Here is a 576,716-nt window from a genome sequence, read left to right as displayed (position 1 = left end):
AAATGAGAAGGAATAGGGAAAATTGCACTGCATTTTTCTTTTTCAGGGGTAGTAAATTGAAGAAAACGCTGAACTGCAGTTGCATTGAAGGGACAATGATCTAGGGGGTCCCTGGGAGCAGTATTCCTATTCCACTGAAGGAGGTGAGCCAAGATACTTATAAGCTCTAGAGAACCTTTAACACAGGAAGCTATTTATCATAACAAGCTTGGTTGATACTGTTCCCATACTGAACCAATTAGGTTCGCCTGTTTCGTCATACTTCATAACTTGGGATGATAGGTTTCCAAGTATGGTACAGTGTAGTAATTGAATTTTGATCAAACACACATGGCCCATAACCCAGTATGTGAAATTTTCAGAACAGTTCACAGCTTTTAAATATCCAGTCAACATGTTGCCAAAAGTACAGGATGTACTTGATGCAAGGGGGAGAGAAAGGGGAGGGCCGAATCTTGGTAGAGTTGTAAAACAAATATTTTTGTTCTTGTTCTCTTCTTATTTTTCAAATAGCAGTGGGGAAAGGCCATGGGATATCATATCAAAACTCAAGTCTTCCCCTTGCTTGTTCCATGTGCATAAACATCCTTAAGTCTCATTTCAGATCAGCATTTTCTTTTGCATGAAACTCTTTTCACGTCACAGGCCTCTTACACACGACCTGCTAGCATTCTCCTTCCAGCACTATCCAAAAAGTATTTCTTGACAACCTACTATATGTTAGGCATTGGGTCTCTTGGTAAACTCTTTTGAACAAGGAGACATGATCCCTGCCTTCATTTGATCTACTGTGGATGGAGAGAAGGACATAAAATACATAAAAACAGCAATGATTTTTTATAATTGCAACCGCTAATAAGTAACGTGAAGGAAAAATAGGGCATCAGGAGTAACAACAATGGGGATGTGATTTATCCAGAAGGGATGAAGTGGAGAGGAGTAGCGTGGACTGCATTTCCAAGGAAGTGCCATGTATGTTGAATTCTGAAAGATGGGAAGTGATCCAAGGGAGTGAACACTGAGAGAAAGTATTCCCAAAAGAAGTAGGCAAGTAAGCATATGGATAGGCCTTGAAGTAGGCAAGAGTTTGGCAAGTTCAAGGACCTGAAGTCTAGTATATTCAGTGAGAGAGCCGCTAAAAAGATAGTGGGGGCCAGACCACACAAGGCCATGCAAAGGATTATGCAAAGTGCAATCGCTGAAAGCTGGTAAGCCAGGGAATGACATGATGGGAGGCAGGCAAGACTAGAAGCAGAAAGACTAACTAGAAGGCTTTGGCAATCGTCCAGATGGGAAGTGATAATGGCTTGGAACACAGCAATAGCAAGGATGGAGAACAGTGGGCAGATCTGGGAGAGATTTTGGAGAAGAACTGACATGATTTGGTGATAACTGGATGTGGGAAGTGAGGGAGAGGGAGGTTCCAAGGACATTTTCAGGTTTCTAGTTTGAAAGACTTAATGAATAAAGTCTAATGAATAACAACTGGTTAGTATAACCCGCAAGACTACACCAAAGCAGTAGGAGAGCCACACAACTTTCACAAGCTCCCGTGTCTGCAGGGCTGCTCTGCTCTCTTTGGATTCTGTAGGAACAGAGGCATTAATCAGGTGCTGGGAATACAGAAATTTTCCACCAACATGCTCATCCAACTTTCCTTTACCATAAGCCAGAAGAATGTCTCTGAGCTACGAACATCAGACTTTAATATAAACTTTAAAATCTTACTCTTAGCTCTGTGGACATGGTTATAGGTGTCTGGCAATTGAACTAGGAGAGCTTGAAAGTAAACAAATTGTCCCTTGGAAATTGATGTAAAAACCAAGCATGTTTCTTTATACATTCAACAGATTTTACTGAACGTCTTTAGCCTGAGAAGTATGAGGTAAATTAGATGTGTTCCCTGCCTGGGCAAAGAGTATATTCTATTAGAGGAGAAAGAAGCATACCAAGATGTGCGTAACACAGTTATGCAGTATGTAGTATGCCATGTAGATCTAGCAAGAGAGCGACATTGAACAGATGATGGGGAGGGGGTGGAAATCGGTGCATGGGCATGGCTATGAAAGATTTCAAAGAGGCTGTATTTGAGACAAGCCTTGAAAGACCAACAAGAGTTTACTAAGCAGAGAAGAGGATGGGGGAGAAATTCCCTAAGGAAGAAACAGCACAAGTAAGGGCACGAGGGTCCTGAAGAGCACTGGGTATTTGGGGCTAAAGGGTAAAAGAGCAGGGTGTCTGATTCCAGATTAAAATGTCATCCCTTTATTCTGAAATCTGAAAAATACTGGCAGCTTGATTTATCCACAGTCACTTGTGGCAGGTAGAGAATCCTAATTCGTGTAGGCCCAAACCAACACGAACCTCTTGATGTGACTGCTGCCTGAATATTGCAGTGTCCGTGGGAGCTTTGAGTTTACCTATCCAGATGGGAGAAACTCTTTCCCGAAATTCATAAGCAGTCCCACAACTCCGCCAAGGCTACGGGACCCAGCTTTCTGAGGCGCCTAGAAAGACATGGCAGTGGCCCAAGGTGATGCTGATGTGGGCTGCCGAATGCACACAATAGAATGTCTGTGACATTTAATCTCATTCTGGCAAACTGGTGCAGCTGCCCTTGTACAACAAACGGGAAGGCATAGTGAGTGACCACCACCAAAAACAAACAAACAAAACAAGTGTGTGCGTGCGTGTGATCTTTAAAATGTAATCGCTATTCAGACAGTCCTTAGAGAAGGAATTGGCAGCTTCGGCCTCCAAGACTGCTCCCCCACCTGTCTCCAGGCACTGCAAACACAGCTGTGTAAGAAGGAGACAGTCAACGCTTCCAAGGAAAGAAATAGTGCAGTCTTGGGGGTGGGGTGATGATGACAGAACCTTTCTCACAAACCCACGTGGGACAGGGCCTTGTCTAGCAACCGCAAAAATAATCGAGCAGGACGTGGTCAAGCTCTTTATAAAACTTCATGTTAAGTAAAATCATTCAAGATCCAACTCAATGGCCACCTTAAACCCATGTTTTGAAAGCGTGAGACAGAGCACACGATTCACGCTCAAGGGAGAACGAGGTAGCATGCATTCTGGCAAGACGCGCATTCAGGTTTGCTCCCTGTATCAAGATGAGACGTAAAGACGATTTATGCACTGTCATAGAACTTGTAGTTCCTCACACAAAACACAACTTCCTGGGAAGGTGCCTAGAAACTTCTTTATCTGTATTTCCCAGGCTGCAAAGTGCACACATTTTTAAAGTTCAACTCTTAAAAAAAAAAAAAAAAAAAAAAAAAAAAAAAAAAAGTCAGCAGAGGCAAGATTTCAACAGACGCCGGTCCAAATGTTAGCAATTCTAGAGTGGTCAGGGGTTTGCCGCTCCCAAAAGTAAGGGGGAAATTAGAAGAAGGAAAGAAGTCGTTTTCGAAGATGAAAACCAAAGCAAGGAGGTATTTTTGGTATCATTTTAATCACAAAATAGCACGAATGCGGTCTGTGCTTGTGCGCTACCCAAACGTCGATTTGAATACCACTGAACGCTAGTTTGAAAATTTCCATTTTTGTAATTTGCTTTCTTTTGTTAAGCCAAGACTTGAGAAAAACCTGGCAGCCGTCTCCAAGTCTGGCACGATTTCACCTCAGACGCACTCGGTTGGTTTGGATGTTGAGGGAGACCGCACAAGAGAGAAGGAAAAGGAGGAAGAGAGCTGGAGAGCAAAGCTACCGCTCGGCGGCCGCCGCAGAGAGCAGGCCCGGGGCCTCTCAGCCAGGGGATCTGGCTCCACCTACAGGAATCAGAAGGCAAACCTAGTAGACGCCTCGGCGTCTGCAGGAACCCGGTGGGGGCTGGGGGGAACTTGGATAATTGCCTAGAGCATATACTAGCCTATAGGAATGGGGGTCGGTGGAAGTGGTAAGGATTGGGAAGCAGGGATTTCCATGATCAGATCACCCACAGTCATATCAGATTCAGCGATTCTTATTTGGAGGAGAAAAGATATCATGTCACCTCCTACGACCTAGGAATTTTAACTGGTTCCACGTAAACCACATTTGAATGCAAAGGCAGCACCTGGTCCCAGGACAGGCCCAGCACATAGCATGCTCAGGCACTCACATTTGAATGAATGAATGAACGGAATAATCCAATCTATCAAACAACAGAAACCTAATATGATAAAAAGAAACAACCCCCCCTACACACCCCAACACTGAAAGGTATATGTATGAGTTGCCACGCATTTTTGATGGCTAATAATTGCTACAAAAATCCTGCACCACGTAGACTAGTCGTGTTCCACCTCCGATGTGCCAGAGCAGTGACTGAGAACCACCGATTCCATCCCATGCCCTCATTTGCCAACGAACAAACAGAAGCTTGAAGAGGTTAAATGCCTTTTCCTAGGTCAACCAGTTTGTTGGTGACAGAACTGGTTTGGGGCTACATTTTCCTGACCTGTCTGGTGTTTGTTTTCTAAAGGCAGGAGACTCACTTTGCATTGGCCTGCTGGATGCCCTCAGCCAACTGGCTCTCACAGGAGGAAGTTAGCTTCCCCGACCCACCTGTTGGCCTGTCCCTGGGCTTCTGCGCCAGCTTCTGCTCTGGGCCACAGCCTCTGCTCATGCTGCTGTACTCCAAAAATCAAATGCTGCCTGGAGCTAATGCCAATGGTTGCTAAACTTATGAATTCATTTCCTAAAGCCTAAGGGACAGAATATTTGAGCATGTGGGTTAGTAAGCTACAAACAGACAGGTGCTTTGTTTTGGCAACACAAGTGTCTTATATACAATATCTCCTCCATCTATTTACCCAAAGCACTTAACAAGCAGTTACTGAGTTTCCCAATGATAGTTATAGAAGAAGATGTTATTTACCAATTGAAAAGGAATTTTTGCCATAGGCAGTTAGCACTCAGTTTCCAGATGAAAAGGTGAAGATCCTTCTGGGAAGTGAGATGCTGTGTGCGTTATGTGAGATGAATATGATCCAGGGAAAGATGGGGATTAGCAGATCCAGATTCTTTTTTTTTTTTTTTTTGAGACGGAATTTCACTCTTGTTGCCCAGGCTGGAGTGCAGTGGCATGTTCTCAGCTCACCACAACCACCGCCTCCCGGATTCAAGCGATTCTCCTGCCTCAGCCTCCACAGTAGCTGGGATTACAGGCACCTGCCACCATGCCCGGCTAATTTTGTATTTTTAGTAGAGACGGGGTTTCTCCATGTTGATCAGGCTGGTCTCAAACTCCCAACCTCAGGTGGTCCACTCACCTCGGCCTCCCAAAGTGCTGGGATTAGAGGTGTGAGCCACTGCACCTGGCCTAGCAGATCCAGATTCTAACCACAGCCTTTCTATAAAATGGAACTAATATTGTCTTGACCTCTGAATGGATTAAAAATTAAGCATTATTATTAATCACAATATTAATAATGACACTGAACTATTACTAAGTGCTTACTACATTCCAGGCTCTCAAATGACCACTTTACATGCATTGTCTAACTTATTCTCAGAGCAACCCCATACAGGTGACAATTATTACCCCCATTTTACAGAACAAGAGAACGGAAGCTCAGAAGGGTTAAAATACTCACCTACGGTGACAGTTTACAATGGTAAGGCCAGTGGTGGGAGCCCAACTCCTATCTGACTCGGGACTTCAAAACATTATGTCACACAATAAATGCCTATTAGCTGATTCTATGCCAGTGGCATCCAAATATCAATCTCTAGTTCTGAGCTTTCAAAGGAACTCCGTGCTTCTATTCCCAAATGCTCAAAGAATATCATTAATTATATATTCCACTATTGTCTCAAACTTAAAAGGGCCTAAGCCAAACTCTTTCCTTCCTTTCATAAGCATTTACTGAGAACCATTCATGTTCAAACCTCCATGGTTTGTAATCTAGGGCAGTGGTTCTCAACTGGGGTGATTTTGCACTCCAGAGGACATTTGATAATGTCTGGAGACATTTTTGGTTATCACCACTGGGGCTGTGGAGTGCTACCAGCATCTAGTGAGTAGAGGCCAGGAATGCTGCTGAATGTTCTGCAATGCACACAGTAACTCACCCCTCAAAAGATTTGGCCCAAAATGTCAATAGCTCTGAGGTTGAGAAATTCTGGTTTAGGAATATAAGGATGAATTAGATAGCTATAATCAATCATCTGATGTAAGAGATATACGTATAAATTTTAAGCACGAATTTGACCTAGATCTCTGTGTGATGACAAGAGGTCCATCAAGAGCTATGAGGTTTATTATAGGCTGGAGAAGTCTTAGTGGAGGAAGTGGCACTTAAGCCAGGCATTAAAGGAGAGATAAGATCTGGATTCTGGATAAAAAAGAACAAACAGTGTGCAGGGTGTGGGTGTACATGAAGAATGTTGGTTTATTTTAATTGGAGTGGAGGAGGTGTGAAGAGGAGTAGTGGAGAAACGGGCGTAATGTTTTGTTGGGGCCAGACCAATGGGCCTGAATGCACAGAGAACTTCGGACTTTAGGTGTAAGTAATAAGAAGCGATCTAATATTTTCACATGGGGTGTAATATGATCACAATGTTCTAGGGAGATGAATCTAGCAGCTGAATAAAAAATGGATTGCAGAGAGTAAGGAGCTGGAGACAAGAAGACATGTTATAACACTATTGCTACAGATTTTGCTATTTTAAAATAAACCACTTAGCTATTTTTGTTATCATTGGTACCAAACAATAATTGAGTGATTATTGTGATTTAGGACCTAAGCTAAACACAATATATATATAATCTTACTTAATGTTCCTCACTTTCATAAGGATTTCCCCATTATATAGATAAGGGAACAGGGTCTTAGACTGGATAAGAAAGTGGCAGAGTCAGTTTGGAGTCCAGCTCTGACTACCAAAGCCTTTGCTCCTTACTGCTTTGTGTGCTGGGCATATGGTCTGGATTCTTAACCTCTTGATCAGACCAGACTGTTCTCATTTATAAGGTGGGCAATAAAACCAAACAGCTCAGACCCCTACTGGGAATGGGACAGTCTAGGACACAAAGCCTCAGGAAATCTGCTCCTCCTCGGAGGCTGCAGCTAACTGTAGGGATAAAAGGAGTGTTTCTCTGGGCTTTGGGGGGTGTGGGGAGCATAGGCATATGTCCTATTACAAATACACCTACATAATAGCTTCCTTAAGTCTATTTTAAGTCTGTTCCTCCCAAGGAGATGGAAAGTAACAATGAAAATGGGCACAATCTGGGACATCTGAATAAAAAAATCAGATTTCTCATGTCAGGCCTCTCCTGCCTTGATGAGGTTGCAAGCAGGGGATATGAAGTGGGGAATAGAAGGGCTGTGACTCCGAAATTCCTTGTTGACTTGGCTCCTGATCAGATTGCTAACTAGGTTCAGGTGTGAGCTCCAGTTTTGTTTCAGAGACTGTTGGCCACAGGTGAGGAAGGAGAGGAAAGGCGTCAAATGTATCTGTAGTCAGAGTGGGCGGCAGCACTGGAATTGGAGGGTGTGCCGACAAAGGCATGGCCATACATGCCTGCCGGCACCAAGTGGCAGTGACAGGCCTCTAGTGGGCCTGCGACTAGGGTGTGTTTGGTGACCCAGGACTCCAGCTTTTGTTGTGGAAGAAGATTCATTACAAGGAACAAGAGAAGGAAAGGACCAAAACAGTGGCCACCACTGAGCACCCAACAACCAGTGGATGAATTACATGTGAGAACCTCCTTGAATTCTTCCAGAACAGTCAGCTAGAAAAAGATGGTGGACATACTCACAGAGCAGACAGGGCAGAGCCAGAGAGACACTGTTTGATGGCCATCTCCGCTGTTCTACCTGACTTCTTCCAATGCAGGATAATCTTGAAACTATTTTGGAAAGTTTGTGATCTATAATTTAAAGATCAAGCACTGCAGAATTTCAAGATTCCAATTATTCTTTCTAAAATCCCACAAATTTAAGAAACATAAGTTCTTGCCACACCTCTTAGATTTTGACATTCTAATAAATGTACTTTAAAAAATAAATCAGGATACAGACTCCCTCTCTAGCCTTGATTTCCTCAAGGTCAACGATTAAATCTGCAGCACTGGGCTCAGGAGGCTCTCAAGAAGTTTCTGCCAGGTTTAACAGGGTGCAACGTTTGCCCAAACCATCAAGAATATTCACTACATGAATTAATATAATTTTGATCCAACTTTTACTTTCACCTAGTAATAAAAAATAACCTTATGCATCAATATGCCTATTTTCACACAGCCTTTGTCCACAGTCTGTAAGTTGTCCTAATACTAAGACCAAATGCCAATAAGCAAATGTTTTTCCCTTGAGAAAATCTGGAAGAGGGAATCACACTAAAACACACTACTCAGAAGGATCTGTTCCACTGGTTTTGCTGGTATAAGTGGCATAATTAGGCCTCTTCAAACCAAACAGTGTCCTGAGAAAGAGTGAAAACCAGAAATCCAGGTTCTCATTGATATGGCCTTTTCTCCATTCTGTTACCCTTCATGAGCTATTCTTTATGGAAATGAAGCTTAAGACTAAAAGCACTGCTATCAAGACATGAGGGTCTTCAGACAACTGGAAACATTCCTGGTCAATTCACACACCCCACACCTCAAACCCTCTTGCTTGAATCCAACCTGGTAGATAATATATTACCCAACATTGAAGTAACAGGTTGGCTTTGAATCCCTATTGAATGTCTACGATGCAGTCAGTGAGGAGTTTCAACTTATAGAGATTAAGAAGAAAGGCCCTAACATTTGGCTTATAAGCTAGTTGAAGAAAACACAGTGCACGCAGAACAGTGGAAGACAATATTCCTTCCTCAAACACTACTGAGTGCCTACTTTGAGCTAGGCCCTGTGCTAGACAATAGGGGTGCCAAAAGTAAATTGATTCCATTTTGTTCAATTCAACTCATTATTCATTCGGCATTTATTGATTGAATGCTTTTGTACTAGACCACTGCTTTTCAAACCTTAACGCATATGTGAATCACCTGCGGGTTCTGATTCAGTAGGTCTGGGATAGAGCGTGGGAGCCTGCATTGCTAGCAAACTCATAGGGTGTGCAGATGCTGCTGGCCTGTGAACCATACTTTGGGTAGTAAAGGACTATACAATATCCTAGTCCCCGGCTATACAGAGGCAAATAAAATAGCCATGACCCCTGCCCTACTGAAGCTGATATGCTAACAAGGAATGTAAATATCAAACAAGGAAGTAGAGTCAGCGCTGTATTTCCGCAGTTTCCACATTCATGTATTTAACCACTCACAAATTGAAAACAGCCAGAAAAAACAACAACAACAACAAAACAACACTGCAACAATAAAGAATAATATAAATTAAAAATATAATATAACAACTTATTTACATATTACTTCCATTACATTAGGTATTATGAGTAATGTAGAAATGATTTAAAGTGTACAGGTGCCCTCTGTTAATGATATTCTGGCAAAAAAAAAAAATATTTTTTAAAGGTAAAAATGTAAAATTAGATACGAGAGTAAAAAATTTTTTAATAAAATAAAAATAAAGTATGCAGGAGGATGTGATAGGTGATAGGCAAATACTATGCCATTTTATGTAAGGGACTTGAGTATCAGAAGGTTTTTTTATCCGAGGGGGTCCTGGAACCAATCCCCTGAGGATACCGAGGGAGGATGTTTCAATAAAATACAACGTTAGAGGAAGTCCAAGGTTATGTTGGGAGCATCGTGTGAGGGCACCTAACTTCATCTATAGATCAAAAAAATTTTCCTGAGGACGTGATGTTTAGATTGACAAGAATTTACAAATAGTAAAGGAAGGAAGAGTATTTCAGACAGAGGGAAGAGCATGTTTGACGGCATGGAGGTGAGAGAAAATTTAGATATTCAACAAATATTTACTGAGTTTTCCCATTGCCGGGCTCTGTACTGGGTGGAAGACCCTGGCACAGGGGAGACTACACCAGGGGACAGAGATATGGGAACAGATGACTTCAAAATAATGTGGCAGGAGCTCTAACAGTGGTCAGCACGGGGCACCAGAGGAGCTCTGAAGAGATTGCCTAACCCATCCCAGAATGGATGGTATTGGAGCTGAGCGTTGACAGACGAGTGAGAATAAAGAAGGAGAAGAAGACGTGGCAAGGTGGGTGACCTGGTCCTTGCCTCCATGGACATAGTCTAGCAGGGAAGTTGGCAAGCTGACTGTATAATACTAATTATAGTGCAGCACAATAAGTGTCTGAGAACAGTGCCTAGCACATCGTAGGTACTTAATAAATATCTGTTGAATAAATGAAGGTATAAATGCTGTATAATACTTATAGTGCAGTACGATAAGTGTCTGGGAACAGTGCCTGGCACATAGTAGGCACTCATTAAATATGTGTTGAATAAATGAAAATATAAACGCTGTATGATACTGATTATCATAGAGTACAATACGTGTCTGAGAACAGTGTCTGGCACATAGTAGGCATTCATTCAACATGTGTTGAATGAATGAATTTATAAATGTTGTGCTAGTGGTAGACACAATCTTGTAGGCCTTGAAACAATTAGGTACTAAATTAAGAGTTACCAACTCCAAGCACCCACGGAGCTCAGAGCACAAAGAGCTCCAAAAGGGTGAAACATGAACCAGATTTGAAGGAAGGATCAACTCTGTGGGATGAAGGTCAGTAGACACTCATCCTGAAAAGGAAAAACTACCAGTAACACCACTAGAAGTAAAGGGTGAAGAAAACAGGAAACGAACACAAAGCAGGATTTCTTAACCCAGGGTCCATGGTACTTCTGGGGCATCTATGAAACCCCAGAGATTATAAGCAAAATCCTAGGTATGTATGAGCAAGGCTATTTTACTGGGGGAAAAGACTAGAACTTTCATGAAATAGTCAAAGGAATCCAATAAGCTGAGTAGGTCAAGACTGTCTCGGGGAGAACAGGTAACCTACTTCAGATAGCCTGTGAATCACTTCACTGATGACAAATAATTATGCCAATGGACTTCCAACACAGAAAGCCTTGGGTCTGAGTGAGCAGCAGTGGTTTCAGCCCTGCCTTTAAGTGGCATTTTTAGTATTTCCTTGCTGCTGCCTATCAATCCAGACCTATCCACGTTGTCAGGGTATCCTTAGCAGCCGATGGAGATGCCTCTTTCCAAAAGCAATTTACATGCACCAAAGTCCTTCCTCCTAATGATTTTCCAGTAGGGACAATGCCCTCTTGTTAGAATGTCCATTGTTTACATTTATCTGATCTTTTCTCACAATTTCCATTGAGCAGCAGTTGCTACAACCACCTGAGCATCGAATGGGCAATTAATTGGAACAGATTTACTAAATGCACTGGAGAAGGAAGCTGTATATTTATGGACTACAGTCCTTTCATGGTCATGCATAATGGACCACGCACTTTTCCACCCAGCTGCTTATGCTACCACAGTGAATACAAAATGTACATACCTGGAAAAAAACAGTTTCTGAAACATTACTAATAAATGTAGTGAATTTGTCTGTTAGGATAAGCTATGGTATCTCCATGGCTTAACTTTGCACCATTCTATTCTTGGTTAAAAGTATCTACAGTGTCTCCCCTTATTGTCTTCTTTCTAAAATATAATTTTATATTTTAATAGAAATGGCCCTTTTTCAACCAAGAATCAGGGCATTGTGAAAGAGCAATGTGCATTCCCCCTGTTTGAAAGCACAGGGACTGCTTAAAGTTTTTAAAATACAAAATAACTTTAGAGTGGAAACCTTAGCAACCAGATTGTACTGGTAGGAATGTAATGTTCAAAAGGAGAACAATGGTCCCAATCCCCTCAGGGTTAGGTACACCACATAAGAAATATTTGTATCCAGTACTTGATGCCACATCCTACGAGGGATAACGATAGGCCCATGAGGCTGGTAGGTGCTCTCAAAGTGAAGGCAAATGGCAATAGCAAACATTCCATAGAGTTCTTGCTAAGTGCCAAGCACTATACATTTAATCTTCACAACCACTCAATAAGAAACTATTAGGGGCTAAGCACGGTGGCTCACGCCTGTAATCCCAGCACTTTGGGAGGCTGAGGTGGGCGGATCATGAGGTCAGGAGTTTGAGACCAGCCTCAGCAACATGGTGAAATGCCATCTCTAGTAAAGATACAAAAAATTAGCTGGGTGTGGTGGTGTGTGCCTGTAATCCCAGCTACTTGGGAGGCTGGGAGAGGAGAATCGCTTGAACCTGGGAGGTGGAAGTTGCAGTGAGCCAAGATCACACCACTGCACTCCAGCCTGGGTGAGAGAGCAAGACTCCGTCTCAAAAAAAAAAAAAAAAAAAAAAAAAAGGAAGAAACTATTAGGTTGGTGCAAAAGTAATCGCAGTTTTGCCATTGAAATTAATGGCAAAAACCGTGATTACTTTTGCACCAAGCTAATACTATTATTATCCCCATTTTACAAATAAAGAAACTCAGGGTCATACACATAGTAAGTGAAGGAACTCGCAGTGCCACTCAGTTCTGTCTGATTTCCATGGACCCTCAGTGTAAGCGGTTGTTATATTTTTAATTAATCTTGCTAGAGATGATTGGTAAGTATGACACTGAAATCATTGCAACTGTGTTGTGTGTGCATTAGTCTTGTCTCACCAATCAGAATAAACACACTGTGAAGGCAGTGACCACATTAATTACACGCATGTTTACTTCCCAGGCCCAGCACAGAGCTGGACATAAGCAGGTCTTTCTTACATCTTTTGCTGAATAAAATAACTCATTTTGAAACGCTTCAAAAACCAATTTACCCATGAGATTATTGAGGGTGTTGGCGGAAAGGACATTCTGGGGATATGAATTGTTAGGGACATTTTAGAGGACACTGGTCATAATTATCAAAATGTAAAATGTGTAAACCCCTTGACCCACAGTTATGTTTCTAGGAGTCTACTCAATCTATTCTATAGAAATGCTGATACATATATGTAAAAATAGAAAGAACAATATATAAAGATACATACATATATATGCAAAGGTATATATAAAGATATATATACACCTAAATACATATATATTCATATATTTCTGTTTTATTGCAGTTCTGTTTATTTTAGCAAAATAAAGAAGAAACAACTTATATGCCCATCAGCAGGGGAATTGTTAAAAATTAGACTACAACCATACCTTACAATACAATATAGCCATTAAAATATTGGAGTAGATGTATTAGGTTAATCATATGAAACTGCCAATGTTTTACTGCTATTGACATAAATAACAATTTCATATGCTTTAACGTAATATATGTACAGATGTGAAAAGACTTCTAAGAATATTGGTAGTTGTGGCTCACGCCTGTAATCCCAACACTTTGGGAGGCTGAGGCAGGCAGATCACGAGGTCAGGAGATGGAGACTGTCCTGGCTAACATGGTGAAATCCCATCTCTACTAAAAATACAAAAAAAAAAAAAAAAAAAAAATTTGCCGGGCATGGTGGCAGGCACCTGTAGTACTTGGGAGGCTGAGGCAGGAAAAGGACGTGAACCTGGGATACGGCGCTTACAGTGAGCCGAAATCGCGCCACTGCACTCCAGCCTGGGCGACAGAGCAAGACTCCATCTCAAAAAAAAAAAAAAAAAAAAAAGAATATTGGCATTTGAAAAAAGCAAGTTGCAGAACAGTACCTGTAGTACGGCATATTTATGTTTAAGACATAAGACAAACATATAGAGAATAAATAAGAAAGGTACTCATCAAAAACTTAAGATGGTTATTTCTGAGCATGGCAGTTTTCATACTTTATAAAGTTCTGCATTGTTTCAATCTTTTGCTGACGAAAATTTCTTATAATTCCTTGGTTGGGCGCGGTGGCTCACGCCTGTAATTCCAGCACTTTGGGATGCCAAGGCGGACGGATCACAAGGTCAGGAGATCGAGACCATCCTGGCTCACATGGTGAAACCCTGTCTCTACCAAAAATACAAAAATTAGCTGGGCGTGGTGGCACGTGCCTGTAGTGCCAGCTACTCGGGAGACTGAGGTAGGAGAATCACTTGAACCAGGGAGTTGGAGGTTGCAGTGAGCTGAGATGGCGCCAGTGCACTCCAGCCCGGTGACAGAGCGAGATTCAAAAAGAAAGAAAAAAATTATAATTTCTTTTAAAAATTTGTTTAATACAACTGATTCCAAAGTATTTACATATTTTGTAAACATTATTTTTCTGATGTACAAGCTCCAAACTCTCAGAAACTCACCATGTTTCTTCACTGGGCCAGACAAGGAGAGTGATAAAAAAATTAACCTTAATTATTCAAAGAAATCCAGATGGTGAGAAAAGAGTAAAAAGCAGAACTTCAACTTGGTCAAGACGATTGCCTGAAAATTTCCTGCTTACTTTTCCTGTTTAAAGCTGGATTTTCAGATGAATGTGAGGTGACCTGCTTCTCTGTGATTCAGAACTTCATAGAACTTGGCAGGCAAAGAATTACAAAGAAAGGAAGACAACGAAAGGGGGAAGTGAGGTAGTGAAAGAAGATAGGCAGAACTTGAGCAAGCTTTATAAAGTAACAGAACACACCCCACACCCTTTGGAACAAAGGAACAAAGCTGATGGGACACAGCAGATGTTCTCCTTCCCAAACCATGAAAGCAGAACATTCTACAACTCCTCCTCACTCCAAGGAGTGGCCAATGCTCCTTACTGGAATATCTGTACAGCAAAGGTTTTTCTTGTCATTACTGTTTCCTTAGAGGATGGATAAAAAAGAAAAAACACCATTACCGGAAACTGTCAAGTATGGTTTAACTGTATTGTCATTTTATCTTGATTCTTCTTTCTTCTAACAAAGTTCATTGAGGTATAGTTTACATACAATAACACGAACTCATTTTAAGTGTACACATCCATGGGTTTTTGACAAAGCAATACACCCATGTAACCACCACCATAATCAAGATATAAAACATTTCCATTATCCAAAAAGATTCCTTTGTGTCAACATGCTTTGCTCAGAGTGAAATTGAAAAAAAATTTTAAATTAAACAAAAACGGCCAGGTATGGTGGCTACGCCTGTAATATCAGCACTTTGGGAGGCCCAAGCAGGTGGATCACTTGACGTCAGGAGTTCGAGATCAGCCTGGCCAACGTGGAGAACCCTCGTCTCTACTAAGAATACAAAAATCAGCTGGGTGTGGTGGTACACATCTGTAATCCCAGCTACTTGGGAGGCTGAGGCACAAGAATAGCTTGAATCCAGGAGGCAGGGGTTGCAGTGAGCCAAGATTGCACCACTGCACTCCAGCCTGGGTGACAGAGCGAGACACCATCACAAAACAAAGCAAAAACAAAACCATTCCTTTGTGCTTGTCTATCCCCACTCACAACCCTAGCCCCTGGCAACCACTGGTCGGTTGTCTGTCACTCTAGATTAAATTTTTCTTAACATTTCATATAAGTAGAATCATATGGTATGAACTCTTCCGTGTGTGACTTCTTTCACTCAGTATAATGTCGTCGAGATTCACACGTGTTGCTGTGTGCTTTGATAGTTCATTCCTTTTTCTTGTTGAGTAGTCTATTGTGTGGCTAGGCCACGAGCACAGTTTATCCATTCACCAAAGTAAAACTTTGGTTGCTTCTAATCTTTGACTATTATGAGTAAAGCTGCTATCAGCATTCGTTTGACTCTTACTTTTGAAGTGAAATTCAAACCTAGCCCTTTTGGTGGGGCATGGAGATGGGAGATAAAACTAGCATTTTTAAGGCACCTACTAAGAGCTAAGATAAAAGACAAGGAAAGAGGGGGGCATTCTTTCCATCTCTAAAGAAAGCACAATAAGGATTGCCCTGGCCGGGCACAGTGGCTCACGTCTGTAATCCTAGCACCTTCGGAGGCCGAGGTGGGCGGATCACCTGAGGTCAGAAGTTCGAGACCAGCCTGATCAACATGGTGAAACCCCGTTTCTAGTAAAAATACAAAAATTAGCCAGGTGTGGTGGCACGCGCCTGTAATCCCAGCTATTCAGGAGGCTGAGGCAGGAGAATTGCTTGAACCCAGGAGGCGAAGGTTGCAGTGAGCCGAGATCCGCGCCATTGCACTCCAGGCTGGGCTACAAGATGGAGACTCTGTCTCAAAAAAAAAAAAAAAAGAAAAGAAAAGAAAAACAAAAGGATTCTAAAAATTGAGCAAGGAGCTGGAGTCTCCGAAAATGACTAAAGCCCGAAATATCAAATATTTCTGCTCACAGTTGAAGACAAAACCTTATCCAGCCTTGGCGGCTCCTTCCCCCTTTATCAGGGACTTAGTTCATGATCAGGAGGCTCACAGAGTACTAGAAGGGAGGGTCCGAGTCCAGCCGGGAGGACTGCGGCATGGAGGGCGGCCTAGGACGTGCTGTGTTTGTGCTGACCCTGGCCTCCTGGCCTCGCTGCTGTCGCCGAGCTCCGTACTGGTCCTAAACACCCGCAACGACGATGCGCTGTGGCAGCTGGAGGCCGAGCTGGGCGCCAGGCGGTCTGGCTTGCACGTGGTGCGGGTGTGCGCAGACCTGGGCGCCGAGGCTGGCTTGCAGTCCGCTGCTTGGTGCCCTGCGTCAGCTCCCCAGGGCCGCGGGGCTGCAGCGACTGCTGTTCATCAACAACGCGGGCTCTCCTGGGGATGTGTCCAAAGGCTTCGTGGACCTGGGTGACTCCACTCAAGTGAACAAAGACTGGGCGCTGAACTTGACCTCCATGCTCTCTCTGCCGGACTTGCAGCGTCCTGAAGGCCTTCCCAACCAGTCTTGGCCTCAACAGAACTGTGGTTAACATGTCAACCCTCTGTGCCCTGCAGCCCTTCAAAGACTGGGCGCTGTACTGTGCGGGAAAGGCTGCTGCTAACATACTGTTCCAGGTCCTGGCGTCGGATGAACCTAAAGTGAGGGTGCCGAACTAGGCCCCAGGTGCTCCCGACACAGACGTGCCCCAGCGGTTAGCCCGGTAGACCTCCATGGACCCAGACATGCGAAAAGGCTGCAGGAGCTGAAGGCAAAGGGAGAGCTGGTGGATTGCAGGGTGTCAGCCCAAAAACGGCTGAGCTTGCTGCAAAAGGAGGTGTTCAAGTCTGGAGACCACGTGGATTTCTACGATAAATAAACCCATGTGTTTGGCTTCCTGAACCTTTCTGCTCCCACTTTCAGACACACCCCAGAGCCCTGTGGCTCCCCACACCCTCCCATGGTGGCAGTCCTGCCTTACACAGATAAATACTCATGTCTACTGTCCTACCCTCACACATCGCCTGCTGTGATGAGCTTCCAGGTCGCTGGCCTTACCAGTTGTCGGGAGTCTGGACTTGGCACCCTGGATTATGAGGAGGCTTAGGAGAGAGGTTATGGGTGTCCCTGTCTCTATCCCCAGGAATAGAATTTAAGGGATGGGAAGAGCAGGAAAAGAAGCTGAAACACACAAGAGAGGAGGTTGTGTCTCCTGCTCATAGCTAGTCCGTGGGGAGAGGGAAGAGCGACCTGAGTCAAATAGGAGGACACATGCAGATTCGCAGATGGCCTGGCGGGGAGGAAGAGCAGAAGGTACAAGTCCCCGCCCACACAGATGTCCCTCGCTGAAGGGAGCAGCACCTTCTGTTGAACTTTGTGTCCTCACTCTGATGTCTCCTTCCTCCAGAATCCATCACCCCTCCCCCAGGCTGGGAGAAGGGGCCCTTGGGTGTCTGTGTACATGGCCAAGGCAGATACAAATAAAATTTAAAAAAAAAAGAAGAAGAAGAAGGGAGAGTGTTACCTAACCTTTTCAGTTAAGGCAACATTGCTACCTTTCATGGAGTGAGTGACTGAAGTCAAGAAGGAAGCCCTGCTTGGGATTAGAGAAACTGAAAAGAAATACGATGACTTATTAAAACAGTTTGAAAACTATAGAAAGGTCAATTACTTAACGCAAATAATAATTAAATGCCTAGAAAAAGAAAAGGGAAGCAAAAATGAATGAAGAACATCTACTGCCCATCATATGTGTCAACCACTGAGCTACAAGCTTTACCTGTATGAATTGAATTGATTTTCATAACCCTATAAGGCAAGTACTATTTTTATCCCCTTTTTACATATGAAGAAATCATGACACGGAGAAGTTTAATAACCTGCCCAAGGCACACACAGTAGAGCAGTCAGATTCCAGTTCACTAACTACTGCTCTATCCTCTTCCTTGGCACTACATACCAGTGACTGCTGGGGCAACAAAAATGTAGAAAACATGGTCCCAGTCTTTGGAGGACTCACGGGGAAACACCAGACAATATTGTGACTTTGGGAAAGTGGCCTAATATTTCCAAATAAAATGGAAATTAATAATCCCTTTAATGTCCTCCTTACAAGGCTCATTTATTTATCCCATAAGTTCTTACTGAATATCTCTTATGTGTCAGGCACAGTACTGAAAGTTCCTCATGGAGCATATATTCTAGAAAGAAGACAAGGCAATATTCATGTAAAAAAGAGCCACCGGGCATGGTGGCTCACGCCTGTAATCCCAGCACTTTGGGAGGCTGAGGTGGGTGGATCACCTGAGGTCAGGAGTTCCAGACCAGCCTGATCAACATGGTGAAACCCCATCTCTACTAAAAATACAAAATACAAAAATACAAAATACAAAAATACAAAAAATTAGCTGGGTGTGGTGGTGCATGCCTGTAATCCCAGCTACTTGGGAGGCTGAGGCAGGAGAATCACTTGAACCCGGGAGGTGGAGATTGCAGTGAGCTGAGATCATACCGTTGCACTCCAACCTGGACAAGAGCAAAATGCTGTCTCAAAAAAAAAAAAAAAAAAGCAGGGCACGGTGGCTCATGCCTGTAATTCCAGCACTTTGGGAGGCCAAGGCAGGCAGATAGCCTGAGTTCAGGAGTTCGAGACCAGCCTGGCCAACATGGAGAAACCCTGTCTCTACTAAAAATAAAAAAATTAAAAAATAAATTAGCCAGGCGTGGTGGCAGGAGCCTGTAATCCTAGCTACTCAGGAGGCTGAGGCAGGAGAATCACTTGAACCCGGGAGATGGAGGTTGCAGTGAGCTGGGATCATGCCATTGCACTCCAGCCTGGGCGACAAGAGGGAGACTTCATCTCAAAAAAAAAAAAAAAAAAGAGAGAGAGAAAGAAAGAAAGAAAAAGAAAATAGATATATAAGTAAATGGGGAGAGAAAGAGTGGGGGCAGAAAGAGAAGGAGGAAAGGGGAAAGGGAAGGAAGGAAGAAGTTATTTTTGGACAGTAACAAGTGCTACGAGAAAAAGGAAATTGAATGATGGGATGAAAGGCGATTTTAAGTTGAGAGCTGGTTGTTACTTTGCATAAAAGCAGCCAGAAATGTTCTCTGTAAAGTGATGACATCAAACTGATAACTGAACAGTGAAAAGTAACCAGCCATGTGCAGGTCTAGGGACAGTGAATTCCAGTTGGACAGAAGAGTAAGTGCAAAGATTGTGAGTCAGACAGGTCATCTTATATTTGTGGAACAGAAGGCACCCAGCATGACCAAAACATGATGACCAAGGGAGAGACTGGAAGAAGATAAAATCACAGAAGTAAGCAGGGACCAGATCACGAAGGAACTGAAATTTGATTTTTTTGTAATCCCAATAAGTTGTGAGGAAGGTTTTGAATTTGAAAGTGATAATTTTTTTTTTTTTTTTTTGAGACAGAGTTTTGCTCTGTTGCACAGGCTGGAGCACAGAGGCATGATCTTGGCTCACTGCAACCTCTGCCTCCTAAGTTCAAGCTATTCTCCTGTCTCAGCCTCTTGAGTAGCTGGGATTACAGGCACCTGCCATCATGCCCAGCTAATTTTTTGTATTTTTTTTTTTTTTTTTTTTTTTTAGTAGAGATGGGGTTTCACTATGTTGGCCAGGCTGGTCTCGAACTCCTGACATCAGGTGAGCCACCTGCCTCGGCTTCCCAAAGTGCTGGAATTACAGGCACGGGCCACCACACGCAGCCAAAGTGATTATCTTATTTTCATATTTTATACACTTCCCTGGCTGCTGTATGGAGAATGGATTTGCCGGGACTAGAGGGAAAGTGGGGAGAGCAGTAAGGAGGTGGTTGCAGGCTGGGCGCAGCAACTTACACCTGTAATCTAAGCACTTGGGGAGGCTGAGGTTGTTGAATTACTTGAGCCCAGGAGGTCAAGGCCAGTCTGGGCAACGTAGTGAGACCCTATCTCTTCGGAAACTTAAAAAAGTAGTCGGGCGTGGTGGTATGCATCTGTGGTCCCAGCTACAAAGGGAGGCAAAGGTGGGAAGATTGCTTGAGCCTGGGAAGTTGGGGCTGCAGTGAGCTGTGATTGTGCCACTGCACTCCAACCTGGGTGACAGAGGAAGACACTGTCTCTAAAGAAAAAACAAGAACAAACAACAACAGCAAAGCAAGGAAGTAGTTGCATTAGGCTAGATAAGATGGTGGTGGCTTGGTCAATGGTAGTGACTATGAAGTGGAAACTAGTTATTGGAGTCAGGATTTATTCTGGAGGTGTAGCCCATACGACTTGCTAATGAAGTGAGGAATTGAGAGGAATCAAGGGTCACTTTCAGAATTTCAGTTTGGGCAACTATTTGAATGGTGGACTCCTTAAATGAGAGTAGGAGGAGCATATTTGTGCTTCACTTTAGAATGAAAAAGCATTTGCAAATTATAAAATGCTCTCCAAAAGTATACTGACACTGAAGAAGTAGGCCGCCATGAGTCTTATGGCTGCAAGGAACTGAATTTTGTCAATCATCTGAAAAATCTTAAAAGTCATCTTTCCCAGTGAAGCTTCCAGATGAGAATACAGCCCTGGCTATCTGACTGCAGTTTTGTGAAATCCTGAGCAGGGATATCAAGTGCTTTTGATGCAAATCTAAAAGACAGGGACCAATTCAGTCCCAGCTGGCCCCAGTCATATCTGGCTCCCCATTCCTGGTGGGCCATGAGCAGATTTCCCTTTAGGGAAAGGGAATTTGATGACTATGTGGCCCTCTCGGGAAAGGCTATTTGATGACAATAATCTTTGTCATTCTCTCTTGTTGACCCACCAAACCAGTCACAAATGCTGGGTTACTCTGTTCTTTTCTCAATCACCATATTTGATTTTGCTAAACTTGTAAAAATCTATTCAACTCGGGAAAATCTGCATCTACAAGGCTGGCATCTCTTCTCCTAGATAAGAAAGAGTTCCCCCAAAACTGAGAGCACAACTCCCACCTGCTTCTTGAAATCTTTCCAGACCACAGGGCCCCAAGGCTGAGTGGGACCATGATGCTCACACAGTTAATTCTCCTGGCAGATGTCTGAATCCTCCACAGCCTATCTGCCATGGCCTCTTGCTTAAAACCTCCAAAAAGGAATTGCAGAGACAGACAAACCTAATTCTAAATTCTGACTCCATTTCCTACTACCTGTGGATCATGTACAGGTTCCTTAACATCCTTGGGCCTTAGTTTTTTCATCTGTAAATGGGGGATAGTAATACCCTTACAGAGTTGTTTTGATCTATCTAATATAAGTGAAGCACTAACTCTTGCTTCTCCCTGTCTCCCTCTAGTGATGAAAAACTCTAGCCCAGTTCATTATCCCCTTCTCTGATTTCTTTTACCTCTTAGTCTCATTAACAACCATTTTGACACCTAATCATATGCTATGTTTCATTGTTCTTCAATTACTTTGTATGCATGGGTCATGACCTCCCAAGAAGGCTGAAGATAAGCAGCCATATTTTATATTTCTTGGGGTCCCCCAAAGAATTTAGGTCAATCCAGGGCATGCAGCAAGCATACAGTGAAACAGTAAATCCTGCCAAATTAAATTAACAATCCATCATTATGAGAGTAACTTAAAACTGGCCCTCCTAAATGAATGTCATTTAATTGAAGTTTCTCATAAAAGGACTGCCTTTCTATAATATCCATTTTCAAGTTAAAAAATACTGAGTGCAAAGTCCTTTGCTTTTAAAAAGAAATATTTTCATGCACCTCACGTTTGCATTTGAAACAACCTCCTAACCTAAAACAAAAAAAAAGAAAAGAAAAGAAAAGAAAAGAAAGAAAGAAACTAAAAATGAAGCATCCTAAATTGTACAATTCTGGTGGTGTTTCCTATCCCTGAGATCAAGACATGTTGAACCCCAGATTTGCCCCTTTCTTTTCTCATTTGCCTACCCATTTGTGTATCCAAGAATTAAGATTTTAAAAGATTGATTTTTTAAAAAAAGAAATGAATCCCAAATCTACATACGAACTGTAAGGTTCTCATTTCAAGTAGATACAGATTACGATATGTTTGACCATAAAAGCAGAAAGGCTGGGGTAAAGTGCCATGAGGAATCTATTGGAAGAAATGGGATCAGATAGATGTGGTGCACTTCTCTTAAGTGCATATCACTTAACTGCATAATCAGCTTGTGCTCCTAAGAATTATGCAGTCTCTGTCTGGCCCCCATTAGATTGAATGTGTTGCTACTCCAGTTAATTGCATATCAGCAAATTGCATAATTCAACTATATGCACCCTGAACTGAGTTCCAAATGCCATCCAGGACAATGCAATCAAACTAGGGAAGTGAAGAGCCAGAATACTTATGAGATTCTGCCCATTTGTCACTTTTAGTCTGGATGGTCTGTGCTGTGAAGAAGGCAAACCATTGGGCATAGACCTTGTGCCCTGGATTTCTGTATACCCTCTCCCCCACACCACCACCACTGCATGTAGTTCCCATCCCAGAACTAATTAAATGACTCCAAAAGAAAACAGGATGTCATAATACGAAAGTGTGATTAAAAAGTAAAAACTCTGACTCCTAACCATGGTGCTCTCCTTCCCAGGACTGACATTACTGATAAGGCAGACCAGAAAAAGCAGCTGCTAGTTGGTTCTACCATGAACTAGCTGAGCAAGTGTATTAGTCTGTTCTCACGCTGCTAATAAAGACATACCCGAGACTGGATTAATTGATAAAAGAAAGAGGTTTAATTGACTCACAGTTCTACATGGCTGGGAGGCCTCCCAATCATGGTGGAAGGCAAAGGGAGAAGAAAGTCATGACTTACATGGCAGCTGTCAAGAGAGCGTGTGCAGGGGGAACTGCCCTTTATAAAACCATCAGATCTCATGAGACTTATTCACTATCACAAGAACAGCATGGGAAATCCCACCTCCCACAGGGTCCCTCCCACAACACATGGGGGTTATGGAAGCCACAATTCAAGATGAGATTTGGGTGGGGACAGAGCCAGATCATATCAGCAAGTTTTTTCATCTCTCTAGGCCTTGGTTTTGTCTACCACATTAAGCTATTATGAGGGTTAAAGGCAACACTGCTTGGTAACCTACAAATTAAAGTAGAAATCTACTATTAGATGCAGCAGAAAGGATAATGTGCATTGTATCAAGGAATATAAAGAGTCCACCAAGCTGATAGAAACTCTTCAGAAAAGATCTGGGCCGCAGAAAGTGGTAAAATAGAAAAGAAATGAAAGAAATGGTACTGACCCTGTGGCAAACTCTTCAAAGGTTAGACATTGTCCTTGGTTTTGTTTTGGTTCTCACTCTGTAAAGATTCACTGCTCTTTCTCTTACACACATGCACACGTGTCCTGCAGTGGGATCCTCATTATGGTGCTTGTTTAGCAGAAAAGGCAGCATATCCACATTATCCAGCAATAAGCTTAGGAGCTAGTTTTGAAGAAAAAAAGTACCCACCATACAATGCTCAAAACTATCCCGATATCCCAAGGAGGAGTTTGACATGCAGCTGCCTGTATCTTGGAACATGGAGGAAATGCTCAAATGCCAATTTGCGCCATTGGAGTGCAGCCAAAAGACTTCAGTTTCCCACTGCTCTTTGCAGATTTCCTCTACAGGTGCTTTATTCTCAACTTGTATCTATTAACACTAAGAGTGATTTTTTTTAGACACCTTTCCTGCATATATAATATTCTTCCTGAATCACCTGGAGGAGTATCTAAGTCACTAGTTACCAAACTATAGAGTAGTTGAGTGCTCATTTATTGGCTGTGGAATGGTGAAGAAGAGATGATTCCTAGTTCAGCCTCTAACTAATTATATAATCCGGGAAAGTTACTTGATGTCATTAAGTCTGGCTTTCCTTTTCCCACAAAATGGGGTCAATAATACTATCTACCTTCTAGGACTTTTGCGAGGTTTCAGTGAGATCTCATATGCAGAACATGAGGCACAATGCTAAGCTGTGTTACAATTTGCTAGCGCAGAACTCATGTATTATCCAAGATGGACTAATATGAATTATGCATCAACATTTTTACAGAATACTAAGATAATGTTTGTTTCAAGAAAAATTTGTTTTTTGGGGGGGTTTTGGGTTTTGTTTTTGTTTTTTTGTTTGTTTGTTTGTTTGTTTGTTTTTTGAGGCGGAACTTCGCTCTCGTTGCCCAGGCTGGAGTGCAATGGCATGATCTCGGCTCACTGCAACCTCTGCCTCCCGGTTTGAAACAATTCTTCTGCTTCAGTCTCCCAAGTAGCTGAGATTACAGGCATGGGCCACCATGCCCCACTACTTTTGTATTTTTAGTAGTGACGGGGTTTCTCCATGTTGGTCAGGCTGGTCTCAAACTCCCGACCTCAGGTGATCTGCCCACTTTGGCCTCCCAAAGTGCTCGGATTACAGGCATTAGCCACTGCGCCCAGTCTTTTTTTTTTTTTTTTTGAGATAAAGTCTTGCTCTGTTACCTAGGCTGGAGTGCAATGGCACAATCATGGCTTACTGCAGCCTCAATCTCCAGGGCTCAAGCAATCCTCTCACCTCAGCCTCCCAAGTAGCTAGGATGACAGGCATGCATCAATATGCCTGGCTGATTTTTTTTTTTTTTTTAATTTTTAGTAGTGATGAGGTCTGGCTATGTTGCCCTGGCTGGTCTCGAACCCCTGAGCTCAAGCGATCCACCCACCTTGGCCTCCTAAAGTGCCAGGATTACAGGCATGAGTCACCTCGTCCAGCCAAAATTTGTGATTTTAAGCCATTTAATCTGCATGTTGTTTTGGCTCACTTAAGTGCCTAATAAAGGGCTTTTATTTGGAAGGAGGGCATCATGGTATAAAACAACATGTGGGCACAAATCATTCTAGAGAATTGGCAGGAAAAGAAATGACTCAGTATTTCTGCTCTACTCAATATTATCAGGTGCAGCCGTATTTCACTATTGAAAGGAAAATGATCGTGTGCTTGCAAAGAGCTTGCACAGAGAAGGCGCTTAAATGTTGGTTGAGTTTAATTAAGCGCTGGTTGACTTGAACTAAGGACAGAAATTGAACTGACCAGTTGTTCCAAATGGAAGAGTCTATCATTTCTCAACAGGTGAATCAAAAACTGAACAAGAACTTTAGTCTAACATTCAAAATCTTCCACATCTGGCTCTTTTATGCATCATGATGCCCCTAGAACCCACTACAGTGCCCTCTAGATGTGTTCAGTGAATAATTGTTGAATAAGAGAATTAAGTAATGACTCCAACCTTTGCTTCCAATCTTATCTTCCACTATGTCCCAGCATGAGACCTCTACTCATGGTTTCCTAAATACTAACTTATTCATTCCTACCTGCAAGCCCTTGCTCACAAGACTTTCCCACATGCTGTGTTCACTCCTTCTTCCTTTATGCAAATTATAGCAATTAGATATGATATAATTGTGGGAGCTTCTGGGGAAACAAGGTCCAGAAAGGAAAGCTGGAAGATCAGATATAAAATTGCAAATTTGTCCTTTTCTTTTTTTCCTTTTTTCTTTTTTTTTTTTTTTTTTTCGAGACAGGGTTTCTCTCCCACCGCCCAGGCTGGAGTACAGTGGTATACTCTCAGCTCACCACAACCTCCGCCTCCTGGTCTCAAGCAATCCTCCTGACTCAGCTTCCTGAGTAGCTGGGACTACAGGCACAAGCCATCACACCTGGCTAATTTTTGTATTTTTAGTAGAGACGGGGTTTCACCATGTTGGCCAGGCTGGTCTCGAACTCCTGAGCTCAAGTGATCTGCCTGCCTCAGCCTCCCAAAGTGCTGGGATTACAGGCATGAGCCACCGCGCCCGGCCTGTCCCACTTTTCAAGGTGTGATGGTTTTGAACTATGTTAACTTGGTTAAGCTGCAACCACATTTTCCAGGATCTCTTTTCCTGTATGATTCCAAGTTTAAGTTGACCAAAAGAGAAATTTGCAAGAGTTCTGGAAAGAACATCCTGATTAGATGTAGTGAGAGACATAAACAAAGGGGCTCTCAAGTTCAAACTGGTCCTCACATCTCAGCTTCTGAGAGCAGCTCTCCTTCCCTGCTGGCCCTGATGACCACCACCAACTCCCCCACCCATCACCAGATGCAGAGTCAACAACCTTCTATGGGCTTCTCCATCAGTTCTCTATGGTAGTCCCCCCAGAGCTAGACACCTGTAGCTTCCCAGATTTCCCTTGCAAGCTCCCACTCATTCACCCATGGCAGTGTTTCAGGGGGGTTAAGTAGCAATTTTATATCTGATCTTCCAGCTTTCCTTTCCAGACCTTGTTTCCCCAGATGCTCCCACAATTATATCATATCTAATTGCTATAATCAATTCCTCATTCATAACACTCATAGTGGTTCTGTTTACCTGATATACAAGACTCACTTCATGTACTGCTATTGCTTGATGCCTTCTCTGACTATTCTAGAGCAATTTCTCTATGCTTCTTTAGTACAATGTGTTTGTGGCCCCCCACTGGCATTAGTCATATATTAGCTTGTACTGCATTTACATCGACATAGGCCTTCATGGTTCTAAGTGTATGGTTGGTATTTAGGAACAGTATAATGAATAAATGAAAATTTACACAGCCTACGTGTCACCATTCTCCCCTCTCACACTTATAGCAAACATTATGTATTGATCCCACCTCTTATTCCCATGATGCTTGAGCTAAGCCTTATAATCCTTTTCAACACAGTGCTATAGATAGGCAGTTGGAACTGGCATGGATGAGGAAACCAGTTTTCCATATGGTTTCCATAAGTCTGAGTATGAATTATACTTTTTAGGCAAATAGCATCAAAGGTCATGGTGCATGTACAGATTAAAGCTCAGATGCTACTTCCCTTCCCTACTTCCCACCCTACTGCCCCTATTTTTCGCATAGTAGATCCCCAGTAAGTATTTGTTGAATGAAAGAATGTTAGTATAACCTTCACAAATGAGCTGTGTGATCTCTACAAACCAAAGTGACTCAACGAAGCTCCCACCTTTCTTTTTTTTCTTTTTTTTTTTTTTTTTTTTGTCTTGCTCTGTCGCCCAAGCTAGAGTGCGGTGGCCTGATCTTGGCTCACTGCAACCTCTGCCTCCCAAGTTCAAGCGAGTCTACTGTCTCAGCCTCCCAAGTAGCTAGGACTGCAGGCGCTAGCCACCATGCCCGGCTAATTTTTGTATTTTTAGTAGAGACAGGGTTTCACCATGTTGGCCAGACTAGCCTCAAACTCTTGACCTCAGGTCACCCGCCCGCCTCAGCATCCCAAAGTGCTGGGATTACAGGCATGAGCCACTGCACCCAGCTCCAGTCCCACCTTTTAAAATAATAAATAAGCAAAAGGCCAGTTAGAGTGAGCCTCTTGCATTTTAAGAAGCCCATTTCAGCCATAACAGTCCTTTCTGAGCTAAAGGCAAAGTACAAACACATCCAGGCCCCAATTAACAATAACAACCAAAATGTGACATGTTGTCAGGTACTTGGAAAGAGGGAAAACCTTTCTAGCTTTTGTTCTTCTGGTGTTATTAGCCCACTTCTTTTCAGTGATATAGAAGGAAGACTGTGGAGAAGAAAAAAAGTTTGGAGGGAAAGTTTGGGTTCAAAGGAATCAGGTAGAATTAAGTAGAAAATACAGGGTCTAGAGAAGGATATTTTTTGTTCATTTCTGAAAAGGGAACCCAAATAAACACATGATTGATTTGACACTTGGAAATACTATTTTTGGTTTTCTCTCTTTTCCTCAATTTTGCCCCATCAACCAAGGCCCATATCTCTAAGAATTCTGTCAGGTACTTCCCATTCCTGTGTTCATTCTCTTACTTCCTATTCGTGTGAACAAAATCAGATTATGCCTCTGATAATCCTGGAAATTGACCATTGAAAGCATGGATGGCAGAAAAGTAAAGAAAAAACATCTGTGTGTTTATTCCAATGGGTAGAAAGTAAATTTAAAAGGTTACTCTGTTGGGTAGATGATGTCCAAAGTAAACCATTCTCCCTTGCATTCCTTAAAATTACTCACATACAACCTCCATGCTAAAAAGAAATATAAAAGCAATACTGTTCTTTCCTGTTCTCATTCTCACTTGAAAATTGTGTGTCTGGTTTCTATTGGTTTCTCATTGGGAGAGAAATTTTAAGAATACCTCAATTCAATTGCTGTGTATTTACACGCCGAAGTCTGGGGTATGCACAAGCTAACAAGAGCTATGCTAGGGTGAGGTGTGGTGGTTCACACCTGTAATCCCAGCACTTTGAGAGGCTGAGGTGGAGCATTGCTTGAGCCCAGGAGTTTGAGACTAGCCTGGGGAGCACAGTAAGACCCTGTCCCTACAAAAAATTTAAAAATTAGCCAGATGTGGTGGCACATGCCTACTGGTTCCAAGTACTCGCTTGAGCTCGGGAGATCAAGGCTGCAGTGAGCCGTGATCATGCCACTGCACTCTATCCTGAAAGACAGTGAGAGACTCTGTCTCAAAAAGAAAGAACTATGCTACATTCATTTTCTGCTTTTCCATCAGTGAAAAGAGCACTAAGCCCTGGTTAACTGTTAAACATGAGATATTTTTATTTCCCTTCCACATTTTTGGAAACACTATCATAAGACAGATCCACTGCCGACAGTTTCTCCATTCGAATGAAAGCAGCGTTAGGGCCAGATATTATTCTTGTGTTTGCAACCCCAGGGACTAAAGCAAGGCCTGACACAGAGTAGGTGATGAGAATGTTTGTTGAACAAATGAATGAGTTTTACTCTTTTAGTATGGCAGGCAGAATAAAGGCCCTCTCCAGGGGTGTCCACATCCTAGTGCCCAGAGCATCTGAATATCTTTTTTTTTTTTTTAAGTATCTTATCTTACATGTCAAAAGAGACTTTGCAGATGTGATTAAGAATTTTGAGATGAGGAAATTACCCTGGATTATCTGGGTGGGCCCAAGGTAATCACAAGGATTCTTATAAATGAAAGAGAAAGGCAGGAGTGTCAGAATCAGTGAAAGAGATGTGACAATGGAAGCAGAGGTCAGAGTGGTATGTGGCCATGAACCAAGGAATGTGAGTGGCCCATAGAAGCTGGAAAAGACCAGGAAACCAATTCTCCCCTAGTGCTTCCAGTAGGGCACAGCCCTGCAGGCACTTTCATGTTCAGTGACACCCAATCTAGACTTCTGACCTCCAGACCTGTAAGATAATAAATTTGTATTGTTTGAAACCAGGGAAGTTTGTAGACAGCAATAGGAAATGAGTACAATTAGCACTAACATTAAGAGGCCATATAATAAGTCATTTGTAATGGACAATAACCAAAATGAGAGCCAGCATTTATTGAGCACTTAGGGAGAAGTGCAGTACAAGATGCTTTACAGACATGCCTTATTCTAATTCTCTAAGCGAGACCAGAAGACAGGTATTGGCCAGGTGTGGTGGCTCACACCTGTAATCCCAGCACTTTGGGAGGCTAAGGCAGGCGGATTGTTTGAGCTCAGGAGCTTGAAACCAGCCTAAGCAGTAAGGCAAAACTCCAGCTCTACTAAAAATACAAAAATTAGCTGGGTGTGGTGGCCCATGCCTGTAGTCCCAGCTACTTGGGAGGCTGAGGTGGGACGATGACTTGAGACCAGGAGATGGTGGTTACAGTGAGCTGACATCATACCACTGCACTCCAGCCTGGGTGACAGAGCCAGACTCTGTCTCAGAAAAAAAAGAAGAAAAAATGTTTTATTATTACTCTTAATTTACAGCTAAGGAAACCATGGTTTAGTAAAGCTAAGTTACTCAATCAAGATCACAGTTAGCAAGTGGCAAAACAAGGATCTGAACTCAGGCAATCTAACTCCATGTCATACTATCTCCCATGTTAGTGCTGAGAGGTGTGAAAAATGGTCTTGAACTATAAGTCAGTCCTGGCCCTCAAGGAACAAATAGAATGGAAAAGACCACCCTAACATAAACGTCAGATTATAGAGAGTATAACACAGATCCTAAATGATCTATGACCTACATTTAATCAGGAAAATGGGAGAAGAAACTGGAATCCTCAGGACTGGATGGAGCTGGACTTGAAACGGTGCTTGGGTATGGACAGGTACAGTGGAGGTCCCTTATAGACTGGGGAAAGGAATGAGTGAAGGAATATTTGGCGCAAATAAACATGAAAATGGAGAAAGAAAATAATCCACAAGGCCTACCGGGGGAAAAGTCTGATAAAGAAAAACAAGAAGGCCGGGTGCAGTGGCTCACACCTATAATCCCAGCACTTTAAGGTGGCTGACACCTGTAATCCCTGCATTTTGGGAAGCTGAGGTGGGTGGATCACTTGAGTTCAGGAGTTAGAGACCAGCCTGGCCAACATGGCAAGACCTCGTCTCTACTAAAAATACAAAAAATAAGCCAGGCATGGTGGCGTGCACTTGTAATCCTAGCTACTTAGGAGGCTGAGGTTGGAGAATCACTTGAACCTGGGAGGCGGAGGTTGCAGTGAGCCGAGACTGCGCCACTGCACTCCAGCCTCGGGGACAGAGGGAGACTCCATCTCGAAAAAGAAAGAAAGAAAAAGAAAAAGAGAAAGAAAGAAAGAAGGAAGGGAGGGAGAGAGGGAGGGAGGGGGGCAGAGAGAGAGAGAGAAAGAAAGAGAAAGAAAGAAAGAAAGAAAGAAAGAAAGAAAGAAAGAAAGAAAGAAAGAAAGAAAGAAGGAAGGAAGGAAGGAAGGAAGGAAGGAAGGAAGGAAGGAAGGAAGGAAGGAAGGAAGGAAGGAAGGAAGGAAGGAAGGAAGGAAGGAGGGAAGGAGGGAAGGAGGGAAGGAGGGAAGGAGGGAAGGAGGGAAGGAGGGAAGGAGGGAAGGAGGGAAGGAGGGAAGGAGGGAAGGAGGGAAGGAAGGAAGAAAGGAAGGAAAGAAGGAAGGAAGGAAGGAAGGAAGGAGAAAACAAGAAGATAAAATATTTAATTATTTTTATGGGAATGGTAACATTTATGGAGCACCTATTCCACCTAAAGGGCATATTCACATTTGTTATTTAATTTAATGCTCACAAACCCCAACTAAATGAGTATTATTAAGCTTCATTTTTACAAAAGAGGAAATTAAACATCCAGAGAGATTAACTAATTGCTGCCAGGCACATAACCAGTCAGTTTGATTCTAAAATTCATGTTCTGTCCTTTGTTTCTTTTTGCCCTCATAATAATTTCAGCCCTTCTCTGAGAAGGAGCATGTTTCCATTAAAGTAAGAATGACAGGCAGAGCTGTCTGAAAGAAAAAAAAATTAGAAAGAGTTGCTTCCGAAGGTGGCAAGTTAAAAGCAGTCAAGCCGAGGCTTTCAACCAGTTAGCTGTTCAACGAGCATTTACTGACAATCCCTGTGCTAAGCACCTGGAATAGAGAAATCAAAGCAAAAGGATACCTCAAGGCACCAACTGTTTAGTGAGGGAGACAAATGAGTAAAAAGACCTCCACACCAGCTTCAGAATAGGGTTTACTGCTAGGGAGGGAAGGTGGAGAAAGGATTGGGAGGAGTGAAGCTTTACTTATGTCTATAAGCTTGTATTTCTTCAGAGAAATAAGAGAAATCTGAAACAAATATGGCAAATTACTAACATATATTTAATCTCAGTGCTGAGTAGACGGGTGTCTGTTACAATATGCCTCTTCATTGCAGCTTTGCTTTTGGGGTCGGGTGCGGTGGCTCACGCCTGTAATCCCAGCACTTTGGGAGGCTGAGGCAGGTGGATCACCTGAGGGCAGGAGTTTGAGTCCAGCCTGGCCAACATGGTGAAACCCCATCTCTACTAAAAATACAAAAATTAGCTAACCGGGCGTGGTGGTGTGCACCTTTAGTCCTAGCTACCCAGGAGGTTGAGGCGGGAAAATCGCTTGAACCAGGGAGGCAGAGGCTGCAGTGAGCTGAGATTGCACCACTGAACTCCAGCCTGGGCGACAGAGCAAGACACCATCTCAAAATAAATAAATAAATAAATAAGTGTTGTTATTGCTTTTAAAAGAGATTATCATAATATCTAACCAGTGCCATGCTAGAGGGAAGCACAGGATACTAACAAAGGACTGGAGGGGCAGCTAACCCAACTTAAAGAGGAATTGGACACAGCCATAAAAAGGAATGAAATTATGTCCTTTGTGCAACATGGAAGCAGCTGGAGGCCATTATCCTAAGTGCATTAACACAGGAACAGAAAATCAAATACCACATGTTCTCACTTACGAGTGGGAGCTAAACTTTAGGTACTCGTGGACATAAAGACGGCAAGAATGGACACTGGGAACTGCTAGAGTGGAGAGGGAGAGGAGGGCAAAGGTGGAAAAACTACCTATTGAGTACTATGCTCCCTTCCTGGATGACGGATCAATTGCACCCAAACCTCAGTATCACACAATATACTCATGTAACAAACCTGCACATGTACCCCTGAATCAAAAATAAAAGTTGAAATTATAAAGATTTTTTAAAAAAGGAATTAGAAAAAGCAAGCAAACAGCTTCTCCCCTACAGCCTCCAGAAGGACAGAGCCCTGCTGTTACTTTTGTTTTAGCCCACTGAGACCAGATTTGGACTTCTAACCTCTGACCACATCTTCAAGAACCTGAAGGAAATCCTTATAAGGAGGTGAGCAGAGCAGTGTCAGAACAAGCAGCAGCAGTAAGCAAAATTCTTAGGCTAAAAGAGACCAAGGCACATTCCAGTCATCTCGAGGGTCAGCAGACCAAGTACTCACTGTGAGGAGACAGGGCAGGGTGGCTGGGACTCAATCAGGATAAACCTTTTAAGCCAGAAAAAAGGAATCTGGATTTTATCTTAAATGACATAGGTAGCTTCTTGAAGGTTTTAAGCAGGAGATAGAGATGATCGCTTTCTTTTCAGAACCATCAGTCTGGTATGGTAGGAGTAGGAAGGGTGACAGAGAGGAAGGTGGAGCTCTGGCCAGGTAACCAAGGCAGGAGTTTATCAGAGGATCCTAGATGAGAGATATTCAGGAGCCTGAAATACAGGGTTGCAATGAGGATGAAGTAATGATTTCAGAGTATTTATGAGGTGGAATTAAGTTTGGTGATCCATCCAAGGTAGGAAGAAAATGGCACCAAAGATAACTTCTGGGCTTCTTTCTTGGTGGACGTGCTGCCATTTCCCCTGTCATAATTATTAAGGGGGAAATAAGTTTACAAATGAGGATGAGTTTTCAACAAATGTTGCTGGGACAACTGGATATCCACACAGAAAAAATCCCCTGTCATAATTATTAAGGGGAAAATAAGTTTACAAATAAGGATGAGTTTTCAACAGATGTTGCTGGGACAACTGGATATCCACATAGAAAGAGTGAATTTACATGTAGACCTTTCACAAAAATTAACTCAAAATGAATCACAGACCTAAATGTGAGACACAAAGCTATAAAACTCCTAGAAGAAAACATAGAAGAAAATCTAGATGTTCTTGGGTTTGGTGATGACTTTTTAGATACAACACCAAAGGCACCATTCATGAAAGAGATAATTCATAAGCTGGACATCATTAAAATTCAAAATTTCTGCTCCGCAAAGGTTACTTCCAAGAGAATGAAAAGACAAACCACAGACTGGGGGGAAATACTTGCAAAAGACATATTTGGTAAAGAACTATTATACAAAACATACAAAAAAACCTTTAAAACTCAACAATAAGAAAATAGGGGCTAGGCGCTGTGGCTCACACCTGTAATCCCAGCACTTTGGGAGGCCGAGGTGGGTGGATTACGAGGTCAGGAGTTCAAGACCAGCCTGGCCAAGATGGTGAAACCCCATCTCTACTAAAAATACAAAAATTAGCTGGGCATGGTGGCAGGTACCTGCAATCACAGCTATTCAGGAGGCTGAGGCCGAGAATTGCTTGAACTTGGGAGGCAGAGGTTGCAGTGAGCTGAGATTGTACCACTGCACTCCAGCCTGGGTGACAGAACGAGACTCCGTCTCAAAAAAAAAAAAAAAAAAAAAAGAAGAAAAAAAAAAAAGAGAGAGAAAAAGTTAGCTAGGCACAGTGGCTCATGCCTGTAGTCCTAGCTATTTGGGAGTCTGAAGTGGGAGGACTGCTTGGATTGCTTGAGCCCAGGTGTTGGAGTTTACAGTGAACTCTGATCATGCCACTACACTCCAGCCTGGACAATAGAGTGAAACCCTACCTTTAAAAAATATAAAAATCAGAAAACATGAATAAAAAATGGGCCAAAGTCTATTAAAAATAATAGACACCTTACCAAAGAAGTATACAGATGACATACAGGCATACGAAAAGATGCTCTACATCATATGTCATCAGCGAAATGCAAATTAAAACGACCATGAGATACCATTACACGCCTATTAGAATAGCCAAAATCCAGCACATTGACAACACCAAATTCTGGAGAGGATGTGTAGCAACAGGAACTCTCATTCATTGCTCATGGGAATGCAAAATGTTAACAGATATTCTGAAAGACAGATTGGCAGTCTCTTATAAAACTAAACTTGTTCTCATCATGTGATTCAGCAATCATGCTCCTTGGTATTTACTCAAAGGAACTGAAAATTTATGTCCACACAAAAACCTGCACATAGACGTCTATAGCAGCTTTATTCATAATTGGCAAAACTTGGAAGCAACCAAGATGTCCTTCAGTAGGTGAATGGAAAATAAACTGTGGTACATGCAATCAATGGAATATGATTCAGTGATAAAAAGAACTGAGTTGTCAAGCCATGAAAAGACACAAAAGAAACTTAAATGCATATTACTAAGTGAAAGGAGCCAGTCTGAAAAGCCTACATACTATATGATTCCTACATACGACATTCTTGAAAAGGCAAAACTATGGAGATAGTAAAAAAATCAGTGGTTGCCAGGAGTGGGGGTGGGGAGGGATGAATAAGCAGAGCACAGATGATGTTAAGGGCAGTGAAACTATTTCTATATGACTCTATAATAGTTGCTCCATGTCATTATACATTTGTCCAAAACCACAGAATATACACCAAGAGTGAACCCTAATGTAAACTGTGGACTCTGGGTGACAATGATGTGTCGACGTACGCTTATCAATTGTAATAAATATAGCACTGTAGTAGGGATCTTGATAGTGGTGGGAGGGGGTATGCATGCGTGGAGATAGTGGAAAATCTATGTACTTTCTACTAAATTTTGCTGTGAACCTAAAACTGCTCTAAATAATAAAGTCTATTATTTAAGGGAAAAAAAAAACAGATGAGAACAATTTTGAAAATGTTACATATAGGTCCTGAGGAAATAGAAACAGACGTGTTAATGGGTAGTTTGGTATTATTACGTCATTCCCGATTGACAGATAACAGCCTCAGAGAGATGAAGTATCTTGTCCAAGGTCACACAGCACACTAACAGGCAGAGGGTAGAATCTGATCTAAGAAAGTTTGACTCCGTTGTCCACATAAGTGACCATATGTAAAAGGAGGTTTTGAGGCCTATATTTGTTTCCCATTTTTGCTGCTCCAGACTACCAGATATTTGGTGCCTTAAAACAACACAAATTTATTATCTTATAGTTCTGGAGGTACAGAATTTCAAAATGAGTCTCACTGAGCTCAGGAGAAAGTTTTATAAGCCTTCTTGAGGCTCTATGGGAGAATCTGTTTCCTTGCCTTTCTGAGCTTCCTTTTAGAGGCCAGCTGCATTCCTTGGCTCATGGCCTCCTCCCACCTTCAAAGCAGTAATCACATCACTGTGACCTCTGTGTCTACTGTTACATTTCTTCTTCTGACCAAGGTACATCATAATTAAACTTCTGAAAACCAAAGAAAAAAAAAGTTTTAAAGCCAGAGAGAAATGACGCACTGCCTATAGAGGAACACCAATTAGTAAGAGGATGGATTTTTCATCTGAAACCATAAAGGCCAGGAAGAAATGACACAACAGTTTTCAAGTGCTGAAAGAAAAGAACTTTCAGTTATGCATCTTATATCTGGTGACATTATCCTTCAGAAATGAAAGGGGAATAAAGTTATTCACACATGAAGGAAAACTAAGAAAATTAGTTGCCATTAAACTCACCCTTCAAGAATAGCTAAAGTAAACTCTCCAAACAGAAAGAAAATAACAGAATAAGGCTGGGAACTTTGGAAATTAAAAGAACAAGAACAGAATGGATAAATATTGGGTAAATATAGCAGACTAACTTCCCTTCATAAGTTTCTTACATCATATTTGGTAGGTGAAGCAAAATTTTTTTATTTGAGGTTGAGTCTTACTCACTCTGTCTCCCAGGCTGGAATACAATGTAGTGTGATCTCGGCTCACTGCAACCTCTGCCTCCTGGATTCAAGTGATTCTCTTAGCTCCTGGAGTAGCTGGGATTACAGGTGTGAGCCACAGAAACCCAGAGAAAAAAAATTTTTAAATAGCCTACAGGTGCTACTAAGTGAGGCAAAATTTGTAACACTATCTGATATGGTGGTGCTCAATATATGTAGAGGAAATACTTGAGACAACTGTATTTTAGAAATGGGAAGCACAAAGGGACCTAAATGGAAGTAAGCTTTCGATACTTAAAGGGGTAAAGTGTTGACACCAGTAGAGGGTGATAAATTACATATCTATATTGCAATGGTTAGAGAGATCACTAAAAAAAATTATGTAGGGCAATATGCTCAAAAGCATTATAAATAGAGGAAAATTAATTTTTTTAAATTCAAGTAATGCCCAGAAGGCAAAAAGGAAAAACAGAAGAATGAAAAACAGAGGGAGGAAACAGTAAAGAAGTAATAAAATGGCAAACTTAAGCCTCAATATATCAATAATTAATTTAAGTGCAAGTGGCCTAAATACACTAATTAAAAGACAGAGATTAGCAGAATAGGGGAAAAATGATCCAACAATATAACTGCCTATAAGAAACTCACTTTGAACATAACAACTGTATTAGTTTCCTATTGCTGTTATAACAAATTACCATAAACTTAGTGGCTTAAAATAACATATTTATTATCTCACAGCTCTGGCAACAGTAGACTCGATAAATATTTTTGGTACATTCATACAATGGAATACTCTACCATAATAATGAGTGAAAGAAGCCAAACATACGAAGTTCTAAAACAGGCAAAACAAATCTATGGTGATAGACTCATAAAAGAGTGATATCCATGAGGGGTGGTTGCTGACTAGGAAGGAATACAAGAGAATTTTCTGGAGTGCTAGAAATGTTATCTTGAACTGGATGGGGGTTAAATGGGTGTGTACACAGGCAGAAATTTATCAAGTTTTATACTTAAGATTTGGGCATTGTATACATACCTCAATAGAATATTTTATTTATTTATTTATTTAGAGATGGAGTTTGGCTCTTGTTGCCCAGTCTGGAGTGCACTGACGCAAGCTTGACTCACTGCAACCTCCGCCTCCTGGGTTCAAGCGATTCTCCTGCTTCAGTCTCCCAAGTATCTGAGATTACAGGCATGTGCCACCACGTCTCGCTAATTCTTTATTTATAGCAGAGACAGGGGTTTCGCCATGTTGGTCAGGTTGGTCTAGAACTCCTGACGTCAGGTGATCCACCCGCCTCAGCCTCCCAAAGTGCTGGGATTATAGGCATGAACCACTGCACCCAGAATATTCTTTTTAAAATGAAGCCATTAGGCTTTTCTAAGATTGTCTTTCCTTTTTGATGACAAACTCCAGTGGGGAAATTATTAAAACATGAGACAGATATATGGCCAGTTGTCCACCCAGAGAGGGCATAAAAGGGAGGTGATATAGTATAGTGATTAGGAGGATGGGCTTAGGAGTCACAAACCTGGTTTTAAGTGTCATTTGCTGGCTGTGTAATCTTACTCAAGATATTTGATCTCTCTAACCTTCAGTTTAATTATGTATATAATATGGATATATAAATGGCTGTACTGACCTTGTAGGAGCATTGGAAGTACATAAGATAAAAAATACAAAAATCTTAAAAACAATCAGTTATTACATACTGTGTGCCACACGCTGTGGAATATATTACTTAACCCTATGACAACTGCATGGGAAGGATACTAACATCTCCATTTTAAGAATTAAGAAACTAAGATCCAAAGAGTTTGGTCTTAAGAAGTGGCAGGTGTGTCTGATCCTAAAGTCCATGAATTTAAGCATTACCCTTTATGGTATACTTGGATGAATAGGTGGGTGGATATTAAAAAACTGAATCAGAAACTAGCCTGAGTTCCGCAGAGGGGCACAATATTTAACTAAAGCTTCCGTTAACATGTTAAGGGCTAGCCAATGATATCTACAGCATAAAAGACCTTTATCACTGGAAGGGAAACTAATTGTCCTGTCTCATGAGGTGATTTATAGGGATTAAGTGAGATAATCAGGTCAGGAGAGTACATAGCAAATAATAGGCAATTTAGTAGCTTCCTTTAATTATTTCTAATAATCTACTCCCTGATCTTTTATCAGGAACCACCTCTAGAAACCACCCATTCAAAGAGAGAATTTTAATGTTTATAAAATATTTGAGCAGAGCCCTGACTAAGGAAGCACGTCATATAACATAGGAAAGAGTCCTCCAGGCAAATGAAAGAGCAAGTAAAAAATCTCGAGCTAGACCTTGTGGGGTGGCTCACGCCTGTGATCCTAGCACTTTGGGAGGCCGAGGCGGGTGGATCACTTGACGTCAGGAGTTCAAGACCAGCCTGGCCAATATGGTGAAACCCCATCGCTACTAAAAATACAAAAATTAGTCGAGCGTGGTGGCATGTCCCTGTAATCCCAGCTACTCAGGAGGCTAAGGCTGGAGAATTGCTTGAAACCAGGAGGTGGAGGTTGCAGTGAGCCAAGGTCACGTGCCACTGCACTCTAGCCTGGGCAACAGAGCAAGGCTCTAAAAAAAAAAAAAAAAAAAAAAAAAAAAAAAAAAAAAATTGATGTAGAAATTGGGTTGGGTGCTCAGGCTGGTGGCCTGTAATCCCAGCACTTTGGGTGGCTGAGGCAGGAGGCATGGTTGAGGCCGAGAGTGCAAGACCAACCTGACCAACATAGTGAAGCCCTGTCTCTATGGGAAAAAAAAAAAAAAAAAGGAATCGATATGGCACATTTGAAGCATGACAGAAGCCACTGGAGAATAAGCAGAACAGTGGCATGTTCTCATTTATTTTTTATCATTTTGGCTGCTGTGTGGAGAATATAATGTAGGAGGACAAGAGCAGAAGAGGTGCATAGTAGGTCAATAAATAGCTGAGAATGAATAAACAATAAATTTGCTTTTTTTTTTTTTTTTTTTTTTTTTTTTTTTTGAGACGGAGTCTCGCTCTGCCGCCCAGGCTGGAGTGCAGTGGCCAGATCTCGGCTCACTGCAAGCTCTGCCTCCCGGGTTCACGCCATTCTCCTGCCTCAGCCTCCTGAGTAGCTGGGACTACAGGCGCCCGCCACCTCGCCCGGCTAGTTTTTTGTATTTTTTTAGTAGAGACGGGGTTTCACCGTGTTAGCCAGGATGGTCTCGATTTCCTGACCTCGTGATCCGCCCGTCTCAGCCTCCCAAAGTGCTGGGATTACAGGCTTGAGCCACCGCGCCCGGCCTGCTTTTTTTTTTTTTTTTTTGAGACGGAGTCTTGCTCTGTCACCCAGGCTGGAGTGCAGTGGCCGGATCTCAGCTCACTGCAAGCTCCTCCTCCCGGGTTCACTCCATTCTCCTGCCTCAGCCTCCTGAGTAGCTGGGACTACAGGCGCCCGCCACCTCGCCTGGCTAGTTTGTTTTTTGTTTTGTTTTGTTTTTTTTTTTTTTGTATTTTTTAGTAGAGACGGGGTTTCACCGTGTTAGCCAGGATGGTCTCCATCTCCTGACCTCGTGATCCGCCCGTCTCGGCCTCCCAAAGTGCTGGGATTACAGGCTTGAGCCACCGCGCCCAGCCAAATTTACTTCTTTTGAATACCTTTTAAAAGGTTCAAAACACTTTTGTGTGTGTGTGTGTGTGTGTGTGTGTGTGTGTGTGTGTGTGTGTGTGTGTGACGGAGTCTCGCTCTGTTGCCCAGGCTGCAGTGCAGTGGCACGTTCTCGGCTCACTGCAACCTCCGCCTCCCGGGTTCACACCATTCTCCTGCCTCAGCCTCCCGAGTAGCTGGGACTACAGGCGCCCGCCACCATGCCCAGCTAATTTTTGGTATTTTTAGTAGAGACGGAGTTTCACTGTGTTAGTCAAGATGGTCTCGATCTCCTGACTTCGTGATCCGCCCGCCTCGGCCTCCCAAAGTGCTGGGATTAGAGCCAAGAGCCACCACGCCCAGCCTTCAAAACACTTATTAAAAACAATTTTTGTTATGTCTTGAACCATTTCACTCCAATAGTTTGCCTCAGTGACAAATCACACAGAGAAGTCACGCCATTCTCCTTAATGTTTCTCATAGCACAATAATAGGTGAATTACAGTATCTATTCAGAATCAGTCGAATTTTGAGGTTTTTCTAAAAATCAAAGATAGGATCTTGAGCCTTCATAATCATAGCATCTTAAATACAAAATTACTTCACGTGATAAAAAGTTCCAAACACCACACTTTAGTCTAGAGTATTCTGGTAAAACGTTTTTCTTTGGCATATGCAGCCCAAATAGCTCTAACCTTGATCATTTTTCAAGTTGTAATCTCCACATGCTTGGCATATTCTGATAATATTGACAGGTTAAAAGCAACACTCTGTTGTATGCATAGTGACTGCTTGCAATTAACCATAATTTAGGCTGAAAAGTAGGCTGATCAGCTGCCTCACAGCAACATTTTAAAACTTATTAAATATCTCCAGTGAACTTTAGATGAAAAAGCAACAAAAACAAAATCTGTAACATTTCCACTTTTTCTTACATAGAATCTTAAAGGAGTGAAGCTGCCAATAAGACTAATTCTTGATTTAAAAAAAGACATTTTTGGCCCATATTACATCCAGTAACTGCAGATATGGATAAAGATAATGGAGATATGAAAAACATATCTTGACGTCAGGAGTTCAAGACCAGCCTGGCCAAACGAAGTGTCTTATCCTCCTTTTGTCAAAGAGATTTTTGAGCCCACTGGCATTTTATTTTAGAAACCACCATACTATATAGCCCAGCGTGCAGTCCTCTTGCAAGTTCCAGACAGACCTCACCAGTACTTGAGGCCATTATCCCGTTCTTTTAAAATGTGTTCAATACACACAAAATAAGTGACAAGAAACAGAATGCAAACTCAGGACTCAGAATATATCTATGCTTTTCTTATCATCCCATGCTGCTTGGATGCCAGACCTCTAATATGGCATCCTACCTTTTCCTTTTAAATATATCTATCAGGTGGGGTGTGGTGGCTCATGCCTGTAATCCCAACACTTTGGGAGGCCAAGGCGGGAGGATTGCTTCAGGCCAGGAGTTCAAGACCAGCCTGGCCAACATGGTGAAATCCCATCTAAGATACAAAAATTAGTGGGGTGTGGTGGCACGTGTCTATAATCCCAGCTACTTGGGAGGCTGAGGCAGGAGAATCGTTTGAACCCGGGAGAATGGAGGTTGCAGTGAGCCAAGATTGTGCCATTGCACTCCAGCCTGGGCAACAAGAGTGAAACTCCATTGGCAAAAACAAAAACAAAAAAAACAAACCCCAAACCACTATTTCTTTTATACTCTTAGCAGTTCCATGAACAAATCCTGGCCACAGACAAAACAGAATCTTTGAAGTAAGGAATATTTCTGGGTACATAGGTACTTCTGGAAATTATACTAATCCTTTAGGCAAAAGCAGTATCATTTGTACATCACTGCTACAAGGTACTAAACGTTTCTATAGGATTGAAAGAATCCTTCCCATTCTGCCTTAAAAGGCTTAGCAGTAATAAAGAATGACTGAGCTAATCCATCTCACAATTTCGGTCACTGATCTAAAACCAGGGTTAACATATAAAACATCGGACACCGAGGGTTTAACATATAATTCATATTCATACATACTACTAACAAATTGTCATAATAGTGCTCAGTGAAAGAAAAAAAAGTTGACAAAGAATTTAAATGCATTCACATGAGTTTATTAAAAAATCTGTTAAAGAATTACGTATTAGGCAACAGAATTAGGCAAACTAGAAGTGTTCTTGTTGTAAATTTAGGAAACTAAAGTGAAAATAAAGTCTAAAGGCTTAATAATGTATTGTGAAGGGACTTTGTTTCTGTACTTCCTCAACAACCCTTTAAAAGTATAGCTTATTTGAATAAATACTTTTTAGCATCACCTGCTTTGAAACAGACTTACTGCCTGGCCAAGCTCATGACTGTAGCTATTATGCAAGGATCAAGATTACTTTTCAAAATTTGACTGCAGGTATTTCTTTTTTTCTTTTCTTTTCTTTTTTTTTTTTGAGACAGAGTCTCGCTCTGTCACCCAGGCTCGAGTGCATTGGCACAATCTCAGCTCACTGCAACCTCCGCCTCCAGGGTTTAAGTGATTCTTCTGCTTCAGCCTCCCGAGTAGGTATTTCTTATATAGTTGAACTAATCCGACTGTGGAAACATGACTTAGTCTGGGCTTAGATGATACTAAAGTATCATTTGGGCTTAGATGATACTACAAAGCACTGTCCGCAACCTAAAGGAACTCAGGGACACTAGAAAATGGTATCTACCAACCAGTTTAACTATGACCAAAAATATCACGGTGAAACAGTAAGTCACAAGAGAATATAAACTTCTAAAGGGCGGGGATTTTGTTCACTCCTGCATTCCCCCATATAGATCAGGCCTCTCACTTGGTGGACAGGCAAACTTGTTCAAACATCTCTTTGAACAAATCAAAGAGATATTCCTGGTGTACATTAGGGGGGCAACCAAATTCATTTCATATATTAATATTTAAAAATCTCCCACCAACTTGAGAAGTTACTACTGAATGATTTACATATGATGAAGCTAATTATACTATACTGTCCACTTTTGAGGAAAATGTGACAAAAAATTATGGTTTTTACTCTTGAGGAGCACCGACACTAGTAATTTTGAAACTGGTATGCCTGTTCCTAAAGAAAAAGTGGGATAGTATTCTGGGACGTAACATTTCATGTATTTCCATCTTCTTAAAACCCCTCTAAGCATGGTAAGAAAAACCAGTGCTAACATACAGGTGCTGCTTTTTTCAGACACTGGTACATCACTTAAGGCACCTGTGCTGGCATCTGCCCGCTGCTGCTCACAGATGGAAGACATTAATCATCTGTTGTTTGGTGCTCCCACCTTGTCCATCCAGCTTCAACTATAACTGCAGTGAGCTCGATGAGTCAGCATCTGGTCTTCCAAAAGCTAGTGTAGCACTCCCAAAGCAAAAAAGGAAAGAGTTCACACTTCAGAGGCCTGAATCAATGCCAGAAGTGTATATGTTGCCTCAAGGTTTCACAGACTCCCTAATGATCTTTAGCTCCCTGGACACCAAGGCAAAGACAGATCTGAAAGCTGCAGAAAAACAGGTGGGTGTCATACACAGGACTGAAGCCCCAGGCAATATAAATGGTATTTGTTCACACCACAGATTAACTGCTTTGAAGGATCAAAATGGGTAAGACAGCTACATTCAACATTTAAGAAGATTTTCTCAATAACAAAGCACTAAAAATGTGAATAAGTTATACTTTTATTTTTCAGAAACAAAATGACAAGTGGCAACTTGCCTTTGTAAAAGATTAAAGAGTAACAGAGTAATAAGCTATCTCTCACAGAGACAGAAGCCTGAGAAACACTATTATACAGCTCTCAAAGGAAGTCCTATTAAATAAATCTCACAATAATATACTTTTAACTAAATCAACAAAACAAAAACCACAAAAAATTATACAGAACTCATAAAATGGTATATGAATGAAAAAGAGAAATCTTTAAATCCAGACACTAGAAGTTCTCTATTAAAATCAAGGACGCTCAAATCCTAAAACAGAAAAAAGAAATAGTTAAAACACAATATTTTTTAATAGTCGAATGAGGTTATTGCAGATGTACATTTTAACATTTCATTTGCTCAATATATTTTTTTCTCACTCTTGGAGCACTTCTGTATAATGCAGAGATTACATGAGTGATAATGCAGATATTGGCCTTCCTAATGGGCCCTTCAAGTTTTAAGTTTCAAATCTGACTCTGGAATCCCACCTAAATGTTTACATAATAGGCTACAAATAATGAGATTCCTCTTAAAATTACATTTGCTTAATTTTTACACACTATGGTTTAGAAACAATCTACTTTTGAAAGAGACACAATTTACAGTATGAATAATAAAAGTTACATGAAACTACACAATCCTTCTCATAAGACAGGAGAAACAATTTCCAAAACAAAAATGCCTAATACAAAATGATACAGTTGACTGGAGCTGGGGTAGGATGGGAGAAAGAGAACAACCATGTAACAGAATGTATGGAAGACCTAGATTCTAGTTTCACTTTTGACTAATCAGTTGTGTGTCTTAGTCTCAATTTCCTTAGCTCTCGATTTTTTTTCCTGGTTAAGAAGATGTAGATGGATCTCTAAGCTTTATTTTAATTTTAAGGTTCAAAGACTTATAGTTTATAAGATTTCGAAAACCTTTTGGACAATCAGTTGAATAAATTCCTTACATCTTGAGGGTGTGTCACTGTTCAATCCCATGACAATAACTACAAGGCATATCCATAATTTTACTGTTAGAAAAGAAAAAAATCCACCTAAAGGGCAAAAGTATACTTCATATCCTGTTTCTGTTCTACAAGACAGAAAACAAATGTCTATTCTCTTGCTGGCCTCTAGAAGCAGTCTTTGAGACAGAGTTGACTGAAAACCCTAGAACTAGGATAATGGTTAAGATATCTACCCTGTATTTCTCTCTGCCTGTCTGTGTCTATGAAAGCTGCTAGACAGCTGCTAGACAGTTCAAAGTGAACTATTACATAAAAGCTACCCTTCACCTTACATGATATATAGGATTTCTCTATTACAGAGAATAATTATACCAGGAAATGGTTTTCCTGATATTCTACCAAAATCCTGAGTAAAATTTGCACTATTGGAAGATTGTTAGAATAGACTAATGTATGGTAATTGAGATTTTAAAAACCTTGTAGTAGCAGAGTTCTAGAAAACCAGAGTTGAACCAGGAAAAAGGATGGTATCTCTGACTTCAGCAGATTTATCACTTATTTAAAGCTGAGGCCAGCCAGGCACAGTGGCTCAAGCCTATAATCCCAGCACTTTGGGAGGCCGAGGCAGGTGGATTACCTGAAGAGTTCGAGACTAGCCTGACTAAAATGGCGAAACCCTGTATCTACTAAAAATACAAGTTACCCGGGCATGGTGGTGTGTGCCTATAGTCCCAGCTACTGGGGAGGCTGAGGCATGAGAATTGCTTGAACCTGGGAGGCAGACGTTGCAATGAGCCGAGATTGAGCCACTGCACTCCAGCCTGGGCGGCAGAGCAAGACTCAGTCTCCAAAAAAAAAAAGATAAAGCTGAGGCCAATTAATAATTCTTATGGGCAGAGCCAAACTTCAGGTTAGAAGAAGGACTTACAGGGAATTCAGGCTTTGGACTCTATCAGTATCTATTTTCAGTTTCAGGGAAGGAGAACCAAAGAAGGAAGTTAAAGATTATACTGACCCTTAGAGGGATGGGCAGCAGAAATATCTGCTATACTGAACTATTTACAGCACATACTTTCATCATAACCATCATATAATAAATGCCTTTTTGCTTTGATGTTACTTTTTTGTGAACTTTGTCCTTTAACCATATGCACTGCAAAGAGTCTGAAGTGGGAACCGTAGGAGCCATAAGCGTGGACTAAAATGCTTTTCAAAGGATTGAAGATGCTTCAGGCATAGGGGGACCTGAGAGGTTTATATGGTCTCTTAAAATTTTCTATGGTCCTAAAATTCTCATAATTTTATATGAATAATATACTACTATATTATATATATATATATATCACTTACTGTTTCTTTTAAAAAATATTTATGGATATAATTGCGTTTTTCTATATGTTTCATTAGTAATACTTAGTCTTGTCAGCCTGGTTCCATAGTAATCTATGATGTAACTACTTCCATCTGAAGGTCCAACAATCTAAAAGAGACAAAATTTCAAAATTATTCATTTTACAGAAGATATTTCACAACACTTTGAGTTTACTTTTCTCAGTTGTTAATAAAAGTATTTCAGAAGCAACAGAAATCCAGCTCTAACCTAAGCAAAAACAGGTAATTTAGTGGCTCATGTACCTGAAAAGAATGCTGGGATAGCTCAAAGGATCAAAAGAAAAGCTGCGGGCACCAAGGACTGAATTCTGTGCTCCCTGAGGCCCTTGGCTTCCCTGCCTCCTTGCTTAGCTCTGCTTGTCTTCATTCTGCAGAGTGGCACTCTAACTAATTGCCAACAGCTCGAGAGTCACATATTCCCAGCTCAGCAGCTCCTAATAAAGAAAGTAAAATTTTCTTCCCCAATGTTTATATACCAATTCCAGGGAAAGACTTTTATTGATCTGCTTGGTTTTTATGCCTACTGGGGACAAACCTACTATATCCATGGGAATAGATTTAATGATTGGCCAGGCCAGGCCAGGCTGCCTGTGGGAGATGAGGTAGTATCATTGACAGTCCTGCCAGAACCACCTGGAATGGAAAAGGAAGAGGTAGGAAAAACAATACACGTTCACTACCATCATCTTGTCCACTTAATCACATATGTGACAATCTAGTTAACGTAATCTCTATAAATTATCCTCTAAGGTAGCAATCTTCAAACTGTAGCCTTAAAGGTGGACAAAGATTTACCAAGGTGTATGTGGGCCCAGAGGGGAAATCAATCTTGAGATCTTAATTCCCTAAATACTCTTTGTAAAACAAATCTGCCTGATACCATGCTACAGTGGAAGCATCCTGTCAGTTTCCCTTCCCACTTCTCCTCACTGTGGTCATTTCTCCCACTTGTTAACAGTAAAGCATACCTACCATCCAGGATACCCCGAGTCTTATGATGGACTATTTCCCTGAGGTGTGAAAGCCTCTGAAGTGCCAAACAAAGGGATAACTCAAAATATTGGATTTAGGGAACGATCCTTTACTCAAAGGTCCAAAAATACATTCTGCTGTATCTGTTCCAAAGATGCATTTCCAATAACATTTTACATCTTTTTGCTTAAAAATAATTTGCAACATGTTTATGCTGTTTTGATCAACTGTGTATCATTATTATAATGACAATCCAAAAAAAAAAATCACAGAAAATTTTTAAATATTTTAATTTTAATGAATAAGATGATTAGTAGGAAGATTTCTTTTTTTTTTTTTTTTTTTTTTGGATACAGGATCTCAGTCACCCAGGCTGGAGTGCAGTGGCATGATCTTGACTCACTGCAACCTCCCCCTCCTGGGCTCTAGCGATCCTCTCACCTCAGCCTCCCAAGTAGCTGGGACCTCAGGTGTGCGCCATCACGCCCAGCTAATTTTGTTTTTGTATTTTTTTGTAGAGACAGGGTTTCACTATGTTGAACAGGCTGGTCTCAAACTCCCAGTACTAGGATAATGGTTAAGAACATCAACTGATCTGCCTGCTTTGGCCTCCCAAAGTGCTGGGATTAGGGCATGAGCCAACGTGCCCAGCCTAGTAGGAAGCTTTTAAACATAAAACTGTATTATATTAGGATAAAATTCTGTAGAAGAGAAATAAAAATAAAGGAAGAAAAGAAGCAACGTAAAAATTATAATAGTGAAGAGTTCACGCACATCTTTTTAAAGTAGGTGATATTTAAAATCCTATGTTTATATTATGTTGGAGACATTTCAAAATTGATGTAACACTTTTATTTCAATATGTAAATATTTGCAGACTAGAAGTTATATCCTTTGCAACTATTTAAACTTATGATAGAAAACTTAAATGTCAATTTAAAAATATATGGAGAGTATGGACTTTGTTTTTAAAATCGAAGGACACTGCCATAAAGCATTCCTCATTTTAAAAATAAATTTGATCTTAAAACTATTCAACAAATATTTAATCCTATGATATTCCAGGTTCTATGCTAGACATTATACACAGTGAATAAAATACCATCTCTGCTAACAGGGAACTTATTCTAGTGAACTACACGTTAATATTCAAGTAGTACTTACAAAGCACGTATGTGCCACACACCATGTCAGGTGCTATTATGCACATTGACTTACTTGTTAAAGATTAAATTGATTTGGCTTGACACTTTTTTATGAATTTACATAAAAATTAACTATAATCCCCACACTCTGGGAGGCCAAGGCAGGAAGACTGCTTGAAGCCAGAAGTTTGAGACCAGTGTGGGCAAAAAAGCAAGAACTTTGCCTCTACAAAAAAAAAATGAAAACAAAATATTAGCCAGGTGCCATGGCGTGCACTTGTAGTCTCAGCTACTCGAGAGGCTAAGGTAGGAGGATTGCTTGAGCCCAAGAGTTCAAGGTTGCAGTGAGCTATGATCACACCACTGCACTCCAGCCTGGATGACAGAACGCAACCCTATTTAAATAACCAAATTAAGTCAGTGTGGTAAAGCACTAAACTGAAAGGAAAACTTGGAAGAGAGAGCTGTCTCTTTCTATAACTAGCTGCAGGATCCAATAATTTATTCCTTCCTGGATCTCAATTTTTCTTATTGATTATAATGAAGAATAGAATAAGCTGATCGGTACAGTATTTTTAAAGTTTTAATGTCTTCTATGACTACAAGATTTAGATACAAAGACCTCAGCTTAAGCCACTACAAAGTATCATCAACACACTTTTCTATGAACTATCTGGTCACACAAGAAACTGTTTTATTTACTTTAAAAAAAAAAAAAAAAAAAAGATCAGCTATAAAGATTTCTCAACTATTTAGATCCATATTCCTTTGCCAAATTTAAAAAATAAAATAAAATAAAACCTAAGACAGGGTGTAGTGGCTCACGCCTGTAATCCCAGCACTTTGGGAGGCCAAGGCGGGAGGACTGCTTGAGGCCAGGAGTTCAAGACCAGTCTGGCCAACATGGCAAAACCCAGTATCTACAAAAAAAAAAAAAAAAAATACAAGAATTAGTTGGGCATTGTGGTGCACACCTGTAATCCCAGCTACTACTAGGGAGGCTGAGGCATGAGAATTACTTGAACCCAGGAGGCAGAGGTTTCAGTGAGCTGATATCATACCACTCCACTCCAACTTGGGCAACAGAATGAGGCTCTATCTCAAAGAAAAAATTAATAAATAATAAAACCTGTTTTATTAATAAATAAAAACCCCATTTTTTAATAAAACCTGTAAGCACCCACATACACATATATAATGTGCCAATTCTAACATATTTCATTGAGTATATTATTGTATTATTAATTATAAAATTACATATCTTTTATAAGCACCCACATACACATATATAATGTGCCAATTCTAACATATTTCATTATGAGTATATTATTGTATTATTAATTATAAAATTACATATCTTTTAAAATATCCCATACTGGATGGGAGGTTGAGGCAGGAAGATTGTTTGAACCCAGGAATTCGAGGATGCAATGAGCTATGATCATGCCACTGCACTCCAGCCTGGGCAACAGAGCAAGACCCTGTCTCTAAAAAAATAAAGTAAAATATCCCAATACTGGTAATTTTTTTACTCAGTGAATATGTCCACGTCCATTTGTTCATAGACAACAGAATATGAAACCTAAAATTATGAGTTTATTTCTCTGCTAAGAAATATCCTGAAGCTGGCTGGGCACAGTGTCTCATGTCTGTAATCCCAGCACTTAGGGAGGCCGAGGCAGGAGGATAGATTGAGCCCAGGAGTTTGAGACCAGCCTAGGGAACAAAGTGAGATCCTGTCTCTATTTGTAAAAACAAAAATTTAGAACAGACAAATTCAAAAAGACAAAAAGTATAACAGAGGTTACCAGAAGGTGGGAAGAGAAGGGGAAGGAAGCTATTACTTAAGGGGTACAGTATTTTTGGAGTGATGAAAAAGTTTTAGAAATAGTGGTGACAGTTGTAAAATATTCTGAACATAATTAATGCCACTGAACTGTACACTTAAAGATTAAAGTGGCAATGTTTATGTTATATATATTTTACTGTACAAAAAAAGCTATTATCTTATTTGCACTTATTAATGTTATAGTATTAATGTTTGCAATTTATAAACTTTTGATTTTGTTAGTGTAAAATGTAATTTGTTTATATATACTTAGGTGGCATTCTACTACAAATAAAGGGAAAAAAATGTGGTTACCAGTAAGTACTTTATCACCTCAACTTTAGCAATTGATATGACCCCTCATTTAACAGCACTGTCAGTGAAGTCATGCTTCTTAGGTAACTCAAATATTTTATAAATTTCAAATGTAATGAATGAATTAAGAAGTGAAAGAAAAAAAAAGAGCATTTATATCAATCTACGCTTTCTCTATCTAAAAGACTTCTGAGTTCCTCCATACAAAGAATGCCAACAATAACATCAGCAAGATCAGATCATCTCCTGCAAACCTACCAATCTGGTGATGAAAGTCAAATGATTCAGCTGTCTGCAAGTAAAGGATAATGCAACCTGTATCCATCCCAACTCCCCCAAATAACTAATACTTTCTTAAAAGTCAGACTACATTTTTGTATCCATATTTCACATCTGTGTGTGATTAATTTTAAGATGATGCTATTAAAACCATCTGATTAGTCACATTTTAATTATCAAAATTCCTACACAGTGCCAGAATTTATGCATTCAGAACACCTGACTTCATTTGATTTAAATAATTCTTAATATTAATCATAAATGACCAATATAAACACTATTCTTTAAGACATGAATAAGAGTCAACATTTACATCCTGAGGAAAACACAGCTTTGGGATTTGTCTCAGAACCAGTTTAAGATATTCTTTGTGGCCAGGCGCGGTGGCTCAAGCCTGTAATCCCAGCACTTTGGGAGGCCGAGACGGGTGGATCACGAGGTCAGGAGATCGAGACCATCCTGGCTAACACGGTGAAACCCCGTCTCTACTAAGAAATACAAAAAACTAGCCGGGCAAGGTGGCGGGCGCCTGTAGTCCCAGCTACCTGGGAGGCTGAGGCCGGAGAATGGCGTGAACCCGGGAGGCGGAGCTTGCAGTGAGCTGAGATCCGGCCACTGCACTCCAGCCTGGGCTACAGAGTGAGACTCCGTCTCAAAAAAATAAAAAGATATTCTTTGTTTTGAAAATCCTCTTAAAGGCACTAAAAAAAAATCTACCCACAGGGTAAGTGAACTAAGTGAAATCTACCTAATTAAGGTCACATGACAGAGTAAAACTTACGAAAATTATCAGTCACTTCAGTTTTTCAATTTATTTTCCCAATAAATCACACCAGGGTTAAATAATGACACAGGGAGCTATTTGAAGGATTTGGTATCTATAAAATGTCCTCTGTGGCCAGGCACAGTGGCTCACGCCTGTAATCTGAGCACTTTGGGAGGCCGAGGCAGGCGGGTAACGAGGTCAAGAGATCGAGACCATCCTGGCCAACTTGGTGAAATCCCGTCTTTACTAAAAATACAAAAATTAACTGGGCACAGTGGCGCATGCCTGTAGTCCCAGCTACTCGGGAGGCTGAGGCAGGAGAATCACTTGAACCCAGGAGGCGGAGGTTGCAGTGAGCCAAGATCGTGCCACTGCACTCCAGCCTGGGCAACAGAGCGAGACTCTGTCTCCCTACCCCTCCGCCCAAAAAAAAAAAACAAACACACACTCCTCTGTGGCTGGGTGCGGTGGCTCACACCTGTAATCCCATCACCGTGGGAGGCCAAGCCAGGCGGATCACCTGAGGTCAGGAGTTTGAGACCAGCCTGGCTAACATGGTGAAACCCCGTCTCTACTAAAAATTAGCCGGGCACGGTCGTGCATGCCTGTAATCCCAGCTACTCGGGAGGCTGAGGCAATAGAATTGCTTGAACCCGAGAGGCAGAGGTTGCAGTGAGCTGAGATCGTGCCACCGCACTCCAGCCTGGGCAACAGAGTGAGACTCCATCTCAAAAAAAAAAAAAAAGTCCTCTGTTTTTATGTATTATTGTCCTACATCTAGCAAACTATCAAGTATACCACCTTTTCCAGCATTGGTAGTAGACTATGGCAATTATGCTATTAGTCCTTCTTTTGATCAAAAAGGGATAGGCTATGTCTTTGACCAAACAAACTGGCTCACACAGAGGTGATTCCATAGCTTTGGCCATATTTTGGTCTAAACTGAAAAGCTTAGGCTTTTAAAAATGTTTGTAAAATGCAAAGATTTTTAAAAAGATAAAAATTAAGGAAAGTGTTTATTAGGCCTACAGTCCCCAAGGAAATATTTTATTATTATTATTATTATTATTATTTTTTGCTTAGGCAAAAGCACTCTGTTGCTTAGGCTAGAGTGTAGAACTACAATCACAGTTCACTCTGCAACCTTGATCGATCTCTCAGGCTCCAGTGATCCTCCAACCTCAGCCTCCTGAGTAGCTGGAACTACAGGCATGCACCACCGCACCTGGCAAATTTTTTAAAAAATTTTTGTAGATAAGGAGTCTCACTGTGTTGCCCAGGCTGGTCTGAAACTCCTGGGCTCCACTGATCCTCCCACATAGGCCTCCCAAAGTCCTGAGATTATAGGCATTTATCTGGAAATATTTTGTTTCCAAAAATAAATGGAATCTATTATCAGACTATTCCTGGAAAAGATCATAGGTTCCTCTAGGGCAAGGACCCCATGTTATTATACCTAAGTTGGTGCTCACTAAAACGATTTCCAATGACGGCATAATTTATAGTTTATCACATCAACTCTCATTTTTATTCATTACCTCTCAAGTGACACTGTGAAATTTAGGAATTTAGCCCTATTATGTTTTGAATATTTGTGTCCCTATAAAATTCCTATGTTGAAGTCTAACCCCCTATGTGTTCATACTAAGAGGCAGGGCCTTTGGAAAGTTATTAAGTCATTAGGGCTCCACCATCCATTAATGGGATTCATGACCTTATCCTTTACACCATGTGGGCACATATAGAAGGCACCATCCATGAAGCAGACAGCCCTTACCAGACACCTGATGGTGCCCTGATACTGGACTTCCCAGCCTCCAGAACTATAAGAAATAATTTTCCATTATTTAGAAATAATCTAGTCTAGGCCACACACAGTGGCTAATGCTTGTAATCCCAGCAGTTTGGGAGGCCAAGGTGGGTGGATCATTTGAGGTCAGGAGTTCAAGACCAGTCTGGCCAACATGATGAAACCCCGTCTCTACTAAAAATACAAAAATTAGCCAGGTGTGGTGGTAAGCACCTGTAATCCCAGCTACTCAGGAGGCTGAGGCATGAGAATCGCTTGAGCCTGGGAGGCAGAGATTGCAGTGAGCCAAGATTGTGCCACGATTGTACCACTGTACTCCAGCCTGGGCAATAGGGCAAGACTCAGTCTCAAAAAAAAAAAAAAAAGAAAGAAATAATACAGTCTAAAGTGTTTTGTTATAGCCCCAAATGAACTAAAACAGGTCCCACAGGAAAACAATGACTTTTTTAAAAACTACCATTTTCAGCATCTCATCTTGCTTGTACTCGGCACAAAGCCACAATTTGTATAAGGCATACTGCATACAGTTCCAAATCAGCAAAAATTTTTGAGGGCATACTCTGTTTAACATGCTACTGGTACTATAGGAGATTAATAAAAGTCATTTTTCCTCAAAAAATTATGAGTGAAAAGTCAAATCCATTGTTTAAAAGTTAAAAACTAATACAAAGCAGTACATATAGTATTAGAGTGGCATATAATAAATATCAAATTCATGAAACATACTTTACCAGTCTGTTAAATGTATTTATAAAATTCATAAATGTTTCAGACATTATGCTACTTTTTTGAATTTCTGCTGCTTACATGGTTACTAGTCCTTTAAGGAAATCCACTCTGTTATATTAATAGGAATGAAAAGTAATTTCTTCCATGATGAACAGAATCTTTAAAAAACTGTGACAAAGAAAGAACCCAGCATACTTCTAATAACTTTCTACATTATAACACTTATTTCCATTTTCCCTCCACACATCCTCATCTTTCTGATTTGTGGCTGTTTGTCTCCACTTAACATAGGAGACTTTCTTTTCCTTTTGTTTTGCAGAATATACATCAGTGGTTTTGGTATAATTAAAAATGCCCAGGTCAGGCATGATGGCTCACACTTGTAATCCCAGCACCTTGGGAGGCCAAGGCAGGCGGATCACATGAGGTCAGGAGTTCGAGACCAGCCTGACCAACATGGTGAAACCCTATCTCTACTAAAAATACAAAATTAGCTGGGCATAGTGGTATGTGCCTGTAATCCCAGCTACTTGGGAGACCGAGGCAGGAGAATCGCTTGAACCTGGGAGGCAGAGGTTGCAGTGGGCCGAGATCGCACCACTGTACTCCATCCTGGACGACAAGAGCAAAACTCCACCTCAAAAAAAAAAAAAAAAAAAAAAAAAAAAAAAGCCCAGATTGCATGAATGAGGAAAGAGGTTTAAATACAATCAAAAAACATTCTCATTTTTCTGATAAAAACCTTGTATTGTCTAATCTATCTTTCATGACATGTATAAAAATATAAGGAGGCTGGGGGCAGTGGCTCACACCTGTAATCCCAGCACTTTGGGAGGCCAAGGTGGGTGGATCACCTGAGGTCAGGAGTTCGAGACCAGCATGACCAACGGAGAAACCCCATCTCTACTAAAAATATAAAATTACCCGGGCGTAGTGGTGTGTGCCTGTAATCCCAGCTACTTGGGAGGCTGAGGCAGGAGAATTGCTTGAACCTGGGAGGCAGAGATTGCAGTGAGCCGAGATCGAGCCACTACACTCCAGCCTGGGCGATGAAGACACCATCTCAAAAAAAAATATATATATATATATATGTATATATATATATGGCGTAAAAGAATGAGTGTCTTTAAATCTTCAAAACTACCTTATGAATAACTATATATGTAGTAGTTATAAACAATAGTTACCCACAGCTTAAGGATGGTATGCTATACATGTATCATTGATTTAGATTTTCTTGACTGTATTCTATGTATTATTTCATGCCATGCATCATCATTCATATTATCTGTATATTTTTAGGAACAAAAAGTAGAACTTCCAAAGTTTAATAACAAATAGACAAACTCATAAAAGTATTTTCAGTAAATACAGCGACATGTAAAGCTTACTTTAACAATATGGGCATTACACTTTGTATTGTTTCTGTTCAAAGACAAACTATAACTAGACTCTTCGATTTTTGTTATAAACACTGTGAAACAAAGTATGGTATTTTTTATAGGTCTTGAATCCATGCCCGATACATTTATGGGATCACAGTCCAACAGAAACACATTGCTACTCATTGGGAAATAATATTTAATGGCAAAAAAGAAAGAAAGATAGACAAGAAAGGCAAGAAAGAAAGAGAGAGAGAGAGAGGAAAGAAAGAAAGAAAAAGAAAGAAAGAGAGAAAGAGAGAAAGAGAGAGTGAGTGAGTCATGGAGAGAATGGGGAAGGAAAGAAAAATAAACAAAAAAATGAGCCAGGGCCATGCGCAATGGCTCATGCCTGTAATCCCAACACTTTGGGAGGCTGAGATGACAGGATCACTCGAGCCCAGGAATGCTCCTCTAAAACTGATGATGTCAACATCAAATGTGAAATATGTTAAATGACATGAAGAATAAGGCTACCCATCTTATTTGGCTATGCTTGAAATGGATTTATTATAATCTCCCTCAATTTGAAAGCAGTCTAAACTGACCATACCTGTGAAAATGTCTTATTTAGGGAAATTTACTGCAGATGTTTACACACTCTATTTCTTAATGTGATAAACTCCTAATCCCAGATGATCTTTAAGTTAAATAACTAGAGGCCAGGTGCAGTTGCTCATGCCTGTAATAATAGCCCTTTGGAAGGCTGAGGTGGGCAGATTGCTTGAGCTCAGGAGACCAGCCTGGGCAGCATGGCAAAACCTCATCTCTTCAGAATATACAAAAATTAGCCGGGTATGGTGGTGCACACCTGTAGTCTCAGCTACTTGGGAGGCTGAGGTGGGAGGATCGCTTAAGCCCAGGAGGCAAAGACAGAGGTTGCCAGTGATCTCAGATCACACCACTGCACTCCAGCCTATGCGACAGATTGAGACCCTGTCTCAAAGAAAAAAAAAAAAAAAAGTTTTTATTGTAAAAAGTTCAGGTATAAATGAATCAGAAAGCAGTGGCTGAATCAAATTAGTTCTATAGTTCTATAATTTGATATAACTAAAGCTACAATGCAATAATATCACCAAAGAAAGAACCCAGCATGAAAATATTAACTAAATGGTTCAGTTTCAAAGACACTTTGAATTGTGGGTATCTTAACTCAAAGAATCCCAATAATACATTAAATTCCTTGGATCCTCACTGAAAGTGAGAAACTCATTTCTAAGCATATGTGCACAAGTACCTTAGCCTCTTCATGCCTGCATGCCTGTCCCACAGTCAGAGAAGGCAGGATATTTGGTTAGGCATATGTTTACGAGTACAGACAGGAAAATTCCAACTTTAAAACCAAATATTTTCCTTGTTTAATTCTGGTATCTTATTGGTCCATATGCTGCCTCCTCCTCACAGTATGGTATCCCAATCTCCTAGATTGTGACTTTCTTTTAAAGCATAATGATAACATCAAGCAGACAGAATTGAAGAGTGGAAATACTATATGAGAAAGCAGAGCAAAACAGATGATGCTCTAAATGCACACTGACACACTTGCTGAAGATGTTAGGTGCTCCATAAATGCTTGTTGAAATGCTGTTTGTCAACATTTGTTGTGAAAAATTCATCTCTTTCTCTAAGAATCCTCATGAGTTAACCACAATCAGTTCTACATAATTTAACAGAAAACATCTGGTGGCACTTTCAAATGTTACGGACAGCATTTCACAAACTATGCCTGCCCCCAGCCTCACTGCAGCAGGAGAAAATGATGCTAAGGAGAAAAGCAAGATAAGTTATCAGGAGAGCCCCAAACATGTGTATCATTTGTTTATACATATCTGGTCTACATTCTCAGATTTTCTAAAGAACGCCCCCCGCCTTTTTTTTTCCTTTTTAGCTTAAGCTAGCTGGATTTCAGTTTCTGTAATTTGCAAACAACACAATACTAGTATAGAAGGCCTGTCCAGTGCAAAAGAAAATCTTGTCTCTGCCTCCACAATGTCCATATGTATAACAGAATCCTATCAATGCTTTTATGGTAATTGACAAGGTGACAGTAACTATGAGGAAAAGAAATGGTCTGAAAAACAACCACAATCCCTCTTGGAGACAACATATATTAAAAAGCTTTTGAGAAGTTATTCAGTAAAGAAACTTCTTTAACTCAGTTGAACTCACATTTACAAATCATATTTGAGCATGGAATTTTTAAATGAACTTCTTATGTCTTTGAGAACTACTAACTGGTAGAGCACTAGTACATGAAGACAAATGAAAACAACCATTCATATCTGTTTCCTTGTATACTAATCATTTTAAGTATAACAGGAGATCACAGAACTCAATTTTGAATGTAAAAGTAGTTTATATTCTAGATTGAGAAACTTACCTGCATTGAAATAAGAATGAAATCAATTAGGCTCCCAATTCCACAAAATCCTACAGTGCAAAACTTTAACAAACCTAGAAAAGAAGGTAAAGTCATTTATAATCTGGAAAGTCTTCTAAATATTAACGAACTGTTCAATTTTCCAATACACCATTATTTTACATATATATATATAATGCTCTTTATATCAAGAACATAAAAGTAACACTTTAAAAAATCAAATCTTCATCTGAAAATGAGAAGAGTTTAAAGGAACCCTCTACATAGAAATGCCAAAAAATAATGTGTTAGTTCCCTTAACAAATAAACATTAGTAACTGAAAAAAAAACCTCAATATAATCTAACAAAATTTCTAAGAGAAAAGGCCTAAGGAAATAATCTTTAAATCTCAATACACCAGTTACAAAACATCTTTTAGTCCTAAAGTCCTTAATTACTTATTTAGACTTCATACATTATGTGACCCAAAATTCACTATACATTTGGAGAGTTAAAATATATAAATTGTCATGCCAAAAAAAAAAAAAAAAAATCAGGAAAAAACACTGCTCTTGTTGTAAAATTGCAAAATTTTATTAGCAATCCAATTACCTTTAATTTATCTTACATATTTCTTTTCCTAAGGATCTCCTGTTTATTAGCTCTATAGTCAAAATCAACAACTCTGTGCTGATCACTATATATGGCTTTGTCCTTGGTCCCAACCCAAGAGCTCAGATGCTAAAACAGATGATAACAGAGTATCTAATATGAGACATCTACAACAATATAACCCAAAAACAATTGTAAGAGGCGGATTGGGGTGGCCTGGGGGTGGGATGATTAATCTCTTATGAATTTAAACTTGAGTTTCTTACAAGACATCTCATATGAGATATAAAAATGGTGTAAGACAAGACTCTTTGTGAAAATGTAGTTCCATATATCAACTACAAATAGATGCCAGCTAAAAATCCTGTGAGGATGAGATCACCTCCCACAACCTGAGAATACACAAATAAGATTGAACTATGTTGGGACATTAGATGACTTTTTCCCCCACATATAGCAGAATAATGTTGTAAGTACAGAAATAACATGGTGGCAATAAGTTAATAACTATTAAAATACAGAAATAACTAAAAATTTTGCTTTTCATTTTCCTCAAAACACTTACTTACCTAACATTTTATCTTTGATTACTATCTGTCGCATAGAAGCCCCATTAGGGCAGGGCCTTTTATCTGTTTTCTTTACTCCTGTGTCCTTAGTGCCAACGACATTGCCTGGCACATAGTAAATGCTCAATATTTGTTGCATAAATTGACAAATATTCTCATATTTCTGCTTCCCAAACACTCCCATCATTCCATCCATTACCTTAATAATAACTCCCTTCGTTTTTTCATTAGTTGCATGGTACTATAGTAACCCAAAGAAAATTGTCTGCTGAGATTTTATCCACTCAGTGTATTTTATATTTCCGAAATGTATTCCTCTTCACATAGCATGTTAGTAGAAATTTGAGAATGTCATAGTTTTTCTTTCTTCAATTTGTTTATAAAAAAGAACACTGGCCAGGCGCAGTGGCTCATGCCTATAATCCCAGCACTTCGGGAGGCTGAGGCAGGTGGATCCCCTGAGGTCAGGAGTTCGAGACCAGCCTGGCCAACATGGTGAAACCCTGTCTCTACTAAAAATACAAAAATTATCCAGGCATGGTGGCATATGTCTGTGATCCCAGCCACCCAGGCGGCTGAGGCAGGAGAATCACTTGAACCTGGGAGACAGAGGATGCAGTGAGCCGAGACTGCACCACTGGACTCCAGCCTGGGCAACAAAGGGAGACCTCGTCTCAAAAAAAAAAAAAAAAAAAAAGAGAGAATATTAAGTATGGTCCCTCTAAAGTTATATCTTTAACTGCTAATCCATGAAGAATAGGTAATCACATCAGGGCTTTGGCTTTTATTGTGCCATTTTCAAGATTGTTCTTCCTTTTAGGCCACTTCTTTAGAGAAGTCTTCCCTAACCTGCCTGTCGGAAGCCGCATGCCACCCTATCCCTGCCCCGTAACCCACTATGCTCGGCTACTTTTTAAAATTTTTTGTAGGGACAGGGTCTCACTATGTTGCCCAGGCTAGTCTTGAACTCCTGGGATAAAGTGATCCTCCTGCCTTGGCCTCCCAAAATGCTTGGATTACAAGTCATCACATCTGGCCTAAATTTCTTTTTTTTATTTTTATTTTTTTTCTCATACCTCTCAGGGATGAATGAAGGTTTTGATTATAATAACTGTAGTAGCAGAAATAGTGACAACAAAAGTTGTTGCTGGGCTAACATTTATCAAATGTATCTTACCTCGCTTAATTCTTATTGCCCTTCCTATCTGTGTTCATAAAGTATTTTTATATTTGAAAACGTAAAACGAGGTTAAGGTGGCATTATTGGGAACTTCATTACTAAAATCATCCTTTGCCTTAAATTTGTAGAAATAGATAAGCCATAGTTAACATCACACGTTTGGAGTAAGATATGCTGTAAGTCACGGTAATGATTAAACCTTCAAGTTTTTTTTAAACACTGAACTGGTAAGTTTAAATGTGTTACTCCAGGAGTTTCTTTCTTTTCTTTCTTTCTTTCCTTCTTTTTCTTTCTCCTTTTTTCCTCCTTCCCTTCCTTCTTTCCTTTGCAGTTTCTATTTCCAAGGGTCTCACTGTGTTGCCCAAGTTGGTCTTGAACTCCTGGCCTCAAGTGATCCTCCTGCCTTGGCCTCCCAAAATGTTGAAATTACAGGTGTGAGTCACCACACCCAGCCTCTTGATTTTTTTTTTTTTTTGAGACTGAGTCTGGCTCTGTCGCCCAGGCTGGAGTGCAGTGGCCGGATCTCAGCTCACTGCAAGATCCGCCTCCCGGGTTTACGCCATTCTCCTGCCTCAGCCTCCGGAGTAGCTGGGACCACAGGCGCCCGCCACCTCGCCCGGCTAGTTTTTTGTATTTTTTAGTAGAGACGGGGTTTCACCGTGTTAGCCAGGATGGTCTCGATCTCCTGACCTTGTGATCCGCCCGTCTGAGCCTCCCAAAGTGCTGGGATTACAGGCTTGAGCCACCGCGCCCGGCTGCCTCTTGATTTTTTAAAACAGCTTTATTGAGCTATAAATGACATACATTAAAATGACATACAATGACATCAATGACATACAATGACATACAATGTACATATTTAAATGTACTATTTGATAAATTTGACACTTGTAAACACCTGTGAAACAATCACTATAATAAAAAAAAGAACATATCTGTCACCCCTAATAGTTTCCTCACTCCCCTTTGTAATTTCTATTTCTTGTCTCTCCTTGCCCCAATCTTTCCCCAGCAAGCACTTATCTGCTTTCTGTCACTATAAATTTGTTAGTTCCTTAAACTTTTAAATATCGTCTCTGATCTGTTCTCTAATTTCCTTAAATGTATTACTCCAGGTGTAGGTAATATTTACCAGTTCCAAACAAAGATATTCTTCCCTTATCTAATATTTTATCTTAGCAGAAACCTCTCATGTTCATTTTTGTGAAGCATCCTTAAGAAGGGGTTCTGTAGCAAAATATCTAGATTTTCTTAAATTCCTTACTCTGTTATGGGTGTTATTACATTACTTTGCCAATAAACATATTTCTATGTCATTGTTTTAAATGGCACATAGTATTCTGCTCTGTTATACACTGTACCTTAATTTTTTGAGACAGTTCCTCCCTAGTGAACATTTAGCCTGTTTCTAGCTTTTTTGATATTCATATGACAAATATTTATCAGAGTCTTACCGTCTGTCAAGTTCTGTTTAGGACACCAACTTGCATAAGACAGATGAGGCTTCTGCCTTTAAGAATGTATATTCGAGGCCAGGCACTGGCTTACGCCTGTAATCCCAACACTTTGGGAGGCCAAGGCAGGCAGATCACCTGAGGTTGGGAGTTTGAGACCAGCCTGACCAACATGGAGAAACCCTGTCTCTACTAAAAATACAAAATTAGCTGGGCGCATGCCTGTAATCCCAGCTACTCGGGAGGCTGAGGCAGGAGAATCATTTGAACCCAGGAAGTAGAGGTTGCGGTGAGCTGAGATCGCACCATTGCACTCTAGCCTGGGCAACAAGAGCAAAACTCCGCTAAAAAAAAAAAAAAAAAAAAAAAAAAAACAGAATGTACATTCCAGAGGAAGACTGAAGTGAATGAATAAACAAATCCCTGAGGCTAACAGATTTATAATTAGCACTATGAAGGAAAAAAAAAAAAAAGCTATATTTAAGTAGGACTACTGCTTTTCATAACCATGAAGAAAGATTAAGTAAGTTTAGTTTTAAAATGGGATTTTTTATTTATTTTTTTCTTTTTTGTAGAAATGGGATCTCACTATGTCACCATGTTGTCTCTGCTGGCCTCAAACTCCTGGCCTCAAGCAATCCCCCCACCTCAGCCTGTTGAGTAGCTGAGTCTATGGGCACACACCACTGTACCCGGCAAAAAACTGAATTTTAGATTTTGTCTATAACTACTTTCATTGCAGTCAACATTGTATTACGTAGTTAAGAATTTTTTTTAAGGCAGTGATCATTTAAAATAAAAATGCCTAAATTTCTTAACCTTGGATTCTTAATAGAAATTAAAATTTATTTAAAATATTTATAAATTTTAAATTGGCCAGGCACTGTGGCTCTTCCCTGTAATCCCAGCACTTTGGGAGGCTGAGGTAGGAGGACAGCTTGAGCCCACGAGTTCAAGAGCAGCCTGTGCAACATGGCGAAATCCCATCTCTACAAAAAAATACAAAATTAAGTCAGGCGTGGTGGTACATGCCTGTAGTCCCAGCTGCTCGGGCAGAGCTGAGGACGGAGCATACCTTGAGCCCAGGAGGCTAAGGTTGCAGTGAGCCGAGATCGCACCACTGCACTCCAGCCTGGGCAACAGAGTGAGACCCTGTCACAAAAAAAAAGAAAAAGAAAAAATATTTTATTGCTTCTGATACCTAAAAGGATAACTTCTGATATCTAAAGGACCCAACTCCACAGCAAGGTACTCAAAGCATTTTATAATCGGACCATAGACTACCTCTGTAGGCAGTGTCACCTCCTGCAATGTTCTTCCTACACGATCAGCTAAATTATCCCCTCATCTCTCAGTGTACACCTATACACTTTACACATGCTGTTCCCTGCCATGCCTTCAACCTCTGTAATCTTTTCATCCTTCAAAACCTAGCTCAAATGTCACCACATCTAAGAACTTCCTTCAGTCAACTGCGTCAGTCCCTTTTCCTTACTCTCACAGCACTTTGTTATGGTTCTGTTATGGTGCTGTACCATAAATTGGCCTACTAACATGTTTATTTTATTTTTAACCAATATACACTGTGACCTTCATCATTATTTCCATATCATTTAGTTATTTAAATGTTGAATGTTTAATTAAATAAACAAGTATATATAGTACTTTATGACTTTTACTTAGGAAATTACAACACTGAGTTTTAGTACAGCTATCAGAAATATACCTACCATCAACCCCACAGTGAAGACTTCTCTTTGAACTTTTGTGGGTAGCAACATGGAAGAAATAAGGTTAGCTTTGCTAGCTAGAAGGCAGAGCATTCAAAAACTTTAAATTTGCTCAGTGAAGGGCTAATATAGAAGCAGACTACTACAGTAAATAAAGCATGATCTCTGGAGCCAGAAAATTTGGGTTCAAATTGAGGTCACTAGCTGAGTGTCCTTGGGTAAATCTCTTAATCTCGTGACAATTTTCCTATCCATAAAACAAAGATGATAACAACAAATATGTCACAGAATAAAGGAAAGCCTCTAGACTCAGTAAATCCCTTAACCTCTCTGGTGACAGTTTCCCTACCTGTTAAAGAGGATTTAAAGAGGATGATAAACTCAGAGGGTTGTAAGGCTTCAATAAGGGCAGGCATGTGAAAGTACTGTTTAAACAAAAGCTATCGTAAAATGTAAATAGTTTTCATAAGCATTAGTAACTACGGTAAATGTGATTACAGCAAGAAGGAAGATATAGAGAGCGGGGCTAAGGGTGATAGAAGTCAGGGCTCCCACTCCAGCTCAAGCTGGTCACCAAAGTTCCAACCCCAACTTGTTCTGAAAGAAGTGCATAGTTGTTTTTTTTTTTTTTTTTTTTTTGAGACAGAGTCTTGCTCTGTCACCCAGGCTGGAGTGCAGTGGTGTGATCTCGGCTCACTGCAACCTCCGCCTCCCAGGTTCAAGCAATTCTCCTGCCTCAGCCTCCCGAGTAGCTGGGACTACAGGCGCCTGCCAACACGCCCAGCTAATTTTTTGTATTTTTAGTGGAGACAGGGTTTCACCGTGTTAGCCAGGATGGTCTCGATCTCCTGACCTCGTGATCCACCCGTCTCGGCCTCCCAAAGTGCTGGAATTATAGGCGTGAGCCACCGCGCCCGGCCCAAGTGCATAGTTTCTAATCCCAGGGCAGTGATGAAAGAGATTTGGGCAGAAGGAAATATTTTTTGGAGTGGTAGAGGATGTACATTTGTTCATAAAACATTTACTAAACATCCAGTGTGTGCCCAGCACTAGCAGTGACAGTTCCAGTCTACTATCTTAAGTAAATGCCTACACTATCTTCTGTGTGTTTTCATAAAGGTGAAAACAGGAAAAGAGTATTTCTTACCTAAGCTGAACTGTTGGGCTAATTGATAGCTCTATACTCACAGAAGAATGTTAACTACTCAACTCCAATTATACAGAACTTATAATAAATACACAGAGATTTAATCTATAAGAACACATACAATTCACTAAAATGTAAGTTTCATAAGGATTTTTTGTTTAATGAAACATACGCACCCAAGGCAGGGTATCCCAGGTAAAATCGATCTGCTCCCAACCATCCAAGAAAAAGAGACAATGCGACTGCCACTTTGTATGAATAGCCATTTCTGCAAAAAATTAAAATCTGAGTGTCATATTCATATATTTCCAATGTGGACATTTTAGAAAACAAAATTATTAACTACTACTTATTTGTTAATTGGTTCACTCACTCAATTAATGTTTTTTGGATGCCTACTGTATGTCAGGCACTATTCTAGGCTACTGAAATGTATTAACGAATAAAAACAACAAAAATCCCTATTCCCGTGGAGCTCACAGGCTAGTGATAATAAGCAATAAACACAAATATATTTAAAAAGTAAATCATATGTTAGAAAGTCAAAAATGTTACGGAAAAAAAGAAGTAGAGCAGGCTGTGTAGAATGCCAGGAGCCATTTAAATGGCGTGGTAAGAGTAGACCTCATTGAGAAGGTGATATTTGAGCAGAGACCTGAGGGAAGTGAGTGAGATGGCCATGCCATGCTTCTGAGGAAAGAGTGTCACAGGCAAAAGAGACAGGCAGAACTATCAATTTGAAGTCAAATTTCATCATGTAAGATCCCTGCTCATAATCCTCTTTCGTGTGTGTGTGTGCCTGTGTGTTTATTGGACTGCATATTTGTATGAGTTAGAAAAAGTAGTAAGTGGCCCAGAGATCCCGTTTATGTGTCTAACGTTATAAGGATGTCAAACTTTATGCTGAAGGCAGTAGCACCCCATCTACAATGGAATAGGGCGCCAAACTAGAAGCAGAAAAATAATTTAGAAGGCAATGCAAAAACTAACGCTGAAATCTAATGGGCAGTAACAGTGGGAGAAAGAAGTGAACAAAATTGGGAAATACTAACAAGGCAGAAGCAAACAGGCTACATGTGGGGAATAAGGGAAAAGGAGAAGTCAAGAATGACTCCAAGACGGGCACAGTGGCACACGCCTGTAATCCCAGCCCTTTGGGAGGCCGAGGTGGGTGGATCACCTGAGGTCAAGAGTTCGAGAACAGTTTGGCCAACAGAGTGAAACACAGTCTCTACTAAAAATACAAAAATTAGCTGGGCATGATGGCAGGCATCTGTAATCCCAGCTACTTGGGAGGCTGAGTCAGGAGAATCGCTTGAACCCAGGAGGCGGAGGTTGCAGTAAGCCAAGATCGCGCCATTGTACTCTGGCCTGGGCAACAGAGTGAGACTCTGTCTCAAAAAAATAATAAAAAATAAGTAATGAATCCAAAAGTTTCTGCTTAAGAAACTGGGTAGAACTGGTGCCATTCAATGAGACGAAGGAGGAAAGAATTTGAAGAAAAAGAAAACAACTGCAATTTTAGACCTTATATATATAAAATATATATAAAGATGGTAATATATTGATATTCAATTCAATTTTATTTCTTTTTTTTTTTTGAGATGGAATCTCATTCTGTTGCCCAGGCTGGAGTGCAGTGGTGTGATCTCGGCTCACTGCAGCCTCTGCCTCCCAGGTTCAAGCGATTCTTCCACCTCAGCCCCCCGAGTACCTGGGAGTACAGGTGCGCACCACCACACCTGACTAATTTTTGTATTTTTAGTAGAAATGGGGTTTCACCATGTTGGCCAGGCTGATCTCAAACGCCTGGCCTCAAGTGAACCACCCGCCTCGGCCTCCCAAAGTGCTGGGATTACAAGCATGAGCTACCACGCCTGGTCCAATTCAATTTTAGACCCCTATATATATAGTATATAAAAGATAGTTAACATATTGATATTCAATTCAATTCAATTCAATTTTAGGACTTATATATATATGCAATATATATAAAGATTGCAATATATTTTATATGTTAGAGAGCTTAAGCAACAATGGGGCCAGATGTGGTAGCTCACTCCTATAATCCCAGCACTTTGGGAGGTTGAGGCGGTTGGATCATATGAGGCCAGGAGTTTGAGACTGGCAGCCTGGCCAACATGGTAAAACCCCATCTCTACTAAAAATACAAAAGTTAGCCAGGCGTGGTGGTACATGCCTGTAGTTTCAGCTACTTGGGAGGCTGAGGCATGAGAATCGCTTGAATCTGGAAAGCAGAGGTTGCAGTGAGCCAAGATCACGCCACTGCACTCCTGCCTGGGTGACAGAGCAAGACTGTCTCAAAAAAAACAAAAAAGAAAAAAAGAAAAAAAACAAAGGGAGAGTTGGGCACAGTGACATGTGCCTGTAGTCACATGCCAGTGTGTCCAGCTCTCCCACTGTTGTGCCTAATGAATATTACCATATTTATATATATGTTATATATGATATAAAATATATAATTATATTATATATGAAGATGGTAATATATTTTACATTAAATATTATATTGCATATTTAAGATGGTAATGTTATATATATATTACTATATACCATATACTAGTATATATTATATATAAGCATATATATGTTTTACATAATTTTGGTTTTTTTTTTTTTTTGAGATAGAGTTTCGCTCTTGTCACCCAGGCTGGAGCGCAATGGCACAATGTCGGCTTACTGCAACCTCCACCTCCCGGGTTCAAGCAATTCTCCTGCCTCAGCCTCCCGAGTAGCTGGGATTACAGGTACCCGCCACCACACCCAGCTAATTTTTGTATTTTTAGTAAGACAGGGTTTCACAGTGTTACCCAGGCTGGTCTGGAACTCCTGACCTCAGGTGATCTGCCCGCCTTGGCGTCCCCAAGTGCTGGGATTACAGGCATGAGCCACTGTGCCCAGCTATTTATATATATTAAATCTGAGGTCTAAAATTGAATATAAAACATATCACCAACTTTTTATATGGCACATATATATACAAAGATGGTGAGAGAAGCCAAAGGGGTGGATGAATGAAAAAGGAAAAAGGACCAAGGACATCAAGACTTAAGGAAGAAGCAAAGAAATAAGAATGAAGGGACACAGAAGAGTGTTTTATACTATAAGCCAAAAAAAGAAAGTGTTTTAGGGTTTTTTTTTTTTTTTTTTTTTTTGAGATTTAGTTTCACACTTGTTGCCCAGGCTGGAGTGCAATGGCACAATGTTAGCTCACTGCAACCTCCACCTCCTGGGGTTCAAGTGATTCTCCTGCCTCAGCCTCCCAAGGAGCTAGGATTACAGGCGCCCACCACCACTCTGGGCTAATTTTTGTATTTTTAGTAGAGATGGGGTTTCACCTTGTTGGCCAGGCTGGTCTCAAACTCCTGGCCTCAGGTGATCCACCCGCCTCAGTCTCCCAAACTGTTGGGATTACAGGCCTGAGCCACTGGGCCTACCCAAGAAAGTATTTTAAGAAAGCCAAGAAAGTATTTTAAGAAAGGAAACAGCCAGGCTGGGCATAGTGGCTCACACCTGTAATCCCAGCACTTTAGGAGGATGAGGTGGGAGGATCATTTGAGGCCATGAATTTGAGACAGAAAAGACTGGTCAACATAGTGACACCCTGCCTCTATACTAAAAAGAGAGGAGAGAGAAAGAAGGGAATAGCCAAATGCTGTAGAAAGATTAAGACATGGACTGTAAACATTCATTCGATATATCAACAAAGATTGCTGGTGAATCTCAGCATGGCCAAAAGCCATACTACATTAGACAGAAAATCCTGTAACAGATAAGTATTATCAAAACAACTTTTAAAAAGTTTGGCTGGGAAGGGAAATGAAATTAGAAAAGCAATTATCTATATAAGTAAATCACCCTAAAGAATAATCTGAAAACTGGTGGTATAGCAGAGATTAGTTATTCACCGAGCCATTTCTCTTTCTCTGTTGCCCAGGCTGGAGTGCAGTGGCACAATCTTGATCTCGGCTCACTGCAAACTCCACCTTCCAGGTTCAAGTGATTCTCATGCCTCAGCCTCCTGAGTAGCTGGGATTACAGGCACGCACCACCATACCCAACTAATTTTTGTGTTTTTAGTAGAAATGGGGTTTCATCATATTGGCCAGGCTGGTCTTGAACTCCTGACTACAAGCGATCTGCCTGCCTCAGCCTCCCAAAGTGCTGGGATTACAGGCATGAGCCACCACGCCCAGGCTCATTTCTCTTTTTTTCTTATGAATATACAGCTAACCTACATTTCCTAGCTCACCTTGCACTTAAGTGCAGCCATAACTGAGTTTTGGCCAGTGGAAGGAGGATGGAAGTGTACGCCATTTCCAAGTCTGGCCCATAAAATACTCCTATAAAAGTTTCCCTCTCCTCTTTCCCACCTGCTGGCTTAGTGGAAAGGACTCAAAGGACTACAGAAAGCAAAGCCACAAGATGAAAGGAGCAAGGCCCATTCGTGACTGCATGGAACAACTATGGCGTCACCAACACCACCCAGACCTCCAAGTTAACCCAAATGAAACTATGACATAATACTAATATAGATGGCCAGTGTAAATAGGTGGGTGGCTTGGTCATCAATCAGGATGGTTATCAGACTTTAGTTTCTGAAGAACACATTACAGAATATTTGCAATACTAAGATGAAGTTTTAACCAAGTATTAACCTATTATATATAGTTTTAAAAACAATATGCTAACAGGAGTACAAAGAAAATATGAAACTGGAAAAGGGACACCTAACGAATAAGAATGTATCACTGAGTCTTTTTCAGTAGCTGCACAGCACTGGCCTTTTGGTAGGCACGTACCTAATATCCCAATAAAGCAAAATTATTTATCAGGTTATCTTAGCTTTGCCATTCTTACCATCAAAATTACCCATCAGTCTAACTCCCACTGTTCTGATGAGCAATGCTCATTCTTTTTCTTTTATTTGGTTGAGACTGGATCTGGTTCTGTCAACAAGGCTGTAGAGCAGTAGCCATGATTTCGACTCTCGAGTAACTGGGACTACAGACATGCACCACCAGTTAACTTTTGTATTTTTTGGTAGGGATGGGGTTTTGCCATGTTGCTCAGCTGGTCTCAAACTCCTGAGCTCAAGCAATCCACCTGCCTTGGCCTCCCAAAGTGCTGGGATTACAGGCATGAGCCACCATGCCGAGCTGCAAATTCTGTCTTGAAATTGTAAACTTAGGCCGGGCGCGGTGGCTCACGCCTGTAATCCCAGCACTTTAGGAGGCCGAGGTGGGTGGATCACCTGAGGTCAGGAGTTCGAGACCAGCCTGACCAACATGGAGAAACCCCATCTCTACTAAAAATACAGAATTAGCCGGGCGTGGTGGCCCATGCCTGTAATCCCAGCTACTTGGGAAGCTGAGGCAGGAGAATCACTTGAACCCGGGAGGCAGAAGTTGTAGTGAGCCAAGATCACACCATTGCACTCCAGCCTGGGCAACAAGAGCAAACCTCCATCTTAAAAGACAAAAAAAAGAAATTGTAAACTTTATTATAAGAAGGGAATAAGCTGGCCAGTAGCCTTGGAATATCTAGTTTACCTGATGGTTATATTTCTTACCATAATTGATACCAATATCTTATAAGGGTCAGGCATGGTGGCTCATGCCTGTAATCCCAGCATGTTGGGAGCCTGAGGCGGGCTGATCGCTTGAGCCCAGAAGTTCGAGACCAGCCTGGGCAATGTGGTGAAATCCCATCTCTACTAAAAATACAAAAATTAGCCGAGCTTTGGGGCATGCACCTGTATTCCCAGCTACTTGGGAGGCTGAGATGAGAGGATGCCTTGAGCCTGGAAGGTTGAGGCTGCAATGAGATATGATTGTGACACTGCACTCCAGCCTGGGCTACAGAGGAAGACTCTGTCTCAAAAAAAATAAATAAGCCGGGCGCGGTGGCTCAAGCCTGTAATCCCAGCACTTTGGGAGGCCGAGACGGGTGGATCACGAGGTCAGGAGATCGAGACCATCCTGGCTAACACGGTGAAACCCCGTCTCTACTAAAAAATACAAAAAAAACTAGCCGGGCGAGGTGGCGGGCGCCTGTAGTCCCAGCTATTCCGGAGGCTGAGGCAGGAGAATGGCGTGAACCCGGGAGGCGGAGCTTGCAGTGAGCTGAGATCCAGCCACTGTACTCCAGCCTGGGCGACAGAGCGAGACTCCGTCTCAAAAAAAAAAAATAAATAAATAAATAAATAAATAAATAAATAAATAAATAAAAAATACTTATGAGTATGACTAGTGCAGCTCAGTTGTATGCAGCCTAATCCATTTTGAGACACTGAAAGAAAAATCAGCAACAACTTGGAAATTAAGTAACAGGCCATTCTGGTATTAGCATTACAAATGATATAAACCTGTAAGTTCCAGCCTGAGTGGTTAGCTGTTCTCAACAGATGATTTTCTTACTATAACCTATATCTTGGACCAGCATTTAACACATCAGTTGTTTAGAATGTTTAAGGTAGAAATATCTATAAATTTAAATATTAACTAAACCTTATTTTTTAAACTTACCTCTGTAACAAAAAAAATGAAACTATATCTAAGTACACTGGAAACTATTCCTTTTTAACAATTTTTACTCGACTAATGCGAAATCTTGGAACCCAAGAAGATCAGTGGTAGGCTTAGGATTATATAGCAAGATGGAATCCCCTTGCTGTATAAAAAGCCCCTCATTAAATCAATGAGGTAGGATCAAAAGGAAAGACAGAACGCTAAAAGTTCTTGCGAAGAATTCTAACGACTTGTAGCAATAGTCTAATGGTAGTTTATTTCTTTTTTTTCTTTTTCCTTTTTAAGGTCCAATTCATCTGTACAGTGGTTTATTTCTTGAAACAACGAAAACTAAGTGCCATCGAATAGAACTGTAACAACATACAGTTTTAGGCTGAAAATATAATGCCAATAATTAAAAATAGGTAACACTAAATCATGTTTTTGGTACAAAGCAGGAACATAAGAATGAATAATAAGCTTTAGCAGAAAGAGAAATCAAACTTAAAAGTCCTTTTTGAAAAATTTTTAATTTTAATTTTTTTAGAGACAAGGTCTCACTCTGTTACTGCGATCGTAGCTCACTACAACCTCAAACTCCTGGGCCCAAGTAATTCTCCCACCCCAGCCTCCCAGTGGCTAGGACCACAGGCAAGCACCACCTCACTGGGCTAATTTTTGTATTTTTTGTAGAGACAGGGTCTCCCTACTTTGCCCAGGTTGGTCCCCAACTCCTGGCCTCAAGTGATTCTCCTGCCTTGGCCTCCCAAAGTGCTGGGATTACAAGAGTAAGCCACCACACTAGGTCTAAAAGTCCTTTAAACAGAGAAATTCCTAACAAAAGAAAGCCGTTTGTCTTAGTATCCCAAACTGATCATTTTTGTTGTTGTTTTTATAAAAGACAGTATCTCATTATATTGCCCAGGCTGAGCTTGAACTTCCGAGCTCCTCTGGCCTCAGCCTCCTGAGTAGCTAGGACTATAGGCATGTACCACTGTGCCCAGCTAGCCAAACTGATAACTTTTGAATTCTGTTTAACATTACCATTCATCATCCATATTTATTACAAAGAATAAAACGAAGTTTAAAATGCCCTTTATGTGCAAAAAATTAGTGTTTTTCTGATACAATAGGTACACAATTGCTATTTGTACTCTAGAAATCTCCCACATTTTGAAGACAATTTTTTCATAACTCAGTGGTATAAACTGATTGACCTCAATTAACATGGCATGAAGCCATTTATAGTCTTTATTTGTCCCACATACTGGACTACTCAGCTCTACTTGATTTGATAGACTTGTAGCAATAGTCTAATGGTGGTTTATTTCTTTTTTTTCCTTTTTCCTTTTTAAGGTTCAATTTATCTGTACAGTGTTTTATTTCTTGAAACAATCAAAACTAGGTGCCATCAAATAGAATTGTAACAATATACAGTTTTAGGCTGAAAATATAATGCCAATAATTTAAAAAAATACACACTTATAATGCATTTATAAAAAATGCATTTATAATGCATTTATTAAAAAAAAATACACACTTGGCTGGGTGTAGTGGCTCATGCCTGTAAATCTCAGCACTTTGAGAGGCCGAGACGGGAGAATCATGTGAGGCCGGGAGTTCGAGACCAGCCCTGGGAAACATACGGAGACCTCATCTCTACAAAAAAATTAAAAGTTAGCCAGGCATGGTGGCACAAACCTGTAGTCCAGCTACTTGTGGGGCCGAGGTGGGAGAATTGCTTAAGCCTAGGAGGTCGACGCTGAAGTGAGAAGTAATCATGTCACTGCACTCTAGCCTGGGTGACTGAGCAAGACCTTGTCTCAAAAACCAAAAAACAAACACTTAAAGGTTTTCTGACACAGGCAAAAAGATAAAAGATATATTTTCAGGATAGTCCCCATAAATTATCTCATCTCTTGATGCAATTAAGATATAATATAGGCAAGTAATCTGAAAATTTAAGTGTCAGTAATGTACTTACACATTTCGGCAAGATATGGGCTTGAAAAAACCAACTTCATTCCCAGTAAAATGTGTTTCATTGCCACTGGAATCCTTACAAGTTATGTTAGGTGCTGGAAAACAGGAAACTGAAGGCAGAAAAAGTCAAGAAACTGTTTTATTTTTTTCTGTAGAGACAGTGTGTAATTGTTATTTCTAAGACTAGCAAATATGTTATAACAAACTACCTGCCAATATAATATGACACAAGCCTTTAATTTTAGACAGGAAAAGTGACATTATGTATGTACTTACATGCAAGATAAATATAAAATGGTATAGTAGTCTCTTAACACAAAAATACAAGAGTTGCCACACTGGATTAGATGCATGGCTAATCTAATTCAATCTCCTGCCTCTGATAAAGGTACCAAGGGAAGAAATGTACAATATTACTGCCCTTTACTTCATCTCCAGAATTAAGAACACCGCTCAAATTTTTGTTGGTAATTCGTTGGGCAATTTATCTATTAAATTATTTTAACACAATCTGAGTTTGTATTTTTAGCATATATCAACTATCATAGATAGTTGCTGCCATAAATTATTTTCATTGATTCTAAATGTATTTGTTTCTTGATTCCCTCTGGGGTTTGATATAGTAGATTATTTCAGAATTTAAGCAATCTTGATCCTTCCTCATAACCCAGATGACATAATAAGAGGAAGCAACACTTACAGACTCAGGCAAGCACTGCCTTAACAGCTTTATAGCCTCATAATGCAAAGAACAAGACCTTTGGAATAAGAACAACTTATTTGGACATTGCTCCTTTCAGAACCTTGGATTCTTTATAGGTAAAAATAGTACCAAAGGGCTGAGTGCAGCGGTTCATGCCTGTAATCCCAGTACTTTGGGAGGCTAAGGTGGGCAGATTAGGAGTTTGAGACCAGCCTGGGCAACATGGCGATACTCCATCTCTACAAAAAAAATACAAAACTTTGCCAAGCATGGTGGCTTGTGCCTGTGGTCCCAGATACTTGGGAGGCTGAAGTAAGAGATCACTTGAGCCTGAGAGGCAGACATAGCAGTGAGCCAAGATTGTGCCACTGCCCTCCAGCCTGTGTGACAGAGCAAGACTGTCGAAAGAAAAGAGAAGAGAAGAGGAGACAAGAAAGAGGAAGGAAGGAAGGAAGGAAGGAAGGAAGGAAGGAAGGAAGGAAGGAAGGGAGGGAGGGAGGGAGGGAGGGAGGGAGGGAGGGAGGGAGGGAGGGAGGGAGGGAGGGAGGGAGGGAAGGCAGGCAGGCATATGTTGTGTAAAGCATAGCGCTTGGTTAGAAAAGGTATTCAAAAAGTGTTTAGGGGCCAGGTGCAGTGACTCATCCCTGTAATCCCGGCAATTTGGGAGGCCAAGGAGGGAGGATCGCTTGAGCCCAGGAGTTTAAGACAAGCCTGGGCAAGATAGTGAGACTCTCTCTCTAAAGAAAAAAAAATTAGCCAGGCATGGTGGCATGTGCCTGTGGTCCCAGCTACTCAGGTGGTTGAGGCAGGAAGATCTCTTGACCCTAGGAGATCCAGGCTGCAGTGAACTATGATCCTGCCACTGCACTACAGCCCGGGTGACAGAACAAGGCCTCTCTCTACCCCACCCCCCACCTCCCACACCCCTACCCCCCAAAAAAATATATATATACACACACAAAAAAAAGAGAGCTAGGTTCCCCACTCTAGGAAATCAAGAAATTTAACACTTAGAAGACTAAAAAAGAAATGAATATAACATTTTAAGTGGCTATAAAATTAACATAAGATTTTATTATATGAAATTAATCAATTCAAAAGAAGCCTACAACCCTAGAGTTTATTTGTTTAGACATACTTTATAACGATTTCATTTCATCCTTGTAAGAAAGAAGAACTTATTAAGTAAGCAAATTCATAATATTTTTCCTTTCACAAACAGGAAAACTGAGATTCCAAGAAATTAAATGAGTTGACTAAAGAGCAAATAATACTCTCTAAATCCTAGACTAAAACTCATTACTCTTAATCAATACTCTTTCCATTATATCATAATTATCCCACGCTCACACTGATTTCAGCAATAAGCAAAAACAAACAAATCAATATGACAAGACCAAAGAAGCCAGTTATCAATATGTTAACTAGCAAAATTAAGCAACATGCTACAAGCCTGCATATGATTCAATTTGCAGTTTTCTTGCAAAAAGGTGTGGTTCTAACCAACGTCTAGGATTTACATAATATCAATTGAAGCCAATAACTACACAGTATTCATTATAAAAAGCAGCAATGTGGCTTTTTTTGTTTGATTGGTTTCTTTTTAGAAACAGGGTCTCACACTCTCTTGCCCAGGATGGAGTGAAGTGGCATGATCACAGCTCACTGTAGTCTCAAACTCCTGGGCTCAAGACATCCTCCAGGCTCAGACTACCAAATAGCCAGGATTACAGGCACACACCACCACCACACCTGGCATAGAAAGGAGCGACGTTTTTCAAATACAGAAATGCTAAACCAGAAATAATGTAATCAGACAATGAAGTTTCATAACAATTAAAAAAAGGACTAAATTTAGCCTGGGCAACTCTGCAAAAAAATACTTAGCTGGGACTGGTGGCGCATGTCTATAATCCCAGCTACTTCGGTGGCTAAGGCAGGAGGATAGCTTGAGTCCTGAAGATGGAAGCTGCAGTGAGCCGTGATCCCACCACTGCACTTCAGCCTGGGCTACAGAGCAGCAAGACTGTGTCTCCAAAAACAACAACAACAACAAAAAAAAGCCAGGTGTGGTGGCTCACACCTGTAATCCCAATATTTTGGGAGGCCGAGGCAAGTGGATTGCTTGAGCTCAGGAGTTAGAAACCAGCCTGGGCAACATGGTGAAATCCCATCTCTACAAAAGAAATGCAAAAATTAGCCGGGTGTGGTGAGGCTAAGGTAGAAGGATCACTTGAGCCTGGGAGGTGGAGGTTACAGTAAGCAGAGATCCTGCAACCGAACTCCAGCCTGAGTTACAGAGTGAGACCCTATCTCCAAAAAAAAAAAAAAGAGAAAAAAAAAAAATAAAGTTGGCAAGAGCCAACCCCATCTCCATATTTTTAGCATTAAAAGAGTTCTCCTCGCCGGGCGCGGTGGCTCACGCCTGTAATCCCAGCACTTTGGGAGGCCGAGGCGGGCGGATCACAAGGTCAGGAGATCGAGACCACAGTGAAACCCCGTCTCTACTAAAAATACAAAAAAATTAGCCTGGCGCGGTGGCAGGTGCCTGTAGTCCCAGCTATTCAGGAGGCTGAGGCAGGAGAATGGCGTGAACCCAGGAGGCGGAGCTTGCAGTGAGCCGAGATCGCGCCACTGCACTCCAACCTGGGCGACAGCGTGAGACTCCGTCTCAAAAAAAATAAATAAATAAAAAATAAAAAAAAAATAAAAAAAAAAAAAAGAGTTCTCCTCTGAGAGTGCTAGATTTGGAAAATAATCATTTTGCAACTATCAGAGTAAAGAATAGTTCCAAGGAACACTTTTTCTATTTTATGGAATGAAGTGTTGACCATTCTATAAAAAAAGAATAGTTCAGGCCAGAATCATTAATGGGATATAAATCTGGGGGTGGTAGGGAGATATCTGCATGGCCTTAATGAGTATCCCTTTAGATTATTTATAATTGCGAAGAAAAAAATACTAACTATACAGTAGAAAAAGCTGAGTGATAAACAATTAGCATCACCAAGGAGAAAGAGATACTTATCATGTGCCCCCAGATGCAAGATGTTGGGAAGGACACTCCATCAATTACGTTATTTTACAGCGTGGAATGTATACGCTAAGTCTAATCAAAAGGAAATATCAAACAATCCCAATGAGGAACACTCTATTAAATAAAGGGAGGCTGTAGACATCAAACATGCAAGTCAATGCCATAAAAGACAAAGAAAGTTGTGGAAATGTACCAATTTAAAGAAAACTAAATGTAAAATCTGATTTTAGGATCCTGTACTGGGAGAAAATGCTAAAAAGGCATTATTTGGGTCATCTGATAAAATAAGAATATGGATTAGATTAAAGCATATGTATTAATATTAAATTTACCAAAGTTTATAACTGAACTGTATTTATGTTAAGAAAATATTTCTATTTTCATTTTTTTATTTTTTACTGATTTATTTTTTGGAGGCAGGGTCTTGCTCTGTCATCCAAGCTGGAGTGCAGTGACACAATCAGGGCTCACTGCAGCCTCACCTCCCTGGCTCAGGTAGTCCTCTCACATCAGCCTCCCAAGTAGCTGGTACTACACTTGCGCACCACCATGCCTGGCTAGCTTTTTGTATTTTTTGTAGAGACGGGGTTTCACCACATAGCCCAGGCTGGTCTAGAACTCCTGGGTTCAAGTGATCTGCCCACCTAAGCCTCCCAAAGTGCTAAGATTACAGGTGTGAGCCACCACATCTGATCTGGAACATCTCTAAAGAAAAACACAGATTTATAGGGGCAGAAAAAAGTACATACACAAACAAATTGAGAGAGAGAAAGTATGTTAACAATTGGTCAATCTGGGTAAAGAGTATATAGATAGAGGTTTTTTTGTTTGTTTGTTTGTTTATTGAGATGGAGTTTCACTCTTGTTGCCCAGGCTGGAGTGCAGTAGTGCAATCTTGGCTCACTGCAACCTTAGCCTCCCAGGTTCAAGCGATTCTCCTGCCTCAGCCTCCTGAGTAGCTAGGATTACAGGTGATTTTGTATTTTTTTTTTTTAGTAGAGACGGGGTTTCTCCATGTTGGTTGGGCTGGTCTTGAACTCCCAACCTCAGGTGACCCACCAGCCTTGGCCCCAAAGTGCTGAGATTACAGGCGGGAGCCACTGCGCCCAGCCTACGGTGGAGTTCTTTGTACTACTCTTATTCTTCTAACTTTTCTGTAGGTTTGAAACTATCTCCAAATAAAAAGATAAAAAATAATATACTCTTTGAAACACTAATTTACAGTCAGAAGCTAGAATAAATAGTGGTTACCCACTGAGGCAGAGTAGTGACTATAAAAGACTATGAAGAGGGCTTCTGGCATGTTAATAATGTTGTTTCTTGATCTGGAAGCATTTACAGGTGTGTCATTTGTGAAAATCATTTGAATTATACCTACATGCACTTTTCTGTAAAAATACTATAATACAAACTTAAGAAAATAAAGAAGACTTCTATCAAAGGACCATAGCAAAATTTTCTGGAGGTAAAATCTAAATATTTTTTGTATTTCAGTGACAGAAAAATTGAAAATACTTGCTGATATGTGTGTATATAACCTAGACAGAACACTTCTTTGTTTTTTTCTTTTTTTAGACAGAGTCTGGCTCTGTCGCCCAGGCTGGAGTACAGTGGCATGATCTTGGCTCACTGCAACCTCCACCTCCCAGGTTCAAGCGAGTCTCCTGCCTCAGCCTCCCAAGTAGCTGGGACTACAGGCGTGTGCCACTACACCTGGCTAATTTTTCTATTTTTAGTAGAGACAGGGTTTCACCATGTTGGCCAGGCTGGTCTCCAACTCCCGACCTCACATGATCCACACACCTCAGCCTCCCAAAGTGCTGGGATTACAGGCGTGAGCCACCTCGCCTGGACTGACAGAACACTTCTTAAGGTCAGGGATTATGTCTTCTTTTGTAGATCACCTATACTGCTTAGCAGATGCCTGCCATGTAATAATTTCTTAATAAATATAAATAAATGAACAAATTCTCAATCAATAACAATATTTTATAATATAAATTGTCTTAACTCAATAATTAAACTAAATTTAGTTTTAAATTATTCATTACCAATAAATACTTTCTCAATAAACAAATGTGCTTGTTGGATGATACTGAGCTAACCAGGAACCGTTTTAAGATCACATCAATTTATTGTCGCAGATGAATTTCCTTGCCTTTTGTCCCAATTCCTACTCACTAGCTCCAAACTCCCCTCTGTAAAACACTGCTCACGTTCATCCCTACCCAAACATTAGTTTATGAAAATTAAACAGCCAGATGTCGTGGCTCATGCCTGTAATCCCAGCACTTTGGAAAGCCAAGCAGGTGGATCGCTTGAGCCCAGGAGTTCCAGACCAGCCTGGGCAACATGGAGACATCCCACCTCTACCCACCCCCCACAAAAAATACAAAAAATTAGCTAGGTGTAGTGGCATGTGCCTGTAGTCCCAGCTACTCAGGAGGCTGAGGTGGGAGGATCTCCTGAGCCTGGGACGTGGAGGTTGCAGTGCGCGAGGACGGTGCCACTGCAGTCTAGCCTGGGTGACAGAGTGAGATCCTGTCTCAAAAAAAAAGAAAAAGAAACAAGAAAATTAGGCTGGGCTCAGTGGCTCACGCCTATAATCCCAGCACTTTGGGAGGGCAAGGCAGGTGGATCACCTGAGGTCAGGACTTCAAGACCAACCTGGCCAATATGGCAAAACTCTGTCTCCAGTAAAAACACAAAACTTAGCTGGGCTTGGTGGTGCACGCCTATAATCCCAGCTACTTGGGAAGCTGGGGCAGGAGAATCACTTGAACCCGGAAGGCAGAGGTTACAGTGAGCTGAGACTGCGCCACTGCACTTCAGCCTGGGTGACAGAGAGAGACTCTGTCTCAAAAAAAAAGAAAAAAAGAAAAGAAAGAAAGAAAAGTAAACATAGTTTGAGAATTTCACAATAGTTCTTCATATACTCAGTGAAAAAAACAAAGGAAAAATAATTTTGGCTAGAAGAATGACAGAGATCACTTAACTCACACTTTTCACAACTCTTAATATTTTTCTCCTATGTTAGAACCAAAAAGCATGTTTCGTGAGCTATTTTGATATCCATCTCCAATCAGGACTTAGAATTGATTCACCATAGCTAGCCCACGAGCTTTTGTGTGTTTTAAAAAAAGGCAATGGCCGGGCGCGGTGGCTCAAGCCTGTAATCCCAGCACTTTGGGAGGCCGAGACGGGCGGATCACGAGGTCAGGAGATCGAGACCATCCTGGCTAACACGGTGAAACCCCGTCTCTACTAAAAAATACAAAAATCTAGCCGGGCGAGGTGGCGGGCGCCTGTAGTCCCAGCTGCTCGGGAGGCTGAGGCAGGAGAATGGCGTAAACCCGGGAGGCGGAGCTTGCAGTGAGCTGAGATCCGGCCACTGCAGTCCGGCCTGGGCAACAGAGCAAGACTCCGTCTCAAAAAAAAAAAAAAAAAAAAGGCAACTAGCTGGGCACAGTGGCTCATGCTTGTCATCCCACCACTGTGGGAGACCAAAGCAAGAGAACTGCTTGAGCCTACAAGTTCAAGACCAGGCTGGGCAATATAGAGAGACCCTCATCTCTACAATTAAAAAAAAAAAAAAAAGCCAGGAAGCCGGTCCTGGTGGCTCATGCCTGTAAACCCAGCACTTTGGGAGGCCTAGGCAGGCAGATTGCTTGAGCTCAGGAGTTTGAGACCAGCCTGGGCAACATGGCGAAACCTTGTCTCTACCAAAAATACAAAAAATAAAATAAATAAAATAAAATAAATTAGCTGGGAGTGGTGGTGCACATCTGTAGTCTCAGCTACTCCAGGGGCCAAGGTGGGAGGATCACTTGATCCTACGACGCAGAAGTTGTAGTGAACAGAGATGGCACCACTGCACTCCAGCCTGGATGACATAATGAGACCCCCAGAAAGAAAATAATATATGCCTTATATAGGAGACATTGCTTAGTATGTATACATTTATTTTATTTAGATATATTACATTTAAAGAAAATGTTTTTCCCCCGTGAGACACAGTTTTGCTCTGTCATCCAGGCCAGAGTGCAATGGCACGATCTCGGCTCACTGCAACCTCCACCTCCCGGGGTTTAAACAATTATCCTGCCTCAGCCTCCCGAGTAGCTGGGATTACAGGTGCCCATCACTGCACCCGGCTAATTTTTCTATTTTTAGTAGAGACAGGGTTTCACCATGTTGGCTAGGCTGGTCTCGAACCCCCAACCTTGTGATCCGCCTGCCTCAGCCTCCCAAGGTGCTCGGATTACAGGCATGAGCCACCATGCCTGGCCATTTAAAGGAACTTTGTAAGTAATCCTTTCCTTTGTAGTTAACTTATAAATATCCTTTGATTTGCCTGTTTTACACTTCAAAGTCTTTTATATCGTAGCTTTCAGAACACAGAGAATAGAGTTACACATAAAGAAGAGTTAGTTCTCAAATAGTTGTTTCAATCATTCATATGAAAGATGCTAGAAATCTGTGAATACTATTGTAACTCAAGCATCTCGCTTCCTACTGGGAAGCTGGCAGCCAGCTGTCTCAAAAAAAGAAAAAAAAAAGCATTTTTCTAGCCTACAGGGTGTTTTTTTGTAGATATGGGGATTTCAAAGGAAATTATACAACTGAAAAGAATTTCTGCCCCAAAAGAAGTCTGCCCTCCTGCCCTCCAGTTAGGTGTCTTCTGGAATAAAATGTTGAATCCACTTAAGAATTATTGATAAATTTATAAACATGTAAAAAATCATTTTGGTGCCAACTGAATGTTAAATACACACACATAGGCTGGGCGTGGTGGCTCACGCCTGTAATCCCAGCACTTTGGGAGGCCGAGGCAGGCGGATCACAAGGTCAGGAGATCGAGACCATCCTGGCGAACACGGTGAAATCCCGTCTCTACTGAAAATACAAAAAAATTAGCCGGGCGAGGTGGCGGGCGCCTGTAGTCCCAGCTTCTAGGGAGGCTGAGGCAGGAGAATGGCGTGAACCCAGGAGGCGGAGCTTGCAGTGAGCCGAGATCGCGCCACTGCACTCCAGCCTGGGCGACAGAGCGAGACTCCGTCTCAAAAAAAAAAAAATACACATAAACACACACCCCAAATCAAACAAATATAATCAAATATAAACCAAAGTAATATAATCAAAGTAATAAAAATGACATTTATCAAAGCGACAGAAACGATAGTGATGAAGTTGCTGGGAAGCATCAAGGACTTGTAGGTATTATGGTACTAGCCAAGAACTATCAGGTAAGTATTCACAGATGATGTAAGTGGAGAGCTAAAGGAAAATAAAAGGAAGACTTTCCATGTGAGGGAATGATATGCTTATTCATTTGCAGAAAATAAAGTATATAAGTACACTTGCCTAACTGAATCTGGGAACATCCACGTCCGGCCCTATTTTTGTTTATATGGTGAAACTTCACCATTTCAGAACAAGTAGAATTCTTTTTTAAATTAAATACTGACAGCCCCTAGCTAGTTCTCCAATTTTAAGTTACTCTGGTAACTGAGTAATAATGTTATAATTTAGAAAAAATGCATTTATTAATTGCCCTTAGTGATCATACATTGACCTACGAAATAATGTTTTCAAAATTATTTTTAAAGACATGTTTCTGGAAGTCTTACCATGAGCTGTGTAGTTTGTACAGTTAACTGGTTCTTGCGTAGCATCATTTATTTTTGGATCTTTACAAATATATGTAAAAAATAGTTAAGGAAATATGGACTACATTCCAACACAACACATTATCATGCCTTTACTATTCATATTATATACTCATGTTGATATTCACATGTAAATAAAGGCTGCTAGTTTGTCCAAGTCAATAAGCATATGTACAAATATACTTTTAGTATTGCTAAATAATACTTGAGGCAGGAGGATCACTGGAGCCCAGGAATTCGGGAAGAACAGCCTGGGCAACATAATGAGAAGTCTGTCTCTACAAATAATATAATAATACATAAACATTACAATAAACCTTTAAGTTTGTGCCATAATTATCCACGCTTTTACTCATGAGAAAACAGAGTTCAAATAAGTCATCCAAGGTTACAAAATGCAACAGAAATTTGTCCACTGGGGTGGCTCATGCCGATGGGGATGCGGATCGCTTGAGACCAGGAGTTCAAGACCAGCCTGGCCAACATGGCGTAAACCCCGTCTCTACTAAAAATACAAAAATTGCCCGGGTGTGGTGGCGCATGCCTGTAGTCCCAGCTACTCAGGAGGCTGAGGCAGGAGAATTGATTGAACCCGGGAGGCGGAGGTTGCAGTGAGCTGAGATAGCGCCACTGTACTCCAGCCTGGGCACAGAGCGAGACCCTGTCTCAAAACAAAAGAAACAGAAAACAGAAAGAAATTTGTCCACTGGCAGTCTAGCATCTCATGAAGTGTGAGGATAACAGGAGGTAATATACATAATATACATAAAGTTAACGATAAATGGGCAACACACATCGGCTAGATCGTTACTACTTGTCTTCCCCCTAGGAAGAGGTGGCAAACATTTACAGGGTAAGAGACTACCCATCTTTGTATTACTAGTGTCTAGAACGGGGCCTGGCATACTTCAGGATCTACATGTTTTATTGAACAAGTAAGCACACTGATAAAAAAAAAAAAAAAAAAAAAGTGGATCAGAAGAGGAAGCGCCAATGACTAGTAAAATCATAAGGAAATCACAAAAGGTGGCCTCTGGCCCTGCAATCTCCACAACTCTGTTTACCTTCAGGGATCCTTCAGTCATTAGAAGCCACAGATCAGGTTATCGTTTTCACTCAGTACAGCCCTAGCCAGTCCTGAGGGCAGCGACCCACCTGCGACCCCAACTCTACCTCGCCTCCATGGGGAGTGCTCCCCACAGAGGATATTGTCCCACTTTGAGGTCCTCGCACTTAGGCGACTCCTCGCCCCCGGCAGAGGTGGCAACAGCCCCCCAGGGTCCTGTAGTGACTGAGACGAACCACAGGACACCGAGGAGTCTAGCAGTCGCGGCCTCCGGAGCAGACGAACCTGACGGCCACGCGGCCGCCATCTTGGAGACCGACACTTCCCTCGCCTCTTCCGCTTCCGCCTCCGCCCAGGAGCCGGAGGGAGAAGGGCAACAGGGCGACGTTCTTAAAGGGACCTCGCAAAGGATAGAGGCCAGTTCCCTCGCTTCGGAGACCCTTTTAAAATATGCATGTACCCTGTCCCTCGGGACGAATTTTGCCCCTCGAACCCTTGGAAGGAGCTAAGGTTGACCTTTGAGTGCTGGAGGAAGGAAACGACTAGTTGAGGCAATCAGGTGCTTCACCCGCTTCTCATTCCCGTGCTCTTAGCTGAGGCTTCTGGATCCTCTGAAAGTGCCAGCGGCGCCTGAGGTTGGAATCAATGCTTTCCTGACATCATCGCAATTAGCCCTGATAGGATTTGGGTTTACAGATAAGGAACAAGGCTCAAAGACGCTGAAACACACTGACCTTAATCACTAAGTGACTCAGTCGGAATGAAATTGATGTTTGCCAGATTTCAGATATATGCTCTTACTAATTGACATAATGTCCTCCTGTAACTTTTTAGAGAAGGATTTTGGAAGGCTGCCACGAACAGAACTTAAAAACTTTGAAAGACATTACACCTTAAAAAAAAAAAAAGTGACAATTTAGGTGGGAGATGATTTGGGGGGTGGAAACTGTAACAAGAGGAAACCAAATTTTATGACTCAGTGAAAAGTTGAAGATTTTTTCCCTCCATCTGTTGTTTTTAAATTTCTATATGTTCTAAAAGTTCTGGGGTGGGGAACTTTAATAGTGAGAAAAAAATGTTTTCTTAAAGTTAAGTTTAATCTTTTTTTTTTTGTCTAACAATATAAAAATTGAATTTGAGTGGTGCTTCTTCATCCATACTTTAGCACATTTCAACCACTTTGGTGGTTCTCAAACTTTGAGCAGCATCTGAATCACCTATAGTAGTTATTAAAAAAGAATGACAGACCCCGCTCTCAGAGTTTCTGATACAAAAGATGTAGGTAGAGACTGGATAATTTCCATTTCTAGGAGTTCCCCAGTGATGTGGATGTTGCTAGTCCGGGGACCGCACTTTGAGAACAGTGGTATAATGAGAAGTAAATTTTTTTTTTTTTTTAAAGACAGAATCTTGCTCTGTCACCCAGACTGGAGTACAGTGGCACGATCTCGGCTCACTGCAGCCTCCGCCTTCTGGTTCAAGTGATTCTCCTGCCTCAACCTCCTGAGTAGCTGGGACTATAGGTGTGTGCCACCACGCTCAGCTAATTTTTGTATTTTTAGTAGAGACAGGGTTTCACCATGTTGGCCAGACTGGTCTTGAACTCCTGGCCTAAGTGATCCGCCTGCCTCTGCCTCCTAAAGTGCTGGGATTACAGGTGTGAGGCCACTGTGCCTGGGCTCATTTTGGAATATATATTCTGGAAGACATACAACTATTTGAAGTAATATTTAAACACAAACTACGTTTTTAAATTTACTTTCTTCTTTTTTTGAGGTGTGATTTCACTATTGTTGCCCAGGCTGGAGTGCAATGGCATGATCTCGGCTCACTGCAACCTCTGCCTCCCAGGTTCAAGCTATTCTCCTGCCTCAGCCTCCCAAATAGCTGGGATTACAGGTGCCCGCTACCAGCCCAGCTGATTTTTGTATTTTTACTAGAGACGAGGTTTCACCGTGTTGAGCAGGCTGGTCTCGAACTCTTGACTTCAGGTGATCCACCTCCCAAAGTACTGGGATTACAGGCGTGAGCCACCACGCCCGGTCCTAAAATTTTCATAATAAAACAACTTTGCAGCATTACTATGCTTCATTCATTCATTCATTCATTCATTCATTCAGAGACGGAGATGGAGTTGAGATGGAGTTTCGCTCTTGTTGCCCAGCCTGGAGTGCAATGGCACGATCTGGCTCACTGCGAACTCCGCCTCCCAGGTTCAAGTTATTCTCCTACCTCAGCCTCCTGAGTAGCTGGGATTACAGCCACACGCCACCACGCCTGGCTAATTTTGTATTTTTAGTAGAGACAGGTTTCTCCATGTTGATCAGGCCAGTCTCCAACTTCCAACCTCAGGTGATCCGCCCGTCTGGGCCTTCCAAGGTGCTGGGATTACAGGTGATAGCCACCACGCCCTATCATACTACGCTTTTTTTTTTTTTTTTTTTTTGAGATGGAGTCTCACTATGTCATCCAGGTTGGAGTGCAATGGCGCAATCTTGGCTCACTGCAACCTCCGCCTACCGGGTTCAAGCGATTCTCCTGCCTCAGTCTCCTGAGTAGCTGGGATTACAGGCACACACCACCACGCCAGGCTAATTTTTGTATTTTTAGTGGAGACAGGATTTCACCATGTTGGTCAGGCTGGTCTTGAACTCCTGACCTTGTGATCTGCCCACCTTGGCCTCCCAAAGTGCTGGGATTACAGGCCTGACCCACTACGCCCCGCCGCCATTTTTTGAGATGGAGTCTTGCTCTGTCACCCAGGCTGGAGTGCAGTGGCACAATCTCGGCTCACTGCAACCTCTGCCTCCTGGGTTCAAGCGATTCTCCTGCCTCAGCCTTCTGAGTAGCTGGGATTACAGGTGCACGTCACCACGCGCAACAAATTTTTGTATTTTTAGTAGAGATGGGATTTCACCAGGTTGGTCAGGCTGGTCTCGAACTCCTGACCTCGTGATCCGCCCGCCTTGGCCTCCCAAAGTGCTGGGATACAGGCGTGAGCCACCGTGCCCTGCTGCTATTTTTAAGACATTTTACATAATTTAAATCAGGTTTAAATGATTTAAGTGAGACATTTAGTAGTTTGATTATAAACTTCCTATTCTAAATGGACTTCCTTCTCTTTTTTCTTCCTTTGTTTTCCCTTTCTTTCCTTTTTTTCGGTCCTCTCTCTCTCCCTCCAAAAAGAAAAAAAAAATGTTTTTAATTGAGCATTTACTATGTACTCAGCATGAAGCTAGACCCTAGACTCAAAAATTGAGACAAAAACCCTGCAGGTAAGCACTTACTGTTTGGTAAGGGAAAATACAAACAGTTAAATACTATTTGATAATTGTTTGATAATTGTTACATTACAAGCACATACTAGCTACTGTAGTAGGACAATGGTTTTGCTTAAGATATTCCTCCTGGGCCTAGCGTTTGGGCTCAAGCCTGTATCCTGGCACTTTGGGAGGCCAAAGAGGGCAGATGGCTTGAATAAAAAAAAAAAGAAAAGAAAAAAATTTTTTAAGTTCTCCCAAAACAGTAGTTGAAACACTGTATTTTTGTAGGATACGTGACTGCTTAAAAATGTATAGCCTAGGGGCCGGGCGCGGTGGCTCACGCCTGCAATCCCAGCACTTTGGGACGCCGAGGTGGGCGGATCACGAGGTCAGGAGATCGTGACCATCCTAGTTAACACGGTGAAACCCCGTCTCTACTAAAAATACAAAGAAAAAAAAAATTTGCCGGGCGTGGTGGCGGGCACCTGTAGTCCCAGCTACTCGGGAGGCTGAGGCAGGAGAATGGCGTGAACCCGGGAGGCAGAGGTTGCAGTGAGACGAGATCACATCACTACACTCCAGCCTGAGCAACAGAGCAAGACTCTGTCTCAAAAAAAAAAAAAAAAAGAAGTATAGCCTAGGGCCGGGCGCGATGGCTCACACCTGTATTCCCAGCACTTTGGGAGACCAAGGCGGGCGAATCATGAGGTCAGGAGATCAAGACCATCCTGGCTAACACGGTGAACCCCCGACTCTGCTAAAAATACAAAAAATTAGCCCTGCGTGGTGGGACGCGCCTATAGTCCCAGCTACTCCAGAGGCTGAGGTAGGAGAATCACTTGAACCCAGGAGGTGGAGGTTGCAGTGTGTAGCCTAGAAAACGAACCTTTAAACTTTAATTTAGGCCGGGCGTGGTGGCTCAGCCTGTAATCCCAGCACTTCGGGAGGCCGAGGCAGGCAGATCACCTGAGGTCAGGAAATAAGACCATCCTGGCTAATATGGTGAAACCCTGTCTCTACTAAAACAAAAATTAGCCCTGCATGGTGGAGGGCGCCTGTAGTCCTAGCTACTCGGGAGGCTGAGGCAGGAGAATAGCTTGAACTCGGGAGGCAGAGGTTGCGGTGAACCCAGGTCCGCCACTGCACTCCAGCCTGGATAACAAGCTAAACTCCGTCTCAAAAAAGCAAACAAAAAGCAAAATAAAAAAAAACCCTTGAATTTAAAAAACAAAAACCGGCCGGGCGCAGTGACTCACACCTGTAATCCCAGCACTTTGGGAGGCTGAGGCGGGTGGATCACCTGAAGTCAGGAGTTCGAGACCAGCCTGGCCAATATGGCAAAACTCTGTCTGTACTTAAAAAAAAAAAAAAAAAAAATTAGCCCGGCATGGTGGCAGGCGCCTGTAGTCACAGCTACTCGGGAGGCTGAGGCAGGAGAACACTTGAACCCAGAAGGCAGAGGTTGCAGTAAGCTGAGATTGTGCCCACTGCACTCCAGCCTGGGTGACAGAGCGAGACTCTGATTCAAAAACAAACAACAACGACGACAAAAAAACACACACAAAAACCAAACAGAAAAGCCAATAAAGTGTACAATATACAGCTTAACACCATCCCTCAACCCTATTCTGAGATGAAATTTATGACACGGTTAGGTGGCAAGGATTAGGTAAAATCTGGCCAGGCACGGTGACTCACGCCTGTAATTCCAGCACTTTGGGAGGCTGAGGCAGGCGGACCACCTGAGGTCAGGAGATAGAGACCAGCCTGATCAACATGGAGAAACCCCGTCTCTACTAAAAATTTAAAAATGAGCTGGGCATGGTGGCATGCGCCTGTAGTCCCAGCTACTCAGGAGGCTGAGGCAGGAGAATTACTTGAACCTGGTAGGTGGAGGTTGCAGTGAGCCAAGATGGTGCCATTGCACTCCAGCCTGGGCAACAAGAGTGAATCTCTGTCTCAAAAAAAAAAAAAAAAAAAAAAAAAAAAAAAAAAAAAAACCTGTCAAAGGCAAAATTACAACAAATTCAGTTATATATCTAATTAACTTTTAGTCACAATTCAAGAAGTGGGGCAGCCTTCATTCTATACGCTAGAAAGAAAACTCCCACTGGGCAATAGTAAAACAGTAGGTTTTGTAAGGTGGGAACAGAGAAACAGCAACAGAAAAATTCATGGTTGGAGGCTGGGCGTGGTGGCTCCCCAACACTTTGGGAGGACAATGTGGAAGGATCACTTGAGTCCAGGAGTTTGAGTTTGAAGACCAGCCTGGACAACATAGACTCCATCTCTACAAAAAGCAAAAAATTGCCTAGGCATGCCTCTAGTCCTAGCTACTCAGGAGGCTGAGCCTGGAAAAATCACGTGAGCCCAGGAGTTCAAGGCTGCAGTGAGCCATGATTGTGCCACTGTACTCCAGGCTGGGCAATAGCACAAGACCCTGTCTCCAAAAAAAGAGGGGGAGGAGGAGGGAGAGGAGGAGGAAAAAAAAGAAAAAGAAGGGGTTTGTAGGGTTTTTTTTAAGGGTTAAAGCAGAGGGGACTTCCTTATTATGGAGACTCATGTAGACTGGAATCTCCTGCTTTCAGGAAAAATTGGTCTGTTTGGGGATCTATCTGCTTCCTTAAACCTTCAGTTGAGCATGTGGCATTTAGCATGAGTGAGTCCATTTTGGTTTGATCTGGTATTTGGGAGCCTAGTGCAGAAGCTCAGTTTCAAACAATGGCCTCCCATGATTTTTGTTTAAGAATCCAAGACTAAGGATCAGAATGTCTGTTACACATATTAGCTGGTAATAAAAGACAGTAACTTTTGCATTTTGACTACCATTTTGATGCTTTTAGAATGTTCTGGTTTGGAATCTATGAAGAACTTAAACAAATTTACAAGGAAAAAACCAAACAACCCCATCAAAAAGTGGGCCAAGAATATGAACAGACACTTCTTAAAAGAAGACATTTATTTGGGAGGCCGAGGCGGGCGGATCACGAGGTCAGGAGATCGAGACCATCCTGGCTAACACAGTGAAACCCCGTCTCTACTAAAAATGCAAAAAATTAGCCGGGCGAGGCGGCGGGCGCCTGTAGTCCCAGCTACTCGGGAGGCTGAGGCAGGAGAATGGCGTGAACCCGGGAGGCGGAGCTTGCAGTGAGCCGAGATCGCACCATTGCACTCCAGCCTGGGCGACTAAGCGAGACTCTGTCTCAAAAAAAAAAAAAAAAAAGAAGACATTTATGTGGCCAACAAACACATGAAAAAAAAACTCATCATCACTGGTCATTAGAGAAATGCAAATCAAAACCACAGTGAAATACCATCTCATGCCAGTTAGAATGGCAATCATTAAAAAGTCAGGAAAGAGATACTGGAGAGGATGTGGAGAAATAGGAACACTTTTACGCTGTTGGTGGGAGTGTAAATTAGTTCAACCATTGTGGAAGACAGTGTGGCGATTCCTCAAGGATCCAGAACCAGAAATACTATTTGACCCAGCAATCTCATTACTGGGTATACACCCAAGGATTATAAATCATTCTACTGTAAATACACATGCACACATATGTTTATTGTGGCACTGTTCACAATAGCAAAGACTTGGAACCAACCCAAATGCCCATCAATGATACACTGGATGAAGAAAATGTGACACACATATACACCATGGAATACTATGCAGCCATAAAAAAGGATGAGTTCATGTCCTTTGCAGGGACATGGATGAAGCTGGAAACCATCGTTCTCAGCAAACACAGGAACAGAAAACCAAACACTGCATGTTCTCACTCATAAATGGGAGTTGAACACTGAGAACACATGGACAGAGGGAGGGGAACATCACACACCGGGGCCGTCAGGGGGTTGGGGGCTAGGGGAGGGATAGCATTAGGAGAAATACTTAATGTAGATGATGGGTTGATGGGTACAGCAAAACACCGTGGCATGTGTGTACCTATGTAACAAACCTGCATGTTCTGCACATATATCCCAGAACTTAAAGTATAATAATTTTTAAAAATGTGATTGACACTTGAACCCGGGAGGCGGAGGTTGCAGTGAGCCAAGTTTGTGCCACTGCACTCTGGCCTGGGTGACAGAGCAAGACTCTGTCTCAAAAACAAACAAACAAACAAACAAAAATGTGATTGATAATATAGTGAGTACTCTTTAAATATTTCTTGACTACATAAAATTTGCTATATGATATTTACAAAAGGCATATTCAGTAAAAAAAAGACACAGTGTAAAAATGAAGAGATGAATTCATTTACCAGTTAGTAAATGACAATAAAAATAAAAGCATGCAATGAAATTGTAAGATGAAAAAAAAAAGAATGTTCTGGTTTGTAGAGCCTAGAATGGTGGGGAAAAAAAATAAATTATTTAAAATTTTTTAAAATCAAAATATTCTGGTTTGATTTTTTTTTTTTTTTTTAATTTGAGACAAGGTCTCACTCTATTACCCAGGCTGAAGTGTGGTGACACCATCATAGTTCACTGCAGCCTTGATCTCCCAGGCTCAAGCCATCCTCCGCCTAAGCCTCCTGAGTAGCTGGGACCACAGACCTGTGTCACCACGCTTGGCTAATTTTCCACTTTTTGTAGAGACGAGGTCTCTCTATGTTGCCCAGGTTGGTCTCAACCTCCTGGGTTCAAGCAATCCTCCTGCCTCCGTGTCTCAAAATACTAGGATTACAGGCATGAGCCACTTTGCCCAGCGCTGATTTTTAAAATACAATATAAAGAAAGTTGGGAGGTTAAAGGATGCAACTTTCTAGTTTGAGTTTATTGAGATTATGACAAAATTAGATGTTTTTCTGCTGACTGCAAGAATGTTGCTGATATTTGTGTTTGTCATTTTCCATGTAGATTTTGAATTAACTCTTTGAAAATGCTTACTCTGCTGGTTTGTTGTTGTTTTGACAGAGTTTCACTCTTGTCATCCAGGCTGGAGTGCAATGGTGTGATCTCGGCTCACTCCAACCTTCGCCTCCCGGGTTCAAGTGATTCTCCTGCCTTAGCCTCCCGAGTAACTGGGATTACAGGCACCCACCGCCACTCCCAGCTAATTTTTGTATTTTGGTTTCTCCATATTGGTAAGGCTGGTCTCGAACTCCTGACCTCAGGTGATCCACCCGCCTCAGTCTCCCTAAGTGCTGGGATTACAAGCTTGAGCCACTGTGCCCAGGCCTCTTTACTGATTAATCCCATTATATATGATTATATTTATACTTTTCTACAGTATGTAAACTAAAAACGTTTCCCCGTGAAAGTAAAGAAACAACACAAAATTTTTGACTCCTGAACTAATGATGTCTTTAAAAAAAACAAAAAAAACCTGTCCCTTCTTACTGCCCCTTAATCTATTTTCTCATGGCTCAGCAAAATATATTACTTTATTTCTTTGCAAACACAGTCTCTGATCACATGATCAATGCATTGTCTAAATTTAGTAAGAACTTAAATCTCAATCTTTACAATGCCTAATTTCTTTGTCACATAAAAATTCTATAGAATTGTATAGAAAGCAAAGGACATAAATAGTACAAACCAAGGTGGAAACTGTTGTGCAGAAACATAAGGAAAAAGGATTACAAGTGAAGCCTGAAATGTAGCTTCCTGTGGGATTCAAGGGCTCTCATCTTGAATCTCTATACATTGGATCTTTTCATTCCTAAGGTTTTCACATGCAACTGATTACATTAACAGATAGTTCTGCACTGTAGCAAAACTTTCTGAGGGAACCAACTTAACTTCTGTTTCCACAGTTAGGACAGAAACATTAAGTAGAAGATTCTTCCTCTCAAATAGTTTTTTGTTTTTTTGTTTTTTTGTTTTTTTTTTGAGACAGAGTCTTACACTGTCACCTAGGCTGGAGTGCAGTGGTGCAATATCGGCTCACTGCAACCTCCACCTGCCGGGTTCAAGCAATTCTCCCTGCCTCAGCCTCCTGAGTAGCTAGGATTACAGGCACCCACCACCAGGCCTGGCTAATTTTTTTTTTTTTTTTTTTTTGAGACAGTCTCACTCTGTCACCCAGGCTGGAGTGCAGTGGCATGATCTCAGCTCACTGCAACCTCCACCCTCCGAGTTCAAGTGATTCTCCTGCCTCAGCTTCCTGAGTAGCTGGGATTACAGGCTCCTGCCACCACGCCTGACGAATTTTTTTTTTTTTTGTATTTTTAGTAGAGACGTGGTTTCACCATCTTGGCCAGGCTGGTCTTGAACTCCTGATCTCGTGATCCACCCACCTCGGCCTCCCAAAGTGCTGGGATTACAGGTGTGAGCCACCACGCCTGGCCAAACCTTTCTTTTTTATTTGACTGTGATGTGCTTGATGTGCTGTGGCTGTGATCTTTTTCTCTGGTGATAAATTCGTAAGTTTAGGGCTCTGCTAGATCTTTATTATACCATTCTTCACAACATTTGAAATTTGACTCTATCCATGCTGTTGACTCTCCAGTATTTGTGATTGTGTCCTCCCTTCGGTGCACTAATCTAACTGCCTACCATCAAAAATTAAATTAACTGTGATTCACCAATGAATAAGGCCTACTTTTATATGCCAAGTACATTTTATCTTGAATGTCAAATAGAGGACCTAAAACTGACTTATCAAAGTCCTGCTTCTCAAAAAAAAAAACAAAAAAAAAACGGACAAAACAAAATAAATTGGCTTTTCTCAATTTCACAACCAATATCCCTTTTGTCAGGTTCAAAACTTGGAATCATTTTTACCCTTCAGTTTCCCCCTTGCTCTCCTTTAATACCTTTAATCATAAGCAACTGATATCTGTAAGTGTTCCTTCTTTTATTTAATCACACACTTTTCACTCTCTTTCAGGCGTTCATCATTTCCTCTGTACCTTGCTATAGTGACCTCTTAGTTCCTCTATTTTATTACAGGCCCTTTCCCCAACTTTGTCAATCCATTTTGCACACTTCTTCCAGATTAATATTTTATTTTTGTAAATAACCTGTACCTTTTTAATATTTTTAAATTTTTTATTGAAACAGTGTGTTGCTTTCTCACCCAGGCTGAAGTACAGTGACGCCAATGCAGCTCACTGTGGCCTTGACCTCCTGGGCTCAAGTAATCCTCCTGCCTCAGCCTTCTGAGTAGCTGAAACTCCTATACCATCTTCAAAATTGTATTCAAAATCCTATTCAAAAAATGTTGTGGTTCTTTAATTTCTTAGAGATGAAAGATAAACTCTTATAACCTAAAGTTCTTCATGATGTTTTCAAGTCCTCCATCTGCTGTGGCCTCACTTTACTTACTACTAGTCTTAGCTTTCTCCTTGTGGTCACCAGTGTCTGTCATACTTGTTCCCATGTATGTGCTACTTCATTTATTGAGTATTTTCTTTTTTTTTTTTTTTTGAGATGGAGTTTCGTTCTTGTCACCCTGGCTGGAGTGCAATGGTGCAGTCACCTCTGCCTCCCAGGTTGAAGCGATCCTCCTGCCCCAGCCTCCTAAATAGCTGGGATTACAGGCGCCCTCTACCATGCCCAGCTAATTTTTGTATTTTTAGTAGAGACAGGGTTTCACCATGTTGGCCAGGCTGGTCTCAAACTCCTGAACTCAGGCGATCCACTCGTCTCGGCCTCCCAAAGTTCTGGAATTTCAGGCATAAGCCACTGCATCCGGCCTTATTAAGCACTTTCTATGTGCCAGATATGTGCAATACATGTATTCCTTCATTTAACCTTCAAAACTAACATACGAAATGAGCACTGCAGTTTCACTAATGAGAATGAGAAAGGTTAAGTAACTTGGCAAGGTTTTATTTTAGGAAATGAAGGAGTCAAGAGTCAAGCTCATATCTTCTGGTTTCAGAGAATAAAAAATATAAAGATGAAGTTAGCAGCTGAGTGTGGTGGCACATGCCTGGAGAATCACTTGAGCCCAGGAAGCAGAGGTTGCAGTGAGCCAAGATCACGCCATTGCACTCCAGCCTGGGCTATGGGAGTAAAACCCCGTCTAAAAAAAAAAAAAAAATTATTACAAAAGATTCTCTCTGAGACCCTTTTATATGCCTATAACAAGAACTTCTGCCAAGGGCTACATGAAGCATAAGGACAGTTAGCCAGAAATATAACACTTGCCCCATACACTGTTTCTCCTAAAGAAGTGGCTTAGGCCTGTAATCCTAGCACTTTGGGAGGCTGAGGTGGGTGGATCACCTGAGGTCAGGAGTTTGAGACCAGCCTGGCCGACATGGCAAAACCCCGTCTCTACTAAAAATACAAAAATTAGCTGGGCATGGTGGTGGGCGCCTGTAACCCAGCTACTTGGGAGGCTGAGGCAGGAGAATTGCTGGAACCCGGGGGGCAGACGTTGCAGTGAGCCGAGATCGCTCCACTGCACCCCAGCCTGGGCGACAGAGCGAGACTCCATCTCAAACAAACAAACAAAAGAAGTAACTTGAAATAAGCCTCGGTAAACAATGTTGCCTTAGTTTCAAAACAACTTACTTGTACTTCTGTACTTCTTTTGCCTTTAAAAGCTTCCCCTTATCTCAACCTCCCCAAATGTGCACATGGTTGCCATGGCACACACATTTCCCATTGCAATGTTTCTGCTTATTCCTAAATAACTTTGTGAGACCAAGTAGCAAATGTAAGAAGTCATGGTTGCTTATTTCTGCCTGCCAGCATAATTTCATAAAGCCCTGATTCTGTGATGACTACAGCTCTTTGGAAAAATGCTTTGAAGACAAAACAGGATAGAGCACACGGTCCGCCACATCTCTTGTCTGAGTGACTATATTCCTTAAAAGATAAATGACCCGCAGGGCATGGTGGCTCGTGCCATAATCCCACCAATTTGGGATGCTGAGGTGGGTGGATCATTTAAGGTCAGGAGTTCAAGACCAGCCTGGCCAACATGGTGAAACCCCGCCTTTACTAAAAATAGAAAAAAAAATAGCTGGGCATTTTGGCGTGTGCCTGTAATCCCAGCTACTCAGGAGGCTGAGGTACGAGAATTGCTTGAACCAGGGAGGCAGAGGTTGCAGTGAGCCAAGATTGCGCCACTGCACTCCAGCCTGGGCGACAGAGCAAGAGTCCATCTCAAAAAAAAAAAAAAAAAAAAAAAAAGGATAAATGACCCTTGTCTTGTCTTTTCTTACACATAAGACCACATCCGATGGGGTTAGTGGTTATGCCTCTGTTATCTGTAACTAGATGTACTTTTATACTCAAACCTTGGTGTGATTCTGCTTTAATGTAACTTCTGAGTAACTTTTATGTGGTTTTGCATGTACTGAACCTCCTCCACCTGTATGTAAGCAGTGGGTTACAATACTGTGTCAGACCAGTCTGACAGCACCTCTCAGAGGGACTGTTCCTGCTATTCTGTAGGCCTCCGTCTACAGTCCTCAATATAACTGTTTTTGTTTTGTTTTGTTTTGCTTTTTTGAGACAGAGTCTGTATCACCCAGGCTAGAGTATAGTGGCCTGATCTCAGCTCACTGCAACAACCTCCTCCTCCCAGGTTCAAGCAATTCTCTTGCCTCAGCCTCCTGAGTAGCTGGGATTATAGGCGCCCGCCAACACGTCTGACTAATTTTTGTATATATATTTTTTTCAGTAGAGACGGAGTTTCGCCATGTTGGCCAGGCTGGTCTTGAACACCTGACTTCTGTTGATCCACCTGCCTCGGCCTCCCAAAGCACTGGGATTACAGGTGTGAGCCACCGTACCCGGCCATAACTTTGTAACTTTATTTTTTTAAAGACAAGTGGACATAGGGTCTTACTCTGTCCCCCATGCTGTGGTGTGTAGTGGCAACCATAGCTTGCTGCAGCCTCCAACTCCTGGGCTCAAGGGGTCCTCCTGAGTAGCTGGAACTATAAGCATGCACCACGAAACTGGGCTTTTCTTTTTTTTTTTTTTTTAATCCATTTTTTGTAGAGACAGGGTCTCAATATGTTGCCCATGCAGGTCTCAATATGTTGCCCAGGCTGATCTCAAACTCCTGGCCTCAAGCAATTCTCCCGCTTTGACCTCCCAAAGGCCTCGGATTTCAGGCATGAGCCACTGTGTCCCACTCCCCAAGACTTCTGAATAAAACGAACTTTAATTCTTTAAAAGCTTGATTTTTTTCTTTAGTTGACAAATTCATTGTCTTTGGATTATCTCTCTCTGTTGTAGTTTTCGGTTGACAAGAGTTTGCACTTTTAAAAATTCATCTTTCTTCATCATTCTATAACTAAGACAATCTTGGGCTGGGCATGGTGTCTCATGCCTGTAATCTCAGCACTTTGAGAGGCTGAGGTTGGAGGATCACTTGAGCCCAGCAGTTCAAGTCTGGGCAACATAGTGAGACTTCATCTCTAATTTTTTTTTTTTTTTTTTTTTGAGACGGAGTCTTGCTCTGTCACCCAGGCTGGAGTGCAGTGGCCGGATCTCAGCTCACTGCAAGCTCCGCCTCCCGGGTTCACGCCATTCTCCGGCCTCAGCCTCCCGAGTAGCTGGGACTACAGGCGCCCGCCACCTCGCCCGGCTAGTTTTTTTTTTGTATTTCTTAATAGAGACGGGGTTTCACCGTGTTAGCCAGGATAGTCTCGATCTCCTGACCTCGTGATCCGCCCGTCTCGGCCTCCCAAAGTGCTGGGATTACAGGCTTGAGCCACCGCGCCCGGCCCTATTTTTTTTTTTTTTTTTTAAGACACTCTTTGTGTTTTTTGTTGTTGTTGTTGGTGGTGGTGGTTTTTTTTTTTTTGAGATGGAGTCTCACTGTGTCACCCAGGCTGGAGTGCAGTGGTGTGATCTTGGCTTGCTGCAACCTCTGCCTCCTGGGTTCAAGCAATTCTCCTGCCTCAGCCTCCTGAGTAGCTGGGATTACCCATGTGTGCCACTACACCCTGCTAATTTTTGTATTTTTGGTAGAGACAGGGTTTTGCCATGTTGGTCAGGCTGGTCTCGAACTCCTGACCTTGTGATCTGCCCGCCTTAGCCTCCCAAAGTGTTGGGATTACAGGCATGAGCCACCGTGCTTGGCCAAAAAAAGACACTCTTGAGGATTCTCAGAGATAAACATTTTCTGCTACAGCTAAACCTTGCTGAAAAATTTATTGGATAAATTTTTAAAAATTTAAATTCCAAGTGAGAGCCAAAAAAAAAAAGTTCACATTAAATTAACAGAGACCGAGTATAGTGGCTCACGCCTATAGTCCCAGCACTTTGGGAGGCTGAGGCACTTTGGGAGCCCTTGAGCCCAGGAGTTTGAGACCAGCCTGGACAACATAGAGAAGGCTTGTCTCGAAATATAAAAAAATTTTTAAAAATTAGCTGGGCATGGTGGTGCATGTTTTTGGTCCCAGCTTCTCAGGACCTGACTAACATGGGGGGATGGCTTGGGCCCAGGAGTTCAAGGCTGCAGTGAGCTATGATCTCACCACTGCTCTCCAGCATGGACAACAGAGTGGGACCCTGTCTCCATTTTTTTATTATTATTATTTTTTTTTTATTTGAGTTGGAGTCTTGCTCTGTCATTGAGGCAGGAGTGCAATGGTGAGATCTCAGCTCACTGCAACCTCTGCCTCTCGGGTTCAAGTGATTCTCCTGCCTCAGCCTCCTGAGTAGCTGGGACTACAGGTGTGTGCCACCACGCCCAGGTAATTATTGTATTTTTAGTGGGGTTTCCCCATGTTGATCAGGCTGGTCTCGAACTCCTGACCTCAGGTGATCCACCTGCCTCAGCCTCCCAAAGTGCTGGGATTACAGTCGTAAGTCACCACGCCTGGCCTGAAAAAATTAATTAGTTAATGAACAACACAAAGGAAGACAGGTGGTTGGTGAGGTAAAATTAATTAACAGCACAGACATGTAGAGAAAATCAGGTTAAAACTGATAGAGATGATGTTTCCTGGGATGGTCAGGGAGGCAGCTTCTCAGAAAGGGTGAGACTTGAGTCTAGCTCTAGAGGGAGGGTAGGGCTTACAGAACATTCCAGACAGGGGAAAGAGGGTAAGAAACCAGCAGAAAAGCCATTGGTGATCCATGGATATGGAATAGATAAATTTGCTCGGAGTAAGATCCTCCAGAGGTGAAGTGCAGATTAGGTTGAAGAGTCAGCAAGAAGGGGCCGGGCGCAGTAGTTCACGCCTGTAATCCCAGCACTTTGGGGAGGCCAAGGCAGGCAGATTACCTGAGGTCAGGAGTTCTTAGACCAGCCTGGCCCACATGGTGAAACCCCGTCTCTACTAAAAATACAAAAATTAACCAGGTGGGGTGGCGGGCGCCTGTCATCCCAGCTACTCAGGAGGCTGAGGCAGGAGAATCACTTGAACCCGGGAGGCGGAGGTTGCAGTGAGCTGAGATTGTGCCATCACACTCCAGCCTGGAGGACAAGAGCAAGACTTCGTCTCAAAAAACAAAACAAAAAAAAAGAGTCAGCAAGAAGGGGAGAGTTTAAAGGGACTTGAATAGCAAGAAAAGGAGTTTGGACTTGGTTTCACGGTCAATTTAAAATTACATAACTTTTTGTAAAAAGGGGAATATGTTCACAACATCATTTAATATTAAAGGAAGAAGAGGCAGGCTGGGTGTGGTGGCTCATGCCTGTTATCCCAGCACTTTGGGTGGCCGAGCTGGGTGGATCACCTGAGGTCAGGAGTTTGAGACTAGCCTGGCCAACATGGTGTAACCCATTTCTACTAAAAATACAAAAATTAGCCGGGTGTGGTGGCGGGTGCCTGTAATCTCAGCTACTCAGGAGGCTGAGGCAGGAGAATTGCTGGAACCTGGGAGGCGGAGGTTGCAGTTGCACTCCAGCCAGGGCGGACAACAGCAAGACCCCGTCTCAATAAATAAATAAATAAATAAATAAATAAATAAATAAATAAGCCAGGCGTGATGATGCATGCCTGTAGTCCCAGCTACTCAGGAGGCTGCAGTGGGAGGATTGCTTGAGCCTAGGAATTTGAGGCTGCCATGATTGCACCACTGTGCACCAGCCTGGGTGACAGAGTGAGACTGTCTCAAAAAAAAAAAAGAGTTAATTAATTACATAAATACATAAAAAATAAAGAAAGAAGAGGCCAGGCATGGTGGCTCATGCCTGTAATCCCAGCACTTTGGGAGGCTGAGGCAGGAGGATGGTTTGAGGCCAGGAGTTTGAGAGTAGCTTGGGCAACATAGTGAGACCCTCTCTCTACAGTAAATAAATAAATAAATAAAGAAGAGGTTCAATAGCCAGATATGGTGGTGTGTGCCTGTAATCTCAGCTTTTCAAGAAGGATATTAAGGTGGGAGGATTGCTTGAGTTCAGGAGTTTGAGGCCAGCCTAGGTAACATAGTGAGATTCAATTTCAATTTTAAAAATAAATAAATAAATAAAAATAAAAAGAAGAGACCAATGTTTGCAAGGTGATTCTTTGAGATAATTGGTCTCCACCTTTCTTTTTTTTCCTATTTAATTTTTATTATAGGTTCAGGGCTACATGCACAGGTTTGTAGGCCAGGCACAGTGGCTCACGCCTGTAATTCCAGCACTTTGGGAGGCTGAGGCGGCTGGATCACGAGGTCAGGAGTTTGAGCCCAGCCTGGCCAACATGATGAAACCCCATGTCTATTAAAAATACAAAAAATTAACCGGGTGTGGTGGCTGGCACCTGTAATCTCAGCTACTCGGGAGGCTGAGGCAGGAGAATGGCTTGAACAGGGAGGCAGAGGTTGTAGTGAGCTGAGACCACACCACTGCACTCCAGCCTGGGCAACAGAGTGAGACTCTGTCTCAAAACAACAACAACAAAACCAGGTTTGTTACATAGGCAAGTTGTGTGCCATGGGGGTTTGATATACAGATTTCATCACCCAGGTAATAAGCATAGTACCTGACAGGTAGTTTTTCGATCCTCTCCCTTTTCCCACCTGATTTCCAACTTTCTTTATTTTGCCCCCCTGACTTGGAAAGCCTCTCCTTCTCCATTTTACCTAAATTAATCTGGCTCTGGTTAAGACCTGTTTAAGTTCTAACCCAGGTTTTCAAAAAACCTAACAGATCTCTTCATTTTCTGAGGTCTGGTTTCCATTTGGTAATTTGCCTAACGTTATTTCCCTCAGTAGTTTGTTAATTCCTAAAAAACAGGAACCATGCTGATATTGTGTGTCTTCTTACCATGCCTAAGAAGTGTTACATTTCTTTTAAAACAAGGAAGCAAACTGTAAAGCACCAAGTGCATGATCTTAATTTTATTTATTTATTTGAGACGGAGTCTTGCTCTGTCGCCCAGGCTGGTCTTGAACCCCCAGGCTCAAGTGATCCTCCGACTTCAGCCCCACAGAGTAGCTGGGACTACAAGCTCACGGCACCACTCCAGGCTAATTTTTGTTGTTGTTGTTGTTGTTGCAGTGGAGTCTCTCTCTGTCACCCAGGCTGGAGTACAGTGGCAGGATCTCGGCTCACTGCAACCTCTGCCTCCTGGGTTCAAGTGATTCTCCTGCCTTAGCCTTCTGTGTAGAGGGACTACAGGCATCCACCACGCCCGGCTAATTTTTGTATTTTTAGTAAAGATGGGGTTTCATCATATTGGTCAGGCTGGTCTGGAACTCCTGACCTCAGGTGATCCACCCGCCTGGGCCTTCCAAAGTACTGGGATTACAAGCGTGAGCCACCGTGCCCGGTCTAAAAGTCTTTATGTTGTAGTTGTTTTGTATCTATTCCTCATCGTCCTGGGGACAGGGATACCATTTTACACATCTTCCCAGAGTCAATCACAGTATTTAACAATTACTGTATGTACTCTATGGATAAGATACCTGAAGATTGATTCTCTTTATCGTTAATGTGTGGATTGTATCAGGCAAGTAAAACCCCTATCATCAAAAGTCTAAAGTTATTAAAGGGAGTGGAAGAATACCATCGGGGCATATTTTTCTCGAAGGTGTGATACACAAATAAAATAAAATTAATATATAGTGAAATCATCACTGTATTTAGAGTCAAAATGCCTTGCCTGTGTTCCAAACAATGGGCCAGTCAACCTACCTGGTGCACGGTTTCCTCATTAGTTTCTTCAGAGAGTAATTGAGATATTGCATAAGCTAGCACTCAGCATACGGCAGGCAAATACTGCTGGATTTCTTCCTTCCACTAAATGAGAAGAAAATAATGACTCCCACATTTACACGTTTTAGAATATTTTATTTTGCGTCAGCGGATATAGAAAACGAGGGATGAGAGACTAAGAAAGGAAAAGGGCAAAAAGGCAAGGTGTTAAGCGGATTGACCCAACGCTTTCATTGATATCCTCCCCAATTTCCTGGATCTTGGGTCTAGCTCTTCACGCAGGCCTCCAACCACACCGGTCTGTCCGGATCTCCCTCCCCGTCAGTGCCGGCTGTCCCCACCAAGCGCGGTCTCATCCGCTCCCCCGCTCCCACAGCCCACTTTTCCCAGGCCTTTGGCCATCCCGCGCCCTGTAGGAATTCACCTGCACAGAAACAGCCAGGGAAACCGTCCTCCCTCCTTGGAGCCCGCCTCCCACAGCCCCGGGCTCCCTCCCCCGCCCCCGCGCCACCCCGGCGCCCCGCCCCGGGCAGAGAGAGTCGGGGCGAGGGGAGGGCCTGCCAGGTGAGGCGCGGCCACCCTAGGCCTCTCACTTCCGCCCAGGTGAGGCAGGGCCGACACCGAGCCCGCCCGACCCGGGCTCCCGCCTGCTCCTCCAGCGCACCAGGTAAAGCGTGGGGTCCCGGCTGTGCGGTGCGCACTTGCCCCTGGGGGTCCCCGCTCCTGGAGGCCGGCCAGGCGCAGCTCCCTCGCGGGCTTCCCGGGCCTGCCTGCCCTGTCCCCGCGCTCTCCCCGCCCGCCCGCCTGGAGTGGGTGGGAGCCGGAGGAGGAGGGCGCCGCCGGGCGCTCAGAGGGGCCGCGGCTGGGATGGGGCGCCCGCTGCGTGCGCCCGCGCTGGCCCGGGAGGCGGGGCGGGGGCGCCGTCCTCCTGCGTCGGGCCCGGGTGACCCCACGGTGGTCCCCGCCCCGCCGCGCAGTGCTCGCCGAGGCCGCGGGCAGGGAGGGGCGCCGCCCCGCCTCCCCAGGCCTTTCGGGCCTCAAATCTCGGCCCACTGGTATTCGGGGGTGGCACGGATCCGATTTTGCGCCCAGATCGGTGCCCATGTTTCGCTCCCAGAGGTGGGCGGAGTCTTTCCCTCCATCGGTGGCCGTGGAAGGAGGGAACGGGGTGAGGGGACAAAGAGGAGGGGGTGCTCAGAGCTGGGCTGAGTGGGCGACTTGGGCTCGGCCGCGTCCCGTAGCGGAGGTTCCCAAACCAGCGGTCAAGCCCTGGGCTCTGCCAGCCTTGCTGCGTAGAAAGGGAGGTTCGGTCGGAAAGTGCTTCCAGCCTTGGGGGAAATTCTTGGATTCCTGCTTTTAAATCAAGCTCAGAAAAGCGTTTTCAGATCACTCCCACCCTCCAAAGCGCCCCAGTCGTCCCGCACGCAGGCCGAATTAAGTGAACACCCGTTCACCTGGCACTTTGTCATATTTCCGAGTGACTCTTGCACTTTGGATTCGAGTTTGTTGTTTACTGACTTGCCTCTGCCATTTAGAGGGTGCCCCTTTCAGGGCCTTATTTCTCGACTGCATTTAGGGTCTGGCTATTGGTAGGTGCGCGACAAGTGTTTCTTAATGATTGAAGAAGCCTTTGGAAACCCTGAAGGACAATGTCGATTCCACTGAGGATGATACTACCACATTCTGGGCTAAATTCCTACTGGCGGCCAATTAATTTGCACACATCTATTTGAAAGAAGTGGAGGCAGGGGCAGCAGTTAAGAACTTAAATCTGTTTGCAGCATTAGAAAATGTTAGGTGAGATTGAGCCTTTTAGCTAAAGTGAGCTTTGATGTTTTTAGGGCCCATGATGCCTTTAAGATGTTGTTAACAACAACAACAGAACACTCCAAATATGTTGAATTTATTTGGGAATGAGAAATGAGGATTGTAGCCCGAGGGGCACAGCCCTGGCAAGTCATATATGCATGTAAGAGGGGAGGGTAAAGGGAAACTTTTATTGGCAAAGTAAGTGCAGATAAGCTGCTTGAAAACAGAGTTTATTGGTTTTGCAGACTCCAAGTCAGAGTTGGCCATTGTCGAAGATGCCATTACTGGGCAGGTGTTATGGAGAGCATCTTATCAGGCCTGGCACCCTGCCTCATGCCTGTTATCTCAGCTACTTTAGGAGGCTTAGGCAGGAGGATCGCTTAGGCAGGAGGATCGCTTGAGGCCAAGAGTTGGAGACCAGCCTGAGCAACATGGCTGTCTTTACAGAAAAAGCTTTTTAAATAGTCAGGTGTGTCAGGAGGTTGAGGCAGGAGAATTGCTTGAGCCCAGGAGATGGAGGCTGCGGTGAGTGGCGTTTGTACCACTACACTCCAGCCTGGGTGACAGAGCAAGAACCCTGCCTCAAAAAAGAAAAAAAAAAAAAAAGGGAAAAAAGATGATCTTATCTTATCTTATCTTATCTGAATTACTGCATTCCTAAAGAAAGAATTTCTTAGGGGGTTATTTTAGTTTCTTGAGATCTTTATCTCAGACATGCAAGGATGAGCTTTCTCCCTCATGCTCTTCATCTCTAGTTTGTTTGGGTCTGAGAAAAAGTGATTTTGACCTGGTATCTGCAACTTTCACAAAAATAATAAGAAAGCTAATAAATATGGAAATACTTATGGATAGAACTTAGAACTTATAAAAGGAGTTCTGAAGAGATTTGCCCTTACTAGTCCAGATCCTATTAGGGGTAAGAGGAAAAACACAAACTTTTTCCTCTGCTCTCACACCACTGCAATCAACACTGAAGATTTCTGTGACCAAATAAATGTGTGGGGTAATCAGTTCTGCATCAAACAATAGCTGAGCATCTTCCAGTTCGATTCTGATACTGTCTACCTGGGGATAGTGTCAGATCCCATAGGACTGCCCCCACTTCTGATGCCAATCACAAGTCCTAGATTGTTTTACCCTGGCTTCTGACTAACCACCTATAAATTGGGAATCCCATAACCCCCTCCTCTGGTTTGGTTAATTTGCTAGAGCAGCTCACGAAACTCAAGAAAACACTTATTTAGGTTTATTACTAGTTTATTATTAAGAATATTACAGAGGATACAAGAGGAAGAGATGCATAACGTGAGGTTTGAGAAGGGGCATACCACATTCCAGGAACCTCCATGTGTTCAGATATTGAGAAGCTCTCCCTACCCCATTTTCTTGGGCTTTTTATGGAGACTTCACTGGGTAAACATAATTGAAGCATGGAGTAGGGGAAACCCAGCAATGCCTATCTGTTCAGATTTTTCTTGGCCTCTCTCTGTAGCATTCCTTCCTCCAGGGTATGGGCAGGACCCCTTCTTATGGGGGTCTTACGACCTACAGTCAGACAACGGAGGTCAGATAATTTTAAAAAATATTTATTTATTTATTTATTTTGAGACAGAGTCTTGCTCTGCTGCCCAGGCTGGAGTGCAGTGTCGTGATCTCAGCTCACTGCAACCTCCGCCTGCCGGGTTCAAGTGATTCTCCTGCCTCAGACTCCGGGGTAGCTGGGATTACAGGCCTGTGCCACCATGCCTGGCTAATTTTTGTATTTTTAGTAGAAACAGGGTTTTACCATATTGGCCAGGCTGGTCTCGAACTCCTGACCTCAAGTGATCCACCTGTCTTGGCCTCCCAAAGTGCTGGGATTACGGGCATCAGTCACTGCACCTAGCCAAAATTATTTTAATTTTAATTAATTAATTAATTAATTTAGAGACAGAGTCTTGCTCTGTTGCCCAGGCTGGAGTGCAATGGTGCTATCTTGGCTCACTGCAACTTCCACCTCCCAGGATCAAGTGCTTCTCCTGCCTCAGCTTCCCGAGTAGCTTGGATTACAGGTGCCTGCCACCACGCCTGGCTAATTTTTGTATTTTTAGTAGAGATGGGATTTCACCATGCTGGCCAGGCTGGTCTCGAACTCTTGACCTCAGGCGATCCACCTGCCTTGGACTCCCAAAGTGCTGGGATTACAGGCGTGAGCCACCAGACCTGGCAATTATTTTTATTTTTAAAACTTTTTATTCATTTTATTTATTTATTTTTGAGACAGAGCCTTACTCTGTTGCTCAGGCTGAAGTGCAGTGCTGCCATCTCCACTCATTGCAACCTTCACCTCCTCTGGTTCAAGCGATTCTCCTGGCTCAGCCTCACAACTACGTGGGGGCGTGCGCCCCCGTGACCAGATAATTTTATTTTATTTTATTTTTTTGTATTTTTAGTAGAGTCAGGGTTTTGCCATGTTGGCCAGGCTGGTCTCGGACTCCTGACCTCAAGAGATCTGCCCGACTAGGCCTCCCAAAATGCTGGGATTACAGATGTGAGCCATCTTGCCTGGCCTCTTTTAAAAAATTTTTAGTAGGCCGGGCGCGGTGGCTCAAGCCTGTAATCCCAGCACTTTGGGAGGCCGAGACGGCTGGATCACAAGGTCAGGAGATCGAGACCATCCTGGCTAACATGGTGAAACCCCATCTCTACTAAAAAATACAAAAAACTAGCCGGGCGAGGTGACGGGCGCCTGTAGTCCCAGCTACTCGGGAGGCTGAGGCAGGAGAATGGCGTAAACCCGGGAGGCGGAGCTTGCAGTGAGCTGAGATCCGGCCACTGCACTCCAGCCTGGGCGACAGAGCAAGACTCCGTCTCAAAAAAAAAAAAAAAAAAAAAAAAAAAAAAAAAATTTTTAGTAGAGACTGGGTCTTGCTATATCGCTCAGGCTGGTCTCGAGCTCCTGGTCCCAAGCTGTCCTCCCGACTTGGCCTGTGAAAATGTTAGACTTACAGGCGTGAACCACCCTTCCAGCCCAGAGAATTTCTTTACAGCCAGCTTCAAGATGGAAAAGCAGGGGAAGATTAGAGTCCTGCCTTGGGGAGAAAAAGGAGCAGATGAAAGGAGGGGCAGGAGAGTGTCAGACAGATTTCTGTTTTCTGAGGACTGCTTCTGAGACCTAAAGCGCCCCACCAGTGTAACAAAAGACTGTAACAAGAGTCATGGGAGTTATGAACCAGGAACCATAGATGAAAACCAATATACAATATCACAAGGAGGTCACATAAAATGGGTTTCCCATCAGAAAAATAGTTGTGTTTAAAGCTGAATAGAAATTGTATTAAGCTCTCTTCTGCATTTAATGAAACCGTAATAAGTTTAAGCCATGCATTAATATTTCTGTAACTGTAAAGCTAACATATTCATTGTAGAAAAATTGGAGAAAATTTTCAAAAAAGGAACTAAAAGTACACAAACTATCTACTATTGAGAGGTAACCACTAATAACATTAGGATGTATTTTCTTTCCGATTGCATTTTTAAAGTTAAAGAGAAAAATCTGTATATATGTTCTCATAGTGAATTCGCATTTAGAACCTTGTGATTCTGAGACAGTGGTTCAGCATTTTCTAGTTCTTACAACTGCATTTTTACTTAACAGCATTTAATCATTATCCTTACACTGAACAGCCAGCAGTCTGAATTTACTTGCTTTGTTAAAGTTTAACAAGAATACATTAGGTTGGGGAAGCCAAAGTGGGATTTAATTTGTTCACTTAAGACTTTGCTCCCCTTGGCGAGCCAACTTGGTAAGTTTTTTGAGAAACGGGACCGATCTGCCTTGGTATTTGCATGACCATTGCTATGTTTTTTTCCTTAGGGTTTTGTGTAGATTTGGATGCCTTTTTTTTTTTTTTTTTTTTTTTTGAGACGGAGTCTCGCTCTGTCGCCCAGGTTGGAGTGCAGTGGCGCGATCTCGGCTCACTGCAAGCTCCGCCTCCCGGGTTCACGCCATTCTCCTGCCTCAGCCTCCCGAGTAGCTGGGACTACAGGCGCCCACAACCGCGCCCGGCTAATTTTTTGTATTTTTAGTAGAGACGGGGTTTCACCGTGTTAGCCAGAATGGTCTCAATCTCCTGACCTTGTGATCCGCCCGCCTCGGCCTCCCAAAGTGCTGGGATTACAGGCGTGAGCCACCGCGCCCGGCCGATTTGGATGCCTTTTTAAAAGCCCTTATTTTAGGTTCTGGTGCAAATGGGGAGAAGTTTAGTGCCTGTCAATACCCTTCCTTTTAAGTCAGTGGGATAGATCGATGCTGAAGATGTGGAGCTCACTTATTTTTTGTGTTTGTACAGCTGTCCAGCCAGTAAAGTTTGGAGACAGGGAATTGGGTCCACTTACCATGTAACGCTTGACAAGTCATTTAATTCTGGTCCTCCAGAATCTGGTCCCATTTGCAAATGGTCTGCCTTATAGAGATTTGGCAAGGTTGAAAGAAAATAATGTTCAAGAATGTGTCTTGTAATCTGTAAGCTATTATTCTCCTGCTTTTTGTTCCTCCCTTATGTTTAATTCCAGTAAAATTATGGAATTGTGATCTTTTTATTGGGAAGAACTCAAGTTTGTGAGTGCTCTTACTCAGATAGTTACTTTAAGAAAAGGCATAGAGACCATATGAGCTGAATTGATAAAGAATTCTTTTCTAAAAACACGGTGGAGGAAGAAAAAACAAAAACAAAACAGGAATCTTTCTGAAAAGGTATAGATTAAAACTTTACTACAGTAAGCCACTCTTACACATGGGCATGGGCCACTTTATATTGGGTTACTTAGGATTGAAATGTGCTGTAAATGCACAATACACACAATATTTTGAACAGATGTCTTGTAAAGGAAACTGAAATATCTTATTTTTATTTTTTGAGACACAGTTTCACTCTATTGCAAAGGATGGAGCCGCCTCCTGGGTTCAAGTGATTCTTGTGCCTCAGTCTCCCAAGTAGCTGGGATTACAGGCGTGTGCCACCACGCCCTCCTAATTTGTGCATTTTTAGTAGAAATGGGGTTTCACCATGTTGCTCAGGCTGGTCTCGAACTTCTGACCTCATGATACACCCACCTCAGCCTCCCAAAGTGCTGGAATTACAAGCATGAGCCACTGATCTGAATATGTTTATTCTTAAGAGGGTTTAGTTTACCAAAGCAGTTATACTCTTATGTGTATAATGCCTTTTTTTATTATTATTATTATTTTTTGAGACAAGTCTTGCTCTGTTGCCCATGCTGGAGTGCAGTGGCTTGATCTCCGCTCACTCCAACCTCTGCCTCCCAGGTTTAAGCCATTCTCCTGCCTCAGCCTCCTGAGTAGCTGGAACTGCAGGCATGCACCACCATGTCTGGCTAATTTTTTTGTATTTTTAGTACAGATGGGGTTTCACCATGTTGGCCAGGCTGGTCTTGAACTTCTGACCTCAAGCGATCCACCCACCTCAGCCCTGCAAAGTGCTGTGATTACAGGCGTGAGCCACCGCACCTGGCCATGTAAATGGATTAATACTCCAAATTATAGGTCCTCTCTATAACCTCCGCCCTTGTACTCACTACAATGGTGAAACATTTTATTTTTTAGTCTTCTCAAACCTAACTTACTGATTACACACTAAAATCTCTGCTACAATAATTTAATTATTAGCTTTTGCAGTGCCATGATCATGGTTCACTAGCCCTGACCTCCTGGTCGCGAGGGTTCCTCCCACCTCAGCCTGGACTACCGGCATGCACTACCATGCTCAGCTAGTTTTAGTTTTTGTAGAGATGGAGTTTTGCCATGTTTTAAATCATTTTGATTGAAAAGAGGTACTAATAGTAGCTATCATTTGTTCAATGTGTACTGTGTGCTAGGCCAAATGCTCTAAATTATGCTCTTTAGTCTTTTCAACATACATATGAAGCAATTTTTTTTTTCTTTATTTCCCCTGAGATGGAGTCTCACCCTGTCACCCAGGCTGGAGTGCTGTGGCGCCATCTTGGCTCACTGCAACCTGCATCTCCTGGGTTCAAGCAATTCTCCTGCCTCAGCCTCCCAAGTAGCTGGGATTCAGGTGCCCAACACCACGCCCAGCTTTCTTTCTTTCTTTTTTTTTTTTTTTTTAATTTAAACAGAATTTCGCTCTTGTTGCATTTTTAGTAGAGATGGGTTTCACCATGTTAGCCAGGCTGGTCTCGAACTCTTGACCTCATGATCTGCCCGCCTCAGCCTCCAAAAGTGCTGGAATTACAGGCATGAGCCACCGCACCCATCCATGAAGTAATTTTTATTAACTCGTTTTTACAAACAAGGGGACTGAGGTGTAGGGAGATTTAAACAATTGGCCCGCAGAGATTTCAAAGCTCATAGGCTATAGAATTTCCCATATTTCAATAATTGGCTATTGAATCAGCTGGCAAAAAGTTGATTATTGAAGTAGACATTTAGTTCTAATCCTGTTTTTGTGTTAGTGACCAACAGGAAATGATCTAAATTCTCACCAACAGGAGATTGGGTGAAGAAAGTATGTATTCCTACTGTCGAATGTTACTTAGTTGTTACAGTGGCTGAGGAGGAACTGCTTATATCATCATGAGTAACACCCCCAACCCCAGCCTGGTTTTTTTTTTGGAGACAGGGTCTCACTCTGTCGCCCAGGCTGTGGAGTGCAGTGGTGTGATCATGGCTCACTGCAGCCTAGACATCCTGGGTTCAATTGATCCTCCTACCTCAGCCTCCCAAGTAGCTGGGAGTACAGGTGTGTGCCACCACATCTGGCTAATTTTTAAATTTTTTGTCAAGATGGGGTCTTGCCATGTTGCCCAGGCTGGTCTCAAATTGTGGCTAAAGTGATCTGTTTGCCTTGGCCTCCCAAAGTGCTGGGATAACAGATGAATAAATCTTAAAAATGTAAAGTTGACCTTAAAATAGCAAATTGCTGAAGAATAAGTATACAGTATGATGTAATTTATATAAAGTTTAAAAATCTGCTGAACAATAATATTGTCAACCGGGACAATGTGTGTTTTAAGAATTTCACATTTGAATTTTGTCTATATTGATTGCTTGCATTTGGGAAGCTGCCTCATAGTTCAAAGAAGTTAATGGAACCACTGTGAGATTAACATTCTCTAATGTAGGTTGCACTCTTAGAACCAAAGCAGACCAAGGTCCTGCCCTTGCTTTGACCCTCTGCACGCCTTACTTGGTTTGGTGGATAGCTTTTAGGCCTGGGTCTGTGGGCTTTCAGGGACAGGTTAGTTCATTTCACTTTAGCTTCCATTATTAATAATTAGTAAGTGTGGCTTTGACAATAGCGGTTGGTGGGCAGGGCTTCTGCCTGGTCTGCCTTGGGGTTATTTTCTGGAGCTTTTTTTTGAGATGGAGTTTCACTACTTTTGCCCAGGCTGGAGTGCAATGGTGTGATCTCGGCTTACCACTCCACCTCCCAAGTTCAGGCGATTCTCCTGTTACTGCTGCTACTGAGTAGCTGGGATTGCAGGCGCCCACGACCATGCCTGGCTAATATTTTTGTATTTTTAGTAGAGACAGGGGTTTCTCGATGTTGGTCAGGCTGGTCTTGAACTCCCAACCTCAGGTGTTCTGCCCTCATCGGCCTCCCAAAGTGCTGGGATACAGGCATGAGCCGCCGTGCCGGGCCCGTTTTTTGGAGCTTCTAATGAAGTTCCAGGACATAATGTGGTAGAAGAGGGAGATGAGTTAAGTGAATGTTGAAGGTCAGGTTGTAAATGTTCCCTCCATTTAAAATGTGAAGTATTCTCTCATTTTTAAAGTAGTTATCTACTAAACAGTCACTAACAGTGGAACCCCTTCCCCATGAAATTAACTCTCTCCAATGGCATCTATGTTTCCTTGCTTTGTTTTTACCTTTTTTCATAGCATCCCTTTCCCTTTTTTATTTTATTTTACCTTTTTTTTTTTTTTTTTTTTGAGATGGAGCCTCACTCTGTTGCCCAGGCTGGAGTGCAGTGGTGCAATCTCCACTCACTGCTTCCTCTGCCTCATGGATTCAAGTGATTCTCCTGCCTCAGCCTCCCGAATAGCTGGGATTACAGGTGTGCACCACGACGTCTGGCTAATTTTTGTATTTTTAGTGGAAATGGGGTTTCACCATGTTAGCCAGGCTGGTCTCAAACTCCTGGCCTCAAGTGATCCACCTGCCATGGCCTTCCAGAGTGCTGGGAGTACAGGCGTGAGCCACCATGCCCGACTCCTGATATGACCATGATTTCTGGGGAGAAGTTGGGAGTGCACAGTCTGCAGTATGGGTAAAATCGAACAGCATTTTTGAGGTGGAAACGAATCATTAGTGAATAGTATGAATGCCCAGGTCTTGTTAATGGGCACTGGCTACATGATCAGAGACCTCTAAGTGTGAAAATTGCCCAGATTTTTTTGTCACCGTTGCTCGTTGGAGAAAGCTGCTACCAACCAGAATACAGAAGCCTACCACAGACAGGGTGTGGTGTCTCTAGCCTGTAATTCCAGCACTTTGGGAGGCTGAGGCAGGTGGAACGTCTGAGGACAGGAGTTCAAGAAAAGCCTGATCAACATGGGGAAAGCCCGCCTTTACTAAAAATACAAAAACTAGCCAGGTGTGGTGGTGCATACCTGTAGTCTCAGCTATTAGGGAGGCTGAGGCAGGAGGATTGCTTGAACCCGGGAGGTGGAGGTTGCAGTGAGCCAAGATTGCACCACTGCACTCCAGCCTGGGCAACAGAGTGAGACCCTATCTCAAAAAAAAAAAAAAAAAAAAAAAAAAGGGCTGGGTGTGGTGGCTCACGCCTGTAATCCCAGCACTTTGGGAGGCCGAGGCGGTGGATGACCTGAAGTTGGGAGTTTGAGACCAGCCTGACCAACATGGGAAAATCCCATGTCTACTAAAAATACAAAATTAGCCAGGCATGGTGGCTCATACCTGTAATCCCAGCTACTCAGGAAGTTGAGGCAGGAGAATTGCCTGAACCCGGGAGGCAGACAGAGGTTGCAGTGAGCCAAGATCGCACCATTGCACTCCAGCCTGGGCAACAAGAGCAAAACTCCATCTCACAAAATAAAAATAATAAAAGAAGGCTACCATATAACAGTTTAACTTTGTTCCTACAAAAGTGGCCAAGTTATAGGCAGAGTATTGATATGCTTTGGTTAACTTTGAATAATTTAATGAGAAAATTAGCGTGAGTTAACTGAATTATTCTGAAAAACTGACTCTTTTCATTTCTTTCTTTTTTTTTTTTTTTTTTGAGACAGGGTCCTGCTCTGTCACCCAGGCTGGAGTGTAGTGGCGCCATCTCGGCTCACTGCATCCTCTGCCTCCCAGGTTCAAGCGATTCTTCTGCCTCAGCCTCCCGAGTAGCTGGGATTACAGGCACCTGCCACCACGCCCAGCTAAGTTTTGTATTTTTAGCAGAGGCAGAGTTTCGCCATTTTGGCCAGGCTGGTCCTAAACTCCTGACCTTGTGATCCGCCCGCCTCGGCCTCCCAAAGTGTTGGAATTACAGGCATGAGCCATGGCGCCCAGCCTTCATTTCATTAAAAAAAAAAAATTATGTTCATTGAAGCACTATTCACAAGTTTTTATTTCAGATTCTGAATTTAAAGTGGTGTCTTTCAACTTCAACATTTCCTGAATGTTCACTGTCAGGAGGATTTAAACATTGCTTAAACATTGCTTAGGCTTAAGCAATGTTAAGCAAACTGTCAGGATTGTTCTGGAATTTATATGTGTTTCCAAAATTCCAGGGATATAGTGGTCCAAAATATAGTATTTTTATATTTAAAGTGTTGGGAAAAGGTCTTTCATTTGGTAGGAACACAAGGCTAGGACACCTGACTTGAGTCTGCATTTGTATAGCAGCAGATGTATTTATTTGAAGTACTGGTGAAGAGCAACCATTATTCTTTGGCTAGGAAATTTTGTTTATCATTTAATCAGTACTTCCTAAATGCTGAACTTTGAGGACAAAAGAATGATAATTAGACACATCCTGAGCTTTGTACTGCAAAGGAAACAATAGAAACTTAAAGCTTCAATTTTTGAATAACTTCAGAAATCATGACTATATTTATGCTTGACATTGATATTTGCACTTGATATTGATAAGCATAAATATGATTATATTTACACTTGCTCATTGATTCTTCCAACTCCTTGGTTCAATGAGCTCTGGAAAATTCCCACTGGGGAGTTATGTGTGGTCTAATGGTGACCTGCCCCATTCACAGGTGTGGTTAGAGGCCGAACACCTGTTCTTTCCCACAGAGATTGCAAGTGATCTTTTTCTCCCCAAATTTCAGCTTAGGCATATCATATATCTTAGTAAATCAGTGGGGAGTTACATTCTTGTGAGGTGCTGGGAGCTCAAAAAGCGTGTTTTGCAGAATCCTTACTTTGCCTAAATTCTTGATCTGTTATATATATTTTATTTTTATTCTTTTTGAGACAGAGTCTTGCTCTGTCACCAGGCTGGAGTGCAGTGGCATGATCTTGGCTCACTGCAGTCTCAGCTCACTGCAATCTCCACCTTCCCGGTTCAAGCAATTCTCCTGCCTCAGCCTCCCAAGTAGCTGGGATTACAGGCACGCATCACCACGCCCAGTTGATTTTTGTATTTTTAATAGAGATGGGGTTTCACCATGTTGACCAGGCTGGTCTCGAACTCCTGACCTCAGGTGATCCACCTGCCTCGGCCTCCCAAAGTGCTGGGATTACAGACGTGAGCCACCATGCCTGGCCTATGTATTTTATTTATTAAGTTTTTTATCTTAATCAGATCAAGAGTTTAATAAAATATATATAATAAATAAAATAAATAGAGAATATAATTTAAAATTAAATTTCTTTCTCTCTTCAAATACTTCATTAATTGCCATCGGCCTAGGCCTTGTTAAAAAGCCACAATATTATAATAATTTCCTTCAATCACATTCTACAGTGAACCAGATATGAAAAATTCATGGCACAAACTCTCTTGATCAATGATGGAGTGGAAGCTCCCAAGCATAATAAAGTTCTCCTTCTCTGGAGGCTGTCCAAGTATAAGGACAGTAGTACAATGTGGCATCTTAATTTCTAGCTGTGATCAATTGTAGGTAGCCTATCTATGACAAGTTAGACTCAGTTTTACCATGTCAACAAAGTTGAAATCCCCCTCCATAAGCCCTGTTGGTTTCTTAACTAAACAGGTCAAGTTTGAACGACCAAAGATTTCATGTGACCATACTCTGAGTGAGACATAGGTTCCATTTAGCCTGAGTGCTGTTTGATGGATAGTGAGTTGCAGAGTTACTTGTGTTTCTTCCTTCTCTTGTCATATACTCATTTTCTATCACAGCTAACTGCACCCTCAATTTCCTGGGGTCAGGTGATTCTCCCACCTCAGCCTCCCAAATAACTGAAACTACGCCTTTGCCACCATGCCTGGCTAATTTTTTTTTTTTTTTTTTGTAGATACAGGATTTTGCTATGTTGCCCAGGCTGGTCTCAAACTCCTGGGCTCAAGCAATCCACCCACTTGGGCCTTTCAAAGTCCTGGGATTACAGGCATGAGCCACCATGCCTGGCCTTATGTACTTGTAGAGCTTTAATCTTCTTCCCTAGACATTTCTTTACACCACGGAATTGTAATTTTCCAGGCCTGCTCTGTGGGCATAGTTTAAGCTTACTAATTATGAGTCAGAGACTTGGGTTTCATGGTGTGCACCTGTAGTCCCACCGACTCAGGAGGCTGAGGCGGAAGGATCTCTTTAGCCCAGGAGTTCAAATGCAGCCTGGCAACGTAATGAGACTGTTTCTAAGAAAATAGAATAAAATAAGAGAGGTAGATGGCCAACCAATTTCTACCCTTAATCCTTACCAAGGGATACTCCACTGTGGTCTCCAAAATGTGCAAGATGATCCATTAAGAGGTTAGGAAGATGGCAGGGCGCGATGGCTCACGCCTGTAATCCCTGCACTTTGGGAGTTCGAGGCGGGTTGGTCACGAGGTCAGGAGTTCAAGACCAGCCTGCCAAGATAGTGAAACCCCGTCTCTACTAAAAATACAAAAATTAGCTGGATGTAGTGGTGGTCACTTGTAATCCCCACTCCTTGGAAGGCTGAGGCACAGAATTGCTTGAACCCGGGAGGTGGAGGTTGCAGTGAGCCGAGATTGCGCCACTGCACTCCAGCCTGGGCGACAGTGAGACTCCGTCTCAAAAAAAAAAAAGAGCTTAGGAAGATGACAATAAAACTTTAGCATTTTTACCTTACCCTCAAGTTTCTATGTTATGTTTTAAAACATATGTTAGTATAGTAGTATTTGTTTATTTTAAAATAAATTGAGATACATGGCCAACACATTTTTACTGATGGGAATGTGTGTTTTAAAAAGTTTGAAGACCACTAATCTATACTATTATCAGAATTACCTTTTAAAAATAGAAATCTGGACTCAGTACTTCCCTACTTAAAAGTCTTTAATTATTTCCTGTTGCTAAAAGGATAAAGACCAGTCTGCTTAGCATTATTTACAAGGACCCTTTCAAATTGCTCTATCTAAATCAGTGCTTCTCAGACTATCAGTGGTGAAAGATCAGGCTCCTCACTCTATAATCTTTCAAGAACTGATATTTTTGTAAAATAAGTTATTAGAAAAAATGAAATTTTAAAAAGACATACAAAATAAGGCCAAGTTTTTTTTTTTTTTGGGACAGACTTTCTGTTGCCCAGGCGGGGGTGCAATGGTGTGATCCAGGCTCACCACAATCTCTGCCTCCCGGGTTCAGGCAGTTCTCCTGCCTCAGCCTCCCGAGTAGCTGGATTACAGGCACCCGCTACCACGCCTGGCTAATTTTTGTATTTTTAGTAGAGACGGGGTTTCTCCTTGTTAGTCTTGAACTCCTGACCTCAGGTGATCCACCCGCCTCGGCCTTCCAAACTGCTGGCGTTGCAGGTGTGAGCCACCGCACCCAGCTGCCAAGTCTTTTATTACTAAATGTAAGACATTTTACTCTGCCATATTGCAGGAAAGTTTCTGAGTGTTCATTCCCAATTTCGATACCTGTGCCTTTATAGGCCAAGCATCAGTTTGCAGTTTATACTTGGAGTAATAGTTGTCTTTTTTCCCTTTTCTGCTACTTCTAGATACCTTATATTAGGTCCTTTAAAGCTAGTTATTGTTTTCACAGAAAGTCATGCACTTTTGCACCTGTATGCAGTGGTTCTTCAGTTGTGATCTCTGGTCTAGGAGCATCACAGGGTCACCAGAGAACTTGCTAGAAATGCAGATTTTCAGGGCCTACCTCAGACCTACTGAATCAGCAACTCTGAGGGTGGGACTCTGCAATTTCTGGTATAACAAGCCCTACAGGTGATTCTGATGCATGCTAAAGTTTGAGAACCACTAACCTAGGGTAGCCTTATATATTACTCAAACCAGGACACTTTTATTTTTTTATTTTTTTGGAGACAGAGTCTCTTTCTGTCACCTAGGCTGGAGTGCGGTGGCATGATTTCGGTTCACTGAAACCTCCGTCTCCCGGATTCAAGCAATTCTTCTGCCTCAGCCTCCCAAGTGGCCGGGACTGCAGGCATGTGCCACCACGCCTGGCAGAATTTTGTATTTTTAGTAGAGACACGGTTTCATCATATTGGCCAGACTGGTCTCCAACTCCTGACCTCAAGTGATCCGTCCGCTTCGGCTTTCCGAAGTGTTGGGATTACAGGCATGAGCCGCTGCGCCAGGCCTAAACCGAGACACTTTGGAGAGCAAAGAGACTGAAATACAGCACTATTAATAATGATGCTGGGTAAAGTGCGACTTGAGGCTGTCAAGAGCAAACGAGGACTGATGGTCACTCTACTTTTGCTATTTTACTTTATTTTATTTATTTATTTTTTTGAGATGGAGTCTCGCTCTGTCACCCAGGCTGGAGTGCGGTGGTGTGATCTCGGCTCACTGCAACCTCCATCTTCTGAGTTCAAGCAATTCTCCTGTTTCACCCTCCTGAGTAGCTGGGATTACAGGTGCCCGGCACCACACCCGGCTAATGTTTATATTTTTAGTAGAGACAGAGTTTCTTTTTTCTTTTTTATTCCTGAGACAAGATTTCGCTCTGTTGCCCAGGCTGGAGTGCAATGGCGTGATCTTGGCTCACCACAACCTCCGCCTCCCGAGTTCAAGCAATTCTTCTGCCTCAGGCTCCCGAGTAGCTGGGATTACAGGCATGCACCACTACCCCCAGCTGATTTTGTATTTTTGGCAGAGACGGGGTTTCACCATGTTGGTCAGGCTGGTCTCGAACTCCTGATCTCAGGTGATCCACCCGCCTCAGCCTCCCAAAGTGCTGGGATTACAGGCATGAGCCACCACCCCCGGCCAGTAGAGATGGTTTCACCATGTTGGCCAGGCTGGTCTTGACCTCCTGACCTCAGGTGATCCCCATGCTTTGGCCTCCCAAAGTGCTGAGATTACAGGTGTGAGCCACTGCTCCTGGCCTGTTTTTTTTGTTTGTTTTTGAGACAGAGTGGTGCTTTGTCACCCAGGCTGGAGTGCAGTGGCATGATCTCAGCTCACTGCAACCTCTTCCTCCTGGATTCAAGTGATTCTCTCGCCTCTGCCTCCCAAGTAACTGAGACAACAGGCGTGCGCCACCATGCCTGGCTAGTTTTTTATATTTTTAGTAGAGATGGGGTTTCATCATATTGGCTGGACTGGTCTTGAACTCCTGACCTCGTGATCCGCCCGCCTCAGCCTCCCAAAGTGCTGGGAACAGGCATGAGCTGCCATGCCCGGACTGTTTTTTTAATTTACAATGAGAGAGTTTTCTGTTGTGTTCTCATTCCAGTACTCCTAAACTTTTTAGGTGGGGTTTAGTCACTCTTTCTTTATGATTTTTCTTAGCACATGGTACACACCTCTGCTCTGCTATTGTGTGTATATGCCTTATAGTACAATTATCCCACTGTGTGGCTTGCAGACTGTCATAGCCATCATTTTTTTGGTCACTTTTCCTTTTTTTTTTTTTTTTTGGTTTTGCTCTGTTGTCAGACTGGAGTGCAGTAGTGCAATCATGGTTCACTGCAACCTCGATCTTCTGGGCTCAAGCAATTTTCCCACCTTAGCCTCCCGAGTAGCTGGGACACAGGTATGTGTTAGCAGGCCTGGCTAATTAAAAAAATTTTTTTGTAGGTACTGGGTCTCACTATGTTGTCCAGACTGGTCTTGAATTCCTGGACTCAAGCAATTCTTGCACCTTGGCTTCCTAAAGTGCTGGGATTACAAGTGTGAGCCACTGCATTGGGCCCTATTTTTCATTATTTTTAGTTTTGTTTTTTGAGACAGAGTCTCATGCTGTCGCCCAGGCTGGAGTGCAGTGGCACTATCTCAGCTCACTGCAGCCTCAACCTCCCAGAACCCAGGTGATCTTCCCACTTCAGCCCCCTGAGTAGCTAGGACTACAGGTGTGCACCATCACACCCAGCTAATTTTTGTATTTTATGTAGATACAGGGTTTTGCCATGTTATCCAGACTGGTTTCAAACTCCTGGGCTCAAGTGATCCACCTGCCTCTGTCTCCTAAAGTGCTGGGTTTAGAGGCATGAGCCACCACGCCTGGCTCCCTAGTTTTTAAATTATAAAATTAATACCTGCAGCATGTAAGGTTGTAAAATGGAAAGTTTAATTTTTAAATCTCTCCATCCTCACATCTACTTTCTAGAAGTAATCACTATTACTACATTGACTATCTTTCTAAATCTCTCTTTTTTTTTTTTTGATATGTGTATCTAGCTATGTTGACCATGCTGATGTTGAACTCCTGGGCTCAAGTGATCCTCCCACCTCAGCCTCCTGAGTAGCTGGGATTATAGGCACATGCCAGCATGCTTGGTTTAACTCTTCTTCTAGAAACCTACACACACACATTTTTTTTTTCTTACAAACGTGAAAATAATGCACTCATTCTGAAACTCTGTTTTTCTCATTCAGTTGTGCATATTGGATAACTTCTCTGTGTTAATGCAAAGGGCTGAATTGTCAAAGCATCTTCATATGAATGTGAAATCTTACCCAACTCCAAACCTTACTCATGATTCAGAGGTTAGAGGCAGAAGCCAGACACAGATGAGCATTCCTTCCTGGAGGAGCCCCCAGCCAGCAGGCACAACTTCCAAAAAATTTCACTTTCTTCTACATTCGGACATATTATCAACATACTGAAAACAGTTATATATGACTGATATGAAGTCACTTCTTCATGTATTTATGATAGACTTACTGTAGTTTTTTTTTTTTTTTTTTGAGATGAAGTTTTGCTCTTGTCACCCAGGCTGGAGTGCAGTGGCACAATCTTGGCTTGCTGCAACCTCTGCCTTCTGGGTTCAAGCAATTCTCCTGCCTCAGCCTCCCGAATAGCTGAGATTTCAGGCACCCACCACCACACCCAGCTGATTTTTGTACTTTTAGTAGAAACAGGGTTTCACCAAGTTGGCCAGGCTGGTCTCAAACTCGTAATCTCGAGTGATCCGCCCACCTCGGCCTCCCAAAGTGCTGGGATTACAGTAGGGCCACCACGCCCAGCCCTACTGTAGTTCTTAATTTGTTTACAGAAGTAAAATTCAACCTCGGGACACAATTTTTTGCTTTGGATTAACAAATGTTTTTCCTAAAGAAGCCTTTTCTGTTTTGGGAATCTCTAGTTTTTGTTGTTGTTTTTTAAAGAGTCAGTGTCTCCCTCTGTCACCCAGGCTGGAGTACAGTGGCATAATCATAGCTCACTATAGCCTCGAACTTCTGGGTTCAAGCAATTCTCTGGCCTCAGCCTCCAAAGCCACTGAACCTGCTAAGGGGAATCTCTAGTTCTCTATTCTCTTAGTTACACAAATAGAAAATGCCTGTGATTATCTCCTGTTTTCCGGCTAGCCATGCCCCAAACATCCATAAATTCTCAGATTATTTACAGAAGGCAGTTAAGGGAGACCAGATCTATCCTGATATTTTAAAATAAGAGACCCTTTCTTATCTATTATAAACCTTTATCATGTTTACTAGGAAGTCAGCTGTCGTGCAGAGAATCCCCCAAGCTTGTCCAACCCAGGACGGCTTTGAATGCAGCCTGACACAAATTCATAAACTTTCTTAAAACATTATGAGTTTTTTTTTTTTTTTTTTTAAAGCTCATCAGCTATCGTTAGTGTATTTTATGTGTAGCCCAAGACAGTCCTCCTCTTCCAGTGTGGCCCAGGGAAGCCAAAAGATTGGACACCCCTGCAGCTAAACGAGTGAGTCACAGGCTTGCTGTTAACCCTTTCCCCCTCATTCCCTTTTCAATACATTCAGACCTATTTCATCATTTTAATTGCTGTTTTTTTGTTTGTTTGTTTTTTGGTTTTTTTTTCTGAGACAAAGTCTCGCTCTGTCGCCCAGGCTGGAGTGCAGTGACACGATCCCAGCTCACTGAAACCTCCACCTCCTGGGTTCAAGTGATTCTCTTGCCTCAGCCTCCCAAGTAGCTGGGATCATAGGTGCCTGCCACCACGCCCAGCAAATTTTTGTGTTTTTAGTAGATGGGGTTTCACCATGTTGGTCAGGCTATTCTCCAGCTCCTGACCTCAAGTGATCTGCCTACCTTGGCCTCCCAAAGTGATGGGATTACTGGCGTGAGCCACAGTGCCCGGGCTGATTGCTTTTGATAATTTACTTTTTCCAGGAGTTTTGCTATTAAAAATGCAGTAAATACCCTTGCACACACATCTTTGTGCCCCTTTGCCAGTATTTCTTTCAGAGTGACACTCAGAAGTAAAAATTACACACTCTTTTACCACAACTTAGCAGTGTCAGTATACATTGTGCAAATTTTTATTTCCACCTATTTTTTCATGACATTTGGAGTATAAACTATTATTTTCTCTAATAAATCAATAAATGTCAAAATCAATAAATGTCAGTTGAGATTTGGCAGTAAATAAAATGTCATCTTATTGTTTTAGTTTGCATTCTTTGATTTGGAGAGGTTGATGTGTTGATGACCAGTAGACCGCTCCTGTCAGTCCTGTTGGGCTGTATGCTGCTATATGAGAGTACAGTGCTGTCATGACTGCCCTTCTGTTATTCACAGTTACCTCTCGCTGGGTAGTTGTATGAGTTGTACAGTGGAGATGCTGAGCGCATCAGAAGTATTTCTTTGATGTTCTATTCAGCACTTCTTTTGGTATTCCCATTGAATCCAGTGAACATTTGGATGGAATACTTAGACCTTTTATCAATGCCAATGGCATCCTTTATTGGTTTTCAATATGCTTTTTTGCTCAATGATCTCGAATTAGAAGATAAAGATCTCATTCAGCCACCATATCCAGGTTGATGTGAGAAAATTTTGATTGTATAATACTCATATTTCTTTGATGGTTCATTACAAGTGTGTATCACTAGTAAAAATCACTGAAAATGTCTCATTTTGGTCATACATAGTAAAGGGTTTTGCTAGCCTTTTGAGTTTTTAATTATGTTACATTTTAGGTTAATTTCATCAAATCACTGGAATTAAGGAAACATTATCCATAGAGGATGCCACTTTGAGTGGTTTCTTTTTTCTTTTTCTTTTTTTTTTTGGAAAAAGAGTCTGGTTCTATTTCCTAGGCTGGAGTGTAATGGCATGATCTCGGCTCATCGCAACCTCCACCGCCCAGATTCAAGCAGTTCCCCTGCCTCAGCCTCCCGAGTAGCTGGAATTACAGGCGAGCGCCACCACGCCTGACTAATTTTTGTATTTTTAGTAGAGACAGGGTTTCTCTGTGTTGGCCAGGCTGGTCTTGAATTCCTGACCTCAGGTGATCCACCCACCTCGATCTCTCCAAGTGTGGGATTACAGGTGTGAGCCGCAGCATACCTGTAATTTCTTTTGAGCTATAGATGGCTAGTAAAAGTCTGAGATCATTTGTACAGCTCGGGAATTTTTCTTTTATTTTTTGTTGAGATGGGGTCTCCCTTTGTCACCCGGGCCAGAGTGCAGTGGCATGATCATGGCTCACTGCAACCTTGACCTCCTGGGCTCAAGCGATCCTCTCACCTCAGTCTCCAGTGTAGCTGGGATTATAGGTACAAGCCACCACATCGGCTAATTTTTTTTGTTTTTGTAGAGATGAGGTTTCACTTTGTTGCCCAGGCTGATCTCAAACTCCTGGCTTCAAGTGATCCTTCCACCTTGACCTCCTAAAGTGCTGGGATCACAGTGAGCCACTGTGCCTGGCCTGGTTCAATAAATTTTGATAAATATATACATCTGTGTAAACAGTACCCACTTCAAGACACAGAATGTTTCCGTCACGCCAAAAAAGCTTCCTTGAACCCCTTCCCAGTGTAGGGGAGGGAAAATAGCTTCTACCCTTCCAAGTTTTCGGTTGGGGCCCCTGTAATAAAAGGTAGATTAACAAGAGAAAAACATGTAAACTTGTTTAATGTAAGTTTTACATGACATGGGAGCCTTCATAAGGAAATGACCCGAAGAAACAGTAAAACCTGAGTGTTTTTAAGTTAGGTTTGATGAAGAAGGAAGAGTTGTGGAATGTGATAGGACAGAAAGGGATATGAGCTAAGAGGAGTAAACTGGGAAAAACTTAACAAGGCCTGTTTGTTCAGATTCCTCTGGGTGTTCCTCTATTTCTATTTTTAAATTTTGAGACAGGGTCTCACTCTTTTCCCCAGGCTGGAGTGCAGTGGCTCATAGCTCACTGCGGCCTCATCCTCTTGGGCTCAAGTGATCCTCCTGCCACAGCCTCCTAAGCAGTGGGGACTACGGGTATGTGCCACTATGCATGGCTGAGTTTTTAAATTTTTTGTAGAGATGGGCTCTTACTGTGTTGCCCAAGCTGGCCTCAAACTCTGGGGCGCAAGTAATCCTCCTTCCTCGGCCTCCCAAAGTGCTGGGATTATAGGCATGAGTCACTGCACCTAGCCACTCTGTCTTTTGAGATTAAGATGCTGCTATCTTCTGGGTATAGAGAGGACACCTCTCACACGAGGATCCTATGATCTGCTTCAGGGGAAGTCCTTTCTGCACCTGCTGTTTCTCAGATTCCTTCAGCTTAAAATATGCAACATGCCAAGGTGTCATATTTTGAGAGTAGTATGTTCTGAAGCCTGTCATGGTCAACTCCCTATCACCCTGCCCCAGGTAAATTTATCTATAATTGTAGATTAGTTTTGTCAGTACTTGAACTTCATATGAATGGAATCATACAGTGCAGTTTGTGACTTTTTTGGGTCAGGTTTCTTTTTTCAACATACCATTTTTGAGATTTATCCTTGTTGTGTGTATCAGTAATTTTTCCTTTTCATTTCTGAATATTATATACCATTTGTTTATTCATCTGTTTCTAGACACTTGGGTTTTTATAGTTTTGGGGTTTTTATAAATAAAAATGCTATAAACTTCTATGTACAGGCGTTTTTGTGAGCATATATTTTCATGAATACTGCGTAAGTATTTGTGAGTGGAAGTGCTGGGTCATATAGTAAGTGTATTTTTAACTTTATGAGAAACTACCAATTTTCCAAAGTGGTTGTGACATTTTACATTTCTCTTAGCAATGTACAATAGTTCCAGGCACTTACAGCCTCGACGCTTAGTATTGTCTGTTTTTAAATTTTAATTATCTTAATGGGTGTGTAGTGGCACCTCATTGTGGTTATAATTTGAATTTCACTGAGTGGAGTCTTGATAAAGAATGTTCTTGAGGTTTTCCTAAATTTTTCTACAGGATTATAGCCATATACAATTGAAATTCATCTTTTATATTTTTAAATTTTTCTTTAGGTATCTTTAAGAGTGATTGAAGGGAATAATTCAAAATGCCTGAAAATCCTGCTACAGGTATACTGGATATATTGTTCTATAATTTAATTAATTAATGATTTTAAAATGGAATCTCAGATGGGACTTAACTATTACTCTACTTATTCATCTTAACCCAAGATAAACTGCAGGTCCTGCAGGTACTTGATCGCCTGAAAATGAAATTGCAGGAGAAGGGTGACACGTCACAGAATGAGAAGTTATCTGTGTTTTATGAGACACTAAAGAGTCCTCTCTTCAACCAGATACTCACACTTCAGCAGTCCATCAAGCAACTGAAAGGACAAGTAAGTTACCCATCAGTTTCACGTTAATATATGTATTAATATATTCAAACCATCAAAGAAAGATAGAGGAGATAGACAAAGACAAATTATCTTTAAGGACTCAGTTCAGCAAAGAGGCTGTATTGGGACCTGTAACCTATAACCTGTGGGTAGCACTGGCATAGACAATTTAGAAATGTCGATAATCAATTTTTTCTTTCGCAGCTGGGCGTGGTGGTGTGTACCGGTAGTCCCAGCAACTCAGGAGTCTGAGGTGGGAGGATTGTGTGAGCCCAGGGGTTCCAGGTTGCAGTGAGCCATGGTCATGCCACTTCACTCCAGCCTGGATGACAGAGTTGAGACCCTGTCTCTCAAAAAAAAAAAAAAAAAAAAAAAATTGTGCTTGGTTTTAGAATATGGTTTTTGTACTTATTTAAATATGTAAAGGTCAGATGCTTTGAGAATTCTCAACATCTTCAAAATTATAAAATAGTGCTTAAGTTAAATATATTTTCTTTTTATTTTGAGACAAGGTTTCTCTCTGTCACTGAGGCTGGAATGCAGTGCTGTGATCCTAGCTCATTGCAGCCTTGACCTCCCACGCTCAAGCAATGCTCCCACCTCAGCTTCCAGAGTAGCTGGGATAGGTGTGTGCCACCACAGTTGGGCTAATTTTAAAAAATTTTTATAGAGACAGGGTCTCCCTATGTTGCCCAGGCTGGTCTCATACTATTGGCCTCAAGCAGTCTTCCTACCTCAGCCTTCCAAAGTGCTGGGAATATGGGCATGAGCCACCTCACCCAGGCGTATTTTCTTTGTGAAGTCTTTTTTTTTTTTTTTTTTTTTAAGCAGAGACAGGATTTCACCGTGTTAGCCAGGTTGGTCTCTATCTCCTGACCTCGTGATCCGCCCACCTCAGCCTCCCAAAGTGCTGGGATTACCGGCGTGAGCCACCTCGCTTGGCCTGGCCTGAGCCAACTCGCCCTGCCGAAGTCTTTTATCTAACAAGAAGTGATCATGCCCTTATAGCACAATAGTCACGCTTCTCTTAATTATCAAATAGTTATTGTCTTTCATGCATATTCTGATTAAAAGTTCCTTGGAAGCAGGATGCCTGGTATTTAAATATATAATTGTGTTTCCTCTACTCATTTACCACACTATCTGGACTCTGCAGGCTCTAATACATCATTATTGAGTAAGGGACACATATCACCTCTTCTTAGAGGGGTGCAAATTAGTAGTTGTGGGATTTTTTTGTTTGTTTTTTTGGCGCTGAGATCGAACCAGAAATTGTTTTAACTCTCTTCTTGGATTCTTTGTTTTGGGGTCAGAATTGGCAAATTACTTTTAAATCACCTGTTCTGGAAGCTGAACTTGAATAGTAGCTATACTATAGATGAAATTTGGGCAGAATTTAAAACATAATTGGATCTAATTTATCACAGTTAAGTGAAAATTTACAAAATTTGGGAAAAAATGGTTTTTGCTGATAAACTAAAATGCTTGCCCATTAAGTCTTTTGTGAGTGATTTGTTTATAGCCAATTAAGGATTAAACTCTACACGTGTGTCTTTCTGTGAATTGCTTTCTTTAGACCAGAATTTATACCCTAATTTTAGCACTGCCTCTATTGATGTTTAGCTTTCTGTATTTCTCTTGGTCATAGAATATCACAATAGTGAACGCTGCTGGTAGCAACTGAAATTGGCAAAGATCAGCAGAAATCTGTCACATTTGTTGGACTAAGAGTGGATGTAACTAACTACCCTATCCTAATAGCAATTCTTTATATTTGTATAGTTTGCAGTTCTTATATGCACAGTCATATTTTATGCATTGGACTGTGTAATCCCTGTAGCCAGGGTTTTTAAAAATTTTTTCTCTGAGGTTTTATTAACATTCCTTTTTTTTTTTTTGAGACAAGAGTCTTTGCCTGGGCTAGAGTACAATGGTGTGATCATGGATCATTGTAGCCTCGACATCCTGGGCTCAAGCAATCCTCCCACTTCATCCTCCCAAGTAGCTGGGACTACAGGCATGTGACACCATGCCCAGCTAATTTTTGTATTTTTTGTTGAGATGAGGGTCTCACTATGTTGCCCAGGTCTTGAACTCCTGGCCTGAAGTGGTCCTCCCACCTTGATCTCCTCAAGGGCTGGGATTACAGGTGTGAGCCATCACACCTGGCCTAACATTTATTCTTTTTTTTTTTTTGGAGCCAGAGTCTTGCTGTATCATCCAGGCTGAGTGCAGTGGTGCAATCTCGGCTCACAGTAGCCTCCACCCGTGGGGTTCAAGCGATTCTCCTGCCTCAGCCTCCCAAGTAACTTGGAATTACAAGTGTGCACCACCATGCCCATTTAATTTTTGTATTTTTGATAGAGATGGGGTTTCACTACTGACATTTATTCTTAATGTTACCTTTATTCTACTGTTTTGGCAGTTGTATACCAATGATATTTTAAATTATGTCCACATAATTTAATTACATGATTCTCCTCTTTCTGCCAATGTTTAAGTGGCTCCACGAGTCACTTACTGCTAATCTTGAGTAAGTTACTTAGCCCTTGTGTGCCTTAGTTTTTATGCTCACAAAATGGGATAATGATATCTCATCAGACTGTTGTAAGAATTAAGTGATAATACCTGTAATCATCCCGGTACACTACTTACTCATAGCAAGCGCTCAATAAGTACAGTTATTATTATCGTTATGTACTACCTGTGGATCTTTTGTGGTTCCCCACATGGAAATGTATAGATAAATGGAAAAAGGTTTAGTACCTTACACTGTTACATGACTGGATGCATCTGTATATGTGAAGTGTAATAAGATGTCAGTGTACAAAGTAGTGGTAGAAAGCAGGAAATAAGAACAAATTTTAAACTATTAAACATTTTGTGTAATACTAAATTAAAAAAATTTCTAGCCTTATGAATACACAGATTGATCTATCTTTACCTTATTTGTTTCCCATGTATATATTTAATGTGCAAATTATACATGTAATGGTCAAAATATATTTAATAACTAGAAACAGTTTTTCTATAGATTTCTGTTGATGATTCTTTTTTCTCTCCAACAGCTCAACCATATACCCTCAGATTGTTCAGCCCACTTTGATTTTTCTAGGAAAGGTTTGTTAGTGTTCACAGATGGTTCCATTGCTAATGGAAATGTCCACAGGCCCTCTAATAACTCCACTGTATCTGGGTTATTTCCTTGGACCCCGAAGTTGGGAAATGAAGACTTTAACTCAGTCATTCAACAGATGGCTCAGGTAAAGTTGTATCTTCTCATGGAAATATTTAGCTTCATTTCTCCTGTTTTAGTTTTACAAAGGAACTTATACTCATTATTTTTGCTGTAAGATGTGTTAGTATGTATTTTGCTTGCTTGTATTTTTATATTGTTAGGAGGAATTGACACCATTTTCTAACCTGTGTGTTGAAAATTTATTGGCTTAAAATTACATAAGGAAGGTATCCATGTGTGGTAAGGAGAGTTTTTAAAAAAAAAAAATTAACATTTATTTTTTTGAGATAAGATCTTGCTAAGGAGAGTTTTTCGACAATGACTAATTGAATGCATCTCTATTCTTGTTAAAATAAGATTTTTGGCCAGGCGCACCGGCTCCCACCTGTAATCGCATCATTTTGGGAGGCTGAGGCGGGCGGATCACTGGAGGTCAGGAGTTTGAGACCAGCCTGGTCAACATGGCAAAACTCTGTCTCTACTAAAAATAGAAAAATTAGCTGGGCATGGTGGTGGGCAACTGTAATCCCAGATACTCAGGAGGCTGAGGCAGGAGAATTGCTTGAACCCGGGAGATGGAGGTTGCAGTGAGCTGAGATTGCGCCACCGTACTCCAGCCTGGGTGACAGAGCAAGACTCGGTCTCAAAAAACAACAACAAAAAAAGAAAAACCCATGATTAATGAAAATTAGAACTAATATAATTTGGAAAATCTAGAAAACATTTGGAAGGATAATCCAGTTGTAGCCCCTAATACCTATTAAAAATTAAATAAACAATTAAAATTTTGGACATGTTAGTTTTATGTATGTTCGCCTCGACCTTCAAGTGCCATTAAAAATGAAACGAGGTTTGAGCGTGGTGGCTTTTTTCTGTAATCTTTGGGAGGCAGAGGCAGGAGGATTGCTTGAAGCCAGGAGTTCAAGACCAGGCTGGGTAACATAGAGAGACCCCCATCTCTACAAAAATAAAAATAAGAATATAGTCAGACATGGTGGCACTCACCTGTAGCTCCAGGTACCTGGAAGGCTGACGTGGGTGGATCACTTGAGCCCAGAAATTCAAAGCTATAGTGAGGTATGATCGCACGACCGAACTCCAGCCTGGGCGACAGAGCCAAGACCTATCTCTTAAAAAATAAATAAATAAATAAACTCGAGTTTCAATGTTAAATAGAATCTGTTCAAGATGTGATAATTAAATAATATTCTGGTCCTAGTTTTTGACTTTATAGTTCTATCCCTTTCTTTTTTTCTGCGCTGTTGCCCAGGCTGGAGTGCAGTGGCGCAATCTTGGCTCATTGCAACCTTTGCCTCCCAGGTTCAAGCAATTCTCCTGCCTCAGCCTCCTGAGTAGCTGGGACTACAGGTGCATGTCACCACGCCTGGCTAATTTTTGTATTTTTAGTAGAGACAGGGTTTCACCATGTTGGCCAGGATAGTCTCGATCTCCTGACCTCGTGATCCTCCCACCTCGGCCTCCCGAACTGCTGGGATTACAGGCATGAGCCATCATGCCTGGCCACTTCTATCCGTTTCATCTGACTAACAATTATTTTTATGTGGTGCTGTTTTTAGTTGATTACATTTATGAAGTTCTCATGTTATAAGTGCAGTTATTAACTAAAGCAATAAAATACCTGGCTGTCACAAGAACAGTTCTATCTGTTCTTACAGGTAGAACCCATGTAAATGGTGGCCTTTTCAGAGTCTTTTGAATTTACCTAATAAATAGAATATCAATTAATCAACGATAGAATTAAAAACAGAGCCCTGTAAAATGCAGCTGGTTCTGACTTCGGCTAAATACTGGCATTTTTGATATATCTAATTTATTTTCCTCATTTAAAAATATATTTTGCAACTGGGCACTGTGGCTCACATCTGTAATCCCAGCAATTTGGGAGGCTGAGGCGGGTGGATTGCTTGAGCTCAGGAGTTTGAGACCAGACTGGGCAACATGGCGAAACCCCGTCTCTACAAAAAATACAAAAATTTGCCAGGCATGGTGGTGCATGCCTATAGTCCCAGCTACCCAGGAGGCTGAGGCAGGAGGATTGCTTGAGCCCAGAAGACAGAGGTTGAAGTGAGCTGAGATCATGCCACTTCACTCCAGCCTGGGCGACAGAGCGAGACCCTGTCTCAAAGAAAAAAATAAAATAAAAATGTACTTTGCATCAAGAGAATTTAGGGAAGTTCAGTGTAAAAAAGTAATTCAGAATTTACTATGGGAAAAGGCATTTTTCTCAGGAGTTTCCAGCCAGCTTGGGATTCATCTCATAATGTGAATGAAGTGTGAAAATACCTCCGATTCCCTGAGGTTGCAGAACACTGCACACACTCTCTCTTATGCTCTACTGAAATAATCAAGTGAGAGGATTTCCAGAAATAATTTATTACTGAAATGCTGAGTTTATGTGGTTCTTAGGGGAAGCTGCTTTTATGCTAAGCAATTTCAGTTCTGCAGACAGAGTATGTTGGTTAAATGTACACCACTGACTTTTTTTTTTTTAATGCTCCTTCATTAGGGCCGGCAAATTGAATATATAGATATAGAACGGCCTTCATCTGGAGGCCTTGGATTCAGTGTGGTGGCCCTCAGAAGTCAAAATATGGGAAATGTTGATATCTTCGTGAAGGATGTCCAGCCAGGGAGTGTAGCAGACAGGTGGGGAAGCTGTTTATTTTCACTTTGCTAATTGTTTCCTGATAATTCTGACGACTATTATAAAGAGAGTGAAAAACTAGTCATAAAAACAGTAACAATAGCAGCTAACACTTGCTTTAGTTTTTGCTGTGCATTTGTCAGGCCTTTCGTGAATATCCTCCTGTACCCCATGGCAGCAGTTCCACTATATAGGTATCATCATTCCGTTCTATTGATGAGAAAGCTGAGATTCAGAGATTCAGTGGTCAACCTATAGTCACAGAGCTGTTAATGCTGAAGCCATGATGTGATTCCAAGACCGTCTGACTGCAAAGCTAGTACACTGTTTCCCTCTCTTACAGTTCAACATGCTATTTTAGCTACGGACTGATCAGTAGGATAGGAATATTGAAGTTCTCATTCTGCATATTACATTGTTTATTATTCTTAAGATTATAACAACATTTTGGTGGTCATGTCACTCTACCTGATTTATTATGCTTATTGTCAATTAAGAGGCCTCTCAAGTCTATGTTATCTTCCATGTTGTATTTGCTTTTATGTTTTAAGGGGTATTTGCAAGCCTTTTATTTTGTCTCTGTTTGATTTCCAGTCTTTGGTTTATTATTCATTTAATAATATGCTATTCCAATGCACATGTTAGAATAATAGCAACAATGGCAGTATATTATTATAAAATTCTTAGTTGATAATACATTTTTGAATTCACATTCTCCATTCATGGGGGATTAATTCTAGTCTCCCCAACTCAGATTTCAAACTTAATAAGTTTCCATGACTTTGCATCTTTATTCTGGCATCTAATGCAGCGTTTCTTCAAGAATTGTGGTGAGAATGGGTAAACAGGAAGAGGAAGAGTATCAGTGGTGTTTGGGAGATAATAAAATCAAATACAGTAAACCAGGACAGAGTAAGTCCTAGGCTATCTTTAGGATGCACTTTGGCATAAGAAGTTCAAGACTGTGCTTCAGAATCTGACTCTTGATAGGATGCTAGGCTTGTCTAGACTTCAATTCCTTAATATGTAAAATTTACTAAGTACTTTGAAAGGAAATTGTGAGGATTATGTGAGATAATGCATGTAAAGCACTCAACATAGTACCTGACTCATGATAAGTGCTCAGTAAATATTATTTTTCTTTAGAGATTTTGCTAATTTCTTTTAAAAAGAATCTTCTTACCCTGGTTAGCAGTTGGGAGATTGGTGCTTGGGAGAGATTACAAGGGCTCAGATTGGCCAAGCTCAGTGGCTCATGGCTGTAATCCCAGCACTTTGGGAGTTCAAGAGAAGCCTGGGCAACATGGCAAAACCCCATCTCTACAAAAAATACAAAAATTAGCTGGGCGTGGTAGTATACACCTGTAGTCTCAGCTACTTGTGAGACTGAGGTGGGAGAATCACCCAAGCCTGGGAGGCTGAGGCTGCAGTGAGCTGCGATTGTGCCATTGCACTCCAGCTGGGCAAATAAGAGTGAGACCATGCTCAGATATAAATTTGGAAGTAATCTCTATGAATTTTCAAGGAGGGTTTGGCCTCTGTTGATAAATGTTGGACAAGTAGACAGTGAAGATGGGGTGAGAGGAGGTTATTGGTGTAGTTGAAAATATCGTTACCCCAGTGTGGTATGGGTAGAGATCAGATTGGAAGGGGTTCAGGAGGTTTGGGTTTATGCAGTAATGGAGGCAGTGTCCATACTTGCAAAACCTTGGCGATGGGGTCCTATAGATTGTTTTTGTTTATTTTTCTAGGCAGATGGCTTTTAAAATGTGTCCATGTGTTTAAGGATGCACTACCAAATTAGGTAATTAGTTAATAACTTCTGTGAAAAACAGTCTGAGGAGCTCTGTTATATAATTAACTAATTATTTGATAAATGTACTAAGTGAAGTAGTACCATAGGCAACAAACTGCTTAACTTGAATAATAGATTTTTTAAAATCAGGTTATTAGGTCACTTAAAACAAAAATTTCTTTTCTTACTTGATTAAGGGATCAAAGATTAAAGGAAAATGATCAAATATTGGCCGTTAATCACACACCATTGGATCAGAACGTTTCCCATCAGCAAGCAATTGCATTATTACAACAAACCACTGGATCTTTGCAACTGATTGTGGCCAGGGAACCAATCCACACAAAAAGCAGTACTTCTAGCAGCCTAACTGATACAACTCTGCCTGAAACAGTGAGTTGCAAATTTGAAAAAATACCTAATTTTGAATAATGCCATTGATTGTAAGAAGTGTAAAGACATTTAGAAGGTGTCGTTTTACTTTTCTTTTTTCTTTTTTTTTTTTGAGATGGAGTTTCGCTCTAGTTGCCCAGGCTATATAGTGCAGTGGCCAGATGTTGGCTCACTGCAACCTCCGCCTCCTGGATTCAAGTGATTCTCCTGCCTCAGCACCTCCCATACTACAGGTGCTCAGCATCACTCTCTGTTATTTTTTTTTTTTTTGTATTTTTAGTAGAGATGGGGTTTCATCATGTTGGCCAGGCTGGTCTTGAACTCCTGCCCTCAGGTGATCCACCTGCCTCGGACTCTCAAAGTGCTAGGATTACAGGCGTGAGCCACTGTGCCTGGCCCATTTTACTTTTCATAGTTAAAAAAGATGATCATATCTCTGAATGCAGCATTAACATGTTTAAACAAGAAGTTTCATGAAGGTTTTTTTTTTTCTCTTTTCAATGTCCTGTGGGTCTCTTTGTTTAAGATTATTATTTAATATGGAGGCCAAATTGAAGTATTAGGTGTAATTTATTTAGTGATGGAGAGTCTTGTGTTCCTTGGTGATGTAGCCAATTAATTGAGAGTTTTTATTAGAGATTTACTGTTGAGTGTTTAAAGTAAGATTTGATTATTTATTTGAAAAATATTATTTTTGAAAATTATGAGGGGATTTATGACCAGATTATTGATATTGCAAAATTATAGCAGGCTTTTTTTCATGTAAAGACACATATGGAACAATTTTAAAGAATAAAAGTATATATCTCTTTTGGGAACCCTTGAATGTGCTTTTTAACATTTTACAGATTTTGGCTTGCATTGTCAGAATGCAAACTAATAAATCTTATTTTCTTATAACACTAAGTGCTAGCTGACTTATTTAATTTTTATTCATTGGGACAAAAGAAAAAATAAGACTGTCTCGGTACAATACAAGGTCACAACAAAAATTAATGTATAGGCATTTTCCCTATTGTAATCAGCAATATTTGTACAGCAGAATTTACATAATAAATACAGTGAATAAAGTGGGGAATTGTTTAACGTATAAAGAACAAGGGCTTTGGAGTTAGGCTTGGATGCATTCAAGTCCATTTCTCCCAAATCCTAGTGGTGTCACACCAGGCAGATTCCTTTACCTCATACCTTCCTTTGAAGGTATGAGGTCTAGTTCTCAGAGATGTTGTGAGGCTGAATGAGAAGGCATGTGAGGCACTAAGCACCATGCCTGGTGCTGAGTACCTGTTCTGTGAATATTGGCTGCTATCAGCTAACATTAAGTCAGGCATATTATTTTAGCAAACTTTCTTGTTTCCCAGATAGTAGATGTTCTAGACATCAATTTATTAATCTCAATATTGCCTTTTTTTTTTTTTGAGATGGATTCTTGCTTTGTCACCCAAGCTGGAGTGCAGTGGCGTGATCTTGGCTCACTGCAACCTCTGCCTCCCCGGTTCAAGTGATTCTCCTGCCTCAGCTTCCTAAGTAGCTGGGGATTACAGGCACATGCCAACATACCCAGCTAACTTTTTCATACTTTTAGTAGAGATGGGGTCTCACCATGTTGGCCAGGCTTGTCTCAAACTCCTGACCTCGTGATCCACCCACCTTGGCTTTCCAAAGTGCTAGGATTACAGGCTTTAGTCACTGCACCCAGCCCTCCAATAATGCTTTTTATTTAAGACTGCATAGTAACTTTGCAATTTAGTATAATAGAAAAACTGGATGGGTATGATGGTTCACACCTGTAATCCCAGAACTCTGGGAGGCCTAGGCAGGAGGGTCGCTTGAGACCAGGAGTTTGAGACCAGCCTGAGGAACATAGTCAAACCCCACCACTATGGCCAGGCACAGTGACTCATGCCTGTAATCCCAGCACTTTGGGAGGCCAAGGTGGGTGGATCACCTGAGGTCAGGAGTTCGAGACCAGCCTGGTCCACATGGTGAAACCCTGTCTCTACTAAAAATATAAAAATTAGCCGAGTGTGGTGGCACATGCTTGTAATCCCAGCTAGTCGGGAGGCTGAGGCAGGAGAATTGCTTGAACCTGGCAGGTGGAGGTTGCAGTGAGCTGAGATTATGCCACTGCACTCCTGCCTGGGTGACAGAGTAAGGCTCTGTCTCAAAAAAACAAAAAAACAAAGACATCCCACCTCGACCAAAGATTAAAAAATTAGCTGGGCGTGGTGGTACATGCCTGTAGTCCCAGCTATTTGGGAGGCTGAGGTTAGAGGATGGATGATCCCAGGAGTTCGAGGCTGACATGAGCTCTCATCATGCATTGCACTCTAACCTGGGTAACAGAGTGAGACCTTGTCTCTAACAGAAAGAAAGAAAGAGAGAAAGAGAGAGAGAAAGAGAGAAAGAAAGAAGAAAGAAAGAAAGGAGAGGAGAGGAGAGGAGAGGAGAGGAAAGACAAGACTAAGTAATGAGTATGCCCTAATGATCTTGAGAGGGAGGATATTGTTCTGCAGTTGGATTATGTGAAGTAATGCCCATTTCTCATAGAAACCTGCTAGTTAGAGGGGAAATGCTTATGTCTTTTAGTCTAATTTGTATAGTCCTATTGCTAATATCTTCAGTGGGGCCTACCTTTCCTCTCCCTCAAAGAGTCTCCTAAATTAGTCTCTCCACTTTGTGTCCTACCACCATTTTAGATTCTTCTCATTGCTGCCAGATGAATTTTCTTAAACCACTTCTTTGGTTCTGTCATTTCTCTTCTAAAACCTTTAACTACTTCCACTTGATTACCCAGTTAAATCCAACCTTTTGACCATATCTTTCATCCATTGTGTTATCTGGCCTAGCTTTGCCCTTATATTTTCTTTTTGCTTGAATGTCTTCCTTTGTAGTGCAACTTAAATGCCCCTTTTCCTTGAAGTTTTCTGTAATTCTTCATTGGTTTTGACTTCATGTTCTTCCTTCCCTGTAAAAAGTCTTTATAATATTTTGTGATTCTCTTTCAAGCAGACACGTATTTACTGGTACCTACTATGTGCTGGGCACTGTGCTGGATATCCAGTGTAGAGTGAGGAGTGAGAAATGTTTCCTGTGCTCTTAGGGCTAGTGCCTTATGATCCAATATTCTGCCTTGTATTTTAATTATTTGTGTTTTACTTTCTCTCTACTGGATTATAAGATCCCTACGGTCAGGGACCATATGATTATCTCTGTCTGTATGTCTTAGCCTGTAGAACATTGCCTTGATTAATTGTATGAATGTTCAATTTGTTGCAATGTTACTTTGGTAATGATTGTATTGGAAAACTAAGAATCTGTGAGTATTACTGATCCTGTGACTCTTATGTGCCATTAATTTGTAGGTTTGCTGGGGCCATGTTGAAGAGGTTGAGCTCATTAATGATGGCTCCGGACTAGGTTTTGGTATAGTTGGAGGAAAAACAAGTGGCGTGGTTGTGAGGACTATAGTTCCTGGAGGATTAGCAGATCGAGTAAGTCAACCTTCCTTGTTATCATTTTGGTTTTATAAAATTTAAGTTGTATGAATTGAAATGTAATTTTATAACATGAGTTACCAGGATATATGACTTAATAACTAGAATTTAAGTATAGCTTAAAAATGGTTTATTCTGTAAGTATTATTAGTATACATGCTGTCTTATTTTAAACAGTTCCTAAATCAACATTTTTGGGGTTTGTTTTGCTTATAATTGACACGCTTCATGATTCCATCAGGGGACAATTTTTTTTTTAATTGAAAAGCGTTGTTAATGAATATTGCATTTTGAACATCTGTATTATTCTCCTCTAGTGTGTCTTTCAATGGCCTAAGTGTTAAAATCAGAAGATACAGCGATTATAAACATTTGTCCCAATATCATACATGGTAAATTTCACTTGAATTAAAATTTATGGCCTTATAAGTTAAATGACTACCTTTCATTGTTTAGCAGTGTTTACACTGAAAGTAGGCTATTAAAAAAATTAGCAACTGTTTCTGCTTAATTTTATATTGAAGAAATGTTAATTACTACTTTAGTTTTTAGAAATTAGTTTAGAAATTTGACTCTGAAGCCACTTAATAATAAGCCCATATTATATAGAATAGCCATGATAAATCAGAAATAACTTTAGTTATTCCCATAATCAGAATGATATGTAAAATTTCACTGATTATTGCCCAGTTACATATAAATTTATCCCTTCTAATAGACATACATAAGTAAAAATGAGCTTGCCATGCAAATGCATCTTCAAGGCAAGTTCCTTGGCTCTTCATTTCTGATCACGATTGCTTCACCTTATGCAGCTTGTGGAGCCATTGATGTTCCTCTCATCATTTCAGCACCTAAGAGTATTTATTTAGAAAAGCAGTTGTCAAAGTTTGGTTGTGGGCCTCTGGAGGGCTCTGAGAGCCTTGCAGGTGGTCTATGAGATCCAAACAACTTTTACAATAATACCACGACGTTATTATCCCTTTCACCCTGTTAACATTTGTACTGATGATACAAAAGCAGCTGCAGGCTAAAACTGCTGGTGCCTTGGTGCAAAACAAGGCAGTGGCCACAAACTATTATAGTAATCATTGCATTCTTTTCTGCCATGTGCTTGCAACAAAAAAGAAAAAAATGCCGTTTCAATTGAAGTTTTTTTATGATGCAGTAAAATGATTAATTTTAGTAAATTTTGACCATTTAGTGCATGTCTTTTGAATATTGTCAAAATGGGAAGTATCATGTAGCATTCTTGCTATGTACTGAAGTATGATGGTTGTCTTAAGGCAAGTCATTTGCAGGGTGAATCTACTACTTTTTTATGTGGAACAGCATTTTTATTTTTATAAAAATATAAAAATAACTGCAGAAAAATTATGTTTATCCAGACTTGGGTATTTGGAAGATGTTTTCTTGAGAATGGATGATGTGAACTTGTTATTTCAAGGAAAACAACTGACACTGTTTGTTAGCAACAATAGAATTTGAGCTTAAGCAAAAATTAGAATGTTGGAAAATTTGTATTTTACCATGAGCTTGACATTTCCCTAATATTTAAAAGCTTTCTAAGGCTGGGCGTGGTGGCTCATGCCTGTAATCCCAGCACTTTGGGAGGCCAAGGTGGGAGGATCTCTTGAGCCCAGGAGTTCAATACCAGCCTTGGCAATGTGGCAAAACCCTGTCTGTACAAAAGACACAAAAGTTAGCTGGGCATGGTGCTACTTGGGAGGCTGAGGAGGTGGAGGCTGCTTTGAGCCGAGATTGTGGCACTGAACTCCATCTGGCCTGGGCGACAGAGTATGACCCTGTCTGAAGAAAAAAAATAAAAAAAGAAAGGAAAAGTAAAGAAAGGCATTTCTGATTAGATTGTTGATTGATATCAAGATGATTGTCTTGATATTTATTATATGATGAAATATGTCAGTACTTGGAAGGTCTGCATAACTGTGAATCGATACTTTCTTTTCTTCTTTTTTTTTTTTGAGTAGAGTCTTGCTCTGTTGCCTAGGCTAGAGTGCAGTGGCATAATCCTCTCACTACAGCCTCGACCTCCCAGGCTCAAGCAGTCCTTCTACCTCAGTCTCCCGAGTAGCTGGTGTTACAGGCGTGTACCACCAAGCTAGGCTAATTTATTTTTATTTTTATTTTTTTGAGACAGGATCTCACTCTGTCACCCAGGCTGGACTGCAGTGGTGCGATCTCGGCTGACTGCAGCCTCCCTCTGGGGCTCAAGTGATCCCCCACCTCAGCTTCTGGAGTAGCTGGGACTATAGACACAGGCCACCATGCCTGGCTAATTTTTGTGTTTTTTTGTAGAGATGGGGTTTCACTATGTTGCCCAGGCTGATTTCAAATTCCTGACCTCAAGCAATCTTCCTGCCTTGTCCTCCCAAAGTGCTGGAATTACAGGTGTGAGCCATTGCACCTGCCTGGCCTTATTTTTATTTTTTGTAGAGACAGTCTCGCTTTGTTTCCCGGGCTGGTCTTGAACTCCTGGCCTGAAGTGATCCTCCCGCTTAGGCCTTCCAAAGTGCTGGGATTGTAGGTGTGAGCCACCATATTCAGCCTCAATATTTTGTGAAGACCAGTATGTGATATGACAAAATAATATGTAGCTAAATGATCCTCTCGAAAATCAAGATAGATCAGTCGATTTCAATAGTGTCTGAAAGTTTGTTGATATGGTTCCAGATTCTACATTGTAACTGTATAAGAAACCACCACTTGCCAAGTTTTGGTGTGTTATCAAAGAATAGGCTGAAAGGACTATTATAATACCCCTCCCCTTTCCAACTATATATCTGATTGAGGCCAGATATTCTTCATATACTTCATCCAAAACAGTATATTATAACACATTGAATGCAGAAGCAAATGAGTCTAGCTGTTTTCTTTTAAGCCAGATATTAAAGAGATTTGTAAAAATATTAAACAGTCCCACTCATATATATATATACACATATATATATATATATATGTATGTATGTATGTAAGATTTGATGACTTGCTAGGAGGATTCACAGAACTCAGCATACAGTTATACCCATAGCTATATTTATTACAGTGAAGAATACAAAGCAAAATCAACATGGAAAAAGTTACATAAGGTGGAGACTGGAGGAAATCAAGCACAAGCTTCCATGAGTCCTCTCCCTGTGGAGTCATATAGGACACACTTACATATATATATATAGGTAAGAGTGGGACTGTTTAATATTTTTAATTTAATATATAATATATACTATATAATTTAATATATAATAAATATATATATATTTAATATATATATATATTTTTGAGATGGAGTCTTGCTCTGTTGCCCAGGCTAGAGTGCAGTGGTGCAATCTTGGCTCACCAGAACCTCTGCCTCCCAGGTTCAAGTGATTCTCCTACCTCAGGCTCCCAAGTAGCTGAAACTACAGGCATGTGCCACCATGCCTGGCTAATTTTTGCATTTTTAGTAGAGATGGGGTTTCACTATGTTGGCCGGGCTGGTCTCGAGCTCCTGACCTCGTGATCCACCCGCCTCAGCCTCCCAAAGTGCTAAGATTACTGGTGTGAGCCACCACGCCTGGCCAATATTTTTTGTTTTGGAAAATATAGCTCTTTTAAAAATATATATACAATATAATAAATATTGATAAAAATTAACATTAAATATTATATATTAAAAAATTCCTCAGTACCAATTTTTGCATGTGTATATGTTTGTGAATTCATCTTTACCAGATTTCTCCAGAGAAACAGAACCAATAGGATATGTGTGTGATTATTTTAAAAAAGAGATTATTTTTAAAAATTGGCTCATGCCATGGTGGGAGCTGGCAAGTCCAAAATTTGTAGGGAAGGCAAGGAGGCTGGAAACCCAGACAAGAGTTGATGTTGTAGTCTTGTGTTTGAGATCTATAGGGCAGGCCAGCAGAATGTCTCAGGAAGCTCTGTTACATTCTTGAGGCAGAATTTCTTCTCTAGGAAATCTCAGTTTTTGTTTGTGAATTCTTCAACTGATTGGATGAGGCTCACCTACATCATTGAGGGTAATCTTCCTTTACTTAAAGTCAATTGTTTGTATATGCTAATCACATTTACAAAGTACCTTTGCAGCAACGTCTAGATTAGTGATTGACCAAAACAGTCAGCACCACAGCCCAGCCAAGATGACACATATAATTTAACTGTTATCCATTACCACAATCAAGGTAATGAGCGTATTCATTACTCCCAGCCAATTCCTGTACTGCTTTGTAATTCCTATCGCTCCATCCTTAATAATTTTTAAGAGTGTAAAGGAGTTCTGTCTTTATCCATTTAGTGTTGCTATAAGGAAATATCTGAGGATAGGTAATTTAAAATAAAAGAGGTTTATTTAGCTTATAGTTCTGCTGGCTGGAAAATTGGGCATCTGGGGAAAGCCTCAGGCTGCTTCCATGGTGGAAGATGGAGAGCCGGTGTGTGCAGAGATCACACGGGCAGCGAGGAAGCTGGGGCGGAGAGGCGGAGGAGGCGGGGCAACTCTCTTTTTAACAATCAGAGTGAGAATTCACTGCACTAAGTAAACTCACTGCAGAGAACTCAGAGCAAGAACTCACTGCACCAAGCCATCCATGAGGCATTCACTCCCACGACCCAAACACCTCCCATTGGGCCTCACCTCTAACAATGGGGATGCGATTTCAACATGAGGTTTGAGGGGACAAACATCCAAACTGTAGCAAGTTTGGATGAGACCAGAATGTTTGAGAATGTTCATTTTATAGACGTTTAAAACACATCTGTGGCTGGGTGCGGTAGCTCATGCCTGTAATCCCAACACTTTGGGAGACTGAGCCGGGTGGATCACTTGAGGTCAGGAGTTTGGGACCAGCCTGGCCAACGTGTTGAAACACTGTCTCTACTAAAAATACAAAAAATTAGCCCAGTGTGGAGGTGCATGCCTGTAATCCCAGCTACTCAGGAGGCTGAGGCACGAGAATTGCTTGAACCTTGGAGGCAGAGGTTGCAGTGAGCCAAGATCACGCCACTGCACTCCAGCCTGGGTGACAGAGGAAGACTGTCTCAAAACAAACAAACAAGACACACATCTGTGGCACAACACAATATTCTTTAAGGATTCTTTAAAAAATTTTTTATAACCTGGAAAGAATAAAATATTGCAGAAAAATTTGGGATGCCTTTCTTTGTATTCCCTCCCTCCTCCTGCCTCTGCCTTAGAAATTTTAATAGGTTTTTTTGTTGGAGTGGCTTTTTTTCCCCCCGAAATGCAAAGTGGAGTGGTTATTGTGCAAAACAAAGGGTCAAGTAAATTTAAACAAAATCCGATAGGTTTCTTTACTGTAAGAATTTTCTAAGCTTTTAAAATACTAACGTGCTTTATGAATTTTCACAAGAGTAAGATGTGCAGAGTTTCCCAGATTAATCCCATTGAGGCATTGTTGGAAAAAGCCCAAGTCTGATTTTTGCCCTTTACTGGAAGGGATCGTCACTATTTCAGATCATCAAAGAGGAGGTAGAGGGTATGCTTGTCATAGGGTCATAAGAGCTCAAAGAGAAGCAAGTACTTATGCCAGACATTATTATCTGCTTAATATACATTATTCTCATGTAACCTTCAAAACACTCTTAGAAGTTTTATTCCCAAATTGTAGATATGGAAACCATTAAGAAATTGCCCAAGGTTACAGCAGCGAGGTGAGCCACAGAGTCAGGTTGGAGCCCATATCTGTTTGATTCTGAAGTCTGAGCTTTGTCGTTAGAATTTATCCAAAGTTAATCCTAGTGTTTTCCTTTTCCTGATATACACCTGTGCACAATTGTTCACATCTATCAACAGGGAGTAGCCAGCTCTAGGAACAACAGAGCTATTGTCTCTTCTAGGGCATATGGTAAGGCCTAGGCATAGGGGACAGAGCAGTATTCACTTCTCCTTTCCTCTCATGTCAGCTGATGGCAGATAAAATCTCTTCAGCTTTCTTGCTATAACCAATTTATCTCCTTCCTCAGCCTGGCCTCATTTGTTGCTTATTACCAGTCAATGTTTTGCTTGCTGTAACTCATGAAATGACTTAAGCTGCAGCACCCTCAGGCCTGAGGCTATGGCACAAGACATGGTGTACACCCTCCCTATTATCTACCTTTGGAGAAATTGTTCTCAACACACCTACATCCAAATTAGCCTCTGAAAGGAAAGAGCATAGGATTATAGTGTGTGAGCTTTAGAATCAGACACATGAAGGCTTGAATTCTGGATCCACCTCTCACCCTGGGCAAATGACTTCTTGGCTTAATTCCATGTTTCTAAAATGGTCCCCAAGACACCAGATTTGATGACTTGCTGGGAGGATTCACAGATCTCAGCATACAGTTGTACCCACAGCTATATTTATTACAGTGAAGAATACAAAGCAAAATCAACATGGAAAAGCTTGCATAAGGTGGAGCCTGGAGGAAACCAGGCACAAGCTTCCACGAGTCCTCTCCCTGTGGAGTCATATAGGACACACTTAAAGCTTCCAGTGGTGAATTATGACCATACATCTGAAATATCTGCCATGGAAGCCCATCAGAGACTCTGCCAAAACATAGGGTTATTACTGGATGCTGGTCACAGAGGCACACACTGTGTAGTGTATACTGAAGACCTAGACTTGCAGAAGAATGCAGGTGTTCACACTTTAGGCACCTTGAGCCATTTTTACCAGGGAATGGTGAGACCCCTCACAGAATCTAAGCTGCCAGGTGTTAGCCAAGGGCTAACCTTGTAAGAAGGCCTTTCCAAGGAAAGTTAATGCTTTTTATTTTTTGGCAGGAGATAATTTTGCTTGCCTTAAATAAAAGTCTGTGTGAAAATTCAATGTTAATCAATGTAACATGCTTAGCACAATGCCTCTTAGTTCCCAAAATGCTTATAACCCAATGAGAGAGAAATGTATTCTCATTTTGCTTAAGAAGGATCTGAGACTTAGGTAAGATAAACAACTGACCTTTGGCCGTACAACTTGACCAAAGTAGAGCTAGGATTTGAACTTGGGTGCATCTGACTCCAAAGCCCTTACTTGTCTTTCTGTTGTGTCCTGCCACTAATGATGTAAAAGAAATGAAGTAGAAAATAGCATTTATTTATGTAAAAAAATTGATTGATTTATAGGAATCTTTTAAGAAACATTATTGAGATCTAGTTACAATGTCCAATCAGTTAATATAATCGGGCCAACTCCATGGATAGGGAAATTATATGATATTAAAAGGGTAGCTAAAAGGCCTATCTCTCTGTAAGCTTCAGAGCCTCTCCAAAATTCACAGTGCTTGAAACACTCACCTTAAGAACATTCTGTCAGTTGTGGCAAGAGTTAAACATCTTTTTGGGAGGTACTTTTTGTTTTGTTTCGTGTGACATTGATAATGGGCAGTGTAAAACCCTCGAAGTGCAGAAACCTATTTCATGTGATCTGAGGAAGTTCTAGGGCAGTCAGGTGTACTGGGATACCTCCTTGTCTTCAGAACACAGCCTATTTAAAGGTTGTCATACATTATTGACATTTTGGTATGAAGCAGTTAAAATATGAATCTATTGACTACCCAGTAACCTAATACTACGAAGGAATGGAACCAAGCAAGGGTTTGAGGGTGGATGTGGACTTTGAGAGACTTTTCAGTGTAGAGTAAGGAAGGCCCAGCTTGAGGTCACTAAATGATTGGTTAGTCCCAAGCAATTTTGCTTTGAGTGATTCTATAGACAGATATTTTCTTTATCTTTAAAAATCAGTTAATGAGTGCTCTGGGAATTTGAGTAGGATAGGATAGTTTCTTTAATTCCTTTAGGGAAAAAGTGTTTATTTTGTTTTATAAAGTTACCCTTTTCTATCAATGACATGTTGCCTTTTGATTGAAGACCAATAATAAAACTGGCCTGGAATCGAACATAGTTATTATTTCATTTTCTGAGTTGTGGAAGTATTTGGTGCCTTTTTTTTTTTTTTTTTTTTTTTTCCTAAATAGAGACAGAGTCTTGCTCTGTCACTTAGGCTAGAGTGCAGTGGTACGATCCTAGCTCACTGCAGCTTCCAACTCCTGACTTTAAGCAGTCCTCCCAAAGTGTTGGGATTACAGGTGTGAGCCATGGGTACCTGGACCCATTTTTTAGTTTTTGAAGAAACAAATTTGATTTCTTCTTTTGTAGCTCAGGTCTGAATTACTATAGGTTTTAAAATTTTTTAAAAATGATCATACACAACAGCATATCAGAGAAGTTAAAATGCAAAGTAATGTGGTTTGTTTTTTTTTTTAGCCTAAAGTTGCTCCTTTTTTTTTTTGAGACAGTGTCTTTCTCTGTTGCTCAGACTGGAGTGCAGTGGTATGATTTTGGCTCACTGCATCCTCCACTTCCCAGGTTCAAGTCTTGTGCCTCAGCCTCCCATGTAGCTGGGATCACAGGTGCTCACCACCACCCCCAGCTAATTTTTGTGTTTTTAGTAGATATGGGGTTTCACTATGTTGGCCAGGCTGGTCTGGCGACAGAGTGAGACTCCACCTCAAACAAAAACAAAAACAAAACAAAAACAAAAACTCCTGACCTCAGGTGATGTGCCCCCCTCGGCCTCCCAAAGTGCTGGGATTACTGGTGTACATTCACTGTAAGTGTGTGATACCCCTGTTGCATCAGCTATTTTAATTTTTCTGCCTTTCGCACTATCTTTGCCAGTATGCATAATTTTTTTCTCTTTTGAAGGAATCTATGGATTAATAAAACTTTTATATGTGAATATTTGATTAGCATGCTGTGTACTTGAATCTTGGCTTAGCTATTTATTGGTTTTCATTGATTGACGATTTCTGTTAAAGAACAAAAGGGACTTTATGCCTTTCAGTTTCCTCACACAGAAGACAGGTTATGGAAGGAGAATGTTGATCAGAAAATATCAATAAAATGCAGACTGGGGCTGCTGGACTTAGACAAGATAGCTGTCATTTTGGTGTCTTTCTATCAATCTGACTAATGACTATTTTTGTACTTATGAATTCTTTAGAACACCTGCTTTTCTGCAGGAAGAAAATGTTTGACTTTCAGTGACAGATGCAAATTATCGACATCATTTTAAATTAAGAGTTGAGGTAAAATAGAAGAAAACTAATGCCTAGGAAGTGACTAAAAATATACTTTATGGCCGGGCGCGGTGGCTCAAGCCTGTAATCCCAGCACTTTGGGAGGCCGAGATGGGCGGATCACTAGGTCAGGAGATCGAGACCATCCTGGCTAACACGGTGAAACCCCGTCTCTACTAAAAAATACAAAAAACTAGCCGGGCGAGGTGGCGGGCGCCTGTGGTCCCAGCTACTCAGGAGGCTGAGACAGGAGAATGGCCCGAACCTGGGAGGCGGAGCTTGCAGTGAGCTGAGATCCGGCCACTGCACTCTAGCCTGGGCGACAGAGCGAGACTCCGTCTCAAAAAAAAAAAGAAAAAAAAAAAAAAAAAAAAAAAAAAAAAAAAAAAAAAAAATATACTTTATGATAAAATGTCCTTCTTTGGCCAAGCCAAGTATGAAAACACTTATTAGACATATTTTTATAAAATTTTTTGATCAAGGCATAATTCTATTGAAGAATAGTTTGATTTACAGAGGCAACTTTACCCTTATTTTTCATCAGGACCACTGACTTTCTCTTAAGTAGTTGCTTATTTTGTTTCAAGTCTATTGCATGGATGAAAACAGAATATCAAATTATCACCATTAAAGTAGAAATCCAGCAATTCTTCATTCCTTTTTTCATATCAATGTCCTCCTTGCATCTGTTTCCATTTTCTAAGTCTTTCCAGATGTTTCTGAATTAAATTGCATTTCTGCTGCACCACTTCTCTCCACTTCCAGTCCCTTCCAGTGGCTTCTGAAAGCACAGAACTTTGTACGCATTATTTCAATCTAAAGCATTCCTTCATTTAGGTTCCTGTAAAATTGGCGAAAAGGAAGGATGGAGAATAGACTTTTCAGTCTAAAGGATTTTTTAAAAAACTTCTTCCTTCAGAATCTCATCTTTAGCTTGCAGGTGGTGCCACCTGGAACTAGGATTTTGAAGCTTAGAACCGGATTAACCCAATAGTCATTGCTCTGTTCTCAAGCTTTCTCTCCACATTGCAGAATATCTATTTTTGATCTTCATTTCATTCAAACTTTTTGAGAGTTATAGGCAGTTTCTTGGAGAATAGGAAAGCAGTACATTTACTATCTACTAGCAGCCTTTGCGTGTAGGAGATTGACTTGCTACAGTAATGTTACTCTGGAGATATTGAAGTATAAGGCAAATAACTGGATGAGAGTAGTCTTAGTGAGCAACTTGGATTCAACTTTGGTTCAACCCTTTTATCAGCTTTGTGACCTTGGTCAAGTCAGTCAAACTTTTTGTATCTCAGTTTTTCTCATTTGATAGTTGTCCTTCTCTAAGTGAGATGGTACATGAAAGTGATTTTGAACCTGTAAGGTGCTCTGCATGTATAAGTTTAAATAAAACCAGCTGTGTTAACATTGTGGTATCTTTAATGCGCTGTAATAAAGATAAGTAGGGTGAATTCAAAATTTCTGACTAAACAAATTTAGGAAAAATTTTGTAAAAATTAGCTGTTTCAAAAATTTATCAAAGAAGGGAAATGATGAACATTTTGAACAGATACTCATTTTGATAAATTATTTACCTTCTGTGTATGAAATATACATGTAAAAGAATGTATATAATATCTGTGCACATTTTAAATGATAATTAAACAATAATTATTTGCAAGACCAACTTGGGCAACAGAGTGGGACTCCATCTCAACAAAACAAAACAATAGTTACCAGTGTATAATACATACCACCTAGCTTAAGAAATATAACATTATGTATCTTTTCTTTCAGCTCATCTGGAATCTTGACTTTATTTATTTATTTATTTATTTATTTTATTTTTATTTTTTATGAGATAAGAGTCTAGCTCTGGGTCGCCTAAGCTGGAGTGCAGTGACGTGATCTTGGCTCACTGCAACCTCCGCCTCCCAGGTTCAAGCGCTTCGCATGCCTCAGCCTCCCGAGTAGTTGAGATTACAGGTGTGTGCCATCACACCTGGCTAATTTTTGTATTTTTAGTAATTTTTGTATTTTTAGTAGAGACGTGGTTTCTCCATGTTGGCCAGGCTGGTCTCGAACTCTTGGCCTCAAGTGATCCACCTACCTTGGCCTCCCAAAGTGCTGGGATTACAGGTGTGAGCCACTCTGCTGGCAGAATCATGACTTTAAATACCTTCTATGTGCTGATGACCCGCAAGGTTTTCTCCCCAACTCCCAAATTTAAATGTGTAGTCTGGATTTCTCTACTGAACTTCAGATTTGTGTATCTGGCTGTATACCTGTTACCTCCACTTGAATGTCTAATAGGTATCTAAGACAACAGCTCTGAAACTGAACTCCTGATTTCCACCTCACCCATCTGTACCTCTGTAGTCTTCATCTCAGTTCATGGCAACTCTATCTTTCCAGTTGCTCAGGCTAAAAACTTGGGAGTTTTGACCCCTTTTCCTGCCTCATAGCCCATATAGAAGCTATCTGCAGATCCTGTTGACAGTTTATTAAAAATATATCTTGGCCGGGCATACATCCTGGCTAACATGGTGAAACCCCGTCTCTGCTAAAAAAATACAAAAAAACTAACCGGGCGAGGTGGCGGGCGCCTGTAGTCCCAGCTACTTGGGAGGCTGAGGCAGGAGAATGGCGTGAACCCGGGAGGCGGAGCTTGCAGTGAGTTGAGATCCGGCCACTGCACTCCAGCCTGGGTGACAGAGCGAGACTCCGTCTCAAAAGAAAAAAAAAAATCTATCTATCTATCTATCTATCTATCTATCTATCTATCTATCTATCTATCTTGGCCGGGCATGGTGGCTCACGCCTGTAATCCAAGCACTTTGAGAGGCTGAGGTGGGTGGATCATGAGGTCAGGAGTTTGAGACCAGCATGACATGGTGAAACCCTGTCTCTACTAAAAATACAAAAATTAGCCAAGTGTGGTGGTGCGCACCTGTAATCCCAGCTATTCAGGAGGCTGAGGCAGGAGAATTCCTTGAACCCCGGAGGCAGAGGTTGCAGTGAGCCGAGATAGCGCCATTGCCCTCTAGCCTGGGTGACAGAGCATGAGATTCTGATTCAAAACCAAAACAAAACAAAAATCTATCTATCTATCTATCTATCTATCTATCTATCTATCTATCTATCTAGAATCTCACTTCTGAACACCCCAGCTGTGAACCACACCCAAGCTATTGTGGATTATTGCTAAGGCCTCCCAACTCGTATTTTTGCTTCTCTTGTTTCCTCTTCTGTAGTTTATTTTAAGCACAGAAGCTTGAATTCTGTTGTTAAAGTCAGTCAGGTAATGTCACTCTTCTGTTTCAAAATCCTACTCAATGCCTTCTCTTCCCAATCATGCAAAGAAGATGCCCTATACTGTCTGACTCCGTTAACTCTCCCATCTCTTAGATTGCTCTTTTTTTCCCTCATTTTCTTGTCGCCGCACTGGCATCTTTCTATTCCTCAAACATGTCACTGAGGATGTTGGTTTTCAAGTTCCCAGCTTTATGCTGGAGGCTTCTGTTCTGACCTTTCCTTCTTGAGGCCCTGGCTTTTCTGTCCTTTTCCTTGCACACATGGCCATTAACACCCAACTCTAGGCCATTAGGCATGAGCTTATACCCTCAAGCAAAGGCCTTTTTTAGAATACTGGTTACTTTTCTCATTTTGAGCCTTTCCTTTGTGTTCTACGTGAAATTCCTTTACTCTCACCATTTCAGCCAGTTATTAACAGTACTCCATTTTATTCAGCATTTTAGGTGGCTTCTTTGTCAGCCATTTTGCCAGAGCCAAAAATCTGATGAACTGTTATTAACTAGTGAAGTTAGAGCATTGATTTCTCGAAATAATTTTGTCTTTTTCTTGGATTGAAGGATGGAAGACTCCAGACAGGGGACCACATCTTGAAGATTGGTGGCACAAATGTGCAGGGAATGACCAGCGAGCAAGTTGCACAAGTTCTAAGGAACTGTGGGAATTCAGTCAGGATGCTTGTTGCTAGAGATCCAGCTGGTGACATTTCAGTCACCCCTCCTGCCCCTGCAGCCTTACCTGTTGCCCTGCCTACTGTAGCCAGCAAAGGCCCTGGTTCTGTGAGTTATACATATCATTCTTTCATCTTAAACCAAAGCCTGGGTGTGACACACTGTAAGATAAGAAATTCTTTCAACTTGAGACACCACATTGGTGTGAGTTGCGCGCTCACCAGTGAAACAGGAAAATAAAAAAACTCATTTGGAGACATTAGACATGTTGGTTTTTCTATTTCGCTGTTTCTCAGGGTTAAGTCATTCAGCCTCCCTGAGCATCAGTGACTTATTTATAAATTGAAGAATAATAATACTTGCCTTGTCTATTTCACTGAGCTGGTGAGGAGACATCCAGGTGGTGGAGGGAAAACTGTTAACACTGGCTGATGTGTGAGAATTATCACTGGTAGCCACAGGCTGACTAAAGGGAATGGATATCAATAATAATATTTATTATACTAATTATTTTAGTTATATAATAATAATAGTTATTTTTAATTATCGAACACCTGGAATTGTTCAGGTCATCTGAAATCTTCACAGTAATTCTGCCAGATAGGCCTTATTGTACATTTAATAGATGAGGAAAATAAAGTCAAACATCATGTTAAAGACCTTATAGGGAGTAAGTTGCAAAACTGGAATTTGAATTCACATGTTTCTGGTCCATTCCAAGCTCCTTCCCACTATCTCAACATGGGCTTTTAGTGAAGACATAATAAAGTAAAAGCAAAGAAATGGGTTTTTGTTTGTTTGCTTGTTTTGTTTTGTTTTTGAGACGGAGTTTCGCTCTTGTTGCCCAGGTTGGAGTGCAGTAGCGCGATCTTGGCTCACCGCAACCTCCACCTCCCAGGTTCAAGCGATTCTCCTGCCTCAGCCTCCTGAGTAGCTGGGATTACAGGCATGCACCACCACGCCTGGCTAATTTTGTATCTTTAGTAGAGATGGAGTTTCCCCATGTTGGTCAGGCTGGTCTCAAACTTCCGACCTCAGGTGATCTGCCCACCTTGGCCTCCCAAAGTGCTGAGATTACAGGCATGAGCCACCATGACTGGCCAGAAATAGGTGTTAAAGGGAGGGTCCAGGAGGAAGAGGAAAGAAAAGAGAAATGGGCCGGACGCGGTGGCTCGTGCCTCTAGTCCAGCACTTTGGGAGGCCAAGGTGAGTGGATCACCTGGGGTCAGGGGTTCAAGACCAGCCTGGCCAACATGGCAAAACCCAATCTCTACTAAAAATACAAAAATTAGCCAGATGTGGTGCACAGCTGTAGTCCCGGATTCTCCGGCTGAGTCACTTCAACTGAGGAGGCAGAGGTTGTGGTGAGCTGAGATTGTGTCACTGCACTCCAGCCTGGGCAACAGGGCAAGACTCTGTTAAAAAAAAAAAAAAAGAAAGAAAGAAACAAAAACAAAAGGAAAGATAAATGATTATGGTGGAAAAGGGTGGAAGTCCACTGATTATCATCACCTGAGATGTCATTCTGTGTATTCTGGGAAGTTGTTGCCTTTCTCTACTTGGAACTGTATGAGTGGAAGTTTTCTATTTGAAATATCAGAGGCTTTAAAAAGTTTCTCCAGCTGGGCTCAGTGGCTCATGCCTGTAATCCCAGCACTTTGGGAGGCTAAGGCGGGTGGATCACATGAGACCAGGAGTTCGAGACCAGCCTGGCCAACATGGTGAAACCCGACTCTACTAAAAATACAAAGATTAGCCAGGAGTGGTGGCACACGCTTGTTTGTAATCCCAGCTACTTAGGAGGCTGAGGCAGGAGAATCACTTGAACCCAGGAGCTGGAGGTTGCAGTGAGCCGAGATCCTGCCACTGCACTCTAGCCTGGGTGACAGAGGAAGACTGTCTCAAAAAAAAAAAAAAAGTTTCTCCAAATTGTGGTTACATTTTCTTTTTCCTCCATTACTCTAGTTCCCCGGAGTCTTCTACTTTGTAGTGAGAGACAAATGTGGATATGTGATAAGTGGAAACTTGATCGAATCAATTATTTACTTTCTCATGTTAATGTTTTGAATTAAAAGCAAAGTATTATGTATTTAGACACCTTACTCATTTACAGAATAGTTTAAAAGACGAGTATTGAAAATAAGTTTTAGGGCCAGATGCAGTAGCTCACACCTGTAGTCCCAGCTACCTGGAAGGCTGAAGGGGGAGGATTGCTTGAGGCCAGGAGTTTGAGGTTGCAATAAGCTGTGATTGCTGCATTGCACTCCTGCTTGGGTGACAGAGCAAGATTTTGTCTTTGGAAAACAAAAAACAAAAAAACCAACAACAAAGAAGAAAATAAAATAAGTTTTAGGTCGATATTTTTATATTACTGAACAATAATTAGTTTTACGTTTTGTTTCTAAATTTTTCTTTATGTTTGTAGTTCTTTCAGATACAAATATAGCCTAACTTTTTTCTAAGTGGTTATATTAGCTTTCTATTGTTGTATAACAAATTTACTGGTTTAAAACAATGTCCTTTGTTAGTTCACAGTTCTGTAGGTCAGAATTCAGGGTGGGCTTGGCTTGGCTCTCTGCTTAGCTGCTGTTGCTTCTTTTTTTCTTTTTCTTTTTTTTTTTTTTTTGAGACAGGGTCTTGCTCTGTTGCCCAGCCTGGAGTGCAGTGGCGCGATCTCGGCTCACTGCAGCCTCTGCCTCTTGGGTTCAAGCAATTCTCCTGTATCAGCCTCCGGAGCAGTGGGGGTTACAGGCATGTGCCACCACGCCTGGCTAATTTTTGTATTTTTAGTAGAGACGGGGTTTTACCATGCTGGCCAGGCTGGTCTCAAACTCCTGACCTCAGGTGATCTGCCTGCCTTGGCCTGCCAAAATGCTGGGATTATAGGTGTGAGCCACTGTACCTGGCCTCCGCTTAGCTTCTTACGAAGGCCAAAATCAAGGTGTGGGCCTGGCTGGGCTCTTTTCTGGATGCCCTGGGGATAGTCCACGTCCAGTCTCATTCGGATTGTTGGCAGAATCTTGTTCCTTGCAACTGTAGGACTGAGGTCCCTTTTTATTTGTTGGCTGCCAGCCAGAGACCTCTTTGGCTCCTTAAGGTCCCCTACATTACTTGTCACGTAACTCCCTCCATCTTCAAACCACAAGTTGAGTCCTTAATGATTCAGATCTTTTTCATTTCCCTTTCTACTACCAGCAGGAGAAAACTCTGCCTTTAAAGGACTCCAGTGATGAGATTAGGCCCACCTGGATAATCTCCATTTTGCCATGTAATATGGCATCAATATGGGAGTAGCACAAGGGATTGAAGGTCATGGGACTGTCTTAAAATTCTGCCTACCATAGGCGCTAAGAAAATACTTGACAAACCTTGCACAGATTGACTATGTACACACAGGTATGCCACTAAGCATATATAATTAAATTTGGTTTTTCCTTTAGGACAGTTCTCTTTTTGAAACTTATAATGTTGAGCTCGTGAAAAAAGATGGGCAGAGTCTTGGAATTAGAATTGTTGGCTATGTTGGAACATCTCATACAGGTAAATGAATCATTTCTATTTTATATTTGGAAATAATCATAAAGGATGTTAAGGTTTCTAGATAGTAAAATTAAATACTTGCAGATTTTAATTTAAATCTTGAACAATAAAACCATGAATCTATGCTAGCAACCAGTCACTTCTCAGTGATTACAGAGTCACATTTTTATCTCAGTAGTTTTATAGCTGGCGTGATATCCATTAACAAAAGAGTATAATTGGCCAGCTCAGTGTGTAATATTTGAATGTACCTTCTTTTGTTTGTGAAATAGCTATATTATGAATATTGTTAATATATTATGCTAGATTAGATTTGTGATAAGTAAATTGATTACTGTATATATTTCATATTGTAAATGTTCCCAAAGTATGACTGTTATGTTTTATCACTAAAAAAAAAGTTAAAACAAGCATTTTCATTAGAACTATTTTCCTTTCATGTAAAAGGAATAAACTATGAGAATAAATACACAGTTCAAGTATCTCTGAATAAAACTCTCTCAACTCCTATCTGCAAAGCTTTGGTAACTTTCACTATAAGATTTATTCCTTTATTTTAAGATAATTATTAGGATAAGAAAAAATAAACTTTTCCATAAATACTTGCTAACATGAAAATTCAGAGTTATAAAATGTTCTGGTTTTTTTAAATAGCAAGATTGCAGAGTTCATTTCCTTAAAAAAATTGTTATTTTGCATATTTACAGCAGGTGGAAGGATTAAGAGTGCTAATGTATTCAAAGTCCCGAATGAAATTCATGTCAGACCACCTTGTGCTATTTTAGCCTAATGAAATATCTTTTTTCAAACCTTTAGATTCTAGGTGCCACCTTTATTTAGGTTCAGAATTTAATGACATTCAAAAGAGCTCAGTGTGGATTGTATAATAATGTTGCAAAAAACCACTTCGAGTAGTTTTTAGTATGTTAAGTGTGGTTAGAGGAATCATTAGTTCCTAAACTTATGATTTTGTTCCTAAGTGAAAGTGAATGACTGGTAGAACATTGAGAAAATTTCATGTTTACATTACTGAAAAAAGGAAATATCTTTTTACTGTTTTACTTCTTTTTTTTTTTGAGACGGAGTCTCGCTCTGTCGCCCAGGCTGGAGTGCAGTGGCACAGTCTTGGCTCACTGCAACCTCCACTTCCCAGTTTCAAGAGATTCTCCTACCCCAGGCTTCGGGTAGCTGGGACTACAGGCATGCACCACCACGCCCAGATAATTTTTGTATTTTTAGCAGAGACAGGGTTTCACTGTGTTGGCCAGGGTGGTCTCAAACTCATGACCTCAGATGATCCACCTGCCTTGGCCTCCCAAAGTGCTGGAATTACAAGCATGAGCCACCATGCCTGGCCCATTTTATTTCTTTACCCTCAAAAGTTTTTTGGACTGGGTAGTTAGGGGTGGTAGGGAGCAGGTAAATCCAAACACTACTCAACATGCTTTTTAACAAGTAGTCTTTGAAAATCATTTTTGCTGTATTCTATTCGTTGGACTTTTGAGCAGTTCTGGAGAGGGTAGAAAAATGAATAAGAAAAGTCTGTTCAGGGAGACAAATGTGTAAGAAACACTTAGTTCTTTTTTAAAAATTATTATTATCTTTTTTTTTTTTTTCCTTTTCTGAGATGGAGTCTTGCTCTGTCACCCAGAGCTGTAGTACAGTGGTATGATCTCGGCTCACTGCAACCTCTGCCTCCCAGGTTCAAGTGACTCTTGTGCCTCAGACTCCCCAGTAGCTGGGACTACAGGTGTGCACCACCACACCCAGTTCACATTCTGCAGATGTGAAATCCGCAGATATGTGGGGCCCACTGTACAAGCAAACTATCATGGTATGGCAGATGACATATTCAATTTGTCAGAGGGAAATGGAGAATTCACAAAGAAGGCAGCATTTGAGCTATGAATGGAAAAGAAGAAGGGTTTTGATAGGTCAAAGTTTACTAGAAGAAAGAAGCTAGAGAAAAGGTAAAATCATGAAAATGCCAGCTGTTTTGGGGAAATGTCAAGTGTGTGCTGTGGACCAGGCTTGGTGGTTCATGCCTGTAATCCCAGCACTTTGGGAGGCTGAGGCTGGCGGCTCATTTGAGCCCAGAAGTTCAAGACCAGCTTGGGCAACATGGTGAAACCCTGTCTCTACAAAAAATAAAAAAAAATTGTAGCCCCAGCTACTCAGGAGGCTGAGGTGGGAGGATTGCTTGAGCTGGGGAGGCAGAAGCTGCAGTGAGCCATGATTGTGTCACTACACACCAACCTGCAACCTGGGCAACAGAGCCAGGCCCTGTTTCAAAAAAAATAGTAATAAGAGCCTGGTGTGTCCAGACTTATTTTCTTGGAAAGTTGTAGTGGAAATTGAAGGCAAAAAATAAATTTGGGCAGATTATGGAAGGCCTTGAATGTGATTCTATGAAATTTGTATATTATTTTGTTGGCAATGGGAAGCAATTGATGTTTATTTTTTCTTCTATAGTTTTTTGTTTTGTTTTGTTTTGTTTTGAGACAGAATCTCGCTCTGTTGCCCAGGCTGGAGTACAGTGGCACGATCTCAGCTCACTGCATCCTCCACCTTCCAGGTTCAAGCAATTCTCCTGCCTCAGCCTCCCAAGTAGCTGGGATTAGACGTGCACCATCACGCCCAGCTAATTTTTGTACTTTAGTAGAAACGGGGTTTCGCCATGTTGGCCAGGCTGGTCTTGAACTCCTGACCTCAAGTGATCTGTCTGCCTCAGCCTCCCAATGTGCTGGGATTACAGGTGTGAGCCACCGTGCCCGGAATTTTTGTTTTTTTTTTTTTTAAGAGACAAGCCTTAAGCTCCTGGGCTCAGGTGATTCTCATGCGTCAGCCTCCAGAGTAGCTGGAATCACAGGCATATAATATCACACTTAGCTAATTTTAAAATTTTTTGTAGGGATGACATCCTACTATGTCACCCAGGCTTGCCTCAAAGTCCAGGGCTCAGGTGATCCTCCCTCCTCAGCCTCCCAAAGTGCTGGGATTACAACTGAACAACTACACCTGGCCTACAAACAATGTTTTGAGTTTAGTTGGAAATAAAAATGTAAAATCATGCAGATCTATTGTGTTTTATTTTCCAGTTTCCCTTCCTGTCGCTGCCCATGGGAAGGCATGCTTTACAATTAAAGTTTTAAATTTTAAATTAAAAAAATTTTTATAGCCATTTGTCTGTTTCAATGTTTTATTTTATAATATGTAAAGATTATTTCATGTTGCTGAGCTCATACTAATTTTTTTTTTTTTTTTTTTTTTTTTTTTTTTTGAGGCAGAGTTTGGCTGTCTTGCCCAGGCTAGAGTGCAGCGGCGGGATCTCAGCTCACTGCAGGCTCCGCCTCCTGGGTTCACGCCATTCTCCTGCCTCAGCCTCCCGAGTAGCTGGGACTACAGGTGCTCGCCACCTCGCCCGGCTAGATTTTTGTGTTTTTTAGTAGAGACGGGGTTTCACTGTGTTAGCCAGGATGGTCTCGATCTCCTGACCTCATGATCCGCCTGTCTCGGCCTCCCAAAGTGCTGGGATTACAGGCTTGAGCCACCGCGCCCGGCCACTAATTTTCTTTTGTAGTTGTTAAGACCATATGTGCTTTTCTGGGCCAGGTGTGGTAGCTCATACCTGTAATCCCAGCACTTTGGGAGGCCTAGGTGGACGATCACTTGAGGTCAGGAATTCGAGACCAGCCTGACTAACATGGTGAAACCCCATCTCTACTAAAAATATGAAAATTATCTGGGTGTGGTGGTGGGCGCCTGTAATTCCAGCTGCTTAGGAGGCAGGAGAATCACTTGAACTCTGGAGGTGGAGGTTGCAGTGAGCTGAGATCGTGCCATTGCACTCCAGCCTGGGCGACAAGAGCAAAACTCCGTCTCAAAAAAAAAAAACAAACAAAGATAATATATAGTTTTCTTATTTCTGTGTCTGTGAAGCTAACATGAGCAGTGATCTAAATATAGGCAGGAAGACCTAGGAGACTCTTGTCATACTGATGGTAAAAAAAAAAATGATGAAGTGTTATGCCGCATCAGTAATAAGAGTAGAGGCAGACTAAGAGAGAGTCAGACTTACTCTGGGCTCTCCTGAATTCCAGCTTAAATTAGAGTACATTTCATCAGGGTTCCATTACTGATTATTTTTCCAGAAGAGTAGTCATCAGTCAAATCATTTCAAATTCGGGTCACTTGAGATGGTGACAGTTTGAAATAATCCATCAATTTCTCTGCTTGTGTTCAAAATAGTATTTATCAAACCTCCAGTCAACCCCGTTAGCTAATTAACCTCTTGATACAAATTTTGCAGTCAAGGCCTAATTAGAATTTTCTTCCTTTTTCTGTATGTTTGTGCACCTTAAGGGGAAGCTTCAGGGATTTATGTGAAAAGTATAATACCTGGCAGTGCTGCGTACCACAATGGCCACATTCAAGTGAATGACAAAATAGTTGCTGTAAGTAATTAGCCTCTGTTTTAGGTTTGATTCTAGTTGAAAAAAAGGTTGATCGTTATTATGTGAGAGGGGGAATAGCTTAATATAGTTTTATAAGGTTTTTTAAAAAATTAAGTTTGTTATACAGTAAAATCTCATTATTTTGGACTCTTCTTCCTACATTAACTTTTTTTTCACTGTCAGTAAATAAAGGATTCACTAAACATATTGGTAAAAAAATATATTTTTTCTATACATGTATGTTTGAAAGATGTTCTAGCATTCTTCTAGAAAACCCTGTGAGCACCACACTGTGTTCTTTAAACTTGCCTGTTTTATCTATAATTAATAGGCCATTAACCAGCTCTTTTTATCTTTTTGTGAAAGTAGTTTTTCTATTAATAATTATGAGTACAACTAAAATTGAGGTATTTTACATATTTAAGAATGTAATAATTACCTTTTATCAATTAAAACTGGTCTTTCCCCCATTTAGTAGGAATTAGTTCAATTTATATATACACTTATATTAATGTCTATACACATGTATACATACACATTGCTTAACATAGAACAAATGCTGCGTGGTATGATGTGAGTCCTTGTCCTTCAAATCTATCTAAGAAAGCACATTTCATGACTGTTGGCTTTAAAAGCCTTATGGGGAAAGTTGAAATACTTATAGCTAGCTCAAAGAAGATTGAGAGAGGAAGCCTATTGGTCCAGATAGACTTCAGGAATTGGGCTTGACATAGATTAAGAATACTGTTCTTGCTCACACTTTTTCAGAAAGCTAGAAGACCTATTGGAGGGAGATCAGTGTGTTTCTTGAAAATATCATGTGGTGATATGAATAGAGGAATGAAGTATTAGATGACTTCTTCAGTTTTGATAATAATGGCTTCTATTAATACATCTTGAGAGCTATGTATAATAACTGGTCATCTTTTTTTTTTTTTTTTTTTGAGACGGAGTCTCGCTCTGTCACCCAGGCTGGAGTGCAGTGGCCGGATCTCAGCTCACTGCAAGCTCCGCCTCCCGGGTTTACGCCATTCTCCGGCCTCAGCCTCCCGAGTAGCTGGGACTACAGGCGCCCGCCACCTCGCCCGGCTAGTTTTTTGTATTTCTTAATAGAGACGGGGTTTCACCGTGTTAGCCAGGATGGTCTCGATCTCCTGATCTCGTGATCCGCCCGTCTCGGCCTCCCAAAGTGCTGGGATTACAGGCTTGAGCCACCGCGCCCGGCCATAACTGGTCATCTTTTATGGCATTTTGAATTTTGAATTGCATCAGAGATTAAAGTCCTTTATATCTCTCAGTCTATTAGTTAAGTGACAAATTTGAATTTGCTTTCTAGTGTGTGAGGAAGTTTCTCAGCATGTTTTACTAGTTTTACATCCTTATTCAAAAATATATCCTAAGGTCTAAAGTAATTCTTTTCTTTTCTTTACTTTTCTTTTTTCTTTCTTTTCTTCCTCTTTCTTTCCCTTTCTTTCCCTCCCTTCCTCTTTCTTTCCCTTCCTTCCCCCTTCCCTCCTTTCTCCCTTCCCTCCTTTCCTCTTTCCCTCCTTCCCCCCTTCCCCCCTTTCCCCTTCCCCCTTTTTCCCCTTACCACTTCCCCACTTCCCCCCTTCTCCTTCCTTCCTTCCTTCCTACCTTCCTTCCTTCCTTGCTTCCTTCCTTCCTTCCCTCCCTCCTTCCCTCCTTCCCTCCTTCCCTCCTTCCTTTGTCTTGCTCTGTCACCCAGGCTGGAGTGCAATGGCACAATCTTGGCTCACTCCAACCACTACCTCCCAGGTTCAAGCGATTCTCCTGCGTCAGCCTCCCGAGTAGCTGGGTCTACAGGTGTCTGCCACCACACCTGGCTAATTTTTGTGTGTTTAGTAGAGATGGGGTTTCGCCATGTTGGCCAGTCTGGTCTCAAACTCCTGACCTCAGGTGATCCACCCACCTTGGCCTACCAAAGTACTGGGATTACAGGTGCGAGCCACCATACCTGGCCTAAATAATTTATTTTTGGAATGAAAGGAATTACCTCATTTTTGCCAGAGCTAAAAATAGTAGCTAACTTGAAACCTCTGTTTACTGTTTCTCTTGATGTTTTAGGTCAATGGCGTGAACATTCAGGGTTTTGCCAACCAAGATGTTGTTGAAGTATTACGAAATGCAGGGCAGGTGGTACACCTAACCCTAGTTCGAAGGAAGACATCCTCATCTACTTCTCCACTTGAACCACTTTCAGCCAGAGGTGATTAATTTGCCACCCCTCTATCCCTCAAGTAGTTTACGTTTGGAAGAGCAGTTCAATTTTGGAAGTTGCTCCATGAGTCTCAGCAGGAAATGTTGTCCCGCCTCATGTAATGCACTGATGGAGAAATGAGTCAGCTCATTTGTTCATTGAAGAAGTGTTTTCTTTGCTTACTATGTCAGTCAGAATGGTAGGATGTGCACCTTGACATGCACTAAGCTCTGAGAGCATCTCTAAATGGAGATGAAAATCATTTTTTCTAAAAGCTTTCAAATTTCATTGATTACATATATTTGAATAATAAAGCTTTGACACCTTTGTTGGGGGAATCTCATTTGTCTAATGCTTTGACATTTTGCAGACTTCAGGTTTCCTATTACTGCCTCAAAAAAAGGCTGGAGTGCAGTGTACTGGGATTACAGGTGTGAACCACAGTTCCCGGCTGCATGTCAGTTTTTAATTATCAACTTATAAATGTATAGATGAACAAAAGTTGATAATCGTGGAAACACATATTCAATTTAGAATGAGTGACTTACTGGGTGCAGTAATTCTAACCATGCTTGGTGGCTCACACCTGTAATTCCAGCACTTCTGGAGGCCGAGGCAGGAGAATCGCTTGAGGCCAGGAATTTAAGACCAGCCTGGCCGACATAGGGAGACCCCTTCTGTACAAAAAATTAAACATTAGCTGGGCCTGGTGGCACCCACCTGTATTCCCAGCTACTCAGGAGACTCAGGCAGGAGGATGACTTGAACCTAGGAGTTTGAGGCTTCAGTGAGCAAAAAAGTTGCCACTGCATGCTGGCCTGGGTGACAGAATCAGACCTGTCTCTTAAAAGGAAAAAAAAAAAAAAATGACTAGTTATATAACTAAGAAGTAAGAAATACTTCAATTAGAATTTGACAGAAGATCATTTTTTTCCTCTGGAAATATTCCTCCGAAGATAACAATACACCCGGAAGCCTTTGCTTTCAGCCAATAGTGATTTGTATTTCAGTTAGAACTTCTTCTCTTTTATGTGATAGTAGAACTTTTGTTGCTGAAAGACAGATGCCAACTGCATCCAATGTATGAAATTAAAAATTGCCTAAATAGTGCAAATTGTACAAATGCCATTTAATTTTTTTAATTAACGAATTATTTATTTTTATTTATTTTTTGAGAGGGAGTCTTGCCCTACCGCCTAGGCTGGAGTGCAGTGGCGCGATCTCGGCTCACTGCAAGCTCTGCCTCCTGGGTTCACGCCATTCTCCTGCCTCAGCCTCCCGAGTAGCTGGGACTACAGGCGTCCGCCACCATGCCTGGTTAATGCTTTGTATTTTTTAGCAGAGACGGGGTTTCACTGTGTTAGCCAGGATGGTCTCGATCTCCTGACCTCGTGATTTGCCTGCCTCGGCCTCCTAAAGTGCTAGGATTACAGGCCTGAGCCACCGCGCCCGGCCTATTTATTTATTTTCAGGATGGATGGAGTTTTACTCTTGTCACCCAGACTGGAGTGCAATGGTGCCATCTCAGCTCACTGCAACCTCCACTTCCCGTGTTTAAGTGATTCTCCTGCCTCAGCCTCCCGAGTAGTTGGAATTATAGGCGCTGCCCGCCACCATGCCTGGCTGATTTTTTTATTTTTAGTAGAGACAGGGTTTCATTATGTTGGCCAGGCTGGTCTCGAACTCCTGACCTCGTGATCTGCCTGCCTTGGCCTCCCAAAGTGCTTGGATTACAGGCGTGAGCCACCCCGCCTGGCACAAATGCCATATTGACCTTAAATAGCTTACATAAATATTTATATAAATATATATTTTTTAATTTAACAATTTTTTTATTTTTATAGATTCAGGGGATAAATGTGTAGGTTTATTACATGGATATATATGCATAGTGTTGGGATTTGGGCTTCTAGTATACCCATCACCCAAATAGTGAACATCATACCGAATATGTAATTTTTTAACCCTCACCCCCTCTCCACCAGCCTCCTTCATTCTGGGATCCACAGTGTTTATTATCTTCTTCTGCATGTCTGTGTGTACCCATTGTTTAGCTTCTACTTATAAGTGAGAACATGGAGTGTTTAATTTCCTGTTTCCGAGTTATTTCACTTAGAATAATGGCCTCCAGCACCATTCATGTTGCTGAAAACAAAACAAAACAGAACATAATTTCATTCTTTTTATGGCTGTATAGTAGTCCATGGTATATACTACATTTTCTGTATCCTATCATCTGTTGATGGACACTTCGATTGCTTTCATGACTTTGGTATTACAAATAGTGCTGAAATAAATGTACTAGTACCTGAATATTTTTGATAGAACTATTTTTTTTCCTTTGAGTAGATACCAAGTAGTGGAGTTACTGGGTCAAATGGTTGTGCTATTTTTAGTTCTTTAAGAGATCTCCATACTGTTTTCCACATCGACAGAAGTTGTACTAATTTACATCCCCACCAACAGTGTATAAGTGTTCCCTTTTCTCCACATCCTTGCCAATATCAGTTATTTTTTGACTTTTTAATAATGGCCATTCTGACTGATACGAGATGGTGTCTCGTTGTGGTTTGAATGTGGTTTTAATTGCAGGATTGTTAGTTTGTTGGCCACTTATATGTCTACTTTTGAGAAATGTCTGTTCATATATTTTGCCCACTTTTTAATGGGGAGTTGTTTTATTCTTATTGAGTTGTGTGAGTTCCTTCTAGAACCTGAATATTAGTCATTCATTGGAGACATACTTTGCAAATATTTTCTCCCATTCTGTAGGTTGTCTGTTTACTGTGTTGACTACGTTGACTACTTATTTTGCTATGCAGAAGCTTTTTTTTAAATTTAATTTTTATTTTTTTTTAATTATACTTTAAGTTCTAAAGTACATGTGCATGACGTGCAGGTTTGTTACATATGTATACATGTGACATGTTGGTGTGCTGCAACCATTAACTCATCATTTATATTAGGTATTTCTCCTGATGCTATCCCTCCCCACTCCTCCCACCCTACAACAGGCCCCGGTGTGTGATGTTCCCCACCCTATGTCCAAGTGTTCTCATTGTTCAGTTCCCACCTATGAGTGAGAACATGCGGTGTTTGGTTTTCTGTCTTTGCAATAGTTTGCTCGGAATGATGGTTTCCAGCTTCATCCATGTCCCAGCAAAGGACATGAACCCATCCTTTTTTATGGCTGCATAGTATTCCATGGTGTATATGTGCCACATTTTCTTAATTCAGTCTATCATTGATGGACATTTAGGTTGGTTCCAAGTCTTTGCTATTGTAAATAGTGCCACAATAAACATACGTGTGCATGTGTCTTTATAGCAGCATGATTTATAATCCTTTGGATATATACCCAGTAATGGGATGGCTGGATCAAATGGTATTTCTAGTTCTAGATCCTTGAGGAATCGCCACACTGTCTTCAACAATGGTTGAACAAGTTTACACTCCCACCAACAGTGTAAAAGTGTTCCTATTTCTCCACATCCTCCCCAGCACCTGTTGTTTCCTGACTTTTTAATGATCACCATTCTAACTGGTGTGAGATGGTATCTCATTGTGGTTTTGATTTGCATTTCTTTGATGACCAGTGATGATGAGCATTTTTTCATGTGTCTGTTGGCTGCATAAACGTCTTCTTTTGAGAAGTGTCTGTTCATATGCTTTGCCCACTTTTTGATGGGGTTGTTTGATTTTTTCTTGTAAATTTGTTTAAGTTCTTTGTAGATTCTGGATATTAGCCCTTTGTCAGATGGGTAGATTGCAAAAATTTTCTCCCATTCTGTATGTTGCCTGTTCACTCTGATGGTAGTTTCTTTTGCTGTGCAGAAGCTCTTTAGTTTAATTAGATCCCATTTGTCTATTTTGGCTTTTGTTGCCATTGCTTTTGGTGTTTTAGTCATGAAGTCCTTGCCCACGCCTATATCCTGAATGGTATTGCCTAGATTTTCTTCTAGGGTTTTTATGGTTTTAGGTCTAACATTTAAGTCTTTAATCCATCTTGAATTAATCTTTGTATAAGGAGTAAGGAAGGGATCCAGTTTCAGCTTTCTACATGTGGCTAGCCAGTTTTCCCAGCACCATTTATTAAATAGGGAATCCTTTCCCTGTTTCTTGTTTTTGTCAGGTTTGTCAAAGATGAGATGGTTGTAGATGTGTGGTATTATTTTTGAGGGCTCTGTTCTGTTCCATTGGTCTATATCTCTGTTTTGGTACCAGTACCATGCTGTTTTAGTTACTGTAGCCTTGTAGTATAGTTTGAAATCAGGTAGCATGATGCCTCCAGCTTTGTTCTTTTTACCTAGGATTGTCTTGGCAATGCGGGCCTTTTTTTGGTTACATATGAACTTTAAAGTAGTTTTTTCCAATTCTGTGAAGGAAGTCATTGGTGGCTTGATGGGGATGACACTGAATCTATAAATTACATTGGGCAGTATGGACATTTTCACGATATTGATTCTTCCTATCCATGAACATGGAATGTTTTCCCATTTGTTTGTATCCTCTTTTATTTCGTTGAGCAGTGGTTTGCAGTTCTCCCTGAAGAGGTCCTTCACATCCCTTGTAAGTTGGATTCCTAGGTATTTTATTCTCTTTGAAGCAGTTGTGAATGGGAGTTCACTCATGATTTGGCTCTCTGTTTGTCTGTTATTGCTGTGTAGGAATGCTTATGATTTTTGCACATTGCTTTTGTATCCTGAGACTGCTGAAGTTGCTTATCAGCTTAAGGAGATTTTGGGCTGAGACAGTGGGGTTTTCTAAATATACAATCATGTCATCTGCAAACAGGGACAGTTTGACTTCTTCTCTTCCTAATTGCATATGCTTTATGTCTTTCTCCTGCCTGATTGCCCTGGCCAGAACTTTCAACACTATGTTGAATAGGAGTGGTAAAAGAGGGCATCCCTGTCTTGTGCCAGTTTTCAGAGGGAATGCTTCCAGTTTTTGCTCATTCACTATGATATTGGCTTGTGGGTTTGTCATAAATAGCTCTTATTATTTTGAGATACCTTCCATCAATAACGAATTTATTGAGAGTTTTTAGCATGAAGGGCTGTTGAATTTTGTCAAAGGCCTTTTCTGTATCTATCGAGATAATCACGTGGTTTTTGTCTTTGGTTCTGTTTATATGATGGATTACATTTATTGATTTGCACATCTTCAACTAGCCTTGCATCCCAGGGATGAAACCAACTTGATTGTGGTGGATAAACTTTTTGATGTGCTGCTGGATTTGGTTTGCCAGTATTTTATTGAGGATTTTTGCATCGATGTTCATCAGGGATATTGGTCTAAAATTCTCTTTTTCTGTTTGTTGTGTCTCTGCCAGGCTTTGGTGTCAGGATGATGCTGGCCTCATAAAATGAGCTGGGGAGGGTTCCCTCTTTTTCTATTGATTGGAATAGTTTCAGAAGGAATGGTACCAGTTCCTCTTTGTACCTCTGGTAGAATTTGGCTGTGAATCTGTCTGGTTCTGGACTTTTTTTGGTTGGTAGGCTATTAATTATTGCCTCAATTTCAGAACCTGTTATTGGTCTATTCAGGGATTCAGTGTTTTCCTGATTTAGTCTTAGGAGGGTGTATGTGTCCAGGAATTTATCAGTTTCTTCTAGATTTTCTAGTTGATTTGCATGGAGGTGTTTATAGTATTATCTGATGTTAGTTTGTATTTCTGGTAGATCTTCCTCCATCACTTTATTTTGAGCCTATGTATGTCTCTGCACATGAGATGGGTCTCCTGAATACAGTACACTGATGGGTCTTGACTCTTTATCCAATTTGCCAGTCTGTGTCTTTTAATTGGGGCATTTAGCCCATTTACATTTAAGGTTAATATTGTTATGTGTGAATTTGATCCTGTCATTATGATATTTGCTGGTTATTTTGCCCGTTAGTTGATGCAGTTTCTTCCTAGCATTGATGGTCTTTACAATTTGGCATGTTTTTGCAGTGGCTGGTACTGATTGTTCCTTTCCATGTTTAGTGCTTCCTTCAGGAGCTCGCCTGGTGGTGACAAAATCTCTCAGCATTTTCTTGTCTGTAAAGGATTTTATTTCTCCTTCACTTAGGAAGCTTAGTTTGGCTGGATATGAAATTCTGGGTTGAAAATTCTTTTCTTTAAGAATGTCCAATATTGGCCCCCATTCTATTCTGGCTTGTAGAGTTTCTGCGGAGAGATCTTCTGGTTAGTCTGATGGGCTTCCCTTTGTGGGTAACCCGACCTTTCTCTCTGGCTGTCCTTAACATTTTTTCCTTCATTTCAACTTTGGTGAATCTGACAATTATGTGTCTTGTGGTTGCTCTTCTCAAAGAGTATCTTTGTGGCGTTCTCTGTTATTTCCTGAATTTGAATGTTGGCTTGCCTTGCTAGGTTGGGGAAGTTCTCCTGGATAATATCCTGAAGAGTGTTTTCCAACTTGGTTCCATTCTCCCCATCACTTTCAGGTATACCAATCAAACATAGATTTGGTCTTTTCACATAGTCCCATATTTCTTGGAGGCTTTGTTTGTTTCTTTTTACTCTTTTTTCTCTAAATTTCTCTTCTTGCTTCATTTCATTTATTTGATCTTCGATCACTGATACCCTTTCTTCCATTTGATCAAATTGGCTACTGAAGCTTGTGCATTCGTCACGTAGTTCTCATGCCAAGGTTTTCAGCTCCATCGGGTCATTTAAAGTCTTCTCTACACTGTTCATTCTAGTTAGCCATTCTTCTAATCTTTTTTCAAGGTTTTTAGCTTCCTTGCGATGGGTTCGAACGTCCTCCTCTAACTTGGAGAAGTTTGTTATTACCGATCTTCTGAAGCCTCCTTCTGTCAGCTTGTCAAAGTCATTCTCCATCCAGCTTTGTTCCATTGCTGGCAAGGAGCTGCAATCCTTTGGAGAAAGAAGAAGAGGCACTCTGTGTTTTAGAGTTTTCAGCTTTTTGGCTCTGTTTTTTCCCCATCTGTATGGTTTTAGCTCCCTTTGGTCTTTGATGATGGTGACCTACAGATGGTGTTTTGGTGTGGATATCCTTTTTGTTTATGTTGGTGCTATTCCTTTTGATTGTTAGTTTTCCTTCTAACAGTCAGGACCCTCAGCTGCGTGTCTCCTGGAGTTTTCTGGAAGTCCACTCCAGACCCTGTTTGCCTGGGTATCACCAGTGGAGGCTGCAGAGCAGCAAATATTGCAGAACAGTAAATATTGCTGCCTAATCCTTCCTCTGGAAGCTTCATCTCCAAGGGGCACCCAGCGGTATGAGGTTTCAGTCGGCCCCTACTGGGAGATGTCTCCCAGTTAGGCTACTCGGGAGTCAGGGACCCACTTGAGGAGGCAGTCTCTCTGTTCTCAGATCTCAAACTCCGTGCTGGGAGAACCAGGGCTCTCTTCAAAGCTGTCATACAGGGACTTTTAAGTCTGCAGACGTTTCCGCTGCCTTTTGTTCAGCTATGCCCTGCCCCCAGAGGTGGAGTCTATAGAGGCAGGCAGGCCTCCTTGAGCTGCAGTGGGCTCCACCCAGTTGCAGCTTCCCAGGCGCTTTGTTTACCTTGTCAAAACTCAGCAATGGCGGACGTCACTCCCCCAGACTCGCTGCCACCCTGCAGTTCAATCTCAGACTGCTGTGCTAGCAGTGAGCAAGGCTCCATGGGCGTGGGACCCGCCAAGCCAGGCATGGGATTTAATCTCCTGGTGTGCCATTTGCTAAGACCGTTGGAAAAGTGCAGTATTAGGGCAAGGGTGTCCCGATTTTCCAGGTAGCGTCTGTGACGGCTTCCCTTGGCTAGGAAAGGGAATTCCCTGACCCCTGTGCCTCCCGGGTGAGGCGATGCCCCGCGTTCCTTCAGCTTACACTCCGTGGGCTGCACCCACTGTCCAACCAGTCCCAGTGAGATGAACCCAGTACCTCAGTTGGAAATGCAGAAGTCACCTGTCTTCTGTTGCACTCACGCTGAGAGCTATAGACTGGAGCTGTTCCTATTTGGCCATCTTGGAATCCTTCCCTATAATGGTGTTTAATAGCTCTGAAAGAGCTCTTGGCTTCAGTTTATCACACCAACTGAATGTAGGGATACCCAGTATCTGTGAATGAGCAATTCTTGATTCTCGTGTCTCAGCCTCCCCAGTGGCTGGGATTACAGGCATGCGCCATCGTGCCTGTCTAATTTTTGTAGTTTTAGTAGAGATAGGGTTTCACCATGTTGGCCAGGCTGGTCTTGAACACGTGACCTTAAGTGATCCATCTGCCTTGACTTCCCAAAGTGCTGGAATTATAGGCGTGAGCCACTGTGCCTGGCCTTAATTATTTTTTATAAGAATACTTTATAAGTGATGTGTAATTATTTAAAACACAACGTAGAATCACTCTTATGCAACTTATGGTTGACGGTGAAAACTTGAGTAACTCCTATGTTTTTTTTAAAAAAACAGGGTCTTGCTCTGTCACCCAGGCTGTAGTCCAGTGGCACGATCATAGCTCACTGCAGCCTCAAACTCCTGGGCTCAGAAAATCCTCCCACCTCAGACTCCCAAGTAGCTAGGACTACAGGTGCACGTCACCATGTCTGGCTAATTTTTAAAGAAGATTTTTTGTTTGGAGTAGAGATTGGGTCTCACTAAGTTGCCCCGGCTGGTCTCAAACTTCTGGCCTGATATGATCCTCCCACCTTAACCTCCCAAAGCACTCATAGCCATGAGCCACTGCTCCTTTCCAGTTCCTCTATTATTTTACTTAGCTCAATTTAGCAAGATGAGGAATCTCTACACCAAGGGGAATTCTTTCTAACTCCCTTCTAAGTAATAAGGTTACCTGTGTAGGTTTGTTTGTCAGCGTCATGATGATGTCATGCCAGAACATAGGAGAGCCCATAGCAATTGGTCCAGCTGTTCTGCAGGTCTTGCTTCCTGCCCACCAGAACAGTAAGAGCTTAGGACTTTAGCATTTTTTTTTTCCCAAGGATATATTGAAAAGCATCTAACCCCTTCTTTGTCATTGAGTTTACCTTGCTTTTCTCTTCTCATTGTTTAGTTCCTTATCCTTTTCAATGCTATTAACAAGTTCATTTTTTAAGGAATTGATTGATTATCTATTACACATGGCATTTTGGGTTTAAGGAATCGTATATGTAAGTTATCTCAGATTTAATAAGGTCATGAAATGGGAGACCAGGAGTAAAATATGCTCACTTAAATATAGTCCTCAACAACTAATAATTCAAGTTAGCATTACAAAAATTTTTTTTAAATATGTATTTTTTGGTTTTAGGAACTGTTGTTGAACCACCCAAACCACCAGCTCTCTTTCTAACTGGAGCAGTGGAAACTGAAACTAATGTGGATGGTGAACAGGAGGAAATTAAAGATAGAATGGATAATTTAAAAAATGACAACATACAAGCCTTAGAAAAATTGGGTAGGTACAAAGCATTCACTTTGCAATAACAGACTTCTTCATTTGTTAACCATTTTCTCTCTTTATATTTAATATAATGTGAGAAATCTTATAGGCATTTTGGAGATATAAAATAGCATATTGTTAATATCAACATCTTTTTTTTTAGATGGAGTTTTTTTTTTCTTCTTTTATTTTTTATTATACTTTAAGTTCTAGGGTACATGTGCACAACGTGCAGGTTTGTTATATATGTGTACATGTGCCATGTTGGTGTGCTGCACCCGTTAACTCGTCATTTACATTAGGTATTTCTCCTAATGCTCTCCCTCCCCGCTCCCCACACCCCACGACAGACCCTGAGATGGAGTTTCATTCTTGTTGCCCAGGCTGGAGTGCAGTGGCATGATCTCAGCTTACTGTAACCTCCACCTCCTAGGTTCAAGTGATTCTCCTGCCTCAGCCTCCCAAGTATAGCTGGAATTACAGGTGCATGCCACCACACTGGGCTAATTTTTGTATTTTTAATAGAGATGGGGTTTCACCATATTGGCCAGGCTGGTCTTGAACTCCTGGCCTCAAATGATCTGCCCACCTGGGCCTCCCAAAGTGTTGGGATTACAGGTGTGAGCCACTGTGCCCAGCCAATATCAACATTTTAACACTGTGACAGTTGGAGACCAAGCTCTTGTTTAATTTTTCTTTACTTATGTTAAGTTTTTAATTTCATTTTAATTTTTGTAGAGATGGGGTCTCACTGTGTTGTCCAGGCTGGTTTTAAACTCCTGACCTCAAGCCATCCTCCCACCTTGGCCCCCCAGAGTGCTGAGATTATAGGCGGGAACCACCTTAGCTTATATATTATCATTGATATGTCTATATCTATAGATTATTGCTGTTTATACACATATAGCGTATGTTTCTTTTTCATTATACATGTTTTTTATTATAAAAATTAATAATGTATATATTTCTATAAGTTGCATCGAATTGCCAGGCTGTTATACATTTATTCTTTAATTTTTTTTAAATTGATTTGCAGCTTTGTCCTTTTACTTTGTATTTTGATACCTTAGCTATTATAGTGGACTCTACTCTCCAAGTTCATTGAGTAACAGTTGCACACAGTTCCCTGCATAAAAGTGCCTGGGAAAGCCTCGCCTGCTAAATGAAACTCCTTGAGTACTTAACACCATCCATGTTCCTGAGAAGTTTTGGCTTTTGGCTTTGTCTTGTCTCAGGTCAGGAAAGAATAGCCTATGATTTGGAAATTTACCTTGTTCTTTTTGAGTCAAGTAGATTGCAGTTTATCTTTGCAAATCTGAGTTGAGCTCAGATTTTCAGTAAAAAGTCAGATGAAAATCAAGTACATTCTGAAATTAGATACAGTTTTAGAAATATTCTTTCCATAATAAATGTTCCTTTTTTTTATTATAATGACAAGACAAAGCTTTTCGTATCATCGTTATACTCACGCTAGGGATAACAGTACTCCTCTATTTTAAATGCTACCTGACGTTTAAAAAACATTATTTACTAAGCTTGGCTTAACTGGGCATGCTTAATAAAATAAATGACAAAACATTCAATTCTTTTTTTTACTAATCAAAGTACCTAATTTTATACAATTTGCACTCAACTTCTACTGTTAGTAATAGAAACAATGAAATTATTTTACTTCTTGATACTTAAGACTTTAACTCCAAGACATGCAATACAAGATTTTCATCATCAATGTGACGGTCTTGGCATCTTATATACTATGTTCCCATTTTTTTTTTTTTTTTTTTTTTTTTTGAGACGGAGTCTCACGCTGTTGCCCAGGCTGGAGTGCAGTGGCGCGATCTCGGCTCACTGCAAGCTCCGCCTCCTGGGTTCACGCCATTCTCCTGCCTCAGCCTCCTGAGTAGCTGGGACTACAGGCGCCCGCCACCGCGCCCGGCTAATTTTTTGTATTTTTAGTAGAGACGGGGTTTCACTGTGGTCTCGATCTCCTGACCTTGTGATCCGCCCACCTCGGCCTCCCAAAGTGCTGGGATTACAGGCTTGAGCCACCGCGCCCGGCCTATGTTCCCATTTTAAATTAAGTCCTACTTGCTAAAATGAAAGCAGGTAAAGACAGTGAACAGATGGTTCACGAAAGAGGAATACAAAAAGCTAATAACAACACTGACATATCAACTTCATTTGTAATGAAAGAAATACGAATTTTAAAAATGACATACCATTTTTTAGTTATATTTGCAAAAATTAAAGAGTATACCTACAATTGACCAGGAAGTATCAGTTTTAGAAATATTTCATGTGTGCTATTTGGATCAACTTCACTACATTTTTTTCTTCTTGCATATGTATAATTTTAGCTTTAGAGTAAAACCAAAATCTACTAACTGCTATGAGGTTAGCTCTCTTTTTGCCTTTGGAATAATTGTTTCAGATCATCATGTTATTCATTTTTTGATCATTTTGTGTAACCTAGGATTTATTGAGCTGCTGAAAGTATATCTCTTTTCTCTAGCACTTAGGCTTTTGTACTGTGGTTTAAAACACATGACTGTATTTTTGTTGTACAACTGAAAGGTAAAAATATAGTCAAAAGAATTGCTGGTGAAATGTCAACGTTATATTATACATATATATTAACTGTCATATGAGAGCCATGTTTTTACGCTTAGAATTCAACAAATAAATTGCAAATTTTGTTCAAATTTGTTTACCAGATAAGAAATTACTGGAAATTTATAAGAAGAAATTTATAAGGCAAGATGTTAGAACTCTTAATGTAATTTCTTAAGGAAATACTAACAGGAATAGGCACAAAGGTGCAGAGCCCAAATGAATTTGATTTTTTGTTTTTAATAGGATCTTTGGTTAGTCATCCCCTAAATGAAATCTAGCATAGCAATTAATATAGTTATTTCACGGGCGTTCTTTTATAAATGTAGTAATTTAAGTTCTTTAGTGTTCATTAGTGTTAGTCACTGATTTTTGAGGTTAGCCTGTTTCGCTTAATGATTTGTATTATGTCATTGAACATTATATGCTTATCCAAGATGAGCTGTCCATGCTGAAGACTAAAAGAACTGATACTGCAAGTTACATTTGATTTTAGGCAGATGGTTATATCAGTTGTGATAACTGTTCTGTGACTTGTTTAATCTTAAGACAATATTGAGACAGTTTTTCTTTAAGTTAAAAAACGTAGAAGTTTGTTCATTTTCTGCTACTGCTATGGGTATAAGTTATAACTTCAGTTTTAGTACTTTGACTTTTGCCTATTAGACATTATTCATACTATGCACCATGCACTGAGCTTCTGCCTATAGTCATGTGGAGGACAGGCAAGACACTTAAAATCTGTTTTGGCTGTATAAAATTATGCAACACAGACAGTATTACACTCAAGAAAGTCATAAAGATACAAATATCTTAATAACCAAGCAACAAAAGACTAGTGTGAAACCAGAGTTTCTATTGTATTAAAGCTCATGGAACTTTGACTGAATTAAACCAGACAAGCCTTTATAGCTACCCATGTGAAAAGTCTGATTGTATTGTGTTGATATGCGCTGCTGATAGTAAAGATATCTTGATAAGTTTTTAGTTTTCTAGTGGGCAGCTGGAATGGAACTACTTTGAAGTGATTAACATTTAAATTAAATCCTTCTATGTCCTACTGTATTATAAAGCAAAGCCAGATGCATTTTACTTGTAAACTATAGGATGTTTACATATAAACTGTATATAATTTAAATTTCATGTATAACTCATCATGTTCTCTTTCCTTTAAAATATCCCTTAACAAAAAAAGCTCTTTCGTAATTTGGTCACAGCTGGTCTTTACATTTTATGTTAGTTTTATAAGTCACCTCTGATTTACTTTACCTAGTAGACCTAAGTTAATGCATTTTCCTTTTTATTCATTTCCCCTTTACTTACTGAAACTGGACTGTTATTGAAAAATTTAGCAGTTAAGTGTGTTTGGCTCACAGTAGTTTCAACATTCTCTCTCTCTCTCTTTTTTTTAATATCCAGAAAAAGCCCCAGACTCTCCAGAAAATGAGCTGAAATCCAGATGGGAAAACCTATTGGGTCCTGATTATGAAGTAATGGTATGTTAAAATGCTCTAATAAAAAACACTCATGTCTCATTTCACATCAAGTTTCTAACACTACAGTCCAAAGAAATGGGAGAGTCAAAGAATAGCCAGCCTGCCTTTATTTTTCCTTCCTGCCTTTCTTCCCTATTGGATCAGTCAGTTGATTTTTTCCCCCATCTTTAGCATTTTAAGCTGTAAGAATAATTAAGGACTGCACACAAACTTCCCTTAAAATTAGCAGACACTCAGTTCATGTTGAAACCATTTAAGTCGACAATAGACAGAAAACTGTTAGGAGAGAGAGAGCTTGCCTTTAAATTTATAACCTATATCAGCTGCTTAAAATTGCTGGCATTTTTATGACTGCTTTTATGATCTGTTTGTTTTACTGTACACTGAAAGGCCTGTGGATATTAGTCCTATGTTTCACAAAGAATCTTACAGTTTTATGTGAAAAATGAAAGAATGATTATCAAATGTATTTGGAAGAACAGGAAGTAATTTAGGTTAGGTATAAGTTTATAGTACCAGTGGTCCATTAGACTTCCTTTCACCTGCTATTAGATTCATTGAGTAAGGGATTGATTACATTTCCCCATATGAATCCACATGAAGGCAGAAAGTTGTGCTTAGACAAGCCTCTACAGTTTTCACTAAATGCATTAGTAAAAAAATACTCTTTTAAATTTCTACTCTCATTCACATTTTCTTACATATGTTTATTATTAGTACTTGTTGGCTGGTTGGAGATTTTAAAAATCATTTTGGTTTAGATTACCTAGCCACTGTCTGTTGTCACAAAATTTTCAGTGTCATTAGGATGAGTCAATACAATTGACACTTTCTCTTGGTAACTTTATACCTGTGTGTCAGTTTTCCTGAGCTGCTGTTTCTTTGCTTCATAGATTTCAAATATGGTTATTAGGCTATTACCTAGCAAATGGCCTTTCCTACTTATCTTAGTGGTTTGATATTCAAAGGAATTTGCTGTACCAGTATTTACAAATGGCCAGTTTTATGATGGGCTCTTTTTTTGTTAAAAAACATTTTTTTGGCCACATGGGGTAGCTCACACCTGTAATCCCAGCACTTTGGGAGGTCGAGATGGGTGGATCACTTGAGGTTGGGAGTTTGAGACCAGCCTGGCCAATAGGGTGAAACCTTGTATCTACTAAAAATACAAAAATTAGCTGGGTGTGATAGTGGGCACCTGTAATCCCAGCTACTTGGGAGGCTGAGGCAGGAGAATTGCTTAACCCAGGAGGTGGAGGTTGTGGTGAGCTGAGATTGTGCCACTGCACTGTGGCTGGGCGAAAGAGGGAGACTCCACCTCAAAACCAAAAACAAAAAACAAAAAGCAAAAAACGATTTTTTGAGAGACAGGGTCTTGCTTTGTTGCCCAGACTGGAATGCAGTGGTACAATCATAGTTCACTGCAGCTTCAACTTCCTGGGCTCAAGCGATCCTCCCACCTCAGCCTTCTGACTGACTGGGACTACAAGCATGAGCCACCACGCTCACTTAATTTTTCAATTTTTTTTTTAGAGATGGTGTCTCACTGTGTTGCCCAGTCTGATCTTGAGCTCCTAGGCTCAAGTGATCCACCCTCCTTGGCCTCCCAAAGTTCTGGGATTACAGACATGAGCCACTGCCAGCCTTCTGTTAAAATTGTATTCCCCTTATAACTAAACTTTAAAATTTCATTTATTTATTACACGGTGAGGTCATAACAGACAAATTATAAAGAGGAGACAGAATTTGAAGTTGGAAATTTAAAGTGACAGCTATCCATTAAAAGTTGTAGCATCTTGTACCAAGGAATAGTTGGCAGAAAGAAGCCAGGCATGATGGAGAGTGAATGAATGCATGTACTCCAATATTTCTTATTTCATTTTCTTCCAGAATCTGCTTATCTGAAATGCGGTACTTTCAGAAGCTGTAGTTGGGTCATTGTTTAACTTATCCCTTCCTGCCAGATGCATCATATTTTATTAACAAGTTACAGATGCAAATCATCAGTAACATACTTTTGCTTGCAAGGAATTCATTTCTGTGGATGTCCACGATTGAAGCTTAGAATAGTTTTAGGCCAGGATTAAAAGCTTTAAGTATTCCATGAGCTTTCCACCAGGGACCAGGTCTTTCTGTTTGTGTCTTTGCCAGCTATTTCTCCCGGGGAAATGGTTTGAGCTTGTTGTGGAAAGTCAGATGCTTTAGTTTTTCCAAACACATCTGACTTTACTGACCTTGCAAATTTTGTTTTGAGGCTTGAATTTGAAAGTAAAAATGGCCATATTCTTGATTTTGTCAAAAGAGTAAAATTTTTATGCATTTAGCATAATGGAGGATTATATTAAAATTTTAGGGATCATGGATTTTTAAAAATAGTATGGGGGGAGGGGGGAGGGATGGCATTGGGAGTTATACCTGATGTAAATGACGAGTTGATGGGTGCTGACGAGTTGATGGGTGCAGCACACCAACATGGCACAAGTATACATATGTAACAAACCTGCACGTTGTGCACATGTACCCTAGAACTTAAAATATAATAATAATAATAATTTAAAGAAAAACCCAGGCAGGACATAACCATATGAGATGATATACAAGTAATCTATAAACCTCTTTATAACCAAATGAAAACATATTTGGCATATCATTTAGGTATTTAAAAAAAATAGTATATATATTTGCCCATCACCTTCTGTTCAATTTATGCAATTTAGGAAAAAAGATTGTTGTGGAGAACAACAACAAAAAAGTCAAATATACTCTGAAATTTCACATTATGTGTTGTAGATTTCAAAAATATAAGAAAGGTATTAGAATGTAAGTCAAATAGAGTTATCAATATATAGGTTTTACAGATATTTTCAGAAAATGTAGGAAGAAATACAGTTATGTTTTTACAAATACTGGAAATTTTTTTTTGTAAATTTAGGTTGCTACTTTGGACACACAGATTGCAGATGATGCTGAGTTACAGAAATATTCAAAGGTAAGCATTTTTTATAACAAAGTAAACAGTTTTTTTTTTTTAAGAGATAGGGTCTCACTATGTTGTCCAGGTTGGTCTCAAACTCATAGGCTCAAGTGATCCTCCCGTATTTGCCTCCCAAAGTGTTGGGATTACAGGTGGAGCCACTGAACTCTGTCCATTTTTCATAGTTTGAAGAACTTTCTTTAAATTCCTGCTGAAGAAACTAAATTAGTGCTGTGACCTAAAGCTTCCAGAACTTAGTCTTGCATGTTTCCTGGAAATGTGATGGGTCTCATTGTTATGAAAGATGATGCCTGGGAAGAACATGGGATCCTTGTGTCAATGTCCAGAAGCCAAAACCTAGGTTTGACTCTTTTGCCCACATTAGATGTAGTATGCAGAGTAACATTGTGCAGTGTGTGTTAGCTTTTTAGATATTATAAGAAGCCCTTTAACATATGTTTCTTAAAAATCAAGACCCAGGAATACAGGCTTTAAAAAAGGCTTCAGGTTCAGCTGTTCAAGGAAAGAAAAGTGGTTTATCTTCTGAGTGTAGGCAGTGGTTGTTCTTGAATTTAAAACTTTTTGGTAAGCTTTATTTCTATTGGCAAGGTGCCAGAAGACAACTTCTACAGTTTTTTTTCCCAGCATTTTTTGTGTCCTGTCACTAAAAATTCCCATTCTGGATAAGCAGAGGCCAGGGCAATTGAAACTTAGAGAAGTCTTGTAGGCGGCTTCCTCAACAATCGATAAGAAAGGAAAGATGTTCTTGTCTGAGTAGTTTCAGAAGTCATACTGTAATTCTGCACAGGATATAAGTGCTGAACCCACCTTAAACTCTTCTGTCACATGCAGTTTTAAGAATGTATTTTCTTTTTTTTTTTTTGAGACAAAGTTTCACCCTTGTTGCCCAGGCTGGAATACAATGGCGCGATCTTGGCTCACCGCAACCTGTGCCTCCCGGGTTCAAGCGATTCTCCTGCCTCAGCTTCCCTAGTAGCTAGGATTACAGGCGTGCACCACCACGCCCGGCTAATTTTGTATTTTTAGTAGAGATGGGGTTTCTCCCTGTTGGTCAGGCTGGTCTCCAACTCCTGACCTCAGGTGATCCGCCCGCCTTGGCCTCCCAAAGTGCTGGGACTACAGGTGTGAGCCACAGCGCCCAGCTAAAAATGTATTTTCTGCATCCCATGCAGGTTTCATAAGAAGTTGAAAAGTCTTTAGGTAGTGCTGCCATTTTCTTCTTGGTTGAGTATTTGTAATCAATATTTATCTTCCATGATTTTATGCTATGTGTGCCATAATTTTATAGGTTTGAATTTTCTTTTCTTTCTTTTTTTTCACAACGGAGTCTTGCTCTGTCACCCAGGCTGGAGTGCAGTGGCGTGATCTCAGCTCATTGCAACCTCCGCCTCCCAGGTTCAAGCGATTCTCCTGCCTCTGCCTCTCGAGTAGCTGGGACTACATACATGTGCCACCATCCCCGGCTAATTTTTTTCTTTTTTAAGTAGAGATGGGGTTTCACCATGTTAGTCAGGCTGGTCTCGAACTCTTGACCTCAGGTAATCCACCTGCCTCGGCCTCCCAGAGTGCCTGGATTACAGGCATGAGCCACTGCGCCTGGCCAGGTTTGAATTTTCAAGGCTGGCACTGGAGAGTCTTTCTTCTCTTCCCAGTTTACCTGCATCTTGAGTCACTTCATCGTTGTGACTGTGTTGGCCAACTGACCAAGCTTTCCTCAGATGTACAAAATCTGAGGAAAATACAAAAAGCATATGGCTCATCTTATAGTTTAATTTTAAACTATTTACAAAGTCAGATTAGATTAGAGTAGTGACTAAATATTAATTCCCTCTCAATATATTGAGAGGGATTTAATTCAAAATGAGAGTAAGAAATACAAATACAAAGACAGGTGCAGTGGCTCACGCCTATAATCCCAGCACTTTAGGAGGCTGATCACGAGGTCCGGAGTTTGAGACCAGCCTGGCCAACATAGTGAAACCCTGTCTCTACTAAAAATACAAAAATTAGCCAGACATGGTGGCATACACCTGTAGTCCTAGCTACTTGGTAGGCTGAGGCAGGAGAATCACTGAACCCAAGAGGTGGAGGTTGTGGTGAGTCAAAATGGTACCACTGCACTTCAGCCTGGGCAACAGAGCGAGACTCTGTCTCAAACAAAAACAAAAACACAAACAACATAGTGAAACCCTGTCTCAATAAAAATGCAAAAAAATTAGCTGGGCGTGGTAATGGGTGCCTGTAATCCTAGCTAGTCGGGAGGCTGAGGCAGGAGTATCGCTTGAACCCGGGAGGCAGATGTTGCAGTGAGCCAAGATTGCACCATTGCACTCCAGCCTGGGCAACAAGAGGGAAACTCCGTCTCAAAGGCAAACACCTCAAGCTTCATTTGTTATTAATTTCTGCATTATAATGTACTGATTACATGGATTCTAGAACCAAACTGCCTCAGTTTAAATTCTGACTTATGCAGAATTTCATAGCTGTGTGATCTTAGAAAATGATCTAAAGTCCATGTCTCAGTTTTTTTATATGTAAAAAGGAAATATTAATACCTGCCTCATAGATTTATACAGAAATTAGCTATGTTATGCTTAATATTGTACCTGCCTTATAAATTTATATAGGTATTAACTATAATATGCCTAGAATAGTTGCAAGCACATAGTAGGCTCTTGTTTTTTGAGACGGAGTTTCGTTCTTGTTGCCTAGGCTGGAGTGCAATGGTGCGATCTTTCTTCCCTTCCCAGTTTACCTGCATTTTGAGTCATTTCATCGTTGTGACTGTAAATCTGAGGAAAATACAAAAAGCAATATGGCTCATCTTGTAGTTTATCATCTTGGCTCACTGCAACCTCTGCCTCCCAGGTTCAAGCGATTATCCTGCCTCGGCCTCCCAAGTAGCTGGGATTAGAGGCACCCACCACCATGCCTGGCTAATTTTTTCTATTTTTAGTAGAGATGGAGTTTCATGATGTTGGCCAAGCTGGTCTCGAACTTGTGCCCTCAGGTGAAGCCTTGGCCTCCTAAAGTGCTGGGATTACAGGTGTGAACCACTGTGCCCAGCCGGGCTCTTATTATTATTTTTCTTATTATCATATAAATCAGTGTTGCATGAAATTGCTCGTTAATTTACACTAAACTCTTATTTTCTGTTTAACTGTCTTCCAGTTAACTAAATTTCCTGTGCCTAATTGGCTGCTGAAGCCCATCTATTAAGTGCTTAATTTTATTTATTTATCTAGTATGGAATTTTCATTTTATTTCTTTTTAGATTATAATCCTCCGGCTAAATTCCCGACATAAAAAAAAAATCTAGGGTGGGCACAGTGGCTGACACCTGTAATCCCAGCACTTTGGGAGGCCGAGGCGGGTGGATCATGAGGTCGGGAGATCAAGACCATCCTGGCTAACACAGTGAAACCCTGTCTCTACTAAAAATACAAAAAATTAGCCGGGCGTGGTGGCGGGCACCTGTAGTCCCAGCTACTCGGGAGGCTGAGGCAGGAGAATGGTGTGAACCTGGGAGGTGGAGCTTGCAGTGAGCCGAGATTGCACCGCTGCACTCCAGACTGGGCGACAGAGCGAGACTCTGTCTCAAAAAAAAAAAAAAAAAAAAAATCTATGTTTTTTATCTGTTCCTGTATTTGCCATCTTTTCCTCTAATTCTTCAGCATGTTAACCATAGTTTATAAAGACTTTAAGTAATTCCAATATCTGGATTAACTTTGGATCTGTTTCTGTCGTTTGATGTTTTGTCTTTTTGTTTGGGTATATCTCTTGTCATGCCAAAATTTGATTAAATGTCTGACAACTATAAAAGGCTTCAGATGATATCATTAGCCTGCTAATGTGTTGACAGAGGGAGGGGAGGGAAGAGAGAGACAGAGAGAGAGAGAGAGAGTGAGAGAGAGTGTGTGTGGTGATACTGGTGGGTGCTCATCTTAGAGATGGGGAAGAGGTACAGTTCTGGTAAGATTCAGACTACCTCTGATTTGCTTCACTTTTAAGACTCAGCCTTGGCCAGGCACAGTGGCTCACACCTGTAATCCTGGCATTTTGGGAGGCCGAGGCAGGAAGATCACCTGAGGTCAGGAGTACAAGACCAGCCTGGGCAACATGGTAAAACCTCGTCTCTCCTACAAATACAAAAATTAGCCAGGCATGGTGGTGGGTGCCTGTAATCCCAGCTACTTGGGAGGCTGAGGCAGGAGAATCACTTGAACCTGGGAGGTGGAGGCCGCAGCGAGCCGAGATTGTGCCACTGCACTCCATCCTGGGCAATGAAGCGAGATTCTGTCTTTTAAAAAAAAAAGACACAGCCTCCCGCGTAATCCACGAAAGACCCTGGGGTGTTTACCAGTCCTGTTATCCTGGTGGAAACTGAACTCTAATCTTCTCTCCTTAGTAGTGTGGGCTGCTGAAATACTTGCTTTACTTTTCCAAGTTTTCCTGATTAGCTTTTCAGCCTCCTGTGCCATATTGTTTTAGAACTCAGGATATGTCCTTGTAGGGAAGTCCTGCCCTGATCAGGCTCCGTTTATCACGTGGTTCAGCTTTACTTGTCCGTTCTCCCACATTAAAGCCTAAGACCCTGAATCATCATGTTTTATAATGTTTTATAATAAGTAAAAGACAACAAGGAAAAAAGGCACAAAGCACACTTTGTGTACATTTTTAAACAGTGTGATTCTCTTTCTCTAGGCAGAAGATGTTCTTTCTCACTCTCACCCCTTAGTTCTCTGCCTCCACTCTTACTGTGTCATCTTTCCTGATCAACCTCTATGGAATGTACATACACACACACACACACACACACACACACACACACACACACACACAAATATATATCTATTTGTACTCGGTAACTCTGATATAAATGGGCAGAAGGGCTTTGAGTTGAACATACTTTCAGAACCACCTTATAAAAACTCACTAGTACATTTGGCTGTTCATTCATTCATCAAATATATATTATATGTACTCTGTGCTAGGTCTGCTTCTGGGTGCTAGGGTTCCAGAAGAGAACAAAGCAGGAAGAAAAATTCCTGTCCTATAGGACTGATATTTTAATGGGAGGAGGCCAAAAATAAGTAAGTTGTACCATATAAGTGATATGTACCACGGAGAGTATTAAGGCAGGGAACATAGGAAATTCAGGAGTGGGGGGTTTGTCTGCAAATTTAGATAGGTTGGTCAGGGAAGGCTTAAGAAAGTAACATTTGATGAAATGCTTTTGGAGGTAAATAACTGGCCTCATTTTTTCTCTAAATAATATGAACAATAATAATTGTGTTGTAGAAGACTAAATAGAAATAATATTTCATATATGCCTTAATATAACTTAGTGCCAAGATATAAGAAATATCCAATAAACGGTAGTTTTGTTTCCCAGTTATATGCCTCTAGCACTTTTAGACTGAACATTCAAAGGCTTTTTTCTTTTAATATGCTTTTAAAAACATTTAATTAATTGAAATTTTGTTGTGACAAAAAGTTGCTTTTCTTGTTTCCCTATTTTCTTCACTGGAAGAAAAAAAGTCACCCAAAATTACATTATTCTGTTCCTTTTTTTTTTGAGATGCAATCTTGCTCTGTTGCCAGGTTGGAGTGCAATGGCACCATCTCGGCTTACTGCAACCTCTGCCTCCCGGGTTCAAGCAGTGTTTCAGCCTCAGCCTCCCAAGTAGCTGGGATTACAGGAACCTGCTATCACACTCAGCTAATTTTTGTATTTTTGTAGAGATGGGATTTCACCGTGTTGGCCAGGCTGGTCTTGAACTCCTGACCTCAAGTGATCCACCCACCTTGGCCTCCCAAAATGCTGGGATTACAGGCATGAGCCGCTGTGCCCAGCCGCATTGTTCTCTTTACATATTTAGTTGTTAGCTACATATTTATATATTTGCAGTCAGTATTACCTGCCTTTTGTTTAGTGTGTGTGTGTGTGCGCGCGCACGCGCGCATACACATGTGCACGTGTGTATGTGAGATAGAAGGGGTGTGTAGTTTTTCCATGTAACATCATATATTTTTACATTTTTCTACATTAATTTTAGTTATTAAATGTCCACAGAATTTTTCTTCATTTTGATGAGCTATGATTTTTAAGAATCTTCTTATAATTGGAGATTTGCATCTTAATTCAGTAGCTACTAATTTCCCTCTACAATATGTAAGGGAGATTTTAACTAACCAGTCAAAACCGATTTTACAGACGAGAGGATAGTAAAGGTTGCCTAGGTTGAATGACTTGACCGAAATTATACCACTAGATCGTAGTGGAGGCAGGTTGTAGCTTGGTGTGCATTCATCCATTCCTGAACTATTTACTGAGCTCCTACTCTATGCCAGACACTCTGCTACCATCTGTGGGAAGCAAAATGGAAAAGGTCCTTGCTCTCATAGAGCTTAGATTTTGCAATTGTATAGGGGCATGGTAATAGACAAGTAAAAAATAACTTAATAAGATAGTTGTAGATTGTAAGAAGAGCTGCAAATGAATAAACAGTAAATTGAGCGTAACTGGGGTAGGGGACACTTTAGAGCGAGCCAGGAAAAGCTTTTCTGAGCTCAGGCTTGAAGGATAAGAATGTGGAAAAGAGGAGCAGCAGGTCCAGTGGCTCTGCTGTGGGAAAGGGTTCGCGTGTTGGGGGAATAGAAGTTGTTTCTTTCAGTGTCTGGGTCAAACTCAGTGAAGAGCAGAATATTGTTAAATGATGCTGGAGAGGAAGACTAGGTGTTAAAGGGCCCCTTGGGAGCCACGGTGATATGTATGGACTTTGTCTTCGGTGACAGGTAACACCAGTGGGAAGTTTTGAGCAGGGTTTTTTCTATGATCTGAGGTCCAGGCTGGAGGTTTTCCCCTGTCTCATCAGCTTTCTGATTAGAACAATTATGTTTCTATGGGTCTAGCTGCTTTTAGATGGTTGCCATGCCATGGCCACCAATCTTGAAGGGATGATTCCAGAAGCATCTATATGACTGAGTGGGGTAGTTTATGCATATCCCAGCACTTTGGGAGGCTGAGGCAGGAGGATCTCGAGGCCAGGAGTTTGAGACCAACCTGGTCAACAGAGGCAGAGGAGACCCTGTCTCTATTTTTTTAAAAAAGAAGCATCTTCATGTATTATGGGCTAATGTTAACAGATAAAATTTTCTTCTGAGGTGGGTGGAGTTGTGGAGAAAGAGGGAGGTGAAAGCTATTTACAGTGACTTAAGCATTAGCTGCACTGCTTCTAGGAAGCTGTTAATCATGACACAAGAACAGTTTTCCCGCATCTAGGGAGACTTGCACTTTTAGGGACGGCTTTCTTGGCAAGTGCTTACTATTAAGATAATCACAGCTCTATGAGGGAGAAGCATTAAGCTCATTCTAGTGACCTTTCTGCTGGCCATCAATTGTAATATGAAGTGAGCATCAGTAATATTGCTTGTGTGGGAAACAAAAACACTAGGTCCTGCTGTCTGGTTTTGACAAAACAGATGGACAAATTTCACTTTATTTCTCTCTTGAGTTATATGTCCTGACCCAGAGAACATTAAAGTATGGTTTCTCCCTAACCACTTTATAATGAACAAATAGAGTTTTTAAGGCAAGTGGGATGTACTGGGCTTTCCAAGAGTTATAGTGTATGTTACTGTTCAGTTACCAGGGCCGGTTCTTTGCTTTAAATATATTTTCTCCTGTATTTCTAATAGTAACCTTATTGGTCAGCAAGCATTTTCCCCTTCCCATTTTTAATATGGGAAACTTGACTGTCAGGCAGGTAAAGTCACTTGCCCAAGATCATATGCAGCTAGTAAGGGGGGTGGAATTAGGAAACAAATCGAGTGCTCGCTTAGGCAGCACAAATACTAAAATTGGAACGATACAGAGAAGATTAGCATGGCTCCTGCGCAACGATGACGCACAAATTCATGAAGCATTCCAGAACTATTAAAAAATAAATTTATTTTAAAAGTTTCAAAAAAGGAAACAAATCAAGGGTTATCTGGCTTCTAAGCTTGCATCATTCTTTTTTCCTCTTTTAAATTTTAAATAGATAATATATGGGCAAGACATACAATTTAAAAGGTACAGAAATATGTACTGCAAAAGGTAATTTTTTCTCCCACCCCAGTCCTCTCATCCACAGAAGCAATGCTGTTATCAGTTCTCCAGGATGTAATTTTATACTTTGCTGCTCTCTTTTTAAGTGGAGAACGTAAGACACAGAATCAAATAACTATAGTAGCAGCGGTTACCTAGTGGTGCAGGTGGCATATCAGAAACATCAGAGGAGCTTTTTCAAAATACGTATGCCCTATTTTAAGTTCCTCCTTGCTGATACTCTGATTCTGTAGGTTTGGGGTGAGGTTCTTAAAGGGAATTTTGATTCCTTTCTTGCCTCACTTTATAGAGAATTATTATTCAGATATTGCTAAAATGCCTCATGTGTGTTCTAGAAGGATATTACTTCCTCAAGACAGATGGAGGCTTATCGGTAGGATGGCATTTGAGCTATACTCTGAAGAATAGATTTGGAGTACAAATGAGTACAATGGGTATTTCAGGTGAAGGTACTACCGTGAACATAGGTAGGGGGAGAAAGCCAAGTGCAAAGTGTTAGTTCAAGTATCAAAAATTCAGATGTATCACATGGGCCAGGCAGTAAACAAATTATATCTAAAATGCTAAATAGCAACTGATGTTTGACCTTGGTATTAGGTGACTGAAGAGAACTTTCAATTTACTACTGTACAACAGGGTACCTGTTACACATTTTTTGAACATTCTGAATTAAAATTTTGGAGGGGACCAGGAGCGGTGGCTCACGCCTGTAATCCCAGCACTTTGGGAGGCTGAGGTGGGTGGATCACCTGATGTCAGGGGTTCGAGACCAGCCTGACCAGCATGATGAAACCACATCTCTACTGAAAATACAAAAATTAGCCGGGCATGGTGGTGTGTACCTGTAATCCCAGCTGCTGGGGAGGTTAAGGCAGAATCACTTGAACTCAAGAGGCAGAGGTTGCAGTGAGCCGAGATCACACCATTGCACTCCAGCCTAGGCAACAAGAGCGAGACTCTATCTCAATAAAATAAAATAAAATAAAATAAAATAAAATAAAATTTTGGAGGGGTGAGAAAAACAAACATAAATGAAGCTCTAATGGATCGATTGTCTTGTATTGTCTTGTATGTCTGGCCCTCTGAGGGAGGCCATCATGCTTGTGATTTTCCATTACTTTAAAACTTATAGCCTCATTCTTGAAAAGTTTGTTTTTTATTTATGGTAAATTTAGTAATGACCTAATCTTTAAACATAAATGGCTATTTAATGCTTTGTGTATGGGAGTTACAAGAACCAATCATGGATTCTTTCTGTTTTATTTTCTGTCGAGTTTAACATTTTTGGAAAATCCTTCCCCATGCCACTGACACCTTTTTGAAGCATTCCTTTCCAGAAGTTTCTTTTCCCCCTGAAGCAATATCATTTATATTCCCACTTAAGTATTTTGATATCCTGTTTTAATATCCTAAAAGTGAAGCTTCAAGCAAAATGAATGGCTGTAGTTTGTCTCATGATAGGTCTCGCTACTTGTGGGTAGAAGGCCTCAAGCCTTCTTAATCTCATTTGATCTTCATTTTTGCACTGACAGTAAAGCACACAATGGCCACACTTCCCTTGAATGCATTTCCTTGTATCCTTTACTTATATCAGGATCATGAAAATCCTGTTGCTCCTTAACTTTGTCAGTTTAAATAGAACGCCTCACAAAGCACATTGAGTAAGCATCAAAAAGCATGACATGCAGTGTGTGTGTGAAGGCACCAATCATCTGTTTCACCCACTCTGTCATTTCAGCACTTTCTGCTAAGAACTCCGCATACTGAAAGAGGTGGACAACTAAAAGAGACAGATGAAATGCTTGATTTGTTTAGTTGCTAAATGCAGCTGGGACAGGTAATTAAACAGTCCTGCTCCCGCAGAGAAGCCTGCAGCAATGTAACATGAAATCTTAGAAACCCAGCTGTACTCAGATTTAGATTCAGAACTAATATTAGATAGGCATCCTTCCGATTGACAGATTTCGTAAACATCATTTCTGGTTTATTTGTTCAGCCTAATTGAAGATAGAGCATGTTTCGTTCACCATTTAAGTTTTCTAGGGAGCATGTGGTGTTTACAGATACCTGGGGGAATAGCCTAGAAGGCACAGCCCGTGTCTGGAGGGCACGGGATGACATGGGTGAGCCTCTGCGAATCCTGACTCCAACCGTTCCATGGAGGTGGGAATGGGGGTCATCATATGAATAGATGCGGACTGGGAGAGGATTGGAACCAGTTCTTGCCTTAACCCTTTTATCTTGTATGGGGGCATATTATTATGTAAGTAGCAAAGATCTCTGTGTGTACAGTGGGATCTTTGTTTTAATTTGGGCACTTATTTCTATGCAGAAGTTGTTACCACCATTTACTCATTTGCTCAAACCAGAAATTTAGCAATTATCCTTTTTGCTCACCTCCCACAGCCATCCCCCAGTAGGCTTTTTTGTAGGGCTGACTCACCGTTATCCCTCAAGTCTCACCTTAAGTGTCCCCTTCAATGTGGAGCCTGCTTTGACCAACTTTCCAAAATGGCCTCCACTAGTGGGGCTCTGATGTCATAACCCCGATTCCTTCCTTGTAGCACTTAACACAATTAGTAACTGCTTGTTTTCCACACAGTGGTCACACATTCCTTGGATGCATTTCCTTATATTCTTTGCTTGTCTTACCAGAACTGTGATAATCCTGCTGCTTGTTGATTGGTTGTTTATTTATGTATTTGCTTTGTCTACTTACCTTTTTACCTATTTATTATCTGTCTGCCATGCTAGATGTTAGTTCTAGGAGGGTAAAGACTTCATCCTATATTTCCAGCTCATAACCCAATGCCTTGCACATAGTTTATACCCTGTACATATATGCTGGATATCATGTCCAAACTATATCATAGATCAGTGGTATGCTGGTAAGTTTCTAGGTGGGGATGGGGGGCGGTGGAAAGGCAGCTCCAATTTGTAGCATGTACCAATATCTGTGGTGTAAATACTCCCACCATGGCAGATATGAAGCTACCAAAATGGTGTTACTGATCAGTGAGTGGAGAGGCAATGCACAGTAGCGCTTCTTTGCTGCAGGCTTCTCTGCAGGAGCAGGGCTGTTTAATTACTTGTCCCACCTGCATTTAGCAGCTAACCAAATCAGGCATTTCATGTGTCTCTTTCAGTTCTCCACCCCTCAGTATTCTTTGAGTTCTGATAGAGAGTGTTCCTCTCTGTACAGATATAGTAGATATAAATCACTTCATGAACATAGATATTAGTAAAAGAGTGAAAAATAATTAGGAAGTGATGGATTTTGAGTACTTGTTACATTTATTTTTTTATGTTACTTATTTAATTAATTAATTTATTTTTTGAAATGGAGTCTCTCTCTGTTGCTCAGCTGGAGTGCAGTGGCGCAATATTGGCTCACTGCAATCTCCGCCCCCCAGGCTCGAGGGATTCTCCTGCCTCAGCCTCCCAAGTAGCTGGGATTACAGGCATGCCCCACCATGCTCAGGCAATTTTTGTATTTTTAGTAGAGACAGGGTTTCACCATGTTGGGCTAGGCTGGTCTTGAACTCCTGACCTCAGGCAATCAACCCGCATCGGCCTCCCAAAGTGCTGGGATTACAGGCATGACCCACCGCGCCTGGCCTATTTATTTATTAGAGATGGAGTTTCAGTCTTGTTGTGCAGGCTAGAGTGTAATGGCTCAGTCTCAGCTCACTGCAACCTCTGCCCCCCGGCCTCAAGTGATTCTCCTGCCTCAGCCTCCCGAATAGCTGAGATTACACCCACTCAGCTAATTTTTGTTTTAGTAGAGATGGGGTTTCTCCATGTTGGTCAGGCTGGTCTCGAACTCCCGACCTCAGGTGATCTGCCCGCCTTGGCCTCCCAAAGTGTTAGGATTAAAGGTGTGAGCTGCCACGCCTTGCCTACATTTATTTTTATTAATTGTAACTTTATGTGGTTTAATTTTAAATAATAGCTGTGTTTAACAACTAGCTTGCAAAATCACTGAAAATTTAACAGTCTACTCTCAAGCCAGTATAAGCCCCAGCACCACATTGGGGATGAGCTATGGTGGATCCCCTGGCAACTCGCTGCCCTGTAGCATCTGGCTCATAAATAAGGAAGGAAGACGGCTGGCAGAGACGGGAGGTAAACTGTTAATACAGAAACATTTTTCTGAGAGCTTTTCCTTACCTTCTTTCATGTCCTGCCACATGACACTAATATCTCCTTAGTGTATCCATACCCATTATTTGGTACAATGACAAGAGAATGAAGTGGCAGCAGTGAGAAGAAAGAAAGCACAGAGAGGAAGCACAGAAAGTGCTGAAATGACAGAGTGGGTGAAACAGATGATTGTTGCCTTCACACACACTGCATGTCATGCTTTTTGATGCTTTTTTTTTTTTTTTTTAGACGGAGTCTCACTCTGTCGCCCAGGCTGGAGTACAGTGACGCGATCTCGGCTCACTGCAAGCTCTGCCTCCCGGGTTCAAGCCATTCTCCTGCCTCAGCCTCCTGAGTAGCTGGGACTACAGGCGCCTGCCACCACGCCTGGCTAATTTTTTTGTATTTTTAGTAGAGACAGGGTTTCACCGTGTTAGCCAGGTTGGTCTCAATCTTCTGATCTCGTGATCCGCCTGCCTCGGCCTCCCAAAGTGCTGGGATTACAGGCATGAGTCACCGCACCCGGCCGGAAAAACTGTCTTAACCTTTCATTTAGAGAACTAGAACATCTTGCCAAAGATGGTTGTAGATCCTGAAGTGCTTAGTGGTTAGGAGCACTTAATTTTCAGGAAATTATCCCAGGGCTAGCAGTCTCTTATGCCCGTGTTAAGGTCTTAGTCCGCCAGTCTCCTTGCCACTTCACATTTGTCTGCATGTCTATAGTGAGACAGAAGTGAGCCTCAGATGTTGTCTGAAGGAAGGCCTGTGGCACTCTGGGGACTGAAAGCAGAAGACTGAGGGAGGTGGCAAGCTCAGGGATAGAGGATCACAGAGAAGAGGAAGAGAGCCACATGGTGGATGCACTGCCACCCTGTGTAGGGTTTTCCCCTTATAAAATATAGTTCGAGATAGGTCTGGTATTTTTAGGTATCAGACTGTTGATACATCATGAGTACCATTTACCATATTTCAGATTATAAGGCCACAACGAGAAATCATTAGTCTGTCTTTGAAAGTCAGGGGAATGGAGTTTGGTGAATGCCCTTGATCGTGACGACCAACAAAGATGAGTGCAACTAAGACACTCATCTCTTTACTCGACATTGGCTAGAGTTTCTTAGCCCTTGACTCGTGTCTTAGCCCATATGAATCCGCATAGACTTAGAATGGATAAACGATTGCCTTTCCCAAATCGGAAATGTTTTCACTTAAGTTGGCTAGATGGAAAAGGACATCTTAAATGAGGCATTATTCTTCATGGATTGGTTCAAATAACATTTAACGAGCCCATATTTAGTGCCAGGTACTGTTCCAGGGCTGAGGTTATGGCGATTAAAGGTACAGACTCTGCATTTGGGTAAGGAGTGGAGGAGGGACAATCAAGAAACTAGGAATTCTCAACGTGGTGAAACCTCATCTCTACTGAAAATACAAAAAAATTAGCTGAGCGTGGTGGTGCACGCCTCTAGTCCCAGCTACTTGGGAAGCTGAGGCATGAGAAGTGCTTGAACCCAGGAGGCAGAGGTTGCAGTGAGCTGAGATTGCACCACTGTACTTCTGCACTCTAGCCTAGGCAACAGAGTGAGACTCTGTCTCAAAAACAAAACAAAACAAAACAAAACAAAAAAACAAACAAAAAACAAATTCTAAGCCTAGTATGTTGTGAGCTGTGATGGAGATGTGCACAGAGTGGTCTTGAACCCCAGATGGAGGCACATGAACTCAGGGCTTCCTGCCATGGCATTTAAGTGTGAGTAGAAGTTAATTAGATAATAAAGGGAAGTTAGGATGTTCTGGGGGATGGGGAGTCCCATAGAAAAGTGAAACACGGCATACATAATGAGGACTACCGGAAGTGTGGACTGCCTGGAGCTTAGAATGGAAAGTAAGACTATATACATCCGTCTCTTCATTTCCAGGGAATCTGGAAGGAAAAGAGGAGTGAGAACAAGATGACCAATGACTTCATATTTTACCTGAAGCTAATTTTCCCATTATTGTCCTCTTTTAGAATTTTAGTGATCTGATTCAAGAGGTGGGGTTTTTCACTTCAAAATTGCAGTGGATGGAGGATGAATAGCTGGATGTGTCATTGTCATGTTTGATCATTGCTTTGTGTTTTGCTACAGCTGCTGCCTATTCACACTCTGAGGCTTGGTGTGGAAGTGGATTCCTTTGATGGGCACCATTATATTTCTTCAATTGTTTCTGGTGGTCCTGTTGACACATTGGGTCTCCTACAGCCAGAAGATGAGCTGCTTGAGGTAAAATTTACGGAGAAAGAAAGACACAGGCAGGAATTTTTAAGTTTTAGAAAAATGTGTTCTCATCACAAATCACCTGAGTTATAGTGTCACCAATGCCAATGTCATAAACATGGGAGGGTAGGGTATTGGAGTCCTGTTTTAAGATGTAGTAAGTTGCTTATTTTTAGAGGTATTCAAGGGAATGGTATTGGGCTTCTTACTGCAGATTAATGCCCTACATTTTGTTAGAATAATTATGCTTTCTTTTTGGTCTTCCTCTTCTTATTGGCTGGGCACGGTCATATATTTGTGCATATCATACATGATAATTTGTAGATTAGAGACTATTGCTGTAGTATGTAGTTATTAGGTGTTGAAAATGAGACACATTTGTTTGGGAGAAGTGGAGGTATGAGTATAACCAATTTAATTCACTTTTTTTTTTTTTTTTTTTTGAGACGGTGTCTTGCTATGTTGCCCAAGCTGGTCTTGAACCCCTGGACTCAAACAATCCACCCACCTCAGTCTCCTGAAGTGCTAAGATTATGTGTGTGAGCCACTGCACCTGGTCCACTTTTTTTTTTTGGTGGCAAAATATATGTAACATGAAATTTACCATTTTAACCCTTTTTCTTTTTTTTTTTTTTTAGAGTCAGAGTCTCACTCTGTTGCCCGGGCTGGAGTGCGGTGGTGTGGTCATAGCTTACTTCAGCATCAAACTCCTGGGCTCAAGCAATCTTCCCACCTCAACCTCCCGAGTAGCTAGGACCACAGCTGTGCGCCACCATGCCCAACTAATTTTTTTAGTTATTTTGTAGAGACAGTGTCTGGCTATTTTGCTCATGCTGGTCTTGAACTCCTGGGCTCAAGCAATTCTTCTACCTCGGCCTCCCAAAGTACTGGAATTACAGTCATGAGCCACTACACCTTGCCTATTTTAACCATTTTTAAGTGTGAAATTTGGTGGTATTAAGTATAAATCACTACTAGTATGTAGTAGGTGCTAAAGAAATGTTGGCTGGATCACAGTAGAGCAAGTATAGGTGATCCCAGCCATCAGCTGGATTCTGTATGCTTTAGCCAAGACTAGGATCCCATGGGCCTACCACCTTGTAGAAGAATGTGCTATAATAAGGTAGTGTGAAGATTTTTTGAGTTCTTAAATATAGATACCTGGTGAAAGAGCTTGAGATAAGGAAAGAAGCACAGATTTGGAGTCAGAAAAGCTACTTTCTGTCTGAATTGCCACAGGTTAGCATGTGTCCCTTGGCATGTCACTTGACTTTGTTGAGGATCAGTTCTTTCATCAATAAATGCCCACTTCACTATGCGCTTATAAGGATCTAATGAAATACCATCCATGTAAATTATAAAGCATTATCTCATTTCAGGGTATTGGCAATATCATCACTGTGAAAAAGGCATATTAACAAGCTTTATGGGCTGGGATGATGGTTGGATGTGGTAAAATAGTGGGGCTGCGCTTGTGCAATGTTCTGTACTCTGGAAGTGTGTATGTGTGTGTGCATTTTCCAGTCAAAAACTTGGGATAATCGAGGTTGATAGCACCTAGGAGGCTCTCAAGTTGATGGACCTTGAGAAATACTGTGAATTCTAAAATAAAAATTAGCTTCTTCTGAATAACCAAAAATACAAAATTTAAAAATCTCAGTATAGTTAGCCAAATAAACTCCTGAACTCAAAGTGTGGAGTGTGTGTGTGTATGTGTGTGTGTGTGTGTGTGTGTGTGTTTAATGTACTCCTTAGAACTTAAAACCAGAAACACAAATATGCTTTGGGGTTAGAACACTGTGCCAAGTTTCATCCCAGAACAGCTATTTACAGCAGCTATAAATCCCCTTAGATAGGAGTTGGTAATGGGAAATGTGACCAATCCCTTTAGCAACAGAGCAGTGAGGAGGACTACCAGGCACTGGTATAATAATTGGAGACAATTCAAATGAATAAGTAATGAGACAAATAAATATTTAAAGGTACTCCAAGATAAAAACCTGAAAAGTGACTTTCTAATTTGTTGAAGTGAAACACAAACTCATACTCATGTATGGATAGAATTCCTGATCTGATTCTATCTCCTTGCATTTTTTTAGTATAAGTTACTACCCACTTAGTTGATTTTAGAAATTTGTGCACTTGTGACACCAGTTGAAATCATGGATACGGTGTGACCAGTGATGGGTACCTCCCTGCCTCTTCTTGTGTAAAGGTGGACTTGCAGTTATTCCAAGGAAAAACCTTTCATCAGCTGCTGAGCTTGCTGTCCCCTTAGACCTCTTCATTTGTCCTGAAGACTTTCCAGTAGAGCTAGCTTCCTAAAGTGCACGTGGGTCCCTTTACCATGTGGTGGTTTCTTTGTAAATAATTAAGAGGCAGGGAGATATGTCTGACTTGACGGCTAAGTGCTTGATATGTTACAGGCTTGAGAGTGGTTCCCAGGGATGGTTGACCTGAGACTCAGCCCGCTGCTGAAGATTTCCAGCAACCCAGTGTCCGCTTCCTCTCTGGTGCAGTGAAAGACTTGTAGAAGGGCTTCTCCCAGTAAAGTCAGGCTGGCCAGTTATCTGAACATTAGCACGGCACCTATTAGAAATTAATGCCAGACTAGAAATATCTTTAAAGCAAATAATGCTTCTCAACCCTCCCAGGAGGGTAGGAGTCAGATGCGAAAAGATTATTTGTTGTCTGGATTCTGTCCATGCCTCAGCTTTTTGGGAGTAGCAGACAGATCAGCTTTTAGAGACCTACAGTTAGAACTGACAGGACCCTTTGAGCTCAAGTCATATATATGAAAAATTAGAATTATGTAGCCAAATCATCTTTGGTGCCAAGTATTATTATTATGCGCCAAAAGTAATATGAAATTTAGGTAATTTTTTGGTGACAAGGATTAATCATTAATAAAGAATACCTTTTTCTTTTAAACAATATGAGACACTTGAATAAAATTATTTTAAAAATTATTTTAGTATTTTCTATGCATACTTGATTGCTGTATAGCAGAGCATATAAGAATGTAACTGATGCAAAGTTATGTATATTTCTTTTCAATAGAAGTTATTTTTCTAGGATGGTATTAGGAGTGTATGAGATGTGAAAGAATATTGTGGACTGATGTTAAATTTTGATAGTCAAGTATTCTAGACTTATTAGCTATACTTTAAGTAGTAAATAAAATGGTTTTTTTTAACATCCTTAAATTTCTGTAATGGTATTCTTATAAAATGAAAATGCAAAGGGAAACAGTCTTAAAGGGCTGTAAATGATACTTAGTGTGTTTAAGGAGAGCTGAGTAGAGGTAGGTGAGAAAATACGACATTGGAGTATTGAAAGGAGAAACCACAGTGCTGCAAAAAATTAGGTAGATCCTTACCCAGTAAGGGCATACTCTGCATGCATTTTATATTTTATCCATCAAGACATGCAAAGATTTAGCCTTAGATTTTAAAAATTTTAAGGATTTCTAACATTTTTATTTGCATATTATTTTATTATAATATGATTAAAGCGAGTCCCCTTGTTTACAGGGAAAATAAAATGATGTCCTATTTTCATTTGGTAGATTGATATAAATAAGAGATTTTTGTTTTTTCATTTGGGGCTACCTCAGTTCTGACTTATCCCCTTGTCTTCCTAGGTCAATGGCACGCAGCTCTATGGAAAATCTCGCCGAGAAGCAGTCTCCTTTCTTAAAGAAGTGCCACCCCCTTTTACTTTGGTTTGCTGTCGGAGGTTGTTTGATGATGAGGCTTCTGTAGATGAACCAAGGTGCACTGAAACCTCTCTTCCTGAGATGGAGGTACTAAATGAATATAGTGCGGTTCCCATAGGCATGCCCATTCATCAACGATGCCCCGAAGACTGTACTGCAATATGAAGAGAGGGGAAACCATTCCACTCTGCTCTTTTTTTACTTGACTAAGGCAGCAATGCATAGCTTTTCAAATTGTTACTCTTCATTTAACATCAAAAATTCTTTCCTTCCCTTTCCTTGACATGTTGGCAACATTGATGTACATGCATTTTGATTAAATCTTTTTTTAGTAATTGCCTGGATTCATTACTTTTGGCTTCCAGTTCAACTCAGTTTGTCTTATATAAGCTTAAGGTGTTTGTGAGTGTTGCATATCTAATGTACTTCCCTTTTTCAGAGCCTTAAAAATATGAAACTCAGCCAGGCATGGTGGCTCACACCTGTAAATCCCAGCACTTTGCGAGGCTGAGGCAGGCGGATCACCTGAGGTTGGGAGTTGGAGACCAGCCTGACCAGCAATATGGAAAAACCTCGTCTCTACTAAAAGTACAAAAAATTAGCCGGGCATGGTGGCGCATGCCTGTAATCTCAGCTACTTGAGAGGCTGAGGCAGGAGAATCACTTGAACCCGGGAGGAGGAGGTTGCAGTGAGCCGAGATCTCATCATTGCACTCCAGCCTGGGCAACAAGAGCGAAACTCCGTCTCAAAAAAAAAAAAAGACACTGTATGATACATTTCAAAGTGAGTCTGGAAATTGCTATAAAACCCTTCAGAAGACCAGAGAGTGGAATAACACTTTATATGCTCTTGGCATTCTTTTTTTTTTTTTTTTAAAGAGCATTATGATTATGAAGAGTTTTATTTTGTTTTGTTTTTAAAACAGGATCTCCCCAGGCTGGAGCGTAGTGTTTTGAACATGGCTTACTATAGCCTTGACCTTCTGGGCTCAAGCAGTCCTCCTGCCTCAGCCTCCCAAGTAGCTGGGACCACAGGCACATGCCAGCACACCCAGCTAACTAAAAAATTTTTTTCCTACAGTCAGGGTCTTGCCATATTTCCCAGGGTGTTCTCAAACTCCTGGACTCAAGCAATCCTCCCACCTCAACCTCACGAAGTGCTGAAATTACAGGTGTGAGCCACTGTACCCAGCGGAAGAGTTTTGAGTACATGCTTTGCCATCTTATGCTATTTGTAACCTCGTCTTTTATGCTGCTTTCCCCCCTTTTCAATCTCTTTTAGATTGTAATTCCACTAAACACCAGTTTACATTCATGGGGCCTTTTACTGAAGTTCTGGATTTCAGTACATGTGAAACTAATCCTGCCCCTACTACCTAATAATTGTGAATCTTTGGACAAATGACTTTCTGTTCATATTTTTCCTTTGAAAAATGGTGATACTTATCATACTTACCCATCTCATGAGTTTGTGCAAGAAGGAAATGCGGTCATGTGAGCAAGTTCTTAACATAATGCCTTGCACGTGGGAAGTGCTCAGTAACAGTCGGCTATGGTTGTTTGAGTCTTTGCCGGTCCATCCGTTTTTGTTTTCTTATGTCCTAAAGTACATAAGAATCTAGCACTGTCTTATAGATACTTTAGTATGTGTTCATCTTGTTTATCCAAGAAGACTGTCAGCTCACAGTGGGCAAAGGCCATAACTTAAAATTATTTTCCATTCATAGTGTTTTTAGTCTATATTAGGCATATAAGAGGGGCTTGGTAAATTTTTGATTATTGGTTGACTCTTTTTTAAAAAAATGTTTAACTTTTGTAAAAACTGTTTCAAGGAGGGTACTCAAATGCCACACTTTTGTGACTTGCTATCCTTACCAAAATGAAATGTGGGTGGTGGGTTCCCTCTGAAGGCTGATAACAATGCCTTTAATCTAATCTTGCAAGGTGTGTAAATCACAAACCCCACTTGCTGACTCTCTGCCCCTGTCTGTCATGCTTTACCACAATGGTGAACAACAGCTTTGAATTATGCTAAATGTCAACCTTGCTGCCCATTAGTTGATTGCTTTCCATTCTGTAAATACAGGAGTTATGCAGAATTGATTGTATCAAAGTGATATATTTCAGGTTGCAGTATAATATCTTATGTACCTCGAATGCCTTGAAATTTCTATAAATACAGGTTTTGTAATTGTATGTGGTTTCTTAAAATCTTGGCTCTTTTTCCATCTGTCTCTTTTTTCATTTCTCCTAATACCATCGTATATTCTTAAACCCTATCTGGTTAGGCAGCTCAGCCAAAATTCTAATACTCATTAATCAGTGAGGGTATTAAATACCCTAGTAAAACATCAATCATGTTGTATTAGCCAATGGAACTTTACTTTTTGTTGCAAGATATAAGTGTTTCCTTTTTAAGTGTATCACTTCCACACATCAGACTGAAATATGCAGAGGTTATTGATCCATAAAGTTTCCACTCATTTCAAGTTTTCAGCTTCATGTTGTTCCCATGTTTAGGTTCAGTCCACTGTGGATCACTAATTGACCACCTGTGTCCTGCAGTGACAGTTTAAGATCTGGACCAATCCTAATTTAAAAAATGTTTTTCTACCCCATAGTCTCTTGCCCAAAGCCTCCTAAATCTGATAAACAACTTCAGCAAAGTTTCAGGATACAATATCACTGTACAGAAATCAGTAACATTTCTTTACGCCAGTAACATCCAAGCTGAGAACCAAATTAGGAACTCAGTCTCATTCACAGTAACCACTAAAAGAACAAGATAACAGGAATACAGCTAACCAGGGAAGTGAAAGATATCTACAATGAGAATTATAAAACACTGCTGATAGAAATCAGAGATGATGCAAATAGAAAAACATACCATCCTCATGGATAGGAAGACTCAATAGTGTTAAAATGGCCATACTGCCCAAAGCAATTTGTAGATTCAATGCTATTTCTGTGACTTTTTTCACAGAATTAGAAAACAACTATTCTAAAATTTTTCTAAATTTTAAGGAAATTTTTAGAAAATTTTTTCGAACCAAAAAAGAGCCCAAATAGCCAAAGCAGTCCTAAGCAAAAAGAACAAAGCCAGAGTATCACACTACCCAACTTCAAACTATACTACAAGCCTATAGTAACCAAAACAGCATGGTACTGGTACAAAAATAGACACATAGATCAATGGAACAGGTTAGAGAACCTAGAAATAAAGGTACACATCTACAATCATCTGCTGTTTAACAAAGGGGACAATAACAAGCAATGGGGAATGGAATTCCTATTTGGAAAATGTTGCTGGGAAAACTGGTTACCCATATGCAGAAGATTGAAACTGGACCTCTTCCTTTCACCATATACAAAAATCAACTCAACATGGATTAAAGACTTAAATGTAAAACCTAAAACTATAAAAACCCTAGAAGAAAACCTAGGAACTACCATTGTGGATATTGGCCTTGGCAAAGATTTCATGATGAAGATTCCAAAAGCAATTGCAACAAAAACAAAAATTGACAAGTGGCACTTAATTAAACTAGAGCTTTTGCACAGCAAAAGAAACTATCAACAGAGTAAACGGGCAACCTACAGACTGAAAGAAAATATTTGTAAACTATGCATCTGACAAAGATCTAATATCCAGAATCTAGAAATAACTTAAAACAGCAAGAAAAAACAGACAGCCCCTTTAAAAAATGGGCAATGGACACGCACAGACACTTCTCAAAAGAAGACATATATGCAGCCAACCACTATATGAAAAAATGCTTAATATCACTGATCGTTAGAGAAATGCAAATCAAAACTACAGTGAGATACCATCTCATACCAGTCACAATGACCATTATTAAAAAGTTAAAAAATAACAGATGCTGGGGAGGTTGTGGAGAAAAGGAAATACTTAGCACCGCTGGTGGGAATGTAAATTAGTTCAGTCACTGTGGAAAGCATTTTGGAGATTTCTCAAAGAACTTAAAACAGAACTACCATTCAACCCAGCAGTCCCATTACTTTGTATATGCCCAGAGGAATATAAGTTGTTTTACCATAAAGATGCATGCGTATGTTCATCACAGTACTTTTTCCAATAGCAAAGACATGGAACCAACCTCATGCCCATCAACAGTGGATTAGATGAAGAAAATGTGGTACATAGACACCACGGAATACTATCCAGTCAGAAAAAAGAATGAAATCACATTCTTTGCAGCAACCTGAATGGAGCCAGAGGCCATTATCCTAAGCAAATTAAAGCAGAAACAGAAAACCAAATACCACATGTTCTCACTAATAAGTGGGAGCTAAACATTGAGTACACATGGACACAAAGAAGAGAAGAATATACGCTGAGACCTACTTGAGGGTAGAGGGTAGGAGGGTGGGGATGAGAAAACTACCTGTCAGGCACTATGCTTATTATGTGGGTGACAAAATAATCTGTACATTAGACTCCTGTGACACACAATTTGCCCATGTAACAAACCTGCATACATACCCCCTGAACCTAAAATGTTGGAAAGAATAAATACATACATAAATACATAAATAAAATAAAATTTTTAAACTAGCTATTTTCCTAATTATATAGGGTTTTTCCCTTCCCTTTTTTGATTACATTAAATTGATGCTCTTAAACTGGTGTTTCAAAATTATGTTTGTAGAGATGATGCATTTTTATTTACTGAGGTTACCCAAAGTTTTAGGAAGTCTACTTTAAAAAATTATTTACTTGGTACCTTTATTGAGAAGGAGTTTCAAGAGAAACACACTGAAAGATAGGTAATTTTTAATTTATTGAACAAATATTTATTTTATACCTACTATGAGCCAGGCATTTTACGGTTGAGCTGATAACCATGGTAAACTCTGTGGTAGGCCTCGTAGAGTTTCCATTCTAACTTAGGAGCCAGGTGTTTTGTTCATTGCTTGGGCTATAAAGGATAAGTTTTGAGCTTCAGATAGAAGTTTAGAGTATTTTGGGGAATGTCAATCAGATGAAAACAACAGTACAATGCTATAATTAGTATAAAAACAGAAGGTTTTTTGAAGCAGCCTTTCTTCTGCATAGTAGATTCATAGACCCTCTCATTTAACTTCCTGGAATTCCACATAGCAATGACTCTTCTTCCTAAAAAGACAGGGTGTCTAGAATAGAGGGACTTTCAGGAGGAAAATCAAGAAAAGTAACAAAGGAACTGTATGCTGGGCAGTTGTGCTGACCTATTTCTTCTAAGATTAGGTTTTCATTATTTCAACTCAGTGATTTTTTTTCATTTTAGACTTATGTGATGACCAAAGACTTGGATTTTTTTTTTCTCACCTTATTTTCTAGTAAAGTTTTTCTTGAAAACTTCCAGGAGCCAGCAGAAGTGGTTTCCCTGTCCTGCTCCAGCCTGTCTCTGTGTTGACACCTCTTTCTTTGTCTCTCTCTGTAATTATGAATCCAGGTATCACTACTTACATATCTTATAAGCTTCTTCTATGTATGATGTTTTCATTTACTTAAATTGCATATTTTTCCTTTTATGCTTCTAATGGGATGACAGAACTCATTGAAGTATAAGAGGTCAGTGTTAATACTTTGAATGAAATAAATTCTTTACATTAATAAAAAAAACCTGTATGAACAGTCTGAATTTTTAAGCGCTTGAATTTTTATGAAGATATTATCCTGGAGTGTGTGTGCCCCAGAGCATGGCCCTTTTGCAAAGATTAGAAAGAAAAACTACGCATGCCAAAGAGAATTCCCAGTTTGAGAAGAAGCTGTGAGATTCTTGATATGTGCATTCTTTTTAGAATTGAAAGCATAGTGTTTTGAAGCATTTATCTTCTTTGGTATTTCAGATTGACCGCGATATGGATGTCAATGCTGAAGAAGATGATGATGGGGAATTAGCACTGTGGTCCCCTGAAGTCAAGATTGTTGAACTAGTAAAAGATTGTAAAGGTTTGGGATTCAGCATTTTGGATTACCAGGTATAAGAACCTATGTAGAGGTGTTTTCTTTGGAGTGATTGGTTTGTATTAAAGTTATGTGAAGTAGTAATTGTTTAAGACCCCTATTGACTTAAGCAAAACTGAATCCCAAAGATGGGATATTATACTACTTTCAATTGTTATCTTTAAAATTAGTAGCTCCCTTAGTGAATAAAATGATGGATTAATTATATAGGAACTGGACAATAAGGGAAGCAATAGTTATATATCTGTGGGTGCTTTTAGAGACAGATCTTGATGAACTTGTTTATATGGAGGACTTTTGTTCCTCAGCTTTATTCAGATATCTTTCACATACCATAAAATTCACCCATTTTAAGCATACAATTCAGTCGTTTTTAGTATATTCTCAGAGTTGTGCAACCATCACCACACTCTAATTTTAGAACATCTTCAACACCCAAAAAAGGAATCCCATACACATTAGCATTTGTTCCCAATTCGTACTCTCCTCTCCCTCCCCTTCACACGAAGGTTTATAGTTTAGCTTACCTATTAATTTCAATGTGCTTAAATAAATAGAAATGTTCTTGGTCAAGTTATATATTGCATTTATATTAATATATAATATCTATGTATTTATATATTTATAGCTACTCCAGTTATAACTAGGGTAAAGTTACTGATACATTTGGGGGAGGGAGATGTAAAAGGTCACAACAAGACATCTATATGTTATACAATTCTACCAGTTACTGTCATATATTCAGAATGCTGATTATTTGGGGGAATTAAAATTGTTGCCAAGAAATCTCTTAACTTTTAAGATGCATATTTTACTGCTTTGGGGCTGCCTAAACACATTGTGGTTTAGTAAAGCAAAATGTGCTCTATTAAAGCACATAAAATGCCAAGTGATATTAAAAAATCAATTATTTAATATAATAAGGCAATCAGGAATAGATTAAAAGAAAAATAGTTTGAGCATTATATGAGAAATATTAAATTCTTTTTTTTTTTTTTTTTTTTGAGACAGAGTCTCACTCTGTCGCCCAGGCTGGAGTGCAGTAGCACGATCTCGGCTCCCTGTAACCTCCATCTCCCTGGTTCAAGTGATTCTCCTGCCTTAGTCTCTTGAATAGCTGGGACTGCAGGCATCCACCACTACACCCGGCTAATTTTTGTATTTTTAGTAGAGATGGGATTTCACCATGTTGGCCAAGGCTGGTCTTGCACTCCTGACCAAGTGATCAGCCTTCCTCGGCCTCCCAAAGCGCTGAGATTACAGGCATGAGCCACTGTGCCGGTCTAGATTCTATATTTTGGCAGTGTGATTTAAATTTACTGAAAAAGAAATCTATTTCATTTTTGCTGGCATAGTTCTGTGCCAGATAACCCTCTTCCTTTTTAGAATTTCTCTTTGGAATACTACTGAATGATAAGTTGTTGATTCCAAATATTTTGATATATTTATCAAGAAATATATTTATCAAGAGATCTGAACACAGTTAAGCGTTTGAAAGTCTATTAATATTATAGACTTTAATATTAGGATATGTAAAACAAGTGGCGGGGACTCTTTTTTTTCCTCCCCATTGTAGCTAAGTTATCTAGAACCACTAGTTGGTTAATAAATATTTGCAGAATGATTTAATAAAGTTTAGGTGAGCCAAAATTAGGCCTGACCTTTTTTTTTTTTTTTTTTTTTTTTTTTTTCTGTTTTGAGACAGAGTCTGACTCTGTTGCCAGACTGGAGTGCAGTGGCATGATCTCGGCTCACTGCAACCTGTGCCTCCCAGGTTCAAGAGATTCTCCTGTCTCAGCCTCCTGAGTAGCTGGGACTACAGGCACGTACCACCATGTCCTCCTAACTTTTCTATTTTTCTTAGAGATGGGGTTTCACCATTTTGGCCAGGCTAGTCTTGAATTCCTGACCTCAAGTGATTCCTCTGCCTCAGCCTCCTAACATGCTGGGATTACAGGCGTGAGCTACCGTGCCCAACCTAGGTTAGCCAAAATTAACTGGAATTGAATGAACAAATTTAATGGGAATTAGAGGCATGAGCCACCGTGCCCAGCCTAGGTTAGCCAAAATTAACTGGAATTGAATGAACACATTTAATGGGAATTTGTCAATAATTGATTTTGATAATTGGGATTTAATTTAGAAGACACCTTTCAGATGTGGTCTTAGATATTCAGGTATATTTCCATTTCTATTATTGTAGGAATCTCTATATGTTTGCATTCTTATATAATAAATATTTATATCATAATGGTTGCTCTGATGCTCTTAAATGACATTATATGTAGGTTTTATATTTTGAATATTGCACATATTAAGGCAGAGAAATGTTTCAGAACTCAAAAACAATTCAGTAAAGGATGAAAATAAAAACTAGATGGTCCTTAAGAATTTAATCCCTAGTTAACAGGAAAACCCCCTTCTGAGCTTTACACTTAAAAACATATATAGTTAGTTCTAAATGCAGAATTTTTTGTTCTTCATTGCATTCCTATAGGTATGTTTAGTAACTTCTATTGCATTTTGAAATTTTATTTTTAATTTATAAAATTCTAGGATTTTCCTTTTCCTCTCATTTATCTCACAATCAGCAGCACACATACTGATATTTGCTTTTGTACAAATTATATAAAGTAATTTTCTGCCAACAAAGGATTAGATATTCTTTTTGTCTTTGTGCTTCTTGTAGAATATAACTACTTAATTTCCTAAATGCCACTTTGATTCAAATTAAAGGGCTCATCTTATTTATTTCTATAGCTAAACCTTGGGGCAGGGGGAGGGGAACACTTTCAATTCTAACTTGGATGCTTTTCTTAAGTCAGTCTTAAGTTTACTTACAGATGTGTACAGCACATTTTTCACCATTTGTCAGTGGTACCTAGAACTGTTATCTACTATGACATTTAGATGACAGGTAAACACAATTCAAATTTGGTTTTGAGCGACTTAATTAATCAGTTATACCGTCCCTTGTTGTAATTAGGTAATAAATTCTAAAGTTCAAAAATATTTTTTGCAAGGCCAGTCAAAGGTTTAGCAAAAGCCATGAAAGGCCACATCCCTGGCTATTATTGCATTCGGCGTGTCCTGTATGAATTTATTAGGTAGCTGAGGAGGGCCAAGGCAAATTCTTGTCTCGCCAGGCCTAGCATGTTCAGAACAAGAAGTACTGCAGAAACATTTAACTACAGAGAGAAAGTATTGGTGGAGGGAGAGAACTTTTAGGTTGTAAAGGGCTTGCTTAGCATTATTGAAGAGATTGAAAATTTACTTTGGAATATTTCATTTCAGTTAACCACTTTTCTCATGAACAGCCTTTTCTCTAGAATAAGAACTTTTTGAAGAGCCTAACAAAATAACATGCATCTATTTCATTGGTGTTTATGTACCTCCTCGTTTATAAAATGGAGATAGTAATGTCTAGCACAAAGGATTGTGTGGATTAAGTGAATTAGTGTGTAAGGAAATAGGAAATGTTATGTTATTATGGAAATGTATTAACAATTATTCAGTTTAGAAAATAAACACAAAAGTTTTTGATACTGTCCTCAAAGATGGCACCATACTATGTTTGTAGTCTATCAATTCTTTAACTCTCTAGTTAGATTAGAAAAATTAATAAGTAGATATCTTTGTTTAGTGAAGTCTAAATTTAATTTTAAAATTGCATTCTAAAATGCAGCCAATTCCTGATTAGCCATATGTGAATTACCCAATTGTGAATTATTGGCCAGAAGTTTGCTTTTTATATAAATTGAACTGAACTTTAGGAAAAGAGACCAGGTGCAGTGGCTGACACCTGTAATCCCAGCACTTTGGGAGGCCAAAGTGGGCAGATTGCTTGAGGTCAGGAGTTTGAGACCAGCCTGGCCAACATGGTGACACCCTGTCTGTACTAAAAAATATAAAAATTAGCCAGGCATGGTGGTGCACGCCTGTAATCCTAGCTACTCAGGAGGCTGAGGCAGTAGAATCCCTTGAGCCTGGAAGGCAGAGGTTATGGTGAGCTGAGATTGCACCTCTGCACTCCAGCCTGGGAGACAGAGCAAGACTGTCTTAAAAAAAAAAAAAAAAGGGAAAGATGAGTGAGCAGATAAAGGAGCTTGAGTTAGTCTATAGAACAATAGGGTAGCTCTCCGGACAGGTCAGTGACTCAGAATATTGATGGAAGGTGTGTAACTGAGCAGAGAAAAGAGGTATGCCTTTATACCTGAAATGATCAGCTGAGTCTGATACACAGTTCTACAACTCAGTCATATGGCCGAAGTACAAAGTGCAAACATTCATTTCATGAAAGGCATTTTGAATTAGATTGGGTCAAAGGCAAAAGAGAAAGCAACAAGGAAGACAATAAATATGATTAGGTTGTAAGTCTTTCTCTTAGCTCTTAGGGTACTGTGGCAGTAACTTTGTTGGCTATTATTTGAACAGGGGTAGAACATCTGTTAGTCTCAAGTATGCCTAGCCACTTCATATGGTGGCTAGTTAAAATCCCACTCTACGTGTGCCATATTAGAAGATTCACTGATCTCCATTGTCATGCCTTAGAGGATTGTGTCATGGCAAACAATGGTATGTAATTTGTCAAGAGCATGAGTATTATGGCTTGACTGAGTACTCTGTTTCTAAACAACAAAACTTCAGAAATTAGGTTATAAGTTTTTATACTGTAATTTCTTGCCAGTTTGTAGGTGAGGTTTTTATATTATACTTTAGTTATCTCTGTCTTGTTTCCCTAGTATTTAAGTGTAATGTCTTTATTCCTTAGACTATTGTCTCTGTGGAAGATTACTGATACTCACACTGGTTTTAATACCAATGTTAGGTAGCATTTATTGAGTGTTTACTGAGTGCCAGGTGATGTTCTAATTGCTTTACATATATTAGGCTATGTATTCCTCACATGAACCATATGAAAGAGATACTCTTATTGTTGTCATTTGAGAAGTGAAGAAATGGAGGCACAGAAAACTTAAGTGATTAGTCCAGTTCATACAGGTAGTATATGGTAGAACTGAAGCAGTTGGGCCCCAGGTCTTTTTTTTTTCTTTCTTTTTCTTCCGCCGCCTCCTCCTCCACCAGGTCTATGCCTTTAACCATCATACTATACTGCTCTTTTCTTTGTGAGTGCTATTTCCATGTGCATGTTATTATAGGGCATAGTAAATTTATTACAGAAGACCTTTCTGTTTTTTCAGCTTGTGAAAAATTTCATATCTTAAAAACTAAGCTACTAGATAGTATTCTCATTTTTCATGCTTATATGAAAGTTTAGCAAGTATTAAAAATTAATATAGTGTGCTCATAGGCATTGTGTAAGAGCTAGTTTTATTGCTTCAGAAGACAATCATTGCAAGTTTAAGAATCCTAAACTAGTGCAAGTAATTTGTTGTGGGTTAATGTTCAATAATGAAACAATTGTTAGGTAGTCCACGAGTCTGTAATTCTTAATTTCTACCAAAAAGCTTGAAAAAAAATTAGAACTGTATGGATTTTACCTTCAGTTGACCTTATAAATTAAACATGGCAAGTAGATATTTTCTGGTGTTTTGATTTATGTTGAACTTTGAATAACCCCTCATGATTATAATTCACTGGAAATGTTTGACATTAGCCAATTTTTGAACATTAGCCATGATATTGCCATCCTTGGTACTTTTTGAATTTCAGTGATTTAGAAGATAAAATTTATTAACCAATAATTCTCCTCCCTCCTACATCCTATTGCTCATTCCTCTCCCCTCTTGAGTGACTCAATTTTTGCCAAAGCAGATATTTTTGAAACACTATTTTTATCTCTCTCAAAGTCTAGAGAGATAAAAATAGAAATCATAATAACATAGCCATTGGGAGGTGATTCATATGTAAATACTGTTAGTAATGCTTTAAAAATTTGTTTGAAACCAAAGCCAAACAGCGACTCATTAAAAAGAATAGTGGAAATATTTCTCCCTATAAAAATTGACAGTTATTAATTTTTCTTAAAAGAGGAAATGGGTTATAAAACCAAAATATAAAATATTGCAGTGTTACTGAGTCTCGAATATAGTATGTCTTAATATTTGTGCAAAACATTTAGTGTGTAGTTTTGACGGCCTGTTAACTCTATTAGAATTCTCTTTTTAAAAAGATTTATAAAAGTTGTAGGAAGGGATTGTATACATTTTATGTATGTCTTTAATTGTCTTTTTCCTTATCCTGTGCACAACAGAATGACTTTCTGAGCACATTGAAAATGTTTTAAAAGTAGGTAATACGTACATATGGCATAAAAATTCAAAGGTGTATAAAGATATCCTGTGACAAGTAAATCTACCTCCGACCATAGTCCCTTACTTCTTCCAGGTAAAAAACCTCTGTTTTTCTTGTCCATCCTTCCAGAAACATTTTATATATACATGGTTATATAAGTAATAGTACTTAATTGTTAATTTTTAAAAATTTTTGACATATAAATGGATTATATGTCAAATGGATTATATACACACTTTAAAGGCTCTGTATTTTTTTTCTTAAAATTATACGCTCTTTCATTTAGGTATTTATAGAGCTACTTCTTTTTAATGGCTAGATAGTATTTTTATTGTTGACGTACAATAATTTATTTCATCAGCCTTCTGTACCCAGTTGGTGGGTATTTTAAGTAGGGCTTTAGTGGATATTTTTGTGATACTCTTTTGTTAAAAGGTGGGAATAAATCTTGTGATAGGTAGGCGATAAATTCCTAGAGGTGGAATTGCTCATCAGAAGAGCATACTATATCTTTTTAAATTTTGGTACATATTTACCAAATAGCTTGCATTTAACAGTTTGTGAGACTCACGTATATTTAGATCACTTAAAATGGATCCTTTCTTATGTAGAGTTATTTCTTTGTTCAGATAATTCTCATGGAAGATAGTATAAGCAGGTGTGTAATTCATGAATTTGCTAATGGTTTCCTATGATGTGGACAGATTAAGTGATAGCAATATATAACTATCAATTTTGTTTCAACTTTATATATGGCAGTAATTAATTTATTGGCCTTTGTAGCTAAGTGGGCATAAAGTGTTTACATTCAGACTATGATATTAGTGCCCCAAACTCTATTTCTATTTCTTCCACCAAATTTTATTTATTTATTTATTTCTTCTTCCACAAATTTTAATCTTGTTTTACCTTTGTTTATTAGAGAATTTAGCTTTAAAGTGGTGGGGTTGGGGGGAGGGGATTAGGACTTTAATTTTTACCAAGAGTTTTGAGAATTTGAGTAAATGCTAATATCAGTATATAGTGTTCAATAGCCTGTTCACGCCTACTATCTTCATGTTCATCTTAGCTAATCAGTTTACAGAATGTAGGATTTAGCATTTGATAGATATCGACATAATTTTAACACATTAGTAGTATATAGGGTGGTAACACTATAAAGTCAGGTATGAAACCATATTATTTCCAGAATCTAAAATATAAAGCATTGGCGTGTACTATAAGTTATTATACGGTTTCACTTTAATGCTCAAGGGATCTTATAACATGGCCACTGACATCTGGGTTTTTTTTTTCCTCTTGCCTTTTTTTTTTTTTTAAGAGCTCTTTGGGTCCGCGTCACACATGTAAGATATTGGTACTAAGCAAAATGCAGTCGATCTGCTACTAATGGTAGTATCTGTAGTCTTGCAGATATATTGTATGCCTTACTTTTAAACAAACCACACGGCTGCATTTAAAGGTCACTTTTTGCTTGACAGAACTTAGGGGAACTGATAAAGGCTACTTTTTGCCCATCCCTGATTCCTATCCACATTTATTTTTATTAGTATCAAAGTACTGTAAGTTCCATTGCCAACTGGGCTGAAGATTTCTTTTCACAGAGGATTTGCTTCCTTTCCCTCTATGGGAAAGTTCTGTATCCTTTAAATCATTTTAAGCTGCTTCATTTGAAAAATAATTCTTAGTAGTGTGCTCATGGAGTGGATTGATTGTGGCTACTGGGGAAATTCTCTCATGGCTTAAATATTGCTTTTCAAGCCTGCGAAGTGCGTGAATGAAGGGAGCCCACTCCTGGTGTGTGCAGTTTGTAGTGTGCTCAGGATGACGACTGACTTCCAAAAACCTCAGTGCAGCAAGACTAAAGGCATCAGGAGACCAGAAGCCACTTAATAAGAGATCAAAGGGGCTGTGTGTATATCAGCTTGAAATCCAGATAGTACAGATCAAAAGCTTGCCTTAGTGAGGCAGCTGCAGGGGGATGAAGTTAGCAGGAGGCCTCAAAGATCTTAAGTCAGGCCTGATGTTGAACTTTGCAGGGATTTCATGGCTTTGGAATACGAATTTGGCAAAAAATCCCATTGTGTCTAGTAGGGGCAAAAGAGAATAACAGGCAAGCAGCAAATGCTTGTCAGCTTTCTCATAGGGTAGCTTTCCTTTTAACACATGTTTATCCATGACAGTTTCTGCTTCATACTTGAAGGCATTGCTGAGGAGAAGAGGATCCTGAAGATGGTGAATCTGCTGTATTACCTTTAATGAGTGTTTCAGACATGGCCAAACTATAAATATCAGTGTTTTTGGTATGGCCACGGAGAGCTAAAATGTGGGCGTAAAGGTGCTCAGCTTTACTGCCATACCTGGTAATCACCTCTCTCCTGCAAAGTGCTCAAGATATTCCAGGAAGTGAGTGAGTATTAGCCTGGCTATGCATCTGTCTCAACAACTATTTAAAAAGAAATGAAAAAGAAAAAGAAAGGAATAGGAATCGTTCATCTAAAGAAGAAACTCGGTCCCCAGAGGTGTTTCATCACCAGTCTTCTACCTGTAGCAATGGGTGTGTTTTGGAGTTCCCACTTGAGTGTGATGCCAGTATTAAGAACCATGGTAGTAGATTAAGTCATAGGCCTCCCTAGAGTGTGCCAGAGTGATTGAATCAGATTAACAACTAGGTATTGGGAATCTTGTTCAAGGCGTGATGATTTGTGCTGCTTCGCCCTGTTTATGAGTGTCATTTGGAGCAGGCAGTGATCCAGAAAAGCCAGGCTGTCCCAGTGAGTGCCAGGAAGTGGTGCTGCCTCATTCTGGTACCAAACGTCTAGTCTGTGAATGATGCTTGAAAGCAGATTGACTTGACTGGCTGATTCTTACACACCAATTCTAGGGCTCAAGTTTCCCTTTCAGCCCTTTCCTCTGTGTTTTATTTTAATCTGATATTACGTTTGTCAGTACAGCAGTGAACATACGGTGTGGTTAAGAGGACTAGCTTACGAGTCAGAAAGGACCCAAATGTCCAGGTTTGCATTCTGGATATACTCCTGGGACTTTGGCAAGCTTGTTAGTCTTTCTTATTCTCTGTTTACTAAAATGATAATATCTAAAATAGAAGTAATATTTGCTTTATAAGGTTACAAGACTAAATAAAAAGATGAATATAGGCTGGGTGTGTTGGCTCATGCCTGTAATCCCAACACTGGGAGGCTGAGGCAGGAAGATTACTTGAGGCCAGGAGTTCACTGTCTCTACAAAACCAAAAAAAAAGTAGCCGGGCATGGTGACGTGCAACTGTAGTCCCAGCTACTCGGAAGGCTTGAGCCCAGGAGTTCAAGGCTGCAGTGAGCTGAGAACACACCACTGCACTTTAGCCTGGGTGACAGAGTGAGACCAGTTCTCAAAAAAAAAAAAAAAAAAAAAAAAAAAGCATATAAATGCCTGTGCTTTTCTTTTTTTTTTTTTTTTGTTTTTTTTTGTTTTTTTTTTGTTTTGTTTTTTTTTTGAGACGGAGTCTCACGCTGTTGCCCAGGCTGGAGTGCAGTGGCGCAATCTCGGCTCACTGCAAGCTCCGCCTCCTGGGTTCACGCCATTCTCCTGCCTCAGCCTCCTGAGTAGCTAGGACTACAGGCGCCCGCCACCGCGCCCGGCTAATTTTTTGTATTTTTAGTAGAGACGGGGTTTCACTGTGGTCTCGATCTCCTGACCTTGTGATCCGCCCGCCTCGGCCTCCCAAAGTGCTGGGATTACAGGCTTGAGCCACCGCGCCCGGCCTTGCCTGTGCTTTTCTTAACACAAAATAATCAGTATTTACTGAAAAAGGATGATGATGAAGATTTTCAGAGATAGAATCTGAGTAGAGATTTGTTATGCTTGTTATTCATTCTCACCGTTAAAAGATATGAGTCAGTATGGAGACTATAAAAATGAAAAGATATACTCCTATATATAATAAATGTTTGCTGAGCATCTCCTCTTCCAGGCATTGTTCTAGGCACTGGGGAGCTAGGAGTGAACAAATTAGATGAAGTCTGTCCTCATGGAGTTTAAATTCAATTTGGAGTAGACAGACAGTGGACAAATAAGCATATATTACAACATTAATAAAGAGAACAGACTTGGTCACAGCTCTGTACAACATGTTGTAATTTTAACAGTGGTGAAAGTAAGACTAAAAGAGTCACTGAATGTTATTTCTTGGGATCCAGAGAGGCCTCAGGGGAAATTGAGGTCTGCTGTGTGGACAGTAAGGGATTCGACATTCCAGCCACAGTGAATAACCCAGAATTAATAAGTTAGTCCTGATTTCATGTCTTTATTTTCTTTTGCAACTGAATTGCTTAATATTTTCCTTAACTTTCAAATTTTATTTCTTTTAATGAAAAATCCTTTGAAAACTTTGTGTTCTGATTTCTTCTTTGGAAAACATGGCCACATGGTTTACTAGCTAACAGTTATGTACTGCTTACAGTTCCCTCTTTTTTGAGGTTTCACTTTCCATGGCATCAATTACCCACGGTCAACTGCAGTCTGAAAATACTAAGCTATTTGTGAGAGAGACCATATTCACATAAATTTTATTACAGTATATTGTTATACTTGTTCTTTTTTATTATTGTTATTAATTTTATTAATTTCTTACTGTGCCTAATTGATAAATTAAGCCCTTATCATAGGTGATATTGTTTGCCTCTGTGTGTCCACCCAAATTTCATCTCAAATTATAATCCCCATGTGTCAGAGGAGGGACCTGGTGGGAGGTAATGGATCATTGGGGGAGGTTTCCCCCATGCTGTTCTTGTGATAATGAGTGAGTTCTCACAAGATCTGATGGTTTAGAAGTGTGTGGCAGCTCCCCCCTCATTCTCTCTCTCTCCTGCTGCCATGTAAGATGTGCCTTGCTTCCCCTTTGCCTCACACCATGATTGTAAGTTTCCTGAGGCACCCCCCCAGCCATGCGGAACTGTGAGTCAATTAAACCTCTTTTCTCTTATAATTTACCCAGTCTCAGGTAGTTCTTTATAGCATTGTGAAAATTGACTAATATAATAGGTATGTATGTAAGGGAACAATCATAGTATATATAGGGCTTGGTACTATCTGTGGTTTCAGGCATCCACTGGGGGTCTTCAAACGTATTCCTTATGGATAAGGGGGGACTACTGTACTCTGTGTCAGGGATTGTTTAAAACACTTTAGGTATATTGACTGATTGAATCTTCTCTACAACCTCCAAGCTATAGGTCCTGTAGTCATCCTTGTTTTATGGATAAGGAAAACTGATGCTGAGGTTAAGGAGTTCGCTCATGACTACCCAGTTAGTAAATGCAGCTGAGCTCCTGAGTCTGTGGTTTTGTCAGGTATAATCTGTAGACCAAAAACAATACTAATTCTTCATAATTATGGCTCAACTGAAAGGCAATAGAAATTTCTAATTATGTTGTCTTTCTGGAGAGACATACTTAACATAATTTTAAAAACTTTTCTTCAGATTATTCTTGAAGCCTTGTGATCCCTTGCCTTTACTCCTCTCACCTGGCCAAAGCTCTTCACTGACATAATTTTTATTTATTTATGTGTTTATTGCCACCCGAGAGTATAAACTGTGTGCTTTACCTTGGATTTCCTAGCAGGACTCCTTGCCTTTTTCCTGTACAGTTTCAAAGTTAGCAAAGTTTTAATTCTAATTCTACATACTGTGTGCTGTGTATCAGCATTGGTTGACCTTTCAAGGATTAAAAAGAAAAGATCAAAACCCTGCAGAATCTTTTCTAAAGAATGAAGGGCATCCTGTCACTCTGACATGGCTGTGTTGTCAGGCAATCTCCCAGTCTAGAGATGGCTCCCATCTTACAGTGTCTGCTCAGGGAGAATGAAGACTGAGGATGCCATGCTGTTCTGAGCCTCTCTTTGTGCACTCAAGAGGTTATAGATCTGAATATCTGGAGGGCATAGATTCAACCCTGTGTTTTCATTTTTTAATATTTGAATGTAACATCACGAGGTGAGGGGCTTAGCAGCTGATAGCACTGTTGGTCTAAGTCACATATGCTCAGTTGAATTTAGAAGGCAGTAAATGGGATGGAAACTTAACTCCTCAAACCCGTATGTCCTTTTAACTTCTTTTCCACCATAATTCTCATAGTAATATTAATAATAGTAATGTTATTATAATAATATTATTATTACCATGAGAATTATGATGGAAAAGAAATTATTACTATGAAGTGATTACTATGGACTTACTAAGCACTTTACATGCCTTGTTGAACACTTTTAATAACTGTGAAATCTGTACTATTGTTATTTCCATTTACAAATGAAAAACTTAAATCTTCACGGTTAAACAACTTGATCACTATCATTCAGCTAGTATTTGTGTTTAGGTTAAGTTGACAGTGATTTGTTTGGAAAGGTAAATTCCAAAATCAGTATTTGCAAAGCTTTTAAGTTTTTATATGTCTACACTTTCCCTGCGTCATAATGACTTTCAACTAATACAATTTTTTTCTGGAAGATAATGGAGTATTTCTTATTTATAAATTCATATTCTACATTTATAACAATGGTAAAGTGCACTTAACATAAAATTTACCATCTTAACTTTTTAAATGAATAGTTCCGTAGTGTTAAGTATATTCACATTTCAACTAATATAATTTTTGTTATTTTTTGAGAGGGAGTCTCACTCTGTTGCCCAGGCTGGAGTACAGTGGTGCTATCTTGGTTCACTGCAACCTCAACCTCCTGGGTTAAAGCAATTCTCCTGCCTCAGCCTCATGAGTAGCTGGGATTACAGGTGTGCACCCCCATGCCTGGCTAATGTTTTTGTATTTTTAGTAGAGATGGGGTTTCGCCATGTTGGCCAGGCTGGTCTCAAACTCTGGGTCTCAAGTGATCTGCCCGCCTTGGCCTCCCAAAGCCCTGGGATTACAGGCATGTGCCACTGCACCCGGCCACAACTAATGTAATTTTAATTATACTTGAGTACTACTGTGTGCCTGGTAGAACCTCAGGCATTTCAGCAAGATGATGGGGCTTTTAGATAAAGGATAGTTGTATGGTTTGTTTTGTTTTCCTCACAACTAGCAAAAGTTCTGGACCAGGACTGACTGGTAACCACATAAACAATTACAGCATGACATAAAATTTTCAAGAGATGAAACATTCAAGGAATGTATCTAATATACAAACAAGTTATTCAGCAGGAGACCAGAAGGGTTATGAGAAAGGAATAGTCTTCAAGAAGTGATTTCCATGGGACTGCTGGTTAAACCATTTAAAATATTGTGCTTAAAATAGGTTTTTAAAGTACTAAACTTTATAGGATAAAAGTATGTGCAAGCTTATGTACTTTTTATTCCTTTTGCGAATATAGTTTGATCTTTTAGCAAGTTCCTTTGTCCACTTCTCTTCCATTTTACATTTTATTGATTTCTGTGCCGTGCTTACTGTGCAGCTCTGGGACTGTTTAGTTCTATGTCTGATGTGTGGAAAAATCTATTCTTACTGCCTAATAGTATTTAGGAAGTAATAAGACACATGGAGCCAGGAACTGTATCAGTTTAATCTATCTTGAGTGGACTGAATGTACTTTGTGGGCACTTACTTTGAACGTGATGGTGTTGTGGTAATTGGTATGATTAGTGTAATACTTTGCTATATTATAAAATAGTTAAACATGGAGTTGGATTTAGATAAGATAGCTTGCTCATTATTCATTAGAATCAATTAGTTGTTGCTTTGCATTCACTATAAATACATTTATTTCTCTTTCCCAAAAGTAAATGCTTAGCTTATTGGTCAAATCAGAAGACAGTCTTTTGAAATTGTTAATTATACCCTGTTGTTTTAAACCAGAACTGTTCTTGTGATTTTAATTCAGCTAATGGTTCCTGACATGATTTTCGTTGCTCTGAAAATGGCAAAGGAAAAAGAAAAGGTGTTTTAAGATATATCTTATCAAAAAAGGACACATGCTGTCGTATGTATTTTGTTGTTTTTTTTTTTTAATAGTAAATGCCCTTTTTGAGTTTTGTAATGAAAATGTACATCAATTTCATTGCTGATGCAGTGTTTTGAATTAACTTCTATCTTTCCTTACTTTTTATAGTGGTTTTGTGAATGTTTGGGTAGAAACTAGGAACAAATTTGAGTCAAGATACTCTGTCAAATTAAGTTACAGGATTTTAGAGTTGAGAGAAGGGATCATAACTCATGTATCCAACTTTTTCATTTTATGTTTGTGAGGATACTGACTCAGAGAAATGAAGACACTCGTAAAACTGTATACATCCAGGTGTGGACCAAGCTGGGTCTCAAAACTCGCCTCTTTTAATCCACGCTCCTCCTATCACTAATGGGCTGAATATCTGTCTTCATTGTATTTCTTATATATCTTTTCTCCTTTTTAAAAATCTTGGAATTCTTGTTTTCTGACATTCCTCACAATGGAAATTTTAATTCATGCTAGCTGTGCCACTGAGCTTCTGCAGATCTCTGTTTTCCTTTTTCCTTAAGGTATATAAATCTGTATGTGTGTGTGCATGTGTATAAAAGAACCTTTCCTTTGCCTCTTTGTACCCAGTTCCTCCTTTTGCCTACCTCTGGAATGAAATAGTTGCGTCCCTTTTATTTAATTTTTAATGTTTTTTAGAGACAAAGTCTCACTGTATTGCCCAGGGTGGTCTCGACCTCCTAGACTCAAACGATCCTCCCACCTTGGCCTCCCAAAATGCTGGGATTACAGGCTGGGATTACACTGTGCCCAGCCAACTGTCCCCCTTTTAAACTTAATGGTTTCTTTCTGCATTCTCTATTTTAGCAACTTCCTTGAGATGTTGCTTTGAAAATTTATTTAGCTGTTAATTAATTTAGATTTTAACTTAATATTCCTTAGTTCAAATAATAATGGCCACATTTAAGAGTATACTTTTCAAGAAGCCAATATTTGGCTGCCTGCTGTTTTCATAGTTTCCTCAGTTGATCATTACTGAGTTGGAATAATTCTCTTATCCAGTATTACAGAGCTAACTATTCATGTTGTCCAGAAATTTGTGTGTAGTTCCTTTAAAATTATCTTTGAAACATACTTTCTCTTACTGAAATGAAAATACATATCCGTGGAATGAAGCTGAAAGCCTAGTTCTATAATGATATGTGCTATAGCATGGAATTCATTGGTTAGTGGATTGTTTCTTTTCATTAGTAGAGTACTTTCTATTTCACAGTTGATTGAAGTTATTTTGCTAGTCCTTCCTTGGAATCATTTCATCCTTGTGAAGGACCTCTGTAATACAGCTGTAGAGCAGGTATTTTGGTGTGGTGAACTATACAACACAGCCTAGAACTTTAATAACATACTATTAAGACTATATACATTAGGCCGGCATGGTGTCTCATGCCTGTAATTCCAGTACTTCGCGAGGCTGAGGTGGGAGGATTCCTTGAGCCCAGAAGTTTGAGATCTGCTGAGCAATATAGGGAGACCACATCTTTACAAAAAATAAAAACGATTTAGCTGAATGTGGTGTGCACTTGTGGTCCCAGCTACTCAGGAGGCTGAGGTGGGAGGATCACTTAAGCCCAGGAGGTTGAGACTGCACTGAGCTGTGATTGTGCCAGTGCACTCAAGCCTGGGTGACAGAGTGAGACCCTGTCTCAAAAAAGAAAAAAAAGACTATGAATTAACCATATTTCCTCTCATGAGTTTAGTCGACCAACTTTATATTTAATACACTCAGTTGACACTAAGAGTCAAAATTATCAAAGGAAATAAACTATGATCCATCTCTTTGCCATCCCGCTGTGTGGTCTTTAAATTCCTATCGTGTTATTTAATGTCTTTAAAAGTTTGAGCATTACATACAGAATAGATTTTTTTAAAAACAAACAAACCCAAAAGATATTCTTCATTTTGAATGTAGTTAAGTCTTTGTTACACCTTGTGTTTCTTTATTGGGGTAATACTGCAAAGCATATCAATGTTAAATATTAGAACAATTCTTGGTATATATCTCCTGTTCTTATTTCCTAAATGCCTCTTACTGATGCATTTGCCAGTTTATTACCTATGACACTTTTCTTGTTAATTCCTTCTGCCTCCTCTTTATGTCACGTTCTCTGCTTCATGTCTTTTCACTGAGTTTGCCATGGTAGCTTGGATTTGTAGTCTAGGTTTTGGAGCAGTTTCATGGCTAGAACTCTCCACATCTTTGAGTTGATGTCTCTGTCTGACAGAGCCCATTTCCGCTGAACCACCTCTCCACTCCAGGTGATGCTCCTGCACTCTGCCTTAGCTTATGTGAAATCTGGTCTCTTTGATCTTTGGGAATGTACACAAATATTCATATAATACATTTTATGGACATGTCAGAAACTTTGAATCCCATCCATTTGGGCATAATGATTATCACATGTTTGAATTTGTTCATGTAAAAGTCTTCTTATGCCCACCAAATCAATGGATTCTTGAGAAAGTAATTGTGCATTGAAATTTGGCAAACAAATGCAGGTTTTCCTGTACATGCAGGCATGCTGCACATTCTGTACCCTCTAACTTTTCATCTGCTAGGTACTGAAACATGAACCTCTAGTGGCCAAGTGCGATATTTAAGGGATTCAGTTTCATACACTTTGGTAAGATAATAAAAATATCTTCTAACATATTTGTCTTCTTTCAACACTTCATTCATTTAGCAAATAAGTTAGAGAAGCAGCATCGCTTAGTGTGGCTAAAAGCACAAACTCTGGGATTTGACTGGCTGGCTTAATTTCTGGCTCTGCCATTTACCAGCCCTGTGCTTTGGTTAAGCTATTTAATTTTTCTTAATTTCCTCACCAGGAAAGTGAGGATAATGATAGTACGTACCTACCTCATGATGATGTGAGGATTAAATGGATTCAAGTAAGTAAGATTCTGAGAACAGTGCCTGGTATGGCAAGAGCTTAGTGTGTGTTACCAGCTGTTGTTGTTATTCCTATATTATGCGATGTGGCTTTTGCTTTTGGTGTACTTGTCGCCCCGTGGGAAGAGAGAAACTAAATAGACAGTCATTCAACATTTTAACTACTCTTCAGTGCCTTCTCTGTGACGAGCATTGTAGTAGGCCCTGAAAATCCAGCAAAAAAATAAGCAATAAGCAAACACATTCTTGGTCTCATAAAGCTTACTTTTAGTAGGAAGTAATTTAAAGGAAGTCATTTACAATAATTTCAGTAAAATGTAAAAAGTATTTTAATGAAGAAAATGCAACAAGCTGTAGATACATCTAACAGGAAGACCAAACTAATTCTAGAAGGTCAAACAGTAAAGGAAATATATTATGATAAATGCTGTAATTGAAGGTCTTTTTAGGTTTAGGGATATCACAGAGTAGGAAGTGCTTGGGTCTTCAAAGAGTAAGGGAATGCTTCTCATTGGAGGAGACACCTGAGCTGACTCTGGTGGCAAAGTCTAGACCAATGGTGGTGGGTCAGGGAGAGCATTCCTGGCTGAGGGAATGGCTTGCATTATGCCATGCAGCATGACAAGGCCTTTCACAATATCTGCGTTTGCATTTCACAATACCTGGGATAAAGTGTTGGGCAAATGGGAGTAGGCAGTGGTATGTGTGGGGAGAGTGAGAGACGAGACAGAACTGCAGTTCTGAAGGATTTTCCTTCCATGAAGAATAAAGGAGTTAGGACTTTATCCTGAAGGCAGTAGGTGTCCCTGAAGTATTTTAAGCAGAGGAGGAATTATAATCACCTTTTTATTTTTAAAGATGGTTCTATTATCTCTGTAGAAAATTGACTCATGGGGGCAAGATTAGAGACAGGTAGACCTATCAGGAAACTGTAGCAGCTGCTCAGAAATAACGAGAAGTTGAACCAAGGCTGTGGCAGTGGAAACGGAAAGGAAGAATCAGAAAAGATAAAAGGCTGAGATAAAAAAAACTGACATGCCTTAGTGAGCAACTCAATGGAGGGGTGAGGGGGAGAACGGAACTCTTGGGTATATGCTGATGCCACTCAGAGGATATAGGGAGGCCGAGGCAGGAGGATCAGTTGAGGCCAGGAGTTCGAGGCCAGCCTCACCAATATGGCAAAACCCCGTCGCTACTAAAAATACAAAAATTAGCTGGGAGTGACGGCGCACACCTGTAATGTCAGCTATCGGGTGGCTGAGGCACGAGAATCCAGCCCGGGTGACCGAGAGGGATTCTGTCTCAAAAAAAAAAAAAAAAAAAAAAGAGGTGTAGGATACAACTTTCAGAAGTAAATGGGTTGAACCAAACATATGGGACACTGTTACAGTGTGTGTAATAATATAAACCTTTTGAATAAAGAGGAAGAAAATTCCTTCAGAAGAGAATGGCTCGCATAGTCCATGTTTCTCATGTTCTATGATTGGTCTCTAGTGCCCTCTATTGGCTATTTAGTCTAAAGCAGCATCTTGATTCTTAAATACAATGTTCCTTGCAGTGTTATTTACCAAAAGAAGAAATTTTAGAGATTTTGAAATTATGATGAAAGGTGATAAAAACTGATGGGGACTTTGTTTTTAGTAGGAAGACAGTTAAAATAATTTCAGCAAGGTGCTACTGGTGGTGTGCACATTGGCAGCATATATACTAAAATTGTAGTGATACAGAGATCATCAGCGTGACCCTCGTGCAAAAATAACATGCACCTTTGTGAAGCGCTTCATATATATATCTATGTAAATATGCCTGGGGGTCTCGGGGTTGGGTAAGGGTTTTGAGAAGTATCTCTATAACATTTTGTTTGCTATAACATGCACATAATGTCGTACACTGTATTTTCAGAAAATCGACCTTTCTGATGAGAAGCAGCCTGAGTCAGGCTGGTTTTTGAGCATTTTTATGCAGCAAAGCCTCAAGAATAGCAGCCACCCCAGTAGGCAGTAGCAGCTGCTGTTTTTCCATAGGGTGGCTGCTACATGTGATGTAAAGGAAATGAAAGGAAATGACTGTTACTCATTAAAGCGATTTCATTCAGCTACGTGGGAAATCAAGAGGCAGAAAAGTCATCATAGAAAATGAAGCAGCGATTATACATAATGGGGCATCTTCAGAGGTGGCTAGTTTGTCCCCTCCCTGCCCTCCAAATAACAAAGAAGCTGCCTTTGGGTTCTGTCATCCAGGAAAAGGGGTGGTAGATTGGATTTATTGTTTAGCATAACTAGTGGTCTAAACCTGAATACATTTTAGTAAGCAAGCACACCTGTCACTAGTTTGAGGTCTAAAGAAGGCCTCACTTTGTGTAAATTAGTACTTACAATGACTTTTCTGGCAATAAGGGAAATATGTTCACCTTTCAAGGGTAGAAGTCTATTTCCATTTCCTTCTGGGGAATCTTCCTTTAAAATGTTCCTAAATTATCAATTCAATGGGTTGCATTTTGAAAACCTCCTCACCTATTTGGGTTAAAAATAGTATTTTAAAATTTTGGTGTTATATGAAACTGCAGAGATTGTTCACAAACAACTTAGTTCAACCATTTATTTGCTTTTGGTATATTTTGCTCTTGCAGTTTTCTCTAAGAAAGTGTAGAAATTAATAATATGAAGTAATGTTAACTGCTGTGCATTTCATGAGAGGAATAAGCTATTATGTAGTCTCCCTTCTCCCCCCAATAAAAAAGCCTTTCATCAAAAACTGACATCCTAAATGAAGGAAATAATTGTACAGCTTATTTATTAGTGTGTCAAACTTAAAATGTAATGGTTTCATATTTCAGGATGAAAAGTGTGTTGTGATTCATGGTTGCCAGTGACAAAATAGACAGCTCTTTTATATTACCGCGTCGATTGCCTGCTGATATGCCACTGTACTTTTTGGTTCTCTTCTGTTCTCTTCCTATGCAATAGCTCCCTCTACTTGAAAATACTGGTGTAATTATAGCTTAACAGTATTTTATTAGTGAGCTCCCTGGACTCTTTTTTACTTTTAATCCTCTTCATAAATATGTGGTGTTATACATCAGAGCATGTAAGAAAATTTTGAAGAGTCTCTTGGCTCGGGGGTAGAAAGGCAAGGTTAGTTGCAAAAACCAAGATAAGTTACATTTGAAGACATTCTTCAAGGAATTAGCTGTGTAGCCTTTGTTGATTTAAATATGGCATATTTGGTTAAAATTCCATGCAGTACTTTGAAAATGAACCCTGATGTCTGAAACACAAAGGCATAGAAAACTGGATCAGAAAACTTCAAAAGAATCATCAGCCACTTCAAACAGACATAGCCGGGAACTTGGCAAATTCTTACTTTGCTAATTCCAAAGTTTTATAATTCCCACACAAAACCTAGCAGTTTTTCTCTACTTTCTCTGGAAGGGTTTAAGAGAGGCTAGAGTAGTAGAATCTCAGGTTACAATATCTTGCCTTGTGGAACAGCATGTGCATAATGAAATAATGGGAGAAGCATAGAGAAACCAATGTGAATGCTGCTGTGTTTGGAATGTCATTATTTTTTCTCTCCCTTGCTAGGTTAAAAGTTCTGTAATAGTGCTGTACACCTCCACCGTTAAGACAAATTAAGAGACTCTGCTCAATCATAAGATGGCCATATGAATATTTCTTTCTTCTCAATTTACTACTCTTTGTTTCCCATTTCTTCTGACCATTACGATGCAGAGCAAGCTGCAGAGTGAGGTGGTCAAGAGTAAGGACTTAAGAGCTAGGCTGCCTGGTTGGATCCTGGCTCTGCCACGTATACGCTGGGCAATATTGGCTAGTTCCCTTAACTTTCTGAGCCTCGGTTTCCTTATCTGTAAAACACAGACAATAAATCTGCCTACATCCTGGAGATGTAAGGATTAGATAAATTAGTGATTGTCAAGCCCAACATATAGTAAGTGCTATATATCAGTTTGTTAAATAAATTAAAAAACAATAGTGGAGATATAAATTGTTTTTTTTTAACCAGGTGTATTGAATGTCAATGTTGTCCTCAGTGTTTAATATCAAGAAATACGGGGTCCTCCCAATGGGTGAAAGATCTGTACATTGCTTTTGTTCATAAATTCATATTTAACTATGTATTGGAATAGTTGTGACCTAAGGGCACTGTATCATAATTTTAGGTCACATTATTTATAAATATACTTTTTAAAATACAGTGGAATCTTCCATGGTTTCCATGTCTTTTCTGGATTTGTGTGATTTTATAGGATTCTGTACTACTGTGAAGGTATAAGAACGGAGTATCATTTTCCATTTTATATTTATGATTACGTTCATGCTTTTCTTGGAGCTTACTTATGACTCTGGAGGAGTAACAGACAGGCTTATCTTGGGTCCGTTATATGACTGTGCTTGAGAATGTCAGAGAATCTTGCCCAACTGTTCCCAGACCTCTTATGGTCCAACCAAATATCAATCACCAAAAATTTTAACAGGAAGTCTATATATTTTGGGCACTCAGACATGCCACTGAAATTGTTAAGATTATATTTTCACCTTGATACAACCTGATATTTGCATGATGTTTTATTTATTTATTTTTTGGGACAGGGTCTTGCTGTGTCACCACAGCTCTGCAGTGAGTTCTGAACCACAGCTCACTGCAGCCTTGACCTCCTGGGCTGAAGCAATCCTTCCACCTCAGCAACCCCTGCTCCACCCCCCAGGTAGCTTGGACTACAAACACACACCACCACACCTGGCTAATTTTTGTATATTTTGCAGAGATGGGATTTTGTCATGTTATCCAGGCTGGTCTTGAACTCCTGGGCTCAAGTGATCCTCCTGCCTCCCAAAGTGCTGGGATTACAGGCATGAGCCACTGCACCTGGCCTTTCAATTTTTTTAATTAAAAAAACTTTTTCTAGCAAGAAGGTCTTGCTATATTGCCTAGGCTAATCTCAAACTCCTGCGCTCAAACAATCCTCCCACCTCAGCCTCCCAAGAAGCTGGGATGGTACAGAGGTGTACAACCATACCTGACTTAGAGTGAGATTTTAGTTTATTTTTACCTGTTTAGAAGATTATCACCAGAGTGCCAGACACATGAAGTAGGTGGTCAAATAAGATTCATCAGTCAACTCAAGCTGTCCTAAGGCTGCATATTTATTTTCAGTGCATGGACTCATCTTTCTTCTTCGCTCGATTCATAGGACCCTTTGGATTCTACAAGATCAGTGATTGTGATCCGCTCCCTGGTAGCAGATGGTGTAGCAGAAAGAAGTGGGGGACTATTACCTGGAGACCGCCTGGTCTCAGTCAATGAATACTGTTTGGACAACATCTCACTTGCTGAAGCTGTGGAAATACTGAAAGCTGTGCCGCCAGGCATAGTACGCCTTGGCATCTGTAAGCCGTTGGTGGTGAGTGTTGTATTTTGTTAATATAGGAAGTAATAATAGTGCAACAGTTAAAAACACGGATTTTGGAGACACATATACCTGGCCAAGAATTTCTGTTTTACATTTACTATGTGTGTGACCTTGAGCAGATTTCTTAATGTCCTTGACTTACAATATCAGAAAAAATAATGTCTACCTCATAGGGTTTTGGGATTTAAATGTTATATTCATTAAGTACATAGCATATTATTACATAAATACTAACTGCTAATGTTGCTAGTTCTACTACTACCACTCTTACTGCTATTTTCATCTTCATGCTTTTAGCACAGACTTCTAAGCTCTCAGCACATTTCTTATGTGTAAATTATTATTATTATTATTATTATTATTATTATTTTAGAGACAGAGTCTCTGTCATCCAGGCTGGAGTTCAGTGGCACGATCTCTACTCACTGCAACCTCTGCTTCCTGTGTTCAAGCGATTCTCATGCCTCAGCCTGTCAAGTAGCTGGGATTAATGGCATGTGCCACCGTGCCTGGCTACTAATTTTTTGTATTTTTAGTAGAGATAGGATTTCACCATTTTGGCCAGGCTGGTCTTGAACTCCGGAGCTCAGGCAATCTGCCTGCCTTGGCCTCCCAAAGTGCTTTTTTAGGGACATGAGGCACTGCACCTGGCTATTCTTATATGTAAATTAAAGTAAGTGTCCTTTTTAACTTTCGTTTGGGACTGATGTCAAGATGGTATGATAAGTTGAAATCCTTGTGACTCTAGCATTTTAACCGTATAACCGTGAGAGTTTAATCTGCTTTTCTCTCCATCAAAGCACCTTGTAACTCCTAGTATCAAGAACCCCTATACTGTCAAACCATCTTGAAGTCATCTTGTTGCTTTATCTTACAGTCAGGGGTTACTGCTTATGACTGAAGGCTACGTTACAGTTATGGTGCTCTGGAGGCCTCTAATGCAAAAAACAAAGCGCCATCATCACCACCAACAGAAACTTAATGATGATGATTTTCAGCCAGTTTATTATTATTTAAGTGCTTACTAAATGTCAGTCATTCTTTTAAGCCCTTTACACTTATTAACTATTAACTAAATTAATCCTCACAGCAACTTTAAGAATAGTCCTTTTGTTACCCTCATTACAGATGAATCAATCGAGGCACAGAGAATTGAGTAACTTACCCAAGGTCTTATAACTAGTAAGGGACAGAGTTGTAATGTGCACTCAGCAGGGCACCTTCACACCCTGTGCTCTTAGCCACAGTGCTGTACATGCCTGTATTACTATGTTGTCACTTGCCTAGTTTGTATGCAACATGTCTGGAACAGATAGCTTGGTTGTAATAAATTGTTAGTCTGGATTTCTAGAAACCTGGGCTCTGCCCCCAGCTTTGCTGTGAGTTAGCCCAGTAGGTTTCAAACTTAAAGATATGTAATATATATAAGCATCACCCGAGAGATAGTTAAAATGCAGTTTCCCAGGTTCTACTCCCAGAGGTTCTCATTTAGTAATTCTGATACGCTCTTCAGGAATCTGCTTCTTTAATGGGCCACCTATGTAATTCTGATGCAGAATTTTATACTTTGAGAAACATCATACTAGTAATTTGGTCAATAGGTATATCACTTCTCTGAGCCTATTTTTTTTCATCTTTGAAAAGACTGAACAAGACTAGAGAATTCCTAAGGTATTTTTTTAACTCCAGTTCTTTAATCTATGAAATATTTTAACTTAACATACAAAAAACATACTATAAGTGCTCATATGTATAGACAGATGGATAGGTAAATAGAGATAGATGTGTTCATTGTATTAGGCTGTTCTTGCATTGCTATGAAGGAATACCTGAGACTGGGCAATTTGTAAGAAAGAGGTTTAATTAGCTCACAGTTCTATAAGCTGTACAGGAAGCACGGTGGCATCTGCTTCTGGGGAGGACTCTGGGAGCTTTTACTCATGGCAGAAGACAAAGCGGGAGCAGGCACTCACATGGCAAAAGCAGGAGTGAGAGAGAGTTGGAATGGGGTGGGGGATGCCACAGAACTACCCTTTTTTTTCTTTTTGGAGACAGAGTCTCACTCCGTTGTCTAGGCTGGATTGCAGTGGTGCAATCTCGGCTCACTGCAACCTCCTCTTGTTAATCCTATTTTACAGATCCATAGTCAGGGTAGAGCAGAAAGACTGTAAATATATAATGGTGATTAGAACAAATTATTTGTATTAAGTCTTGTATTTATATATATATGGTATGTATATATCTATACACTTCATGTTATATATTTTCATCTTAACTCTTTTCTAAAAAGAGGCTTAAAACCTACGTGACAGGTTGATAAGTGCAGCCTCAAATATACCAGACCCCAAAAATGAATGAAATGACTTATTGTTATTATTTAATATAACAATAGAGACGGGTCTCTCCATGTTGCCCAGGCTGGTCTTGAACTCCTGGGCTGAAGTGATGATTCTGCCTCAGCCTCCCAAAGTGCTGGAATTACAGATGTGAGCCACCATGCACTGGCTGAAATGACTTTAAAAACTGCATTATAGCTTCAGAAATAATGGAACAGAACTGACAATAAAACTTTTGAGCCAGACAGCTATGGGTTTTTGCTTAGTTATGTGGTTTGCAAGGCTGCGTGTCCTTGTGCCAGTTATTCAACCTCATCAGCTTCCACTTCGCTCATCTGTAAGATGAGGTGGCTCACGCCTGTAGTGCCAGCACTTTGGGAGGCAGAGGCAGGCAGATCACCTGGGAGATCAGGAGTTTGAGACCAGCCTGGCCAACATGGCGAAACCTCGTGTCTACTAAAAATACAAAAACATTGGCAAGCAAAGTGGTGCTCGCCTGCAGTCCCAGCTATTTCGGAGGCTGTGGCAGGAGAATCACTTGAACCAGGGCAGCGGAGGTTGCAGTGAGCCAAGATTGCACCACTGCACTCCAGTTTGGGTGACACAGCGAGACTCCGTCTCAATTTAAAAAAAGAGATGAGGATTGCATGGCATGGTAATTGTGAATACAGGCTCTAGTACCAGACAGCCAGGGTTGAAATTTTGGTATATGTAATGTTTGGCAAATTACTGTGTCCACTTTTGCTCACCAGTAAAATAGGATTAATAAGAAGACCCATGTCTTAGAGTATATATTAATGTATTAATTAATATATTTAATATATTTACAGTACTTAAATTTGTGCCTGGTACTTAGTTATATATACAAGGTCTATTCCTGGGAAAGTGATTTTTCTTTAAGAAATCCTTTAAAAAGTTTGGGAAGCTCTGACTTGAATATGGAGTTCTTTTTAATTATTAAAGAAAGTTTGTTCTAATGAAACAATTTGAATAAATTTTGTGTTGTGTGTTTGCTGTTAATGGAAAGATGAGAATCTGAACAGTTTGAAACCAAGATATTTTCTTTCTTTTTTTTTTACACGAATCTTTTTTCTTTTCTTTTTTCTTTCTTTCTTTTACTTTAAGTTCTGGGATGTGTGTGCAGAAAGTGCAGTTTTGTTACATAGGTATACATGTGCCATGGTGATTTGCTGCACTTAACCCATCATCTAGGTTTTAAGCCCCACATGCATTAGGTATTTGTCCTAATGCTCTCCCTCCCCTTGCCCCTCACCCCACAATATTTTCTTATTTATAAATAAATGTGGTTTATATTTTCAGGAAGATAATAAAGAAGAAGAAAGTTGTTATATTTTACATTCAAGCAGTAATGAAGACAAGACTGAACTTTCAGGAACAATTCATGATATAAATTCATCTTTAATACTCGAAGCTCCCAAGGTATGTAGTAAATTTATTTCCCATTTGAATGATTTGCTATGAGCTGAAATTTCTATGTAGAAAAAATACAAAAGAAAATAAGACAAAAGCTTGTCCTTATCCTTTGGCTAAATAGATATAAATAAAGACATAAAGAAGACAAAAACTTGTCCCCATCCCTTGGCTAAATAGATAAATGAACTAATCCTCCTTTCTCTCTCCCTCTCTCTTATTTGAGATGAGATCTCCCTCTGTCACCCAGGCTGGAATGCAGTGGTGGGATCTGGGATCACTGTAACCTCTGCCTCCCGGGGTCAAGTGATCCTCCCACCTCAGCCTCCTGAGTAGCTGAGACCACAGACATGTGCTACCACGTCTAGCTAATTTTTTGTATTTTTGGTAAAGATGGAGTTTTATCATGTTGCCCAGGCTGGTTTTGAACCCCTGAGCTCAAGCAGTCTGCCTGCCCCAGCCTCCCAGAGTGCTGGCATTACAGGCATGAGCCATGGCGCCTGGCCTCATTGTATATATACATATATATGTATATATACACACATATATATATGTATGTATGTATATATACACACACACACACACATATATATATATTTTTTTTACAGACTTTCACTCTGTCACCCAAGTTGGAGTATAGTGGTGTGATCTCAGCTCACTGCAACCTCTGCCTCCCAAGTTCAAGTGATTCTCCTGCCTCAGCCTCCTGAGTAGCTGGGACTACAGGTGCGCACCACCACATCTGGCTAATTTTTGTATTTTTAATAGAGACAGGGTTTTGCCATGTTGGCCAGGCTGGTCTCGAACTCCTGACCTCAGGTAATCCGCCCACCTCGGCCTGCCAAAGTGCTGAGATTACAGACCTGAGCCACCACGCCCGCCCTATTTTTTTAAAACTAAATTCTTTCCTTCCGTATCACATTGCCTCTCTAAATGATAAAGGCAAGATGTAAAGCATTTTGAAAGAACAAACATACACTAATGTATTCCTAAAATTTTGGATGGTAGAACATATTGTTGAAAATAGACCTACATTTAAAATGCTATAAAAATGGAACCACACAAAAAATATTCATATTGAATACTTTCTAAAGAAGAGTTATTTAGTCAAACCCTACCTTATGCTTTAATTTTAGAAAATGTATTTTGAAGCTTTCCTTTTTTATTCTTAAAAGGAATTATACTTATGTTGCTCTTTGCAGTTAGAGTATGGTTTTGCTTTACTTGATAACAACTGTCTAGTGATATTCTTTGCATAATATGTAGACAGTGTCTCAAGATGATATGTGTTTCTGTAATGTCTATTGTATTTCTTAGTGCAGACGTTTAAAAAAATTTCATAATCATATGATGTGTTCAAATACATCCTCTAACCACATTAAAGAAAAAACACAGGTTGCAGTATTTGGTATACTGTATTTTTTTTTTTTTTTGAGATGGTGTCTTGCTCTGTTGTCCAGGCTGGAGTGCAGTAGTGTGATCATAGCTCACTGCAGCATCCATCTCCTTGGCTCAAGCAATTCTTTGCCTCAGCCTCCCAAGTAGCTGGCACCACAGGTGCCAAAAAAAAAATTTTTTTTTTTGTATAGACAGGGTCTCACTATGTTGCCCAGCCTGGTCTTGAACTGTTATACTCAAGGGATCCTCCTGCTTTGGCCTCCCAAAGTGCTGGGATTACAGGCATGAGCCATCATGCCCGACCCTACTGTATGTATTTAAAAGCTTCCCTACTATTATGTTTAGCTGCAAGGAGAAGGCGATAGAAAAGAATAGATTTATTCCAGGAATTTACACTTGGTAGTAATGAATAGGACTTAAAATAGGAAAGCTATTTGATCTCTTAGAAAGAACTGGACCTCATTATGCCCAGCACCCAGAGGTTCCCCAGAGATAGGTCATGGTCTGAGCAAATCTATATATCAGGTTTTAGCCAGGAACCCACACAGTTTCTGCACATTTAGTTTCAGTTGTATGCACTAGCTCTTCTGATTAGTGAAATATAAATTAATTTAAAAATACTGTATTCTCTGAACAATGAGATCACTTGGACTCAGGAAGGGGAACATCACACACGGGGGCCTATCATGGGGAGGGGGGAGGGGGGAGGGATTGCATTGGGAGTTATACCTGATGTAAATGACGAGTTGATGGGTGCTGACGAGTTGATGGGTGCAGCACAGCAACATGGCACAAGTATACATATGTAACAAACCTGCACGTTATGCACATGTACCCTAGAACTTAAAGTATAATAATAAAAAAAAAATACTGTATTCATTCCTTCGTATTATATATTTTCAACACAGATGAAAAATAAGATTTGTTAATTTTTATTATTATAAAAGAGTCATACTCAAAGTGGAGACATACTCCCCATATCTTTAGTTTATCGAGAATGTTTTCTGAACATTCAGATAGTTATAATTTCTTTTGGGTTATTGAAGCTTGAAAATCCTGACCTTTTAAGTCTTTTCTTTCTTACATAATAGTTTGAAGTGTATGTATACTTATGTACTACTTTTTATGGGTTAAATATTTAGTATAAGAGTTTAACAAAATTCCTACTTCTAGTGGAGAATTGTCAGGTGGTTAATGTATAATGAACGTTTTAGCAAAATCATTCACCTTGCCAAGGGCAGATTTCTGCCTCATAATTTACTGTTTGTCTCTCTTCTGGGTTGAGGATTGTGGAGGTAAGCTTGTGTTTCTCCATGTTTGCTGTGGAGAGCTATGCATGTTAGCTGTGCCTTGGCATAGGCAGTCTCGCCAGCATTTGAAAATTTTCCAGTCTATCTGTATAGTGCAGCTTCAGGACAGGCGTAACTTCACATTTTTTGCATCTTTTATTTATAGGGATTTAGAGATGAACCATATTTTAAAGAAGAACTTGTGGATGAACCATTTCTAGATCTGGGGAAGTCTTTCCATTCCCAACAAAAAGAGATAGAGCAAAGCAAGGAGACCTGGGAGATGCATGAATTTCTGACTCCTAGATTGCAGGAAATGGATGAAGAAAGAGAAATGCTTGTTGATGAAGAATATGAGTTATATCAAGATCCCTCTCAGTCCATGGAGTTGTACCCCTTGTCACACATTCAAGAGGCCACTCCTGTGCCCTCCCTGAAGGAACTTCACTTTGGTACACAGTGGTTGCATGATAATGAACCATCCGAATCTCAAGAGGCAAGATCCGGGAGGAATATCTATTCCCAGGAGGCACAGCCGTATGGCTATTGCCCTGAAAATGTGGTAAGAGATTAGAACAGATATCCACACCTCCCCTTCTGCTCTCCTCACCTGTCTGTGTCTCTGTCTAACTCATGTCACTTCAATTTTGTTTGTTTTTAAATGAGCCTTTCCATAGGTCATCACTGTTTACAAGGTGTGTCATCCAGTGTCTAGCTATAAGTGTAAGCTCGTCTTTTCTGTATTTCACATTTTCTCATGGGGGTCAATAAGCTGCAGTTGCCTTGCTGTTGTTGTAGGGTTTTTTTTGCTTTGCTTTTTTAGTGATGTTTTTTCAATTTCTCATTTCAGAGGAGAGTTCTTTTAACATTTGTAATTAAAAAAAAAAAAATTCCCTAGGGAAACACAGCTGTATATTTTTTACACAGTTTATTTATCAGGCAAAATCAAGGCCAATTCAGTACATATGTATTGTTGTTTATATCTTGGTCACCCACTTTGTTCTCTGTGTTATGTATGATGCTAAAGCACTCAACTCTAGAAAATTATCTTTACACTTGAGATACTATTTATTTATAATTTGGTGGGAAAGCTTTGTAATATATATATAATTTTCTTTCTTTTTTTTTTTTTTTTTTTTGAGACAGAGCCTCTCTCTGTCACCCAGGCTGCAATGCAGTGGCACATTCATGGCTCACTGCAGCCTCACCTCCCAGGCTCCATGAATCCTCTTACCTCGGCTTCCTGAGCTGCTGGGACCACAGGCATGCACCACCATGCCTGGCTAGTTTTTTTTTTTCTTTCTTTCCTTTTTTTGTAGAGATGGAGTTTTGCCATGTTGCCCAGGCTGCTCTCGAACTCCTGGGGCCAAGCATCTCCCATCTCCCATCTCGGCCTCCCAAAGTTCTGGGATTACAGGCAGGAACCATTGTGCCCAGTGAAGAGCATTATATTTTAATAGATTTGCCTTTGCTATTATATTTTTATTTTTAATAAAATTATAGTAATAAACTTTATTTTTAATAAAATTATAGTCAGGCGGTCACTAATTGGAATCCTTCATTAAGGACTTTAAAATATATATATATATATATTTTTAATTTCCTGCCCTAAATTAACTTTTAGGCAAATGGAAACAGACTTACTTATGGGGATGTTTTTAAAAAGACAGCTTAGTAATATGTTCAGATGCAGCGTGGTGCTCTCCTCTCTGAGGTTGGCACCTTTCCTGTTGTGACATGCAAAGTGTGGCTTCATGTGTTCTCTCAGTGGGCAGATAGAGGGTGTTTCTGCCCTTGCCTCCCTTAGACATTTCCTCACTTTGCCCCTCGTGCAAATGCTGGTGGCTTCCTCTCTTGGACAAGGTGCTGTGCTGGTTGTATTTATGTGACCCTGGAGGATTCACTATTATAGAGGACCCTGGGCAATGTACCAGAGAACAGATGTTTTTGGAATATGTGGATGATGCCTGGTTGCCTCTGGAAAGAGGTCACATGGAATCTGGTGTGCTCCATTGACGTTGGTACTTTCTATATTTGCCAGTGCCTCTCATATCTGTCAGTGCTTAACGCCAAACAGCATACATATTCAGTTATGTGAAGCAAATTGGAAAGATTACTGAATATTCATAAAAATTCCCTTGTTCTGTTTTCTTCTATTAAAAGATAATTTTCTATGTACCCAAATAAAAGGCAACCTGAAATACCAGTTCATATATAAACTTTGAAGGCTATAGATGAAATGGTCAAATGTATACTTACAATATTTACTTTATAAGTTTAGTTAAACAGTCAGTTTGAAAACCTGTAAGATGTTAATTTTTTTTTGCCTATTCTCATATTTAATTATATAATTTTATTTGAATTCTTCAGTGCATATTTAATGTCAATATCTACATTATCACTGGAATCACTTTTTGATCATTTAACACAGCTTTCCAAATACATCATCTTCATTTCTAACTAGGTTGTTTGAGATATAGCAATTTTTGAATCTGTACTGTCACTCAAAATTTTATTCTTATCTCAAGTGTCATTTGCATAACATTAAGTTTAAAAAAAATCCCTCTCATAAGTTTATATTGATGTTCTTCACAATATAACTGTTACTGGAAAGAGGTCCCAATCCAGATGCCAAGAGAGGGTTCCCAGACCTCGCACAAGAAAAAATTTGAGCGAATCCATAGAGTAAAGTGAAAGCAAGTTTATTAGAAAAGTAAAGGAATAGGCTGGGTGCGGTGGCTCAAGCCTGTAATCCCAGCACTTTGGGAGGCCGAGACGGGCGGATCACGAGGTCAGGAGATCGAGACCATCCTGGCTAACACGGTGAAACCCCGTCTCTATTAAGAAATACAAAAAAAAACTAGCCGGGCGAGGTGGCGGGCGCCTGTAGTCCCAGCTACTTGGGAGGCTGAGGCTGGAGAATGGCGTGAACCCGAGAGGCGGAGCTTGCAGTGAGCTGAGATCCGGCCACTGCACTCCAGCCTGGGCGACAGAGCGAGACTCCATCTCAAAAAAAAAAAAAAAAAAAAAAAAAGAAAAGTAAAGGAATAGAAGAATGGCTACTCCACAGATAGAGCAGCCCTGAGTGCTACTGGTTGCCCACTTTTGTAGTGATTTTTTGATTATATGCTAAATAAGGAGTGGATTATTCATGCCTCCCTTTTTAGACCATATCGGGTAACTTCCTGATGTTGCCATTGCAGTTGTAAACTGTCATGGCGCTGGTGGGAGTGTAGCAGTGAGGATGACCAGAGGTCACTCGTCACCATCTTGGTTTTGGTGGATTTTGACCAGCTTCTTTACTGCAACCTGTTTTATCAGCAAGGTCTTTATGACCTGTATCTTGTGCCAACATCCTGTCTCATCCTGTGACTTAGAATGCCTTAACCATCTGGGAAAGCAGCCCAGTAGGTCTCAGCCTCATTTTACCCAGTGCTGTTCAAGATGGAGTTGCTCTGGTTCAAGCGTCTCTGACATAACCACTTACTCTATTATCTGTTAAAGTGTTCTTTAAGAGGCTTATTTAAAACAATAGTCAGTGCTTATAATTCGAAGAATGAATAGCCTGATTACTAAATCTATGTTAAATTTTCTAACTTCCCTCCTTTTATTTCTCATTACTGATTCAGCAATAGCCATTCTCTTCCATAAAAAGTAAATTTTCTGTTTACGGAAATAAAAGGTAACCTGAAATATCAGTTTATTTTAATGTATATACTTTTAAGGCTATAAATGAAACAGTCTAATGTATATTTATAATATTTGCTCTGGAAGTTTACTTAACATTCATTTTTTTTTTTTTTTGAGACGGAGTCTCGCTCTGTCGCCCAGGCTGGAGTGCAGTGGCCGGATCTCAGCTCACTGCAAGCTCCGCCTCCCGGGTTTACGCCATTCTCCTGCCTCAGCCTCCCGAGTAGCTGGGACTACAGGCACCTGCCACCTCGCCCGGCTAGTTTTTTGTATTTTTTTTAGTAGAGACAGGGTTTCACCGTGTTAGCCAGGATGGTCTCGATCTCCTGACCTCGTGATCCGCCCGTCTCGGCCTCCCAAAGTGCTGGGATTACAGGCTTGAGCCACCGCGCCCGGCCAACATTCATATTTTAAAATCTATAAAAATGGTTGTTGTTGTTGTTGTTGTTTTTGTTATTTTTTTTTTTTTTTTTTTTTTTTTTGCCAATTCTCATGTAGGCTGTAAAGGTAACCTCTATAGGCTCCCAAACCGGCATTGAGTAAGACTATTTCAGCCCTAATGTTTCTTGCCTAAACAGTATTTTATTTTCTTTAAATCATTATATGTGCTTTCTTAGGGTATTGGCTCTTTTTCTCCCTTCCACAGTGATGAACACTTACACCCACTGATCAGGACGGGCTTGAATCTTTGTTTGCCCTCCTTGTATTGCTAATGGACTCTTGTGATAATTTATTTAATGATATTATCTAATATTATAAACTCTGAGATTTTAAAAACGCATTCAAATCTTACAAATATGGAATTCCCAATACTCTTCTAGAGGGTGCTCTCCCAAAGGATGAAGGAACATTATTATTTCTGTCTTGGTTGTAATATTCATTTGGGGCTGTAGATGTCAGCTGTATTTGTGGAGGGCAACTGGTACCTAACTACTTCGAACTTTATCTTTCTCTTCCACCCTCATACTTCATTTTAGCTGAAGAGTAAAAACACTAAAAGTCTGTAGATCTCTTTTTTGTTTTTTTTTTTTAGTTATAGTAAAATACACGCAACACACAATTTACCATTTTAATCATTTTTAGGTGTATAGTTCAGTGGCATTAAGTACATGTACATTTTTGTGTAAACGTGGCCACCACGTCGCTACAGATCTTCTTATCATCCCACACTGAAACTCTACTCATTAAACAATAATTGATCTTTCTTCTCTCTCCCTATCCCCTGCCAACCAACCACTGTTTTATGTTCTGTCTCTAAGAATTTGACTATACTAAAGTAACTGAAAAAAGTGGAATGGTACAATAGTTTTCTTTTGTGTCTGGCTCTTTCACGTAGTGTAATGTCTTTAAGAGTCATCCATGTTGTAGAATATGTCAGAATTTCCTCCCTTTTTAAAGTTGAATATGCCAGGCATGGTGGCTCATGCCTGTAATCCCAGCACTTTGGGAGGCCAAGGTAGGTGGATGACTTGAGGTCATGAATTTGAAACCAGCCTGGCCAACATGGCAAAACCCCATCTCTACTAAAAATAGAAAAATTAGCCAGGGATGATGGCACACACCTGTGGTTCCAGCTACTCAGGAGGCTGAGCCAGGAAAATCGTTTCAACCTGGGAGGCAGGGGTTGCATTGACCCGAGATTGTGCCACTGCACTCCAGCCTGGGCAACAGAGAGAGACTCCATCTCAAAAAAAAAAAAAAAAAAAAGTTGAATAAAATATTTCCTTATAGGCATATGTCGGAGAAAAAACTTTTCCTCTACCCTCTATGTTGTGCCTGGGAGAGTGCAAATTAAACTGACAGAAAGCATTAACGGGAGAAAAAAGGTTTATTTATATGCATATGAATGCAACAAAAGAAGCAGCAAGCTCACCAAGTGATTAAAGTTAAAGCTTACATACATAACTTATGGGGAAAGGGAGGATGGAGAAAAAGCTTCTATGAGAAGAGCAACTAGGTTTGTTTAGGAAAGACAAATGGGTTTTTAGGAGAACAAATTGGAGATAACATTTTTGATTATGTTGATAATTTTGTTATGTTGATAATTTTTTAAATGCAGGTGCCACTGATCCTTCTCTTTGCTTGTTGCCATTCCTCAAGAGGGCATTTATATAGTAGGCTTACTCTCAGTCTTCCTGGGGGTCGACTCACCTCAAGAGGCAATGTTTGATGGCCTCATTTCCTAGAACTTGCTGCTTAGTCACATAAGGGAAACTCTGAGAGGGCTTTTTTCTGCATCTGTTAAATCTAAAATATCTTCAGTTTATAATAATCCTCGTACTGAAGCCAGATAGTTCCCTGACCTACTTGACACCTTGTGACAGAGGTGCCCCATTTACTCAGCTCACCGCTCTCCTCGAGGGAGGGAGTGTGTGAGCAAACAAGGTGAGAACTAGAGTACATGCATGCTGGAACCAGCTGACTGCTTTGGTGTGGGCAAGGGTAAACTCCACTCACTCAGACCTGCAGCGTTCACCCCCTGTGGGAGGGGAGCGCTCAGGTGAGCGGGTGCAGGAGCCAGGGCAAGCGCTTTTGGGCACTGGCAGGAGCAAATTCTATGCAGGCCCAGTGGCAGCATCTAGGGGAGGTGCCTGTGACCTCCAAAGCCCCAAAGGGCATGTTACAGTGCTCTTTTAGCTCTGCCATCTGCAGATGGCTTAAGTGTTAACAGTTCAGTTGGCCCTTGGCCTTTTCACGTGAGGCAACTGCCCTCTCCCAGTGAGGGCAAAGGGCCAGTGTAACAGCCTTTTGTATCACACTTGTGGCTCCTGAGTTCTCTCTGGTATCCAGGAAAAATGAGGCTGCACGAACGAATTGAAGGATGGTAAATGTGGGGATTTTATTGCCAATAAAGTGGCTCTCAGTGGGAAGGGGAGCTGCAAAGGAGATGGAGAGGTGGGTAGGTAATCTTCCCCAGAAGTCCAGCCGTCTCTGGCTGGATTCTTCTCCAAAGTTACACTGTCAGACTGTCCCTCTAAAGTCAAGCCGCTTCTCTCTGATGTCTAGCTGTAGTCCGTGACATCCAGCTGCTTCTCCTCTATGCCAGCTGAATCTAGGGTCTTTATAGGCACAGGATGGGACGGAGTGAGGGCATGGGTGGTTTAGGAAAAGGTAACATTTGAGCAGGAAAACAAGGATAGAAGTTCTCACTTTGGGCCATGGTTTTAGGCTTGAGGGTGGGGTTTTGTCAGGGACCTGCCCTTAAATTTCTCTGCCTCCTGTCACTATCAACACCAACTCTGAGGTTCCTGTAGGTCCCCACCATATATACCATATTTTGTTTTTCCATTCATCTGTTGATGGATATTTAGGTTGTTTCTACCTTTGGCCATTGCGAATAATGCTGTTATGAACATTGGGATATAAATATCTGTTGAAATCCCTGCTTTCAGTTCTTTTTAGTATATACTCAGCAGTGGAATTGCTGGATCATATGCTAATGCTATATTTAATTTTTGGGGAGCTATACTGTTTTCTACACCAAGCAGCTGCTCCAGTTTATATTTCCATTAGCAAAGCACGAGGTTTCAAATTTCTCCACAGTCTCTCCAACACTTGTTTGCTGGCTTTGTGTTTGTTTCTTAGGAGTATAAAGTGCTATTTTATATTTTGTTTTGCATTACCCTAACAATTAGTGATATTGAGCATCCTTTCATGTGCTTATTTGGCCATCTTTATGTATTCCTTTGGAGAAATGTCTGTTCAAGTCCTTTGTCCATTTTTTAAAGATTTGTTGTTTTTTTGTTTTTGTTTTTTGCCTGAGGGTTATTTACCTAAGAATAATTCTATGTTCTTATTTTCTTCTCTTTTTAGAAAAAAAAAATCTTCTCTATTAAAAACAAAACAAAAACAAACAAAAAACAGAAAAAAGAAATTCATGTTTATTTAATTTATTTTTTATTTTTTTTGAGACGGAGTTTCGCTCTTGTTGCCCAGGCTGGAGTGCAGTGGTGCAATCTTGGCTCACCACAACCTCTGCCTCCCAGGTTCAAGCGATTCTTCTGCCTCAGCCTCGCAAGTAGGTGGGATTACAGGCATGCACCACCATGCCTGGATAATTATATATATATATATAATCATATATATATAATATGTATATAATCATATATATATATTTTTATATATATATAAATATATATATATTTTTTGAGATGGAATCGCACTCTGTCACCCAGGCTGAAGTGCAGTGGTGTGATCTCGGCTCACTGCAACCTCCATCTCCAGGGTCCAAGCAATTCTTCTACCTCAGCCTTCCAAGTAGCTGGGATTATAGATACCCATCACCACGCCCAGCTAGTTTTTGCATTTTTTGGTAGAGATGAGGTTTCACCACATTGGCCAGGCTGGTCTCGGACTCCCAACCTCAGGTGATCCACCCGCCTCGGCCTCCCAAAGTGTGGGGATTACAGGCTTGAGCCACTGCTCCCAGCCAGAAATTCAGGTTTATAAAGATCTCACCTATCATACCCAATGTATTAAAATCCCAGATTTGGATATCAGTTTTCTTCTTCATTTACTACTAACAGAATTACCATTAACTGTTTAAAAAGTCCAAGTGGCCCCAAATTATAACCTTCTTCTTTTTAACTGTGCAGTTCCTTCCAACTCCTCACTCTTTTCTGTAAGAAGTTCTTGCTTATTTTATTCTAGGCATCTATGTAGTCAGATCCCCTTTCTTACCCCTATTTAATATTTGAGTTGAGTCCTGTGTTCCTTAGGCTCCATTAGGTATCTGATATAGTTACATACTTACCTGAGGTGAGCAAAAATCACCTGGTGGCCATCAAGCAGACCATCTGGAGGCAAACTCCTTAGCTGAGGAATTTAGATGTATAATGAAGAGAGCAAAGATCACCTGGTGGTCATCAAGCAGGCCATCCAGAGGCAAAACTCCTTATCTGAGGAATTTAGAAGCAATTAGACTTCCCTGTTATCTAAAGCCAGCATCTGGTTACCAGGTTGCTTTCCCAGAAATGTATAAGTAGCTAGAATTTCTATATATCTCCTGAATGCATGCATATCGAAACTCATTGTGCAGCCTTTGCGGACATCAAGGCACCAACATGTCTACAAATGTAATCATCTATCATGACCTGCAAAACTAATAGGGTCCAAATTACCCTTAAGTTCCTGCTTTAAGGTCTACAAATACCCCTAAGGAAAATCCACGGAGGCCCACTCAGTCCTCTCTTGCTGAAGCGCCCTACTACAACGTTCTTTCTGTCTAAGAAAACTTGACTTTTTAAGCCTGTGCTGTTGTCAGTAAATTCTCTTTACTACCTGCGTGCCAATCACTTTCTGTTGCTGGGGCTCTGCCACCTTGCCCAGCATTACCAAATTCATATTCTACTTTGGAAAGCTGGAAGTACTTTGTATACCGGCTTATGAATGATCCTTCTCTTATCATTGAAGTCTGACCACTTTACAGAAAAAGTAGACCATCTTGTTTTCGAAATTCTAGCAATAAAGAATAGTGTAGTGTTAGTCACCTTAAATGAATTATGGTACATCCCTAAGGTGGCTATAAAATAGTCATTTAAATTTGTACTGATAAAATTTCTTATTTTTATTATTTATTTATTTATAGAGACAGGGTCTCACTCTTTTGCCCAGGCTGGAGTGTCATGATCACAGCTCACTCCAGCCTCAGCCTTCCAGGCTCAGGCTGTCCTCCCATCTCAGCCTCCTGAGTAGCTGGGACTGCAGGCACACACTGCCATGCCTGGCTAATTTTTGTAATGTTTTTGTAGAGATGGGATTTCACCATGTTGACCAGCTTGTCTCAATCTCCTGGCTTCAAGTGATCTACCCATTTCGGCCTCCCAAAGTGCTGGGATTACAGGCATGAGCCACTGCACCTGGCCGTAAAATTTTTTAAAATATAAAAAGATACTTAAAGTGAAAATATGATGTTTTCTATCTTAGTCTGTTTGGCCTGCTATAACAAGATACCATTAACTGGGTAGCTTATAAACAAACAAACTTATTTCTCACAGTTATGAAGGCTGGGAAGTCCAAGATGAAGATGTCCACACATTTGGTGATGTTAGAGGCAGGAGGCGGACAAAGGCCTAGGCAGATAGGGAAGGGTCCCTGGAGAACCTCTGACCCCGCCCACAAGTGTTTACACCAGATGTTTTGTACAGATAAGGGAACTTGCACAGGGAGTTTGCCTAGGCATGCCCACAGCAGGCTGGAGACCCATGCACTCCACCCATGAATGGGGTGGAGCCACCAGGAATTTGTGTCTTATGCAGGGGAGGAGCCTGGCCTCTTCAGCTGGTGTGTGGTAGCCCAGGTATTCAATCTGGGATGTGAAAACCTGCTTGCAGGACCCCCTCTCTTTGCTGAGAGCTTTCTTTTTGCTTAAAAATTCCACCCTTCTCACTCTTCAGTGTGTCCGTGTGCCTAATTCTTCCTGATCGTGAGACAAGAACCCAGATTAGCTGAGTTAAGGAGCAAAAAATTCTGCATCAGTGAGGGCCCCCTTTCTGGTTCATAAATGTCATCCTTTAGCTGTGTCCTCACAGGGTGGAAGAGTGGAATAAGCTCCTTTGGGCCCATTTTTTATTTATTTATTTATTTATTTATTTATTTATTTATTTATTTTTGAGACAGTGTCTCTCTCTCTCTCTCTCTGTCACTCAGGTGGAGTGCAATGGCCTGTTCTGAGCTCACCGCAACTTCTGCCTCCCAGATTCAAGCAATTCTCCTCAGCCTCCTAGGTAGCTGGGATTACAGCCGTGCACCACCATGCCTGGCTAATTTTTGTATTTTTAGTAGAGACAGGGTTTCCCCATATTGGCTGGGCTGGTCTTGAATGCCTGGTTCAAGTGATCCACCTGCCTTGGTCTCCCAAAGTGTTGGGATTACAGGTGTGAGCCACCGCGCCTGGCCCCTTGGGCCTATTTTATAAAGGCACTACCAATCCCATTCATCAGGGCTCTGCCCTCATAACCCTATCACCCCGCAAAAGTCCCCACCTCTAAATATCTTCACCTTGGGGGTTAGGATTTTAACATATGAATTTGCCGGGTCAGGGGGAACATAAATATTTTGGCATTCTGGAAGATTGTGACTTTGGAAAACCATAAAAGACATGTATATAAAAGCAAGATGGGAGGAAAATGCAGTTAAGTTATCAACAACACTTACCTGTAGGTTTTAGGTTTGGGTAGCTAGGTATTCACCAGGCAGATAAGAGTGCTAACAAATGCTTAGAGATATGAAAATTTATCACATATTTTGGAGTCAGCAAGGAAGCTATTTATCTGTAGATATCAGTGCAACACAATCCAGGAGGCTGTGTGTATCTGCAATTGACCTTGCTTGACCTGATAGATCTTTTATTCCTCTACCTTGGTATATGTTTATTTAAATCCACTTATTAAGGCTTATAAAGCAGTTTTTTTGGTTAAAAATCTAGGACTGAATAAACAGATTTTGCTAGCCTATACTCTTGGAGATATTGTTACCAGAATTTGTTACTGCTTACCACAGTATAAACCATTACTTGAGAATGCCTGTTTGCAAGGCCAGTTTTCCACTATCATTATTACTTGGCTTGAACAACTGTACAGTAATACATTTTTTTTCATAAAGTACTAATGCATTTCTATTTTTCTTCCTCTCAAGATGAAAGAAAATTTTGTCATGGAGTCCCTACCATCTGTACCATCAACTGAAGGAAACAGTCAACAATGCAGATTTGATGACCTGGAAAATCTTAATTCATTAGCAAAAAGTAGTCTGGATTTAGGTTTGTGGCTTTTGTTTCTCATAAACACAAATTACATTATTCTGCAAGCTTTCATTTTTATGTTTGTTTATACATGAATTTTACATGTATTTTTATTCATTATGATGTTTTGAGTTTACATCTGCTTATTAATTAATCTGCTTCAGAATACCTGAAAGAATAAACAAGCCTCAGATTTCAACTTAGAATTTTCAGATTCTCTTTTCTGAGAGGGCTACATTTTCTCTGCCTCATGTTGCATTTTACTAGCAGTATGGATTGAAACTCAGACTAGAACCTTACGCCAAATCTGAAATAAGTTTCTACTAATATGTATTAAAATCTCTGATGCTCTTAAGTAATATTGCTAGCTCATTTAATGGGACTGTTAAATATTAATAAAGAGAGGCATATTTTAAACATTTATGAAACATTTTTATAGCCATATATTACAGTCAATTTTAGTACATTAATAACTTAGTTTCCATTAAAGAATTCTAAAAGTATAGTGCCTCGCCCTGCTGCCCCTCAATATCGATTCTTATATATGTTTGAAAACTTGACTTTAAAAAAGAATTTTTCTTCATCTAACACTAAAATATCAAATGTCATTATAAAATTGACATCCCTAGGGAGATTGTTAAATGCTTTCATAGCACTGGGATTTATAGAGCCGTTGTTGAGGATTTATGCTGTCCTTCACTTGTTATGACTACTTATAAGTCTTTCTCTGTGTTGTATAGTAATACGTTGTAAGGGTAGAGAGGGCTATAGAAAGTGATGTAACAGTTTTATACGAGATTAGGATTCTATTAAGTAAATTCTAAAAAATTGAATACTTAAGGGTAAAAATTGCAGGCATCTCTGAGATGATAACATACAGTTTCCTGGGGGTCAAAACAGAGCACGGAAAAAAAAAGAAGACAGAGTATGAATACTTAATTTTAAATATCTAAGATTAGATGAATCTATCCAAGTTTTCGAGATCATGACTAGGAGAAAAATGGGACTTACCAGAATAAAACTCTCCAGGTATATTGCTTTCTAAAATTCACCACATTTCTTGCAGTTCTCTATTAAATAGTTGGAGAAGATTTATAGCACATATGTTTCAGTAAATGAATAAATAGAACATATCTGTTTCATTACTATTAATACTAAAGCAAACTTAGCACCATTTTGGACCAGATGAGTCTTTCAGTGAGGGTGGGGTACCCTGTGCATTGTAGGATGCTTAGCAGCGTCCCTGTCCTCTAACCCTAGATGCCAGTGGCACACCCTCTCCCAGTCATGATGAAAATGAAAATGTCTCCAGATGTTGCCAAATGTATACTGTATAAACCACTGGTTTATACTGTCAAGATCAAAAGAAATAGACTAGCTATGTGGGCTGGTGTTGGGTGGAGGAGCAGTAGAATAAGAGGCAATCTTAGATTTATCTACAGAACAATGAATTTAGAAATAATTGTTGAGAACCTCTGCGTAAAGGGATATTCTTGACCTTTTGTTAATCCAAAATTATATATCTTTAAAAAGCATATACGCTTCATAGGTTATGAAACTAAATATTTAAATTTGGATAATTAATAATGTCATTATTGACATTATTGCATTGAGTAATATACTTAGTGTTACAAGATTTTGGAAGATTTCAGACAGAAGGTAGTTCTGTTTCCCAGTCTTTGACTGCTCAAAGACTGGGTTATGCCATTTGCAAGTCCAAGGTGATTCTGTGTTATTGTCAAGACTCAGTGCACATGCTTACTTGCAGGCCTGTCTCTTACTACACACTAAGCTTCAGGGGAATAAGGACTGTATCTGATTATGTTCACATAGTAGGTGCTCGAGAAATATTTGTTGAATGAGAAAATGATGTACTGCTCACGTGGTTATTCAACAGCATATCAGCTCACTCCTTTTTTTTTTTTTTTTTCCAGTTGCTAAGTTGTATAGTAACCCGATCTCTACTTTGGATTCTCCTTCCCTTTATTTTGTTATTCCATTCTTGCGTCTCACGAAATGTAGACCTTTAGAAAATTTCCGCCATTCCTCTCCTATAGGCATTAACTTCTGATGTGGTTTGGCTCTGTGTCCCCACCCAAATCTCATGTTGAATTGTGATTCGCAACATTGGGGAAGGGACTTGGTGGGAGGTGATAGTATCATGAGGGCAGATTTCCCCCATCTGTTCTCATGATAGTGAGTTAATTTTCAAGAGATCTGATGGTTTAACAGTGTGTGGCACGTCCTCCTTTGCGCACGCTCTCTCTCTCCTACTGCCATGTGAAGACATGCTTCCCCTTCACCCCTCTGCTATGATTGTAAGTTTCCTGAGGCCTTCCTAGCCATGCCTTCTGTACAGCCTCTGGAACTGTGAGTCAATTAAACATGTTTTCTTTGTAAATTACCCAGCCTCTGTACCCCTGTTATGACCATTACCTGACAACTACAGATGCCCTACAGGCATCTTTTTCAGTCTTTTTCATGGGCTCGTGGGTTTCTCTGTGCACTTGGTGGACAGCTCTGTAAAGTGTAACTGTGTGAAGTGCTGTGACAAGTGAGAAATGTGTGCCTGTGTACCAACAGGGTACATGGAGGAGGCAGTGGGGCAGAGGGCACAGGTAGCCTTTGTGTGGAGCAATTCATGAAGTTTTAAACTGCACCAATCTACGCAACTTAGTGGTGTAGTTTAATAGACTGCTTTTTCCAGTGTAGCTGGATGGGACATAGCTCTGTAAATAGAACCAGTTTTCTGTTCTGAAAACTCTGGTTTTAGGCCATTCCTGCCTGAGCGCCAGTCCTGTCCTGGTCCTTCCTCCTCAATGGGGGAGAGGCAGACATCAGCAAAGCTGGAACAGTGGGGCAGTGCTTTGATTGTTGTGTGGGAATGGACGCCCTAGTGGATGGGAGCAAAGGGGAGTATGGAGATTGGGGAAAGATAACTGAGACTTCCTTTAATCCCACCAAGCATGACAGTATTTTCACCCCATATCTACAACATTGCCAACTGATTAGACCCTGATTCCAAAGTTTCTAGATGAAATGAAAAGCAGAAGTGGTAGTGAGTTTACTAGAAAATTTGTTCAAGATGAATGCATGGAAAGAGTTTCAGTGATGATTATAGGAAAAGTTTTAGGCTAGGTATTGTGGCTCATACCTATAATTCTAGCACTTTGTGAGGCCAAGGCAGGAGGATCACTTGAGCCCAGGAGTTCTAGACCAGCCTGGGCAACACAGGGAGACCCCATCTCTATTGAAAAAAAAAAAAAAGTTTTAAAAGAGTATCTGTATTGCTTAGTCAGAGGTCATTTGTGATTTTCTACTAAGGCAGGTACCCCAAATATACTATGAACTTATGGAATTATTTTTGTTTGTTTGTTTGAGATGGAGTCTGTCTCTGTCACCCGTGCTGGAGTGCAGTGGTGCAATCTCGGTGCACTGCAACCTCCACCTCCCAGGTTCAAGTGATTCTCCTGCCTCAGCCTCCTGAGTAGCTGGGATTTCAGGCATGTGCTACCACACCCAGCTAATTTTTTTGTATTTTTAGTAGAGATGGGGTTTCACCATGTTGGCCAGGCTGGTCTTGAACACCTGACCTCGTGATCCGCCCACGTCGGCCTCCCAAAGTGTTGGGATTACAGGCGTGAGCCACCACACCTGGCTGAACTTACGGGCTTAAGGAAGACATTTGATGCACAATTCATCATATTCTTGTAAACATGATAAAAACAATGGGCTGATAAATTATAATGAATTACTGGGGTATATCCTATGAGTGATTAATGGGTTTATGCCTGCATAGGTACAGGTCTCTAATATAGGCCATAGGACTCTATGCACAGGTTGCCTTGGTTATTCTTTTTCTCAGGAAATGGGGTAATGGCACAGATGGCATGTTGGATAAATTCACACATTCCAGGAAATTGGGAAGGATTGTCAGTATGTTGGATGACAGAGCTAAGATCCAAAGTGACCTTGACGATCTAGAATGAAGGCCTCCATCAAATAAGATAAACTATTTAAAAAGAAGAAGAAAAGTTTGAAGCTGTGCTGTTTGGACCCAAAACCTAACTGCCCACTTCTAAGATGGGAGAGACGTTGTTTGTAATTTGGTTTTTCTATCTTTGCAGAGTTCTCCAGTACAGTGAGAAGAACAAATAAGGCTCACAGGACTTAGGGTTTCAGAATTTTCTTTTTTTTTTTTTTTTTGGAGCCCAACTACTTCTGGGTCCCATTCTTTTGCTTGGTATATTGCTAAGCAACAGTGCTTTTTGTAGTGGCAAATCAAAACATTGGTAAAATTCCATCTCTTTCATCAAGCCTCCTCCTCATGCTATTCCTCCTACCTAGAATGGTATTGCAGATTTTTATGGGACTGATTCCCTATCACCATCCAGGTTTTTGACTACTCCATCTATTTTTTCTTTTCTTTTTCTTTTTATACAGAGTCTCACTCTGTCATCCAGGCTGGAGTGCAGTGGCATGATCTTGGCACACTGCAACCTCCACCTCCTGGGTTCAAGTTATTCTTCTGCCTCAGCCTCCCAAGTAGCTGGGATTACAGGCACACGCCACTACACCTGGCTAATTTGTATTTTTAGTAGAGATGGGGTTTCATCATGCTGGCCAGGCTGGTCTCAAACTCCTGACCTCAAGTGATCCACCTGACTCAGCCTCCCAAAGTGCTGGGATTACAGGTGTGATCCCAGCACACCTGACGAGCTACTCACCTGTTTCTTTCTGTTCCTACCTGTTGCTTTATTTTCCTTCTTAGAACTTACCATGAGCTAAAATTGTGCTGTGTTCTTTCTGTATCTCTCTCCACTAGAATGTTAGCTCCCAGGAATAGGAACTTTGTCAGTTTTGTACATTTAGCTATCTCTAATGCCTAGAATAGTTCCTGGCAAGTAGCGGGTGCTTTATAAACATTTGTTAAGTGAATTTGTGAATGCGTGATTGAAGAACAGCCACAGAATGTTGGATACACTTAAAGGTATTTTTGTAGCTTCAGCTTCTTACCCCATTAGCCAAAGAAGTAAAATACTTAAGGTTTTGTGTCTTCTCACATTTATTTGATGGGAAACAAAACAAAATATAGAAGGTGCATTAGAACTTTTTTTCTTTGTTACATTTTCTAGGTTAAGCTCTACCAGATATTTTTAAATCCATAGAAGGTATGCAAACCAAAAAATAGATGTCCACAATCTTGATAAGAGCATACACTTGATTTCTTACCATTTGAATAAAAGCTATGTTATTATTACTCAACCCAGTACAATAGTATTTTATCATCTTACACGGGTTTGAGCTTTCAGTCATACTTTAATCACATAATGTGTGATATTTTAAAATATTTTTTCTTCCAAGAACACAGTGTTCAAAGAAATACATTGCAGGAAAAACTGTTTTGGCCAGCACGGTGGCTCATGCTTGTAATCCCAACACTTTGGGAGGCCAAGGCAGGTGGATCACTTGAAGTCAGGAGTTCAAGACCAGTCTGGCCAACATGACGAAACCCTGTCTCTACTAAAACTACAAAAATTAGCCGGGCATGGTGGCACACACCTGTAATCTCAGCTACTCAGGTGGCTGAGGCAGGAGAATCACTTGAACCTGGGAGGCGGAGGTTGCAATGAGCCAAGATTGCACCACTGCACTCCAGCCTGGGTGACCAAGCGAGACCTTGTCTTGAAAATAAAATAAAATAAAATAAAGTAAAGTAAAGTAAAATAAAATAAAATCTATCTACAACGTACTGTGCCATGCATTGGAAAACCTAAGGCACTATTTGTTGTTCTCTATTTTCTAGAATTACAGACAGAGAAAAGCATCATGTTTGGAAGAGTTTAGCATACACAGCTCAGTGCAGAGTGAAGAATACATAAGGCAGGCAGCGGAGACATTCAGAAGAGTCCAGCTGTGGGGACCTTGTGTGCCGGGGAGGACCTTGAATTTGACCTGTCTGCTCAGAAGCCTTATGCTGGGGCCTATGGGGGCAGCTTCACAGGATCCATGAACCATAGTTAAAACATTTTTTTTTTTTTTTTGAAATAGAGTCTCGCTTTGTCGCTCAGGCTGGAAGTACAGTGGCGTGATCTTGGCTCAATGCAACCTCCGCCTCCCAGGTTCAAGAGATTCTCATGCCTCAGCCACCTGAGTAGCTGAGATTACAGGTGTGTGCCACCACACCCAGCTGATTTTTGTATTTTTAGTAGAGACAGGGTTTTGTCATGTTGGCCAGACTGGTCTTGAACTCCTGACCTCAAGCGATCCACCTGCCTTGGCCTCCCAGTGTTGGGATTACAGGTGTGAGCCACCGTGCTGGCCAAAACAGTTTTTCATGCAATGTATTTCTTTGAACACTATGTTCTTGGAAGAAAAAACATTTTAAAATATCACACATTATAGTGATTAAAATATGACTTAAAGCTCAAACAAGGTCTCACTTGGTCGCCCAGGCTGGAGTGCAGTGGTGCAATCTTGGCTCACTGCAACCTCCGCCTCTTGGGTTCAAGCGATTCTCCTGCCTCAGCCTCCCGAGTAGCTGGGATTACAGGTGTGTGCCACCATGCCTGGCTAATTTTTGTATTTTTAGTAGAGACGAGGTTTCGCCATGTTGTCCAGGCTGGTCTTGAACTCCTGACCTCAGGTGATCCACCCACCTCGGCCTCCCAAAGTGCTGGGATTACAGGTGTGAGCTACCGCACCCAGCCCGATCTTTAGGCCCTCCATTTACCTTGTCTGATTAAGCACAATTATTTTAGTCTCCCCATTTATATCATTTGAATAAATGGCATTCCCAAATCACTGAGGGTGTTTAATCAGAAGTCTCAAAGCTCCTTTACGAGATGATCAAAGATATACTTGTTCTGTAGAATGGACCGTGGGATGTACAATAGATGGGACTTCCATTCTAATCATAACATGAGCTGTAGATTTCTTTGTTCTTCTTTCTTTTGGAAAACAGTATACTCATTATTTTTTAAACTTAAAAACTCATTGTTGGCTTATTAAGCAAGTACTGTATTTACGTGTTGAGAAATATTTGCTAGGTGCTTTCTGTATAGGAGTGCTGCTCTGGGTCATGAGAGTGGAGCCGTGAGCAAAATAAAGTCGGCCCTCGTGGAGCCCACGTTCTGGTGGGGGTAGTCAATAACAAATTAATGTATAATATTATAGGGTTCATGAGGGAAAATAAAGCAGTAAAAAGAAATAGGGAATGTTTGAGGAGGAGGCCTATTTTATATGGAGTGGTCCGGCTGTTTTAGTAACAGTTGACTGACACGTGAGTAAAGTAAGCCAGCCCTGTGTGAAAACATTTGGGATATGGCTGAGAGAACAAAAATGCAAAGTTTTGAGGAGGTTATATGCTTGGTGACAAAAAACAATTAAGTGTGTTCCTGGAGGATAAATAAGATAATGCAGATAAACAAAAAGTAGAAATAAAAAATTGTCTGCAGAGGTAATCGCAATTTGGTTTATAATCTTCCAAATTTTTCCAGTTTATATGAAACACTATCTGTCTACCCTCATAACTGTGTCATCTCAGCTTTCTCCCTCAACCCCAGATCTTCTGGGTTTCTTTTTCCTTTTGTTTTTGTTTTTGAAACAAGGTCTCACTCTGTTGCCCAGGCTAGAGTACAGTGGCGACATCGTTCCTTGCTGTGATCATCCTCTCGGACTCTAGTGATCCTCCTGCCTCAGCCTCCCGAGTAGCTGAGATTACAGGCATGCTCCACCAAGCCTGGCTCCTGGAGTTTCGCATGTTGCCCAAGCTGGTCTTGAATTCTTGGGCTCAAGGAGTCCACCTGCCTCAATCTCCCAGAATGCTGAGTTTATAGGCATGAGCACCTGCACCTGGCCAATATTCTGTTTTTAAATAATAAACCATTGTAACACAGCTTAACTTCCTCTCCATAGATAACCATGGTGTTGAATCCTATATATTATACCTTATGCACTATCTTTTTATAGTGTGTGTGAGGATGTGTATAGACAATATATGTGGACATACCCACACACACATCTATATATGATAGTTATACTGTGCCTAGTATATATACATGTATCAACATTTGATCTATTGTGGTGAGACTAAAGGAGCTTTCTTTATTTGGGCAAATGTAAGGAGAAAATACTAGCTTTTAATTTCTTAAATTAACATGATAATTATATAATTTGCTACCAACAACTAGGGAAGAACATAAGAAATAAAGTCCAAAAATCCCCACCATACTTCTCAAGCTTATTATGTGAACCTTTCTAAGTAGAAATCAAAATTAATTGTTAGGAAGTTTGTTGTAAACATTTAAATAAATTATGGCAATCTGTACCCTTTACCTACTGGTAAAAAATTGGCAAATTTTCTTAACCTCAGTTTTCCTGTCTATAAAATATGGTTGATAGTGTCTTTTTTTTCTAACTCATAGTTGGTTGTGAGAATTAAATGAACAAGTATAGGCCAGGCGTGGTGGCTCACGCCTGTAATCTCAGCACTTTGGGAGGCTGAGGTGGGTGGATCACCTGAGGTCAGGAGTTCAAGACCAGCCTGGCCAACGTGACGAAACCCTGTCTCTACTAAAAATACAAACATTATTGTATTTTTGCATGCAACACCACACCTATAGTCCCAGCTATGCAGGAAGCTGGGGCAGGGAGAATGGCATGAATCCAGATGCGGAGGTTGCAGTGAGCCAAGATTGCACCACTGCACTCCAGCCTGGGCAATAGAGTGAGACTCCGTCTCTAAAGAGAAAACTAGTGTAGAAGAATTCTGAAATGTATAAACAAAGCCCTTTTAAAAATAGAAGTGATTTTATTTGGTTTGTTATCCTGTGGAATTTTTTTTTTTTTTTTTTAAATCAGTGAAATGTCACAGTTCTTATTGGGAAAGCTTAGGTTGATAAGAGAAAATCTGTAGTAAGATTAGATTTTTTAGTAATATTAATATTGCATAAATGTCATTTTTTCAGTGAGGCCACTGAAAATTGTAACTTCTTCTGTTGAACAATTCCTATATTCCTTCCTTCTTTATTTTTCACCAATGTGCTTATCATCATTGGATATATTAAAGCCTTTATTTATTTACTTTAATATTTTCAGTCTCCTACCTGGAAGAGTCCCCTCCCATAGTAGGTGCCCATACCTAGTTGTTGAATGACTGAAGGAGAATGAATGCCTTTTGTGTTCACTGTTATCTGGATTTGCTCTTCAGGCATGATCCCGGATGATGCCCAAGGTCCTAGCTTGCTCATTGACCTTCCTGTTGTGGCTCAAAGTAGGGAGCAAGAAGATTTGCCTTTATATCAACACCAAGTGACGCAAGTTATTTCCAAGGCCTCAGCATACACAGGAATGTTGTCTTCTAGATATGCCACTGATACATGGTATGATATCATTTCTCTTTGTTTTCACATTATAAAATAGTGGTTTTTCTTGTTTTTGTTTTTTTTCTTAAAAAAATGCATGATTTTGGTAGAACATTTGGAAAATACAGAAAAATATTATGAATAAAATCCACTATGTTTGACAATTACCGTGAGAATTTCATATACTTAAAATTTTGCCGTATGTACAATTTTGTATCTTGCAGGTGTGCACAAAATGGATTACACAGAGTATTTGCTTAGAGAATGGGAGGTTAATTCAGAGTTTATTTTAACAACTCAAGCAAATGCACTTGAGGACAAATTAAAAGAAGACCAATTTAAGAGTGAGGAAATCTACGGGAATCCCTTGACTCATTACATGTTGAGTGTAAGAGGGGGTAGTTGAGGATGACTTGTGTTTTTGGACTAGAAAACTAGATATGAGAAATTAGTGCTTCAATATAATATTATAGGAACATGAATGGGTTGGAAGGGAAAATGATGAGTTCAGCTTGGAACATGTTGAGGGTTAAAGTAGCCATAGAACAACAAAGCTAAATGGAATCAATTAGATATGTGGGTCTGGGAATTAATGTTGAGGTCTGTCTGGACATGGGTAATTGAGAGCAAGATTAAGCGCAGGTGAAACTCTTGGATTTGAATGGTCATCAACACGAAGCTTAAACAATAAGGCAAGCATGGGGTCAAGATTGGAGTCCGGGAAGATAGCAATACTTAAGGCATGAACAGAGGAAGAAAGGGGTGAGCTGGAATGAACAAAAGGTAGGAGAAAATTAGTCAACTAGACAGTGACTTAGAAAGCAGAGAAAGAGAATATTGTAACAAAAGGGTCTCCACAAACTATGTTCACATGTTAGTAAGGTCAATGTAGATAAGACAGAGAAGTTTTCCTGGGGCTTGGCCATATGGATGCCGTTGGTAAGCATTGAGCATTGTTAGTAAAGTGAATTCAGAGAGTAGTGTGTTGAGAATTGAACACAAGGTTAAAAATTGGACACAGAAAGAGCTGACTAGTGTTTTGAAAATCCTGGTCATGGGTTGGGCTTGGTGGCTCATGCCTGTAATCCCAGCACTTTGGGAGGCCAAGGTGGGTGGATCACCTGAGGTCAGGAGTTCGAGACTAGCCTGGCCAACATGGAAACCTTGTCTCTACTAAAAATACAAAAATTAGCTGGGCATGGTAGTGTGTGCGTGTAACCCCAGCTACTCTGGTGGCTGAGGCAGGAGAATCACTTGAACCTGGGAGGTGGAGGTTGCAGTGAGCTGAGATTATGCCATTGCTCTCCAGTCTGGGCGACAGAGCAAGATCCCATCTCAAAAAAAAAAAAAAAAAATTAGCCTATTGTGATAGCATGCACCTGTAGTCCCAGCTACTAGGGAGGCTGAGGTGGGAGAATCATTTAAGGCTGGAAGGTTGAGGCGGGCGGCAGTGAGCTATAATTGTGCCACTGCACTCCAGCCTGGATGACATAGCGAGACCCTGTCTCAAAAAAAAAAAAAAAAAAAAGAATGCATGTTACTTAGATAACTAGACAGTATTAATGGATCAAGGCAAAGGGGAAAAAATATATATAATATATATAAGACATACGACATTTATATTATATATTACTACATTCATATTACATGAAACTGAAGAGAATTTTCTTTGCTTGTGGAATATGCAGATGCCATAAAGGGGGTGATTAAATACAGTCTGTGGAGACGGTGGAGGGAGAAGAGGACATTGCACACTTGGAATCACCTTGGATAGTTTGATAGGAGGAAGCTCACCTGGTCCACTGAGATAGGTGCCAGGAAGGAAAAGAAGGTCTGGTTGTAGATACTTTTTATAGCTTGGGAGCAGGAATCCAAAGAGATTCTCATCCAATGATGATGTTTGTTTGTTTCTCTCACTTAGGGAGAAGATTATTTACTACTAAGAGTGATGAAGTGCTAATAAAGTGGGCATTAAAAGGAGAGGTGTTGGAGCAGAGAATAGCTTTTGAAAGAGTGATAGGGGAGTAACTACCTAGGGGTAGGGAGGTTTGAAAAATGTTTACCCTCTTTTTCCAATGCCCCCGGGAGTGAGAGAATGAGCTTCACCCACTTGAGTGTGGTATACTTGGCGGAGAACCAGAGCTGTTGAAGAGGAGGTTCAGAGAACGTTCAGTGAAGAGGTCAGGGCATGGATAGTTTGTTTACAATTCTAGCAGATTCCATGCAGCGTGATGGATGACGTACATGGCAGGTCTTGGGGTGCGGCGTGACAAAGGAAGCCCATTTGAAGGGAAACCTAGAAGGGTGTGGCATTGTGAGTAGGGAGATAAGAAGTGCACAAAGGAGTTGCAGCTTTCGGCAAAGCGTAACAGGGATGAGAGATAGGGTGAGCTTAACTGGCTTTAAATGTTTTTATTAAAACCTTAATCCAACTGTGATTTTTGTGTTGACATGGGAGATATCTTACATTTAGATGATGTGCATCTCTCTGTTCAGCAACCTGAAATTTTACCCAAAGTTTTAGGTAGAAACTTCATAAAAGTTGTTCTCTGTGCTTCTGCATAGCCCATATCTGAGTGGAAGGAAGTGATACAGAAAGACCCAACAGCTTTTGTACTCTGCAAATGCCAGGTCGGTGTGCAGAGGGAGAGTGCTGCCGGGTCTGGCTTCCTAATGTGATATCCGGTGCAGCCTCTGGAGGAACACACAGTGATAAATAAGCAATGGATTTGTTTCCTTAGGACAGATGCCTGGAAGTGGAAAAGTTAGAAACCTATTTTATGGCTTTTTATATAGTCAAAATTTTTTTCTTCTTTTTATTTTTGAGACAGGGTCTTACTCTGTTGCCCAGGCTGGAGTATAGTGGCGCCATCTCAGCTCACTGCAACCTCTGCTTCCCAGGTTCACACCATCCTCCCACCTCAGCCTCCTGAGTAGCTGGGACTACAGGCATGTGCCACCAAGCATGGCTAATGTTTGTACTTTTTTTTTTTTTTTTTTTTTTTTGTAGAGATGGTGTTTCGCCATGTTGGCCAGGCCAGTCTGAAACTCCTGGGCTTAAGCAATCTGCCTGCCTTGACCTCCCAAATTGTTCAGATTATTTTTCCATGAGACACCATTGTCTTTTAAATTTCTCTTTTGCTTAGTGTGAATAGTTGAATCTGGCAGAAGAATGCAGAAGTGAGACTGCTTTTCTAAACTGTAGAACTTTAACTGTAGAATGTGAAGAATCAGAAAAGATCTAAACAAACTTCTAAGTCCACCCCTCCTTCCGTGGACAGAAGAGGAAGTGGAGCATCAGTTGTTCTTACTAAATTTGACCCCAGCTTCAGAGAGGGAAGATATGCTTTGTTCTTATCCCATTGCTTTTTCTTTTAAAGTGAGTATTTGACAAGCCGATTTCTTATGCAGGCATGGGCATTGAAGGACTCCAACCTAACCTTGTCTTAGGAGATTAGTCTTGCACTTGAAAGTTGTTTTTTTAAGTTTGTTATTGGAGATTTAGGGTATATTTAAATCCCAGCAGGTTCCAGAAGAGTTCCTGTAAATCCTATTCCTTTTTTTAATCTTTAAGGTATGCCCCATGGAGTTAGGTTCATAGGTGAATATTTATTGCCACTTAGGAGCCTGCCTGAGTAATGCATAGATTATTTTAGATGATAGTCTTTCAGATAATCAGGGTGTCATGAAGTGCTAAATGGTATTTTGCAGTTCCTTCCTTGCATTAATTTTTGTGTACGACCCAGCAGAGTTGTGTGTCTATGTGCCTGCACATGCATCCATGTGCGTGAGTGCCCCAAGGGTAAGTATCAAATGGTTGTGATGTTTTATCTACACTGCACTTTTGCACTAACTTCTCCTTACCTTAGGAGGCAGGACTGGTATTAAGAGTTCAGGTGCCCCTTGAAAGTAGAGATCTCTAGAAAGGGGACTATGGGCAAGTAGGGTATAATTCTGTGGAAGGAATTCAGGTGCTCTGGTTCAGAGCACAGTAGTCCCTTCTTGTCCTCAAGAGATATGTTCCAAGACCCCCACTGGGTGCCTGAAACCACAGACATTACCAAGCCCTATATATGCTGTCTTTTTTGTACATGCATACCTATGATGAAGTTTAATTTATAAATGACATACAGTAAGAGATTAACAACAATAACTAGTAATCAAATAGATCAGTACTGCAGCAGTTGATCTGATAACAGATGGCTACTGAGTGACTTCTGGGCAGGCAGCATATATAGTGTATGGATATGCTGGACAAAGAGATGATTCACATCCCAGGCTGGACAGCAAGATACTTCCTCATGCTACTCTGAATGGCATGCAGTTTAAAACCTATGAATTGTTTATTTCTGAAATTTTCCATTTAAGATTTTTGCCATTACTGTAGTTGATCACAGATAATTGATACCAAGGAAAGCAAAACTACAGAAAGCAAAACCTCAGCTGAGTGGAGGGGACTACTGTATCCTTCTTTGTTCCTAAGGTCACTTGAGATCGTGTTTTCAGACCTCGCGTGGTTTCAGTCTTTTTCTTCCTCATCTCTGTTATTTTGGGCTGTTTAAAGACCTATGGGTGCCCCTAGTGGGGATGTGGGTATTTCTCAGACAACAGGAGGTCTGTGGTATGGATATATTATGAGTGCTGTTCATATCTTTCTTCTGCTGTTTATACCTGTGTGACCCTGAAAGAGTTTCCTTTGTGTCTATCTTTTCTCACCTGTAAAGTAGGTAGTTCTGTAGACTGAGTAAGTATTCATACAGGCCAGTCATGGTGGCTCACGCCTGTAATCCCAGCACTTCATGTGGCCGAGGTGGGAGAATCGCTTGAGGCCAGGAGTTCAAGACGAGCCTGGGCAACATAGTGAGAACCTGCCGCTACAAAAAAATAAAATACAAGCATGGTATGTTGGTGCATGCCTGTAGTTCTAACTGTTCTGGGGGCTTGGATGGGAGGATCTCTTGAGCCCAGCAGTTCGAGGTTACAGCAAACTATGATTACACTGCTGTACTCCAGCCTGGCACACACAGTGAGACCTGGTTGCTTTCTTTTTTTTTTTTTTTCCATCTTCTCTTCTTCTTTGAGACAAGTTCTTGCTTTGTCACCCAGTCTGGAGTGCAGTGGTGTGATCACAGCTCACTGCAGCCTTGACCTCCCAGGTTCAAGCAATCCTCCCACCTCAGCCTCCCGAGTAGCTGGGATCACAGGCACCTGCCACAATGACTGGCTAATTTTTTTATTTTCTGTAGAGACAAGATCTCACTATGTTACCCAGGCTGGTCTAAACTCCTGACCTCAAGCAATCCTCCCACCTTGGCCTCCCAAAGTGCTGGGATTACAGGTGTGAGCCATAGCACCTGGCCTATTATTTTTTTTAAAGTGTATGTAAAACATTTATACAATTTTATTTCTCAGCTACAAGTCAATAAAGCTGGGAAAGGATGCATTTAACAAGCTTAATATAACAACCTTGCCAATAGTAAATGTTTAATAGCAGGTTTGCCGTGATGTTGATGGCAGTGAAAATGATAGGCTCATGGGCCCTGACGTATACCCAGGGTAGTATCCATTGTTGCTGGGTTTATTAAATTTGCCGTGATGTTGGTGGCAGTGACAATGATAGGCTCATGGGCCCTAACGTATACCCAGGGTAGTATCCATTGTTGCTGGGTTTATTAAAACACTCAAGGAGGTTGTTGATTTAAAAAAAAAAAAGTAATAGGATCAAATCACAGTAAAGCAATGTGTCAGAGGCTGATGTCTGGGAAGATGGTGAACTTTAGAAGAAAGACATATTTAAAATGGAAAAAAAAATCATGTTCTAGATGTAATAGGATGCAAATGAGTAGAAATGGCTTCAGGTATTAGATACTTTGTTAGGAATAGTGGGAGGAGAAATAGGAGGCTGGGTGTCATAGTTGGGGAAAAGATTAACTGAGTTAATGTGATATTTTAATTTCCCAACACAGTGCCTGGCATTTAGTGCCTTCTACATAAATGGTGAATATTTAATACGTTTACATTTGAATTAAACTGCCAGAACTTATATGTAAATTCAGGACATCAGGAGGAGATGGAGGAAAAGGGAGAGAATGAATATTTGCATTTCAGAGAGAAGGCTACTCTGGCGTGTGAGTTGGGAGAAAAAAGGGGGTGTTTGTGGGAGTTTATGGCCTCGAGCATGTGACACTTCCCGGTTCTTACAGTGCTGTTGCAGCGGTGGCCAACACTGCAGATGAAGGCGAATGTGAACAATTAGGACAAGAGGTACATAGAAATACTATGCTAATACCTTTGAAAATATAATTAGATCTTTGATTGCTAATCCAGGCTCTACAGAAGGCCAGAAGAGACGTAATGTTCTAGAGGCAACTTACCCTGTATGGCTTGAACTTCTGTTTCTTAAGGAAACTCTTAAACACAATTTTACATATTAATAAAACGCACACATTTTAAGGTACAGTCTACTAAGTTATGTATACATTCATGTTATAGACACTCCAATGAAGATAAGGAACATTTCCATCACCCAGAAAGTCCTCCCACCCCTTTGTGTGTCTTGCACCAGGCAACCACTAATCTTATTTCTAACACTGTAAATTAGTTTTTCCTATTCTAGAACACATGTACGTGTAGTCATAGAGTAAGTACTTTTTTTGTGTCTACCTTCTTTTACTCAGGACAATGTGTGAATGTTAATGTAAGGAAATGCCTAATTCTTTATATACTGGTGTCAGGTAATAATTTGCTCTGCAACTTCAAAATCATTGTGGAACATCTGTACAAATAACCCTACTAGTTTAGAAAACACTAGTGCCCATTCTTTCTAGTTCCAGTTGCTCATATTCCCTGTGGTATATCATAGAATATTGCCATATAGAATGTGTATTTACAGAGGAAAGAGAAATTGTGAGATTACTTAGTCACAATTGGAGCTCTCCCTGCTTCCATCCTTTTTGGGTGCTGAGTTTACTTGACCTTCATATTGCTTAGTATGTAGAAATTTTATGTGAAAATAAGTAGTACTGAAGAGGAAAGGTCACCTTGGCTGTCTGGAGTCATCAGATTTTGTATGATGAACATTTTATTTGCAAAGAGTTGTATATCGTGAAGAAGTCTTACCATTAATATCCGCTTGTTTGCTTATGGAGTACTCTATCTCCACCCACCCCCCCCCCCAAATCTGTAAAGAATTATAACTTTAGGCATTTGTGAGAAAGGCCTGAAACAAAACACATTGTTTCAATCGGATAGTTAATTCCTTTGGGGAAAAATTTGGTTATAAATCTCTGGTTGAAGGTAAGAGGCAAAAGTTCAGTTCATTTTTAAGACTTTATTTCTTTAAAGCAGTTTTTGATTCACAGCAAAATTGAGAAGAAGGTGCAGAGAGGAGATATCCTGTATACCCCCTACCCCAACATGCATAGCCTCCCCTATTGTCAGTATAGCCCACCAGGGTGGAACGTTTGTTACAATTGATAATATTGGTAAACTGACACATCATCTTCACCCAGAGTCCATAGTTTAGGTTCGGTTTCACTCTTGGTGTTGTATGTTCTGTAGGTTTGGAAAGTTCTGTTATTTTAAGATTTGAGTTTCTAACTGATTGAGCTATTGATCATACTTAATCACAGTGCAAATTATAAAATTTGAAGTTAGAAATTCCTTGTTAAAATTTCAAATATGTTTGTGCAAATTTACATCTTAATATGTATAGTAAGAATATTTCACTTGCTCAGTTAAATTTTAATTTGGGTTAAAAGGTACATGTGTTCATCAGTGTAAAGTGACTACATTAATTTGTTTAATTGCTCATCTCCTGTGACTGTACTTCTGAAACTACTCACACTATCTAGATAAGCTTTCACAAGTTTTATCTCTTGTTAGGTATGAACTAGTCTGAATAAAATGTGTGTATACAAAAACCTAGAAGAAGGGTAATACGCTCTGAGTTTCTTCCAACAGAGTAATTTGACGTACTTTATCAAAGAAATCTAAAATTGTTCATATTCTAGATAGAGTGCTTTCCCCCACCCCTTCTCCTAAGTTGTATATGAGCGTAAGCAGTTTAGGAAATGTTTAGTTTTTACTTTTTAAAATTAAGAAACAAATAGCCCATACTATTTGTTGAAGGTTGGTTTCCCTTCTGTTTTAGGGTGGTTTTGTTTTGTTTTGTTTTGTTTTGTTTTGTTTTGTTTTGTTTTGTTTCCCAATTAAAGAATTGTAGTGGCTCATGCCCATGATCCCAACACTTTGGGAGGCTGAGGCAGGAGGATTGCTTGAGTCCGGGTGTTTAAAACCAGTCTGGACAACATAATGAGACCCCATATGTACAAAGAGTAAAAAAATTAGCCGGACATGGTAGTGCATGCCTCTGGTCCCAGCCACCTGGTGAGGCTGCAGTGAGCTGTGATTGTGCCACTGTACTCCGGCCTGGGTAACAGAGTGAAACTGTGCTCAAAAAACAAAACAACAAAACAAGAGAAGAAAAAAACACAAGAATTTAATGCCTACAATGATAGCATAAAGGTGTCATGGTGAAATGCTTGCCTTTTTTTTCCCCTTAATGCCTATATGATTTGGGGTACAGGAAAGTGGAAAATGGAGAGGAGGAAGGTTTGTATTGTTTTAGGTTTTGTTTTGAATCTTATTGCAATTAATATTTAACAGAAGGCTGGGCATGGTGGCTCAGGCCTGTAATCCCAGCACTTTGGGAGGCTGAGGTGGGCGGATCACCTGAGGTTGGGAGTTCGAGACCAGCCTGACCAACATGAAGAAACCCCATCTCTACTAAAAATACAAAATTAGCTGGGCATGGTGGCACTTGCCTGTAATCACAGCTACTCGGGAGGCTGAGGCAGGAGAATAGCTTGAACCTGGGAGGTGGAGGTTGCAGTAAGCCAAGATTGCGCCATTGCACTCCAGCCTGGGCAACAAGAGCGAAACTCTGTCTCAAAAAAAAAAAAAAAAAAAAAAAAAAAAAAAAAAAAAACAACAACAAAAAACAAACAAACAAAAAACAAAAAACCCCACAGAGAATTCTAAAATACAGCGGAGCATGAAGATACTCCTTGCAGTAATGTCCATGTTCTAAAAGACAAGATACAATCTGATATGGTTTGACTCTGTGTCTCTACCCAAATCTCATCTCAAATTGTAATCCCCGTGTGTCAGGGGAGGGACCTCGTAGGAGGTGATTGGATTATGGGGGTGGTTTCCCCATGCTATTCTTACGATAGTGAGGGAGTTCTCACAAGATATGATGATGTAAAAGTGGCAGTTTCCCCTACACTCTCTGTCTCTTTCCTGCCAACATGTAAGATGTGCCTTCCTTCCCCTTTGCCTTCCACCATGATTGTAAGTTTCCTGAGGCCTCCCCAGCCATGTGGAACTGTGGGTAAATTAAAGCTCTTTTCTTTATAAATTACCCAGTCTCAGATAGTGTCTTTATACAGTGTGATAATGAACTAATATAGAGAATTGGTCCCGGCAGAGTGAAGTACTGCTATAAAGATAACCTGAAAATGTAGAAGTGACTTTGGAACTGCCTAATAGGCAGAGGTTGGAATGATTTGGAGGGCTCAGAAGCAGACAGGAAGATGTGGGAAAGTTTGGAACTTCCTAGAGACTTGTTGAATACTTTTGACCAAAATGCTGATGGTGATATGGACAATGAAGTCCAGGCTGGGTTGGTCTCAGATGAAGATGAGGAATTTATTGGCAAGTGGAGCAAAGGTCACTCTTGCTGTGCTTTAGCAAAAAGACTGGCAGCATTTTGCCCCTGCCTTAGAGATCTGTGGAACTTTGAACTTGAGAGAGATGATTTAGGGTATCTGGCGGAAGAAATTTCTAAGCAGCAAAGCATTGAAGAGGTGACCTGGCTTTTTCTGAAAGCATTCAATCATATGTGTTCACAAAGAGATGGTTTGAAATTGGAACTTATATTTAAAAAGGAAGCAGAGCATAAAGGTGTAGAAAATTTGCAGCCTGACCATGTGGTAGAAAAGAAAAACCCATTTTCTGGGGAGGAATTCAATCTGGCTGCAGAAATTTGCATAAGTAACAAGGAACTGAATGTTAATAGCCAAGACAATGGGGAAAATATCTCTAGGGCTTGTCAGAGATCTTTGTGCAGCCCCTCCCACCACAGTCCCGGAGGCCTAGGAGTGAAAAATGGTTTCGTGGGCTAGGCCTAAGGCCCTGCTACTCTGTGCAGCCTTGGTACTTTGTACCCTGTATTCCAGCTGCTCCAGCTCCAGCTGTGGCTAAAAGGGGCCAAGGTGCAGCTCGGGCTCTTGCTTCAGAGGGTACAAGCTCCAAGCCTTGGCGGCATCCATGTGGTGGTGGGCCTGAGGGTGCACAGAAGACAAGAGTTGAGCTTTGGGAGCCTCTGCCTAGATTTCAGAGGATATATGAAAATGTCTGGATGTCCAGGCAGAAGTCAGCTCAAGGGCAGAGCCCTCATGGAGAATCTCTACCAGGGCAATGCAGAGGAGAAATGTGGGGTTGAAGCCCCCAAATGGAGTCCCCATGGGGGCACTGCCTTGTGGAGCAGTGAGAAGAGGGCCATCATCTTGCAGACCCCAGAATGGTATCTCCACTGGCAGCTTGCACATGCAGCTGGAAAAGCTGCAGGCACTCACCTCCAGCTTGTGAAAGCAACCATGGGGGCTGTACCCTGCAGAGCCACAGGGGCGGAGCTGCCCAAGGCCTTGGGAACCCACCCCTTGCATCAGTGTTTCTTGGATGTGAGACATGGAGTCAAGGGAGATCATTTTGGAGCTTTAAGATTTAATGACTATGACCAGGCGGTAGCTCACGCCTGTAATCCCAGGACTTTGGGAGGCTGAGGCAGGCAAATCACCTGAGGTCAGAAGTTTGAAACCAGCCTGACCAATGTAGTGAAACCCTGTCTCTACTAAAAATACAAAAATTAGCCAGGTGTGGTGGTGCACACCTGAAAGCCCAGCTACTTGGGAGGCTGAGTCAGGAGAATTGCTTGAACTGGGAGGTGGAGGTTGCAGTGAGCCAAGATTGTGCCACTGCACTCCATCCTGGGAGACAGAGGAAGACTCCATCTCAAAAAAAAAAAAAAAAAATTGATGACTACCCCACTAGGTTTTGGACATACATGCAGCCTGTGGCCCCTTTGTTTTGGCCAATTTCTCCCATTTGGAGAACATTAAGAATGAAAACATTTACCCAATGCCTGTACCCCCATTGTATCTTGGGAATAACTAACTTGTTTTTGATTTTACAGGCTTCTAGGTAGAAAGGACTTGGCTTGTCTGAGATGAGACTTTGTACTTGGACTTTTGGGTTAATGCTTAAAGGAGTTAAGACTTTAGGAGACTGTTGGGAAGGCATGATTGCTTTTGAAATGTGAAAAGGACATAAGAGTTGGAAGGAGCCAAGGTGGAATGTTATGGTTTGGCTCCGTGTACCCACCCAAATTTCATCTCAAATCGTATTTCCCATGTGTCAGGTGAGGGACCTGGTGGGAGGTGATTGGATCATGGGCGAAGTTTTCACATGTTGTTCTCATGAGAGTGAGGGAGTTCTCATGAGATCTGATGATTTAAAAGTGGCAGTTTCCCCTGTGCACTCTCTCTCTCCTGCTGCCATGTATACCTTCCTTCCCCTTACCTTCTGCTATGGTTGTGAGTTTCCTGAAGCTTCCCCAGCCATGTGAAGCTGTTAGTCAATTAAACCTCATTTCTTTTTAAATTACCCAGTCTCAGGTAGTATCTTCATAGCAGTGTGAAAATGGACTAATACACAATCTAAGTGCATCATATATTGAGATAGCAGATAAATTACATCAATACAATGGCCTGTTAAGGTACTAGTAAATAAAAAATGATGATTATGATACTATGTGGGTAGATTTTTGTTATAAGTTCAAGTGAAAAAAATTATAGAGGAAATGAATATTGGTTGAGCCTCAGTTAATATCTAATTTAATCCTTGTTGTTATTACATAAGATCATCAAAATAGGACAGTTGGTGCTATGATTACAGTTGTCTAATGATAATCTAGTTGCAAAGAACAAGAATGTGATAGGTTAAAGTGAAAACAGTTTACTTGAATTGGTGGAACTGTGGGTGTATCATTGAGGGATTACAGTTACATACTCATAAACAGAAACCCCATTTAGTGTGACTTAACCAAATAAAGGCAAGTTTTTTTCATGTGAAAAGTCCTGAAGAAGGTGGTCTTAGGATGGTGTGGTGCTGTTGTCATCAGGGTCTTAAATACCTTCGTCCTTTCTGCTCTGCTGCCCTTAATGTATGACCTTACTCCTCATTGTTTCTGTATGATTTGAAGATGAATGTTTTACCACCAATATCACCTGTGAATTCTAGGCAAGAAGAAGGGGAGGGCACAGAGCACAAGGCTCCTGCCAGCTGATTCTCCTTCCTTTTAATGAGTTTTCCTGGAAGTCTCATCTAGGTACTTTTGGTTCCATATCACTGATCAGCAGTGTGGCACACAGTTCCCATTAGCTGAAAGAAAGTCCAGAAAATGTATTTTTTTCAAACCTGGGCATAGTGCCACCTAGAACAGAAGAGGGGTTATGTATTTATGGAAGAAGGGGAAAAAAAGACATTAGAAAGTAACCAGCAAGTGTCTGCCACGTTATTTTCCCCTGAATGCTGTGATGCTTTTAATCATAAAAATTAGACTGGCTAAGGTAAGAAAGACATCTGGTAGTGGGCGAGATGTAACGATCCTAATTTCTTTTTTATTTATTTATTTATTTATTTATTTATTTATTTTATTTATTTATTTTTTTAATTATTATTATTATACTTTAAGTTGTAGGGTACATGTGCATAACGTGCAGGTTTGTTACATATGTATACTTGTGCCTTGTTGGTGTGCTGCACCCATCAACTCGTCATTTACATCAGGTATAACTCCCAATGCAATACGATCCTAATTTCTTAACTGATATTTGGCTTGTCTAGATCCTTTCAGCCTTCTCCTTTTCACATGGCCTTACAATGGTTTTATCCTAGATACTAAGTCTCTAGAGGGCCAAGAAGGTGGAGTTTTGCTGCATTTTATAGGACTTACTTGAAAGTTCAGAGAAAAATGGGAGTATTGAAACTTAGGGCTAAAACAGATTTGGATACATGAGGAAAGGTTGTGAGGTTGTATAGTATGCTTAAGCCTTCTCTGAGCTTCAGTTCCTCCTGTGTAAAATATAATGTGATCTGCTGTGCTTACTTTGTAGGTTAGAGGGATTTTTGTTTTTGAGACAGAGTCTTGCTCTGTTGCCCAGGCTGGAGAATAGTGGTGTGATTATAGCTCACTACAGCTTTGAGCTCCTGATCTCAAATGATCCTCCTGCCCCAGCCTCCCCAGTCAGTAGCTGGTACTACAGGTGTGCCACCATGCCCAGCTAATTTTTTTTTTTTTTTTTAGAGATAGGGTCTCACTGTGTTGTCCAGGTTGGTCTTAAACTCCTGGGCTCAAGTGATCTTCCTGCCTTAACCTCCCAAAGCCCTGGGATTACAGCCATGAGCCACCACACCTGGCCAAGGGTTTTTATGAAAATGAAGTGGAAGAGATAGCACCTAGTTTTTTGTGTAGAGTAATACAATTTACAACATCAGACTGATTTCATTTAGTGGTCCAAAGCCACACACCTATTTCATGGTATAAATTAGACTTGAGCTTAGGACTTCTGATTTCTCTTCCAGATAATATACTGCACTGTCTATTCACTATTGCATTAATCTTATAACTAAATACTCTGTAACTCAGCATTTTACATTATCCAGTTCAGCAGTTCTTTTTTTTATTTTGAAACAGGGTCTTGCTTTGTCACCTAGGCTGAAGTGCAGTGGCACAAACATGACTCACTGCAGTCTTGACTTTCCAGGCTCAAGCAATCTTCCAGCCTCAGCCTCCCAAGTAACTGGGACTACAGGCATGTGCCACCATGCACAGCTGATTTTTTTGTAGAGACCAGGTTTCAACAATGTTCAGTTCAGTAGTTCTATACTAACTTAACTTGCTGGATGAAAAGTGGTGGTAGGTGGGAAGCAGTGAGGATCATTTTAGATGATATAAGTAACTGAAAAGTTCCCTATAAGTATGCAAAATATTCATGGGATACAAGAAATATTTAGGGCTAGAAAGATGGATCATATTGACCTGTTCATGTTGATTTATACTTGATACATATGATACTTGTCGATTTCTGTGTTTTAGCTGGTCAAACAAGTTTTAAGGAATACATTTTATAACATTTTACATATTGATAGAGAAACAAATTTGAAATTGCACAAATCAAACACAAACTTTTAGCATCTAGAGTGTCACCAATAAAAGTGTTTGTAATAATTCTGTGATTTTCTAATGCTGGGTGGGGATTAGTTGAGTTGAATGTTAAAGCAGTATCTTTTTGCTTTGCATATTTATTGATGTAAATATTTTAAAAATTTAAAAATTGAGAATCATTTAACTACCTATAGATTTTACAATTTCAAAACTTTCCAAGGACCTTAATAATGAGTGTGCCTTAAAATTGTGTGTATTTTTTTCTTTCTCCCTCTGTAGTGAGTTACCTGAGAGAGAAGAGGGCGAAGGAGAAGAAACTCCAAATTTTAGCCACTGGGGTCCTCCGAGAATGTATGTGGATGACATTATTGGCTTTCTCAATAGGAGCACAACCAGTTACTCTTTTCTTTAACTTAACAGAACATCATTTAGTCCTACTCTAATGATTGAAAAATTGTGATAATTCACCTGTAAGCTGGTCTACATTTTAGTTTCATTTTATCTTATCTAGAGATTTTTAGCCGAACGAAACGACTATAACTAATATTAGGAACATCTTTGATACTCTTTCAGAGAAAGCAACGTAGAAATGTCCATCTAACAAGTATAGTTTATCACTATGTCCTTAAGCAAGTTGGGTAAAGCTGCCTTGAATGCAGTAAAGCTTTCTTTTTTGGTAAACAACAATAACAGTAGTTGAGGCTTCTAGTATATATCAGTTTATCTCTACCTTCCTCCCCTGGTGGAGAGTCCATGTTTGTGCTAACAGAATATGTGGAAAACCCATCTTCCCTTGGATGTGGGGGAAGTTTTAAATACTCACCAGTCGCTGTAATTTTAAGTCACCACCAGGGCTGCACTTTAAGATGATGAAAGTCTCCCTTTAGCTGCTCTCTCTATTCCGTATCTATTATTAATTCCACCACCTCCACCCAAACTGGTTCTTTTCTTGTAATTGAAATCTGAATTTGTCTTAAAACATTTAAGAGTTGTTTTCTGAGTTACGTTTTTAATGAGTTAATTATTGGCTGCAATGCAAAACCTATAATATTTTGAGGGGGGCAGTTTTCATTTCATACTTTCTTTTAAATAATGACATGGAGGTAGGAAGAAAACAAAACCTTGTGACCTTAGGAGCAGGTAAAATCTGTCCTCTGATTAAAGAACCACAGAGATAAACCTGCTGACTGGGAAAAGCAACTTGGACAAGGAGCCACTCAGTGTCAAATTGATTTTATTCTGAAAGTCTGTACTTTTTGCCGAAATGACATATGTAGCTTTCTTGATTTTTTGTCTTGCCCATTTGTTATTTCTTCAGTCCTTTCTTTGCTTATGTTACGGATATAAATGAAAAGGACTAATCACAGAAAATATATTATGATAGGAGATGGGAACATTAGGGCTTAGCTAAACCTTCACTGAATATTTAGAGTTATATTTATTGTTCTAGAAATCTATGCTCTTCAGAACTGAAGCTTTCACTTGTTATGAATTATTGATAACATTGGAACTAGGTATAATTTGTATAACATTTGTAAAAATATATTTCAAAAATTTATATAAAATATGAGTCACAAGGATATAATACAAATGGAATACTTACAGTCCAACAGATTAAACTTGTTAATAAGTGAGTTTTGTTTTTTTCCTTTATATAGTGTTGAGATTTTTAGAGAACCCAATGTGTCTCTTGGGATCAGTATTGTTGGTGGACAAACTGTTATAAAACGTCTAAAGAATGGAGAGGAACTTAAAGGTATATTCATCAAACAAGTTTTAGAAGACAGTCCAGCAGGGAAAACAAACGCACTTAAAACTGGAGATAAAATACTTGAGGTAAATGATGTTAAAGTACTGTTTTTATTGGAAACATACTGTAAGACAGTGAAATAATCATTTAGCTCGAAGACCTTTCTTTATGTGTTGGGGACCGTGTATGTACAGTCGGTGTGCTCTATTTATATGCCTTAGTGTGTACATTGTATGCACAATTTATGAGTTTCTCAAGTGAGTGGGGGTGGGGGTAAACAAATAAAATGATAAAAGAAAAACTTCAGCTGATTGCAAAAAACACTTTAACTAACAAAGGGCTCTATGTAGAACAGGGCAGATGGTAGACATTATGCTTCTCCTACATTCTTTAACAAGCTATAAATTTTTTTCTTGAAGCTCTAAATTTTATAATTGTGTGTTAGTAGGATATCTATGCTTGTTTAGAGAAAGAAATTGACCCTGGAAGGTTGAAGACTATTGAGCGGGGAGGATCCATGATTTGCACCTGATATGCTTCGTGGGTGCTAAGTTTTAAAGACACATCAGGCCGAGCATGGTGACTCATGCCTATAATTCTAGCACTTTGGGAGGCCGAGGCGGGCACATCACTTGAGGTCAGGAGTTTGAGAGCAGCTTGGCCAACATGGTGAAACCCCATCTACTAAAAATGCAAAAATTAGCCGGGCATAGTGGCACACGCCTATATTCCCAGCTACTCAGGAGGCTGAGACAGGAGAATCGCTGGAACCCTGGAGGTGGAGGTTGCAGTGAGCTAAGATTGGACTGCCCTCTAGCCTGGGTGACAGAGCGACACTGTTGTCTCAAAGCAGAAAAAAAAAGGCACATGAAACCACTGAGAATGCCCTGAGGTGTGAATGTGATACATTTCTTTCCATTGGGTTAATTGGGTGACACCATGGTGGGCACCTCTAATCCCATAATCTGCTTGTTCTTGATTCATTCTTTATGATGCTAACCATCAATCATGGTGTTTCACCTCTGGTAGAATACAAAGAGCCCTGGATATCATGGGTTGGAGTCGGAGTCTGTCCTTTTTATTTTCTATGTGTTTTTGGACAAATCATTAGACCTACTTATTTTGTTTTCAGATAAAATGGAAATGAGAATTCAAAATTGATAGCATTATTGTGAGGATTAAATTAAAGAACTACATAAAAGCTGCTCTGTATATACAAATGTTGAGTTATATTTGTGCTGTGCAATGTTTAAAACAATTTTCAAATATACTACTAATATGGCAATGAAGAAAATGACCAAAAGTCCCTTCCCTTATGGTGTTTACATGATAGTGGGAATGGGGGAATAGACAATAAAATAAATAAGTATATGTAGAACGTCAGATTGTAATAAGTAGCTAGGAAACAAAATAAAGCAGGGGAGGAGGATAAGGAGCGTCGGGTTCAGGGGGATGGTGAAAGCAATAGTCGCACTTTTAATAGCTTTGTTATGGAAGATGATATTGGGACAAATAGAGGAAATGAGAGAGTCAGCCATATGGATATGTGGAGGAAGAAAAACATGCAAAAGCTCCGAGGTAGGAGCTTGCCTAGATGTGTTCAAGGAGTAGCAGGAAGTCCAGCAATGATAGCATAGCGTGAACAAGCCAGAAGGGGTAAGAGAAAAGGGCTGAGGAGTGGTGGGAAGCCACATCATGTAGAGCCTGAAAGCTCTGGAAGGTCTTCTGCTCTGAATGCAGTGGAGAGTCACTGGAGAATTATGAGCAGGTAAGTATTGTTTCAAGGGAGTATTCTGGCTTCGGGGGCGGGGATGGAAGCAGGGGCCTCAGCCAGAAGGCTGTTGCAGTAACTTAGGAGAGAAAGAATGGCGGCCTGGACCAGAAGGAGGGCAGTCAGGTTGTAGCATATTTTGCAGGTGAATAATAGGACTTACTAACGGAATGGATGCGAATAAAGTGGCAAAGATAATTGAAAAGCTTTTCAGCTTGAGAAATTGAAGATGGAATTTCCATTTGCTGAGATGGAGAATACTGTGGGAGGAACAGATTTGGGGAGATACGTTTTAGACATGTTAGGCTAAGATGCCTATTTGACATCCATATAGTGATAGTCATTTAGATAAACAAATAAGGAGTCCCGTATTCTTACTAATTTTTTTGGTCTTTTTCCTCAGTTTCAGTTAAAGTTTGTCTCCCACTGTGATTATGGATTTGTTTGCTATTCTTTGTAATTCTGTTGGTTTTGCTGTATTTAGTGGATTTGTTGGTGATTTGCTTTTGACATTATGTAGTTTTCCTCTTTATTCCTATTAGTTACTTTTTACCTTAAATTCTATTTTATTAATATTGGTAACCCTGTTTTATTTTAGTTATTAATTTACATGGTACTTTGCTTTTTTTTTGAAATGGAATCTCTCTGTGTCACCCAGGCTAGAGTGCAGTGGCACTATCTCGGCTCACTGCAGCCTCCATCTCCCAGGTTCAAGCAATTCTCCTGCCTCAGCCTCCTGAGTAGCTGGGATTACAGGCACCCACTACCTTGCCTGGCTAATTTTTGTATGTATTGGTAGAGATGGGGTTTTGCCATGTTGTTCAGGCTGATCTCGAACTCCTGACCTCAGGTGATCTGCCCACCTCAGCCTCCCAAAGTGCTGGTATTACAGGCATGAGCAACATATAGCTAAATTTTGTTTTTTAAATTCAATCATCTAGAAAATAAGTGAGGTGAATTCACTTTTACTTTGATTACTGATCTATTATAATTTAATTTTTTAATATTTATTTTTGTATTATAGTTTTCTTAATGTATTTTGAAATCATCATAAATTCATAGGAAATTACAAAGAAGTATATGCGGAAGTCCCATGTAACCTTCACTCAGTCACCTCCAATTTTAATATCTTATACAACTATACTATAATAGCAACACCAAGAAAATGACATTGACTCAATCCGTAGTTTATTCAGATTTCACCAGTTATGCATGCATTGATTTGTGTGTGTGTTTGTAGCTCTATACAGTTTTATCACATGTAAAACCTTGCATATGCACCACCACGATTGAGAAACTCAACTGTGTCATCACCACAGAACTCCCTTGCATTACCCTTCTGTATTAGTCCGTTCTCAACTGCTATGAAGAAATACCTGAGAGTGGATAATTTATGAAAGAAAGAGGTTAAATTGACTGACAGTTCCGCATTGCTGGGGAGGCCTCAGGAAACTTATAATCATGGTGGAAAGAGAAGCAGGCACCTTCTTCACTTTCGATTGCCTCTTCCCTTTCTCTCCCATCCCTAACTTCTGTCAACCAGTTTTCTGTTTGTTGATGTCTATAAATATGTTATTTCACTATTATCTCATAAATGCAATTATGCATTATGTGTTATTTTTGAGATTGCCTTTTTTTACTTAGCATAATCTCCTTGAGTTTCTTTCAATTTGTTGTACACATTAATAGTTCATTCCTATGGCTGGGTGAGGTGGCTCACACCTGTAATCCCAGCACTTTGGGAGGCGGAGGCAAGAGAATGGATTGAGTCCAAGAGTTCAAGATTTGCTTGGGCAACATAATAAGACCCTCTCTCTACAAATAAACTACCACTTTCTTCCTTTTTGTTGAGTAGTTGTCTTTGGAAATTCAGGCTGCCAAAACAAAATACCATAAACATAGAAATTCCATTATAGTTTTGAAGGCTGGGAACTCCAAGATCAAGGCATTGGCAGATTCAGTGTCTGGTGAGGACCTGTTTTCTGTGGGGCCAGAGATGCCCTTCTCACTGTGTCCTCACATAGTAGAAGGGATGAGCTAGCTATCTTGCGTCTCTTTTATAAGGCCACTAATCCCATTCTTGAAGGCAGAGCCCTCATGACCTAATCCATTTGTAAAGGCCCTAGCTACCTCCTAATACCTTCACCTTAGAGGTTAGGATTTCAAGATATGAATTGTGAAGGACACATAAATTCCAACCATAGCAGTGGCATTTCATAATATGGATGTACCAATTTGTTTAATCATTCACCCACTGAAAGACACTTGGGTAGTTTTTAATTATTGACTATTACAAATAAATCTGCTCTAAATATTTGTGTACAAATTCCTGAGTGAAAGTAAGTCTACATTTCTCTAGGATAAATACCCAAGGGTGCAATTACTGAGTTTTATGGTAATTTTACTTTTGGTTTTGGAAAGAATTGTCAAACTCTTTTCCAGAGTGACTGGCTATACCGTTTTACATTCACACCAGCAGTGTTTAAGTTTCTCCATATTCTTACCAACCTTTTCCCTTTACTCTCACACTCAGAACACTAGATGTCACCAGATGTGTAGGAGTTTCCCCCATACACTAAGCAGTTCTCCAGTGGACACCAACTGGATATCTTACCATTCTGTTCAATTCCGATACTATGTATCTGGAGATAGTGTCAGATCCCCAGCGGACACCAACTGTCTTATAATTTAATTCAATTCCGATACTATGTACTTGGATATAGCATCAGATCATACAGTTGAGGGCTTGGTCCCACAAGATTGCCCCCATGTCAGACGCCAATCTTAGTAGGTTGTCACCTATACTTCTGACCAGCTGGCTACAAACCAGAATTCCCACATCCCTCCCCCTGAATTTTGTTAATTTACTAGGGCAGCTCAGAGAAACACTTACTTACATTTACTGGTTATACAAAGGTTACAGATGGACAGCCAGATGAAGAGATGCATAGGGCAAAGCGTGAGGAGGAGGGCACAGAGCATCCACACTCTGGGTGTACTACCTGCCACCCTTCCAGCATGTCGACATGTTCAACAACCCAGAAGCTCATCAAATCTTGTTGTTCAAGGGTTTTTACAGAGCTTCATCTCTAGCCCCCACCCTCACTTCTTGGAGATCGTGGGGGAAGTGCAGGGATTCTCTAATCCTTTGGTCTTTCTGTGACTTGCCCCATCCCGAGGCTATCCGGGGGATCTACCCTAAGCCACTTCAGTAGCATGAACTCACATGTGAAAAGGGCTGTTAATGCATAACAAAAGACACTCCTACCACTCAGGAAACTCCAAGGGCACTCTGTGACAAGAACAAGGACATTTCATATTATACCACAGGCACACACATCTGTGTCCTCAGCTTCTCATGTGCTCACTTCCTCCTCAGCCTACTCAAGTTCAGTGGTTGGCAGCTCCAACCCCTCCCTTGCATGTGCTTCCTACTCTTGATCCTCTTTCCTTTCACTGAACTTGTCTGGGAGAATCCCCTAGTTAAGTGCAGCTCTGCTTATTCCAGGTCTCTAGCATGGCTGGAAAAATAACCAGCCATGGTATCTGGTCTCATTAGAAGCTCATGAGCACCCCCTTAAGCGGGTCTTTAGTTTTGCCCTGCTGTCCTGTAATTTTCTCCTAGCTGGTTCAGTCTCCAGTTTTTATAAGTGATATGATTTGACTGTGTCCTCACCCAAATCTCATCTTGAATTGTAGTTACCAAAATCCCCACATGTCATGGGAGGGACCCAGTGGGAGGTAATTGAATCATGGGGGTGGTTACCCCTGCTCTGCTGTTCTTGTGATGGTGAGTGAGTTCTTACAAGATCTGATGATTTTACAAGGAACTTTTCCCCCTTTTCTTGGCACTTCCCCTTCCTGCCATGTGTTTGCTTCCCCTTCCACTATGATTGTAAGTTTCCTGAAGCCTCCCCAGCCATACAGAACCATGAGATAATTAAACCTCTTTCCTTTATAAATTACCTAGTGTTACGCAGTTCTTTATAGCAATGTGAGAACAAACTAATATGACAGGTAACTGTGCCAAACTCCTTATGCCTCTTAACTTAGTCTTGCTCTCAGTTTAAGGTCCTGGTTTCAGGTTTCATTGAGAAAATAGAGGCAGTTAAAGGGAACTTCCCCTGCTTCCAGTGCTCACCAAATCTTTTTTCTAACTGCCTCTGTAACAGCAAAGGAATTACATTTGTGCTTCTATCCAAAGCCAATCTCTCTAACTTGTACGGTAGGAATCATTTCCTCTTGACTATCCAAGGATATTGTCCTTACAGTTGTCATGTCTCTCCTTTATCATCCATTTTTTTCTCTACACTGTATCATTATTGCTGTAATATTTCCTCCCGTCTTAAAAACATCCCACATCCCTCTCCACCCACATTCCTGTTTCCTCGGTCCTCTAATAGCAAAGCAGTCTTCACAAATTGTTAGTATCCATTGAGACCATAGACCATCCCAGCATTTACCAAGGCTTTGTTACATTATACATTTGAAAACTTAGTTCTGTTAAACATGTTTTGGAAATGTGGAGTGCTCTTGGACATTTATGGGCATGTTAGCAAGTTACATTCTCTGAAATTTCTATAATAAGGAACTGTTTACACTTACTCAAATTTATTGAACACATAAATAATTTTAGTAAAAGAACTTGTGGATGTTTTTTGTTACTTCTTTTTAAACATAATTTGAGAAATGTTCAACTACTCGATTGTGGTAACAGGCGATTTGCTTAAAATATTATGCCTCTCAGCTTAATGGAGAGATGATAAAAGTCCATAGATATTCCCAGCCTCCTTTATCCCACTCGGAATTATGTACTGTGCTCCTGGCAGAGGTGACAGACATCTTAAGGTTCTGTTACTGTCCGAACTACCTGTTTTGGATGATTATATTTAACCAGGGCTGTTTTTATTAATATATTTGACTTATCTACTTTTCTAAAGGTGAAATGTTACTTTCCTTAAACATGTTCTCCTAAAATAGCCAAGCCTTTTATGGGCCAATCTTATTTTTTTTCTGACTGTGGTCTAACTCCTTAGACTCTGGTTGTTCTCATAACTAGGTAATACACATGAACTTTGAATTAACCTATCTGCAATATCTAATGCTGGTCTAATTGAAATAAGTTGCTCCTGTGTTTCAGGTGTCTGGAGTAGATTTGCAGAATGCCTCACACAGCGAAGCAGTTGAGGCCATTAAGAATGCAGGAAACCCTGTGGTGTTCGTTGTTCAGAGCTTGTCATCCACTCCACGAGTAAGTTTTAGTTCATATTTTCAAAAAGTTTAACAATACTCTGGATACCTGCAGACCAAGCTGTGCCCTCTAAATATTTTCCACATATTTTCATTGTAGTTCCCAAACTATAGTTAAAGTATGAGCTTCATAAAAATTTAGTCATTAAGTTCCCTTTTTTCCCCTCCAGTTTTGATCTTCTGGTCAAATTGGAGTCATTACAGTGTGCATTGGTTTAAGTTACTGCTCCTGGAATCAAACAGACCTGTTTTCAATTTCTTGATTCCTTATTTACCAGCTTTGCTAACTTGGAGGCAAGTTACTTTTCTGAGCAAGTTACTTTGTTTATGAAATACTTTGAACAGAGGGTCACGTGTCAAAACATTGTAGAGATACTATCACATGTTGTGTATATTTACTAAAAGATGTAAAAATAAAAACACGTTGACATGTTGTACTGTTGTGTGTTTTAATGTTAGAGATTCCAAATGTAAAAATAGCAATATTTAATCATAAAATTTTTCTTTTTCTTCTTTTTCTTTTTTTTGAGATGGAGTCTTGCTCTGTTGCCCAGTCTGGAGTGCAGTGGCACGATCTCAGCTCACTGCAACCTCTGCCTCCCAGGTTCAAGTGATTCTTGTGCCTTAGCCTCCCAAATAGCTGGGATTGCAAGCATGTACCACTATGCCCCACTAATTTTTGTGTTTTTAGCAGAGACGAGATTTCACCTTGTTCGCTAGGCTGGTCTCAAACTCCTGGCCTCAAGTGATCTGCCCACCTTGGCCTCCCAAAGTGCTGGTATTTCAGGTGTGAGCCATTGCACCTGACCTACAGTTTTTCTTCTGTAATGAATTACTCCTGTGGTATGGAATTGGCACTGTGATATGAAATGTCAGTGGCAGGATATGGATTTTATACTACAATGTGCAACAGAAACATCACCCTTAAAACTGGAAGCAATATTCTTTTTCTTCATTTTATAATGGAAGACAGCTGCTCAAAACATATACACTTCTTTTTTTGTTTGTTTCTGGGGACAGAGTCTCATTCTGTCACCTAACCTGGAGTGCAGTGGCATGATCATAGCTCGCTGTAGCCTTTATCTCCTGAGCTCAAGCAATCTTATTATCTTAGCCTCCCAAGTAGCTGGGATTACAGGTGCATGCCACTACACCTGGTGAATTTTTTTTTTTGGTTTTTTGACAGGGTCTCACTTTGTTCCCCAGGCTTACATATGCACGTCTAACTGCATATTTTAAAAATTTATTTGCTTTCCAATATAGTTTTGTAGTGCATTCCAATCTGTTGTATGTCAAGGCAAAAAGAAAATAATACTTATATGGCAAACTGGGTGGGTATATGGTTGGCTATCCCAGTGGTGAGGGCATTGATGGAATATTTTGCATACTTGTAACCTGCCTATGCACAGTGAGCTGCAGCCTGCATTGGCACCTCTGCTGTGTCACTGCATTTTGCAGTGTGGTGCCTTCCATTCTTAGCACCATGTTTACACCATCAAGACTAATTGAGAGAGGTGAGCTGAATAAAGTTCTCTTGTTTTCATAAAATTTGAAATTCAATAAGAATTTTTAGAATCCAGTTTTTAATTCTTATAATATTGAGAATGTAGTTGAGGCCATGGCTTTTATTTTTGGAAACCTAGTTCGACAGGAAAATTGGCCAGATTGTTGTTTGCCAAACTATACTTCCAAATCAATAATTTTGAACGAGAATGAGCCAATCAAATTACACATTTGCGTGGCCAGCTGTGAATGCCCTGCCAAAAAGGCTAAGCTTTCAATCCAACCTTTGCTAGTGAGCTGAGGTGGAAAGTTTTGTTTGGATGACACAAAGAGTGCAATTTCTTTCAATTATTCAAACAAAGAAAATCTCTTCAGCACCATACCATGCTCAAGTTACTTACTCCCTATGTAGTATAATAGAGTGCCACATTGTACATTCAGTTCATCAGGCATTGAACTATCTGTGATTCTATCCAAGGGAGCATATCCCATTGATGATGTTAATTACTATGTCCATGACTTGTTCCGTTTTCAACTTTGTTTACAGGGCAAAGTGACTTTTCTTTTTTGAGACAGGGTCTTATTCTGTCCCCCAGGCTGAGTGCAGTGGCACAATCATGGCTTGCTGAAACCCCGAACTCCTTGGCTCAAGCAATCTTCCCAGTTCAACCTCCCAAGTGGCTGGGACCACAGGCACACATCACCATGCCCAGCTAGTTTTTGATTTTTTCCTGCAGACAGGGTCTCCCCTTATTGCTCAGGAAGGTCTTGAACTCCAGGCCCAAGCAATCCTCCTGCCTCAGCCTCCCGAAGTGTTGGGATTACAGGCATAAGCCACTGCACCTGACCAGGGCAAAACGATTATTATTGCGTGAGGCAAATGAAAGGAGAATCAAGTTTCATGTCTTTGTAAAATGGTGCTATTTTTGGTTTACTTATTATTGCAAGTAGTACTGATTATCCAGAAATAGAAAATATAGGCAATGCTTAATCATTTGTATCTAGTTTACATTAAATTTTGAACTTTCCTTAAAACCCCCAAAATAAGTCATTTTCTAATGTTGTGTCCATCTAAGGCCTGATGTCTAAAAGTACCTTGGTCACATAAACATTCTCCTCAGCACTATGAATTGAGTGGTTGTTTTTATCTGTGTGCATTATCAGCTGCCTTAGGAGCATCACCAATACACCTTTTTTTTTTTTTCTGAGACAGAGTCTCACTGTTGCCCAGGCTGGAGTGCAGTGGCACAATTTCGGCTCATTGCAACCTCTGCTTCCTGGGTTCAAGCGACTCTTCTGCCTAAGCCTCTTGAATAGCTAGGATTACAGGCATGCATCACCATACCTGGCTGATTTTTGTATTTTTAGTAGAAACAGGGTTTCACCATGTTGATCAGGCTGGTTTCGAACTCCTGACCTCATGATCCACCTGCCTCGGCCTCCCAGAGTGCTGGGATTACAGTCGTGAGCCACCACGCCCAGCCACCAATACACCTTTTAAATCTTCTCACCCTGACTTTCTCAAGCATATTTTCAGCCTTCTGGAAAAATGTGTGTATCTACTTGGATGTACTTGGCAAATATTTATTTGAGAGTAAGGCCTATCCAACGTTTTTCTGTAAGGTAATTTTTTCCACTTAATAACATAACTGCATTTCACAGAAATATCATATATATATATTTCATATTAAAAAATCCTTTTGAAATTGGGTCATATCTTCAGCTTATTATGTTTATCATCACGTGTTGCTTTCTTTCTTCCTATATTCCAATTGTACTTACCAATACCATTGTTCCATAAGGGTACCTACTTTTTTTGACACATGAACATTTTGCATATTAATCGCCTATAAATATATTTTTACTTTCACAAGAAATACAATCGTCTGTTTTCCTGAAAGGTGGAGTCTTATTGAGCATTTTGTCTTCTAAATTTTGCTAAAGATATATGTACAGAAGAACATTTCTCTGCTATTTGAAAAACAATGGGCCAGGCGTGGTGCCTCACGCCTATAATCCCAGCACTTTGGGAGGCCGAGGTGAGAGGATCACTTGAAGTCAGGAGTTAGAGACCAGCCTGGTCAACATGGCGAAACCCCGTCTGTACTAAAAATAGAAAAAGTAGCCGGATGTGGTGGTACACACTTGTAATCCCAGCTACTTTTGGGAGGCTGAGGCACAAGAATTGCTTGAACCCAGGAGACGGAGGTTGCAGTGAGCTGAGATCGTGCGACTGCACTCCAGCCTGGGCAACACAGCCAGACTTTGTCTCAACAACAACAACAAAAAAAAAAAAAAAAAAGAAAAAGAAAGAAAGAAAGAAAAGAAAGAGAAACATTATAGTGGCAACTGACATTCTGTCTCATCCCAAAGCTTCTATTTAGCATCAGCTAGTTTTTCCATGGGAGAAAGTAGTAGTGTGGGCAGGTAGTTTCTGATTTGTCAGGGAGGCAGTGTTTTGTTCAAGATTCTTCAGGACAAGGAACACATGCCTGTAAACCCCACCAGTCTTTGAAATCTGACTTAGGTTGTTATATGTATTAAACAGATGTAGAAATATTAGGTACTAGCACAGTGCCTCTTCACATAGCACTGTATATATATTAATGTATCATTACTGTTGTTTTTTATGTAAATGACACATTTCTGAGACTTTCTCATTTATTCTAAACTTTTTACATTCTGTATTAAAAATGAAAATTTAATCTTAAATTGCATTTAGGGGAAAATGGGCTTTTTGTTTTTAATTATCTCTAGGCAGGCAGTCTTTTAGTTTTCTGAGCAAGGAGTTTTTTTTTTCTTTTTAATTTATTTATGTATTTTTTGAATCAGGGTCTTGTCTTGCCCTGTAACCCAGGCTGGTGTTCAGTGGTACAATTGTGGCTCACTGTAGCCTCGACCTCAGCCCCACAAGTAGCTGGGATTATAGACACATGCCACCACACCCAGCTAATTTTTAAATTTTTGTAGAGATGGAGTCTCCCTCTGTTGCCCAGGCTGGTCTCAAACTCCTGGACTCCTGCGATCCTGCTGCCTTGGCCTCTCAAAGTGCTGGGATTACAGATATGAGCCACTGTACTTGGTCTATTTTTTTCTTTTAATCTTCATGTCTCTCACCAGATTTTATGCCAAGATTATCTGTGCTAGCTCTTTGAGGAGCCTCTTTTTATAAAATTAAACTGGTTCATTTATTTATAAACATTTATTATGTACAACTGTGTATTAGGCCGTTTCTGAACACTAGAGAAATAGTGAAAAATAACGTTGAATTCTGCTCTCATTAAGCTTATTCAGTGGTGGGAATAGATTTGTTAATTCATCCTTATGCTAATAGTGATAGTGGAATATTTATTGAGCACACACAGTGTGGGAGATAACATACTTGAACTGGGGGTACAATGATGAATAAGGTAAATCTACCAAACAAATGTGTTATCCTATGTTCTTGGATAATTAATTAGATCACCCCTAAAACTCTATTTTGCAAAATTTGATGTTTGGATGACAGTTAGTATGTGACCTTGTTTTTAGTCTCTTTCATCTTCAGCTTCTAGATCTACATATAGAAACCTGCATTTTTATGCCCTGATGGCATATATATAACTTTATAATATTTTAGAGTTATGTATCTTGTCAGATTTTCCAAGTTTTATTGTTTGCTTTGAATTGTACTTCTCATATTTTTACCTTTTAGATGAAGTTACAAAGTTAAGATTTTAGCTGTTTAAACAAATACGTTTAGGAATGTAATGATAGGCCAGGCACAGTGGCTCACGTCTGTAATCCCAGCACTTTGGGAGGCTGAGGCGGGCAGATCATCTGAGGTCAGGTGTTCGAGAGCAGCCTGGCCAACATGGTGAAATTCCGTCTCTACAAAAAATACAAAAATTAGCTGGGCATGGTGGCAGGTGCCTCTTATCACAGCTTGTCAGCTGGAGAAGCGCTTGAACCCAGGAGGCAGAGGTTGCAGTGAGCAGAGATCGTGCCATTGTACTCCAGCCTAGGCGACAAGAGCGAATCTCCATCTCAGACAAAAAAAAAAAAAAAGAAAGAAAGAAAAAAAGGAATGTAATGATTGAAAAAAAATTCTCCATTCTGGAATGTCAGAGAAAAAAAAATGTGATGATTATGTCATTTAAATATTTTCTTCCCTCCACCCCTTTTTTTTGTCGCTGTAGGTCATTCCTAATGTACATAACAAGGCCAACAAAATCACCGGTAACCAGAACCAGGACACCCAAGAAAAGAAAGAAAAGGTAACTTGAACTTCTCAAGGCTTTAAAAAATGTTTTTGATTTTATTTTTTCCATATCTGAACTCTAATAAAAGTGGCTTTTTGATGAGTGTCAGCGTTGTAGAAGCACTATATTTATTTATTTTTTTCCTGCAAATATAACTGGTTCTTACCAGGATGGAGAACCGAAACGTGGTGCAGCGTAGATGCAGAAATACTATAAACGGCCAGCCAGCCATCAACGTCTATAGCTTTCTTTCCCGTTCGGACAGGCTGGTTGTTTGTCCATTCCCAGAACGTGCCTCTCACACTGAGACTTTGATCTGGCTGCTCTCGCCTGGAAGTCCATTTCCCACATTGCTCTCCCATAAGAATCCTTTTCATTCTTCAAGGACCACATCAAAGGTCATCTCTCCTGAGAAAACTATCCTCCCTGTCAATCAGAATGAATCCTCCATTCCTGTTTGCCCACCTCTATTGAAGTAGAATCTGTTGACCTAAAAATTATTTTAAGATGTGGTGTCCAGTAAGGATGAATTTTCATTTTTTCCCATCAAGAGAACTTATTGTTCTCTTGGGGAATTGCTGTCCCACTGTTTTAAAATAGACCTCCTTTACCCACTGATTTGCAGTGCAACTCTGCTGTATCTCAGGTTACAAGGGGGAGTCTGTTTCTGAGCTTTCTCTTTGTTCCATTTGATCAACTTGTCTATCCCAGTACAAATGCTGCACTGACTTAATTATTAAAGCCTAGTAATCAATCTTGTTTCCTGATAGAGCACTTTCTTTTATATGTTTCTTCTTCTTAGACATGTCTTAATGATTTATATCATTTTTCTTTTCTGTATCCATTTAGAATCAGATTATTAAATTCCACAAAACTTTCTTTTGGGATTTTGGTTGGAATTGTGTTGAATCTATAGATTCACATAGAAAGAAGTTACATCTTTTGGATGTTGAGACTTTTAAACCATTAATATGATTTTTAAAATTTATTAAATTTTTTAATTTCTTTTAATTTTTATAATTTTCTTTCTTTTCTTTTTCTTTTTTTTTTTTTTTGTGAGACAGAGTCTCGCTCGGTCACCAGACCAGAGTGCAGTGGCGCGATCTTGGCTCACTGCAACCTCCACCTCCTAGGTTCAAGGGATTCTCCTGCCTCAGCCTCCCAAGTTGCTGGGATTACAGGCATGTGCCACCATGCCCAGCTAATTTCTGTATTTTTAGTAGAGACAAGGTTTCACCATGTTGTCCAGGATGGTCTCGAACACTTGACCTTATGATCCACCTGCCTTGGCCTCCCAAAGTGCTAGAATTACAGGCGTGAGCCACTGCGCCCAGCCTATAATTTTTTAAAAAAATATATTGAAATCTTGATTTATTCCTAGGTATTTTATTTTGCTATTTAATGATACCTCTTTAAATTGTGTTTTCTGTTTGTTTCTAGTATGTAGACACAAAATTGACTTTTATATATTTATTTGACATCTTGTAACATTATTCTTTTAAAACATATAATAGGCCGGGCACGGTGGCTCAAGCCTGTAATCCCAGCACTTTGGGAGGCCGAGACGGGCGGATCACGAGGTCAGGAGATCGAGACCAGCCTGGCTAACACGGTGAAACCCCGTCTCTACTAAAAAAAAAAATACAAAAAACTAGCCGGGCGAGGTGGCGGGAGCCTGTAGTCCCAGCTACTCGGGAGGCTGAGGCAGGAGAATGGCGTAAACCTGGGAGGCAGAGCTTGTAGTGAGCTGAGATCCGGCCACTGCACTCCAGCCTGGGTGACAGAGCGAGACTCTGTCTCAAAAAAAAAAAAAAAAAAAAAATTAAAACATATAATAATCTAGTGGAGAATACTGGAAAAACCATAATGGTGAAACAAAAAAATAAAAATATAAACCTACAACCTAAAGATAAATCTTATTTCATATAGAACCTTTTAGTGTGTTTGTGTGTATGCTCCATATATATACATGATATTTTTAATAAGAATATGAATCTTGAATTCTTATTCTATGTAGATTTTTATTTTTGGATTTTCTATACATATAATAAATAATAAACACTTTGGAATAAGGTAGTTTTCTTTTTCCCTTTCCAATCTTTCTTTTTCTCATTTTATTGTATCTGCTAAGACCTCCAGCACCGTGTTTAATAGAACTAATGATAGCTAACATTCTTGTCATTTTTCTTCCTGATATTTAAGGAAAAGCTTTTAATATTTCACCATTGAATATGATGTGTACTGTAGGTATTTGTAGATAATCTGTCATGTAACTGTCTGATGGGTTCATCTTACCCACTGCCCAAATACAGTCGATTTATCAAGACAGGGGAATTGCAGTAGAGAAAGAGCCTAATGCATACAGAGCTGACTAAATGGGAGATTGGAGTTTTATTATTACTCCAATTAGCCTCCTTGAAAATTTGGAGGCTAGGGTCTTCTTTCAAAGATAGTTTGGGGGCTAGGGAATAGGGAATGCTGATTAGTTTGGTTGGTGATGAAATCATAGGGAGTCCAATACTGTCCTCTTGCGCTGAGTCAGTTCCTTGGGGGAGGCGAGGCAGAAGACCAGATAAACTTACCAGTCTGGGTACGTTGACTGATCCATCAGAACGCAGAGTCTGGAAAATACCTTAAATACTAGTTTTTATAATAGTAACATTATACATGGAAGCAACTGAGGAGGTTAGGAATCTTGTGGCTTCTGACTGCATGACTCCTAAACCGTAATTTCTAATCTTGTGGCTAATTTGTTGGTTTTGCAAAGATGGTCTGGTCCCCAGGCAAGTAGGGGGTTTGTTTTGGAAAAGAGCTATTGCCATCTTTGTTCCAAAGTTTAACTATAAACTAAATTCCTCCTATTGTCAGCTTGGCCTATGCACAAGGATGAACAAGGCCAAGGTATTGGAGGTTAAAGGCAAGATGGAGTTGGTTAGGTCAGATCTCTTTCACTGCAATAGTTTTCTCACTGTTAATAAGTTTTACAAAGGTGGCTTCAGTCAGGTTAAGGAAATACTCTCTTTCATTCCTGCTTTGCTAAGAATTTTTACCATGAATGGCATGGGCATTGAATTTAATCAGATATATTACTAATCTCTAGTGAAAGAAGTGTGTGCATGTATAAATTTTTTTCTCCTTGAATCCCTTAATGTAGTAAATTATATTAATAGATTTCAGAATGTTGAACCAATCTTGACTTACTGGAATGCAATTTATTTGGTCATTTTTTTTTTTTTTTTGGGTGCATTGCTGGTATTTCTTTTAGGATTTTTCCATCCATGGTCATGAGTGAGATTTGCCTAGAAATTTTCATTTATATACTGTCCAATCTGGCTTTGGTTATGGTAAACTACTAAAATGATTAGTAGGAGCATGTATTCTTTTAAGTTCTCTGAGAGTTTGTATAAAAAAAGAAATTATCAGCTGGGCACGGTGGCTCATGCCTGTAATCCTAGCACTTTGGGAAGCCAAGGTGGGCAGATCACAAGGTCAGGAGTTCAAGACCAGCCTGACCAACATGGTGAAACCCCATCTCTATTAAACATACAAAAATTAGCTGGGTGTGGTGGCATGCACCTGTAATCCCAGCTACTCCAGAGGCCAAGGCACGAGAATTCCTTGAACCCGGGAGGTGGAGGTTGCAGTGAGCCAAGATGGTGCCACTGCACTCCAGCCTGGGCGACAGAGCGCCAAAAAAAAATAAATAAATAAATAAAAGAAATTATCAGTTCCTTCAGTCTTTAGTCAAGCTACCCTATGAAGCCATTGTGGGCCTGTGTTTTCTATGTGGGAAAAATTTAAAATACTGATTTAGTTCTTTAATAGTTATTGAATCATTCTGATTTTCTATTTCTTCTAGAGTCATTTTTGGTCATTGACTCTTCTAGGAATATTAATATCACCTAAGTTTTTACATTTGTTGGCATAAACTTGTTTGTGTATTCTTTTTTTTTTTTGGAAACAGTCTCGCTCTGTCACCCAGGCTGGAGTGAAGTGATGCGACCTCAGCTCACTGCAACTTCCACCTCCCAGATTCAAGTGATTCTTGTGCCTCAGCCTCCCAAGTAACTGGAATTACAGGCATGTGCCACTATGCCTGGCTGAATTTTTATATATTTTTTTAGTAGAGACGGGTCTTACCGTGTTGCCCAGACTGGTCTTGAACTCTTGAGTTCAGGCAGTCTGCATACCTCAGCCTCTCAGTGCTAGGATTACAGGCCTGAGCCACCACGCTCAACCATTTCTCTTAACTTTAATCATCTCTGCTCCATTCTTAGTGGTTCTTTTTCATTCTGAATTATGGCCAGGCCTGGTAGCTCATGCCTGTAATTCCAGCACTTTAGGAGGTCTAAGTAGGAGGATTGCTTTAGCTCAGAAGTTCCAAGACCAGCCTGGGCAACCTGGCAAGACCCTGTCTCTACAAAATATAAAATATTAGCTGGGTGTGGTGGTGTGCACCTGTAGTCCCAGCTACTTGGGAGGCTGAGGTGGGAGGATCGCTTGAGCCAGGGAAGGCCGCAGTGAGCTGTGGTCACATGATTGCACTCTAGCCTAGGGGACAGGGCAAAATCCTGTCTCAAAAAAAATTTTTTTAAGTAAAAAATAAACAATAATGAAAAATAAAATAAATTATAAAAATTAAAATTGGTAATTATTTGCTATATCTTTTTCTTGATTAATCTTGAAAGTAATTTTTCATTTAATTTTTTTTCTGAAGAATTACCTTTTGAAGTGTGTTCGTCTTATCTGTTATATCTTTTTCTGCTTAATTAATTTTGTTCTCATCTTTATATTGCCTTGCTTCTTTGTTTGGATTCATTCCCCTTTTTCACTCCTTAATAATCTTTAGTTAAATGTGGAGATTATTAATTTTCTTTCTTTCTTGTCTAAAATAATTGTTTAAGGTTATAAATTTTTTCTTTCTTTTTCTTTTTTTTTTTTTTTTGAAGACACAGCCTTACTCTGTTTCCCAGGATGGAGTGCAGTGGGGTAATCATGGCTCACTGCAACCTCACTGCCAGTAGTCCTCCCATCTGAGCCTTCCAGGTAGCTGAGACCACTGACACACATCACCACGCCCAGCTAATTTTTTGTATTTTTTTTAGAGATGAGGTTTTGCCATGTTGCCCAGGCTGATCTCAAACTCCTGGGCTAAAGCAATCTGCCTACCTCAGCGTCCCAAAGTGCCGGGGTTACAGGTTTGAGCCACTGCCCCTTGCCTAAATTTTGCTAAGTTCCTGTTTACTACATTCTAAGATTTTAAATTGAATTTCTGTTTTTTGGTACTAAGGGTTTTTTGTTTGTTTTGTTTTTGTTTTAAGCTCCAATGTGATTTCTCTTTGACCCAAAATGTATGTAGAAATATATTCTGAAGTTTCCACGTGAATATTTTTAAATATCTTTTTGTTCTTATGTTCTAATTTAGCTATAATCAGAGGTTGTTGTTTATGTAATATTAATTCTTTGACGTTGGTTGAGACTTGTTTTTAATGGCCTAGTACGTAGTTATTATGAATGTTATATTCGTGATTAAAAAGGATAGCTATTAAAGTGCATCCAAGTTTAAAATTTTTATATCATCCTGGGGGAATTGGCCCTTTTATTAATATGTGGCAGCGTTTAGTAATACCTTAAACACCTATTTCACTCACTGATATGGTTTGGCTGTCTCCTCACCCAAATCTCATCTTGAATTCTCACGTGTTGTGGAAGGGACTTGGTGGGAGATAATTGAATCATGGGGATGGGTCTTTCCTGTGCTACTCTCGTGATAGTGAGATCTCTCCTGCCTCATGGAAATGTAAGTCCATTAAACCTCTTTTTCTTCCCAGTCTTGGGTATGTCTTTATTAACAGCATGAAAACAGACTAAGATACCCACTATCACTGAAACCATGTTGACTTTCTTCTTGTATTTGCCTGGTATGTTGGGTTGGAATTTGTTAAGCCACACACATAAAACGAAGTCAGGTCTTTAACTTTAGTGAATCTACACTTGTATGGAATTCTTTTTTTTTTTTTTTTTTTGAGACAGAGTCTTGCTCTGTCACCCAGGCTGGAGTGCAGTGGCGTGATCTCTGCTCACTGCAACCTCCGCCTCCCGAGTTCAAGGGAGTCTCCTGCATCAGCCTCCTGAGTAGCTGGGATTACAGGCATGTACCACCATGCCCAGCTAATTTTTGTATTTTTAGTAGAAACAGGGTTTTACCATGTTGGCCAGGCTGGTCTCGAACTCCTGACCTCAGGTGATCCACCCACCTCAGCCTCCCAAAGTGCTGGGATTATAGGCACGAGCCACCGCACCTGGCCACTTGTATGGAATTCTTAAGGTGCACCTCTTTCCTCTTTTTCTTTTTCTCTTCCACCTCAAGCTAAGACCCAAGGCCAGGAAATAAATCTTCTGTGATCAATATTTTGGCTTGTTTATTTTTTTAAACCTTTATCTACTACAGATTTCACCCCATTAGGAAAAAAGCCCTAACTGAATTGAACCCATGGGACAACTTTAATTACACATATGTACATGGGGGCCAATCAAGACACTGACTCCTTGAGGATTTAAGGAAAGGGTTTTTGCAAAAGATGAGGAAAAGTGTCATTAGGTTGTTTACCAAATTAAAGGATTGTCTGTTTAACCTGATTGGCCACTGTCTTTGAGTTCAGATTTTAATCACAAAGATTATATTCAGATTAGCAGTAGCACATGTTATATGATCAGGCTGTTGTGGGTTTTTTGGGGGGACACCTATTAATAAGCATAGGTAATATATAAGATTCCAGAAGATGGTGGTTATTGCTTGCAGAGGTGTTTCTTTTTCCCTACAGATTGCAGGTAATTAGTTGCGGGATTCTTTGTCAATCTTTTAGAGGAACAAGCCTTTATTTTCAGGGATAGGAATTTGGGAGGGTGATATTTTTAGTCTAACTTCCCACCTTGCTTGGCCTCAAGGGGGCACTTGGGACTCATTAAATCCTTATCTCTCATTAGATAAAAATGTGTAGATACTGGATGATTATATAAAAGTCAAGACAATACTATCTGTAGTGAGAGAAAACAGATCAGTGGTTCCTTGGGGATGAGGTGTCAGGGGAAGAGGTGGGAAGGAGGGATTTAGAAAAGACATGAACAGATTTTTAGGGATGATGGTTATGTTGACTATCTTGATTGTGGTGATGGATTCGAATTGTATCCTTTAAATGTGTGCAGTTTTGTACATGTCAATTATACTTCAATATATTGAATTAAAGCTGTTAAAGACAAACAAAAAAAATTCCTACCATCTTGCAGCTTGCGTTTCTAGTGGGGCAAGGCAAACAGGATAGAATCAGTAACTGCTACTTTATTTTTAAATTTTTTTTCAAAATGGAGTCTCACTCTGTCACCCAGGTTGGAGTGCAGCAGTGCAATCTCAGCTCACTGCAACCTCCACCCCCCAGGTTCAAACAAATCTCCTGCCTCAGCCTCCTGAATAGCTGGGACTACAGGTGCACACCACCACACCTGGCTAATTTTTGTATTGTTTTAGTAAAGATGGGGTTTCACCATGTTGGCCAGGCTGGTCTTGAAGTCCTGACATCAGGTGATCTGCCCGCCTTGGCCTCCCAAAGGGCTGGAATTATAGATGTGAGCCACCATGCCTGGCCAGTAACTGCTACTTTAAAGTAATTTGGGGACAAGACATGGAAACCCACAAAATGTGACATTTGGAAGGGACTGGAATTTAAGCTCCATGAGGGCAGGGACCTCATCTGTTGGATTATTACTCTACCTCTATTGCCCGGAACACTGCCTGGCGTCATATATATTTCTTGAATGAATAAAGAATCCTAAAATCAAATCAGATCTCTGGCTTTAGGTTTCCAAGGGTTGGCAGATGCCCTCCAGGCAAGTGTCACCTTCCAGTGCTCCACTGGACCTCCTGATTTGGGATTTATAGTTGTTTCTGACTTCAGTCACATGTCACAAAAGCACTGTTTAAACTTTAATCTGTCATTTTTATGTGGTTAAGAAGGGTTCTTCAGAATACCTAATCTACCCTATTGCTGGAATTTTGTCAATTCATATGTTGATGCAAAGATGTGAACATTCATCAAGTGTTTATTGGTTACCTATAGTTAACCAGTTACTGTGCAGCAATCTGGGGATATAACGTCAAAAAGGAAACATATAAGGTAACACTCCGTGGGGACACAGACAATGAACACCACGTAGGTGAACGAACTGGTTGCTACTCCAACCACATCTGGGAACAAGATAATGTAATCAGTTCAGGAAAATTCCACATAAGATCCCAGGAAAGAAAAAAGTATGTGTGTGATTCTTATCAACTTTGGACTGCTCCATTAAACCAGTTGAATTTCAATGCATGGCAAGGGTATTTGCATTCAGTAAAAACCCCAGTAGGAACCTGTAATACCAAAAGTCAACTGAGTTATTTGTCACAAAGAAAAACACCTAGCCACTGCATTAATGTGGCAACAGGAGAAATCAAATCAGAATCTACATCTTCATTACAGGATGGTCTTTTTTTTTTTTTTTTGAGACGGAGTCTCGCTCTGTCGCCCAGGCTGGAGTGCAATGGCCTGATCTCAGCTCACTGCAAGCTCCGCCTCCCGGGTTCACGCCATTCTCCTGCCTCAGCCTCCCGAGTAGCTGGGACTACAGGCGCCCGCCACCTCGCCCGGCTAGTTTTTTTTTTTGTAGTTTTAGTAGAGACGGGGTTTCACTGTGTTCACCAGGATGGTCTCGATCTCCTGACCTCGTGATCCACCCGTCTCGGCCTCCCAAAGTGCTGGGATTACAGGCTTGAGCCACCGCGCCCGGCAGGATGGTCTTTTAGTGGTTGCTGAATGCTCTTTTTACTGTATTACTTTTCTCTGAAATTGCATCTTAGATGCCAAGCATTTTACTGCATTCTGGAATGACAAGGCGCCTTCACCATAAGAGGCATTCAGATCAGGGTGCCACGTGGAGTGAAATAAAGAGAATGTAATTAGTATGAAAATAAAAATGTGCCCAGCATGCTTTGAGAGCATACTCTTTTCAAGGTTGGGAAGCCAGGTGACTAATCTCTCTCTTTAAAAATTATTATCACTAGAAGTTTTTTTGTGTATCTTATTTTCTCCTTAGTATAAAAGCAAAACATGGTCTCAAGAATCATTGACAATACAAATCACCTGAAACTCATTTCTAACGAGGTCTAGGTTTGGTTTGAGATCATTCACTTTAAAAACAGAGAGTGACTAAAAACTAAACAAAAAACCAATGAGCAGATCTTGCGTAAGTCTCTAGTTTTATTCTAGTTTGCCTCGGTTTACTGTTTTTTGATCTGTTTTGCATTACGTAGAGTGAAAGAATAGGCAATCAGGATTCATAGAAACGCTAGTATTGGCCAGGCACAGTGGCTCACGCCTGTAATCCCAGCACTTTGGGAGGCCAAGGCGGGAAGATCATTTGTCAGGAGTTCAAGACCAGCCTGACCAACATGGTGAAACCCCATCTCTTCTAGAAATATAAAAATTAGCCAGGTGTAGTGGTACAAGCTTGTAATCCCAGCTACTTGGGAGGCTGAGGCAGGAGAATTGCTTGAACCTGGGAGACGGAAGTTGGATTGAGCCGAGATGGCACCACTGCACTCTAGCCTGGGTGACAGAGTGAGACTCTGTCTCAAAACAAAAAAGAAATACTAGTATTAACTGAAAGTTCCTAAAAACTCTTGGCTATTTTCTAAGGTTGTCTTCAGTGTTATTTCATATATTTTCTTTCTTCAAGAGGTTATGAACTTTGATTATGTGAATTTGGATTCTTACATAAAAATGATTCTGAGTTTGTGGTTTTTGTGAAAAAGAGATTCTTAAAATTATTATTAAAAGCCTTGTACATTTAAAGTAATGTAATTTTAGTCAACTATTATTTTCTGGAAACTCTGGGACTATTACATTTAAATAATGCTCATTTCTAGAAGCAATCAGAAAGAGATTCTTTATTTTGAGAAATTTACATCTAATTTATTAATATGCTCTGAAGGTAGGAAAATATTTCACACTCAAAATGAAAGGTAAGGACTTTTCTTTCTCCAGTGCAGATACACAGAATGTGTTCAGCTTCTGTCCTGCAGCTATAGCCATATGTCGAATGTAGACACAGGAATGCAAAACCCCACTGGTTTTTTGTCAAAGAGCTGTTCTTTCCAGTGGACCCAAGACATGGTCTTGTACAAAAAGACAGACAGGCACACAAAAAGACTAAACAATGCATTCTCTGTTGTCTCTCAACCAATCGAGAATAGATCTTTATAGAATCAATATATTATAGATTCTCATCCCAACAAATAACTCTAAATGGTCAGACCATAAAACCAAACTTCATTTATTTCTACTATCAGTGAGGAATTACAAGTACGTATCAGAACCAAAGTTGGTCTCATATCAGAAACAAAATCATAGAACTGGAAATAAAAATCAGAGAAACTCTCAAAAAAGCAAAGTTCTGTTGCCACTTGGAATTAACTGTGGGTGCCAAAAAATCATGTAAATGGGCTTAAAGAGCTCATGAATTGCATCTCTGAGGCATCACAATTTAATTGGTTCTGGTAGGTGAGTCTGCTTCAGCGTCTCTGTGGGACCTCCAAAACTATTCAAAGCATAATTTAAGAAAAAAATAAAAACATGACTGAAAATTATGCAAAATGTGCAGGTGCCAGGTATTTATTTAACTCATTAATGAGGGAACCAATAGGATGGTAAGCCTGGTGCAGAGAGAATTGAAGAGAGTGAAGTGCTATTGAAGAGAGTGCTAAAAGAAAGAATGCTTAAGATTCCGATTTAGATAAAAAACTGGTTAATGTCTTACAGGGCAATAAAACTGTAACCTTTGAAGTGATCTTTTCTACAGGACTAAAATCATTTGCATCTCTACCAGACACAATTAATATGCAATGATACTGAGCAAGAATTATTTGCATCTCTGACATTTTTCTAAGGTTAATAATACGTCAGGGAACCCAAACAGCACGAGTGACAACCAGTTGTTTAGTCATTCAGCAAATCGTTCAGGGAGGCCTACTGTGTCCCCAGGACTGTTCTCAGAGTTGAGGATACCACAGAGTCTGTTTTGTGCTTTACCCTCCTGAAGGTCATAATCACCTGGTCTGGTAGTACATCCCTTGCTCCGGCTGCCTTTGCCACACCTGGGGAGAGCCTGGCCCTGTACACACCCTTCTCTCATGTGCAGTATCTGGCAATCCACATTCAGATTATAAGGAGACCAGGACATGCTTATTCTGTATTCTTTTTCAAGAATATCAGTAGAAGCTAATTAAATAAATCAGTTGTACAATTTTGCCTTAGACATAAAAAATTCCATTAAAGAGAATTCATCTGAATATTATTTTAAAACCTGGCTGTCTTTGTTCTGAGTATTGTCTTTGATATAGAATATCCTGGTTCTGAGGAAAAGGTTTACTGAAAAGAGTTCATTTGCCTTTACTCTTCATTTCACTCAGTTTTAAGTTTTTTCCAACTTAAAACAATCAAAGAGACAAAGTGATCACATTTCTGGATTCTCCTCTTGCCTAAGAGGCATTTTGTATTTGGCATCTTCCATCATCACTCTTGCATTTTATAGATTTTTGCATTTTCTACAAGTGTATATAGTTTCTGCTTTGGTTCGGCATTATCTTAAGTAAATAAGGGTGTGTGCTTTCCTTTATGACTCTCAAATAGTGTTTTCTATTTTGGAGGAATTTATTACATGCCTGCTTTCTGTAATGGACCACTCACTGGCCACTTACTGAAGTGTATCCTGCCATTAGTGGTTTTGTCATATAAAGCATAATTGAATGTACTTTATTGAAATCCTGTAGCATAATCCAGTTATTTTGGTTTTTGTGAAGTGCTTGGGTATATCGGCTCCTATTCTTTTAAGCAGCTTGAGTCTCACCGTTGAGTTTGGCATGTTTTATTTTTCCCATCGTTCAAGAAAATGTCTTCATTCTGTGAAGGTAATTTGATCCTAGAGTTTAATTCTACTTTAATTGTGTATATGAACCAAATATTGATGTGCTGTATCATTTCATATGTGAATTGAATGAATATTTATGCAGATATAATTATTCACCATGAAGATATCTGTTTTTGAAAATGTTGAAGTGTGTGTTGACCATCTATAAATTATAGATGAATACATTTTCAGTTAGAAAATCTTGGTCTGTCACGTGTCTTTTAAAGAATAAAATCTGTAACTTCTACAATTGAAGAAAAAGTTTAAATCATTGTAGAATTAATACAATGGATAGTTTTTACTTTTACATTTATTTTAGAAATGTCTTTCACTTGAATTTTCTGGTTAATAACAAAATTAAACTTCCACAATGTAAATAAAATACAAATAACTGATTTTCTCACTAGGGAAAGGAATGCATTCTTTTAGGTAGCTAACAGTCTTAAAAACTTGCTTTTAAATTCCTATTTTTCTGCATTAGTGTGTTTATATCACAGAGTCACTTTTATATTATAACATAAACATAAAAGAATACATTGTGTTTGTTTTACAATCCTCATGATACGAATGAAGTTGGGTATGGTCTAAATATTTCCAGACTGTCTTTTTTTGCTTTTTGTCGTTGAAAGAAGAGCATTGTACAAACACAGCATTTAACCCTTCTCTCAAATTTTGCATCTTCAGAGGCAAGGAACTGCCCCACCGCCGATGAAACTCCCTCCTCCTTATAAAGCTCGGTCTGATGACAGTGATGAAAATGAAGAAGAAGATGCCTTTACCCACCGTGAGTGCCTTTTCACTATTTAGGGTAGATGCAGAACTTTTTAAATTATGTTTTAACGACTGTTGTAAATTATCAAATATATGGCTGTGAGTTCTTCAAAAATGTGCATGAACGTATGCTGAAAAAGCAAATCTATACCTTTGAAGCTTTTGTGGCATCATTTCCTCAGCTTTTCCCTTTGACACTGAGAAAGGGAATATTGAAGGAAGCTATATTGTACACTATTTTTCCTATATTTCCTTCTAATCTTATTGTTTGGTTGTGAATACAAAAATGTCCCTAGTCTTTGAAATTAGAAGTTGACCCATAATTATCTGGGTTGGATGTAGATTTCAGTTGTTGATTACTTGCCTTACTCAAAGTGATGTTGCTAATGCAGAATCACAGAAGGCCCACCAACTTGTATTTTGTCCTTTAAAATTCATCTCACGATTTTCTTTTGCATTAGATGAATCAAATATCCATTCATACATATATGTAACTGTGGCTTTACTTAAAATAATTTGCATTTCTTTTATGTCTGTATAGTGTATACTATTGCTAATGTATACCAAATTTCTTTTGGAGGTGATGAAATGTTCTAAGATTAGATAGTGGTGATGGTTACACAGTTTGTGAATATACTAAAATCACTGACTTATACATTGTAAATTGGTGAATTTTATGGTATGTGAAACATATGCTTCCTTAACAGAATGTTTTCCCTTCTACAATATAGAAAAGGAATTCAATATCAAAATTGAGTCAAAATTCTTACTCTAGCAGTTCCTAGAGTGTGACCTTAAATATGCCCTCTTCTATAAAAAGGGTGCAATAATGATACCTACTTCATAGGGTTGTAATGAGGATTAAAATAAAGCAATAAAGCCTTTAGCCTGCCACATAGTGAGTCTTTGATAAGTATTATATAGCTCCTATTATGGTTATAATAATTATTTATATTTTTCTTAATAAGTAACAAATATATAAATAGAAATAAAATATAAAATAAATGTAACTTTATAATAATTAAGTTGATGTTATAAAAACTTGAATTGTACTTTGCAATTTTATAAAGCCCTTTCTAGTGTCATTTTCTTCATGCATTCAATAAATCGTTTTTGAATACCATCTGCTTTTTAGTAACAGTGTTAAGTGAGTCTGCGATGGAATGAGTAACACATCGCTCCTTTTGTCTTGATTGAACCACCACCCTGGAAGGGATAATGCAAAGGCATGGGAACAAAGTGTGATAAGTGTACTGTGGGCTTTAGTTCTCAGTCTCTTTTTGGAGAGCTACACATGGTATATAAAGTTGATATGTATGTGCACATGTGTAATATATTTCCTTGTTCTGATATAGATATCAGGGCAACTGCCACAGAATGGAGCTGAGTTGTTGATTACTCCATACATTCTGGTTTCCTAGAAGGCCAGTATTTGTTGAGGTGTGCACCTAAGATTATGTTCTAATCCTAGTTCCATTACTTGCTAGTTGTGAGTTTTTGGACAAGTTATTTAACTTCTTCATGGTTCACACTTGCTTATCTATGTGGGGGTGAGCGAATATCTTATAACCTGCCTCCTAGTATTGTTGCAACAATTAGAGGAGAAAAAGCTTTTGAAGAGCTTAGTACAGGCAATGTGATACCTACTAAATGCTCTGGTTTACCATGTACCAGTCATTGTTTTAAAGCCTTTATGTGTGTTATTAACTCAGTCAACATACTAATTTTGTGAGGTTCTAATTATACAAATAAAAGCTCAGAGAAATTAAAGAATGTGTCTAAAGTTAGACAGCTAACAAATAGTAGAAATGGGGTTCAAACCCATGTACTCTTACTCCAGAACCTGTAACATGATCGACACTTGCTGTTACTTAAAACTCATTATGATTGCAGAAATAGGTAGAGCTGGGCACAGTGGCTCACGCCTGTAATTCCAGCACTTTGGGAGGCTGAGGCAGACAGCTTACGTGAGGTCAGGAGTTCAAGACTAGCCTGACCAACGTGATGAAACCCCGTCTCTTAAAAAAAAAAATAGGTACAGAGTGATTTGGGGTTCTCTCTTAAATATCACTTCTATGCCTAAAATAGGCAGACTCAGCAGTGTCCTCCCCAAAGTTACAAGCTCATTTGCACAGGCACATATACACGGCAGCAGTGGGGTCAAGAAGGACACTAATTTACTTCAAATGCAGAAAAAGACTTCTAATATTGAGCCATTCTTGAGCTATAATATTATACATTTCATAGATTCTCCAGCAGACCTATTTTGGCTGTGTATATTACTTTTCTCTTCATTCATTTTGCTTCCTAATTTTTTTCCTTCCCAGTGTACCATCCCCATTTTATACCCTATTAAATTTACTGTTAACCTTCTCCAGAAGAGTTTGAACTGTATGGAGGTATTTGTTAGATAATTCACATTTGAAATGCACGTGAACCTGAAGCCTCTGGCCTTCCAGTATTTCCTTTTGAAATAGATCCTATGGGTTTTTCTTTGTTCCTTGACTCATATTAAATGAACACTCTGCTCATCTGTTCTAAACTAAAAGTATTTTGGGTTGCTGTTTTATCAGATTCTTGTCCGAAGACTAAGCCTTTGTTTTTACAGTGATGAAAGTATGGCTCTGTAACTTTCCCAAGGACCATGATTCTGCAGCAGATGGCTGCAATGTAAGCTGTCGGCATACAGGGAAGTGCTGATTTTATTAGAGAGATCCAGGGATGAGATACACATGGTTTTTGGGGGTTTTTCGAGATGGGGTCTTGCTCTGTCACCCAGACTGGAGTGCAGTGGCACAATCATGGCTCACTGAAACCTCAGTTTCCCAAGTAGCTGATACCACAAGTGTGTGCCACCAGGCCTGGCTAATTTTTTTTTTTTTTTTTTTTGGAGACAGAGTTTCACTCTTGTTGCCCAGGCTGGAGTGCAGCAGCACCATCTCGGCTCACTGCATCCTCAGCCTCCCAGGTTCAAGCGATTCTCCTGCCTCAGCCTCCCGAGTAGCTAGGATTATAGGAATGTGTCACCACTAATTTTGTATTTTTATTGGAGACAGGTCTTCTTCTCCATGTTGGTCAGGGTGGTCTCAAACTCCTGACCTCAGGTGATCCACCCACTTTGACCTCCCAAAGTGCTGGGATTATGGGCGTGAGCTACCACGCTCAGCCTAATTTTTTAATTTTTTTGTAGAGATGGAATCTTGCTATTTTGCCCAGCTGGTCTCAGACTCCTGGGCTCATACTATCCTTCCCAAAGTGCTGGGATTATAGGCGTGAGCCATCACACACTAGTCTAAAGCATGTTAAGAGCTGGCTTTACTAGTTACTTAATTATAAATTTTATTCAGATAAGAAGTGTTTATTGAGTTGGATGTTATGCGTGGGGAGACACTGTTATAGGTGTTGAGAATATGGAAGGGAACATGGCCATTGCTCTCATTAGCTTAGATTCTGGTAGGGAGAAAGATTATAAACAATCAGATAGTTTAAATAGTGATAAGGTCTTTGAATGAAATAAAATAATAAAATTTAAAAATGATGTTAAAAATAAATTTTAAAACAAAAATAAAAAATAAAAACAAAACATGGTAGCATGAGAATAAGTGCATTGGAGAAGACGTTATTAAGTGGAATGGTTAAGAAAGGCCCAAATAGGCTGGGTACCGTGGCTCACGCCTGTGATCCCAGCACTTTGGGAGGCTAAGGCAGGGGGATCACTTGAGTTCAAGACCAGCCTGGGCAATATGGCAAAACCTATCTCTACAAAAGTTACAAGAAATTAACTGGGTGTGGTGGTGAGCATCTGTAGTCCCACCCACTTGGAAGGCTGAGGTGAGAGGATCGCTTGAGCCTGCGAGGTAGAAGCTTCAGTGAGCCGAAATCATGCCACTGCATTCCAGGCCGAATGACAGAGTGAGACTCTGTCTCCAAAATGAAACCTAAATGAAGAAGGAACCACACTGCAAAGATCTGGCTCATATAGTCATCATATAGATGAGGGCTTTTTTGAGCCTGAGACTGTGACCCACAGTAAAATACACTTTACTTAACCAGTATAGAGGAACACACACAGGAACATGCATGTATAATTGAAACAAAAGTTTTATGAAATATTACTTACCTTTATAATGTGTGAATTTTATTCTTTTTTATTTTATCCTATTTCATGTTTTTAAACATTGGTTGCAACTCAGTATATTTTATGACTAACAAACAAGTCACAACCTGCATTATGAAAAACACTAATTTAGATCCAAGGCTTTCAAACTTCAGTGTGCCTCAGAAGATTCCAGCAAGCTTATGAAAACAGTAATTGATAGTCGTGGTCATTCCCTGCGCGCCCCCCCGCCCCCCCAACACACACACACAGCCCAGGCCATTTCTGATTCCTTAAGCCTGGACCTGATCATTTGCATTTAGAATTAGTTTCCAGGTGATGCTGGTATCACACTTCTGATCCAGAGACTACAATCTGAAAACCAAAACCACTGATCGAAATGGTCTTTAAAGTCATGGGAGCCCATAAGCTTACTTAGGAATACTGTGTAGACAGCAACAAGAAGCAAACCCAGCACCTGCCCCATGAGCCAGCAAGGAACACTTTAGCATAAGAACACTTCCAGGAGATTAGGGGATTATGTTGTTTATGAGAGAACGGTGTTTCAAGAAGGCTGTCACTGACCTTCAGTGGTCAAGGGTGGAATGCTGCTAAGAAGTTGAAGAGGCTGGAGACATGAAAATAACCATTGAATTTAACAACAAGAAATTGATGAAGAAGAAGAGAAAAAGGACACTTGATAAAATAACTGTAGTATGCAGGGCGCAGGTGCTCACCCCTGTAATCCCACCACTTTGGGAGGCCGAGGTGGGCAGATCACTTGAGGTCAGAAGTTCAAGAGCAGGCTGGCCAACATGGTGAAACCCCATCTCTACTAAAAGTACAAAAATTAGCTGGGTGGTGTTGCACACCTGTAGTCCCAACTAGTCAGGAGGCTGAGGCACAAGAATCGCTTGAACCTGGAAGCAGAGGTTGCAGTGAGCCGAGATTGCGCCACTGCACTCCAGCCTGGGCAACAGAGGGAGGCCCTATCCCCTCCCCCGCCCCCCAAAATAATAAGCATAGTAATTATCATTCAGATTATTATGAAACTTAAATGTTACAACCAATATACAGAGTGTGGTATGTAATGAGCATTTATATTTTAGATCACTTACCTTGCATGGTTGAATGTATTTTATGACATTCTGGTGTCTAATTATCATAAGAAGTCTTATAACCATTAAGTGAGAATTATGAAAAAAATTAAGAAACAATGTACTCCATCAGTGCCTAGCTCTTGGCAAAACTACCATTATCAAAGGTTGCAGGATTTGTCAAAGGTATGTATTGATGGTGCAGGAACTTTTGACTTACTTTGAGGAAATGGCCTTTCATACCTGGAATTAAAATCAGATTGTTTTGTCAAGAATTCAAGATTGGCCAGGCGGTGGCTCATGCCTGTAATCCCAGCACTTTGGGAGGCTGAAGTGGGCGAATCACAAGGTCAGGATTGCAAGACCAGCCTGGCCAACATGATGAAACCCCATTTCTACTAAAAATACAAAAAATTAATTGGGCATAGTGGCGGGCTTCTGTAATCCCAGCTATTTGGGAGGCTGAGGCAGAAGAATCGCTTGATCACTTGAACCCAAGAGGCAGAGGTTGCAGTGAGCCGAGATCATGCCACTGCACTCCACCTGGGCAACAGAGTAAGACTACATCTCAAAAGGATAAAAAGAATTCAAGATCACTGAGAGCATAAAGAGATCACTCAGTTGACTGTTATGTGGTGACTTGAAAGTCTTGGTTTCTAACTTTAATCCTTCTTTGCTCTTGTGACCCAAATTTTCAGTTGGCTCTTGGGAAGATGCCATGTCTTTTTTCCACTAGCACTTTCAATTTTCTAACCAAAATAAAATGTTATGTCTTCTCCAAGGCTGACCTTTTACCTTCTAGTCCCACTTTTGTCTAAAGCCATTACCAGCATTTCCATCCGCCAACCCTAGAATGAAACCTCTCTTCTGTTTGTTATGTGTCTTCCTGACAGTTGATCAACAAACATACATGAATCTTCATTCCCAGTCTCTTTCGCATTTGTAGTTGTTTCTTTACTTTTTTTTTTTTTTGGAGATGGAGTCTTGCTCTATCGCCCAGGCTGGAATGCAGTGGCCTGATCTCAGCTTACTGCAACCTCTGCCTCCCGGGTTCAAGCAATTCTCCTGCCTCAGCCTCCCGAGTAGGTGGGATTACAGGCACATGCCACTGCGCCTGGCTAATTTTTGTATTTTGTTGTTGTTGTTGTTGAGATGGAGTTTTGCTCTTGTTGCCCAACCTGGAGTGCAATGGCCAGATCTCGGCTCACTGCAACCTCCGCCTCCTGGGTTCAAGTGATTGTCCTGCCTCAGCCTCCCGAGTAGCTGGGATTATAGGCATGCGCCACCACGCCCGGCTAATTTTGTATTTTTAGTAGAGTTGGGGTTTCATCATGTTGGCCAGGCTGGTCTCAAACTCCTGACCTCAGGTGATCTGCCTGCCTTAGCCTCCCAGAGTGCTGGGATTACAGGCGTGAGCCACCGCGCACGGCCCTTTACATTTTTATCACCAGTTTTAATAATTACATGATAATAGAGTCCCTTGAGTACCCAACTATGTGCCGTACATTCTCCCCAACTTTTTGAATGCATTCTCATTGGACATACAGAAGAGCCTTTGAAGAAGGTATTATACCTTCTGCTGATTTCAGCTTTGTGTCACCTCCTTTGGAAAACCTTGCCTGACTCCTTAGTTCAATATAGGTTCCTGCATTTTTCTTTTATAGCAATTAACAAAATATCATGTTAGTGTACTTACTAGATTAATATCTGTCTTCCCCGCTTAACCTTCTAAGTTCCATGAGGCTAATGACCCTCTCTATTTTGGCCTGGGACGTTATACAAACCCAGTATTTGGCCAAATTAATGGCAGAGGGTATATACCTCGGGCAGTCAACAGTGGGGATGTGATGAAAATGCAGGTTTGCTCGTGGTGCTTCGGAGATACTCTTTCTGCCGAACTGCACCATCCACCTACTTTCAGAGCATTCTGTGCAGAACAGCTTGACTTCTCTTTCCCCACATGCCATTTCCCACCTTATCTAAACGCTTCAGTCTCCTGAGAGAGAAGTGTCTATCCCCAGAAAGCCCTGCTTTGAATACTTTGATCCCAGAGGTTAAATGCTTTTACAACAGCCAGGTCTTTCTAACCTGCAAGCTTTCATTCTTTCAGTGACATTTTTAAACTATGGGGAGCAGAAGATTTTGGAATGTCTTTTTGTAACATATAAGAGAGTAGTCATAAAGAAACAATGAGAACCACACTATAGATATGTCTCTGTCTACGCAAATAAGGTCCTAGAAAGTCAGTATAATTGACTTGTTTGCTGCCACTGGCTTTTAAGGATCTAGCAAAGATATGAATGGAACCCCACACTATAGGAATCCTAAAGCCTTCCTTTATACTTTAATTTCAGAAAAGCATGCTCTCTTAGGTGTTTTGTTATTCTACCTTAATTTTGTTTTTCCCAGAAAAGACCTGGTCATCATATATCATAATGAAATGTTTGGTATGAAGAGTATATTTGGATTATGGAGCATAATTATAAAATTAACCTGTGTGGCCGGGCATGGTGGCTCATTCCTGTAATCCTAGCACTTTGTGAAGCCAAGGCTGGTAGGTTGCTTGAACCCAGGAGTTCCAGACTGGCCTGGCCAACATAATAAGACCCTGTCTACAAAAAATAAAAGAATTAACTGGTTATGTTGGTGCACGCCTGTGATCCTAGCTACTCAAGAGGCTGGGGCAGGAGGATCAGTTGAACCTGGGAGGTCAAGGCTACAGTGAGCCATGATTGTGCCACTATACTCCAGCCTGGGCAACAGAGTGACACCCTGTCTGAAAGAAAATTAACCTGTGTACTGCCCCATGCAAATAAAAACTTAGATTACCAATTCCTTGCATCTTCATGTTTTACTTTAATTCTTACCGTTTTATTTAAATTATTTTAAGAATAGGATGCTAGCTAAGTCCTTGTGAAATGTGGCTTGTTATCAATTCTGTTACTCAGAGTCACAATATTTTTAAGCTTAGAGGGGATAACCTTAAAAAAAAAACAACTTTATTGAGATATAATTCACATACCATATAATTCACCTTCTTAAAATGCATAATTCAGTGGCTATCAGTATATTCAGAATTGTTCAACCGTCATTAATTTTAGAACATTTAGGACATTTTCATCACACTTCCCCCCAAATCCCTACTCATTAGCAGTCACTCCACTTTGTATTTATTTAAAATTCATTTCACATATAAAATATATATACATATTTTAATTTTTTAAAAAGTAATTATCATGTGTTCCCATGGAGTGGAGTAGGAAACCTATCCCAAACCTCTTCTCTTCTTGCAAAAAAATTCTATATTCAAGTTTGGAAGGCAACAGAATACTTGCTAGCACCATTGTCCTCAAGAATCTAGCAATGCATTAAGCTCACCTCCTCTCCTCTTCCACCACAAAACAAAAAAAGCCAGAAGGAAGAGAACAAATTAAATTATTATTTACAGATGGTCATATAATTGTCAGTCTCAAAAATTCAAAACCTAAAAAGTATTTTGGCTATAATAAGTAAGGCTATATATGAATTGTACTTGTATTTTTTTTGAGACAAGGTCTCACTCTGTTGCCCAGGCTGGAGTGCAGTGGCGCGATCTCGGCTCACTGTAACCTCTGCCTGCAGGTTCAAGCGATTCTGGTGCCTCAACCACCCGGGATTACAAGCACACGTCATCACACACAGCTAATTTTTGTATTTTTAGTAGAGATGGGGTTTCACCATGTTGACCAGGCTGGTCTCAAACTCCTGAGCTCAAGTGATCTGCCCAACTCGGCCTCCTTTCAAAGTGATGGGATTACAGGTAGCATAAGACCCCGTGCCTGGCCAAATGATACATCTTTTAAAATCTTCTTGTCAGTATTATCTACTTAGGAAATGTGATATAAATTTCCTAATAGCAATAACTGCAAAAAATAGGAAATATCCAGGAACAATGCAATTCGGAACATAAAAGTCATGGCAATGATTCATAGCTTTGAGTCATTTATTCAGTGGCACTGCAGTGAAAGCTACAAACCCACTCCCCAGAAAAATCTATGCAAATACACAGAAACACTGTCATCCATGTGCATGGGTGCACACACACACACACACACACACACACATACACACAACCTTTTATGTATCATTTTTTCAGCTTTGTGGGAGTCTTGAAGCCCATTTAAGAATTCAAGGACCACTGGTTAACAATCCCTATAGTTTCTTTCTTTTTTCGTTTTGAGACAGAATTTCATTCTGTCACCCAGGCTAGAGTGCAGTGGCATGATCTCGGTTCACCGCCACCTTGACCTCCTGAGCTCAAGCAATCCTCCTGCCTCAGGCTCCTGAGTAGCTGGGACTACAGTATAGTTTCTTTCTTATAGAAAACTATGAAACTTTATTAAAGATTTTGGGAAAAAAGTAGAGTGCCATACTATTTTCCTGACTGGAAAACTAAGTGTATTACAGATTTCAGTTATTTCTAAATTCCTCTGTAAATTTAAGGTAATTTAAATCCATCTGCTTGCTAGGTGGAATAGGCTTTAAAAAAAAATACAAGCACTTGATTGAAAATTGACTTTGAAGTAAAATACTAGGCAATTTTGGAAAAGAAAGATAATGATAAGGGACTTGCCTTTTTTGTTTTTTTGAGACGGAGTGTCGCTCTTGTTGCCCAGGCTGGAGTGCAATGGCACGATCTCGGCTCACCACAGCCTCCGCCTCCTGAGTTCAAGCGATTCTCCTGCCTCAGCCTCCCGAGTAGCTGAGATTACAGGCATGTGCCGCCACACCTGGCTAATTTTGTATTTTTAGTAGAGACAGGGTTTCTCTATGTTGGTCAGGCTGGTCTCAAACTCCCAACCTCAGATAATCCGCCTGCCTCTGCCTCCCAAAGTGCTGGGATTATAGGCGTGAGCCACCGCGCCCGGCCTAGGGACTTGCCTTTTTTTGTATCTGAATGTCTTCTAAGCTGGTGCTTTTCAAACTCAGTCTGGAGCTTTCAGACATGAATGTGAATGCTTTCTCCATTTTGGTACTGTTGCTTTCTTGAATCATTGCCAAGTGAGTAATTCTTGGTTGTGAGGCAGTCCTTTTCATTGTGGGATGTTTAACAGCATCCCAGGCCTTTTCCCACGAGATGCTGGTAGTACCCTCCCATTCACTGCAGTTATAACAACCAAAACCATTTCCGCACCTTGCCAAGTGGCCCCTGGTCTAAGTGGATGGGGGATTCTACTGTCATTGATTGGTAGGAGTGTCAAGGTATAGTCCCTGACAAGGAAGAATTATTTTGTCCAGAGTGCTAGTATTATAATAGCATTCCTGATTATAAACATTGTTTAAAGTTGCAGTAGTAGACAGTGGTGGGGTGTTTAAAAAAAAAAAAAAACAAAACTATCTATCTGGTACTATGCTTACTACCTGGGTGTCAGGCATCTACATGCCAAACCTCAGCGTCACACAAAATTTTCACGTAACCAATCTGCACATATACCCCCTGTATCTAAAATAAAAGTTGAAATAAAAAACAAAAAAACTAACAGTAATAGGCCGTGTGCGGTGGCTCACACTTGTAATTCTAGCACTTTGGGAGGCCGAGGCAGGAGGATCACTTGTCCCCAGGAGTCCAAGACCAGCCTGGACAACATAGTGAAAACTCATCTCTGTTATAAATAAATAAATAAGCAAATAATTTTTTAACTGCAGTAATAAAATCAGTTCAATATTTGCATTAAAAAATTGGTGTAGAAATAGTCCCAGGTGTTTATTTAGAATTTAGAGCATAAAAATTTTTTCTGAATAGTAGAAATGAGATAGATTATTCAATAAATGATGGACTGTGTACTCATTTGGGGATAAAATGTAGAGATCTTCTCAAGAAAATTACAAATTGTTTTCAAAAGAATCATGTAATTCTTGGTGAAACACCATCTCTACTAAATATACAAAAAAAATTAGCCAGGCATGGTGGCAGACACCTGTAATCCCAGCTGCTTGGGAGGCTAAGGCAGGAGAATTGCTTGAACCTGGGAGGTGAAGGTTGTAGTGAACTGAGATCATTCCACTGTACTCCAGCCTGGGTGACAGAGCGAGACTCCATCTCAAAAAAAAAAAAAAAAATCATGTTATTCTAAAAACTGAAACCATAGAAATACTATAAAAAGTCTAGATAAGGTATTTTTAAAATATAACCTTGGTACAGGGAAAAGCTTTTCAAATAATTACCAAAACAATAATGGAAAATAATCATGTGTTATCTTACATAAAAATTAAAAACTTTGTGTTCACATACACACACAGAGTCAGAAGAAAGACACACACACACACACACACACATATATATACAGTCAGAGGACAATAGAAAAACAAGCAAAGATCAGGCAGTATTTAACAAAATAAGTTACATTTGGGTAACAAGCACAAAATGTCTGTGTTCAGCCTCACTAATAATGTGTAACTATAAAAATCAGGGTTTTTTTGGCCTATCAGAGTACTTAATATTTTAACAATATGAATCATCATTGTTAGAGTGGTTGTAGAAAAACAGGAGTTGTTATATACTGTTGGTAGGAATAGGAATCACTTTACCTCTTTTTGGACACCCCTTTGGCAGCATGTATAAAAAGTTTCTATGTGCTTTTTTTTTTTTTTTTTTTCTTTTGCGATGGAGTCTGGCTCTCGTCGCCCATGCTGGAGTGCAATGGGGTGATCTCGGCTCACTGCAACCTCCACCTCCCAGTTCAAGCAATTCTCTGCCTCAGCCTCCCGAGTAGCTGGGATTACAGAGACCCGCCTGACTAATTTTTATATTTTTAGTAGAGACGTGGTTCCACTATGTTGGCCAGGCTGGTCTCGAACTCCTGACCTCAGGTGATCCACCCGCCTCGGCCTCCCAAAGTGCTGGGATTACAGGCGTGAGCCACTGTGCCCGGCATGTATGTGCTTATTCTTTGACATAATAATTCAACTTCATATCCTAAGAGATTCATTGTGTGTGTAAATATATGTGTATGTAGATATATATTTCTACAAAGATGTTTACTTCAGCATTTTTTACTAATAGCAATTGTAGTAATATATATTTATGTATTTAATACATCATTTGCTTTGACTAAGCCATTTAACCTCTAAATTTTTGTAGGCATTTGAGCTGGAGCAAGTTGCATCTATTTCCATTAGTTTCCTCATTTGTAAAATTGGGATAATAATAATAATAATACCCTTTTCACAGTATTATGAGAGATTAGAAGACACGTGTTTATATAAGAAGTGGCACATAGGAAGTGCTCCAGAAATGCTAGCAGAAATGCTAGCTACTACTTTTTATTATTATCAGTAGTAATATAAATAATTCTTCAATGTGTGCCACGTATTGCCATTAGAAAATGAAATTCTAGCCAGGCGCAGTGGTTCACACCTGTAATCCCAGCACTTTGGGAGGCTGAGACGGGCGGATCACAAGGTCAGGAGATTGAGACCATCCTGGTTAACATGGTGAAACTCCGTCTCTACTAAAAATACAAAAAATCAGCTGGGCACAGTGGCATGTGCCTGTAGTCCCAGCTACTCGGGAGGCTGAGGCTGGAGGATCACTTGAACCTGGGAGGTGGAGGTTGCAGTGAGCCGAGATCGCGCCACTGTACTCCAGCCTGGCAACAGAGCGAGACTCCATCTCAAAAAAAAGAAAAAAGAAAAAGAAATTCTAGTATAAGAGTATGTTAACCTTTTATCTAAAATTGTTATTTAATTTATTTAAATTTTGGAAGTCAGTTTTTTTAAGCTTAGCCTGATTGAATAGGACCAGTACTTTATTAACACTGTTTACTGCTGGATTCTTTCTGCTCACCTTTGCATCTTCACAGTATTACATTTTCACTTTCAACGGAGATCACTAGGAGAGAAAGGCATTTTGTAGTACTTCACTTTTCTCTAATACTTTTTCTCTTCCTACTCTTTATTTTCCCTGGATCAAAGGTGGATATACCATAGAAGCAACTGTGTGTAATATGAATTGGCACATTTCCTATGGAATTTTGATGCTGTAAGGTTGACATTTTACTTTAACTTCATTTCTCTCTATGTAGGAAGAATACACAGGAAAATTGTTTGAGAAAAGTTAATGGTTCAGATGGGATCTAAAAACTAAAAATATAGCTTTTAAAGTTTACTTTGTTTAATGTGAGTGCTAGTTTGCCAAACACTCCCAACAAACTTATGGCATAACTTAATCTCTATTATTCTGCCTTGTAGCATTTACGTTTTATGAACAGTTGTTGACTCACGAAGAGTATAATGTTGTTTATAAAGGTAATTTTCGGCCGGGCACGATGGCTCATGCCTGTAATCCCAGCACTTTAGGAGGCTGAGGCAGGTGGATCTCTTGAGATCAGGAGTTCGAGACCAGCCTGGCCAACATGGTGAAACCCCGTCTCTGCAAAAAGTACAAAAATTAGCCAGGTGTGGTGGTACACACCTGTAGTCCCAGCTACTCGATAGGCTGAAGCCCGAGAATCGCTTGAGCTGGGGTGTTGGAAGTTGCACTGAGCAGAGCTCATGCCACTGCACTCCAGCCTAGGCAACAGAGTGAGACTCTGTCTCAACAAATAAATGGATTAATTAATTTAATTAAATAAATAAAAGTTAATTCTCTTAATAGTCATATCAACTGTCAACATATTTTCCTACTTAACTTTGTAATAAATTTTAATATAAAAAAGTACAGCTCTTCTCTTTAATTATTTTAATATTTTACTCTGGTAGTAATAAACATTCTACTTCAATTAATTGATAGAATCTCAGCATAGCAACCACATATGTCACTGAAAGAGATTTTTCACTTCCAAGTTACTTCAAGAATGCTACCCTAAGTAGTAACAGTAAATCCAAATGTCAGTCTTGTTTGAATTATTGCCATTAATAAATACGGTTTTGTTTTCATTCTTAACTCGTGCTGTCACCAGATTATCGATCTCGCACTGCTTCAGTGGTGCCATGAATGATGTATCTTTCCACTTGGCCTTCTGGAGGTCAAAGCCAAATAGCAGTTTTTAACCAAATTCTAATGTCAACGCTGAACTTTGTAGGATTCCTAGTATTTTTTTTTTAATTGAAAAAAGTACAGAAGAATGTATAAAACTACTTGGAGGGGGGAGGTTTGAGAAAAAAATGTGTGCTTTCAACTTTATTTAATTTACTTGAATTTTATATAACAAAATATGCTTATTTGAAAGAAAAAAAGCATTTCTTCTTACAGCTCATAATAAGAAAGCAACTAACTCAATTTTTGAAAATAGGCAAAAACTTGAAATGATATTTCAACAAAGACATCTGAATTGCTAATAAAAAGATGCTCAATATCATTAGTTATTAGGAAAAATTAGGAAAATGCAAACTAAAATCACTACACATTCACTAGAATGATTTTAATGCAAAATGATAGACAGTACAGTTGGAACCCTCATACGCTGCTGGTGGGAATGTGAAATGGTCCAGCCATTTTGGAGAGCAGTTTGGCAGTTTCTTTTGCTTTCTCTTTTTCACTTTTTTGAGAGGGAGTCTCACTCTGTCGTCCAGGCTGGAGTGCAGTTTCGCGATCTCGGCTCACAGCAACCTCTGCCTCCCAGGTTTAAGCAATTCTCCTGCCTCAGCCTCCTGAATAGCTGGGATTACAGGCACCCACCACCACACCCAGCTAATTTGTGTATTTTTAGTAGAGACAGGGTTTCACTATGTTGGCCAGGCTGGTCAAACTCCTGACATCAGGCGATCTGCCCACCTCAGCCTTCCAGAGTGCTAGGATTACAGGTGTGAGCCACCATGCCCAACCAGCAGTTTCTTTAAAAGGCTGCATATAGGCTTACTATACAACCCAGCAATTTCACTTCTAGGTATATACCCAAAAGAAATGAAAACATATGTCCACACAAACACTACTCCATAGAAGTTCATAGCAGCATTATTCATAATAGCCAAAAACTGGAAACAAGCCGAATGTTCATCAACCGGTGACAGGATATACATAGTGTATATCCATACAGTGGAATACTATTCAGCAATAAAAAAGGATTTCAATGCTGCTACATTCTCATCATGCTAATTAAAGGAAGCCTGCTGTAAAACATTACGTTCTGTATGGTCCCATTTTCATAAACTGTCCATAAAAAACAAATTTATGTATAGAAAAAGCAGGCCTGGGTTGTGATTGGGCTTGATGGAATTTTTGGAGGGTGGTGGCAAGGTTCTAAAACCAAATAGTTGTGATGGTTGCACAACTCCATAAATTTACTAAAAATCATTGAATTGTACATTTACAGTGAGTGAATTTTATAGTGTACAAATTATACTCAGTAAAACTGTTAAAAATATTTCAAAGTTACATATAATTTTAAATTAATCACATGTGTAAGAGATAGTTAAAAGTTATTATAAAAGGATCTACATTAAAGAAGAGAGATCAGGTTGTAAATTACTTTCAAGAAGTGAATAGGCCAGCCGCAGTGGCTAACACCTATAATCCCAGCACTTTGGGAGGCCAAGGCAGGTGGATAACTTGAGGTCAAGAGTTCGAGACCAGCCTGGTCAACATGGTGAAACCCTGTCTTTATTAAAAATACAAAAATTAGCCGGGTATGGGGGCATATGCCTGTAATCCTGGCTACTTAGGAGGCGGAGGCAGGAGAATCACATGAACCTGGCAGAGGCTGTAGTAAGCCAAGATCACGCTACTGCACTCCAGCCTAGGCAACAGAGTGAGACTCTGTCTCAAAAAGGCAAAGAAGGGGCCAGGCATGGTGGCTCCTGCCTGTAATCCCAGCACTTTGGGAGGCCAACGTAGGCAGATCACTTGAGGTCAAGAGTTCGAAACCAGCCTGACCAACATGGTAAAACCTATCTTTACTAAAAATACAAAACATTAGCTGGGTGTGGTGGCACGTGCCTGTAATCCCAGCTACTGGAGAGGTTGAGGCAAGAGAATCGCTTGGACCCAGGAGATGGAGGTTGTGGTGAGCCGAGATCACGCCACTGCACTCCAGCTTGGGTGACAGAGCGAGACTCCACCTAAAAAATAAATAAATAAATAAGGGAATCAAAGTATAATAATCAACAACAACGTGGTTTTTTTGGCAATGATGGCATTTGAGAACCTTAGAGCTCATTTGGTGTCTAATTTAATGTTGAGGAGCCTGAGACAGAGAGTGATTAATTTGCCCCAAACCACTAAATTAGTGACCGATGAAACCAGGACTAGAATCTGGTTCTCATGTGGTGTTCAGGGCCACGTGTAGGCATTTCCTTCCAGTGCCTTCCTCTGTATGCTATGCCAGTTTTTAGCATGAAGCAAACTTGTAATAAAGATTTATTGAGCAACTAGTAGTTATTTTGGTTTAAAATTTTGTCTATTTTCTGTATCGTTGTGGACTCTGTAGTTGATCTCTACCTTACCAATAGGTGTCACTACAATCAACAGCAATTATTACCAGGCATTTAAAGAATGTTAAGAATGTTCACTTCAAACAAACCGTGCTTAACAATATTTGTATGTTCATTTCACCAAATATTTTAGTGTGTTTGTTCTCTTTTTTGTTTGTTTGTTTGTTTGTTTGTTTGGCGATGCAAAATAGGATGGACAAGTGTTAGCAATAAAGGCTGATTTCATTTTTTAGTTTTATGTAAATTCTTTTTCTCATTTCCTACACAATCATCCCTTTTTGGGCTTCTTGTAATTAAGTAAAATAGGCTGGGCACAGTGGCTCACGCCTGTAAACCTAGCACTTTGGGAAGCTGAGGCGGGCAGATCACCTGAGGTGAAGAGTTCAAGACCAGCCTGGCCAACATGGTGAAATCTCGTCTCTACTAAAAATACAAAAATCAGCTGGGCACCGTGGCACGTGCCTGTAATCCCAGCTACTTGGAGTCTGAGGCAGGAGAATTGCTTGAACCAGAGAGGTGGAGGTTGCAGTGAGCCAAGATCATGCCTCTGCACTTCAGCCTGGGCAACAGAGCAAGACTCTGTCTCAAAAAAAAAAAAGGAAACTAAGTAGAATTTGTATTTTAGCTCTGTAATTGGAGAAAACTGATGAACTTGGCTTTTTTATATTTTTTTTATTCTGAAAACTCAGCTTCAGCACCTGATATAATTTGGATGCATTTATTATAACTGTAAATTAAAAATTATATTGTTTAAGACCTTTTGAGTAGCATTTGAGTTTTCTTTGGGTATTCTTGACTTTTTAAGTATTCCTCATATGATACAGTGATCACATAGATGATTTTTTTCTTCTGCATTTTACAAAGAAATATTATACTGTATAATTGATAGATACTTCTGAAGTCATTGTAATTGGTTAAATAATGGTTTTCAGGTGTGTGGGGGTAGGGTAGGGTGAGGGCTGCATTGTAGCATTTTGAGTGAAATTTAAGAAATGTCAACCATTTTTCTAGTGGCTTTTCTGAAGCTACAATTTTTTTTTTTTTTTTTTTTTTTTTAGTATTTCTCCCCTCTGAACGCTAAGTTGAAGGCTTGACTGCTTAAATAGAATCTTTACTGCATGTTTAGAATGTTACTGAGATACAAATGAATCTCGCTAGGGGAGAGATACCACATGCTCCATGTGGTTCACCAGCTTCTTTGTTATAAACATGATTCAATGCTGGGAGCATTAAGGAGAGAGCAAGTTGATGACTGTTCCCCTCACTTTGGACAGGCTAAAATCAACTGCTGTTTCCTTTTAATTTGCATTTGAAAGATGTAACTAATGCGATGAACCGTTTCTCAGCAGGAAAACTGGGTCATTAAAATGATATTAATTGAAGCTGGCCACAATAAATGGTTGCGGTTATAATGCCTCCTGTTCTGAAATAGAGCTATCATCCTGAGGCGAGCAGGGTAACTGAGTGTCACAGTCGGCAGCCTGAAGCATCCAAGGGTCAGATGTGGGAAACCAGGGATTTTGCTTCTCCGGCATAGTTTTCCAAGCAGCTTTTACCTGCTGACAGAGGTGACTGTTTAGCTTGAGGACTAGCTTGAAATTAGCTTAATTGATTGCTTTTCCTGATATAAATAGATTGACAGGTTGCCCTTAAAGAGAACAAAATCTGAGAGAAAGAGAGAGAGAGAAAAAAAAAAATAGGCCCAAGGTCGTCAGAAGAGAGAGGAGTCTGTGGTGAGGATTTGAGCTGCGTCCAGCATTGGATATTTGTCAGGAATGCAGATACTCTGAAGGGAACACAACAATGGTCCAAGGGGGTTTCCCAGGTAAGATTTCCATTGCCTGTGTGATCTGTGGTTCTTTCGGAATGCAATCTGATGCTGTTTTAGTGTTGGTGCAGAATGTGGTTTTAAATGTTTAAACAATGGTAAGCCAAGGCATTTTTCTTAAGAGAGCGAGGGCACATATGCATGTGCAAGGCAATTGTACATTAGAAACAAACCCCTACAATTTCCTTTCATGTGCACTGTAGTTGGAATTGTCCTTATGATGTTTTTGAAAAGTGGAGCAGTTTAATCAGACTGTCAAAGATATACCAGTAGTTGCACTGCCAAGATTCTCAACACTGTTCATGCAGTATTCTCTTCTTTCAGAATTTTAATTGAGAAGTAAACCTCTGGGACGTTTATTATCATTATTGTTGTTACTTGTGACTTCACCATAATAAAAAGGAAAGACTATTTACATTAGAACTTGGTTATTCTGGTTAATTTTTAAAACTGACCACTCAGCATTTTGTTATAGATGAAAGCAGAATAGCATTAAGGACTCATAGTAGTAAACAAAAGGCTGCTTTTTCTAAATTGTAAAATAACACCTTAATTATTTTATTTGCTAGTTGTGTTTGGTGCCTCATTCATCTAAACCTACAAATTTAAATTCATTAGGGGTGGAGGCTCAGCTCTTGGAAGTATTACCACTCATTTCCTTGTTAACATAACGGTTCTTGCAATCATTGCTACATTGGCAATATAATTTCATGCAATAGAGTACTCTTAGTATACGCTTTTGCCTGACTTAAAAAATAAATTTCTTAAAATCAGAACTTCTTTTTATCTAAATAAAATGGAATATTGAGACATAATAGGGATATTCTTGTATAAGTATTATTGCCTAAGGGAGGCAATTGTTAACTCAAGAGTTAGACATGACATTATAGCCTTTCTTTTTATTTTCAGCAGTGCACACACAAATTAGGTTATGTCTACTGCAACAGTAGAGTATTTGCTGCATTCCTGATTTAAGCTAGCAAACCTCATTCGTGGCTATGCTGTCAAAATTATTGAGCAAGAACTTTTCTTTTGCTTCAAATATAATTTCTGAAGATATTCCTGTGGGAGTCCTAAACTACCTAGTATTCAATTCTGTTATTTTGATTTGGAGGAAATGCTATAGCTCCTAAACGGATGCGTCACAGATTCCCTGTAGTGACAACTGTCTGTCTAGATTGTGTTTCCTTTCATTCTGCAGTTGGAATTGCTTTTAGTTGTCTGTCATCTTTTGAATACTGCTTCTCAAACTTGTATTGACACGGCAACTTACAGAAATCATCCTGGATATTTGTGGATCCTGCCTGCTTCTCCTCAGACTCTTCAGAGCAGTTGATTAATTTTCCTTTTATTTTAGAAGTTTCTTGATTTTTAAAATCTATTTCTGCAGATTATAAATATATGTATGCTTTAATCTCCTGAGTAGAACTGGCCAACCCTGATCATTTTCTTAATCTCTACCACACTGACTTGAAGTCGCCACTGTCCAGGCTCCAAACACCACAATGGAACCCTTGAAAATCCCCACTGCAGTTTTCTAGAAAGTGAATCAAGTATATCTAGTCATTAGGAATTTATGTGTCCTGTATACTTTATTGAACTAATGTATAAACTCACTTTAAAAAAGGTTATTAACTACCAATGTGTCTCATAAATGGACACATATTTATGTGTTATATGTAACTTTTTCAGTGTTCATGATCAGGATTGATTTTTCTACAATAAATATTTTCAACATTTATTAAATCTTCTATTTATGTATACACATTTAACTCCAAAGTATTTTAATACATTTTAGTAGTCTTATGACTTAGTCTATCTTATATTATGTTCACTGCTTTGGCATTCAGTCAGTTTTAAAAGCGTGTTTCTATTTCATGTTTCTTTTTGGCATATTTTACAAAATGTCATATGTAGAATTGTAAATAAAGGATGAGGCCTTGGTCTGTAGAGAATTTACCTTTTCTTTTGTTCTTGCTTGGAAACACATTATTTTACATGGGTTTATGTTGCTTTGATTTCAGTAGTTTTATGTCACTTTAAAGTATTTTTGGTTTGATATATATAAGTATAGGTTAAACACTCATCATTTAAATTGATCCAATGTTGAACAAAGAGAGGGAATTGTTATTTGAATTAAGGAAATAACACATCAAAAATTAAGTAGCAGTTAAAGTCACGTTCTTGCAGAGACTGCCTCTTTTTTGTTGAATGCAATGGGGAGGAGGTAAGAAATATCACTCCTAAGTTTCTATTATGTTTACTTGTTTAAATATGTATTTTTTAAACAACTTTTATCTTTTTTCTTTACATTTATGGTATGCCAAACTCTTTTTTTTTTTTTTTTTTTTCTGAGAGAGTCTCGCTCAGTCGCCTAGGCTGGAGTGCAGTGGCACAATCTTGGCTCGCTGAAAGCTCCACCTCCCGGGTTCTTACCACTCTTCTGCCTCCGCCTCCTGAGTAGCTGGGCCTACAGATGCCCGCCACCATGCCTGGCTAATTTTTTGTATTTTTAGTAGAGACAGGGTTTCACCATGTTAGCTAGGATGGTCTCAATCTCCTGACCTCATGATCCACCCGCCTCGGCCTTCCAAAGTGCTGGGATTAGAGGCATGAGCCACCACGCCTGGCTGGTATGCGAAACTCTTAAGGTCCTTGCATAGTGTGAGGAATTCATATTGCACATTTCAAATATATCTATTCCATGTTAGTATTATTATTCCCATTTTTAGATAGTAGAGCTCTTTTTATAGAATGCCTGGAGGGGTTTATCCATTGGTTGGTGGAAGTATGGTATAGCTGCAGTTACTATGGTGATGCATCATTAAGCATTTTTGGAACCTAATACAGCCTTAAGGCTAAGAGGACAAATATAGCATCTAATATGAACTTTGCCTTCAAGAAGTTTATAAAATTTCTAAAAAGAAAAAAATATGTATAGGTGCAGAGACACGTACATTGGAAGGCCCTCTGGAAGACACTGAGCATTTGAGATTGGTGGGAGTCACTTAGAGTCCAAGCTCCAGACTTGTGAGTCCACTAAAGAAGTGCTACAAGCCTGGCTTGTAGGAGGGAAAGGATAGAAATGATCTGTACCAAGAGGGGATACATGTGTAACAGAGTTCTAAAACTTTAAGTTCAAGAATTTATTTTCTGAAATAGAAATTATAGTGATAGCTCATCCAAGTAGCTACATTTGAGAACATTGAAATGCAATTTATAGGTTTATTCCTTTACTTTTTTGAATACTTATGTTCTACACACTGTGCTTAATGCCTTACACACATTGTTTTCTTCAACATGTATTATGTTAGAGTTTTTTAAAGTCTTACTGTTTTATAGATCAAGTCTAGATGACTCCAAAGCCTGTACTTTTAAGAAGTTTTAATTTTTCGTGTCTTCATGCATCTTCTCAAGTAATCCATTTTATTAGTGAAGCCAAATTGATTGCTATTCTCTTTTTTGGTAATTTATTTCTTATATCCACTCATTGGACAAAGAGACATGTAATTAGAATTCCTCCCTCCAAAAAGCATACTGAAGTTCCAAATTCTGAAAAATGTTCACTGTATTCCCCCAGCAAACCACATTTTAATATTGAAAGTTCCAATTTAAAAGAAAAAGTCACAAATCACATGTAGCCGAATGGAGAAAAATACAGTATCGGAGGCATGCCATGAAGCTTAGGGTACACCTCCCCATGGCATCACACGCTGCCCAGTATGAGCCAGGCTTCTCAGCACAAACTGACTTCTCTTCCATTGCGGAGAAAGGTCTGCATTTGGAGAAGAAATAGCAAGTCTCTTGATGCTAACCAGATGGGAATGGGTGAGTGTCGAGGTTTCCAATTTATTTTAATTATGAAATTTTTACAAATTGTAGTGTGAGTCACTCAATATTTTCATGTTCGGCCTAAGTAAGATGGAAATGTACGAGCATTTTGTTAAAGGTTTTTAATTTCATTTGGGTTTTGGCTCAGTGTTGCCTGCTTGGGTTTTGGCTCAGTGTTGCCTATACCTGCTTCAGGTTTTCCATATCTGCTTTGCGGAATCTTACAAAAGCCAGTGCAGGTACAAGAGCAGGCTGGGAATGAGAAGGCAGCACCTTCGAGTTCCATGAAGCAGAAGATAATGAGGTATGAAAGGTTAAAAAAAGAAATTTATATCTAATGGGTAGTTTCTAGGTTCTCTCATCTAAGTGTTCACTTGAATGTATCTCCTGCATCTTGGAAATGTTTTGATTATGCCTGCAGGGATAAAACATGCCCATAGTGATCATCTAATAACAAAATTGCATTGGTTGCGGCTGTTTATCTGTGTCACGCAAAGGCTTTGAAAACAGCTCTCTGCTACTGTGTAAAATTAAGTTAAATACTTTGGTTCTTCAAATGACAAAACATTGGATTTGATTTATTGCTAAGTCACATTTATATGATAATTTGCAAGTTGTTTAGTCACGTGTTTCAATTGTTCCTTGAGAACAATCATTTTGGCAGGCAGATAATCTGTGTTTTCACAGATCACAGAACCTGCAAAAACTAGCTTTCCATTCTTCAGTCCCCCTTGAGTCTGTTACTACCATCATAGGCCTGTGCTTCTGTTTCTTTCACTTTGCATTTAAATATTCACTCCCTGTCCGTGAGTATATGGCCATTAATGTGCTTACAGTGCTTGCTGTGTTGAGACTAGTTTAGGTGTTGGTCTCATCTATGGCCAGAGTTTAGGTAACTGTAGGTGTTTAATAAACCTTATTTGAACTGATGTAGAAAAGGTCATTTTGCATGTAACCTAATGAATATTCATAAGAGAGTGGGCCAATCTTTTCCATTTATAAAGTGGGTATTCTTACGGAACAATGGCTCACTAAAGAAAAGGGAATCATTCTACCATCTACACGTATTACTTAGAAGGATTTTTTTTTATGAGCTACTTGGTACAATTATGTTATATAAAGAAAGGGCATTTTCTCTCTGTGGAACAATGGTTTTTATCGGACAAGTAATTTTTCTATAATCATAAAGGAATTATGTATTTGGGAATGATGAGCGTTAGAATAATGGGCAATTGTTTTCCTGCGTTCCGTCTTTTTTTTCTTACTTTAATTGAGCAATTCATTTTTACTTTGAGTTCACTTATACAGTGGTTTCTGAACTAATCTATAATATGATTTATGCATTGTGCCATGTTCAGGGCAAGTAACGGGATAGTTTCTTGGTCAAATAGGCAAGAGTAGAAGCTTTTCCACTTTGTGACCAGTGAACCTTTGGTGCAGCATGTGGCCCGTTATGTGTGTTTGTAAAGGAAAGTCTTATTGTTGATGCTTTCAAACTACAAAAAAACAGAGTTGAATAATTGCAGCAGAGACCGTATAACCCCAAAGTGTAACGTATGTACTGTCGAGCTCTCTCAAGTAAGTTTGCCAACCCCTGAGTTACATTATAGAAGTTGAAGCTTTGAGACAGGTGTGAGTTCAAGATCAGATCTTACTTTATAGCTTGTTAACTGTGTATACTTGAGCAAATTCGTTATTACAAAATTCTCTGAACTTTGATTTTCTTTTCTACAAACCAGGGATAATACTATCTACCTAATAAGTTTTTCCTGGTGATGAAATGGCATAAAATATATAAAGTATTTAATACATTATTTTGTAAATGGTAAGCACTCTGAAAAGATTAGCTCTATGCAGAATATATGTATACATATTTCTGTGTATGTTGGTACATTTATTTTTCCTTTGTGTAAGATTGAAAGTTGTTGGCTTTATTGTGGCATACTCTGTGAAATAATTCGTTTATGTGTTTATTGTGACTACCAATTGTATACTCATTATTTCTAACTCTCTGTTAATTTCATGGCCTGAATTTAACCTGGTTAGTTATTTAGGTTTTTCCCTTGCTGTAAAAAAGTTAACTGTTCAAACATTACCTTAACTTTTTTGAACACGACCCTAATTTTTTCTGACAAATGGTAGTAGCAAATACTAGATTAGATAAGAATACTTTAGTATAGAATATTATTATATTATTCCCTATATTCTTGTGTAATATTTGCAAAATATCTATACACTTTAAAGCCCTCTATGGTTATGGTTAAAGTACCTTATGATTTGTAAACCGTGAAGATTTCCCTTGAAGATTTTCCCAGTGTTTAAGCAGTGTCTTCTGCTTTATTTGACATTTTTTTTTTATCCTCTTGTAAAAAGCCCATTGTGACTCTGGCCTCAAATACATGTTGAATTTTCATTTTCCTCAGGGAACACAGAGGAGAGACTGTGATCCCGAGGGGTTACCTGGTAGACGGAGAATATGGAGGCTAAGAAATCAAGGCTGTGCCTCTTGTTAGTTTGTGACCAAGTTGTCAAGTCATTGACTTTCTCTGGAGCCTCACTTTCTTAATCTATAAAATGAGTGTGAGACTAAATTATCCTTAAAATTCCTTCTAGTCCTGTGATTTTTAAGGGGAGTGGATGTTCTGTTTGGTTAGGGCAGAGAAAACCTTGAAGATATACATTTTTAGTAAATACGAAGAGCCTAAATGTGAGCTTTTAGCCTGGAATCTGTCAGTGCATAAGGAGTCCAAGAATGTCTGCTGGTGCCTTGAATTTTCTTGGAATGTGGGGAGGGGTGTTGGGGAGATTGAAAGGAGGAGGAGGTTATCTTTATTATATCATCCATAAAATCCATAGCTCAAGGGAGGTAAAACAGCACTGTTCTAAATCTATACAAATCATGAAAAGTAGGATGAATAGATGATACTTCATATCAAAATAGGCCAGCTAGACCTTTATAGTAAAGCTTTTTTGAAAGAAATTAGTATGGGACCGGGGATTACATAGCAGATAATAAATATGTATAACATCTTATCTCCAAAAATTGGTTAAGCTACAATAAAACTTAAGAAAGAAAATTAAATAGATAAATTTTTGAAAGTCAGGTAATGACAACCTCCATTTCTATAAAGAACTCTGCCACTGCCATATATATATATATATATCTTAGACAGAGTTTCACTCCATTGCCAGGCTGGAGTGCAGTGGCATAATCATGGCTCACTATAGTCTTGACCTGCCAGGCTCAAGCAATCCTCCCACCTCAGCCTCCCAGGTAGCTGGGACCACAGGTACATGCCACCACGCCTGGCTAATTTTAAAAACATTCTGTCTAGAGATGGAGTCTAACCAGGTTGCCCAGGCTGGTCTCAAACTCCTGGACTCAAGCAATCTTCCCGACTTGATCTCCCAAAGTGCTGGGAGCCATGGTTCCCAGCCTCACCACTGCTTTTCTAGAATGGTTCTGTCATATGGGTCTCAACACAGTCCTTTGTACATAATTATTGCTTAATGTTGTATGAAAGAATAAAAATGCTAGCCTGGGCAACATAGCCAGACCCCCATCTCTACAAAAAATTTAAAAATTAGCCAGGCATGGTGGCATGCACCTGTAGTCCCAGCTACTTGGGAGGCTGACGCAGGAGGATCGCTTGAGCCCAGGAGTTTGAAGTTTCAGTGAGCTAGAATCACACCACTGCACTCTAACGTGGACAACAGAGCAAGGCCCCCATTTCTAAAAAATAAGTAAATAAGTAAGTGATGTTTCATGGTTATATTCAATATCAATATTGGGTATTCTAATGAGTCTAATTATCTTTGTATAAGTTTATATAAACCGTAATTTATTGGTTAAGAGCATGAGATTTGGAGTCATGCAATTTTAGTCATGTAAATTTAGATCATCTCTTTATTTAATCTTTCTGAAACTTATTCCTTAACTCTAATGTGGAGATGGAAGCACTTACCTCTTTGGACTATTCAGAGGACTAAGTGACATAATACATATGAAATGCAGAACATTCTCCCTACGTGACCATCCTTTCCCTCATATCTTCCTATTTCACAAATCTGAGTTCAGCATAAAAATTGTTTTACTTGGCCAGGCGCAGTGGTTCACGCCTGTAATCCCAGCACTTTGAGAGGCCAAGGCGTGTGGATCACCTGAGGTCAGGAGTTCGAGACCAGCCTGGCCAACATGGTGAAACCCTGTCTCTACTAAAAATACAAAAAATTAGCCAGGTGTGGTGGTGGGCATCTGTAATCCCAGCTACTTAGGAGGCTGAGGCAGAAGAATCGCTTGAACCAGGAGGCAGACGTTGCAGTGAGCCAAGGTCATGCCATTGTACTCTAGCCTGGGTGACAAAAGCAAAACTCCATCTCAAAAAAAAAAAGTTTTACCTTTGAACAAAGCATAATTTTTATGGAGAACATTTCAAATTCCTCTTGATTTTTTTTAAAAGAAATTTCCCAAAATCTTGATGCCAATGGGTTCTCTAGAAACCATAATTTTGCTGAGCATTTTTCTCAGTGCTTTTGGCTTCATCCAGTCTAGATAGGGGGAAACACTGATTTCTGATTCTTGAGTTCTAGACAGTTATATGTTCTTGAAAGGGGCATAGTTAAAGATGGAAAGATTGGTATCTTGTAAATATATTCAAATATTCATATGGGAAGGAGACTGTCTATTTTAATAATGGAGACATAGACAGGTTTATGGTTCAGCTTTCAAAATGAGTCTGAAAAAAGGTGAGCCTAAAGTTTTCTTCCCTTTACTATCATTAATTCTGTGGAATATCTGGAACAGTACGTTTGGGTGAGTTGGAGAAAGCTACACACTCTGGAAAGATACCCATGGGGAGCCACTCAGATGACTTAGCTAGGAAGGCCTTTGATCAAAGAAAAAAGGAATGCCTTTATCCCTAGACCCAGTCAAATGGATTCCATAACAACTCCCACCCACTATCTCAGCCTGGCACCCTTGTGCAGTATACATACTGCACAACCAATTGTGGTTGACTGTGTTACTAGACCTTGTGAAACTTAGCTCTCTGACATCCTGACCAGTCCTAGCCAAGGCACAAAGCCAAGAAAGAAATCATCAGAAGAGATTCCCAGGGGCCAAAATGGAAATAACTACATGTGTACTCTCAGCTCATTTGCTTTGCTTGAAAATAATCCCTGACTGGCCGGGCGCGGTGGCTCAAGCCTGTAATCCCAGCACTTTGGGAGGCCGAGACGGGCGGATCACGAGGTCAGGAGATCGAGACCATCCTGGTTAACACGGTGAAACCCCGTCTCTACTAAAAAATACAAAAAAAAAACTAGCCGACCGAGGTGGCGGACGCCTGTAGTCCCAGCTACTCGGGAGGCGGAGGCAGGAGAATGGCGTGAACCCGGGAGGCAGAGCTTGCAGTGAGCTGAGATCCGGCCACTGCACTCCAGCCTGGGTGACAGCGCGAGACTCCGTCTCAAAAAAAAAAAAAAAGAAAATAATCCCTGACTAAATCTTATTAGCTTCCAATGTGCAAATAAAATGTTTTATTATAATTTATCATATTTTATATTCATATAATAGGAGACGAAAAATGTATTTTGCAAAAACACTCTAGGCAGGCCTGCTAACTGCAGGATCAATACATGAAAAGTATCAACCTGAGAGCAAAAGATGTAGAAAAATGATATAAAGCAGACAAAAGAAATATGAATACGAGGCTGGGCGAGGTGGCTCAAGCCTGTAATCCCAGCACTTTGGGAGGCCAAGGTGGGTGGATTACCTGAGGTCAGGAGTTTGAGACCAACCTGACCAACATGGTGAAACCCTGTCTCTACTGAAAATACAAAAATTAGCTGGGCATGGTGGTGCGTACCTGTGATCCCAGCTACTCGGGAGGCTGAGGCAGGAGAATCACTTGCAACTGGGAAACAGGTTGCAGTGAGCCGAGATCGCGCCATTGCACTCCAGCCTGGGCAAGAAGAATGAAACTCCGTCTCAAAAAAAAAAGGAAAGAAATATGAATACGGAAGTCTCTGTTGGGTTGCAGCCCTACGTGCTGACACTCAAACAATACCATCTGTTCTTGCTGGGAAACCTTTCCTGACTTTAAGTGTTGGCTTCTGTATTTCTTTTTGTTGGTTCCTCTATTATTTCACTTTTACTTCTACAGCCAACCATGATATTATCATTCTTCCTACATGGTTATTCATTATATTTATAGCCTCATGAGAATTGTCTATCTTGATTAATTTTTAATTCAACATGTCTTGTTTAATGCCTTGTACAGATGATACACTCAATAAATATTAAATGAATGAGCAAATGGATGAATAACAGGATATTAAAATTATGCAGAAGGCATGTAATTTGGAGGGGCTTGGGCACTGATTATATGTCCTTCTATCTCTTAATATTTTTTCTTCTTGAAATATTCATTTCAGATACCCTGTCTGGAGTTTAGTTTTGATTATTTTTACAAAGCAGTTTTATAGTTGACAAAGCAGATATAAGGCAAATCAATCTAGATGTGTAGAGTAATTGGACCGGGTTTGTGGTGTGATGATGGAGGGTTATGAATGAGGTGAGACTTCTTTTAGTTAGTAGAGGATTAATCGGTGATCATTAGGGAGAATTAACTTGTTGACAACTTGCAACAGGAGGACTAATTAGAAGATATATTCTTAAGGATTAAGTTTGACTCTGAGTGAAGACACCCCCAAATAACAGCTATTCTGGAGGACAGAAGTTTATTTTTTTCACACGTATGGACCTGGAAGTGGACATTGCACAGTGTCTGGGACCTGGGCTTCTTCATATTGTTGTTCTCCTATGTGTGACCTACATCCTCCATGTCACCTCAAAATGTCAAGAAGATACTAGCTGCAGCTATCAAGGTGGCATGCCAGTCCAGCCACCAGAAAGGAAAGGAGAGAAGAGAAAGGGCAACCTTCCTCCTTTTAAGGATATTTCTGGAAAATAACACGTAATTCTTTAAGTTGTATTCCATTGTCCAGAGTTTAGTTATACAAATAGTTGTAAAGGAGGCTGAGAAATTTTATTTTTCTTCTGGACAGACATATGCCCAGCTAAAAAATTGTAGTCTATTATTCAAGCGAAAAGGTAGAATGGATATCAAAGGACAAATTAGCAGGATTTCCACTGGTAGGTTAAAGATCAGCATATAACTTTTGAATCTCCCAAAACTTTACTAATAGCCTACTCTTGGCTTTGCCAATAACACAACCAATCAATTAGGCATACATTTTGTATATGTATTATATATATTCTTATAACAAAGTAAGCTAGAGAAAAGAAAATATTAAGAAAACCAGCCTGGGCATGGTGGCTCACACCTGTAATCCCAGCACTTTGGAAGGCCAAGGCAGGTGGATTGTTTGAGGTCAGGAGTTCGAGACCAGCCTAGCCAGCATGATGAAACCCTATCTCTACTAAAAACACAAAAAATTAGCCGGGTGTCGTGCTACATATCTGTAGTCCTAGTTACTCAGGAGGCTGAGGCAAGAGAATCACTAGAACCCAGGAGGCAGAGGTTGCAGTGAGCCGAGATCGCGCCATTGCACTCCAGCCTGGGAGACAGAGCAAGACTCCGTCTCAAAAAAAAAAAAAAAAAAAAGTAAACCATCAGGAGGAAAAAATGTATTTACTATTCATTAAGTGGAAGTGGATCATCATAAAGGTCTTCATCCTCATCTTCATGTTGAGTAGGCTGAGGAGGAGGAAGAGAAAGGGTTGGTCTTGCTGTCTCAGGGGTGGCAGAGTTGGAAGATATTTTGCGTATACATGAATCCACACAGTTTAAACTTGGATTGCTTAGGGTTAATTGTATAGAATAAAAAGCAACAGCACACATTATCCCTTTTTACAATTTGTTTACTTGCTTGCTTATACTTACCTATCCAAATCAGAAGAGACTGGAAATTTTGGCCTATATAGTATTTTGATGCTCTTGGAACTATTTTAAAAGCTTTAGTTGAATGCTATTTATTCTAATATAATGAGTTCTAGAGGTAATATCTGTTTTGTTACAGTTTATTTTAGTTCACACTAAGTTGTATTAAAAAGGGAATTAATAATTCCCTCCCTCCCTCCCTCCCTTCCTTCCTTCTTTCGTTCCTTTCTCTGTCACCCAGGCTGGAGTGCAGTGGCGTGATCTCAGCTCACTGCATCCTCTGCCTCCAAGATTCAAGTCATTCTCCTGCCTCAGCCTCCCAAGTAGCTGGGATTACAGGCGTGCACCACCACATCCAGTTAATCTTTGTTTTTTTAGTAGAGATGGGGTTTCACTATGTTGGCAAGGCTGGTCTCAAACTGCTGACCTCAGGGGAACCTCCCACCTCAGCCTCCCAAAGTGCTGGGATTAGAGTCATGAGCCACTGCACCTGGCCTAAAAAGCAGTATAATTTCTTATGTGTTCTTGACTATTCTTAAAATAGCTAGTTAGCTAAATATATAGATTAGCAGATTAAAGCTTCCAGAAAAGAGTTCCATGACACATAGAAAAGATATTTAAGGCTGGGTGCAGTGGCTCACACCTGTAATCCCAGAGCTTTGGGAGGCTATGATGGGAGGATTTCTTGAGGCCAGGAGTTTACAACCAGCCTTGGCAACATGGTGAGACCCCATCTCTACAAAAAATACAGAAGTTAACCAGGCATGGCGTGGCACATTTGTAGTCCCAACTACTGGGGAGGCTGAGGCAAGAGGCTCACTTTAACTCAGAAATTGAGGCTGCGGTGAGCCAAGATCGTGCCATTGCAGTCTAGCCTGGGCAACAGAGCAAGGCCTCAATTCTTAAAAAAAGAAAAGAAATAAAAAAGGTATTTAAATTCTGCTGGCCGAGCGTGGTGGCCGATGCCTGTAATCCCAGCACTTTGGGAGCCCAAAGCAGGCAGAACACATGACGTCAGGAGTTTGAGACCAGCCTGGCCAACATGGTGAAACCCCATCTCTACTAAAAATACAAAAATTAGCCGGGCGTGGTGGTATGTGCCTGTAGTGCTAGCTGCTCGGGAGGCTGAGGTGGGAGAATCACTTGAACCCGAAAGGCGGAGGCTGCAGTGAGGTGAGCTGAGCTGAGATTGCACCACTGTATTCTAGCCTGGGTGACAGAGGAAACTCTGTCTCCAAAAAAAAAAAAAAGGAGGCTTCATGTGTAGAGATTGAAGCTTTATTATTTTCTAGTTGTACCTTTTCAATCAAGCCATTTAAACTTTCTGGGTTTCAGTTTATTCATCTTCAGGACACATGGACACATGGCTAATGCCTACCTCAAAAGTTAGTTTCAGGATTAAATGAAAAAAACATATGAAAGAGCCTGGTACTGTGCTTAAAACTCAGTAGAGTTATTTCCATTTGAACATGGTAATTAAGGTCAGTAGATGTTATTTGCATTTGAATGCAGTAATTATTACCTTTAATATCTTCTGCCTTCATCTGTAGTTGTTTTTGATACCTCCAAGACCAAAGTTACCTAATCATTTAGTGAACAAAATGGTTCTCAAAGTGCAATCCCCCACTAACGTATCAAACAGTGGAATCTTTTTAATTTTTCTTATTTGATCCCATGAGGGGAAGTGGGTAGCAGGAGGCTAAGTAGTTCAGTTGACCAGGGACAGAGTTAACCGGTGACAGGAGAAATTGAGAAGTACAGAGAAGGCATAGCACCCAAAGGTGAGTGGCAAAAGTAGGATTTCAGCCCACATTCTGATCCTAGAGCCCACACTCTTAGTCACTAGGTTTTATTGCCCATTTTAACCAAGGAGGCTGTGCTTTGGCCAGTCAGAGTAGGAGAGATTTGTACCAGGAGAGTTTGAGAGAGTGAAATAGGATGATCCAAGTTCCACAGGAACACTCACCGAGGCATTTATTCAGGAAGCTGTTATTATTTATGTTATTTTTATTTATTTATTTATGAGGTGGAGCCTTGCTCTGTCTCCCAGGCTAGAGTGCAATGGCGCGATCTTGACTCACCGCAACCTCTGCCTCCCAGGTTCAATAATTCTCTTGCCTCAACTTCCCGCATAGCTGGGACTACAGGCACATGTCACCATACCTGGCAAATTTTTGTATTTTTGGTAGAGACGAGGTTTCACCACGTTGGCCAAGCTGGTCTCGAACTCCTGACCTCATGATCCACCTACCTTGGCCTTCCAAAGTGCTGGGATTACAGGCATGAGCCACCGCGCCTGGTCTATTATTTATGTTGAAATAGACTTTGAGTGCTTTGTACCAGGTAGCGTAGATTTTCTCCTGCCAGTGCCTCCTTGTCTTTATTTTTGAATGGTAATCTGTTAGGGTCATAGCGTTAGTGGAAAGGGGTTGGGATCCAGACTCCGAGGGAGGGTTCTTGGATCTCGCGCCACGGCTAGTCAGTAGAGTAAAGTGAAAGCAAATTAGGCCAAACGTGGTGGCTCACGCCTGTAATCCCAGCACTTTGGACAGCCAACCCGGGTGAGTCACCTGAAGTCAGGAGTTGGAGACCAGCCAGGCCAATGTGGTGAAACTCCATCTCTACTAAAAATACAAAAATTAGACCAGCATGGTGGCGGGCAGCTGTAACCCCAGCAACTCAGGAGGCTAAGGCAGGAGAATCGGTTAAACCTGGGAGGCAGAGGTTGCAGTGAGCCGAGATTGCATCATTGCACTCCAGCCTGGGTGACAAGAGCGAGACTCCATCTCAAAAAATATATATATAGCGAGTTTATTAGGAAAGTAAAGGAAAACAGAATGGCTACTCCACAGACAGAGCAGCGGGTTGCCCATTTTTATGGTTATTTCTTGATTATATGCTAAACAAGGGGTGGATTTTTCATGCCTTCCCTTTTTAGACCATATAGGGTAACTTCCTGATGTTACCGTGGCATTTGTAAACTGTCATGGCGCTGGTGGGAGTGTAGCAGTGAGGACTACCAGAGGTCACTCTCGTGGCCATCTTGGTTTCGGTGGGTTTTGGCCGGCTTCTTTACTGCAACTGTTGTATCAGCAAGATCTTTATGACCTGTATCTTGTGTGGACCTCCTGTCTCATCCTGTGACTTAGAATGCCTTACACATCTGGGAATGCAGCCCAGTAGGTTTCAGCCTTATTTTACCCAGCTCCTATTTAAGATGGAGTTGCTCTGGTTCAAACACCTCTGACAATAGAATTCTATCAAAATTAAAGCAGAGTTGAATTGCATGGAGAGGATTAAAAATATTCAGTTTCTCATTCTTTGTAAGATTAATACTTGCAAATCAAGCATTAGTCAGTTAACTAAATGCTTACTATTAGTCATTTTATTTTTATTTAGGTATACTAAGAACTGTCTTTTTATTCCTAAAATCTTGAATTTTCTAAACTTGCTTTTGATAGTTAAAATAGAGTTTTACTAATTTAACCTGAAACTATCTCTAAGAGTTGAACTTTCTATTCAAGGAAAAATACCTTTCACAAGCATTCAATATCTGCTTTTCATGGGATTGACTTGATTAGACATTAGAAAAAAAGATAAAAGTGCTAAGTACAGTTTCATCTTACCTTTTAAGAAAATGTGTGTGATTTATAATTTGTAAAAGAGACAGTGATTTATGTTAAAATATTGATTCTCTCCCAAGCTGATGTTCTTGAGCAGTTCATTTAATCCTTCCCAGCTTCACTGTTTCTTGTTTTTAGAAAGGACTGTTGCAGAATTAAATGAGATAATTTATTTAAAGGTAACTATTACTCAAAAGGCAACATTTGTTATTAGAAATTTGGGTTTAGAATTGCCCATAAGAGATTTTGGATTAATCTTAAATATTTGTTTCCTTGCTTGATTTCCTCCTCTGCTGTTGCTTTTACCTTTCTGTTTTGCTTGCTTTTTCCTTTTAGTTCCTTTCCCTCTCATTTATCTTTTATCTTGTGAGAAAAGCAATTGTTCACTGATATGTAAGATCCTGTCCAGGACCTGACTATCAATTGCTTTCAGAGTCTAAAGATGAGACAAAAATGAAAACAGACTGGCTGCAGTGTCTGATATAATTCCTTTTTGATGTCATCATCTCAGCCCCGCCTGAAAAAAAAATCCAAGAAGATATGAAAGCCCAAAGGGTAAAGCATTAAACCATGCAAAAATACCAACACCAGAGAGAAAACAAGTATCTATGACTCTGTGGGAAGGGTGTGAATGACAGGTGTTGTCAGCTTATTTTGACAGCCTTTGGTAGCTTTTCTGTATCTTTATTAAACTCATCTTAGCTACCAGTTTTTCAGGACTTAGTCTTTTTTTTTCGTCAGTTTCTTTAGGTGTATGGGATAGATGCTTTCTTTCATTCAGTGGCTTTTCTTTAGAATACACATGCGATCTCCTTCACTTTCAGTCATTTTGGCAAGTGTAGATCTCAATCACAACATTAGCCTTAAATATTCAAGGGTCAACTTATTTTAAAAAATTGACTCTATGTTTATTTTATTATGATAAAAAATATATAAAATTTATCATCTTGATCACTTTAAGTGTACAGTTTAGTAGTGTTAAATATCTTTAGATTGTTGTAAACTAGATCTCCAAAACTTTATCTTTCCGAACTGAAATTCTATACCTATTAAACAATAACTTCCTGCTTTTAAAAAAAGTTTTGTAACAACTCCTTTTCCCCCATCCATAGCACCTGGCAACCACCATTACAGTTTCTGTTTCTATGAATTTGACTAGTTTAGATACTTTGTGTAAGTGGAATCATACTGCATTGTGACTTTTTGTGACTGCCTTATTTCATATAGCATAATTTTCTCAAAGGTCATTCATGTTGTAGTATGTGACAGGGTTTTCTTCCTTTTGAAGGCTGCATAGTATTCTATTGTCTGTATAGACCACTTTGTGTTTCTCCATTCATCCACTGGTGGACCTCTGAGTTGCTTCCACCTCTTGACTGTTGTGAATAGTGCTGCTATGAACATGAGTGTGCAAATATTTCTTCAGGACTTTGCTTTCAATTATTTTAGAGATACACCCAGAAGTAGAATTGCTGGATCATATGATATTTCTAATTTTTTTGAAGTACGTCCATACTCTTTCATAGGGGTTATACCATTTTACAATCCTAACAACCACGCATAAGCATTCCAGTTTTTTCAAATCCTCGTCTACACTTGTTATTTGCTGTTTTTTTGGTAGTAGCTACACTAGTGGGAGTGAGGTGATAGCTCATTGTGATTTTGATTTGCATTTCTCTAATTGATGATGTGTTGAGCATCTTTTCACATGCTTAATGGCTATTTGTATACCATGTTTGGGGAAATGTCTGTTTATGTCCTTTGCCCATGTTTAAATCAGGTTATTTGATTTATATTTTGTTGTTTTAGGAGTTCTTTATATATTCTAGATATGATATACCCTTATCAGATAAATAATTTGCAAATATATTCTCCCATTATGTGGATTGCCATTTTACTGTTTTGATTGTGTACTTTGTTTTGTTTGTTTGAGACACAGCCTCGCTCTGTCGCCCAGGCTGGAGTGCAGTGGCATGATCTCAGTTCATTGCAACCTCCACCTCCCGGGTTCATGCGATTCGCATGCCTCAGCCTCCTGAGTAGCTGGGACTAGTGGTGCATGCCACCACACCTGGCTAATTTTGGTATTTTTAGTAGAGACGGGGTTTCACCACGTTGGCCAGACTGGTCTCAAACTCCTGACCTCAAGTGATCCACCCGCCTCGGCCTCCCCAAATGCTGGGATTACAGGCATGAGCCACCGTGCCTGGCCCTTGATTGTGTACTTCGAACAAATGTTTTAAATTTTGATATGTACCATTTGTCTACTTTTTTTTTTTTTTTTTTTTTTGTAATCTGTGCTCTTGGTGTCATATCCAAGAAACCATTGCCAAATCCAAAGTTATGAAGCTTGTCATCTATTTTTTCTTCTACAGATTTTATAGTTTGGAGTAATAGACTTACTTTATCTCTCTTTATTTGACTTTAATTTTTAGAGCAGTATTAGGTTCAATGCAAAAATGAGCAGAAAGTAGAGTTCCCAATACCTCCTCCCCGACACACGGGCAGCCTCTCCCACTCTCAGTATCCTGCACCTGAGTACATTTGTCATAATTGACAAACCTACATTGACACATCATTATCACCCGGAGTCCGTAATTTACATTAGAGTTCACTCTTGGTATACATTCTATACATTTTGACAAATTATAATGGCATGTATCTTACCACATAGTATTATACAGAATCGTTTTGCTGCCATGAAAATCCTTTGTGCTCTTTTATTCTTCCCAGGATAGAGTGCAGTGGTGCGATCACAGCTCACTGCAGCCTCAAATACCCAGGTTCAAGTGATCCTCCCACCTGTGCCTCCCAAGTGGCTAGGATTACAGGCATGTGTCACAAGCCTGGCTAATTTTTAAAAATTTTTTGTAAAGATGACCTCTTCATCTATTGCCCAAGCTGGTTTCAAACACCTAACCTCACACGAACGCCTGCTTTGGCCTCCAAAAGCTCTGGGATTATAGGTGTGAGCCACCACACCTGGCCACTCAAGAGGTTAACTTTTAATCCAGAAATTTTGAACTATTCAGAAGATACTCTCATCAAAGTATTCAGTGTCCAAGTTGCAGAACTATAAGATACTTCTGAGAGTTTTTCATCTGGTCTAATACTCATTGAAGTAGAAATTTAATCAGAGTTATGTTTTCCTTCTCACAAGCAATCTTAATTAATGAAAGCTTCAAAACCATAAAACATTATTTAAGAAAATTGCCAGCTCTTTTGCATGCTTTTAGAGCATTACAGTTTTTAAAGTTTTTTTTCCACAGGTATTCTTAATTGTGATCATCTTACAAATTCTGTGAGATGGTTAAGGCAGGCAAGATAATTTACATTTAACTCATTGACCAGTCTGAGGCTGGACTAAGTTAAGTGAACTGCCCAGGATTTCATGGCTAGAAAGTAGAATCCAGGTTCTTAACCCCAAGTCATTCTCTCTCTCCACTCTACCTCCTTGCCTCTTCTTTTGGCCATGAAAATATGAATATGCTGTTAGCCTCTTGCAGAAGTAAATAAGATTTTGTTAGTGTCTGGTTTATTTCCCCAACTGTTTAAAACAGCATAAGGCCAGGTGTGGTGGCTCACATCTGTAGTCCCAGCACTTTGGGAGGCCAAGGCAGAAGGATCACTTAAACCCAGGGTCTCTACAAAAACTTTAAAAATTAGCCAGCCATGGTGGTGCATGCCCATAGTCCCAGCTACTCAGGAAGCTGAGGTAAGAAGAGCACTTGAGCCTGTGAGGTCGAGGCTGCAGTGAGCCATGATCACGCCACTGCACTCTAGCCTGGGTGACAGAGTGAGATCCTGTCTCAAAAAATAAAGAAGAAAAAACCGCATAGACTGTGACATATTGTGGGGTGAGGTTGTTAAATAGAAATATTTGTTATTGTTTAGAATTATTTGGGTGGCCAGGCATTGGTGACTCACTCCTGTAATCCCAACACTTTGGGAGGCCATGGAAGAAGGATTCCTTGATCCCAAGAGTCTGAGACCATCCTGGACAAATAGCGAGACGCTCTCTCTTAAAAAAAAAAAAAAATTATCGCAGGCCGGGCTCGGTGGCTCACACCTGTAATCCCAGCACTTTGGGAGGCTGAGGTGGGCAGATCATGAGGTGAGGAGATCGAGATAATCCTGGCTAACACGGTGAAACCCCATCTCTACTAAAAAAAATACAAAAAATTAGCCAGGCGTGGTGGCGGGAGCCTGTAGTCCCAGCTACTCGGGAGGCTGAGGCAGGAGAATGGCGTGAACCTGGGAGGCGGAGCTTGCAGTGAGCCAAGATTATACCACTGCACTCCAGCCTGGGCAACAGAGTGAGACTCTGTCTCAAAAAAAAAAAAAAAAAAAAAATTATCCAGGTACAAGTAGTGGGTACCTGTAGTCCCAGCTACTTGGGAGGCTGAAGCAGAAGGATCACTTGAGCCCAAGTGGTTGAGGCTGCAGTGAGCCATGACCATACCACTGTACTCCAACATGAGTGACAGAGTGAGACCTTATCTCTAAATAAATAAATAAATAAATGTGAACAAAATAATTATGTTTAGATTGAGTCTGTCTTATCTGAAATGCTTAGGAGCAGAAGTGTTTCAAATTTTGGGTTTTTTTCAGATTTGGTATGATTTACGTATACCTAATAAGCTATATGTGGGACCCAAGCCTAAACATAAAATTCTTTTTTTAATATATATATACACACTACACACACACACACACACACACACGTGCCTTATACACATAGCCTGAATGTAATTTTTACAATATTTTAAATAAATTTGTGCATGAAATAAAGTTTTTGCTGTGACCCGTCATGTGAGGACAGGTGTGGAATTTTCCACCTGTGGCTTCATGTTGGTGTACAAAAAGTTGCAGATTTTTGAGCATTTCTAATTTTGGATTTTCAGATTAGGAATGCCCAACCTGTATTAAACAAATTATTGTATTTCTGATGTTCTTTCTCATAAAACTATTTTTAAGGGGTGTCATGGGATTTTCTGTTACCATTTAAAAGTTAAATGTTAAAGCAATACTATGTACTGTGTCATTTTGTGCCTGTTTCTTAAACTCTCATAGCCTGTTTCCTCATTTGTAAAAGTAATGACAACAATAATTTTAAAAAGCAAGGTTATGTAATTAAAATTGGTTTGCATGGTACTTTAAGACACTCTCTATAAGAAATAAGGAAGGGAAGTTTTGGCTGTGAGGGAACAAACTTCTGGTACATTGTAACTACTAGGTGTGAGGCATTAAGTTAAATACTTTACATTCTTTAATTCTATGTTCTGCCATTCCTAGGGCAAGAAAAGTGATTAAAGAAGCAGACACACAGTTAAGTAATTTTCAGGAGGTCAACAAGAACAGTGTGGCTTCAGGGGAATTTGCAAAATAGATCTTTTTGACTTCACCATGTACTTTTTAGTGAAGCTCTTTCTGATTCTAAAGCTTGTATACTTTTTTCTGATAGACTCTGGTTCAAAATACCCCAAATACAGTGTTTTTAATAATGACAGAACATTTGGATCACCCAAAAAAGATATTCTTTGTTTTTGTTTTGTTTTGTTTTTGAGACGGAGTCTCGCTCTGTCGCCCAGGCTGGAGTTCAGTGGCGCAATCTAGGCTCACTGCAAGCTCTGCCTCCTGGGTTCACACCATTCTCCTGCCTCAGCCTCCCGAGTAGCTGGGACTACAGGCACTCACCACCACGCCCGGCTAATTTTTTTGTATTGTATTTTTAGTAAAGATGGGGTTTCACCTTGTTAGCCAGGTTGTTCTCGATCTCCTGACCTCATGATCTGCCCATCTCAGCCTCCCAAAGTGCTAGGATTACAGGCATGAGTCACCGCGGCTGGCCCCAAAAACGATATTCTATCAGCTTAATCTTGGAATCTTTTCTTAAAATTTAATTCCTAGGGAAAGTAAAAGTGTATTAATTAGAAATTTTTATTAATAAATAGCCTGTTTCTTGACCAATTCAGAAAACGACAAATTTGTAAGCTCGTGTTTCTGTAATGTATTGATATATTATGCTGTACCTACTCTGGGCCAGAAACTGCCTACACAAGACAGAATTAGTTTCTTCTCTCATTGAGCTGACAAGAGAGTGAGGCTACAAGCAATAAATGACTAAAGATGACACAACAAAATACCGCCAAATCTCAGCTGGAACTCTGCTTCCTCCCTGAGGCTTATTCTGATGGCTATTGGAAATAATACGTATGTACAGGGCTCTGGGCACACAGCCTGATGGTTTCCTAAGCAGGTGTGCAGAGAGAAGCTCCATGCTATCAGTCACTAAAGGAACCAGGTCAGTTTGAGAAATAACATGTTTTAATCCTTTTTCTACATTCTACTGCAGTTTCGTTTAATTACTGAAAACTACCATTATTTTTCCTTCTAGGAAATATGATTAAATATTAAGATTGTCAGTGCCACTGCTGATGACCACGATCTGATGCGGTGCGGAGCTCTCGTTGAGCATTACTGCATGACTGTGGGGTGACCAGGAAGCAAACTCAGCCCAACCCTAGCACATTTCTACTACACTGTAACCATAGTGAGCTTGCAGCTCACCACTTTCATAGTGATTAAAGAACCACGTTCTGTGTTCTCCTGGTAATTAAAATATATGGCAAATGATTATAGAGAGTGTTTCTAAAATTACATTTGGCTTTTCTCAGTGCTGTTTTCAAAATTAAAACATGTTTACTGTTTTCTCTTAAGACTGAGTTAAAAATCTGAAGTAATTATCAGACCTTTTTTTATGAATCTCATATTCAGGCATTTCTAAGGGTTATAAAGGCATTTTGAGCTAGGATAGGGACTTACCTTAGTGTTCTTAATGTGCATAAGAATTTCATAAAGATCTTTTTTTTTTTTCTTTTATAAATGGTGACTCCTTGGCCCCATCCCCAGAGATTTCGATTTTGAAGATATGACACGGAGCCCAGACACCAGCACTTCGTACAGGACTTCTCCTGGTGATCCCAGGACCACACTGGGACATGCTGGTTTAGGCACAGTGGTACACTTCTGTAGAAAGGCTTCAAAGGACATGTCGAGCAAAACTGATATTGTGAGCCTGATACTTTGAGCTTGGGCACATATGTGACCAGCAATTAGGGTGGATAAACTTCCTTGTACTAAACTAATTTCATTTTATGTTTTAAGCCTAAAGGTGGTCAGTAAACTTGAACTTTGTCATTGTAGATTGATCATTTGCCACCTAGGTCTTCTCCATTAGATCATTGCCTGAGAGATACCCCCATCTCTCGCACTCTCTCTCTCTTTTTTTTTTTTTGGAGACAGAGTTTTGCTCTTGTTGCCCAGGCTAGAGTACAATGGCACAATCACGGCTCACTGCAACCTCCACCTCCCAGGTTCAAGCGATCCTCCTGACTCAGCCTCCGAGCAGTGAGCCGAGATCATGCCACTGCACTCCAGCCAGGATGACAGAACGAGACTCCATCTCAAAAAACAAACAAACACACTTTCTGCTCCAAAAGCAAAGTGATACCCTCAAGGCAGGAAGCCTGTGCTTCCTTCCCTAAGCTAGCTTTGGAATAAAAAGTCACTTTCTTTATACTAAAAAATAATAATTTAAAAATAACTCATTCTCTATCTCCTAGAAAAATGGGGGTACTCAGTTACAAAACTGGCTTAATTCATGAGGAGTTCTGAATGATATTCTTTGTTTTGCCATTCACTTGTGATTAAGCTCTATGATCTGTAGTGTCCTTGATTGTGAAGGATCTGGACTGGTTTCTTGCTGTCTCCAAACTAAGTGTGATTTCATTGTTATTTTGTATTTATTTGAGACAGAGTCTCACTCTGTTGCCCAGGCTGGAGTGCAGTGGTATGATCTTGGCTTTCTGTGACCTTGACCTCTTGGGTTCAGGCGATCCTTCCACCTCAGCCTCCTGAGTAGCTGGGACTATAGGCATGAGCCACCACACCTGGCTAATGTTCTTTTAATTTTTTGTGAAGATGGAGGTCTCACTGTGTTTCCCAGCTGGTCTCGAACTCCTGGCCTCAGCCTTCCAAAGTGCTGGAATTGCAGGCATGAGCCATCATGCCCAGACCCAAATTAAGTGTGATTCTTAAGAGTTTAGGTACTGATTGCTGAAGTTGAATCCTTCTTTGTCTCCTGTTATGTGACTGAAAGATCTCAATCATATTTGGAACTTTTTATGCTTTTGATAGTACCTAATTCAATCTTTACTCCTTTTGTTTTCACCCTTATATCCCTAGCAAATAGCATAGTGTCTAGCCCAGAGCCAGTATTCAGACTTTTTTTTTTTAATAAATAAGTGGAGTAAAGTCAGCTATTCCTTTTTTCTCCAACTCTTTGAGTTCTTTTTAATCTCGTCCAGTCGATGCCCTTAATCCAGTGTACATCCATTCCTATAATTGTTGGGTACATGGTAATAGCCTCCTAAATGGTCAGCTTTCCTATTCTTGCCCTCTCAGCCCTCCTTCCCATTGTTAAGTGGTAATTCATCTTTAAACACTGTTCAAAGCATTTCAGCATCTCTGCCTGGTCCAGATGTTTGGAACCTCTGTCCACTTGGTCCTAGCAGTTTCAGGCTTATCATCTCCTTCATTCCTGAGCTCCAAGTGACATTCAGCTGCAGCTGTCTGTGGATACCATAAACCAGCCCAAAGTGAATTCTCACCTGCTTGTGTTTCACTCCATGCCTCTAAGGATCAGATAACAGCTTCCTTGTTAGCCTTCAGCTTCCTTTACTTTGGACTTCCAAACAGTTCAAAAGCCTGTTGGCTTTCAAATTATTTTCTACTACCACATGCTAATTTTGCCTCTAATTTTTTCTCCACCAGTCTACTTTTATAATCATGCTTGGTCTTCCTGTCTCTTTCTCCCCTTTTCAAGTCATCCTGTGTGTGCTGTGGCCACGCTTCCTAAGGCTCAGCTCTGGGGTTTGCCTATATGTGTTCCATGTCTCGCCTTAAATTGTCAATTCCAAAAGGGCTGAGGAAGGTTTTAGGCTTTCCTTCTGCTACTCTAACAGATGTGACATAACGTGCTGCTTTATTTTCCTTGTGTTGATGGGTAAACACACAGGATTTGAAGTGAGACATACCCACACCTGAAACCCAAATCTTACCAATTACTTACTTCGAGTTTAGGCAAGTTCCATAACCTCCACTGGCCTCAGCTTCATTATCTGTAAGATGGGATGGTTATACTTATAGCATCGTTATGAGGATGTTTTTTCCTTTTTTTCTTTTTTTTTTTTTTTTTTTTTTGAGATGGAGTCTTGCTCTTGTCACCCAGGCTGGAGTGCAATGGCACAATCTTGGCTCACTACTCTTGGGTTTAAGTGATTCTCCTGCCTCAGCCTCCCAAGTAGTTGGGATTACAGGTACCCACCATCACGCCCGGCTAATTTTTGTATTTTTGGTAGAGATGGGGTTTCTCCATCTTGGCCAGGCTTGTCTTGAGCTTCTGACCTCAGGTGATCCGCCCGCCTCAGCCTCCCAAAGTGCTGGGATTACAGGCGTGCACCACTGCGCCCAGCCTTGTTTTGTTTTTCAGTTGTGAAAAATTTCAGACATTTACCAACATAAAGAGAATAGTCAGCAAATTCTCCCAGATTCAATAATTACCAAGATTTTACTATACTCATTTCACCTATTCCTTTTATTTTATTTTTCTTTACTGAAATATTTTCAAATTATCCCCAGACATTATGTCATTTTATTCATACACATTCATCTCTTAATCATATAACTACAATACCATTAATTTTCTTAACATCATAATTTTTTGTTTTTTTCTAATATATAATCTGTAATTAAATTTATTGTCTCAAAATATATTTTTACAATTGGCTTGTTCAGATAGGATTCAAACAAGGTCCTCACATAATATTATTTTTTGTTTGCTTGCTTTTTTAGAGATGGGGTCTCGCTCTGTTGCTCAGGCTGGAGGGCAGTGGCGTGATCATGGCTCACTACATCCTCCACCTCCCAGGCTCAAGGGATTCTTCAACCTCAGCCACCCATGAAGCTGGGATTACAGGCATGTGCCACCATACCCAGCTAATTTTTTTGTATTTGTAGTAGAGATGGGGTTTTGCCATGTTGGCCAGTCTGATCTCGAACTCCTAGCCTCAAGTAATTGGCCCACCTCAGCCTCCCAAAGTACCGGGATTACAGGCGTGAGCCACTATGCCCAGCCCAAACTGGAAATTCTTTGGATTAGTGGGTAGGTGATAAGAAATAAGATGGAAAGTTTAAAAGGTTAATTCATCTTTCCCAGTGCAAGAAAAAGGAAATAATGGTAGAATGTGAAAAAGAAGATTAAAAAGGTTAATTGATAAGTTGTTTACAGCAATAATATTCCAATTTAGGTGTTTTATAGAGGTGTCCTAGAGTCCCCCCGGGGATGAGGGGTTGAGGGGAGGCTCCATTTAAGACTTTTTCTCGCAGATTCAGCCAGAACACTGATTACAGGTGTGAACCACCGTGCTGGCTGGCATTACAGTAGTTTACGTCTCTTTTTTAAAAAGAAATTTATTAGCTGGGTGCTGTAGTGAACACGTGTAGTCCCACAGCTATGCAGGAGGCTGAGGCAGGAGGATCTCTGAGGCCAGGAGTTTGAGGCTGTGGTATACTATGATGCAGCCTCTGTGAATAGCCACTGTACTCTAGCCTGGGCAACATAGTAAGACTCAAAAAAAAAAAAAAAAACTTAAAAAAAAATTTAAAATAAAAATAAGTTAATTGAAATACAAACAGAAAACTGTACTGTAGTTTGCTGAATTTTCACAAAGAATATATTCCCATGTAACCACCATCCAGGTAATGAAACAAAACATTACTAATACCCAGAAGTCACTCTGTGCCTCCTCTGATTCACTATTTCTTCTCTCTTCTCTGAAAGTCAGCATTTTTTTAATTTTTTCTATTTGTTTATTGTTGATGTTGTTTATCTCTTACAGGAAGAGATTTTCTCTATTAGTTTGGACATTCATTTTCATATGCTCCTTCCTTCTCTCCTTCCCTCCCTCCCTCCCTCCCTCCCTTCCTTCCCTCCCTCCCTCCCTCCCTCCCTTCCTTCCTTCCTTCTTTCCTTCCTTCCTTTCTTCCGTTCTGTTTTTCACTCTTGTTGCCCAGGCTGGAGTGCAGTGGTGCAGTCTGGGCTCACTGCAACTCCATCTCGCAGGTTCAAGCTATTCTTCTGCCTCAGCCTTCCGAGTAGCAGGGATTAAAGGCATGCACCACCACACCCAGCTAATTTTGTATTTTTAGTAGATGTGGGGTTTCTCTGTGTTGGTCAGGCTAGTCTCAAACTCCCAGCCTCAGGTGATCTGTCCGCCTGAGCCTCCCAAAGTGCTGGGATTATAGGCGTGAGCCACTGCGCCCAGCCTGTGCTATTTCTTCTGATAAGTTACAGTTTCTTTTATATATTTTTACTTCTCAAATCTGAAAGTACTAACTCAGAGAATTAGAAGTTGGTTAGTGCATGAGAAAAGTTAGATTGAGATGTTTATTTTACCTGATTTTTTTAAGTGGAATTGTTATATTTAATATATAGAGGAGTGTTTTAAAATGTTTTCTCTGTATTATATTATTCTTTGTTATTTGGAAACAGAACAGATGACTAAATGTTTCTGAAATTGTACTGAGTCATTATTCCAGTGTGTTGAATATTTGCTATTAAAATACTGGGCAGTGACTTGAATTAAGTTTCTTTCTTGGGAGAAAGGCTCTGTTACTTAGCAACACCTAATATCCTATGATGATACGAAAACACTCTGTGACAATAATGGAGAAATGTTCTTGGCTTTCTTGGACAAGAAAAAGGCATCAATGCTTTGATACAGAATTATGAGCAACTTGGGATTCCTTTCTTCAGATAACATTGTCCTGGGGCTAGAAAATCCATGTTTAAAATAAGCATGAGTGTTCAGCTGCATCAAGAGACTGTTCTCTCTCCAATTATTCTAGTCTGATGTTCATTCAGGGATACTTGAATAAAGCCTGGTGCCAAAAGAAGTAGTTTACTTATCTACTCATCTCTGATTTTTATTTAGAAATGGGAGGGCATCTAGGTTATTTGAAAAAGGAACTACAGCCACTTGACTAACACACTGCATAAGTGGAGGGGAAGAGAAATATCTTTCCATCTTAGGTTCATGGCTGAGATCTTTATAACAACAAAAGACAGATTAGGCCAGGCTCAGTGGTTCACACCTGTAATCCCAGCACTTTGAGAGGCCAGGGTGGGCAGATCACGAGGTCTGGAGATTGAGACCATCCTGACCAACATGGTGAAACCCTGTCTCTACTAAAAATTCAAAAATTAGCTGGATGTGGTGGCATGTACCTGTAATCCCAGCTACTCAGGAGGCTGAGGCAGGAGAGTGGCTTGAACTCAGGAGGCAGAGATTGCAGTGAGCCAAGATCACGCCACTGCACTCCAGTCTGGCGACAGAGGGAGACTCTGTCTCAAAAAAAAAAAAAAAAAAAAAAAAAAAGATAGATTAACCAAAGAAAAGCAAACACATTTATTTAATATACACAGGAGCCTTCATAAGGAAATGAAGTCCCAAGGAAACAAACCTGTGTGGTGTTTATGCTACGTTTAAACCAGAGAAGTAAATAGCCATGGAGAAGTAGGATTGGACAAAGGAGGCATGATCTAATGGCAATAAACCAGGAGGAACTTACTCAGATTCTTCTCTGTGTCCCTGTGTCTTCAGAGATAAGGATGCTCCCTTCCTCTGGGTGTAGGCAGGGCACCTCTGTAATGAAGGTCTTATCACCTGCTTCAGGGGAAGATCAGAGAAATCCTTCTTAGGTTTTTTGACCTGCTTCAGGGGAGAAGGGGTGGGAGAAGTGAGAGTAACCTTCCCGCTTCTGCTGTTTTCTCAAATGCCAAGATGCTATATTGTGGAGTGTGTACTGAATCCCATCAAAAGTCAATGAAAACTGACACATGCCTGTAGTCCTAGCTATTCAGGAGGCTGAGGCTGGAGGATTGGTTGAGCCCGGGAGGTTGGGGCTGCAGTGAGCCATGATTGTGCCACTGAACTCTAGCCGGGTCAACAGAATGAGACTCTGTCTCAAAAAAAATAAAAAAAATAAATAAAATCAGCAAAAGTCTATATAAAAATGACTGTTGTTTTTACAGATATTTCCTAGAAATACCAGATGTGGTAAGATTCTAGATCATTATAACACTTTTGATATTTTGTTGCCAAAAGCTAGTACTTATGTAATTTGTGTGTGTGTGTGTGTGTGTGGTGTGCATTTTCATATAGTAAACAAAGTATGGGTTCTTTAGTTTTTTTGTTTCTTAATTTTAAGAGAGAACTTCATTGACTTCAAGTAAAAGAATACTCTTTACTCCATCTCTTTAAAATAATGTATTTTCAGTGAAATTGAAATGAGTAAATTTTAAGAAAACCATTCTCTATACATTTTCTTTCCACCTATCCTTTTCTCGCCCCATTGGTTGCTATGGCAACGACTCCCAGCAGCCCTTAGAGCAAATGCCAGGCCATGCGGGGTTCCCTGCAGTGAAGCCACATGTCTGATGCTGCACAACAGTTTGTGCTGACTCAGCCATGCACAGAGGAGTGCTACTGTTTCTATCTTAAGTTTTGAATTAAAAACTAAACTGGCATTGCAGTCTTGATTTTTCAAAAATGAAAAACCAAGTCAGTTTCAAAAACCAAATCATTTTTCCTTCTCCCCTTGAAATTCTAGGTTCAGCTTTTGTTGTACTTACTAAAGAGAAGCAATTGTCACAGAGATTTACAGGAAACCCCAGAGATTTTGGATGGAGGGAGGCAGCCTAGGAGGCTGAGAGGAAGGGAAATCTATTACACAATCAAAATAAACCTCTTATTTAATCCTGAAGCCTGACTGTGGAGACAGAGATAGTGTGCATGTTAGATTAGTCTTATGACTGCCCTATGTAAAGGCTGCCTTAAATTTGGTCTCTGTGAACTTTTGTTGATTGTCATCATTAACATACTTTTCCTGGAAAGAAATGACTGCACTGCATGAGAGATTCATCTGTAGTTTACGAACCTAGTGGCCCATGAGAAGCACCTGAGCACCTCCTTACAAAGATTCCTTGCTCAGAATCTCAGCCTGTGGGACCCAGTCATGGTTCTGTTTCATAAGCGCCAAGGTGATATTTTAGGTAGTATGGGGGAGAAAGTATTATTTTTTCCTCACCCATTGCAAGGTTCGTGGCTGAGACCCTTATAACAAAAAGCAGATTAACAAGAGAAAAGCATAACAAATTTGTTTATGCCAAATTTTATACAACACAGGAGCCTTCAGAAAGAAAGACCCAAAGACCCAGGGAAAACTGTGTTTTTATGGACAGTCCTGCAGAAGTATGACTTGGGGACAAAAGGGTATGATCTAGTGGGGGGGAACTCAGGAATGCCTGTTTGTTATAATCTTTTTTATTTTTTTTTTTTTTTTGAGGCAGAGTCTCACTCTGTCGCCCAGGTTGGAGTGCAGTGAGATAATCTCTGCTCAATGCAACCTCCGCCTCCCGGGTTCAAGCAATTCTCCTGCCTCAGCCTCCCGAGTAGCTGGGACTACAGGCGTGTGCCACCACATCCAGCTAATTTTGTATTTCTAGTAGAGACAGGGTTTCACCTTGTTGGCCAGGCTGGTCTCAAACTCCTCAGGTGATCCACCCGTCTTGGCCTCCCAAAGTGCTGGAGTATCAGGCGTGAGCCACCGCGCTCAGCCTTGTTGCGATTCTTGTGCATCTGTGTGTGCTGTTCCCTTCCTCTGGGTGTAGGGCAGGACACCTGTCACATACACCTCTGCAGGGGGGAAAGGGAGGGAGTTCAGAAAGTGATCTTCCTAGGTTTTGTGGCCTGCTTCTGGGAAGTGGGGTCAGGGGCTTTCTAGTTTCTGTGGCCACTTCAGGAGAGAGGGGGTAAGAGAAGGTCAGAACACATAATCCTGCTTCTGTGGTTTGCTCAGTTTCCTTCAGTGTAAAATACTCAGTCTGCTAAGGTGCTACCTTTTAGGGTATTGTGTTCTGAATCCTGACAATAGCAATAAATCTAAGCCTGACCAATAATCTAAGGAGATAGGCCTGGGAACCATTGTTTCAGCTCTGAAGGGAACTTATTACCTCAAATGTCTACCAGTTGAAGAGAGAGCTGTGATGGTGTGATGAACAGGTCACAGCACTTGGATTCAGCAGAACTGACCCTGACATTGGCCAAGTCACCTCAGTTCTCCGAGTATCCGTCAATTCATCTGCAAATGGAGGCATTTACGAAAGTGTGGGGAAGAATCGATGACACAGTGAACTGTGAAATATTTCTTTCATACAACGAAGTATTATGACCATGTGAGGATTCTGAAGATAGCTTCTTAAAACTGAGGGAGAAATTCAAAGTCATTTTATCTTTCCTTTAAAATGATATTAGAGAATTTTATACATGATTTGTTAGAGAAAAAATTGAACTATATGCTAGGAGACTTTATAACACTTTGCATATTTTGTTGCCAAAAGCTAGTACTGACACAATTTGTGTGTGTGTGGTGTGTATTTTTGTATGGCAAACAAAGTATGGGTTCTTTTTTTTTTTTTCTGTTGCTTAATTTTAAGAGAGAACTAAGTTGGCTTCAAGTATTAGGTTGGTGCAAAAGTCATCGTGGTTTTTTTCATTACTTTTAGTGGCAAAAATCACAATTACTTTTGTACGAACCTAATAAAAGAATACTCTTTACAAACCTCTTTAGTTTATAGTTTCTACCCATAAATTAGCTTCATAACCTTATATGAGATTTTTGTTCTTTGGTCTTATTTCTTTATCAAATGGAGTCTGAAAGTAAGGATGGGTGACTGTGACTGTGAGAGAAGGTCCATGATTTCTTAGTTCGTTTTGCCTGAATTAAAAGTCTCTGATTTCGTGATATGGTGAAAACATAGCAATTAATGTATCGGAAGGGCTGGACCTGTCATCTTTTAAACTCCATCTAACTATGGGTCCAAATAAAAATCGTAGGATAACCCAAATTCTAAGGCCTGAAAATATTAATAAAAATTCAACGGAAGTATATGTATTACAGAGTATTTGGCACTTTTAGTCTCGTATTATTATGCTTTCTGTTTTATGAGGCACTGAAAAAAAAGGATTACCTATAAATCTTTTTGCTTGTCAAGTTTCTTCAGCTTGATAAAGTGGGTTTTAAAAGATAATGTGCACATAGTAATTTGTTTTTCTAGTAGTACTAACGGATTTTAATTTTGAATACAGCTCTAAAGAGGAAACTGTTTTACTTCTTTTAACTGAAGGGATAATTGTCTTTGAGAAAAAAATCATATCTGTCTAAAGCTTTTAGATTTCCAATCACTTTTATATAGCATTGTTTGGGACAGTGTCGGAACAGTGTGTCCTCGCAATTGAATAGGATCTTCAAAATCACTCACTTCTGTTTTCAGTAGGTTTAGATGGACTATCTAATATATGCCAGCCACTGTTGTGGGTGCAGAAGACTGCAGAGAGTTGGGTGGACAAGCAGCTCATGGAGTTTATATTCTAGGGGAGGGAAGTCGAAGGAAATAAGGAATCTAAAAAGATACTTTTCAGCTAGGACCATGAAGACCGATGGACAACACTGGAGACAGGGTCTTCCTTTGTCACCCAGGCTGGAGTGCGGTGGTGTGATTATGGCTCAGTGCAGCCTCAACCTCCTGGGCTCATGCAGTTGTCCCACCTCAGCCTCCCAAGTAGCTGGGACTACAGGTGTCCACCCTCATGCCTGGCTGATGTTTTAATTTTTTGTAGAGATGGAGTTTTGCTATATTGTCCAGGCTAGTCTTGAATTCCTGTCCTCAAGCAATCTTTCTTCCTTCCAAAATGCTGGGATTACTGTACCCAGCCCCAAAAAATTATTAATAAAATTGTGTAACTATGAAGTATGCTCAATTCTTTTTTTTTTCTTTTTCTTTTTCTTTTTTTTTTTTTTAAGACAGTCTTGCTATGTCACCCAGGCTGGAGTACAGTAGCATGATCTCAGCTTACTGCAACCTCCGCCTCCTGGGTTCAGGTGATTCTCCTGCCTTAGCCTCCCGATTAGCTGGGATTGCAGGTGTGTGTCACCATGCCAGCTAATTTTTGTATTTTTTGTAGAGACAGGGTTTCACTATACTGGGCAGGCTGGTCTCGAACCCCTGACCTTGCTAGTGATCTGCCCGCCTCAACCTCCCAAAGTGCTGGGATTACGGGCATGAGCTACCACGCTCAGCCTAAGTATACCCAGTTCTTTAATGTTTCAGGGTTGGGATTTTTTTTGCCGAGTTTTATTCTGTTGAGCTTATTTCATTCTCCCACAAAACAGAAAACAATACAAAGAAATTAAGGAAAGCTGAATAACTTATCTGTTAGCATTTAGGCCAAGAAAGTCAGAACAAGCTAGATGCAGGATTATTGGAAATGTCAACCAAAACGAGGCCTTGGCATGATACAGTAGAAAGTGTAGCTGACCAGTGGGTTGAGAATTGGCGAGAATATCTATACTATTCAGTATAGTTTGCAGATATTAGTTGTTTTTCCTGACGACACACTAAAATAAGCAAGTAACTTCAGCTGTTGGTATTTTTCTCAATGCTCTAACTAGTCATATGTGTGCTTGTCTCTGATGATAGATTTTCAGGTCCTTGAAAACAAATTCAGTATTGTATTCCCTTTGTATCACAAGCCTGGCCTGAATTTGGATTCAATTCATATTAGTTCATTGAATAAATAGGATTATAGTAGGGTCACAAAAAGCATTGACTAGAAAAATACAGCTGCTGGTTTTGGCCAGGCATGGTGGCTCACGCCTATAATCCCAGCACTTTGGGAGGCCGACGCAGGCAGATCACGAGGTCAAGAGATCGAGACCATCTTGGCCAACATGGTGAAACCCCGTCTCTACCAAAAACACAAAAATTAGCTGGGCGTGGTGGCGCATGCCTATAGTCCCAGCTACTGAGGAGGCTGAGGCAGGAGAATCGCTTGAACCCAGAAGGCGAAGGTTGCAGTGAACCAAGATCGCGCCACTGTACTCCAGCCTGGCAACAGAGTGAGACTCTGACTCAAAAAAAAAAAAAAAAAAAAAAAAAAAAAAAAAAAAAAAAAGAAGAAGCTGCTGGTTTTAAAAGTTAGAATAATAAACCTATAACTTAGTCCCTCAGTGGGATGTTGATAAGGGAGCCAATTTTTTTAGGGTCTTTTAAGCCACTTATGGGGTTCTTTTTTAAATTGTGGTAAAATATACATAACAAAGTTTACTATTTTACCATCTTTAAGTGTATTGTTCAGTGTTAAATACATTTACATTGTGCAACCATCCATCTCCAGAACTTTTTTATTTTCGCAAACAGAAACTACAGAAAGGGTTTTGATTCTACACTTTACTAGCACACAATTGTAAAGCTGTTTCAGTGGCCTACATATCACGGGACAAACACTTGATCCAGTGGTGGCATTTCTCTGCACCTGCAGATGTTCCAGGGTCTTCTCCTTGCCTCAAAGAAGAGACTCGGTGGAGAACAATGTTAGTCTCTTCCTCTAATGGTTCCCACCAGAGGGCTGTGTGGCTTTTCTTCATGCCATCATGGGCAAAACTGCTTTCTTTCTTAAGTCTCCATTTTTCTTAAAACAAACAAAAAGTTAAATAGAAAAGAGCAACTTTGTCACCAACTTAAGACTAACTGTAAACCTCAACATAACTATATCATGGAAACAAAAATCATGTGGGTTTGTTTCCCCTAACATTATTTGGATCCTATCTCCCAGGCATTTTTAGGAAACATCTACTTTTAGGGTAACAACCCCATTTTACATAAGAAATCTGGGTTCATAGAGGCTTAGTAATTTGTCCAAGGAATCAGAGATATTAAGTGTCTTAGCTTGTGTTTGAACTTAATTGTGACCCTAACCCTTATCCTTTCTATTCTGCCACAGAATGTGGGATGCTTCAGCCTCCCAAAGTGCTGGGATCACAGGCATGAACCACCATGCCCAGCCTCATTTCAATGTCTTTAATAGCTACTAGTTCATCACAGTTTTACATTTATTCTTGCACTAAATATTGTGTTTTAACTTTTTTGAGAAATGTATCTACATCATATAGATTTAAGAATGTACCAACTTACAGTTTGTATTGAGGTACTATCCATAATTTTATTTAAAAAACCTGTCTGCAGTTATTTTTCTCTTTTAGTTCTGTAATTTTTTAAAATTTATTTTTAGAGATGGGAGTCTCATGCTGTAGCCCAGGCTAAAGTGCAGTAGTACAATCATGGCTCACTGTAGCTTTGAACTCCTGGACTTAATGATCCTCCCGCCTCAACCTCCGGAGTAGCCAAAATTATAAGTGCGTGCCGCTATGCCAGGCTAACTTTTCAAACTTTTTGTACAGACAGGGTCTCGCTATGTTGCCCAGGCTTGTCTCAAACTCCTGGGCTGAAGCAGTCCTCCCAAAATGCTGGGATTACAAGCGTGAGTCACTGTATACAGTTTTGTAATTTATTTTTATCATCTATTTTTTTCTCATTAAGTTTTTAAAGAGCCTATCTTATTAATGTTTTCCAAGAAGTAGGTTTTAATTTCATTGAACTTCAGAATGTATTTTTATTTTGATTTGTTTGTTGGTGATAGTTCTATATTCATTCATTAGCAGATGCCCTTATCTTTGCTATTTTCTGTCTTCTTATTTCTTTGCATTTGCTATGTAGCTATTTTTCCAATTTCTTGGTTATAATGCTTTTTTTTTTTTAACTTTTCTTGTTTTCTGGTAAATTCTTCAAAATTATAAATTGCCTTCTAAATTCTTCTTTAGCTGTGTCTCCCGAGTTTGACATCTAGAATTATAATTTTTATTCAATTGTGAATACTGTATTTCTTAATTTTCTGTTTAAAATCTTGGGTTTTTTACTAATATTATTTCTAAACACCTGAGGTTTTTAAAGTTATCTTTTTATTGTTAATTTATAATTTTTTTGTTTTATTGCATTGTATTTCAAGAACACAGCCTGTGTAATATTGAGTCTTTGAGAGCTATTGAAGTTTCTTTTATGGCCCAATATGCAGTCTGTTTCTGTACTTGGTCTGTGTGTGATTTGCAAAAAATGTGCATTTTGTGTCTGTCAGGTGTAGAGTTATCTTATATCTACTATTTTGAGTATTGTCTTGTTAAAGTTATCAACGTCTTTTTTTTAAAAAAAAAAAGATGCTTTATTACTTTCTGAGAGAGGTGTGTTAAAATTGGTGTTTCGTGTTGTTTTCTTAGCTGTGATATCATTTCTTAACTATCTTACTATGTAAGTCCAATAAACAAAGCAGATGAGAGCATAAGTGCTCTGGTTGAATCTGGAGAAAAGATCTTAAATGGAGCCTCCTCTCAACGCCCCCATCCTGGGGGACTCTATGGCACCTCTGCAGAACCCGTAAAATGGAATATTATTGCTGTAAACAGCCTACCAACTAACCTTTCAGTCTTATTTCTGATCACCCACCCACTAGTCCAGAGAATTTCCAGTTTGCAGACAGCAGCTACCTATGTTCTCCTCCCTATCCCAGCTGCATTTTCCTCTTGCCATTTCACCCACCAAGGTTCTTTATCACATAATCAAATTGCGTACCATACTCAAGACTGCTTAAATTTTCCTAATTCCAAAAAATATTTTCTAGCCATATCCATTTTTGGAATTCTAAAAACAATTACTGGGGCCAGGCATGGTGGCTCATGTCTGTAATCCCAGCACTGTAAGAGGCCAAGGCGGGCGGATCACCTGAGATCAGGAGTTTGAGACCAGCCTGGGCCGCATGGTGAAACCCTGTCTCTACTAAAAATAAAAAAATTAGCTGAGTGTGGTGGCGCACACCTGTGATCCCAGCAACTCAGGAGGCTGAAGCACAAGAATCTGGGAGGTGGAGGTTGCCGTGACCCAAGATCGCACCACTGCACTCCAGCCTGAGTGACAGAGCGAGACTTCATCTCAAAAAATAAAATAAAATAAAAGCAATTATTGGTGGCATAATTAATTTAGTATTTATTCACTGATCTAATTAATAAGTTAGTATTTATTCAGTGACCAGCAGTCGTAATGGTTGGGAATTTAAAAAATAATTGCAGTCGTTGAATATTTGTTGTGTTAACTTTATCTCTCCTATTATGCTGTGTGAGCATCTTTATTGTAATGCATGTCTTACTCGTCTCTATTCATTCAAGTACCCACACAGCATCTTGTTCTTGGTTGCCGACCAGCAAAAATGCCTTGTATTTATTCACTTCAGTGTAAATATGACTTAACTCTTTTCCTATGTAGTTAACAGTTTTGTGATCTTGCAAGTCCTTCATTTTACTGTATTTTGCTAAATATGTTCATTTATTAGTAACAAGCTTTGTTCAGTGAGAGTTCTTTAAGATTCTCTTCAAAATTCTTGTAAAGCAGATTTATTTTCATTCTAAAATAAGCCCCCCTTATGCCTTATTCTTTTATTATAAATTCATGCATAAAGTCATTTTTATGAGTTTAAATTTATCTACTCACTTATAAAGCAGTGTTTGTTGAGTCTGGTAAAGCGATGGAGTGGACTGGGCTGTCATCTTCCCCACTCTACCTTAAGACAAATGATTTGACTTGAGCTTTTAATTTGCAAGGTTCCCTCCTAAGGACAGCAAATGTAATATAAGTGAAGCATTAGAATGAGCATTTAGAGTTCCAAGAGTGTCACAGTCTACCAATTTGTTATTTAAAAGCTGTTGAGATGATTGCTTCCAGCCATGGTAGTAGACATGTAGCTTTTGAGTATGGTGGCACACCTGGCCTGATCTTGTGCTGTGTGGGGCACAGGACATGCTTAAGGCAGTGCTATCCTCACACTGATTTGTCAGTGTGGTTTTGCTGCACAGAACCAACACAAGTGAGACATAGCCAGCCATCTCCTAAAACAGGTCCTTTTGACCCTAACATAGAGGTAGCAAAGTGAGACAGAAGATGGAATAAGAGAAGTATAGAACACCTATAAACTATGAGCCGCTAAGCCCTTTAACATGTATGTTGTTTAATTTTCTCAACATCCATGAAATGGATAGTAACATTTATAGATGAAGAAGTGGAACCTCATAGAGATAGATAAAACAGTGTATTCATTGTTAGGTATTGAGTAAGTGGTAGATTTGTGGAATGAATTCAAATATGACAGCTAAACCAACACCCTTAATTCCTCTTGCTTTTGCTCCCATAACCCAGTGTTATTTGGTACCCTTCGTATTAATATATATTAATGTAATTATTTAATATATATTAATGTAATTATTTAGAATTAATTGTTGATTTTCTTTCCTACTGGACCATAAGTCCTAAGAGGAGAAAGCATGATTGTTTTGTTCAGCATTATCTCTCTAAGACCAAACACTTTGCTTGCCTTAAATCTGGTGCTCAGTTAATATTTTTGTTTCCGTTTGTAGTGCGGTTGGGTTGGGGCAGATAGGAAAGGGACCATGGTTTCTGCCACTTTGTGTTGATTGACTTAGGTAAGAAGAGTCCACAGAAAGTCTAGGCCAGTGTGAACCTGAACAATCAGAAGGTCTTATGGGTGAGTTAAACTTCTTAGCAGGAAATAAAATAATTTTTAACTGTAACCTACATCTAAGGCCATGCATGGCCTTAAGTACCTTCATTCTCAAAAATAAATTATTATAGAGGTTGGCACAGTGCCACATACTAGTAGTTCCAGCTACTTGGGAGGCTGAGGCAGAAGTTGGAGGCTGCAGTGTGCTATAGTCACGCCTGTGAACAGCCACTGCAGCACTCCAGTCTGGGCAATATAGCAAGACTCTGTCTCTTCAAAAACAAAAAGGGTACCGTGGTTGAGAAATCACAGTAAGGATGGGGAAATGCTGACATCTCAATAATACAGATCAAGCTACTCTATTTAATGTTTTAAAAATTCTTTTAATAGAAAAAATCAGACAAAGATATGCAGATCTGCCTGGAGAACTGCACATTATTGAACTTGAAAAAGATAAGAATGGACTTGGACTCAGCCTTGCTGGTAATAAAGACCGATCACGCATGAGCATATTTGTGGTGGGAATTAACCCGGAAGGACCTGCTGCCACAGATGGACGAATGCGTATTGGAGATGAACTCTTAGAGGTGAGAAGCATATGTTTTTAACTTGTCTTTTGGTGAAGTGGATGGGTGCAGTGGATGTTCTACAGGAAAATGAGGTGAAAGAAAAGAATGATGTCAAATTATATTTCCTTCAACTACTTAAAATCATTTTTCAAAGCAAGAACAGAAATGTTGCTTGCAAATGTTATTTGCTGCTTATGTGAAAACTAATCTCACAGAATATTTTAGAAGTTCTTCAGTAAAATATCATCGAAACATATTAAAACCTTTGTTTTAAATATCAATTTTTAAATATTCAAAATTAATTTGTTTGTATATTAACCTAATTTTGGTAGTATTTATCAAAATTCTCTTTGGGCTTTGAATTAATCATATGTGTAACTGTTATTGTTCTTCAGTTTTTTGGGGCAGGCAAGTGGGGAAGATGTTACAGCCAACAAGAGCCTGTGAACGTCTCAAAAATAATAGTTAATGTCTGTGAAGTTCAGGATATGGGTTAAGGTTACATAGGTTCTTTCTTTAGGAATAGAATAGACAAAAGAGAAGCTAAGAAGATGACTGATCCTCTTTAAATTACTCTAGATAATTTCATTAATAATCTGAAAAGGTTATTATTCTTCTACACTTAAATTCAAGGTATCTGTTCTGAGCTTATCTTAGTTTGATACTCATTTGGTTGTTCATTCACTCATTCTTTCAGCTAACACTTCTGAGTGTCTATTATGACCAGAAACAGAAAAAGAGATGAAGACATCCAGTTCCTTCATTAGTATAGCTCACAGTTTAGAAGAAGAAAACAGACATGAAAAGATATTTATATTACAAAATGAGAAATGCAATAATGATGATGATATGATGATGATGATGATGATGACAATAACTGCTAAAATATACCTGGTACCAAACAGAACAACCTCTTTTACTGGTGAGATCACAAAGTAAATGATGGTGTTAGGATTCAGTGGCAGGCAGTTTGACTTGTAGCTCTCTGTAAACCATTGTGCTTTAAGGCCTGTTTGATAAAATGTTCCAACTTTAGGACATTTAAGCGAGCTAAATCCCGGAGACGCTGAGTGTTAGACTGCTTACTTGAAATGAAGGCTTACTGATTTTGCATTTTATGATTTCCTCCTCAGACTTGACTCAGAATAGAATTTACAGTCATCCATAATTTTACTTGCCTAATAATAACTACTGCCACAGCTGGCCAGGTGCACCAGGAAGACCATCACCATCAACTCTTTCTTCCAATCGCTGGTTGCTTCTTCCCACTTAAAACCTGTATCTGCAAAGAAGTCACTTCCAGGAATACTTTTCTTTTCTTGTTCTTTTATGATATAGCATCCTGAATGGGACCCACATTGGGTCATAACCCTGACTAGCATAATCATTACATAAATAAAGTCAAAGATGACCTTATGTAACTAATATTATTCATTACCTCAGTTTGTTTCCTTTGGCTTATGTTTAGAGACTTCCTCAGAGATGAGACAAAAGTGATGGCGGTAGTAAAAATGATGAAAGTTAGAGCCAGTGTACTCAGTTATTACTAGCACTGCACATATGCATTGTACATATTTGTATTCAGTATTCTTAAGAACGCTTTATGGTAACAACTATTATTATCTCCATTTTATGGATGAGAAACTGGGTAAATAACATACCTAATATTGCAGAACTAAGTGACTAAGTGTGGTTAAGAACCCAGGCTTGCCAGACTCCAAGACCCATGCTACAGCCACTGAGGTATACTGTGCTCCCCATGGGACTTTTTTTTTTTTTTTTTTTTTTTTTTTTGAGACGGGGTTTCCCTCTTATTGCCCAAGCTGGAGTGCAATGGCGCGATCTTGGTTCACCGCAACCTCCGCCTCCCAGGTTCAAGAGATTCTCCTGCCTCAGCCTCCCAAGTAGCCAGGATTACAGGCAAGCGCCACCATGCCCGGCTAATTTTTGTATTTTTAGTAGAGACAGGCTTTCTCCATGTTGGTCGGGCTGGTCTCGAACTCCCGACCTCAAGTGATCCACCCACCTCGGCTTCCCAAAGTGCTGGGATTACAGGCATGAGCCACCGGGCCTGATCCCCGTGGAACTTCTTTAACCAACCCAGTTTGTTTAGATTCAGGAGATTCCTGATTTTTTATGCTTTCATCTTTAGGGAATCATGTATATTAAGTCACTCTGTTGTGTTATACATATCTAGACAGAGATTTCCTGTCTTGCTTGGTATATGGAAACACTCCAAAGGCTATAATTTGGAATATGAGGATTCTTGTTCCATTCTTTCTACCTTATTAAGACTCAAGATGGAATGTCCTGTGGTATCCAGAACAACAGGAGCATGGGTATTTTATTTCTCTGTCTGACATTTTATTAGACACTGGTAACAAATGAGCTGTTGCTGCAGAGTAATGAGAGTATTTTACGGGTCAAACACAAAATTCAGCACTATGTATGCGGCAGCAAGCACTGGACTCAGAAGACCTACCATAACTTGTCTCAATGCTTTTGATTATTGGTTATATTTCAGAAGTTGCTCAGCGTAATGTATGTAGGAGGTAAAGAGTTTTCCTTGTCTTAGACAGCAGAACATCAGCTGACATCAAATGTGTGAAGATTGTCCCCCACATGCCAAGCAGTTCTCCAGCTGACAGCAATTGAGTATCCTATGATTCAATTCAGTTCTGACACTAGGTACCTGGAGACAGCGTCAGTCCCACAGGTTAAGGGCTCAGTCCCACAACACTGTCTCCCACCACTTTAGAGGCCATTCGCAATCCCAGGTTATGACCTGAACTTCTGACCAACCAGCTCTTAATTGGGAGTTTCCATGAACCCCTACTCAGGTTTAATTTCCTAGGATGACTCACAGAAGACAGGGAAACGATTTACTTACATTTAGCCATAAAGGAAGTTAGGAAGATACGGGCAAACAACCAGATGAAGAGACAGATATACAGGTTGAGGTGTAAGTGAAGGGGAGGGCACAGTTTCCATGCCCTGTCTGGGTGTGCTACCCTCCAGACAGGTCCACATGTTCAGCAAGCCAAGAGCTATTCAAACCCCATAGTTCAGGGGTTTTTATTAAGGCTTCATCATGTAGGCATGAGCAATTATTACCTCATTCTCCCTGAGGGTCGGAACTGAACATTCCAAGCTTTTAGCCATGGTTTGGTCCTTCTGGCAACCATCTCCCATTCAAGAACCCACCAAGAGTTGCCTCATTAGAACAAAAGACACTCTTGTTGCCCAAGGAATTCCAAGGGATTAGGAGCTCTGTGTCAGGAACCCAGATCAGAGACCAAATATTAAAACAAAAAAAGATTTGAACTCCTGCTGGAATACAAAATCCTTGAGCATCTGCAAACTAAAAACTGACTCGAGGGTTTTTTTTCCTAGTCATTGGGAATGTAGAGCAGTGTGTCTTGCATGTCATCGGAAGAATAGATTTTTGTTTTGGTTTTGTTTTGGTTTTGTTTTGAAAATGACTCTGAACATTTATTTCCATTGCAATTTCTGTGGCTAAGAAGACTTAAACTTTACAAGTATTATCCTTTTAAGATCATTTTAATTTTAGTTGAGTGCAGAGGGCTTTTATAACAAATGTGCAGAAATTTTGGAGGGCTGTGATTTTTCCAGTATTAAACATGCATGCATTCATCTTGCAGTTTATTTTCTCATTGTGTCTGTATATATCGCTTTTCTCTGCGGCATGATTTCTCTTTTGATAATGCCCTTTAGGGCACAACTAGTTATCGGTAACTGAAAGTATCTTAATTATTATGGCTGCTTCTGTTTTTTCATGAACAAAGGTTATTCATATGTTAGCATATAGTTTCTTTGCACCCACTATTTATGTCTGAATCATTTGTCACAAGAGAGTGTGTGCTGATGAGATTCTAAGTTTGTGTGTTTAAACTTTTTTTTTGAGTGAGGGAAGAAAAAGCTGTATGCATTTCATTGCTGTCTACAGCTTTCTTTCAGATTATGTTCATGGGTTTGTGTGTATACAATATGAAGAATGATCTGAAGTAATTGTGTTGTATTTATGTTTTTTCACCAGTCTTTGATTAAATATAAAGGAGAACCCAAAAAAAAAAAAAAAAAAAAAAAAAGATGTACCTAGCACCTAGCACCCCTGTTGCTCAGGAAATTACAAGGGTTTTAGGAGCTCTGTGCCAGAAACTGCAAGCAGAGAACAAATATGTATTTCTGATTATATCACAATAGCACAGCATGGTGAATAGTTAACTGTTAATTAAAACAGACTTCCACCCCCTTAGAAACTTCAGGTATCTGTTTGCTAAGCTGGAGTCTGGAAGAACTCTGCTGGATAAAAAATAAGAACATTTTGCTTTATTGGACTCCTTCTATTCTTTCCTTTGACTTTCTGAATTTGGCCCTTTCATTGCAGTTCAGCAACTTCATCTTCATGCAGAGACGGAATGAGCAGAAAGATTAAACATACCAATAACTTAACTCCCCATCACTCCACAAAGATTCTGTAGTTAAAAAAAAAGATAACGAATACAAAAGATAACGATACAAATCGTTGGAATACAGATTCTGGCATCATGTATCTTTGGCTAATTGTTTATCTTCTCTAAGCCTCAGCTACCTCCTTTTTCAAATGGAGATTATTAATTCATTCAGCAAATATCTTACTGTGCATCTGTCATATAGCAGGCACTGTATGAACAAAGTGTAGATTCTCTATTGGTGAACAAAATACATAATACCTGCCCTCACAGAGCTTCCAGTCTAGTGATTGTACAGCATCAACCTCAGAAGATACTGTGGGAATTAGTAAGAGTATCTGGTACATAGCAATACCTTAATACATTTCGGATGATTTTGATTTTATTCATATTTTGTTCAGAGTTGTTTAGCTCAGTTCTTTTTAGTTCATATATATTAATGCCTTTGTCTCTGAAAGTATGTCCCATAGAGAAGTCATCTTTTTATTCCTTGATGGCTCCATACAACATCCTGAAGAGCTGGGAGAATGGAAAAATGCATATACAAGATTCTTTTTGTTGTTGTTCCCAAGTCAGAGTTTTGCTCTTGTTGCCCAGGCTGGAGTGCAATGGCGCCATCTTGGCTCACTGCAACCTCCGCCTCCCAGGTTCAAGCAATTCTCCTGCCTCAGCCTCCCAAGTAGCTGGGATTACAGGTGCATGCTACCACGCCTGGCTAATTCTTTGTATTTAGTAGAGACAGGGTTTCACCATATTGGTCAGGCTGGTCTCAAACTCCTGACCTCAGGTGATCCACCTGCCTCAGCCTCCCAAAGTGTTAGGATTACAGGAGTGAGCCACTGTGCCCAGCCCATATACAGGATTCTTAAGCATTTATAACCCATCTTCTCATTGGACTTTAGGTCAGGGATGATAGAGAATTAAATTAATGTAAGAACCATTTCCCTAATTTCTTTTTAGAGCTCAGAAAAATTTTCTTTTTTCTTTTCTTTTTTTTTTTTTTTTTTTTTGAGACAGAGTCTTGCTCTGTTGCCCAGGCCGGAGTGCAGTGGCGCCATCTTGGCTCACTGCAAGTTCCGCCTTCCGGGTTCACACCATTCTCCTGCCTCAGCCTCCCAAGTAGCTGGGACTACAGGCACCCGCCACCGCACCCAGCTAATTTTTTTGTATTTTTAGTAGAGACAGGGTTTCACCATGTTAGCCAGGTGATCTCGATCTCCTGACCTCGTGATCTGCCCTCCTCAGTCTCCCAAAGTGCTGGGATTATAGGCGTGAGCCACTGTGCCTGACAAAAAAAATTTTCAATTATTATTCTATGATATGTGAAGAATTTGTATATAGTATAATCCAGACTCCAATGTGCTTTTGAGTTGAGTATAGGAAATTGATTTAATGATGAGCCAAGAAAGCTAAAGCCAGTGTTATAATAGCTGTTCTTTGGATATTGCAGTGTAGTAGATTGTAGAATTATACTGAATTATATAGGAAGCATTTGCAAGTGGGCTTTTAGATTATACCTGTTGGGTTTCTGAGAGCAATCATGAGTGGTTGCTTTACCCCCTGACGCTGTTTATATGTATAGTCCCTCCCTCAATTGAAGTAAAATGCTCAGTATCTTGATTATTTTTATAACTTCATTGTTTGCATATATGATTTATCATTACTGTTTTGTCTCTATGGTATGGCTTTGCTCACAGTTTCCTTTTATTTATACCTGATCTTAATTCCTTCAGACCCTTAGATGAGGCTAATTTATAGAAAATAGCAAAAAGAGAGGTCAAGCATACATTGTGGCTTCTTTGAAGCCAGAAACTCAGCTTCTCTTTGAGAGCCCTGTGCATGACAGACTTTTGGTGTGACATTTGCTAGCAGTTTTGCTGTGGGACTGCACCATTACAGTGGAAGAGCAGTCAGCACATTCTGTCCATCAATGGCTCAGTTCACATACAAAAGAAATTTTACATTAAGCCCCTGAAAGACAATATGATTAAATCTCAGCTTCTTTACCCTTTACTTCCACGCTAGTAAGAGGGTTACTGAATTAATTTCAAAAGGCATTAACATATAATCACCATGTAGACTGGAATGAGACTTACGCTAGAGTATTGGCTTTCCCAAAGCAATTAGTCCCGGAAAATGCACAGGCCTGGGCATGGGGCTGTCATATGAATATAGGATTCATTTATCATCTTCCCTTCAGTGCAAATGTGGGAAAAAAGAGTTGATGGGGATGTGCAGGGAATTGGAGTGATTTGTCAGGTTCCAGAAGCAGCCAGAAGGAACAAAGTGGGTGGCACAAGAAGTGCACAATTGATCGGGCTAGTATATTGAGCTGTGTATCGTCTGGCTCCCAAGCCTTTTGAGATAGAAGAAGTGTGCAGTACATTCCCTTTGTATCATTTACCTGAAGGATAACCCAAGTAAAATCCTGTTATTTTGCACATGTGTAAAATGATATTTAAGAATCATGAAAAAATCAAAAGCATGAATGTGTCTCATATTTGTCACAGACAAAGACAGAGCTACAGGTAATCTCAGATCTCAGTGTCCAGTAATATTTTTTAATTTTTTTTTTTGAGACGGAGTCTCGCTCTGTCCTCTGACTGTATATATATGTGTGTGTGTCTTCTGACTCCGTGTGTGTGTGTGAACACAAAGTTTTTAATTTTTATGTAAGAAAACACATGGTTATTTTCCATTATTGTTTTGGTAATAATTTGAAAGGCTTTTCCCTGTACCAAGGTTATATTGTTTTGTTTTGTTTTGTTTTTTTGAAACAGAGTCTCGCTCTGTCGCCCAGGCTGGAGTGCAGTGGCCGGATCTCAGCTCACTGCAAGCTCCGCCTCCCAGGTTTACGCCATTCTCCTGCCTCAGCCTCCCGAGTAGCTGGGACTACAGGCGCCCGCCACCTCGCCTGGCTAGTTTTTTGTATTTTTTAGTAGAGACGGGGTTTCACCGTGTTAGCCAGGATGGTCTCAATCTCTTGACCTCGTGATCCGCCCATCTCGGCCTCCCAAAGTGTGGGGATTACAGGCTTGAGCCACCACGCCTGGCCCAGTAATATTTATTTTATAAGAGAAAAAACTGAAACCATGAAAGTTAAATGATTTGCCCAAGTATACATGCAGCTGCTTTATGCAGAACTCCTGCCAGGAGCCCTTACCAGCACCACTGTCTCAGCAGTTTATCCGTGACTCTCTGCTTGCTGCCAGTGAACTGTTTTTGAAATCTTCTGGAAAACTTAGATATGTTTGGAAGTACAGTAGAGTAGTTAATAAATCACTAGCTTCTGCATATGTATGGATAAGATTGCTTATAATTTATAGTCAGAAGCTTCTGTCATCTAGATTGGCGCTTTTAGATTACCATACATGGATGCAATTTTATGAAGTGTGTTTCTTAATGAAATAACTATGCCCTCAGAGACCTCATGTAATAAAATATCCCATTACAGAAACAGTAGTTTGAGGAACAGGAAGAAGAACAAAGAATTAAAAATTGCAAGAAAATAACTTTTCCTGTAGCTTTATTAATAGAGATAGGTTCTTTTCTTTTCTTTTCTTTTCTTTTTTTTGTGAGATGGAGTCTTGCTCTATCGCCCAGGCTGAAGTGCAGTGGCACAATCTTGGCTCACAGCAAACTCTGCCTCCTGGGTTCAAGTAATTCTTGTGCCTCAGCCTCCTGAGTACCTGGGATTACAGGTGCACACCACCAAGCCCAGCTAATTTTTGTATTTTAGTGGAGATGCGGTGTCACCATGTTGGCCAGGCTAGTCTTGAACTCCTGACCTCAAGTGATCTGCCCGCCTTGGCCTCCCAAAGTACTGGGATTATAGGGATGAGCTACTGTGCCTGGCCAGAGATAGGTTCTAAATAGCTGAAAGTGTAAAAATAAATTGATCAAGTGTTCGATTGTAGCTATGGTTTCACTAATACTAAATACTATTCACTAATACTAAAATATTACATTTTAGTATGTGATTTGTTGTATGTCAATATTGTATCTCAAAGCTATTAAGAAACGGGTGATTAAACCTGACACAAATACATTTTGTAAGCAAGCCCTGAATATGACCTTCCCCTATGCAAAGCCAAAGTCACCTCATTTTGTTATTCGTAAGATGATCTGCAGCCCGGTTCACAAGTCTAAAAGTCACCAGAAGACTGTGGTGCTGGCTGAGTGGTCAGCCTCACACACTAAGTGCAGTCCTCTGGTCATTACAGCATTGTCACCAATAGCTATCTGTGTCTTGCTAATCATGTTCCCTAAGTAATCAATTATGTTATACTCAGTTTCAGTTACAAAAGATGTGCTCATTAAAAGACATTGGGAGTGAGGTTGGTGCTGAATAGGGAATTGAGCTAACATTGAGTACTTACTATTTGCCTGGCAGTGCTAAATTCTTTACACGCATTCTCTCTCTTAACTTTTACCATAACCCTATGAAGTAGGGGCCTAAATTCTCATTTTATAGGTAAGGAAACTGTGACATTAAGGATTGGGATAAATATGCAGACACTGGCTTTTCTGACTCAAAGCCTATGTTTTTAAGTTGAGTTCTGGATTAATAATGATTCTAGAAGGTAATAAGTGAATTCATTACCATTTTGTATTAATACTTTTGGTAGATACAGATTAATGCAATTTATCTAGTACTAGTTTAAAACACCCAAGGTAGTTTCTCACAATACAATTCCATGCTATTCTTATCTTCTTAGTTTGTTTGTGTGTGTATGTGTTTAAAGACAGGGTCTCGCTCTGTCACCCAGGCTGGGGGTGCAATGGAATGATCATAGCTCACTGTAACTTGAAACTCCTGGGCTCCAGTAATCCTCCCTCCTCAGCTTCCTGAGTAGCTAGGACTACAAGTGCATGCCAGTGTGCCCAGCTAATATATATATATATATATATATATATATATATATATATATATATAATGGTTTTATTTATTTTTTTTCCTTTTTGAGACAGAGTCTCACCCTGTCACCCAGGCTGGAGTGCAGTGGCGTGATCTCAGCTCACTGCAACCTCCACCTCCTAAATTCAAGCTATTCTCCTGCCTCAGCCTCTTGATTAACTGAGATTATAGGCATGCGCCACCAGGCCTGGCTAATTTTTTTTTTGTATTTTTAGTAGAGATGGGGTTTCACCATGTTGGTCAGGCTGGTCTAAACTCCTGACCTTAAGTGATCTGCCTGCCTCCGCCTCCCAAAGTTCTGGAATTACAGGCGTGAGCCACTGCGCCCAGCCCAGCTAATTTTTATTTAATTTGTTATAGAGTCAAAGTCTTTCTGTATTGCCCAGGCTGATCTCCAACTCCTAGGCTCAAGCAATCTTCCCACCTCAACCTCCCAAAGGGCTGGAATTACAGATGTGAGCCACTGTGCCCAGCCTATCTTCTAAAAATTTAATTCCACTTCGAATTAATTAAAAGTAGTATGTAGTTGTGAAATTACATTCATCGCCTAAGAACCAAAGAAGAAGAAAATTAATTTGATGAGCTTGTTCTTGCACTAGGAGAGCTTGTCTGAACTTCATAATTAAAGACCTTTACCCTTCAGTTCCTTCAGAGAGTCAGAGTTTTATTTTCCAGCTGCAGAAACTATTATGTAAAACCTAGTTCGTATCGGTTGGCCTCATTCTTTTGTTTCCTGCTATGAAGTCTTTTGAGTTCTATTTCTGCCATTTTTGTTTCTGACTGTGGCTTGTTTGGGGAATAGTTAAATTATTTAGTCATACTTCCTTATGCCACTGAAATATTGAGGCCAAAAATCCATATTCTTGTCTTGGAGGAATGACAATCGTTTATTTTTTATTACTGCAGTCCTCATTATTGCTCTCACAAAAGCTTTATGTGTGGTCTCGCCAGTGAGCCAAATTATCTTAAAATTATGGAAAGTGCCATGAAAATAGAAAGTAAAAATGATGATTGAAGAAGCAGATTACTGAAGAAATCTGTTAAAAAAAAAAAAAAAAAGTAGTGACAAGAACGTATGCTGGAGAAGAAATTTACAGAAGGAGTAATTTTCAGCAGTGCCTCTCTCGACTCTTCTTTCTGCAGTTTTCCCCCATGTCTTCCATAACCTATTGGGATTGTTCTCTGGGCCTCCATTTCCTCCTTTGTCCAGCGCCTTCCCAACTTCCTTCCTGTCCTGTGGATATTGTAGTGACTGTACTGAAACGCAGCCTGGAAAAATATGCTCTTAGAATTGAGAGAAGTTTTCTTATATTAGCCTTTTGTATTTTGCTTTATTTGTATATTTTCTGCCCCATTAACAGTATATAACAGAGGCGGGGCACAGTGGCTCACACCTGTAATCCCAGCACTTTGGGAGGCTGAGGCAGGCAGATCACCTGAGGTCAGGAGTTCAAGACCAGCCTGGCCCACGCATGTCTACTAAAAATACAAAAATTAGCCAAAAATGGTGCTGCACAGCTGTAATCTCAGCTACTTGGGAGGCTGAGCCACAAGAATTGCTTGAACCTGGGAGGTGGAGGTTACAGTGAACTGAGATCACACCACTGCACTCCAGCCTCGGCGACAGAGTGAGACTCTATCTCAAAACAAAACAAAACAAAACAAAACAAGAGAGGCCGTTCCACTCCTTCCACCCCAAAAGCTAGCAAATACTGGATATTATAAGACCTTAGGCAACCTGATAGGTGAAAATTCTATCATTAGAGCAAGTTTTTCTCTACATACACAGGTAAGGAAGAAAGTAGTACTGTGCTGAGATGAGGCAGAGTTGTGGTTTTTGTTTTTGTTGTTTTTTTGGTTTTCTTTTAGGCAGAGTCTTGTTCTGTCGCCCAGGCTGGAGTTCAGTGGTACCATCTCGGCTCATTGCAACCTCTGCCTCCCAAGTTCAAGCAATTCTCCTGCCTCAGCCTCCCGAGTAGCTGGGACTACAGGCACCCACCACCATGCCCGGCTAATTTTTGTATTTTTAGTAGAGACGAGGTTTCACCAGGCTGGTCTCAAACTTCTGACCTCAGGTGATCCTCCCACCTCAGCCTCCCAACGTGCTGGGATTATAGGTGTGAGCCAACATGCCTGGCCCAGAGTTTTTAAAGTTGACACTTGAGTTGGGTTTTTCTGTCTTTACCACTGTACAAAAATAATAGAATGAGAATTGGGTGCTGGGTTTTGTTTTGTTGTTTTAGTGGTGGCAGGAAGCTGGGGATGCAGGTGATTGGGATGAGTATTACAGAGGTAGCAGGAGTCCCATGGCACCAAGTTCTGTCTTCTTGTTACCCATTCCAGAGGCCCTGAACCTACGTAGAGGCTTTGAGATCAGGAGACTTGAGCTTGGATTCTGGCTCTGCCACCTCCTTACCTAGAACCCCTTTATAAGTCACTGAGTTTGTGAATCTCAGTGTCATCATTACAAAAGTACAGGAACACCAACCTTCTCTGTCATGGTGAGCAGTGTGGCAGTGCTGGACTCTATGAGTTATACTTTAAAAACTATCAACTGTATATGATGTAATCCTGCCCCTGCAGGACTGATTCACTAACAAGATTACTGTTTAAAAGAAAGAAAAAGAGAGCAGGGCACAGTGGCTCATGCCTGTAATCCCAGCACTTTGGGAGGCTGAGGCAAGTTCATCATTTGAGGTCAGGAGTTCAAGGCCAGCCTGGCCAACATAGTGGAACCCTGTCTCTACCAGAAATACAAAAAAGTTATCTGGGTATGGTCGTGCATGCCTGTAATCCCAGCTACTTGGGAAGCTGAGGCAGGAGAATCGCTTGATCCCCGGAGGCAGAGGTTGTAGTGAGCCAAGATCGTGCCACTGTACTCCAGCCTAGGCGACAAGAGCGAAACTCCGTCTCAAAAAAAAAAAAAAAAAAAAAAAGAGAGAGAGAGAGAGAAACTGGAGTTGGAAGGGGGCACAGTTAGGGAGTTTATTGATAGAGTCCTTTGATGACTGAATGGGTTTTTGACTATGTCTATACAAGGGACAAGTAAAATATTTTGAAGGCAAGATAAAAGATTTCTAGCAACAGAGAGAATTGAGGTGGGGTTCTAATTAGATCAGCTGCTTTTATGAAAAGGAGGAAACATTAAGCATTACTAGTTTAGGGAAAGTCTTGACTGGTGGCATATAGCGATGTTCTTGGAAGAAGAAATTCCAGGTCATTTTTCACCTGAGTCCTGTCTGCTTTTGTGGCTAACAATACTACTGATAGAGTTAGGCTGTAATATCTCCATGTCCTAGGAAACCATGATTCCTCTGCAATATAAGAGGTGGATTATTCTGTGCCTTCATTCATTTATTCTTTCCTTTGCCATGCAGCTAATAGGAAAGTACCTATAGTCACCTACTTCATTTGGCCAAGTGAAACAGCTTGTGGCAATTGGAGCAACTTCCACAGGAGTATTCAAAATTAGAACAACACAGAAACATATTTCTCAATTTTCTCAAAGTCAGTATTTTTCAAAAACATGTCAGGGTTTAGAATTCAAAAGGATATCTTACTATTTTCCCCATATAACAAATTTAGACAGACGTGAGCTGCATATTACTATTATGCTGCCTTTAGAATGTATTTCAATTTAATTAGTTTTGAGAGAAAATAAATCTCTCATCTTTAAGCCTTTTAAATGAATGTGATCCTTTGGAAACATTATACTTCACAAGAAATAGATTAAATTGCAGCTGTGGAAAATCTTACTTCAGCACTGCAATTTCCATTAAACTGAGTCCTTGAAACCTGCTCCTTTGCCCAAGGTATTAAGAAGTGGCTGCTTCTTGTACACTATTTTGTCTTTTCCAAGGAAAAAATTAATGTGATAATTTATTCAGAAGTCTTTTTTCATTATTGTGAAATTGTGTTTCACCTGAGTTTCAGGCATCTGCCCTGTCCTATCTCTAACCTGACACCCCTTTCCTCCCTTCGGTTCTCCCATCTGCAAAGTGGGAGCAGTGGTTTGGAAAGTGGGCATCCTCTTCAAATGGGGGCCAGTGCCCAAGATTTTTGGAAAGAAGAAACTACCTCTATTATCTCTGTCAGTCTACTTCCCTCCTCTCCAGCCTGAAAGCTACACTGAAAAGGTACCTGTGGTTCCTACAGCGAGACCTTGAGTTTCACACCTGCGTGCCTTTCATATGCTTTTCCCCAGTCGTGGAGTCCTCTTGCCACTCACTTCCCCTGTGCCTGCTAAGCTTCTCTCTAAACATTTGTCTACTCCTTCTTAAGGGCAAACACCCACCTCCAAGATGAGACAATTGCTTCTTATTTTATGCCTACACACATCATATGGCAATGCAATTATTTGTTTCCAAAACCATGTCACTTACAGAGTACCAGATCCTTGAGGGTAGCAACCATATCTGACAAAGTCACTTCTACAAAGTGGCTTTCAGAGAATCTGGTACCTGGAACACACTTAGTGTTTAATACATGGCAGCTATGATGACAATGGTAATGAAAATTCCTGTATCCTCATCACTTATGCAATGATTGTTGAGTAAGTGAATAAATGGGTAAATATTCAACATATCTATTATACTTTCATTGGAGCATTTCTTGATCTGAGGTTTCTACTTTGTGAGCCCTATAAATTAGAATTCCAATTTCAGAGAATTAAAAAAAGAGTTACTTTTTTTTTTTTTTTTTTTTGAGACGGAGTCTCGCTCTGTCGCCCGGGCTGGAGTGCTGTGGCCAGATCTCAGCTCACTGAAAGCTCCGCCTCCCGGGTTTACGCCATTCTCCTGCCTCAGCCTCCCGAGTAGCTGGGACTACAGGCGCCTGCCACCTCGCCCGGCTAGTTTTTTGTATTTTTTAGTAGAGACGGGGTTTCACCGGGTTAGCCAGGATGGTCTCGATCTCCTGACCTCGTGATCCGCCCGTCTCGGCCTCCCAAAGTGCTGGGATTACAGGCTTGAGCCACCGCGCCCGGCCAAAAAAGAGTTACTTATTCTATGGCTTTTTTTTCACCCCAGGTAAATACTCTTAGGGAATGTTTTTTAATTAATAAGCTTTTAAACTGAAAGATTTTGGCTATAAGTTCTGATTCTAGACGTGTTATGTTGGTCAAATTTCTTAAACTCACTGTGCCTCAATTTCTCCATCTATTTAATGAGGTAACCATGCAGTTCTCTACTGGTTTGAGTGGGACAAGTAATGTATTAGGCTTGTGTGCACATGTATGTGTGTGTGCCCTCTACGTTGTAAGCGTTTGTTACATGGTACTATTATAGTTATAAAATGTCAATATAGAAAAACAAACTGAAAATCACCTTAAATCCCACCACAGATATGACCATTGCTGACATTTAGTAGAGATACTCACAGAACTTTCTTTGAACCCACATAGAAACTTTTACGTAAATGAAAATAATGTGGTAAATAAATAGGTTGCATGAAATTTGTTATGTTCTTCACTCTGCATGCAGTGTTTTCTTTCTACGACAATGCATTTACATCTGTATCATCCTCCCCTACCTCTGTTTAGTACCACAGTTTTCCATTTATTGATATATGATCATTAGGATAATCGTTTGTTGGTTAATATGTAGTTTTTTGCCCTTTTTCTCTTTTAAAAGAATAGCCATGAGAGGGATGACTGGGTTTTTTAATTTTTTAGGATAAGTCTTTTTTGGGGTTTTTTTTTTTTTTTTTTTTTTTTGGCATAGTTTCACTGTGTCACCCAGGCTTGAGGGCAGTGGTGTGATCTCAGCTTACTGCAGCCTCCACCTCCTGGCTTCAGGCTATTTTCATGCCTCAGCTTCCTGAGTGGCCAGACTGGTCTCGAACTCCTGACCTCAAGTGATCCACCCACCTTGGTTTCCCAAAGTGCTAGGATTACAGGTGCCCAGCCTAGGATACATTCTCAGAAGTGGAATTATTAGATTAAAAGTTAACCTATAAAAATACTCATCGTTATAAGTACTTATGATTTGCTTTTTTTTTTAAAGAAAAAAATTAGACCAGGCACAGTGGCTCATACCTGTAGCCCCAGCACTTTGGGAGGCTGAGATGAGAGGATTGCCTGATCCCAGGAGTTCAGGACCACCCTGGGCAAGATAGCAAGACCTTGTCTCTACCAAAAAAATTAGCCAGGCATGGTGGTACATACCTGTACTCCTAACTACTTGGGAGGCTGAGGTGGGAGATTCCTTGAACCTGGGAGTTAGAGGCTTCAAGGCTACAGTGAGCTATGATTGTGCCACTGCACCCCAGCCTGGACAACAGAGCAAGACCCTGCCTCTTAAAAAAAAAAGTAAATTACAGAGAAGGATTCTCAGATTTAATTATCACCAATTCAAATTACATGGATTTCAACTCAGTTCTTTAATAATAATTTGTCACTTTTCATAATCTTTCTGCTTTAATAAAAGTGTGGGTGGGGTATTGTTAGGTATAATATGACACGATGTTCACACCTCAGGCAAATCTGTTACTTCAGCTAAACTTTAATTTTTATATAATTAATATTTCCATTCCTAACTTAAGTTAATTAACTTTTACTTCCAATTTGGCAGTTATTTTTAGTAGATTTAATTGAGCTGCTCTTCGGTATAAATTTCTTTTTGATTTTTTTTTTGAGATGCAGTCTCACTCTGTCGCTCCAGGCTGGAGTGCGATGGCGTGATCTTGGCTCTCTGCAACCTCCATCTCCCAGGGTCAAGCTATTCTCCTGTCTCTGCCTCCCAAGTAGCTGGAATTACAGGTGCACGCCGCCACGCCCGGCTAATATTTTGTATTTTTAGTAGAGACAGGGTTTCACCATGTTCCCCAGGCTGGTCTCGAACTCCTGAGCTCAGGCAGTCCACCCACCTCAGCCTCCCAAAGTGCTAGGAGTACAGGCGTGAGCCACCATGTCCGGCCCAGTATAAATTTCTATTCGTGTTAGTTGAACTATAAAAAATTAAAAGTAGTTGAAAACCTGTCACTTCATATTTTTGAATAATTAATTTTATTGAAACAAATCTCATTAAAGATCTCTAAAGTGAAAGTTTGTATAGTATAACAAAAGGATTTGTATTCATTTACTTTTGCTGAATTTTCATTGGATTAACCCTAATTCTACTTCTGCTAGGTTAACGTTATAATTAAGTATCCCATCTCTGGTACATAAATATAAGAAGACTTAACTTATATCAGATTGTCTTCCCCCACTACAGTAGTTGAAACCAGTCTATAAGGGGAAAAGTCAAACACAATGAAAATCCATTATAATATGGCTTAGGAGCTTTGCAAATACAGTCAGGCCTTAATGGCAGGGATACATTTCTGAGAAATGCATCACTGAATGATTTTGTTGTATTAATGTCATAAAGTGTACAACCTAGATGATCTGGCCCACTCCACATCTAGGCTATATGATATAAGGCTATTGTTCCCAGGCTATAAACCTGGGCAGCATGTTACTGTACTGAAGACTGTAGGCAACTGTAACACAATGGTAAATATTTTTATATCTAAACATAGAAAAGGTACAATAAAAGTATGGTATTATAATCGTATGGGACCACCATCATATATGTGGTCCATCCTTTACTGAGTCATTATTATGTGGCACATGACTATAGAGGTATTTCTCATTTGAGGTTGTTATCTTCAGTATCCAGAGCTACCATAATTTGCTACTGAATGACATTTTATTGAGTTGGAAATTCAGAATCTGGGGAAAAAACGAATTCACTTACCCCTAAGGTAAAATGTTACTGTCTTTCTGGGACTAGGCATCATGAAGCTGAGACAGAAGTTACTAGAACTATCTGGAAGACCTCAGAAAGCCCACTTTGTCAGTAATCAGATGAGGAAGCTAAAAACAGATAAGAAAACCAGAATTGTAGGTCAAGAGCATAGAAAGCTCCTTTGGACAGAAAGCTTTTTCCCTTTTTCTTTTTCTTCTTTTGTATCTTTTTGGATGCCAAGGCAAATTACTGAACATCTGAAAGAGCACAAGACTAGGAGATTGAAAGAGGTATGTCAGTTAGATTTACAAATTAATATTTAGAATTAGCAGGAGCCTAAGAAACCATATCAATGAATACTTTTTGGTTGCAAAGAACAGAAATTAGTTCAAATAATTGTCCCAGTCAGCTTGCGCTGACCATAGACATCTATTTCTCACAGTTCTGGAGGCTGAGAGGCCCAACATCTAGATGCTGAGATAATTTGGTTCCTGGTGAGGGCTGTCTTTCCTGGTTTGCAGACAGTGTTCCTGCTGTATGCACACACATGGTGAAGGGAGACATTATGTCTCTTATTGTAAGGGCACTAATTTCCTCTATGAGGGCTCCATCCTCATGACCTTGTTGCTTCTCAAAGGCCCCACGTCCAAATACCATCGTATTGTGAATTAAGGCTTCAACATATGAATTTGCAGAGGGACATAAAAATTCAGCCCATAGCAACAGCTTCACCAAAAAAGTAGAATCTATTGTAATCATGTGACTCCTTCCTGGAACCTGAAGATCAGGATGCACCAGGGCCTCGGGAAATGATGGCTTTTCCAGTCCCTTCATCTGTGTGGCAGAATATGGACATCTCACAGAAGCTTAATGAACATGTAGAAAAGAACTGTGTCTCAGCTCCAATTTAAAACCCCCTAAAGAGAGAATCTCCTCAGCCGTGACCCGGAGTGGCATGACAAGCAACACAAAATTGGCTGCCCACCATAAAGGATGGTATTTGTGATGAGAGGATTTGAAGGACAGTCCCTCACAAAGAGAAGCAGTTGTGTGCTGGCAACGATCCCCCTAGGTATCTACTACATCCCTCATCTGGTCTGGCTTTCTTATCTTAGTAATATAGAAATTGAGATAGAATGCCATTAAATCACTTCCCATAGTCATGGCTTGATGAATGTGAGAAAAAGATATAATTTATCATCCAAACTGGGTAACTATTAGTAGGCACAGTGGCTCATGCCTGTAATCCCAGCACTTTGGGAGGCCAGGGCAAGTGGATCGCTTGAGTCCAGGAGTTCAAGACCAGCCTGGGTAACATGGCAAGACCCCGTCTTTATGAAAAATGAGCCTGGTGTGTAGTGCGCACCTGTAGTCCCAGCTACTCAGGAAGCTGAGGTGGGAGGATTGGTTGAGTCTGGGAGATCAAGTCTGCAGTGAGCCATGATCGCACCATTGCACTCCAGCCTGGGTGACAGAGCAAGACCCTGACTCAAAAATAAATAAATAATTGGAACAACATAAATAAACTAGGCTGTCTCAGGAAAATCAGGATATATGATTACCCTTGAATGAAAGAGTCGTAGATCTCAGGTTTTGAGATAATAAATAGATTATTTGGGTAAATTGGGAAGCGTCAAATCAGGACTAAAGATAGTTCTTCCCACCATTGTGGGATGATATCGAAGATAAATACATGTCTGAATAATTTATTATTCTTCCCTTATATCATTCAGTCACCTTTGAAAGAAGAAACTTTGAGAAAGGCACTTAGTTTCTCTACTTCACAGTTTACTGGAAGTAAATGGAAAATAATATTTTTCCAATTTCAAGATAATCTGAATGAGCACCCAGATCATGAAAGGTGGGGAGCAATATTTGATCCAAAATGAAATATCTTAATTGTTTTTCTTGGAGCTGGGTCAGAAAAAGCTAAAAAGGTAGTCAACCTATATATATTGAACCTATTTGTTTACAGGCATACTTCAGATAGATTATGGGTTCCATTCTAGATTACCACAATAAAGCGAGTATCAGAATAAAGTGAGTCACATGTGTTTGTTTCCCAGCATATGTGAAAGTTATGTTTACACTATGATCTATAAAATGTGCATTAGCATGATGTCTAAACAAGTACATACATTAATTTTAAAATAATTTATTTGTAAAAAATGCTAACAATCATCTAAGCCTTCAGCAAGTTGTCATCTTTTTGCTGGTGGAGAGTCTCGCCTCCATGTTGATGGTTGCTGACTGATCAGGGTGGTGGTTGCTGAAGGTTGGGGTGGCTGTGACAACTTCATAAAATAAGATAACAATGACATTTGCTACATCGATTGACTCCTTTCATGAGAGATTTCTCAGTAACATCGGATGCTGTTTAATAGCATTTTACCCACAGTAGAATTTCTTTCAAAATTGGAGTCAGTCCTCTCAAACCCTAGGACTGCTTTATCAATGAAGTTTATGTAATAGTCTAGATTCATTGTCATTTCAACAATGTTCAAAGCATCTTCACCAGGAGTAGATTTCATGTCAAGAAACCACTTTTGGCCAGGCCTTGTGGCTCATATCTGTAATCCCAGCACTTTGGGAGACCAAGGTGGGCAGATCACAAGGTCAGGAGTTCGAGACCAGCCTGACCAATATGGTGAAACCCTGTCTCTACTAAAAACACAAAAATTAGCCGAGCGTGGTGGTGGGCGCCTGTAATCCCAGCTACTGAGGAAGCTGAGGCAGGAGAATCACTTGAACCTGGGAGGCGGAGGTTGCAGTGAGCCCAGATTGCGCCATTGCACTTCCAGCCTGGGAGACAGAGTGAGACTCCATCTCCAAAAAAAAAAAGAAGAAGAAGAAGAAGGAGAAGAAGAAGGAGAAGAAGAAGAAACCAGTTTCTTTGCTTATCTATAGGAGGCAGCTCCTCATCTGTTCAAGTTTGATCATGAGATTGCAGCAATCCAGTCCCATCTTCAGGCTCCACTTCTGATTCTAGTTCTCTGGCCATTTCTACCACACCTGCAGTGACTTCCTTCATTGAAATCTTTTTTTTTTTTTTTTTTTTTTTTGAGACTGAGTCTGGCTCTGTCGCCCAGGCTGGAGTGCGGTGGCCGGATCTCAGCTCACTGCAAGCTCCGCCTCCCGGGTTCACGCCATTCTCCTGCCTCAGCCTCCCGAGTAGCTGGGACTACAGGCGTCCGCCACCTCGCCCGGCTAGTTTTTTTTTTGTATTTTGTAGTAGAGACGGAGTTTCACCGTGTTAGCCAGGATGGTCTCGATCTCCTGACCTCGTGATCCGCCCGTCTTGGCCTCCCAAAGTGCTGGGATTACAGGCTTGAGCCACCGCGCCCGGCCCATTGAAATCTTGAACTCCTTGAAGTCATTCATGAGAGTTGTAATCAGCTTCTCCCAAATTCCTGTTAATATTGTTTTGTTTTTTTTTGTTGTTGTTGTTTTTTGTAGCCACATTTATTTAAGTGCACAGCTCAGTGGTAATAAATACAGGTATATTCTTTTTTTTCCTTCCCCTCTCCTAACTCCCCCACAAACCCCCTCCCCACCCTGCCCCAGCCTCTGGTAATCACCAGTCTACTCTCTATCTTCATGAAATCTACTTTTTTAGCTCCCACATATGAGTGAGAACATGTGATATTTGTCTTTCTGTGCTTGATATATTTCACTTAACATAATGGCCTCCAGTTCCATCCATATTATAGAAAATGACAGGATTTCATTCTTTGTTATAGCTGAATATTATTCCATTGTGTATATATGCCACATTTTCATTATCCATTCCCCTGTTGATGAGCACTTAGGTTGATTCCATATAGGCAAAGGAGTTTAATTGACTCATAGTTCCACATGGTTGGGAGGCTTCAGGAAACTTACAGTCATGACGGAAGGGGAAGGAAGCAAACACATCCTTCTTCACATGAAAGACTGTTGTTGAAAATTTATTGTTTAGTGTAGCCATCTTTGTTACTGAGCTTAGCTAGATCTTCTGAATAACTTGCTGAAGTTTCTACATTAGCACTTGCTGCTTCTCCTTGCACTTTTATGAGATTGAGACTTCTCGCCATAAACCTCTGCTAGCTTCAAACAACTTCTGCAACTTCCTCACCTTTCCCAGCCTAGATAGAATTGAAGAGAGTTAGGGCCTTGCTTTGGATTAGGCTTTTGCTTAAGGGAATGTTATGGCCGATTCAAACTTCTATCCAGACCACTTAAACTTTCTCCATATTAGCAATTAGGTTGTTTCGCTTTCTTATCATTCCTGTGTTCACTGGAGTGGCACTTTTAATTTCCTTCAAGAACTTTTCCTTTGCATTCACAACTTGGCTAACTGATGCAAGAGGCCTAGCTTTCAGCTTATCTCAGCTTTTGACATGCCTTCCTCACTAAGTTTAGTCATTTCTAGCTTTTGGTTTACAATGAGAGATGTGGGACTCTTCCTTTTACTTGAACACTTAAAGATTATTGTAGGGTATTAATTGGCCTAACTTCAATATTGTTGTGTCTTGGAATAGGAAGATCTTGGAGGAGAGAAAAAGAGATGGGGAGCAGCTGGTCAGTGGAGTAATCAGAACACACAATTGTGTGTTAATTGATTAATTAAGTTTGCCATTTTATATGGGCACAGTTTATGATGCCCCAAAACAATAATAATAAGATCGAAGGTCATGGATCACATATTGCCATAACAGATATAATAATAATGTAAAAGTCTGAAATATGGAGAGAATTACCCAAATGTGACACAGACAGGAAGTCAGCACATGCTGCTGTAAAAATGGTGCCAGTAGACTTGCTCGATGCAGGGTTGCCACAAACTTTCCATTTGTAAAAAAAAAAAAACACACAATAAAATGAGATATACCTATATACTGAAAAAAGTGTCATAAGGGTATGTCGTTATTCAAGGTTCAGTGTGTTTGCATGAAGAGAAAGGAACAGTTTTATGGGACTCCATATTGCATTCGGGACTTTAAAAAACCTAAAAGTCTTAGATGAGTATGGTGGCACATGCCTGTGGTCCCAGCTACTTGGGAGGAAGAAGCAGGAGGATCTCTTTATCCCAGGAGACTGAGGCTATAGCGAGCCACATACATACTACTTCACTCCAGCCTGAGTGACACTGAGACCCTGTCTCAAAAAAAAAAAAAAAAAAAAAAAAAAACAAGCAAAAAGCAAAATATAGCTTAAAAGTCAACTATTGGGCATTTCCCCCATGTGTTGTAGTGACCTGGTTTTTGGTTGATACTGACTTTTTGATCTCAAAAGTCCAAGACCTAAGATGGTAGGGTGACCAACTCACTTTTCTGTTCTTGTTCATCTTTTTATAGAGATGGCTGTTAGAAGTTATCTCATGTTTTCTGTGTACCATCCAGATCATGTGACCTCTGGGTATGCCCTAGGATTATAGGCTTTTAAACTAATTGCTAAAGCACCTTGGGCAAATCATAGTTTCCTAATCTAGTGAAAGTAAATCCTACCCCAGTTATTCTGAGATTTAAGTGAGATACTGTGCTTAATGAGTTTAGCATAGAGTTCTGCACTGAGTAAGCACTCAGTAGATGGTAGCCTTTATTAACTATAGTTAACCTAATAGACTTCCAAAAAAGAATGCTTTTTTTTTCTTTTTTTGCCTATATTATTTGGAAAACTTTCTACATCTGTTGTTTAAAGAATAATGTCCTCAGAGAACAGCTTCTCAGTAATACAATAGATGATAATCTAAAGCTAATTGTGCATAAAATATATCATTCTTTCCAACTTGTTATTGAGTTTTCAATAGAGTATGTTTCCTTTAGTGATGAAAAAATATGAAAACTGCTTGAATAGTTGGAAGCTGTATAACTTTTATTTAAATAGTGAAATTGTTTTATATTAAATAAGAAGAAAACAAAAGAGAGACCTCTCCTAAAACTGAATGGCTACAAATGGGTTATTTTTTTCCCCTAGCCCTAACCCTAAATGTGTTATTTTTAAGGCCATAAAAGAGTCTTTGTCTTGGATTTATTTTTTTATCCAGAGATCAGCATTTTTCTTCTAGATTTAATCCAGTTAAATCAGGTTCACTCTTTCTTGGGTTTCTTGCTCTGTTCCCAGTTTTCCACTGCATAGCAGAGTTTCTCCAGAGGCCTCGGCATGTTGCCGGGAGCAGCTGCCTTAGCTGTAAACACCCGGATTGGCACTGGAAAAAACATCAACAGCAAGCAAGCTGCTTTGCCTTTCCACTGCCAGAGGCTCTGCACATGTAGAAACAGCACCATGAAAGGCATAACTTTAGATTTCCTCTTACGTAAATTAAAATTAATGAACTGCTTTCTTCGTTTCGGATCTCATTTTTCCCTCTCGGAATAATAGTACCATAGATTCTATTCTACCAAAATGGAGGATCACCACTAAAGAAGCAGACATATCCATAAACATGAAAGTTAGATTTCCTACATGCTCAAGCGTTTTGCTGATCAAAACCTTTTTTTTTTTTTTAACCTTAGTCATTTTGAAGGCTGGAGCCCATGTTAGTGAAAGCCTACTCACAGTTGATTAAGTACCACTTCCATTCAGGACTGCAATTCAGCACATCCTCATTGAGGGCTACTATGCGCAAGCTCTGCATGAAAAGCTGGGAGCCACCTAGAGGAGGATGTTGGCTCCTGCCCTAAGGAGCTCAGCTCAGTTCAGTAGGTGTTGTGTGCCTGCACTGATGCTTACTGCCCAACAAGGATTGACTTTACCATGTTGTGTTGTGGTATAAGTGCAAGAAGGGAAAATTTTTTTAAACCTAGTGCCACAGGATTCAAAGACAGGAGGGTAGGATAGGTGGTTTAGAAAAAGTTTCTGGAAGCAGAGGCTGAACACAGTGGGGAAGACATAGACATTCACAAATGCTTAACTGAATGCCAGGCCTTGAATCAGGCTCATTCCAAATGTCATTCATCTTTTTTGAGACAGAGTCTTGCTCTGTCGCCCAGGCTGGAGTGCAGTGATGCGATTTTGGCTCACTGCAGCCTCCGCCTCCCAGGTTCAAGTGATTCTCATGCCTCAGCTTCCCAAGTAGCTGGGACCACAGGCACATGACACGATGCCCAGCTAATTTTCGTATTTTTAGTAGAGGTGAGGTTTCGCCATGTTGGCCAGGCTGGTCTTGAGTTCCTGACCTCAAGTGATCTGCCTGCCTCAACCTCCCAAAGTGCTGGGATTACAGGCATGGGCAACCGCACCCGCCCTGCCATTCTTCTCACTCTGCCGATCAGGCTGGAGTGCAGTAGTACAGTCATAGCTCACTGTAGTCTTGAACTCCTGGACTGAAGCAATCCTCCCACCTCAGCTTCCCCTGAGTAGCTGGTATTACAGGCACACGCCACCATACCTGGTTAATTTTTTATTATTTTTTTGTAGAGACAGGGTCTTTCTGTGTTGCCCAGGCTGGTCTCAGACTCCTCAAGTGATCTTCCTGTCTCAGCCTCCCAAAGCTCTGGTATTACAGGCATGAGCCACCACACCTGTCCTAATCTAATTTTCAAATATGATTTAAAGTACCTTGTTTGTAGTTAATTATAAATTAAAGAGATTGGAAAATATGGTCAGCAAAATACATGATCATACTAAACATACTATTTTAAAACTTGGTTTTACCAGTTAGTACCATTTTGGACATTTTCTATGTCATTAAGTATGCTTTTTCACAAACTCTTAAAAATGATTTCTTTCCTTGTCTTTTCTTTCTTTCTTTTTTTTTTTTTTTTTAATTGGAGACAGGGTCTCACTGTGTTGCCCGGGCTAGAGTGCAGTGGCACAATCTTGCCTCACTGCAGCCTCAACCTTACAGGCTCAAGTGAACCTCCCACGTCAGCCTCCCAAGTAGCTGTGACTACAAGTGCATACCACCGCACTTGGCTGATTTTTATATTGTTTGTCAACACAGGGTTTCACCATGTTGCTCAGGCTGGTCCACCGGCCTCAGGCTCACAAAGTGCTGGGATTACAGCTGTGAGCCTCTGCACCCGGCCACTGCATGATTTCTTTAACCATTTCCCTTGTAGCTAACTGGGTAAGAAGATACAAATATAAGAAAAGTTAAATTATTAAAGTGTTAGGAGAAAATATATAGACAGTGGACTTATTTTTAAATGCATGATACTAAGGATAGAAACATATGCCAGGCACAGTGGCTCATACCTGTAATCCCAGCACTTCGGGAGGCCGAGGAGGGCGGATCACCTGAGGTCAGGAGGTCAAGACCAACCTGGCCAACATGGTGAAAACCCGTCTCTACTAAAAATACAAAAAAAATTAGCCAGGCTTGGTGGCAGGCACCTGTAATCCCAGCAACTCAGGAGGCTGAGGCAGGAGAATTGCTTGAACCTCAGAGGCAGAGGTTGCAATGAGCTGAGATCATGCCACTGGACTCCAGCTTTGGCAACAGAGCAAGACTCTGTCTCAAAAAAAAAAAAAAAAAAAAAAAAAAAAAAGACACGTAATAGCAAAGATGAGTAGTTTTAAAAATCCTTTGGGTATCAAGAGTACTCTAAATAAAATGTAAAGGCATTATCTTGTTTAATTCTTACAATAGCTTTGTGAAGTAGGTACTTAGATTTCTTTTAGAGAAGGGGAAACTGAGGCACAGAGAACTGACAGTGTGGAAATCGGTGCTTTCTATGAGATTGATGATTTTGTGTGTGTGTGTGTGTGTGACTGAGTCTCACTCTGTGACCTAGGCTGGAGTGCAGTGGCGCAATCTCGGCTTGCTGCAACCTCCACCTCCCAGGTTCAAGCTATTCTCCTGTCTCAGCCTCACCAGTAGCTGGGACTAAAGGTGCGCACCACCATGTCTGGCTAATTTTTTGTTTTTGTTTTTGTTTTTGTTTTGATTTTTGTTTGGAAACAGAGTCTCAGTCTGTCACCCACGCTGGAGTGCAGTGGCGCCATCTCAGCTCCCAAGTAGCTGGGACGATAGACATGCACTACCACACCCAGCTAATTTTTGTATTTTTTAGTAGAGATGGGGTTTCGCCATGTTGACCAGGCTGGTCTCGAACTCCTGGCCTCAAGTGATCCATCCGCCTAGGCCTCCCAATGTGCTGGAATTATAGGTGCCCAGCCTAATTTTTGTAATTTTAGTAGAGACGGGGTTTCACCATGTTGGCCAGGCTGGTGTCACACTCCTGACCTCAAGTGATCTGCCTCCCTTGGTCTCTGAAAGTGCTGGGATTACAGGCGTAAGCCACTGTGCCCAGTGAGATTGAGGATCTTCCTGCAGAACGAAAGCTGATAAAATAAGAGGCAGAGTGAGAAGGTAGCTCCAGTTTGGTCTTTCCATCAGCCTTGGATGTGAATCCCAGCTTTACCACTTAGGAAAGGTGACGGAAGGGCCGCTTTTCAGACAGTTGAAAATACTATATTTTCATTTCATATTTTAAATTGTTCATTTCCATATGCTTTCTCATTATAACTATTTTGACCAAAAAAAATAATAATAATGTGTTTAGATGTCTTGAACATCAGTTGTGTCTTAAAATGCAAAATTCCAGAGACAGCAAGAACAAATTAGATGCTAATTACAACTCCTTTTCCTATCCCTTATATAGCACACTATACTATCTCTTAAATAGTAGAGATTGTCAAGTTCACACTTGAATAGGGATGGTATAGGTATCGATCATTAACTACGTTTTAAAGAGATGGAAGGAAAAAAGTCAAAACTACGAGCTGTTACCAACTGGGTGAAATAAAGTAAGAGAGTTTCCAGCTATCATCATAGTTTATCAGTGGGAAATTTTGGAATAAAGAAATTTAGAATTTAAATGTTGTTTAGGTCATCTTTTGGTAGATTCAATCAAGTTTAAAATTCTACCATGTCTTGGATATGAGCAGACGGCTCATTGATGGCATTCAGTAAAATCTTTCTGTGTAGCTGGTTTAAAATTTGACTTAAAACAGGGACATAATATTTACCTTCTCTTCAGTAACAAAATTTATGTTATGTAATAACCTTGACATGTTTACAAAATCATGTTTAATGGGCTCTCCAGAGCTCCGGTGAATACCACAATTTGGTCTGTTTTCAACATTTCTAAATAATCTGGGAAAGCTGTAGGAAATGAAATATCTGTCGTAAACTTTTTGTATCAGGCTTAACTACTGCTTTCTTGAAGTTTAGCAAAAGGATAAAGGGCTGTATGTTCTTCATTAACTGTAGTCAAAACTGAATTTAAGGATTTTTGATAGCTGTTTAGAATTACTGTTTGAATCTCTACTACAAAGAATATTAAGATTTTTAGCATTTGAGAGTCCTAATATTCCCACTTAAAAATCATTAGACTTACTTTGGGAGGCCAAGACATGTGGATCACGTGGTCAGGAGTTCTAAACCAGCCTGGGCAACGTGGTGAAACCCCATCTCTACTAAAAATACAAAAATTAGCCAACCATGGTGGCACACACCTGTCATCCCAGCTACTCAGGAGGCAGAGGCAGGAGAATTGCTTGAACCTGGTGGGTAGAGGTTGCAGTGCGCCAAGATCGTGCCACTGCACTCCAGCCTGGGTGACTGAGCGAGACTCCGCCTCAAAAAAAAAAAAACAAAAAACAGTAGACTTAGGGCCGGGTGCAGTGGCTTTTGCCTGTAGTCCCAGCACTTTGGGAGGTTGAGGCGGGCAGATCACTTGAGGCCAAAAGTTTAAGACCAACCTAGCCAACATGGTGAAACCTCATCTCTACTAAAAATACAAAAAAATTAGCCAGGCATGATGGCGTATGCTGGTAATTCCAGCTACTCAGGAGGCTGAGGCATGAGAATCACTTGAACCCAGAAGGTGGAGGTTGCAGTGAGCCAAGATCGCACCACTGCACTCCAGCCTGGATGACAGAGTGAGAGTGTCTCAAAAAAAAAAATAAATCAGTAGACTTTATCATTTAATTCCAAGTATATATGTATATACTTGTAGACATGTATAATTTAGTACATTGTATTTTTTCCCAAACAGATAAACAATCAAATTCTGTATGGAAGAAGTCACCAAAATGCATCTGCCATTATTAAGACCGCCCCATCAAAAGTCAAGCTGGTTTTCATCAGGTAAGATTGCTAGATCTGGTTTTGCAAAATCAAAGACCTCTTCTGAAGATGTTATTAATGTAAGACTATGTCATCTTTGATTTGTCTAGCGAAATCACTGTTTCTTCTAAAAACATATATTCCTTTTGTAACTGTCACTTCAAGAAAAGTATTGCAGGGCGCGGTGGCTCACGCCTGTAATCCCAGCACTTTGGGAGGCCAAGGCGGGCGGATCACGAGGTCAGGAGATCAAGACCATCCTGGCTAATATGGTGAAACCCTGTCTCTACTAAAAATACAAAAAATTAGCCGGGCGTGGTGGTGGCGGGCGCCTGTAGTCCCCGCTACTCGGGAGGCTGAGGCAGGAGAATAGCGTGAGCCCGGGAGGCGGAGCTTGCAGTGAGCCAAGACTGCACCACTGCACTCCAGCATGGGTGACAGTGAGACTCTGTCTCAAAAAAAAAAAAAAAAAGAAAAGAAAAGTACTGATTGTTTTGATTATGAAGTTTTCTTACTTGCTTATGTTTCACAGCGTAGAATCGGTAGCTGAGGCTAGTATTTATAATTCAGTTATAAAACATTCTTCCCTTTCTGGATCCATTTATCCTGTATATAAATATAATGAGACCTGCTAACTTCTCTTCCTGTCACTATTATTTGGTACATTTGCTGAATCATTAATGTCTTCATTAAAGAATAAACAAGAAAATAGAACTGAGGACATTTTTAGGAGCTTCCTTGTAAGAGTGCTGGTGAGAAGCCCGGAGTAGAGAAGATGTCAGCACTGCTGCCTAGAGTTGTATTGTGTGTTTGGGGCTTCACATTTACTCACACCTCCCCTGCAAGCTGATTGAGCCCTCTCGGTACAAGTAAATCAGAATTAGGGATCTGACTGTTTGTAGCCAACATTGCCACATCAGCAGTAGAAATGAGGTTGTTTGATTCTCTTTATTGGACTGAAATGACAAGTAAATCTGAATTATTTTTAGGTCATGTACCTAACCCTCTATGTTCACTGTAGCTCTGCTTCTTTTTCCTTCTGGGACTCAGGTATCATCTGTAAAATGGGATAATAAAGCACCTCCCTCATTCATTGTGATATTTCAGAAATTGAAAATGCTCAATACAATATCTAGCAGAGAATAAGGGGTGAAAGAATGTTAGCTGCTATTTTAGGATGATGACAATCATTATTATTCTTCCCTTTCTCATTAGCTACCAGCAGTAAGATCTGTCCATTCCCAGGGACCATTGGGATTAGGAGGTGGTTTTATTCCCAGCATGGGCACTAACGTGATTGAAATATTCCTTTCCACTTCTACTTTGCTCCTGAAGAAATCCTGCATTAGGACCAGGCACGGTGGCTCATGTCTGTAATCCCAGCAGTTTGGGAGGATCACCTAAGGTTAGGAGTTTGAGACCAGACTGGCCAACACAGCGAAACCTGTCTCTACTGAAAAATACAAAAAATTAGCCAGGTGTGATGGCACACAACTCTACTCCCAGCTACTCGGGAGGCTAAGGCAGGAGAATTGCTTGAACCCAGGAGGCAGAGGCTTCAGTGAGCTGAGATCGCACCATGCACTTCAGCCTGGACGACAGAGAAAGACTCTATCTCAAAAAAAAAAAGGAAAAAAAAAAAAAAAAAAAAAAAGACCAGGCATGGTGGCTCACGTCTGTAATCCCAGCACTTTGGGAGGCTGAGGCGGGCAGATCACGATGTCAGGAGTTCGAGATCAGCCTGGCCAAGCCAACATGGTGAAACCCTGTCTCTACTAAAAATACAAAAATTAGCCAGGCGTGGTGGCGCACACCTGTAATCCCAGCTACTCAGGAGGCTGAGGCAGGAGAATTGCTTCTTGAACTCAGGAGGCAGAGGTTTCAGTGAGCCGAGATCACACCACTGTACTCCCACCTGGTTGACAGAGCGAGACTCTGTCTCAAAAAAAAAGGAAATCCTGTATTAGCATCCTTTTCTCCCACCTAGTGGCACTTTCTGGCTTTCTAGTTTTTTACTCTATTTTCAGAGAGTGAAAGCTTCCTCCTTCACATATGTCTTTGTATGTTAAGATGAGCCCTTTATCCTTACTCTCCTTTGACATCCTCTGTTAGACACCAGTCTCCTTTTTGGTTTTCTTGTCCTTTCTTTTGGCAAGGGTTATAAAATTAGAGTTAGTTGATTTAAAAAAAAATTGAGTAGACTTTGAAGAAAGGTCGGCACTCAAGAGATTCAGATGTTGTTCATTGAGAGAAGTCCACAAAAGTAGTGTGTTTAGACTTGAAAACTTTGCATAAAGTTGTGTGGGGGCCGGGCGCAGTGACTCACACCTGTAATCCCACCACTTTGGGAGGCCAAGGCAGTAGGATGGCTTGAGTTCAGGAGTTTAAGACTGGTCTGGGCAACATAGTGAGACCCAATCTGTGCAAAAGAAAAAAATTAGCCGGGTGTGGTGGCATGTGCCCTGTAGTCCCAGCTACTTGGGAGGCTGAAGCAGGAGCATCGCATGAGCCAAGGAGGTTGAGGCTGCAGTGAGCCATGATCACGCCACTACACTTCAGCTTGGGTGACAACAAGACCTTGTCTCAAAAAAAAAAAAAAAAAAGCACACTGTGTGGCTAGTACATGAGAAGATGTATGTAGCACTTAACAGGGTCAGCATCTGCACATGGTATTTAGTACATAGTGATGGCTGCTACCACAAGAGCTGTTATCAACATTACTTACCTCTTCAGCACATGTGGTGGGGCTTTTATTACCCACATGGGCCGTGCAATTTTAAAGAGAGCAAAAAGAACATTGAATAGAGTCCAAAGGAAATAATTTAATGCAATTGTGTAGTTGGGAAATAAAACCCTCCTCCTTCAATAAAGAAAGGTTAAACGATTTGAAATTATTTAGAAGACAGAAGAGAAACCTGAATAGAATTTTAATCATAGTAGTAAAGCTCCATCAATTTAGAGTCTGATTATTTCAGTTTTGATCATTGAACAGAACAGAATCAAGAAAAGAATTTGTTGAGTAAATCAATGGTATACACAAAATTGAGGACGCTACTGAATGCTTATTTACTGGAAGTGATTTTAAGCAATTTAGAAGTATCAATGTACATTTAAAATCTGTACTCTAATTCTTAGTCCATTCGGACTGCTGTAACAAAATACCCGAGTGTCTTACAAAGAACAGAAATTCATTTATTTATTTATTTATTTTGAGACAGAGTCTTGCTCTGTCACCCAGGCTGGAGTGCAGTGGTGCGATCTTGGCACACTGCAACCACTGCCTCCCAGGCTCAAACAATTCTCATGCCTCAGCCTCCCGAGTAGCTGGGACTATAGGTGTGTACCATCAGGCCCGGCTAATTTTTTTTGTATTTTAGTAGAGATGGGGTTTCACTGTGTTGGCCAGGCTGGTCTCAAACTCCTGGCCTCAATGGTCTGCCCACCTCAGCCTCCCAAAGTGCTGGGATCACAGACGCGAGCCACTGGGCCTGGCCCAGAAATTTATTTCTCACAGTTTTGGAGGCTACAAAGTTTGAGATCAAGGCTCTAGCAGATTTGGTGTCTGGGAGAGGGCCTGCTTCCTCTTTCATAGATCTATTCCGTGTATCCCACGTAACAGGAGGGGCTCCCTTGGGCCTCCTTTGTAAGGCAGTAATCCCACCATGAGGGCCCCACTCTCATGACGTAAACACCTTCCAAAAGGCCCTGCCTATTAATACCTTCATGTTGGTGATTCAGTTTCAACATATGAATTTTGAGGGGACACAAACATTCAGACTGTAGCATGAACCTTTCCTGCATGGTCTTTCAATTACAGTGTGTAGCATATAATGAGTGTTCAGAAAGCTTTATTGAATGAATTTCCTTTTTGCTCCTACTAAGCAGTTCTAGATTACTTATTGTCCAAAGGCAACAATTATAGTAAGTTCATTGTTGTTATTTTGTGGATTAAAAATATATTTCTGTAACTCAGTATTTTACAAAATTCCTCATACCTCAGCCCCTCTTCCCAGTACTTTCCCAAATTAGCTAAGATTTTTTTATATCTTCTTTTATAGGGAGAAAAAACATATAGGAGTGATTCTGAATAATTATTTATTATAAGAATCCTGATTTTGCCTGTTTTAGTATCAAATCCTGAAGAAGTTAAAATTCGATTCATTATCAAGTTTCCAAAAGTTAACACTTAAATCATCTCAGCACCACAGATGCGATTTTGCTTGTCTTTTGAACTCTGCATAGCTTGTACTGTGTTATAATGTAACTTTGAAAACTAGTTTTTATAAATTGTATTTCTTAACAATTTGCACTTCTATTTGGCAAAATTTCCTTCCTTAGTTGAAATTATCCTCTGTGCTTTTCCATTATACAGAAAATTTTGGCTTTTATACCTTGGCAACTGTTTTTCAAATTTATTGACAATTGAGATGAAAATGGGAACTGGCCACAGGTTTTAGAGAATGATTAGCAGTAATCACAGAAAGCTATTAAAATATGCTGCAAGCAACATTTTAATTAACTAAGGCCTTTAGTCTATAGCAATGTACATTTTGTGATCAGGTCCTTGTCATATTCTTTTAACACTTGTATTTATTCGTATACTAATTCATCTATAATTGGCAAGGGGTCTGTGGGTCATTAGCACAAATTAGCAAGTTGCAGCTATTTATACATGACTTACATAATCACTTTTTCCCTTTTCCTTTTCACATCATTAGATTTTGGACAATCCTGGAAATTGTACTTTAAACATGTGGTCTCTGATACACTAAATTATTCAACTCCGTATCATCCAGATGCGTATTACAATCTGGGTGCTTGCTATGCACTCTACATTCGGTTCTGTGGGTTTTCGTGTTTGGCATTCTCCCCTTCATGTGAGCACACCAATTTAAGTACAGGAGGAGAACTATATTAACACAACGAATAAATTGCTGTATTTGGCAGTGCAGGGATCCAAGGAGATTAATGATCTTGCCTGCAGCTCTTGTCATACCTTCCCCCACTATCAAAACTTGAATGTCATGTATAACAACTCACTCTCCGTTACTTAATTACATGTGGAAAATGTGTACTGTGTAAAAACTCCTGGGGCTAAAGGAAACGAGATGAAACTGAAATCCTTAGAAAGATTTAGTGCTAGCTGTCAAGCCCCACTGAGTAAAAGTGGACTCACCATGGGCTCCACCTTCCTGTATCAATTGAACATATGTCTTGCTTGTGTAATTAAAAATATAGCGTGGCTCGTTGTCCTCTGGCCATATCCCTGAAAGACGATATTGCTTGAAGTTAATGTGAATGCCAGAGTCATCTTAAGGAGATGATCATCTGAAGAAGCAACTTGGATGCCTATTTTAAAAATCCTTCTTGGCCGAGCATGGTGGCTCACACCTGTAATCCCAGCACTTAGGGAGGCCGAGGCAGGCGGATCATCTGAGGTCAGGAGTTCCAGACCAGCCTAACCAACATGGTGAAACCCCGTCTCTACTAAAAATACAAAAATTAGCTGGGCATGGTGGCGGGTGCCGGTAATCCCAGGTATTTGGGAGGCTGAGGCAGGAGAATCACTTGAACCCAGGAGGTGGAGGTTGCAGTGAGCTGAGATCACGCATTGCACTCCAGCCTGGGCAAAAAGAGTGAAACTCCATCTCAAAAAATATAAAAATAAAAATCCTTCTTGTGCTCTTGATTCATTAGATCTAGTTTTGATAAACAGGAAAAAAGAATGCATGCATAAGCATGAGTTTAACTTGCATAAAGAAACATTCATTCATCTTTTCAGCAGGTGTTTACAGAACACCTACGTGTGTTATTGCGGTGGGGTTGGTGATGGAAAGAGCACAATTTCTGTCTGAAAGGAGGAAACAGAGAATAAACAATAGTCTAGTACCTTATCCAGTGATATAAGTACTCTGATGCTGTAGGGACATATAGGAGATGCATCTGATGTAGTCTTTGGGGTCTGTGGGAAGATGTCACAGAGAAAGATGCTTAGGCTAAGACTCGAAGGATAAGTAAGCAAAGTCATAGGATGTGTAGAAACCCAAAGGTTCCACAACTGGGTACCCAATCAGAATACCTGGACATGTGCTTCTAGGAGAGAAGCAATCCTTCTTTAGGAAGGTATCGTTGGGTAAGTATAGCTGTGTATGTCAATTGTTTTGAATTCTGTAAGGTAGCATGATGTCAGCTGTAGGTTTTTCAGAGATGGCTCTTATCATTTTGAGGTGTTCCTTCTATGTGTAGTCTGTTGAGGGTTTTTATTATGAAGGTATGTTGGATTTTATCAAAAGCTTTTTCTGCATCTATTGAGATGATCATCATATGATTTTTGCTTTTGATTCTGTTTATGTGGTGAATCACATTTACTGATGTGTGTATGTTGAACCAGATTTGCATCTCAGGAATAAAGCCTACTTGGTGGTGGTAAACTTTTTGATGTGCTACTGAATTTGGTTTGCTAATATTTTGTTGATGATTTTTGCTTCTATGTTCATGAGGGATACTGGCCTGAAGTTTTCTTTTTTTGTTGTGTCTCTGCCAGATTTTGGTGTCAGCTGATGCTGGCTTCATAGAATGAGTTAGGGAGGTGCCCCTCCTCCTTGATTTTTTTGGAACAGTTTCAGTAGGATTGGTATCAGTTCTTCTTTGTACGTCTGGTAGAATTCAGTTTGAATCCATCTGGTCCAGGGCTTTTTTTGGTTGGCAAGTTTTTTTTTTTTAATTACCAATTCAATTTCAGAAGTTGATATTGGTCTACTCAGTTTTACTCTTTCGTGGGCAGAATTGGTAATTTTTTTCTTTGCTACTTCCATTCCTTAATACAATAAGTGCATATATTCGCTTATGGGAATTATGCCTGTATTTGTTTCACCTCTTTTGGCACTCAGAGACAACTAATTGGGATGGTCATCAGGGATGATGTGAGCTTGCTTTTTTTCTTTCTTGCTGGTCAATATTTATACTATTTGCCCAGTGGAATTCCTGTTTCCTTGGGTAGACCCCCACTTCCCATCTCCCAATACACACACAAACACACACACACACACACACACAGAGAAACAGTACATCTAGATACCTGTCTCCCTCTGTGGAAGCTGAAGGAGCCAGTTCTTTCTCTCACTGCCAAAGTGTGGCCAGCAGGTGGTCAATGTGTCTCACACTTGGGCAATATGATACTTTAGGCATAGAATTGGAAGCAAGCGATGTGAGTGATTTGATACGAATGGTGTTTATCCATAGAGCCACAGTGCCCTGGCCAGACACTCCTGCTACATCGTTCTGTTTCCTACTTCCTTGTCCTCTGGAGGTCTCTTAGTTCCCAACTGTCCCAAGCCTGATCCTATAGCCTGTCAATTTTGTGAGAGCTCAGTATCCCTCCAGTAAATTCTCTTTTGCTTAAGTTGGCCCAAATTTATTTTTATTGCTTACTGTCAAAGAATCTTAATGAACAGATAAGAAATAGCACTATCTGAACAAATTACGGCAACCAGAGTGAGACGTTTGGTTTCCTCTGTGCATATTCCTGTCACTTGTAAACTTTTAGCCTTAGAATTCTGAGTTTTTCATCCTTCAGACGACTTTAGCAGAGCATAAGGCCTCTGAACAAGTCTCTACTGAGGATCTCCGGTATGACTCATTACCATTGCCAAACCATTGCTGTCTCTTGAAATGAGATTACCATGATTATCAAAGAGTAATCAGGCAGGATTTGTCCCAGTTTGTCCCTGAGGGTGGGGATCCCAGCACATGGCCTTATGGTGAGGGCTGCATATTAAGGTCTGTGTGTCTGAATGTTTGGGATTTGCCAGCCAGGAATAAGAGGGGAATGGGTGAGAGTATCTACTGTACTACCTTTTAGAAAGACTCTCTTGGAAGGCTGGGCACAGTGGCTCACAACTGTAATCCCAGCACTTTGAGAGGCCAAGACGGGCCGATCACTTGAGGCCAGGAGTTCGAGACCAGCTTGGCCAACATGGCAAAACCCTGTCTTTACTAAAAATGCCAAAAAATTAACTGGACATGGTGGCATGCGTCTGTAATGCCAGCTACTCAGGAGACGGAGGCAAGAGAATCACTTCAACCCAGGAGGCAGAGGTTGCAGTGAGCTGAGATAGTGCCACTGTACTCCAGCCTGGGCGACAGAGAGAGACCCTGTCTCAAAAAAAAGAAAAGAAAAGAAAAGAAAAGAAAAAAGAAAGGGCTCTCTTTGATAAACTTATTAGGCTAAGTTATCCATTTCATCCAGTCCTAAGTTCCCCACATCAACTCTCCTGCCAGCCTGCACTGCCAAATATTTTATGACCCACCTTTTCCTCTGCGCAACTGGCAACAATTATTTAGAACATGCCTGGGGCCTCCTGTGTAAAATGTGGGTCTAGATACTGCTTTCTCCCGGCAGCCCTCCTTAGTGATTGACATTGTTTGAAGTGCCAAGTAAATAGAACTCATTATTCCACTGTCATTGGACTTTTATTTCCGATTCAGCATACTCAGCTATTTTGGTAGTTTCTTCTAATTGTGAATTGGAACTGTTTCCTCTGTTCATACAGTTAGGAATATCTCCTGGAATCTTTTTGGAAAGGAATTTTTCCGTTGAGATAGAATGATTTGCTTTGTTTTGTACATGATTCTGGCTCATTTACATGGAGCTTTCCTGGCTGAACGTTAATTCAGTGTCGTGTTCCAATTAATACAGGAAGTATAGAGATTATTTTTCACTATCCTGAGATGTCTCAGACCACTAGATTTAGTCCAATCAGAAAGCAATATCCAGGCCTTGTTTGTTGTGTTGATGTGTTCATTTATTCAACATTCGTGTGTGTGTGTACGTGCACATGCACCTAAATGATGTGCCAGGCACTAGATTGTAGTTGTAATCATTTTAGAACGAGTTGCAATAAATAAAGTCAGCCTGCTCAACAATCCAGGCTGAATTCAGGCACATAACTTCTGCTTTTGATAAAATGATATTTTGTTGGCATAAAATGAGATCCTATGGATTTGGTGAAAGGACGTTTCCAAGAGGCAGGCCCAGAGCACCCTGAAGACAATCATGATTTTAAGTGACATTGTAAGTAATTCAAACATATTTTCATCACACTTTCACTTTTTTTCTTGCTCAGGTAATTTTAATTGCGATGAAATAAACAACACAAAATTTGACCACAGGACCCAGCAATTCTACTTGTGGAGCATGCATCCAAAATAATTGAAAGCTGGGTCCGGAAGAGATATTTCTATATCCGTGTTCAGAGCAATATTATTTACTGTAACCAAAAGGTGGAAGCAACTGAGTGTAACATATAATACAAAAAGTACCATTTTAAATGCACAGTTCAGTGGCTTGAAGTACATTCACATTGTTGGGCAACCATCATCACCATCCATCTCCAGAATTATTTCATCTTCCCAAACTGAAACTCTGTATACATTCAACAATAACTCCCCATTCTTCCCTCCTCTCAGCCCCTAGCAGCCACCATTCTACTGTCTGTCTCTGAATTTGACTGTCCTAGTACCTCACATAAGTGGACTCGTGCAGTGTTTGGCCTTCTGTGACTGGTATATTTCACTTAGCATATATTTTCGATGTTCATTCATGTCACAGCATGTGCTAGAATTTCTTACCTTTTTAAGGCTGAATAATGTTCCATTTTATGTCTGTGCCATGTTTGTTTGTCCACGCATCCATCGATAGGTACTTGGGTTGCTTCCACCTTTTGGTGGCTGTAAGTAATGCTGCTATGAACACGGATATACAGATATATCTTCCAGACCCTGCTTTCAATTCTTTTGGATATATACCGCACAAATGGAATTCCTGAGTCATACAGTTAATCTATTTTTAATTTTCTGAGGAGCCTCCATACTGTTTTCCATAGTTGCTGTACCATTTTACGTCCCTACCAACAACGTACACAGGTTTTACTTTCTTCATAACCTTGCCAACATTCCTTTTTTTTTTTTTTTTTAGATGGTATCCATCCTAATGAGTGTGAGGTGGTATCTCATTGTGATTTTGATGTGCCTGGTTTGCACTTCCCTGATGAATTAGTGATATTATCTTTTCATGTGCTTACTGACTTTTTGTGTGTTTTCTTTATAGAAATGTCTATTCAAGTCCCTTGCCCATTTTTTTAATGAGGTTGTTTGTTTTGCTGTTGTTGAATTATGGGAGTCTTTACGTATTCTAGATATTAACCACTTGTCAGATATATGATTTGCAAATATTTTCTCCTATTTCATAAGTTGCCTTTTCACTCTGTTGATTGTGTCCTTTGAAATACACAAGGTTTTTTATTTTGATGTCCGATTTGTCTGTTTTTGTTGTTGCCTGCGCTTTTGGTGTTGTATTCAAGAAATTATTGTCAAATCCAATGTCACAAAGCATTTCATCCCTATGTTTTCATCTAAGAGTTTTATAGTTTTAGCTCTTGTATTAAGCCCTTGATTCATTTTGAGTTTATTTTCATATATGGTGTAAAGGAAGGCTATGACTTCATTCTTTTTTTCCCCTCTCTTAGAGTTGAGGATCTATGTTGCTCAGGCTGGAGAGTAGTGGCTCTTCACAGGCATGATCATAGCACAATTTGGCCTCAAACTCCTGGGCTTAAGCCATCCTCCCATCTCAGCCTTTTGAGTAGCTAGGATTACAGATGCACCCCATCTGTGTAACCTTCACCCAGAAGACTTCTTTTACATGTAGATATCCAGTTTTTCTAGCACCATTTGTTGAAAAGATCATCCATTCCCCCACTGAATGGTCTTGGTGTTCTAGTTGAAAATCACTGAATTATATACAGGGTGGGTGTGATGGCTCACGCCTGTCATCCCAGCACTTTGGGAGGCTGAGGTGGGAGGATTGCTTGAGCTCAGGAATTCAAGACCAGACTGGGCAACATAGCGAGACCTCGTCTCTACTAAAATTCAAAAAGAAAATTAGCCCAGTGTGGTGGCACCCACCTGTGGTCCCAGCTACTTGGGAATCTGAGGTGTGAGGATTGCTCTGGCCTGGAAGGTCAAGGCTGCAGTGAGCCATGATCACATCACCCATACTGCTGCCTGGGCAACAGAGGGAGACTGTGTTGGAAAAAAAAAAAAAGCCAGAAATGGTAGCCTGCACCTGTAGTCCCAGCTACTCAGAAGGCGGAGGTAGGAGGTTTACTTGAGCCTAGAAATTTGAGGCTTCAAGTCTACAATGAGCTATGAGAATGCCACTGCACTCCAGCCTGGGTGACAGAGTGAGATCCTGTCTCAAAATACATACATACATACATACATGTATACAAACATTTATTTCTTGGCTGTCTGTCCTATTCTATAGGTTAATATGTCGATCTTTATGCCAGTACCACACTATTTTGATTACCATAGCTTTGCAGTAGGTTTGAACATCAAGGAAAGGTAAGATCTTCAACTTTTTCTTTTTCAAGATTGTTTTGGATATTTGGGGTCCCTTAAAATTCCCTATGAATTTTAAGATGAAACACACTTTCTTGCTTTTAGAAGAGGTAGAAATGCTTCTTAGGAATATCTCATATCCTGATAAAGTTATGGCATTCTACAAATATACACACACTACCCGTTACATTAGATGTCTTATTTTTCATCATTCATAAATTGTCACCATGGACTTATTGTGTTTCCCTGAAGCATGAGTATGTTCTCCTCATGACCACTAATTTTTATTTTGGCAACAATTTACAGTGTTCTTTTCAAGTTTATATTAGAGTATCCCATATTTATCCTAAGGAATTAGTTGAGGGCTATCAAATAACATGTTAATGAAATCCCTTATTATAGTTTGAATTATGGTTACACCTTTGAGGCATAAAGAATAAATATGTTATATCAACAAATTGCTGTATATGACATATATGTGCATCCAAAAATACAGTGAAATGCTCTTAGAAGAATAGAATGAAGTTACTGAGACAAGCCACATAAGCAGTTTAGAAATTCAAAGCAGCAAGCGATTGCTGTTGGAGAAGTGGGTACAGCAAGAGTTAGTTAATATTTAATGCTAGCTAGGTAGACTTACACAGGAAAGAATTGAGTCCAAATGGCATCAGCAATTCACGATTTACTGAGCACCTCCTGTATGTCATATGCTGTATAAGGTCATACAGTTAAGTAAGAAGTTCTCCAACAACTACAAAGACATGCAAATAAGTAACTATACATCAGGCAAAACAAACATCCATAGAGGGAACTCATTGATGTTGGGTTATTTTCAGGCTCGGTTCCGGGGGTAGTTTTCACAGTTGAGAGGGAGCAATTTGGATGGATTCAGATGCAGAGAAAGCAGAACAAGAAAACAAGTAGGGATACTGTTGTCATAGACCAGGCAACATGAAAAGGACATGAATTAGGATGGAAACTATGGGATTAAAAGAAAAAAGAAGAATAAAGCCTTTAGAGTCAAAGCATTAGACTCAGTGATGTTTTAAATTTTTTGATTGATGGCTGAATGAATTAATAGTAACCGAGGACGTAGCACCTAGAAGTCTAAGCATTTGAGATTTAACATGACAAAGCCATAAAACATTAAATATTTACTTCTATTAGTGTGCTTTGGTGCTTTGACGTTTATATTATCTCCTAACAATTCTATTAATATTAGACATTATCCCAGTTTTAAAGCTTGAGAAACCAGGGTTTTATGTTGTTTTGTATCTTACTTACATCTTATCAGTGATAGAATCCATACCCTTGCTTTGGTCTGTCTGTGCCTTTGCTTATATTCATTTCCAAGCTAACGTAGTTGTCTTGTACTACACATTATCATGGATTTATTTTTTAGTTGGAGTATAATTTATACTCAGTGCAATAGATTTTATGTCTTAAGTCTGTTGAGTTTTGATAATTGCATACACCTGTGTAACCTCCACACAAAACAAAAATATAGACTATTCATTCACCTCTGAAAGATTGCTGGTGTCCCTTTACAGTCAATCTCTCCTTCCCCCAAGAGCCACCTGCTTCCTGATTTCTGTCACTATAGGTTAGTTTCAACCGTTCTTAAACTTAATGTAAATAGAATCAAACAGCATTTATTCTTTTGTGTCTGGTTTCTTTCATTAACATAACGTTTTTGAGATTTATCCATGTTATGTTTATTCCTTTAATCACAGAGTAATACTTCATTCTATGAATATACAAAAATTTGATGATCATTCTCCTGTTGGTGAACATTTGGGTTGTTTCCAGTTTTTGGTTACTATGAATAAGGTATAAATGTGGCTTTTTAAAAAATTATTATAGAATAAACGTGTATAGAGCATGTTAGACTCAGGGTAGACACAGTTATGCTTCAGTAACAAACAGCCCCAAAACTCATGGCTTAAGACAACAAAGAAATAAACAAAGGTTTATTTATTTCTCATGTTACATACCCATCAGGGCTCAGTAAGGAGCCCTCTGTTCACCATGGTCATTCACGTAGCCAGGCAGCAGAGGTGCCTTCTCACCATTTGTTTCCATGATCACCAGTGCAGAAAAAGGAAACGTAGCTAATCAAGCACTGGTTCACCTTTAAAGAGGAAGAAAAGTTGAAGCTAGAGGATTTATGAACAGCCCTAATAACTATCCCAGAATAGTACTGAGGAAATTACACTCCACTGTAATATTCACCACTATACCTGCCCCATCACACAAAATGAAATTTTAAAGCCTTTTATAGTCATTGTATCTCTATAAGGGATGGGTAATATGTTAATAGATAAAACACCCAGAACCTACATATGAAATGTGGACAGACTGCAGTTGATACAGTGAGCAGACTTAGAACTGTGCATGTATTTTTACCCCAAGGAAATGTATTAAATAATTGAAAAAGTAATAGCCCAAAATTTAATAGCCTAGACTCACCTAGGGATCTTAACTTGCATATTTGAGAGAAGGAGACATCTGTGGCTCTGGATAGACTATTAAAATGGGAAACACTGTAGTATAGTATTTAAGAGTAGGTTTTGAAACCAGAATGCTGTTTTTGAACCTCAGCTCTGCTATTTATCAGCTTTGTGATTTATAAGCTGTGTGACTTTGGTCAGGTTGCTTAACCTTTCTGTAAAACCAAGAGAAAATGAAAAAAAAAAATTCTAACTAAGACATAGACTTGTTATGAAGGTTAAATGAGTTAATGTATGTAAAGCATTTTGAACAGTGGTATCTGGTAAGCAGTCAAATGTTATGTTTCTAGTTATATTTCCGGTGACCATGTTTTCCAAATCAAAATTTGTGTCATGTATTAATTTTCTCTTGCCGTGTAACAAATCACCCAAATTGAATGGCACAAAACAATACCCGTTTATTGGCTCACAGTTGTGTAGGTCAGAATGCTGGCATGACAAGCCATGGCTCAGTTCTCTGCCCAGGGTATCACCAAGCTCAAGTCAGGCATAGGCCAGGCTGAGGTCTTGTCTGGAGGCTTTGAGGGGAAAGTCGCTTCCAGGCTCATTCTCTGTTTTCTTGCTGGTTCTCAGGTGGGGGCTGCTGTCAGCTCCTAGAGGTCCCTACAGTCCTTGTCAGGAAGCCCCCTCCATCCTGAAGCAAGCAATGGTGCTTCCAATCTCTGACTTCCTGTCTGTGACCTCTAGGCATTCTACAAAGAGTTTAATCAGTTTAGAAATCATTTAAGTCAACCTACTAATTTAAGGCTTTAGGATACTGAGGTTCTGAGTGAAATCTCCAGATTTGAAGGGCTTTGCTTGTATGATTAGGTCAGGCCCAAACTAATAATCTCCCTTTATCTTATAGTCAGCTATGACTTATCATATAGTCTCATCATGGAAGTGAAATTTGTCTGTAAACTGGGGGCAGGAATCTTGGGAGACTTAGCATTCTGTCTAACACAAGTTACATGATTTTTACCAATGTGAGTTTCATTTTTATAACAAAACAATTCAAATCAGGATCCAAAATGTGTGTTTTCCACAAATATAAATATATTCTACAAACAAGAAGCTGAATTAGAGGTATTCTTAGCATACTTTTGGAGAAAAACTAAATTGAGATCCCTTGAGTAGTGTATTAGTCTGTGCTCACACTGCTATGAAAATACTATCTGAGATTGGATAATTTATAAAGGAAAGAGATTTAACTGACTTACAGTTCAGCGTGGTTGGGGAGGCCTCAAGAAACTTATAATCACAGTGCAAGGGGAAGCAAAGCACCTTCTTCACAAGGTAGCAGGAAGGAGAATGAATGCAGGAGGAACTACCACACACTTATAAAACCGTCAGCTCTCCTGAGAACTCGCTCACTAGCACAAGAACAGCATGGGGGTAATTGCCCCATGATTCAATTACCTCCACCTGGTCTCTCCTTTGACACATGGGGATTTTGGGGACTACAATTCAAGATGAGATTTTGGGTGGGGACACAGCCAAACCAGATCAGGTATTAATGCCACAATTGCAGTTGTTTGTTTACTTAGTTGTTTGTTTACAGCTAAGTAAATGATGCAAATATCATCAAAGGCAAGAATCGTCTTTTATCCATTTTTAATCCATTTTATCCATTTTTGTGTACATAGCATAAATATTTGTTAAATAAAGACATGTATATATTCAAAATAAAATCAAAACTATATAGTTGAGTTTCAACCAATCAAAGTAACCACCAGCCAGCTTAAACTAAAAGGAGAATGTATTGTGAGAGTCCAGATGCCTCATGGACTCTTAGAAAAAGATCCATACAATAAGGCTCCAGAGATGGACCTAGGGCAGCTCTAGAGATGTCGGCAAAAGGGGGTTCTGAACCCCTGTTTTTCCTTGAGCATTTCCATTGGTAGTCTTGACGTTGCACTCCTGATCTTTATATGTCTCTTCCAAATGTTAAGCCTCTGGGAGAGAGAATCTGATTGCCCCAAACTGAGGCAGATGTCTGCCCCCCTTTATCCAGTCTGATTGAGGGCAGGGCTATTAGTACCTAGTGTAGACATTATGGCCCATCCAAGGAATCACTGTGAGCTGGGTGGACACCCCAAGAAATGGCCTTTACATGTGGTAAATACTGATGGCTGGCTGACTACAGGCAGCACGGCCTCACTAACGCATGGAAATAGCTCAGAAAGCACAGGGTGGTTTCAGGAATTCTGGTTTCTTTTCCCTGTCTTATTAAGATCACTTTTGTTCAATAGACATTTACATCACAGTACACCTACTCCCTGCCAGGTGCCACACTACAAGCTGAGGATATGAAGTAATAAGATCTCATCCTTGTGCTCAGAGTGGGAGAAAAACCAGCACAAGTAATTTGAACAGAGCGTGGCAAGTACAGCAATGAGGACACACATGCAGTGTTCCGTGCTCTGGAAAACTGGTCTCACCCTTATCTGTGGGAGAAGTCCATTATCTCTCTCCCAGCAGCTCTTAAAGATAATTATAAAAACACCCACAAACAATTACAGTTCCTGACTGTGTTCTCTTTGAGGCACTGGGGCCTAAGAAACTTAGGCTAATTATATGGAAAGGAAAGTTTCACCCAGCTTGATGGCTCACACCTGTAATCCCAGCACTTTGGAAGTCCAAGGCAGGCAGATCACTTGAGGCCAGGAGCTCAAGACCAGCCTGGCCAACATGGTGATACTCCAGCTCTACTGAAAATACCAAAATTAGCTGCACATGGTGGCACACGCCTGTAGTCCCAGCTACTCAGGTGGCTGAGGCATGAGAGTCACTTGAACCTGGGAGGTGGAGGCTGCAGTGAGCCGAGATCACGCTACTGCACTCCAGCCTGGGCGAGAGAGAGAGACTCTGTCTCAAAAAAAAAAAAAAAAAAAAAAAGAAGTTTAATTATAAAGCAAACAGATTTCATTACTTATGAGAATCATAGGATATGAGGGCTCAAAGGTTCTCCAGATATCATTCAGGCCCAACTGCTTGTCTGAAGTATAAATGCCTTCTCTCCTTTGGTTGCCCTTTTCCTACTTTTCTCTTGAAAATTGCAGCTATGTCAGCTCTCCATGGCTTGATGCTGAGGGATGTGACCACTTTATTAAGTGGATTATAAAGGATTATGAACTGTAACTTCTTATAGCAGCTTTCTTCTTTTCAGTGAGAGTAATTGTTGGTTTTCTATTATGTAAGGTTAAAAAATTTAATATGGACTTTAAAGGCCATTAAAGTCATACTAATTTGTGAAAAAATCATTAAATTGTAAAGGGATAACTTGGCCAATTTGAGCTAACTTGGTTCAGTTCATCATGATCCCAATAAGAATTCATGTACAGCCATATTTTTAATGCTGGTAACCTTTGAAAGAGATATGAAAAGTCATCTATTTAATTACTGCCAAGTATACTCTGCACTGTGAGTTCCAGATCTAGAGCAGACATGGCCTGTTGGCTTTCGGCCCTAAGCTGAGCTTTATTGTGTTGTTCAATGGGAGAAATTGAGTGGGAAACAGAATTACCACTGGAAAAATGTTGTTCTTTACCCACAAGTGACGGATTACTTTTGCTATATGTGAGCAAACTGCTGAGGAATGGATTGTACTCGCTGAAAAACAATAGCCAAGCCATCTCTTAACATAATAGTGTTTGCTCAAGGCACCTGAAATGCAGTCAGAAAAAACAGAGATGTGCTTGATATGCTATGTCACTTTATAGTTGTAGTTTTTCTCCCATTTGGTTTGGTTTGGTTCATGCCTAGATAGTCTAAGAATCCAAGAAGCATAGAGCTTGAAATGGCACCTAGACTTCATGTTTTTATTTATGCTGTGTTTCATTCCACAAAAAATTTAACCAATTTAGGATTCTTATAACTTAGACTCTGAGAAGTGATTTCCCCAAAGTCCCTCTGTTAGTTAGTGACTGGGCTAGAACTGAGACTCCTACCTTTCTGTCTCCTTATTGAAGAGAGTTGTCATTACATCCCACCCCAACCCACCCCACCATTCATTCTTTTTTTTTTTTTTTCAATAACTGTGTTAAGCACAAACACTTGCCAGGCACTATGTTACCCCTAGATAGTGTCATAGGGAGTAGGATGGACATGAGTCCTGTCCTTGGAATGCTTCCCATCCAGAGAGAAATTCAAATTTGGAGCAAATGTTCACACAAATCAGTTAGGTAAAATATGAAAGAAACAGACCTATAACAGCAATCATTGTCTAGGGTACTATGAGCATATTAAGAAGCCTGGAAGGCTTGTTTTAGGAAATGACATTTATGGTGAGCTATGAAGAAGAAATAGGAGTAAATCAGCCAAAGTATTTGTCAAGCAGAGCAGAAGAGAATAGGGTAAGAGAAGACCTTGAGGCGGGTAGATCTTGGCTCATCTAAGAAGTGGAAAGAAAGTCTGTGCAGCTGGACTGGGGCATAAGTGAGCAAGGGGAAGAAGCACTAGAGGGGGCCAGAGATGGGGGCTGGGACCTCTGAGCTTCCTTATCAACTTTGAGCTTGATCCTAAGTGCATTAAGAAGCCATAAGAAGGGGTTAGAAATATGATCAGTTTTATGTGTTAGAATCATAATAACTTTGCTGGGTGGAGAATGGGTTGGAGAGAGGATGTAACTGAGTTGCTCTTACATGCAGGTGAGAAATGATGATGGCTTATAGATAGGATAGGATGGAAAGAAGTGGAAAGATCCAAGGTATGTGTTGAAGGTAAAATCCTTAAGACTTGCTGGTTGGAAGTACAGTTGAGGGAAGAGAATTTTCAAGAATGACCCCTGGTTCCTGGTTGAACAACTGGACAGATGTTGTTGACATTTACTCTAGTGGAGAGAATTGGCTGTGAAACCATATGGTGACTAAGTGGGATAAAAAAGCTCTATTTTATTTGAGATGCTTGTAAGACATCTAGTGGAGATATAAAGTAAGAGTGGGTATGCAGGTCCTAGTCCTAAGCTCAAAAGATTTGGGCTAAATATGTGGATTTGGAAGACAACGATATATAGAATAGTCTTTGAATTTAAGGGAAGGGAATAATTCACCTAGTTAGAGGTCATTGAACTCACATTGGAGGGGAAGGATGGGTGGGGTATAAATTAAATAAAGAATACAAAAATTAGCCAGGTGTGGTGGTGCATGCCTGTAATCCCAGCTACTCCGGAGGCTGAGGCAGGAGAATCGACTGAACTCAGGAGGTGGGGGCTGCAGTGAGCCGAGATTGTGCCATTGCACTCCAGCCTAGGTGACAGAATAAGACTCCATCTCAAAAAAAAAAAAAAAAAAGAAGAAGAAGAAAGGAAGGAAGGGAGGGAGGGAGGAAAGGGAAGAAAAAAGAGAAAGAAAGGCATTTCAAGAAAAGGCAGTGACATGATTAAATCAAAGGAAGAATGGTCACATAATCCAATTGGTGAAAACTAAAGCATACAGTGGGGTTGGATTTTGAATGCCCTCCCAAGTCAGGCAGTAGCTGTTCTATATACATGGGTCATATGGAGAGAAATCTGTAAACAGTCTAAGAACTTTACATATCAGCAGGAAGCATTTTTTGTGAGCTTCCTTGGTTTATATTGTGAAACATAAAAGCAAACTTCACATAAATCTTGAGATAATTATGTTGGTTGTGCATCATAATGGGTATAATGACTATAAAGGAGAGTCATTATCTCCCACAGACCACTGCCAACCATTTGCTAGTAATGTGGTGGAAATAGGTCCAAATAATCAGAACCAGTATTGTAGGAGTTGTATGCCTGTCACCCTGGTGATGAGGTTTCAGCTGCCATCTACTCTACTCCATTGGGATGAGGAGGAGGAGAATTCACCTAACCACAAAGCATTTTCTGTCTGGAGCTCTGCCCTCCCCATCAATCACTCCTCCTCATACTCCACCTTGCAGGCCTATTGTAGACACCCCATCATCCTTCATTTGCAAAACAGAGTTAGAAGCCAAGTGAGGAGGCTGGGATCCTTTCCAGTTCAAAGAACAAAACGCTCCAGACATTAATGGGGCCTAAAGGTTGCACATGGCCATTTGAAAAATTTATACTCCACAGTGCTGAAAGAGCCAAAGCCTTTCCAAACTTATCCTCTGCAGCACCTGACTTACTAAATGGGATTTGAGTAACTCCTAACATCATCACTCTTTGTCACTAATAATTGCATCTTAGTATCCCTTGAGCAGTACATCTTTTTTTGTGCGTAGTAACTTTGCATGGTTGGAAGCTATATATATGGAAGCTATATATATTTATATATATATTTATTTAATTCTATGATGCTGTGTGTGCATTTTCAACTGAGAACTTAGGAAGTATTTATAATTTGAGCCAGGAACTTAGCATTTACTGTGTACTGATTCTGCCTATTTCAACATTTCACAGAAACGAGGATGCAGTCAATCAGATGGCCGTTCCTCCCTTTCTAGTGCCATCAAGTTCTCCATCTTCTATTGAGGTAAGGTTGTTTCTAATTAGCTCTTAGTATATTCGATGGGTTTGTCATGAGCATTTTCCCCAAATCTGACATTTTTGATATTCATTATTTGGTATTCCAAATTCATGGAAAATTTCCCTGACCAAAATAGAAAGTATTGAGGTATTGATTATAAAGCAGTTTTTTAGTAAATATATTAGAACCTAACATATAAGTATTACCTTCCTCAGAGTTGCTCAAGGTCTCCTCTAAATATATAATTTTGTTCTAATTGGGCATTTCAGAATTTACAAGAAAATTCTCTTTGTTTATGACTGAATTGTACCCCTTTCTTTATGGTTTTGAAATACTTTAATACCTGTGATCAAGGTGCCTTTAAATAATTACTTTCATCTGTGAATGGAGAAATTACTGGTGTAACAAGATTGCTGTAATATTGGTCAGCTTCCGGAGTAGATAGAGATAGAACTGTGTAATCAGTTTGTCTCCCCAGCTGAGGGAATATTCCTTCTCTTCTCATTTTATATTTATTGAATTATTTTTTAACTCCAAGAAGAAATACATACTTATTGTTACTAATTAAATAGTGCAGGGTTATTCAAAGAAATCTTAATTTTTCTTTCACTACCTCCCTAAGGAAGTTAATGTTCACTATTCAGTATCTTTTCATACTTTTTCCTTTGTTTCTACAGTAACCATAAATAGCTATATATAGTGTCCCTTTTAATAAAAATGTGATTGTGCAATACACATTATTTTTATTCTTTCAACAAGTGTTCAGGGTTCTGGGCTGGGGTGGACCATGGGTGGGATGGAGGCGACCTTGGAGCAGCGCTTAGAAGATACAATGAAGACTCCCTCCATTGTTGGAGTCCCGTGCCCAGATTCACAAGGACTTAATCTGGGTTGCCATGGGACCCTGTCAGATGAGCATGCTGGAGTGATATCTGTTCTAGCCCAGCAAGCAGCTAAGCTAACCTCTGACCCCACTGATATTCCTGTGGTGTGTCCAGCATCAGATAATGGGAGCATTATGATCCAGAAGCATGATGGCTTCACAGTGGCGGTACACAAAATGGCCTTTTGATGGCTCGTATCTGTTGTTCAGCAGCCTGTCATAGGAACTCCATCCTACCTATGTGAGTTATCTTGTAGAACTACTAAAGTTCCAGTAGTTAGGCCATTTATTTAATGTGCAATGGGCACTTTTCAATTTACGTAAGAGTAAGTTGCTCTTAACACTATGGACTGACCTATCAAGCTATTAGTAAGAAAGGATCGTGTTGTGAAGCAGCCGGTCCAGGTCACTTTGTATATAGAATTTTGCTGTATTCAATAACTCCATTTGGAGGGGGAAAAAAACCACAAAAAACAAGTGTTCAATGAGTGCGTATTATTTGTTAAGCACTCTTTTGGGCATTAGAGGTCTAGGTGTGAATAAAACAGATGAGGCTTCCTACCAATTTGTTATCTTTCTGTCTTCATGATTGAAGACACAAAGATACAAATTAAGAAATAAATAAACCAAAAGAATTATCATATAGTAGTCAGTGCCTTGGAGAGAATTAAAGTGGGGAATGTGATCACTTTGCTGAGTTCCAGAGAAGGCCACTTGTGTAGCCGAAACACAGGTTATCAAGAAAGGAGTCTGGTATAAGGAAGGTGATTTATTCCAAAGCTAGCTTTGGGGAAGGGAGTACAGGCTTCCTGCTTTAAGGGTAACTGCTTCACTTTTGGAGCAGAAAGCTGGCACTTTTAAAAGGCAGAGGAGGAAATGAGCAGGGGGAGGTCCATGTGCTAGCTCCGGTGTCTTATCTACAGGGCAGTCGAGCTGGTGACTGCTGGTGCCTTCTTGTGCAGAACTAGGCCAAAAACTCCCCAGATGGGAGAGAGTTTCATATCTCTCGAGGTAGTCTCCTGGTCGGGGGGTGGGGGCCCATAGAAATCAGCTGTTACTGATCCAGGCAACCTCCTGGTGAGTGAGGGTTCCTTTCTGGATCTCGCCCAAGCACATAGTTAGATGAACTTGCTCTCTAGGGAGCGTCTGGTGAAGGGGAGGTAAAAGGCTATATTTGCATTTCTTTTTTTTTTTTTTCGAGATGGAGTCTCACCCTGTCATCCAGGCGTAGTGCAGTGGCGTGATCTCAGCTCATTGCAACCTCTGCCTCTCGGGTTCAAGTGATTCTCCTGCCTCAGCCTTCCGAGTAGCTGGGATTACAGGCGCACACTACCACGCCCGGCTAATTTTTGTGTTTTTAGTAGAGACGGGGTTTCACCATGTTGGCCAGGCTGGTCTTGAATTCCTGAACTCAGATGATCCCCCTGCCTGGGCCTCCCAAAAGCGCTGGGATTACAGGCATGACCCTATGTTTGCATTTCTAAAGGGCTAAGTAGGAAGTGGGAAACTGGGGGAATGAGGAGAAAAGAGAGAGAAAAAAATAATTATCTCTCAGAAAAATGGGAGTACTTAGTTACACTTGGGCAAGGTAAAATTTAAATAAGATAAAAATTAAAAGAAAAAGCCAGACATTCAGAAATAAGAGGGAGGAGCCTTCCCTGCTGAGTGGACAGAAATAGCTCTCAGGTGAGAATGAGCCGGGTCATATTTGAGGAATATGGCTGGAAGCATATTAGGAGCTGGGAGAGCAGTGGAATATGAGACAAGAGGGAGAGAAAGGCTGTGTAAGTCAGAGTTAGAAGTTTGGGTTTTATTCTATATGCAGAAGAAGGCACTGGAAGGATTTAAACAGGGGAGTGATGTGACCTGATACATAGTTTTAAAGGAACCATTTGGCTATTTAGGGCAAGAAAAATAACTTTTTTCTTCAACCCTCATAGGTTCTCAGTTGGAATGGACCCTTGTAACAAAAGATAGATTAACAAGAGCAAAACAAACAGCAGTTTAATGACATATGTATTTCTTATATACATGGCAAACACCCAGGGAATGAGTAGTTCTCAATGAGATAGATTTAAATTCTAGCTTAAATAGCATCTTCAACCAAAAAAAAATGGTAAATGTTTAGAGAAGTGACAAGACAAAGGAAGAGGACTTTGTCTCTAGGGGTGGCAACTTGAGGGAAGGCAAACAACTGGCAGATAAAGGCTAGTTGGTATAGCTTGCTCATGTAGATTCCCCTGGTGCCATCTCCAGGGGATACGCATTCTGTTTTGTCTTCAGGGTTTAACCTTTGTTTTCCCTGATTCAGAGGGAGGCAGATATCTTTTGTCTTTACATATCTATGTCCTGCTTTTAGACAAATAGAGGGAGAGCAGAAGGTTTTCCTGCATCTGCTTCTTCCTAATTGCCTTCAGCTCAATGATCCTTCCTTTTTAGACTGGCATATTCTCATCTCCCACAGCTGCTAGGTAGGGAATGGGTTGGTAGGAAGATAAAAGTAATATGCTAAAAGGCAAAAGCCCCAGTGAGGCCCTAATGTGGCTTGGATGAAGTGTTGGTATCGGAAGCAATGAAAAGAGCACATTCCTGATGTTTTGGAGGTTGAGTCAAACTTGATTAATTAAACAAGGGAGCTGGGGGAAGTAGAGAATCATGGATAAACCTAGATTTTTGGCTTGAACAACTGGATAGATAGTGGTACTATTTACTAGAGTCTTTGAAAGAATAGCTGTTCTGAAAATTTAGAAGACTGATTTTATTTTTAAAACAAGCAGGCTAGTATGTAAAATAAAAAGTACAGCTAGTATGTAAAATAAAGCAGGCTAGTATGTAAAAAATATGTAAAGTATAAATAATGCCAGCCTTAAGTTTCAAGAACATTATCACATATCTTAATCAAATTTGTGTGCCATTATTTGTATTTCATTTTCAAAAATAATGAAATCACATTAGGCATTTAAATGTATAAATAAATAATAAATCCCTTTCTCTAACAGCATATGCCATGCGGGTGATGTTTCTATTGAACCATCACAATTTGATTATATTCTAGAGAGGGCTTTTTAGTTCTGCTCTGGACTATTGGCTCTAGTAACTGCTACCAAATGATGAATGCCACCCCTCCTGTGGGCGGTATAGGAAGAGTACCCATATTCTTTGGTTTCCTGACCTCTTTCTTTTCCCTTCCCATTTGCCTATGTGGACCCTCTTAGTATATATCTTTTTCCCTCTTAGATGTTTCTCGTGAGTACTAAAGCATAACTCATATCCAGCATATGGCTAAAAGAGACAGCCCATTTAAATCATAACCAGATAGATGAAATAGAGCCATATCATTATTAAATTGGACCTGGTAATAATAATTCAGCATTATTAAGTAGCAGTTTTATTATATGCTAATGGTATCTCATATTTATTTCTTTATTCAGCAAATGTTTATTGAACTATTTTTTTAAAAAAAGACAAGATCTTGTTCTGTAGCCCAGGCTAGAGTTCTGTGGTGCTGTCATGGCTCACTGCAGCCTCAAACTCCTGAGCTCATGCAATCCTCCTGCCTCACCTCCCAAGTAGCTGGGACCATAGGCACATACCATTATGCTTGGCTAATTTTTAAATTTTTTGTAGAGACAGGATCTCGCCATGTTACCCAGGCTGGTCTTGAACTTCTGTCTTCAAGTAGTCCTCCCACCTCAGCCTCCCAAAGTGCTGAGATTACAGGTGTGAGCTACTGAGCCTAGCGTCATTGAGCTCTTATTATGTGTCAGTGCTCTAGACCTGATGGGTATCACAGAGAACAAAATTATTTCATGCAGTTCTGTGCTAGTAGACTGAGCAAGAGTGCTAATAAAACATTGAGCAAGAAGTCTGACGATGTGGGTTTTGGTTTTGGCTCTACTAATTACCTATGGGCATATAACCTTGGGAGGCAGTTAACCTCCCAAAGTCTGTCTTTTTCTGTAAAGCCAGGTTAATAGCCTCCCCTGCGTATGTCAAAGGGTAGCTATGAGGGCCAGGTGTAAAAATATTTTATCCCTACAGCTATATATATTTATAAGGGATTGTGATGCAGTACTTGTGGTAATTATAATACCATTGGTGCAATTCTACAGCATAGCGATGTGAACATAAGCTTGGATGTCAGACAGAGCCAAGTCTTAATCAGTATTCTACCATTTACTAGCAGAGTGAACTTGAGCCAGTTACGCTCTATAAACTTCAATTCCTCACGTTTAAAATGGGTTTAATAATAATAATTAATTCTATGGACTTGTTAGAAGTATTAAGTAATGTTTTTAAAAGGCTTAGCACTATTCCTGGCACATGGTAAGACCTCATTTTTGTTGTGATTGCACTTATATTATCACAGCCCTCTAGTTGAACTCCCAGCCTCCAGCATCTTCCATTTTTAATAGTTATATAAAAAACAGGATTTTTTTCCTTTTAAAAACTAAATTGATACATAAAAATTGTATATATTTATCATATACAACGTGATGGCTTTTTTTGTTTGGTTTTGTTTTTGGGGGGGGTTAGTTTTTGAGACAGGATCTGGCTCTGTTGCCAGGCTGGAGTGCAGTGGCATGATCTCAGCTCACTGCATCCTTGACCTCCCAGGCTCAAACAACCTTCCTGCCTCAGCCTCCTGAACAGCTAGGACTATAGGCACGCACCACCGTGCCTGGCTATTATAAAATTTTTTGCAGAGACAGAATCTCACTATGTTGCCTACGCCCCATCTGCTGGGCTCGAGAGATCCTTCCACCTCAGCCCCTCAAAAGTGCTGGAATTAAAGGACTGAGCCACTGCACCTGGCCAACATGATGTTTTGAAATATGTGTATGTTGTAGAATGGCTAAATCGAGATAATTAACATATGTATTTCCTCACGTACTTATTTTTGTGGTGAGAACAGTTGAAATCTACTTTCTTAGAGATTTTCAAGAATACAATACATTGTTATACATTGTTATTAACTCTGGTCACCCTGTTGTACACTAGATCTCTAGAACTTATTACTCTAACTGAAATTTTGCATCCTCTGACCAACATCTCTTCCACCTCCACCCCATCCACCAGCCCCTGGTCACCACCACTACTCTCTGTTTCTATGAGTTCAACTTTTTAGATTCCACATTTAAATCCCAGAGGATCTGAATTTCATTCTTTGGTTTTGGAACTGTTGAAGGCGTTTTGAACAATGAAACAATTTGATCAAGGCTGTACTCCAGGAAGATTAGTCTAATAGCAATGTTAAAGACGTCTTGAAGAGGGAAACCCAATTAAGAAGTCATTGCTGTCGTCTAGTAAGAGGTACTGAGGGCTCAAATAACTTGTGTTCTGACATATTTATTCCATTTATTGACAGGACAGCCTAAATCTTTTAGAATATCTTCATACAAACAAGGACCTCCTTTTTGCTTTCTTAGAAGTTGTGCTTTTTTAAGTACTAACTGAGATGGAACAGGCCTCATAAAAATCATGGAAGTTGATCACATAGGGAGTTCCATTAGCATAATTTCCATTTTATTTTAATTTTGCCCTGCTTTTCTAGAATTCTGAGCAGCCTAGTAAATAAGCTCATGTTTGGGGTTAGAAGAAAGAAATTCAGTTTGTCCCATCTGGTAAACAAGGCTTTGCAGAAAGAAATATTTGTGAATTTAGGTTGGCAATGAGACTAAAATTATTTTATGTGTTTTCTAAAAGAACATTGGATTTAGAAATTATGGGAATGGGGCCGGGCGCGGTGGCTCAAGCCTGTAATCCCAGCACTTTGGGAGGCCGAGACGGGCGGATCACGAGGTCAGGAGATCGAGACCATCCTGGCGAACACGGTGAAACCCCGTCTCTACTAAAGAAATACAAAAAACTAGCCGGGCGAGGTGGCGGGCGCCTGTAGTCCCAGCTACTCTGGAGGCTGAGGCCAGAGAATGGCATGAACCCGGGAGGCGGAGCTTGCAGTGAGCTGAGATCCGGCCACTGCACTCCAGCCTGGGCTACAGAGCGAGACTCCGTCTCAAAAAAAAAAAAAAAAAAAAAGAAATTATGGGAATGGGCCAGGCACGGTGGCTCACACCTGTAATCCCAACACTCTGGGAGGCCAAGGCGGGCGGATCATCTGAGGTCAGGAGTTCAAGACCAGTCTGGCCAACATGGCAAAACCCCATCTCTACTAAAAAAATATAAAAATTAGCAGGGTGTGGTGGCACGCACCTGTAATCTCAGCTACTCAGGAGGCTGAGGCTAGAGAATCGCTTGAACCCGGGAGGCAGAGGTTGCAGTGAGCCGAGATCATACCACTGTATACCAGCCTGGGCGACAGAGTGAGACTCAGTCTCAAAAAAAAAAAAAAAAAAAGGAAGAAAATATGGGAATGGCAAAATTTGTACTAAACATAAGTTTTATTTTTAAAAAAACTTTCAATCTTATTAGGGAGTTATAATTGCTATTTTTTTAAATTTACTTTGCTTAGTATCATTTTAAATCAATGAAAAGGAAAACAGTTGTATATACTAGTATACTCTTGTTATGTTAAATGAGAAAACAGGGTAGGGAACAAAATTACTGAACATTTATCTAATTAGAAATGTTTTTTTGGCCGGGTGTGGTGGCTCATGCCTGTAATCTCAGCACTTTGGGAGGCCAAGGCAGGCGGATCACCTGAGGTCGGGAATTTGAGGCCAGCCTGACCACCATGGAGAAACCCCGTCTCTACTAAAAATACAAAATTAGCCAGGTGTGGTGGCGCATGCCTGTCATCCCGGCTATTCGGGAGGCTGAGGCAGGAGAATCGCTTGAACCTGGGAGGCGGAGGTTGCAGTGAGCTGAGATGGTGCCATTGCACTCCAGCCTGGGCAACAAGAGTGAAACTCCATCTCAAAAAAAGAAGAAAAAAGGAAATGGTTTTTCAATCCACAATAACGTCCTTAACAAATTTAACTTTTATTGAAAGTCTACTCTCAAATAAAATAGCATTCTTGCTATCAAGATTTCACTGTTCAGTTTGAAGAAAACTATAGACAAATGGTGGGTATTAAAAAAAAAAAAGAGTTTAAAATAATAAGGGTTATCGCTTCTGCAATCACTTATGTGGAAGATTTTGGGAGAGCCCAGGGGAGGGAATTTGGAACTTCCCGAAGGTCTGAAAAAGACTAACCTCAGTGGGGGTCGATCCACAGACCTTACAAGTCTTGCCTTTTCTGTTTGTTCATCTACAAAACATAATTCACTGTGGAATCCACTGACTGTGGTCTCATGGGGAGAGGTTGTTCTCCTTAAGTCGCTTGGCTGAGCAGACAGCTTTGGACAGGTGGTTTGAAGATCAGCAAGAGATGACAGGAACACCCAGCCATCCGGATTAGCTGAGTCATCTTGGGTGTCAACTGGCCCCCATCCGTCAGCCAGATGGTCCTCAAACCACTCTAATTCACTTGTGCCTTAGAAAACATGCTGCTGACCTGTTTTCCCTTTCCTATCTCAGACTGTTTGCTATTTTCCAAGCTCCTGGTGAGTGGGGTATTTTGAAGACTCCTTACCTCATGAGCCATTCTGTTCTCAGAGCAGAATCCACATTGTTGTGGCCAGGCACAGGGGCTCACGCCTGTAATCCCAGCACTTTGGGAGGTTATGGCGGGAGGAGTGCTTGAGCTCAGGAATTCAAGACCAGCCAAGGCAACATGGTGAAACCCCGTCTCTACAAAAAATGCAAAAAATTACCCAGGCGTGGTGGTGCACACATGTAGTCCCAGCTACTTGGGAGGCTGAGGTGGGAGGATCACCTGGGCCCAAGAGGTCGAGGCTGCAGTGAGCTGTGATCATGCCACTGCACTCCAGCCTGGGTGACAGAGTGAGATGGTGAAGAAAAAGGAAGGAAGGAAGGGAGGAAGGGAGGAAGGGAGGAAGGGAGGAGGGGAGGGAGGGAGGGAGGGAGGGAGGGGAAAAGGAAGAAAGAGAAAGAAAGGAAAGAAGGAGGAAAAGGAAAAGAGAAGAGTGGAAGGAGGAAAAGGAAAAGAGAAGAGAGGAAGTAAGAAAGGAAGGAAGGAGAGAGAAGAGAAAGAAAAGAAAAAAGAGAAAAGAAAAGAAAGAAGGAGGAAGGAAGGGATCCACATTGTTGTGTTCTGTACCTCATTTTAGCGTAAACATTACAACTTTAGCTCTCCTTGTGATGTAACATTAATGTAAACATTAAACTGTTACAAACTTTAGCTTTCCTAGAAAGTAAATGCTTTATTGCTATCCTCCCTCAATTCCAACTTCCTTTTTGCCTGACTCCCAACTCCATCTAGATTTAGACTTCAAACCCTCCTCTACAGAGTCATCTCAGACTAAGAAGAAAAGAGGGGAGGCGTAGTACCGTTAAAAGGAGTATGGAATTTGAAGTAAAACAGACCTAGAGTGAAAAATGAATCAGGCAATGGGAATGAATGAGGCCCAGATGCTCAATTCAAGGACCTTTCAGTCCCATCAGGGAGATCAGTTCTGCACATACATAATTAGGATACAAAAGAGATGAATGTTAAGTGACAGAGGAGGTTCAGGTAGAATGTTAGAATTTAGAGGAAGGAGACATGTCCCCCAGCTAAGGAGAAGGAAAAGATACAATGGAACAAGTGGCATTTGAGACCTGGCTTTGAATGATAAATTCTACTTCATTTGATCCTCTAGTTTCTAAGTGTGGCATGTAGTGTAAACATAGAGGGCGTTTTTTGACATCTTAAAGGATGCATAGACTATTTGGAACCTAGACTGCTTTGCCCATGTTTTCTTAAATTTTACAAGTTGACGCATCCCTTAAACAGCTGTTTTCTCCTCTACTTTAGTATTCATTTTATAAAGACCAAGAATATCTCATCTTCAATATGCATATTGCTGAGAAATATAAAAGTAAAGATTCCTCTAATTTATTTAAGGAACACTTTCCTTTCCCTAAGGAGACATGTGCATAATTAGATGAATGGTTTCAGCTGACCCCTCTTCATGTGAGAATCTCCGTCATCTGAGACCAGAGGTGGTGGCCATTTGCAGGGTTACTAATGGAACCTGTGGGTTTGTTCTACAGTCTAATGTGCTGCAGTCCACAAACACTGGCTAATTTTTTTTTTTTTTTTTTTTTTTTTTTTTTGAGACAAAAGGCTCTCTCTGTCGCCCAGGCTGGAGTGCAGTGGCATGATACCGGCTCACTGCAACCTCCGCCTCCCGGGTTCAAGCGATTCTCCTGCCTCAGCCTCCTGAGGATCTGGGGTTACAGGCACCCACCACCACGCCTGGCTAATTTTTTTGTATTTTTAGTAGAGACAGGGTTTCACCATCTTGGTCACTTGAACTCTTGACTTCGTGATCCACCTGCCTCAGCCTCCCAAAGTGCTGGGATTATAGGCATGAGCCACCACACCTGGCCCAACATCAACTATTTCAAAGCTCCACTTGGCCACCATAACCTCGCCAGGCTTTCTTCAGGGGCTCCCACAGCTTGCAGAACTAGACACACTAAGGAATTTGGACATTACAAGTTTTCCATAAATATTGATTTTTAATTCATTTGTTCAGAATTTCTGTTTCTAAAACTTACATTACCACTGTCAAAAATGCTGAAAATCTGTATGTTTTCAAGATGTATTAACTTGGGTATGTTTATTTTACATGGTAACTCCTTGATTATCCAAAATTCAATGAGAAGAGGATGTTCTATCTAATGCAATTTTCTGGTTTAAAAAATGCTAAGACATGTTTTTAAAAATCCATGGTCTATTAACAATAATTTTTTGAAAGATTATGGGTCTTATCTTCTGTAAGATCAGTTGTCAATACTCAATACTGAAAAGGAAGAATGAGAGAAAAATGAGAGCATCATTTATTGAGGGCCTAGCATGACCCTTTCCCAGCTTTGACTCTTGGATCTACCTTTCACTACCTGGAGTTGTTTAGCAAGTTATTTAAAATGTATCATTATCCTCATTTATGAATTGGGATCATGGTGGTACATACCCATAGCAGGTTATTAGGAAGACTATATGAGATAGTGCAAGAATAAAGAGTCTGCTTCAACAAAAAGCTAGAAACAGTTCTGTCAAATTCACATGGAAACAGAGAAAGAAAGAAAAGGCCAGGCATAGTGGCTCACGCCTGTAATCCCAGCACTCTGGGAGACTGAGGTGGGTGAATCACTTGAGGTCAGGAGTTTGAGACCAGCCTGGCCAACATGGTGAAACCCCGTCTCTACTAAAAATACAAAAATTAGCTGGGCGTGGTGGTGGGCACCTGTAATCTCAGCTACTCAGGAGGCTGAGGCAGGAGAATTGCTTGAACCCAGGAGGCAGAAGTTGCAGTGAGCCGAGATCATGCCACTGTACTCTAGCCTGGGTGACAGAGCGAGACTCCGTCTCAAAAAAAAAAAAAAGAAAGAAAATAAAATAGTAAATTATATTTAAAAGCTAGAAACAAAAGTTAACTGTACCTGGTGTTATGCAAATAGATATTTTACATATTAACTCATTAATCTTTTAAAGCAACCTTATAGGGTAGTATTTTTAATCTGGTATTTTATCTGCACTTTAAAAACAAGTTAAGTTACAGGTTGAGCATCCCAAATTTGAAGTTAGAAATGCTCCAACATCTGAAATTTGTTGAGCACTAACATGATGCTCCAAAGATATGCCCATTGAAGCATTCTGGATTTTAGATTTTTCATTTTGGTTTTGGGATGCTCAGCTGGTAAGTATAATTCAAACATTCCAAAATCTGAAAACATTTGAAGTCCAAAACATTTCCAAGCATTTTGGACAAGGGATACTTAACCTGTACTCAGGTTTGAAAGCAGCTTGCCCCAAGTCATATAATTGTAAGTGGCAAAGTTGAGATTTGAACCCAAATCTGCCCAATTCTAAAGTCCGTGCTGCTTGTTTTCTTTAATTTTTTTTTTCTTCTTTTAGGTGTTTCTCATAGTCTCCCCTTACTTTATGTTTAAATATGCAATTGTATGTGATAATTCTTCTCTAATGAAACAGCATAGAAATAATTAGTGCAAAATTACCCATTCCCTAATTCCACTCCCCAGAAGTAAGCAATCACACACACACACACACACACACACACACACACACACACACACGGAGTATGTTTTTTTTCTGAAAAGATTATCTTAATTTACATTCACTCAGTGGTGTATAAAAATTCCTCTCTCTCTGACATTACCAATATTGAATGTTCTTTTCCTATTTTGTTGTCCATTTGATAGTTGAAAGATTGCTCTCTTTGCTTTAATTGCATCAAATTATGAGTGAGATTGAATGTCTCAAAATCAAAACTATTTTCCCTATAAACTATTTCAGCCAAATTTGTAGTAATCCCAGGATGGTGGTGATTAAAAATAAAAGTCCAGGTAAGTACAATGTGGATATTCCATTTATCATTCTTACCCTTCCTTATATACCCCCAGAAAGTAAAGTAACTTCTAGTTAGTTAACAGTTAAGTACAATGTGGGTATTCCATTTCTCATCCTTATCCTCCCTTATATACCCCCAGAAAGTAAAGTAACTTCTAGTTAGTTAACTATAACATTTAATATGTCACAATTCAATTGAGGAGATACCTAATATGTTTTAGATTTTTAGTGGTATGTATTATTGCCAGGTGTCTCATTTATGTAAATACATATTTTCAGGATTCTGCAGGAAAAAGTCATGAAAGAAAACAAGTACTCAGTGCATTCATTAGTTCCATCAGTGTTAGGTAAACCGTGCCAGGCATGGTGATGGGACTTGATTTCAGAAATCAACAAGACACACTTTGAGAGGCTGAGGCAGGCAGATCACTTGAGGTCAGGACTTTGAGACCAGCCTGGCCAACATAGCAAAACCCCATCTACTAAAAATACAAAAATTAGCTAGTGTGGTGGCATGCACCTGTTGTCCCAGCTACTGAGGAAGCTGAGGCACAAGAATCACTTGAACCTGGAAGGCGAAGGTTGCAGTGAGCGGAGGTCATGCCACTGCACTTCAGCCTGGGCGATAGAGCAAGACTGTCTCCCCCAACAACAACAAAAAATTGCTTATTAAATTTTAAAGAGACATTATTTTTTATTAAATAAAAAAATAATAAAGAAATCAACGAGATAAACCCAGTCTCTTATCTCAAGCAGTTTAGTCATATACAAAATACAGTCAACTGACTCAGTGAGAAAGCTTGGGCTGGAGGTAACAGAATGGCTAACTCAAACTGGCCGAAGCAATAGGAAATGTATCAGCTGTCACAGAAGGTGGTTAAGGATAAGGCTGGGCTCCAAGTTTGCTCAGTCCAGTGACCTAGTTTGCCATCAGAGAACCAGTTCTTTCTATCTCTACCCTTGCTTTGTAACCCACAGGGTCAGCCTGATTCTAAGGCTGGTTCCCTCGTCGTCATGGCACAGCTGTCCATGGAAACTTGGGCTCATGCTCGCTTGTTAATTTGGGAGGTATAAGGACTTCTTGCGGCTCTCTTAAGATTAAGGAAAAACTTTTCCACACATCTCCAGCAAACGTCTCCTTATATTTCATTGGCCAGAACTGACAACATCTATTCCTGATCTGCCCATTCCTGACAAAATCATTGGGAAAAGAATAAGACTATCCTAGGCCGGTCCTTGGGTAGGGACCGGCTTTCCCTAAGGCCTGTATATGAGCAGCAGAGATAGATACCTGAAACAACAACAGCAAAACAGTCTTCTGCTAGAGAGAAAGAAAACAGAAGAGGCTTCCTCAGAGGAAACAGTGTCCACCACAACCACACAATGAGCAAACGACAGTGAGTATATGTACAATTCGAGGGAGTGTGAGTGAAGAATGACATCTTTGCCATTTTCTTTTTAATGTTCCATAGGATCAGAGCGGCACTGAACCTGTTAGTAGTGAGGAAGATGGCAGCCTCGAAGTTGGTATTAAACAATTGCCTGAAAGTGAAAGCTTCAAACTGGTGAGAATCTTGAGTATTTTTCATCCTGTGTTCTGTTTACGAATGTATCACTTATATTTTGTACCACCTTGGAAAGAACCACCTATCATGTTTGCTTCTCTCGGGAATCTTCGTCTCTGAGACGAGAAGCTATGTTATGTAGTGAGTGACCCATTGACTCTGAAAAAGAGCATCTTCTCTTACCTTGTTGACACCTGAATTGTGCTGTCTGAGATTAAGGAAGGAAACTCTCCTTTTTTTTTTTTTTTTTCCGATGGAGCCTCACTCTGTCACCCAGGCTGGAGCACAGTGGCTGGAGCACAGTGGCTGGAGCACAGTGGCTGGAGCACAGTGGTGCGATCATCTCGGCTCACTGCAACCTCTGCCTCCCAGGTTCAAGCGATTCTCTTGCCTTAGCCTCCTGAGTAGCTGGGACTACAGGTACATGCCACCATGTCCAGCTAATTTTTATATTTTTAGTAGAGATGGGGTTTCGCCGTGTTGGCCAGGCTGGTCTCGAACTCCTGACCTCAGATGATCCACCCGCCTCAGCCTTCCAAAGTGCTGAGATTACAGGTATGAGCCACTGCGCCTGGCCTGCAATTTCTCCTTTGTATCTGGCTTAATATTGGGTTTTTATAAGGCCAGAGCTGTGCTTAATTAGTCCTGGAGGCACAAGAAAAAAATGTTAAATTTATTCCATCGATTCCAAGCAAAGATACTTAAACTTACCCAGGGGCTAGGGTACATCCTTATGTACCCTAATTTTTGATATTTTATTATTTAATAGTTATTGAACATTTGTTGCATATCAGACACTGTGCTGTGTTCTGCATACATTTCCTGTTCTTTGATTTTCCTACACATGAGGAAACTGAGAGTTAGAGAAGTTAACTAACTTGCCAAAGGCCCCCAGCCAGTATGTAATAGGCTGGGAGATGGTTCCCCTACCCTCTGACTCCCATGCCTTGGCTCATCATCTGCTTTTCTGTTTTGTAGCCCAGCACTTCCAGGGTTAGACTACAAATTCTAGAAAGAAATGTAGGCTTTTTTCCCTCTGTGTTTAAAAATGCCCTACAAATCTCAAAGACTTAATCACTTAGGAGTGTCATCTAACTCTGATTTTATGACAGCTCAGAGTTTTTAATTTTGCTTCAGGGCATTTGAGAAATCATCCATTTATCCTCTTTCAGGTTTTGGAAAATATATATTGTGACTGCTACAGATTGCATGTCCTAGAAAGTGAGCTTATTCTGGTGGAAGGGAAAGGACGTTTCAGCAGGAGTGGAAATTGTAATGGGCCACTCATGAATAAACCCTCCGTGGGACCTGAGACCCCTGGCATTAAAAAATAGCAGCAGTTTATTTATCAGAGATTGACTAAAAAAAAAAAAAAAAAAAAAAAAAAAGGCCAGCACAGTGGCTCACGCCTGTAATCCCAACACTTTAGGAGGCCGAGGCGGGCAGATCACCTGAGGTGGGAATTGGAGACCAGCCTGACCAACATGGAGAAACCCGGTCTCTACTAAAAATGCAAAGTTAGCCGGGCGCGGTGGCACATGATTCTAATCCCAGCTACTTGGGAGGCTGAGGCAGGAGGATCGCTTGAACCTGGGAGGCGGAGATTGCGGTGAGCCAAGATCGCGCCATTACACTCCAGTCTGGGCAACAAGAGCGAACCTCCGCCTCAAAAAAAAAAAAAAAAAGAATAATGGCAGTAAAAGATTATGACTTCCCTTTCCAAAAGGTAGAATGCATTTTTGCACTAAAGGGAAATAAAGAACAGCAACAAATTTCAAACTGAAAGCCCCTTTACTTAAAAATATGTTAACTTGTTCTTTTTGGCACTGTATCTCCATAGTCAGGTTAGGGGAAAGTCTTTTAAAGCAACAGAATTTTGTAGGTAGGGGTCCCTGATTTCATCCACAGAGGAAATGGTAAAAAGAGTGAGACTACTCTCTTGCTTCCTGAAAGAGTCTGGTAGTCCCAGCCAGGCTCATGTGCAGGCCAAAGGTAAAAGCCATCCATCATCTACTCCCAGTTCCCAAGTAAGCAACACCAGTGATAGGGTTGCAAGTGTCAAGACGGTTGAAGAGGCAGAGGGCCTGGAGGCCTGAGGGTCCTTTTTAGACAATATTTCATACTGCACTTCACCAATTGCAGGCTTTCCCAAACCCATTGACTAGTGTCTGTCTTTTTCTACTCTGTTCCCTCCCTTACCCACTGTCTCTCCTTCTCGTCCTAGAGTTTCTTAATCACTGTTTTCAGTAAATCTATGCATGTTCTAGTTCAGGAAGGAAAGATAGCCTGAATTTGAACAACCTTTATGGCATAAATATAAATGGCCTGGCATAAAGTATTATTTAAGAGTGTCTGGCCGGGCACAGTGGCTCATGCCTGTAATCCCAGCACTTTGGGAGGCCGAGATGGGAGGATCACCTGAGGCCAGGAGTTCAAGACTAGCCTGACCAACATGGAGAAACCCCATCTCTACTAAAAATACAAAATTTGCCAGGCATGGTGGCGCTTGCCTGTAATCGCAGTTACCTGGGAGGCTGAGGCAGGACAATCACTTGAACCTGGGAGACAGAGGTTGCGGTGAGCTGAGATCATGCCATTGCACTCCAGCCTGGGCAACAAGAGCAAAACTCTGTCTTTAAAAAAAAAAAAAAAAAAAAAAAAAAGTGTCTTGGAGAAGTCACTTGACCTCACCAGACCTCAGTTTCCACAGTTGAGGAATGACAGTAATTAGGATGCTATTAGGAAACAAAGGGGCTATAAAATATAAATCATACAGAATAATATAGGGCAAATAGAGCTTAGTAAATTCATTTTATTCATCCAGCAAATATTTGCCAAATACCACTATGTTCCAGGTACTGAAGATACAACAGTGAACAAAGCATACAAAAATGCCTTCCCTCGTGGGCTCATTCCACAGTTGGAGGGGGAAGGAAGATAGACAGTCCATCAGTTAGCAAAAAGTTGGATTGAATCATATGAAATTGCCATTTTTGTAGGTAAAAATTTCATGTGGTTCAACCTAACATATACCTAAATGTCGTCGTCTTGTAATGAAGTATTAATTTAAGACAAACCTAGTTCAAGACGAGCCTAGGCAACATTGTGAGACCCCATTTTTATTTAAAAAAAAAAAAAGAAGAAGAAGAAATTAGCTGAGTGTGGTAGCAAGCACCTGTAGTCTCAGCTACTCAAGAGGCTGAAGTGGGAGGATTACTTGGACCTGGGAGGTTGAGGTGGCAGTAAGCTGTGATTGTGCCACTGCACTCCAGCCTGGGTGACAGAGTGAAACCCTGTGTCAAAATAAAAAAAAGTTGTTTTCAGAGCTGAGGCTAAGCCGTGGCCTGTACATATTCCAGTGCTATTTTCAGTATATTCAGTTGGTTGGCTTTTGTCTGTATCTCAGTAGCCCCAGATGCATAGCCAAGGAGTTTATAATAATTTCAGAAAGTATTCCATTTCTCTAAAATATTTTTCAAGGGGGAAATAACTTTTTTGTAGATCAGGTGATGGTTTGTGAAACATAGATTCTGATTGTGAGAGACTGGAGGCAGGGAAGTGTCTGGTATCTATTTCAGAAGTCTAGATGAGAGCCTGTTAGAAGCCTTTTGAAAAGAACTTGAATGAAAGATTTTAATCTTTTTGATATAAACTTATGTGTTTATAATGTTCAGAATATCTATGTTTATATAGTATACTCTTTTGAAGCAGTATAATTAAATTAGTAAGAGTACAATCACTGGAGCTATAGACTACTTGGGTTCAAATCCTGGTTCCGCTATTTGCTAACAATTATGACCTTAGAGAAATGACGTAACCTCTCTTTGTGATTCAGTTTATGCCTCTGTAAAATGGGAGGAAAAATTAAAGGAGTTGATAACAGAAAACTACTACTTAGAACCATACCAGAGTGCGCTGTAGTCACTGTCAAAGAGTGAGTTGTTGTTAATGAGGATGATGCTATCATTCTGATGAAAGCATTAAGGGGTAGCCATAGAAGGAACAACTATTCCAAGTGAAACATTAAGGTATAACTTGAAAAACTGAAGTGAATTTTTCAACCTGAAAAGCACAATTGCTAATGTATTAGGGTTCTCTGAAGAGACAGAACCGATAGGATATATGGATATCTGAGAAGAGATTTGTTAAGGGAATCGTCTCCCGTGTTTATGGAGCCTGAGAGGTCCCACAATAGGCTGTCTGCAAACTGGAGAACCAGGGAATCCAGGAGCATGATTCAATTCAAGTCTGAAGACCTGAGAACCAGGGGGCTGCTGGTAGAAGTTCTCCAATTCAAAGACTGGAGAACATGGAGCTCTAATGTCCAGGGGCAGGAGAAAATGGTGTCCCAGCTTCAGAAAAGAGAGTGAATTCAGCTTTCCTCTGCCTTTTTGTTCTACCTGGCCCTCCACCAATTGGATGGTGCCTGCCCAAACTGGATGAGGGTGGGTCTTCCTTGCTTGGTCCACTGCTTCAAATGCCTGTCATTTCTGGAAACACCCTTCCAGACACACCCAGAAATAGTGTTTTAGCAGCTAGCTAGATATCCCTTAATCCACTCAGATGGATACCTAAAGTTCACTATCATAGTTAATATATTATTCTAAACTCTTGAACACATGCTAACTTATTCACATAACAATAGTAGTTATATAGTAGTATCATCTCCATGTAGGAGATGAAGCACTGAAACGTTAAATAAATTGCCCTGGAGCCAAGCAGCGTGGCTCCAGTTTGTAATCCCAGCTACTTAGGAGGCTAAAGTGGGAGGATTAATTGAGGCCAGGAGTTTGAGGCTGCAGTGAGCTATGACCATGCCCCTGTACCCCAGCCTGGGTCACAGAGTAAGACCTTATCTCAAAAAAAAAAGTTGTGACCGAGGCAGGTGGATCACCTGAGGTCAGGAGTTTGAGACCAGCCTGGCCAACATGGCGAAAAACCATCCCTACTAAAAATACAAAAATTGGCTGGGCGTGGTGTTGGGTGCCTATAATCTCAGCTACTTGGGAGGCTGAGGCAGGAGAATCACTTAAACCCCAGAGGCGGAGGTTGCAGTGAGCCAAGCTCATGCCACTTTACTCCAGCCTGGGTGAGAGAGCAAAACTCCATTTCAAAAAAAAAAAAAATCACTCATTGAAGCCAGGGCTCAAATTGGAGGTTACTACACTTTTTTTTTTTCTTTTTTTTTTTTAAGTCTCACTCAGGCTGGAGTCCAGTGGCGTTATCTTAGCTCCCTGCTCTGCAACCTCCACCTCTGGGGTTCAAGCAATTCTCGTGCCTTAGCCACCTGAGTAGCTGGGAATACAGGCATGCACCACCAGGCCCGGCTAACTTTTGTATTTTTAGTTGAGACAGGGTTTCACCATATTGGCCGGGCTGGTCTGGAACTCCTGGCCTCAAGTGTTCCATCCACCTCGGCCTCCTAAAGTGCTAGGATTACAGGCATGAGCCACCATGCCCAGCGTCTATTTAGATGAAATATCCAGAATAAGGCAAATCTACAGAGACAGAAAGTAAATTAGTGGTTGCCTGTGACTGAGAATGTGGAGAGAGTAATAGGGTGTGAGCTTTCTGTCTGAGATTATGAAAATATTATAAACTTAGATCGTGATGATGTTTGCACAGCTCTGAAGATAGTGAAAGCATTGGATTGTGCACTGTGGATGAGTGGATGTTACGGTATGTTGTGTCTCAATGCTAAAAATGCAAACAACTGGGAGAAAGAGGAAAAGGGGGAAGCTGAAATCCAATCAGAAATGATGAAGTAACTCACATATATCCTATCCGCCTTTTGGAATATTTTTCAACTGTTTAATAATCTGCCCCCTAGTAGATAAGGCCTAATTTCTTTGTCTGTCAAAATAAAAACCTAACTTTATCTTATAAATTCTTGCATTCTGCTTGTTACTACACTTTATTCTAGGTCCTTGGAAGATGCTCCTGAAAATAAACAGAAGTTTACTTTCTCTTGTGTTGCTTACAGCCTTCGTGGAGAGAGAAACAATGTCACAAGTAGATTGAAACCTCAACTCTTTTTTTTTTTTTTTTGAGATGAAGTTTTGCTCTCGTTGCCCAGGCTGGAGCGCAATGGCGCGATCTCGGTTCACTGCAACCTCCACCTCCCAGGTTCAAGTAATTCTCTTGCCTCAGCCTCCCGAGTAGCTGGGATTACAGACACCTGCCACCACATCCATCTAATTTTTATATTTTTAGTAGAGACAGGGTTTCACTATGTTGGCCAGGATGGTCTCAAACTCCTGACCTCAGGTGATCTGCCCACCTCAGCCTCCCAAAGTGCTGAGATCACAGGCATGAGCCACTGTGCCCATTCTGAAACCTCAACTCTAATCAAAGCTAAGAACTAGAGTTGCTTGGTGCTAAGAAAGCATATAAAAGGGAATTTGACCTTGAGAGGGAGGGCTACCCTGGGATGGATTTGAAGGAGAAGCTGACAATAATTGGGAATGGGACAAAGAAGAAAACAAAGGAAGGTTTTAGGCAACCTTAGAGCCTCTGAGAGTCTGATGAACTGAAAGTCTGTGGTTGCCAGATACGTGAGATGGAAGCAAAATTGGGGTGGTCAGCAGCAACCAGGCCATGTTAAGCAGTGTGATCTCCATGCTGATGGCAGTGGGAGGCCACAGAGTTCTGCAGGAGATGACTCTCAAGTTCACTGTAGCTGCAGTATGGCATCAGATAGAACAGGCCAGAGTGGGCACTGAGGCCCTGGTCGAGAGTTGATTGCAGCTCTGGCAGTCCACGAGAGATGGTGGAAACAATATATATTCTCATGTTTTGTCGTTGCAAAAATCATATAAAATAAACATGCTTGACTCTTAATGTATGAGTTTACTAGGTAAGTTTCACAGAGAGTTGTCAGTAAAATAATTGACGTTTCTTGCCCCCGGTATGTAAACTTTGTGTCTGTAAGTGTTCTTTAAAGCTTTCCTCTGAATGCAGGTTTAGAACTATTTAAATGGCAATGGCCATAGCATCCGGGGCTTCTGAACAAGCATAATCCCAAAGCTTGGCCAGGAGCCCAAGATAACCGTGTTAGAATTGCCTTGAACAGATGTGCTTACTGTACTTCCCTCATTTTATACAACTGCATAACAGCAGTGCACTCTGTATGTCAAGTGACACTTGTCATTACAGGTCTAGTTTGTATACAGCTGCCTCAAGAACATTTTAGATTTTTCAATAATTTTCAGAATGTTGTGATTTTTCAAATTTTCAGTGGTATTTGTCTTTACTGTTGTCTTTCATTGTGAAATATAATTTCTGACCCTTAGGGCAAGAATATAAAAATGAGGGTATTCCAGTCCACTCAGGGCAGCATTCTTCTTGGAGTTTCTTTGTGGAGATATTAGAATTTACAGGGTAGAAAGATGCCTGAGGAAGCATGAATTGTTTTCAGAGGTAACTTATCAGTAACCTAAATGAGCTATGCCATGGAAATGTACACTGCAGCTGACCGTGCATTTTACCATTTCAGGGATCTTGTCAGCTAGAATACCAACATTTTAGAAGCATTCTTTACTCTCCACCTTGATACATTTGATCTATATAAAAAATTTAAACATACTTATTAAACAGTGTCACATGTTACCACCTGTATTGCCAAATGGTTTGGGAACACTTGCTTTTCAAGATGAAAAAGGCTGTCAGATACAAATCGTGGGCTCTGAAGTCTGAACAGACTTAGATCCTGCCTGTGGGAAAGGGGATTATCCTGTCTGCCTATGTGTCTTCATCCAAAAATTAGAGAAGATGGTGCTCACTTCTTTGTTGTAAGGATCAAGTATGATTTTGCATGTGAGATTTCTGGCACAGCATGTGGCATGCAGTAAGAGCTCAGTTAGTGGTAGCTATCATTAATACCAGATTTTGCCTATATGAAACGTAGGTGTGCCAGAGCACAGAGCACAGAACATTATTCAGTACACATTTTCTCAGAATCTGTGCAGCGTGCCAAACTCTAGGCATATAAAGATAAGTTAAGACCGCTTTCATGTCCAGGAGCATGCCACACTTGGTCGAACGCAGAGGTCACAAGCTGGTTGTCAGGAGTCAGATTCAGCCCACAAATGTGTTTCATTTAGTCTATGCAACATTCTTAAGATGTTTGAGCTAAGTTTTATGAATCAGGAGATTTTCCATAAAAATCCTGTTTCCATTTTCCACTGGAAATGGACCAGCATTCCAAGCCACCCTTCAATTATGTACTCCGAGTTTATCTCAGTCCCTGCCTTTTCACTCTTCTCTAACGCAGCCTGTTTCCCTAATGGCATCACCTTAGGTCCTCACGTCTGCATTCCTGGCCTAATCGTAGAGACAGAACTATGGGCATGCAGATGTAGTAGCAGGAAGTGAAAACCACTGAGTCAGCAGGGGCTGGCTGGCAGAGGGCCTTGTGGACCAGGAGAAAGGACTTCATACCAAGGGAAGCCTTTGGAATGGTTTTCAACCGAGGATTATAAAGATGAGATTAACCTTTTGAAAAGATGCTTCTGGGTGCCCTTTGAAAAATCGGTTAGACCCAGTGTGGTTGCTCATGCCTGTAATCCCAGCACTTTGGGAGTCTGAGGTGGGCAGATCACTTGAGGTCAGGAGTTCGTGACCAGCCTGGCCAACATAGTGAAACCCCATGTCTACTAAAAGTACAAAAATTAGCCAGGCATGGCGGTACACATCTGTAATCCCAGCTAAGGCAGGAGAATCACTTGAACCCGGGAGACGGAGGTTGCAGTGAGCCAAGGTTGCGCCACTTCACTCCAGCCTGGGTGAGAGAGCAAGACTCCATCTCAAAAAAAAAAAAAAAAGAATCGGTTAGATACTTTGTTCAATTTTCAATTTTGCAAAGAAAATTATATATATATAAAATACAAAGAATCAGTTAGAAAATGTCAAAACTGAAGTCAGGAAGAGAATTAAAAAGCTATTAGAATAACTGAGATGAAAGTTAATAGTGACTGAAACCAAGGATCTGGCCATGAGGACAGAGAAATATGGACAGATTTTCAACATATACAGGGTCAGAATGGATAGGACTTGAGGGTTATGTAGATATGAAAGTTGAAGAGGGAGGAAGCAAAAATGATTCTCAGATACATCATGGATGGCTGACTGGGTGGTTGGTTGATGCTATTTACTGAGAAAAGAAACAGGAAGAAGAGCAGATTTGTGTGAAAAGAGTATTACCTTCATTCTTGTCTGTTTTTAGGTGTCTCTGTAAAACAAGAAACATCTGTCACTAAAATGGGCACTTTAAAATATGATCTCATTTATCCTGATGGAAACAGCAATAATAATAGCAATACCATCCACCTGGATTCTATGCTTATTTGTTAGGAACGGAGCAGAAACTATTGCTCTCCACCTCTGTCCTTCCCATAATGAAAGCGTTAATACTATCATCATCTCCATTTTGCAGCTGAGGGACCAGAAGTTAATGCATGTGCTCAAAGACTTAGAGCCTGTGAGTGCTATGGTAAGGATTCCGAGCCTTATGGACTTGACTGGGTTGACTTTTTTTATTTTTAATTTCAACTTTTATTTTATTTCTTTTTTGAGACAAAGTCTTGCTCTGTCACCCAGGCCAGAGTGTGGTGATGCAAACATGGCTCACTGCAACCTCAAACTCCAGGGCTCAAGCAATTCTCCTGCCTCAGCCTCCCAAGTAGCTAGGACTACAGGCGTGCAGTACCATACTTGACTAATTTTTTTGTATTATTTATAGAGATGGGTTTCACCATGTTCAGTTCAGCAGTTCTATACTAACATAACTTGATGGGTGAAAATAGGGTGGTGGTAGATGGGAGGGAGGGAGGATCATATTAGATAATGTAAGTAAATCTCTCCATAAACTGAAGAGTCCTGGAGACAGGGTCTTGCTCTGTTTTCCAAGCTGGAGTGCAGTGGCAAGATCAGAGCTTACAGCAGCCTCCATCTCCTGGCCTCAAGCGGTCCTCTCACCTCAGCCTCCCAAAGGGTTGGGATTACAGGCATAAGCCACTGCGCCAGACCTTTCAACTTTTATTTTATTTTTGTATTTTTAGTAGAGATAGGGTTTCACCATGTTGGCCAGGCTGATCTCAAACTCCTGACCCCAGGTGGTCCACCACTTTGGCCTCCCAAAGTGCTAGGATTACAGGAGTGAGCCACCAGGCCCAGCCATTCAACTTTTATTTTAGATACAGGGGGTACATGTGCAGGTTTGTTACAAGGGCACATTGTGTGATCCTGAGATTTGGGATATTATTGGACCTGTGTGAGTACATTCCCCAGTAGGTAGTTTTTCAGCCTTGCCTCTCTCTTTCTCTCCTTGCCTCCTCTTGTAGTTCCCAGTGTCTGTTTTTCTCATCTTTTTTTTTTTTTTTTTTTTAAGATTGAGTTTCACTCTTGTCACCCAGGCTGGAGTGCAGTACTGCGATCTTGGCTCTCTTCAATCTCTACCTCCCAGGTTCAAGCGATTCTCCTGCCTCAGCCTCCTGAGTAGCTGGGATTACAGGCACTTGCCACCACACCCAGCTAATTTTTGTATTTTTAGTAGAGACAGGTTTTTGTCATGTTGGCCAGGCTGGTCTCGATCTCCTGATCTCAGGTGATCCACCCACCTCGGCATCCCAGAGTGCTGGGATTACAGGCATGAGCCACCATGACCAGCCTGTTTTTCCCATCTTTATGTTCATGTGTACCCAATGTTTAGCTCCCACCTATACGTGAGAACATGCAGCATTTAGTTTTCTGTTCCTGTGTTAATTTGCAGCTGCATCCGTGTTGTGGCAAAGAACATGATTTTGTTGAGCGTTTTTTTATGGCTGTGTAGTATTTCATGATGTGAATGCACCACATTTTCTTTTCTTTTTTTTTTTTTTTTTTTTTTTTTGAGATGGAGTCTCCCCTGTCACCCAGGCTGGAGTGCTGTGGCAAGGTCTTGGCTCACTGCAAGCTCCACCTCCCGGGTTCACGCCATTCTCCTGCCTCAGCCTCCCGAGTAGCTGGGACTACAGGCGCCCGCCACCATGCCCAGCTAATTTTTTGTATTTTTAGTAGAGACGGGGTTTCACCGTGTTAGCCAGAATGGTCTCAATCTCCTGTCCTTGTGATCCACCTGCCTTGGCCTCCCAAAGTGCTGGGATTACAGGCGTGAGCCACCGTGCCTGGCCTTACACATTTTCTTTATCCAGTCCACTGTTGATGGGCACCTAGGTTGATTTCATGTCTTTGCTATTGTGAGTAGTGTGGCAATGAACATATGAATGCAGGTGTCTTTCTGGTAGAATGACTTATTTTCCTTTGGGTATATAACCAGTAATGGGATTGCTGGGTTGAATGATACTTCTATTTTTAGTTCTTTGAGAAATCTCCAAAGTGCTTGTCACAGTGGCTGAACTAATTTAAATTCCCACCAATAGTATATAAGAGTTCCCTTTTGTCCATGGCCTCACTGACATCTGTTATTTTTTGACTTTTTAATAGTAGCCATTTAGACTGGTATGAGGTGGTATCTCATGGTTTTGATTTGCGTTTCTCTGGTGATTATCAGTGTTGAGCATTTTTTCATATGTTGGTTGGCTGCTTCTATGTTGTCTTCTTTTTTTTTTTTCTTTTTTTTCTTTTTTAACAGGGTCTCACTCTGTCTCCCAGGCTGGAGTGCAGTAGTATGGTCATAGCTCACAGGAAACTTGAACTCCTGGGCAAAAGCAATCGTCCCACATCAGCCTCCCAAGTAGTTGGAACTATAGGCACACCACCACATTTGGCTAATTTTTAAATTTTTTGTAGAGGTGGGGTCTCACTTCGTTGTCCAGGTTGATCTTGAACTCCTAGCCTCAAGTGATCCTCCTGGCTTGGCCTCCCAAAGTGCAGAGATTACAGGCGTGAGACACTGTGTCCAGGTGTATGTCTTCTTTCCAGAAGAGTGTGTTCTTGTCCTTTGCCTTTGCCTGCTATTTAATATGGTTGTTTTTTGCTTGTTGATTTGTTGAAGTTCCTTATGGATTCTGGATATTAGTCCTTTGTTGGATGCGTAGTTTATGAATATTTTCTTCTATTCTGTAGGTTGTGTGTTTACTCTGTTGATAGTTTCTTTTGCTGTGCAGAAATGCTTTACTTTAATTATTAGGTCCCACTTGTCAATTTTTGTTTTGGTTGCAATTGTTTCTGAGCACTTAGTCATAAATTCTTTGTGAAGGCTGATGTACAGAAGGACATTTCCTAGGTTTTCTTCTAGGATTTTTATACTTTTAGGTCTTAATTTAAGTCTTTAATCCATCTTGAGTTAACTTTTATATATGGTACTAGAAGGGGATCCAGTTTCATTCTTCGCAAATGGATAGCTGGTTATGCCAGCACAATTTATTGAATAGGGGGTCCTTTCCACATTTCTTATTTTTGTCGACTTTGGCAAAGATCAGTTGGTTGTAGGTGTGCAACTTTGTTTCTGGGTTCTCTATTCTGTTCCATTGCCCTGAATGTCTGTTTTTGTGCCAGTACCATGCTGTTTTAGTCATTATAGCTGTATAGTATAGTTTGAAGTCAGATAATGAGATGCCTCTGGCTTCATTTTTTTTTTCTTAAGATTGCTTTGGCTCTTCAGGCCCTTTTTTGGTGCCATACAGATTTTAGGATAGCTTTTCCTACTTTTGTGAAAAATGATATTGGTAGTTTGACAGAAATAGCATTGAATGCGTAGATTGCTTTGGGCAGTATAGCCATTTTAACAATATTGATTCATCCAGTCCATGAGCATAGAATGTTTTTCCATTTGTTTGTGTATCTCTGATTTCTTTCAGCTGTGTTTTGTAGTTCTTCTTATAGAGCTCCTTCACCTCCTTGGTTAAATGTATCCCTAGGTATTTTTTGTGTGTGGCTATTGTAAATGGGATTGCATTCCTGATTTGGCTCTCAGCTTGAATGTATTTGGTGTATAGAACTACTACTGATTTTTGTTCACTGATTTTGTATCTTGAAACTTCACTGAAGTCATTTATCAGTTCTGGTAGTCTTTTGGCAGAGTCTTTAGGGTTTTTTAGTTACAGAATCATATCAGTGAAGGGAGAGAATTTGGCTTTTTATTTTCCTATTCGAATGCCTTTTATTTCTTTCTCTTGCCTGATTGCTCTGGCTAGCCCTTCCAGTACTATGTTGAATAGGAGTGGTGGGAGTGGGCATCCTTGTCTTGTTGGAACATAAGAGTTCTTAAGAGTTCTTAAAGAGGAATGCTTCCAGCTTTTACACAATCAATATGATGTTGGCTGTGAGTTTGTCAAAGATGGCTGTTAGTATTTTGAGGTACGTTCCTACGATGCCTAGTTTGTTGAGGGTTTTTATCACGAAGGTATGTTGGATTTTATTGAAAGCTTTTTCCGAGTCTACTAAGATGATAATATGGTTTTTGTTTTTAATATTATGGACTTAATGACTTTTGAAGTATAATTGGGGTATGAACCATAATGCCTTTTTTTTTTTTTTTTAAGACCAAGTCTCACTCTATTGCCCAGGCTAGAGTGCAGTGTCACAATCTCAGCTAACTGCAACCTCCATCTCCCAGGTTCGAGCAATTCTCCTGCCTCAGCCACATGAGTAGCTGGGATTACAGGTGTGCATCACCATGCCCAGCTAATTTTTTTTTTGTATTTTAAGTAAAGATGAGCTTTTACCACGTTGGCCAGGCTGGTCTTGAACTCCTGAGCTCAAGTGATCTGCCCTCCTCGGCCTCCCAAAGTGCTGGGATTACAGGCATGAGCCACCGTGCTGGGCCCTCATAAGTGTTTTTAAAGTGCTGGTATCCAAGTATGAAAAAATAGCTTAAAATGTGTTTCTAATGATTATGGGCTTCTTGTTAGGTCTTACTTCCAGGCTAGAATTCCCAGGTGTTATATCCTACTCATTTTTAAAATGAGGTCTTGAACTGTATGCTTAAAATTGAGTTTTACCCCCAATTTGCACTCTATCAACTGCTGGATTTCTGGTTTGCTATTGGGAGCAGATGTCACTGTGCAAATCTTTTTTTCTGTTTCAGATGCAACATAAAAAATGCATCTGTAGCAAGAGTCTAGGAATTCCCTCTAAGGAGCAGGAAAGTGTGACTGAGTCAGCACTGGCTTCTCTTTTGTGACAGTATGCAAATTGCCAATGGCAGAGTTCAAGTGCATTCAAATATGTGGCATTTTTCACAGCTCATTGTTCTTTATATCTTGTATTCCTGAAAACCACTTGAGATTTGCGTACATGATAAATTTCCTTTTCTTGGTGATAAAAAAGGCTGCAGATTTTACATTCAAATCTATTTCCTTCAGGAAAGTCTCTGGAGAAAAGCTTTTGGTTTTTTCTTCTGTTCTATTCCTCTCACTGTAGTAAATGAGGATAATGTAGAGACACCAGAGTAACAGAGAAAGTAACCTCATGAACTCAAAGACAGCAGAAATGTAGGCACACACTTTTGACACAAATTCATAGCTTTAGGCCGGGCGTGGTGGCTCATGTCTGTAATCCTAGCACTTTGGGAGGCTGAGACAGGCGGCTCACCTGATTTCAGGAGTTCTAGACCAGCCTGGGCAACATGGCAAAACCCCTTCTCTACTAAAAATACAAAAATTAGCCCAGCATAGTGGCGCTTGCCTGTAATTCCAGCTACTCGGGAGGCTGAGGCAAATCGCTTGATCCCAGGAGGCGGAGGTTGCAGTGAGCCAAGATCACGCCATTGCACTCCAGCCTGGGTGACAGAGTAAGACTGTCTTTAAAAAAAAAAAAAAAATTTACAGCTTTGATGTCTACTAGCTTACATTCATTCCCAACCACTGTAACTGGTCCAATGTGGAGACTTATTCAACTTGAAATTTAACTTGCCCAGAAGGAATTACTTGCTTCTCAGATTTTTTCTAAATTGAGAAAGTGATCTCACAATCGTAATTATTAGCACTCAGGGTTTAGAGAAGTAAAATGACAGGGCTCCGAACCCAGAACTCAGACTTTCTCACACTGGTCACATCCCCTTTTTTCAGAATCCCACTGCTCCTCAGAAACAAGTGCTGCTTGGGCGCTGTTCTCTGAGTCTATAAAGTTTTCAGTTTTCTGGGAAGCCTTACTTGCCCACATAAGAACCTATAATCTAAAATGTGTGTTGATTTGGTTCTCCTTCAAAGGGAGCTATAAATCCACCTTCTCTTTCAGAAATTAAGCAAGTTTATATTGAGGGCCTGTTATGTCCCAGGCTCTGCACTAACCAAGCTGTAGTGACAGTGAAGAATCCTGCCTTCAGGGAGCTTTCGGAACTGCTGAGGATAAGAGCAGCTAAAGATTCCATGGCATTTACTATGCATTGTATAGGCATTATTCTAAGTGTATTAATTTCTATTTTATATGAGATTAATCTAAGGAAATTGAGACACAGAGACACTCAACTAATAAGTGTCACAGCCAAGATTTGAATCCAACTTTAAATAAGTACTTATTAAGGTTAACAAGTATTATTGAAGGACAAAGCAAGGTGCTGTGGGAACTTTTTTTTGTGTGAGACAGGGTCACACTCTGTCACCCAGGTTGGAGCACAGTGGTGTGATCACAGCTCACTGCAGCTTTGACCTCCTGGGCTTAAGCAGTCTTCCCACCACAGCTTCCCGAAGTGTTGGGATTATAGGCAGGAGACAGCAAGCCTGGCCTGTGGGAACTTTGCTAATGTGATTTCACCTGATCCACGTGGTGAGATGAGTAGGAATTAGGCTGGAACTGACCCAGGAAAAGGCTTTTTAAGTATATTCCTCCTGCCAACTGCACAGACAAAATCAACCTACTGAGACCACAGCATTGCAGTAGAGAAAGAATTTAATTGATGCAAGACCAGCCCACGCACAGGAGAACTGGAGTTCAGTCTCCCTGAAGGCTCAGACCTTGGGGTTTTTATGGACAGTTTGGTGGGCAGGGGGCTAGGGAATGGGTGCTGCTGATTGGTTGGGGGTAAATTCATAAAGGTGTGGAAACAGTCCTTGTGCACTGATCCACCTCTGGGTGGAGCCACAGGATCAGTTGAATCATGAGTCACAAGTCCACATGGGGTCAGTTTGAAAGATATCTCAAAGAACCAAGCTTAGGTTCTACAATAGTGATATTATCTACAACTGGGGAAATCACAAACCTTGTGACCTCTAGCTATATGACCCCTGAGAAGCAAGGGATTATAGAAACTGCCTCTCTTAGCAGAGAGTCCAGGCCCCTCCCATAATTCCTATTCTTTTTTTTTTTGAGATGGAGTTTTGCCATGTCACCCAGGCTGGAGTGCAGTGGTGTGATCTTGGCTCTCTGCAACCTCCACCTCCCAGGTGCAAGCATTTCTGCCTCAGCCTCCTGAGTAGCTGGGACTACAGGCACATGCCACCACTCCCGGCTAATTGTATTTTTAGTAGAGATGGGGTTTCACCGTGTTAGCCAGAATGGTCTCGATCTCCTGACCTCATGATCCACCCACCTCGGCCTCCCAAAGTGCTGGAATTGATGTGAGCCACCATGCCCAGCCCCCATATTCCTATTTTTGTGGCTTTTTATTACTCTTACAAAGGGAGCTTTTGATCCCTAAGCAAGGAAGGGGTTAGTTTTAGGTGGGGACTATTATCATCTTTGCTTTCAAGTTAAACTATCCACTAAATTCCTCCCAGAGTTACCATGGCCTACATGCAGGAATGATCAAGGACGGTGAGGCGGTCAAGAAGCTAGATTGAGTCAACTATGTCACATTTCTCTTACTGTCATAATTTTGCAAAGGCAGCTTCAGCTACAAAGTGGAAGCCCAAGGACCAAAAGTAGTAGTAAACGTTTGTGTTTGTTTGTTGTTTGTCTGATGGGCATGTTTTGAGAATTGTTGGATTTGAATGCTTTTAGGCTAAACCACCATCTCTGTTTGTTTTGAGATGGGGTATCACTCTATAACCCCGGCTGGAGTGCAGTGGCACAATCTCAGCTCAATGCAACTTCTGCCTCCCAGGCTCAAGCGATCCTCCCATCTCAGCCTCCTGAGTAGCTGGGACCACAGATGTGCACCACCATGCCTGGCTAATTTTTGTATTTTTTGTAGAGATGGGGTTTCACCATGTTCCCTAGGCTGGTCTCCTGAACTCAAGTGATCCACCCACCTCAGCCTCCCAAAGTGCTGGGATTACAGGCATGAGCCACCGCGCCTGGCCTAATTTGTTGTCTTATACTCAGTTTGTGTCATTCATCTTCAGTTGGCTCCCTTGCAGCCTGATTCCTGGATGCATCTGAGTTTGTTTTCCTGGTGGATATTTTCTGGGAGAGATGGGCTCCACCCTGTTTCAATTAGGAGTCTCTTGGTTGCAAGTGACAGAATCTCAATTTGACATTACTTAGACAAAAGGAGAAATTTACTCAAGGGCTAAAGGTTTGTTTGTTTGTTTTTCATATACTTGCAGGCAGCATGTGGTTGACACTTAGCCTCAGAGGCGGTTGGAACCAGAGACCTGCTGCTGCCAGGGTTCTCTCTGTTTATCTGACTCTTCTCCTGCAGATGTGTTTCTTCAGCCTGGTGTGTGTATGGCTGCCCGAAGCTCCTAAGCTTCTCTGCCAGAAAAGAGCTGACTCTTCCGTTGGTTCTACTTTGGAAAATCTGTAGAATGTTCTTGTGTGGTTCAAGTGTCCACCCTTGGACCAGTTACTGTGGCCAGAGAGACAGGGCATTTTGATTGTCCAGCTTTGGGACAGAGATCAACCAGCTTTGGGGACTGTCAGCTGGACATCTCACCCATCTGTTATACACGGATATTGCCGGTATTGCCTTTTATGTCCACCCTTCAGAAGCTCCTTCACTTGATCACAGTAATTTTCCTGGCCCACAGAGCCTTTTCTTCAGAGCTCATAGTGCTGTGCTGAAGATTATAGCATCATGCTGACAGAATGTGTCATATCAGTTTCTTTCATGAAATGAGATGACCTTCCTACAACCCTTCTTCAGTCTTCTTATGGAGAGGTCCCTTGCAAAGGAAACACATTAGAATGTCCCCAAACCTCAGTTTTGAAGGTATTAAGAGCTCCTTTGGTGTAATAATTGGGCAATTAGCAAATTACAAACTCGTGTTTAAACACAAAACATGAAGGAAAGTGACCCAAGGTCACTGCCGTGGCTAGTGCCATGATTTTTTTCCCAATCCAAGTTTAAAATAAGCAGGCATGACTTGTTCTGACCTGATATTGAATCTAAAAATGGAATCACTATGTCATTGCTGGCTAAGAATCTTGTGTGTGTTGCTGGGAGGAGGTAAACAGTACTTTCCCTTTCCCTGGAGGTTCACTCCTCAGTTAAGAGCAAGGGCTCTGCAGCAAGATGCGTCTGGGTTCAGTTCTGGCTTGGCAAATACTAATTTATCCTCTCTGTGCCCCAGTTACCTCAGCTCTAAATAAGAGCAATAATTGTCCCTAATACACAGGTCTGCTGTGCACACAACAAATGTGTAATATGCCTAGCTCAGTAACAGGCACAGCCGTACTCAGGAGATTTGAGATTTCATAATTTTCGTCATCATCATGTACCAGCTCCGTCCCTTGGCTGGGATGTTTAAGGGTAATCAATATAAGAAATGGGACAGTGTTTTAGACCAGATGCTTTTCAGAAATCCAATTTCCTCATTTCCTCCTTCTACATTTTTAAGGACAAGAGAAAAGGAAGGAAACTGACACTTCAGGCTCCTGCTCCCCACCACACACCTTCATGCATCTGCCATTCAGTTGTATTCATCATTTCTATGATTATTTCTTTAACGTCTGTCTCACTAGATCTGTAAATGTGCTCAGGGCAAGGGCTCCTCTGTTTTTCTTTTTCTATCTGCTGGCATGTAGTAGGTGCTCAGTAAGCATGTATGGAATTCAACTTTGCTCACAGCCCCTTATTCACGTAGCTGTTACTGCATTTTTAATGTTGCCAGAAATGAAGCTTTCCAAACACTGTTACTGCTAGTAAGTAGCAGAACCAGTCTGAACCCAGATTTTCTGGCTGTTATTCCACTGCCATTTCCTTTTACTAAAAAGTGCAAATGATAAGGAAGAATAAAACCAAATTAGTACTTCCTGTATGTGATACACAAATTGGATTTTTAAACCTGTAGTTAGGGAAGTTAGGTCCTTTGTCTCACTGCTGGTTAATTGGGGTTGAAACCAAGGTCAAATTGCAGATCTGCAATATCATTTTCAAACAGAGGCACTTACTTTTGCTCCTCCTAAGGCCATTTGATACACATTGGTAGGAATAACACCAATAGTTTCCGTTTACGAGGCAGGTTAGAGTTTTTCCTCTAAAAATTCCTATGAGCCTTATTGACCTTTCCATGTCTTTTTTTCTCTCTTTTCAAGTGTGATCCTTTAAAGTAAGGGCCACAGAGTCCCCTTCACTGTGTGACCTTCCTTTCATGGCAGGCTCTCAAATCCACCCAGGTGCATTTAAGATTTAAGTTCCCGAACTTTGATTCATTCAGCACTAACACTTTATAAAGCCCGTATTTTATTCTGCCATATGTTGAAGAAAGAAATAAGACAAAGTCCATCTTATTAAGATATGGGAGACACATACATAAAAAAATACAATATAATCTTGCAAATAAGTGATAAAATTAATTGGTTCATGTTGTGGAAGGGGCACCACCCAGGGGCTAAGGGAAGAATTACAAGATGAGGTGATTTTTTTAGTTCATTTTATATCATACCATCTGTTTAGGAGAAAAGTTTATAAAGGGCAGGGGAGCAATCCTAGGATCTATCTCCTAGAAGGGGAAAATTAAAGAGAATCTGAATGAGTAAGATAAGTCTGGCCCCAAAAAAAATCAGTTTGAAAGTATGCAGCTAAGTGTAGGCATGGTCATCCAGGGGACCTAGGCTCCACTGTCAGGATAGTGCTTACTGGGGTTAAATCTTTGAGGTTGTAAACCAGTGGGGAATTAAGGACATAGGATGAGATTGTAACCGAATCTAATAATAATGAACAGCTAGGCATAACTTGATCATTATCTATTGTATTGTTATACATCTAATGGGAGCCTGGTGAAGAAAGGCTGTGTGAACATGCCTAGGAAGGAAACCTGAGGCAGGGGATGTCAAATTCAATTAAAGGCAAAAAAACAAACAAAAACCAGTTACAGAAAATACTGTGAGATACAAAGGTAAGTTAGTCCTATTTACTCTAAAGGTTGCCTCCAGCATTTCCTACAGGAGAAAAGTGTCCTTTCGAGGTCACTTCTAAGACTCTTAGCACTGTGGTTCTGGGTGCTTGTTCTGGGCCCTGCACTAGTCCCCTATAATGCATTTTGGAACATGGGGCAACCATAGCCCAATTCCATTTACTATCATCATTAGCATCTTTAGTAAATATTATTAATTGCCAGGTGTGATGCTAAGGGCGCTCATGCATTACTCCATTTAATCTTTTCAGCATCCTGAAAGTATAGCTACTTTTATTTTTTTCCATTTTACGGATGGGGAAATCAAGGCTTGAAGAGGGCAAATAACCTGTTCAGGTTTGTAGAACACTTTTTTTTGTTTGTTTGTTTGTTTGAGACAGAATCTTGCTCTGTCACCCAGTCTGGAGTGCGGTGGCGCAATCTCAGCTCACTGCAACCTCCACCTCCCCAGGTCAAGTGATTCTCTTGTCTCAGACTTCCGAGTAGCTGGGATTACAGACACCCAGCTAAGTTTTGTATTTTGAGTACAGACAGGGTTTTACTATATTGGCCAGACTGGTCTCAAACTCCTGACCTCAGGTGATCCGCCCCCCTTGGCCTCCCAAAGTGCTGAGACTACAGGCATGAGCCACCGCGCCCGGCCAGGTTTGCAGAACTCTTAAGTTGAAGAGCTAGGATCACAAACTCCTAGCATTCCATTCATTATACAAGTTATCCCTATCTTCCAGATCAGCTTACCTACCTGCTGTCTGTGTGCTACCCCTCACCAACCTGGGTGTCTCAGATGTTACCAAGAAGACAGAGTAAACCCATGCTTTCTCCTATCCAAACCAGTCTCTCCTGTTCCCTGCTTTGTCCAAGCCCAGTTGCAGGAGTTTATGCCTTAAAGTGAACCATCATATGATAATTTCCCCTGAAAATGTGCCTACTAAAAAAAAGATAGGATATGATGGGAGGCAGACATGAACATTCTGGTCAATTTATTGGTGTTATTATTTATTTCAGTTAATACACTGCCCTTTTGCTATGCTTCAGCTTTCCACATGTGTAGGCAGTTTGGATTCTCCCAAGTCTGGATTCTGCACTCCTCCGTGGAGTTTAGAGCTAACTTACCTTTATCCCATAGTATTTTCTGTAACCGTGATTTTTTTTTTGTGCTTTTTTTTGTTTGTTTGTTTTAATTCTAATTGAATGTCTTAAGGGGAAAAAACTCTAATTCAGGATTTGAGCCCTGAACAGATAGGTTTATAGGGATATTAGTGTGACAGAAAAAGAAAAAACTCTGGCTGGAATGACCATCAAACGATATCTGGCCGAGTGTGGTGTTGCTCCTGTAGTCCCAGCTACCCAGGAGGCTGAGACAGGAGGATCACTTGAATCCAGAAGTTTGCGGCTATAACAAGCTCTGCCAATTGGGTGTCCACACTAAGTTCGGCATCGATATGGTGACCTCCTGGGAGGAGGGACCACCAAGATGCCTAAAAAGGGCAGGTCAAAACCCCTGTGCTAATGAGTAGTGAGATCATGCCTGTGAAGAGCCCACTGTGCTCCAGCAGCAACATAAAAAGACCCTGTCTTTATTTTAAAAAAAAAAAAAAAAAGGAAGGAAGGAAAGAAAGAAAGAGAGAGAAAGAAAAGAAATCTGATAGGTCTAAGGCCTCACAGATCTGAAAGGGATAAAAAAACATTTGGAAATGACAAGGCTGCGTTCATTTCTAAGTCAGTCCAGTGGGTGAATGAAACTTTTTTGCCCAGTGTTTCGGTCATTTTTGTAGTAGACTGAAGCCCAATTAAATGTACTGACTGCTGAAATTGGAAAGTGCAGTTGGGCCCTCCAGTGCTGCTAATTGGTTGTGTCTTTTACATTTCAGGAAGACATGTCCCAGGTGATTGGCCAGGGCATGGTAGCAGATCAGCAGAAGGCACTGGAATACCCACCTCACAATGTACACAACTTGTACTTCAGGTTTTGCTCTACTGGAGTAGCATGTGTTATAGACTGGGTTCCAAAAGAAAAGAAGGTGATTGCAATGAGATCAGATCTTTTATTACTTGACAGGAGTGTCATGCAACCTGAAATCAAGTCACAACTGTATCATTGATTCTGTGCAAGTTATATGCAAATATCCTGTGTTCACCTCTCTGTCCCAACCCCATAAGCAGATGTTTAAAAGAGCATCCCTGGCTGGGCATGGTGGCTCATGCTTGTAATCCCAGCACTTTGGGAAGCCAAGGCAGGCAGATTGCTTGAGGTCAGGAGTTCCAGACCAGACTGGCCAACATAGCACGTCTGCTAAAAATACAGACATCTCTTCCAAAAATACAAAAATTAGCCAAATGTGGTGCATGCATGTAGTCCCAGCTACTCAGGAAGCTGAGGCATCAGAGTCACTTGGACCTGGGAGGCAGAGGTTGCAGTGAGCCAGGATTGCGCCACTGCACTCCAGCCCGGGTGACAGAGCAAGATGCTGTCTTTAAATAAATAAATAAGTGGTATCCCTGAAAACACCCTTGCACTTAAATAAATTCTATCTAACCAGGTACAGTAGTACATACCTGTAGTCCCAGCTACTCAGGTAGCTGAGGCAGAAGGATTGCTTGAGCCCAGGAATTCCAGACCAGCCTAAGCGACATAATGAGACTCCATCTCCAAAAAAAATTCTGAGAGCACCATGTCTTACACAATGTTAGAAATAAAAATTACAAATGGAAGAAATTCTATAAAATAACTTTAGTGTTCCTTACATTTGAATTTAACTTCTCTTAAAGAACTATAAACTTTTATCAAATTTTTATACTTTTGTTACTGTTGAGCTTTTTCCTTGCTTTTTTTAAGTCCAGATTTTCATATCTATGTACTAATCTATGCTTTTATGTGTCTAAAAGTATACATTGTTACTATGTTAGCTATTTTTATATTTAAGAAACTAGATTACTAGAGCTTACAGGAAATACATATTTCAAACATTGCCAAAGAAAATGCCTTTGAAAATTCTTTTAAATTATATGCTAAAAACCCAAAGTAAAAAAAAAAATAGATACAGAATGAACCTTAAAAATAACCAAATTCGGCCGGGCGCGGTGGCTCAAGCCTGTAATCCCAGCACTTTGGGAGGCCGAGACGGGCGGATCACGAGGTCAGGAGATCGAGACCATCCTGGTTAACACGGTGAAACCCCGTCTCTACTAAAAAATACAAAAAACTAGCCGGCCGAGGTGGCGGACGCCTGTAGTCCCAGCTACTCGGGAGGTGGAGGCAGGAGAATGGCGTGAACCCGGGAGGCGGAGCTTGCAGTGAGCTGAGATCCGGCCACTGCACTCCAGCCTGGGTGACAGCGTGAGACTCCGTCTCAAAAAAAAAAAAAAAAAAAAAAAAAACAAATTCAGTTCAACTGAAAACCTGTAAGCAATTTTTTTTTTTTTTTTAAGAGACAGAGTCTTACTCTGTCACCCAGGCTGGAGTACAGTAGTGCAATCATAGCTCACTGTACCCTCAAACTCCTGGGCTCAAGCAGTCCTCACACCTCAGCCTCCCAAAATGTTGGGATTATAGGTGTGAGCTGCTGCATCTGGCCAATTATAATTTTTTTAATTTAAAAGCAGATTAGGCCGGGCGCGGTGGCTCAAGCCTGTAATCCCAGCACTTTGGGAGGCCGAGACGGGCGGATCACGAGGTCAGGAGATCGAGACCATCCTGGCTAACACGGTGAAACCCCGTCTCTACTAAAAAATACGAAAAATTAGCCGGGCGAGGTGGCGGGCGCCTGTAGTCCCAGCTACTCGGGAGGCTGAGGCAGGAGAATGGTGTAAACCTGGGAGGCGGAGCTTGCAGTGAGCCGAGATCGCGCCACTGCACTCCAGCCTGGGTGACAGAGCCAGACTCCGTCTCAAAAAAAAAAAAAAAAAAAAAAAAAAAAAAAAAAAATTTAAAAGCAGATTTTGCTTGAATGTATTTGCAAATACCATTAAGGTGTTAATACTTTGTATACTCCCAGCCAGGCACAGTGGCTCATGCCTGTAATCCCAGCACTTTGGGAGGCTGAGGAAGGTGGATCACCTGAGGTCAGGAGTTCAAGACCAGCCTGGCCAACATGGCAAAACCTCATCTCTACTAAAAATACCAAAATTAGCCTGGCGTGTAGCGGCCGCCTGTAATCCCAGCTACTTAGGAGGCTGAGGCAGGAGAATCACTTGAACCCAGGAGGCGGAGGTTGCAGTGAGCTGAGATCACAGCACTGCACTCCAGCCTGGGTGACAGAGTGAGACTCCGTCTCAAAAACAAACAAACAAACAAAACTTTATATACTCCCACCTACTTCAAGCACATAACAAACACCTCTAAAATATTACAACCATAGAATTTTAGAGCTAGGGCGAATCCTAAATAACATCTTACATTCTTCTTCTTACAGAACAATGATCACCTAAACTTCTAAATTATTCTCCTTTGGGAAAGTGATTTTAAGCCCTTTCTGTGGCTTCCAAAGAGAAATGGCCCAGAGGTCAATGGGCATCATGTGCCGTCAGGCTGGCAACTCATCATACAGAACCTTCCCACCCTCTGAGCTGCTCCAAAATGGAATGAGCTTCTTCAGGAGAGGAATTTTCCATCCCTGAAGGTTTTCCATCAGAAGCTGGCCGATCATGTATTGATATGTTCTAAAAGGACATAAAAGCATTAATAGCTGTTATTAATTAAGCCTAAATTATTTCTGGCACAGTGATGGGTTTATTTATTTACCTTTAATCTTTACAACAACCTTGCAATATATAGATGTATCACCCGTTTATAGATGGGGCAGTCAAGTGACTTGTCTGTGGTCACACAGCTAATTAGTGATAGCAAACTTAGCAGCATATACCTTCTTTTAAGTCGTGATTTTTATTTTCCTATCATGCGGCCCTGATGAAATGTAAATCCTTTCTCTAGAAAAACGCTGACAAGTACAATTTTGATACAACTACAAGGGTGTTTTACAACTAAACCAGTGGTTCTTAACCCTGTTTTATAATAGAAACACCTAGGGAGCTTTTAAAAAGTCACAAATGCTAAGACCCTCATCCCAGACCAAATAAACTGGCGTCTAGGGATGTGGATCCCAGGCAAGTTTTTTTGTTTTTGTTTTTGTTTTTCCAATTGAGACTTATCGTTTAAAGTTAAACCATGGATTAAGCCAGCGTTTCTTAAAAGATTAAGTCTTAAGCAGTAAGTCTCAATCAAAAAAAAAAACAAAAAACTTGCCTGGGCTCCACACCCCCAGATGCTAATTTATTTTGTCTGTGATGGGGATCCTAGCATCTGTAATTTTTAAAAGCGCCGTAGGTGTTCGTATTATGAAACAGAATTGAAAACCACAGGTTTAGTTAGGTTGGATGACCTATAAAGTCCATCTCAGTTCTTATAATATGGTAACATACAACAGCAAATCCATTCTTTCTGATCTTTCTTACATAGTAGTTTAGTTTTGTGCCAATGTATGAGTCATGGGAACACTCCTTTATCCATCACCACACATACCGACAACTGGAGGCCTGCCTCTATGTATATGTTTGGACATTTCACTTGGATTCTATGGACTGCTTCCTTATTGTTAAATTGAATTCAATTCCACAAATATCTATCAGGGACCTATTATGCACCAGATGCTACATGAAACTGGTATATAAAGAAAAGCAACAATCATCTTGTGCAATGGAAAAGTCATAATTTGGTAATCTAGACTGCTCTCCCTAGTGCTTTCCTGTTTTTAAAGTCGCATGATTTTTCATAAAAGAACTCCGCAGCTTGTACCCAGCTTTGTTGGGAATCCATGTTCTTTCTCAAGGTGATACAAAATGTAAGTTGGATGTAAGTACTGTGTGAGTTAAGATACAGGCTCAATTACTGCAAGAAGTTCTCTTTAGCATAAGAATCTGTGTGTGGTCAGTTGGGGGATGATATGGTGTCTCCAAAGTGTCACAGACTCAAGCACCTCTTATCTGATTACTATACTATTCTTATTTAATTACTCTACCATCCTCAAATGGTGGCACCCATTCTTTGGTTTAAGAGGGCTGCTTCAGTTATTTCCAACACATCTGCATTCCAAGCAGTGGGAAGGGGAAGACAGGATCTTTCTCCTTAGGAGAATGACCTAAAAATTGTACATTCACTTCTGTTTACATCCCATTGACCAGGACTTAGCCTATTGGCACACTGCCTTCAATGAGGCTAGTAAATGTGGTCCTTAGAATAATTGGATATCTAAGTCCTCTTAATGTTCAGTTTTCTTATAGTAACCCCTTATTTGTCCTTTTCCACTTCCTTCCTTTTAAAATCACTGATAAATGTGTAATTGAATAAGTCTTTTTTTAGTCAGTATTAAATGATGGTGATAGTGGTGGGGCACTGTGGCTCATGCCTGTAATCCCAGCACTCTGAGAGGCTGAGGTGGGTGGATTGCTTGAGTCTAGGAGTTCGAGACCGGCCTGAGCAACATAGCAAAACCCCATCTTTACTAAAAAATACAAAAAATTAGCCAGGTGTGGTAGTGTGCACCTGTAATCCCAGGTACTCAGGAGGCTGAGGTAGGAGAATCACCTGAGCCCAGGAAGAGCAAGGCTTCAGTGAGCCGAGATCACGCAACTGTTCCAGCCTGGGTGCCAGAGTGAGAAACTGTCCAAAAAAAAAAAAAAAGAAAAGAACATCCATAGAATCATTGCCTATCAGCTGTTTGATAAACACTTTAAGCTTGTAGCATTCTTCAACTATTGACTTTCAGTTCTACCTCCTTCTCTAATTAGCCGTGTGACTTCAAATATGTCACTTGACATTTATGCTTGGTTTTCTGCAAAAAGAAAAAAAGTAATATTTAACTGTCAGGGTTGTTCATGTGATTGAATGAATTTATGGATGTGAAAGTGTTTTGGAAACTAGAAAGCCCAGTGCATGTGCACAATGGATGGTATTGTTTTGTTGTTACTGCACACTGCACAGTGCCCTATATTGAGGCACGGCTTTCCACTGACAGAATCTTGAGGTGTTACAGTTACAGTTACAGTTCTGGAGCGGTTACCTGGGTCCTATTTCTAGACTCCAGAGGCAGCCTGACTACCGGACTCTTCCAGCTGGGGAATGGTTCCCTAGCCAACTGCAGATCCAGAAGGCAGGTCAGGTTACTACCTATATTTCTTAACTGCCTGTTAAATAAGCAAGGAGTCCTTTTGGTTTTTCTTAGTTTATGAATGTATGTATGTATGTATGTATTTTTGGAGACGGAGTTTCATTCTTCTTGCCCAGGCTGGAGTGCAACGGCACGGTCTCGGCTCACTGTAACCTCTGCCTCCTGGATTCAAGCAATTCTCCTGCCTCAGCCTCCAGAGTAGCTGGAATTACAGGTATGTGCCACCATGCCTGGATAATTTTTGTATTTTTTTTTTAGTAGAGATGGGGTTTCACCATGTTAGCCAGGCTGGTCTCGAACTCCTGACGTCAGGTGATCCGCCCGCCTCAGCCTCCCAAAGTGCTGGGTTTACAGGCATGAGCCACCGTGCCTGGCCTCTTAGATTTTTAATATTAATATTCATTGGAGGTACTGTCAGCAAAAATCCAGAATTACAAGTTAATTTTTCCCAAACTCACACAGTAAAGGCCCCATACCTTCACTGAATTACAAGTTCACTTTCTACCCTGAGTTTCTCATGTCTTCAGTTTTGCTTTTCTTTCTTCACTCATTCACTTGTTCATTCATTCATCAAGCACTTTATTGAGTCCCTACTATGTCCAGGCACTGGGTATCATAGGGGAATAAAGCACAGTTCCTTTATGTGAATTAAATGTCACTGATGTAACTGGCATTTAGTAGGCTTTCAGGAGATGTTGGTTTTCTTTGCCCCTCATTTTGTTTAATTAACCTACCAAATGCATCTTTGACTCTAGTGTGTCGAGAAGAAATGGAGAATGTTGATGCTCTAAACATCCCCAGCGTAGATTGTTTTTCAATGTACACAAGACAGATAAGTCACTTCAAAGTCCGTAGATAAAGGGGCTTCTTGCGGATTTCATCAGAATGAGTAGAAATTGCAAAATAATTTTTGTTTTGCCTCCCACCCCCAGCTTCATGTGCAGATCACACTGACAGAGTATCTTCAGCTTTTATCTTTCCTCCCTTCCTTGATCTGCCCTTCATCAAAGCATTTTAGTTGTAAAGTTAAATAGGGAAGCATGAGGAATGAGCATAAATTATCCTAACTTCTTGCCACCCTCCAACCTTATATTCTCAGAAAACATCATTGGAGTGCACCATTGTTTTGGCAACAATACACCAGTTTGAAGGTGTTTTCTTGTTACCTTTCTCTTTTTTGATATTCATCTAATTTTCCTTTCTTTTGTAGGCTGTCAGCCAGATGAAACAGCAAAAATATCCAACAAAAGTCTCCTTCAGTTCACAAGAGATACCGTTAGCACCAGATTCATCGTACCATTCAACAGACGCAGACTTCATAGGCTATGGTATGATTCTTTCCCTGAGCAGATCTGGCTCATTAAGCCTTAGAGAAGGCAAGGGATCATAATGTCCTAAAAAGAGAACTGGACCAGGAGGCGAAAGCCTGACTTTGGATGCTTCCTCCACTTCCTTAGCTTTGGGGCTGGGATAGGCCACTTCATTTCCTACACCATTTTCCTCCTCTCTGCCGTCGCCATTGCCTATTGCTTTTTGAATATAAAAGCGCGAGAACAGAAAAGGACCTCAGTAGGTCAGGAGTTCAAGACCAGCCTGGTCAACATGGTGAAACCCTGTCTCCACTAAAAATACGAAAAATTAGCCGGGCATGGTGGCGCATGCCTGTAATCCCAGCTACTCAGGAAGCTGAGGCAGGATAATCGCTTGAACCCAGGAGGCACAAGTTGCAGTAAACTGAGATCGCACCCCTGCACTCCAGCCTGGAGTAAGAGAGTGAGACTCTGTCTCAAAAAAAAGAAAAGAAAAGGACCTTGGTAAATGTTATTTGACTCTGAGGCTTCTGTATTATTATTCTCTGATCTCTACAAAAGATCATATTTCGGTCTTGAGTAGTATCTCTTTAAAAATCCTATCAAACCCAATTTTTAGTCCTGCAAATGTTGCTATAAGCTGTTTGAAGAATGTTGATTTTCAATGCTTAACCAAATTGGTATTCACATTCTCTCTTTAAATTCCTGGCTTGAATTATGTTGACTGGGGGTTGAAAATAGAACTTTATAATGAATAATAGGTATTTCTACTTTGCTTTTTTTTTTTTGAGACAGAGTCTCACTCTGTCACCCAGGTTGGGGTGCAGGAGGGTGATCTCAGCTCACTGCAACCTCTGCCTCCCGGGTTCAAGTGATTCTCCTGCCTCGGCCTCCTGAGTAGCTGAGATTACAGGAGCCCACCACCATGCCTGGCTAATTTTTGTATTTTTAGTAGAGACAGGGTTTCACCATGTTGGCCAGGCTGGTCTCAAACTCTTGTCCTCAAGTGATTTGCCTGCCTCAGGCTCCCAAAGTGCTGAGATTACAGACGTGAGCCACTGTGCCCAGCCCTACTTTGCTTTTGTGCAGTATACATCAGTAAAAAACTCTTTAAAAGACAGTACTCACCAATGGCAAAGCATAACCCTACATTAATTTAGCAGTCCTGAAATCTTTGTGGTATTTGTCTTTTATATATTTTTTCATAAATATTAACTTCATAAAGTTCATCCGGCAGGTACCATTTTAAAGCACTGTGGTTGTACTAAAACACTTGATACGTGGTCAGAAAACTATGTCCCATGGGTCAAATCTGGCCTACCAGCTAGCTGTGTATGGTCTACAGGCTAAAAAAGGTTTTCACTTTTTAAAGGTTGAAAAAACACCAAAGAACATTTTATTTAAAATTCTATGAAATTCATATTTCAGTTTCTACAAATACAGGTTTATAGACACTCACTTATTTATTTCTGTATTGTCAGTGGCTTTTTTCACACTATAATGATGGCATTAAGTGGTCGCAACAGAGACAGTCTGGCCTATAATGCCCTAAATATGTATACATGGCACGTTACCAACAATGCATGCTGACCATGGAGGTAGACGAGCTGAGTTTTGGTAATATATATCACATATTTATACTCAGATGACAGAAATTCAGCATCCTTCCTGGTTTTCATTCTCATGGTTAAATAAATAAATAAATACATGAAGTTCATCATCCTACAGTTGAATCTGTAGAAATTTTATTCATTTACTCATCTACTTACCACGCATTTATTGAGGACTTGGTATGAGCCGGGTTTGGGGCTGGATTCCATGAGAGAAGTAAATAAAAAGACTGACTCAGGACCGGCTGGGGTGAGGCAGACGTGGAGGAGGGAAAAGAAATTCCATCTCCAGGATGTCTCACCAGGTGTTTTTTCTCTCTTCTCGCTGAGGAGACTATGCTAGTCATTTACAAAAGCAGTATAAGCTTTTTATTTATTTATCTATTTATTTATTTGAGACGGAGTTTTGCTCTTGTTGTCCGGGCTGGAATGCAGTGGTGTGATCTCGGCTCACTGCAACCTCCACCTCCCGGGTTCAAGTGGTTCTCCTGCCTTAGCCTTCCTAGTAGTTGAGATTACAGGCGTGAGCCACCATGCCTGGCTAATTTTGTATTTTTAGTAGAGACGGGGTTTCACCATGTTGGTCAAGCTGATATCGAACTCCTGACCTCAGGTGATCCGCCCACCTCAGCCTCCCAAAGTGCTGGGATTACAGGCGTGAGCCACCACACCTGGCCTAAAAGCCATATAAACTTTTTAAAGCACCCATGAAAGTGTGCCACTATCATATGTCGTTTTTATTGTAAATTAATGGGAAATGTAGTACAAAATACATATACTGCAAAAAGATTTAGAGACAAATTTGGTTTACAATTTAATATTCTGCCTTGCCTCTATCTTACCTAGAGCGTGTTTCTTTTTGTTTTATTGGCAAGCTTTTTCTGTACAGGAGTCAATAGTAAATATTTTAGGATGTGGTCCACACAGCCTCTGTTGTAGTTTCTCACCCCTGCAATTGTAGTGTGCTAGCCACCATAGGCTGGCCATAGGCTACTTCTAAGTATGGCACTTTTTATGGTTGTGTCACTGAATTTCTTGCTCCTAACCAGGAGGCCTTTAGATTAATCAATCCCATATGGACAGGAACAACAGATATATGAATATCCACAATGTGCCAGACTGTGGGCTGGGCACCTCACACGCACTGTTCGTTTAGTTCCTCTAACAGCCTCTTTAATAGAAAAATAATGTTTTTCTGATGAGAAGTGAGCTCCACTTTCACCCTCCTGTTAACTTCCTGCTTAGGAACTCAACTGTGGCTCTCTGCCACTCCAAAACCTTTTCATCCCAAAGACCATGATTATCACTTAGTTAGAGCAGAACCCCCACAGGCTCACCTGCAGCCTGTTTTTCTTTTATACCAGTGATTGACAAGCTTTTTCTATAAAGAAGTAGATAGTAAATATTTTAGGCTTATGGACCACACAACCTCTGTTGCAGTTACTCACCCCTGCCATTGTAGTATGCTAACAGCCATAGGCTAGGCATAAATGAATTCGTGGGTTTGTGTTCCAATACGACTTTATTTACAGACACTGAGATTTAGACTCATATCATTTTCACATGCCTTGAGACATTATTTTGCTTTTGATCTTTTTTCAAGCTTTTGAAAGTGTAAAAGCCATTCTTGATCCGTGAGCTGTAGTCTGCTGACCCCTGCTTTTACAAAATAGGTTTGATGAGCATTGGGATCTCACCTCAGCTCTATGCATTAGCTGCAGCTGACCAGCAGATGGGGCCCTCTCTCATCAGCCCTTGCCTGAATTGTATCATAATGTAGGAAACAATATTCATGGTGATCAAACTTAGTGATCAGAAAATATGACATTCTCTGGAGATTATGATTTGTATGAGCATCTCTTGAAATTATTCAACATTTTGAATGTTTTGAGGTTTTGTTGTTGTTGTTGTCGTTTTGAGACGGAGTTTCACTCTTCTTGGCCAGGCTAGAGGGCAATGGCACTGTCTCAGCTCACTGCAACCTCTGCCTTCTGGGCTCAAGCGATTGTCCTGCCTCAGTCTCCTGAGTAGCTGGGATTACAGGCATGAGCCACCACGCCCAGCTATTTTTTGTATTTTTAGTAGAGACGAGGTTTCACTATGTTGACCAGGCTGTGCTCGAACTCCTGACCTCAGGTGATCCTCCCACCTTGGCCTCCCAAAGTGCTGGAATTACAGGCGTGAGCCACCACGCCCGGGCGAATGTTTTGAGTTTTTAATAGGTTACGTTCAGTTATCTGGAAAATGCATGTAAGTAGATTTTATGCTGGATAAACAGGTGTTATTAAACATTTTTTTCTTAGCCTATAAACATTTTTTCCCTCACTCTTTGGGAAAACCCAACTGAAAACAATTGTTTTTAAAAATAAAACTTTGTAAAAAAGCAATAACTTTTAAATAAACTTTTCCTCTATGAACCCCACAAGTAATTTTTGAGTCCTGTGTTTATAATACATTTTGCCTTACTATGTAATATATTTGGGGATAAATTTTAGATAATTGTTATTTTCAGATATTTCATACTTTATCGATTATATCCTTTATACATCTTAATAATTTAATTCATCTGATATGCTCTAATTGAAAGTATTTAGGCACTGTTTCTTAATTAGTATTCTATAGCTCAGAATCTCCTGTTATACCAGCCTTTATTCTCATTGTAACATAGGCCTTCATGAACCTAATCATTTAATCATTGTAATTTTTCTATACAGATTTTCATGATGTATTTTTAGATTTTAAAACTTTTGGGGCCGGGCGCGGTGGCTCAAGCCTGTAATCCCAGCACTTTGGGAGGCCGAGACGGGCGGATCACGAGGTCAGGAGATCGAGACCATCCTGGCTAACACGGTGAAACCCCGTCTCTACTAAAAAATACAAAAAACTAGCCGGGCGACGTGGCGGGCGCCTGTTGTTCCAGCTACTCGGGAGGCTGAGGCAGGAGAATGGCGGGAACCCGGGAGGCGGAGCTTGCAGTGAGCTGAGATCCGGCCACTGCACTCCAGCCTGGGCGACTGAGCGAGACTCCGTCTCAAAAAAATAAATAAATAAAAAATAAATAAATAAAACTTTTAGCCAGGCGCAGTGGCTCACACCTATAGTCCTAGCACTTTGGGAGGCCAAGGCAGGCGGATCACCTGAGGCCAGGAATTCGAGACCAGCCTGGCCAACATGGCGAAACCTCGTCTCTACTAAAAATACAAAAATTAGCCAGGCATGGGGGCATGTGCCTGTAATCCCAGCTACTTGGGAGGCTGAGGCAGGAGAATCGCTTGAACCCAGGAGGTGGAGGTTGCAGTGAGCTGAGATCGCACCACTGCATTCCAGCCTGGGTGACACAGTAAGACTCTGTCTCAAAAATATAAATGAACAAAATAAGATTTAAAACTTTCAAGTAAAATTGATGGGTTGAGGGGTGGGAGTTATCATTTTAATCTCAACAGTGTCACCCCTGGCTGAATAGGCAGGAATGACCCAGCTTTTTGCTTCGTGGTGTTTGTCACGTGCAAGCCCCACACTCCCCACGTGATGGAACGTGCAGGCTGAGCTGCAACTCTTACTTGCCAGTCATGCTGTGTTCTTTTCCAGGTGGTTTCCAGGCTCCTCTGTCAGTGGATCCCGCAACGTGCCCCATTGTCCCCGGACAGGAAATGATTATAGAAATATCCAAGGGACGTTCAGGGCTTGGTCTCAGCATTGTGGGAGGAAAAGACACACCGTTGGTAAGTTTCTAGAAGTAAAATGTATCCAGTCATAGAACTAGTTGTTGAGGTTAATTTTGACCCTGCGCCATGACTCTGCAAGACTTGCCTTTTTCATAGTATGAGGAGAAAACGTGATCATAAATAGATGTGCATCCATAGTCTAGCTAGTTTTCAAGTTTTTCTCAGTGTTTAATTTTCATCAGTGCTGGGCGCAGTGGCTCACATTTGTAATCCTAGCACTTTGGGAGGCCAAGGCAAGTGGATCACTTAAACCCAGGTGTTCGAGACCAGCCTGGGCAACATGGCGAAACCCCATCTCTACAAAAAGTACAAAAATTATCTGGGTGGGCCGAGTGCCGTGGCTCACGCCTGTAATCCTAGCACTTTGGGAGGCTGAGGCAGGCAGATTACTTGAGGTAAGGAGTTCAAGACCAGCTTGGCCAACATGGTGAAACCCTGTCTCTACTAAAAATACAAAAATTAGCTGGGCATGGTGGCACACACCTATAGTCCCAGCCATTCTGGAGTCTGAGGCAGGAAAATCACTTGAACCCAGGAAGTGGAGGCTGCAGTGAGCTGAGATCATGCTACTGCACTCCAGCCTGGGCAACAGAGCAAGATTCCATCTCTCACAAACACACACAAAAATTAGCTGAGTGGTGTGGCATGCACCTGTATTTAAGGGGATGCCTCCCACATAGTAAATGTTCAGTAAGTAGGAACTATTGTTATTCTTGTCATCATTATTTAATGGAATGATAGATAAAAAGTATACATCAGGCCGGCATGGTAACAAAGGCAGATGGATAGCTTGAGGCCGGGAGTTTGAGACAGCCTGGGCAACATGGCAAGGCCTCATCTCTACAGATAACTTTTTTTTTTAATTAGCAAGGCGTGGTGGCACACACCTGTATTTCCAGCTACTCAAGAGGCTGAGGAAGGAGGATCACTTGAGCCCAGGTGTTTCAGGCTGCAATGAGCTATGATCATGCCACTGTACTCCAGCCTGAGCAACAGAGCAAGGCCCTGTCTCTGTTTTTAAAAAAAAAAAAAAAAAAAAAAAAAAAAAAGATACATGAATTATTCCAGCCCAGCAATTTAGGATTCATTTTACACTGACCATTTTCATATCTACTCATGATTTTTTTTTTTTTTAGAAGTTGGTCTAGAATGTTACTGTTTCCTGGCATTATTGATTTTTTTTTAAATTTTATTTTTTTAAATAAATAGAGATGGGGTCTTGCTATGCTGCCCAAGCTGGTTTTGAACTCCTTGGCTCAAGCGATCCTCCTACCTTAGCTTCCCAGAATGCTGCAATGAGAGGCATGAGCCACTATGCCTAGCCAGGATGATTGATTTTTCATTATTCAGTACCTTTTGTTTATCTCTACTCAGTAGCGCGATTAAAATGAAAACTTTTCCTGGGTTTTGATTTACTCAAGATGTGATTAATCAATGCATGTGTGTCTGTGTGTGTGTGTGTTTAATACCTGCATATTATACAAAGTTAAATTGACACAAAAGGAAAATTGTGTGTGTGTGTATTTAATACCTGCATCTTACACAAAGTTAAGTTGCCATAAAAGGAAAAAAGTGAAAAATAAATCTCCCCCCTACCTTTTTGCCCTAGCTCTGCGCTTCACTACCAATCCTTCCTAAAACACCAGGGCCTCTCCATAGACACAATCACTCTTGTTAATGAATATGTTTTAAACGAATATTTTGGTATTTCTTTTGCCCATTTTATTTAGTAAGCAATAAATTGTACATGCCAGATAACACAAATATATCAGGGTCTATAAAACTATTTTTTTCCACATTGGGCAGTAATCTAACATTTTTGTGGTGGTACTATCGGGGGTGGGCGGATCCTATTCTACTTTTGTGTAATAAACATTAGTCCCCTAAAGCACTAGGAAACTCGAGAACAGCATAGGCGATTGAAACTAGGGTCTTGATGATGCAGGAGTTTTCTCTTGACCCCTTCAGACTTGCAACAGGGGTACTCCGTTTACTTGGACCGCCGCACTCAGCCTGTTGTGGGAGGGAGCGCATGTGAGAGCGAGTGCGGGATCCAGCTGACCGCTATGGGCGCTGGCAGGAGCAGGCTCTGTGGGGTCCCCTCGGCCAGACCAGGTGGAGGTGCCTGTGACCCCTGAAGCCCCAGAGAGTATGTTACAATGCTCAGCTCCGCCGTACCTGGACAGCGGTGCGTTATCAGTTCAGTGGGCCCCTTGCCTGTTGCATGGGGCAGCTGCTCCCCGCCAGCGAGGGCAAAGGGCCAGTGTGACAGCCTTTTTTGGGTACCCACACTGGGTGAGTCCCAAGCTCTTGTCCGGCGTTCAAAAAGAATTAGGTTGCACAGACACTTGAAGGATAGTGGAGAAGAGGAATTTTATGTAGCAATGGAAGTGGCTGTCAGTGGAGAGGGGAGCCGGAGAAGGGACGGCACTGGCGGAGTCTTCCCGGAAGTCCAGCCGGCTGTTCTCTAAAGTTAAGCCGTCTCTCCTCCAAAACCCAGTCGTCCCTCTAAAGTGAAGTTGCTTCTCCTCAGTCAAGCCACTTCTCTCGTCTACCAAGTGAGTCTCTGAGGTCTTTGTAGGCACAGGATGTGGGGCGGGCGGGCCGTAGGTAGTTTTGGGAAAGGCAACATTCGGTTGGTAAAAAGATATTATTCAGAAAGAGCCAATCAGGAGAGAGCACACAAACTGGGATCGATGTTATCACTTTGGACCAAGGGTTTCAGGCTTCTAGGCTCAAAGGTGGGGTTTTGCCGGGGATCTGCCCCTGTCTGCCTAGAATTTCTCTGCCTCCTGTCCCGATCATTAATGCCTTTTACAAGTTTGCTGGTCATGGTCCTTCCCTTTCCTACCTTTGGGCCTAGTCTAGAAAATCCTGGCTTTGAGCCCCACCCTGCTAGTGAACCACTTCACCTGAAGCTGAAAGAATTTTGTCTCCTTCAGCTTGATAAAAGTACTGGTAAAATTTTTCTCTGGAGTTCATGATAATTTGAAATGTCCTTGAATTCTCCTCTTGCCTTTGCAAGTGGGAGCTGCTGTGCGGCTTCATACATACAGGAATTTGGTCTGTGCTGTATCTTCTATTAGTATTTTTAATAATTCTTTGTAATTTTATGTCATCTGGTCTCTCAGCAGTTCACAGAAACAGTTTGACTAGCACCAGCCACCCAGCTAGCTCCCACTTTATGTAGAAGCTCTCACATACCATCAACGTAGGACCAGACCAGACCATCGTTCCCCAAACCTACATGTGCACTCCAGCACCTCAGACTTTGCCCTGCTTCCCTGAATTTGCTGTCTTCTGCCCTCCTCCCGCTCCCATCAAGCTTCTCTGCCTCCTCTAAGCCACTCCTCCCGATGAAGTCTTCCCTGGGTTTCATGATCGGTCCTCAGCCAAACTCAGAGGTGATGCTGACCATTCCTCTCTTTTAGCTCTCAGTCATATTCCCTCTCTAACATTTACTAGTGTTGGAACTGAACTGTCGATTCCCTCCTGGGCAGGGGTCGCCGCGAAGGATCACCGACACGAGATTTACAGCAGAGAGTTATTTATTACTAGTGCGCTAGGGTCCCAAGCTCTAAGTTGGCCCTGGGACCCCGACTGCTTGTTACAGGCTGTTTATATAGGCAAACACAAGTTCAAACACAGCTTAGGGCGCGAAATTCAAACAAAGCTTTAGGCGCGTGGTAATTGGGTCTGTCTATGGCCTGAGCAAGGTGTCTTGTTCTAATTGGTTAGAGCAGGACCTTATGAGGTTTTTTTCCTGGAGTTGTTGATTCCGGGAACTTCGAGGCAGGGTGGGACCCCCAGAATTGGCAGGGTGGGACCCCATGAGGTTGTTTCCCGGAATTGGCAGGGTGGGACCCTATCGAGGCAGGGTAGGACCCTATCCAGAGCCACCTGGTGTTAATTTTTTTAAGTTCTTTTTTTATGAGGCCTAGTTTCTAAGTTTTATGCGGCCTAGTTTCATTCCCTCCTCTTTTTGTGTCAGAGGCTCAATCTTGAGCCTCTTCTGCAGTCCTGAGGGTCTGGTATTGTTGGGTCAGAACCATAGCATGTACTATGTTTAATCTATTTTTAATAAGGGTGAGTAAGCGGTTGAGTATGCATGGCCCGAAAGTCAGGATGAGCGTGAGTAGGATGAGGGGTCTTAAGATGGTGGAGATTAGGGTGTTAAGTCAAGGGGGTTGGTTGTACCAATTTTTAAACTAACTTTGTTGAGATTTTCTCTCTTTTTTTTTCTTGTCTAATCTTTTTCTTAGTTTTGCCATAGAATCTTTAACTATTCCTGAATGATCTGCATAAAAACAACATTGCTCTTTCAGGGCTGCACAGAGCCCGCCCTTTTTCAGAAAGACAATTTCTAGTCCTTGTCGGTTTTGTAATACAACTTCAGACAGAGAAGTCAAGGACTCTTCAAGTTTTGTGATAGATTGTTCTATGGCTCTAAGGTCTTTATCTATGGCTACTTTAAGTTGTTGCAGATGATGGTTACCATGCACTAGGGCTGCTGTCCCGGTCTTAACTTTAGCCGCTACCTTAATTCTTAACATGTCGGCGAGGGTGAGGGAGATTAAGGGCGGGGAGGTGCTTTGAGGAGCTTTTAGTTGGGGCTTCTCCGATATGGAAACCGGGGGCTTCCTAGTTTTTAATAAAACCTGGTTTGGCCTTACTGTAACAGGGGCAGTGTCTGGATTGACTAATAGTCTGATTTGGAGGGGAATTTTAGGCGGGTTGTGCTGGTATAAATAGAGACCCTATATTAACTTTGTTGTTATCTATCTGTTATCAGATTTTGCCGCATTTTCAAACTTGATGTGAACCAGGTTGCAATTTTCCGAATATCGGGTTGTGGTACAGGGCTGGACAAAGGACATGGTTATATACCAAGGTTTTGTGGCCTATTTTTATTTTTTATTATTAGTAGTCACACAGGACCAGCTTTTGCAATACAAGTGAGTCAGATTTTCACAAGTTTTTTTTATTTGTCCTGTCCTGAATCCGGGACAGGCATAAAACCTGTTCCGGCTGATGGACACCTTTCTAGCCTGTTCTTTCCATTTTTGTCCATCCTGAGGAGTCCTTAATAGGACTCCTGTGGGACCAGTAAACCGGGGGCCTGTGTTTTTTATTTTTCCTGCTATTTTTTTTTTTTTTTTTTTAGGTTGAAATAGAGGTCTGGAAACCAAGTTTTCATAGGAGTATTCTCGGAGGTCTTATTTAAGACCTCTTGATTATTAAAATTAATTATCTGTCAGGTCAGGCTAAATGGCCGGTGGGGGTTAGCGTCAAAAACTACACTAGAGACGGCGCAGGGAAGAAGGGCAAACAATAAGTAAGGAGTTAGATACGAGAGAGTCTTATCTTGAGTGGGTCCGCGGAGCGTCGGAGTTTCCATGTCTTAAGTGGTGTTGGTCCGGACGTCTCTGGAGCAGCCTTGGCATGGGATGCGTGGATCTAAGTGGAGATTCCGTCAACCTTTATGGCTGTGGGCGTGGTCAGGAGAACAATGTAGGGTCCTTTCCACCGAGGCTCTAGTCCTTGAGTGTGGTGCCGTCTAACGTAGACAGAGTCTCCCACCTGGAAGGGGTGACTGGTCTGTGGATGTCCTGGTTGGTACAGTTCTGCCAAGGGGGCCCAGATTTGGGCCTGTACTGCTTGGAGTCCTTTTAGCCGAGCCTGTAGGTCAGTTTTAGGATCGGAGGGGGAGAAGGAGTTAAGCAAGGTTGACAAAGGGGGATGTCCTCCTTAGAGGATTTTATATGGAGTGAGCCTAAAACGGTTAGGCGTATTTTGGGCCCTTAACAGAGCTAAGGATAGGAGGCGTCTCCAATCTTTTAAACCAGTCTCTAAGGTCAATTTAGTAAGGGTCTCTTTTATTGTTTTATTTATTCTTTTTACCTGTCCTGAGCTCTGGGGTCTATAGGCACAATGTAATTTTCAATTAATCCCCAATATCCTGGCAAGCCCCTGACTTACCTGAGAAACGGAGGCCGGCCCGTTATCTGACCCAATTACCTTGGGAAGTCTGAATCTAGGAAAGATTTTTTCCAGAATTTTCTTGGCTACTATGTGTGCCGTTTCTTGCCGGGTGGGGTAGGCTTCTACCCATCCTGAAAAGATATCTATAAACACTAGTAAGTACTTATATCCAGCATAGTGAGGTTTTACTTCAGTGAAGTCTATTTCCCAATAGATTCCTGGGCGATTACCACGAGTTCGTTTTCTTTCTGGCACTCAGGTAGCCCCAGCGTTTACCTGCTGACAGACCTTACAGGCAGATGTCACTTGTTCTACGAGGGTACTTGCCTTTGGGATTAGAAAGTCAGTTTTTTTAATCAGTAATTTTAGCTTTTCGACTACTCAAGTGTGTCCAGGCATGCATCTGCTGGATCATTGCCAGGGCCTCCTTTTGGGGAAGGACTATTTTTCCTCCTTTTTCTCAGTTTTTAGTGTCTTTGTTCTCTATAGCCCCTATGGCTTTTGCTTCTTCCTGGTCTCCCGGGGTTTAAGTATGTTTAATAGTTATGTGGCTGGTTTTGTCAGGTTCTGTGGCTAGGGTTAGTACTTCCGCCATGGCGGCTTGCCTGGCCACTTGGTCGGCTTATCTGTTTTTTACTGCGACTGGATCTTGTCCTTTTTGATGCCCGGGGCAGTGAATTATAGCCACTTCTTGAGGAAGAAAAAGGGCTTTTAATAAGGCAATTATTTTAACTTTGTTCTTGATTTCCTTTCCTTCTGAGGTTAGGAGACCTCTTTTTTTATAGATACTTCCATGAGTATGAGCCGTTGCAAAGGCATACTGGCTATCAGTATAAATGTTAGCTTTCTTTCCCTTGGACAGCTCTAGGGCCTTGGTTAGTGCTATTAACTCAGCCTTCTGTGCAGACGTGCCAGGAGGTAGTGATTGTGCTTAAATGGTGTTGTGGCCATCTACTACCGCCGCTCCCGCCCTCCGGGTACCTGAGTCAAGGTAACTGCTGCCGTCTGTGTACCAGGTGTTATCCGCGTCTGGGAGTTCTTGGTCTTTAAGGTCTTCCCGTGTTCCATGGGTCTCAGCCAGTACTTGCCGACAATCGTGTGGGCTTGGTTGGTCTTCTGGTACCAGCAGCAGCGTAGCAGGGTTTAGGGTGACCGGAGGGCCAAACTGGACGCGGTCCGTGTCCAGTAGGAGGGCCTGGTAGTGGGTTAGGCGTGCGTTGGTTATCCACCGGTCCGGGGGCTGCCGCACTATGGCCTCTAGAGCATGTGGGGTAATAATAGTTAGTGGCTGCCCAAGGGTTAACTTAGCAGAGTCCTTGACCAGCATAGCGGTGGCTGCCCTGATGCGAAGACACGGGGGCCAGCCGGCCGCCTCCGCTTCTCTCCTTCTCTCCCTGGTCCTTTTTCTCTTACAACTGCCGCCAGGATTTTTGTTAAATGCTTATCCCTCACTCGGTCCTTACGATTCTCTCGCTCCATCTGTTCCTTCGCTAACCTGGCTTCCCTTTCCTCAGGGGTTTCTCTCTTATTATACACTTTTTCTGCCTCCTTAACCAATTCCTGTAATCCATAGGTTTGGATTCTATCTAGTCTTTGGAGTTTTCCTTTGATATCTAATGCAGCTTGGTCTATGAATGCCATAGCTACGGTACCCTTATGTTCTAGGGCCTCTGGGTCTAATGGGGTATACATTTGGAACCCTTCCAGAAGCCTTTCCATGAAGGCTGCCGGGCTTTTATCCCTTTCCTGAGTTATGGTCCTTACCTTGGCCAAATTTGTGGGGCGCTTTCCTGCCCCTTTGAGACCCATCAGCAGAGCCTGGCGATAGATTTGGAGACTCTCCTTACCTGGTGCCGTTTTATAGTCCCCGTCTGGGCGGGTGAGGGGAAATCCCTCGTTTATTTTATTGGGAAGTTGGGTTGGGAGGCCTCCTGGTCCTGGCACATTTTTCCGGGCCTCCAGGAGGACTTGCTGCCTTTCTTCAGTGGTTAGGAGGACCTGCAAGAGTTGCTGGCAATCATCCCAAGTGGGCTGGTGAGTGAGGAGAATGGATTTTATTAACGAGGTTAGGGCCTGGGGGTCTTGGGAAAAGGAAGGGTTATGGGTTTTCTAGTTGTAGAGGTCAGAGGCAGAGAAGGGCCAGTACTGGACCGTGCGATTGACGGTACAGAGGGGAAAAAGGGAGGATTGCCAAGTGGAAGGGCCATCTGGGTCCTCAGTCCGCCACAAGCGGAGACGAGGAGGTGTCGGTGGCGGTGTCCGAGGGGTGAGTTTGGGCAGGGCTGGCGAAGGAGACGGGGTGGAGGGAGGGGCCGAGGGAGAAGTTGGAGAAAGGGTAGGGGCCGAGGCGGTAGAGGAAAGAGCTGGGGACAAGACAGGGGGCAAGGGTGAAGCGTAAGGTGGAGGTCTCAGAAGGGGGTTTTGAGGTGGAGGAGGCAGGGGGTCAAGAAGGAGGAGATCCTTCTGGGGTTCATCTGGGAGGACTGGCTTATGCGGGTCCGGTTTCCGATTTTTTTTTGGGGGGGGGCTTTTAAGGCAAGAAGGGTAGACTGGGGTGGGGAAGGGGAATGGAGGAAGGGTTTCACCCAAGAGGGAGGGTTTCGGACCAGATCCTCCCAAGTAATTATGTAGGCCACCTGGTCTGGGTGTCCGTGTGGCCCAGGATTTATCACTGTTGCTTTAACCTGTAAGATAATTGGGAGGTCAAATGTTCCGTCCCGGGGCCACCCAACATGGAGGGTAGGCCACTCGGACGAGCAGAATTTTCGCCATCGTCCCTTACGGACTTCTATGGAGAGGTTGTGGGCTCGAGCCCGAACGTCAGGGAAGTGAGTCAGGGTCAGAGACAAAGGAGTCGTCAACGTCTGTCTTATTTCGTCCACGTATAACAAGGACAAAACGAAAGTAACAAAAACAAAGACCAGACAAGTAAGGAGAAGCCGCGCGGCCAGAGAGTGGCGCCACAAGATCATAAAATACTCAGACGGCAGGGGCGACCTGCCTACAGATTTAAGGAGGCTGACTGAGTTGTCAGCCTTCTCCCAGACTACCGCCAGGGCGTCCCCCGGGGCGTAAGTGGGAAGGTGCCGGACACGTCTGTCCCCATTCCCCACTTAATTCAGAAGGATTACTCCCCAGAGTTCAGAGTTAGCCGGCAAGACAGACAGAACAAAACGAAAGTACCTGGTAGGTCCGTTCAGTCAGCAGTCCGTGGCCCGGGACAGATGGGTCTCTGCCGGATGGGTCGGGGGTCCTCGGACGACCCCACTTCCCGGCCAATGCACCAAATGTTGGAACCGAACTGTCGATTCCCTCCTGGGCAGGGGTCGCCACGAAGGATCACCGACACGAGATTTACAGCAGAGAGTTATTTATTACTAGTGCGCTAGGGTCCCAAGCTCTAAGTTGGCCCTGGGACCCCGACTGCTTGTTACAGGCTGTTTATATAGGCAAACACAAGTTCAAACACAGCTTAGGGCGCGAAATTCAAACAAAGCTTTAGGCGCCTGGTAATTGGGTCTGTCTATGGCCTGAGCAAGGTGTCTTGTTCTAATTGGTTAGAGCAGGACCTTATGAGGTTTTTTTCCTGGAGTTGTTGATTCCGGGAACTTCGAGGCAGGGTGGGACCCCGGGAATTGGCAGGGTGGGACCCCATGAGGTTGTTTCCCGGAATTGGCAGGGTGGGACCCTATCAGGGTGGGACCCTATCGAGGCAGGGTAGGACCCTATCCAGAGCCACCTGGTGTTAATTTTTTTAACTTCTTTTTTTATGAGGCCTAGTTTCTAAGTTTTATGCGGCCTAGTTTCACTAGCTGGGGCAGATTTCTTAACCTCTCAGTCTATTCTGTGCTGTATTTACCGAGATAATAATACCTTGTAGACTTACTAGGATGATCAAAGAGATGACCTTCATAGGATGCTTAGCGCACATTGAGCAACTGCCCATGGCACATACCTTCTCCAACTCTCTGTTTTCACATATGCAAAATGACCTTAATATTCCTGACTTGTTGAGCTATGGTGAGGATCAGACATCTTATAAACAGTGGAATATATATATATATATATATATATATATATCCTCAAACCAAGGCCCCTAGTATTCAGAAACTACTGGTTGACCCTGAACATTGGGTGATGGCTCCTTCCCAAGGCCTGTTTCCACACTTTCCCAAGGAGGTGTTCCTGAATATTAAAAACAATAATCCTGGGAAATTACAGTTTAAATTCTGTAGTGAATTCCCTCGTAACAGAAAAGTAACCTTCTGATTATTTTTGTAAATATAAGTCTTTACATTGCTTTTTATATGGGAATAGATTTCCTGTAGTAAATCGGAAGAGTTTGATCAGTACGTCCAGCCTAGCTGAATGAGTTGTGGTTTTGCTTTTGCTGCTGTTAATCTGACTTTGTTTTACCTGGGTTGGTTGGCATACCTGAACAAGATGTGTCGGTGCTGCTCTTGGGTCTTCAATATTGCATTCATTTGTGCTGCTGGCTGATAGCTTGAGGGTGTCCATTGAATTCCATCACTTCCTGCAACCTGGATGTGAGGCTGTTTGCTAAATACTGTACTCTCCTTTCCCTGCCACCATGAGGCAGCCAAAAAAAAAAAAAAAAAAATCTAGAGCTTCTTGAGGTTCATAATATATAGTTCTGCCTTTTGAGACTGTAAATCCCATTGTCCTTGGAAGAATAAGCACCACTTAAAAATGAGGAATGGGACACAGCTTTTATTTCCTAACCTCAGGTACCTCATCAAAAGCCATAAGTTAGACTCAGGAGAAATATATAGGCCTGTCTGTCATTTCAGTGAGGCTGAACAGCAGGGGTTGGAAAGCACTTTAACAAATAAAGCTATTATTTACCACAATGCAAATCTTTAATTTTTCCTTTTATTCTCCTTCCAAATGTTGACATGGAATGTGCAACCTAACTGATATTGTAGGTTACATTTTCCAATCAGGTCTTGGGATGGCATCCATCTAGCAGAAAGTTAGCAAAGATGAGAGCATATCAAAGGGAAATGGTGGAAAACATTGAGACTCAGTACAGAAGAACCTTTGCACATTTGGTTAGGTGATGCATCCTGACTCCAGCTCTGGCATGGGGAAAGAGGACGTCCTGAGTTCTGGTGACCCTTAACATCTGCTCCAACCCTCCCAATTAAGATTTCTGTGTCTTCTTTGTTGTGTGTCCAAGAGATATTTTTGCTGTCTTTAGAGGTATTAAGTCTCTGGGACCTGGTCTTGACACCACATCAGTCCTCTCTGCTATAAATAGTTTCTCTAAAGCCAAGACAGATGGTTTCTGAGATCACAGAGGGAGATCTCACTTAACATCCCATTGTGTTTAAATCGACCTTTTAAAATGCCGAGGTAATGATGAGGGTGAACCTCTGGGGAAGGTTTATAAGCACACCTGGACCCAATCCTCAATGACAGACTTCTGCCTGTTGTTTTAATCTTGTGATGTTGCTCCCAGGCTTGCCTTTGGTGGATGTGGCTCTTCTGTGATAGGTTGCATATGTTTGCTCAGCGGCTGCACTTGGCTTAGTGCTAAGTATACAAAATTGAGTGAGACAACCCTGTCCTCAGAGAGCTCACACATCCTCAGTCATCGTTATTGACTTTTAGTGATTATCGTCTAATATAGGAGATAAACCAATGAAAAGTCATACTAATGACTCTTAAAATAGGCGCTTCCTCTGGAAACCAGAAAAGAGTAGAGCCGTGGCACCCACTTTCTAGATTTAATTAATATAAGCTATTTGTTATGTTTCTTATAAGCCAGGAAGCCAGATAAGGCACATTGGATATCAGAGCTAGTATATTAATTCACAATTTTTATTTCCTTCTATCCATCAATCCATCCTTTCATCCTGTCTTCTATCTCCTTCCACCCCTCTGGTCTTGTCAGAGTGTTGAATTTGCATGAAATCCTACAGCTTAGAGAACTCATCCTACTCTGTCAAATGAAAGACCAAGGCCTCTTACCTTTTTTGATGTTTGCATCATATTCCTTAAACTGCTCCCTGATGTCCTTCAATGTCTGCTTCTCAGAAATGTATACTTATTGACTAGAAGTTTTATCAGCAATATCCTTAGAAGTAAAAGATAGCTCTCCAGACTCATTCATTGGGGTTATTATCAGGCTTGGGAATGATAGAGAAGAAAAACTTAAGAACTAAATCCTTTATCTTGGATTATTGGTAGACTTGAATTGTTTTTGGAATTGAACAAATGAAGCAGAGAAAGAATGAGAATGCGATCTCTAGGACCCTCTTTCTAGGCATTTTCCTTCCCTGAGATCCATTGCCAGAGATCTCAGACTATGAATCCCAGGATATGAATGAGAATGAGGTCTCTAGGACCCTCTTTCTACGCATTTTCCTTCCCTCATACAATTGCCAGAGATCCCAGGCTATAAATAAGGTGTTCTACCAAACCTAAAAGGCACCATAGCAGAGTAATGATGCTGGTTCTTTGGCATTAGAATCTTAGATCTTTTACTGTGGGACCCTGGACAAATGACAGCCTTTCTAAGTTAAATCTGCTTCTTCATTTGTTCCACTGTGGTGATAACAAAAATCTACCTCTTAAGATTGTCATGTGAATTAAGGTAATGAATATAAAGATTTTGCCCAGTCCCTATGTAAAAAAATTTGCCCAGTCCCTATGTAAACTGAGTTCAGTTATTATTAATTATAAACATTTGTATTAAAGTAGATCCTTAACTTTCTTTGTCTGTGTGTCTTTGGTATATTACCCGCACAGTGAAATATGGCTTTGTTTCTAGACAACTGCGTATTTGTTTTTCAACATCGAACTTTAAAAAAGTGATTTGGCCAGGCACGGTGGCTCACACCCGTAATCCCAGCTCTTTGGGAGGCTGAGGCATGTGGATCACTTGAGCCCAGGAGTTTGAGACCAGCCTGGGCAACACAGTGAGACCCCATCTCTTATTATTTTTAAAAATAAAATAGGCCGGGCACGGTGGCTCATGCCTGTAATCCCAGAACTTTGGGAGGCCCAAGTGGGTGGATCACCAGAGGTCAGGAGTTTGAAACCAGCCTGGCCAACATGGCAAAACCCTGTCTCTACTAAAAATACAAAAATTAGCCGAGCATGGTGGCACGTGCCTGTAGTCTCAGACACTTGGGAGGCTGAGGCAGGATAACCACTTGAACACAGGTGGTGGAGGTTGCAGTGAGCTGAGATCGCACCACTGCACTCCAGCCTAGGCGACAGAGACTCTGTCTCAAAAAAAAAAAAAAAAAAAAAGAAGAAGAAATGAAGTGATTCAATGCCAGGTGCAGTGGCTCACACCTGTAATCCCAGACTTTTGGGAGGCTGAGATGGGAGGATTGCTTGAGGCCAGGAGTTCTAGACCAGCCTGGGCAACATGACAAGACCCCTGTCTCTTCAAAAAAAAATTTTTTTTAATTAGCTGAGCATGGTGGCGTGTGCCTGTAGTCCCAGCTACCTGGGAGGCTGAGACAAGAGGATGGCTTGGCCCCGGGAGGTCAAGGCTGCAGTGAACTATTATTGTGCCACTGCATTCCAGCCTGAACAGAGCAAGACCTTGTCTGTTAAAAAATAAAATAAAATGTGATTCAAGCACTATTCTCTTTTTAGATTTAGATATTCTTAATGATAAAAAGTCCTGCGAATGTCAGAGTTGGAATTTTTTTTTTTTGAGACGGAGTCCCACTCTTGTCGTCCAGGCTAGAGTTCAATGGTGCAATCTCAGCTCACTGCAACCTCCACCTCCCAGGTTCAAGCAATTCTCCTGCCTCAGCTTCCCACATAGCTGGGGTTACAGGTGCCCACCACCATGCCCAGCTAATTTTTGTATTTTTAGTAGAGATGGGGTTTTGCCATGTTGGCCAGGCTGGTCTTGAACTCCTGACCTCAGGTGATTCGCCCGCCTTGGCCTCCCAAAGTGCTGGGATTACAGGCGTGAGCCACTGTGCCTGACAAGAAAACGACTTTTATTTATTTATTTATTTTGGAGCCAAGTCTCACTCTGTCACCCAGGCAGGAGTACAGTGGTACAATCTTGGCTCATCTACAGCCTCCGCCTCCCGAGTTCAAGCCCTTCTCCTGCCTCAGTCTTCTGAGTAGCTGGGACTACAGATGTGCGCCACCACGCCCAGCTAATTTGTTGTATTTTTAGTAGAGATGGGGTTTCACCATGTTACCCAGGCTGGTCTCAAACTCCTGAGCTCAGGCAATCCACCCACCTCAGCCTCCCAAAGTGCTGGGATTACAATTATGACCCACTGTACCCGGCCAAAAGTTAGAATCTTGTCATTTCTCTCCAAATTTCAAATCCACATTTTTTTCAATCACCTGATTTAATCCCATTTTAATTCATTCTTATTAAACAAAAGTTCTATAGGGCAGATACATTAGCAAGAAGTATCATGGTAGGCATATTGTCTCCCATTTGGGTACTATGTGGCAAAATTCATCTATCTAGAAATTGGAATAAAGAATACCTCTTCTTTAGCTATAACCATATGTTGTTCTGAAGTGACCTCACTTAACCCCTCATCATGTTGCATTCTGGTACTGCTTTTGATAATTTAAATGTAGGACTACAGCAACTTAAACCACTGGATGTTTTTGAAATAAGCAGAATAGAAAGCTATTTTATATTTGATTAAGTGTTTTATTTTGTTATTCCCCTTGACATGAACTTTGTACAGTCTATTTCATGAGGAGTGTGGTTTGCTTTGGCGTGTGATCCACCAAAGCCAAGCTCCTTTTATTGTTATTGCTTAAGTCATATATTTTTATACAAAACATCTTATTACCTTAGTTTTATTTTAAAATCAAAGCAGAGTTTGCAAAAAGTCTATGAATCACAGTGAAAGAATGTTAACGAGTAGTACCTTTGAATTTCCAGATTTGGACATTTCTGGTCTTAAAGAATATGGATATAAGCAAAAATATTATGTAAGCTAAGTCAAATTTAATAAATAAGAACCAAATGGAACTGTGGGGACTTATAAAATATAATGCAAATCTTATACCATTTCCTTAAAATAAGTCTATATTTCTGTATGAAAAATTATGTTCATATTGATAAGTATCAACTTTTTGTTAAATGAAGACTTGGGTAAGGGAATTCCATTTTAAATAAATATAAAACCATTTCTTTTTTGAGCTTAAGAAGAGAAAACTTGTTCAGTCTTGAAATGTAAACCATTTTAATATATTTATAGCAGTTCTTATATTAGCCATGTATTGCTGTGATTTTATTTCACATATTAGTTACCTGTAAATATATGTGATAGTTAGCAGTCCCTGAGTCTGGGTTTTAGGATTGCTTGTATAGTCCATTGCATTAAAAAACACACACACAGCCAGGCACAGTGGCTTGTGCCTGTAATCCCAGCACTTTGGGAGGCCAAGGCAGGATGATCAGTTGAGGCCCAGACTTCAAGACCAGTTTGGGCAACATAGTAACCCTGTCTCTACAAAAAATTAAAAAATTATCCAGGTGTGGTGGTGTGTCCCCTCTGGTCCCAGCTACTCAAGAGGCTAGGCAAGAGGATTGCCTAGTATGGGACCTCAAAGCTACAGTGAGCTATGGTGCTGCCACTGCACTCCAGCATAGGTGACAAACTAAGACTCTGTTTCTCTTTTTTTTATTTTTATGTTTTAAAATAATTATATAGATGGGGTCTTACTCTGTTGCTCAGGCTGGTCTCAAACTCCTGGGCTCAAGCAATCCTCCTGCCTCAGTCTCCCAAAGTGCTGGGATTATAGGCATGAACCACTGAACCTAACCTAGATTCTGTCTCCACACACACACACACACACACACACACACACACACACACACACAGAGAGAGAGAGAGATTAGTATTATTTCTTCCAGTGTAACTGAGTATTTAATCTTTTTTATGTCAAAAGAGCCGCCATTATTTATTGCTGTTATAATGCTCACTTATGTTTTCTATAGTTTATTAGCTGAGAATGTTTCAAATATTTCAAAACAGTAGGTACTGAACATTATGATCCATTTTCTTCCTTCTTGAGGGATTTTGTAAATGCATATTAGGATATATGGACCAGCTCTGTGTTTATTTTATAGCAGAGTTTTGTAAGGGTCAACTGAAGTCTGACTGTGTTGTGAGATTTTGGGGAAAATCTGTGCAGTAAACGAATTTATTATTTGTGAGCTGAATAGAGTATCCAGATTTTTTAAAACTATGATTTCAAGTATGATCAGTAAGTTCCTTTGACCCTTGCTGACTTCCCTTGTACAGCTATAGTCTCTCAGGTTTTCTGAACAGAAACAATTATCTGTTCAACCTATGGAACTGGCAGGCAAAACAACATCAACTCAGCAAACACTGTGTATCTTTGAAGGCAATAATCTTTTATTGTGACTCATGGTGGGAAGGCAGTACATTAAATGTATGCTTGAGTGTTAGACTCATCCAAATTGTAAGACTGTTAAAAATAAGAAAAAAAATTATCTTTAAGTACAATATTGATTGACTACATTCTGCCTCAGGTCCTATATGCTCTTGTGAGATGCTGAAATTAAGTAGTGCTTAATCTTTTGCTTCTAATGAGTCAATGAGGTGATACCAAATAACTCTTTATAGCAAAGAAGAGAAAAGTTCATGGTCCAAAGGTGAAGAAGATAAGTAACTTTCCAACTCATCTTGAATCATCTGTGCATTTTACTTTTGTAATTGGTTCAAAAAATATAGATCCACAAAATGCATTGACATATAGGCATAAAAATATGTGTCACAGCATAGAGGAAATGCATTTTAAAGTTTCCCATCCTTGGGTTCATCAACCCCTCCCTCTTTGTGGCAAGGACAATAGAGAGCTGCATTTGTCAGCATGAGTCCTGTCATCTCTATTTGAGAAAGCATTTGTCTGCATTTCTGTCTTTCACATTGTGCTCCCAGTTTTATTGTAAAGTATCACCAGGGAAAAGAAACAGTAGGAATTATAGTCGATTCTCATTGTTCTCAGGAGTTGTATTTTATAAAGTCAAGGCAAACACTGATTAGTGAAGGGTGAACCATTGCTGCTAGGGGAAATACAGAGGCAGGTTCTACCAAGCTTCTAGTCAACATTTTCAGTAACTCATCAATACATCACCTTGCTTTATGTGTGTTTCTGCTTAAAGACACCTTATTTAATATATAGTGTTGATTCATTAACATTGAACGCATGACCAGCAGCACTAAAACTCATGCCTGAACACAACTTATCTAACACACATACTTTCTCAATGAAGCACATCCTCGTCTTCTTGTACTTAGGAACACTGGACAGAACCCCAGCACTATGCTTGGGTGCCATTTTAAACAGAAAAAGCACAAAAATTTAAAAAAAAAAAAAAAAGACACGAAATAGACCATGAAAAGGGTTCTTCTTTACCCGTTCAACTATGGAGCTGGCAAGCAAAGCAACATAAAGCAAGAAGTATGGGAACTGAAGCACGAAGGGAAAGTAACACCTTTTTCAACTCCAGCTGGGAAAAAGGAAATCAGAAGACTCAAATTTTCTACAACTCTGCACATTTCAGAATGACAGCAAAAGTGCTGAGAGCATTGATTTGGGGGTTACAGATAAATTTTAGGGAGTAGATGGATTCACAGATACGGAATCCATGATCAATGAGGATTGTACTTGACCAAGAAAAATCAAAATGTCTGGGAATGAGACTCCTGCAGTCTGGCTTAGAGCTTGTCGGTATTCACATGGTCCTTTGAGCTTAATCCTGAGTAGTCTGTGACTTGGGAAAAATAATCTAAAATATCCTTGTAGTATAATCTTTCTTGAAAGATTATATTTCAGTTATATTTTGGGACCACCATAATAACAGAAAAATCAGAAATGAAAAAAATGGACCAAGACTGGTGTCACTCATCCTTAGAGTCATGAATTTTGATCACTCTGACATCGATGTTTTATATACTAGATACACCCCTTCAAACTTAGTATCTATGTTAGGAGCTCTCATGAGCAATTACTCAGTACCTGTGATTTAGCTGACACTTTACTTGGCATATAACCCCATCTCATCCTGAAAATCTAAAAGAGGGGATTTATTAGTTCAATTTTGCAGAGGCAGAAACACTGGCTCAGAGAGGTTAAATAACTTAATGGAAGTATCATAAATCTATGATAAGTGGCAGAGCTAAAATCTGAACACAGGTTTAGCTGGCCATAGCCGGTACTCTTCCCAGCCATACATCGCTGGCTTCCACTGTTTGCAGGCTGGAAAATTCCTCTGGCAACCTTGATAGAATCTGTGGTACATTGAAACTGGCTATATATGCTGTCTCAAATTTTAAAAAAAAGAAAAAAAAAGACTAGACATTTTATGCAGCTCTTTCCAGATTCCTTGCATCCAATCTGACCAATAGTGACAAAAGTAGCACTGTCTGACTTTTAAGCCTTGGTCTCAAGAGGCCTTGCAATTTTAGCTCTTGCTCTCCTGAAACACTGCCACCCTGTGAAGAAGTCTGGACTGACCTCCTGGAGGATGAAGCAGTATGTGGAGAGACCATGTGGAAGGACAGAGGCCCAGCCATTCCAGCTAAGGCCCCAGACATGACAGTAAAGCCATCCAGGACACAACCAGCCTGGGTTAACCTGACTGCAAACTCACTTCAGAACCCAAGCGACATAATATAAAGCAGAAGAACTGCACAGCTGAGCCCAGCCCAAACTGCAAACCCATAGAATCGTAAACAAATATATAGTTGTTTTAAGCCACTAAGTTTTGCAGCCAAAGGTAACTAAAACAGAGTCTGACTCCAGCCTCCATAGCTTTCATATCTTGTTCAACCTATGGAAGTTAGGATTCTTCTGACCTACCATTTAGAAGAAAGTTTTATTCTTAGGCAGGACCTAAATATCTGTATAAAACGATGACTTTCTCTGCTTCACTCTACACAACATTTGGGTTCATAGAGGCCTAGAATTTTAGAACTGGAATGACTTTAGAAGTCATGTAGTTCAGGCCAGGCGCAGTGGCTTACCCCTGTAATCCCAGCACTTTGGGAGGCAGAGGTGGGGCAGATCACTTGAGGTCAGAAGTTTGAGGCCAGCCTGGCCAACATGGCGAAACCCCATCTCTACTAAAAATACAAAAATTAGCTGGGTGTGGTGGCGCACGCCTGTAATCCCAGCCACTGAGGAGGCTGAGACATGAGAATCACTTGAACCCAGGAGGTGGAAGTTTCAGTGAGCCAGGATTGCACCATTGCACTCCAGTCTGGGTAATGGAGAGAGACTGTGTCTCAAAAAAAAAAAAAAAAAAAAAAAGGCATGTAGTTCAACTCTGTGCTTTACTGGTAATATCAGGGAGTGTCATGAACAAATTGATCCAGTTGGTTGCCTGCAGAGCTGTCAGAAAATTTAACTCCTCTGACCCGCTAGTCCTGAGTCTTTTCTTTTGCAGACTACTGCACTTTTTTGTTGTTGTTGTTGAGACAGAGTCTCGCTTTGTCACCCAGACTGGAGTGCAGTGGCCAGATCTCAGCTCACTGCAAGCTCTGCCTCCCGGGTCCACGCCATTCTCCTGCCTCAGCCTTCCGAGTAGCTGGGACTACAGACGCCCGCCACCTCGCCCGGCTAGGTTTTTGTATTTTTTAGTAGAGACGGGATTTCACCGTGTTAGCCAGGATGGTCTCGATCTCCTGACCTTGTGATCCGCCCGTCTCGGCCTCCCAAAGTGCTGGGATTACAGGCTTGAGCCACCGCGCCCGGCCTGCACTTTTTTTTTAAATCACATTCTAGTTGAATATAATAGGGAAGCTCTTTTAAATTTTTAAAGCATTTGGTCACAAAGGCTTTAGGATGGAAAAGAATTGTGTTCTAAAACATTCATCTTTTTTTTCTTTTTTAAAATTCTACTCTGTTAACTGAATCCTTTTTTATATATAAATATAGTTTGGGGTCTATCAACTTTACTCAAAGTGAAATATACTTTAGAAATTTTAACCTAACCCTTTCTTTTTAAACTCTGTAACTGTAGTAGACATCACAAATCAGTAACTTAATGCATAACCATGTGTTTTTCAGTGTAGATTTGGATGTAGTTTTGGTCTGCACAGCACTGGATTGAGGATTTTGCCACCCCCACCATATTATCAATCCTCATTGGTTTACAGCTTTCCAATTGAGAAAGTCATCTACTGTGTAGAAGACGTGGCTGTCTTTATGATTTCTGAACAGGGACAGCCATAGAGGAGAAAACTATTAAATGGTGTTTAAAAGCTACATCCTTCCTCTAAGGACACAGATCCAAACCATAGTTTCTTTCAAAGGAAAACTTATGACTATTTTATTATATACTATATCTTCAACATTTTTTTTTTCTTTGGTCCCTGTGGATTTTTCTTGTTAGGAGGGACGTTTCCCCTAATGCAGGGTAATAAGACATAACACTCTTTCTAGATCACTGGTAAATATGTTTTTCACCCCAATGTGAGATTTAATGTGAAACTTTTCTGTAGTTAAAATGTCCCTTAGGAATTTTGTGTGTGTGTGTGTAGTGAGTGCAGGTAGGGACTTTTATGAGTATGGCAAAGATTGAGTTTAATTCCAGAGTGATCAAATTAAGTAAAACATGCCTGCAAGCAGTATAATTAAGCCATATATTCATAGTTCTTTTTTTTTTTTTTTTTTGAGACGGAGTCTAGCTCTGTTGCCCAGGCTGGAGTGCAATGGCCGGATCTCAGCTCACTGCAAGCCCCGCCTCCCGGGTTCACGCCATTCTCCTGCCTCAGCCTCCCGAGTAGCTGGGAGTACAGGCGCCCGCCACCTCGCCCGGCTAATTTTTTTTGTATTTTAGTAGAGACGGGGTTTCACCGTGTTAGCCAGGATGGTCTCGATCTCCTGAACTCGTGATCCGCCCGTCTCGGCCTCCCAAAGTGCTGGGATTACAGGCTTGAGCCACCGCGCCCGGCCTTCATAGTTCTTTATAATAGTATCTACATATGATTCTTTGTCAAAGTTTTGTCCTAAAATGCTTCTTAAAACAATCTACTAAATATCTAGAAATGTGAAATCTCATCTACTAAAATAGTTCACCCACAAAAGGGTACTTATTGATATCCTTCAGCCCACAGGAGACCCTTACTTAATTTTTCTAACACCTGGCTTCTTTAAGTGTTATGAGTCTATTGTGACAATAAGATTGCCTTTTGCTAAATGATTGGGGTGTTTATGAGTTACTTTATCTACCTGTTGGCAGCTTGAACAATAAAAATGGTGATTGATGAGCTGAAGTGTCTGGTGACATTGACTCTGTCTAAGGATATACTATTGCATGTTGTGAAATTCTTTTCCAACAATTCAGAGTTTAAATCCCCTTGGAGGAGTTTGGGATTTTTGTGGGACTCAGTGATAATTAAGTCCCTCATACTTGGCTCTCTTAAATTGCTCTCTAAGCTAAAGTAAATCCTCTGGAAACTTCAATGGATTTAAAATCCATTTGTGATGGGTATTTTGGTTGTGTGTCACTAATATTTTACCACCAGAAGCTTGGTGTCTTACTCCATTTTCTGCTGCTATAACAGAATATCTGAGACTGGGTAATTTATATAAAAAAAAGAATTGTATTTGGTTCACAGTTCTGGAGGCTGGGAAGTCCAAGAGCATGGAGCCAGCATCTGGTGAGGGCCTTCATGCTGCATCATCCTGTAACAGAAGTTGAAGGGCAAGTGAGCACATGAGGCAGAGAGGGAGGGGGCTAAACTCTTTTTATTAGGAACTCACTCCCAAGATAGCAGCATTAATCCATCCTTGAGGGCAGAGCCTTCATTACCCAATCACACCTTAAAGGTCTCACCTCTTAATAATGTCACAATGGCAATTAAATTTCAACGTGAATTTTGGAGGGTATATTCAAACCATACAATTCATTTTTGTTGGAGTAAGATTGTGACACACTAGCTTTTCCAGCCTCCCCTTTCTGAGTCATTGTAACCTCTTTATCTGTCTCCAACCAGTTTCTTGACAATCATTTAATCAACATTTATTGAGTGCCTACTGTAGACTTGGCACCAGAATACAAAGATGAGTTGGAAGCAGCCTCTGTCCTGAAGGCTTCCATCAAGGATGGGAGGTGGCACGAGGCATAGAGCCCTGAACAGACATTCGTGATGCTGTGATAAGTTCAGTGTACTAATGAACTTCTTATGGTGACTCACACGAAGGATCAATCAACTTCATCAGGGCAGAGAGTTAGGGAAGATGTCATAGAAGAGGTGGCACTTGTAGAATTTCATGAAACAAAGGAGGTAGCAGATAAAAGAAAGCATAACCCTCAAGCACTTGGTAGCTTATACTTCAAATATAGATATATGGAAAAGCTCTACAAAAATACACAAAAAACTTAATACCGTTTGTTTCTAGATAGAGAAATTAGGTGGCTGAGGAACAAGTGCTAGAGAGAGACTTATCAGTGAATACTATTTTGAGTATGGTACCATGTGAGTACATTATCCATGTTTAAAAATAAATACTCTCTTAGGAATGGAGATATTAAGACAGTAGTTGCTTTTTTTTTTTTTTTTTTTTCTGAGATAGAGTCTCACTCTGTCACCCAGGCTGGAGTGCAGTGGCACAGTCTCGGCTCACTGCAAACTCTGCCTCCCAGGTTCACGTGATTCTCCTGCCTCAGCCTCCGAGTAGCTGGGACTACAGGCGCACACCATCATGCTCAGCTAATTTTTGTGTTTTTAGTTGAGATGGGGTTCACCATGTTGGTCAGGCTGGTCTCAAACTCCTGACCTCAGGTCATCCGCCCACCTCAGCTCCCAAAGTGCTAGAATTACAGACGTGAGCCACTGTGCCCAGCCTAAAGACAGTAGTTTCTTAAGCAACATGATGAATTTGCTAGCCAGCTACTTGTTCCTGGTTGTCCATTTTTTCTTTAATGTTACTAATATTTATAAAGATTTAATGGTATGGTTGGGCGCGGTGGCTCACGCCTGTAATGCCAGCACTTTGGGAGGCCGAGACGGGTGGATCACGAGGTCAGGAGATCGAGACCATCCTGGCTAACATGGTGAAACCCCATCTCTACTAAAAATACAAAAAAATTAGCCGAGCGAGGTGGGGGGCGCCTGTAGTCCCGGCTACTCGGGAGGCTGAGGCAGGAGAATTGCGTAAACCCGGGAGGCAGAGCTTTCAGTGAGCCGAGATCGCACCACTGCACTCCAGCCTGGGCGACAGAGCAAGATCCGTCTAAAAAAAAAAAAAAGATTCAATGTTATAAATGTTTAATTGTGGAATAAAGGGAGTTTTCCTTGGGTAAAGGTGTTTCAGACAGACTGATGAGGGAGAAGTTTTTAAGCAGAAGACTTCCCATGTCTCTCAAATCCTGTCTGACCCTCTGGCTATGAGAAAACCACTATTTGGGAGATTCCTCAACTCACTGATTAAATTCTTCAATGGCTGTAGAGCTGGCAAGTCAAATGAATAATTTTAGAGTGTCCACGCCAGGCATGGTGACTTACACCTGTAATCCCACCACTTTAGTAGGCTGAGACAGAAGGATCATTTGAGCCTAGGAATTTGAGACCAGTGTGGGCAACATAGCAAGATCCTGTCTCTACAAAATATTTAAAAATTAGCCCACATGGACATGTGCCTGAAGTGCTAACTACTCAGGAGGCTGAGGTGAGAGGATCACTTGAGCCCAAGAGGTCAAACCCGCAGTAAGCTAGGATTGCACCACTGCACTCCAGCCTAGGCAACAAAGCGAGACCCTGTCTCAAAAAAAATAATAAATAAATAAAATGTTCAAAAAGAAATCACTGGTCTTGTCTCAAGCAGTAAATAAACAGGTCATCTTACTTACATTTCTACTGTCCCAGTGAAAATCACACAACTACCAGGAGGAAATTCATTTTTGACTCTTTGTCAGTCTTGATCATCTATAAATGATCCTCAGTTCTGTGCCATTAATTGATAGAAATTAATCTTTTTTCTTGGGCTGAACAACTTTTTGTTTTGAACATGAATGTATCACTTGTATCTGTTATAATGTTTTGTATTTGTCTTAGAAAAAAATCATTAAGTGAATAATATAGGTGCACAGAAATAGGACTGAAAACCTGAAGGGAAGGAAGGAAAGAGATAAGAGTAACAAATGGGCCGGGGCGGCGGTGGCTCACACCTGAAATCCCAGCACTTTGGGAAACTGAGCTGAGAGGATCACCTGAGCCCAGAAGTTCAAGACCAGCCTGGGCAGCAAAGCAAAACCCTGTCTTTACAAAAAATACCAAAAAAGCACAATTAGCTGGGTGCGGTGGCACACGCCTTGGTCCCAGCTACTTGGGAAGCTGAGGTGAGAGGATTGCTTGAGCTCAGGAGGCCCACTTTGCTGTGAGCCACGATTGTGGCACTACACCACTCCAGCCTGGGCAACAAAGCAATACCCTGTCTCAAAAACAAACAAACAAAAAAGAATAACAAATGGAATTAAGAGAGGGACTCTGTTGGAGGTTGGGAGGGGGCCTATGCATCATGCTTTCTGTAGTGCAAACCCCTAACCATGTGCCAGCACTAGCTAGTGAGATCTGTAGATCATTGCCTCACCTTGTGAAGTCAAAGAAAGGCTTCAACTTCTGCTTCCACAAGTCGTCTTTTTGTTCACTCTCTATAAAATAATCAACTCATGCCCTCAAGGTTTCTGCTGTGGAGTTGAGGTGACAATATTTCAACAGAATTGATGCCATATGGAAAATCCCAAGCTAGCTTTTGTACAAGTACAAAATCAAATATTCAAAACAGATGAGAAGCTTGCTATGGTGGTGGGAGCACAGGCTTTGGTGTTAAACAGTCCTGAAGTGGAATTTCATCTCTCCTAATTAGAAGCTACAGAGAAGTCAAGTCTGAACCCTTACGAGCTTTCATTTCCTCAGCTGTAAGTGAGACTAATAACACTGAATTTGATGAGTTGTTACGAGGATTAAATGGGACAAATGGGAAGTGTGTAGCATCTATGGCACATACATGTAAAATAAATAAGAATGGACAGGTGCTATTAAAAATACTACCTAGCTGGGTGCGGTGGCTCATGCCTGTAATCCTAGCACTTTGGGATGCCGAGGTGGGTGGATCACTTGAGGCCAGGAGTTCGAGACCAGCTTGGCCACCATGGTGAAACCTCATCTCTACTGAAAATACAAAAATTAGCTGAGTGTGGTGGCACGTGCCCGTAGTCCCAGCTACATGGGAGACTGAGGCAGAAGAATCACTTGAATCTGGGAGGCTGCAGATGATGGGCTGCAGTAAGCCAAGATCGCACCATTGCACTCCAGCCTGGGCAAAAGAGTAAGACTCTCTCTCAACCAAAATATATATATATATATATATATCACTTCCTTACTGTGTGCTCGCACTGCACATAAAGCCTTATTGGTAGATAATACTGTTAAAACTGAGCCCTGGAGAGGTTAACAGTCTTCCCCCAAGTCCCATTGCCAACAGTAGCAGGGCCAAAATTTAGACCAGAACCACAGCTTCATAGACTACAGGGGCACCCAGTAAGAAACGTGGACTTTTTTTTCCCCTAAATACACTAGATGAATTAAACGCAAAACAAATAAAAAGAAATGTGGCTCTTTTCTATTGACAGGTCACAGTATTTTCTTGTATCTTCGCTTATAACTTTATTTTTTATTTTATTTTTTATTTATTTATTTATTTTTATTTTTATTTTATTTATTTATTTTTTTTGAGACAGGTTCTCACTGTCACCCAGGCTGGAGTGCAGTGGCGCAGTCTCGGCTCACTGCAAGCTCCGCCTCCCAGGTTCACACCATTCTCCTGCCTCAGCCTCCTGAGTAACTGGTACTACAGGTGCCCGCCACCACGCCTGGCTAATTTTTTGTATTTTTAGTAGAGACGGGGTTTCACCATGTTAGCCAGGATGGTCTCAATCTCCTGACCTCGTGATCTGCCCGCCTTGGCCTCCCAAAATGCTGGGATTACAGGCGTGAGCCACTGCGCCCAGCCTATTTTTTTTTATTTTTTGAGGCGGAGCCTCACTCTGTCTTGCCCAGGCTGGAATATGGTATGATCTCAGCTCACTGCAGCCTCGGCCTCCTGGGTTCAAGTGATTCTCCTGTCAGCCTCCTGAGTAACTGGGATTACAGGAATGTGCCACAATGCCCAGCGAATTTTTGTATTTTTAGTAAACACGGGATTTCACCATGTTGGCCAGGCTGGTCTTGAACTCCTGACCTCAGGTGATCCACCCACCTCAAGTGATCCACCCAACTCGGCCTTCCAAACTGCTGGGCTTATAGGCGTGAGCCACTACACCCAGCCTTCACTAATAACTTTAAGAGGAATTACAGTAGCAGTCAAGCAAAAATAAATAAATGGAGAATTTTAAATACAGAAAGACTTGTGGACTAAAAATAGATCATTTGCAGTGAGTTCGGCATTTGAAACTGTTAACGTATTACTCCTTTATGGTCATTGGCATCCTTTATGGAGGATAGTTCATTGAGCACCAGAAAGTATCTAAGAATTTTGAATTCAGACCACTTTTATGGAATACAAACTCCAAGGGGGTCTTTTCTTTCTTTTGAGTATGAATGGACAGAAATTTTCTGTTTGTCTTTTGTAATGTTCCAAGATCAAAGGACTTTTTGCTGAAAATCAAGTTCTGTAAAAGCCATGCATAGTCCGAGTGTAGTGTGTGACTCTCTCCATCCAGTGAAAATAGGGCATTGGGCACCAGACTTTGAAAACTAGTATCATTACCGGGTGCTACCAGGAGTCTGCATTAGTTTCTCCTCGTACTACCTTAATACAAATGACCTTTGGTAGGATCTCATTAGTATCGCTGGATCACCACAAGCCACTGACTCCGCAAGTTTCCTCCAAATAATTCCCCTGAAACAGTTCAGAGATACAAACTCTTGGCAGTTTAAATGCTCCCTGGGTCTGGAAATTTCATAAGTCAGAGTTAAAACAAAGAATGGTCTAAAATGTATTCCTGGTACGGAATCTGAAATGTAAAGTGCCTGGATCCAGAAACTTTTCCTGGCTCTTGGGGGCTGCCTCTCTAATTGCTGTAATAAAGAATGTTTTCAGAACTATGTAACAATAAAATGAAAGTACGGTATTTAGTATTGTAAAAGTATTTGGAATCCAGATGGGTTATCTAGTTATAGACCTCTTGTTTTCTTTTGTTGCTTCTCTATTGTGGAATTTGTATAGAAACCCTTTTTTTGTTTTTCTGTTGTTGTTGTTTTGTTTTTAATAGAAAGTAAGCCTGGTGCTATGGGACATGCCTGTAGTCCCAGCTCCCAGGATGAGGCAGGAGGATCGTTTGAGCCCAGGAGTTCTGGGCAACACAGTAAAACTCCTCTTAAAAATATATATATATGTGTATATACACACACACACACACACATATATGGCTGGGCACAGCGGCTCATACCTCTAATTCCAGCACTTTGGAAGGCCAAGGCAGGAGGGATTGTTTGAGCCCAGGAGGTGGAGACCAGCATGGACAACATAGTGAGACCCCCATCTCTACTTAAAAAAAAAAAAACTGGCCAGCCATGGTTGTGCACACGTATAGTCCCAGCTACTTGGGAGGCTGAAGCAGGAAGATCACCTGAGCCCAGGAGATCGAGGCTGCAGTGAGCTATGATTGAGCCACTGCACTCTAGTTTGGGCAACAAAGCAAGATGCTATCTCAAAAAAATTTTTTTAAATTAAAAAGCAAACAAAAAAGGTTTGGTGTGGGTGTATGTATTTTGTCTATCTTGTCACATTTTTGCAATAAATATTCATTTCTTTACTTCATATGAACTTAATTCTGAGGCTCCATACTTCTGGACTAAGGTGAAATTCAACCTCAACCATTTTGGTGGCTCATTAACTCCAAAGGATACCAACCAAACACCCAGACATTGATGACATCAGCACTGCCTGCTCATCATCAAGCCTATCCTTGGCCAAGCCTATAAGATCTCTCAAGTCCAGAAGTCCTGCTCCTTGACTTCTTTCATGCCTGGGGTCCTATAGGTGTCAGCCTCTAGGCTCTGACAGGTGTCAAGGATGTCAGCCCTTGACCATTGCCAGCAGGGTCTTAAAACCTGTGTGTGTGTGCACTGGGGGCAAGGAATAGGAGGACCCTGGGCACTGCAGGACCCAAATCCCCACAGTGGAACCCACAGACCTCTGTTTCTAATCTCCACTCAAAAGCTGTGCGCCTCTCTCAGCAGCCCTCCAAGACACCTATCATAATCCATTCAGTGCTCTTCGGTTCTGTTAAAAACAGAAAGAGCCAATGACTTCTGGTTGCTTCAGTTTTGAGCTCCACAAAAATCCCCAAGGTGAAGAATTTCAAAGCTTGACTACTTGCTCAACAGGAGGGGATGAGGGAAAAGGAGTGTGGACAAACTCAATTTGATAATCCTGTATTTTTAGAATAGTCTCTCATCAAAATATATAAATATTTAGGTGCATAAATGTGAATTGTCTAGAGAGATCCTCGGAAATTATGAGCGGTGATTGGTGGGACTGAATCTGGGTGGGAAGCAGCCTATTTTTGTGCTTTGCAACAACCTGTAGTAGTATTGCTTGAATCCTCTATGTGGGTACATGTCATTTTTATGATGATAAAATAATTTTTAAGGTTATGAATCTGAAGAGATACAAATTATTTTTTAATTCATTAACTATGAAACACTTTTCCCAACCAAAGCTTACCTACAGCAGATATGGTTGTCCTAATTTTATGGCTCTGATTGCTGAATTCAGAGGAATTCATTGCCCAAGATTACAAGAAGGCAGAGTCAGGATTTGAACCCACGGCTGTTTTACACTTAGGTCCATGAATGCTCTTTCCTCTACTCCTGTTTTCTTCTCCTCCAGGACCCATTCATTCCACTAAGTTCTTTTCTTTCATTGCCCAAGTAATAAGGCCTGGCAAAACCCCCTTCATCAGGCCACACATCTATGCCAAATCCTTGAATACCAATAAATACCTGAAACCGTGTCTCAAAATACACTATAAAATGTAAATAAGAATGACACATAGTTCACCTCTAGTTCATACACAGCAGCAGTGTACAGGGTTAACAGTAAAACACATAGAAGAAGTTTAACATGAAATATTAGGCAAAGCCAGTTTTAAAGGAATGAAATAATAATCTTAGGAAAATTTAATTATACCTCTGAATGTATCATAACTGTGCATATTGTTTATCTTTATGTCAGATAAAATATAACATTATTAACAAATAGAAAATTATGGGTTGTGGCCTATTGGTTGTTTGCTTAAGGAAGCATTTCTGGTTGTTGAAAATGAGTAAGATTTTGTTTTTTATAGAATGCTATAGTTATCCATGAAGTCTATGAAGAAGGGGCAGCAGCCAGAGATGGAAGACTTTGGGCTGGTGACCAGATATTAGAGGTACATGATTTTGCATTTTATTTTATATCAGTAAATGTGGTTCCTTTCCTGATCTCGATCCATAAAGTTGTCTTTCTACTCAACTATGTCTTCACTGATTCCTCTCCCATTTAACAAAATACATATCATATTCTTTTTTTCTTCTACATACATTGTACAGTGGTTTAGAATCATAACAGGTTATCAAGCTACATTTGTCTATGAAAACTTTTTTTAACTAAAAGGAAAAATAGAACTTATGGGTCTATTATTTTAATATCAAATGAGACTAATATGGCAAATTTTTTGCCTCTCCGTTATACCCTACTAAATTCCTCCTAAAAACACATACATATAGACACATATGCATACACATATATACCTGATATTTTAAAGATTTCATGGCAGCCTAAATCGTATTTTCTTAATCTTGATAAATCTTTATGCCAAATGGAAGTTCATGTTTTGCCAGCAATGTTTTCAAGTTGACAAAAAATGTAAAATCTTCCCCCATGATGCTTACTAAAATTTGAAATGCTTAACTTTTTCAAATTGACTCTCATTTAGCAAAGTTGTTAAAGCCTTTTAAAAAGAACCAAAGCAGGCAGTGTCTGCACTATGGAATGGCTGAATGAGAAGGCGATGCCAGGCGTTCTGGTAGGTGGAACTAAAGAGCTTTCTGGATGGTGTGAAACCTTTAGGCAACATTTTTCTTTTCATTGGATGAACTTAATTGAATAGTTGGCATTTTATGGTGAGCATGTGCATTTTTGCTTTGCAACTTTAATATAGCACATTACGAATGACATCATAGAATTTTATTTTTCCCTTTGGTGGTTCATTTCTGCCTCCCAAGATGAAACCAGAGATATAATTAAGGGCAGGAAACATAGGCGAGAAGGGGTTAAAGGAGAGGCCAGGCTGATTGCAAATTAAATTCAGCCCAAGTTACAGGATTTCTCTGCAGGCCTTTACTGTGTTTCATCATTGGATTAAGACATATTCCCAGTACATTCATTAAGGTACAAGTGTATGAGGTTAGAAAAATAAGCAAGACCTCTCTGGGAATTGGCTTGACTGCCTTAGCATACAACATGGTTTTTTAGTGGTCAGGAGTTTGGGGTTTCTTTGTTTTACCCTCCCCAGATTTTTAAATCAGTTGGTATTGTCATAATTGGCTTTTTAAGATGAATAGATTAAATATTTAAAATGGCACATATGCCTTGATACACAATGCCTTGATACTTATATGATTTGTAAGTCCACAAATTATAATGGTCACTTGAAAGTAAATCTAACATGTTCATTATCTTGAATGTGGTGATGGGTTCACAGGTATAAATATCCATCTGGCAAAACCTATCAAATTGTACACTTTAAATTTGGGCAGTTTATTTTATATCAATTATACTTCAATAAGGATTTTTTAAAACTATTTATGTTTATATTAGATAGACCCTCTGTAGCTGCTCTCTTCTATAAAGTATACTCAAGTACAAGCAAACACCCCGTAAAGGTTAACATGAATAAAGCAAATTTGTTTTAAGTGGGAGAATTTTTCAAAAATCAAGTTCACAGTTTCTTGGCAACTGGGAGCATTATATTATCTATTCTGAATGGATGGCCTATACTTCTCATTAAAGATGGCCCATGCAGGCTCCTCTCTTTCCTCAAACAAGGTCTAGTTCATGAGAGTCTAACACGTGTTTAGCTAAGAAATATAGCTCTCAATTTGGTCAGGGAACATGCTTCCTTTCTAAACAGCTTCTACTTCACATTGGACTGGTTCTGGTCGTGGCTGATGAGTACAAATGCGTGATGAGGCAGCAGCAGCCTGTGACCCACAGGAGGCCTTGAGAAGACAGGCCTGTTTTCGTGGGATATTTTGAGACCATGAAACAGGGTAACACTACATCAGCGCTTTTCCAAACAATGCCCTTTCCATTCGTGAGAGTCCTCCGCGTTCTGTAAATTGGCCTTTCATGGTTTTAATACTATCCTCATGGTAAGGTTAGGACATGCCAGGTTTTGCTTCCAAAGATAGAGTCGAATAATGTTTTGGCATGGCAAGATTTATGATTCTATTAATAGGATGAGCATCAGCTATGTCTCCTTTCTGGTTCTCCTTTTAGGCCAGTTCCTTCTCGTACCCTCCCTGCTCTGCAAGTGGGAGCAGAAGAGAGTAGAGAGTTAATGCCTGTTTTTCTCTATGCAATAAAATACGGAGGAACTGCTGCACTAGCTTTGTTTTCTTTCCTTCTCAAGAACTGGGTTCACCCACTTCCCCACATGGCCATTCTACCCAAGGGATATGGCATTCTCCATTTGACAACTGGGTCTTCCTGGAGCCTTTCTTCTCAAATAGGAAGCCCTGCTATTTCCACCCCTCCTCCTCTACAGCCAATGTTCTAAATAATGCATACTGTGCTTCTGTAAAGCACTTACATAATACATCTCCCCGCGATGTTCTAGCCACACCGTGATATTTCTGTCATGATTCTCTGCACATTTAGTGGTATCTCCTGATTTGCAGAGGAGCAAATGGAAACCAGGAACTTAGATCACTTCCATCCGAGCAGATACCATCTTGCTGGAATTTAATAGAAATTGCTTTGTAATATTAGAGCTTAATGACAATGCTTTTCATTAAAAGTATATTTGTTAGGGCCTTTCAAACGGTATTTAGAGGCTTAGAAAGTTCACCTTCAATCCAGGGAGGTAACTGGTTCTTTTTTTATTGAGTGACAGAAGTGGTCTTGTGTGCCATCTATTGGAATACAGGAAAATAATCAACTCAGACCACATTTCCTGGATATACACTTTTCCTCTTTGTGTTTCGTTCACAGACAGTGAAAATGTGTTCATTGGCCTAAAGTAACAGTGAATGATCATGCTGAGTGGAAAAACAGCCTTCACTGAAGTTACTTCAATTCCTTGTAAAATACCAACTTCTAACTTACATTGGACAAAACTGTGTGCCAAGCCCTGTGCCAAATGATTTACAGGGTTTATTTCAATTAATCTTCACAACACTAAGTAAATATTATTATCTCCAATTCATAGATGACACGGCAAAAGTTTGGTTTAAGTAATTTACACAGGGTTTCATATAGCCAGGAAATTGGAATCAGCACTCAAACCGAAGTGCATCCATATCCAAAACCCATGTTCTTTTTTTTTTCTTAAGACAGAATTTTGCTCCGTTGCCCAGGCTGGAGTGTAACGTCACAATCTATGCTCACTGCAACCTCCGCCTCCCAGGTTCAAACAATTCTCCTGCCTCAGCTTCCCAAGTAGCTGGAATTACAGGTGCCTGCCACCACGCCTGGCTAATTTTTTGTATTTTTAGTAGAGATGGGGTTTCACTATGTTGGCCAGGCTGGTCTTGAACTCCTGACCTCATGATCCGCTTGCCTCACTCTCCCAAAGTGCTGGGATTACAGACGTGAGCCACCGTGCCTGGCCCAAAACCCATGTTCTTTACCACTGTTATTCTGGATGTAGCTCATCTACGTGAACACACAAGCCACCAAGATACTCTAGAAAATAAACAGCAGCTTGGAAATTAGGCATTTAAACATTCTCTTGGCTCACAGAATCAACTTCAAATGACAATTCAAAAGTCACCTTCTCCAAGAAGGGTTCATTCTTCCTTTCTCCTTTCCCCGTAACCATTCTTTATGCCACTGGTCCTTAGTCTTTAGAATGTCAGAATTAAAAAACTCTTAGGGGCTGGGCATGGTGGCTCACACCTGTAATCCCAGCACTTTAGGAGGCCGAGCCTGGCAGATCACCTGAGGTCAGGAGTTCAAGACCAGCCTGGCCAATATGGTGAAACCCTGTCTCTACTAAAAATATAAAAATTAGCCAGGCGTGGTGGCGGACACCTGTAATCCCAGCTACTCGGGAGACTGAGGCAAGAGAATCGCTTGAACCTGGAAGGCGGAGGCTGCAGTGAGCCGGGATCGCGCCACTGTACTCCGGCCTAGGTGACAGAGTGACACTCCATCTCAAAAGAATAAAAGAAAAAGCCTTAAACCATTGCTTCATTGTACAGATAAAGGAACAAAGGTTCAGAGGCTGGCTTGACCTTCCAGTAGCACACAGGCCTGGACCAGAATAAGGAATGGAACTGACATCTTGGGGGAACACAAGCACTCTACCATCCGCCTGGTGGGCTGGACTAATCCTTCCCCTCGTTTAACTCTTCTCCTAGCTGAAACCTTGAGGGAATCACCACCCCTGACTTCTTTCTTTTGAGTCCAAGGTTACTCTGCTCCTCAATTTCTCCCTCATATCAAATTTACTAACCAGTGTCAGTATTTGACTTTCTTTGTGACAGGGGATCTCCGGTAACCCATTCTAAGAGTTAATGATGAGGCAGCATGGAATAGGAACTGAGGGGTGGAAGGACTGTCTGGGTTTAAATCTTGGCTCCTCCCCCTGCTAGCTGTGTAACCTGGGTCAAGTCCTTAAACCTCTATGTGCCTCAGTTTCCTCCTCTATGAATGGTGTTAATAACAATTTCTATCTCAGAGAGTTAATATAAGGATTAAATGGTAAATATTCATAAAGGAGTAGCACACAAGCACTGCAGAAGTATTTAAGTTAAAGAATAAATGATTTGGCTATAATGTCTATTTAACAGAAAAGGAAACAGAGGCTCAGAGAGGTTACATGACTTGGCTTTACTCAGTGCTCTTTTCAGTACACTGCTTTCTTTTTTTGTTTTCTTTTTTTTTTTTTTTTTTTTTTTTTGAGACGGAGTCTTGCTCTGTCACCCAGGCTGGAGTGCAGTGGCACGATATCTCGGCTCACTGCAAGTTCTGCCTCCCAGGTTCACGCCATTCTCCTGCCTCAGCCTCCCAAGTAGCTGAGATTACAGGCGCCCACCACCACGCCCGGCTAATTTTTTTGTATTTTTAGTAGAGATGGGGTTTCACCATGTTAGCCAGGATGGTCTCGATCTCCTGACCTCGTGATCCACCCGCCTCGGCCTCCCAAAGTGCTGGGATTACAGGCGTGAGCCACCGCACCCAGCCGGTACACTGCTTTCTAATGCGTGGTCCTGTCTGTGCTCACTGAGAACTAGATTCCAATGAGAAGACTTCAAGGGGTCTTGGATGCTGTTGGAAATACTGTTCCCTCATCTCCTTCTGGGCCTGTTATGAAGTCGTTGTGATGTGAGCAAATAAGAGTGAAGATGTCAGCCAGGCATGGTGGCTCATGCCTGTAATCCCAGCACTTTGAAAGGCCGAGGCAGGAGGATCATCTGAGTCCAGGAGTTTGAGGCCAGCCTGGGTAATATGGCAAGACCTCATCTCTCCAGAATTTAAAAAATTATCTAGACATGGTGGTGCACACATGCAGTCCCAGATACTCAGGAGGCTGAGGTTGAAGGACTGCTTGAGTCTGGGAAGCCAGGGCTGCAGTAAGGCAGTGTTCATGCCACTGCACTCCAACCTGGGCAACAGAGCAAGACCCTATCTAAAAAAATAAGTAAATAAATGAGAGTGAAGATGTCAAATCCAATCAGCAAACTGAATCTAACAATGCTGACTAAACACTAATATTTATTTCCCTTTGATCTCAATTAAATGAGCTAGTTAATTCCCTGCGTGCACACTCTCCTGTCTCTTTCACTGGTTTCACAGTAAAGTTTGTAGCTATGTAAAACTGCATTATCGTGTATCCACCCTCTGTGCACATGTTGGGTAGGATATTTTAAGGGCCACCTCCTTTATATTCAAAGCAGCTAGTACTGCTCGTGGTCACTACCTGTTTGCTTTGAGATTGGCTGGAAATTTCTAGAGATTCTTTACTGGTTAGATCAAGAAGATTCAGCAGACAGAGCAGGCAGAGGCCTCGCCATCAGCAGCCCAGCTCAGGATGCCCATTGTTCCAGGTTAATGGGGTTGACCTGAGGAACTCCAGCCACGAAGAAGCCATCACAGCCCTGAGGCAGACCCCCCAGAAGGTGCGGCTGGTGGTGTATAGAGATGAGGCACACTACCGGGATGAGGAGAACTTGGAGATGTTCCCTGTGGATCTGCAGAAGAAAGCTGGCCGGGGCCTGGGCCTGAGCATTGTTGGGAAACGGTAAAGACATGCTGTGCGAGTCGGGACCTGCCTTTTGCATCCAGAGCTCTGATGCCTGTGAATGCTGAAAGAGAAAGCCTAATCTACAGTAGTGATGGGATTTCTAAAACTGAGATATTTATGAACATTTGACAACATGGGTCATATTTCTGAGCAAGGTCTTACCAAAAAAATTGTCATATCAATATAGAATTCCAAGCCCAATCAACCCAGACTGTCATATTTCTGTACAGAGTAAGAACAGCTAGCAAGGTTCTTTCACTCGGAATTACTAAGATCTGAGTTTTACAGAGGTTAATTAAAGCAGCCATACCCAAGAAATACCTGGTATCAAGAATGAGATTTATCCAATGTTGGGTCAAGAACATTGCTTCGGCATGGAAATTAACATGGAACATTGCTTTGTGTCATACTGTTAATTTCATACTATGTTGAAACTAGTTGAGTAGACATAGTTAAGAGATAAACATAATTCTTCATGATAGTAGTTTTCTATTAAGAAAAATGTCCTGCCGGGCACAGTGGCATGTACCTGTTGTCCCAGCTATGTGGGAAGATCGCTTGAGGCCAGGAGTTTGAGGCCATAGTGTGCTATGATCATGGCTGTGAATAGCCACTGCACTTGAGCCTCTCAGGAAACATAACAAGACCCCATCTGTAAATTTAAAAAAAAAAAAAAGAAAAGAAAAGGAAAAAAGAAAGAAAGATGTCCCCAAAGTAATAGTTTGCACCAAAAATGTAGGTAGGTAAATCCTAGTGGCCAGGCTACTCTTTTGAAATATATGTTGTTGCCGGATGCGGTGGCTCATGCCTCTAGTCCCAGCACTTTGGGAGGCCGAGGCGGTTGGATCACCTGAGGTCAGGAGTTCAAGACCAGCCTGACCAGAATGGTGAAACCTCATCTCTACTAAAAAATACAAAAAAATTAGCCAGGTGTGGTGGCAGGTGCCTGTAATCCTAGCTACTCAGGAGGCTGAGGCAGGAGAATTGCTTGAACCCAGGAGGCAGAGTTTGCAGTGAGCCGAGATCATGCCATTGCATTCCAGCCTGGGCAACAAGAGCTAAACTCCATCTCAAAAGTAAACAAATAAATAATAAATAAAAAGAAATACATGTTGCCTAGGCCAGGCATAGTGGCTCACGTCTGTAATCCCAACACTTTGGGAGGCTGAGGTGGGAGGATCACTTGAGGTGAGGAGTTCAAGATCAGTCTGGCAACACAGCAAGACTTGTCTCTAAAAAATTTTTTTAAATAAAGAAAAATCCTATCCTGGCTAACATGGTGAAACCCCGTCTCTACTAAAAATACAAAAAACTAGCCGGGCGTGGTGGCGGGCGCCTGTAGTTCCAGCTACTTGGGAGGCTGAGGCGGGAGAATGGCGTGAACCCGGGAGGCGGAGCTTGCAGTGAGCCGAGATCACGCCACTGCACTCCAGCCTGGGAGACAGAGCGAGACTCCGTCTCAAAAAAAAAAAAAAAAAAAAAAAAAAAAAAAAAAAAAGAAAAATGAAGTCTATACTGCTTAACAGTAGTTTGTTCCAGGATGATATTACTAAGTTTCTCTTGCAGTGAATTGGAAAGGTAACTAATAGCTTGAAACAAAGCCTGGCTTCCATGGCTTACTGGCTTTTAGGTATCTAGTATGTGTTTATCCCAACAGGACTATAGGATTTCCAGGTAATATCCTAATATGGCCTTAAAGTGTATTGACCATGTTGTTAAGGAAGAAATTAAGTTGGTTTTATGCATGTTACGTTATATGCCCTCACAGACCTCTGGTGACTAGCCTAGTGCTTTTGTTCAATAGTCCAAGCTGTTATTAAAATAAAAATATTAGCTACAATTTTTGAGTACTGATTTTGGGCCAAGTATTGTGCTGTCATAATCTCTCTTTTTTTTTTTTTTACTTCAGCACCATAAAACCATCACTCTGAAAATGTATTACCGAACCAAAAAAGCTGAGTCTCTTACATTTCTAAACAAAAATCAGTGCACATCTGGATGCAGAGCAACTGACAGAGCCAGTGCTGAAGTTTGCTTTCTTGTTTTGACGCATATGTATACCTGGTGCAGTTTCATTTAGAGTAATGTTTTTTGCTTTTAGTGAACATCAGTATTTCAGGTTGAGTTTGTAAGGAGAATTTACATTCCTTAGCACAAAAACTTGCATTGTAAAGGATGTGTAGTTCTCAAAAGTCACAATTTTCTTTGACTAACAATTCCATCACTAGGACTTTATCTTAAAGATATACTTACAGATATTCATTGCTTGTTGTTTGCAATAGTTAAAGAATGGAAATAACCTGTATGTCCATCAGTAAGCTACTGGTAAGTGAAATTATGAAACATCATAGAATAGTATGTAGCCATTTAAAAAATGAGGAAGTTTCATGTGCTGATAAAGACGAATTGCCAAGGTATGAAAGAAACAAAAAGAAAATAAAACTAGGCCGGGCGCGGTGGCTCAAGCCTGTAATCCCAGCACTTTGGGAGGCCGAGACGGGCGGATCACGAGGTCAGGAGATCGAGACCATCCTGGCTAACACGGTGAAACCCCGTCTCTACTAAAAAATACAAAAAATTAGCTGGGCGAGGTGGCGGACGCCTGTAGTTCCAGCTACTCCGGAGGCTGAGACAGGAGAATGGCCTGAACCCGGGAGGCGGAGCTTGCAGTGAGCTGAGATCCGGCCACTGCACTCCAGCCTGGGCGACAGAGCGAGACTCCGTCTCAAAAAAAAAAAAAAAAAAAATGAAAAGAAAACTGGAAGATATTAGGTTGTGCCAATACTGCACTGCTGTATGGTATTAACAGAAATGGAAGCGGAGTGTTTATTTCTGACATCGTGAAAGGCGGAGCCGCAGACCTGGATGGGAGATTGATTCAGGGAGATCAGATCTTATCTGTGAATGGGGAGGACATGAGAAATGCCTCACAGGAGACAGTGGCCACCATCCTAAAGGTGAGTTGCTAGGCTGCTTTTTACTCAGCTGGCACAACTGAAGTCCAGTGGGAACTGTTCAGTCTAGCTTCATTATAAAATGGGTTGGACTTTATGCTAACTCTAGTTTTTACTGGAAATTTAATCTCTGATTATTTTAAATGAGCAGGAATAGCTTTAAAAGAAAGTTCTGTTATATTGACTAACAGAATGAAAGGGAACCTGCTTTGGGATTTCACAAGCAAGTTCTTCATACTTGTGAACATTCTGAGTATCCGTGACTGTTCTCTAAATGCGTTTGATGAGATGGGCCCTCCAGGAGCCACAGAATTCATCCTCCTCTCTCTAGGGCTATGCCTGTTGCTTTCATTACCCTTTTATAATTCATGGCTGCAGGGAGAGGCTCTGTTAAGATATTTCAGAATGTAAATGCTACTACTTTTCATTTCTGTTCTTTTCTTGCCTTTCCAAGTGTGCACAGGGGCTTGTGCAGCTAGAGATTGGAAGACTCCGAGCTGGTTCCTGGACCTCCGCAAGGCAGACACCACAGAACAGTCAGGTTGTCGATGGCTTCTCATCAGACTGACTCACTCTTCTGCCCCCATTGGGAGAAAACTCCCCATTTAATAAATGATTGTTTGGAAATAATATCTAATGTACAGCATATTCACAGCACCAAGTTTAGTGAATTTTCATGTGTTTGAAATAAAAATGAAAGGCGGGATGGAAATTCATTAATCCCTCGATTTTTCTCTCTATTGCTTGCAAATGTTTTCTTAGAACCACTTTTCTCTCTCACTATTAGTTTTTTATCGCCTGTGCACACATGTACACAGCTGTGTTTATTTAAAAAAAAGGCAACATCTGGTGGCAATTTGACCCTCATTAGCACAACATTGTTCTATTCATTCAATTAAATATTGCTGTAAAGTTAACTTGTGACTAGCCACTCACACATGCTGAGGGCAATTAATGGCATATTCCTAGGAGAACCAAGTGTAGGGGTTTTTCCTGTGGGAGGGAGGCCTTAGTGGGTGATATTTTGTGGGTTAGCAAACATCTTATATTTATTTGCAAGGCTGATGTAAGTGCCATTTTTTTTTTTTAGCAAAGTATATTTAACTATATTTTTTTCATTGTAATGGCTGACAAAATCAAGATGGTAGACTGTATGGTTAGCCCCATGTGGTACATAATGAGACTATAGAAACTGATATGCGACCCCTTAGTCTCCTCTCTGGGTTATGGATAGGCCGCCTTAGTTTTGAGGTTAAAAGCATGACTTTTGGTCCCCTGCCTGGTTGCCTTATTTCTGAAGCCTCTCCAAGGCCTTTGTTCAGAAGATGCTCTGATCTTACAGTTAGCCCACAGGTACTTCTGGAAAGCTGTTAGCCGCCTCCTGTTCCTCACTGGTGTTAAAAAATGAGTGAGGAAAATACCATTGTTCAGATAGGCTTACAGACTAGCTGGCTTATCTTAGGGAATCTTCAAAGCAGTCAAACCCAGTAAACACCATATTAAGTTTGAAACCCTTTTTTTTTTTTTTTTCATTTCTGGCTTACCTAATGGGCAGCAAATATCTAAGACATGGTACTGCTGTAGGATTCCATGAGTTAATAGTTAGTGATGATATTGACCAGACTTCTATCAACAAACAAAACAGTTGTCTAGCCAGGATTCTTCCTTAATGGAAGACTCATCTTTGTTGAATGATTTCATTAAAGCCTTATTGTATACAGAAAAATGAGAATGAAGCTATCCAGAGGAGCTTCCACTGAATCTCAGTCCAGATGGAGTTTGGCAAAAAGAAGGAAAAGGCATCTCAGACAGGGAAAATAGCATACACAAAGGCACAAAGAGGTAACGGGAGTTTGTGTGATTTAAGAAAAGTCTGGACTGATCAACAGGTAAGGTAGTGGATAGAACTGGATTTCTGTCCCTCTTGAGGAGTGTATGTGAGCATCTTCATAATTATTTATTTATTTATTTTTGAGACAGAGTCTCGCTCTGTTGCCCAGGTTGGAGAGCAGTGCAATCTTGGCTTACTGTAATCTCTGCCTCCTGGGTTCAAGTGAGTCTCCTGCCTCAGCCTCTCAAGTAGCTGGGACTACAGGTGCCCGCCACCACATCCGGCTAATTTTTGTACGTTTAGTAGAGACAGGGTTTCGAAACATCATGGTCAGGCTGGTCTCAAACTCCTGATCTCAGGTGATCCACCCACCTCAGCCTCCCAAAGTATTGGGATTACAGGCATGAGCCATTGCGCCCAGATGCATCTTCGTAATTTTTAAGTTCACACTTAAAGACAGAACTAGCAAATTTAGAAGCTGCATCATTAAATATCAAAAAAAAAAAAAAAAAAAAACCTATCGTCATCACTTACCTGGTATATGAATGTGAGCTGTCATATTCTAGAAACCTGGGACAAAGTATCAAATGCTTTGCCCTACTCTTCTTGCACAGAATTTTAATTTCAGAGGGTAGGAGTTTAATTCAATTTTTGAAAACAGTAAACATATCATCACCTTGGTTAAAATTATGGGTGAGATAGAAGAGTTTGCCCTATTTGGCTAATTAGAAGAAGGCTGGTAGCCGACTGTGAAAAGGAAATGTCTTCCCATCATGATGAGTTGAAGACTGACCCTGGTGGGCAAAAACAAGATTCCATTGCCAAACATTTTTACATCCAGACCTGTTTAAAAAATCAGGATCTTGCCGGGTGCGGTGGCTGAAGCCTGTAATCCCAGCACTTTGGGAGGCCGAGACGGGCGGATCACGAGGTCGGGAGATCGAGAGACGATCCCGGCTAACACGGTGAAACCCCGTCTCTACTAAAAAATACAAAAAAATAGCCGGGCGAGGTGGCGGGCGCCTGTAGTCCCAGCTACTCGGGAGGCTGAGGCAGGAGAATGGCGTAAACCCGGAAGGCGGAGCTTGCAGTGAGCTGAGATCCGGCCACTGCACTCCAGCCTGGGTGACAGAGCAAGACTCCGTCTCAAAAAAAAAAAAAAAAAAAATCAGGATCTTGTAGGAACACAGATTTCCTTCTGAATAGTTACAAAATAGGGAGATAAATGCCTTCTTTTGAGCGCTAAGGAGAATAAGCTGTTGACTTAATTTATAGAAAGTGAGTTCATTAAGAGAGAAATAACTTCTAGCTTTGGGGCCACCAAGCGTCTTTTTTTAAAGTGACTTTCCCCACAAACCAGGAAGAAATTTCCTTACCCTGCAGAGGAAGGAATTCTTGTGAGATCTTTTCCTCAGTCAACTAAGGCAACACAGCCAGGCAAAGTGTACTTTTATAAACGTCTTGGGGCCGGGCGTGGTGGCTCATACCTGTAATCCCAGCACTTTGGGAGGTCGAGGTGGGCAGATCACTTGAGGGCCAGAGTTTAAGACCAGCCTGGCCAAAGAGCCTGGTGAAACCCTGTCTGTACTAAAGATTAGCTGGGCATGGTGGTGGGCTCCTGTAATCCCACCTACTCGGGAGGCTGAGGCAGGAGAATCACTTAAATCTGGGAGGCGGAGGTTGCAGTGAGCTGAAACTGCACCACTGCACTCCAGCCTGGGTGACAGAGGGAGACTCCTCAAAAATTATAATACAATACAATAAAGGTCTTGGCAAACACATCTTTCTGAAATTTTTTAAAGGCAAAAGTTATAATATGCTGCACTTCCTGTTCTGAGTAGTTATCTATTATAGTACCATTTATTTAAATCATATCCTTTAAGGAAAAATATAAAAACACTCTTTTAAATGTATATAGCCACTGTGAAGTATGTTGAGATCTGCAACTTACTTTGAAATGAATTTAAGAAAAGAAATAGATGAGTGATGAATAGATAAATAACTATGTGATAAAGGAAACATAGCAAAATACTAATTGTGAAATCTAGGTGCCATTTATATGGACGTCTATTGTATAATTCAGCTTTTCTATATATTTGAGGGTTTTCATATTTTAGGAATTAAAATATTAAACAAAATTTTCATCAGAGAGTTAAGAAAATGTACCAAATTATAATTTATGAACTGATAACGGTGATCTTAGGCTTAGCTTAAAGTTTTGATGCAGAATAATTCATTAGAAAAAATTGTTCATTATTTGCAATACTGTTGTCTACATAAAGAAGGCTCTTCACTATGTATACAATTTTTGTTGAATAGCCACTAGCCTTAAAAGACTACACAGTATTAACCTCACATATTCATTTAAATGAATAAAGGGACAAGTAATGGAGGTCTAGCAGATTGGACTGAATTATTACAGATTCTAGGAAAATATTTGAGAAAAAATGTTATATATCCCTAAAACAAGCCTTTTTAAAAACCCTTGAGATGTGGTGCTTTTTTCCCCACAATTGAGGGTTCTATTTTGGCAGGTTTCTGCTAATCAAGGTCTTATTATACTTGTTTTAGCAAAATACATAATACATTTTGGGTAATAAGGGAATACCCAAATACATTTTGGGTAATAAGGTTGACTGTAACCCCAAATGAAACATAGTGCCCATTAGCTGACTATATATACATAAACACTATGTGGCAACCTAGGAAAATGGTTTTGATTTTATGTGGAGCAAGGACAGCTGAAATGATTGTATGTTCTTCATCTTGGTGATTGAAACCATATACAAAAGCACATATAATGGAGAAAGCAATGGGGGAAATGTCTAAATGGGATTGGGTTGAGGTAGTAAGAGAATAAGTGTGGGTGATTTTTGTTTTCTTTCTCGGCCTCTTCATGATTTTCTGTTAGATGGTTATGGTGACATCAGTAATTGGCACACTAATGGATAAGTATGCATTTTGGGGGCCAAGTCAGTGTCTGCACACAGGTGACCCCTGGGTCTTTCTTTCAGGGCAGTCAACAGAGCGCACACAGCAGCTGTCATCCCTCCTTCGCTCCTGTCATCACTGGCCTGCAAAACCTGGTTGGCACAAAAAGAGTTTCAGATCCTTCCCAGAAAAATTCAGGTATTACACAGACACACCCACAGCAAAACTATCCTGTTACCCAAATTTAAAAAAAAATATATATATATGTGTGTGTGTTTTTAAAAAGTCCTCTTTAATTTAAATGTTTTTTAATTTTTTGAGCTTGGCTGCATAAGCTGAGCTTTCTGAAAGGCCTGTTCTGAAGGTAAGAAAGCCATAGAGATTCCTTCAGTGGTGGCCAGGCATGGTGGCTCATGCCTGTAATCCCAGCACTTTGGGAGGGCCATGGCAGGCAGATTACCTGAGGTCAGGAGTTCGAGACCAACCTGGCCAACATGGCGAAACCCCGTCTCTATTAATACAAAAAAATTAGCTGGTTGTGGTGGCACACGCCTGTAGTCCCAGCTACTTGGGAGGCTGAGGCAGGAGAATTGCTTGAACCTGGAGGGGGTGGTAGAGGTTGCAGTGAGCCGAGATGGTGCCACTGCACTCCAGCTTGGGTGACAGAGCAACACTCCGTCTCAGGAAAAAAAAAAAAAGAAATTCCTTCAGTGGCACAACACAGAGCACCTGAAAAACAGAAAAGCAGAAAGCTGGAGTGCATCATAAAGTAAAATTATTTACAAAGAGAAAATTAATAAATTACAGGTCACTGAAGAAAGGTGAGAAGTGTGTATACCTTCTATGGGAAAATTGGGCCAGTTAAAAAGAAAAAAAAGTGTGTATATCCTTGGGGACAGGATGGGACAAGGGGTCCTTTTAAGTCTTTTGTTGAATGGAGGGTTATCTTTGATTAAGGTAGAAAAAAATGTACAATGAAACACAGATGACTCTGCTGGGCGTGGTGGCTCATGCCTGTAGTCCTAGCACTTTGGGAGACCAAGGCGGGCGGATCACCTGAGGTCAGGAGTTCGAGACCAGCCTGGCTAACATGGAGAAACCTCGCCTCTACTAAAAATACAAAAATTAGCCGGGCGTGGTGGCACATGCCTGTAATCGCAGCTACTCGGGAGGCCGAGGCAGGAGAATCGCTTGAACCCAAGAGGCAGAGATGGCAGTGAGCTGAGATCGAACCACTGCACTCCAGCCTGGGTGACAGAGTGAGACTCCATCTAAAAAAAAACAAAACAAAACACAAATGACTCAATCCTCCAAGCATTTACTCACCATGTTCCAGGCAGCTGCTGCTATATAGCGCATCAACTTTTGTCAGACCAAATGATTATGGCCACATCAATCTCAGACAGAGAGCACTTCTTAAAAATAGAGGACACAGCAGGCTGGGTACGGTGGGTCACTTGAGGTTGAGAGTTTGAGACCAGCCTGACCAACTTGGTGAAACCGAGTCTCTACTAAAAGTACAAAAATTAGCTGGGCATGGTGGCGGGCGCCTGTAATCCCAGCTGTTTGGAGGCAGAGGCAGGAGAATTGCTTGTATCTGGGAGGCAGAGGTTGCAGTGAGCTGAGATGGTGCCACTGCACTCCAGCCTGGGTGACAAAGCGAGACTTGTCTCAAAAGAAAAAAAAAAAGAGGACATGGCCCCTGGTGACTTGGCTACCAGCTTGGATGCTGAGGAGGGGTGTACAATACCTGCTTGCTTTAGTGTCTTATCTTGAAAGACCGAGAAAATGAAACCATTTTTCATGGGACAATATTATATCCTAAATATATTATTTTTTAATGTTAAAAAGTTAATTGTGTTGCTTCTTTATAGGCATAGATATGGAACCAAGGACTGTTGAGATAAACAGGGTAAGTCAGTCATTTTGCTATATATGTTTTTCTGGTTTGTGTTGGATTTGCATTAAATGTACATTTTCCCCAATACAATTTATTGGATTGTAAGTGTGCTCTTTCAAGTTACTGAGATAAAAATATGGTCTAAATAACATCAATAAATAGACTTAGAAAAGTACAGTAGAGCACAGAGATGACCTCTATGAATTTTTTGGCAAATCTCATCCACTATATTCTGTGCCTGTAAATTTTATTTTTTTTTCAATCTTAGTCTTTTAACCTGTACATGTAAAGTTTTATAAAACAAAAATGGTATCATGTGGCACATACTAAGTGAGTATTTTTTGACAGCATGTGGCAAGATTTTTATTGATTTCATAGTACTCCAGCATATGAATGTGCTTTAAGTTTCTTTTCCTTTTTTTTTTTTTTTTTGAGACAGAGTCTTGCTCTGTCACCCAGGCTGGAGTGCAGTGGCGTGATCTCAGCTCACTGCAAGCTTCGCCTCCCGGGTTCACACCATTCTCCTGCCTCAGTCTCCCGAGTAGCTGGGACTACAGGCGCCCGCTACTACACCCAGCTAATTTTTTATGTTTTTAGTAGAGACAGGGTTTCACCGTGTTAGCCAGGATGATTTTGATCTCCTGACCTCATGATCTGCCCGCCTCAGCCTCCCAGAGTGCTGGGATTACAGGAGTGAGCCACTGCACCCAGCCAACCATGCTATAAGTTTCTTAACCAGTTTCCTATTATTGAACAATTAGCATATTTCTCGATTCTTGCTATCTTTTATAGTAAAACATCTTTATATTTTTGCCCATATCATGAGTAATTTCCTCAGGATTAATTCCTAGAAATGAAGTTTCGGGGTCAAAAGCCAAGTTTGTTATTAGAGACTTTTATACATGTTGCTAAATTCCGCTTTTGAGAAGATTGTATAAGATGTATTTCAGTTCATAAATTTGTTGAACCCTGATTTTCAGACTCCTCTGTGATGATATCTAATGAAAGTAGACTCTTTTTTTCTTTTTCTTTTTCTTTTTGAGATGGAGTCACTGTGTTGCCCAGGCTGGAATGCAGTGGCGCGATCTCAGCTCCGTGCAACCTCCACCTCCGGGGTTCAAGCAATTTTTGTGCCTCAGTCTCCCAAGTAGCTGAGACTACAGGCATGCACCACCACGCCTGGTTAATTTTTGTATTTTCTGTAGAGGCACAGTTTCTCCATGTTGGCCTGGCTAGTCTCGAACTCCTGCCGTCAAGTGATCCAACCTCCTCAGCCTTCTGAAGTGCTGGGATTATAGGCATGAGCCACCAGCCCCGGCCAAAAGTAGACTTTTATTTTGCTCACTTTGACCTAAATGAGGGGTTCAAGAACAAATAATGACCTTGTTGTAATCATGGTAATCCACTGCAGTAAAGTGATATCCAGCAGAGCTTACTTCTCTAGATTTAATGATACCTCTGTTTGAGAGCATTCTACCATTTATTAGCTGCATTAGTTTGCTAGATCTGCAGTTACAAAACACCCCAGACTGGGTGGCTTAAACAACGGGAATTTATTTTCTCACAGTTCTGAAGGCTAGATCCAAGATGAAGGTGTCTGCACGTTTGGTTTTTCCTGAGGCCCCCCTCCTTGGAATGCAGATGTCCGCTTTCTTGCTGTAGCCTCACGTGGCCTTTTTTGTGTGTCACTCATCATCCCTGGTGTCTCTCCTATGTCCTAATCTTTTCTTATAAGGACACCAGTCACATTGGACCGGGGCTCACCCTGGCCTCATTTTAAAGGCCCTGTCTCCAAATACAGTCACATTTTGAGGCCCTGGTACTTAGGGCTTCAGCATGTGATTCTTAGGGGGACACAATTCAGCCTGTACATTAGCTGTACAGCTGGGTGTGGTGGCTCATACCTGTAATCCCAGCATTGTGGGAGGCCGAGGTGGGAGGATCACTGAACCCAGTAGTTTGAGACCAGCCTGGGCAATATGGGGAAACTCTGTCTCTACAAATAATTTTTTTTTTAATTAGCCAGGCATGGTGGTACATGCCTGTGGTCTATTTGGGAGGCTGAAGTGGGAGGATCGCTTGAGCTCAGGAGGTTGAGGCTGCAGTGAGCCGTGATCATGCCACGGCACTCCAGCCTGGGTGACAGAGTAAAACCCTGTCTCAAAAAAAAAAAAAAAAAAAAAGCCATTAGCTCTATAATAGTTAGGAAGTCAACCTCAACCTCAATTTTCGCGTCTGTAGAATGGGAGTGATAACACTAACTTACCTCAAAGGTAAATATTGTTGTGTGGATTAAGTGAGGTAATGAATGTAATATCTTTAGCATAGTACCTAGTGCATCAGGAATGCCTAGGAAGTGGCTCTGTTGTTATTAGCTACAGCTTTGACTAAATCTGCCTTATTTGTTCCCAGTATTTTTCCACCAGAGTAGCAACTCAAATGTTCCTATCATGGGGAAGTTAAATGTACCAACAGTATAGATAATTATGGATAAATTAAGGAAACATCAGGATGGATTTAAACAAAGCCAAAAAATTATTGCATACATTTCTCCCCTAAGATTTCAAAAATAATATTATTTTATATTTCCTTAGTCATTTCAGCCACTTGTTTTTACAGGCTTTTGTAATAAAGCCTGCTCCTACCTACCCTGTTCTACCACACGTGATCCAAGCAGAAATTTCTTTCTTTTTTTTTCTGAGAGAGTCTCGCTCTGTTGCCCAGGCTGGAGTGCAGTGGTGCAATGTCGGCTCACTGAAACCTCCACCTCCCAGGTTCAAGTCGTTGTCCTCCCTCCACCTCCCAAGTAATTGGGATTACAGGTGCATGCCACCATGCCCAGCTAATTTTTTGTATTTTCATTAGAGACAGGGTTTCACCATGCTGGCCTGGCTGGTCTCAAACTCCTGACCTCAAGTGATCCACCCACCTCGGCCTCCCAAAGTGCTGGGATTACAGGAGTGAGCCACCGCACTCAGCCTCTAAGCTTCTGCTATGCTGGTTTGGGTCTGTCCCACACATACGTAGCCTGAGAGTTCTGTGGGTTCACAAACAGAACTGAGGATTCGTTTTCTTCTGCTTCCTCTACTCTGCTTTTCTTCTCTTTCCCTCTTTTTCCTGATTCTTCTGCCTAGAAGGATGGAATTTCTATCTGAATGTTAGCATTCAGCCTACCTTTCCAGCTCCTTGACTGGGAATCGCCCTCAGGGTAAAGCTGCCAGGAAAAAAAATAAAACTGGGAATTTCCCCTCGCTGCTGTCTTTCTCCAAGTTTTGACTCTCCACCACACTTTATTTGGTTTCTTTTTGTTTCAGAGGCCCCAGGTAGTTGTTTTTTACATTTTGACTAGACATCTTGATTGTAACCAGCAGGAGCGATATGCTGTCACGTGTCTGTGCTACCATGCCAGAACTGGGACTTGTCATTTGTTCTTTTAGTGATTTTAAAAATATTAACCCTATGATACTAATGTGGGAAAAGACTGGACTAGAGCCAAGTCTCTTCACCAGAGTCCATCTTGGGGAACATTTTCAGCCACATTTTATGTCTCTCTTCAAACTGTTGTCACTACAGTGGGTGTCCTCTCAGATCCTTTGTTTTAACGCAGTCTTTTAAAGCCAAATGTGTTTGTTCACACCCAGAAGAGCATAGTATGTGTGGCAGTTTAATCATAAACACCATATGAGAATATACTTGCCAAGTCTGCATCAGAATTGGCCACTAAACTAAGCAGCTGCATAGGGCGTTGTGTGTGTGTGTGTGTGTGTGTGTGTGTGTGTGTGTGTGTGTGTGTGTTTAATTTACTCCTGCTATTGCCTTTTATTGAGCCTTTTCTGTAGGCCATGAGTGTGCCATACCATCTCATTTAATGCTCAGACCAACACTGTCAGGTATGTAGTATTCTTCTCATTTTATATATAGAGATGGAGGCTTTAAGAGGTAGTCAGCCTAAATAACAGAGAGGCTCTCTAAAAGAAAATGGTGTTTATTGAGGAATGGGAATATGCGGGCCATGGTAGACTACGTGCATATTCAGGCAGGTAAGGAAAATAAAAGTTTTTAGAGGACAAAATGAGGAATATATAATTATTTTGAGATAATTATCCTTGGCTACAAAGATTAATAACACGGGTGACACACAGCCCAAGGCTGGACAGGCATTTGCCGGACAAATGCACTTGTAGAAACTTTTTTTTAATGTAAGGTTGTGACGTCCTTCCTGCAGGGTTGTGGTTTTTGCAGTCTTTTGTGATAATTTTTGTTATCAGGCATACAAGCCTGAGAACCCTTTCTTCATAGCCTTTCCTGGCTCTATTGGTAAGGATTTTTTTTTTAACACAAGTGACTCCAATTTGATTCTGACAATTTTCACAAGGTTAAGTAACTTCCCCCAAGACCCCACAACTAATTAAGAGCTAGAACTGGGGCTGGGCACGGTGGCTCACACCTGTAATCCCAGCACTCTGAGAGACCAAGACGGGTGGATCACCTGAGGTAAGGAGTTCAAGACCAGCCGGGCCAACATGGTGAAGCCCTGTCTCTACTAAAAATACAAAAAATTAGCCAAGCGTGATGGCGTGCACCTGTAATCCTAGCTACTCAGGAGACTGAGGCAGGAAAATTGCTTGAACCTGGGAGGCAGAAGTTGCAGTGACCTGAGATCGTGCCATTGCACTCCAGTCTGGACAACAAGAGCGAAACTTTGTTCAAAAAAAAAAAAAAAGAGCTAGAGCTGTCTACTCCGAAGTCTCCACATTTAACTCCTGTGTTATCTTGGCCTCCTACCTCATGGAGGGATTTTGTTCAACAGCTATCTGGGGATAATCAGTTTGTGGCTCTTTATTAAAAATATAAGCATTATGGGCCGGGCGTGGTGGCTCAAGCCTGTAATCCCAGCACTTTGGGAGGCCGAGACGGGCGGATCACGAGGTCAGGAGATCGAGACCATCCTGGTTAACACAGTGAAACCCCGTCTCTACTAAAAATACAAAAAACTAGCCGGCCGAGGTGGCGGACGCCTGTAGTCCCAGCTACTCGGGAGGCGGAGGCAGGAGAATGGCGTGAACCCGGGAGGCGGAGCTTGCAGTGAGCTGAGATCCGGCCACTGCACTCCAGCCTGGGTGACAGTGCGAGACTCCGTCTCAGAAAAAAAAAAAAAAAAAAAAAATATATATATATATATATATATATATAAGCATTATGTTTTCTTTCTTTTTTAGGAGCTCAGTGATGCCCTTGGAATCAGTATTGCTGGAGGAAGAGGAAGTCCCTTAGGAGATATCCCTATATTTATTGCCATGATTCAGGCCAGTGGAGTGGTTGCACGGACACAGAAGCTTAAAGTAAACAAAAGATAACTGGTTGAAGAGCTAACAGCATGTGGTGGGGTGGGAGAGGAAGTTGCAGCCCTGGGCACCTTGTTTAAAACTGGAATTCCAGGCCGGGCGCGGTGGCTCAAGCCTGTAATCCCAGCACTTTGGGAGGCCGAGGCGGGCGGATCACAAGGTCAGGAGATCGAGACCACAGTGAAACCCCGTCTCTACTAAAAATACAAAAAATTAGCCGGGCGCGGTGGCGGGCGCCTGTAGTCCCAGCTACTCAGGAGGCTGAGGCAGGAGAATGGCGGGAACCCGGGAGGCGGAGCTTGCAGTGAGCCGAGATCGCGCCACTGCACTCCAGCCTGGGCAACAGCGTGAGACTCCGTCTCAAAAAAAAAAAAAAAAAAAAAAAAACTGGAATTCCAATAGCCATCAGAGACCCAGGCTGAGGGCAAGATGCATTAAAGAAGCTTTATACCTTTAGAAATTCATTAGGTCCCCAGGCACGTAAAAATATTATTATTTGTATCAAAGCTTCTCAATAAAGGAAGAAATTGCAGCCCCTTTGCAAACCCTCCTTTACCCTTTTAAGCACCTCATTTCACCCAAACTCAGCTCTCAACTGAGAGACATTTGACCTTAGAGTCTTCCCTCAATCAAAAGAATCACCATTTTTATGATTTCTCCCCCTTGTTGCCCCTTAATCTTAATTTCAGTAGAAAAATAAAGCAGAAAATATTTGGCTTCCTCATTAGAACTTTATTGAACAGTTAATGTGTACACCTCGCTATTACTGGCAATGGATGTATGAAACACCACCATTACCAGAATACAAAAGTGGCCTACTGTGCTTTTTAATAATCAAATCTGACCCCCTTCTTGTTGCTCTGATTTGTCTGTATTTGGGGAAAGCCAAAAAAATTCCTCATGCTTCTTGAACATGTATACACAGTAGTAACGCAGAATCCTCACAATAGCCACCAATGGGAAATAGGACTTGCAAAGAATTTTAAGCATTCTTCTCAAATTTAATTTTTCTTAATGATAGTGATTTTCTGTCACTTTTGTGCTTCCAGGTTGGGGATCGGATTGTCAGCATTAACGGGCAACCTTTGGATGGGCTGTCTCACGCGGATGTGGTTAATCTGCTGAAGAACGCCTTCGGGCGCATTATCCTGCAGGTATTGCGATCAATGGAGCACGCAGCTGTGCGAGGCAGATAAGTGGCACGCAAAAAAGATTGAGCGTCACTGGCAGTAGGCATCGCCACCCAGCAGGGTGCTTGCTGATGTGAATTATGAAGGTTGAAAGCAAGAAATTATTATTTTTATTCAAAAATTATTTAATGCCACCCATACAGGCAGTGAGCATGATTATATGAAAGCATAACAAGGGGAGAAAAATTACTCTCTGCTTCACATGATAAATCAACACGGCTTTTAGCTTCCAGTGTTCTTTTGTAAATCAGTTTGTAAGGAATAAGAAATGATTTCTTTTCTTATGCCCAAAGACTGTTACTGAACTGCCCAAGTGCTGTTTCTTCTTTTCCCCTTAAAGGAAGAGGAAAAATACAATGCTCTTTTTCTTGTAGCATAGGTTGCCAACACTGTTAAATTCTCACTGCATAGCAGTCATCAACCAAGGCAGAAAATCAGCTGTGGTCCCCAGCAGTATTGTTCCGAGGCACGAGGAAATATACCAAGATATAAAAGCAAAGTGTGCTGTTAATTACCCCTGCTTATATTTTAGCCCTTCAAATGTCTCTGAGATTGACACCATGCAGTGACTGAGAGGCAGCATAATGGCAGCGAGTTTCATTAATGAGTTCCCCCAGAAATGTATGCTTATCACACTTCTGCAGAGGTAATATAAAATGGTTTATAGGTAGCCAGGCACGGCGGCCTATACCTGGAATCCTGGCATTTTGGGAGGCTGAGGCAGGTGGATCATATGAGGTCAGGAGTTCAAGAGCAGCCTGGACAACATGGTGAAACCTCGTCTCTATTAAAATACAAAAATTAGCCAAGGGTGGTGATGGGTGCCTGTAATCCCAGCTACTCTGGAGGCTGAGGCAGGAGAATGACTTGAACCCGGGAAAAGGAGGTTGCAGTGAGCCGAGATTACTCCACTGTACTCCCGCCTGGGTAACAGAGTGAGACTGTCTCAAAAATAAAATAAAATAGTTTATAGATAAAAAGAATAAAGCCCACCGTTTACTACCTTAAAGAGAGGGCCAGCCAACCACTCATCATTCTAGCCTTAAAATAAGAAATTTGGGCTGGGTGCAGTGGCTCACACCTATAGTCCCAGCACTTTGGGAGGCTGAAGCAGGTGGATCACTTGAGGCCAGCAGTTCAAGACCAGCCTAGGTCATAGCAAGACCCCATCTCTAAAAAAAAATTAAAATAAAGAAGTTAGCCTGGCGTGGTGGTGTGTGTCTGTAGTCCTAGCTACTCAAGAGACTGAAGTAGGTGGATCACTTGAGCCTAAGAGTTGGAGGCTACAGTGAGCCATGATTGTGCCACTGCATTCCTGCCTGGGCAGCAGAGTGAGACCCTGGCTCAAAATAAATAAAAAATATATAGGAAGTTCGAATTGAAAAACCATTACATAGCTGGGCACAGTGGCTCACACCTGTAATCCCAACACTTTGGGAGGCCAAGGCAGGAGAATTGCTTGAGCCTGGGATTTTTGAGACCAGCCTGGGCAATGTGGTATGATACCCATCTCTACCAAAAAAAAATATAGATAGATATTTAATAATAAAAAATAAAAATTAGAAAAAAAGAAAAACCATTATATTTGGGACAAGCAATTTGTGGTGTTTAATATCTGTGGTCTAAGTCCAAAGTGTCAAAACAGACATTTAAAAAGTAAGTGACTGATGTATACATATGTAACAAACCTGCACGTTGTGCACATGTACCCTAAAACTTAAAGTATAATAATAATGATAATAAAATAAAGTAAAATTTTAAAAAGTAAGTGGCTTTCAGTATGTATGAGGAGTATAATGAAAATCCTGTCAGTTTACTATCACACTGGTCTTTAAGTTAAAATTGTAAAGGAAAAGAAAAGAAAATCCTATCACTAATTTCAAGGGAGTTTATGTGATAGGCCAAATATTATTAAATTATTTGGGTCCCTGATCGTCTATTGAACACAAATCAAAACAGTGTGTGGACTGGGCATAGAATCTGCTTCCCCTCAACTCCTCATTCTCACTTTCAGTGGAAACCTGCATAGTTACCTGCATTCCTTCCTCCACCCTACAAATCTTTGCTTTCTGAAATGGGTGGCTGTGCTTGCTCATCCTTCGCGTTATGCTGACCCCTAGAGGCAGTACAGTGCAGCTCTTCAGTGTGGAGCCCAGGACCTTGAATTACAAAGACCTTACGAGGAGCCTACTTCAAATGTAACTGACCAGAAAAAAAGGCTCTCCCTTAGCAAAATCTTGTATTGATATTTGCACATATTGATATAATTTGTTCAGCTCTGTCTTCCTCACAAATAAATAAGAAGACACAATTAGCCGGGTGTGGTAGCACATGCTTGTAATCCCAGCTACTCAGGAGGCTGAGGCAGGAGAATCGCTTGAACCCGGAAGGCAGAGGTTGCAGTGAGCCAAGATCACCCCATTGCACCCCAGCATGGGCAACAAGAGTCAGACTCCGTCTCAAAAAAAAAAGCACATAGAAACTAGCTGCTCGGAGGCTGAGGCAGGAAGATCATTTGAGCAGAAGAGTTTGAGGCTGCAGTGAGCTATGATCATAGCACCGCACTCAGCACTGCACTCATAGTCACTCTGTCGCCCAGCTCTAAATAAGTAAATAATAACATTATGTAACTATAATGTCATAATAATAAAAACCAATATAACCAAACATTAGTGTGAATGAATTATTATTATTTTATTTTTTTGAGACGGAGTCTCGCTCTGTTGTCCAGGCTGGCGTACAGTGCAACCTCCATCTCCCGGGTTCAAGCAAGTCTCCTGCCTCAGCCTCCCAAGTAGCTGGGACTACAGGCATGCACCACCATGCCCGGCTAATTTTGTATTTTCAGTAGAGATGGGATTTTACCATGCTGGCCAGGCTGGTCTCAAACTCCCGACCTCAAATGATCTGCCTGCCTTGGCCTCCCAAAGTGCTGGAATTACAGGCATGAGCCACCACGCCTGGCTGCATGAATTATTAGTAGCATGGGGATTTGTGGTGTTTTGGTAGAAGGAAAATGTGAGTTAAATCTTTATCTTCCACAATAAGAAGTAATTAGATATCAAAAATTTTAAAATCAAGAAGTAGAAGTAAAACTGTTATTTAAGAATATGGAAGCACAGCCTGGCCAACATAGAGAAATCTTGTCTCTACTAAAAATACAAAAAAGTAGCCGGTCGTGGTGGTACACCTCTGTAATCCTGGCTACTCAGGAGGCTGAGGCGGGAGAATCGCTTGAACCCCGGGGTAGAGGTTGTAGTGAGCCGAGATCTCGCCACTGCATTCTGGCCTGGGCAACGTGAACATGTAAGCAAATACTAGGAGAAACAGTTGAAAGTAGTTGCTTTTAGGGAGTAAGAATCTGTAATGGGGGTAAAGGAGCAAGGACTCTTTCATTAAATACTATAGAATCATTTTGACTTTTTTTTTTTTTTTTTTTTGAGAGGGAGTCTCGCTCTGTCACCCAGGCTGGAGTGCAGTGGCCTGATCTCAGCTCACTGCAAGCTCCGCCTCCCGGGTTCACACCATTCTCCGGCCTCAGCCTCCCGAGTAGCTGGGACTACAGGTGCCCGCCACCTCGCCCGGCTAGTTTTTTGTATTTCTTAATAGAGACGGGGTTTCACCATGTAAGCCAGGATGGTCTCGATCTCCTGACCTCGTGATCCGCCCGTCTCGGCCTCCCAAAGTGCTGGGATTACAGGCTTGAGCCACCGCGCCCTGCCCATTTTGACTTTTAAAATTATATAAATGGGCCAGGCGCAGTGGCTCACACCCATAATCCCAGCACTTTGGGAGGTCGAGGCTGGCAGAGCGCTTGAGCCCAGAAGTTTGAGACCAGCTTGGGCAACATGGTGAGACCCCATCTCTGCAAAAAAAAAAATACAAAAATTAGTCATGCATAGTGGCATGCACTTGTAGTCCCAGCTACTGGTGAGGCTGGGGTGGGAGGACTGCTTGAAACTCGGGGGCAGAGGTTGCAGTGAGCCAAGATCGTGCCTCCAGCCTGGATGACAGAGGGAGACCCTGTCTCAAAATTAAAAAAAAAAAAAAAAAAAAATTACATAAATGAATAGATGTGATTTTTTTTTTAATTGAGATAAAAAGTTGTTGGAAAGTATTAGAACTACAGAGGATTGAGTAGATTTTTCAAACATAGGAAACAAGTAGAACTTAAAAATAATGTAACAGTTAAGTGGAAGAGTTTGGCTAGCTAAATTTTCATCCCTTAGAGTACGGAATCAGTGGACACCAAGATAGTACATTTCAAAATAGGCATATAAGAATATTATTTAGCTTATTCTTTAGAATTAAAAAGAGAAAAGTTCAGTGTGCTTCTAGGGAGGGCAAGTGTTGAATTTTTTTTATCATGTACTGTACTATTTAATTTTTTATTATGTACACACAAAGAAATATTTAGAAAAAAAAAAAGAATATGGACAGGTATGGTAGCTCATGCCTGTAATCCCAGCACTTTGGGAGGCCAAGGCAGGTGGATCACTTGAGGTCAGGAGTTTGAGACCAGCCTGGCCAACATGGTGAAATCCCATCTCTACTGAAAATACAAAAATTAGCCGGGCATGGTGGTGGGTGCCTGTGGTCCCAGCTGCTTGGGAGGCTGAGGCAGGAGAATCGCTTGAACCCAGGAGGTGGAGGTTCAGTGGAGCTGAGATTGTGCCACTGCAGTCCAGCCTGGGCTTCAGAGTGCAACTCTGTCTCAAAAAAAAAAAAAAAGAAAGAAATGCAAATTCTTGAATCCCACGCCATTCCTGCAAAATCAGAAATGCTGGGGGAGCCCTCCAGGTGTTTCTGGAGCGTGCTAAAGTTTGAGAAGCACCATTCTACTCATTCACCATTCTGCACTATTCTACAGTGGCATGAGCCACTGTGCCCAGCCAGTTTTGCATTTCTTCTAACAAGCTCCTAGGTATGGGTGATGCTGCTAATTCAGATCCCATGCCTTAGACCCAGTGGAGTAGAGCATTATTTAGGGATGAATATAGGTCTCCCCACGTTATTCTCTTCATCTGAAATACCCTTCTCACCCTACTCTCGTCTTTTTTTTTTTTTTTTTTTTTTTTTTAGAGAGAGACAAGGTCTTGTTATATTGCCCATGCTGGCCTCTAACTCCTAGGCTCAAGAGATTGTCCCACCTCAGCCTTCCAAAATGCTGGGATTACAGGCATGAGCCATCACAGCCAGCCCTCTCTTCTTTTCTTTTTTTTTTTGAGATGGAGTTTTGCTCTCGTTGCCCAGGCTAGAGTGCAAAGGCGTGATCTTGGCTCACTGCAACTTCCACCTCCCAGGTTCAAGCGATTCTCCTGCCTTAGCCTCCCGAGTAGCTGGGATTACAGGCGTGTGCCACCGTGCCTGGCTAATTTTGTATTCTTAGAAGAGATAGGGTTTCATCATGTTGGTCAGGCTAGTCTTGAACTCCAGACCTTAGGTGATCCGCCCACCTCGGCCTCCCAAAGTACTGGGATTACTGGTGTGATCCACCACGCCCGGCCTCTTTTCTTTATAAATTTTGGAAAATCCTTTGTTTAGAAACTCTCTATCCAAGAATAGGGAGTGCCTGGGTGTTGATGTCCTTCCAGACCATTGTTCTCCAAAGCCGGAGGAATCTGTGTCTGTGCCTCGGGCGCAGGGCCTGGCCCAGAGCAGATACCTCATCAGTGCTGCTCACATGGAATTGCTGAGTCATTCCAATCAAGCTGAAGGACATGAACTAATAGGGAACAAATCAGCACAGTTACCAATTTAGTCCAGAAAAATTCAAGTAGGGGAGGAAGATGGATGGCTTACCCAGGGTTGGGAATGGAAAAGGTGTGTCATTGAGGGTGCAGAGCAGGCATGTCGTGGCCTGTGTGAGCATCATTAAAGGAATGATCTGTGATTAGGTCTTTACCTTAGTTGCATAATAAAATCACTGATTTTAATACCTGTTCCTAGGCCCCACCCCAGAGATTCAGATATAATTTTTCTGGGATATGGCATGGACATCAGAGGATTTTAAAATTTCTTGGTTGATTCTAACATGCAGCCAGGGGTAAGAAAAGTAGTCTACAAGGTTTGCAAATAAAAAGTCAACTAATGCTTAAGCCAGGTGCGGTGGCTCACGCCTGTAATCCCAGCACTTTGGGAGGCTGAGGTAGGTAGATCGCTTCAGGTCAGGAGTTCAAGACCAGCCTGGCCAAGGTGGTGAAACCCCCTCTCTACTAAAAATACAAAAATAGGCTTATTTTTTCCCAGCTGCTCAGGAGGCTGAGGCAGGAGAATCGCTGGAACTTGGGAGGCAGAGGTTGCAGTGAGCTGAGATCGTGCACTGCGCTCCATCCTGGGCGACAGAGCGAGACTCTGTCTCAAAAAAAAAAAAAAAATCCAAATTAATGCCATGAAGACAGTGATAAACTGCAGGAAAAGGACAAAGACCTAAGGTTTGAAAGTTGAAGACCTAGCCCAAGTTAGGTAGGAGAGGTAGGCTGTGGTGTCAGAAAGTTGTGAGTTTGAATCCTTTTACTAAAGTCTAACCTATTCCTCTAAAACAGGGACTGTGGAGCTCCTTTCTTAACAAGGTTGCTCTGAGGATTAAATGAGGTGAGATGTAATGTGTCTAATAAATACAGTATGTTGCAAATGGTAAATACTAAGTGGCATCTTATTACTTTCATTGTAGTAACATAGGCTTGAAGTTAGAGGATACTAAAATTCCTTTATAAAATCCTGAAAGTGGAGTGGTTTTCCAGGTGGCATTTGAGGTGTGTGCCACTAGGTGGCGATGTGGCTGGAAGTCAGTTTGCCCTTTTCGAGTTTTACTCCAAATGCTTCACGCTTCAGACCTAAGATTTTTTTTTTTTTTTTTTTTAAGACGGAGTTTCGCGCTTGTTAGACTGGAATGCAATGGTGCGATCTCGGCTCACTGCAACCTCTGCCTCCTGGGTTCAAGCGATTCTCCTGCCTCAGCCTCCTGAGTAGCTGGGTGTGGTGCATGCCGCCACACCCGGCTAATTTTGTGTTTTTAGGAGAGGTGGGGTTTCTCCATGTTGGTCAGGCTGGTCTTGAACTCCTGACCTCAAGTGATCCACCCACCTCAGCTTCCCAAAGGCTGGGATTACAGGTGTGAGCCACCACGCCCGGCCCGATCTTTAGGTTTTTAACAGACACATAAAAATCAATATATTCTGGTGTCACTAAAATCAGGGTCACTAGATTCTAGACAAAAACTTTAAGCAGCTGTGCTTTCTATTTCAGTAAGTTATACCAAAGGCCAGGCATGGGATTTTCTTGTGTGTGTGTGTGTTTTCTGTAATGTGTCCCCATCTTAAGATGCCAACTTTCTCAGGGATCACCTTAACTTTACAGCTTTCCTGTTTGTTTTCAACATGTGTGCACCCATAGGTTGAGGGTCCATCTGCGTACTGTAAGTGCTAAGGATTTTTATGTTTTGCTTGTGTGTGTGTGTGTGTGTGTGTGTATGTGGTGTGTGTGTTTTTTTTTTTTGAGACAGGGTCTCACTTTGTCCCCCAGGCTGGAGTGCAGTGGCGCAATCATGGCTCATAGCAGCCTTGATCTGCCAGGCCTCCCACCTCGGCTTCCCAAAGTGCTAGGATTACAGGCATGAGCCACCACACCCAGCCAGTGCTAAATTTCACATTTGGTACTGAAAGATTTGGGTCCTAAATAAGTCTAAGGGCTAATTTTTTTTTTTCTGGAACCTTTAGGAAAGTTCTAAGCAAGGAGCTCAAGCTTTTATGCATTGTAATATGTTCCTTATCTGGAAATTATTGTGAATTCTCAATTCTCCAAAACATAATACCTAAACCTGTTTTTAAAGAAAGGTACTCAACCTAGGTCCATGCAGTAAAGACTTCTACTTTATTATTCATTTAGAAAGCTTAATAAATATACAATATTTCACTGTAGAACATACAGTTGTAATGAAGTTTAATGTTCCTTTTACCCTAAGTTATTAAATGCAACATGGAGGCAAAGCACAAGAGAGTACATGAGAATAAATATCTTCTTAAAGGAAAACAGTGGGGAAGGTGGCACAAATTAAGGAAATTCACATCAAAGGGAGAACTCTGTTGAAGAAACAGTGAGGCAGAAACCATTGGCAGAAGGAAATATGGAATGAGTTGTGAGTGCCGTTGGAGGGGGGAACACAGAGGGAGTGGGGACAGCAGCCTGAGGGGGAAATGCCTCCGGAGGGGGGAACACAGAGTGATGGGGGACAGCAACCTGAGGGGGGAATGCCTCCAGCGGGGGGAACACAGAGTGAGGGGGGACAGCAGCCTGAGGGGGAAATGCCTCCGGAGGGGGGAACACAGAGTGAGGGGGGACAGCAGCCTGAGGGGGAAATGCCTCCGGAGGGGGGAACACAGAGTGAGGGGGGACAGAGGCCTGAGGGGGAAATGCCTCCGGAGGGGGGAACACAGAGTGAGGGGGGACAGCGGACTGAGGGGGAAATGCCTCCAGAGGGGGGAACACAGAGTGAGGGGGGACAGCAGCCTGAGGGGGAAATGCCTCCGGAGGGGGGAACACAGAGTGAGGGGGGACAGAGGCCTGAGGGGGAAATGCCTCCGGAGGGGGGAACACAGAGTGAGGGGGGACAGCGGCCTGAGGGGGAAATGCCTCTGGAGGAGGGAACATAGAATGAGTGAGGATAGCAGTTTGAGAGGGGAACACAGATTGAGAGGGAAGCAGGCTTGTCGGTTCTTCCACAAATGCAGATGTCTCTGACTGTTCCTCAGGCACAGAGGACAAGGCTGCGGCCTCCCCATCCTCTGGCGGGAGGATTTCTTCCTGCTTCTTCTTCAGGCCAGTGGCCTCCCTCGCCTCAGGTGGGGGGATCTTCTCCTTCTCTTCCTCCCGGTCCATAGTCTCCTCCTCCCGGTCCATAGTCTCCTCCTCAGGTGGGGGAATTTTCTCCACCTCTTCCTTCAGGTCCACAGTCTCCTCTTCCTCGGATGAGATTTTCTCTACCTCTTTCTTCAGGTCTGTGGCCTCCCCCTCTTTGGGTTGGGAGAGTTCCTTCTCTTCCTTCAGATCAGGGGTCTCCTCCACCTCAGGTCGGCAATTACTAAATATTTGATAATAAGAGTTGGGGAGGATGAGGGGAAACCAAGTAGTTCATTAAATGCCTAGTGAGACTTTAAGTGAACACAACCATTTGGCAACTTAGGAAGTTCTAACTTTAATGGTAATGCATACCCATCACCAGCAATTCCAGATCTAGTTACCTGCCTTAAACAACCACTCAAGATGTCTACAGCAGCACTGTGCCTAACAAGAAGGAGCATAAGTTTTCTGTTTATTTATTTGTTTGTTTGTTTGTTTGAGACGGAGTCTCACTCTGTCACCCAGGCTGGAGTGCAGTGGCGCAATCTCAGTTCACTGCAACCTCCACCTCCTGGGTTCAAGCGATTCTCCTGCCTCAGCCTCCCTGGTAGCTGGGATTACAGGCACCCACCACCACGCCCGGCTAATTTTTGTATTTTTAGTAGAGACGGGGTTTCTCCATGTTGGCCAGGCTCATCACAAACTCCTGACCTCGGGTGATCTACCACCTCAGCCTCCCAAAGTGCTGGGATTACAGATGTGAGCCACTGCACCCAGCCAAGAAGCAGCATAAGTTTAAAGGACCTGCAGGCATAAATTTAACCCACCTCCCCCGTGTTGGGGGGCCAGGGCACCAGCCACATTTCCAGGCCTCTGGGTCCAGCGGGACATGAGAGAAAAGTTTACTGATCTGAGTAATGCAAAATGCAGCACCACAGCTGCAGATCTTAGGACCGGCGCTGGCCCCACCCAGGTGAAAGGACTCCGCATACTACAGCTCTGAAGCACATTCAGGCTACAGAGACCTTAATGCCTATTGTCCAGTTAAGGACCTCACAGTCCCTGTGCCTTCCCCAGAAGGAATCCCTTTCCTTCCTGTCTCCTCTCTCCACTCTGACCTGCATATGTTCACATCTGCCTCCCATAGTAGATGATACTGGCTGCAAGCTCACTGGAGGGCAGGCAACTTGTACTCCCCCTGGGTTTCCTCTGCCCCCATCTCTATTCTCGGAACCTTTCGCAGAAGTTTACACCCAGGAGTGTAAGATTTACTTTTTAAAAAGAGCAAACTGGCCAGGCGCTGTGGCTCACACCCGTAATCCCAGTACTTTGGGGAGGCCGAGGCACGGATCACCTGAGGTCAGGAGTTCAAGACCAGCCTGGCCAAGATGGTGAAACCCCCGTCTCTACTAAAAATACGAAAATTAGCCGGGCATGGTGGCGGGCGCCTGTAGTCCCAGCTACTTCGGTGACTGAGGCAGAGAATTGCTTGAATCCGGGAGGCAGAGGCTGCAGTGAGCCGAGATCACACCACTGCACTCCAGCCTGGACAACACAGTGAGACTCCATCTCAAAAAAAAAAGAGCAAACTTCACATTAGCCTCTTTGCCTTCCCCAAAGCACACAAACATCTCCCAGCCTTACCTCCGTGTTGTTCAGTCAGTCCCTGATGTTGATGGTGGAAGAGCTCTCCAGTGGCGGGGCTGAGCCAGCTCACAGACCATATCTCAAAGTTGAACTTATATGAACTCAAAGCTGAACACACCCTTTGGAGATCAGATTATCCCCTTTCACAAGTCAAAGCACCAGGAAGGTTTAACTCTGCTGCCTATCAAGTTACTTGTCAATCATCTCTTAAGACAGAAGGGCTTGATGGGGATTTCTTAGAGCTGTAAAGTCTAAAGTCATTCTTTTTTTTTTTTTTTTTTTTTTTTTGAGACAGGGTTTCACTCTGTTGCCCAGGCTGGAATCCAGTGGCACAATCATGGCTCGTGTAGCCTCAACCTCCCGGGCTCGGGTGATCATCCCATCTCAGCCTCCCGGGTAGCTGGGGCTACAGTCATGCACCACCATGCCCAGCTAATTTTTGTATGTTTTGTAGAGTCAGCATCTCACCATGTTGCTCAGGGTGGTCTCGAACTCCTGGGCTCATGTGATCTGCCTGCCTGGGCCTCCCAAAGTGTTAGGATTACAGGCATGAGCCACCTTGCTCAGCCTAAAGTCATTCTTAAGGTGACATATGTGTGCTCTCCTTGTCTTCCTGCAAAAGACCAAGCTGTCAGTGAAATTCCTTCACATTTCTCATTCAGCCCCTTGGATTCCACTTCTACAAAATAGACAGAAGCCTGGACGACCCCAAGTGTCCTGGGTGGGTCTCTAAGATTCAGTATTATCAGTTTTTTTCATTTCAGGGTGAAGGAGTGAGCAAAAGGACTTCAGGTTTTAGAAGGATGTGAGTTTTTCCATAAGACGATGCTATAGAAGTGTTTTTCTACTTTGCAGCTAGACTTTTTAAAAATTGATTTTTGGCCAAGCACGGTGGCTCACGCCAGTAATCCCAGCACTTTGGGAGGCTGAGGCAGGCGGATTACTTGAGGTCAGGAGTTTGAGACCAGCCTGGCCAACATGGTGAAACCCGGTCTCTACTAAAAATGCAAAAATTAGCTGGGCGTGGTGGCACGTGACTGTAATCCCAGCTACTGGGGAGGTTGAGGCACGAGAATCGCTTGAACCTGGGAGGCAGAGGTTGCAGTAAGGTGCATGAGGTCATGTCACTGCACTCCAGCCTAGGCAACAGAGCGAGACACCATCTCAAAAACAAAAAAAAAATTGATTTTTACCCAAATAAAACTATGACTTTGGTTTTACCATTTGTATGGCAGATTTCATGGACTCTTGAAAGGATCATCTCTTTCTAAAAGGCAATGAGCTGGCCTCAGTGGCTCACGCCTGTATTCCCAGCTACAAAGAAGGCTGAAGTGGGAGGATCACTTGAACCTAGGAGTTAAAGGCTGCAGTGAGCTATGATTGCACCACTGCACTCCACCCTGGGTGACAGAGCAAGACCCCATCTCTAAAAATAAAAAAAAAGCTAGAGAGGTCTCTTCCTAGAAAGCTAGGAAGGTTTCTAGGAAGTGGGGGTGAGGTAGTGGGTGTGTTATGCCTCCCACACCTCAGGCTGTCTCCTTGCAGTACCTTGGATAGTGAAGTACCCCCTGGTGCCAAGCGCATGCCATCATGATTGTCTGCTCTATTTGCATCTTCTTGTCCCACTGTCCCTCTGCCCCTCCCCTTCCCATGCTCCAAAAATGGCCTATAAACTCTGTTGCCTCACACAAGGTGATGTGCCTCACACCACAGACAATTCTAGATTTGGATTTAAATCCTGGCTTTACCCCTTATCACCTGTGTGACTTAGCCTCCCTTCTTCAGGTTCCTCATCTGTAATATGGGACTAATAGCAGCACCTACCTCTCTAGGGACTCAGAAGGATGCTTAAAGACATACATAATGCAGCAGCACCACGGCTGAATGTAAAATGAGCATAGCCGGGCGTGGTGGCTCACGCCTGTAATCCCAGCACTTTGGGAGGCTGAGATGGCCAGATCACTTGAGGCCAGGAGTTCAAGACCAGCCTGGGCAACATGGTAAACCCCATCTGTACTAAAAATACAAAAATTGGCCAGGCGTGGTGGCATGCACCTGTAATCCCAGCTACTCCAGAGGCTGAGGCACAAGAATTGCTTGAACCTGGGAGGTGGAGGTTACAGTGAGGTGAGATTGTGCCACTGCACTCCAGCCTGGGCAACAGAGTGAGACTCTGTCTCAAAAATAAACAAATACGATGACTCATGCCTGTAATCCCAGCACTTTGGGAGGCTAAGGGAGGTGGATCGCCTGAGGTCAGGAGTTTGAGACCAGGCTAGCCAACATGGTGAAGCCTACTAAAAATACAAGCCTACTAAAAATACAAAAAAGTAGTGTCTCTACTAAAAATACAAAAAAATTAGCTGGGCGTGGTGACACACACCTGTAATACCAGCTACTTGGGAGGCTGAGGCAAGAGAATTGCTTGAACCCTGGAGGCAGAGGTTTCAGTGAGCCGAGATCGTGCCATTGCACTGCAGTCTGGGCAACAGAGCAAGACTCTGTCTCAAAAATAATTAATTAAATAAACAAATTAAAATGAGCATAAAGTAAGTACTCATTTTATATTCAGCCATGGTGATGCTGCGTTATGTTGAACAAATGAGCAAGTAAAGGAAGGAGCAGACTGCTGTCACATCTTGGCATTTGACGATACCTCAGAAAAAACACTATTTTAGTGACTTTCTTCCTCAGCCACATATGGAGTCTGTTTCATGGTCAGCTGTCAACAGTACACGTGTAACTTCCCACAAAGCATAGGCCTCCCCTCCACTGCATCCTGAATTGGTTAATTTCAAGCCTCTATCTGAATGCTTGCTTCACTGAGGTGCTCATGTCCTAGCAAACTGTGCCATTCCATTCCATAACTGCCTTAATTGTTACTTTTTTTTTTCTCTTTTAAGAACCCAATACCTATCTCCTTGTAACCTCCATCAGTCTCACCCTGCTCTGTGGAAATTCAGAAAATTGAATCCCATAATCCCTATTCCTTATGACAGTTTTAGGTTCATTCATTCACTCCACAATTATTAAGCAATTGTTATGTGCTAGACATATTAGCATTGTGCCGAGGAGAAGCAGTCGTGATCCTCATGGATCCTGTGATTGGGTGGGAAAGACAGTCAACATGCACATAGATACTAATCACCATAATTTGTGAGAAATACTTGGAGAGTGCTATGGAGAGGAAAACAGGAGAAATTAAACACGGATGGTCAAAGCAGGCTTGTAGAAGGGAAGTGACATTTAAGCTGATGCCAGGCACGCTGGTTTGGGGGATGGGGGGAATTCCCTGCCCGCAGAGGGAACTGTGGAATGTGGGGTGGAGTGGAGAGAGACATGGGATTAGAGGAGTAGGCTATGGAGGGAACTTTATATGCATAATTAGAGAGTCTGAATTTTATTCCAAGTCCAAAGGGAAACCACTACAAGGTTTTAAGCAGGGGAGTGCCGATACCCATTTTATATTTGAAAAGGTAATTGGCTACCGTGTGGGCGTGAGGTGAGACAAAGGTGAATGGGGATTCCAGTAACAGGCACTTGATGATGGACTGAATTAGGATGGTCACCTGTAGATGGAAAGTAAACAGTTTTGAGAAGGATTTTGGAGGTAGAATCCAGGGGACTTGATGGATTACATACGGCAAGCAGGAGTGGAGAGCTCAGATATTCAGAGAGCAATCAGCTATGTGGCTGGCATCCTAGCATCCTTTCCAGTTAGATAGGCACCAGCCAGCACACTAGTATTTTCACTACTTCACCTAGTAGATTTCTAACTGGGAAGCTGGAGGTGCCATTTACTAAAATGAGGAAAACTAGAAGAAAAGTGAATTGAAGGAAATGAATTGTTGGATCAAAAGTTTTGGGTATTGTGTTAATTTTGATGCGTCTCTGAGATATTAAAATGCAGATGTCAAGTTGGCAATTGGATATCACAGACTAAGCTGGGATTTATTTATTTATTTATTTATTTTTTGAGACAGAGTCTTGCTCTGTCATCCAGGCTGAAGTGCCATGGCGTGATCTCAGCTCACTGCAACCTATGCCTCCTGGGTTCAAGCAGCTCTCCTGCCTCAGCCTCCCAAGTAGCTGGGATGACAGGCACCCACCACCACACCCAGCTGATTTTTTTTATTTTTAGTAGAGACCAGGTTTCACCACGTTGGCCAGGCTGGTCTTGAACTCTTTACCTCAGGTGATCCAGCCCGCTCTGCCTCCCAAAGTGCTGGGATTACAGGCGTGAGCCACCATGCCTGGCCTAAGCTGGGATTGTGAGCACGTTGTTGGAATGTAAAGCTATGGGAATGTACATGCTGTCACTTGAGCCTGAGTGTGCAAGGGGACAATGGGCCCAGGACTGCATCATAAGAGATGAATGGAAGAAGAGCAAAGAGATGGAGAAACAGGCCCCCACAGAAGGAAAGCCAGAAGAATGTGGGTCATGGAAGTTTGGGTAGGAGATGGGGATGGAAACTGGAGAGGGGTAGGTTTATAAAGATGGTAGACTCCAAAAGTAGGGAGGATAAAAGAGTTCATGGACAAGTTAACCCTTCCAGTACACTTGCTGTGGAAGAGAGCAGAACTTGGGGGCAGGGAGAAATCTGTCGTTTCCTCCTTTAATCTTTCATCCTAAATATTTCCCAATTCATTCCGTCATTCTTCATACACTGGTATTTCCAGAAGATTCTGTAACTTGGACGTAGCACTGTTTTCCCCAGAATAGGATGCTTCACCCAAAATGTGTTCTGGGGCAGGCCTGTTGCCTTTCTTTTTCTGCTCTACTTAAGAGATGAAGCTTAATTTAGCAGTTTAGGCAGCCGTGCCCTCTGTTGGCCTTTTCTGAAACTGCAATCAAGTCGAGCTTTGCAGTGCTGGCAGGCCAAGTTCCCTCTGTATTTGTGCAGTGAGAATTATAACCTAGAAGCAGGGGTAACAAGGAGCTCTTGAGAAAGTATCTCTGGTAACTAGTTGAGGTGGAAGACAACTCCAGGATAAGGCGGCAAAGCAGACTTTTATGATTCCCATTTAATAGATGAGGAAGCTGAAACTCAGATCCGGCATTGATAAGTGGCTGACACTGAACTCCGGAACTCCATCCTGAGTCCTGTTGTGGACTCCCAGAGCTATACTGTATTTCTTCTAAATGCTTTAGAATGTTATTTGCAAAAAAAAAAAAAGAAAGCAAAAAAAAAAAAAAAAAAGTTATTTGGAGAATGCAAATATAAAGTGAGTGTTTAAATGCCATTATTCTACTATACGTTTGTTTTTGTGTGCGTTTGTGGGTTTCTTTGGTTATTTTTATTATTTTCTTTTTTGAGACAGAGTTTTACTCTGGAATGTGGTGATATGATCTCTGCTCATTGCAACCTCTGCCTTCCGAGTAGCTGGGACTCCAGGCGTGTGCCACCACACCGGCTAATGTTTTTTGTATTTTTAGTAGAGACAGAGTTTTGTCATGTTACCCAGGCTGGTCTTGAACTCCTGAGCTCGAGTGATCCGCCCACCTCGGCTTCCAAAAGTGCTGGGATTACAGGTGCAAGCCACAGTACACAGCCTATTCTACTATACCTTTGTTCAGGACTATCTAAGAGGCAAATCTCAGGGAGTCAGAGATATTCATCCATTCTTTCATTCACCAGTTATTTACTGAGCACCTGCTCTGTGCTAGGCACTCTTCTATGTGATGGGGAATACAGGAGTGAACAAAGCAGACAAACTTCCTGCCCTCACATTCTAATATGAAGCGATAGACAATAAATAAGATAAACAAGGTAAGATGTATGCAGTTCATTAGATAGTGATGGTGGTAAGAAGGAAACAGGCCAGGTGGGGTGGCTCACGCCTGTAATCCTCCCTACTTTTGGAGCCAAGGTGGGAGGATTACTTGAGCCCAGGAGTTTAAGACCAGCCTGAGCAACACAGTGAGACACTGTTGCTACAAAAACTAAAAAGTTAGCTGGGCATGGTGGTGCATGCCAGTAGTCCAGCTACTTGGAGGATGAGGTGGGAGGATCTCTTGAGCCCAGGAGGTCGAGGCTGCAGTGAGCTGAGATCATACCACTGGACTCCAGCCTGGGCGACAGCGAGTCCCTGTCTCAAAAAATAAAAGGCCAGGCGTGGTGGCTCATGCCTGTAATCTCAGCACTTTGTGAGGCCAAGACGGGCAGATCACTTGAGGTCAGGAGTTCAAGACCAGCCTAGCCAACATGGTGAAACCCCATCTCTACTAAAAATACAAAAAAATTAGCCAGCCATGGTGGCCTGTGCCTATAATCCCAGCTACTTGGGAGGCTGAGGCACGAGAATTGCTTGAACTCGGGAGGCAGAGGCTACAGTGAGCCAAGATCGTGCCACTGCACTCCAGCCTGGGTGACAGAGTGAGACTCTGTCTCAAAAATAAAAAAAATAAATAAATAAATGAAATAAATAAATATTTAGAAGGAACCAGGAAGCAGGGAAGGGGAACATGAAACATGGAGCTGGGATGTTGGCGTGGAAAGGTTAGTTACAGTGACCAGGGAAGGTGGCTCAAAGGCCTAAGAGTAGGGAAGAAGCCAGCCACACAGATGCCAAATACAGAACATGCCAGGCAGAAGGCACAGCGGTTCAAGTGCTGAGGTGGGGATGTGTCTGGCACGTGAGAGAAACAGCGAGGAGGCCGGCACAAAGGGCAGAGAGAATACCGAGGAGAATGTTAGGGGAGAGGCAGAGATGTCACAGGGCACATCACTGCAGATGACCCTAGAGGTCATAAGAGGGACTTCAGTGGTGGTCCAAGAGAATCGGCTTTCTTTGGACAGTTTTAAGCAAAATATTGGAATAATCTGCTCCATTGTAACAGAAACATCCTAGCCGCTATGGATGGAGGGGCTGAAGCGAGGAGACCAGTGAGAAGGCTAGAAATGGTTTCATAGAAAAACCAAGAGAATTTTGCCGGCCATGGTGGCTCACGCCTGTAATCCCTGCACTTTGGGAGGCTGAGGCGGGCGGATCACCTCAGGTCAGAAGTTCGAGACCAGTCTGACCAACATGAAGAAACCCTGTCTCTACTAAAATACAAAACAATTAACTGTGCGTGGTGGTGCATGCCTGTAATCCCAGCTACCGGGAGGCTGAGGCAACAGAATCGCTTGAACCCAGGAGGCAGAGGTTGTGGTGAGCCGAGATCGTGCCATTGCACTCCAGCCTGGGCAACAAGAGTGAAACTCCGTCTCAAAAAAATAAAAATAATAAAAAAATTTTAAAGAAAGAAAAACCAATAGAATTTCATGAGGATAGAATGTGGGTTGTGAGAGACAGAGATGAGCCAAGGATGACACCATCCTTGAAACTGGAAACATCAAGTTGCAGTTGCCCAAGATGAAGAAGGCTCCAGGAGCAAAGGTTGCAGGGAGCAAAGGCTCCATTTTAGACATGTTAGCTTTGAGATTCCTGGAGATGTCCCATAGATATCTATGGACCCAGTGACAACTAGATCCATATATCCAGTCACCAACTGGATATATGGATCTGGTGTTAGGTAAGCATTGGAGCTAGAGATACAGATTCAGGGATTATCATCACTTAAATGGTATTTACATTCATGAGATGGATGGAATGGGATATGGGATGGGATGGAATGGGAGACAATGGGATGGGATAATATGTTAAATGGAAAAGATAAGAAGCTCAAGGACTAAGCCCTGTGGCCCTCAGTTAGAGGTTTGAATGATAGAAGGAATGGCCAGAAGTGGTGGAAAATAAACTAATGAATTGTGGTGTCATGGAAGCCAAACGAAGAAATGAAGAAAATAGTTTAAGGCTGGGCACAGGGGCACATACTTATAATACCAACACTTTGGGATACCAAGGTGGGCAGATCACTTGAGCTCAGATGTGGGAGACCAGCCTGAGCAACATGGCAAAAACTCCATCTCTACAAATACAAAAAAATTAGCCAGGGCCGGGCGTGGTGGCTCACGCCTATAATCCCAGCACTTTGGGAGGCCAAGGTGGGCGGATCACCTGAGGTCAGGAGTTTGAGACCAGCCTGGCCAACATGGTGAAACCCCGTCTCTACTAAAAATATAAAAATTAGGCCAGGCACGGTGGCTCACACCTGTAATCCCAGCACTTTGGGAGGCCAAGGCAGGTGGATCATGAGGTCAAGAGATGGAGACGATCCTGGCCAACATGGTGAAACCCCATCTCTACTAAAAATACAGAAATTAGCCAGGCGTGGTGGCGTGTGCCTGTAGTCCCAGCTACTCGGGAGGTTGAGGCGGAGAATCGCTTGAATCCAGGAGGCGGAGGTTATAGTGAGCCAAGATCGTGCCACTGCACTCCAGCCTGGTGACAGAGCGAGACTCCGTCTCAAAAAAAAAAAAATTAGTCAGGCATGGTGGCGGGTGTCTGTAATCCCAGTTAGGAGGCTCAGTCAGGAGAATCACTTGAACCTGGGAGGCAGAGTTTGCAGTGAGCCAAGATCGCACCACTGCACTCCAGCCCAGGTGACAAGAGTGAAACTCTATCTCAAAAAAAAAAAAAAATTAGCCGGGCCTGGTGGTGCATGCCTGTGGTCCCAGCTACGTGGGAGGCTGAGGTGGGACGATCACTTGAGCCTGGGAAGTCAAGGCTACAGTGAGTTGAAATCATATCACTGCACTCCAGCCTGAGCAACAGAGTGAGACCCTGTCTTTAAAAAAAAAAAGTCTGAAAGAGAGAATAGTCCATTGTGTCAAATGGTCCAGATAAGTTGGATAAGATCAGGATTGAGAACTGACCCTTGGATATAGCATGGTTTCTCTAATTCTCCCCTTCCTTATAATAAAATACCTTGTTTTCACTTTTTCCCCAGGTTGTAGCAGATACCAACATAAGTGCCATAGCAGCTCAGCTTGAAAACATGTCTACAGGCTACCACCTTGGTTCACCCACTGCTGAACACCATCGAGAAGACACAGAGTGAGTATTTCAGATGCAGAGGGCCTATTATGCATGTGGGCAAAGCTCAGAAGAACTTTTCCAGATACTCAAGTGCACTCTAAAGGAGAGGAGGCCAAAGCACCCATGACTTTTTCTAAATTCTAGGGAATCCTTATTTCTCACAAGGCTTAATTCCACCATATGAGTTCTTGAAAGACCACTGTTGCAGGGCCTGTGCACATGCTGCACCTGGTCACTTTGACACAGTGCCTATGCCTGCTTCCCTAAGAAACCACGGATGTATAGCCCAAGTGCACCCTGCTTTATTGTGCAAGGAGCCATGTTTCCTGAACTTCTAGGCTAAAATCTTGTTCTGAGATGAAATCTTGTTGTTATACTTGCTGACATGTTTCATTAAAACCAGTCATTGCAGTTAAAGTCATTCATTAAAGCAGGGTTTCTCAAACTAGAATGTGCATAAGAGTAATCTAAGGGCCGGGCACAGTGGCTCATGCCTGTAATGCCTGCATTTTGGGAAGCCGAGGCGGGTGGATCACCTGAGGTCAAGAGTTCGAGACCAGCCTGGCCAACATGTGAAACCCTGTCTCTATTAAAAATATAAAAAATTAGCCAGGCGTAGTAGCAGGTGCCTGTAATCCCAGCTACTCAGGAGGCTGAGGCAGGAGAATTGCTTGAACCCAGGAGGCAGAGGCTGCAGTGAGCCAAGATTGCACCACTGAACTCCAGCCTGGGCAATAAGAGGAAAACTCCATCTCAAAGAAAAAAAAAAAAAGAGTAATCTAGGTAGCATGTTTAAAGATGCTAATTCCCAGGCCACATCCCAAAATTCTGACTAGGTGGTCTATGGTGGATTCCAGAAACCTGATGTTAACAAGTTTCCCAGAGTGATTCTGCTACAGGTGGGCAAAGGATCTACACTTTGAGAAAGGCTGCCTAAAGCTATTCCTCGCAGGTACCAGCAGTGCCTGGTCACTAGTAGGTGCTTAATAAATGTTTGTTGACAGATCTGGATGGTTCATTTGAAGGATCTCATGGTCATAGCCCATCCAACTTTTTCCTCGTAGTTCCCCACCTAAATGACATCTTTGAGTTTTTCTTGAGGAAAGAATATTAAATTAAGCTCATTCTACCTTTTTCTCATTATAAAAGTAATACATGCCTGCCATAAAAATACAACAAAACATAGAAATATAACATTTTTCAAATTATGGTGGCCTTTTCCTTAAAAAAAAAAAAAAAAAAAAAAAAAAGGACCTTTATAGGAAGTACAGTGTACCTTTAGCATCCTTTGATGTGTCTGTGGAAACACAGAGATCCCCTTGTAATCTTAATTCCTTTGCTATAATTCCATGGCCTCTGGCAGGCTGGGAACAACAAGCTTAAAGGAATTTTAAAATCACTCAGAACAAACATTGGGATTTTTTTTTTTTTTTTTTTTTTTTTACTAGTCTTCTATATGAAAGTAAATTTAAACTAATTGGTTGAAAATGTTATGATAGGCCGGGCGCGGTGGCTCAAGCCTGTAATCCCAGCACTTTGGGAGGCCGAGACGGGCGGATCACGAGGTCAGGAGATCGAGACCATCCTGGCTAACCCGGTGAAACCCCGTCTCTACTAAAAAATACAAAAAACTAGCCGGGCGAGGTGGCGGGCGCCTGTAGTCCCAGCTACTCGGGAGCCTGAGGCAGGAGAATGGCGTGAACCCGGGAGGCGGAGCTTGCAGTGAGCTGAGATCTGGCCACTGCACTCCAGCCTGGGCGACAGAGCGAAACTCCGTCTCAAAAAAAAAAAAAAAAAAGAAAATGTTATGATATTGTGAGATCAATGGAGGCAAATTCCATCTGATGTTGCCAGTTGAGGAGTAGAGCCACACTCCTCCCTCTTCCCCTGAAAACACGTCCCTGAGTATAAATAGGCACAATTATAAAGGTCTTTAATGATTTGGGGCCACAGGAGGTAGCTCTAAAACAATGGCTTTGGGCATCTAGGTTCCCATTCCAGTAACTTTGGAAATGGGGGCTGTGTTTGAAAGAAGAAACATGAATCGAATTTGTATCCGGCCAGTGAGCTGTTACTGAGAGTGCTTGTAAGGCCACGAAGTGGGGAAAAGTAGAGCCTTATTCATAACGTCGTAATCATTCAGCTATAGGGGACAATTCATCAGTATCTCAACAGATATTTATTGAGCACCATTCTAAGGCCAGACACTTAGATACAAGTGCTAGGTCCTGAGGATGCAAACTTAGAAATGTAAGTAAAGATACTGCCCCAGTCCCCAAAGAGCTGCCAGAGAAGTGGAAGAACAGACCCATAAATCCATGGTTATAAAAGATAACTATAGGAGAGCTAAATTCATTGAGAGAGGGTCCTGTGAAACCATGGATATAGGGCATAACTCAATGAAGGAGTGTAGTTGGAGAAGCTAATGCTTAAGCTTAAGAGAACTGGAGCCTGCCTGGAGCCAGGCATAGTGGTGCATGCTTGTAGTCCCAGCTACTCAAGAGGCTGAGGCGGGAGGATCACTTGAACCCAGGAGTCTGAGGCTGCAATGGGCTGCGATTGTTCCACTGTACTCCAGCCTAGGAGACAGAACAAGACCCTGTCTCAAAAAAAAGAAAAATATTTGGAATAAGCAGGTGGCATTCAAAATAGTTAAGTGTGGTGGCTCACTCCTGTAATCCCAGCACTTTGAGAGGCCAAGGCGTGGGCAACATAGTCAGACTCTGTGTTTATAAAAATATGTAAAGACAAACAGAACAGTTAAAAACAGTTAACAAGGCCAGGTGTGGTGGCTCACGCCTGTAATCCCACCACTTTGGGACGCCAAGGCAGACAGATCACCTGAGGTCAGGAGTTCAAGACCAGCCTAACCAACATGGAGAAACCCCATCTCTACTAAAAATACAAAATTAGCCAGGCATGGTGGCGCATGCCTGTAATCCCAGCTACTTGGGAGGCTGAGGCAGGAGAATCACTTGAACCCAGGAGGTGGAGGTCGCGGTGAGCTGAGATCATGCCATTGCACTCCAGCCTGGGCAACAAGAGCGGAACTCCATCTCAAAAAACAAAAACAAACAAACAAAAAATCAGTTAACAATTTATATAGCATAGATCATCAGCAGTAACTATGAATGTCTGCTGTAAACAACCAGTAAGTACATCAACAAACAACTGGTAACAATGTGAACCAGCTGAAAACCCTTTAATAAACCCAGCGAAATTGAAGAGGAAGAATATTCTAGTTAAATAGAACAATATATTCAAAGATCGCTTGTGTCCCCATTTTGCAAATTTCTCTAAGTACATGAATGGCTGAGTTTATATGAGATGACTTTGCCTCTCAGACATGCATGTTGCCACAAAACAAAGGATGCTGCCAGTACACAAATGTGAATTACCTATCATAAATAAGACAGGGTCTGGGTTTCTGCCTTTTGAGCAATAGCATTTGGGAATAAGAAATTGGCATCACCTAAGCTTTCATTAAGATTAAATTACTGGGAACCCACATAGGTAATTTAATTTTTAGCCATGTTGTTTCTGAGAGAGAAGACTTCCACACTGGATGAAGCTTTGAAAAGCTAAATTTTACACTTGAAACAGATTTTCTTTCTCCATTTTGCTTCACCTTGGTTTCTCTCTTCTCTCCTGGATTTCAGTTCTCATTTACACAGTCATGATCCTGAGTTTCTGACAAGCACCACACATGGTGCTGGGAAGGCTCAGATGACTAAGACAAAGAGGTCATAGTCTGGTAGAGGAAATGGATGGCAAAGTAATTACAATATGATATAGTCAGTGCCAAAATGGAAATTTGGACTCAGTGCAGGGGAAGCACAGAAAAGGATGTGGAGGCCAGGCACGGTGGCTCACGCCTGTAATCCCAGCACTTTGGGAGGCCGAGGCAGGTGGATCACCTGAGGTCAGGAGTTTGAGACCAGCCTGGCCAACATGGTGAAACCTCGTCTCTATAAAAATACAAAAATTAGCCGGATGTGGTGGCAGATGCCTGTAATCCCAGCTACTCGGGAGGCTGAGACTAGGAGAATTGATTGAACCTGGGAGGCGGAGGTTGCTGTGAGCCGAGACCGCACCACTGCACTCCAGCCTGGGTGACAGAACGAGACTCTGTCTCAAAAAAAGAAAAAAAGGATGTGGAACCCATCCTCCCAAGAGAGGCAGGAGAACCTCACATTAGAAGTGAGTTTGAGGAATGAGTTCCTGCCTTAGGTGGAAGTGGCCAGGGCAGTCAGGCAGAAAAGGAACAGCAGTCTGGGTGCGGCAGCTCACACCTGCAATCCCAGCACTTTGTAAGGCGTCAGATGGATCACCTGAGGTCAGGAGTTCGAGACCAGCCTGGCCAACGTGGCGAAACCTCGTCTCTACTAAAAATACAAAACTTAACTGGGCATGGTAGCACACCCGTGTAATCCCAGCTACTCAGGAGGCCGAGGCAGGAGGATCGCTTGAACCTGGGAGGTGGAGGTTGCAGTGAGCCAAGATTGTGCCACTACACTCCAGCCTGGGCGACAGAGCAAGACTCTGTCTCAAAAGAAAAAAAAAGATAAAAGAAAAGGAGCAGCAGTTTCCTGAATTGCAGGCTGCTGCTGCCTATTACAGACAAGAGTTCACTTGAAGTCTCCCACCACACTAGGAGATACGCTGCCTGTCTTTCCATGCACATGCTTCAAGGATGTGATGACAGCTTCCTTCAGCTGTCAGCCGTAAGTTTAAAAGTTAAAAACTGGCTGGGTGCAATGGCTCATGCCTGTAATCCCAGCACTTTGGGAGGTCGAGGCAGGCAGATCATTTGAGGTCAGGAGTTCGGGACCAGCCTGGCCAACATGGTGAAACCCCATCTCTACTAAAAATACAAAAATTAGCCAGGCATGGCACGCACCCATAGTCCCAGCTCCGTCTCAAAAAAATAAATAAATGAAAAGAGTTAAAAACTAAGCATATAGAAGAGTGCTTTGATAATTTCAGCATCATGACTTTATCTTTAATTAGAAATCAGTGAGTTTTATGGAAGAGAAACCTCTAAAACATCAAGAATATAGGTGATTAATTGGCATGACGTGAGAAGTTTTAAAATAACTTTCTAGATTGCTTTCTGAGAGTTTGATTTGATAAACCAAACTTCATAGTTTTGCAGTATGAAAGTCTCTCTCAAATCTGTATTCTTCCAATAAAATGAAATTCCCTCTCGATATCTATTCTGGAATTAAACAGCATGCATTGTGTTTTCAGAACACCTCCACCTAAGATTATTACTTTGGAGAAAGGCTCTGCAGGATTGGGGTTTAGTATTGTAGGGGGTTATGGAAGTCCCCATGGAGACCTGCCAATTTATGTCAAGACTGTATTTGCAAAGGTATATTTTCTTTTTTAATGTACTTTTTTAAAAAAATTAAACCTAGGTGAGATTTTTTTTTAAGTGTTTTGCTTAGCTTTACTTTGGGTTAAACCTGGATGTGTGCATGTATGCTTATTTCATTTGAATCTTATAGGAAATTCTCACACCAGAATAGTGAAAGAAGAGTTCTTTTACAATGGCGGAGCCACAAGAAGTGCAGTTTTCTTTGGACTCTATTACGGAAGCAGATGCTCACAGATTTTTAGAGTGTCTTCTTTCAGCAACACAGCATAAGGAGCAGTGCCACTCTTTAGAAGGTGTCCTTGGAAATATTGTTCTGAACTAGAAAAAAGATTTGGCCTTCTTCTTGAAAATAATAGGCACTGGGGGCTGAGGCAGAAAGGTTTGTGCTGTGCAAGCCTCGAATCAGTGCATTCTGCATTCTTTTTCTTTTTTTTGAGATGGAGTTTTGCTCTTGTCACCGAGGCTGGAGTGCAGTGGCATGGTCTCAGCTCACTGCAACCTCCGCCTCCCCGGGTTCAAGCAATTCTCTTGCCTCAGTAGCTAGGACTCCAGGCGCACGCCACCACATCTGACTAATTGTTGTTTTTGGTAGAGATGGGGTTTCGCCACGTTGCCCAGGCTGATTTCAAACTACTGAGCTCAGGCGATCCACCCACCTCGGCCATCCAAAGTGCTGGTAGGTGTGTGTCACTGTGCCCAGCCTGAGTAATTATTTTTAACTTCATTGTAATTTTTTTAATTGGAATTTAATTTTTAAATAAATTTTGAAGATCTCTGAGAAGTATTTCAAATTGATATTACAATTTTTTTTCTTCTTTGGTTTTATCACAGTCATTTGTTTATGAACAGATCTTGTTGAACTGCTTTAGTTTCCTAAAGAAATAAAGGTCTTCAAGACTGGGCATAGTGGCTCACGTCTATAATCCCAGCACTTTGGGAGCCTGAGGTGGGCGGATCACCTGAGTTCAAGACCAGCCTGGTCAACATGGTGAAACCCTTCTCTACTAAAAAACACAAAAATTAGCCTGGTGGTACACACCTGTGATCCCAGCTACTTGGGAGGCTGAGACATGAAAATCCCTTGAATCTGGGAGGCAGTGGTTTACATGAACCCAGATGGCACCACTACACTCCAGCCTGGGCAACAGAGTGAGACTCCATCTCAAAAAAAAAAAAAAAAAAAAAAAAGACAGAGAGAGAGATAAAGGTCTTCGAAAGGAGGAATAAGAAGGAATCTGTCTCTTTCTAGAAAGCTATACTATACATTAAATACAAGCTTGCTTTTACCTGTGCAGATCTTAGATCTTATCACCTGTTAATTGGGCCCAGTGAACTGCCATAAAACCCTTAAGTCATTTGGTATTCGCTTTTGGGCCACATTGAGCAGCTGCACATTTACCCACTTCCTGCGTCTTGCGAGAGTGCCTATTAGGGCACGGTATTCCCAAACACAACCTGTTAAACTGGTTATAGGCAAAAGTGGAGAGGAAAGGCAGCACAGAAACATTCTGGGTAGCAGAATGCTTATCCCCAAGGTAGATAAACCATCAACTGACCATCCTTCTCCTATGACACATTTAATACCATAAGTTGTTGGGATAATTATTCTTTGGAGGGCATTATTATACTTTGCTTTTGAAATAGCCAGCTATGTGGATAAGGACAGTGGGAAGGCTGCATAATTAGCCCCCATGTTTTAACACGTTCTGCTGGCCTGCCGTTGCTTCCACAAAGCCCCTCCAGAATGTTTGCAATCACCCGTTCACTTCATGGTAACTGGATACAGACACAACATGGGGTCAGCTTCTAAGGCCTTTTGACCTGGATCCAGAGCTCAGCAGGCTGCCCCAGCTGTCTACACTTTCAATAGATTGGTAGGCTGGGACCCAGACACGTTTTGACAGGACACCAGAACATGCAGCTGGGAGCCAGACACCCTGACATGGCACCAGAACATACAGCTAAGAGTAAAATGCCTGTGCATTGCTGGTGAATTTTTAAAAGAACCCAGCAGCATCCACACAGTGGGACAAGAGTAGTGGGAATAAAGAATGGACTGCGGCTCACACAGAATGCCCTCTTCAAAGGCCCCACTGAAAGAGCTCCTTTAGGAAGCACCCATGGAAGTAGAAACATTGTAAGGAATAGATATTGAATATCCTTCGTGTATTTCATTACTTACAGAATGGCACACCTAAAAATGAAAAGCCCTGAATTAAAAAAAATAAAAGGACAAATTTCTAAGCCATATCCCGTGGCCCACTTAGCGCAGTGAGTCTTACTAAAAGAATATTCCAGGCCAGGCACGGTGGCTCACACCTGTAATCCCAGCACTTTGGGAGGCCGAGGCGGGCAGATCACGAGATCAAGAGATCAACACCATCCTGGCTAACACAGTGAAACCCTGTCTCTACTAAAAATATAAAAAAATTAGCCAAGCGTGGTGGTGGTCACCTGTAGTCCCAGCTACTCTGGAGGCTGAGGCAGGAGAATGGCATGAACCCGGGAGGCGGAGCTTGCAATGAGCCAAGATCACGCCACTGCACTCCAGCCTGGGCGACAGAGCGAGACTCTGTTTCAAAAAAAAAAAAAAAAAAAAAGAATATTCCAGTAGGGCAGGACATGGTGGCTCACACCTGTAATCCCAGCACTTTGAGAGGCTGAGGCAGGAGAATAACTTGAGTCCAGGAGTTCAAGATCAGCCTGGACAACAACAAAAATGAGGTGGGGACAACCCCATCTCTAAAATGAAAAAGATTTTTTAGAAAACTCCAATGTAGGCCAGGCATGATGGCTCACGCCTATAATCCCCAGCACTTTGGGAGGCTGAGGCAGGCAGATCACTTGAGGTCAGGAGTTCAGAACCGGCCTGGCCAACATGGTGAAATCTTCTCTCTACTAAAAATACAAAAATTAGCCATTCGTAGTGACAGGCACCTGTAATCCCAGCTACTCGGGAGGCTGAGGCACGAGAATCACTTGAACCTGGGAGGTGGAGGTTGCAGTGAGCTGAGATCCCACCACTGCTCTCCAGCCTGAGCAACAGAGTGAGACTCAGTCTCAAAAAAAAAAAAAAAAATCCAAGCCAGCCTTAGGTCTTAGTCCCTTCAGCAGCCAAATTTTATCCTAAGCCAAATAAGAGATTGACCCAAAGACTTCCGCAACTCTAAAAATGTACGGAGCAGTTTTTCAGAGCCTATGAAATCTGAACCATGAACTTGGTTGTCACCAGTGTTTTATGTTATTTACCACCATGTTGAGTAAATGCCATGTGTCATACATTTAATCCTTAGAACAGGCCACAAGGTAGATAGTAGATGCCCATTTTACGGCATCTGAGAAGACTAAGTGACCAACTCGGGACAAATAGCAAGTGAGTAAAGAGGCACAATTACGAAGTAGGTAGAGGTTTTCAAGCCATGTATTTATTTCGTTTTTACCTTTTCCCCTGTAGTCCACAAATGCCACATTGGTAAAGCAGGAGAATAGATACACATCAGTAAGTGCTCATCAACCAACCACTGCAACACCAGAGACAGTCCAAATCCTAGAAAGTTAAAAAATCATCCTGGCTGGGCACGGGCTCATGCCTGTAATCCCAGCACTCTGGGAGGCTGAGGCGGGTGGATCACCTGAGGTCAAGAGTTCGAGACCAGCCTGGCCAACATGGTGAAACTCTCTCCTAAAAATACAAAAATTACCCAGGCCTGATGGCAGATGCCTGTAATCCCAACTACTCGGGAGACTGAGGCAGGAGAATTGCTTGAACCCGGGAGGTAGAGGTTGCAATGAAGCAAGATCGCACCATTGCACTCCAGCCTGGGTGACAAGAGTGAAACTCCTTCTCAAAAAAATTTAAAAATTCTTTTTTTGCATTACTAAAAAAGATAAAGAGCTTAACATAGTTTTTTTGTTTTTTTTTTTTTTGTTTTTTTTTTTTGAGACGGAGTCTCGCTCTGTCGCCCAGGCTGGGGTAAAAAACTAATTTACACAGATATCTGAGATTTACTGAAGCCCTTAAATCTTAGCATGTAAAATTTAATGAAATCAACTTTGCTTGTAATTCTGATTTTATCCAGTAAAACTACTTGTTTAATTTTGTCAGCCGGGCACGGTGGCTCAAGCCTGTAATCCCAGCACTTTGGGAGGCTGAGACGGGCGGATCACAAGGTCAGGAGATCGAGACCATCCTGGCTAACACGGTGAAACCCCGTCTCTACTAAAAAATACAAAAAACTAGCCGGGCGAGGTGGTGGGCGCCTGTGGTCCCAGCTACTCCGGAGGCTGAGGCAGGAGAATGGCGTAAACCCGGGAGGCGGAGCTTGCAGTGAGCTGAGATCCGGCCACTGCACTCCAGCCTGGGCGACAGAGCCAGACTCAGTCTCAAAAAAAAAAAAAAAAAAAAAAAAATTTGTCTTTAGTACAGTTGACCCATTACTTTCTTAAAAGATTTGAGTGAAGTTGCAAGTTTTGGGTTTTTTGTTTTTTGTTTTTTTTTTTTTTGAGTCAGAGTTTCGCTCTTTTTGCCCAGGCTGAGTGCAATGGGGCTATCTCAGCTCACTGCAGCCTCCACCTCCCAGGTTCAAGTGATTCTCCAGCCTCAGCCTCCCAAGTAGCTGGGATTACAGGTGTGCGCCATCACACCCAGCTAATTTTTTTATTTTTAGTAGAGACAGGATTTCACCATGTTGGCCAGTCTGGTCTCGAACTCCTGATTTCAGGTGATCCTCCTGCCTTGGCCACCCAAAGTGCTGGGATTACAGGCATGAGCCACTGTGGCTGGCCAGTTGCAAGTTATTAATACTTAATTTTGATATTTTGCCCACAGTATATACCTGATTTCGAATACTTTTTTTTCTTTTTTTTTGAGACAGTGCTCACTCTGTCACCCAGTCTGGAGTGCAGTGGCACTATCTCAGCTCACTCCAACCTCTGCGGGTTCAAGTGATCCTCCTGCTCAGCCTCCCAAGTAGCTGGGATCATAGTCATAAGCTACCACAGCCGGCTAATTTTTTGTAGAGGCAGAGTTTCACCATGTTGCCCAGGCTGGTCTCAAACTCCTGAGCTCAAGCAATCCTCTCACCTGAGATTCACAAAGTGCTGGGATTACAGACGTGAGCCACTGCACCCAGCGGGTTTTGAATATTCTTTATTGCACATTCATTTAGAAATTCCACCATTCTCATGGTTTAGAAAACCTGTCTGATTCCCAGCATCTCAGGACCTCCAAGCTGCACATGGACACAGGTCTCAGGAGCGCTGGTGCCTCCTAGCTCGGCTTCTGATTGAGTTGGTCAACAGCCAAGTGCCTGTAGGCTTTGGTTGCCCCCTGAAGTTTGACCTCGTTTAGAGGATTCTTGTGGCACTGACTTTTCAAGGGACTTAAACAGTTACCCCCTACAGATGGTGAAACCTCCTGTAAATCATTTTTTAGGTCTTTTCTTCCCTTACCAGTCCAAAATGTTTCTAGTAATATCGTGGCATTTTTAGATATGCAGCTTTAGAGTGAAAAAACCCCGAAGTTTCACTGGCTTTGTGCCGTTTTGAGGAGCCATGCATGACTGAGTATATAATAAAAGTAGTCATTTAGAAACCTATTTAGATGATCAAAGATAAAGTGGAAGGTTTTGAATATGATATTACAAAATTTTAGAGATGCTACACTTGTACATATTTATATATAGATAACAGCTTTATTGAGATATCATTCACTTACCATATAATCCACCCATTTAAAGACTACACTTATTTTTGACAGATCACAGTGCTGATAGCTTAATAATGCAATGGGAACTCTGTATAATGGTGGTATTATAAGACTAACACCAGATTCAATTCTATCTGCCTTTTTTTGTATATTACATTTCCATGAATAAGAGGTGATATGACATCCAATTCCATTTATACTAAATAGTGAAATAAGGTTCTACTTGTATTAAAAGAAGTGTATCAGTACATTTCAACTAGTATGTTATTTAGATTATCCATAATTGTAGTTACTATTCAACCATTATTATTCAAACAACGTATCTTACATTTTTCCTCATTTAAAACACTACCTAGAAAAAAACTTTAATTGGTAGTTTTTAAAGTTCCTCTTTTAATATGCACACCAGACAGAAGTTAGAGTTTTTAATATGAATGTTATATGAACTGTGCTTTAGCCTGGATTAAACTGGAATGTTTCTTGTTTGTAGGGAGCCGCTGCAGATGACGGCCGATTAAAACGAGGGGATCAGATTTTAGCTGTTAATGGCGAGAGCCTGGAAGGTGTTACTCACGAGCAAGCGGTCGCCATTCTCAAACACCAGAGAGGGACTGTAACCTTAACTGTGCTGTCGTGAGCCTCGGGCCTGGTCACAAGATAGATGTTGTTGTTTAGAATATCCACAGGCAGATGAAGTTCTGAGTGGGTATGAAAAGCACCCTCAACTAAAATGCACCTTCATTCTTATTTCTTGTCCTCTCTGCTCAGGAGAAATGGCTGAGGTTTCATGTGAATTTCCCAAATCAATAATCATCTCCTAATGTTTCCCAGTTCCTGTCACCTGTTGGTGAGGTTGATTTCTAAAACTGAAATTAGTCTGTTTTGCATTTAATTTCAGTGTTCTGATTTCTTTTTTTTTTTTTTTTTTGAGACTGAGTCTCTGTCGCCCAGACTGGAGTGCAGTCTGGGCCATCTTGGCTCACTGCAACCTCTGCCTCCCAGGTTGGAGCAATTCTTCTGCCTCAGCCTCCCGAGTAGCTGAGATTACAAGCATGCATCACCATGCAGGGCTTATTTTTGTATTTTTAGTAGAGACAGAGTTTCCCCATATGGGCCAGGCTAGTCTTGAACTCCTGACCTCAGGTGATCTGCCTGCCTTGGCCTCCCAAAGTGCTGGGATTCCAGGTGTGAGCCACCGCGCCCAGCCCAATATTCTGATTTTAACCAATTGGTTCTGATTATATTTGCCAAACCTGGAGTTAACCTCGCTTTCCTTATGCTCTTCTCTCCCTATCCCCTACTCATACCGAGGCTTAACAGCAACCTCAGATCTCACCCAATGGACAGAAACAAATGTTAAGCAACTTGTCATCTCACTCATGATTTACTTATGCTAATTGTCTCTTCAAGCAAGCAAGAAAACATCAGCAGTGTAATTAATTTACCAGTGATCCCCGAGATGAAATACCAGATTCTCCTATGGGAAATTACTGTGCACTCTTCTGTATGACTTATAGTCAAATAAGTCTCAAATTCATTTCTCTGGATAGATCTTTATATGCTAGTCATTGGTGATTTTGATGAGTCAATTTACAGACTGTAATCTTCTAAAAATTCTGAAAGACTAATTGTTTTCTGCGCCATCTAAATGCATACCACTGAGCAACTGAACCTTATTCTCAACAGGAACAACTAGCATACATGTTCTGAATTCTAACAATGCTAAATTAAATTCAAATCCAGGAAGATCACCTGGAATTAATGGCATTTCGGTAGGCAGGCATCATTCCCACCCCTCGGTCTTAGGAAAAGGAGGTAGAAGCCCCAGAACCACACTGCAGAGATAAGCAAGTTTTGTCTCAAGTCAAACAAGGTCTGGGTGGCCTTGGCCTTGTACAAAGTAGGGAGACATATTTGATTATCTTTCCCTTCACCTCCATAGCAGTCAGTCCAGCAGCACAAACTGCAGGAACCTAAATGGAGCAACATACTTAGCTGCAAAGTGAGCAAATGAATTGAGCCTAGGAATCTGTGATGAAAATGCATGGCTGAAGTTTCCTGATCTCCAAGGAGACTCCCATTTGCTGAAGTTTTGCATGCTAAGAAAGCAGCTACAGCAGAAAATACAAGAATACTTTTAAGTCGATTATTGGCAATCTTACTCATATATTAGCAAGAAAAAGGGAGAGATGCTTACTGGTGGATGCTATAGAGTCCTCTGTTTTTAAAAGTACCATGGCCAGGTACAGTGACTCACGCCTGTAATCCCAGCACTTTGGGAAGCCAAGGCAGGTGGATCATGAGGTCAGGAGTTTGAGACCAGCCAGGCCAACATGGTGAAACCCTGTCTGTACTAAAAATACAAAAATTAGCCGGGTGTAGTGGCAGGCGCCTGTAATCCCAACTACTCAGGAGGTTGAGGCGGGAAAATTGCTTGAACCTGGGAGGTGGAGGTTGCAGTGAGCCAAGTTCGTGCCACTGCACTCCAGCCTGGGTAACAGAGCAAGACTCTGTCTCAAAAAAAAAAAAAAAAAAAAAAAAAAAAAAAAAAGGCCGGGCGCGGTGGCTCAAGCCTGTAATCCCAGCACTTTGGGAGGCCGAGACGGGCGGATCACGAGGTCAGGAGATCGAGACCATCCTGGCTAACCCGGTGAAACCCCGTCTCTACTAAAAATAAAAAAAAAAAACTAGCCGGGCGAGGTGGCGGGTGCCTGTGGTCCCAGCTACTCGGGAGGCTGAGGCAGGAGAATGGCGGGAACCCGGGAGGCGGAGCTTGCAGTGAGCTGAGGTCCGGCCACTGCACTCCAGCCCGGCGACAGAGCGAGACTCCGTCTCAAAAAAAAAAAAAAAAAAAAAAACCCATGAAGGATGAGTACTAGAGTCAGTAATAGAAGTAGTTTAGCATTATTTAACTACAACACAATGCTGCAAATATTTCACAGTAATTGTCAAAGTTTAACGGGCTCTAATTTAAAATGTTATTTAATAAGTATAGATTTTAATTGAGAATTATCTTTGAGTAGATGTAATCACAAAGTGCATTAACTCTTACTGGAATATTTTATGGCTATTCCAAAGTATAGAGTGCCTAAATTTTGTGTTGAAAATGTCTTTCATGACAATATTAAGTTTTCTGAAATTACACATGGCTTTTAAAATTTCTAACGTATCCAAGATGTGCAGTGTTGTTAGGATCTCATTTTTCAATGCATGAAAAGCCACCAACCTCAGAACATTTTGTGTTAATTGTACCTGCAAGAACACCTCAGGCAAGCCACGAAGAAATGAAACCCAAATGAAACTTGAAAATGCACCTTAAAATATACATATACATATAATAGTTTTGAAATGGGATTCTGCTTTATTTTGATGGAATGGCCATTAAATACACATTTTGAGATAATACATTGTTGTTGTGTTTCTTTATACATTATCCTTTTAGGTCATGCTAGTAAAAGTATATTGATGAAGGATTTATGATGCTTTATACTTCTTACTGCACTAAATTGATAGAACTAGTACTTGTCATAATCGGTTCTGTCTCTGCTTGCATGACTAATAAGTAATTGCCTTTCCAAAAAGATATTTTTGCCTCAGAACTTACTGACAAGCTGAGAGGCTATGAAAATGGCAATTTGTGAAAGAAGTAGTGCTCTTATATTTGGCCTCATCATTTGGGCCATTTAAGCATAGTAATGATATCACTAATGGAATTAGCATGAGAGGGAAGTAAGCCAGGAAGAATAAAAGTGCTGAATGTTTGTATGTATAAGATATTTCCAAAGATTCTAAATAAATGTAGTTGCCTACAGAGCAAATGGAGTTTTATTATATATGAAAAAGTGTACTTTCTGGATCTAATTGTGCTTTTTCTTCAGCATGTTGTTCCCTAATAGAAAAAAAAAAAGTCCAACTTTTCACAAGGTATTTTGGTGTCCTATTAAAATCTGGAGTCCATGGCTGGGCATAGTGGCTCACGCCTGTAATCCCAACACTTTAGGAGGCCGAGGCAGATGGATCACCTGAGGTCAGGAGTTCAAGGCCAGCCTGGCCAACATGGCAAAACCCTGTCTCTACTAAAAATACAAAAATTAGGCCGGGCGCAGTGGCTCATGCCTGTAATCCCAGTACTTTGGGAGGCTGAGGCGGGTGGATCACGAGGTCAGGAGATCGAGACCATCCTGGCTAATACGGCAAAACCCCGTCTCTACTAAAAATACAAAAACAAAATTAGCCAGACGTAGTGGCGGGTGCCTGTAGTCCTAGCTACTCTGGAGGCTGAGGTGGGAGAATGGCATGAACCCAGGAGGTAGAGCTTGCAGTGAGCCGAGATTGCACCACTGCACTCCAGCCTGGTCGACAGAGTGAGACTCAGTCTCAAAAAAAAAAAAAATTAGCCGGGCATGATGGTGGGTGCCTGTAATTCCAGCTACTGGGAGGCTGAGGCACAAGAATCACTTGAAACCGAGAGGCAGAGGTTGCGATGAGCCAAGATCGTGCCATTGCACTCCAGCCTGGGTGACAGAGTGAGACTCTGTTTCAAAAAAAAAAGTCTGGAATCCATTAATAGCTGTCTCAGGTATTCATTGCCCAACTATGTTGCTGGGCACTAGAATAGATGCATTATAGGCTGAGCATGGTGACTCACACCTGTAATCCCAGCACTTTAGGAGGCAAGGCAGGCGGATCACCTGAGATCAGGTGTTCAAGACCAAACCTGGCCAATATGGCGAAACCCCGACTCTACTAAAAATACAAAAATTGGCCAGGCGTGGTGGTGCACGCCTGTAGTCCCAGCTACTCAGAAGGCTGAGGCAGAATGGCTTGAACCTGAGAGGTGGAGTTTGCAATGAGCCAAGATTGTGCCGTTGCAGCCTGGGTGACAGAGGGAAACTCAGTCTTGCTGTGTTGCCCAGGCTGGCCTCGAACTCCTGGGCTCAACCAATCCTTCCACTTCAACATCCTGTGTAATTGAGACTACAAGTGCATGCCACCTTGTCTGGCACAACTAAAATTTTTTGCACCCACTTTTCTTCTTAATTTTATATTTTATTTATATTTTTTCTATTAAAGTCCACCAGAACAGTGAGACTTTTTTTTAACACAAAAATTTAAATTTAGGTTATAGTCTCAGTTATATGCCAGCCTAGTGCAAATGTTAAGTTTTTGACAGCTTGACTTTCAATCTTCAGATGCTCTGTATTTAAGTAAAGACCAAAAAAAGAAACATTTCACTCTCTGCACAATCCCAAAATAAACTGACATTTGGAAGAGTCATTTGTGTGTGTGTGTGACGGTGTATAAAAGACCTCGCCTGAGCAGTATATCCTTTTCCAGTCATGTGAAGGAGTAAGCAAGAAAGTTGCTTTGGTCTTCAGTCCCTGAGAGATTGCTGTCGGGTATCAGCACCCATGCTTGGCAAAATTATACAGGAGCAAACACATATTTGATCCTCCTTCTAAAATCAGTTTTTTTGAAATGGAGGCAACCTCAGAACTGGGAGTTTGTCCTGCCTGCTACACCACTCCTCCCATTTTACAAGTGGGAGAAGTGTGCCAGAGAAAGGAAGTGACTAGCCCCGTCCCCCACTAGCTTGCAGCCCTGAGTTTTCCATAAACCTTACTGGGAATTCACCAACTTAGCAAACTACTGTAGAGTACTCACACATGGCTGCTAAATTGGTTCGAAATACTCTCAAGAGCTTTTTTTTCTCTTTTGAGTCAGGGTCTCCCTCTGTCACCCAGGCTGGAGTGCAGTGATGCGATCACGGCTCACTGTGGCCTCAAACTCCTGGCTCCAGCAACCCTCCCACCTCAGCTCTCCAACTGGCTGGGACTACAGGTGTGCAACACCATGTCTGGCTAATTTCTTTTTTTTAACTTTTTGTAGACACGGGGCTTTCACTATGTTAAGACTATTTTTAAGGACAGTTTTGGCCAGGCACAGTGGCTCACACCTGTAATCCCAACACTTTGGAAGGCGGAGATGGGAGGATCACTTGGGCCCAGGAGTTTGAGACCAGCTTGGCTAACATGGTGAAATCCCATCTCTACAAAAAATACAAAAATTAGCCAGGCATGATGGTGTGTGCCTATAGTCCCAGCCAATCGGTCGGCTGAGGTGGGATGATTGCTTGAGCCTGGTAGGTTGAAGCTACAGTGAGCTTTCTTTGCACCACTGCACTCCAGCCTGGGTCACAAAGTAAGACCCTGTCTCCAAAAAAAATTTTAAAAGGCAGTTTTAAGTTAACAGCAAAACTGGGAGGAAGGTGCAGAGTTTTCCCACATACCTGCGCCCTCACTCACATAGCCTCTCCCATTATCAACATCCTCTACCAGACTGGTACATTTGCCACAATGAATGAACCTACATTCTCACCCAAACTCCATAGTATCTGAGGGTTGAATCTTGGTGGTGTACATCCTATGGGTTTGGACAAATGTATGACGTGCCTACCGTAAAGGTATATAGAATATTTCCACTGCCCTAAAAGTCCTTTGTGTGCTCCCTATTCTTCTCCAACCCCCTTCCCAACCATGGAAACCAAGTTTGTTTTGTTTCTTAGTTTTTTGTTTGTTTTGAGATAGAGTCTCTCTCCGTCTCACAGGCTAGAGTGCAGTGGTGCAATCTCAGCTCACTGCAACCTCCACCTCCCAGGTTCAAGCAATTCTCCTACCTTAGCCTCCTGAGTAGCTGGGATTACAGGCGTGTGCCACCACACCCAATTAATGTTTGTATTTCTAGTAGAGACGGAGTTTTGCCATGTTGGCCAGGCTGGTCATGAACTCCTGGCCTCACGTGATCCACCTGCCTCGGCCTCCCAAAGCACTGGGATTACAGGCGTGAGCCACCGCACCTGGCCCCTCTTCCATGTCTTTTCATGGCTTGATAGCTCATTTCTTTTCAGCACTGAGTTATATTCCATTGTTTGGATGTACCACAGTTTATCCATTTACCTACTAAAGAACATTTTGCTTGCTTTCAAGTTTTGGCAGTTAGGAATAAAGCCGCTATAAACATCTGTGTGCACAGCCTGAATTTGTAAGTTTATTTCAGTTCTCCCTAAACACAAGCACAAGATTTGGTGCCACAACACAAGCACAAGATTTTAAAAAGATTAAAGAGTAGAAGAAAACAAACAAATGAAAAAAGGACACATCTTTTGGATGTAGACAAAGAAGACCTAGTCTATCCACTCACCCTACATCCCCACATCCTGGGAAGAAGTTCCAAGGCCAGGCACTCCGGATACCCTCCCTCATGGTTTAAACATTCTTCTGCTCTAGATAGACACAGTTGATTACAGATGCGGTGTTTCAATGGCTCCTCCTGCCTAATGGCTTTACTGGGCATGTCCCCAGCATTACTATCCCAGGAGAACAGAAGAAACGGTAATGTCTTAAAGGGAACCCGTCATTCAACTCCTCTCAACCCCAGAGCCATGTGTTACTCTCCTGGGAACTTCAGGATAGCTGTCTGAAAACACTCCAGGGAGGCTAAAGTGGAGGATCACTTGAACCCAGGAGTTCAATACCAGCTAGGGCAACATAGGGAGACCTGGTCTCTACAAAAAGTAAATGAGGCTGGGCTCACTAGCTCACACCTGTAATCCCAATACTTTGGGAGACTGAGGTGGGCGGATTGCTTGAGCGCAGGAGTTTGAGACCAGCTTGGGCAACATGGCAAGACCCCGCCTCTACAAAAAACACAAAAATTAGTCGGGCGTGGTGGCACACACCTGTAGTCCCAGCTACTCCGGAGGCTAAGCTGGTAGAATCACCTCAGCCCAGGGATATTGAGGCTGCAGTGAGCCTTGGGTGACAGAGTAAGGCCCTCATCTCAAAAATAATAAATTAATTAAAAAATCAGCCTGGCACAGTGGCATGCACCAGCAGCCCCACCTACTTCGGAGGCTGAAGTGAGAGGATCGCTTGAGCCTGGAAGTCAAGGCTGCAGTAAGCTATGATCACACACTGCACTCAAGCCTGGGCAACAGAGAGAGAACCTGATCCTCCTCCCCCACTCCCCCCAAAAAGAAAAACATACTCGGGCCGGGCGCGGTGGCTCAAGCCTGTAATCCCAGCACTTTGGGAGGCCGAGACGGGTGGATCACAAGGTCAGGAGATCGAGACCATCCTGGCTAACCCGGTGAAACCCCGTCTCTACTAAAAAATACAAAAAACTAGCCGGGCGAGGTGGCAGGCACCTGTAGTCCCAGCTACTCGGGAGGCTGAGGCAGGAGAATGGCGTGAACCCGGGAGGCGGAGCTTGCAGTGAGCTGAGATCCGGCCACTGCACTCCAGCCTGGGTGACAGAGCGAGACCCCGTCTCAAAAAAAAAAAAAAAAAAAAAGAAAGAAAAACATACTCCAGTGGCCCCCATGCCATGAAGAATAGGATTCACCTGTTCTTAAAGATTGAGAGCAGAAACTTCCTGTCCAACATCGTATTAGTCAGCGTTCTCCAGAGAAACTGAACCGAGAGGATGTGTATGTATTTAGAAAGATTTATCATAAGGAATTGGCTTTTGCAGTTATGGAGGTGGGCAAGTCCAAAATCTGCACTGTGGGCCAGCAGGCTCAAGACCCAGAAGATGATCTTCTGGGAAGAATGTTTCACAGCTGGGCGTGGTGACGCGTGCCCGAAGTCCCAGCTACTCCAGAGGCTGAGGGTGGGAGGATCACTTGAGCCCAGGAGGCAAAGGCTGCAGTGATCTGAGATGGCGCCACTGTACTCCAGCCTGGGAGAAAGATCCAGACCCTATCTCAACAACAAACAAAACAAACAAAAAAAGAAAGAAATGTTGATCTCATCCAAAAACACCCTCCCAATTCACAAATCAAGCATCAGACATCATGAGACCTTGAACAGACCCCTCGAGGGATGGCCTTGCCTTGAGGAAAGTGCGGAAGTGTCCACTATCCTTGTCCTCAACACCTTTCCAGCCCCCCGCCCCCTCTGGTGTTCACAGCTGTGGTGCAGTCACCATCATCACTTCTACCATCCCAGAACCCTCAGGAGCAGATGGCTTGAGATCTTGCCTCTGCCACCCCACCACCCAAGGACCCTAAGTATTTGTACACCTAATTAGGTGGCTTCTCAGTGGACTCAGGGTCAAGTCCAACTCAGCATGGATGTTAGGCTCTTCATAATTTAGCTTCCATCTTAACCTCCAGCAGTCATATTAACTTTGGTTAACCCTGGCTTATCCCAGGATAAGCCGGACTCTCACACCCTTAGGCTTTTGCACACACTATCCATTGGCATAGACAGCACTGCTGCTCACGATGTGACTGCAGACCACCATCATCAGCACCACCTAGGAGAGGTGCAAATGTATGCTCCAGCCTAGACCAGCTGCATCAGAATCTCCGGGGTAGGGCCAAGAAATCTGAGTTTTAATAAGCTCTTCTGGTGATACTAAACACTAAAGTTTGAAAGCCCAAACACTCCCCTTTTTCCAGTCTGTGGTCATTCACAATTGCTGAGTTCTTTTCTGCCTCCAGCGGCTAGAGGCAGAAAGAAACACCAGCCTCCTCCCTTGCCACTGGAGGTATTTTACCTGTTAGAACAAGTCTCAGACTGAGTCTGCACCTGTATGAACTTTTTTTTCTTGAGACAGGGTCTCACTCTATTGCTTGGGCTGCAGTGCAGTGGTGTGATCATGGCTCACCACAGCCTTGACCTCCCAGGTGATCACCTCCTTAGGTGATCCTCCCACCTCAGCCTCCCGAGTAGCTGGGACTACAAGTATATACCACCACAACCACCTAATTTTTTTTTTTGAGATGGAGCCTTGCACTGCAAGCTCCGCCTCCCGGGTTCACGCCATTCTCCTGCCTCAGCCTCCCGAGTAGCTGGGACTACAGGTGCCCGCCACCACACCTGGCTAACTTTTTCTATTTTTTAGTAGAGACGGGGTTTCACCGTGTTAGCCAGGATGGTCTCAATCTCCTGACATCGTGATCCGCCCACCTCAGCCTCCCAAAGTGCTGGGATTACAGGCGTGAGCCACCATGCCCAGCCCTGTTTTTTTTTTTTTTTGGTTTTTTTTTTGGCTTTTGGGTTTTTTTTTAATTAAAACAGGGTTTCACTCTGCCACCCAGGCTAGGGTGCAGTGGTGAGACTAGGATCCATTGCACCCTCGACCTCCTTGGCTCAAGTAACACTCCTGCCTCAGCCTCCTGAGTAGCTAGGACTACAGGTGCACACCACCACACTGGGCTTCTTAAAATTCTTTGTAGAGTCGAGGTTGTACTATGTTGCTCAGGCTGGTCTCAAACTCCTGGCCTCAAGCGTTCCTCCCACCTCAACCTCCCAAAGTGCCAGGATTACAGGTATGAGCCACCACGCCCAGGTGTATGAACACTTGTTAGCAGACAGGTGCAACACACAGCCCCACCTGTCCAAAAAGCACAAACCTGGCAAGGTGCAGTGGCTCACGCCTGTAATCCCAGCACTTTGGGGCCGAGGTGGTTGGATCACCTGAGGTCAGAAGTTTGAGACCCGCCAGGCCAACATGGTGAAATCTCGTCTGTACTAAAAATACAAAGATTAGGCGGGCGTGGTGGCGTCTGTAAATCCCAGCTATTTGGGAGGCTGAGGCAGGAGAATCACTTGAACCTGGGAGGCAGAGGTTCCAGTGAGCTGAGATCGTACCACTGCACTCCAGCCTAGACGACAGAGTGAGACTCGGTCTCATAAAAAAAAAAAAAAAAAAAAAAAAAAAAAAAAAAGCACAAACCTGGTGCTCTTTTTAGGACAGTGGTTCTTAACCTGGGCTATTCATTCAAATCGCCTGGGGATATTTTAAAGGCTCAATGCCCAAGCTACACCCCAGAGTAGGGGGAGGAAGGGAGAAATCTAAGAACTGGTATTTTTTTTAAAGCTCCTCAAGGAGTTATAGGAAGTTTCCAGGCAATTGCAACAACATTCAGACTTACTTTTTTTTTTTTTTGAGACAGAGTGTTTTGCTTTTGTTGCCCAGGCTGGAGTGCAATGGTATGATCTCTGCTCACTGCAACCTCCACCTCCTGGGTTCAAGCGATTCGCCTGCCTCAGCCTCCTCAGTAAACCCCGAGCTGGGATTACAGGCAGGCACCAACATGCCCGGCTAATTTGGTATTTTTAGTAGAGATAGGGTTTCTCCATGTAGGTCAGGCTGGTCTCGAACTCCCGACCTCAGGTGATCCGCCTGCTTCAGCCTCCCAAAGTGCTGGGATTACAGATGTGAGTCACTGCACCCAGCCCAGTATTCAGACTTTCTATCCCATCAGATAACCAACTAACTCTTCTGGAAGAGATGAGACAGAGAGGGAATGCAGAGTGAGAATTCCAGACTATAGAGCTACCTGGAAGGTACTGGTCTTTAGACCCTCAGTCGCTGTTTAATCATCTTCATAGGCCAGAAATGAAGTCAGTCCAGGCTTGGGCCACATCCACCCAAACTCACTCTCTTCTTTCCAGCTTTCCACTGTGGCATTGCAGCTGATTGTCTCTGGAAACATCCAGGCCAATGGGGAAAAAAAACATGTTCATTTAGCTGAGTCCTCAGTAGGAATCAGACAGGAGGGCAGGGAAGGCAGAAAAGGCCTGGCTGTAGTGCAAGCTTTCCTGACCTCCAGTGCGGCCAGAGCCTCAGAAGGTCAGTTTCAACCCCAGCAAGGTTGTTAACCAACTACAGGAAGGTGGACATGATCCTCATACCTGTTGGTGCTTTGTCTCTGACCAGGTTCCATTGCCTTCCAATCCCAGCTTTCCCATTGGCCAGTTAGATCCATTTGCCTGGCCTGGACATTGAGCAACAAGATACAGATGTGAGGGTTTCAGGGCTTGGCCATGGATTTCAGTCCTCGGGTGCCCCCACCTCTGTCCTTATCCTGATTCTTTCCAAGGTCTGCACTCTGAAGGAGTCTTGTTGCTAGAACTTATTGAGTACTTTAAGTAAGATTACTATTATAGGACACACTTGGAAAATGCTAGCAGAGGCCGGGCACGGTGGCTCACACCTGTAATCCCAGCACTTTGGGAGGCCAAGGTGGGCAGATGACCAGGTCAGGAGATCAAGACCATTCTGGCTAACATGGTGAAACCCCACCTCTACTAAAAAATAGAAAAAATTAGCTGGGTGTGGTGGCAGGCGCCTGTAGTCCCAGTTACTCAGAGAGGCTGAGGCAGGAGAGTGGCATGAACCTGGGAGGCGGAGTTTGCAGTGAGCCGAGATTGAGCCACTGCACTCCAGCCTGGGCAACAGAGCGAGACTCCGTCTCAAAAAAAAAAAAAGAAAGAAAACGCTAGCAGATTTAGTGTTTTTTTTTTTGTTTTTTTTTTTTTTTTTCTTTGAGACGGATTTTCCCTCTTGTTGCCCAGGCTAGAGTGTGATGGTACGATCTCGGATCAGTGCAACCTCCACTTCCTACTTTCAAATGATTTTCCTGCTTCAGCCTCTTGAGTACCTAGGATTACAGGCAACCACCACTATGCCTGGCTAAATTTTTTTGTATTTTTAGTAGAAACGGGGTTTCACCATGTTGGTCAGGCTGGTCTTGAACTCCTGACCTCAGGTGATCCACCCACCTCAGCCTCCTAAAGTGCTGGGATTACAGGCGTAGGCCACCACGCCCGGCCCTAATAGTCATTAAAATTGATTTGTTGGCCAGGCGTGGTGGCTCACGCCAGTAATCCCAGCACCTTGGGAGGCCAAGACGGGCAGATTACTTAAGGTCGGGAGTTCGAGACCAGCCTAACCAACATGGAGAAACCCGCCTCTACTAAAAATACAAAATTAGCCGGGCATGGTGGTGCGTGCCTGTAATCCCAGCCACTGGGGAGGCTGAGGCAGGCAGGAGAATCACTTCAAGTCAGGAGGCAGAGGTTGCGGTGAGCTGAGATCGTGCCATTGCACTCCAGCCTGGGCAACAAGAGCGAAACTCTATCTCAAAAAAAAAAAATTTTGATTTGTTAAAAAAAAAAAAAAAAAAAAAAGAAAAGAAAAGTCAGGTGTGGTGGCTCACACCTGTAATTCCAGCACTTTGGGAGGCCTAGGCAGGTAGATCACCTGAGGTTAGGAGTTCGAGACCAGCCTGGTCAACATGGTGAAACCCCATCTCTATTAAAAATACAAAAATTAGCCAGGCGTAGTGGTGCATACCTGTAATCTCATCTACTCAGGAGGCTGAGGCAAAAGAATCACTTGAACCTGGGAGGCAGAGGTTGCAGTGAGCCAAGATTGTGCCATTGTACTCCAGCCTGAGCAACAAGAGTGAAACTCCATGGCCGGGCGCGGTGGCTCAAGCCTGTAATCCCAGGACTTTGGGAGGCCGAGGCGGGCAGATCACGAGGTCAGGAGATCGAGACCATCCTGGCTAACACAATGAAACCCCGTCTCCACTAAAAATACAAAAAAATTAGCCGGGCGTGGTGGTGGCGCCTGTAGTCCCAGCTACTCGGGAGGCTGAGGCAGGAGAATGGCGGGAACCCAGGAGGCGGAGCTTGCAGTGAGCCGAGATCGCGCCACTGCACTCCAGCCTGGGCGACAGAGCGAGACTCCGCCTCAAAAAAAAAAAAAAAAAAAAAAAAAAAACAAGAGTGAAACTCCATCTCACAAAAGAAAAAAAATTGATTTGTTAAAAAAAAAAAAAAAAAGGTCAGGTGTGGTGGCTCACACCTGTAATCCCAGCACTTTGGGAGGCCTAGGCAGGTGAATCACCTGAGGTTAGGAGTTCGAGACCAGCCTGGCCAACATGGTGAAACCCCGTCTCTATTAAAAATACAAAAGTTAGCCAGGCGTGGTAGCACATGCCTGTAATCCCATCTACTCAGGAGGCTGAGGCAGAAGAATTGCTTGAACCTGGGAGGCAGAAGTTGCAGTGAGCTGAGCTCATGCCATTGCACTCCAGCCTGGGCGACAGAGCAAGACTCCGTCTTAAAAAAAAAAAAAAAAAAAAAAAAACCACTTACTGGTTAGGAACAGTGGCTCACACCTGTAATCCCAGCACTCTGGGGGCCGAGGCGGGAGGACCGAATGAGCCCAGGAGTTTGAGGCTGTAGTGTGCTGTGATCACCTGTGAAAAGCCACTGTACCCCAGCCTCAGCAGCATAGTGAAACTGTCTCTTAAAAAAAGAAAATGGCATGAGGCCGGGCAAGGTGTCTCATGCCTGTAAATCCCCAGCACTTTGGGAGGCCGAAGTGGGCGGATCACTTGAGATCAGGAGTTCAAGACCACCCTGACCAACATGGAGTAACCCCGTCTCTACTAAAAATACAAATTCAGCTGGGTGTGGTGGTGCTTGCCTGTAATCCCAGCTACTCGGGAGGCTGAGGCAGGAGAATGGCTTGAACCCGGGAGGTGGAGGTTGCAGTGTGCTGAGATCGAGCCACTGCACTCCAGCCTAGGCAACAAGAGTGAAACTCCATCTCAAAAAAAAAAAAAAAGACATGAGATGAGGGCTGGGTGCAGTTGCTCATGCCTGTAATCCCAGCACTTTGGGCTTTCAAAAGGGTGGATCGTTTGACATCAGGTGTTCTAGACCAGCCTGGCCAACATGGTGAAATCCTGTCTCTACTAAAAATACAAAAATTACCCACATTGTGGTGGGCGCCTGTAATCTCAGCTACTAGGGAGGCTGAGGCAGGAGAATCGCTTGAACCCAGGAGGCGGAGGTTGCAGTGAGCCAAGATCCTGCCACTGGACTCCATCTCAAAAAAAAAAAAATGACACGAGAGGTACAAGAGGGGTCAGGAAAACCACCTGCAGAGGCTGCAGAGCAGTAAGAGCCAGGTGGTCAGGTGAAAGAGCGATGAGGAGGAGTATGGCATGATGGCCAGGGAGAGCAGCAACATTTCAAACTGAGATGCCAGAACAGTGAGTTCCAAAAACTCCTGAGTCAAGTATGACTGGAACATAAGATGTGAGAATTGGAAAGACAGGCAACCAGGCAGACAGGCAGGGTCCCTCTCAGGAAGGGCCCTCTAAGCCACTTGAAGGAGTGTAGAATTTATCCTTTCAGCATTATGCAGTCACTGATTTTTTTTTTTTTTTTTTTTGAGACAGAGTCTCGCTTTGTCGCCCAGGCCATAGTGCAGTGGTACGATCACACCTCACTGCAGCTTTGACCTCCTGAGCTCAAGTCGTCCTCCCATTTCAGAGTCCCGAGTAGCTGGGACTACAAGCATGGCACTATGCCCAACTAATTTTTTATTTATTGTACAGATGGGGTCTCACTATGTTACCCAGGCTGGTCTCAAACTACTGGCCTCAAGTGATCCTTCTGCCTTGGGCTCTCAAAGTGCTGGGATTACGGGCATGAGCCACCCCACCTGGAAAACTGAGCTGTTTTAATCTGGAGAGATTTTCCCTTCAATGAAATGAAGGTTTGGCCTTCGCTGCATCTTTACTGTTTCTCAGAGTGTGGCCCATGAACAGTTTACATCAGAACCCTAGATCGCTGCAGGTACAAATGTACAAATCAGAGTCTGTATTTCAACCTAGTTTCTTCCCTGATTCGTCATTGAACACACACAGGCATACATACCCTAAAGAACCTCCAATTTAGCAGCTAGAAAAGCAGAGGAAAACCTCTATCTAACACTAAAGAACAATGACTCTTCAGAAAGCTACTCACATCTTAGCCAGAAGATGGCGCAGGTTTTCCATTTACCTGGTTCCTGCCAGACTAGAAAGACGAAATCTTGTTTGAAAGAAATTGCTTGATCTCATTACTTAAGTCAGAAGAGGGCTCTCCAGAAATCATGATGGCACGTGAGAAATAAGATTCATAACAGGTAGGAATAGGTATCCCATCTCCATAGATGCCACCCTTCTCTCCAGAGAGCACAGCAGATTAGGACCTGTCCACAAGGCTGGAAGAGTACTACACTCCCAAAAAGAAAGCTTAAAGCGTCAGGTGCGGGGGTTCACGCCTGTAATCCCAGCACTTTGGGAGGCAGAGGCAGGCGGATCACGAGGTCATGAGTTCAAGACCAGCCTGGCCAACATGGTGAAAGCCCTGTCTCTACTAAAAGTACAAAAATTAGCCGGGCATGGTGGCAGGCGCCTGTAATCCCAGCTACTCAGGAGACTGAGGCAGGAGTGAAACTGGGAGGCGGAGGTTGCAGTGAGCTGAGATCGTGCCACCACACTCCAGCCTGGGTGACTCCAACTCAAAAAAAAAAAAAAAAGTTTTCATCAATCCCTCCGCCACCTTTTTAAAAAAACAAACATTGGCTGCAGAGTCAGGGCCAGCCATTATAAGAGGGTAGGTCTTAATTTAGGAACAACAGCAACTGGCCTCCATCCCCAGGTACAAGTGAGAAAAGACTCTAGTCGCAGCCCGGCGCGGTGGCTCACTCTGCTAATCCCAGCACTTCGGCAGGCCAAGGCGGGCAGATCACGCGGTCAGAAAATAGAGACCATCCTGGCTAACAGGGTGAAACCCCGTTTCTACTAAAAATACAAAAAACTAGCTGGGCGAGGTGGTGGGCACCTGTAGTCCCAGCTACTCGGGAGGCGGAGGTGGGAGAATCGCTTGAATCCAGTAGGCAGAGGTTGCAGTGAGCCGAGATCGTGCCACTGCACTCCAGCCTGGGTGACAGAGCGAGACTCCATTAAAAAAAAAATTAAAAAGTCTAGTCCCAGGGCTAGTGGAGGGGGATGCACCAGGTTCCCTAGACTGTTGAACCCACCTTGCTGATTCTCTTCCTTTGCTCCTAGTTTGAGTCCTGGCATCAGCGAGGGCTAGATGCAGAGACCAGTATGTTGGAACCTCCACTGAGAAAAAATTAGTTTTGTGTGAACCAAAATGAAATTCTAAGCCCCCAATCAACTGGAGACCCCCACCCCCATTCTAAAGTAAGCCTGAAAAACTAGTTCAGGCCATCATGGGAAGAGGGGATCAGACACGCCTCATTATACCCTTCTCCTTTGGGAGGGAATTCAGGCACAACTGACCAGCATTAACATTAAAATGGAGATTTTAGGCATGGTGCTGCGCTCCCGCCTGTAATCTCAGCACTTTGGGAGGATCGCTTGAGCCCAGGAGTTCAAGACCAGCCTGGGCAACAAAGCAAGACCACCTCTCAAAACAAAGAAAAAAAGAAAAAGAAAAAGTCGGAAGCAGTGGCTCATGCCTGTAATCCTAGCACTTTGGGAGGAGGTGGATTACAAGGTCAGGAGTTCAAGAACAGCCTGACCAACATGGTGAAACTCTGTCTCTACGAAAAATACAAAAAATAGCCGGGCGTGGTGGCACGCCCCTGTAATCCCAGCTACTCAGGAGGCTGAGGCAGGAGAATCACTTGAACCCAGGAAGCGGAGGTTGCAGTGAGCTGAGATTGCGCCACTGCACTCCAGCCCGGGCGACAGAGCGAGACTCTGTCTTAAAACAAAACAAAACAAAATATTAAAATAGAGATCTTAAGACTGACAAAGCCGACTCTTTGTAGCAATAAGATACCAAATTCTAACGTGATTCTAGTATAGCTTCACATGACAGAGAGCCTGCCCTGAAAGAAATCCAAAGTATTTTACCCCCAAATATATTCTTTTGGCATATTTTTAAATCCCATCCCTGGTGGAGAAATCTACATTCTGTAGAGAATCACCTTCCCTTTCCAGGTCTTTTCCTGATCCAGAGAGATAAACTAGAGGCTGGCACCTTTTAAGGCTTGATAAGAAACATTTACCGTCTATTCTACACAATAAGAACCTTGGATTCCACAACCCCTTATCTTAACCCAGACACTCCTTTCTATGGATTCCTAGCCTTTAGATAATAACTCTTTCAAACAAATGCCCATCGGAAAATCTTTATATCCAGCTATCCCATCTTTCTGAACCAAACCAATGCATACCTTATATGTATAGATTGATGCCTATGTCTCCCTAAAACGTGTAAAACCAACCTGTAACCCAACTACCTTGAGCACATGTTCTCAGGACCTCTTGAGATTTTGCCTTGGGCCTTGGTCACTCATACTTGGTTCAGAATAAATCTCTTCAAATCGTTTACAAGGTTTGTTTTCCCTGACTTAGGAGAGCACAGCATCCACACATTGTGCAAAATGCCTTGTTCTTCAAGACTCAGTTAGCTATTGCAACTTCCAAGAAACTTTTCCCCAGACCTCCTCTGCCGTTCCATGAAATCTGTTGCTTATCTTTACCTTTTCAATTAACATGTTGCCTTAAAATTATCTGTTTACAGGATCTATCTTTCCCAGGGAGATGCTGTAATTGCCCAATGGGTTCACCTTGCCCACAGCTGTTGGGGTGATCAGACCCAACACTAGGTCATGGGGGTGACGAAGTCCAACAGAGTCAAAGCAATGATAAAAAGACAGTTTGAGAGAGAGAAGTGGGACAAGAAGGCCATCGCGAGAGTGGAGGCTGCGAAGGCCCCAAGCTCTAGGAGCCCAGGCTAGTTGTTGGTGCTCAAAGGAGGATGTGGGGGTTGAAAGGAAACAGTGTATCAAGTGAATGAGAAACATGGCTGCTTGAGATAATGGCATGCTAGAAGCAAGGAACCAGCAAGTCTAGCAGACATGCAAGCTCTGCCCTAGCTTCTCTCCCAACACTCAGCTTCTCTCCCAACATACCCCCCTTTCTCTTTTTTGTAAAAACTGCCACAGCTATCATTACTAGCATAAGGTGGCCTCTTTTTAAAATTAATTGAGCAAGGCAATTGCAGGCTGTGCAGCCCTTAATTGCCAGTTGGTGATCCTGCTTCATTTTCTTAGCCCTTATTCAAAATGGAGTCACTCTGGTTGGAATGCTTCCTATTTATCTCCCCTTTCCCTTTTACAAGAGGACCCTTAATCCTAGGGGTTGCAGAAGGATGAAGGTCCATCTTCTGTAACTTCTTCATGCTGAACAGAGGCGATGATACTCCTGCCTACCTATTAGGGTCTCTTGTATTCAGGGTAGAGAGGAGTTCAGTCAGAAAGCACTGGTCCATTAAGTATCTATAGGTAAAACCCTGGCACTCCAGCAGTTTCTCAGCATGGCTTATATGAGGGGAACCCGGTCCATGGTTGGGATCCATGGGTCCTTCCAGTCTCCTATTCCATGGTTGCACACATCTTGAGGGCACCTCCACAGTTAGTTCATCTCCTGCAAAAAACACAAGCATACCGTCACCCCCCCATTAGTAAATCTACTGAAACAGAAGCAAAACCTTTTGTGGCTGTAGCTGGGAGGCATGCCATTGCTGAAGCATTTGTAACTCAGCTTCTGCCTCTTTGGTTAATTACTGCAGGGCAAAACTTACCGTTGATAACGAGAAGCAGTTCCCTTCTAACAAGGCACAGAGAAAGCAATCGAGGCTTAAAAGCAATCCTTAAACCTTCAATTTGCACCGTACAGTGGGTCCACTAGATGCTGTGGTTCATGATAGATCTTCAGATGTTGGGTGGGCACCCACACAGGCACCTGGTTGTCACCTGAAGCGACCCAAGCAAATTCTCTTCCCCATAAAATTATCTTTCCTTTTTCCCAGCTCTTTGTATGTGCATCCCTCCACCATATATCTCATCCAGCCTCTTTCTTTTCCTTTTGTCCTGTCAGGTGTTGCTCAGCTGCAGTCATGGGTTGATCTTTTTGTAAATTTAAAAAATTTAATGTTAATAAAGCTAAATGCAATTGCATATGCGATGTCTTATATTCCTAGTCCCCTCCCTTTTGCTTCTGTATTTGAGTTTTGTGGGGTTTTGTTGTTGTTGTTGTTTGAGAGGGAGTCTCGCTCTGTTACCCAGGCATGATCTCAGCTCACTGCAACCTCCGCTTCCCAGGTTCACGCCATTCTCCTGCCTCAGCCTCCTGAATAGCTGAGACAACAGGTGCCCACCACCACGCCCAGCTAATATTTTTGTATTTTAGTAGAGACGGGGTTTCACCATGTTAGCCAGGATGGTCTCAATCTCTTGACCTCATGATCTGCCCGCCTCGCCTCCCAAAGTGCTGGGATTACAGGTGTGAGCCACCATGGCCAGCCTTGTATTTGAGTTTTTAAAGTACAATTAACTGTATCCCCTATTGCCTGTCCTTGTGAGTTATATAGAATACCCATAGTATGGGTAATATTCCATTGTTGAAAAAATGTAGCCATGGCTTTACTACAGTATCCTGGGCTGTTATCAGTTTTGATTTCTTCTGGGATTCCCATAACTGAAAAGCAAGATAAAAGATGTCTTTTAACATGAGCTGTAGCTTCCCCTGTTTGACATGTGGCCCAGATAAAATGTGAATAGGTATCTACCAAAACATGAACAAAGGACAGTTTTCCAAAAGCAGGAATATGTGTTACACCCATCTGCCAGATGGAATTTGGAGATAAACCTCTAGGGTTAACTCCTGGTCCTTGATGTGGCAGATGGCACGTCTGACTTGGCAGGCAGAACTGTGTTGCACAATTTCTTTAGCTTGTTTCCATGATAGACCATATCTTTTTCTAAGGCCTGCGGCATTAAGATGGGTTAAAGAATGAAATGTTTGTGCATCAGCAAAGGCTACAGACACCAATGCATCCGCCCTTTGATTAAGTTTAGTTAAAGGGTTCAAGAGGTTAGTATGTGCTCCCATATGAGTGATATAGAAAAGTGAAAGCCTTTGTTGTATTGCTTGCTGTAAAGAATGAAATAAAAAATTAAGGTGTTCATCAGTCACATTTCAAATTAAGGCACATTCAATCCAGTATTTTGGGTCATTGTTGGGGAGGGCAGCCCTGGTTATAGCACGCCCATAGGTTGAATCACAGCATTAACGGCCCTTAAATCTGTTAACATTCTCCATTTACTGGATTTTTTCTTAATAACAAATACAGGAGAATTCCAAGGGGAGAAAGACTCTACATGTCTCTTTTGCAATTGTTCCTGCACTCCTTCTTTTAGTTCTTTTAAAGCCTCCAGTTTTTCCTGTTTCAGCAGCCATTGCGCCACCCAAACCTGTTTGGCAGTTAGCCAAACAAGAGGAATGGGAGCCGGAGGCTCGACAATGGCCACTCCTAAAAATGACACCCCAATCCGGTCTGACATATTTGCTCTTTTAATTCTGAAGATTCTGATTGGCGATTTATCGTTTTCTAGTCCTTTTCCCGGGCGATATCCCATATTTTTCATCATTTGTCTACTATTATTACTATATTGATCCATAGGAATAGCTATTTCAGCATCCCATTGTTGCAATAAGTCTCTACCCCATACATTGACAGGAACAGATGTAATGATAGGCTGAATTGTCCCTGCCTGACCATACGGCCCCTGACATGGTAAAATCAAAGAACTCTGAAAAACTTCTGAGGCAGCGCCTACTCCAACAATACCAATGGATGCCCTTTGCTTAGGCCAGTGCCGGGGCCATTGATTTATAGCAATAATAGAGACATTAGCTCCAGTATCTACTAGTCCTTCAAAATCTTTTCCCTGAATAGTTACTGTGCAAATAGGTCTTTTGTCAGACACTTGATTAACCCAATACACGGCCTTTCCTGCTGGATTAGTATTACCAAAGCCTCCTGTTCTTTTCACTGAGCTGCTTTCTAGCTTTATGTAAGGTAACAGCAACGACTGAGCAATTCTTTCTCCTGGGGAGGCAGACCATGGAGTTGAGGAACTAATAACTAATTTAATTTCTCTGATATAATCAATTATTCCTGTATGTACAGTAACACTTTTTAAATTTAGACTAGATCTTCCAAGTAATAGACTGACTGTTCCTGAGGGTAAGGGTCCCCTAACTCCCGTGGGGACCTTCTTTGGTGGTTCCCCAGGAAGGAGATGGGAATTGTGCTGTAGAGGTCTACGGCAGCACTGCCTGCTGAGGCAGAGGACAATTGTACATTTGTAAGGGCACTGGCTGTGCCAGGTATAACTCAGTTTGTTGAGGGGCTCGAGGCGGGCCCCTCTTTTCGTTTCCTGAAAGAGGTTGTCCATCTTTGCTAAATTTAGAATGACACTGATTTGTGTGATTGCCTTTCTTACACTGGGGACATATACCAGGACTTTTCTGTTGATGACAGCAGTAGTTTTTGCCTTTTGATTTCCTTTTCTACATTCCTTTCTTGTGTGTCCAAATTGCCCACAATTAAAGCAAGAGCCTGAGAAACAGGGCATACTCCCTCCTACTCTTAATCCAGCCATAGCCTGAGCTAAAAGAGTAGCCTTATGTAAGTTACCTCCAATGCCATCACAAGCCTTAATATATACAGCTAAATGAGCCTTCCCTTTCAGGGGTCTAATAGCAGTTTGACACACTGCATTAGCATCATCATATGCAAGCAGCTGTATTACAACATCCTGATCTGTTTTATCAGTTATGGCTTTATAATACACAGCCTCTTGGAGCCAAGCAACCAAATCAATATATGGTTCTTTAGGTCCTTGTCAGACAGAACTGAAAGAAGAATATTTTTCCTTTGTAACATTTATCCTTTCCCATGCCCACAAGCACACAAAGCGCAGCTGAACAATGGCAATATCCTCCATTACTGCTTGATTCTCTAATCGACCCCAATTAGGGCCAACTCCCCTTAACTGTTCAAAGGAAACAGGCACAGGTGGCTATGCTTGTATGTTTTCCTTTGCCTGAGTTTGAGCTTCATCAACCCACCAGGTTTTAAACTGTGAGTACTGAGAGTGATAACAGGTTTTGTCAAGGTATCCCAATCATACGGTATTAACCTATTATCAAGAGCCATTTTTTTTTTTTTTTTTTTTTTTTTTTTTGAGACGGAGTCTCGCTCTGTCGCCCAGGCTGGAGTGCAGTGGCCGGATCTCAGCTCACTGCAAGCTCCGCCTCCCGGGTTCACGCCATTCTCCTGCCTCAGCCTCCCGAGTAGCTGGGACTATAGGCGCCCGCCACCTCGCCCGGCTAGTTTTTTGTATTTTTTAGTAGAGACGGGGTTTCACCGTGTTAGCCAGGATGGTCTCGATCTCCTGACCTCGTGATCCGCCCGTCTCGGCCTCCCAAAGTGCTGGGATTACAGGCATGAGCCACCGCGCCCGGCCAAGAGCCATATTTTTAAATAAAGTTTGCACAAAAGGAGGGTTCGGTCCGTATTAATGGCTTGCTTAAATTCCTTCAGTAACTTAAAAGGAAAAGCGGCCCAATTAGTTATATTCTGTCCTCCTTGCTGGATTATAGTAATGGGAAATTGCCATGCTTCAAGGTCTCCCTTGGCTCTAGCTTTTTGAATAGAATTTTGTATAGCACCAATTGCTCCAGGTTTTAATGTTGCAACTACAGGAGCAATAGTAAGTTTTTCAGCTAATTTATTTTCTCCCCCATTAAGGGGTGAGAGAGGAGGTGTCCATTCACTTAATTCAGCAGGTGGAGCCAACGGGCTAGTAAAACATACTTTTTTTAGTTTTCCTTTCTTTTCTTTAATCTCTGGTAGCTGTTCCTCATACCCAGAATCTGAAGTTAGTTTTTTACACTCATCCTCCTCTTCCTCATCTGAATCTGCCTCATCGTCTGTTTGAAATGGCTCAAGAGCTGTCTTTATTAGCACCCACGCTGACCAAATGGAAACTGGAATTTCTGCTCCCTCTTTATACGCCTTTTTGTTTTTGTTTGAGACAGAGTCTGGCTCCGTTGCCCAGGCTGGAGTGCAGTGGCATGATCTTGGCTCGCTGCAAGCTCCGCCTCCTTGGTTCATGCTATTCTCTTGCCTCAGGCTCCCGAGTAGCTGGGACTACAGGCGCCTGCCACCACACCTGGCTAATTTTTTGTAGTTTTCAGTAGAGACAGGGTTTCACTGTGTTAGCCAGGAGGGTCTCGATCTCCTGCCCTTGTGATCCGCCCGCCTCAGCCTCCCAAAGTGCTGGGATTACAGGCGTGAGCCACCGCGCCCGGCCCTTTATATGCCTTTTTAAAATCTCTTCCAATTTTCTCCCATTCATCCAACTCCATAGTCCCTTGTTCAGGAAACCATGGGCAAAATTGCTTTACTGCACTAAAGAGTGATAACAAATTCTGAGTACTAACTTTCACTCCCCCTCTTCGTAATAAATGCCTTAAGAAATTTAAATAGCCGGGCGCGGTGGCTCACGCCTGTAATACCAGCACTTTGGGAGGCCGAGGCGGGCGGATCACAAGGTCAGGAGATCGAGACCACGGTGAAACCCCGTCTCTACTAAAAATACAAAAAAATTAGCCGGGCGCGGTGGCGGGCGCCTGTAGTCCCAGCTACTCAGGAGGCTGAGGCAGGAGAATGGTGTAAACCCAGGAGGCGGAGCTTGCAGTGAGCCGAGATCGCGCCACTGCACTCCAGCCTGGGCGACAGAGCGAGACTCCGTCTCAAAAAACAAACAAACAAAAAAAAAATTTAAATAAGCAGAACGTCTGCTTTCACTTTGTCCCATTGTTACCTTGGTTCTTCCCAGTGTTCAGCTTTCCCGCTAAGCTTCTTTCAGACGTCCTCAGGTGTCCTTTGACGATGTGTCCTCCGCTTTCACATGCTCTAGCATTCCTTCACCAGGGTCTTTGTCGCCCCATGTTGGGCAGCCAGGAATGTTGGGGTAATCAGACCCAACACCAGGTCGTCGGGTCGACAATGTCAGCGGAGTCTTAAAAGATTGAGAAAAAATTTGGGAGAGAGAAGTGGGACCAGGGGCCATTGTGATTGTGGAGGCTGCAAAGGCCCCAAGCTCTGGGAGCCCACGCTATTTATTGGTAATCCAACAAAGAAACAGGTGGTGAGGATGTGGGGGTTGAAGGGAAACATTGTATCAAGTGAATGAGAAACATGTGACTGCTTGAGGTAATAGGGGTACTAGAAGCAAGGAGCCAGCAAGTCTAGCAGACATGCAAGCCCTGCCTCAGCTTCTCTCCAACACTCAGCTTTTCTCCCAACAACTGCCTAGACAGAGCAGATTTATCAAGACAGGGGAATCGCAATAGAGAAAGATTAATTCATGCAGAGCCGGCTGTGCTGGAGACCAGAGTTTTCTTATTACTCTAATCAGTCTCCCCAAGCATTCGGGAAGCAGAGTTTTTAAGGATAACTTGGTGGGTTGGGGGAAGTCAGTGAGCCAGGAGTGCTGATTGGTCAGGGATGAAAACATATGGAGTTCAAGCTGTCTTCTTGCACTGAGTCAGTTCCTGGGTGAAGGCCACAAAATCAGATGAGCCAGTTTATTGATCTGGGTGGTACCGGCTGATCCATCAATTGCAGGGTCTGCAAAATATCTCAAGCACTGATATTAGGAGCAGTTGAGGGAGGGTCAGAACTCAGTAGCCTCTAGCTGCACGACTCCTAAATTATAGTTTCTAATCTTGTGGCTAGCATTCGTCCTACAAAGGCAATCTAGACCCCCGGCAAGAAGGAGGTGTGCTTTGGGAAAGGGCTGTCTGTCATCGTCTTTGTTTTAAACTATAAACTAAGTTTCTCCCAAAGTTAGTTCAGCCTATGCCCAGGAATGAACAGGGACAGCTCGGAGGTTAGAAGCAAGATAGAGTTGATTAGGTTAGATCTCTTTCACTGTCTCAGTCATAATTTTGCAAAGGCAGTTTCAATGCTAGACTATGAACTACTGCCAGGCTACGAGCTACTATATGAGACATTGGCTATTAGCTACTGTTTTCATACATATCAGGAATAGACTAGGGGAAAAGTATCATTCACGATAGTAATGAACATCAATTTTACAATTTTACTCAGGAATTTTTTTTTTTTTTAATAGGGTCGCACTCCAACACCTAGGTTGGAGTGCAGTGGTACATTCTCAGCTCACTGCAGCCTGAACTTCCTGGGCTCAGGTGATCCACCCACCTCAGACTCCTGAGTAGCTGGGACTACAGGTGCATACCACCATGCCTGGGTAATTTTTTTTTTTTTTTTTTTTTTTTTTGAGATAGAGTCTCACTCTGTTGCCCAGGCTTGAATGCAGTGGCACGATCTCGGCTCACTGCAAGCTCCACCTCCCAGGTTCACACCATTCTCCTGCCTCAGCCCCTCAAGTATCTGGGACTACAGGCACCCGCCACCATGCCCAGCTAATTTTTGGTATTTTTAGTAGAGATGGGGTTTCACTGTGTTAGCCAGGATGGTCTTGATCTCCTGACCTTGCGATCCGCCCACCTCGACCTCCCAAAGTGCTGGGATTACAGGCGTGAGCCACCGTGCCCGGCCATGCCTGGGTAATTTTTATACTTTTTATAGAGATAGGGTTTTGCCATGTTGCCCAGGTTGGTCTTGAACCCCTGGACTCAAACCATCCTCTAGTCTCGACCTCCCAAAATGTTGGGCTTACAGGCATGAACCACTGCACCCAGCTATTCAGGAATAATATTTACAGAAAAATTTAAAAATGTGTAAGACCTATTTCAGAGAAAAAAAAATGCAAAAAGTTTAAATAGCTGGGCGTGGTGACTCACACCTGTAATCCCAGCGCTTTGGGAGCCTGAGGTGGGAGGATCGTTTGAGCCCAGAAGTTCAAGACTAGCCTGGGCAACATAGTGAAACCTCATCTCTAATTTAAAAAAATGAAGCCAGGCATGGTGGCTCACATCTGTATTCCTAGCACTTTGGGAGGCCAAGGCAGGTGGATCACTTGAGGTCAGGAGTTTGAGACCATCCTGGCCAACATGGTGAAAGGCCGTCTATACCAAAACTACAAAAATTAGCTGCGCATGGCAGCACGCGCCTATGATCCCAGCTACTTGGGACACTGAAGCAGGAGAATCTCTCAAGTCTGGCAGGCAGAGGTTGCAGTGAGCCGAGATGGTGCCACTGCACTCCAGCCTGGGCAACAGAGTAAGACTCAATCTCAAAATAAATAAATAATAAAAATGTTTTAAAAGTTTAAACAAATGATGGCATTAACAATGTTAATAGTAAACATTTATGGGCTGCGCACGGTGGCTCAAGTCTGTAATCCCAACACAGGGAAGCAGAGGTGGGTGGATTGCTTGAGGTCAGGAGTTCAACACAAGCCTGGTCAACATGCCAAAACCCTGTCACTACTAAAAATACAAAAATTAGCCAGCCATGGTGGTGCATTCCTGTAATCCAAGCTACTCAGGGTGGCTGAGGCAAGAGAATTACTTTAACCTGGGAGGCAAAGGTTGCAGTAAGCCGAGATTGTGCCACTGCACTTCAGTCTGGGTAACAGTGAGACCTTGTGTAAAAAATAAAAATTAAAAAAAAATTTATAGAAGGCTTACTATGCCATAGGCACAATTTTAAGCACTTTTGTATGTTTGACTTTATTTAATCAACAATCCTATAGACTAATACCATAGTATTTCTCATTTTACAGGAAATAGGCACAAAGCAGTTAAGTAACTGGCCTGAGATTTCATCTTCATTGCTGTAAAGTTTGAATAATATGTAATTTTTCCCCAGCTGACTTTTATATAACTCAACTTTGATTAAGATCCCCAAAGAGGCCAGGCATGGTGGCTCACACCTGTAATCCCACACTTTGGGAGGCCAAGGTGAGCAGATCACCTGAGGTCAGGAGTTTGAGACCAGCCTGACCAACATGGTGAAACACTGTCTCTACTAAAAATCCAAAAATTAGCCGGGCATGATGGTGGGCGCCTGTAATCCCAGCTACTCCAGAGGCCGAGGCAGGAGAATTGCTTGAACCCGGGAGGCGGAGGTTGCAGTGAGCCAAGATTGTGCCACTGCACTCCAGCCTGGGTGACAGAGCAAAACCCTATGGGAGGAAAAAAAAAAAAAATCTTCAAAGAAAGAAACTTCACAGATGTAAACAATTAATATTTTGTATAATTAATATTTTGTGTAATATTATGTATAAGCATATTTTTTATATGTACATATAAAAAATCTGAAAAATCTGAAAGAATGTACATCAAAGTATTTGAGGTGATCTCTGTTTGATTCTCTATATTTTTCTTTTTTTTTTTTTTTTGAGATGGAGTCTCTCACTGCAGCCTCTGCCTCCCGGGTTCCAAGGATTCTCCTGCCTCAGCCTCCCGAGTAGCTGGAATTACAGGTGCCTGCCACCACACCCCGCTAATTTTTTTTTTTTTTTTTTTTTTTTGAGACGGAGTCTTGCTCTGTCGCCCAGGCTGGAGTGCAGGGGCCGGATCTCAGCTCGCTGCAAGCTCCGCCTCCCGGGTTTACGCCATTCTCCTGCCTCAGCCTCCCGAGTAGCTGGGACTACAGGCGCCCGCCACCTCGCCCTGCTAGTTTTTTTGTACTTTTTAGTAGAGACGGGGTTTCACCACGTTGGCCAGGCTGGTTTCTAACTCCTGACCTCAGGTGATCCGCCTGCCTTAGCCTCCCAAAGTGCTGGAATTACAGACATGATCCATCATGCCCAGTCTGCTTCTCTATAATTTTCTTTAAAAAATAAACAACGACAACAACAACAAAAAACAGAACCATAGCTTACAATTCTTTATATTTTTCTTTCTTTTTTTTGAGATGGAGAGTGCAATGGCGCCATCTGGGCTGACTGCAACCTCTGCCTCCCAGGTTCAAGCGATTTCCTGCCTCAGCCTCCCAAGTACCTGGGATTACAGCCTGCGCCACCACATCTTGCTAATTTTGTATTTTTAGTAGGGACGGTGTTTCACCATGTTAGCCAGGTTGGTCTCTAACTTCTGATCTCAGGTGATCCACCCACTTCAGCCTCCCAAAGTGCTGGGACTACAGATGTGAGCCACCACGACCCCAGGCTTTTTTTTTTTTTTTTTTTGCTTTTTTTTTTTTTTTGAGACAGAGTCTCACTCCTCACCCAGACTGGAATTCAGTGGCAGCGAGATCTTAGCTCACTGCAACTCCGCCTCCCAGGTTCAAGCAAGCAATTCTCCTGCCTCAGCCTCCCAAGTAGCTGGGATTATAGGTGCCCACCACTACGTCCAGCTAATTTTTGTATTTTTTAGCAGAGACAGGGTTTTGCCATGTTGGCCAGGCTGGAATTGAACTGACTTCAAGTGATCTGCCTGCCTAGGTCTCCCAAAATGCTGGGATTACAGGTGTGAGCCACTACGCCTGGCTTTTTTTTGTTGTTGTTGTTTGTTTGTTTTTGTTGTTTGTGTGTGTGTGTGTGTGAGATGGAGTTTCGGTCTTGTTGCCCAGGCTGGAGTGCAATGGTGCGATCTCAGCTCACTGCCACCTCCACTTCCTGGGTTCAAGCGACTCTCCTGCCTCAGCCTCCTGAGTAGCTGCGATTACAGACATGCGTCACCACGCACAGCTAATTTTTAGTAGAGATGGGGTTTCTCCATGTTGGTCAGGCTGGTCTCGAACTCCCGACCTCAGGTGATCCGCCCGCCTCAGCCTCCCAAAGTGCTGGGATTACAGGCATGAGCCACTGTGCCCAGCCATGTTTGTTTTTTAATAACTGAGTCTTCCTGCATTGCCCAGGCTAGACTGGAGTGCAGTAGCACAATCACAGCTTGCTGCAACCTCAAACTCCTGGATTCAAGTGATCCTCCCACCTCAGCCCCACAAGTAGCTGCGATTACAGGTATGTTCCAGCATACCCAGCCAATTGTTCAATTTTTAGTAAAGTCAAGGTCTCACTTTGTTGCCCAGGATGGTCTCAAACTCCTGGGCTCAACCAGAGTTTTACATCCAGCAGAAATACCCCTATAAATGAGTTAAGAAAGCCGGGTGCAGTGGCTCAGGCCTGTAATCCCTTCTGAGGCTGAGGTGGGTGGCTCGCCTGAGGTCTGGAGTTTGAGACCAGCCTGGCCAACATGGTGAAACCCAATCTCTACTGAAAATACAAAAAATTACATGGGCATGGTGGTGAGCACCTATAACCCTAGCAACTTGGGAGGCTGAGGCAGAAGAATCACTTGAACCTGGGAGGCAGAGGTTGCAGTGAGCCAAGATTGCGCCATTGGACTACAGTATGGGCAACAAGAGTGAAACTCCATCCAAAAAAAAAAAAAATGAGTTCAGAAATGTGAGTCATCATTTTACAAAGTGGGAAAAGAAAGATTGAGGAAAAGGCAGGTAAAGGTAAGGGGAATCTCTCAGACCTCAGTCACCTTTTCAGGGAGATTGGTTTAAAAACAGATATATGTTTAAGTTGAGGCTCAGGAAACTCAGGCTCAGGTTGCCTTAGGGTGACTGGCATGGAGTTGGGGCACCATGGCATGTTCACTTTTCCCTCAATTTTTCTTCTCTCCCCCTCCTGCAGCTTCCTGATCACTAGCACAGAGGACCCAGCGCTGAGATTGTCTAAAGCCATAGGATAGTCATGGAGAATTCACCATTACCATTGCCAGAAAGAGCAATATATGGCTCTGTTCTTTTCTTAAACTCCCAGTTTGGCTTCATGCCTTGTCTACTATGGACTTTAGTTCCTAAATCTTGGCTAAATTCTTCAGGCTTAAATTATTGGCCTCAAAAATATTGGGCAGTTGTATAACCTGTCTAACTCCTTAGTACTATAGTAACCAGTTATATACTCTTTTTTGGAACTAAAATAATGAGTATCTGTCTCCCCACTCAACTGCATTCGTAAAATCACACGCAACTATTCCAAAAAATAACAGCAGAAAAAAATACTAAGAAGCCATACCAGCATTAACACATACTCCTATTAATGAAGTAAACCTAATGTTCTTTTTGGCAACCAAAGAACTTTAGACCAAAAACTGAATTGTATATAGATATACCAACACCAAACATTTATATGTTTTTGCCATTATAATTGTGACCGTAATTATTTTTAATTATCTTAATATCTCCTATTAAGATGTATTAAAATGTAAAATAAAATATACATCTAACTTTAAGTTCCATTATTATTGTAAATGTTCTCAAATATTAGTTACTAATGGACAGAATTTTTTTTTTTTTTTTTTTTTTTTTTTTTTTGAGACGGAGTCTCGCTCTGTCGCCCAGGCTGGAGTGCAGTGGCTGGATCTCAGCTCACTGCAAGCTCCGCTTCCCGGGTTTACGCCATTCTCCTGCCTCAGCCTCCCGAGTAGCTGGGACTACAGGCGCCCGCCACCTCGCCCGGCTAGTTTTTTGTATTTTTAGTAGAGACGGGGTTTCACCATGTTAGCCAGGATGGTCTCGATCTCCTGACCTTGTGATCCGCCCATCTCGGCCTCCCAAAGTGCTGGGATTACAGGCTTGAGCCACCGCGCCCGGCCCTGGACAGAATTTTACAATACTTCCTGAATATTTAAAAAAAAAAACACCAGGCATGTTGACTCACGCCTGTAACTCCAGCACTTTGGGAAGCTGAAGTGCGTGGATCACCTGGGTCAGGAGTTCAAGACCACCCTGGCCAACATGGTGAAACCCCAACTGTACCAAAAATACAAAAATTAACTGGGCATGGTGGTGCATGCCTGTAGTCCAAGCTACTTGGGAGGCTGAGGCAGAAGAATCGCTGGAACCCGGGAGGTGGAAGTTGCAGTGAGCTGAGGTCGCACTATTGCACTGCAGCCTGGGTAACAAAATTGAAACTCCGTCTCAATAATAATAATAATTAAAAACAACAACAGGCCGGTGTGGTGGCTCACACCTGTAATGCCAGCACTTTGGGAGGCCGAGGCGGGCTGATCATGAGGTCAGGAGATCAAGACCATCCTGGCTAACACAGTGAAACCCGTCTCTACTAAAAAATACAAAAAATTAGCCAGGCATGGTGGCGGGCACCTGTAGTCCCAGGTATTCAGGAGGCTGAGGCAGGAGAATGGCATGAATCCAGGAGGTGGAGCTTGCAGTGAGCCAAGATCGCACCACTGCACTCTAGCCTGGGCGACAGAGCGAGACTCTGTCTCAAATAAATAAAAAAATAAAAAATAAAGTAAAATAAAATAAAAACAACAACAACTAGCTCTTTCTGCCATTTTATCGTGCCACCATAATGGTGCACATAAATGTCCTGGTGGATGTTCTTAAGAGCATCAACAATGCTGAAGAGAGAGCCAAAGGCCAGGTTCTTATTAGGCTGTGCTCCCAAGACAACATCTGGTTTCGCACTCTGATGATGAAGCATGTTCAAATGTTCACATTTGAACATTGGCAAATTTGAGGTCATCGATGATCACAGAGCTGGGAAAATTGTTGAGAACCTCTCAGGCAAGGTTACACAAGTGTGGAGTGATCAGGCCCAGATTCGACATACGACTCAAAGATCTAGAAAAATGGCAGAATAATCTCTTCCCTTCCCCTCAGTTTGGTTTCATTGTACTGACAACTTCACCTGACATCATGGGCCATGAAGAAGGAAAATAAAAACATGCAGCAGGTAAAATCCTGGGATTCTTTTTCTAGGGATGTAATACACATGTACAAATAAAATGCTTCAATGGACAAACAAAACAAAACAAAGCAACTGTTCAGGCCAATTTATTTGCTAGAAGTTCTCCAAGTACCGTAGAGGCAGCATGTACCAGCGTCAAGGCCTCTGCTGTAGGACACCACCACCTCACTAGTCTATTCCCTTTGCCACCAGTCAGCTCCACTTCTTCATATAAATAGGCCTTGACTGGCCGATTGGAACCCAGAACCCAGTCTTTTTACCCCAAACCTAGTAGCATAGGGCTGGAAGTGAGACATAATAAGAATGGGACACAGCACCTCCTTCATTTTTTTTTTTTTTTTTTTTTTTTTTGAGCCGGAGTCTGGGAACAAGCCTTGTCTGGGAACACTCTTTCAGCCTCATGTCAATTTCTATTGCACTGAGAGCCCAAGGACACATGATCAGTAACAGAAGGCTTTCACCTTTAAAAAATCTAATCACAGTAACCTTATTACACTTAAATTAACAGTTATTCTTAATATCATCAAATATCCAGTCAGTGTTCAAATTTTCCTGTTGTTTTTGTTTGAGAGAGGGTCTTGCCTTGGGCTCCTAAAGTGCTGGGATTACAGGCTTGAGCCACCTCATCCAGTTTTTTTGTTTGTTTGTTTTGGTTTGTTTTTTTCTTTTTTTAGACAAGGTCTTGCTCTGTCACCCAGGCTGGAGTGTAGTGGTGTGATTGTAACCGCCCAATAGGTTCACCTTGCCCACTGCCTACACAGAGCCCATTTATCAAGACGGGGGAACTGCAATAGAGAAAGAGTAATTCACACAGAGTGGGCTGTGTGGGAGACCGGAGTTTTATTACTCAGATCAATCTCCCGAAGCATTCAGAGATCAGAGTTTTTTTTTTTTTTTTTTTTTTTGAGACGGAGTCTTGCTCTGTCACCCAGGCTGGAGTGCAGTGGCCGGATCTCAGCTCACTGCAGCCTCCGCCTCCCGGGTTCACGCCATTCTCCCGCCTCAGCCTCCCGAGTAGCTGGGACTACAGGCGCCCGCCACCTCGCCCGGCTAGTTTTTTGTATTTTTTAGTAGAGACGGGGTTTCACCGTGTTAGCCAGGATGGTCTCGATCTCCTGACCTTGTGATCCGCCCGCCTCGGCCTCCCAAAGTGCTGGGATTACAGGCTTGAGCCACCGTGCCCGGCCAGAGATCAGAGTTTTTAAGGACAACTTGGTGGAAGGGGGGAAGCCAGTGAGCCAGGAGTGCTGATTGGTCAGGTCAGAGATGAAATCATAGAGAGTCAAAACTGTCTTCTTGTGCTGAGTCAATTCCTGGGTGGGGAATTGACTCACCAATATCAGGTGAGCCAGTTTATTGATCTGGGTGGTACCAGCTGATCCATCAAGTGCAGGATCTGCAAAATATCTGTGAAATATCTCCCTGGTCTTAGGTTTTACAGTAGTGTTTTTATCCCCAGAAGCAATCTGAGGAGAGTCAGAGTCTTGTAGCCTCCAGCTGCATGATTCCTAAACCATAATTTCTAATCCTGTGGCTAATTTGTTTTTTTTTTTTTTTTTTTTTTTTTTTGAGACAGAGTCTTGCTCTGTCACCCAGGCTGGGGTGCAGTGGCCAGATCTCAGCTCACTGCAAGCTCCGCCTCCCGGGTTTAGACCATTCTCCTGCCTCAGCCTCCCGAGTAGCTGGGACTACAGGCGCCCGCCACCTCGCCCGGCTAGTTTTTTGTATTTTTTAGTAGAGACGGGGTTTCACCGTGTTAGCCAGGATGGTCTCGATCTCCTGACCTCGTGATCCGTCCGTCTCGGCCTCCCAAAGTGCTGGGATTACAGGCTTGAGCCACCGCGCCCGGCCCCTGTGGCTAATTTGTTAGTCCTGCACAAGCAGTCTAAATCCCCAGGGTTTGTTCTGGGAAAGGGCTGTTGTTGTTTCAAACTATGAACAAGTGATCCTTCCACCTCATCCTCCCAAAGTGCTGGGATTATAGGCAGTAAGAAGAAATAAGGGATTAAAAACAAAAGACAAGGCCAGGCGTGGTAGCTCACGCCTGTAATCCCTGCACTTTGGGAGGCTGAGGGAGGTAGATCACAAGGTCAGGAGTTCCAGAGCAGCCTGGCCAACATGGTGAAACCCCGCCTCTACTAAAAATACAAAAATTAGCCGGGTGTGGTGGCGCATGCCTGTAGTCTCAGCTACTCGGGAGGCTGAGGCAGGAGAATTGCTTGAACCGGGGAGGCGGAGGTTGCAGTGAGCCGAGATTGTGCCATTGCACTCCAGCCTGGACGACAGAGCAAGACTACGTCTCAAAAAGCAAATAAACTAAAAATAAAAAACAAAAGACAAAATTCTGTGTTTATTCATGTGCTGTGTATTGACTGAACTACCAGATATTGAGGCTTCTCTGCTTATTAGCTGCATGATGCTGGGCAAGTCAAGTTCCATGTGAGCCTGGCAAGTCAGGCCTGGGGAGTCCAACAGAAATTTTGAGTCTCTATTACAGAGCAAGACACTGTCTCAAGAAACAAAATGAAACAAAAAAGAGTATTGGTATGTGGGGAGTTTGGCTCCTGTAGAAAGGGTAGTCTGGGAGACCTGTTAGAGGAGTTAACATTGGACCTGAGACCTGAGGATGAACAGAAGCCATATTGAAAGAACTGAGAAAATAACTCAAAGAGGTGGATGGGCGCGGTGGCTCACGCCTGTAATCCCAGCACTTTGGAGGCTGAGGCAGGTGGATCACGAGGTCGGAGTTCGAGACCAGCCTGGTCAACATGGTGGAACCCCATCTCTACTAAAAATACAAAAATGAGCCGGGCGTGGTGGCTCGCGCCTGTAATCCCAGCTACTCAGGAGGCTGAGGCAAGATAATCACTCGAACCCAGGAGGCGGAGGTTGCAGTGAGCCCAGATTACGCCACTGCACTCCAGCCTGGTGACAGAGCAAGACTCTGTCTCAAAAAGAAAAAAATAAAAAATAAAAAATTAGCTGGGCGTGGTGGCGTGCTCCTGTAATCCCAGCTACTCGGGAGGCTGAGGCAGGAGAACTGCTTGAACCCAGGAGGCGGGGGTTGCAGTGAGCCCAGATCGCGCCACTGCACTACTCCAGCGCTGTGGCGACAAGAGAAAGACTCTGTCTCAAAAACAAACAAACAAACAAAAACTCGCGGAGGAAACAGCCAGTGCAAGGGCCCTGAGGCAGGAAGTTCTGTTTTCTGAGGAACAGAAAGAGACCGTGTTTCTGTTGTGAGGAGAGTAGTGCTAAGACAATGTTGAAGGGGCAGTCAGGATAGAATGAGGAGGTAGAAATTCAACCGAAACAGGAAGCCACTGAAAGGTATTGGAGGGGGAGGAGGATTGCAGAGGGGTCGCGGGAGAGACCAGGGAGCAGTTGGAGGTGTTTTCAGTGATTCAGATGAGAGACAATGGGGCTTGCACTGGGCTGGAGCTGTGGAGATGGAGAAAAGCGGGCAAATTGAAGGACTCAGGAATGGATTAACTGCGAAGGTTGAAGAAAAGGAATGAGGTGACCTTGGGATTCACGCCTGGGTGATGAGGCGCTTTAGAGGTGCCTTTATTCAGATTTCAGTCTGAAGTCGGGTCTGAGGGGTGGGGCTCGTTCAAGCGAAGGCTCGGTGGAGACAGAAGGAATTGGGCTCAGTCGGGAGGCAGCGATGGAAGTCAGCAATTGCTTAGGGCAGAATGTGATTTCCGGGGAGGAGGCGAGGGTATGTAGACAGAGGGGGTTGGACACACTAGGAGGGGAGGAGCCAGCCGAGAGATCCTGAGTCCCCTCAGTCCTTAATTAAAAACCTCCATCCTCACTTTGTTCGCGTCAGTCGTCCAGGCGTCCTTTTCCGCCAGGTAAGGCTCCCCCGGGTGTTTGGGGCCCTGGGTGCCCCGGGTAAGGCTGGTCCAGGCGCGTGGGATCCAGGGCGCCCCGGGTAAAGCTGGTCCAGGCGCGTGGGCTCCGGGGTGCCCCGGGTAAGGCCGGTTCAGGCGCGAGGGGCCCGAGGTGCCCTAGGCAGGGCTGATCCGGGTGCGTGGGTCCAGGGGTGCCCCGGGTAAGGCTGGCCCGGGTGCGTGGGGCCCGGGATGGGGCAGGCAGTTGGCCGCCTCACTTTACTCCCTGCTCTTTCCCTTACCTTCCGTGGCGAAGTGAGGAAAAAAAGTATCCTAAGACTTTACCCCCAAATTGGAAACATTAAAGTAGTTCTGTAAAGAAAAAATGAAGTCAAGAAAATGAGGTGGTGTTTGACAAGTCCTAGCTTTAAAAAAAAAGGATGGAGGGGGCGGAAGCGGTGGCTCACGCCTGTAATCCCAGCACTTTGGGAGGCCGAGGCGGGCGGCGGTCGGGAGTTTGAGACCAGCCTAACCAACATGGAGAACCCCGTCTCTACTAGAAGTACAAAATTAGCCGGGCATGATGGCGCATGCTTTAATTCCAGCTACTTGGGAGGCTGAGGCAAGAGAATCGCTTGAACCCGAGAGGCGGAGGTTGCACTGAGCCAAGATCGCGCCATTGCACTGCAGCCTGGGCAACAAGGGCGAAACTCCGTCTCAAAAAAAAAAAAAAAAAAGATGGAAGCCGGGCGCGGTGGCTCACGCCTGTTATTCCAACACTTTCGGAGGCCGAGGCAGGCGAATCACGAGGTCGGGAGATCGAGACCATCCTGGCCAACATGGGGAAACCCCGTCTCTACTAAAAATAAAAAATTAGCCGGGTGTGGTGGCTCGCGCCTGTAACATTCCCAGCTACTCGGGAGGCTGAGGCATGAGAATCGCTTGAACCGGGGAGGCGGAGGTTGTAGTGAGCCGAGATCGGGCCACTGCACTGCAGCCTGGGCAGCAGAGCGAAACTCCGTCTCAAAAAAACAAAAAGTGTTTTATTATGTGACTGGAAAAATTGATTTGGAAGTAATAACTTCTGCATTTTCTTCAATTTCCTCCAATTGTTAGGCAAATTTCATTCTTGTTCAAATTGCAAAAGGAAAGCGTGTCTTCCATAATGGACCCCCAACTCTCACAAAGAAGAAACCATTTTCTCCAGCCCCTCCCTGTCCTCCTCAGATTCACCTCTGGGTCCTCCCCTTCCCTGCAGCCCTCTCCCGACTTGCACCCCAGACTCTGCTAATGACTTGTGTGCCTTTTTAAGCAAACACGTGCATAGAGAAGTGCTTTTTTTTCCTGTCTACAATATGAGGTGATTTTCTACATTAAATAAACCTTAAAATTTGGTGTTATGAACTTGAATTCTAGGCACCAAGGCACAGCTTCCAGTAGACCCAAGTCCTGCTTTGCAGAGAGTTCGTCTTCCCCGGGAAGGTACAGAGGTGGATGAACTGCTGAGACTTGGTAGGTAGTTTAGTGGATTCGGGGCAGGATTAGTGGCGGGTATGTGTGCCGGTGGGGTTTTTTGTTTTTTGTTTTTTGTTTTGAGACGGAGTCTCGCTCTGTCACCCAGGCTGGAGTGCAGTGGCGTGGTCTTCGCTCACTGCAAGCTCCGCCTCCCGGGTTCACGCCATTCTCCTGCCTCAGCCTCCCGAGCAGCCGGGACTACAGGCGGGACTACAGGCGCCTGGCTAATTTTTGTATTTTTAGTAGAGACGGGGTTTCACCGTGTTAGCCAGGGTGGTCTCGATTTCCCGACCTCGTGATCTGCCCGTCTCCGCCTCCCAAAGTGCTGGAATTACAGGCGTGAGCCACCGCGCCCGGCCAACCGGTGGGGTATTTTATTTTTTGAGACGGAGTTTCGCTCTTGTCTCCCGGGCTGGAGTGCAATGGTGCCATCTCCGCTCACTGCAACCTCCGCCTCCTGGGTTCAAGCGATTCTCCTCCCTCAGCCTCCCAAGTAGCTGGGATTACAGGCGCCTGCCACTATGCCCGGCTAATTTTTGTGTTTTTAGTAGAGACGGGGTTTCGCCATTTCAGCCAGTGTGGTCTCGAGCTCTTGACCTCAGGTGATCCTTCCACCTCCATCTCACCAAGTGATGGGATTACCGGCGTGAGCCACCACGCCTGGACTGGGGAGGGGTATTTTAGAGTGAAACAGGGGAAGTGACCTTGGGTCTGATAAAGAAATGAGTCCTAACTATAGTGTGGATTAGGACCCTTTTGCAGTCTGGTGCTATTAGCAGAACCCACAGTTTCGTAATCACTAGAAACCACGTTTTATTTCACATAACAGTTGTTGCAAGTTTTGCACTCACTACTTAAGATTAAAGGGTAGGACCTGCGTGGTGGCTCACACCGGTAATCCCAGCACTTTGGGAGGTTGAGGAGGGCAGATCACTTAAGGTCTGGAGTTCGAGACCAGTCTGGCCAACATGGCGAAACCCCATCTCTACTAAAAAATACAAAAATTAGCCGGGCGTGGTGGCACGCTCCTGTAGTCCCAGCTACTTGGGAGGCTGAGGCAGGAGAATCGCTTGAACCTGGGAAGCGGGGGTTGCAGTGAGCTGAGATTGTGCCACTGCACTCCAGCCTGGGTGACACTGAGACTCCATCTCAAAAACAAAACAAAACCCTGTAAATTACTTGAATGCCCACTGCTGAGGGAATTACTTACTGAACCAAAATATGTTCAATATGTTCAAAATATGGCATGTCACACATAGAAAAGTGAGGTGTGCACATGTAACTGGAAGATTACAAATGGCCTATTGAAAAAGAAAAATAATGTTAAAAGTATAAAGCTATTAAAAAAAAATTAAATGTCCCCTGACCTAAGGAAAGAGACATACCAACTAGAATTCGAAGTTGGCATTCTCCTTTATTGTCCTCCTATGCACCCATAAAAATCAGGCACTTTAGCTTGGTATGGTGGCATGCCTGTAATACCAGCTCCTTAGGATAAGACTGAGGTGAGAGGATCACTTGGTCCCAGGAGTTTGTGACTGCAGCGAACAGTGATCATGCCACTGCTTGTCACGCTGGGTGAGAGTGAGACCTCAAAAAAAAAAAAAAAAAAGCGAAAACACAAAAGAAAAGTCACCTGTACATTGTGAGAGATACCACACCAAACTTTGGGTGGCCTCAGAGGTCAGATTATAGAGACTGAGGTGAGGGAATATTAATTTTTCTTATATAAAAGAAAGAAAAAATAAAAGAGAAGTCCATAATCCCCCAGCAAATTCAGAAAAACCCACACACCAACCCCCCAGTAACAGGCTGCCAGTGTTGAAAAGGTAATTCACCACAAAGGAAATGCAAGCAGATAAACATATGAAAAGATGGCAGTCACAAGCCAAGGCAATGCAAATCAGCAAGCTTTTTTCCATCCCTAAAATTAAAGGAAAAGTTTATTCTCCCTCCCAACCCCCAGTCCCTTGAGGGAAGTGCTAAACATTTTTTGCCTTCCCAACCGTGTTCTATATTGCATACTTTTGGAGTAACCTCCTTAAAATATAAAGCAGAACTTGTGAGTACACTGATGAAAATCTCCCAAGTCTCCCTAATCACTTTCTTTTTCTTTTTTTTTTTTTTTTCTGACAGGGTCTTGCTCTGCCTCCCAAGCTGGAGTGCAGTGATGCAATCCTAGCTCACAGTAACCTTGAACTCCTGGGCTCAAGTAATCCCCCCACCTCAGCCCCCCAAGTAGCTCAGACTGCAGGCAGAAGCCAGGACGCCTGGTCCCTGAGCCCTTTTGATGGCTACCATCCAGCCCTGAGGCAAAATTTGCTAAATTTGTACCAGCCTCTGCTTTCTTCTTGATCAGGGATTCTGAACCCAGAGTGCCTGGGTAGTGCCTGGCTAGAATTCAGAGTATGTGATATCTTGGATGTGAAAAAGGTCACGTATATTTATTGTCATTAAACGCTAATTATAATTTAGCCTTCAGCATTTGAGGCCAGGAGCAGTAATGCTTGTAATCTCAGCACTTAGGGAGGCCTAGGCGGGTGGATCACCTGAGGTCAGGAGTTTGAAACCAGCCTGGCCAACACGGTGAAACCCCAGTCTCTACTAAAAATACAGAACTTAGCTGGGCATGCTGGCGTGTGCCTGTAGTCCTCAACCCAGGAGGCTGAGGTGGAAGAATCGCTTGAACCCGGGAGGTAGGGTTTGCAGTAAGCCGAGATTGTGCCACTGTACTCCAGCCTAGTCGACAGAGTGAGACTCTGTCTCAAAAAAAAGGAAAAAAAAAGTAGCATTTGATACAGTTAATGACAAATAATAAATCCCACTGCACCGGGCTGTAATTTTCAGTTTTAAGCCAGGCATGGTGGTGTGTGCTTGTATTCCCAGCTACTCAGGAGGCTGAGAAAGGAGTTTGAGTGTAGCCTGGGCAACATGGCAAGACCCTGTCTCTTTTTAAAAAGTTAATTAGGGCCGGGCGCGGTGGCTCAAGCCTGTAATCCCAGCGCTTTGGGAGGCCGAGGCGGGCGGATCACAAGGTCAGGAGATCGAGACCACAGTGAAACCCCGTCTCTACTAAAAATACAAAAAACTAGCCGGGCGAGGTGGCGGGCGCCTGTAGTCCCAGCTACTCAGGAGGCTGAGGCAGGAGAATGGCGGGAACCCGGGAGGCAGAGCTTGCAGTGAGCCGAGATCGCGCCACTGCACTCCAGCCTGGGCAACAGCGTGAGACTCCGTCTCAAAAAAAAAAAAAAAAAAAAAAAAAAGGTTAATTAATTTCCGGTTTCTCATTGCACCTATCATGTACTATAGAGTGACTCTTGGAAAACACATTACCCAAAAAAGGTAGTGTTACATAATAGGGCACCGGCCAGATTAATTACTGAAAAGGTCTAAAAATCCCCAGGGTCACTATGAATGTGACCAGAGTGGATATTTGCCCCTGCACTGGCTGTAATCAGGATGTTCAAACACTGGAATGTGTTTTGATATGCATTCTCCTGACTAATATAATTGACCAATCTTTTTGTGTTTACTGTACATACGGTTTTTGTATATGTGTTTAAGAATGGGATTGTACTCTGTATATTTTCTGCACCGTTTTTTTCCTTCTAACGTACCAAAGACATCCTTAACCAATGTGTATGATTCTAATATACTCTATTAGGTAAAGTATAATTTTTATACGTACATTAAACATATTGTATGCACCATATAGAGTATATATATCATAACATATGGTGTGTATATATAACATAATGTATATTATTATTATTTGAAATGGAGTTTCACACTTGTTGCCCAGGCTGGAGTGCAATGGTGTGGTCTCAGCTCACTGCAACCTCCACCTCCGGCATTCAAGCAATTGTCCTGCCTCAACCTCCCAAGTAGCTGGGATGACAGGCGCCCACCACCACGCATGGCTAATTTTTGTATTTTTAGTAGAGACGGGATTTCATTTTGGCCAGGCTGGTCTCGAACTCCTGACCTCAGGTGATCCACCCACCTTGGCCTCCCAAAGTGCTAGAATTAACATATGTGAGCCACTGTGCCTGGCCATAATGTATATTATAATGTATATTTTATAAATTAATGTATTATATATACTTATATATATCTATTATATATAATCGCATTGTGTACATAAACCATCATTTGTTCAATCCTTCTCTTTTAAGGACATTGTTTTCTAATTTGTTTTAGTTTATCAATTTTATTTTAGTTTTAGTTTTAGTTTTTTTTTTGAGATGGAGTCTTGCTCGCTCTGTTGCCTAGGCTGTAGTGCAGTGGCATTAACCCTAATTCAACCTCTGCCTCCCAGGGTCGAGTGATTGTCCTGTCTCAGCCTCTGGAGTAGCTGGGATTACAGACGCCCGCCATCATGCCCAGCTAATTTTTGTATTCTTAGTAGAGACAGGGTTTCACCATGTTGGCCAGGCTAGTCACCATGTTGGCCAGGCTGGTCTGGAACTCCTGACCTCAGGTCATCTGCCCTCCTCAACCTCCCAAAGTGTTGGGATTACAGGCATAAGCCACCGCAACCGGCCTCAAGTTCACTTATTGTAGCGTTTATTGGACACAATAAAGGCACAATTGTTATCAAAAGAATTTGTCTGCATGTGAACATGTTACCCTTGTTTTCAGCTTTCTGTTTCATCTTGGCAAGTCAAGTAGAAGTCTGTTTCACCAGGGAGAGCTCAGTGGTTTTCCTTAAGGATTTTCAGTTTGAAAAAAAATTTAGAAGCATTATCAGGCCAGGCCCGGTGCCATATGCATTCCAACCTCAGCGAGTGAGACCCTGCGTCAAAAAAAAAAAAAAAAAAAAGCATTGGAGCATTTTCTTTCCTTTTTTTTTTTTTTTTGGCTCTGTCGCCCAGGCTGGAGTGCAGTGGCGACATCTGGGCTCACTGCAAGCTCCACCTCCCAGGTTCATGCCATTCTCCTGCCTCAGTCTCCCAAGTAGCTGGGACTATATGCGCCCGCCACCGCGCCCAGCTAATTTTTTGTATTTTTTTAGTGGAGACGGGGTTTCACCATGTTAGCCAGGATGGTCTCAATCTCCCGACCTCGTGTTCCACCCACCTCGGCCTCCCAAAGTGCTGGGATTACAGGCGTGAGCCACCACGCCCGGCCAGTAGCATTTTCAAACATCAGTGAAAGAACTCATCATCCAGATTCAAAAACAAGTATTTTTCCCCATTTGCTTAATCTCCCTTTTTTCTTATTTATTTGTTTGCTGTGTTTTAAAGTAAATCCCAGACATCATACCATTTCACCTGTAAAAACTTCAGTATGTAGTTTTTATAAAATAAGGACACTTTCTTAACTAAATACAGTATTGTTACAGTTAATAAAATATATATTCCTCAATATCATTTAATAATCAGTCCATATTCAATACTCCCTGCATTTTATAGTTGATTCATTCAAATAGAGATCCAAAATAGGGGGAGCATACACTGCATCTAGTGAATTCCCTTAGTCTTCTGAATGAGAGTGGGCCCCTTTATTCCTGTTGAAGTCCTGTATAAGTTCCTACAGACCTGTCCTGTGGACTACTCGGTTGCTTTCTCAGTCCTTGATTAGATTCAGATACTACTGTTGCTTGGTTTTTTAAATTTACTTAATTAAGAGGATGAGGCTGGGTGAGGTGGCTCACACCTGTAATCCCAGCACTTTGGGAGGCCTAGGTGGGCGGATCACCTGAGGTCGGGGGTTTGAGACCAGCCTAACCAACATGGAAAAACCTCGTCTCTACTAAAAGTACAAAATTAGCTGGGCGTGGTGGCGCATGCCTGTAATCCCAGCTACTTGGGAGACTGAGGCACGAGAATCTTGAACCTGGGAGGCGGAGGTTGCGGTGAGCCAAGATCACGCCATTGCACTCTAGCCTTGGCAACAAGAGTGAAACCTCATCTCAAAAAAAGGGGATTAAGTGTGTAACTAATACTGATTCCTTCTCTTTTTTAGTAATCATTTACATGTTTCTTCTTTTAACCTTTTCTCTGGTGTAATCAAGATTTTCTGTATACATTTGTCCCCCTTACCTCCTGTTGCTCATATTTTGGAAGTTATTTTGTGATAGATAAGTACCATGTTTTTAAAACAATTTTTTATAACTATCATGCTTTTTTTTTCTTTTAGCTGTTCATTTATAATTTTTTATTTTTTATTTTTTTTGAGACAGAGGCTCACTCTGTATGTAGCCCAGAGGCATGAGCTGGGCTCATTGCAACTTCCACATCCTGGGTTGAATTTTTTTTTTATTTTTTGAGACAGTGTCTTGGTCTCTTGCTCTTGTCACACAGGCTGGAGTGCAACCACACAATCTCAGCTCACTGCAACCTCCACCTCCTGGCTTCAACTGATTCCCCTGCCTCAGCTTCCCAAGCAGCTGGGACTACAGGAACCCACCACCACGCTCAGCTAAATTTGTATTTTTAGTAAAGATGGCGTTTCACCGTGTTGGCCAGGCTAGTCACGAACTGCTGACCTCAGGTGATCCGCCCACCTCAGCCTCCCAAAGTGCTGGGATTACAGGTATGAGCCACCTCACCTGGCATAATTTGTTTTTTTAAAAAAACTAGAGATGAGGTCTCACTATATTGCTGAGGCTGCTGAAACTCCTGGGCTCAAGCAATCACCTTAGCCACCCAAAGTGCTGGGATTACAGGTGTGAGCCACTGCGCTTGGCCTGTTTTAAATTTTTTTTTTTTTTTTTTTTTTTTTTGAGGCGGAGTCTCACGCTGTTGCCCAGGCTGGAGTGCAGTGGCGCGATCTCGGCTCACTGCAAGCTCCGCCTCCCGGGTTCCCGCCATTCTCCTGCCTCAGCCTCCTGAGTAGCTGGGACTACAGGCGCCCGCCACCGCGCCCGGCTAATTTTTTTTTTTTGTATTTTTTTTTAGTAGAGATGGGGTTTCACTGTGGTCTCGATCTCCTGACCTTGTGATCCGCCCGCCTCGGCCTCCCAAAGTGCTGGGATTACAGGCTTGAGCCACTGCGCCCGGCCTGTTTTAAATTTTTATGGTTACATAGTAGATGTATTTATTTATTTTCATACAGACATGCAATGTGTAATAATCACATCAGGGTAAATGGGGGTATCCTATCCACCGCCTCAAACATTTATCATTTCTTGTTAAAAACATTCCAATTATTCTCTTTATGTATACAATAAGCTATTGTTGAGTGTAGGTACCCTGTTGTGCTACCAAATACTAGATCATTTTTGTACCCATTAGCCATCCGTATTCCCTGCACCCATCCACCTACTACCCTGCCCAGCCACTGGTAACCATCATTCTACTCTATTTTTTTTGAGACAGGGTCTCACTCTATCGCACAGTATGGTGGCGTGATCTTGGCTCACTGCAACCTCCACCTCCCGGGTTCAAGCAGTTCTTATGCCTCAGCCTCCTGAGTAGCTGGGACTACAGGTGCGTGCCACCAAGTCTGGCTAATTTTTGTTTTTGTTTTTGTTTTTTCTTTTGAGATGGAGTCTCGCTCTGACGCTCAGGCCAGAATGGAGTGGCATCATCTAGGCTCACTGCGAGCTCTGCCTCCCAGGTTCATGCCGTTCTCCTGCCTCAGCCTCCCAAGTAGCTGGGACTACAAGTGCCCGCCACCATGCCCAGCTAATTTTTTGTTTATATTTTTAGTAAAGATGGGGTTTCACCGTATTAGCCAGGATGGTCTCTATCTTCTGACCTTGTGATCTGCCTGCCTCAGCTTCCCAGAGTGTTGGGATTACAGGCGTAAGCCATGGCGCCTAGCCTCTGCTAATTTTTGTATTTTTAGTAGAGATGAGGTTTCGCCATGTTGGCCAGGCTGGTCTCGAAGTCCTGACTTCAGGTGATCCACCTGCCTTGGCCTCCCAAAGTGCTGGGATTCTAGATGTGAGCCGCTGTGCCTGACCTTTTTTCACTATTCTCTAGAAGAGTTGGGGCACAACTATGATAATAGTCGCTTCTAAATTTTCTGATTTAATTATGAAAGTTGAATGGTGCTCCCATTTTTCAACCATGCTTTATCTGTAGTTGTGCCCCCTTTTTGTTCATAGTGTTCCTTATTTGTATTTTGGTTTTGTTAATTCTGTATAAATTTCTGTTTTTCATTTCTTTGATTTGTGCACATCTCTTGGTTTCTTGGGTAGATTTTGCCCTTAATCTGATAATTTAACTTTAATTTTTATTCTTTTCTAGAAAATTCTAACATTTTAAGTCGATACATTTTCCTCAAAGCACCACTTCAGCTACATTCCCCAAGTTTTGATAGGTAATTATCATTTTGATTTAGTATTTTAAGTTTCTCCATTAGTTTGACTGATTAGTCATTTTAAAATTTAAATAACTTTAACCTTTAGTATTTAAACATTAAACATAGAAGTTTTAAATTTAATTTATCTTTTAATTTTATGCTATTATTTTTCCTGGTTCAGTTTTTATTGCAATGAAAAATTTCAATTATTTTTTAGAAACAGAGTCTCACTATGTTGTGCAGGCTGATGTTGAACTTCTGGGCTCAAGTAATCACTCCACCTCAACCCCCCAGAGTGCTAGGATTACAAGTGTGACACCGTGCCCTGCTTGAAATTCTTGGTTGGGTGCTCAGCAGATATCTTTTGTCCTGACATGAATGACATTTTAGCTGCTTATATGATTCTTATTTTGAAGGGGAGGGGACAGGGTCTCACACTGTCACCCAGGCTGGAGTGCAGTGGCGCAGTGTCAGCTCACTGCATCCTCTGCCTCCCTCAGGCTCAAGTGATCCTCTTACCTCATCCTCAGTTATTGCTGGGACTACAGGTGCACACCACCACACCAGGCTAATTTTTTAATATTTTTGTAGAGACAGAGTTTCACCATGTTATCTAGGCAGGTCTCAATCTCTTAAGCTCAAGTGATTCACCTGCCTTCACCAAGGAACCCTTTCTAGATTGCCCTGTAATCTAAAAAACAATATTGGCTGGGCACGGTGGCTCACGCTTGTAATCCCAGCACTTTGGGAGACCGAGGGAGGCGGATCACGAGGTCAGGAGTTTGAGGCCAGCCTGGCCAACATAATGAAACTCTTGAGCCTTCGAAGTAGTTGGGACCACAGGCGTGTGTCACTATGCCCAGCTAATTTTTATATTTTTTGTAAAGAAGGCCTCCCTATGTTGCCCAGGCTGGTCTTGAATTCCTTGGGTCAAGTGATCCTCCCACCTCAGCCTCTATAAAAGTGCTGGGATTACACCCGTGAGCCACCATGCTTGGCCAAGAAAGTAATTTTGAATTGACTTGATAACTGGTTTTCAGAAAAAGTCTTAATAATCTCTGCAGTTCAAAAGGGACACCTGTTTCTCAATTTTCTGTAAGATTCCATTCAAGTTAGCTGAGACTTGGATGATTTGGTATGATACATATGTTGATTTTTTAAAGAATAACATCTATTTTCTTGTAATTAATCTACTCATTATAGAGAACATAGACAACAAAGCTAATAGTATGGCAAATCAGACAGCTTCATTCTTAGTTATCTGCTCTTTGGTTAATTTATTGCATTCAAATCTTTATGTAAAGGGAGTTTTCATGATAATCTATAAATTATGAATTCTAATTTTTTTCTGGTCTTAGTTTACAGATACCCATTTTGTTAGTGAACCTTTTACTAATTTATTATGGAGTGCACCCAGCATAGTTTTCTTAACTAAGCTCATATTCTTACAAAGTTTCTCAAGAGAATTCTTCAGTAAGTAATTTTTCATTTCTTTGTATTTCAGATTGACATATTTTAAGATTTTTTAATTTCTGAGGTCTAGCCGACCTGTAAGAACAAAATCATTCTGCAGGAATTAAAAACAGAATCCAGTCTTGACAACATATCCACAATGTCTGATGTATCTAGTAGTGTACAGTCAAAATTTGCTAGACTTGCAAAGAAACAGGAAAATATCACCTATATGAAAAGAAAGCAGTTAACAGAAACTGAAAAGGACATAGCTCCAGTATTAGATGTAAACTGCAAGGACGTATCAGCAATTGTTATGAATAAGTTTAAGGTCTTAATGGAAATTCAAGACCTGAAGTTTGAGGAGATGAGAGAAACTCTTAAAAGTGACCTAAAGGCAATTTTAGGAGGAAAAACTACAATACCTGAGGTAAAGAATTCAGAGAACTCCAGTAGCAGGACAGAGTTTCAACAAATAATCAATTTAGCATTACAAAAAACAGGGATGGTAGGGAAAACGGAAGGAGAAAACTCTAAAGTAGGTGATGATATTGAGAATTTAACCTTTAAAGTCAAAGAAGTAAATGAGCTGAGCAGGAAATTAGACAACGCTGATGAATACAATAGGAAGGAAGGTAAGAAATTACCCCAGAATGAATCACAAAGTTACAAAGTCCTTGGAAGTATGGAAGAAACCTTATGCAATGTAGATGACAGACATGAAAATCACAATGTCCATTTAGACATTACAGAAGGAGAGAGGAGGAAGGATGGGGAGGATGAATTTGTCAAAGACATGGGAGAGGAAAAAAAATTTCAGAAATTCAAGAATAAAGAGGACATTTTAAAAGCCTCCAGAGAAGAAAAAGTGTTGATGGATGAAGGAGCAGTACTTACCCTGGCTGCCAACCTTTCATCAGCAACGCTGAATATTAGTAAGCAATGGAGTGATGTCTTCAACATTCTGAGAGAATATGATTTTGAACCTAAATTTCTGTGCAAAGTTAAATTGGCATTTAAATGTGATGGTGAAATAAAGACATTTTCAGATCTGCAAAGCCTTAGAAAATTTGCCAGCCAAAAATCTTCTATGAAAGAATTATTGAAAGATGTACTCCCACAAAAGGAAGAAATAAGTGGAGGAGGAAGAAGATATGGAACTCAAGAAAAAAGGGTAAGCGTACAAATAGATAAAGCTTATGTATAAATGTAATAGTTGGCACGGTTATTTTGAAGGATAAATCAATTTTTTTTTTCTTTGAGTTTCACTCTTGTTGGCCAGGCAGGAGTGCAATGGCCCGATCTTGGCTCACCACAAACCCACCTCCCAGGTTCAAGTGATTCTCCTGTCTCAGCCTCCTGAGTAGCTGGGATTACAGGCTTGTGCCACCATGCCCAGATAATTTTGTATTTTCAGTAGAGACGGGTTTCTCCATGATGGTGAGGCTGGTCTCAAACCAAACTCCTGACGTCAGGTGATTTACCCACGTTGGCCACCCGACGTGCTGGAATTACAGGTGTGAGCCACTGCGCCCGGCCAGATAAATCAATTAAAGAAAAATGATTCCTTAAAAGTAAAAGCATAATACTAAAAGTAATGATTTAAAGGGCACTTTTTTTTTCTGTGAAGGTTTTATTATGTGCCGAGGGCAAGGGGGCCTCAGTCGTTCTTGGCAGCTGGTTTAATCATGGTGGCCAAGATGGTGCTCAGCTCCTCTCCCTCTTGGTGTGGATGTGTGACCTCAGCCTTTTCTTGATGAACTTGGCCTCTTTCATCAGGCCCTCACCATCACACCATGGATGGTGTGATGCTCCTACCTGGCGAAGCAGCACACCTCTCAGATCATGTCCCACACTAACTTGGTGTGTTTGGTCAGATGGCTGGAGCAGCAGCTGTACCTGGGCTTTTGGTCATGTTCTTGATCACCTTGTTGCCCTTGCTGAGGCCCAAAGCCTTAGGGTCACACAGAGTTGTGGCTGCTGTTCTCCAATGGCTGCTGTGCTGGAAGGTGCTTTTTTTTTTTTTTTTTTGGAGATGAAGTCTTGCTCTGTTTCCCTGGTGGGGGTGCGGTGGCTCAATCTGGGCTCACTGCACCCTCCACCTCCCAGGCTCAAGTGATCCTCCTACTCCAGCCTCCCGATAGCTGGGACCACGTGCATGCACCACCACGCCCAGCTAATTTTTGTACTTTTTGTAGAGACAAGGTTTTGCCACGTTGCCCAAGCTGGTCTCAAACTCCTGGGCTCAAGCAGTCTACATGCCTTGACCTCCCAAAGTGCTGGAATTACAGGTGTGAGCCACCATGCCCAGC

General features: G+C 41.3%; 3 protein-coding genes, 2 non-coding genes and 2 pseudogenes across 10 annotated transcripts in view; 6 read left to right on the top strand and 1 right to left on the bottom strand.

The window, feature by feature from the left end:
* Positions 1–16,176: 16,176 nt before the first annotated feature.
* On the top strand, positions 16,177–17,102 carry LOC105495246 (sepiapterin reductase pseudogene; annotated as a pseudogene).
* Positions 17,103–43,828: 26,726 nt separating this feature from the next.
* On the bottom strand, positions 43,829–83,868 carry LOC105495166 (TM2 domain containing 1). Its single transcript, XM_011764427.2, has 7 exons — positions 83,666–83,868; positions 82,418–82,491; positions 73,049–73,157; positions 64,711–64,802; positions 57,863–57,936; positions 46,176–46,305; positions 43,829–44,137 (listed from the first exon to the last, which is right to left on the bottom strand). The coding sequence occupies exons 1-6, from the start codon at positions 83,827–83,829 to the stop codon at positions 46,195–46,197; spliced, it is 624 nt and encodes a 207-aa protein (XP_011762729.1). The 5' UTR covers positions 83,830–83,868; the 3' UTR covers positions 43,829–44,137; positions 46,176–46,194.
* Positions 83,869–102,325: 18,457 nt separating this feature from the next.
* Positions 102,326–530,552, top strand: LOC105495168 (PATJ crumbs cell polarity complex component). 6 transcript variants are annotated; one of them, XM_011764429.2, is made up of 45 exons: positions 102,343–102,468; positions 123,318–123,411; positions 124,429–124,485; positions 124,588–124,754; positions 127,823–128,017; positions 130,520–130,659; positions 132,650–132,845; positions 136,211–136,339; positions 149,302–149,520; positions 152,853–152,952; positions 157,315–157,406; positions 159,492–159,633; positions 168,876–169,022; positions 173,037–173,113; positions 176,046–176,102; positions 190,494–190,628; positions 194,266–194,427; positions 200,194–200,325; positions 222,677–222,886; positions 226,552–226,671; positions 229,516–229,911; positions 240,675–240,798; positions 249,992–250,163; positions 264,715–264,786; positions 266,094–266,271; positions 273,097–273,207; positions 278,888–278,965; positions 291,635–291,734; positions 348,480–348,676; positions 376,761–376,852; positions 397,112–397,184; positions 410,915–411,007; positions 439,558–439,675; positions 444,856–444,989; positions 474,337–474,420; positions 480,305–480,498; positions 483,311–483,458; positions 483,910–483,996; positions 488,301–488,415; positions 490,092–490,129; positions 495,337–495,459; positions 496,512–496,616; positions 515,974–516,080; positions 521,313–521,436; positions 527,640–530,552. In XM_011764429.2, exons 3-45 carry the CDS (start codon positions 124,464–124,466, stop codon positions 527,784–527,786), a joined length of 5,652 nt encoding a protein of 1,883 aa, XP_011762731.2. In that variant the 5' UTR covers positions 102,343–102,468; positions 123,318–123,411; positions 124,429–124,463; the 3' UTR covers positions 527,787–530,552. The 6 variants fall into 6 exon arrangements, with proteins under 6 accessions (XP_070948353.1, XP_011762730.2, XP_011762733.2 ...); XM_011764428.2 differs by lacking the exon at positions 123,318–123,411 and having other exon boundaries at positions 102,327–102,468; XM_011764431.2 differs by lacking the exons at positions 123,318–123,411; positions 149,302–149,520 and having other exon boundaries at positions 102,327–102,468.
* Positions 183,942–184,048, top strand: LOC112429082 (U6 spliceosomal RNA). The gene has a single exon (XR_003021211.1). It is a non-coding gene; the product is annotated as a U6 spliceosomal RNA (small nuclear RNA).
* On the top strand, positions 219,150–219,254 carry LOC112429099 (U6 spliceosomal RNA). The gene has a single exon (XR_003021224.1). It is a non-coding gene; the product is annotated as a U6 spliceosomal RNA (small nuclear RNA).
* Positions 397,191–411,007, top strand: LOC139362024 (ragulator complex protein LAMTOR5 pseudogene; annotated as a pseudogene).
* A 43,908-nt stretch (positions 530,553–574,460) lies between the features above and the next one.
* Positions 574,461–576,716, top strand: part of LOC105495170 (LINE1 type transposase domain containing 1) — a 5,075-nt gene continuing 2,819 nt past the window's right edge. The window contains exon 1 of the mRNA XM_011764438.3: positions 574,461–575,578. Within this exon, the coding sequence (XP_011762740.2) occupies positions 574,565–575,578 (1,014 nt within the window). The 5' untranslated portion in view covers positions 574,461–574,564. The remainder of the gene's footprint in view (positions 575,579–576,716) is intronic.

Source organism: Macaca nemestrina, chromosome 1 (genome assembly GCF_043159975.1).
Source record: "Macaca nemestrina isolate mMacNem1 chromosome 1, mMacNem.hap1, whole genome shotgun sequence".
NCBI lineage: Eukaryota > Metazoa > Chordata > Mammalia > Primates > Cercopithecidae > Macaca > Macaca nemestrina.
Note: the sequence above shows the minus strand (reverse complement) of the source record. Positions and strands in the feature narration are given on the sequence as shown.

Excerpts from the sequence above, each read along its gene's own strand:
- LOC105495168 (XM_011764428.2), top strand. The coding sequence starts at position 124,464 with ATGCCTGAAAATCCTGCTACAG. Across the intron at positions 291,735-348,479 it reads AGAAGATGCCTTTACCCACC|AAAAAATCAGACAAAGATAT; the intron begins GTGAGTGCCTTT and ends TTCTTTTAATAG. Across the intron at positions 488,416-490,091 it reads TCCTTCCCAGAAAAATTCAG|GCATAGATATGGAACCAAGG; the intron begins GTATTACACAGA and ends GCTTCTTTATAG.
- LOC105495166 (XM_011764427.2), bottom strand. The coding sequence starts at position 83,829 with ATGGCGGCCGCGTGGCCGTCAGGTTCGTCTGCTCCGGAGGCCGCGACT. Across the intron at positions 82,492-83,665 it reads GAGGACCTCAAAGTGGGACA|ATATATTTGTAAAGATCCAA; the intron begins ATATCCTCTGTG and ends ACTATTTTTTAC. Across the intron at positions 64,803-73,048 it reads CCCATATCTTGCCGAAATGT|AAATGGCTATTCATACAAAG; the intron begins GTAAGTACATTA and ends AATTTTTTGCAG.